The following is a 484,060-nucleotide window of genomic DNA, read 5'->3' as shown; positions in this document are numbered from 1 at the left end:
GGTCGGAATATAACCAAGAGAACGGCGACCAAATAGTCAATTTGAAAGATCTAAATGAATGGCTGAAACCTATTGCAAAAACCATCAGAAGAGTTGGAATACAAGATTCACGAAACCATCAGCCGGGAGAACAACGTCATGCTGTACCTGCCCGAAACAACCGTCCAGAACCGAGAAATCAGATGATCGAACAACGCAATCCTGTTCAAAGGCAATGGAATCAACCTCATAATAATGAAAACAACGTGTCAAGAAATCCGATATTAAATCACCATCAATTGTGGCCTTGTACACAAAAACTGTATTATCAAGTTGTTCCAGTTATTTTAAGAAATGGATCGGAGAAAATAACGACCTTTGCCTTTTTGGACCCTGGATCATCTTTAACTCTGATGGAAGAAAATATGGCAGAGCAATTGAAATTGAAAGGTGTAAGAGACCCGTTAACAATGAAGTGGACAAATGACATCGAAAATACGGAGTCCAACAGCCAAAGAGTTCGCGTGACAATTTCGGGAAAAAATAATAAAGAATACGAACTGAACGATGTAAGGACGATACGAAATTTGGATTTACCCGTTCAAAGCCTAGATGTGGAACAAATGAAGGCAGAATATCCGTACTTGAGTAATATCGAGATGGACAGCTATCGAAATATTCGCCCATCTATATTAATAGGTTTGAACCATAGTCATCTAATAGTACCGATAAATCGAAAAATGCGTAAAGCAGATGAGCCAATCGCTATTTACACGAAGCTGGGTTGGATAATTTTCGGTTTGGGCAAAGCAACCTATGACTGCGAATCTAGTCACCTGATGGTTCATAAAGGAGACGAGTGCATGGACGAGATGATGCGAAATTATTTTTCAACGGAAGATTTCGGAGTGAAGGCAACAAAGATGGTGAAATCTAGTGCAGAAGAAAGAGCGAATTCCATCATAGAAAAAACTTTGAAGAGAACGGGAGAGCGGTTTGAAATTGGTCTATTGTGGAAAAGTGACGATCCGAAATTTCCGAACAGCTATAACAACGCTTTAACGCGGTTGAAATGTATGGAGAAGCAATTAATTCGAAATCCTGCGTTGATGGAGTGGGCGAATAAAACGTTTGAGGAGTATGAAGCCAAAGGATATATCAGAAAATTAACGCCGGTTGAAGTTTCGAAGCATACGCCCAGGACATTTTATTTGCCACACTTCATCGTGGTTAATAAAAACAAGCCGGTTCCGAAGCCGCGTTTGGTTTTTGATGCAGCTGCAAAAATCAACAATGTGTCTTTAAACTCTCAGCTATTGGTCGGTCCAGATGAAATGGCATCATTGTTCGGAGTCTTGATTCGCTTCCGTGAAGGACACATTTGTGTGGTAGGCGATATAAAAGAAATGTTTCATCAAGTGAAAATAAGGCCGGAGGATCAAGACTCACAAAGGATTTTGTGGAGAAAAGGAGATGCGAACAACCAGATTGAAACTTTTGTGATGCAAGTGATGACGTTTGGAGCAACATGTTCACCAGCTTGCGCACAAATGGTAAAAAATACAAACGCTAGAGAACACGAGAAAACGCATCCGTTAGCAGTAGACCCAATAATTCGTCAACATTACGTTGATGATTATTTGGACAGCTTCTTTTCGTTGGAAGATGCTGTCAATACTGTTCAACAAGTGATCGAAGTGCATCAGAACGGAGGTTTCCACATAAGGAATTTTATTACAAACAATAAGGATCTAATGAACAGTATTTCAGAAGAGCGTCGACAACAACGTCCTGAACCTTTATCAATGGATGAGAAGCAATCGAACGTGGAGAAAATCCTCGGTGTACAATGGGATACGGTTGCGGACAGTTTCGGCTATAAGGTGAACTTGAAAGGAATATCATCAGACATCGGAAATAATAAGAAGCCTACGAAACGAGAATTGTTAAGTGCGGTCATGAGAACATATGATCCACTTGGGCTGATCAGTTATCTAACAATACATGGACGGATCCTGATGCAAGCTGTACACGTTTCTTCAAACGATTGGGATACTGAAATTTCCGATTCGCTGTACGAGCAATGGAGAGAATGGATAACCATGGTCGAAGGTGCAAAGGATCTACAAATTCCTAGGCCATTACTAATCAATAATCAAGGACAGCTGGAGATACATACATTTGTCGATGCATCAGATCAGGCATTTGCGGTATGTGTATATCTTCGATCCTGCTTCAAAGAACATTACGTGGTACGACTGATCTCTGGAAAAGCTCGTGTGGCACCAATACGAACATTATCGATACCTCGGATGGAGCTGCAAGCGGCCGTGTTGGGTATTCGTCTAACTGAAGCAATAGCAAAGGAATTACGTCTGCAGATTCAGAAAACAACGTACTGGAGTGATTCACAAACGGTTTTGTCGTGGATAAATAATCAACACCGAAAATATCATTCGTTTGTGGCCCATCGAATCAGTGAAATTTTGGAGGTATCAAGTGCCAACCAATGGCGATGGGTTCCATCAAAAGAAAATCCCGCTGATATTGCTACTAAGATAATCAAAGATACGCGACTTTGGTTCAATGGACCCGATTTTCTCGTAGAGAAGGAGCAGTTTTGGCCGAAAAAAGAAAAGATCGTTGAGACGGATGAAGAAAAGAAATTTGTAGCCATGCATCAAATCGTCGATTTGATTCCGGAAAACAACTATTCATCATGGAGTAAATTGTTGAAACATACAACCATTTTGAAGAAATTCGTCGATTTTTTGAAAGATCGGGAGAAATTTTCGAAAAAAATTGATCCTGAGGATGTCGATGTCGCAAGAAGGGCTTTGATACGCAAAGCTCAAATCGAAGGATTTCCGGATGAATATCACGCTCTTTGTAAAGGAAAAGTAGTAGAGAAACAGAGTCCAATACATAAGCTAATGCCGTTTTTGGACGAATATAAAATACTACGATCCAGAAGTCGCTTAGAAAACATTGCCGCTATTTCCATGACAACAAGATTACCGATATTATTGCCTCAGAAACCTCGCATAGTAAAGCTGTTAGTACGAAACTTTCATGAGCAATACCTTCATCAAGCAGACAACGTAGTAATAGGAGCTTTGCGGCAGATCTATTGGATAATCAATCTAATTGGAGTAGTACTAAAAAATGTGAAAGCATGCTGCCAAACGTGTATATTGAAAAATGCTACACCGAAAGAACCGTTGATGGCACCTCTACCACATTTTCGAGCACATCCATATGTACCACCATTCACTCATACTGGAGTGGACTATTTTGGACCGATAGAAGTTGCAGTGAAGCGATCCGTGGAAAAGCGATGGGGAGCGTTATTTACATGCATGTCAACACGAGCGATTCATCTCGAACTTGCTGAAAAACTCGACACAGATAGTTTTCTGGTATGTTTGAAAAATTTCCAACATCGCAGAGGAAAAGTCCAGCACCTCTACAGCGATAACGGAACAAATTTTGTTGGAGCTGAGAAGGAACTTCAACAATTAGTAAATGAAATTGATCATCGTATGGGGCAAGAAGCAGCGTTGAAATTCGACATCAAGTGGACTTTCAATCCACCTGCAGCTCCACACTTTGGCGGATCTTGGGAGCGTTTGATACAAACCGTAAAAAAGGCGTTGCGGCATCTCTTCTATCAATGGAACGAAAGAAAACCTACTCCGGAAACACTACGGGCGACGCTGATACAAATAGAGTCAATGGTAAATTCAAGACCATTGACAGATATACCAGTTAGCTGCGAAGACGACGAAATTTTAACACCTTATCATTTTTTGATCGGAAGAAGCTTCGAGTGTGCACCTCCAGAAATATCTGAGACCAATCCTATAGATAGGAAACAATGGAAGCTTGTTCAGCATCACGCCAAGATCTATTGGGATAGATGGAAAAAAAAATATTTACCAACGCTTATCAAACGAAACAAATGGACGACCCGAATAGAACCGTTGAAGGAAGGGGATATAGTTATATTAGTGGATGAAAATGGATTGCCAGGAAAATGGATGAAAGGGCGAGTAGTGCAAGTAAATCTAGCAAAAGATAATCAAGTACGATCAGTAGAGGTTAAAATAGGAAATATTATTGTAAAACGACCGGCGGTAAAGGTAGCAGTAGTAGATGTCGAGCAAAAAGAACATCTTTTGAAGCATTCTAGCCATCATCTTAAACGGAATCTTATTGATGCTACGAGCGAAAATACTTCGAATGCTAAAATACTTCGTCCCTCATAACTCTTGACTGGCTGCGCTTATTTATTGTAAATAGGATTATTTACGGGTCGGAGAATGTTGCGCAGCGACCACATCAAAGGTGGCTGTTTGAATTTATAATTAAATAATTTATATTTTGTTCTTAGTAGGCTATGATAGCTTGTAATTTAGAGTATAAAAGGAGGAAATAGTTATAATAAATTAGTCTTACACCAGCATTTCAAGAGTGCGTTTCTCTATTTGGTGTTAAGATTCTCCCGGGTGAAACCAGGGCGAATACGATTGCCTTCTCGACGGCGCTTTACGAAATCAGTAGCGGCGCTTCCACGGCATAGACCTCCCAATTTAATTTGGAAAAGAGGTAACTAGCCTGGTAGGCCAATACTGAAATTAGTTTGGTGAAATAGAGTTGGACCGTTGACGCTCCTGAAACCCTTTTTGCCCGGGACGTTCTGTTCCGTGGCAGCAGACGGTTATCAAGCGCTCCAGAACGACCGAAACCTTCGCGGTCGGCTTGGCCGTCGGGCCCGGAACAGTGTCTGTAAAGGATCAATTTTCGGGCCAGAAGTACCTTTGTGGGAAGCAATCTGCGGCAACCACTTCAGGCAAGAGTTGGTTCAGCTGTTGTTCATTTCGGAGGCGCACTTTCTCCTTCAAAGAATGGCAAAGGGACAGGATCATGGCAGGGTCCTTTAGGCTGCTTCTGGCAAGCAATCGGAAGAAGTCATTATGGGAATTAATTGATGTGTAAATAGTGGAAACATAATCCCGGGCTACGAGAGTGTGTTTGAGTAGGCTGTGGCGTGGTTCTGGAGATTTCCGTTGGTCCAGAAGGCACACGAAGGTTTTGCTTGTTTGCTGTTTGTGGGGCAGAAGTAAGAAGACATTGATCGAAGCAAAGGAGTCAGTAAATTTTTAACAGATTTAAATTCCTGTTCTTCAGTATCAGGAGACGGTAACCAATAGTCGGAAAAAGGTGCTAAGGCAATCACTTAATTTAAAAATCATTAAGTAAATTAATTCCCACACTTCACTTTGTCACCTCACTCAGCAATACGGTGTATTTTGTTAATACCAGCAACTACCGGCGGCAATGTACAATGTGTCACCAAATGAGAAACACACCCCGAAGGCTGTACGCCACCCCGTCTGATCCGGAATCAGTAAGCTCTTTAACTCCAAATCAAAATGACAAAAACAAACCCACACAGGGACCAGCTAATCGTAACCATCCATGCACGTGGCCTACTACTCCTTGGTGTTGTGGTCGTCACGTAAGCTGAACAAAGTACTTTTGCATTTCCTTCTCGTCATTGCATGGTGCTATAAAAGGGTGAGTGGTTTGGATGTGATGGAAATGAATATTGTGATTTTACGATAAGCATCTCTGTCCTAGCAAATGTACGCCGGAATATAGGTTTCACAAGGTATTTATTACTTCTTAGAGTCTCCGTGTGTATGTGATACCATAAAAAATGAAGTCAATTATTATCAGAAATGGTCTACTTAGGACAAATCGCGTTTAAAATGTCAATATTTATTAAGATATTAGCGCACAGAACAATGAGTTGGCCTCTTTTGCGTGGAATTGCTTGGAGCTTAACTACCAATGTCGTCATTAAACCATTTTATGAAATGATGATGGCTTGTGTTCTGGCTCTATTAATTATTTTACGTGCAAAACTCAGCTATTTCGGTCTAGGGAGAACCACACCAATCAAAAGGGCATGAAAAAGGGCCGCTAACCCTGGCCATGGTTTCAATTACAATGTTCAACGTTCTATTCCCCTAGTATTCCCCGGTCAAAGTTACAGCATAATTGAGTGTAATGATGATAACGAAGGGTTTGATGTTTGATGAAAGCGCCGAGGATTATATGCCACGCCCGAATGCATTTAAGCACGTTCGACATGGTTTACCGTCGTGTCTCTGTAGCTCCGTATTCTGAATCGCCATGACTATTTTCGGAGCATATTAAAATCATCATCCAACCGTCGCATCACAAATCATTTTGTCACGAGTTTCGTTATGCCATTTTCATGATTCAAACGTGTTTCAAACAAGCATATATTTTGCAAATGGCGCAGAGCTGGTAAGAGGAAATGTGGAATGATGTGAGATACGGTGTAGGATCAAAGATGGAAGAAATGGTTCAGCAAGTTATTCGAATTATTCTTTCAAAACCAGAGTGTCTTGATAGAGAAGAATGCGTATTTTAGGAAAATGCTTATAATAATTCGAACTTTACTTGTGAAAAGGGCTGAATGTGATGGAAAAAATCCCCGATAAAATTTTTCTATATTTTGAGTAAATCGATAAAACATTGGATGAAGCAAACATGCAGAAAAAATCACCATTAACTGCATAAAAAATGGCTTTTTTAAGAACGCCCACTTTTGGTTTCCTATTGCCTTCCGATTTTTTTCTATCATGTCCTAAAAAACACTTCCGATGTGGATCGTTTTGCATGCATAATTTGGGAAATATGGAAAAATAACAACGTCTTTTTTTGTGCGATGCAATCTGCGTGAAATAAAAAAAGTCCGTCATAGCTGAAGGCAAAAACCATTTCCAAAAATAATCCGTCGTTGATTTGCGTCTACTACCAAAGAGCCTTTTTTCGTACCATGGCCACGGTATAAGCCACAAGCACTAAAATGTGTTGAAAGCGCCTGAGATGTAAATCCTTTTTGAATCCTGAAAATAGAAAGCATCTCAAATGCTGCCACCGCCGTGACTTGAAGCAGCGATGGGAAAGAGCATGTCAAGATTCGCTTCTCAATCTCCGTAACTATTGGCATCGTACTCTCCTGTGCAAACATATTAAAGGTAATTTCATTGCAGGACAATGTGCCTCTTCCAAATGTTTACTTAACAATCAGCGGAACCACACTGGGCAAGGAGTAGTCTTTACAGAGTGGTTCTAACAAAACCTTCCTCTGGGACTGTGGGGCATTGTGGAATGGAACAACAACGTCCCTATTGGTTTGGGGTGACATCAGTTGTTTGCGTAGGTAATTTAGTGAGGGAATGTAAAGTGACTTTGTTCAATAGTGTCACTAAAACAGGAAAAACATTCATTTTCAAAGCGTCCGTCAATTTAATATTCCATAAGAAACCATTATTAAGATGACTCAGAAGCATATCGGTGAATATATACACACTTTATTTAACTGTACACTTCCTCTGAATGCCTTTCCAAAGACACTCACAATAACATTTGCTCAAACACGTTTCTATTTACACTCTGCAAATCAACATTAACACTTGTTGCTTCACTCACTGCGTCACTGTTCCACTTAGCAACACGTAGTTTCGGCCCTAGTTACAGCAAAGGAAGCTGCGTTCAACTGATGATGGCCAACGGTGCGTTCCCGTTCGTGACACTTTCGATGTTTAACCAGTGCATTGGATTGGACGAAGGTTTTGGAGCAATCGGGATACTTGTGCGGCCGCAGTCCACTGTGAATGAGCGTGTGGCGCAGTAGGTCATACCGCTCCTTGAAGGCCTTCGAGCAAACGGCACATTCATGGGGCCGCTCGTTACTGTGCGTCTTGCGATGGCGTACGAGCACGTGCTTTTCGGTAAAAGCTTTTCCACACTGGTCACACTCGTAGGGTCGTTCGTTCGCGTGACTAAGCACGTGTGTCTTGAGGGCATGCAGCCGAACGAACTGCTTTCCACAGAGGCTGCAGCTATGTGGCCGATCCGACCGATGCAGCAGTCGATGGCTGGAGAGAGCGCTGGGTTGCGTGAAGGCTCGTCCACACGTCTCACACCGTAGACTGGGTCCTCTTTGGTCGTGCAGCTTCTTGTGTGCGGACAGTGTGGAGGAAAGCCGGAACGCCTTGGGACAGATGGCACACCGGAAAGGCCTTTCGTCCCTCGGCTGCAGGTTGTTGTTGTCAGTGTGGAGCAGTTGTCTGGAGGTGAAATAGGAACGGCAGCCTTGTTCAAACTGTCGTTGGGTTCCTCGAACATGTCGCGTGATACTTCCATCTCCTGAAAAGTGAAAAGGGATTGAAATGATAAACAGATCGGTGGTTGAAGTAGTAAATATGATAAGAGAAGGTTGCATACCTCTAAACAGAACGTTGTGTCGGACAACTGGTGGGAATCACGAAGCTCCGACGCTGGAGATCTGAAACACAAACAATATTATTCACAACAACTGATTACAGACATCAAATGCCGTCGGGAAATGGAGTGATTGGAATTAATCTCTATTGGAATATATCATCAGCCTGTAGAATATCTAACCTCAACCGTAAACAAACACCAATTGTAGCGAACTAACCCGTCAGCATGGAGGAGACTCTCACTAAGTTCGATGGAATCTCATCTCAGTTTGCACAGCTGTGAGAGCCATCAAGTTTGCTTCTGTTGAAGTCCTTTTTCCGTACCCTCCGAAGAGAACAGAGCACTGATTGGTCCATCGTCTGGCAACGCCCCTTTGGAAAAATGTCCTTCCAGGGAGAGTCGTTTGTAGAAGAGCAGACTCTGAGCGATTTGAACATGGTTGAAGAGTTTTCCAATAAATGTAGGGTGCATAATAATAGTGTGTGAATTGAACATACACCATTGTAAAAACAAACACTCTTCTAACCTTTTCGATTGTTTCGAGCACAAAACTTTCCGTCACGGAGCATTTCCCGATTCATAAAGGGTCAGGCAAATAGGTCTGATTGGGGAGTTATTCTCACAGATGGATGCAAAGGTTCATAAATCATGCAATATCCCGCAACTTCAACGTAAATTCGCGTAATATCAATTCGTTCAACTGGCTGTCGAGTAACGAAGCTGTCTTTTTCACGGATTCTTCCGGACTGTGCCCATGCAAATAGCGTTAATTAGCAGCGAGTTATTGTTGTCTTTGGGTTCTCGTTAAAAATGCTCAGGGTTTCCGCTGAAAAAACACGTCTGGCACCGATGGGGAGAGTTTTTTTGCTGCTCCAATATCTCTTAATGTACCGAATCACGTTTGTTTGAGTTTTTGGAAAACTTTGTTAAAGGTGATGTACGATTTTTCTTGCAACAAATATCTTGCAGAAGCCTTATGAAGTAAATAATGCAATCTCCTTCTTTGGGTAATTATGGCGTTGATTTCCTCCAAATAAAATCGTTTTTATAAATCGCGTTGGAGGTTTATACGGCTTCAGAATGCCTTGTGAAAATGGAAAAATGGGAAAGGTGTGGACCTGATTTTCCTTATATAAATAGGTAATACGGAAATGAAGTTCTGTTTTCTCCCAATCAAACATTTCAAGCCAAAATCAAACCAATTTCAAATAACAAACAACCGATCCATCAATTTCTCTGCACAAATCCGTTCCAGATTTCATTCCGGATGTTTAAAAATGTATGAAACAATGAAACTGTGTCCTGCTTTTCGGATTGTTTCTAGTTTCCCAATCATCTGGTCACTCATCGGTTGACTTGAGATCGAGATTGAGAGAAGGAAAGCTACACAAAAGTTGATGCTGTAGCTTGGTGTTGGTGAAGTTTTGTGTTCCAGTAAGCAAACAGTGGAGGATGAGAACGTTTTTACGAATCTGTGGATTGAATGTTTCATAAGACCAAAGAACGTGACCAATACAGGAAGGATAAAGAGATAAGGATAAGGGGTGGTTCGGACTAGAAAGTTTTCGTCACACGTTGTGTTTGTAGAAAGTGTGAAACTGAAGCCTTGCTGTAAGGAAACCTCTTTTGAGGAACATATTTCCTAACCTTTGAGGTTTACTTTAAAGTCTTTTCAAAAGTAATGAATAAATTAGAGAAGAATCATTTCATATTTCCGTATTTTTTTACAACATATTACACAGCCATGCATGTTTATGGATTCATTTGTTATGTTTCCCCATGATAACTGCGGCGAAATAATCCACTATTTTCCATTCCAGAACACTCCATTACGTATTCATATCCGTAAATGAAGCCAATCATGTTCAGTTATAATTTATGTTCGTTGCACACGCTTTCGCAGTAAAAAGTATTTTCCCGACACACTTTTTCCACCTGAAGGAAGTTTATGGAGGACGTTCATATCATATCCCATCCTGACCTGATTGTTGGGATCGTTGAATGAGATGCTGTATTGTGTTGACTTTAAGGAAGCCGTCCAATATCGACCGAATGATAGAGACGGGAACCATGTTAACAACCGAAAAGCGAAGGACAAAAGCTCCCTCCACCCATCACAACTGCCAGTACAAAGTACAAAGGTCCCAGGAACTCATTTATCGTCTGCTAATCCACACCAGGGTTGGTACGTTTAGCAAACAAATAGTTTTCATCGGAAAGCTAATTGAGGAAAGGATTCGTTTCGTTTGTCGCTGTGAGTATTTATCAACCTCAAATCGTGCGAATATAATTTCTTAATCCTTGGGAACGACACAACGCTTGTTTCCACGTAGATTAGACAGTGTTGGTGTACTCACATGCATTTAAAAGGCTTCCAAGATGAAGATGAATGGATCATTGGTGTGTTGTGGCATTCTGAAGATTCGTCCTCAGTCTGCGGAAGTGTTGTAATGAAGCTCGATTCCCTCAGCAGGATTGATTGAATGCCAATGTCTAGCTCCTGGTTCTCCGGGTGGAAATTAAAACTGAAAAGGACCGTAAATAAAAAAGAAACATTGATAATGAAGCTGGACGGTTCTGAATCTTCCAAATGCTCTTATTTTCAGGCTCAATTAGAAATCAATACATAAATTGACTGCATGCCACCGATCCGTGAAAATGTGATCTGTTCGTCATGGCAAAAAAGACATTGACAAGAATGTTCATTAGGGTCGAGGAATTACGACAAAAGTAAGTCATCAGGGGCTTAAAGGCCAATTAGTTGATTCAAAACCATAAAAGGGAGACCAAAAACTAATCTACTTACATGTCAACGATGTCCCAATCCATTTTAAGTTGTTACTTCCGCTGCGGGATGATAGGAACAGGATGTTTCCAATACCGGAGAGTTGAAGCGAACAATAAACGCGACAGAGAAACGTTTTTTGCATCAGTCTCTATTTCTTTCGGTAGGTCACATTCATATAAAGTAACACAAATATCCGGGATAGAAGATTAAAATTTGATTCACTACTTGATAAAAAAGATATATTCTGCTTGATTCAAAGATTCGATGTTCACAATACACTTCCCCGCCATGTCATCAATTGTTCCTTCTTTATCACTTGCTTAGCTACTATGATGCACAGAATATCATGCTTGGCCTTCACTGACAGGTTCACGTTACGATGGCAACGGGTCCAACTGATGTCAACTCCCCAATCACACCAATTCTATTCGACAGTTCGCGCAAAAGTGAGCCTGGCACAGTTTGACGCCATCGAAGTAGCTCCTTTCCTGGATGGTTCGGTTGAAGGGAAGTCCTTAAACGCACCCAAGTCATCTCCCTGCCCCACGAGGATGGCGTTGCACAAAGTAGAAAATCCGGAGCGAAGGCAGCAAGGTAAACAAATCTAATGCTTATATGTGCGACGGTACCGCTGAAGCTAGAAAAAAGACGATGGAAAACACCAGAAAGAGAAGGAATTATTCAGGCATGCCCTTCCACCATACCCCGTCAGTTGGTAAGGCAGGACACACGACACTGATCTGCACATAATCCGCGGACCTGCTGGGACCTCGTCGGAGTGAATTGCGGAACAACGGAAAAGAGTGAGTAAGGGAAGAAAAATGGAAAATTGGAAATAGGAAATCTCACTTCTCACAATATGTTGACCCTTTCTCTCATATCTTTGGTCTCTTTCAGGCTCTCTGGTCAGTTTCGGATCATTTCATGAGGACACGTGCGCGCTGCACATAAGCGATTATTTATTTTCCAAATCTGATTTACAATTCTTCGAGAGGACAAGGTGTTTGGTGTGGCGGAAATGAAGTCGTTTGTGATGGTTGTCATTTATCTGAACATGGAGCTCTTCCTATGTACTTCCTATGAAATATAATGTGTTGCCGAACTGCTACGCGCTTGTTATCTTCAGGTGAGCTTTGCGAAGGTCGACGGAGAAGGTGAGAACGATTACTGATTTACGGAAATTAGAAGGATTATGTATTTATCTCTTCTGTTCGAACAAAATGGCTCCATAAATAGTGTTGGAGCAGCATGGAGACACGGGTAAGCGTCCTTCTCCTTCTTCCATGTCTGCCATGGGGAAGAGATTTCCATGGAGCTCTCTATTCGTCGTTCTTTCTACAGGAATCGGGGGCACCAGAGAAGTCTTCGTGCTAAAGGGTAGTGAAAGAATAGAACATACTTGTAGAAGAGAGATGTCGAATGAAAGAGATAACGTACCGCGCACGCGAAAAGGAAGCGCATCCTGTTCCGTTTGCCGTGACGTCAGTGCCATGCGCAATTGCTAATTGACAAGGACATACGGGAACCAGTACATGATGAGACAACGAAGCGAAATGGAGGAGATCACGTTTATCGGAAAAGCGATTGGCCAAATAATGCCAAGGAAAACACTCTAATCTCTGATTTTCTGATGTTCCTTCCCGGGGGTCTCAGCACAGGAGGGGAACATGCACATACGGAACCTTGGGAGAGGACTCATGGTTGGTTAGAGAGGGACGAGACTGACGGTAGAAGGTAGTTTATGTATTTGGCAAAACCTTATTAACCGATTAGTGAGCTATCGGGTAGAGGATTCAATGGCGGAGGTGTTACAAATCGCTTCAACTGATGAGTATCGTTGCCTCAAATCTCATATATTGAGCGATTGTGTGTGGGTATCGATCGATTGTATTGGTGGTGAATATTCATGTAAAAAATCACTCATCCGACGTGTTTTGGAGGTTTTTTTGCTATCCTCGTGGAATTATCCATTCAACGGCTAATAGCAAACACAATTCACCCTGCAAAGCCGGTGTTGCTACGGATGTAGCTATCTATTTATTTCGAGTAGCTGGTAGACGTTTTCAGAACTGGCTTTGTGTATTTTGTATTTATTTGCGCAGTTTAAAAATTCGTCTGTCCTTTCTAGCTTAATATTTGCTACTAACTGCGTTTGGCGATGGCGCCCTGTTCCTCGATCAGCTGTGCTATTTGACCCTATTTGACCTGCTCGCGAATTGGCCCTTATTTCGGAGATCTGGTTGTCGCACAATCTAATCGTGTTATCTCTCTTTGTGAATCTTGTACGCCAGCTGTGTCAAACTCAATTCATAAGAGGGCCGCAAGTACAGATTTTCAGTGATTCGTGGGCCGCAAAGTTGAGAATAAAAAATATACCTCAATATTCATATAAAATACTGTTTAAAATCATTATTGTTAAACAAATTGACTTTTTGCACTCCTCGCTTCAAATCTGGAATAGTTTCTTATTTACAAATTTGCTATATTTTTTTTATGGTGCACTTTTTTATTTAAAAAAATGTTTAATGTACTTTTAAAGTCACATGCGTTGTTTTCATCTTTATTATTAAAATAGGAAATTTCTCATTAGTCGCGTTCTAACATGGTAGTTCTGTTAGAAAATATCGCTCAACCACACTTTTTCACTGAGGTATCTTTTTCGCGAGGCGAATCTTTTTCAAGCCATCCGAGCTATCCATCGCTGGATGAATAACAAAAATATTTGCCTGCAATTTTTTGACAGATCAAGAGAAAAATTGTTATAAAACGCGTTTAAACATTATTTTTGCTAGTTTCCAAGTACCAAGAACTCGTATCTTACAAATAATTTTGTTAAATTTCGATAATTTTATCTGACAAAGATTCGTGGTGTGTGATCCCATAAAGATTGACAAATTTTGTTTTGCACTCGAAGGGAGATGATTCGCGAATTGAGGTATGGACTGAGTGAGCTAATCTATTAATAAGCTATGCATCGCACGATTTCAGCATTTCAATTATTTTAATTCTTCATCTAAATACTTTAGGCTTAAGCATAATCATATCATTTTGGTTTAGATTTTTGGGGTGGTTCAAAAGTACATTGATTCGTATTGCAAAATGTGGGGTACACCAAATTCCAACTTGGCTACAATCTTTTTTATTAAAATTGATGGAGGCATGATTATGACAAAAAAACAGAAGTGGTTCCAATCGAACATCAATGATGTAACAGTATAAGGTTGGAGCCGTGCAAATCGGAGAAATTCGGAGCCGAATGAATCCTTTACTCGGCACTCGGGGGCATTGAGATGGTCAAATTCGGTGGGACCGACCGGATCCATTTCTCTCTGTAGATTAGCCGCTCCGTGCGACAACCGATGAGGGCGGTGGCAACGCTTTTTCGCATGCGATTTTATCGGACGGCCCGTCAAATTTTTATATGGGATTTGACCGATAACGTCCGACGACGAAATCGCATGTCCGACGTTATCTGTCAAATCCCATATAAATCTCGTCCGATAAAATCGCAATCGATGAGCGTTGCCACCGCCCTGACTCCAACGGTTCCGAATGGCTTTAAACAGCTCTATAGGCTTCGGACGGCACCGAACGGAACTGTTGGTTTGATTTGACCGGATTCGAAGTTGCTATAGCTAAGATCGAAAATGGTTTTGAGCCGTGGATGCGATTCTGACAATCCATCATCAGTTGTTGCGAAGTTTCCAAGTGTGTGTATCAAGTTATTTTCATTACTTTTTTGTTGGTAGAAGGTAGTCGCAAATCTATTTTTCCATATAGAATGTGCAATCGAGTGTGCACAATACTATGCTAATATTCAAAATTTAATCGAAACATAATACCGACTAAGTTTGCATTCAATTCAATGTTTCTTAAGGGTCTCGATTGTTCTGTACGATTGTGTAGAATAAGTTTATGAGATGTTATGGGTACATTCATGTTAGATTCGAAAAATATACCATCTAAATGATTGTTCTTCCCTGGAAAATTAAATACACTTCGACAAATAGTAATAACAGTTTTTTGGTTTGGAGTGATTTTGGCAATTCTCAAAATATTCTCGCGGGCCGCATTCAGCATTGACGAGGGCCGCATGCGGCCCGCGAGCCGCCAGTTTGACATACCTGTTGTACGCCATCTGCCGGGTATTTTGGGTATTTGATCGAATTGTCAAGTCAGCTTAATGTTTGTAAATAATGCTGTTCTCTGTCCGATCACACGCGGTCGATATCGTGCCAACATACCGTGAAAGATTAAGACAAACATCGACATGAGCTGGGTTGCGTGTTTTTGTAACGCCGGATGAGGCAGCCGTATCGTCTGGTCGTGCTATTTGGCCGCAAGGCACATTCCACCGTAACGAATGACGGTTCTCTCATCCTTCCGTCGATGTGGTTCGGGTCCGCGAGAGTCTGTGTGCTTTTGGTTGCACAAGAATGAAGAAAAACAACAGTTTATAATTAAATTTAAACTGCCTCGCAGTTGTTTTTCTATCGCGAATCGGTGCCGTGTGTAGCATCCATGCTATCGCATACCCGTTTAAAGCATGAATGCTAACAGCCGGGTAAAACACTGCACATGCGTTCCGTGTTTTACTGCACACGCGGTTCCGTGTTTTACCATGGTGGTCGCACCACCCAAGCTGGACATAAACAAGGAAGACCTCCAAAGTAGGTCATAAATAAGGAAGAACAATTAGCATAAGAAACGCATTAGACCTTAAGCAAAACATTGTAAATTGTAAAAGCCCACCAGGAAGGCGACCCTCTTGACAAACATGCGTTTGTCAAAGCGCATCAAGTTGCGAAAGAGAAAGTTACGAACGTAAACATCTGGTGAACAAATGTGCGCTAGCTTTCTTAAAATGGGAGTATAAATAAAGCTATCAGAACGGACAGAAGGTCAGTTCTGATCGGACATAGGATCGTACATCTTGTCCCTTCAACTCACTTATGAGCAGCATTGTCCCCCTACCCAAGGTAAGGCTTTACTGTCTCCAACAAACGCACCGTGTATCAGCTGGCCGGTCAGCAAAACCCCAATCCGAAAGGTTAACGTATGCTAAAGTGGCATAACGTCGTTCCCACGGTTTAGCATAGCTGGAAGTTCGCTTTTCACCTGACGCAGATTGATTTCAATTGTTACGCAAGGTCAAGTTCGATTAGTTTACCGCGCCAATCGCGAAGTGCTGACACAGCGCTGCCTCCAGGCCTACGACGCGAACCCGTACCGAACCTACAACGATAATTCCCACCACCACACGTGGGAGCGCAATGGAACAAAATCCTCCCAGAAAAGAGCTGGAATTGATGTAACGTGGTCGGTTTGGGCAAAAAGGGTGTTTCGTTATGTGTTGTGCATTATGGAGTATATGGAGAGAAATCCATTAGAACGACGCAATCTCGCTAAGAATCGGCATGTTTACAATTAATTTGGGAAGTGGATTCCTGCTCGTGAGTGAATTAAATGGATTTGACGCCATGGTTTTGTTGGCAGCATTGTTCGACTGCATAAATCACCGTAGAAAGTAATAACCAATACTCAGAAAGCATTCCCAACAACGTCGATGCAGTGTATGTAGCTCAGCCAAAGGATTCAATTACCCTAATGAGTCATGAACATAATCAATAATCATTCACCTGTACCGCGGATTGGCCTTCGGGTTGGGCCACGTTCATCGTTCGTTGAAACGGCTTAAGGTATTATGGAATGATGTGTTGATTTATTTATATGTTCATTTCGTGTTCCAAGCACATGCTCTCATGCGAAACATGCTTCATTTGCGTATGTTCTGATTGCAATTCACGTACGATGGTGGAACAGTTTCGATTTGTTTAACGTGACCGATCTTTGAGCTAGAGCAAAAGACTGAATTTTATCATCTAACAATCGATGTTAAGCTTTACCCAAACCTCGCAAATACATAGAGAACAACAGATGCAAGTTTCCGTGGTGTAGTGGTTATCACATCCGCCTAACACGCGGAAGGCCCCCGGTTCAATCCCGGGCGGAAACATTTTTTTCATCCATTCCCATCCGTTGCTCTAAATAAATCCTACTTTTACTGGACAGATCTTCATTGAACTTGTAGTATTCATTGATTATGATGGTGGAGGACAGAGGAATAACATTTTGGATATATTTTTAACCACCAACACATTCACCATGCTTACCTTTGATCTTGTTTCTCTACATTGCTTTGGTTCACCCCACCCTGGAAGGGAGATTCGATCGTATTGTTCCATACGCTTCGCTCTGTTTCTTTGGCGTACTTTCTCTTCAGTTGGCCAGTCGATGCTTTCCCCACTGCATGGCCAGTAAAGCCATCGATTTGAATCGAAACTTCAGCTGTTCGTGTGAAAAACCTTCCAGTCACCGTCTGTAGCCGTGATCGTCTAGTGGTTAGGACCCTACGTTGTGGCCGTAGTAACCCAGGTTCGAATCCTGGTCACGGCAGTGTCACAGTGGAAGAAAGAATAAGATGGATTTCAACTGGTTAATCTCCTCTTCCCAAGGACGACACTGTCACGGAAGTCGGTGATGAGGAAAAAGCTTTTTATCATATTTATACCAAGCCAATTCCTAGTTATCTCCAATCTCTATTACAACACAAATGCTATCGCTTTTTTGCTACCCTATAAATGATCACTCGTGCTGTTCAAGACAATCAGGATACTCCGATAAAGATATACTTCCATCCATCATCACATTAACGATTAAAGAGGTATCCGAGTCAATACACGAAACAGATGTACTCCTTATCCCGAGAAGTTTTTAATTTCCCACGGGAACTCACGTGATCGTAGAGTGATATTTCGTTTAGATAACAGGAACCGTTTTAGAAAAGCGATTCTTCACTTCACATCGTGTGAGATCATTTATTTGATTTATTTCGCTAGTGCATCTATGAAACGTTAAAGTTTCAGAAGGAATAGCAGTACTCAGTAAATGTTAAGTTGTTATTTATCAAAAAGAAAAATTCAGTTTATTATCAGCATATCGAATTCATGGGCATATTGAACGAACATCAAATGTGTAAAAACCCGCGCTAACCATATACGTAAGGAAATTAACTCAGTTGTACTCAGAACCTCACACATTTTTCTGGGAATATTAGCTACGGTTTGCAGTGTTTCCAATACTCCGCATTTTCAGATGTTTGGTTGTACAGTACTTGAAGAGACCGTACAAACTCTACCTGTCTAAAGCAGACTTCACTCTCAGGATACAATTTTGGTGTTTCATTCAGAAAAGACCGCAGTTCTGCCATAATTTTGCGCACTTTCTTATCCTCATGAGAACTGAGCATCCGATTGTAGTACAAATGTTTTGTCATGTTTTCAGAATTGATTACATCACTACCTTCCAGAAGAACTTTCAAAGTAGGATAATTGAATGTACATGCTTCACATGTGCATTGGAAGCTGTACACGAATGACAACATTGATTGCCTCATTTCTCGTTCATGCAATGTATGACCCGCTCTGAAACAAATGACATTATTAGTATGATGAAGAGTGTCCATTTCTTCTATTGATTTCACTTACTCATAGCTATCGAACAGTTGACTTCCTTCAAGAACTGGACGGATGACAAAAACGGCACACCGCCCATCGCGCAAAGTGATGCGTTTCACGTTGGGAGCACAGGAATGATTCAGCATGCTAATCAATGGGTAGCAACCCACTGCAAATGATTCAGCCACGTATTCCTTCACCTTGTACGCATTAAAGGACAACAATTTTCTGTTACAATTCACGATTTGCATATATCGCAGGATCAAATCTAGTAAAAACTTGTTTGTTGCAGGGTTTGCTTCGCACACCGGTCCCAGCTCTGTTCTTTCCAGAATAAGGGTATGTAGGATGGTAGCATTGAAGATGAACATTGCAACAAACATGCTGTGTCGCCGTTCTTGATTAGTGGTTAACACGTGCACCGTGTTGAAAATGTCTTGTTGCGTTGCTTTATTCCAATCCATCGTAAACCCGTTAACATTGGATTCATCCAGTGCATCGAGATGATCCTTCAATGCCTCTGGATTATTATCGAAGGTTGTGATCGCAATGGCTATCATGCGAATATCAATCAAGGAAACTTCTTCGAAATCTTCATACAAGTCTCGTAAAAGCCCGCAATCATATCGATGATAGTTGTTGTACGCTTTACTCAGACATTCCTCCGAACAGTACATGGCCGCGGTACATCCTTCGCATGGAATCAATGTGAATGGTCGTTCGCCATGGCAAAAATCACATCGAACATATCGGAACGAATCCTTCAGCACGGTAACGAACGGCCTTTCAATCATCACGACATCGCCTACCTTCAGCTTACGAGTGGTCACCACATGTCGTCCATATTCTTCGTTTTTGCGCAGTTCCAGACAGTTGGCAACTTGCGGCGCATTCTCCTTGGCCGGATAGCTTAGCTCGGGCTCTTCCACCACATCCGGAGAAAACTTGCTCGATGAAGCATTCTTGTTCCGAGCCTTTGCCAAAGCATTTTTGGCATCTTTTTCGCGTTGATTCAACTTTTCTCCAGAATAGTTTGACTCACGAGCAAGCCGAATGTTCTTCAGACAGTCTTCATAGCGTTGCATCTTCAGACAAATGTTTGAGCGATTTGCATAGGCCAATGCCCTATCTGTCGATCCTTTTTCGGAAAAGGCGATGCTCTCATTGTACAGCTTGATGGCCTCGAAGTAGCGTTTCACGTTCGGGTGAAACATTTTATTTCCTTCGGACCGTAGCTGAGCTGCTTTGGTATTGTCCTTTACATCGTTGCGCAAGTTCAATTGTTCACGAACGGAATTGTTACGAATCCAATCTAGAATTTTGGGGACCAGGAACTCGATGGTTTCTTTAGCACTTAGATTGTTAAGTTTTGCTTGTAATATACTGGGTTTAAGGAAAGTATCGTACATTTTTGCAAACAACACACGCTTATTTTTTGCTGTACATGTCACAGACTGTGGTTCGTAAAACGTGTCCATGCCTTCATGAAATGCCGCAATAGCTTCCTCCATTCTTTAGCCAACAGAAGGCAAACAAAGCAAACTGAATACTGCCACTAAATAAGACAAATGCACTCTGTTTAGTAATTGAAAATTGCTAAATCACTCAAGCGTTCTGTTCCTCATGAAGCATGCGAATCGAACACGTTTCTTTGAACTCGCACAAAAGAATGTTCTTTGTGGTGGAATTATTCGTTGACGTTTGGAAAGCTGCGCGATCCGATTCGCACACCCAGTAGACAATCTGAACAGCAACGTTAACCGTCATGTGTACAACCGCCTACCCGGGTATGTTTCGCATCTTTATTTCAAAATAACTTTGGATTAAAAAATCGTATCGACATCAAATTTTAAAAATGCCTCAGAAAAGATGTTTTCTACCCAAGTGCAAATAATAAAAAATATCAAAAATGTTTAAATATTTTTTTTAAATTATTTAAGTTTATATAAATAATTTACCCATGTAGGCCATACATTTTGTATGGAAGAATCATGTTTTTCGTGGTTAAATGCGTATATATTTTGAATTACTTAGATTTGAATGAAAATTGTCTTATAGGGTCACAATAATGTTTTATAACATATCGTTGTAAAATTAGAATTTTACAAATCCTATGAATATTTTTTTCAATCAAAAATGTGCTGCAACTCCAACACCCCAACCGGCCTTGCCACATGTTTTGAGAGGATACTTATGTCTTTTTTTTTGTTTCAAATGTTGTATTACAGTGTAACAATATTTTGAATTTAACACTGAAATAATCTCTTTTAAAATGATACTAACCACTACAAGAATAGAATTGGCTGAAAGTTAACACACACATTCATACTTTTGTCATAGTGTTACTGCCGAATAGGGATGGGTGTTTTGAAGCGCACCAATGGCTCCGAAGTCGGCTCGGCACCCACGGCTCCAGAGTCGGATCCACACCAACAGCTCCGGAGCCGAGTCCGCATCAACAGCCCCGGAGCCAGCGACGAATCAATGGCTCCGGAGCCGGCGGTGAATCAACGGCTTCGAACCAACGGCTCTGGACTAACGTTTCAATAGGGACGGCATTGTATGATAGCGTAAAAAACGAATCTATCTTCTCGCAAGTGTAGAAGCTAACACCCGATGTGATTGTGTGATTGTTGAACAATGTTCAACACTTATCGATTTTTGTATAGATTCCTTTCAACATTATTTACTCAGCTAATTATGGATCTTCCCGATTGAAACTTTATTGAACATGATTTTTTTGGTAAAAAAAAGCCGGTCTGCAAAAACTGCCTCCAGGGCCGTGAGCGCGGAGTCGTTGGTGCGGAGTAGGTTTCGGAGTAACTGGAGCGGATTCAGCTTCGGAGCCGTGGGTGTGGAGCCGGCTCCGTTGGGTTGGAGTGGAGGAGGTTCCGAAGTTGTCTGGAGCCGGTCGGAGCCGGTTTTTAATAAAACATCATGAGCATACAGTGGAGCGCCGTTTATCCGGGTACCTTTTATCCGGCTTTCCGTTTATCCGTGCTGTTGAGAAATGACAGTTCAATACAAAAGTGACATTGCGTTATGAGGAGGATATTTGAAAAAGCGGTTATAATAGCACATTGTCATAACAAAAAACACTATAATTCATGGTAAATTTTAAAAATTCTCTTTCGAAAAACATGAAATTAATAAAAACTGTATTATTTTTATCAAAAAGTCGGAAAAATTTCCAAAAAACAACCAGGAATTGGTGATAAAATATATCATTTGACTCATTATCCGTGTTTTTCGCTTATCCGGGCGAGGTCAAGTCCCGAGAAGCCCGGATAAACGGCGCTCCACTGTATTTTATAGATCGTCAACATATATTTTTATACAACAAGCAAAACCATTGAAAAATGTACATAACTTTTGAAAGAAACGTAAGTAAACCAAAAAAAAAGACTAATCATCCACTTAAAACATCCCAAGTGCCACAAATCCACTAAACGACCACTAAACGGCTTCTAAACGACTCAAGTTCTCTACCTAAACGGAATATAGAAAGACTTCGTTTAGCAGACGGCAAACGACTCATGCATTCTAAAAAAAGCGAAAAAAAAAGCTAGTGGCGCTCTCTGTTGGTGGGATACCGCAACCAGTTGAGCTTCATCGCTTGGAGGAGAGCTTTCTCATTTCCTCTGTACTGTTGTATGGTTTCGCATTGAAGTTATACATCGCTAGAACTAGAACGGCGATACGATTGTTTAAATACTAAACTCCAACCGAAACCACAAGCACCTGAAGCAAGTGAGATTTGAGTAATGGTCGTTGGTGTTGATACCCACGTATCTGACCACACGACCATTCATATGGGTTTTTGCTTAGAAAGTGAGAAGGCTATATAGGTCATTATTAGATTAAACTTGTCGAAACACATTGCAAGAATAGGATAGCAATATAATGATGAGTTGTAATACGCCATCTATTGATCAAACCAATGAAGCTGTGGAGCTTTCATTATTTTTCTATGGATATTAAATTTTCCAGTCGTTTAAGCTTAATCTGTGGCGCTTGGGGTCCCCCACAATGTCGCCCAGCCAAAGCGATAAAAATCAACCTTCTAAATAGATTATCCTTGTATACCCCAGGCACTTCACCTCCTAATATCCATACACCTTGACACAAGCTCTTCTTCTTCTTCTTTGGTTCAACAACCGTTGTCGGTCAAGGCCTGCCTGTACCACTTGTGGGCTTGGCTTTCAGTGACTAATTGATTCCCCCCCATAGCAGGATAGTCAAGTCCCACGTATGGCGGCGCGATCTATTTGGGGATTGAACCCATGACGGGCATGTTGTTAAATCTTACGAGTTGACGACTGTACTACGAGACCGGCTCTAAGCTCATGACACAAGCTCACGTTTTGAAAAAAAAATCAGCATTTTGTCACTCCCGTGGCTTTGCGCCTAATAACTTATTGTACAGGTGTGGCTCCGTGGCCTTGCGCCGAATGATTTGTCTTTGGGAAGTTGCAAAAAAAAAACGTTCCATGGGGAGCTTGAATGCCTCCCAATATGACGTCATGGATGGAATGTGCCACTGCAGCAAAACGTCAAACCATTCCACAAAATTCTATCGATGTGCGTCGATCGAGTAAACAAAGCAGAAGCTGGTTCCTGAAATCGAGTAAACATTTGAGTGGAAAATTGACCATTAGGTAAATAAATTGTTGCTGAAAGCAATCTGATAACAATGTCCCGCTTGGAAACTGCTAGTAAGTATGAATATTCATTCTAATAAAAAAAAACCGTGGTGTTTGCATATGCGGTTGTTTACATTCGTTTCAAATCGAGATTTTTTCTTTTTTTGGTGGGCATCACCAAAGATAATGCCATTTCTTGGATTATTGGATCATAATCCATTTTGTTCAACGAATCTTTATGGTCTGCAATTCAACGTTAACCTAGAAGTTGAATGAAATTCACCCCGAGCCATGGCCAGGTGTCTGTAATGTAACAATCATCATCCATTGAACCACATTGTGCAACCACCAGCAATGCAATGAAAAGATCAACGGAGGACGAATATGTCCCAAAAGGAAAGGTGTCTGTAAAGGATCAATTTTCGGGCCAGAAGTACCTTTGTGGGAAGCAATCTGCGGCAACCACTTCAGGCAAGAGTTGGTTCAGTTGTTGTTCATTTCGAAGGCGCACTTTCTTCTTCAAAGAATGGCAAAAGGACAGTCAAATAGGTACAGGATCAGCTTTAGGCTGCTTCTGCCAAGCAATCGGAAGAAGTCATTATGGGAATTAATTGATGTGTAAATAGTGGAAACATAATCCCGGGCTACGAGAGTGTGTTTGAGTAGGCCATAGAGATGTTCTGGAGATTTCCGTTGGTCCAGAAGGCACACGAAGTGTTTGCTTGTTTGCTGTTTGTGGGACTGAAGTAATAAGATATTGATCAAAGCACTGGAAGTCAGTAAATTTTTCAACAGATTTTAATTCCTGCCCTTCAGTGTCAGGAGATAGTAACCAATAGTCGGAAAAGGGTGCTAAGGCAATCACTTAATTTAAAAATCATTAAGTAAATTAATTTCCACACTTCAATTTGTCACCTCACTCAGCATCACGGTGTATTTTGTTAATACCAGGAACTACCGGCGGCAATGTACAATGTGTCACAAAATGAGAAACACACCCCGAAGGCTGTACGCCACCGTCACCTCGTCTGATCCGGAATCAGTAAGCTCTTTAACGCCAAATCAAAGTGACAAAAACATACCCACACAGGGACCAGCGAATCGTTACCATCCATGCACGTGGCCTACTACTGCTTGGTGTTGTGGTCGTCACGTAAGCTGAGCAAAGTACTTTTGCATTTTCTTCTCGTCATTTGATGGTGTTAGAAAAGGGTAAGTGGATTGGATGTGATGGAAATGAAGATTGTGATTTTACGATAAGCATCTCTGTCCTAGCAAATGTCCGGAGGCATATTCACAAGGTATACTATATAGAATTCACAAGGTATTTATTACTTCTAGATGAGTGGATGACATATCGTTTATTTAAATTCTTTATGTATTGTTTCCGTGTGCATGTAATTTCATAAAAAATGAAGTCAATTCTTCCCAGAAATTGGTTAGATAGGACAAATCAGCCTTAAAATGTCAATTTTAATTAAGATACTAGTGCACAGAACAATGAGTTGGCCTCTTTTGCGTGCAATTGTTTGGAGCTTAACGCTCAATATTGTCATTAAACCATTTTATGAGATGAGGATGGTTTGTTTTCTGGCTCCATTAATTATTTTACGTGCAAAATTCATCTATTTCGGTCTAGGGAGAACCACACCAATCAAAAAGGCATGAAAAAGGGCCGCTAACCCTGGCAAAGGTTTCAATTACAATGTTCAACGTTCTATTCCCCTAGTATTCCCCGGTCAAAGTTACAGCATAATTGATGTAATGATGATAACGAAGGGTTTGATGTTTGACGAAAGCGCCGAGGATTATATGCCACGCCCGAATGCATTTAAGCACGTTCGACATGGTTTACCGTCGTGTCTCTGTTGCTCCGTATTCTGAATCGCGATGACTATTTTCGGAGCATATTGAAATCATCATCCAACCGTCGCATCACAAATCATTTTGTCACGAGATTCGTTATGCCATATTCATGATTCAAACGTGTTTCAAACCAGCATATATTTTGCAAATGGCGCAGAGCTGGTAAGAGGGAATGTGGAATGATGGGAGATACGGTGTAGGATCAAAGATGGAAGAAATCGTTCAGCAAGTTATTTGGAATTATTCTTTAATAGCTACGGCCTCACGATATAGAAGAGTGCTTATAATAATTCGAACTTTACTTGTGAAAAGGGCTGAATGTGATGAAAAAAATCCCGGATACTGTATTTCCATATTTTGTGCAAATCGATAAAACATTGGATGAAGCAAACAAGCAGAAACAATAACCATTAACTACATAAAAAACGGCTTTCGTAGAAACACCCACTTTTGGTTTCCTATTACCTTCAGATTTTTTCGAATGTATCCTAAAAATACACTTCCGATGTGGATCGTTTTGCATGCATAATTTGGGAAATATGGAAAAATAACAACGTCTTTTTTTGTGCGATGCAAACTGCGTGGAATGAAAAAAAGTCCATCATAGCTGAAGGCAAACACCATTTTCAAAAATAATCCGTCGTTGATTTGCGTCTACTACCAAAGAGCCTTTTTTCGTACCATGGCCACGGTATAAGCCACAAGCACTAAAATGTGTTGAAAGCGCCTGAGATGTAAATCCTTTTTTGTAAATCCTGCAAATAGAAAGCATCTCAAATGCTGCCACCGCCGTGACTTGAAGCAGCGATGGGAAAGAGCATGTCAAGATTCGCTTCTCAATCTCCGTAACTATTGGCATTGTACTCTCCTGTGCAAACTTATTAAAGGTATTTTCGTTGCAGGACAATCTGCCTCTTCAAAATGTTTACTTAACAATCAGCCGAACCACGCTGGGCAAGAAGGAGTAGTCTTTGAAGAGTGGTTCCATCAAATCCTTCCTTTGGGACTGTGGGGCATTGTGGAATGGAGCAACAACGTCCCTATTGGTTTGGGGTGACATCAGTTGTTTGCGTAGGTAATTTAGTGAGGGAATGTAAAGTGACTTTGTTCAATAGTGTCACTTAAACAAGAAAAACATTCATTTTCGTCTTTCTTCATTTTCAGAGCGTCCGACAATTTAATATTCCATATGAAACCATTATTAAGATGACTCAGAAGCATGTCTGTGAATATATACACACTTTATTTAACTGTACACTTCCTCTGAATGCTGTTCCAAAGACACTCACAATAACATTTTCTCAAACACGTTTCTATTTACACTCTGCAAATCAACATTAACATTTGTTGCTTCTCGCTCCGTCACTGTTCCACTTAGCAACACGTAGTTTCGACCCTAGTTACAGCAAAGGAAGCTGCGTTCAACTGATGACGGCCAACGGTGCGTTCCCGTTCGTGACACTTTCGATGCTTAACCAGTGCATTGGATTGGACGAAGGTTTTGGAGCAATCGGGACACTTGTGCGGCCGCAGTCCACTGTGAATGAGCGTGTGGCGCAGTAGGTCATACCGCTCCTTGAAGGCCTTCGAGCAAACGGCACACTCATGGGGCCGGTCGTCACTGTGCGTCTTGCGATGGCGTACGAGCACGTGCTTTTCGGTAAAAGCTTTTCCACACTGGTCACACTCGTAGGGTCGTTCGTTCGCGTGACTAAGCACGTGTGTCTTGAGGGCATGCAGCCGAACGAACTGCTTTCCACAGAGGCTGCAGCTATGTGGCCGATCCGACCGATGCAGCAGTCGATGGCTGGAGAGAGCGCTGGGTTGCGTGAAGGCTCGTCCACACGTCTCACACCGTAGACCGGGTCCTCTTTGGTCGTGCAGCTTCTTGTGTGCGGACAGTGTGGAGGAAAGCCGGAACGCCTTGGGACAGATGGCACACCGGAAAGGCCTTTCGTCCCCCGGCTGGAGGTTGTTGTCAGTGTGGAGTTGTTTGTCACGTAGACTAGAATCTCTGGAGCAGTTGTCTGGAGGTGAAATGGGAACGTCATTCTTGTTCAAACTGTCGTTGGGTTCCTCGAACATGTCGCGTGATACTTCCATCTCCTGAAAAGTGAAAAGGGATTGAAATGAAGATCAGTGGTTGAAGTAGTAAATATCATAAGAGAAGGTTGCATACCTCTAAACAGGACGTTGTGTCGGACAACTGGTGGGAATCACGAAGCTTCGACGCTGGAGATCTGAAACACAAACAATATTATTCACAACAACTGTATAACTGTGTCTGTAATCAAATGCCGTCGGGAATGAAGTGATTGGAATGAATCTTTATTGGAATATATCATCAGCCTGTAGAATATCTAAACTCAACCGCAAACAAATAGCAAATGTAGCGAACTAACCCGTCAGCATGGAGGAGACTCTCACTAAGTGCGATGGAATCTCATCTCAGTTTGAACAGCTGTGAGAGACATCCAGTTTGCTTCTGTTTGAGTCCTTTTTCCGTACCCTCCGAGAAGAGAACAGAGCACTGATTGGTCCATCGTCTGGCAACGCCCCTTTGGAAAAATGTCCTTGGAGGGAAAGCGCAGCGGAGAGAGTCGTTTGTAGAAGAGCAGACTCTGAGCGATTTGAACATGGTTGAAGAGTTTTCCAATAAATGTAGGGTGCATAATAATAGTGTGTGAATTGAACATACACCATTGTAAAAACAAACACTCTTCTAACCTTTTCGATTGTTTCGAGCACAAAACTTTCCGTCACGGAGCATTTCCCGATTCATAAAGGGTCAGGCAAATAGGTCTGATTGGGGAGTTATTCTCACAGATGGATGCAAAGGTTCATAAATCATGCAATATCCCGCAACTTCAACGTAAATTCGCGTAATATCAATTCGTTCAACTGGCTGTCGAGTAACGAAGCTGTCTTTTTCACGGATTCTTCCGGACTGTGCCCATGCAAATAGCGTTAATTAGCAGCGAGTTATTGTTGTCTTTGGGTTCTCGTTAAAAATGCTCAGGGTTTCCGCTGAAAAAACACGTCTGGCACCGATGGGGAGAGTTTTTTTGCTGCTCCAATATCTCTTAATGTACCGAATCACGTTTGTTTGAGTTTTTGGAAAACTTCGTTAAAGGTAAAGTAGGATTTTTCTTGCAACAAGTATCTTGCAGAAGCCTTATGAAGTAATTAATGCAATCTCCTTCTTTGGATAATTATGGCGTTGATTTCCTGCAAATAAAATCGTTTTTATAAATCGCGTTGGAGGTTTATACGGCTTCAAAATGCCTTATGGAAATGGAAAAATGGGAAAATTTTGGACCTGATTTTCCTTAAATAAATAGGTAATACGGAAATGAAGTTATGTTTTCTCCCAATCAAACATCTCAAGTCAAAATCAAACCAATTTCTAATGACAAACAACCGATCCATCAATTTCTCTGAACAAATCCTTTTCCCATTCCATTCTGGATGGTTAAAAATGTATGAAATAATGAAACTTTGTCCTGCTTTTCCGATTGTTTCTAGTTTCCCAATCATCTGGTCACTCATCGGTTGACTTGAAAGAAGGAAAGTTGCACAAAAGTTGATGCTGTAGCTTGGTGTTGGTGAAGTTAGCAAACACAGGAGGATGAGAACGTTTCTACGACTCTGTGGATTGAATGTTTCATAAGACTAAACAACGTGACCAATACAGGAAGGATAAGGAGATAAGGATAAGGGGTGGTTCGGACTAGAAAGTTTTCGTCACACGTGTGTTTGCAGAAAGTGTGAGCGTGAAGCCTTTCTGTAAGGAAACCTCTTTTGAGGAACAGATTTCTTAACCTTTGAGGTTTACTTTAAAGTCTTTTCAATAGTAATGAATAAATTAGAGAAGAATCAATTTATATTTTCCATTTTTTACAACATAGCACACAGTCATGCATGTTTATGGATTCATTTGTTATGTTTCTCCATGATAACTGCGGCGAAATAATCCACTATTTTCCATTCCACAACACTCCATTACGTATTCATATCCGCAAATGAAGCCAATCATGTTCAGTTATAATTTATGTTCGTTGCACACGCTTTCGCAGTAAAAAGTATTTTTCCCGACACACTTTTTCCACCTGAATTGAAAGAGGAGGTTGGCGTTCATATCATATCCCATCCTGACCTGATTGTTGGGTTCGTTGAATGGGATGCTGTATTGTGTTGACTTTAAGGAAGCCGTCCAGTATCGACCGAATGATAAAATCAGGAACCATGTCAACAACCGAAAAGCGAACGACAAAAGCTCCCTCCACCCACCCTCCACAACTACCAGTACAAAGTACAAAGATCCCAGGAACTCATTTATCGTCTGCTAATCCACACCAGGGTTGGTACGTTTAGCAAACAAATAGTTTTCGACGGAATGGTAGTTGAGGGAAGGGTTCGTTTCGTTTGTCGCTGTGAGTATTTATCAACCTCAAATTGTGTGAATGTAATTTCTTAATCCTTGGGATCGACAAAACGCTCATTTCCGCGTAGATTAGGCAGTGTTGGTGTACTTACATGCATTTAGAAGGCTTCCAAGATGAAGAAGAATGGATCATTGGTGTGTTGTGGCATTCTGAAGATTCGTCCTCAGCCTGTGGAAGTGTTGTGATGAAGCTCGATTCCCTCAGCAGGATTGATTGAATGCCAATGTCTAGCTCCTGGTTCTCGGGGAGGAAATTAGAGCTGAAAAGGACCGGAAATAAAAAAAGAGAGATTTAAGCGCTGGACGGTTGTGAATCTTCCAAAAGATCTTATTTTCAGGTTCAATTAGAAATCAATATATAAACTGACTGCATGTCAACGATCCGTAAAAATGTTATCTGTTCGTCATGGAATACATCGGCAAGAATGTTCATTAGGGTCGAGGAATTACAAAGAAAATAAGTCATCAGGGATTTAAAGGCCAATTAGTTGATTCAAAACATTAAAAGGGAAACCAAAAACTAATCTACTTACATGTCAACGATGTCCCAATCCATTTTAAGTTGTTACTTCCGCTCCGGGATGATAGGAATAGTTTGTTTCCAATACCGGAGAGTTGAAGCGAACAATACACGCGACAGAGAAACGTTTTTTTGCAAGAGTCTCTATTTTTTTCGGCAGGTCATATTCACATAAAGTAACACAAATATCCGGGATAGAAGATTAAAATGTTCTTCCGGGTTCAATACAATGGGGAATGTTTGATTCACTACTTAACAAAAAAGCTATATTCTGCTTGATTTAAAGATTCGATGTTCGCAATACACTTCTCCGCCATGTCGTCAATTGTCCTTTCTTTATCACTTGCCTAGCTACTATGATGCACAGAATACGATTCTTGGCCTTCACTGACAGGTTCACGTTACGATGGCAACGGGTCCAACTGATGTCAACTCCCCAGTCACACCAATTCCATTCGACAGTTCGCGCAAAAGTGAGGCTGGCACAGTTTGACGCCATCAAAGTAGCTCCTTTCCTGGATGGTCCGGTTGAAGGGAAGTCCTTCCACGTACCCCAGTAATTTCCCTGCGCCACGAGGATGGCGTTGCACAAAGTAGAAAATCCGGAGCGAAGGCAGCAAGGTAAACAAATCTAATGCTTATGTGTGCGACGGTACCGCTGAAGCTAGAAAAAGGACGATGGAAAACAGCAGAAAGAGAAGGGATCATTCTGGCGTGCCCTTCCACCATACCCCGTCTGTTGGTAAGGCAGGACACACGACACTGATCTGCACATAATCCGCGGACCTGCTGGGACCTTGTCGGAGCGAATTGCGGAACAACAGAAAGGAGTGAGTAAGAAAGGAAAAATGGAAAATTGGTAATAGGAAAGCTCACTTCTCACAATATTTTGACTCTTTCTCTCATATCTTTGGTCTCTTTCAGGCTCTCTGGCCAGTTTCGGATCATTTCATGAAGACACGCGCGCGCTGCACATAAGCGATTATTTATTTTCCAAATCTGATTTACAATTCTACGGGAGGACAAGGTGTTTGGAGTGGAGGAAATGGAGTCGTTTGTAATGGTTGTCATTTATGTGAACATGGAGCTCTTCCTATGTACTTCCTATGAAATATAATGTGTTGCCGAACTCCTACGCGCTTGTTATCTTCAGGTGAGCTTTTCGAAGGTCGACGGACAAGGTGAGAACGATTACTGATTTAGGAAAATTAGAAGGATTATGTATTTATCTCTTCTGTTCGAACAAAATGGCTCCATAAATAGTGTTGGAGCAGCATGGAGACACGGGTAAGTGTCCTTCTCCTTCTTCCATGTGGATCACAAAGAAGAGATTTCCATGGAGCTCTCTATTCGTCGTACTTTGAAACGAATCTGGGGCACCAGAGAGTTGTTCAGGACAGTGAAAGAATAGGAGATAATTGTAGAAGAGAGATGTCGAATGAAAGAGATAACGTACCGCGCACGCGAAAAGGAAGCGCATCCTGTTCCGTTTGCCGTGACGTCAGTGCCATGCGCAATTGCTAATTGACAAGGACATACGGGAACCAGTACATGATGAGACAACGAAGCGAAATGGAGGAGATCACGTTTATCGGAAAAGCGATTGGCCAAATAATGCCAAGGAAAACACTCTAATCTCTGATTTTCTGATGTTCCTTCCCGGGGGTCTCAGCACAGGAGGGGAACATGCACATACGGAACCTTGGGAGAGGACTCATGGTTGGTTAGAGAGGGACGAGACTGACGGTAGAAGGTAGTTTATGTATTTGGCAAAACCTTATTAACCGATTAGTGAGCTATCGGGTAGAGGATTCAATGGCGGAGGTGTTACAAATCGCTTCAACTGATGAGTATCGTTGCCTCAAATCTCATATATTGAGCGATTGTGTGTGGGTATCGATCGATTGTATTGGTGGTGAATATTCATGTAAAAAATCACTCATCCGACGTGTTTTGGAGGTTTTTTTGCTATCCTCGTGGAATTATCCATTCAACGGCTAATAGCAAACACAATTCACCCTGCAAAGCCGGCATGGTACCGTGAAAGATTAAGACAAACATCGACATGAGCTGGGTTGCGTGTTTTTGTAACGCCGGATGTGGCAGCCGTATCGTCTGGTTGTGCAATATGGCCGCAAGGCACATTCCACCGTAACGAATGACGGTTCTCTCATCCCTCCATCGATGTGGCTCGGGTCCGAGTGAGAGTCCGCGTGTGCTTTTGGTTGCACAAGGATGAAGAAAAACAACAGTTTATAATTAAATTTAAACTGCCTCGCAGTTGTTTTTCTATCGCCAATCGGTGCCGAGGGAGCGCAATAGAACAAAATCCTCCCAGAAAAGAGCTGGAATTGATGTAACGTGGTCGGTTTGGGCAAAAAGGGTGTTTCGTTATGTGTTGTGCATCATGGAATATATGGAGAGAAATCCTTTAAAACGACGCAATCTCGCTAAGAATCGGCATGTTTACAATTAATTTGGGAAGTGGATTCCTGCTTGTGAGTGAATTAAATGGATGTGACGCCATGGTTTTGTTGGCAGCATTGTTTGACTGCATAAATCACCGTAGAAAGTAATAACCAATACTCAGAAAGCATTCCCACCAACGTCGATGCAGTGTATGGAGCTCACCCAAAGGATTCAATTACCCTAATGAGTCATGAACATATTCAATAATCATTCACCTGTACCGCGGATTGGCCTTCGGGTTGGGCCACGATCAACGTTTGTTGAAACGGCTAAAGGTATTATGTATTATGATTTGTTGATTTATTTATATTTTCATTTCGTTTTCCAAGCACATGCTCTCATGCGAAACATGCTTCATTTGCGTATGTTCTGGTTGCCATTTGCGTACGATGGTGAAACAGTTTCGATTTGTTTTACGTGACCGATCTTTGAGCTAGAGCAAAAGACTGAATCTTATCATCTAACAATGGATGTTAAGCTTTGTCTAAACCTCACAAATACATGGAGAACAACAGATGCAAGTTTCCGTGGTGTAGTGGTTATCACATCCGCCTAACACGCGGAAGGCCCCCGGTTCAATCCCGGGCGGAAACATTTTTTTCGTGAATAGATCTTCATTCTAAACTGGTAGTATACATTGATAATGATGGTAGAGGACAGAGGCATAACATTTTGGATGTATTTTTACCATGCTTACCTTTCTGATCTCGTTTCTCTACATTGCTTTGGTTCACCCCACCCTGGAAGGGAGATTCGATCGTATTGTTCCATACGCTTCGCTCTGTTTCTTTGTCGTACTTTCTCTTCAGTTGGCCAGTCGATGCTTTCCCCACTGCATGGCCAGTAAAGCCATCGATTTGAATTGAAACTTCAGCTCTTCGTGTAAGAAACTTTGCAGTCATCGTCTGTAGCCGTGATCGTCTAGTAGTTAGGACCCTACGTTGTGGCCGTAGTAACCCAGGTTCGAATCCTGGTCACGGCAGTGTCTAAAATGGAAGAAAGAGTAAGATAGATACTCTACTGATTAATCTCCTCTTCCCAAGGGCACTGTCACGGAAGTCGGTGATGAGAATTAACTTTTTATCGTATACCAAGCCAATTCCTAGTTATCTCCAATCTCTATTACAACACAAATGCTATCGCTTTTTTGCTACCCTATAAATGATCACTCGTGCTGTTCAAGACAATCAGGATACTCCGATAAAGATATACTTCCATCCATCATCACATTAACGATTAAAGAGGTATCCGAGTCAATACACGAAACAGATGTACTCCTTATCCCGAGAAGTTTTTAATTTCCCACGGGAACTCACGTGATCGTAGAGTGATATTTCGTTTAGATAACAGGAACCGTTTTAGAAAAGCGATTCTTCACTTCACATCGTGTGAGATCATTTATTTGATTTATTTCGCTAGTGCATCTATGAAACGTTAAAGTTTCAGAAGGAATAGCAGTACTCAGTAAATGTTAAGTTGTTATTTATCAAAAAGAAAAATTCAGTTTATTATCAGCATATCGAATTCATGGGCATATTGAACGAACATCAAATGTGTAAAAACCCGCGCTAACCATATACGTAAGGAAATTAACTCAGTTGTACTCAGAACCTCACACATTTTTCTGGGAATATTAGCTACGGTTTGCAGTGTTTCCAATACTCCGCATTTTCAGATGTTTGGTTGTACAGTACTTGAAGAGACCGTACAAACTCTACCTGTCTAAAGCAGACTTCACTCTCAGGATACAATTTTGGTGTTTCATTCAGAAAAGACCGCAGTTCTGCCATAATTTTGCGCACTTTCTTATCCTCATGAGAACTGAGCATCCGATTGTAGTACAAATGTTTTGTCATGTTTTCAGAATTGATTACATCACTACCTTCCAGAAGAACTTTCAAAGTAGGATAATTGAATGTACATGCTTCACATGTGCATTGGAAGCTGTATATGAATGACAACATTGATTGCCTCATTTCTCGTTCATGCAATGTATGACCCGCTCTGAAACAAATGAAATTATTAGTATGATGAAGAGTGTCAATTTCTTCTACTGATGTCACTTACTCATAGCTATCGAACAGTTGACTTCCTTCAAGAACTGGACGGATGACAAAAACGGCACACCGCCCATCGCGCAAAGTGATGCGTTTCACGTTGGGAGCACAGGAATGATTCAGCATGCTAATCAATGGGTAGCAACCCACTGCAAATGATTCAGCCACGTATTCCTTCACCTTGTACGCATTAAAGGACAACAATTTTCTGTTACAATTCACGATTTGCATATATCGCAGGATCAAATCTAGTAAAAACTTGTTTGTTGCAGGGTTTGCTTCGCACACCGGTCCCAGCTCTGTTCTTTCCAGAATAAGGGTATGTAGGATGGTAGCATTGAAGATGAACATTGCAACAAACATGCTGTGTCGCCGTTCTTGATTAGTGGTTAACACGTGCACCGTGTTGAAAATGTCTTGTTGCGTTGCTTTATTCCAATCCATCGTAAACCCGTTCACATTGGATTCATCCAGTACATCGAGATGATCCTTCAATGCCTCTGGATTATTATCGAAGGTTGTGATCGCAATGGCAAGCATGCGAATAGCAATCAAGGAAACTTCTTCGAAATCTTCATACAAGTCTCGTAAAAGCCCGCAATCATATCGATGATAGTTGTTGTACGCTTTACTCAGACATTCCTCCGAACAGTACATGGCCGCGGTACATCCTTCGCATGGAATCAATGTGAATGGTCGTTCGCCATGGCAAAAATCACATCGAACATATCGGAACGAATCCTTCAGCACGGTAACGAACGGCCTTTCAATCATCACGACATCGCCTACCTTCAGCTTACGAGTGGTCACCACATGTCGTCCATATTCTTCGTTTTTGCGCAGTTCCAGACAGTTGGCAACTTGCGGCGCATTCTCCTTGGCCGGATAGCTTAGCTCGGGCTCTTCCACCACATCCGGAGAAAACTTGCTCGATGAAGCATTCTTGTTCCGAGCCTTTGCCAAAGCATTTTTAACCTCTTTTTCGCGTTGATTCAACTTTTCTCCAGAATAGTTTGACTCACGAGCAAGCCGAATGTTCTTCAGACAGTCTTCATAGCGTTGCATCTTCAGACAAATGTTTGAGCGATTTGCATAGGCCAATGCCCTTTCTGTCGATCCTTTTTCGGAAAAGGCGATGCTCTCATTGTACAGCTTGATGGCCTCGATGTAGCGTTTCACGTTCGGGTGAAACATTTTATTTCCTTCGGACCGTAGCTGAGCTGCTTTGGTATTGTCCTTTAAATCGTTGCGCAAGTTCAATTGTTCACGAACGGAATTGTTACGAATCCAATCTAGAATTTTGGGGACCAGGAACTCGATGGTTTCTTTAGCACTTAGATTGTTAAGTTTTGCTTGTAATATACTGGGTTTAAGGAAAGTATCGTACATTTTTGCAAACAACACACGCTTATTTTTTGCTGTACATGTCACAGACTGTGGTTCGTAAAACGTGTCCATGCCTTCATGAAATGCCGCAATAGCTTCCTCCATTCTTTAGCCAACAGAAGGCAAACAAAGCAAACTGAATACTGCCACTAAATAAGACAAATGCACTCTGTTTAGTAATTGAAAATTGCTAAATCACTCAAGCGTTCTGTTCCTCATGAAGCATGCGAATCGAACACGTTTCTTTGAACTCGCACAAAAGAATGTTCTTTGTGGTGGAATTATTCGTTGACGTTTGGAAAGCTGCGCGATCCGATCCGCACACCCAGTTGACAATCTGAACAGCAACGTTAACCGTCATGTGTACAACCGCCTACCCGGGTATGTTTCGCATCTTTATTTCAAAATAACTTTGGATTAAAAAATCGTATCGACATCAAATTTTAAAAATGCCTCAGAAAAGATGTTTTCTACCCAAGTGCAAATAATAAAAAATATCAAAAATATCAAACCCAGCCCGTAAAGTCTTTTTAGGCCGTCCACAAGGACAGAGGAGGCGTGGTAGGCCCAAATTGAGGTGGCAAGATGGCGTGGAGGCGTCCGCCATTAAGGCCGGGATAACGGACTGGCAGACGAAGGCGCGAGACCGTGAGCGGTTTCGGACACTCCTGAGGCAGGCCAAGACCGCAAAGCGGTTGTAGCGCCGGATAAGTAAGTAAGTATCAAAAATGTTTAAATATTTTTTTAAATTATTTAAGTTTATATAAATAATTTACCCATGTAGGCCATACATTTTGTATGGAAGAATCATGTTTTTCATGGTAAAATGCGTATATATTTTGAATTACTTATATTTGAATTAAAATTGTCTTATAGGGTCACAATAATGTTTTATAACATATCGTTGTAAAATTAGAATTTTACAAATCCTATGAATATTTTTTTCAATCAAAAATGTGCTGCAACTCCAACACCCCAACCGGCCTTGCCACATGTTTTGAGAGGATACAGGCGGTCCCCGAGATACACGGTTAATGGGGACCGAAAACGGCCGCAAAATACCGCGTATCTCGAATTTCTGCGTAAGTCGAATCTCGTGATTTCCTGCTAAAATATCACAAATTTTCGTGTAATTTTGCAAGTAGGGGGCGGTTTTAGTCACTTTATGAATTATTTGATATGATTCTGACTGAAAATAACTGTTTTAAACCTTTTGAAATAGTTTTTAACATTCGATCAAAACGGAAATTATTTGGCAATTTGAAATTGATGTGTCAAATCAGTACAATTTGCTCAAAGAATTGTCAAATTTAGAAAACCGCGTATCTCCGAATCCGCGTATAAGAGGTACCGTGTATCTCGGGGACCGCCTGTACTTATGTCTTTTTTTTGTTTCAAATGTTGTATTACAGTGTAACAATATTTTGAATTTAACACTGAAATAATCTCTTTTAAAATGATACTAACCACTACAAGAATAGAATTGGCTGAAAGTTAACACACACATTCATACTTTTGTCATAGTGTTACTGCCGAATAGGGATAGGTGTTTTGAAGCGCACCAATGGCTCCGAAGTCGGCTCGGCACCCACGGCTCCAGAGCTGGATCCACACCAACAGCTCCGGAGCTGGGTCCGCATCAACAGCCCCGGAGCTGGCGACGAATCAATGGCTCCGGAGCCGGCGGTGAATCAACGGCTTCGGACCAACGGCTCTGGACTAACGTTTCAATAGGGACGGCATTGTATGATAGCGTAAAAAACGAATCTATCTTCTCGCAAGTGTAGAAGCTAACACCCGATGTGATTGTGTGATTGTTGAACAATGTTCAACACTTATCGATTTTTGTATAGATTCCTTTCAACATTATTTACTCAGCTAATTATGGATCTTCCCGATTGAAACTTTATTGAACATGATTTTTTTTTGGTAAAAAAAAGCCGGTCTGCAAAAACTGCCTCCAGGGCCGTGAGCGCGGAGTCGTTGGTGCGGAGTAGGTTTCGGAGTAACTGGAGCGGATTCAGCTTCGGAGCCGTGGGTGTGGAGCCGGCTCCGTTGGGTTGGAGTGGAGGAGGTTCCGAGGTTGTCTGGAGCCGGTCGGAGCCGGTTTTTAATAAAACATCATGAGCATACAGTGGAGCGCCGTTTATCCGGGTACCTTTTATCCGGCTTTCCGTTTATCCGTGCTGTTGAGAAATGACAGTTCAATACAAAAGTGACATTGCGTTATGAGGAGGATATTTGAAAAAGCGGTTATAATAGCACATTGTCATAACAAAAAACACTATAATTCATGGTAAATTTTAAAAATTCTCTTTCGAAAAACATGAAGTTAATAAAAACTGTATTATTTTTATCAAAAAGTCGGAAAAATTTCCAAAAAACAACCAGGAATTGGTGATAAAATATATCATTTGACTCATTATCCGTGTTTTTCGCTTATCCGGGCGAGGTCAAGTCCCGAGAAGCCCGGATAAACGGCGCTCCACTGTATTTTATAGATCGTCAACATATATTTTTATACAACAAGCAAAACCATTGAAAAATGTATATAACTTTTGAAAGAAACGTAAGTAAAACATAGAAAAAGATTAATCATCCACTTAAAACATCCCAAGTGCCAGAAATCCACTAAACGACCACTAAACGGCTTCTAAACGACTCAAGTTCTCTACCTAAACGGAATATAGAAAGACTTCGTTTAGCAGACGGCAAACGACTCATGCATTCTAAAAATAGCGAAAAAGCTGGTGGCGCTCTCTGTTGGTGGGATACCCCAACCAGTTGAGCTTCATCGCTTGGAGGAGAGCTTTCTCATTTCCTCTGTACTGTTGTATGGTTTCGCATTGAAGTTATACATCGCTAGAACTAGAACGGCGATACGATTGTTTAAATACTAAACTCCAACCGAAACCACAAGCACCTGAAGCAAGTGAGATTTGAGTAATGGTCGTTGGTGTTGATACCCACGTATCTGACCACACGACCATTCATATGGGTTTTTGCTCAGAAAATGAGAAGGCTATATAGGTCATGATTAGATGAAACTTGTCGAAACACATTGCAAGAATAGGATAGCAATATAATGATGAGTTGTAATGCGCCATATATTGATCAAACCAATGAAGCTGTGGGGCTTTCATTTTTTCTATGGATATTCAATTTTCCAGTCGTTTAAGCTTAATCTGTGGCGCTTGGGATGGGTCCTGGCCAGTTATGGTGGTAGAGTTAGCACATATTTTTGATTGAAAAAAATATTGATAGGATTTTTAAAATTCTAATTTTCCTACGATATGTTATAAAACATTATTATGAACCTATAAGATAGTTTTCATTCCAATCTAACAAGTAATTCAAAAGATATACGCTGTTAACCACGAAAAACATAATTGATCCATACAAAATGTATGGCCTACCCGGGTAGGCGGTTGTACGATTACGTAAAGTTTTTTGGTCGTACACAAGACGGTTTAACAAGGGTCAAACAAGCGATCGTTAAATTATTTTGTAAAAACCAGATTAGCGACATTGCAAAATGAAGAAGAATTATTCGTTGTATGATTTTTTTTGAAAAAAATATTATATTATTTCTAGCTCACAAAATTTCATATAAAAACCAACATCGTGTAAAAAGTCATGAGATGAAGAAGATGCAAAAGGTTTACGAAACGGCTAACATATAAACATATACAGGCGGTCCCCGAGATACACGGTACCTCTTATACGCGGATTCGGAGATACGCGGTTTTCTAAATTTGACAATTCTTTGAGCAAATTGTACTGATTTGACACATCAATTTCAAATTGCCAAATAATTTCCGTTTTGATCGAATGTTAAAAACTATTTCAAAAGGTTTAAAACAGTTATTTTCAGTCAGAATCATATCAAATAATTCATAAAGTGACTAAAACCGCCCCCTACTTGCAAAATTACACGAAAATTTGTGATATTTTAGCAGGAAATCACGAGATTCGACTTACGCGGAAATTCGAGATACGCGGTATTTTGCGGCCGTTTTCGGTCCCCATTAACCGTGTATCTCGGGGACCGCCTGTATTTTAATAAATATGTTGTGGACAGACCGCTGCATCTTCCTGAGGGCTCACTGTTGACAGCAGGGCTGTCATCCTGTGACGTCCTCAGTGAGGATCGCGGCGCGAGCAGGACCGGTCGTCCTCTCCCCGCATTGCGTGTGTGTATGCGTTATTATTTATTACGTGTTATTGTATAACGATCCCAAAGAGTAGTGATAAAATATACATATTCTGTTTGTGCCGTACACACCGTCTCATGTTTAATTTGTGCGGACACAACAAAATACAAAGTGGTGATATGAATCGGCGCGTGGCCACGGAGGTGACAAAATGTTGAAAAAATTTCAAGTTTGTCCAAATTGCTTGTCAACTGCAAAAATGAGCTTTTCTCGTGGCCGCACCAAAAATATACACAAAAACGACAAAAGGCTCAAACATCTTAATATCATCGATATGTTGTTTAAGAAGTACTAAATAGATGCATACATCAATTAGAAACATGCATTTTAGCATTATTATCAAAGCAATGGGTCACAACTGCGCCAAATAGCTCTTTGTTTACGCTTTTTCGCGAACGTCAAATGTTGTCACTTTTTATCAACTTTTGTCAACTTTTTTTCCTGGGCTAGGTTACGAAATTTTGACAAAGCTTAAAAAAGTGACACAAGCTCACGTTTTGCAAAAAAAAAACTGCATTTTGTCACTCCCGTGGCTTTGCGCCAAATAACTTCTTGTACAGGTGTGGCTCCGTGGCCTTGCGCCAAATGATTCGCCTTTGGGAAGTTGCAAAAAAACGTTACATGGGGAGCTTGAATACCTCCCAATATGACGTCATCGATGGAATGTGCCACTGCAGCAAAACGTCAAACCACTCCACAAAATTCTAGCGAAGCGCGTCGATCGAGTAAACAAACCAGAAGTTGGTGCCTGAAATCGAGTAAACATATGGGTGAAAAATTGACCATTAAGTAAATAAATTGTTGCTGAAAGCAATCTGATAACAATGTCCCGCTTGAAAACTGCAAGTAAGTATGAATATCAATTCTAATAGAAAAACCGTGGTGTTTGCATATGCATTGCATTGTTTACATTCGTTTCAAATCAAGATTTTTTCTGTTTTGATTTTTTTGAGGTTTACAAAGATAAAGCCATTTCTTGCATTATTGTTTCTTAACCTTCGTTTCTATGACCAAAAATACACCCTCATCTTTATGACCACCTACCCGTGTAGGTAATACATTTTATAAGGGAATTTGTATTTTTATTGGTCAAAAAATGTATTTTTCAACTTTTTCTATGCAGCTATAATAACAATACTAGTTTTCATGTTATAAATTTATGAAGTATGGCTTTTAGTTACATAAATTGAATGCATAGCAATTAGTTCAACTGACACTAATACACCGCCATGTCTTCCCGACTGTCGGGGCAATCATTTATTCTATGTGACTTTAGAAGAATATTAAGAGCTAGAAAACTTTTGGAATAGATTCTATAAATATAACTACATGCATTGCTATACATATCATTACAAAATTAGCGACTAATTCAAACCAAAATCCTTTATTGTATGTATTACCTACACGGGTAGGTGGTTATAGAAGTAAGGGGTAAAAGTTGATTTTAATTTTTAAAGCACATTTAAAAAAAATTGAGAAATTCTGAATTTTTCACCACTCTTTTAAAACATGTTTCCATAGGCATTCTAATTTTTTTGGATCGATTCGATAACCCAGTAAAAAGTTATAATAAAAAGAATAAGCAAAACATACCCGGGTAGGTGGTTAAAGAAATGAAGGTTAATCCATGTTGTTGAACGAATATTTAATTTCATGGTTTGCAATTCAACGTTAATCCAGAAGTTGAATGAAATTCACCCCGAGCCATGGCCAGGTGTCTGTAATGTAACAATCATCATCCATTGAACCACATTGTGCAACCACAAGCAATGCAATGAAAAGATCAACGGAGGACGAATATGTCCCAAAAGGAAAGGTGTCTATGAAGAATCAATTTTCGGGCCAGAAGTACCTTTGTGGGAAGCAATCTGCGGCAACCACTTCAGGCAAGAGTTGGTTCAGCTGTTGTTCATTTCGGAGGCGCACTTTCTCCTTCAAAGAATGGCAAAAGGACAGACAAATAGGGACAGGATCATGGCAGGGTCCTTTAGGCTGCTTCTGGCAAGCAATCGGAAGAAGTCATTATGGGAATTAATTGATGTGTAAATAGTGAAAACATAATCCCGGGCTACGAGAGTGTGTTTGAGTAGGCCGTGGCGTGGTTCTGGAGATTTCCGTTGGTCCAGAAGGCACACGAAGGTTTTGCTTGTTTGCTGTTTGTGGGACTGAAGTAGTAAGATATTGATCGAAGCACTGAAAGTCAGTAAAATTTTTAACAGAGATTAATTTGTGTCCTTCAGTGTCAGGAGACGGTAGCCAATAGTCGAAAAAAGCTGCTAAGACAATCACTGAATTTATCATTTAGTAAATTAATCCCCATACTTCAATTTGTCACCTCACTCAGCATCACGGTGTATTTTGTTAATACCAGCAACTACCGGCGGCAATGTACAATGTGTCACAAAATGAGAAACACACCCCGAAGGCTGTACGCCACCGTCACCTCGTCTGATCCGGAATCAGTAAGCTCTTTAACTCCAAATCAAAGTGACAAAAACAAACCTACACAGGGAACCATTCATGCACGTGGCCTACTACTCCTTGGTGTTGTGGTCGTCACGTAAGCTGAACAAAGTACTTTTGCATTTCCTTCTCGTCATTGCATGGTGCTATAAAAGGGTGAGTGGTTTGGATGTGATGGAAATGAATATTGTGATTTTACGATAAGCATCTCTGTCCTAGCAAATGTCCGGAGGCATATTCACAAGGTATACTATATAGAATTCACAAGGTATTTATTACTTCTAGATGAGTGGATGACATATCGTTTATTTAAATTCTTTATGTATTGTTTCCGTGTGCATGTAATTTCATAAAAAATGAAGTCAATTCTTCCCAGAAATTGGTTAGATAGGACAAATCAGCCTTAAAATGTCAATTTTAATTAAGATACTAGTGCACAGAACAATGAGTTGGCCTCTTTTGCGTGCAATTGTTTGGAGCTTAACGCTCAATATTGTCATTACACCATTTTAGGAGATGAGGATGGTTTGCTTCCTGGCTCCATTAATTATTTTACGTGCAAAACTCAGCTAATTCGGTCTAGGGAGAACCACACCGATGAAAAGGACATGAAAAAGGGCCGCTAACCCTGGCAATGGTTTCAATTACAATGTTCAACGTTCTATTCCCCTAGTATTCCCCGGTCAAAGTTACAGCATAATTGATGTAATGATGATAACGAAGGGTTTGATGTTTGACGAAAGCGCCGAGGATTATATGCCACGCCCGAATGCATTTAAGCACGTTCGACATGGTTTACCGTCGTGTCTCTGTTGCTCCGTATTCTGAATCGCGATGACTATTTTCGGAGCATATTGAAATCATCATCCAACCGTCGCATCACAAATCATTTTGTCACGAGATTCGTTATGCCATATTCATGATTCAAACGTGTTTCAAACCAGCATATATTCTGCAAATGGTGCAGAGCTGGTAAGAGGAAATGTGGAATGATGTGAGATACGGTGTAGGATCAAAGATGGAAGAAATGGTTCAGCAAGTTATTCGAATTATTCTTTCAAAACCAGAGTGTCTTGATAGAGAAGAATGCGTATTTTAGGAAAATGCTTATAATAATTCGAACTTTACTTGTGAAAAGGGCTGAATGTGATGGAAAAAATCCCCGATAAAATTTTTATATATTTTGAGTAAATCGATAAAACATTGGATGAAGCAAACAAGCAGAAAAAATCACCATTAACTGCATAAAAAATGGCTTTTTTAAGAACACCCACTTTCGGTTTCCTATTGCCTTCCGATTTTTTTCTATCATGTCCTAAAAAAACACTTCCGATGTGGATCGTTTTGCATGCATAATTTGGGAAATATGGAAAAATAACAACGTCTTTTTTTGTGCGATGCAATCTGCGTGAAATAAAAAAAGTCCGTCATAGCTGAAGGCAAAAACCATTTCCAAAAATAATCCGTCGTTGATTTGCTTCTACTTCTACTGCCAAAGAGCCTTTTTTCGTACCATGGCCACAGTATAAGCCACAAGCACTAAAATGTGTTGAAAGCGCATGAGATTTAAATCCTTTTTAAATCCTGAAAATAGAAAGCATTTCAAATGTTGCCACCGCCGTGACTTGAAGCAGCGATGGGAAAGAGCATGTCAAGATTCGCTTCTCAATCTCCGTAACTATTGGCATTGTACTCTCCTGTGCAAACATATTAAAGGTAATTTCATTGCAGGACAATGTGCCTCTTCCAAATGTTTACTTAACAATCAGCGGAACCACGCTGGGCAAGGAGTAGTCTTTACAGAGTGGTTCTAACAAAACCTTCCTCTGGGACTGTGGGGCATTGTGGAATGGAACAACAACGTCCCTATTGGTTTGGGGTGACATCAGTTGTTTGCGTAGGTAATTTAGTGAGGGAATGTAAAGTGACTTTGTTCAATAGTGTCACTAAAACAGGAAAAAACATTCATTTTCAAAGCGTCCGTCAATTTAATATTCCATAAGAAACCATTATTAAGATGACTCAGAAGCATATCGGTGAATATATACACACTTTATTTAACTGTACACTTCCTCTGAATGCCTTTCCAAAGACACTCACAATAACATTTGCTCAAACACGTTTCTATTTACACTCTGCAAATCAACATTAACACTTGTTGCTTCTCTCACTGCGTCACTGTTCCACTTAGCAACACGTAGTTTCGGCCCTAGTTACAGCAAAGGAAGCTGCGTTCAACTGATGATGGCCAACGGTGCGTTCCCGTTCGTGACACTTTCGATGTTTAACCAGTGCATTGGATTGGACGAAGGTTTTGGAGCAATCGGGACACTTGTGCGGCCGCAGTCCACTGTGAATGAGCGTGTGGCGCAGCAGGTCATACCGCTCTTTGAAGGCCTTCGAGCAATCGGCACACTCATGGGGTCGCTCGTTACTGTGCGTCTTGCGATGGCGTACGAGCACGTGCTTTTCGGTAAAAGCTTTTCCACACTGGTCACACTCGTAGGGTCGTTCGTTCGCGTGACTAAGCACGTGTGTCTTGAGGGCATGCAGCCGAACGAACTGCTTTCCACAGAGGCTGCAGCTATGTGGCCGATCCGACCGATGCAGCAGTCGATGGCTGGAGAGAGCGCTGGGTTGCGTGAAGGCTCGTCCACACGTCTCACACCGTAGACTGGGTCCTCTTTGGTCGTGCAGCTTCTTGTGCGCGGACAGTGTGGAGGAAAGCCGGAACGCCTTGGGACAGATGGCACACCGGAAAGGCCTTTCGTCCCTCGGCTGGAGGTTGTTGTCAGTGTGGAGTTGTTTGTCACGCAGACTAGAATCCCTGGAGCAGTTGTCTGGAGGTGAAATGGGAACGGCAGCCTTGTTCAAACTGTCGTTGGGTTCCTCGCACATGTCGTGTGGTACTTCTATCTCCTGAAGGGTGAAAAGGGATTGAAATGATAAACAGATCGGTGGTTGAAGTAGTAAATATGATAAGAGAAGGTTGCATACCTCTAAACAGGACATTGTGTCGGACAACTGGTGGGAATCACGAAGCTCCAACGCTGGAGATCTGAAACACAAACAATATTATTCACAACAACTGATTACAGACATCAAATGCCGTCGGGAAATGGAGTGATTGGAATGAATCTCTATCTATCTTCAGCCTGTAGAATATCTAAACTCAACCGCAAACAAATAGCAAATGTATCGAACTAACCCGTCAGCATGGAGGAGACTCTCACTAAGTGCGATGGAATCTCATCTCAGTTTGCACAGCTGTGAGAGCCATCAAGTTTGCTTCTGTTGAAGTCCTTTTTCCGTACCCTCCGAAGAGAACAGAGCACTGATTGGTCCATCGTCTGGCAACGCCCCTTTGGAAAAATGTCCTTCCAGGGAGAGTCGTTTGTAGAAGAGCAGACTCTGAGCGATTTGAACATGGTTGAAGAGTTTTCCAATAAATGTGGAGTGCATAATAATAGTGTGTGAATTGAGCATACACCTTTGCCGAAGTGAATACTCTTCTAACCTTTTCGATTGTTTATGGAAATAATTGAGTAAATAACAACTCATTGAAATGCTGCCAACTATTATCGGTTCTCTTCTGCGACTGGACGATTAGGAATAATTTATTTGCCTTATTCTGCGGACGATTGTAAAGCATGCAAGGCCACAATTGTTCGCCATTGATTAGTAAAACATATTCCAACACAAATGGAATCGGTTGATGATATTTATTTAGCACAAAACTTTCCGTCACGGAGCATTTCCCGATTCATAAAGCATGCAAATAGGTCTGATTGGGGAGTTATTCTCACAGATGGATGCAAAGGTTCATAAATCATGCAATATCCCGCAACTCCAACGTAAATTCGCGTAATTTCCATTCGTTCAACTGTCTGTCGAGTAACGAGGCCGTCTTTTTCACGGATTCTTCCGGACTGTGCCCATGCAAATAGCGTTAATTAGCAGCGAGTAATTGTTGTCTTTGGGTTATCGTTAAATATGCTGAGGGTTTCCGCTTAAAAAACACGTCTGGCACCGATGGGGAGAATGTTTTTTGCTGCTCCAATATCTTTTAATGTACCGAATCACGTTTGTTTGAGTTTTTGGAAAATTTCGTGAAAGGTAAAGTAGGATTTTTCTTGCAACAAGTATCTTGCAGAAGCCTTATGATGTAATTAATGCAATCTCCTTCTTTGGATAATTATGGCGTTGATTTCCTGCAAATAAAATCGTTTTTATAAATCGCGTTGGAGGTTTATACGGCTTCAAAATCAAACATCTCAAGTCAAAATCAAACCAATTTCTAATGACAAACAACCGATCCATCATTTTCTCTGAACAAATCCTTTTCCCATTCCATTCCAGGTGATTAAAAATGTATGAAACAATGAAACTTTGTACCGCTTTTCCGATTGTTTCTAGTTTCCCAATAATCTGGTCGCTCATCGGTTGACTTGAGGTCGAGATTGAGAGAATGAAAGTTGCACAAAAGTTGATGCTGTAGCTTGGTGTTGGTGAAGTTGTGTTCCAGCAAGCAAACACAGGAGGATGAGAACGGTTCTACGACTCTGTGGATTGAATGTTTCATAAGACCAAACAACGTGACCAATACAGGAAGGATAAGGAGATAAGGATAAGGGGAGGTTCGGACTAGAAAGTTTTCGTCACACTTGTGTTTGCAGAAAGTGTGAGCGTGAAGCCTTTCTGTAAGGAAACCTCTTTTGAGGAACAGATTTCTTAACCTTTGAGGTTTACTTTAAAGTCTTTTCAATAGTAATGAATAAATTAGAGAAGAATCAATTTATATTTTCCATTTTTTACAACATAGCACACAGTCATGCATGTTTATGGATTCATTTGTTATGTTTCTCCATGATAACTGCGGCGAAATAATCCACTATTTTCCATTGCACAACACTCCATTACGTATTCATATCCGCAAATGAAGCCAATCATGTTCAGTTGTAATTTATGTTCGTTGCACACGCTTTCGCAGTAAAAAGTATTTTTCCCGACACACTTTTTCCTCCTGAATTTAAACAGTAAGGAAGTTTATGGCGGACGTTCATATCATATCCCATCCTGACCTGATTGTTGGGATCGTTGAATGGGATGCTGTATTGTGTTGACTTTAAGGAAGCCGTCCAATATCGACCGAATGGTAGAAACGGGAACCATGTTAACAACCGAAAAGCGAAGGACAAAAGCTCCCTCCACCCATCACAACTACAAGTCCAAAGTACAAAGGTCCCAGGAACTCATTTATCGTCTGCTAATCCACACCAGGGTTGGTACGTTTAGCAAACAAATAGTTTTTATCGAAAGGTAGTTGAGGAAAGGGTTCGTTGCGTTTGTCGCTGTCAGTATTTATCAACCTCAAATCGTGCGAATGTAATTTCTTAATCCTTGTAAACGACAAAACGCTTGTTTCCACATAGATTAGGCAGTGTTGGTGTACTCACATGCATTTAGAAGGCTTCCAGGTTGAAGATGAATGGATCATTGGTGTGTTGTGGCATTCTGAAGATTCGTCCTGAGTCTGTGGAAGTGTTGTAATGAAGCTCGATTCCTTCAGCAGGATTGATTGAATGCCAATGTCTAGCTCCTGGTTCTCCGGGTGGAAATTAAAGCTGAAAAGGACCGGAAATTAAAAAAAGAGAGATTTAAGCGCTGGACGGTTGTGAATCTTCCGAAAGAAATCAATACATAAACTGACTGCATGCCATCGATCCGTGAAAATGTGATCTGTTCGTCATGGCAAAAAAGACATTGACAAGAATTTTCATTATTGTCGAGGAATTACGACAAAAGTAAGTCATCAGGGACTTAAAGGCCAATTAGTTGATTCAAAACGATAAAAAGGAAACCAAAAGCTAATCTACTTACATGTCAACGATGTCCCAATCCATTTTAAGTTGTTATTTCAGCCCCGGGATGATAGGAATAGTTTGTTTCCAATACCGGATAGTTGAAGGGAACAATACACGCGACAGAGAAACGTTTTTTTTTTGCAAGAGTCTCTATTTCTTTCGGTAGGTCACATTCACATAAAGTAACACAAATATCCGGGATAGAAGATTAAAATGTTCTTCCGGGTTCAATCCAATGGGGAATGTTTGATTCACTACTTGACAAAAAAGCTATATTCTGCTTGATTTAAGATTCGATGTTTACTTCCTCGCCATGTCGTCAATTGTTCTTTATTTATCACTTGCTTAGCTACTATGATGCACAGAATACGATTCTTGGCCTTCACTGACAGGTTCACGTTACGATGGCAACGGGTCCAACTGATGTCAACTACCCAATCACACCAATTCCATTCGACAGTTCGCGCAAAAGTGAGGCTGGCACAGTTTGACGCCATCGAAGTAGCTCCTTTCCTGGATGGTCCGGTTGAAGGGAAGTCCTTCCACCCCAGTCATCTCCCTGCCGCCCGAGGATGGCGTTGCACAAAGTAGAAAATCCGGAGCGAAGGCAGCAAGGTAAACAAATCTAATGCTTATGTGTGCGACGGTACCGCTGAAGCTAGAAAAAGGACGATGGAAAACAACAGAAAGAGAAGGGATCATTCTGGCATGCTCTTTCACCATATCCCGTCTGTTGGTAAGGCAGGACACACGACACTCATCTGCACATAATCCGCGGACCTGCTGGGACCTTGTCGGAGCGAATTGCGGAACAACAGAAAGGAGTGAGTAAGCGAAGAAAAATGAAAAATTGGAAATAGGAAATCTCACTTCTCACAATATGTTGATTCTTTCTCTCATATCTTTGGTCTCTTTCAGGCTCTCTGGCCAGTTTCGGATCATTTCATGAGGACACGCGCGCGCTGCACATAGGCGATTATTTATTTTCCAAATCAGATTTACAATTCTACGGGAGGACAAGGTGTTTGGTGAGGACGAAATGGATTCGTTTGTAATGGTTGTCATTTATCTGAACATGGAACTCTTCCTATGTACTACCAAAGAAATATAATGTGTTGCCGAACTGCTAAGCGCTTATTATCTTCAGGTGAGCTTTACGAAGGTCGACGGAGAAGGTGAGAACGATTACTGATTTACGGAAATTAGAAGGATTATGTATTTATCTCTTCTGTTCGAACAAAATGGCTCCATAAATAGTGTTGGAGCAGCATGGAGACACGGGTAAGCGTCCTTCTCCTTCTTCCTTGTGTGTCACGGGGAAGAGATTTCCATGGAGCTCTCTATTCGTCATACTTTCTAGAGGAATCTGGGACACCAGAGAGGTCTCGTAGTTCAGGACAGTGAAAGAGTAGGAGATACTCATAGAAGAGAGATGTCAGTTGAAAGAGATAACGTACCGCGCACGCGAAAAGGAAGCGCATCCTGTTCCGTTAGTCGTGACGTCAGTGCCATGCGCAATTGCTAATTGACAAGGGCATACGGGAACCAGTACATGATGAGACAACGAAGCGAAATGGAGGAGATCACGTTTATCGGAAAAGCGATTGGCCAAATAATGCCAAGGAAAACACGCTAATCTCTGATTTTCCGATCTTCCTTCCCGGGGGTCTCAGCACAGGAGGGGAACATGCACATACAAAACCTTGGGAGAGGACTCATGATCGGTTTTAGAGGGACGAGACTGGCGATAGATGGTAGTTTATGTATTTGGCAAAACCTTATTAACCGATTAGTGAGCTATCGGGCAGAGGATCTAATGGCGGAGGTGTTACAAATCGTTTAACTGATCTCATATATTCAGCGATTGTGTGTGGGTATTGATCGATTGTATTGGTGGTGTGCGAATATTCATGTAAAAAATCACTCATCCGACGTGTTTTGGAGCTTCCTTTGCTATCCTCGTTGAAATATCCAATCAACGGCAGATAGCAAACGCAATCCACCCTGCAAAGCCGGCATGGTACCGTGAAAGATTAAGACAAACATCGTCATGAGCTGGGTTGCGTGTTTTTGTAACGCCGGATGTGGCAGCCGTATCGTCTGGTTGTGCAATATGGCCGCAAGGCACATTCCACCGTAACGAATGACGGTTCTCTCATCCCTCCATCGATGTGGCTCGGGTCCGAGTGAGAGTCCGCGTGTGCTTTTGGTTGCACAAGGATGAAGAAAAACAACAGTTTATAATTAAATTTAAACTGCCTCGCAGCTGTTTTTCTATCGCCAATCGGTGCCGAGGGAGCGCAATAGAACAAAATCCTCCCAGAAAAGAGCTGGAATTGATGTAACGTGGTCGGTTTGGGCAAAAAGGGTGTTTAGTTTTTGTGCATCATGGAGTGTATGGAGAGAAATCCTTTAAAACGACGCAATCTCGCTAACAATCGGCATGTTTACAATTAATTTGGGAAGTGGATTCCTGCTCGCGAGTGAATTAAATGGATGTGACGCCATGGTTTTGTGGGCAGCATTGTTCATTGTCATAAATAACTGTAGAAAGTAATATTTGAATTGTGCAACAGTCAAATCATAAACCAATACTCAGAAAGCATTCCCAACAACGTCGATGCAGTGTATGGAGCTCACCCAAAGGATTCAATTACCCTAATGAGTCATGAACATAATCAATAATCATTCACCTGTACCGCGGATTGGCCTTCGGGTTGGGCCACGTTCATCGTTCGTTGAAACGGCTAAAGGTATTATGGAATGATGTGTTGATTTATTTATATGTTCATTTCGTGTTCCAAGCACATGCTCTCATGCGAAACATGCTTCATTTGCGTATGTTCTGATTGCAATTCACGTACGATGGTGGAACAGTTTCGATTTGTTTAACGTGACCGAACTTTGAGCTAGAGCAAAAGACTGAAATCATCTAACAATCGATGTTAAGCTTTACCCAAACCTCGCAAATACTTAGAGAACAACAGATGCAAGTTTCCGTGGTGTAGTGGTTATCACATCCGCCTAACACGCGGAAGGCCCCCGGTTCAATCCCGGGCGGAAACATTTTTATCATCCAATCCCATCCGTTGCTCTAAATAAATTCTACTTTTACTGGAAAGATCTTCACTGAACTTGTAGTATTCATTGATAATGATGGTAGAGGACAGAGGCATAACATTTTGGATATATTTTTAACCACCAACACATTCACCATGCTTACCTTTGATCTTGTTTCTCTACATTGCTTTGGTTCACCCCACCCTGGAATGGAGATTCGATCATATTGTTCCATACGCTTCGCTCTGTTTCTTTGGCGTACTTTCTCTTCAGTTGGGCAGTCGATGCTTTCCCCACTGCATGGCCAATAAAGCCATCGATTTGAATCGATAGTTGTGCTGTTCGTGTAAGAAACTTTGCACTCACCGTCTGTAGCCGTGATCGTCTAGTGGTTAGGACCCTACGTTGTGGCCGTAGTAACCCAGGTTCGAATCCTGGTCACGGCAGTGTCACAGTGGAAGAAAGAGTAAGATGGATACTCTACTGATTAATTAATCTCCTCTTCCCAAGGGCACTGTCACGGAAGACGGTGGTGAGAATAAACCTTTTACAATATACGAAGCCAGAACATCTCCAAACGTTATTACAATGCTTATCTTAATGCTTTTTTGCTATCCTGGAAGTGGCCTCTCTGGCTATTAAAGACAATCAGGATACTCCGAAAAAGATACAGCTCGAAATACCCGCAAGGCATTGAACAACATGACAGGTGGTATAGCGTTACTGCTTACGGGCGTTTCCATCCATCATCACATAAACGAGTAGAGAAGTATCCGAGTCAATATAGGAAAGAGCTGTACTCCTTATCCCGAGAAGCTTTCAATTTCCCACGGGGATTCACGTGATCCTAGAGAGATATTTCGTTTAGATAACAGGAACCGTTTATGGGAAGCGATTCTTTACATCGTGTGAGATGATTTATTTGATTTATTTCGATAGTGCATCTATGAAAAGTTGAAGTTTCGGAAGGAATAGCAATACTCCGTAAATGTTAAGTTGTTATTTATCAAAAAGAAAAATTCAGTTTATTATCATCATATTGAATTCATGGGCATATTGAACGAACATAAGATGTGTTAAAATTCAAGTCAACCATATACGTAAGGATATTAACTCAGTTGTACTCAGAACTTCAAGCATTTTTCTGGGAACATTAATTACGGTTTGCAGTGTTTCCAATACTCTGCATTTTCAGATGTTTGGTTGTACAATATTTGAAGAGACCGTACAAACGTTATCTGACTAATGCAAACTTCATCTGCAGGATACAATTTTGGTGTTTCATTAAGAAAATGCCGTAGCTGCGACATGAGTTTGCGCACATTCTTAGAATCATGTGTTTTCAGTATCGAATTATAATAGAACAGTTTTTTTCTGTTTTTTGATATATTACAATTAATTGAAGGATAATTGAACGTACATGCTTCACACGTGCATCGGAAGCTGTACGCTAATGACAACATTGATTGCCTCATTGCTCGTTCATGCGATTTGTGATCCGCTCTGAAACAAATGAAATTTATTAGTATGATGAAGAGTGTCCATTTCTTCTATTGATTTCACTTACTCATAGCTATCGAACAGTTGACTTCCTTCGAGAACTGGACGGATGACAAAAACGGCACACCGCCCATCGCGCAAAGTAATGCGTTGCACGTTGGGAGCACAGGAATGATTCAGCATGCATATCAATGGATAACAACCCACTGCAAATGATTCAGGCACGTATTGCTTCACCTTGTACGCATTAAAGGACAACAATTTTCTGTTACATTCCACGATGTGCATATATCGCAGGATCAAATCTTGTAAAAACTTGTTTGTCGCTGGGTTTGCTTCACACACCGGTCCCAGCTCTGTTCTTTCCAGAATAAGGGTATGTAGGATGGTAGCATTGAAGATCAACATTGCAACAAACATGCTGTCTCGCCGTTCTTGATTAGTGGTTAACACGTGCACCGTGTTGAAAATGTCCTGTTGCGTTGCTTTATTCCAATCCATCGTAAACCCGTTAACATTGGATTCATCCAGTGCGTCGAGATGATCCTTCAGTGTCTCTGGATTATTATCGAAGGTTGTGATCGCAATGGCTATCATGCGAATATCAATCAAGGAAACTTCTTCGAAATCTTCATACAAGTCTCGTAAAAGCCCGCAATCATATCGATGATAGTTGTTGTACGCTTTACTCAGACATTCCTCCGAACAGTACATGGCCATTGTACATCTTTCGCACGGAATCAATGTGAATGGTCGTTCGCCATGGCAAAATCACATCGAACATATCGCAACGAGTCTTTCGATCATCACGACATCGCCCACCTTCAGCTTACGAGTGGCAACCACATGCCGTCCATATTCTTCGTTTTTGCGCAGTTCCAGACAGTTGGCAACTTGCGGCGCATTCTCTTTGACCGGATAGCTTAGCTCGGGCTCTTCCACCACATCCGGAGAAACCTTGCTCGATGAAGCATTCTTGTTCCGAGCCTTTGCCAAAGCATTTTTAACCTCTTTTTCGCGTTGATTCAACTTTTCTCCAGAATAGTTTGACTCACGAGCAAGCCGAATGTTCTCCAAACAGTCCTCAAAGCGGTGCATCTTCAGACAAATGTTTGAGCGATTTGCATAGGCCAATGACCTTTCTGCCGATCCTTTTTCGGAAAAGGTGATGCTCTCATTGTACAGCTTGATGGCCTCGATGTAGCGTTTCACGTTCGGGTGAAACATTTTATTTCCTTCGGACCGTAGCTGAGTCGCTTTTGCATTTTCCTTTAAATCGTTGCGCAAGTTCAATTGTTCACAAACGGAATAGTTACGAATCCACTCTCCAATTTTGGGAGCCAGGAGCTCGACAGTCTCTTTAGCACTTAGATTGTTAAGTTTTGCTTGTAATATACTGGGTTTAAGGAATGTATCGTACATTTTTGCAAACAACACACGCTTATTTTTTGCTCTACATGTCACTAACTGTGTTTCGTTTAACGTGTCCATGTATTCATGAAGTTCCGCAACATATTCCTCCATTTTTTAAGGCAACAGAAGGCAAACAGAACAAACTGAATTCTGCCACTAAATAAAACAAACGTACTCTGGTTAGTAATTAAAACTAGCTAAATCACTCAAGCGTTCTGTTCCTCAAGAAGCGTGCCTCTAGATGGAACATGTTTCTTTGAACTCGCACAAAAGAATGTTCCTTGTGGTGGAATTATCCGTTGACGTTTGGAAAGCTGCGCGATCCGATCCGCACACCCAGTTGACAATCTGAATAGCAACGCTAAACAAGGGTCAAACAAGCGATCGTTAAATTATTTTGTAAAAAGAAAAACAGATTAGCGATATTGCAAAATAAGGAAGAATTATTCATTCTATGATTTTTTGTTTTAATACTATACCATTTTTTGCTTTACTCCTGAATAAAAAAAAAAAAAAAAATACCATTTTTTGCTCACAAAACCCAAGTGCCACAAATCCACTAAACGACCACTAAACGGCTTCTAAACGACTCAAGCACTCTACCTAAACGGAATATAGAAAGACTTCGTTTAGCAGACGGCAAACGACTCATGCGTTCTAAAAATAGCAAAAAAGCTGGTGGCGCTATCTGTTGATGGGATACCCCAACCAGCTGAGCTTCAGCGATTGGAGGAGAGCTTTCTCATTTCCTCTGTACTGTTGTATGGTTTCGCATTGAAGTTATGCATCGCTAGAACTAGAACGACGATACGATTGTTTAAATACTAAACACCAACGGAAACCACCAGCACTGAAGCAAGTGAGATTTGAGTAATGGTCGTTGGTGTTGATACCCACGTATCTGACCACACGACCATTCATAGAGATTATTGCTCAGAAAGTTAGAAGGCTATAGAGGTCATGATAAGATGAATCTTGTCGAAACACATTGCAAGAAAAGGATAGCAATATAATGATGAGTTGTAATACGCCATCTATTGATCAGACCAATGAAGCTGTGGAGCTTTCATTTTTTTTCTATGGATATTCAATTTTCCAGTCGTTTAAGCTTAATCTGCTTAATCAGCTTAATTTCATATAAAAACCAACATCGTGTAAAAAGTCATGAGATGAAGAAGATGCAAAAGGATTACGAAACGGCTAACGCATAAACATACGTTTTAATAAACTCAAATTGGTGATATTAATTGGCGCGTGGCCACGGAGGTGAAAAAATGTTGAAAAAAATTCAAATTTGTCCAAATTGCTTGTCAACTGCAAATATGAGCTTTTCTCGTAGCCGCACCAAAAATATACACGAGAACGACAGAAAGCTCAAAGCTCTGAATTTCATCAATATTTTGTTTAAGAAGTACTAAATAGATACATACATCAGTTAGAAACATGCATTTTAACATTATTATCATAGCAATGGGTCACAACTGCGCCAAATAGCTCTTTCCCAAGCGCCACAGATTAAGCTTAAACGACTGGAAAATTGAATATCCATAGAAAAAAATGAAAGCTCCACAGCTTCATTGGTTTGATCATTAGATGGCGTATCCTTTTCTTGCAATGTGTTTCGACAAGTTTCATCTTATCATGACGTATATAGCCTTCTAACTTTCTGAGCAAAAATCTATATGAATGGTCGTGTGGTCAGACCCGTGGGTATCAACACCAACGACCATTACTCAAATCTCACTTGCTTCAGTGCTGGTGGTTTCCGTTGGTGTTTAGTATTTAAACAATCGTATCGTCGTTCTAGTTCTAGCGATGCATAACTTCAATGCGAAACCATACAACAGTACAGAGGAAATAAGAAAGCTCTCCTCCAAGCGATGAAGCTCAACTGGTTGCGGTATCCCACCAACAGAGAGCGCCACTAGCTTTTTTTTGCTATTTTTAGAATGCAATGAGTCTAAATGAGTCGTTTGCCGTCTGCTAAACGAAGTCTTTCTATATTCCGTTTAGGTAGAGAACTTGAGTCGTTTAGAAGCCGTTTAGTGGTCGTTTAGTGGATTTGTGGCACTTGGGCAATGGGTCACAACTGCGCCAAATAGCTGTTTGTTTACGCTTCTTTGCGACGTTAAATGTTGACACTTTTTGTCAACTTTTGTCAACTTTATTTCCTGGCTGCTCTAGGTTACGAAATTTTGACAAAGCTTAAAAAATGACACAAGCTCCCTTTTAAAAAAAAATCAGCATTTTGTCACCCCCGTGGCTTTGCTCCTATTAACTTCTTGTACAGGTGTGGCTCCGTGTTACGTTCCATGGGGAGCAAGGTGGATTTAAAAATATCAGGTGGTGGACTCTAGTGCATTTTGACAATTCGTCACTTGACGTAAGGTCAATCCCCAGGATTCAAACTTTGTTTACATTTATTAAATTTGTTCATATAATTTATCTACCCAATTTTTTCGATTAAATATTCTTTAAAAATATATTTTGGACTTTGCGAGTTCTTATTAAACATTAGAACATGGATTAAAATGTGTTATTTTGTTTTGTTCCGTGAATTTATTCAATAATTCATTGTGTTTTCGACATTTTTGGAGATAAAAATTAAGAAAACCATTATTTTTTCAATTTTCACATTGATTCCTTATTATCGACGAGCCGCATGGACAATTTACGTGAGATTAGAACTCATACTCACATGATTTTAAATTTCGTGCATACACAAATCATCAAATCTTTTGTTAATATATCTCATTTTTTCGATAAAACCAATAGACACACACAAATGCACATAATAACAAAGAAATCTGTTCTATTTGCTAAGCTTTGTGTGCGGAAACCAATGGTTCACGGTTCAAAAATGACGTAAAGTCCCTCAACTATGGCGACCCCCCAAAGGCCCTAATCCACCACCTGATATTTTTAATCCACCTTGATGGGGAGCTCGAATGCCTCCCAATATGACGTCATCGATGGAATGTGCCACTGCAGCAAAACGCCAAAGCACTCCACAAAATTCTATCGATGTGCGTCGATCGAGTAAACAAACCAGAAGCTGGTTCCTGAAATTGAGTAAACATTTGAGTGAAAAATGGACCATTAGGTAAATAAATTGTTGCTGAAAGTAATCTGATAACAATGTCCGGATTGGAAACTGCAAGTAAGTATCAATATCAATTCTTACACAAGGAGTTTGCATATGCGGCTGTTTACATTCGTTTCAAACCGAGATTTTTTTTTCTTTTTGAAGTGTTGTTTTTTATGAACAGCCACAAAGATGCAGCCATTTCTTGCATTATTGGTTCTTAATCCATGATGTAAAACGAATTTTTAATTTCATGGTCTGTAATTCAACGTTAACCCAGAAGTTGCATGAAATTCATGTTGCCCAGAAGGCCATGGCCAGGTGTCTGTAATGTAACAATCATCATCCATTGAACCACATTGTGCAACCACAAGCAATGTAATAAAAAGATCAACGGAGGACGAATATGTCCCAAAAGGAAAGGTGTCTGTAAAGGATCAATTTTCGGGCCAGAAGTACCTTTGTTGGAAGCAATCTGCGGCAACCACTTTAGGCAAGAGTTGGTTCAGCTGTTGTTCATTTCGGAGGCGCACTTTCTCCTTCAAAGAATGGCAAAAGGACAGACAAATAGGGACAGGATCATGGCAGGAGTTCTTTAGGCTACTTCTGGCAAGCAATCGGAAGAAGTCATTATGGGAATTAATTGATGTGTAAATAGTGGAAACATAATCCCGGGCTACGAGAGTGTGTTTGAGTAGGCCATGGAGATGTTCTGGAGATTTCCGTTGGTCCAGAAGGCACACGAAGGGTTTGCTTGTTTGCTGTTTGTGGGACTGAAGACATTGATCGAAGCAAAGGAGTCAGTGAAATTTTGAACAGAGCTTAATTTGTGTTCTTCAGTGTCATGAAACGGCAACCAATAGTCAGAAAAGGGTGCTAAGGCAATCACTTAATTTAAAAATCATTAAGTAAATTCATTCCTACACTTCAATTTGTCACCCGAATCAGCATCACGGTGTATTTTGTTAATACCAGCAACTACCGGCGGCAATGTACAATGTGTCACAATTTGAGAAACACACCCCGAAGGCTGTACGCCACCGTCACCTCGTCTGATCCGGTATCAGTAAGCTCTTTAACGCGAAATCAAAGTGACAAAAACAAACCCACACGGGAACCAGCTAATCGTTACCATCCATGCACGTGGCCGAGGCCTTCGCGCTGTGGCCGACACCTTAGTTAATTGAGTATGTTTTGACCCTTTCTCACACCTTGTGGCAAATCACTGCTTATTAATCTGCACTGCACCGTACAGGGTACAAAAGTCGAGTGGAATGGGGTGCGTTGAAAGTGATCCCGTCTCCCTTTTGAGGGGTAGGGAACGGCAGCTCTTGCTCATATCGATGTCAACTCCGTGGGAACAATTATCCGAGTTCTGTGCACCTGACAAAGAGCACTTCAATTACGTGTATTGCTGCTAGGGGGAAATGATTTAATTATGATAGGCAGTGAATCACACCCTATCTTTGTTTAATTTTACCAATTTTTTTCAAATGAGCAACTAGCATTTAAATTGAAATTAATTAATTGATATTTTGCGCTCCCCTTCCCTTTTCTGTTGCTGCTTTTAGAGCGTTGCATGGCAGTGTCGGTAAGATTATTTGCCACGCTTGGCTGAAGTTAAGCTGGTTCGATATGATGTGTTATGCTACAATGCTATGGCCGATGCTTTGTATCATGTTTTAAACGATTTGAAAATGCAACAAAATATCAGCACTCAATGGCTAAGCCACGGTTCGATTTGTCACGGGCCTCATCTCTGTGTTCCGAACGGATCTATTGAAAAATGGCTCTATGGAGCCAAAGGCTTGATAGCAAATGGAAACATTTCAGTGAACCGCGTCTAATCCTCTTGCATAATATTGAACGATGCATGACAGTATACCTATTGGAAAAAAAGAAATCGGGTCGGAAATCATGGCACATCTGTCTTTTTGTTTGTTGTTTTTTTAAAGAGAAAACATACATCGTTTGATTTTAAAAACTTTTTTTCTAATTTTTCAATCTTGTTTCAATTCATTTAAAACAATTTTTCTATTTCTTACATAAGTAAGGCGAATTTAAAAACTCTTATTATGCGTTTTAATGACTGTTATTTGTAGAAGCATTTTCTGTTCGTTGTACTTCATGTTGTTGCTCATACCCGTTCCATCACGGATGCGATATTCATCTCGTACAAAAACCCTTCTAATTCACTGTACGAACCAATTCGAGCACTTTTGATTTTTAAACTGCACGAATTATCAAAATTTCGTTCCTGCTTCGTTCCCACTATGCCAACGCAACGCAGGACGCACTGTGGAAGAGAATTTGGTGGACAAAAGTTAGTGAGCTATAAACATCGTGCCATAAACTGCCATAAAACAAGAGTTGAGAATTCTATTTTTTGCGAAATCAGAATTTCCTGTCCTTTTTCGGGGGAAAAGCTGTAATTTAGCCGTTTGTTTAATTTGAAACAATATTAAGGCTTGTTGAATAATAATTTAGAGCAAAATTACGCGTATTTTGCTACATTCGATAGAAATATTCTGAGTTTAGCTCAACTGCGCTTCAATCGAGTTTAAGTTAACAATCACATTAATCGCCCCAAGGACTGTTAATTATCAGTGATAAGCGCCAACTAATCAATCGATCAACTCATTTTCCCACGGCCGACCTCACCACCTTACTTCCCACACAGAATGAGGCCACCAGCTTCCTCCACCGATTGGAAGGTTCTGTGTCCCGATTTTCTGCGGCCAACGCTTCTGTGTCTGGTAATCAATTTAAAACCAGCTTCACCTCATTATGCTTGCAACAATGTTTCGAAGTTGTTGCGCAGTCATTCGCCAAATGTGACCGTACCGGGAAGCTTTCTGTCCCATGGCAACCGGCTAATTGCGGTTGATTGATCACTCACTTTTCAGCTGCCCTTCCCGGGCTGGTTGTGGCTTCTTTAGAAGCTGGCCGATGTGGCTCCCTCGTTCGGAAGTCATTCTAACGATGACCACAACGACGTTCTCTCTTTCTCTTGTTATCAGCAACCATTAACCGAGTGAAGCTCCAAGTGAACCGAATCGGGCTTGCCTGCCCGATAAGATAAATAGACTCATTAATGCAGCAAAAAAGAGAAAATCAACAGAATGGTGGTGAATGTTGAGCGCGCCCTCTCAACCCAAAAGGGGAACCTGTGGCGTTGAACGTGACGGAAAGTTTCAGTTCAGTAAAATTGGAATTGGTTACACTTTCCCGTTGGGTTGGTTGGGCTGGGAGGCGCTGTCTGAAGTATCTTTCATAATGGTATGACTTTTTTTTTCTTTACATCAGATGATTTGTAGGAAGAGGGAGTCCTTAAACACAAAATTCCATAAGTGCTGCAGCTACGTTAGAATTCACACCGAGATATGTCCTCCCCCCGGGATTAGGCAGTTTGTCATTAATCAACGCGCAATGACCGCAACGTCGGATGGCATCGGACAGACACATCAAATTGCTCGGAAAACGGAGGGACGAACGGACATCGGCCAATGATGCAAGGGTGACCTTGACGGTATCTGGTCAGGGTTAAGAAGGGCCTTGCACATACCCACACAAAAAACTCCCCATGTGCCCAAGGAATGTTGAAGCCTGCCTCAAATATGTCTGCTGTGGATGGTTAATGTTGAGAGATAATGAATTCTCCGGCACTGTGCCTCGGTGGTAGAGCGCCATGCGGTCGACCAGAAGACCGATGCGGCTAATAATAAGTGGTAATTTTTTAATGGACTGAAAAGAAACGATTCCTCATCTTGTGCAGGCATTTTCGGTGGATGAAAGAACGGCCAGAAAGCGTTCGGTTTGAGAGAGAGAGAGAAAGAGAGAGCGTAACATAGCGAACGAAAGTCTTGCTGTTGCTGTGACGAATTTTCGGATGCTTGATGCTTCCCACTTTCCCTGTGCTAGAACAATCCTACAGTGCGACCACCGACGGCGCGGATCGTCTCATCTCGAAGCGTTGCCTTCCAATACGTCAACTGATTCTGGCCGACGGTGACGACGATGACGACGATGATGATGACAAAGCTTACGCTTTTAGTGCCCCGACCAGCTATCGTCGTCATAGCCTCCCAACAGTCAAAAGCCGAAGATTTTATATTGACCTTTCGTTTTTTCTATCTGTCTCTCGCTCTAATTTGAGTGATTTTCCCTTCGTGAGTATCCACGAGCTCCCTCGTGTGGTTGTTGTTGTTGGAAGTTGAAACCGAACCCCCTTTGTACGCTGCCAAAATCAGCGAAGAACGAAATCGAGTGGCTCAAGTGAAAAAAACGAAAAAAAATGACGAACGAGTGTGCTGTGACAATAACACACACACACGCACAAGGCGACACCCGAAATCTGGTGCGATACCGGCTTTCAGTGGAGCAAGTACACACATGCACACATTTGGCCACACCACGGTGATACAACACACAGCCAGGCACTTGGCGATACACGCTGTGTGGTGCGGTGCGGCGGACGTTCAGAATTCAGTGGTGCAAATACACACATGCATACACTTGGCGACACACGCTCTGCTGTGCGGTGAGATTTGTGTTCTGTGTCCAGTGGTGCAAATACACACACACACGCACTTGGCTACACACGCAGTACGGCGCGGTTGACTTGGCAGAAGCGCATACACATATTCACGCAGTAGGCTTTACTTTCAGTCCAGTGAGGTTGGTGCTTGTGTGTTGTTCCAGCGCTTGGTAGTCAGCGGATAAACCCCGTAAAAAATGGAGTTTTGTTTAATTTGAGGTAAGTAAAAGTGATTAAAATTATCAACCAACATCCCCCCTTCTAATTAATATCATTTTTCTTCCATTTCATGTGTGTTTCACGGCGAACGGAGACAACAAAAACCTGTGGCTGTGTCGTAGTGTTGGAGCAGTGGCCCGTACAGTGCAGCGAGAAAAACCAGGAGCAACAGCGATGAGGAGCAGAAAGTGCTGTGCTGAATTTGTTTTTTTTTCACTGTGCGAGTGTAAAAAGTGTTTTTTTTAATTATGTGCGTTGATTTATAATTAAGTGCAGTGATTATTGTGCAAGTGTTGTGTTTTTTTTTGTATTGTTGGTTCGATATTCAATAAATCGATTTACGATAGTTTAATGGTGTGCACTGTATCATTTCGGAAAGAAATCCTGGCAAAAAAGGGGGAGGGGGCTAATTAAACGAAGGTTCGTGCAGACCCCCGTTCGGGTTTTGCTTCGGCTTCGGGTTTGCTTCGGCTTCGGGACCCGACGGATCGGTTGAATAATTTCGCCAACTCAGCTTCAAAGCCAGCTTCAATCTCAGCGGATCTCTGAGTGCTGGTGACCGGTGGGCTTCTTGTCGATCAAATGACTTTCGTTCACTCGTTCGTTCGTACGCAATCATCCTCCGTCGGATGTCCGGAAGTTAATTCGGAAGAATTGGGCCGTTTTTGTTTTATTTCCCCATTCTGTCGAATTAGCTCTACAACTTGTTTCTGGTTGTTTGAGCGTGCCTTTTCTTGTGATGGGAAGCGGTTCTAGGCGCCACACAGGAGCTAGAATTTGATGACTCATCGAAGAATACCGGTGGCGGAAGAGATGGGTGTTGCAAGAGAGCAACTCTTTGTGTAATTAAAAACCATTTTTTCCTTTTTTCTGGGTTAGTTTCAAAATGTGGTGTATTCCATTTTGCGCTATTTGAAAATGACATTTTTAATCTTATTCTTCTTTTTCTTCTTCTTCTTCTTCTTCTTCTTCTTCTTCTTCTTCTTCTTCTTCTTCTTCTTCTTCTTCTTCCTCTTCTTTTTCTTCTTCTTCTTCTTTTTCTTCTTCTTCTTCTTCTTCTTTTTCATCTCCTTCATCTTCTTATTATTATTATTATTATTATTATTATTATTATTATTATTATTATTATTATTATTATTATTATTATTATTATTATTATTATTATTCGCATTAATCACTCATGGCCGGTCTGGTAGTACAGTCGTCAACTCGTACGACTTAACAACATGCCCGTCATGGGTTCAATCCCCAAATAGATCGCGCCGCGCCATACGTAGGACTGACTATCCTGCTATGGGGGGGAATCAATTAGTCACTGAAAGCCAAGCCCACAAGTGGGTACAGGCAGGCCTTGACCGACATCGGTTGTTGAGCCAAAGAACAAGAAGAATCACTCGTAGCGCATAATTCTCATAAATTCATTGATCAACCAATATGAGTATTCGGACACTTGGTCCATAAAGGATTTGAACCCATTACAGGCATGTTGTTAAGCCGTGCAAATTGATGACTATAACAAGGGATCCGTTTAACAGTCTAGTATTATAGAATAAGTCGACTATAAGATTTATTGCAGAATAGAAGAGGTATTTGCTGCTCTTGAACGTTGAGTATAGCCGAAATTCGGTGCCTGGACCAGGAGTAAGGATTGGGAGATGATGTTCCAGAATCAGCAGATATCCCGTTGAATAATTCTAAGATATCTTTAACTCGAATATTTGGTTGGTTGAGGCTCCGGAGAACTTCTAGGGTAAGTTCGACTTGTATTGTGGGATTGGAATAGTTTCAGAATCAAATCTAGGCTGGAATAGATACAATACTTGTTACATGATCGAATATAACTTCAATGTTTGGTTTGCGATAGCCTATTATGCTAAAAGAATAATTGAGATAGGTTCGGGACCAGCTACAAGATAACTAAAATATGTTCAGAACTAGTACTAGACATGGCTTGATTTTGAAATTAGTAGAGAGATTGCGACTGGTTTAGGCTTAAAATGCTAATTCTAAGGCTAGGACTAGCCTCTAGCACCAGGATGTACTTGGGACTAGTTTTAAGGCTTGTTTAGATTAATGCACACGGCATTCATGAGGCTTGGGACTAGTTCTGGGATCTAGTTTTGAGTATTGGCATAACATTCCACCCTGTTTTCAATTACCAGTTCAGTTCCAAGAGGTGCAGGAGTTGCAGTTTCAGCACTAAGATAGATTCAGAATCAATGTCATAACGTGGTAGATTTAGGACTTGCTTCAGGTTCAATTACAAGACAAGCTCTACATCTAGGATAATTATAAATAAAGCAGCTGTACAACTTAGATAGGCTCAAGACTAATTCAAGGATTGTGATAATAATTTCGGGATGAGTTTCGGGATATTAAAAAGGATTCAGTGACTGTTTTAGGTTCAAGATTAGTTTGGGAATAGAAATATACACTAATCCCATGTCCAGAAATGCCACAAATCCTAAGATGTAGTGTTGTTTTTGATGAATCCCTGTTCCAAGTTTTAAGATGAATTTGGGGACTAAGATAAAAAAACGCAATGCTTTGTGTAAGGTTTAGTTCAGAATGCTTGCCGAACCGCCTCCTGGTCCTTGTTAGTTTCGGATTCAAAACTTGCAAAAGGGTATTCGCCGAAATGTAGTCAAGTTAAGGTCACTAAAGGGTACAAACAACGAGATACATCGGAATCGTGTTGCATTTTCTGCCTAGATATTTGAATACTAGAACCAGCAATATTTATCCCCATGTTTTTCTCCAAACTGCTTCCTCAATCGGCAAGAAACCATTGTCCAATGTTCTGTAAAAAGCGGGAAACATTGTTTCCGAATTGCAAGTGCACACATCTCCGCGATTTCGTTCCAGCTGGCAACACCACCGCGAGCGAAGTCATCCGGTCATGCTGCACAAATTAATTAGTCTACAGGTATCGAGCGCTTCCTCCCCCCGAGGAGGACCGGCCGGGACGCGCGACATTATTGAAAAGCCCCAGGAAGGTGGGCCGCAGCGGTGGCCAATATTGGCGCTGCGCGCTAATGAACCGTCAAATCATTTCATGGTCTTCTCCACCTGCCCCTCCCCCGCAAACGAAGCCATCGGGTGAGGTCAATTTTCGGTGGCACTAATTTCATCCCCCCCCCCACCGGTGAGGCTTGGATGAGGTTTGGGAAAACTAATTCGATTGCTGAAGCCGATGTGTGTCTGTTTCTCTGCAGAGCATGTTGTTTTTTGTTGGTTGTCTCGGTGTGCTCCAGGATGAGTGTACACAGCGGCTCGGCTTCATAAATTAGTCGCAGTCCAAACCGAATCATCCTGACGCCGGCGACACACAGCTGCTGCCGGTGCTGCAGGCCAGCCAGTCGATAACGATGTCGTCGAAGTCAACCGACCGTAGAGCAATGTGTGTGTGTGTGTGTCGGGCAAAAGGTGGCTGCAGCGCTTGTACGTGATGCTCGGTACGAGACCGTGCCGGGCCCTTCAAACAAGACCCGCGTCGCGCGAGTTAAAACACAGCCACACCGGGCCACGCGCTATCGCTTTTTGTGTCATGCCCGATGCGTGAAACTGGGTGAATCCAATTGAATCAAATGGCCGGGTGGCCTGCAGGGCTGTCTGGGCGTTCGATTTGCCATTTGGCAGGGAAACAAGAACAGTAGAAAAAAAACAATGAAATTCAGGAAAACAGGACCGAATCGTACTCGGTGTTTAATTTTTTGAAAGTAACACGTACTCCCGGTGTCAGCGAACTTCACGTCGTCCTTTTTTTGGAGGTACAAGTTTGAAAGAACTATTACCGTTTGAAGTGAAATACAATTGGAATGGAGAGAATATTCAAAATAACTATCATATCAAAGAGAGAAAACGTTGCTTTTTCCCAAAAATGTGTGACAGTTGGGAGTGTCCACCAAAACGCATCATGGCCTGCACGCCGGCACGAACCAAATCAAATCAGCAGGCCATGCGTGGTTTCCAAATGTGGTTACCGATGCGGTGAACCACAAGCGAGCTTGTTCGTGCTTGACCGCAGGTGAAAAAGGCCTACTTCGTTCCCTTCCCTTTGCCTTTCAGACGGAGCTACACACATCGGGTCAGGTGATGCTGCAGAAAGAAGCAACCCTTGACCCTTCAACACTGACCGTATTGAAACAACAGCGGCTTTCGAGTGAGTGAGAGAGAGAGTCAGAAAGGAGTGGAACTAAAAACAGAAATCGAAAAGACCGTAAAATGCAATCGTCATTCCCTTGCCGTTGGAGCACCGTGAAGCGCAAATGGTACGGTGAAGTGGAACGGAAATTCAATTACACGTGTGTGTGTGTGTTGGTACCTGGTTCTGATCTGGCAGGTACTCAGGCACAGCGGGTATGGGACTCAGGAACCCCGCGCCGATGTCATTGTCGTAGGTCCGCTTGCTAGGTCGTCCTTGCCCGGCTGAAGAGAATGAAAATTAAAGCCTAAAAAAGTACTGCAAACTGTCCTTGACGTACGGGTACGGGTGCTAATTATACTGCCTTGTCTTGTGGATTAAGGATTTCTGTTAAGCGAAGTAAAAAAACAGTGTCCTTTCATTTACGATCTAAACAAACTTCGTAATGTTCGATGATTGTTATTATTACAAGGTGTTAGCACAAAGGAGTGGTGAAGACATTTCAAAACAAGGTCACTTTATCTGCTATGCACGAAGCGGGACAGATTGTCCCAAAAACAAGGATGCTCATTGAAAGAGTGATAAAACAATGTAGAAAATTTCGAAGAAAACATATAAAAAGTATAATTTATAACCTGAAAAAGCAAGCAGAGGTGTGAAAATGCGAAGAACGACAAAGAATTAATAGAAAAAAAGAAAGAAGAAAAAAATAGAAGTAGAAACACTAATCAAAATGAATAGGTAAACCAAAGCAATTTAATTCCTCATTATTTTGTGATATTTTACTAATCATTTTTCTTGTTTTAGTTTTTACCCCTTTTTATACTATTATACTTATTATTTACCTACTTTTTCATTTTCAACAAAACAAAAGGACGATTTTTTACATTTTTTTTGCATTTATTTTTCACTATTGTTTCCCACGCAATCCCCTCTTTTGCGCTTATTTCTCAGTGTGGTTTTCCACTATGTATATCCCACTTGTTTCCATTGGGTTGTTTCTTTGTCAACCTGCGATTTCCTTCTTTTACAACTTCTTTACAGCTGTGTTCTATTTCTTTATGTGCGAATTTTCATTTTCTTCTTATCATTTTCAATCAATGAAAGGATGGGAGGACTGTTTCTGTTTTTTTGTTTATTATTTTCTCTTATTTTATTTTACTTTACTTTACCTATTTCACCTAAAAGGGGGTTCCGCATTCCGTAGCTCACCATACTTGCCGTGCATCACAATTTCGTTTTTGTTTTCTTCTTTTAATATTTACTATTTTAATCATACTGGTGTGGCAGCAATGTAATATATATAGATATATGGGGTGCAAAATGGGGAAAAGGTTCAGGATCGTTTGAATGGTTTTTCTGTGGTTGTGCTGTAGAAAGGAAGCAATTAAACGATGATTATGATGATGATGATGGCGAAGAGGTGGTTCACATTAAGCATTGGGTTTCGGGAGGAGGGCATTACAAACACTTACTGCACCCTTTAACACCTCTGAAGCGGGTGTTTGTGCTTATTGATTGATCTTTCCTCATGTTTTCCCTTCCGCTTTCCATCATCTTCAGCCACAGAATCAATTGTTTTCGCTTGTAGTTACTTATTTTTTCCATTTGCTACATGGCACTCGTCACTGTATTCCTCGTTTTCCATTCCATTCACCTGTTAATTGTTCACTTTTACATTCTTAATCACACTGTGAAAGAAGGTGGACCATTGTTATGCTACACAGAGACAACGACAGGACGATCTCTCACTCCGGCGGACGATTGATCCTGTGTTAAACAGCCAAAACCAAACACGAACTGGATGCCATGCTGCCTTCTCTTCTTAAATTCCTTCCATTTTACCATTTATTTCAATTATATATTACCTGTTTTGTGTTTTTCGTGACTCTTGTTATTTGTTCACTTATACTTGTAACAAAAAAATAAAAGAAACAACCCTTCTTTCTCTCTTTTTTCCGATAATTTTGTTTCCTTTTCCCACCGGCAAATAAAAACACACCCTCCTTTGGGGAAGGAACACACACACTGGGGGGGTTAAGTTTTTGTCGAATTTTGCATCTTTATTTTTACGTAATTCTTAATTTTTACTGAATTTAATTACTTTAAATATTCATAATTTGCATCATTACCTTTTTTTTTGTTTAATATACACGACGCGTCTCACCAACGCTCGATTTGAATGCGTGTTCTGGATGTTTTGTTTGTCCTCTGTATCCACTAATCCACTTCACAAACACTGCTACTGCTTCACTTATTCGTTTTCGTGTGTGCAAGTTGTGTTGTGTGTGTGTGTTTTTTTTCTCTTTCTCTCTCTCTCTCTCTCTCTCTTACTCTCTTATATCATGTTTGTGTTTTGTTGTGTGTACGATTTATTCTTCTTCTTTTTTTTTTACTGGCGAACTTTCGTGATCACCTCTTGTTCGATCGCTTATTTCGCTTACATCATAGTAGCTCACTCACTCTCACACGCTCACTCACTCACTCACACTCGAACACACTATTTTTCTCTTACTTTATTTCTCCTCTTCGCACGTTTCTTCGTTTTCTAATCAGTTTTCATCATTTATATTTATATACCTTTTGTTTATTTATATTATTTCTTCTGTTTTTTTCTGTTTCTCTCGTGTTTGTGTTTTCTTTGTTCGTTTTTTGTTGCATTTTTAGCGTACTTTGCCTTGCCTTATTTTCCACCTCCATTTTCCCCACTTTTTTTTCTTTCGACTTGTCTCTATTGGGCGCATGGTGCAAATTGTAATTATTATTTTGTTTTTTTTTTTTTTTTGTTTTAGCTGCAACAAACGGTTTCGGCCATTTCGTGGTTTCAATCAAATCTTGTCACAGATTTATCTTGTTCTTTTAGAACCAGTCGTGGGTTGTTGTTTTTGGGGGCTACACTTCTCTACTAATCATCTCTCTCTTTCTCTCTTTCTCTTAAATGCTAGCAGAAATTCTGTGGATCCTGTTCTGTTTGTCTGTGTCTGTGTGGTTTGTTTCGTTTCGTTATGTGTTCTTTTTTTTTTGCTACTCTGTTTCTCACCTCTTTAGTATGATTATTTCCTGTTCTTTTATTCTCTTTTTTCTTCTTCATTCTTACACTCTTTCTTGAAAATGTGAAATGGGGTGGAAAGGAAATGCTTTTACTTAGATTTTGAGCGTTTGCCAGCTTTGCTTGTTTTGTTTTACTAATTGTGTTACACCTTTTTTAGTGTTCTGTTTTATGGGGATTTCTTCATTATTTCAACTATATGCCATTTGCATAACTTTACACACTGCTTTGACGAGCGGGTGGGAGAGTGAATAGCACAGAAATGTTGAGATGGGTGGTGGAGTGGGAGTAAATGGAAAGGAAACACAAACATTTTGTTCATTTTCTTCCTCGTTTTGCTTTTCTTCTCTTTTTTACACACACACGCACACACACATACCTATTCATTTCAGTTCGGACCTCTCGGAGGGGGGCGGGGAGGAGATCCTTGTTAAGCATTTCGTCGGGGCGCACAAGAGCATAGGACAAAACCTGTCCTCGTTGCCGCACACCGTTCTATTAAGTAGCTACGTTTTCGTGCGTTTTGTTCCGTGTGCGCCTTCAACTTTGTAGCGCCATGTATTTCATTATGTTGTTACTATTCAACTTCGCTATCACACGCTCCTTTTTTGTTGGGGAGGGGGAATGCAGCCGAACAGGCGACACACACACACATTTATGCACACAAGTGGGCAAAATGGGTTTGTTAAAAATCGAACAAAACAAAAAAAAAACTATCCAAGATAAAGGCTCGCCTTAAGAGAGATGCTTAAAAAAAAAACAACAAAGGTAATAATGCTGCTTAAATGCTTTCGGCAGATCCTCTGCTTGTGGTCGGGTTCCGACTGTTGCGTACGTACTAATTAAGAACGAATTAAAACCTTCCCCTTACTTTACATCCTTTCATTCACACCTTGCGTGTGTCTGTGTGTGTTTTCTTCTTCTTAATCTCCCCCTTCCGTTTTGCACCGAAAGGATAAGTAAAATCGATTGAGAAAGGTAGCAAAAAAAAAAAACATAACCCAACATAAACCACGCGCACGCGCACTCTTACACACTAACCTCGCTTATTTATATATATATGCGCATCCGAACTATAATATGTTTTAGATAATAATAATAGTTTAAAAAATAAAACGATATTCACATATACATTTATATATATATATAGCTATATAGTTACAGGTTCATGTACAGTGGGGAGGGAGGGGGGGGGGGAGGGTGTGTTACATTTATATAAAACAGACTAGCGTTTCTTGTTGTTCTTTTGTCCACAAAAACAAAGAAAACATTCACGAATCACACGATCACATACGGCGCGCCAGAGAGGCGACGTTCATCATATAGCATTGCGCGCAAATCGGCGTGGTTGAGGGAAGGGGGGGGGGGGGCAGGATAGCTGTAGCAGCAAAGAATGACCACGTGGTGACTGGGCGATACGGTGTGCTACTGGGGGTAGGAGGGTGTGGCTTAACAGGGAGTTTCCCCTTTTAGCTTCTGCTCCCATTCCCATCCACATGTATATATGGCAAGAAAGTAGCGGAGGGACGACACAAATTATATTATCTATTGTTTTTCTTCTCTCTCTCTCTCCCTCTCTTTTCTGTACACTTGGCAGGAGAACATATGGAGGTGGGGAGAGCAGGGGGAAGGAAACTTACATTGGTTGTTGGTTGCTTCGGCTAAATATTTACCACCACTGCTCTACAGACGACGGATTAAATCATCACAATAAGTTTACGGCTGCCTAATAGTTGCCTATTACCTTCTCTTTTTCTCTTTCCTTCTCTCTCTCCTTCTCTCTCCCTCTCAAAGTGTTTGTTTGTGTGTGTCTGTGTGTAATTAAATTACTGAAAAACGGCAGGGATGCCCCCCTTCGTTTTGTACTGCGCTGCTGGCTGCTGTTGCCTTAAAAAGCACCAAAAAGACGCTTAATAAGACACCTCACCCAGCGCCCAAATGTAGGCTCTCAATCCCCGCCAACACATTGCGTCAGCGCCTTGGCTCCGTGCAGCAAAAGTTGCTAATTGCGACACGGGGAGAGTCGGAAATCATGGTGTTGTGGGTGGTGTGAGATTACGAATTCCCAGCACGTCCGCAACCGCATCCGCTCGTATCCCTTCTTTTTGCAAAGAAACTACCGACCAGAGCCTACTACTGCTACTACTGTGTGTTTTTGCTGTTTGTGTACGTGCGATTGTGTGTGTGTGCTCAATTATCCTTATTAAAAGAATTATGGCCCAGGCGAGAGAAGTGAAATGCGTCTTCGGGGGGTGTTAATTGAAGGGGAAAGGAAGAAGTCAAATTCCCGCCCTTCAATTCAGTGAGCTGCGTGAGAGGGATAGATCAGTCCTTTCCCATCTCAACACGTTCGCCCCCCCCCCCACCTCTACTAAACTATTTACATGCACAGCACGGAATTGTTTCCTTTCTCTCTCTCTCTTTCTCTGTCTCCCATCGGCACGGCCTCCTTCGATCAATTTGTTTCTATTTGTGTGTTTGTTTTGTATGTTGCCACATTGTTGTGACACAACTAAAACGGCAATGTATGAGCTTCCCTAACACAAACACACCAGTACGCTACAGCACCGTTTACGCACCAAATCGTGCCCACGTGGTCCACGTCTATCAGGGGTCAAAGCGAGACGAAAAAGAAAGGGGAAAAGGATGTGGGGCGAAGGGGGGAGGGGGGGAGAAATCTTTTGCGCTTTACGAATTGATGAACATCTTGCCACCCTTGTCGCGCAAGTTTGTCCGCGACCCTAGCGCCGGTTCCTCGAGCGCCCGAAACCGAACAAACCCTTGCTCCGCCACCAGCATGCTGCCGTTGTCCTGGGCCGCCCGCGGTTCAATCTTCCCGGGCAGGATGCCGCCCCCGTTCGGTGGACCGGAGGTGGGCGTACCGTTGCCACTGCCGCCGAGGCTTGCCGTCGGCGACGAGGACGAATCGTGATGGTGCGCCGCATGATGCTGATGGTGATGATCGTTGCTGGTCGCGTACGGTACCACCACCGGGCCGCCGCCCGCGTACCCCGAGCTGGACGAGTCCCGGGAGCGCTTCTTGCTGTGGTAGTAACCGGTGCCGCTGCCACTGCCGCCGTCGTCAAAGTTGCCATCGTGGGCCGCAATCCGCTCGAGCGAGTCGGCCCCGATACCGCCACCGTTCAGTAGCCGGTCGTTGAAGCTGCCCGGATGGGCCACAAACCCACCCTGCTGCTGCTGCTGCTGCGGGTGATGATGGGCTGCCGCCGAGCTGAGCGTTTGTGCGCCGGACATTGGGCCGGCACGGCGCTGCTGCTGCTGCTGCACCGCCCGGTTGTTCGAGGAGGACGAAGAGGCCGACGAGTTGGAGTTGTTGTTCCGTCCGCTACCGTGCGGGTTGAAGTGCATCGCGCCGATGTTGTTCAGCGTGCCGCTCTTCCGCACCCCGATCCGCCGGTCGAAGGAATCGCCCGGTCCGGGCACCATCGGTCCGCCGCCCTGCTGCTGCTGCTGATGGTGGTTGTAGTGATGATGGCCCATCGTGTTCGCACCACCGCCACCGCCGAGATCGTTCTGTAGCTGACCGCTCTTGAGCGTTTTCAGGTTTTTGGACGCCCGGAACTCACCGCGTGCCATCGACTGGGCGGCACTCAGCGCGGAGTGCGGTTGCGGGACCGCCGGCGGCAGGTGCTGCGGGTCAAAGTTCGGCCGCTCGAAGTTCTGGAAGTCGTAGTTGCGATGGTGCGGTGGTGGTGCCATCGGATGCCCGGACGACGGCGGCGGTTGTCCACCCCGCAGCGACTTCGTGTCGTACTGGGGCGCCCCGATCGGTTCCGAGTAGCAGTTGTCCATGATGTCGTGGTACTGGTTGGAGGAAGCGCCCACACTGCCACCACCACCACTGTGCTGATGGTGATGCTGCTGCTGGTGGTGATGCTTCAGCTCAAAGTTGGGGTTTTCGTAGTGGTCCGGCATCGGTTCCGTCTCGTTGAGGAAATCGTCGGCCGAATCGGGCCCGCCACCAACGATGCCGTGCTCGTTGTTGCTGCTGCTGCCGTTGTAGTTGTTGCTGTAGTTGTGCGAGGACGAGCGCATGCTGTTCGTTTCGAGCGAGCGCTGGAACTCGTTCGCCCCGACCGGGACACCGCCCGGCGGTCCGAGCTGCAGGTCCTGCTGATTGTTCGGCTCGAGGTTGAGCGAGTTGAGCGCAAAGTTGTCGTCGTAGATCGGCTTCCCCGTGCGCATCGTGTACGTGTGCAGGTTGCGGTTGGTGTTGCACACGGCCGGGTAGTCCGTTTCGAAATTTTCCTGGCTCGAGCTGGAGGTGCACGGGAACAGGGCGAACCCGCTCGCGTTCGGCTGCTCCATATCCTTCTCGCGCTGGATCACCTTCGAGGTGCCAGTTTTGAGCCCCGTCACCCACGATAGCAGCGCCACGATCACGATCTCGATGAAGCGTATGCTGAACTGGTAGCCCCACTGGAACCAATCGATCTCGATGTGTGACGCCCAAAGTGTGCCACCACCGGCGCCGCCGCCACCACCGGGACGACCGCCGGGAACATCCCCCGGTAGCCCACTGCTTGGCGACAGCTTTACGCGGGTCTGCGAGCTGATGCTGATCGCACCGTAGATCTGCAGCGCGGCCAGCAGAATGAACAGCAGTGCCGTCGCAATGGTGATGTGGATCGCGTACGACAGATTGTTGTAGCCGTGGATGTAGTTCTGGCTCTTGTGCAGGATGCGCTTCAGCAGCCGGTACATGTACAGGTACAGGATGCCCAGGCTGAGACAGATGAAGATGTAGATGATCTGGCAGATGAGCGAGAGGACGCGCGGCGGTATCTGGATGTTGGTCGGAGGGGCATGCACACCACCGCCTCGCCCTCCCATACCGGCCCCGGCGCCCAGCAGCTGCTTGTTTGCCAGCTGCAGCTGATGCTGCTTGTGGTAGAACTGCTTCGTCTCGTACGACTCCACCAGATGGAGCGTGATGCAGAGCGTCACATGCACGCCGGACCCGATCATAATCGTGAGCGGGCGCAGGATCGAGCTGTACCGGTTCGTCTTGTGGTTGATGGAGCGCAGCAGCAGAAACAGGATCAAAATGGCGAACGTGGTCGTGAGGAAGGTGAGGGGCAGATTGAGCAGCAGCTCCGACACGAACAGGTTGAAGCTGAAGTGCATGTTGTACGCATCGTAGCAGAGGTAGAAGATGCGCAGCAGACAGATGATGATCAGGATCAGATGGATGCTGATGAAGTACGCCTGCGAGAACAGGTGCGTCAGCTTGTCGTAGAAGATGATCTTGAAGATGGAGTAGACGGCCAGTATGGTGAACAGGATGGCCGACAGGTAGACGTGCACGTTCCACGCGATCGTCCACGTGCTGATGTCGGCGATTTCGCCCTGGAAGTTGCGATCGTTCCCGTACGCTCCACCGGCATTACTACCGCCCGCACCCTCCTCGCCCGTGCCGTTCTTGATCATGACGGATTTGAGGTTCAGGTTGGGCATCCGCTGGGTAATCGGGGATGATGATGAGGACTGCACGTGCATGGACGATACGGTGGAGGTGGCAATGTGTGAGGTACTACCGCCGGATGGTTGCTGCCGTGCGGCACCCTCCTCAAACGGATCATCCTCTTCATCTTCCTCGTCTTCGTCGTTTTCGCCTTCGTCATCCTCAAAGTGACGTCGACCATCACCACCCTCAGGTCCTTCCGATGCTCCACCATCGCCACCATCTCGATCGCGGTCGCCATCCAAGCCGCCCGGTCTGCTGCCTGGATTCTTCGCATTGCTGAGGGAAGTCGTACCACCACCAAGACCTCCGCCACCTCCTCCAAGGTCGTACGCTGGTTGATTCGGACGAGGTGCTGACGTGACTGACCGCAGCAGTACGTCCGGTATCATCTGCGGGCGTCCGTTCGAACCAGACAGGATGCGCGAGATCGACGGGAAGTGCATCCCGTTCGGCAAGATCGCACTCGAGTTGGCATTCTCGTCCAGCAGGAACAGCTTGCTGTTACCGTCATATCCGCCCTTGGCCGCGTCCAGTTTGTTCGACTTCTCCGAGGGTGTGTTGAGCGCCTTCTTGCGCTGCGCGTCCATCGATTGGGAGTTGGGTAGACCGGAAGATCCTGCCGGTAGCATCCCACCATTATCCGGACCAACCTTCGAGGAGGGTCCATTACCAGCAGGGTTTGGTAGGGGTGCCATTCCACCGCCGAGATTACCAGCTCCGGGTGCTCCGGGAACAAGATCTGGCGGACGCATCGGGATTCGCTCGTGCCCCGGCATCAGGCTGGGCGGTGGCAGTGGCCGTCGGTTTGCGTACGTTCCCGTGTTGATGATCGTGCTGTCACTGTTGGTGCCGCGGAGCGTTGGCTTGTCGGCGAACGGGTTGGTGTAGTTGCGGGGCAGCGGTGGCGTGAAGAAAGTACGGGAGGGCGGAGAGTACGCGGGGATATCTCCCGCGAACATCGAGTTGGTTGGAAAGCCCTTTTTCGCATTGTGACCTAAAAGTGTGAAGAATTGCGGAGAATTGCTTGGAATTAGTGACACTTTTCGGAACATTCTACTTCAAGAGTTGTTTAGTTTACCGTGCGGATATGGCGTCGAGTTGGAGTGCCGGTGACGATCGTGGTTGTGATGGCGGTTCGGGTTCGGGTAGGTCGGGTTGCTGTTGCTCTTCAGGATTTCCGCGTTCGGTGCCGACGTCGGCAGCACGTGATCCCGCTCGAGATCCAGCTCGTAGTTCCGGTGGTTGGCGCTGATCTGCTGCTGGTTGTAGTGCGAGTCCTTCTCGCCGAGTCCGGCGCCACCGCCCGGGCTCGATCCGCCCAGTGCGTCCTTGTTCTTGTTGTCGTACCTAAATCAGAAAAGGGGAAATGAAAAAGATATAACGTGGTTTTAATTAACGTGACAAGCAACGGTCATCAGAAATGGATGGTACACGGAACGAACTAATTGATGCATTTCACACGAAGAAAGGGAACCCGAAACAAATTCCCCCGCAGCAGAGAGGGAGGAAATTGGGTTTCACGTTACGCGTCATGACAGGGTGGAGGGAGTTTCCGTGACTTCCGGGGACTCGTTGTTCCGGATGATGGGTGTTACTGCCTTACACTGCTCGTGTTTTTACGTTACACAACCAACTGTTCAACGTTCCATTTCACAAGAGCGTCTCGAATCGAACTCCAAAAATGACCGGCGGGGGGCGCTCAGAGCTACTCCCACGTGCCCATCAAGCGCAAGGTTCTCTTCGCGGCATTTAACAGGCCCACCAGGCACTAATTTTCTTGAGGCGGAGGTCGTCTTCTGAAGGTGTTGTTCGAAGGGGAGTTGCCCACATTTGCATACTAGTTATGTTATTGGGGAGGCGCGAGCAGTATGATTTATTGGACTATGTTTGAATTGTGTTCTGCTGTCGAGCGGGAACTATATGGGAAGCAGGGTTAACCGCCTTGCTTGATTTGGGATATTACCCTGTAGTAGAACTCTTTTTAAATTTACAAGATCCTTGAGCTGAATGGGGGAAGCTGAACATTAGTTGGTATGTTACACCTGTTTCCATCTACGTTCGAATCTCGTGCCGTTTGCATCGAATCGCAAACCGCCTGCTTCGAATCGCATGCCACTACGATCGAATGCGTGCACCCATGGTTGAATCGCGTGCCAGTACGGTTGAATCGCGTTCCACTATGGTCGAATCATATGCCACTACGATCGAATCGTGTGCCGCTACCATTGGATTTCTGAAAGCAAGAGCATAGTTTACTGTTTGTTTACGTTTGCAAGCTATATCTTTCTTCGCCGACGGCATTTCGATTGTAAAATAGTACAAATAAAAGGCAGTTTTTCACTGATTACACGTAAAATCCTTGTTATCGACGAATATCGTGGTCCCTTCTTGATTGTAAAACCCTTGTTTTCAACTAACATTCGGTGTTCGTTGTTGATGGTAAAATCCATGGTTTCAACCAATATTCGTGGGGTTTATCTATAATCAGAGAATAATTCCCTTTTATTAGTATTTTAAAAATGAAATGCAGTCGGCGAAGAAGGAAACAGCTTTCAAACGTAAACAAACAGTTTACTATGCTCTTGCTTTCAAAAATCCAATGGTAGCGGCACACGATTCGATCGTAGTGGCATATGATTCGACCATAGTGGAACGCGATTCAACCGTACTGGCCCGCGATTCAACCATGGGTGCACGCATTCGATCGTAGTGGCATGCGATTCGAAGCAGGCGGTTTGCGATTCGATGCAAACGGCACGAGATTCGAACGTAGATGGAAACAGGTGTAATATGAAGTGTATTATGTTTCAAACTTATATGTGAAAGCAGCTTCAAGGAATTCAAATTAAGGCCACATAAGGCTTTTGAGGTAATATTTATCTATAATCCAGCTAAAACGTGAAGATGTATTATCAGCTATTATCATATGAGAGCGCAAGTGAGTGAACGTGCTGTGTGTGTGTTGGTGGTAGTAGCGGGAACGATAGACGGCATCTGATTAGTGGAATGGAGGATATTTGCATCCTATACGGCTCTATGCTCTTAGTATCCGAACGTACTAGGTAGTGCATACCACAGGCATGTGGTACACTGTTGTAAAGGATATCGTGTTCAATCCTCGTATAATAATTTTCCCTTCACGGTATCATTAGTAACACATTCTTTCCAAAGAGACTGACAGACAAAACTTGGTGCATTGCAGACAAAAATTGATGACTTTTCAGTTCGCGGGCCGCATTGCTTCACATATAATGGTGTTGAGGGCCATTTTTCCGTTGCCTGTATCTAATGCGAACGTTTCAATTTAGTCTTTATAAGAAAATACTAGCATAATATACAAAACTCCAATAGCTTTCTATTATTAAAGCTTGGTCTACGTCTCTTAAAAGCAACAATTACATTTTCTTTAAAAATAGTCACAATAATCAACTATTTATTTTAACCTTCATAACGTTTCCACGGGCCGCATAATAGGCTCTCGAGGGGGCCGTAGTTTGGAGACTCCTGACTTAGAGGTAAAAATTAGTTGTCTATTGCCTTAAAATTGGAGCAAAATATAAGACATCGAATCCATCTGTCAAATTGGGATACGACAGAAAATTACCAAACAAAATTGACATGATATTTGTCCACGTCTAATATAGCCTTTTGAGGACAAAATATTGGTTGTCTATGGCCTTAAAATTAAAGTAAATCAAAATTTAACATATTGAATCCATCTTGTCAAAAACGGAATTTGTCAGAAAAATACCAAACACAATTGACAGGATGTTCGTCTTCATCTTCTTCTTCTTCTTCTTTGGCTCAACAACCGTTGTCGGTCAAGGCCTGCCTGTACCACTAGTGGGCTTTGGCTTTCAGTGACTAATTGATTTCCCCCCATAGCAGGATAGTCAATCCTACGTATGGCGGCACGGTCTATTTGGGGATCCAACCCATGACGGGCATGTTGTTAAGTCGTACGAGATGACGACTGTACTACGAGACCGGCATCGTCTTCATCTAATAAGACCAAAATAAGAACCAAAAGAGAAATAGACATTCATAATGTCTATCTCGACAATAGACGGTCAAACCTCTGATTACGATGCACTCTGCAAGATTAGAGGATAAACTCCGTTGACAAAAGAAGAATAAGAAGACATTTAGAGACAAAAACTGATGACTTATAAATCAATGCAAATCAAATAACTTTTAGCTGAAGAACCCTACAAATTTCCGTCATGTCTGTGCGAAGACTCTGCAGTTTCCTTCCTGTTTCACCCGTACCAGAACGGTTCCGTTCCGGTACCATAATTACCGGTCCGGCCGGAAGGCAAAGTATATTCAACGGAAAAAAACCTCTCCCTGTTATCCTGTAAATAAATCAACACACCCCGCTTGGTGGACACTCACCTGAACGTGGTCAGCAGCGGCGTGGAGACGGTCGTCAGGCTCGGCACGTACACGTTGTCCGGTATGCTGCGCTTGGTGGTGGTGGTCGACCCGTACGCCACCCGGCTAAACACTGCCGCTATGCTGCGCTCCAGATTCACCCCACCGAGCTCGTCGCCAAACGCTTGCACCGGCGCTTTGCCCTCCCCAGCGCCCCCGACACCGCCGTTCGTGTCGAGCAGTACGGCACCGGCACGGTCGGGCGCCGATAGCAGAACCAGCAGAATGCTACTTACAAAAACTACCAACAGCCCGCCGACATGCCGCCGCTGATGGCCAGTCCAGCCGGTCCGCGGCGACCCCACCACCACACACTTCCTTCGGGCCGTGTCCGACCCCGTCGTCCTTCGGCGTGTGCGGGCGGGACTGATAATACTACTGCTGCTGCTGCTGCTGCTGTCGATCCTACTAAACCGGGGGTCACTTTTGGTAGTGCTTATACTAAGGTCGGTGTCGCGGGCACCGTCTGCCCGGCGGTCGCCACCGCTACTACTATCACTGTGGCGCGTGGTAAGGTCCGCGATCGCCATGCCGCACACCCGGCTGCTATCATTCGCTGGTGGTGATGGTGATAAAGTTGCTGCCGCTGCTGTCGTCGTCGTCGCCTCACTCCGACCGGCCTTACCACCGGTGGCCAGGGATATCTTGTAGCGCTTGTGCAACGACCGGGTGCCCTCACAGCACGACATTCTGGCGGCGGTGGTGGTCGTGGTCGTGGGACGGCTTCAGATCGGAACGGATGCACATGCACGCGCGTCCCCACCACACACAATGTCCTTAACACAGCACACACGCACACACCGTTTTCTGTATGTGTGTGTGTGTGAGTGAGTGGGTGTTCGAAAGGGTTTCTAACACTTGCCACACATCATAAACACACTCGCACCGCGTCTCTTTGCGAGAGACACAAACCCACGCAACACTGCTCCTTTCACCAGCTCATCTGAGTCTTTTGAGGCTTTGGCTCGTTTGCTTCCAATTGGGTTAAGGATCTTCACTTTCATACACACTCACACACATAAAACCTAAAAAGAAAGGGTGAAAAAACATGTTAGTGAAATGCACCACTCACTACGCCCCAATTAATGGTCCCACCCACGAGTGTGGGGAGTTGCAATATTGCTTAGATACAATTGCCTGCCGAAGGGATGAACTGAAAGTCCCGCGCGCCCTCTTAAAACGGTTTTGGCTTAGCATCTTTTGTCCCCCTTTTCTGTGTTTCTTGAGCTCTGAATATTCACTGCAATGCTTCTCTCGTTTCGCTTGTTAATCCCCCCCACTCTGCTTGCCTCAGCATGTTCATGTTTCGACCCCAATCCATCACTGCTGGATGCGAAACGAATTCGTTTCGTTTTCAGGGAAGGAACGATGTCGGAGGGCACCGAAACAGCCCCTCTGATGTAAGGTATGTGTCCGTGTCTAATGCGCCCTCGCTGCACTGTGCTTAAGTAGTTGCTTCCTTCCAAATGTATGAGGACACACACACACACACACACACACATATTTATCACACACTTCAGAAACACTGGCTGGAACTGGACTGGATGTGTGTGTGTGTGCTTGAGCCGAGGGGTTGTACCTGCTGTTGCGCTGTTCCCTCTATTCCTGCTTTAGCAGCCTTCTTGTAAGATCCCAGTTTTCTTTTCCTTTCTCTCCGTTTCTCTAGTTTTCTTCCCGTAAGGGTGCTGGCTGGGTACAATCATAGTAGGCTGCCGTCTGCCCTTCCTTTAGCGCAGCAAGCAAGCAGGCGAAAGAAATGACTGGCCTGCCTGCCTGCCCGCTTAATGAACGTTTTGTGCGCGAACGATGAGAGGCTTCCGCGGAGGCACAGCTGTGCAAGCCCGTCCGGGGACGGGAAGTTTATGTTTTATGCGCACCGCGGTGGACCTCCTGCTCTCTCTCTCTCTTGCTTTCTGTATCCTATGCCCCCTTTCGAATCGTGAGCCGCGTGTCAGCGCTCCCTTTTTCCGACTCCTGAAACTATCTTCTCCAACTTGCTGCTGCCGCGCGCGCTCGCTGCCTTGCGCAAAGCATTCCGAAACCGCCGCGGCACACAGGTCGTGCCGTTGCGCGCATTAGCCGTTGCGTACGGTCGTCGAAGCGTCGAATCGGAAAGCTAAAGCACACACACACACACATACAGATACAACGCTCTTGGGCTTGGCTCCGGTTTTTGCCTTCGCCTAGGGACCGCGATGGGAGTGGGTACACGCTGGCCGATCGATCGTGATCTCGATCGCTCTCTCGTGTGTGTGTGTGTAAGACACTTGAACGTGCCAGGGGTTGGTTGGCTTTCGAAATGTAACACCGCGCCTGTCAGGACGGAGAGAGAGAGAGAGACAAGGGGACCATTGGCGCGGGCGTCAAGATGGAATATTTAATTATTCGTTTCTATCTGTGTTTCTCCGGTGGTTCTTCGGGTGGTCCTCCCTTCGACATAGCAGCACTACCCGCCGTCACCAGAGTTTTAGCCGTGCGGTAAAGTGACGCTCTAAACGAGCGTGCCTCTTTGAGTGTTTTGTGTGATCTTGGGAGGGTTTTAAGACGTATAAAGACACTGCTGCTGCAGTTGAGTGGTTGTGGTGTCACGCTTCGCTAGAACAAGCCCAAAGGGGAGTCCCTTGGACCGTCAAGATTGATCGGTGTTCGGTGCACGGTACACGGCGTAGCCGGTTCCCCCGCCAAACCGTGGAGTTCTCTTCTTTGCGATGATCGTGTGCGCGCGCGCTTCTCCAATAAAATTACACCATAAATCACAAACACACGCACACGGAGGGATGATGTGTTCTAGGAGGGCGTCTGCGTCTTGTATCTCCAACAAACTCCTGTGTACAACACGGTGTTCCGAATACGGTGGTATTTTGTGCCTGTTTGGTCTGCTAGTTACCGGCGTGTGTGTCTATCTGTACACTCGCTGTCCCGCAGGTTCTTCTCTGGAGGGGTTTATTTTTATTTGCCCCGAAGGTTAAAACCCGGACATCCCGTTCCCGGAGAATTGCTGCTGCCGCCGGGAGTCTTATCTTGCAACCGGTGGCATCCTGTAAAGACAGAAGAAGAAGGAAAAAAGAACGTTAATAACAGGATATTATCAGAATATGTTGCAGAATGGGTGCTCTAAGGTGTACAAAGACCAAACCCGGGGGGGGGGGAGAGGAGACTGCAAAAGCCCAAGCCTCGCTTGGTTTGGTTGATTTAATTTCCTACTTCTGTTACCGCAAAATGTATCCTGTGTTCCGTGCGACCTTATCGCAACACACAAAAAGACCGTTTTGCCCTTTTTACAGCGTGCCTACCTGGAATGCAGGGGTTGGCAACGCCGTAAGTAAATCCTTAAACTTTGATAACACATGCGATCTGTCAATGGTTACTTGGATCCTGGAATTCTTGTACTCTTTGGAATAGGAGATTTGGAGGATCATGTAGAGTCTTGGGTAGACTCCCAAGAAACCCTGCAGTACAGTTTTAGGTGGACCTGTCTGCTCCGATAATAACAGGCAGGCTACCTGTAGTCTTCTGTATCTGGTTGAGATGTCAAACCCCAGGATGACAACACACCGTTCCTATTACCGACCCTGTTTGAGACTCTCTTATGTCCTCCCAAAACTTGAAGACTCCAGAGCGTAAGGGGGAGTTTTGCACGATTGTTTTCGAATTAGCTTTAGCTCTTTAGGTTGCTTCCGCAGGCCCCACAGAGGAGAGAGCAGACTCGTTCACAATTCAACACGATTAAGGCCAAAACGACACAAGAAACGCATTAAACGGTAGGCGATGCAGCACACATCGCCCCTGCCTGGGGCGGGTCGTTTTAAGTCAGCGCGATCAGTTTTTGAAGTCTGTTCCACATCACGCACTACACACACAAACACACACTTTCTTTGGGGGGGATCGAACGGAATCCTTCAAAACGTCAGTGCGCGATAAGTGCGGAGTCGTTGTGTGATTTTGTCAACCGTTGGCGCGCTCCCCCCGGTTCGGTTACGAATTGCTTTTCGGGCGGTTTGACAAGCGGCCAAGAAAGAGAGTGCGTTGTTTTGCTCAGTTTTTTGCGTGTGCTTCTTTCCAACCCTTAACGCTGATGTCCCGATTCCCACGGAATTGGTGGAATTATCGAACCGGGGAATTATCGCCTTTTTGTTTAATGGAATTCACTGGGGGATATTCAGTTGTGTATATTTCGGTTGGCTTTTCACCAAACCGACCGGGAGGTCACTTTTTGTTCCAGTTGGGACAATTTCGGGTAAGGAGAAGATGTGCCATGCCAAGGGCTTGAGGTTTGAGGAGATAACACTTTCATGTCGCCATTTAAATTACCGATAAGCGCTGGTCCCCGGCTGCCGCTACTGGGGCTGGGGTCCCAACTCAAGCCCCTTATGCAACGTGCATTGGTGGACACACACAAAAAGAAGCCACGCAGCCAATGAATATTTTATGGTACCGAACTTTTATTCCATTTTTGTCCTTTTCCTCAGACCGACGGGACCGAGGACAGCAGAGCGTGAAACTTTCTGTGCACCGACATAAATCAAAACCGCGAAACAATGTGCCGCGACAAGACACAAGGCAGGAAGCTGTGCACGGAGGACAAAATGGGATAAGAGTCATTCGGAAAAGTAGGAAGAGAAAAAAAACAACTCGGATAGCACTTTGTGGTGTGTGTGGTTGAGAAAATGGCTTTTCGCGCGTAGCAGCCGTTCGATCCGTTAGCCAACAAGAAGTTACAGTGGCGTGCCAGAACCGAGAATTTAACACAATAGTTTTGTGTGTGTGTTTTGAGTCCAAAAATGGATTTTAGCCTTTTCCTTCTTTCTTTAGCCACAGCAAAAAGCCAAAGGCTCGCAAGGACACACAGACTCTATAAATAACCATTGTTTCGTTGAATAATAAGTTGGCTTCCCAAGTACAGACTAGTTGGGGGCTTTCTTTTTTCTGCTTTCCTGCTTCACAAATCGTCCACTCCTTTTTTTGGTGCTTTGGTGCGGGGCATGGAAAAATTGGAAATCGAGCTGTCGGCGCCATACGACAAAAATACACACACAAAAAATGAAGAAATGGATGAATGCCCATTGAATGAAGTTTGTAAGAGGTGTAAGACGACTTCAGGGCGGCAAAAGGAAACGAGCGAAAGAATTGTTATGATTTATGTGCTATGGAAAAACTAGTGGCAGTGGTGGAGCGTCCTAAAGACACACAGAAGTAGATGGGAGGGAGAGCTTTTCATACCACCACGACGACCGAACGCTCTCTTCCGAGTGACCTAAAAAGCAAAAAGGGCTTATTGTGTTGTTTTGCGCGCTTGTTTTATGACCTCCACACACACACACACACTTGCCAATGCTTATCTTGTCTCGGGCATCCTACGGGATATTGCGCCGGCCGGGGATATAGGAGGAGAGATAAAATTCGCTACCATCGGATTAAAGAAACAAACGCGGAGCACTGCGGAGCTGTACATGGGCATTAGGGTTTAGAGCTTGCTCCTGAAACAGCAAAAAACCCGTTTCCAAGCGCGACCCAGTTAATGCGTCCACCCCGGGTTAGTAAAAGGTGTGCACCAGCACCAACCATTGTTAGGATTAGAGGTTGTTTCTTGCTCCGAGAAGACGTCTTACGTTCGTTACCATCAAAGATCCTGGAAATGGAGCCACAGAAACAGTTGAAAACTGCACACGGAGATAAAGAGAGCGTACTCACATCAACCAACCCCAAAAAAGGGACGATAATTGACGGCTTTAACGAAGAGATCCCCCCTTCAGTGAGATAGAGTTCGTTCCAACTTCCACAATTTGTGGCATAAATTCCCCGTGTTGTCGTGCTGTCAGTGATTGACATGGGAGAACATTGGAGAAAGGAGTTTGTGGAGGTGAAGAATTTGCAACTTCAGAGCGGCAACACCTAGGGGTCCCCCCTGTCATCCGCGCAGACAAATGGTTGCAACTGTTCCCAAATTACGTCTGCACGCCGGGAGCATCAGAACAGCAACGACGACTGATTATGTGTGGTGTGAATTAAAAAAGGCCACATGCCAACTCAGGCTTGTTGGGTGTAAGGGGGGGAAAGAAAGGCGAAAGACAAAAGTGGGTGCTGCTTATCCCTTTTTCATAGCACGCACAATAATGGGAGGAGAATGATGATGGTTGTGGCCCGTTGGTGAGAGATGCCAAAGTATCCACACCGAATGGTTGGACTTTCTTTTTTTTTGTTTCCACTTCATCTCCTCCAGCGTGTTTGTGTGTGTGTGTGTGTGTGTGGATCGATCAACACTAAACAATAAATATTTATTATGTTGATTTTAATTTGGATGAATGCCTAATTAGCACGCACATCAACGCGGGCGCGTTCGCGCGCGCCGGCCCGGGCAAATGTTTACTTTTTCACCACCATCACCATCATCATCATTGCCGCCATCATCATGTATTCTTTTTTTGTTGATCGTTTCGGAATCCACAGTAGAAACCGTTCTGCTTGCAGCTGTTGTATGGTTCCGGCCCCCGGGGTGGGGGATCCAGAATCCATTTGGCGTCAATCTGGCAGTAGAGAGTAAAGGGTTTTTATGTCTCATTTCGATGTGTTTGTGTTCAACGTTTTATTACGATCGGGCTTTGACTCCGATGGTGGTGATGGGACTAGACCCCGTTTTTCCCTCGACATAGCCAGTGAAAGCACCTCCTTCGACCACTTAAGCAGCGTATCAAGAGTGAAATGGAACATTATGCGCTGAGCTCCCGAGCCAACCAACGGTTTGGTGGGTGTTGTATCCCATTTTCTAAGCCTTCACAATGTGCTGGGAACGGGGAATGAAAGCGCATAACCCATCACACAGCAGATCACCCCCAAGGGATCCACCCATTTTAAAGTATTAGTGAAACAATAGGCTCCGTGTGGACGACCGAGTGAAAGGGAAGCAAAGCTCGCGTTTGCACATTCTCGGGTTGATTTCAAACGACCTGTGCGCCTATCGTTTCCTCCTCAGTGTGCAAAAGGGCGACTTTCCGTCCTACTGCTGCCAGCATTAAACGACCCATCCACCCCCATTAGGTGATGGTGGGGCTTTCGAGAGAGAAAAAAAACTGTGCCAATGGGCACGTGTTCTCTTCCACCGCGGCGCACAAGAGCGCACCAGCAAGCGACATCGTTTTCCATGGCCTGCTAGCGGTGAAAAGTGCTCTTTACAGATACACACACAGCTCACTACAAAAAGCTATGTGTGTGTGTGTGTGTGAAGCATCATTTTGCAGGGATGGGCCCCCAGGGCAGGGCTTTTCTGCTTAGACTGTTAGGACGCATCTGGGTCGTCCGTAATGAGGAGTCGTCTGTGGAACGACCGTTAGTGTGGTGTTTTAATCGAATTGTCGCGTATTGGGCAGGATTGTGTGTGATTGTTGGCATTATTGCAAGTGGAAAAGAAATAAATAACACTGCTATTAAAACGTACGATTTCATAACAAAAACAGCTCCCTAAAAAAACGCAACACACTCCATGTATTGTTTGTGTCATCTTTACTCGGGCAAGCGATAAATTTCCCCCATTTTGTGCCCGCCCTTGGAAACTGGAGCACATTTTGAGTGACATATATGATCGCATAAAAATAACAAAACACAAAACCATATTACATAATGGTATCGCCCCCCAAAACGGACGACTCTCTCGAAAACAACGAAAACAAACGAGCAAAGCAAAAAAACGGCATCACCCATTGTTTATGGGCCAACAAAACGCTATAAACTAGGAAACAGAAAACCAGTGTTTGCCGCAATATTTGGCGGTGGTATATAAATTTGAAACTTAATCACTGCCGCTTCATCAAACCGGCCGCAGCAGCAGCCGATGCAATCAAACCCATTTTTGCTCCACGCGCGCGCGCGCGCCCTGTGTTGCCACGGGCGTCTGGTCACCACATGTTACACCACCGCGTCGCTGCGTGGCAACGTCACGGAAACTGCCCGAAATGCGAACAAGATGCGTTTATTATTATACCCAGGTCCCACAGGTTTTATCGCGCGGAGCGGAGGAAGAGTTGCTGGGATGACCGAACGCGGCGCACCAAACGTGATACGGTTCCGATATCGAGTTTCCGGTTTACGAGATAAAATCCATTAACTATCTCTCTCTCCCTCTCTCTCTCACACACACACACACACACACACACACACACACACACACACACACACACACACACACACACACACACACGCACACACTAATATCACAGTTTGAAGCTATCAGATCGCAGTGAACGCGAAGCGCGACGATCGAAATCACTGCCCCTGCGGTGGTGGTAATGGCGGCCCGTTCCGGTTCGAAGGACCACAGTTCGGTGCGTTGCGCTTACGGCCCAAGGAATGGAATGGTGGCGGCGCGTACGTACGCGATTTGTGGTTTTGTTTTTAATTAACTCGCATTTGGGAACCGGGGTGTGTGTGTGTGTGTGTGCCGTTTTACAACTCATCACATCCGATACCACACTACAGCATCTCCCTCCTCTAGAGGGTCTCTTTTACCCCGTCAGTCTCCCCACATATTATAATGCCCTATAATCATCGATTAACTTTTACAGCGAAATTAAATGCTACACATTCTCGATGTGCGTGTATGTGTGTGTGTGGATTGTGGTCGAGATGTAGCAAGCGCGGGATAAGCTAATATTGGCTGCTGCCCTACTGAAAATGGTGTGCTGTTCCCCTCTATTTTATGGGTGGTGCGCTTTATTGATCGAACCCTCCCAAAACCTCCCGAACCGATTGCTTCTCCATTGCAGTGGAATTCCACGGTTACGGTGCATTGGAACCACTTTTATTAGCAGCGGAAAAAGGGAGAGAGAAAAGATTGAACAAAATCCCAATGAAGCATGTAACAAACACGTCTCTTTGTCGTCCTTCTCCCAGCAGCTGACATCATCGTTCTCCACCCAGAGCATGCTTGCTTTTACCCGGTCAAGTGGTGAGATGGTGATGAAAGTCGATCAACTCTCGACACTACTTTGGGGCTGTAGGGAAATGGGTGAGAAGCACGAAGCGAAGGGAAGACACGAAGGTTTTGATGAACATTGCACCAAGCGGTTGGCTATTTTTACTGCATTTGCGCCCTCATTTGAGCTGCAGCACTGCTCACTTGTTTTTACGACAAGCGCTGCAAACACGCGCGAGAAGAGACAGAAAAAACACGGTTTTCCGTTCGATTTCCATTTCCAAGCTGCCTGATGCTGATGCTGGTGCCCCTGGTGAGAAAATTTGTTTTCTATCGTTTGGGGCAAGGACGTCATTCCATTGTTGTGGGTGGGCAAAGAGGGCGTCAGAACAAGTATTGTGCAAATAAAATGCGCTTCTAGGGAGGGTTGCGCGATAGAACGTTTGAAGCTTTTCGAACCGTAGCGACGATAACACAAAACGAAGCAGAGTTTTTCATCTCAAAGTGTTCTTTTTTTTTTCTTTATCAAGACAGATATACACACAGCCACCAAAAGAAAGTTTCATTCCCATTCCATTCGGTTGATTTGGCGTCGTTTATGTTGATGCGCTAGGGGACGCAGGAGCCACTAGGTCCACTGGAACCACTGGAACCACCCGCTGGGCACGATCCTTTTTTGGGGGTACTTCGGAAAAAAATGCAACACAAAAAACAGGTTTGCGCTGGTCGCGCGCAATATTACCTTCTCCTCCTCCTTCTCCTACTTCCATTGCCACACTTCCCGCAAACACTCTGTGGGAGAGTGTGTTTGCATTTTCATGCATCGTTTTGCATTTGCAAATCACTAAAAAAGCTTACCGGTGCGCACCACTGCACGGGCCACGGGCCAGCGGAGCAAAGCTCGGAGGAGACCCAACTCCAACTCCAACAAAACAGAACGCGATGTGTTTCGCACTGTGTGTATCGAACCGACAAAGTGCACTTTTTGGGGGGCAAGAGAGAGAGAGAGAAGATGACAACATCTTAAGGTCAAAAGGCGAATGGCCCCCGGGCCGTGCGGGTTGAATTTTGCAGCTTCTTTCGGGATCAATATCCGCGACGACGTACAGCTCATGGACGGTAGAAGTTTCTGGTTCGGGTGGGAGAACGCGTGTGGGAGAATGGAAGGTTAATTAAAGAACTCTGTAACGTGTCGCGCGCTGGGGAGGGCGGTTTTGCCTGAAATCTGAAACGCGCCCAAGAAAACCTTACCGACGACAACGTTTCGCTTTTTCCCAGCGAGATTTAATTACGGGCCAGCGCAGGAGCGAGGAGCGGCGCGTCGTCTTGATAATGATGCTGAGAAGGAGGAACCTGAGCGAGTTACTGAGCTGAGGCTGAGCTGAGTAATCGGAACACAATCACAGACACGTGAACGAACTCCAAGAAGAAAGCTTTTTGCCCAGTGTCAACAACACAATGCAACAGAGAGTTGGTGAAAAGCCAAGATCACACTCCCTTAGCCCCGGTGTGTGTTTGGGAGAAATGTTGCCTGTACGCTACACGACTGTGTAAATGGAACTTCGGAGCAACCAAATAGACGACACACAAACCAAGGTAAATCACTTGCTTTGTGTGTTTTTCATGCAAAACTTGCTCCAAGAGGTCAAAGGTTGGTCGTCCAAAACAAGTCGTTCAAAGTTCTCCAAAATCGAGTTTCCCAAAAAACCAACCTTCCGAGACATCACAACATTTGTGGCCAATTGATGCTTGAAATCTGTAACTCTCTGGTTTGTCCGTGACGTCCGCTCGCTGGGCGCGTCGGCCAACATAAAACAGAAAAGTGCGCACGCCGTCGTACGTCAACTCGCTCTGCTCGTCGCATAAACGCGGCGGGCACAAGGGCAACACACACACACAGGTCGTCCAATTATGCGCCTGTCAGAGCAGCAGAATGTCGCCGCCGCCGCACACATGTTTGTGTTGGTCTCTGTGCATATGTGCAATAAAAATTCCTACGCTGCCGCTCTTTACGCCTTTTTTTCTGCCTTTGGTCCTGGTTGGTGGTTGGTTAATTATGATTTGCCTGCTGTCTTGCCGCAGCGGCTTGCGACTAATGAAGTGTACCACCACCAGCCGGGACCGGGAGAGACGCGAAGACGTGGAAGATATGACATATTATTAACAAGGAAATCATGGCACAATAAATGCATCCTGCGCCGTACACATGATTGCCAGGAGACAACCAGAGCAAGAAGTTGGTGCAGATTCTTCATGCACATTTGGCACGGCGGCGCTTCGCACATTAGGCAGCAGAGGAGTAAGACGACCAAACCAACGCGTCTGTCAGATGATGTGTCTTAATTTTTGAACGCCTTCCGGAAATGCCACTGCCCAGTAAATGACTGAGGTCTGCAAGGAAACCCAGTTGCTGAGTGACCCCGGAAGAGCAGTTCTTCTCGTGTTGACTCAAGGAACGGGTGGTCTAATTAACCGCCGCAAGCCTGTGGAAGCTGTGTGGGCCACACAAATCTGTCATCAGTGGAGCTAATGTCCCCGTTCCTGTCTTCCCTGGTCCAAAAAAACTGGAGCACACTGAAGAAAGCCGCCACTAATGTATGAATCGTCACATGGCGGCGCTGACAACTGTGGCGCGGTGTGGTCTCTTTTAGCAAAGTTAATTACTTTATTACCGTTGGCACGAGGGCGCGGCGTCCCACCATGCCTTGTGCCTTGTGTGTTGTCCGTGTGCACACTTTCCCAGACTTTGCTTGCGAGCTTAATTTATGTAACTTTCCGAAACAGCCACAGACACGTCCATAATAACGCGCCAAAGACGTCACAACCACGATGAACGCACGTCCCCGGGAGATGTCGTCGTCGTCGTCGTCGTCGTCGTCGTCGTCGTCGCCACTCATAAAAACGGGCAATTAAAAGAGTCAAGTTTTTAGTTGAACGAACCCTCTCTCTCGAAATCCTCGGCACCTCGGCACCAGAGTAGGAGATTCAATCCGTCGGGCGGGAGAAACACTAATCTTTGCGGAATGAGGCACACACACAGAGCGAGAAACAGCCAAAATCAATCACGCCCTGTAGATACCTTCTTCTGCAACCGCCTCGCCCTGTGAGCGAGCAGCTCTGGCTCAATATGGTGTCCCCTCCTCTCGCGCCTGGACAACTTCTTCTGTGCCACTTGCGTGCGTGAGTGGGATGATGTTTGGGAAATACATCAATATTGTACCACGACGCACTCTCATTGGACACGGACGACCAAGACGACCGAGACGACCAAGACGATGATCGCACCAGGGAGATATTAAAATTACATCAAACCCCATAAACATTCACCCTCCTGTAGCTGACTTTGGAGATGTCATGTTTCGTCTCCCGTCGCCATCTTCCAGCCACTTTTCTTCCAGGTCAAGTTTCCCAAGGAGCATTGGACAAGTCCAGCACATGGGAGCAATCGTGGGGTGGGTAGAGGGCTATAAATTATCCCATAGATCGCTCGCTCGCGCCTGCCAAAACGTGTATGGCCCGGGCAGCCCCGGCCTTTGCTGCGTAGAATACGGGCCCAGAGGTATGTTCCCCACGTACACGCACACACATGGTGGTGGTGGTGGTGGTGGTGTATTAAATTTAATCTTCCCTCTCGTCTGGATCTTTGGGCTCACGCAGCACGATCCAGAAGAAATTCTCGACCACAACATGGAGCATGAGAGGTGGAAAGCATAATTCCAGCCATTATAGTTTGGTGTGTTCTACCTCGCTTTACGAAAAAAATAAAACACAACCCGCAAGGAAAGACGGAAGCAAGTACCTGAGCAGTATTATTATACATGCTACGGCTGCAATAAAAACTGGATCCAGCGTCTTTGGGGAACTTGCATGCCACCGTCGGCGCATCTGGAGTGCCTAGCCACGTTTGGACCTTCGCTCTCTCTGTGTGTCCGTTCTTAATTAACGAACGAACGCGTGGATACGTGTAGCGGATGTTGGGAAGACTGCCCCGGAGGGCAGTTTCGCTACACGTCAGCCGTTTTTCTCCGCGTCTTCTTATACCGTAATTTACTGGCCTCAGATGTTCCGAGCAGAAGGAAGGAACAGCCTTTCGGGAGGAAACAGTTGGAGCGCTCTCTCTCTCTCTTTGGCTACCATTTCATCCATCAATCTTTTTGCTTTCTTTGGGCATCCGTTCCTCGAGGTCGTCTCTTGTGCGCTTTTGTTCGGCTTCCAGTCCGGCAAGGGTCTCTAACGCGCTCTTGCGGCGTTCGATGACGACGACGACGATGAATTGCTGACATACCTCCGAACCTCTCTGCTCTGGGCATGTGGACATCAATCAGTGCCGTTCCACAATGTGTGTTTCGGTAGACAGCGAAGGTCTCTCTGGAATAGGAGGACGTCCGGAAGAAGTCTGCCGAGTGTTCAGGGAGCATGTGTTGGGGACCTCTGCCGAAGTTTCCACGCTCCATATGGCACACTGGAGAGTCACCGTCGTCACGGTCCAAGGTGCAAGTAGTGGCCAGGGTGGAGAGGATAATTTATTTCCTCACCTTGGCGCGCGGAAATCGTAAATCTACACGACACGTCGCCGAACCGTCATAGGAAAACAAAAAGACCATCATGCTGCGACCATGGTGAAGTTGCCTCCGAAACCACCGGGAGCCAAAGCCAGGCAGGCAGGCAGGCAGGCAACGTCTATCTCCAAGTCCGTGTCCGTTTTGCTTTACAATTTTTCCCTTTTGTTTTGCAGTGTGGCTCACTCCGGAGAGTTATAGTTTTAGCAGGAAGCTGAATTCCGTTTGTTCCGCGCTTTGTTTGGGCGCGATGTTCCGATAATGAGAAAGCAAGAAAGTTTCCAGAGCGCTCTCGCGCGCGTTTTACTTCCCACAGTTTCTGACAGTCGCACACTTTCTGCACCTCGCGTAGATAGTTAATAGTATTTCCTTTGTCCAGCGAAACTCTCGCTTCTAACTTCAATGCTCCTCTGCGAGCCGTACCGGGCGGGGATGAAAAGTGTTTCCAGTGATGCCGCCAACCCGAACGGGATGCAGATGCCAAACATCAATTATGCATTTACATCTCCTTTAAAGGGGTTACAGTTCGTTCTAGTTTTGCCACCCCAATCTTTCAACATTGCTTTCCGGTCCACACTTTTAACTCACTCCGGGACGGAAAGTTTGTGCTGTGTTTAAACAGCGCGAGAGAGTGGCGAATTGAAGCAAAAAGAAGAAAAAAAAAAAACCTGGAGCGGAAAACTATGATAAGACATTTCCCCTTTTTGTGCCGAGCGGAGTAGCTTTTCTCCTAGCAGCAGCAGAGTACCACCACCATGCGATGGAACGCAGCCAGTCGGTAGATATATATATTTCTTTTACTGCTAAAGTTTACATAAAGTTCACTCTAAAAACTCTCTGCATTTCTTTGCAATTCCAGTATCTACGGCATCCCCGGCCGGCGCCCTAGTTGATGGTGGTGCTACAGGGGTGGGGAAAGTTGTGCGACATTAATTTTTCACCCTGCTGCTTGGCCCCACACTTTGTGTCCTCAACTCAAGCAGCATAGCTTTATCTCGGAAGGACAAAGCGCTTCGGGGCGAAAACTAGAACTTTCCGACCCGGTCCGTCCGCGCGCGCGCCTGGTTGGCTTAAGTTGTCGAAACAAAACGGTCGCTCCCGGGACGGTGGTGGATGGGAAGAGGACGGGCCATTTTGTTAGCGCTAAGTTTGTGAAGCTAACGAGAGACCGGAACTGAAGCCCACATTCAATCAGTTGGGCTCAGCTCGCACTTGCTCAGCTCTTTCCCATTTCGCAATGTAGCCTTGGCTGACTCGCGCCTGGCTGCTGGTTGCTGGTTGCTGGGAGATAAATTTTAAAGTTTTGATTTGAAGCTTAACTGTGCGGCGGGATAGGGACTTATAAATGTTCCGCCAGCGGGGCAATGGATGGATGGGTTGTGCATTTTTATCAAACCGGGTAGGTGTGTTTTATTTAATCAGTGCGATTTATTATGCTTTGGTTTAAAGTGTAAGTTATGGCTGTTATTTATTTTATTTCAAAATGAACACTTACAATTGTGAGATATTTCCAGATAAAAATATGACATTTTCAGCCTGGTTCTGTTCCAGATTATTCAATCTCGATTGTTTTGTTGTCATATCCAATTGTCAGATGACAGTTATGCCATCTTGAATTTTAACAACCAAAATACAAATAATCATTCAAAAAACACATATTTTATTTCAAATATTTTTGTCAAAACATCCTTTTAATTGTTATTGAACTTCTTGTTTATACATCTTCTTCTTCTTCTTCTTCTTCTTAATTGATTGATGGAGTTTATTCTCCTATACCTTCTGTCATACACAGAGCTTAAAGCAGCCTTTAAATTTGACGTGAGGATTATTGCTACAATTTGTGACGCCAAATGTCAAAATCCACATAAATATCGATTGTAATTATCGTTGAAATCGTCCTATGCATTTGAAGTAAATAATTAAAATGTATAAAAAGCCCTCAAACGTCATATGAAATATCTTTTCTCTTAACCCTTTTAAAGCATTAATTCGAGTTGATTTCAATGTAGCTTTGAGTGAAGAGTTATTGAATTATTAATATTCCATGCAAACCCTTCTGCCGGAAATGTTATATCATAAACCCCTGTCTGCATACACTTTGCAAAACTATTCGCCCATTCGCTTCCTCGACAGACCGCTACTACAAAGTGCATCGAATTGTATAGCTGAAGCATTATTATGCATCGCAACATATTAATGCATTCGCTGATTTGTCCTCCCCTTTGACCAATGATGAATGCAAATTTGCTGCTATTTGCAATATGATTAGTTTGTATCAAACGAACCATTGTGGAATGGAACGTTCCAAGTCTCATGTTGCGCTTCGCTGCTGATTTCTCATACATAAATACTCTCTCACCGGTATTAATGGTTGTGTGTGTGCGTGTGTGTTTGTGTTTGAATCAATGATCAATAATCGCTCGGGCAAAGTAAAGTGGCCACATTTCCATCACAAATGAGCTTTACTGGTCGCGACAGCGCGCACACCGGAGATAGAGCACCCCCCAAAAACTAACCCGATCGAGTTCCCACCAGGGGGGTGGTGAGGCGCAAAGGGGTTGGTCAGCAAAGCGAGGGGAAAAAAGAAACCGTTGCTATATCAAAAGAGAAAAAGAGAGGGAGAAAGGGGGAAAAAGCAACACTAAAACCTTCAAGCTTAGGTTGATTATTTCCTGATGAGCTCGGAAATTGATACGCCAATCGTCGTGGAAAAGAAGGGAAAAGATGGCCAGCGAGAAAGACGACTCATCTCTTGCATCCACATTCCCATCGGTGGTGTTGTGGGTCTCTCTCTCTTGCGAGGCAGGCGGGGTTCGGTTCGGTGCTTTTTTTTCATCCACGTTCGCCCGTATTGGTGGCGGAGGTAGGTAAGCCGTATATTAATGCGCCAGAAGGGAGGGCCCAAAACGGCTCGGCGGCGTTCGAACGTCGCAGTCTGGCCGAGTTTTGACCGTTTCATTAGCGCCGTGAGGGATGAAATGGATTCCGAAGAGCGGGGGTCGGTTTTCCCCCATCTGGTTCGTTTGTCGGAATCGTTCGTATCATTTTATTTATACCTTACCGCAGCAGCAGCAGCAAACCTTTTTTTCTCCCTTCCATTCCGGGCCGTCGAAATTTATCGCCGTTTAATTGGACGCTGCCATATTTTAAAACAAAAAGGCTGGAAATGTGAAATGTGCCAGTAGTAGTAGTAGTAGTAGTAGAGGGTGGCGCGCCACAGAGGGGAATATATTATTGCATATTATTAAAAGAAAATCGGTCGCACTTTTTTGTCTGCAGACACCATCAGCATGCTTTCAAATGCTGCCCAAAAGTTCAGCAGGGAGGATGAGGAGTAGGACGACGGTTTTGGAATTGCAAATCGCAGCTCCATCCCGAGCGTTCCGTAATTGCGCGGCCGCGTTCGCTCGACCGGCGAACCGTGAAGCGTTTATGGAAATGATACGAACAGAACGCTTGTGCTAAATGAAATCGAAACTAAACCGTATCTCCCCGTCTCGCTAGCCCCTTACAGTAGAGTTCAGAAGATCCACAGTTTTGTCGGCAAAATTACGAGCGCGCTACCGTGGTTTGCGACCTGTTCTGCTCTCCCCATAGTTCCTGATGGTACCATCGGGTCCTACTATTGTCCCTCACCCCCTCAAAATCTGTGGCAATGGCCTACCACCAAAGCGGCAGCTTAGAGCGAGCAGTAGTAGTAGTAGTAGTAGTTCATGCGAATAAAACGCCCATCAAGCGCAGGGCATCCACAGTCCGCCTGAGATAGTGATCAGGTTACGCACGCCCGAGAGGATAGTGTGTGTTTTTTTGCGCTGTCCAAATGACAAATTTATTCAAAATTCTATGTGAAATCGTGCCGCACCATTCTGCCGACTTCAAGAGTGTGCTGCCGAGTAGGTATTGGACAGACACATGGACGGGGACGGACGCGTAGTGTGTAATCTCTGCCCGCTAAACAAAACTAACATAAAATTAACCGCTCAACCTGAATGCGCACAACACAACACACATTAGTGGCCGGGGCCGGAAAGGCATAACAGTAAATATATCGAATGATCGCTGGGAATCCGTCCCGGGGCCTGATGGAATCACAGACCCGATATGCCTCACATGGTGGGAGAGGAAGAAAGAAGCATATTCGGGAGCCGGTAAATCACAATCTAAATTAATTGAAATGGCACCGCCGCACCGGGCGTGTCGTCTTTGAGGCCTTTTCCCGGTGGGGTTTTTGTGACGGGATGAAGGTGTTCCAACTTTTGTTGGAAGAAGCGGTCGGAAGCGGTAATCTCCGGATCATCTCCAGCGTGGCAAATGGACGGACAAAACGGTACAGAGAGCTTGAGCTTGATGATGATGATGATGATGCCATCGATGTGACCACCCGACCGTATTTCCGACTGTATATAGTTCCAATGTCCCGAATATCCCACAAAGCTGCACACGAAATATGAGGCACGAAAGACAATACACCGTGAGTGAGAGATAGAGAGAAAGAGGGACACCCGAAAAACTGGAAGGATCAAATTTCAACACACACACACAATGTTTCAACGATTTTTGGGTTGGCTTTTTCAACTTTCCTTTACTTCTTCATTCGCCTGCTTCGGCTGCTCCTCCGGTGATGGTGGCGGTGGCGGAGAGTTGGCCCAAAAAGCTCAGTAAAAGGTAATTTTTCATTGAACTTCAACCCTCCTCCACAAATCAGCCTTCTGCCAAGTTCTTCCAGCGGCCGCGGCACAAGATGAAACGTCCAGAAAACCGGCAAGGCGAGAGAAAGGCCATCCTCCAATAAATAACCTGAATAGGTTAGTTAGCCCGGTCGGCACGCTAACAACTTCGAAGCGCAAATCGAACAAGCGCAAAGCAAAGCGCAGCACCCCAACAACGCAAACGGAGATATATAGAAAGAGAGAAGACATACTTCTCTCGGGGTTTCGGGGCTTCAAAATACACCTAACGCATGTTCGCTGTTGTTCTGCTGGAGGAACCTTTTGCTGTGTCCCCGGCACAGAAGAAACTGGGCACGCAACGCACGTCTGTGGTGGCATTCAGTTGTCATCGCCATGTCCGTACGGGTGTGTTCCAGTGGGCAAAAGCAAAAGGTCGTGTCTCGATCGTCCTCTTGCAGAAAAGAATTCCATGGCTTGCTTTTTTGGAGGGATATTCGTAGAAGTCCTGGGTCAAAGCCGTTGCGCTACATAAACACCTTTTATGCCCTAGCGTGCGAGAGGCAGCTGGTTTCGACAGTTTGCGCTTCTCTGTGTGTACACTGTGTGGATTTTGCCTTTTTTCTCCTCCTCTGTTTTGCTTTATGTTATTTAGGCTATTTTCGATTAACCTTCAGGAAGGTTCTCTTTGCATAGAAGAAAGAAAAAACCCCATACGGTCGGTCTTAAATGACCGTGTGCGTTTACACGTATTACACACGTTTGCCCGTTTTCTACTCCACTATGAGCGTTCATAGGTCTAACGTTGCCAAAGCCTGGAATTGATCCAAAGATCTCCTGGTACGTCGTGTTTGTATTTTTCCTTTATTCTCTCTCTCTCTCCCTTTTCTCATATTCGTTTTGGTAGTTTTGGTTACCTTTTCTGTGTTCAATCTTCCATTCCATTCCATTCTTTGGGTTTTCTACCTTTTTCACATCAGTTCGTGATGTGGAGAACCTTTTTTTCTTCGTTTCTTCTTCCCCCTCTGTCTGGTTATAGGTTCATGGATATTCGAGATGTTGCCGATCATCACATTCCCGGGTTTGTTTCGGTTCGATAAATGGGTCTTTGTGCGAGGGCCCAATGAATGAACACGCGGGACACAGCGCTGGCACAGACAGGCACAAAGCGATTGTGATGTGATGGACGTCCGCTTGAAGGACTACACTTCGTCAGAAACATCAGAGCCACTTCGGCGTGGAAGGTGTCATTCAAGGCAGGAAAGAAAATCGCAAACGGACTGGGCACGTACATTTGAAAGTCTTTAACTATCGCGGCTCGAGGAAATTGAAACCCTGAGGACTAATTTGCTCCGGGCGAAGACAGTGCGATGTTGGAGTTGAAGATAAAAAGGGAAGCTTTTTGCAGATGTTTTAAATCGGAATCTAGCTCAGAGTTAATTCTGAAGATGTCCAATGATACATTAAAAGTATGTTTGCCTGAATGATACCAACATCAACACCATCTGTGTCTGGAGATATTGGAGTTACCTTAAAATCCTTGACGTGTTGGGCTTTTAAAATGCGTCTTTCGCTTTTCGCTTTCCATTAAAAAAAACCCTTTTAGTTCCCCTTTTGACCTCACCTTTTAAACAAAACCCCTTTTTTTAGGTCCGTATGCAAACAACTGGCCCCAGCCTGTGTCTGTGTTGTGTCCGACGACGCCACGCCAAAATTGTGTGCTCAATCGCCCTTACGTCGGATCGCATTACAGAGACTCGCACCCAGAAAAACGCAAAACAGCCATGAGCCAAGATAGAGGCCATAGACACACCCGTTTCGCAAACAGTGGATAATTTTCTATGCATTTCAAAATATTCATCTCCCGTCCCGTGCGTTTGCCATTTCCTCAATAGCGCGGTATTGGATGCGAGTGTTTGATATGCCATTCACTTCCCTTCTCCACTTCCGCTGCCAAAACCCATAACATCCTCACACTCCTACCTTAATTTTACATGGCAAAAAGCAAAAAGGGTGGCACTCACCACACCACACCACCACCAGCAGCAGCAGCATCAACATAATCATCCATATCTTCCATCATACACCACAAGAAAGCAAGAAAAGAAAGAATATCCATAAGCGAGCGAGCGCGCGCGCCCGGGCGGTGTAAACGCCACCGTAAAAGAAAGGGAAACGATCGCACGGATGAAGATAAAACCGATTGAACCGTGAAGTGAAGAGAGAGATGGAGTAAGAAAGGGAGAGCAAAAAGAAATAAAAGTGGAAGACGATGACGATATCCATATATTAATATATTGGATAATTAAAAACTCATAACTATGGTAATGGACCGCCGTGAAAGAGAAGCTGATTTAAATGCAAATGGATTTGTGTGTTTGATTGAAACTTCAACCAAAACCGTCTTGCAGCTTGTGTTTCCACTTTTTTTTCGTTTGTTGTTGCTTGTGGTAGTTCTTTTTTTTGTGCGTGTGCGAGAAAATGGATGCTTTTTTCCTTCACTTTTCCACACTTTCCACACGGAACGGGAAGAAAATGCGCCTTACTCCATCAACAACGCATCCGGCGGTGGGGTTTTCCCCGGCGACAGAACACAATGATCGCGCTTGATTACGAAAGAAATGGATTACGGTATGTGTGTGTGTGTGTGTGTGGGATGCGTTTGAATTTTAAATTGCAGGAATGCCAATTTCAAACCATCCGGCTTGGGGAGGCGGAGAAATGGACATTGTAATAATTAAAACCAACCAACGACAAAAGCCGGTTTCCCTTTTTCCTTTGTGAAATTGACTCACGCAATTGGGGGTGTGTGGGTGGAGAATAGTGGAATGGTTTTAAAAGTGAAAGAGAAGCGGATCAGCGCAGCATATTAGCTGTAATCCCTTTTGCAGTGCGCAAATACTTTGCTGTCGATTGGAACGATTTCCCTTTTATTTTTTGTTGGTCTTGAATAAGATCGAATTGTGAAGGGAAAAATACGATCACGAACAAACTACTCTACCTTTAACGAATGCCCACCCTCGTCATGCTAATGCACCCAACCCTCTCTCCCTTGTCAGTGACGACTCAATCTTTCCGTCCCTGCAGCAGTCTTCGTGCAAGAATGTCAGAAACGACAGAGAGTCACACGGGGATGATGGTGACAGCAGCACAAAAAATGTCAATTCTTTCCGTTCTATTGGTTGTGCTGGTGGGGTGACTGCTCATTTATTTAAATATAGGTCATTGATGTACGTAGAGAGATGGAAAGAGAGGGAGCGGTTAAAGGTTGCAAGAGACAGATAAAAATAGTGCAGAATGACAAGAGAAACTCTCAAACAAGCCTGACTCTTTGTTTTTATGCACTTTACCGTACGCGAACCAGCAGTGAAGCAATCCTACTGTGTTGCCGTTAATTTATGTTTGCATGCCCAAATTTGCCCACCTATTGGTAGTTTAAACAAAAAAGCACCCCAAAATCCAAACAATGTAAACGAAAGGTTACGTGTTACGCCGGACGCTCGCTCGCGCAATGCGCAATGAATAATTAATCTTGTTTTGGTACGGGCACAATTTTATTCATAAAAAACCTGCACAGCAAGTGAAAGCGGAAAATTAAACAAAACCCGAAAACGGGTGCTCCAAATATATGCTCTGCTCCATCACACACGCGAAAGAATAATATTATTTTACACACTGTTGAAAACGCACCGAGAGAGAAGCTTGGAGTAGTTAGTATATGATCAAACTGCATCAAAAAGGTCAGCTCGTGGCTCGTGGCGTCGCCGACAAACCAATTTTACTTTGTTGTTTTGTTATGTGCAAGAAAAATAATACTCGCTTCGCCGTTTTTCCGTGTACAACAAGGGGGAAAAAGAGAGTAATTTATCAGCAGAGCATAAAATGTACGCCACAACAAAGTCTGTGTCAGCGTCAGCTCTTCATGGTGCGCGGGGCTTTTATTTGTGGAGCTTTTCCGTCCTGTGGGAAAAAAACAGCAATTCCTTTCGAGGACTATCACAAGCAGCGAAAGCGATCATGTGTCGGGGGAAGGATAATTTTACTTCAATGTTGGAAATTGTGGTGAAGAAGAAGAAAACAACGCCATCACACGTGTGCTTCGTTCCGAGCCACATGTTCATAATCTCACAGGACCCTGAATGACCCAGGGACTGTGCATTGTCCATTACGGATTATCAAAATAAGAACTACTGCGGACATTAAAACGAGGAACTCCGAAGGTAGAAACGCAACAGGAGGTTAGGGAAAAGAACGGAAAAATGTTACCGGCAGAACTGGTCAAGCCAGCGCCCGGTGGGAGAGAGAGAGAGAGTAAATTGATTATGGAAATTGTCCAAAAAACCTTCAGCCCGACTGTTTGGTCGGTCGGTCACGGTACACTGCCCCGTTTTCTTTTTTTCCCTTGTTTTGTGTGCCTTTCAATCCATCCACACACACACACAACTACTTCGCTAATGATAGCCGGAGCAATACTTAATGTAAATATTTGAAATAATTTACTCATTTCATTTCCTTTCCTTTCGCGGCGTCTTTCCCGCGGGCGGGCGCTTTTTTCTGTCTCTCCCGTTTTCCTTTTACCCACGCTTTCCCCGCTGGCCACACAACAACAAAACCCGGCTGTTGGAGTTCTCATCAACACACATACCCTTTTACGGAATATGTTGGAGCGGGCGGCGGCGGCGTAACCTTCTAAAAGCCATTTTACTGCAACGAACGCACACACAGCAGCACACGCACCACCAGTTGCTGGTCATTTCCCTTCGTGAGGGGTTAGAATGTTAGAAAAAAGGAAAGGTTTTTGTTTCATTTTCACCGATTTTTCCAACACACATTGCACATTCTTTCAAATCCCGTACGTGCTTTGTGTTTGCCATTGGTGATCGCGACAAAATCCGCTCGCTTGACTGTATTTGCTTCTTCGTGTCATCGCCATCATTGCCGTTGGGTTGGGTTCGACACTCTCGGCCATTAAATAACTCGGGTGCTTTTGGGATTGTTGGACATGTTTGGTGGGCATGGCGGGCAGGATATAAAGCGAGCTTGTCCCGGGCGGCGATGGATGCAGTTCAAGAATTTATGTCCATGCGTCTTCAACTGCGCCTTCGCTTTCAAGCCTTTCTGCTGTCCCGAGTAAGATGGGCAAAAAAACCTGTTTGAAACCCCAACCCCCTTGCTTCGGGGTGGAACGAGCAACACCACCACCACCACACGGGCAAAAAAGCGGTAGAATAAAACAGGAAAATCTTCAACTCATCACCCTCGTGCCCGAGGTTCGCAAGGTATTCGGGATACTCTGGTTGTGTGCGCTTGATTTTGCAAGCAGGCCGAGAATTTTGCACCCCCTTTCCGAGAGCAAAAGAAGAGGGGGGCGTGAGCTTTGGGGTGGTTTCGTTTTGCTCTTTGTGTTCTGGGTTTGGGTGGCGTCCGTTCCTTCTGTTGGAGCATTCAAGGTGGCATAAAGCATGGTAGACGGAGCAGTTGAGGCAGTTGGAGTCGGAAGAACGATTGGAAGCATTCAAACGGCAATCCTTGGGGTTGGGGTGTGTTGGGGAATGTGCAATGGCAAACAGTTCCGTGCACAATATGAGCTAATCGAAGCGTTATTTTTCAGGAAGTCTTAATGTAGTCTTATTCAGTCACAATAGACCATGTTAGGACTTTGCTTAATAAATCACTTTTCAAGCCTTAAAAAGACCAAAACTCGTTGAAATAAGCTTTAGATAGAGATGTTTAAAGCTTCGAGAAGAAAACAAGTACGTTAGATGCCATTCCAGCTCCAAACAAGCGTAAAATTAATATGAAAATTGAATAATATCAATAATCAAGAAGAGCGCACTCGAGCACTCGGCATCCTCATCCTCATTTAGTTCGTTATCATCAAGCTTCATAATAAAATATTAATCAATTTAAGAAAACTCACTGCTGGCTGCTCCCTACCTCCCCTCCCTCAAACTTATACGGGTTGGGAGTGGAAACGGTGCAGCACCAGCATACAAAAAAACGCAACACCGTCACTCTTGTGGTCATGTCGGGTGGGTCCGGGGCCGATGATCACATCGGTCGGAAACGGAGGGTCCGACCCTCTACTCTACTCGCTGCACAACATTTCTGTAGAGTCACTTGATGTGTTTTTCTTTTTCGTTGTTGCTGTGGTGGTTCGCCTCCTTTTTCTCCTCACTTTTCCTTCCTTCCCTCCCCAAGCTCATCTCGCTCGCATCTTTATCGCTTTTCCATCGGGGTCCGAACGGTTCCTTCCTTGTGGTGCTGTGGTCGCTTTTTTTTTGTTCTCGTCCTCTTCTAACTCTCTTCTCCTATCCACAGCCGGTACCATAGATATATTTTCGAAGCCGTGGCGCGCTGCCGCACCACCAATTTGTTTCCTCTTTTGGCGTCATCGTCGTCGTCGGTCGCCGTCACTCTCTCGTTGCGTTATTATTATTATTGTTATCGTTGCTGATGTTATTCTAGCTGATGAAGCTTTCAATGTTTAGAAGTTTTCTTGCTCCTCTAACTCCCCCCCCCCTCAGCCATCCACACACACAGTGGCCGTGTTTTCTTTCACGAACAAGAAGACCACGGGGAAGGTAGAGGAGGTGTTGGTGTGGTACAATTTTTCATCGTCATTGCGCGGCCAATTCCACGGGCGCGCTGCTGCTGCTGCTCCGCGGTTGCCGGCTCGCTTCCCTTTGTTGAACGAACCGAAGGAAACTTTTCATCTACCTCTCTCCGGCCCACCTCAAACCCCACCGGGAATGGACCCGAAGGGAGGCATAATTTTCCCCGCTTTCGAAGAACATGACCGACCACGACGACGGGTCGGTACACGGATATGTTTGCTCAGCACTCGGGGCAGCACTTAGCGCAACGGCGAACGGACGGACGGACGGGGCGTCCTCTCGTCGTTCTTTGGGATAAATATGTTTTTCAGAAAACTCTCCCTCCCTCTCTCTCTCTCTTTCACCACGCATTGCGACACGAAGGGGGGCTTGTTTTCAGTATTTGTCGGCGATGATTTGAAAAATAACAGCTTCCACGAACTCTGTCCGGTTTCTAACGCTAGCAAAAAGCTTCAGCAGAACACGGAGCCAAATGAGAGGATTATGAAGGTTTTCCGATAGTTTGCAAATGCGATGAGGCGTCAACAAGTTTTCTCCCCATAACGGTGCAGAATTGTTGCATAAAAAATAGTTGATTTTCTGCGCCACTTGTCTGTCAATAATGTGCAATCGCAACTGCAACTCCAAACGGAAAAAATAGGGAAGAACTTCCCCACTTCTTGCGTTATTGTTGGCGATTATCCTTGACGCAAAGGATGCTCAAAGATTCCAAGAATCTGTTTGTCTGTGTGTGTGTGTGTTTGTGTCTGACAAACTCCAATCCAATGCTAGAGGCACGCCGTCAGCATACAACCTTCATAAATAAATCCATAATTCAACGACAGTCGCCAATAAAAGAAGTAAATTCGACGTGCAGGAGGACGAAACGCACAGAATGGCGATGGATGGGAGGGCTTTGAATTGTCCCGCATAGTGTTCTACTCAAAGAGAGCTGCCCCACCAGCCGATCTCCCCAAAACCTCTTCCCGAAACTCCCGTGATTGGCGGCGGAAAAGGAACACAGAGAGAGAGAGGTTATAAATGAGAAACTTTTCATTCCGGCTTTTCCGTTCGCTTTTCATCTGCAGCCTCGCTGGGGATGGTTTTCCGGTTTCTTCCTGGTTTTTTTTTTCTCCTCCTTCTCGGTCTGCACACTCAGCGACGCAAGGCTAAAGTATCCTTTTTGCTTGCCACACACAAACATACACACGAACACCACAATTCAACACACAAAACGATGATGGCGAACCGTCGTTGTCGTCGTCCTATACACACACACACACACTGTCGTCGTCGATCGAGAGAAGAGTCCATCTATTTTCCAAACCCCCCTCCTTCCTCCCCCTCCCTCCGATGTGTTCTAGTTTTCCACTACCGCCCAAAGTCCCCCCACCCCCCAACTCAACTTGTGGCCCTCCCCATCACACACACCCACCAAGAATCGCCAAGGATACACTTTTGCTTCGCTTCGTCACTAATGTTTCCTTTTCCGTCCGTTTCGCAGTCCGCCGCATGCCACCATAACTGTGTACCACAGTCTTCCCCTCCTCCTCATCCTTTTTTACTATACATCGGCCCCACTCTCTATTGGACACAAACAGATGATGCACACGCACGCAGAAACGTACACGGCGGACATGTATTTTGTGGACAAAAAGGAAGCGAATGCGAAAAAAAGGAAAAGATTATTGCCAAGGAAAGCGGTGGCTATTGAATGTGTGTGTGTGTGTGTGTGTGTGTGTGTGTGTGTGTGTGTGTGTGTGTGTGTGTGTGTGTGTGTGTGTGGACGAGAAGCGTGGCATATTCTTCCCATTGAAAATTCATACCTCCCTGGGAAAGGGGAAGGATGTAGAAGGGGGGGGGGGGGGGCTCCAGCGTACCCATTCCACCCACACAACATTTCCGCAGGAAGCAATGAATCCAAGGGCTGGATATTTTTCAACTACATTCTTGCAAATGCTTCTGCCGCATCGTCAGCGGTGCCTGTGCCGAGTGAAAATCAATACACGGGGGACAGTGTGGGGGATGGGGTGAAGTGTCCCCTACCAACAAGCCGGGGGGGAACGGGCGTATGTCATTTAAAATGCATCATGCATCGATAAGATGATATCATCGGCACATTCTTGCCCTGTCTTCGCAAGACGGCGGCTACTTCTTGCCGCTGCTTGTCGAAAAAAAAGGGATGAAATATCGAACACGAGGTTGTGGCATCGACACACACACACACACACACACACACATATATACACAATAACACTACGAAGGGCCACCGAGCATCGATAGGGCGAAAAGCAAGCCGCCCTAAAGCCTTGCACTGTAAGAAGGCGACTATCATCATCACATTCCCTTTCCACACGCGCTGCACAGTATCGACGCATCATAAATCACATGCGGAGGGGGGAGGGGGAGAGCGATTTAAGAGCGAGACCAAAACGCCGCCACCAACATGAACAGCAAAGTAAAAAAAAAACAACATAAAAACATAATAAACCCCTCCGCTAGCCCATGCCACAACTGGAGGAAAATACTGTTTCATTTCCGAAATGCGACGGAATTTGTCAGACCATTTGTCATACGACCCGATTCCCGGCGGCCCGAAGTGTCCAGCGCATGGGAAAGCGCATTAGTAGAAAGGGAAAGAGAGAGAAAAACTGCCCATTTGATAACGGTTCGAAAGGGAGAAATTAACTGGCGAACTGGCGGGAATGAGAGCTGTAAATTAATGAAATGCCTGCCCCGTCCGTGTGCCTTTAAATTGCTTATTAGACCCATGATATGGTGGAGAATTTGTTCCCATTCTTTTGCTTCATGACATGGCAGCGCCTTAAGAATGCCTTGATTACGTCTCGCAACACAGCCGTACACAATTGCAAGCAATCAAGCTCGGGGCTTTGCTATTGCCAAACCACCAAAGCACAAAGTGGACACAAAGCTGACGTTTTTTCATCGAATTTTTTTCAAATTTATTTGGCAACAAACGTTTCGCAGTGACATCTCATCGTGATCATGTCACACCGCCGAATGGTTGAAGAATTGACTCGCAGGGAGGACGCGTACCAGCCTAAATGTACACACAATTAGGAGTTGATTTGGTACGTTCTTGAGGGCTCGCGCATTCGTTTCCAATTTCTTAAACGGGGCACCGCTTTGATCGGTTTAACAAATGAGCTCCTAAACAAAGTTCGGTAGAATAAACATCAAATGAGGATCAGCTAGATTCATCGTTGTTGCATTCCAGCAAAACCCATTTTTTTTTTCGGGGCAATTTCAAGCTCCGGCTCTATTAGGCGAGCGGGTTATTGTGAATTTCGTTCGGGGTTTGCCTTTGAATAGGCACGAATAATTCGTCCGTTTTGCCGACACACAGAGCATAGGGATAGAGCTAGCAGAGCTTACCGATTCATCGATCAAGTAGTAAAAAAAACATGGGGAGATACATTCTCCACTACGCCAACACTCCATCTTTAATCTCGACCGACAAACAGCCCGAATCTATGGGATGAGCGCACCGCTTTAAGCGTTGTTGCGTTAGCTAAAGCGGGGAGAGATTTGAGCAGGTTTGGTCAGCTGCTGATGCTGCTGTTGCTGATGGTGGAAATGCATGATGGCCGCGCGTCCAATAACCGGACAAGAGTCACTTCGGGGAGAGAGAGAGAGAGAGGGAGGCTTGGTAGGCAAACAACAACACCAAGAATCAATGCAATGGCAATGAGGCGGCGTATATCTCGAACACAAGAAGAACCGAAGGAGAGTGAGAAGGGATAAAAAATCAACATCAAATCAATATAAGCACCGCGGAAGGGTGTGAAGTGCTGGAGTGGAAATAAAAAAAAACCTTCGAAGTGACTTTTAAAATTGCTCCATTCGGCATCGAACGGGTCAGAATGCGCATCATCCAGCGCGCACACACACACACACAACACATTCCCAACCACGGTTAGCACGAAGCAGCGGCACAAAAGCGAAACAGAAGACGAGAAAAAGCTCCACGAGAGTATTTTGTCGGCTGGGCCACTTGAAAACGGGTGTTCCCCCCCCCCCCCCCCCCCCCTCGTCGCTGTGTGCCACCACACTTTCCTACCAACGATCACACACATAGCCCGCGATCATCATCATCATGGCTTGATCTCTTTCCGATCCCAGGAGGCGGCGAGGCACTTTCTTCGATCGTGCAAGCACCGAGCTGAAGCCTTCAAACGCTCGCACAGTGTCCTCTCTCTCTCGCTCTAGCGCTTTGCTTTTTTGATCGTTGCGTCCCAAAACTCCCGCGATCATTCCTTGGGCTGTGCCCCTTCCCGTGGCTCGAGAATGCTCTTTTACCGCCTCACCCACCCTCACCCCCATTATAGGGACGGCCACAGGCACTCCACACAGGTTTTGGTGGTACCACACACACCAGCGCTTTCCTGGACCTTTCGCTTCGTGCCTGCCTTTCGGTGCCCCGGGGATGGTGGTGGTTCTTGCTTTCCATCCTCGGCTCTTCCCTTTTTGGCCATTCTTCGCATGCGAGTGCAGCGATTTAGCCCTCTTTCTCTCTCTCTCTCTCTCCTTCCACTCTAACAACCCTAGGCCCTATCCTCGTTCCGCTTTCATCACTACACGGCGTGCAGCGTTGCCAAGGTTTGCGTGCGGCGTCCCAAAGCAAAGGCCCAAGGTTTCCTTTACTTGCAAGCCACGGAAATTGGGCTGTGCGCGCTCGAAGGAAGGGAAGAGAAATCCCCAGGCGGTGGTGGTGACGGTGGTGAATGAAAAAAGACCGAAACAAAGCGCTGGTGCGCTCGGGATGGTTGATGCGAACAGCGTGAAGCGTCCAGGCAGCTTCCAGCAAACCTGGAGATGAAAAGCTGCTTCTCTCGACGTGCGAGAAGAAGCTGGAGAGTGTGAGAGAGAGAGCAAGAGCGCAAAACAGCAGCGTGTGTGCGAAAGAGATGCGAGAGGTTGATGAACGCACCGTTGAGAGCAAGCGACGCGCACGGGAGCGAGAGAGAGAGCACAGTGGACGAGATTCTCTCGCCTTAATAAAAAACGCGTTCTAGTCGTCGCAAAACAGGCCGATTTCGTGTGTTTCTTTCTTCCAGTGGTTTTACGTGTGTGTGTGTGTGTGTGTGTGTGTGTGTATGTGTGTGGTTGTTTTTGTACGGGGTTAAGGCCTAAACGCTACAACCCCGAGCGGTACGGGAAACCGTGCACCAACACCCAACTCACCAATATACACAGTGTACGGGAAGAGACACAGTCACACACAGCATCACAGCGAGAAGAGGAAGGTAGTTTGCTCTCTTTCTCTCTCTCTCTCTCGCACCCCAAAAGGGAATGTGGTACGGATATAAGTTCGATCCGCGAACGCGTTTGCGTTTATCCCTGCGTTTATCCCATTACTCCACTCACACATTGAGGCGTACCAAGAGAGAATAGGAAAATGCTGCACACACACACACAGCGAGTGTGAAGGGAAGTTGTGTTTGTGTACTTACGGTGCCCTGGTGCTGCTTGGGCGCCTACAGGAATGGTGGAAACAAAGCAATCCGCATTTTGTCCGATTCGTGTACTGGGCGCAGCAAACGGCTTGGGGAAGATTTGTTTGGCCTGTTGTTGTGCCTGTCCCTTTCTGTCTCATTGCTTGCGTCCCGCAGCAGCTTCGGCGAGTGCAGCTGGGACTCACGTACGACTGGAGCACGGGGTGGAATGAGTTGGCTGTGTATCGATGGGGCAAAGATTTATCTTCCACAAAGGTATTTTTCCTTACGCTACTCTCCATCGCCGTCATGGTCGTCGTCGTCCAGCGGATCGGTCAGCGGATTTCTAGGAAAAGTTTTCGATACATTCCCACAACGGCCCCCCTCCCCATTCCCCCCGCTAATAGTTTCCTCCTGCCTTTCTTGCTTCCCTTCTGTGCACAGCCAATCCATTTAGTTTCTCATCTGCCCCTTGGGGAGCGCGCGGAGATAGCTTAGTTTTACCTTCACCTCTCTGCTCGGGCTTTGCTTGGTGGCCCCCGCACAAATACTTGAGCCAGGGAACTTGACTGTTTTCTTCGAAATCTTCGAACCCTCTCTGGTAGCTCTCTTTCTCTTTCTTTCTAATTTTCAAATCGGTCTTTTCGCACTTGACCCATACAAGACAATGTTTCGTTCGTTTTTCGTCTCCCCATTCTTCCCTAGCATGTGGCCGACCCACCGTTTATGCTAACTGTTTTTCTTGTTCAACCTTTTCGGTACCACCGCCGGTTCCGTTCCCCCACTTTGTCCCCAGCCGTTGTTTCTACTTGCTTTGAATTTGACTTTGAAGTGAGGAGTTTGAGATGTTTTACTGCTAATACACCCTTGCGTCCGTGCCTTTGTGCGGGGAGGAAGGAGGGCTTTCTCGGAGGCTTTTTCTTTTTTCTTCTCCCATCCCCATCTCTCCCATTGGTAATAGAAGGTGCTGGAGATTAACATGGCCAACAGCAGCAGCAGCAGCACCACAACACTCTACACGCTGGCTTTGATGTGCTGTGGTGCTCGGGCTGGGCTGCGATTATGTGCAGGATGATGTTTGTTTAGTTGCCATGGTGCATATACATACACAACAGATGCCTTTCGCGTTCAAAAAAACCGCACGACTTTTTACGCCCCACACACTTTACGAGCGCAATCTTCATTCGCACATGAAAATTACATTTTTATGCGTTTTTATGCTGTTAACCTTTAGTGTGGAACTTTCTGTGTGTGTGTTTGTGCATAAATTTTAGTTTTTCACCTCGCGGTGCTGCTCTAAACATCCAAAATTATTTCCCCATTTTTTCTGTTTTGCTTCTTCTTTTCGTCGATTAAATCAGTTCCAGTGAAATGTGGTTGAATTTTAAGAACCACCGCTAGCTGTACCGCTAATACGCCGAAAGCCTGCTGGCAGCGTAAAAGCGTCTAATACAAGCAGCTACACACACAGACACCGAGAGAGCCTCCAGAGGCGCAAAAGTGAAAGGTTCGTGTGTGTGCTTTGTGTCTTTTTTTTCCCCCCGAGCACAATTTCTCGCGCACAAACCTCCCCAATCGTTGGGGCTGAAATGTGGTTGATGACAACCGTTCGGGCATTGTGAAAGCTGGGAAAACTCTACGCCGGGCCCGGCATTGGCACGCAACGAACGAAGCCCCCGCTCACCGATGGGTGGTGGTAATTGCATGCCCAGCATCCACACCTTCCCACCTATCACTTTCATTCAATTGATTTGCTATGCCGCGACGAGGTACAAATTAGCGTTTACGGTGAATCGTCGTGCGGTGCGAAGACAGCTCCAATTTTTATTGTATAATTACATTCCGCGGGGAGGGGGAAACAAACCTTCACTTGTGCTCACTTTTCTTTGCAACACTTGAACTCACTCACTCTTGAATAATTTTTGGGTATAAAACCCCACTAAACTGGAGCTCCAAAAGTACACGCTTTTAACGAGCTCTAACCCGCTTCTTCCCGTGAAGAGTAACAGCACACACAGAGCAGCAAAGCCACTTGACCCGCTGCGAGCGATATTTTACGAGCTTAGGGTAATGTTTGCAGATAAATTATCGCACTTTATTATAGTGTAGAATTTCCTCACTCCTGGCCAGCGAGAGCTGGCCAGCGAATTCCAGGTCCCGCGAGGTATAAAAGAGCAGCAAAACCTCTCGTTAGCATCCTGTTACGGGGCCTTGGGATTAACTGGAACATTTAGCAGCATTAGGGCACGAAAAATATGACACCTTTCCGTTAAAATAAACACATTATTTTCGATTGCGCACCCCGCACTGCTTGGGGGAAACCGCAAGCAAAACGGGGGCATTTTTTGGTGTGTATTTTGTGGCTGCGTACTTTTCATTCTACGCGCTGTGTACGGTAGGCATCATTCGCCATTCAAGAAAACGGGATGAGGAGCCCAACAAACAATTTACCTTTACGTCAAGGGACACACAAAACATAGAAAAAAAGGATATTGCAAGAGCTACGGAGAATGGTTGCAAAGAGAGTTAACTGATCTGTTGTTTCTTTTTTGCTTAATTTTGTGAACTCATTTTGGTAGCGCATGGTTCTATTTTTTTTGTTGCTTCGTCCATAATTTCCCTATCGATTTTCGTATCATTTTCCACCGCAGTGAGAAGACAAAAAAAGCGCACACACACACACACACAGACACACACACACACACAGACACACACACACACACACACACACACACACACACACACACACACACACACATTCAACCCATCACGCTGGGGAAAGGTGATTTGCTGTGGTGAGGAGAAGTCGAAGAAACAAGAATATGTACAAACCCCAACCCAGCCAACAACAGCAACAACAACAACAACAGCAAAAAACGGAGGAAAGATTCCGTTCCATCGCATCGGAGCGTTGGACGGCGGACGGGAAAAAGTTAGCCCTTGTAAACAAAATGGCCATCTTTGACATTTTTTCCCATGTCTTGCTCGTGATGCTCTCTCTCTCCGGCTTTCAATTGTTGGCTCTCATTCTCTAGAATTTCATTCAAGAAGTAAAAAAACATGCTCTCTCACACAAATAATCGCTCTCTCTCTCTCTTTACAGTTTGCGAGCATAAACAGTACCAATACCGACCGGTAGAGGTCGTCCGAGGAGCTGGATTAGCGGGTAGGCGCAACACAGAAACGGTGCAGATGAAGGGAAGACAACCAACGGCCCATTCTCGCTCACGTACCCCGTCTCCCGTGTCCATAAAACCGAAAAACGGGAAAACTGAATTCATTCGAGGGGACGACGGTGAAACAACAACAAAAAAAGGATTATTTCCAATCAAAATTGTAGCAAAAACCATCGTTTTTTTATATGTGGGGAGAGAGGGTGCAAAAAAAACGATTTGATAGGATTTTCAACTAACCATTTAATGCGGGACGGAAGAGTTTGACCGAGTAGTTGTTTGACGGTGAAGAGTCGCGCCGAGCAGATATAGCAGTGCCGATGCTTGCCCGATTGGTTTTGTGTGACGTTTGATCTTTCGTTTTCTCGTTGACTTATGCTCCGCAGCAGAAAACTCCAAGTTACTGGTTTGGTGTGTGTGTGTGCGGGATTTATTCTTTCGTCATTTTTCACACGCAGCACAACAGCACCACAGTCAGCAGAAACGGCCGAAATCATCCTCGCTCTCTCACTTTTGAGTTGAAAAACGTAACGCACACACGCGGAACAAATTTGCATTCCATTTCTGAGCAGCTTGCGATTTTTATTATTTTTTTTAAGAAACTTTATCCACCTTTATCGGATGCTTTTTCCGCATCATTGGCACACGGTTTTGGGTAGGATTAGCACATTCTAACACATTAAATTGCAGATGCACACATTCACAAAACAAACAGCAACCAGCAGCGCTCCGCCTCGAGGAATCGGCAATCCGCAACGCAGGCTTTCTTCTATTTTCTCATGCGCCAAACACACACAGGGTACTTTTCAGCAGCGGCACTTTGTGTACACCTCCTCCCCTCCTCTTTCCGTGTATCTCCCTGTTTTCTCTCTCTAAACCAGATACACATTCACCTTTCTATTAAACACAGTGGGCTCCCCCCAAAAAAAAACGGCATTAGCCCACGGCGGCCTTTTTGCCTTCTAAACGCGCAAACACACACCTCCCCCGTTATGCGGCACCATTCAAAGCAATACGCACCCGCCCGTTTTCCTAACAACCGTAATCCCCTTCGCCCCCTTCCTTCACTCAATATACTTCACCTTAAAAATACACACGTAGAAACACTTACACACAATGACTGCTAGACACGAACAGCAAACACACACACACGCACCAAAAAGGACGTCGAAGTGTCCTTTTTTGTTGTTGCTCGGTTGTCTGGTTTGGCTTCAAAAACACTTGCAACACATTTTAATGGAGCGCATAAGAACCTCTCCTGCTCCTCCCTCGCTTTGGAGCATACGAAATGATAATAAAAAAAAAACAACACCGCAAAGAATAAAAGTGGAGGAACGCACTGCTCCACAAACGCACGTACAAACACACTCACTTTAACTATGCCCCTGGTGCACCACCCCCACACAACACACCGTCCTTCGCCCGCACTCCCTCTATCGCTCTCTCTCTCGCTCTCACACACTGGTGTAGGGTTGGGGAAGAAGTGCATACACGCGCGCGACCGTGCTCCGGTGGTGTTTCCGTACGCACCCTTCAACGGTTTGTTCGTAAATGAGGCACAGCGCGGCTCACCAGCCGTGAGCGTACACGGACGGGAACGCGCGTTCCGCTTCAGCTCGGGGAGAGCATTGTAGGGAGCGAGAGAGAGCGACATTTATGCTCTGCTCACATAAGAAGTGAACCACGCGAGAGCGTTTTATGCTGCGCGCTGCAGCGCTCTTTTGCTGTGGGAGATGGTATTTTTTGCTTCTGTGACATTCCAAGGTATTTTTTGGGACATTGCGGATACGGAAATATGGCCATTCTTAGGGCGAATTTTGATGTTACAAATTATTGGAGCAAGTTTTGATGAATTTTGAAGCCAAAATAATTGAGTTTGTAAAGCATTTTGGATGCTTCCTCTGCAATAATGCATCGAAGTCAAAGAGTCAAGGGGCGACTCTCGCACAAGAGGGCTCTCAAATTTTTGCGTTAGAGTCTCTGAAGCACAGCATACTTCGGTGAGCTCTGGGAGTAGAGATTCTAGCATAGAAAACCTGTGAGCATAGAATTTTACGCCAATTTCGCTCTCTCTCGTGCGCTCTTTCTCTTCATCTGTGTTTTTCTCTTGCCCTGCTTCTCTCCGTGTACGCGTACACCCGACAAGCGCGTTTGTGAATCATTCCAGACACGCACACACCTTCCCGCAAGGGACTTGCTTCCACAATGCGTACAAAAACATAAGAAACGCTCACTCACACATACAGACACGTACATTCATCTCTTTTCCAGCTCGGTTCCAGAGAAGCAGCAGCAGCAGCAGACTTTGGTTCATGCTCGGTTAAATTGACAGCATCAAAAAGCAGGAACACAAAACGAACAAAAACTAAACCAAATCAACATTCGAACTCAAACCCGACAAAGTGCGTGGGGAGAGGGGGAAAAACTATCCCTTCGCAACGTACGCACCATTCCCGTACGGTTCCCGTTGGTCAAACTGCAAGCTTCTGGGTGTAATGCAGAGAAAGAACCGAGGGCACACCGAGAACGCTTTGGGGACTTTGAGCGTTTGCCGCATCCAGTGGGGCACCCGACCTGGACTAAACGGCGCGTGACTGACTCACGGACGAGTTCACGGCGACGGAGACAACCGTTGAGGGAAGAAGACAGCATAAAAAAACAATACAGCCCAACACAGCCACCCCGCGATGGGGCAAAGGGCCGGAAAAAGAAGGTGTTGTCCCGAACGAACGCACACGCATTACGAAGAGCTGGAAGGACACGGGGAGAGAGTGCGCAAATGAGTGCGGGAGGAAACAAAAGAAATGGCCCGATCGCGGAGGGGGTGAATTATGTTTACCCATCATGGAGCCTGCTACAAGCGCCCGCCGCCGTGGGTCTGGAAATTTGATTCAGCGTCGCTTAATGAAAAATTTCCCCTTGAAAAAACACGGTTAAACGGCACCGAACGGAGTGAATTTCGTAGTCCGCCACAACTGAGCTGAGGGTGAGGCTGATTTGGATTTTGTTGTCTCCTCCCCGCTGGATCTATTCCCCTATTTCCATACGTTTTCATGGTGGACGCAAATTAGATACAAAAACCTTCTCGCGTCGGCCACCCGGAAATGCATTTGTTTTTTTTTGTTGTTGGTCTTCTTTTTCGGTGGATGGACACATAGCAGCCAACACATTCCACTCATTCAAGCTTGATGGAGGAACCATGATATGCTGGGCGCGGGGTCGGTCGTTCCGTGAGGCATTGGGCGAGGCGTTATAATGAAGCAGAAAGCGTGCGAGAGAGAGAAGGTGAGAAGGTTGAGGTGGTAATTAATTTGTCATAAGCCCTCCCGAAGCCCAACGCTGGGCACGGCGGTACGGCCACCCCACCCCTGTACACACACACACACACACACACAGGTGAGTGAGGATTTTATGATTATTTTATTTCTAACGTAACTTTTTAAATGCACTTCTGATGCCCTTCTTTTGCTCCAGTTCCCTCCGGTCGCTTTGGAGAGTTCTTTCCGTTTTTTTTCTGTCCTTCTAATCGTACGGGAGAAGGCACAAAGGTATGCAAAGTTCACTTTCCGCTATTATCTAGTGACGGTTGGAGTGTGTGTGTGCGTACGTAAATGGAAACGTAATGCGAGCCCAGCACAAACGGGAGCAAAAGTGAAATGGGGAAATAAAAACCTTCACCATAGCCTTGGCACTGATAAGGATTGCGCTGACGGTGGGTTCTTGGTCTTGGGGGGAGGACGGTGGTGGTGGTGGTTGAAGAGGCTAAAACAAAAGCAACCGTGCAAGACATTCTTCGTTCGTTTAACGAGGTTCATCCGTGTACACGGGAATGGTTTGCCGGAAGGGAGATCACCTGGTCGTGTTGTTTCTTTTTCTTGTTCTCTTAGTAAACCCGGAATGGAATATGTACTTTTCCCATCAAAATTAGAGTATGCATATAAAAGTGACTGCCGTACGTAATAAAAGGTTTGCCTTTGAAACAGATGTTAGATGTTGACAGAAAAAAACGGAAAGCACTGGTAGAAAATGGGTAACCTTTAAAGTATTGGTTTTTTGATGAGCTTGCTAACTCACAATGATCATTCATAGTAATAGCTGACTTTTATGATTTTTTATGATTTTTACAAACGTTTTGCCACCTCAAACTTGAATGAAACTCTTGTACTCTTTTTTTTAAATAAGTTGGCACTCAAATGTAAGTGTGTCACCTTATCTCGAGCAAGTGTCATCAATTCTCGAATCGTTGCGATGCTACGTTGTAAGGTTTAACAACAAAAGCAAGCGTTTGATTATATCTCCGTATGCCACAAATAATTTGAGAAAGAGTGCCACCGTATCGAGTAGAAACCAAAGCTGGGAAGGAAACAAGTGAAAAAGTGTGAAAAATGTCACTGTTAACATGGGAAGCTACTTGTTGGTTCAAAATTGTCTAGAGTCGAGATTAATTAATACCAACTCTACTACAAGACATCTTATTTTATTTGACGTCTGTGGTATTCTTGCTCAGATTGTCTCTACTACAAGACTACAAACTGTCTCTACAAACTACAAACTGACTACAAGACTGTCTCTACTATAAAAACTCTACTACAAGACATCTTACTTTATTTAACGTCTGTGGTATTCTTGTTCAGATTGTAGCGACGTGACGTCACCACAGCTCATAACAATAACAAGACATGACGTTACGTTATTATGATAATAATTCATAACAGAAATTCTTGCACTGTCATTCGCAGGCAAAGTCGCAGAACCGGGCATAATAGTTCGTTCAATGTGCCCCAATATTCGAGAAAGAGTGACATTGGCTTGAGATAAAGTGCTCTGTAGGAACATAAAACTAAAATTTACAAATGTAATTTCAAATTCCTATTGAATTCTAACTTCGAATTGTTCTTTTTTATTCCCATGTACCTAACCCATACTTCCATGAAAATGTTTCGCAATCGCTTGGGCAAAAAAAAAACGGCGTCATAAAATGCAGCAGAAATTAAAGTTTTAATTCATGCATTTTTGGCATAATTATTCCACCCAATATCTTTTTCCACTTTTTTTTAATATCGGTACGCAGTGATAAACCATTTTTTGCCGTCGGCGTCTGTGTTTAAATTAAAGAATCACCCAGAATTGCGAAGGAGGACGGGTATGGTTGTAAGCGTTCCTTTCGACCGTAAAATCAACCTCGAGATCGGGCACATTCCACCGCGCGCTAAAGTGTACTAACACACCGTGAGCGAATGTGAGTCGGTCGGTGGCCAACCTTTAGCATTCATCCCACACCCCTGCTGCTGCAGCTGCTATCGTTGGAGTTTTTCACGTCGAACAATCTTTCCAGAAGGCTGCTGCGGTGCTGGAGCTGCTGGATAACCACCAGCACACCCTGAACAGTGACAAAATGCCAGAGCAAAAATCATATCCTTCTCGTTCCGCTGGCAGCCCATCGCCTAGAAGCCATGGACAGAATCTTAAGTAATCAAAACTCTTGATGAACGAGAAATCAGAAGCACTCCATCCGAAAAACTCCTGCCGTTCTCTGGCCCAGGCTGGAAAGCAGGGGACGAATTCTTCCAAAAACTGGGGCCCCATATATACACTCCTCGGTGTGGATGGGAAAAGCTACCGGTACAAGATCTGGGAGAGGTTGGGACGTGTTTTTTGAATGCTCTATCGCGTTAACCTCCCAAAAATTCATCACGTACCGCCGCCACCGCATCGTTGTCGCCGTCGCGTGTATCGCCGCGTAATGGCTTTTTTGCGCTTTTGCGCGTCTGGCGTTTGCCCCACTGGACACGCACCGGAGAGTGACACAGGGAGTAGAAAACGACAAAAAACAAGACGGTGGCTGTCGATTTTTGTTATTAAAAGTAATCATAATCGCGAGACGTGTGGTGCAGGATGATGGGTGCCGTTTCGAAAAGCAGTGTTCGTCACTACCTCCGCCATCGCACACAGCTGCAGCTCGTGTGCTTTAAAACGCGACAAGCTTGTTTTTACGACCCAAACCCAAGCGCGTTTCTTTGGGCGCTTTTCACAGTGAACGTCCACCAGAGCGACACACACACACACACACGTCATGATGGACACGTTTTACGAGCTTTAACGGCAGCAGCAAACGGGGCCGATGGCTTCTAACCTTATTCTGGCTATGAGCGCTTTTTTACGGCGAGAAGATCTGGCTCGCTTGGGTGAGAAGAATTTACGTTGGAAGCTCCTAGCCCGCTTTTGGCGTGAGCCAATCGACACTCTTCGTGGGCTAATCGTGCTCCTCCGAGCCAAGTCTCAAAGCCAGGCGAACAAAAAATAAGGCTCCGAGTTTTATTATTTAAACGGTAGCCATAGGCCATTGCTAGAAATGCACAGGAACAGCTTAATTGCAACCTTATCGTGGTATGACTCTGAGAGCGTAGGGTGTATAGATAGGAGAATCATTTATTTTATAGACGCTACCATATTCCATCATCATATTCACACTCTTGCCCGTGCTTAGGCTCTTACCTGGTTGCGGGATGAGGGTTGTTGTGAGGATTGCCCTGATGGACGGGGAAAAATGCCACCATATGTGTGTGACCCTTCACAAAACCATGCTGCTGGCTGCAGTCCTCGTGTGCCCCGCGTGCTGTAACAAAATCAAAAAAGCAAATAGAAAAATCATTTCTCGGTTCACTCGCGCTGCTGCCAAAGCGTGTGTTGTTACCAGTGCCTGCCGGCTGGGTAAGGACGTACACGTGGCTATTGATAGGTTATTTTTTTCTTTTGAGGAATCGCCCATAAACGCAATGATACACCTACTGTGGCATATGGGTTTTCAGTGGGATTGGGTGTGGGTTTTTTTCTCCACAATTTATATACATCTGTGGAATAATCTCAGATTTAACGATAAATTGAAATAAAATTGTATAAAAAAAAATTACCCCAAAATGTCCTTCCTAAAACCACACTAAAAATTTTAACAAATTAAGATAAAGATTTACACTGCAAAGCGTGCCTCGAATGGAAAGAGAGTAATGGAAGAAAAACAAGCAATAATTATTTTATGTCATCAACTTCGCCCGACCACCCGCTGCTCCCACAATAGCGCTGCTGCTCGCCCTCCTGCTCCCGAAACATTTGGAAATTGCACACGCGCGGAATGGATTTCTCTCGCTTGATGTCCCGATTACGGTGAACCTTTTTTGCCGAGACGACGACGATCCCAGCCACCAAGCGGGAGGAAGAGGGTTGATGCTCGGTGGTTCGGGTGGAGGTTCTCGGAGAAGTATCGAATTATCACGTAACCCCTCCCTTGCGTTGCACCGTTCACAATCGGCATCACAGACACATATCCAAGGGAAGCAATTGCCCATTTTTCCTGCATGCATCGTGCGTGCGCTCTCTTTCTCGTTTTGTCTGATTTCGACCGCCCGTAGGGTGGAACGGACACATTTATCATGGACGCGAAATCTTTCCCGAGTCCCAAACTAGCGTCCAAAACTGCGCCGTGTATTTGTGTAGCCGGATCCTTGATGTCCTGGTGCGTATGCAACCCTCCTCCAGGAATAGCTCCCGGTAGCGTGCGCACTACCGCACACAGCGAGGAGGCATAAACCACCGCATCAAGTTACGCGGCGCGACCGATTGTTGTTGTTGCGGCCGGACGAATCCCTGTTTTGTTGTCTCGCACACACACACACACGCGCACAGCAGTGTGTGCTACCGTATAATTGAAGGAAGCACATAATTCAATGCTGACCGAGGAATAAATATACCGCGACCTCGGGACCACGACCCCCGGGCGCCATACCAATGATACCTCCGCCGGTCGAAGAGGAGGGGACCAAAGCGGGAAAGCCTTTTCCCGAATGAGTTTGATTACTTTTATGACGCGCTTATCAGCCTTGCCAGCATCATCGTCATCATCAGCGTCATCATCATCATGCGAGGTACGAGATCACGCTGACTGTGGCGGTGTGGGGTTGCTGCAACTATTAAATTCATTAGTTCCACACTGTGGCGGTGAGCGCTGTTTGAGGGCCTCTAACCCTTAGGATTAGTTTCCTGTGGCAGGGATCCGGGGCCGACTGTTGCGCACCGAATGGCGCAGGGAGTTGCGAGAAAACAACTTGTCATATTGCCTATGCTGCTGTGCTGTGCCATAGCAGAGTGGTGACAGTTTTGATGAGCAGAATTGCTACCGAGAGGGGTAGGATGACGACCACGATACGTTCCCTTTCATTGTACGTTCATTAAAATATGAAAGACACCATATGATGTTTGAGATTCATAGCGTTTGATATTAATATACACATTTGTGACTGGAATGGGAAGCGAGAGGATTGTTCTGTGTACGTTGTTTATGTTAATCGGTAAAGGTCCTCTCGTTGACGGCGTGGGGGAAACGAAGTATGCAACCCCTGGGATTATGGGCTTGAAGCGAAGGCATTAGGAACTTATTCGTGGGCTTCGTCATTTTCCAAACTACATCTTTAAACTTCAATTATATTTTAAATACAGTTTGGGAATGATTCTTTCAACTTTAACCTCCAATTACACCGAGCTATTTGGGGCAGAATCGACGGGCAAAAAAAAACAACAAACATCTTCTACAAACAATAACCGACCAAACACGCGTAACAACGCCCGCGATATAACCACTTCATCTTCTCGATCGAACGATTCGGGTAAAAAGAATCCCGCGATAAACCGTTCGATTGAAATGGTTATTCTTGGGACATTAAATGCCCTGGAACGCAGCGCGCGCGGGTATCACCGGCAAGTGGTCGTCGTCGTTTGCCACAATATCAATTCGCAATGTAAACCATTTTTTAGGTCTGTTTTTGGAGCTCCTGGAGGGCTTGAACTGTATTAAAAAAAGAAAAGATAAAAACAATCTCCGAAACCGATTGCACCCAACAGCGGACAATATCGCATTCGATCCCCGGCGAAAAATAACAATATACCGAAGGAGTCCGCGCACACCCTTTGCACCTTTGTATCAACACCTGTTTTTCTCTATCTCCAAGGCTGGTGGGTGGTTGGTCCGCAGTCGATGCTGAGACTGCCACCGTTCCGGTTTTCCGGCGAAACGAGAGCACGGCTCGAATCGAATCGGATCAATGGAGGAAAAAGTGCTTATCGTCACGCTTCTTAAATCTTTACTTAATCTCGACCGGACCCACCGGTGTGTGTGTGTGGTGTTGCCGGTGAGCAAACCGCTGCCGCTGCTGTGCTGTGTTACGTCGAAAAACAGATCCCAAGCGGATTAGGGCATCGTTGGGTGGGGGTCGTGCGAGCGACCATCGGGAAAAAGGTGGCAGGCGATAAACAAGTGGTTTTTATCCCCGTCAGTCTACCACCGGCGTCGTTGTATCCAAAGTGTGGAGGGGACAAGAAGTGCCCGCGGTGGCACTTGTTTTATCCCTCCGCCAGGCATCTCCGAGGCAAAGGAAAGAACTTCCAAGAATTCGTACACGCCCGAAGGGAACATTTGGTCCTTAAACCGTGTGCCACACGGTGGGAAGCTGGAAACTCTAATGCACCCGATCAGTAGTAGAGAGAGACAGAGAGAGAGAGAGAGCGAGGGAGTTGATCCACTACAATAAACAACGCTTGGGGCACAGGCTTCATGGAAGCAAATGTTTTGTGCGAGTGTGCAAGCTTACAGTCGACCGCTTGGAGATGGTTGGTGAGACACGATACTGTCGCTCGGGACTTCCAGGACACACTCTCGGACGACCATTGCTGGCGGGCGAAAGTCCACAAAGTCTCGACCTTTTGCAGACATGGATCCGTTGCTACCCTTGTCAGAAAATACCAACGGCAACCAATGGATTGGCTGCTCAACAACCAGCGCGTCACCTGGAAAGCCTGGCTCGGGCACTGGACAATACGGCACTGAAAACACCAGACCTGCTGGAGATGAACAGGAACCCGCGTGGAGTGTGTGGAGAGCTGGAGCAGGGCAACTTCTACTGCCCTGTAGTATGTTCATTGCTTGTGAGCCTGTTGAGAAGCCTGTACGACTCGGATGGTTCGAACTTCTGGTGAACATCTCCCAGGACTCTTCGGATTCGGACCAACACGGAAGGTCGCGCGAATGGAACAAAACACCAAAAGAAAAACAATCCAATAGCAACAAACAACAAGAGTGGCGGCGGTGTGGTGCTCACGAGATGTTTATACGTTCGAGAGCACATCAGCGGAAAAATGTACATCTCCAATTTAAGTTGTTTTTTTATTCTTTGACTGGAGAGAGAGCCCTGTGTTTTTTTTTTACTCTGTTGTTTATATCCAGTTGTTCGATACGCCCCGGACCTCTCTAAAACAAGTCCCAAGAAATACCACTCTAAGCAGCATTCCCTACGATAAAAGTGAACGCGGGCAAGCGCACTCGCCGATAGGGAGCCGACCGCAGCCAACTATCGCCTAATGGCCGTGGAACGCACGAATTCCATCATCGCCGAGGCTTTCGAGCACGATGATACGCACTCAACCGCACGGCGCATAGAAACCACTGGAAAGCCCAAAAATGGCTGTTAAGGCATGGAAAGAGCGTGTAGAAGGGAAGAAAAAAATCAGCCGTCTACACAGCACAAAAATTGGAAAACCGTGGAACAACTGTACTGGAGTACGGAGCGAAGCGTATGTAAGAAGCAAGAATCGTTTAAAGGAAGAGCATAAGATCGGATGAAAGACAGTTTAAACTATCCCTACATCATCGTCTGTCTGAGTGCGTATGTATGTGTGCACGCCAGCGCTTAAGTAAAAGAAGTTCAGCTTTTGCTCAGCCAGAACAAACGAGCAGAGTGTTTCCTTTTTGCTTTAGTGCCGACGACGACGACGACCGTTCCTAGACCGTTTTGCCTTTGACTGTTGGTTTTTCTTTTCTTTCTTTTTTTCTTCTGTGCGCATTCATTCTTCCTTTTAATGTTACACAGCCACACAGGCAGGATATACGCAAGTGTTAGAACAGCAAAAAGGAGCCTCACCGTACCGAAAAGAACACATAAGACGATCCCGAAAGCTGGAAAGAAAAACATCCCAAAGGTAACCGGCAGCGGCAGCAGCGATGAGCAAAAAAGCAACAAAAAAAGTGAAGTCTGCCCGTCGAAGCCTGGAGGCATTTCCGGGAATAAGGACTTCTTCTACAAACCGAAGCTCCGGTCCGGGTTCTTCTTGCACACCCTGCTGCAAGACGACGAAGACCCAGAAGAAGCAGTCCTCCGGAAATGTTCCGCTTGAGGAGGAACGGTGTCGTAAAAATTCAGGACACCAAGAATTTCAAATGCATCCCAGCAAAAAAAGAAGGATGAAAATGAAGAATTAGAAAAAGGAAATCTTCAAACATACACACACACACACACCTGATGATGAGCAATCCACCACCTTTGGACTCGAGTTTTGGCTCACCGATGGTAGAATATCGTCCAGTAGGGTGGATTAGCAAAAGGCACACTGCTGAGGACCACAAACGAAAAAAAGGCGGCGGTCTGAAATCAAAACGAAACTGTTTTCTTAGGATCAAAATAGTTCAAGCGCTGCAGGATCAAGCGGAGTTTGGACCGGGTTTTTTGTTGCTGTTGTTATTTTCGTTGTCTGGGTCCGCAAGTCCCCGTCAGTGAAAGTCTAACAAGCGACGACCTTTCTGCCAGAAGTCAAGCAGATGATTAGATGGCCGAACCCTGAAGGGGGGACGTCCCGAGTGATGTGTTTCCTTTAGGAAGGGAATTTATGAAAGTGATTGTAACCTTTTAATTGTGCTACTTTAGCGACCAGACGTCCCGGCCCGAGACACTTTAAGGTGCAATTTCCTGAAGAATCTGCCATTTTGGACTTTGTAGGAGTAGAGCACTTCCGAAGCATGCACGGTGTGAAGACATTTCCTGTTTCCCTTTTTTGCTTTACTATTTGGCAATCTTTCGGTGCCACTTCTTTTTTGCCACTGCCCAACACAACACATTAACGTTTCTTTTTCCCCGCTCATCTCTCAACTTACTTTTTGTAATGTGCCGCGGCTCGGACTCACACATCAGTCCGCACTGTCCGCCCACTTTTTGGAACGCCGTAGACCACTACCAGGTATCATACGAGGGCCCAGGGCGGCTGTATGTTAATTAGAGGGCTTACGAGCGGTTAACATCAATTACGCGAACCACCGCGCACACCGCGCGCGGGATGATTCGGAAGTTGTAAAGATTTTATTGCCCGTTCCCCATGTCCCGTACATCTTTCACGCCTCGCACACACACACAGATGTACAAAGACACGTTGGAAAAGATTATCTCGGGAGAGGAGAAGTTAGTAATGCATGTTTTACGATTGATTCCTGGCAGGGGAGGGCCGGCGTGGGGGTGTATTATTGTCGGGCCGTGTGTTTTGCGCCCGTCAATTTTCTTCGCAACCAGGGATTTTGGTGAAATTGCACGTACGGGATATGAGAGCTTTGCCGAAGTTTAATTGCATTAACTCGTATTAAGTAGACGTAAATGGTTCCCGCACATTGCGTTGTTCTTTGAAGTTTTGTTTACAGCTGTGTTGCTTTGGATATTGTTGGAGGAAGATTATGTAGAGTCTAACTCTACGTGGAATAGCTAGAATGGTAAGAAAACCCAAATAATGACACTTTTGATGGTTTATGTTGGAAAACTGAGATTTTTTCCTTTTTCTGAAGAGATATTCATCAAACAGATGATGTGCAAAATACTGTTATCAGACCATAATATCATAACGGAGAACATTTCAATTCATGTCTTCAACTAGCTTATAAAAACTGTAAGAATTTGGGTAAACAAGCACAGAATTTGACCTTTAATCCATGTTTTCCTAGTATCCGGACAATCATGCATTTCAAAATCGTGTTGTTCTTCGTTTTCCGGCATGATATACGTTCTAGATTGAAATCCTGAGGACTGAAATCCTGAGGAGTTTAATGCTTGGTTTTGTATGGGGTGTTGAAACAATTTCAGCCTTCAAATTTCACTCTCTATGCAAAAGACCTGGTTGAATTCGTAAAACACTCCAATAAATGCATCCTTTTGAATCACGCAAATGTTACTCCGATGCTCAACTAGCACACAATACAGATTGGAAGCAAATACCATCCATTTCAAATGTACTACCCGGGAAAATGTTATGATAATTCTAGGTCCCAGGAAGTGGTCCCCCGTTTGGTTGGCATTATCCACAGTTATCTAACGCTTCAAAATTCAACACAAATCCCCACAGTGCTCTGCCGATTCGCCCGAAAGCTTTTGTCGAAAGCGAGCTGATTCACGTGCCTGAAATTCCAGCCCAGACAAAGCTCTCTTTCTCTCCAGCACTCCTTCAGCAAATCATCATCATCATCATGATGATTGTCATCGTTACACATGCGTGAAATGTGCGTGTGTGTGTGAGTTAGATTTTTTCCCCCTTTGGTACACACACCTTCCGGGAAATTATGTTTCGGGACGTCTCTCGGTTCCGGGCCCCTAATACCTGGGTCCACTGTCAATTGTCAACGCTGGGGTTCTCTGTGTGTGGAGTTAATACAACACCAAATGTGCGTGGGGGGCAAACTATCCCGTGCCCGGATCAATTGAAGCAAATTATGTTCAAGTGGAACCGATGAGAGGACCTTGGGTTTGGTTAAAATTATCCTTTCAAGCGCACCGAAGCGGGCCGGAGTTGAGTCCCAGCACCAGCCTCTTGAGGCGTTCTGGGCAATGTGTGTGTGTGTGTGTGTGTGTAGGATAATCTCCTTTCCATACGAGCACGGGAAGTTGGGCAAACTGTTTTCCTTTCCCGGGTTGGCAGTTAGGTGAGCCTCCGGGGGGAGGACACGAGATGGCAAGAGTAGTGCGCCAGGCCGTGCCGGAAGGCACGAATGATGTCAGATGCCAAATTCAGCCATCGATCGGGGTGGTGAACTACTCGCCGTGAATAGAGCACTCACTTAAAGCTGGGCAAATGTGTGCCAGCCCGAAAGATGAAAGTTTTCCTCCTCCGAGTTGGCACGCGACCATGTGTGTGTGTGTGTGTTGCAAGAGTCTATGTGAAGTGTAGTTTCTTCTTAGATCTTAAACACAAAGACCAAGTTTTGGCAAAATACTGCCGCTGGTCGGTGGCAACGCGATCGAACAGAGGGAGGAAGTATTAACAACTATTATGACAAACATTTTCCGCGTCTCCGCGCGCTCGTGAAACAATGGGCCGGCCCCGCGCTTTCGGTGCCCCCGAGTGGAAAAGCCCTACGGGAAAGGCGGGAAATAGTTTGCTGCGCTACTGCTTGGCTCGCTGGCTGGCTGCCGAATTTGTGTGCCCTCACATACACACACGCGCGCCACGTGCTCTTTGTAGCATTTTACACATCATCCACTACTTTTCCCCGTTTTTTCCATCCACTGTGACGAAAACCATGGACCGTAGGCGGTTTTTCGGGGGGGGGTGGGTGGTACGGATCGAAAGCTATTCCAAGCCTCCACAATATTCTCCATCGTATCATAAACGCTTCGCACGCTTGGAAAGGGCGATCCATTTCGCCTTGGTATTGGAGCGGGAAAATAAAGAAACGATTCCACACACGTCAGAGCTCTCCATGTGGACCACGACGGCCGCGTTCGTGCCAGTATCATCTCCATGCCAACGTCAAACTCGGATGGCTACTATTTTTTGGCACACAGAGCAGCACCGAAGCATGAACGCTTTTTCCGGAATCATCCGAAATCGATTGGTTCTCGGAGCTCTGGGGAAGCTATTGGGAGTCTGCTGGTAGCCTACGATGGGCAATGATAGGACGTGGCACGCCGTTTTTGTTGCTGAGCACACTGTACATACTACAATTTAATAATCAGCTGAATGGATGTGGGTTTTCGGAAGCAACATTATCCTATTTGCAACCAACGGCCCACAATGCTCGTGTTACACTGGACTAACAATAATTATTCTCTTCAATCACCGCACGAAACAACCGGGCGCAGCACCAGCAGCAGCATTTGATCCGCTTTGCAACGCGTGCGTGTGGGTCGGTCCCGGGGAACCCCTTTTTTGCTTCTTGTCATGTATTATGCAACCACCAAGGGGGCATCGGTATCGTTCGCCCACCCGCTGCTGCTCTTTGCGTTCTGTCGGTTTATTTTTGCATATCAAAAATAAAAGCCTGTTGTGCCCGAATTTTGTTGCAAACGTCAAAAATAATGTGTATCATACAGCACACAAAAGGAGCCATCACACAGCACAACACAACAGCAGTGCTCGCTCCTTGTTGAATGAACGTTGTTTCCCTTAGCACACTGGTCTGTGTGCCAATGTGTTTGTGTGTGTGTGTGGGAAAAGCGCACATTACTTCACAAATCATTCTGCTTTTTTGCCGCCACCGTCGTCGCTTGGTCGTAGCGACGAGGTAGCGCTTTAATGAATTGAATGAATTTAAATCTTTCATCAAAGCGAAACGCTCAAACGAACGGATGGGTGTTAGAGGGCAGGCTGGGGGCCTTTTCTCTGTGTTCCGGTATGAGGAAGAGGCGGGCGGAAAAACAGGGACGGTTACTTAAGGTTTTCATGCGCCATCTAATTGAAGTTGACACGCGATGCCATCATCATCACCGCCGTTCGCCCCGAGTTCGTCCAAACCTGGCGGTGGTACGAAATGTGCGTCGCCGTATAGTGTTGTGTGTTTGTGCGTGTGTGTGTTGCTCCTTTTTATTTCACTTGTTCCACCCCCACCCTATGCCACCCGCATCCACTCGCGTTGTTTCGAACGAATAACCCTTGAGGCAGAAGTGTTTGGGTGTGTTTTGTTTTGTGGGTTTGGAAAGTTCTTTTGGGAAGAGTACAACAATTGGTGCATGAAATAAGGTTGGAATCATTAAAATTTGAGTTTACAGAGGGGGGCCTGGTCTGGACACAAGCCTGGTCACTCTCTTGATTACTGTATTCTGTACCCAATCCAAGACCTCATCCACAGTATCATCAGCCCAGTAACTAACTTTTGTCAGCAACAGTAACAGTAACTTTTGCGTGTTTTTTTTCTATTTTAGTCGGAGGTCCTAGGAACTGTTTCAGTCTCGTTTCTATTTCTAATTATTATCATAGTATTTGAGCAGACGAAATCTTCCACCTCGAATCAATGAATTCCTTTAGTACTTCAATTCTGGTACTGAATCTGAATCTAAAGCCCTCGGGCTAGTTACGGGTTTGGTTCGTCTTAACATCTGACGTTAGTAGCTTTTATTTAGACGACTCAATTGTAATCCTCATAAGAGATCAGAACTCTAGAAATAAAAAGTAATGAGAGGCAACTAGTGGCTTTTCTAGGAGTGACTTGTTACAGATACTATTTCCCAGCAGCTAGTCGAGGGATTTAAATGGAACTGAATGACTTGAAGGAACTAATTACAATAACTACTTACTTGTAACTTACAGTAGTTACCAGAAATTGGAAGCACTCCGACTTAGTATAATTTCTGGGAGACTAGCTTAAGATTTCTTGAAAAGTAAAACGGTATTTTCATGAGTTGTGAGGTACAAGACATTATTCACCTCTCTCTTTGATCATATTTACGTCAATGTCAGAAAAAATATGTTAGTAGCAGTAAAGTATTTTGCAAACTTTTTTGGCTATAGTTAAGGCACCGACAAACCGACGTAAAACTGGCGTTACAAAAGTGTCCCACACGAAAGTACTGTCATTTACCAGTGAGGCGATCACTTCTGTCAAAGTAAGCTCTGTTCACTGCTGCTTCGATGTAAACAACTTTTCTAAATACAAATTGCGAAGGAAGTGTGAGGCAAGATTTTGTGAGAATCATTGGACAAAACACCCAGGAAACTCATTTTATAAGTTTCCAAATCAATGCAAAAGATGTGAGAAGTACATAAAACAATACGCATTGGAATTTGCGAAGAAAAACAAAAAAGGGATTTAGCAGTTTCTTCTCTGTGTCAGTGTAGTAAGCGAATCATTATAGAGATGGCGCTAGTGTTTAACGTATTTTCATTTGAAATAAGGAGACAACTTTTGAAGCTCATTTTGTTCGAAGTGTCACGTCGGTTTGTCGGTGGTTAAGGTCTTCAATTGCCACAGTTCCCTGCAAGGGTTAAGATGTTCCTTTGATGAAAGCCTCATTTGCCATTTTCCGTGCCTCATTTGCCGTTTGGCGGGCAAAAAAAAAGGGAAAACAATTTTCTCCTTCCATGGAAGCCATTTCACAGCCCGGTGCCACACACACACAACCACACAAAGAAACTCCCACCATCACCACCACTCGGTTCGAGTTTCGGAGTTGCACGTTGTATTGAAAGCTATCAATTGTACGACAAAACAATGGCAATCACGCATCACAACTTCTTGTACTCTCTCTCTCTCTCTTGTACTCTCCCCTTGGCCCTATATCATTAAAAATCGACAGCTCTAATTTTGTGACTGTTTCTGTTTTGTAGGGGCGGTACGCCCCTACACACAAAAATAGCATGGGAATCGTCAGCACGAATGTCGATGACGCCAGCACACCGGCGAAATCTCATCTAACGCCACATCAAGCCCGTCACACGTTCTGATCTTGCACGCGCGGCCTTTCTGTCGAGCGGGGTTGTGGGTGTTGCATTATTTTTGATCGTTATCATTTGCAAAATGACAAAAACAAAACCAAAACGACTACACACACTTCCATCGAAACAGGTTACAGAGTCATTTTGCATACGCGCTCGACAGCTCAAAAAAGCATTATGTCATGCCGTGAAAGATGTGTTTTAACATTTGCACCTTTCAACGGCAAGCCGAGGGGGGGAGCCAAATGTACGCCAACCGGCCGCGATCGCGATAACATGTCCCCTGGCGACAGGTAAGGGTCAGTGTGGGGCGAAACGTCACGGAGTGTAGTTGGCAGCAATTTGTAAGCTTTTATGCCGGTTGCATGCAAACATCAAATGACTAAACAGTAACAGCAAAGCAAAAGCAAAATTAACAGAAAGCGCAAAAAAAAGACGAACCAAATCACAACCGACGAAACCAAGCAGCGGGAAAAAAAAACATTGAAAACATAACGTGAATAATGGGCCAAGAGGGGGGGGTGGCAGGAAGGTTAAAAAACACACGAGACACAAATTAGAGACGCAACTGCCGTAAAGAGATGTATGTAAATGATAAGGTCACGACGACGGGCCCCGAAACCGATTTGAGACGACTCTTACTACACCAGAGCCTCTCCGAGACTGTGTTTGCCCGTTTAACCTACATTATGCTCGCTGCCCAAATTAGGCAAAACCATCGGTAGCCTATGTAGGTGTGTGTGTGTATGTCTACTTGCTAGGTTTGTGACCGTATCGAAACTCGCCGTAGCATAAGTCCGCTCAAAGTAACAAAATTTGAAACCCTCGGCAAAAAGCGTTCGCATACTTCACCCCTTTAGGCGACAATAACGAAATAAAAAACGCGCCTTTAATGCGTCGGCGGTACCGACGAAACATGTGAAATGCGAAACAACAAAAAGGAAAACAAATCAACCGGACGACAGGCGGGGGAGCGACACAGGCGATGTTAGAAAAATTGAATGATTGACGCGCCCCGTCAAAAGGGAAGGCCAACACAATGAGCCCGGGCTGTGCACTCGAAATGAAAAGCTTAAGCACACGCACCACGAAGGGAGCCAAAACGGCTCCAATTGGGGAGATTGAAGAAGTAAGAAAAACAAAATGAGAAAAAAAAACTAGTGGCAAAGATTAGACCCGAATCGTGTGCAAGAGGCTCTAGGTAAAACAAAAACATAGCAGCAAAACGAAAACATCATAGAGAAATGATTACGCTGCTGAAAGTGGCCGTGCGAGACTGCGAAATAGCAAGGAGCTAAAAGGCCACAAACAATATTTGACAGTTTAATGCTAAAAGACTGGACAAGAAAGGTCGCCCCTAGACGGGGAGCAGTCGACATCAAACTATTGCGACAATATGAGAGGAAAGCTAATTACTGGCCATTATGGTACTTGGGCTTGTCTAATTATGTTTATTTAAGGTGTTGTTTGTATTCATTTGCGTGATTTTCAACACAAGTTGTTTGCAAATTGGTTTGTTTACATTATTAAACATGCAAGCATATTGATCACATTGATATGCCAAATTCTCAGAGCTTTGGCAAACGGTTTTCAGTATTTTATATCATTCTTTTTCATTGTTTTGACCTCACGTTTTCAATGTAAAACTTTATTACTGCAAATAAAAAATATCGCCAGCAGACTTTATAATAATTTTAAACACAAAAACAAGTCTTTCTTTCTCCCTAACGTTCATTTGCAATTACACCAGCGTTGCATGTTTTACCTTCATTTATACTGTCCTTTTTTGTTGCTTTCTCTCTTCCTCCCTCTCTCTCTCTTTCTCCACTTCTTGCACTCCTGGGCCATAAAATTTAAGCATTTGCCGGCCTGTGTCCTACTGGCCGGTGTGCTTCCACAAATCGCTTTTCCCTGTCTTTTATAACACCTTAAATGACGTTTCCCGCCGCGCGAACGGGTTTATGCCAGTTCCGCATACGTTTTTTTTACGATCGGCCACGTCTCACGCCCGGGCGCCCGGGCCAAGAGGGCGTGCGCGCAGCAGGGTGGACGGTTAAGAATTACAGCCATTTCTACCTTTTTGGACCGGGGCCGGGGCTGCCTGAGAGGCCAGAGGAAAGAGGAGACACACAGAACCGCACGATACGATCAGCGCACATATGCACCCGGGGAACGGGGTTTTTGCATTTGCATCCCAAATCCGAACCGTCGAAGCGATATACGTGCAAGTGCATGGAATGTGGTACCCCCCAGCCCCCTCCAGGCTTTTACCACTTCCCCAGCAATTTTGTCCCATCGTTTCGAGTGGAAAGGAGGATTATTGCGACCGATCGACCACGAGAGGGAAAGACATCTCGTTTCACTCCGCATACACAAACACACACACACATCGAACGATCGAACCTCTTTTCGGAATGTTTGGCCAGCGGGAACTGTCCCGCGGTTGTGTGTGTGTGTGTGTGTGTGGAAACGATAACCGGACCATAAGATGACAACACCAGCGGGCGGGCGTTTCGCGATTTGCGGCAGTTAAACGGTACATAAACTCCCGTGTTTCGGTCCCACCCTCCCCCCCCCCCCCCCGCCCGGTCCGGTTGCACGAAAATCTACAGAGAAAATACCAAAACCTTTATAAAAAAAAGCACACGCGGACCGATCGCAACTTAAGATGCACCCACCCGGCGCGCGGTCCGCCGCGCCAAATGCCGAACACAACACAGCTCTCCTCAGGGGAAGTGGCCAAGTTATGCCGCACTAAACGTCGAATAAAAACCTACAAATAACGTTTCAAGCAAAACTAAAACAACACCAAACACAGACGCGCCGGATCGGACGGTTGCAGAGACGGGGAAAAAAAGAAGAAGAAGAAAAAAAGGATAAACCAAAAGGTGTGGAAAGGGAAGAAAATCGTGCATATCGCATCGATGAGTCGCACAGCTTCACATTTCTGCGTTCCTTGTCCGTTCTCGAAATCGAAATGCTCCGCCAACGAAACACAATAGCAAAGCGAACGAATGAACGAAAAAAAGGCGACTAAAACTAAAACCAAGCGACCAAGCGAGCGGAAAAAGATCGAAAAGCGATCGATTGAGAAAGCGCAAAGCGATCTTAACGAACCGTGCGCAAGGAGAGAAGGAGAGAAATAACTAAATAACCGAACTAAATTAAAACCTTCAGATGACAACGATGAATAAATAAATGGTGTGGCCAAGGGGGGGTGGGGGGGGGGGAACCCAGAATGACGACCACTGGTGAGGGGGACGCCAACAACTGCGCAAGCGAACGGAGACGACGTGCGTCCACAGGGCGAATCCACGGGCGAATCTCGCGCACCGTTTGCGTGTCCATCGTTGTCATTTGTTTGATCACCTTTCCATTCCACCGCCACTAGCCTCTCCCCTTCACACGCATGAAGAACATCCCACTTCGTTTGCCTTCGTTAGCGTGAGTCGCGGCGACCATCATCGTTGGCGGTACCGAACGGACCGACGTTTGCGATCATTCCATTTCGACCATCAACAAAACGATCGTTGGAAGGAGTTGAGAGGGCCGCAGAAACGGAGAGAAAGAAAGCAATCTGCTCTAAAGCGGCATCGAAATTGCCGCCGAGTGAACCGTGGTGGTGGTGTGTCATAATTCCAGATCAAGAAAAAATCGAACAAACAAACACAAAACGGCACGCGGAACGGGCGGACCCGAGTGAGGTGCTTCCGCGACCGAGCGTTCCGATAGCTGATCGCACAAATTACAGATTATGAAATAATTACAATAATAGCATTTGCTGGCTAGCGTTCGTTTTGCTTCCTTTCGTCCCCGGGGGAGCTCCATGTTTCGAAACAGCTGAAGCCAAAAACCCTTTTTTACTGGCGATGGGTCTATCGATTCCATAATGAGCGCGGATGAAGCGACGAGAGCGAAAAAATGGTGTAGCCGAGAACCAAAAAAAAAACAAAAGAACAAACTTGATGAAGAAGAAGCAAAGTGCGGGGTTGTGAGATCGTATCAAAAATCGGAAATTTGGCCTTCTCCTGCTCATCCATTGCCCCGATATCTGTGTTGTCCAAATCGTTCTGGTTGGTTTGACAGTGTGAACCAAACAATAATGACTATACTTTGGCCAGCTAGAGCTAGAGTTATTACCAGTTAGAAGAGCTCACAGTGAAATGTCATTTTAATAGCATTCAGAGCAGAAAAATAATACAACCATGAAGAAGTTTTGATAACATATATTGGAGTTTAAACACGCACGACTGACAGCGGCCGGACGGTGCCGAGGTAAGATCTACAATGTACCACAGCGCAGGTAGTGCGATCGATTCTTGGGTTGAATGCGATGCACTATCGGGGAAATAATTTATGAAATCGAATTTGTCATGCCTTTATGCAAGTTTTGATGCATCAATTGATGTTTAAAGATCGAAAATAAAAAAAAAATCTGTTTTGTACGACTTGTACCTCCCATTTGGCCAACATCTTTTCCAAAAGGTTAAATATATGGCAAACCGAAACACAGCTGGGGAGCACAAAACCCCCAAGTGTGTTGTGTGTGTGGTGGCTCTGCACGCACACACGCTATCGTTAAAATTTATAAATGCCATAACTATAACTCAATTTTGGCAACTATTGCTTCACCAATCAGCATTTTATGATACGACAAAACGAACACTATTGCCACTGGGTGGACGAAAGTGTGTGGCATTAGAGAGAGGACTACCAACAAAAAAAACACCCATTCTCATTCCCATAAGCGGAGCATACACGCGCAAAAGGTAAACACATCAAACAAACCCATTTTGCATCACAAAGGAACAAGGACAGCCGGGGACTGTGAAGCGCTATGCCCAGCGCTAACAACGAAACGAAAACATTGCTATGGCCTCCGTCGGCCGCTTGCTGTGAAATATTAATAAATCGCTTCACAATCCTGACCTGAAAGGGGGGGGATGTGCTGTTGCTGTGCTGCGGGGGGGTTAAGGTGCCAATTTCTTTGTACTGAGCAGCTTCGACGCGTCAAGTACATTTGACGCGGGAGTTGTAATTAATAATTATCCCTTTTGTGCGAGGTGAGCGAATAGAAACCCAAGGCACACATGCACAAGCGCACACACAACACCCCACACCGTATAAGGAAGGAAACAAGAGGCCTCTTTTCCACAAATAAAGGAACAACTCGAAGTGGATAGCACCGTACGATGCACAATTAAACCATCGCAAAAGGTTTCTGCGCGCGCGAGGGCCAATTGATGCGCATCCAGCAGCGCGAGGAGTAGTGGCGCGAACGCGAAGGTGCGATAGGTCATCCCTCTTGTGGCTGCAGTATCGAAAATGCCATCTCAAGCAACCGTGGTAGGCACGGCATCGCGCAACGGGTTGGTGGTGTTTCGTTTACATAAGTGTCTAATTTACTGCCGCGAATGGGCACTGGGCAGGTTTGCTTAGGTCGGAATCCGCTATAGCGCAAGCGCTTCTTTTTTCAGATTCAAATTTGCCGCCCCGACTCGGCGAGGTGAAAGGAAGCACTGTCGCGGCACACGCACAACAAAACTGGCTCCGAGATGAGCCAGTTGACCTTTTTTTTTTTTGCCGTAGCGAAGCAACGAAACTGCGTGCGTTCGATATTGCGCTTGGATGTTTCTTGCCTTTTTATGGTCAATTTTTTCTTCACACCACCAACACTTCGGAGTGTAGGATATTGGTGCTAACGATGTAATGAGAATAAAAACAGCACCACCACCACCACCACCATTGCTATTGGGGCATTACGAGCGAGTGCAGGAAGTAATTAAATCATCATCACTTTCGCAAGGACACACGGGGATTCGATTGCAGTATCGAAATTGGATAATTCCTAAAGGCTGCAGCTTATTGCATCATCATTATGCATTTAAGGTCCCACTCCGCATTGCCACTCTTCTCAGTACACCATCATCATACCGTGTCCGGCGTAATGAGGAACTGCATGGATGGTGCGCCGGATTGAAACGGCGTAGAGAGAAAGAGCGTACGTTCGCAGTATGTATGGTTCGTAATTAGCAGAAAATTGTTACATTTTTAATTCACACCAAAAAGGGTGATGTGTGTGGATGTTTTTCTCTGCACGTCTGGCTGTACGGTTTGGTTCGGTAGGTTCGAAATTAGCTTTAATGTAATTAAGATTACTTACATCACATCACGTAATTAATGCAGCGAGAGCTAATGCAGTATATATATATGCGGGGAAGGTTCATGCAGGCCAACCGAACGAGATGTTAAATTGAAAGATGTTCATGTTTCGGTGTTCTACTGGGGTAATGATATGCTTTATTGGCTAGTTCCGTCATAGGACATTTGCTCTGTTTCAATGACACTAGTGGCAAGTGATGTTTTTAGTACTTTTGGATGAGTATGGAATTAAAACAATTATCGAGGGACACAAAAATAGGGTTTGAAAAGAATATGAGCTCACAGATGGTGCGTGAATCCCAGAATAAGGTCATCTACTCTAAAATCTTACAACTAGATGTAAAGGAACACGAACTTCAAGAGATATATTCTTCTCTTTGAGAATCTAACTAGATCGTTGGTAACAATCCTAAGATCTAAACGGGATGATGACTAGTAGATCTGTTCTCGGGTTCCAATTATGTTATGATAGATCTTTCAATGTCTGTTTCAGCGTAACCTAGTGATAAGATTCCAGTACCTTGCCAGTATCTCCAGTATCTTTGTTTATGCACTACCTTGGGATTTATGCACTCCCAAATCCAGACATTTCCACAGTTGATCTCAATTCTGGTATAGTCTCGAATTGTGTCACGAACTTCTGTATCACTGTATGTATCTGTTCCTACAATATACAGCTCATGGGTAAAATGTCAAACTTTAATTTAAATCCTTGTGCTCGTCCTCATTCTTCGAGCTCATTCTGGTACTGCTCTAGTTTCAATCTTGCATACTCAGCTCTATGTTCATGTCTTCAGTCATGTGTCTGCCCAAATTCTGAATGTCGGGATTTGTCTTTTAAGTTAAGACATGAACTGCGTCAAGGTTTTAACCATCTTTCTTGTTCATTATTCTACCCAGGTTTCATTTTCTTTCGCATGTATAGATATTGGATTAATTTTTTTTTTGTAAACAGTATAAGAAAATCATTTTGGCATTTAAGGAAAGAAATTAAGCTTACCAAACAGGAAGGATTGTAGCACACACAAAAAAAACCACACCATATTTGTGGGCGACAATTGAGGTCAGAAAATTGAAATATTTGATACCATTCCCAAATTTGAAGCAAGATATCATAAATATCTCCCCTGCAGTGCGCACCCATAATCAGGCCCCAAAAACAACACGTGTGTGTCACATAAAGTTTGAGCTTCATCAAAGCATTAACAATAAAAACATACATCCCCAGTGCAAACAAACAAACAAACACCCACTTGCGACGGGGCTCACAAAGTGGAGATATCGTGGTCCGCGCACCGTGAGACGGCTCACAAAGGGAAAAAGGCAAAGCAAACATAGACGCAGGCACATAGCGAAAAAAAAACAAAACTATGACAATATTTTCATCTTAGCTTCAAACAAACGAGCATTAGAAAGGAAATGCGCGAAAGCGCACGGGAGAAACAGAGAGACAAAAAGCGCACTTGAGCTATGTTGCCTTGCCTTTGCGCCCGCGTATCTTTGTATCGTTCGTGCGCTTGGGTGCGCTTTCTTTCGATCAAGACCGGGGAGAGAGTCGAGGGTGGCTTTTGTTTCACCAACCCGACCCGGTTCGCTACCGGTGTAGGGTCTTATCCCGCAGGGGCTTATCCCTATAAAGTCGCACACAGAGGAGACGGAAAGACTTTAAGATAAAATGCTAGGTTCCGGGGCTTTTCTGCCGTTTTTTTTGCGTAAAAGTGGCAGTAGTAGTGCGCGATCGAGGATTTTGAAAACTGGCATCCCCGCTGGCGGGGAGGTTGGATTGAAATAAGTATAAAACACCCTCACCACGCTCTACCTTGATCCACCCGCTCCATCCAAAACCATCAAGCGAAAGCACCATATAAACAAACAAACAAACATGCCAAACCGTACGGGCATGTAGCATCTAACCTAGATTTTCGATTCCGAGTTTTCCCGGTGTCTCCGTGCCCGTTCCCTTCTCGGTCTACGGCCGCGACCGTTTCCCAGTGTGCTCCATTTTCCCGGCAATCGGCGCTCGATCGAAGTCAGCGAAGCGTACGGGCAGCAAGGCAGCCTCTGTCGCTCCCTCCTGCACGTGATGTTCATGAGCAGCAGGCAGCAGAGCACCAGAGGAAAAACTCGACAGCGCACTGGTGCAGAAGGAAGCCGGTGATATTTCATATTCTAGAGCTCAGCTCCACTGCAGAGAGGGACGGGAAGGAGGAAATAAGTGGCGAATGAATTAGGAGCGACAGGGCAAGACTCAATCGGTTCATTCGCAATTCGCAGAGGTTAGTGAAAGTACGGCCTCTGCAGCACGGCAAGGTGAGCCTCGGAATTGCTAAACAAAGCAAAACAAACTCGAATAATCGAGGGAAGAAAATCAAAGGCATTCATCCCCTTCTCGAACCGCTCCTCCCACTAAGCTCCATTTACTCCACCATTCCGGAGGTTTGAAATTTGGAACGGAGAATGCTTGAGGAAAATGCTTCCACCGCGTAGGTGAACGATTCCTTGTGCACACGGGTGCTCTGTTGGTTAGATACACAAAGGGACAAAGCACCCAAGGAGGAGGGAAAGGATGATGATGATCTTGGGTAGTGGTTTTTTTGCGCACTGGTAAAGAGAGAAGAACGCAACAGCAACTATACAAAAAACGCACAGCAACCCCCCTCCAGAGGCCGTTGATTTTCCAATGAATGCAATTTGATTTGAAGTTATTATAGATTATTTATGCAACACAATTATAACCTCTGCGCTAATTATGAATGTGAAATCAAGCGGGCAAAACCGGGAGAGGAGGGTTTCTGTTTCACCATTCCATCCGTTCACCGAGAGCATGCCCGGGCAGCGAAGAACCGAAGGCAAAAACACTCACTCGAAAGTTCAAGAGGGTTGCCTCTCTCGGGCTTGGCGCGGCCGAAGGCTGGCGAGCCATGAAAGCAATTAGTTGATTGTTTATTTATGTGGCCATTTTTCCAGCTCATATGGAACTCGTTTCTAGGAGTGAGCGTAGATGGGAGAGCAAGATGACGATTGTTTTTTTTTGTTTTTTTTTGTGTATGTGTTACGCTATTGTGCTGTAGAGGAGTGTTGGAGGTATTTTTTCACCTAAATCCTTCGTTTTTTTCGCTTGTTTCCGGAATTTCCATTCCTAACGCCCCAAAGGTTGCAGTGCGCTTTCACAATTTTCCACAGCCTAATCCTAGGGAAGGGCTCCCGATCCGGACTAGAACGGGAAAGGCGAAGGAAAGGAGGGAAGAAAAAAAAACACCAATAACAAATCGCGTGCCCTATTAGTTAAATGAACCACCTGTGCAAATGGACCTGGGCGCGCGCGCGGTGGCCAGCCCCGACAACGACGAAAGCAATTTTAATTTGAACAATTGCCTAAGACGTCGCACGGGATTTCTTCGTGCAGAAGGCGGCAAAGGGAGTGCATTACGGAGGCACGGAGAAGTTCCAACAGCAGCAGCAGCAGCAGCATAAAAAAACCCTTCAGAGCCACAGCTGCACAACAAACACCGTCGAAGGCCTGCACATTTCTCTTCCCCGGGCACGCTCACACACGTGTGTAAATGGCACCGAGCAAAGCGGAGGGAAAATAATCCTTCAAATACCCGGTAATTACTTAACACGTTGCAGAAGCGGACGCCGAGCGAAAAGGGGATGCCACGGCGAGTTGGCGAGAAAGTACAATATCAATTTCCTCTCCTTGTTGTAAAACCCTGGGCACACACCATAAAGTTGTCCCAGTTGTGTCGAGCATGGCACTACGGTGTGCGACAGTGTGTGTGTGTGTGTGCATTAACATCGTTAAACGGCAATAAAAGTGTGGAAGAACGGCTTCGAGGACGAACGAGCTGATGGGTGAGTGCTTTACACCGAAGCAAATCTACTGCTGAGCTTTCGAGCCCGTGCGAGGTGACGACAGCGAGGGATCTTTTGCTCGCACCAGTACCTCAGACCACCTCGGTGACTGACGAGAAATTTTCTATCGGTGAACTCCTCCTCCCACTCTTCGTCTGTTCCTTTTTTGTATCGGATTTTCAGTTAATCTGGTTCTCCCGGTTGTTGTTATCTATTTCTGGTTCTGGTGCTTCCAAAACGACCTTCGACAAGGATAGATTGCACCGGGGTTTCGTCGTTCCAGCACTCAGACACCCGGGGCAAAGAGCACCGGAGTATCCTGTGCATTCTTCTGCCCAAACGAACGCTTCCCTGCCGTTGCATATGGGCATCCGTCCCGGGCTATGGAATTATCTTCATCGACACGGTAATAATATTGCCGTAAAATTAACAGAACTGAACTGTTAACGCAAACGGGGAACCTTTTTTGTGTGTAGTTGTTGTTGGTTGGTTTCGTTGCCATCTCTTGACAAGGATTCTGTGTAGGAGGTCGAAATCTGGGCGTACGGTAATATACCCGGACGGCTTTTTTGTCTTCGGTTCAAGCACCGTGCGTTGTACAGAACGAGTTTTCGGTAAGGATTTGTGTGGAGTAAGAATGAAGCAATGAAAAGAAAAAAAAAACACATGCGGTAATATGTATTTCTCTGTGGGTGTATGTGTGTGTAAGCGTAAAACGTTTGAGGGATTTTGATTTTTCATAACAAGAGGGATGGAAACATCTTTACGAGCTCGTTGCCACAGTGTGTTACGCACACTGTACTTAAAGCCGAAAACATTCATTAAATACCGAGATTTGAACACATTTTGAAGATGATCGGAAGGATATTGATCTTTGTACAGGGACAAAAAACAAACATTTGTAGCGAAAGCATATTAGTTGCTTTTAACGTTTCTTACAAAATAGAAACAAAATATCTCTTTTAGAAGTAGGAACCGCAGACGAAGCAGAATATACTGCACGCTTATTAGCAGTACCAACGCTGTGACGCCCCGTGGTGCATTGGATAAGTGTAGCGCCTACTACTTCTACCGTACGTCGATCGAGCCCCATTTTGATGATGCTTTACATTCTGTTTCTCACAGCCGAAACTGTAACTTAGTAACTTATGACTACTGCTTATGCTTATGACACCTAGATAGCGAAATCAAACAGGAAACTAAGAAGAAAAATACTTCTTATTGAAATAAATATTTATCTATTTCTGTCTCATATTTCACCAAACAAATCATTAATCACTCGACACTCCAACAGGCCAGAGGGGCGCACACGATTTGCGAAACCGATAGTTTGTTGTGAATGCCTTCCTAATCAACTTTCAATCACGCCTCTCGACGACGATGCGGAGAGGAAAAATATATCCATTAGCACTTATTTTACGGACCTAAACGGCATGAAATTGGCATCCCAAATTGGTACCTCAAACAAGAATTCAGCACCATTGCTGCTGTTGCTGCACGACTCAACCCCCATGACCATTGGCAAGCGGAGCAAAATTATGATCATACCAGGGGGGACTGGCTGCTGTTGCATGTCTTTAAATGCCATCGAAAACTCAACATCAGTCAATAACACACTGTGCTGCCCTCTCTCTGCCCCTCTGTGTGTTGGCTTCACGGGGACACACAGGGTTGGCTTTGTTTATTATATTGGTACCGTACCGTCACCGTACCCCCGATGCATGACGACAGCATGTCCTTGCCGATCGCGACCCTGCCCCGCGTTCTACCTAAGTCGCTTTTAATTCGAAATATGTATATTGTTGTACAAATACCAACGAGGCGAAGCGAGGGAGCAGCAGCATTAGAGCCCCTAATGCTCAACCACCGCAGTGCCGCAAGACGGGTCGGGGCAACAAGACGCAATGTTTGGTAATGTTTGGAGCGGACAAAAACTGTGATGATAAAAATTGAGAAACGCCGACTGCGAAGGAGAGAGGAAAGATCGACCCGAGGAATCGCAACAAGAAATAACCGACCAGAACTCCGGGTGAACCGACAAACGAGAACAGCTACGAGAAGCATAATTGGGTGGCACGAATGGGGAGGAGTAGGGTGCGACACCGTCGTCGTCGTCGTCGTCGTTGTTCGGTGTGGTTTATGCGTCGTCGCTGTGCAGTGCAGTCGAGCCCGCGTTGTTGCATTCTTGTTGCATTTCGGGTCCGTTTTTCGATTCTGTTGCACTGCTACCTGCTTGTTCTAACCACACACACATACACACACATTCATTGGTGCACTATGTCGTGCTGAGGTGCATTTGTGCCACAGCGCGGTGTTCGCTTCTTTATGCTTTGTGCCAATCTCCTCCGAAACGGCTGAAGCTATTTCCCTTCACTTCTCGCTACATTTGAATTCTTTAGACGCTCAGATGTTTGCAAGGCCGCACTCTATACTTGTCAATAGTTCACAATTATGCTCTTTGCTCCTGCTCGCACTCTTCCCTCCTTCCACCATTCACCCAGGGTCTGCAAGGGTACACCTCCGGAGGGGTGCTGTGCAAATATCTTCCGTTCCGGAGGTTGTTTTTTTCCCCTACTTGCGGACCCTGTTCCCGATCCCATTCATGTTGTTCCTATCTTTTTGCAATTCCTTTCCGACCTTTTCCACCCACCTTTCATACCTCCTTTCCTTGCTTCCCTTCTACGTTACCTCTCTGCCCGCAAAAAGGTCTCGCAATCTCCGTTTCGGTATCGGTTGTTTGGCCGCATGTTGTTGTTGTTGTTGCTGTGTTTTTCGTGTTTCTTCCCTTTCGGTTTTGCCAATTCAATGCACAAAAAAAGAAGCCCGGCCATAGTTTTCCACCTTCTCCTCATCATGCTTCCTCGCAATTCCCCTTCGTCCCACCGTCAGCGCCGTTTGCTCCCGACACGGAAGCCTCCGCGCGCGCACACAAACGAAGGGAAAAGCCCATTATTTTTGCTTAATGATGATTTCTATCTGATTTTCATAATATCGATTGTGAAAGCGTGACCAAATCGTTGGCGTTTTGTGTTTGTGTTGCCTGGCGCATTGATGTGTTCTTGTACCACCCCCTCTTCATGCCTCTCACCCTCTTCATGCCTTGCGTCGTGCTGATGCTCCCGGTGCCGGTGCTACACAACTACAGCCGACCGATCGATCTTTATGAGGGCAGCATAATGAAAAGCGTGCAAGACACACAGAGGGAAGAGACGTTTGGGGCAACCTCGCGCACCGGCGAACCCGACGAAAACTTTATTATGCTGTGTACCGATCATGGAGTGGAAAAGGAGGGAGGGGGGGGGCAGAATCGGATCGGATATACTGGGAGTATACTGCCCCCCCCACCCCGCGTGTCTATAGGCCCCCCGTTTAAATTGGTTCGCCTTTGTTGTTGCTCAAACCCCAAACAGTGCGGGCAGGAAGGAGCACGTGCGGCTGTTTGATGTTTGAGGATTTTTCCACCCAGCCTCCATCGTGGGCTACAAACAAACACACATACACACACACACATACCTTTCCCTTGCACCCGCCGCACGTCAAATACGCGCCTTTTCACTCGATTGCATTGCGGGGCTCTATCGCTCCCCCTTCCAGAAATGGGGTGGTTTTGGCCGTTTGATACAATTTTCGTTGCTGCTGTTGTTGTTGTCTGTGCCTTCCTTCCGACGTCCGTCTCGCGTGCGTTGGTTCTTTCTTTAGTGAGCGCTGGGGTACGTTGGTTTTTTTCGTTCATCATTGCCCGGCACAGTTCTGTTGTTGTCGTCGTCGTTTGCTTGCTTTCTCACAAAGAGAAACAAAACACTCCTTCCAATGAGGAGGGGATCCCCGTGTGCTGTGAACTGTTTGTTTTGCGGGGGACGCGTGTGTTTTAAATTTTTACTCGCTACGAATCGTTCAAAACCATGTTCGCGTGTGTGTGTGAAAGCTGTCGATAAAGTGTCAAAATTTTGCAGCCCAAACAATTCATGGGGTAGCAGACCGGTGCGCCCAGAAAATCTCACCCACCCCCCCTCGGAGTGGCATTTTACGATGTTTGACGATAAAGAGCATAGTTTACACACAAGCGCATTTGTTTTTGAAGCGAATCATCGCCGGGACGGGTATAATGGGGCTGACTCTAGTGATGGGGAAAAGTTGGCAAAAATCCGGAGTCGACTCCGTTCCGACTCCCAATATTTCGGAACTGACTCTGGACATTAGGTGTTCGGACCAGCATTTTCTGGAGTCGTCCGGGCGACTCCTGGCGACTGACCCCAATTTGATTCTGATTCCGGCAAACTCTCGTCGACTCCAGAGGACTCATATGACTTCAAATGACTCCGCCTCTGGATGACTCCGACTCCTGTTGACTTCAACTCCTAAAGAACTACGACTCCGGATGACTTCGACTTCATCTCCGGATGACTCCGACTTCGACTGCGGACGACTCCGGACGACTGCAAAAAACTCCAACTTCAACTCCGAATCCGGATGACTCAGACTTGAACTCCAGACAACTCCGTAAGGCTCCGACTTCGAATGATTTTGACTCTGGACGACTCCAACTCTGATCGACACCAAACGACTCCAACTTCGACGTCGGACCCGGATGACTTCGTCTTGAACTCCGGACAATTCCGTAAGACTTCCAATGACTTTGACTCTGAGCGACTCAGGCGACTTCGACCGACTCCGACTCTAGGAAACTCCGACTAGGAAACATCTCGGGACGGCTCCGACTCTGAGTGGAACTAGTGGTTCCGGTTTTGCAAGTGTGTAAATCTCGCAACGGAGTCGTTGGTACGCTCCAGAGAGCACATCACTAGTTGACACATGCACATTATGGAACAAAGACAGTCCGCGACCGTAAAGATTGAGCAAGGATGGAACGGTTCTTAAAATTTCGTTTTTGAAGCTCAAACATTTGGTCTTAAAGAAACTGCATTCGTGCAGGATTTTATAAGGCACCTTTCTTGGTAATTTTGGTTGAGTTTTAGCAAAATGATTGTTAACAAATCATAGAGCATGACCAGAACGTGTGAATGCATATCACAGAGCACCTAAAATTTGAGTAAATCAATTTAAAGCAACATGCCGATACATGTTTTTACTATGATATCACACACTACCGAGTACATGGTAAATTTTGCCTAAAGATACTTATTTTCTAAATATAATTTTCGTACTTCTTAAAGCAAACATTCCAATTATGTTATGCTTTAAAACATGACCAAAGCATTGCCTCCCAAAATTGGTTTTTGTTTTCCCTGCCCCGGCGCACAAAACACAAATCGTTTATTTATGACCCATCGGTCGCAGACGGTTCATCGCACCGAGGGGCAATCTCTTTGGCGAACGGAACGCACGAACACCGTGGCGCATCCACATACGCCCCCCCCACCCTCCGCGCGCTGTTTCCGATAATCATCGTAGACAATTTATTGAAATTACATAAGCTGTACCGCGATTGAATTGCGTGATCATCGCGGCGCGTTCGACACCACCCCTATCGGGGGCAAACGAAACAAAAAAAGGAAGCTGAACGGATTTCAAACAACAGCATCGCCCTTCTCCAGTCTGTCCCGGTCCCTTCATAGAATGCGGCCAATTTTTGTAGAGTTCCCGTGGCTGGGTGCGTTCTCTGCTGCTTTTTTTGCCATCGGTTTCGCCTCCACCCGGCACCCGCTTACCCCACTCCGATGCAATGTGATGGAAAAGTGCGCAATTTGTGTGCGCAAAGCGCTCGTCGATCCATCAACGACGCACCGATAGAAGGATGGAAATCGCACAAGACAGCAGGAGTGCAAGGGAAGGGTTTGTTTTTTCTTCTTTCGCTGTTGGCAGTGGATGAAAAGCCCGTGTGCCCGAAGCCGAAACCCTTTTCTATCCTGCCGCCCCACGTACGTGTACCGTTAGGAAAATCCATTTCAGTCAAATAATCAGGCCAATCGGTATAATCATCGATTCGACGGTGTTTAATGCTATCGTGCGAGCAGCCCGGCCACAGTATCGGAAGGGGGGAGGGAGCAGCGAGCAGGCCCGTCAAAATAAAAACAACAGATAAAAAGCGCAGCGCGCGCGCCTTTTTTGACGGTAGGAGTTGTTGTAGCGGGTTTTGCATAGTTACAAGTGCGGTGAAATGCGGCTTCTTTCAACAGCACTCGGTAAAGGGCAAACAAAAACACGCAATTTCTTCTCCGACCCGGCACTCGGAGACTCATCTGTCTGCTATATGGAGCTATGGAGTGTATTGTTTCAGCATGTCACGCACGCGCACGGAAAGTGGTACAAGCTTTCTAATTCTCGACCATCTTAGCGCACTTGCCCCGTCCGGTGTTCGGGGAAGGAGAGGGTAAGCTACTTCCTTTACACTGAAGGGAGGATACAACCACTCAGCGGTGTGGCGTGTAGCTACTGCTAGTGACGTGAATTTGGTCATGCAAAACTAGGCCTGTTTTGGGCCGTAGGTTTGACTCTTTTTTATTGGGTAAGGCAAAGCCAACAAGATTTAAGGTATATTAGAATGAGTGCTTGTTGCTCATGTAAGATCCGCAACATGATAATATGTACAAGAAGCGTCTAAATCGTTGGGAAATGGGGGGCTCAAGTGACAGAGTTTGTAACCGACGATCAGAATGTAAGGTACATTATTTTGAAAGCTTCTGTGTCAATTGATTTTGAGATATTCGATGAAGATATTGACTAGAGATTCTAAACACAAAGTTGCGCAAATATTACTCTAAATACACCAATCGGGACAAGAGAATTCCGAAACATGTCCGAAAATAAAGTTCACTAATTAATGTTTTGCTAATGCCTTAATGTTTTGTTATGGACCCTTTCTTACTCCAAAACACACCAGTGTCAGATCAGTTATGATTAGGAACAAGGATATACATAGGAGAAAATGCCACAATAAATAAATGAATCACTACAGGAGCCGCCTTAGGTGTTCATGTATGAATTTGGCCAAATTCAATCAATTAACATTGTCTCTTAGTTACACAGTAGCTCAGTTTCATCTCAAACAGATGAATTCATACCAAAATTTGATAATGGAAGAAACGTTTATCTTTTTGGCCAAAACCATGTCCATGACTATGCGGAATAAATAAGATACACCAACAAAAATAGACAAACGTTTCCAGGTTCGCTACATCAGGTTTTTATTAGTATTTGCTACATTGAGAGCGTGTCAAAATGCACCCAAAGGAAAGGCGTTACAGATGTATCAAAGTCAAACGTTTCTAATACTTGGAACGTATTCAATATGTGTTTCATGGAAATTTTAATAAAAATCTCAAACCATTAAGGCAAAGTTTCATATATCAATGGTTACAAGAGTTCGTGTTAAAAACAATTTCATTTCCCCGTTACAAACTCAATTGAATCAATGAAATGAAAATCACAATTCAAATGAAAATCAATTCAATTCGTGAAAAATATCAAACACACTTGCCATGGCATGACACTTAATCATCACAAAAAATGTCAGTATGGTATTAATCTGATAACAATGGAGACACCTGTTTTGTACACAGAAAACCCACTGGTCAAACAAACGACGAATAACTGTTTCCTTTTCAATGTATTTTTCGAGACATGACACATCAATAACTGTGCCACTCGAATCATGTGCTAATCTTCTTCATCTGCCATTGGAGCTATTAATTCAGCCTTTGTGTCTTTTTTTTATTCATTTCATCTCATTACGCCCATTGATAATGTTTGAGATTCAATTTAAAGCAACCACGCAATATACCCGGCCGGACAGAAGCTGCACCGTCACAAAGTTCCATGTTTTGCATCCTTTCCGCTTACTGTGATTGATCTCTCGCCGACTTCCTCCCTTTGGAGGGTATGGAAATATCCCAATCGGAAATCCTGCGCAATATGTGGTGCGTCAGACAACACACGAGAGCCAGTGGCTGGCGTACAATGGAAAAGCAAATGTATGCACCGGACCCCGGTCAATACGCAATCCCGGGAATGAAGTCATCCCGGGCTGCGGAACTCGCTCTGCGATGTCATTTCAATTAACAAACTTTTGCACAAAACCTTAGATTGATTGCTTTTATCAGATGGATGCAGCGCCCAGGGACCTTTTCCCAGCGCGGGCCGGCAAAAGAGCGCGGAGATGGTGCTGAAACACATACACACAGGGAGGGCTTATCAATTTGTGTGCTTCATGCGCGTCAAACAGCACACCAGGAGCATAATCAAGAGTGAGGTGGGAGCAAAAACCTGATCAGCCGGAACGAATTTGCAAGTCGGGCAAGCAAAAGAGCACATACACACACACACACATGACAGGGTTAGTGCGCAATGGTGATCGATCGTTTGCCTCTCCTGACCCATGGCAGTACGCTGCCTCTCCCGAATCTCCAATGTTCCCAACCGTTCCGAGTAGCTCTGGGTGCGCTGGGTACGATTTGATTTGAATTGGAGAGTTGAAAGCAACAATTTTCAATAACCCTCGCCTGATTAGTCATTATTCAATTTGCGGGCGAGAGCACCCGAGCTTATCATTAACTGGGGCGTTGCGTGTAGGTGCAAAAATTCAAGGAATATGGCCGTGGGATCTAACCATGGTATCAACAGAGTGTGTGGACCGTTGGACACCTGAAAAAGGGATCTATACGAAAAAAGAGTTCACGCTGATGATGATTATGAAAATTTTAATATTCGTTGAAATTCAATATGTTGAGCTTGATGAACGCCTGATGAGCTCCCCAAGCACATTAGATCACAAGATCTAATGAACAGCAGACTATCCAGGCATATTCACGAGCTGGATGGTGTCTAGCTAGCGTTTATCAATGCTTTCATCCCAGTTCCATGTAAGAGGTAATAAAAGAAATACCGTCTATTAGTTCCTGTTAAACTGATCCGTCCGCTCAATCAATATCCTCGTAGAAGCAACACAAAACTCACTACAAAACTACAAACAAACGTTACAAAAACTCGCTTTTGCCAATTCTGATGTTACATGTGACTGTGTGTACATCAACCCCCAAGGGCATTCCATATCCAGAGAATTGGTGGGAGGTTCATAAGTTGAAAATATTGCATACCAATCCATAAAGCCCCCCATTTCCCCTCCCCATACACAGACCTACCAGATTTTCCTTCACATCATCTCTCCACATCCATCAGCAGCAACAATTCGTGCAATGTGAAAACTATATTGGGCATTATTGGAGCGGGCTGGGATTGGAATTCTCGAACCTCCGGAAGCGCTCACCTGCAAAATGTGGGAAGATAAAAAAGTGAGAAAAGCGTTACACATGTTAGAGCTAACATATAGTGAGGATACTGATGAACGCGTCTGTGTGTGTGTGAGCCACCAAAGTAGCAATAAATTAATTTAGATTTTCCACACTCCCGTTTGCACACACACAGCTAGTCCTGCTCCTCCCTGTCGATGCAATCGATAATGGAGTTCGGCTTTCGATAAGCTGACGGCGGATTGGGTGAAGAATGTCTGTGTATGTGCAATTTGTTTCCTTCTCACCTTCAACCCCTTCTCCCTCCCCAGGTCGAGCTGGATCGTAGCCCGAAAAAATAAATAACCCCCGGGAGCAAATCCGACCGGCTCTCGGATGTGTAATTATCGCGGCTAGTAGCAGTTGTAGTAGTAGTACCTGGGAATGCAGCGGCTTTTCTTGCTTTCTCTCGCGCGCTCTCTTTCTCTCTCTCTCTCGGTCGCTTGAGCATTATTGCATAAGCCCGACGGAGAGGACCCACGTGCAGGCGCCGTAATTGGTGTGCCTGGGCTCCAAAAATGTGTGTTACGAAAACGGGAAAACGGAATGATGCAGGTAGCAGGCAGCAGTAGCATACGATATAGCTATCGGATGTAGGCCACACCACACAGAAGCGGAGCAGAAGCGAGCTGTCAGAAGTTGTTGATTCTGGCCTCGGGGTCGTTTGGAACCGGGGCTCCGAACACGGGGTAGTGATAATGGAGAGGAAGAACAAAACTATGCTACACAAGCACCCTCGCCCAACTCCCTCCCAAAAGCGTCCCAGAAACACAACCCGAGGGCGGCAGCATAAAGGTGGTTTCCCGGTTGTTGGCACGGTAACAACTATTCATAATACGACCATTGCCATTGGATGTTTGTGTGTGTGTGTGTAACTTTGTTTGTTCGCGTATATGTGTGTGTGTGTATATGTGGCCTGGTGGCGTGGTTTAACATTCCACTGATAACGAGAGCGCGCGTATTTTCTCTCGCACAAACGAAAACAAGAATTTAATAAACTAATTAAACTTCGGTATTGCACTATGTTGCACCGCCCCCGGATGGGATGGGTATGGGGGAGGTGGTGTTATATGGGCGCCAAGCTCACCTTTATGCTCGGGAGGAACAAAGGGAAGGCCCGGGGAGGCATGGAATTCGATGCGGTTTTCTCATATCCGCGCTCGCGGCAGAGAGGCAGAGGCATCGCCACAAAACGGCCAATTATTTATGGCCCACAGTAAAGAGAAGCGATTTGTCGGTGTGACGATGTATGTGCGTGTGTGTTATAATCACAATCCAGCGATCTTCGGAAACAATTTAATTGCTTTTTCTGTAATTGCAACTGGGCAAATGTTGGGCCCAAACTGAACCATGTCAAAATTTGCACCTCTTTGTAATGTGGATAACTAGGATATTAAATTTGATATTTCATGGAATCGATTGTTTGTGTGCAACATTTGCTGACTTGTTATTGAACTGTGAGCAATTTGCGTTTGTTCCTGTGAAACGCTTCTAATGAAACAAACACTTAATCACCATTACACCAGTACACTTCTTCTCCACGCAGAGACTCGCTCGCTTGATTTTCCAGAAAAAAATCTACCACTAACTATTGCAGACCACACAGACACACACACACAGTTTGCCACAACAAACCGCATTCGTATGTGTGTTAGAGCATGTGTGTGGTCTGCGGATCGGTATCGGGCGGCAGGGTGGCACAAAAATCATAACGAAAAACCGCACCACCCCAGGCGCGGCTGGTTTCGTGGGGGACAATATTGGCATTGATCTAGAAAATGCGCCCCAAAATAGGCAAATAAAAACAGGAAGCGGGAGGAATAGTGCCGACCGTTTGCAGCCAAACCCCGGGGCAAAAACAGACAAATAAATATTTGGCCATCGGCCACACATCACTGTGTGACAGTTCTGTGTGACCGAGGCGGTGGTGGTTTGCGGATGAAGAAGTCGTGGCTAGGGAAGAATTCAGACATCAACAAGGTTAGGCACTATTGCAGAAACCACACACAAACGCATCCGTGACCCGGAATGAGTTGAGACGGGGTTTGTAGATCGAAAAAGCTCACCCAAACAACATCTAGCAGTAGCAGTAGCAGCACCAGCCGGAAAATGGTGGTTCTGGAAGTGTGATAAAATTAATGAATTCCGAAGCGACTTTAGGCCGACTCCGACAAAACTCCCCCCGAGTGTGTGTGCGAGGAATTCGCCCGCAGGCGGATCGATGCATCCGCTTTCGGTTGCTCCGTTTGCTGCTGTACCGTACGTGAACTCTGGCCCGGTCCCGAAAGCCCGGCGACACCGTTTGCCCATGCAGCACGCAAGAAAGTGGACCGCCCGAAAGATGAAATCTTCGAATGGTTTCATCCAGCCAGCCGGGTCAGACTGCTCGAGACATCCGTCAGTCTGGCCCCGACTAGGCGATAATGTGTGTGTGCGTGCGTGTGTGTGCTTTGTAATTACGAGATATTCGACAGCGACCAGCCAAAACCGATCCGGTCGGATCCGGTGGTGTCAAGACCATTTGTGCCGGGATTTCTCGCAGGGCATGAAAGCACCAAAACCACCAGGAGCCGACGATAAGCATGTGGCGTACCATGAGCCAGACAAACACGCGCGCCCGTTTATAGTACGCAATTCTTGTGTGCTGGATGGTTGTGGTGCCCACATGTGTGTTAATGGCTGCAGTCAGTCAGAATAAATTCTGCTCACTCGTGCCCGGGGGTTTGGGGGTAGCTTTGGAGCCAACTCAAGCTTTGGAGCTGCGTCGCCGCCAACCAGACGCTCGGGGCCAAAGTGTGTCCGGCTGCGACAGTGAACGTAAATTGAATTAATTTGATTGATACGAAGGCGCACAGCGAGAGAGAGAGAGAGAGAGAGGATTACCGTAAAAGGGGCAGAGGAGTCAATATCAGGGTGTGGGCTGCAGTAGGGATATAATCTCTTCTAAACCGACCGACCGAGAACAACGGACCAAGTCCACAGAAAAGGATAGCTTTAGCATCCCTTTGCCCAAGATCCCAAGCAGTTCTTGGTCAGCTATCCAGCACCTGGGCGCCATATAGTCCGCTCCGCAGCAGCGCGAGGATTCACCTTGCAGCGAAATCAATCTCAGGCCATGTCACTCACTCATATCCGGTGGCGACTACCATGGGTAGGACCGACCGTCGGTAGGTGGTCAAAGCTCACCGTTTGCGCTCCAGTTATTACGAACTGTCCAGGTTGAATAATGGCATCCCGGATCTGGGTATCTTTCGCTTCCCGGCGCACCAACCTTCGATTCCGTTTCCACAGGCTCTCTCTCTCTCTCGGGTTGCAGGACCTTTCGGCTCGGAACCTTTTCCATCGGGCAGGGATTATCTTGTTCCAGCGCCAACAGAGAGAATGGTAAATGGAGATTTTGCTTAAAAACGGGCTACAAAACGGGGTTTCATCCTCGTCGCATCCATCCAAGGAGCAATGTTTGTGCAAGCGTTGTTTTGCTCGGGCATGCCAACTGCTCTGCTTCCACACGGTGCGGACGAGCGAACAACAACTGAGGAGCAGCAGCAGAAGCAGCAGCTTGTTGAAGTTAACAAATTTCTCGCATTTATTATCGTCAGCCGGTACACCGCAACGGGAGTTCCCGCCACACCGTGCACAGTGCGATGTAATGCGAAGATTATTGCACAATCCCCATGTGCAGATGATTCACACGGTGGTTTGGGGGGGGGGGGGGGGGGGGGCAGGGTTCCAGTGATGAGTTGGCTGTGAGCGGACAATAACTATAATTGGGTAATTTAAGTTGACAAACCAATCCTTAAGGCGAACGAAGAGCAGTTGCAGAATTTCGTCTAATCCATTAAAGTGTTGCAGAGTGGCTGGCTACTTTGGGCAACAAAGTTCCTGTGCTCGTAATAAAGTAGGTATTGGAGTACAACATCCACTCGAATAAACGCTTTCTCCAAAAATGCTCGCTGTCCCGTTTGCTCTACTTCCAACATTGATTGGAAAGGAAACCGTAGCTCCCTGTCGCAGCGTTCGAACAAGGTGACATCAGACGCGAACGGTACACACGACCCGGCCTGGGTCTGTGAGGTGGGCCGGTGCAATTAAAACCGAAATCCGAGATCGCACACTTACGCTATACGAGCGGGGAGAGCCCGAGAACATCAATAAACCATCGATCAAGCTAACAACCTAATAAAACTCCAACTATGTCACTTCTGCCGTAGACGGACGCGCGCGCACACGCGCCCCAATGATGGTGATGATGGGGGGGTAGTAGATGGACAGAGACCCGGTCCCGGTGTTAGATGTTCGTGACAGAGGGATGGCATAGCGTCCTAACCAGCACGACGCAGGCACAAAGACGAAGCAGCAGCAGCAGCAGCAAAAAAAAAGACACCGAATGTACGAAAGAAATTGATTGCTCGCCCTACTCAAAACGGAAATCATTAGCGATTTTATGAACAACCCATCAACTCCAACCGGTGGGACGGTTGCGTGAGAAAGTGCGGGACGAACCCTAGCAGTGCCAGGGGAAGGTCAGTCATCCCGCGTGTCAGATGTGCGCCCCCGTGGGTTGGTTTGTATGGCCGGGCAGCAAGAGAAACAAACGAAAAAAAAGGCAATAATCTTGAACGTCTCGCGCTCTCTCTCTCTCGTTTGCAGAGTACCTCCGTAGAATAGATGGTTTGCTCCTAGAGGAGAAGAATCAGAGTGGCCAGCGCGCGGATGGATGGGATGAGCAATCGCTAAGGATTGGTGTGGAATATTGCGTAAAATATCTTCACCCCTCTGGATGAGCTAATAAAACCGGGTAAAAAGCGCGGACTTTCGTGCAAACATTGGTCCGGCGGTGCGAAAAAACGCATCATTCGTTCGCGAAAAGCTATAAAAAAATATATATAAAGGATTGCCATAAAAGAGATTCCCAGGGGGGGGGGGGATAGAAATAACTTATAAGAAACTGATTAAAATTGTACGTCGATTGGTGGATGATATAAATTGGGATTGTTAAATGGCTCCCACACACACATACACACGCGCGAGCGTTTTGTGTTGATTTTGTATTGGAATTTGAGTTGCATTTTAATGACATGCATTTTTATTTCAGAAAGTCATTTCAATTTAAACGTCATTTTTAACTGTTGGAAACATCAGAACGTAAGAAAATAATAATAAAAAAATCGATTTAATACTCTAATTAGCCCTGTGCTGTACGTGTTTCGTGCAAAATCATTCTAGTCCACCGGGTTATATCCATTTTACATGTAGATATGGAAATAAGGGGCAAAGAGGCCATGTTAACGAATGTGTTTTGATTTTTTTTACAAAGCATTTTATACTGTAACATTTTGAGCAGTTATTTCTTAATTCTTAAGCTTTTTAAGTAATCTTAGAGCAAAAAACTTGTGATGTTCTCTTTGGAGCGCTCTCAAGACTTCGATCCGACTCTGGCTGTTGTTAGTCCGATTCCGACACCAGAAAAATCCAAACCACTAGTCCCGGATTCGGATTCGTCCGGAGTGTTTCGGAATCGTTCGAAGTCGTCGGAGTCGTTTGGAGTCTACAAAAAACGTCTATGGCGCTCCTGGAACATTATATTTGTAGACATTTCGATCGTAATAAACGGGCACACAACTTCCAATGAGCTAGGTGACCACTTTGCCCCGAATGCCACTACACATTATTACAACGGTAAACCAAACAACAAAAAAAAAAACCTAATCGAACAAGTCACACAAGCACTTCAAAAGCCAAAATGGAACGTATGAATAATTTACTGCTGTCGGACAGGAGCGAAAGACAAAAAGTGTCACCCGCTCCCGCCGTCATCACACTCTCTGGTCAGTCCCCCCTCTCCCCCCCCGGACCACCGGAAGCGAACCAGGCAGACAGTATAATTTCCCTCACACAACATCTGACAACTTTCCACCCGCCCGGCTAATGCATTTGTTTTTCGCATTCAGCCAGGGTGTATGTGTATGTGTGTGCAACAGTCGTCGGATTTCAATTTATTTCCTCCGAGTGAGTTTCAATTTATTCCAAACCCACACCCGCAACGCATTTGCAACTGGCGCGCAATTAAGCGTGCGAAGGAAAAGCTGCGCACCGATGGAAAATAAAGCAAAAGGCAACAATATTGAACTATCGTGAGCAAAAAAAAAAAAAAGAACACAGGCAGTCAAACTACAATTGCATACTAATAATCGAACCCGCCCAGCCAGCACTACGCGGTTTTAGTACACACATCGATTCCAGGGAGGGCTTACATAAGTGGCTGACGAGGGAAGACGAGAGGGGGCCTTGGAATAGTGTCAGATCATAGCTACATCATGGTGCGGTTGAGGAACCGCAGTAAGCATACACAACGGGGAGGACACGGCAAAGCGCTAGACGCGGGTACAAAATCAATCATTTTTGATTATGTGTCATTTCGCGACTCGGACCTGTACCGAAATGATAGGAAGTTACCGGGAATGGAGGGTATGGATTGATAGGGAGCTCTGTCGGTCGATATGAAGGGGTTTTATCACCTCTTTCCTGTGTTGGACACACACATACAATCCGAGGCACACAGAACATCGGTTGTGCGGACAAGATATGCCCCCGCCGTGCGTGTGAGTCGTCGGCAAAGACACCTTGTGCTGGAGATATACAGTGTCGTTGATTCACCAGAAAAACTCCAGCGCACTAGTGGTGTTGGGGCTATTGACAGCTAGCTCCGGAGCAGTCCCCTTCGAAGCAAATGGATGGTATATATGCTTGGGCATGATACGATAATACCCTCAACCATCGTCTCCACAACCGCGCCACTATCAGGACGACGCCATGCATACGTATAAATATGAATCACGTCACCGGTATTGCCACTCATTTATCGGCACACGGCACTTTCCATACGCCCTTCTGGCACAGGGGAGTGCTGGAACCGTTCTACCGGTCAACCGTAAGTAATGAATTGTGTCAGCTGTCTTCCGGCGAGCCTGCATATCTTGTAGCCGTAGTATTACGTTCCTCCGCAAATTCCTCGTCCGCTTTCCAGCGAGACCCAGACATTCTTGGGTCTTCGAAGTTCAGGAAGTTTGTGGCGACAGAAGTTCTCGTCCGGCTTTGCTTGCCGGTGCTGCGGTATTCCATTCCAACCCATTTCCATGGTAACATCCTTTTCCAATACGCGCTCTGCTAGTCTGTTCTGTTGTTGCTGGGGATGTTGGCTGGTGACCTCCCCATGCACTCCGATTTCCATTGCACAAAAAAGTGGACACAATATTCAGAGTTTGAATTATTATCGATCCCTTGATTACCCCGAACACCGAGTGTTTTCGCTTGGAGTGACACGAGCTTCCAGGCTTTACACTTTGTGAATTGTCCGATAGGGTAAGCAAATTGCAGTGTGTCGTTGCTGTGCAACTGCGTTGCCTACCATTTCCAGGGAGTGTGATATTGGAAATTGGAAAAGAAAGCTCGGGCGGCAATCTAGGCCATCCCGCGTGCAGCTGCTGCAGTACGGGCGCCGCCCGATCGGTGAGAATGAATATTTAAAAACAGAGTGCTCTACACGGCGACGAACGAAACACAACAAAAAAGGCAACCCCAGGAATCAATACCAGTCGATAAGTGGCCGTGTTTAATGCGGCCCCCGGGCGAATGGATTGCCCGGTCGGGAGGGAGAGTGTGCGAGAGAGAGTGAGAAAATTCTAACAAAAGCGAACTCGTCCTTTACGGGCGAGCTCCTCCTACCGTGGGTTCTTATTGCGCTCGATTCTAATCGGTATAAAATCCCAGAACCGCAGGTTCTCGTTTCTATGAATTTTTGTGAAACCTGAAACAATTATCAACCCATAAAGGCTGCGGGGAAGAGGCACACGGGAGAGGTGTTTTACGCCACATGTTTTCTACACTACAACATCCCGGGATGAGGAAACATGGGGAATTGGGAAATGGGGTAGAGTCCCTTCGGTGTGGAACTACCTTAATACTGGAATAGAATCTAAACGGACAACCCGAGAACCGTGAAAAAATGAAAAAAGGCCAATGCTCACCATATGGTGTTGTCAACATTCCAATACCTCCGAATGTCCGAGCCTTCTAACACCCAAGGAATATGAATCCTTTTTTGTGTGGTGTGGTGGTTCGAGTGTGAACCTACCTGCGCTCGATTATTGGATTGCAGTCCTCCCCGTACCTTGTTCCCTTCCTTTCCGAATGTTTATTTAGCGCCACCGTGAGATCGTTTTAAGGGAATTTCATTTTATCGAAACTTTGGGATCGTTAGACACATCAGCACAGCCGCCTGTTCGAGTACAAAATTAAAGGTTTTATTGCTCTTCTCACGGGCTTTGGCTCGAATTCGATTGAAGTGTTTGGGTGCGTGTGCGTGTGTGTGATGATCCAGAACGTTTTGAGCGTTATCGGAGCAGACGAGCAATTGCCGCTGCCAATACCGAAATAACCCCATTTTGGCAACAATGATATGTAAATTCCGCGTTAAGAAGCCCGGGCGCAAAAACCGCTCACCCCGGTCGAACATTCGTCGGGGGTCGGGAAGTCAAGAAGTTGGTGCACTCCCCCCCCCCCCCCCCAACAGCGCCACAAGCCAATGGCAAATAATTGGATACCAAAAAGCACCTAATTTAAGCTCCTCCAGCAGTAGCACCGTGCCACGGTGGGGTATTATTTTATTTAGCTGCGAATCGTGCCGTGTTACCGAGCCCGTTTGAGCCTTCCCGCCGGTACAATCCCAGCGTTCCTTGGCAGGATTGCAACGCACGTACCAGTGTGGAGTGAGAGAAGGAAAAGTTTTGCTTCGCGCGACTCGGCCGTCCCTCCCAGTGGGGATGACCCCGTACCAAACGGCACTAATGCTGCCAGCGCACACACACAAAACACGAGCTTAGGAATTCGTACGTTCGAGACGATTTCGACACAAACAGCCCCATCTTTTGGCTGTGTTCTTTTTTTCGTTTGTCATTTCGCTCACTCGCTCCCTTCACCAAAAAACCAGGCGGAACGTGATGCACAAGTCGAGCCATCACGAGAGGGAAAAAAACAACCAGAAAATCGATGACAATTTCATTGAAATTCTAGTCACCGGTTTGACCTTCCCCCCTTAGATCGGCACTCTGTCTCTTCGTCGACGACCGAGCGAACCGAACACTTTGTGCGAGGGGTGGTGCTGGTGGTTATGCATTTGATAGCGAAGAAGCCTTTTAATGCGCTGAATTGTTCTCGCGCGTATCGCCGAGGTTTCGGTGCGGGACAGAGCCCGTCGCGCTTATCGAGAGGCGAATGCAAACGCACACACAGAGGGGCTTATCGCCGGCAACGCAGCGACCACCTTCCGACTGCTGCGGTGTTGCGTAAATAAACACATTTCAGGATTGGAAGGTTTTCCTGCCGGCGTTTGGACGGCTGGTTAGACGGGGTGGACGGACCTTTCCTGCTAGTATAGAGCTTCGCGCACGAACGATTGGCTCGAAACGATTGAGGGCCATCTTCGTTTGATTGGTTAAATAAATAGCTAAAAGGTAGAGGCAGACACGCTGAGCTCGGGGCCGAAGGTTGAGCTTTTTTGTGATGCAAATCTGTGTTAAGTTCCAACCATTTTCGTTATCGGATTGGAGTGAACTGTTTTTCCAATAAATTGATTGGTAGACTGTATTACAAATCATGCGTATCAACAGCCAATTTTAGCTGTATTGCAGCACAGGTGAATGGTAACATGGGAGGTTTTAAACAATATCTTTTGACTAAAAGGCTTCAATTTAACTCTGCTAAAAGCACGTACAATAACTCAGCATAATAATTCATTTAAAAAAAACAATTAAAAAAGTTCAGTTGGGTTGCTATTGAGTTGGCTAGAGATACTCTGTTTTGTCCTGCAAAGATCGACGATGTTGAAGTATATTATGAACACATTTTGTCCATTAACTCATCTTATTGAAGAATTTGACCAGATCAGTGTTAACACTACAACTACCTGACCAATAATTTTGACTAGTAATGATAAAATTCAACTGGTTATTATTACTCATAAGTAATGGTATTTAGCTTTTTTTGGATACCAAAAATATTAAACAAAAAATCTCATCTCATAAAAATATAAAAAAAAACAAATACAAGCAATGTTGTAATAAAACTTTAAAACGCGTGGTACTTCTAGTATTAATCAAATAATCCTAGTTGTCCTTAAGTATTCCGCATTTATCAGTCCTCTTTAACATTTAATTGAGCTCAGAAACTACAATGGAAATGTTTAAAATTCTGCACAAGCCTACCCAACTATAGTGATCCCTTGACATCAAAACACATTTGCCATGATATTTGTCTGGTGCAAGCGTAACGCACTAAGCGTCTAAATCGATAAATGTGCCATAATCTCATTCAGCCGTTGAAGAGCTCCAGCGCTGTTTAATTATACGCTTGATGGTGTCAAAACCTCGAAAGAGCGAACTGTGTAAAGGATCTAGGAGTCCTCCTAGATGCTAAACTCTCCTTCGACAAACAGATAGACCAAGTAGTCCCTAGTGGCAATCGGCTACTTGGCTTGGTCATAAACATGACGCGCGAGCTTCGTGATCTTACAGTGTTTCAAGACACTGTACTGCGCACTTATCAGACCACTGCTGGAGTACGCTAGCATTGTATGGTGGCCAGCATCTACTCAGGCACTTACGCGGCTAGAGTCCATCCAACGAAAGGCAACGCACTTCGCCCTTCGTGATCGGCCGCGTCGCCTTGACTACAGGACTAGGTGTTTGCTGCTTGGGATCCCGCCCTTCGCCGAACGTGTTGAGCATGCCAGGCTGACATTTATCATGGGAATCTTAAACGGAACCATCGACTGTCCCGAGCTGCTTTCAAGGATTAACCTCTCTGTTCCTGCCAGAATACTTCGTCGCCGGCCAATGCTGGTAGTCGCTGAAACCCGAAAAACCTTTGGCTCTCGCAACCTCCTTCTTTGTATGTGCCGTCTACTAAATTCAGCTGACGATATCTATGAGCCTGGAATGACGATAACGGAACTGACTTCACTTTTGAGTGTTGGGAATGCGTCCAACAATAACTATGTTCTGTTCGTTACCTAATGTCTATTGTAAACAAAATTTGACTCAAGAGGGCTTTATAGTCCATCGATTAATAAACACTAAACTAAACTAAACTAAAAGTGTTCTCATAAAAGGGTCAAACAAATTTTAACAACAATTAATTTGAAATTCATTTGTGGGAGCAGCTTAGGGCACTAGTTTTGATGTTTCAAAATAATAAAACTTTTACATACTGTTATCGCTCAAACTGATGTAAACATGTTGCTCTTTTTGTTGATAGAATCTCCTAAACGTCTGCTTTCGATAATATTCCCAAAAAGATATGATAAATATTAACTTTGAAACACAATGAAAGCATGATTACGACGCGCGTAATAATTACGCATAGTTTATTGCGGCCTAACAACCACAACTACATTGTATCACTAAATCTATCCACTAACTCGGTCGTTCGAGTCCCCTGTTGGTAACACCGATGTTGTCGATACCGTGACGAATCATAGAAACCGTGGGGTGGTGTCCGAACAAAGAAGCTTGAAACCCTAAACAGCAATTTGCTACCCAACACATCCCCACCCCAAGCATCGGTTTAATAGCGCCAGTTAACAATGGCCCATAAAAAAACCTAACCGTCTTTTACCATCCCCGCCGAAAAACGACATTCAAACTAAATGTTCTAGACACACACACACACATAACAGCACTTGCCGAATATCTAATGATCATGTCGACCGGCGACCGATGGTGACAAAACCGGACAAGATATTCAATGTCTCCTTTATGCGTCCCAACCCAACGGGTTCGGTGTTGTTCTTGTGGCCCGGACCGCAACTCCGGTGCCGGCGGGAGCGAAACCATAGTAATGACGACATATTATTGTTATTATTTTTCACATACAAAAGTCTCATTCTCCTTGTCCATGGTTTGACATGGTGCTACGATAAGAAAAGAAAGCAAGTGGGGGAGCACACACACACACCATCGGGACACCGGAAAGGAAGCGATGAATTTGAATTTGAAAAGGAAGCACATTACGAGCTGGAAGCATATAATCACGCTGCATACGGCAAGCTAATTCACAATCACAGGCATTAGTTTCGGGGGACGCTACTGTCGAACGCGAAGCGTAATAACTTTCCCTCCCGTAAGCCAAACACCAGCAGCACACACGAGACGCGCGTGCTTCTTCCCTTTTTTGTTTTGGGGCAGGATGCAAAGCGAAAAGTTAAGGGAAAGAAATTAAAACCACCAAACAAAACAATCTCATTTACGAGTCGCTCCATTAAACTCCCGGCATACTACTCGCTGGGGAGTTTTGTTGTTTTGTGCTGCTGCAGAAACCACACGAGCTGGCGGGGGCGAGCCTGACTTCTGAAGATGCTTCTTCACTGTAACCTCTCCTAAAACTCTTGCCAAGCGAACAATCATAAATCTTGCATTCCAGAGACTATACTCGACTCTGTCTCTGTCGCGTTCTTCTTGTTGCAGAACGCTGTGTGTTCATTAAAACTTTCCCATTGTTTGCAGTGGACGGGGAGGAACGCAATTGATGCTCCCCAGTGCTCCCCCTCCACGACAAACCCTTTGCACACAAACCAATGCTACGACAAACAGCAGCTTGAATCACTTGAAATCGGCAAAACTCGGCGTTGTAGGTGTGTGCCAAAGTTTAAGGACGCGTTTTAATTCACATCCATATGGTATCAAAGTTTGGAACCTTTCGCGTGCTTTGACTTCCCTTAACAGCACCTGTCAGACTGCTAAACTAGGGCTTTAGCAAAGTAATAGGAACGAGCGCATATGTGTCACTGTGCAAATCCCAGACATCCAGAGACAGGATCTCTAAACTGCCCGACGGACAAACACACACACACAGCGGTGGCGGACGACTTGGGAGCACAAAATCTCGGAAGCTTTCAGGACGGTTTAATAACCGTTTCCTCGCTAGTTAGCCAACTCCAACGTGGGGGATGGCTTTCGGGCGATAGCGGAAAAAGGATATCAGCTTCCGTGAAGGATATTTAAAATCACACGCACACACTGGTGTTGGGGGAGGTTTTCCCAGACTCGTGTGTGAGCTGCGCATACTAATGAAGTCAATCGCAGAAGCGCTTGGATTCGTTCCGTTGCACCGTTGGCGGTTATGATGCGTTCCTAGACTAGTGTCGCACTACTGAACGAACGCGCCAACAGGAAGTCGTCGCTTCTGGTTGGAGGGGGAAAACAGGGTGAGTCCAGGAAAGAGGGACGTTGGTATAAAAGTCCATCCTACCAGGAAAAACTACCCAGCCAGCTCGATGTCGGCGATCGACGGTAACACACAGCAGCGAAGGATAACATATTGTGTCATCCGGCATGTCCTGCCATCCACCAGACTGCACTTTTCCAACCCGACACACACACACACAGGCACACATCCTGTGAAAAAGTGAATTCCGAAGCGTACCTCACATTGCAGTGGCAGTGCTAGTGATAGATATTTCGTCGGTTTTTTTTTTGTTGCGTCTGATCCTCCTCCATCTACTCCAGCACGGCGTCGTCTGTGTGTACGGGGAATGGCAGAAAAACGCGTTTGCTGCATTTGCATATGCGGGACAAATTAATTATCTGTCAACGGTGGTTGGCATCTGGAGCGTGATGAGCTCTGCTACACACATGCACACACACACACGCACAGCTGTGTGTGTGGATGTACAACACGAGAAGACAAGCGAGATAACATACACGCGTAGAAATGGAATTGTCCTAGCGGCAGAAACCTGCAAACCCCAGGAATACAATCAGAATACCCAACAGGAGCGGAGCGCGGAAAACCGCTGCAGATCGATGCGTCAAAACGTACTCACATCAATGCAGATCTGTCAGGTCCTCTCGGACACAAACACACACACAGTAGGGAAGTTATTTTGTGCTAATTATTCCTTTTTTACCCTTGCCAACCCACTCTGCAAGCCCTAGACTGCTTTTTGCCCGCCGACTGACTGCTGCAGAACTGCTGCTGAACATCCGGAAAGTAGGTCACACCATTGGAAGAATAGACATCTACTATTTCCAGGCGTCATCATTACGGTGTCCGGGTAGGAGAGCTGTGTCTATGCTGAAAGACACTCTTTAAATCACGTCCAAATGATAGGCTCTTTGGAGACTGTTCCTTTTCCCTTCATTCTTCAGAAGAATTTCTTTCCGAACTCGCTTCCCGAGAATACACATCCATAAAAATCCATCACTTCTACTCCAGGGTTTCATGCCTCCGGATGCCGGATAACTCTGGCAGCAATCAACCGAGAAACACGAGAACGGTGCCGGACCTCGCATAGGCTCGCACAATATCTATTTGTTCGTGTCATGTTTAGCTGCGGTAGTAAAATTTTTCCAACCGAAATAAACATCACGAAGCCACGTACCTCCGGGTACGCCCCTGGTTGCAACTGAAACACACACTCTCTTTCTCTGCGTAGCACATGTGTATTTGCTCCGTAGCCGTGCATAGATTGCGGTGACTTCGTCCTCCCTAGTTGAACAACACACGATTCGGCACGGAATTGATTTGTGCGCAACACGATTTTGTATACGCCGCTGCTGCGGCAGCTGGACCGTACGCGGATTGAAAGGTTTGAAGAATAGGACGGCCAGGAAGTTGGGCACTTGTGGAATCGTAAAATAGTCACATCGTAAAGGCGCGCCATTTTAAACGGCCCGCTGCATAAACATTGTTGGAATTGAATGCTTTCGAATTTGTGCGCTAACGTTGCTGCAGCTCTCCCTGTTTTTTTTTTTATGGCCGCTCGTCGTATTTATAAATGTTGGAAACATTATGTGTAAATAAAAAGTCATTTTTGTGACGAATTTCCGGAGGCAAAAAAGCATTTTTACGCTTTATTTTAGTCATAAATCAAATGCATGCAATTGAAATGCTCTCACCTTGTCTGGCCTTGTTCTACAATTTGGAAATTCTTGAAATATTTAAACACTCGCGGGATCCTCCATCCCATTTTTTAGCTCATAAACTAAACACACAAACACAGCACACAAACCCCTACAAACTCATCAACCAATCGAGCGAGAATGGTGGAAAAACACATCCCCACAAATGTGACGTTTAACTTCGACTCGGTCGCGTTTGAGTGTTTTCCAAATCGAAAGCATCTCCCCGTGCACCCGTCCTCCCGTCCCCAAAAGCGCGTTGCTGTTCTAGGGCAGTGGTCGTGTCACATTGGCAGCATTACGACGATCCCTAAACGGCCGCGCAGCACATTGTCATGCCCATTGGTTGGAATGTGCGTAGAGCTGCGGTACTGCCGTCTCTACCAATTTTGATGGCCTCGGAAAAAGGCACTACCCACTTCAAAAGTTGGGGGCACTCGGGGCACACACATAACATCCGCGGGAAGGCCGGGACGATCGGGAGGGAAAAATAATAAAAACAATCCCGCTCGCGCTTCCAACAATTTCTCTTTCCCCATTCTTGGATATCTCGGGTCTGCCGCCGCAGCGTTCCGGACAAGTTGATTCGACGCGGCACGAACGATGACAAAACTTGGAAACTTTCCGACGATGTTGCGGGCGCGGCCCGGGTGATTTGAAACATAGAACAGGGCCCCACACTCGTGGCGTTTGTGCCTGTGTCCCACTCTTTGCTTGTGTTTGAATTGGTTGATTGATTGAATGGAGTCTAATTTTAAAGTGAGCGCTCGAATATGACGGACGAGCAACTTCACGTACCCCGGCGTTTGCTCCACCAACTCAACCACCACCACCACAGCGGTGAACGGTTTCTTTTCTTCGGGTAATGAAGGATGCTGCTTCCGAAAGCCTGGTCGGGTGAAATGGGGGGGAAGGGGGGGGGGGGGTGAAGTTGTTGAAGTTTCCAGTGCTCAGTCGCGCACTATTGGTTACAACGACAAAGCGTCAAGCCGGCAGCAGCAACAAAAAGTGAACAATGCTTAAGTCCCGTCGGTTTTTGCCGGTTTAGTTGGATAAATTGTGTTTAATTTCCTAATGGGCAAAGAAAAGAGACTTTTGTCGAAAGTGCCGTGGGTGTGTGGAAAGAGGGGGGCAGGACGGCTGGGTACAAGATCTTTCGCCGCCGAGCACGAAGCGATCTTGTAATCAATTTCAAGTGACCCGAAAACCACTTTCGGGTGCTTTTTTTATTTCTTTCCGAGATGAGTTGGATGAAGAGGACGACCCACGGAAAGAGTCTCAGAGAGGTTCTGTTGCGTTATGCGTTTGCTAGATTGTGTGTGTACACGCGGGTATAGCCAATACAAGAGTTGTGATTCATGTTGGTCTTGTAAAAGGGAAATCAATGTTTTAAGGTTTCTTCTGAGTTTGAGGTTGACGCTACATCCAATTGGAATTGGAACACATCAGACCAAAGAGGAATCATCATTCGAATTGGAAGTCTCTAATGTACTCCAATTTTTAAGGCATGAACCCTGAAATTTTACCTAAACTGCAAAATAATTACCAGGCGGCAAGGCTAATACTGTTTTAAACGTATTGCCCTGTAGCCCTGCTCTAGCGGACCTTAGGAAATAAAAAAAGATACCGTTCCAGTCGACCAGCAAATCATTGGACACTCATTGGACGTGCGGTTCACACCTTCTTTATCGCGCCAGAGAATGCCATAAACGATTTCGCATGCCCATATACCAATCGGAAGGTCAGTACCTAAACCATTCACACAAAAACTCACACTTTCCCATCCCATCTTTGACGCTGATTGCACCCCAATTTCTATCCAGAAAGAGCTCGCTCTCTCACTGTATCTCCTTTCCCTCACCTCACATAATTGCATTGCATCTCTTCCGACTAGTCTGCGGCGTTATTAGACACCTCAGCACGGCGCGATTGACTCAATCTCAACGCTCCGTCCGTCAACTGGCGATGATTGATTGCATCGGCCAATCATTAGGCCGAACCCGGCGCCGGGGTGCGATATTTAATAGAAAAACCTAACCATTTGCCTAACCTTTTGCACACACACACTCATCGGTAAGGTCCACGGATCATGTATTATATTTGCCTAAGATAGCGCGAACGCCCGCAGCAGTGATTGCAAAACTATGTTGTTGTGTGCTTTTTTTTTTTTGGTTGCTCACTCCACAACCCACGGTCTAGTCTGTCACTGACGAGATAGAGAGTAACGCTTCCAAATGTTTTGCCTAACAAAACAAACAACCAAACAGTGTGGCGTTGGTGCATGATTCGATGGGGTTATTTATATGATTAGAAGTACCTCACCGACACACAATGCCCATCCAGACGTTATCAACCGGGACGACCCTCGGGCTTGGCGCTTACCATGTGAAAAATGATGCCCCCATTCCGACAACTCTGCCGCATGTGTGCCTTATTGATGCTATCAGTAATTGGGTGCTTGAGTTAATATCGCTCGCACGTCTTTCAAGCGCAGGAGACAAAAAAAATCAATCGACCACGACGACCTACGACCGGGGTACGCAAATGTAATCTCAGCTTCAAATTCAATTCCACTATCAGGCCCCAAGCCCCGGCCCAGGAAATCACGTGGAGGCAACGCATCGCACGCAAAACATCAACTCAACACTCTTTCGTCATATACTGTCGATCCATCATCTGGTGATGGTAGCGCGAGTCATCGGAATAGAGATCATTTAATTACAACACCTCACCACAGTATGAGTAGGCGCTGAGGATTGCTTAATAGTGAAACCAATTTCGCCACTACCCGGCTTGGAGCTGGACTCCGAACTTTCCAAGTGCTGCAGACACAACACGATGAACCTTTTCAAAACGCAACCATGTTAATTACACTCGGAAAGATACACTTCTATCCCTCCCGAGTGTTGAGTGTTGATGTTTGGAGCGGCACATCACGAGCACATTAGCCGGAAGATGGTTCCACGCAAAAAGGTGTTTCTACGAAGGACAATAGCACCGCTTGCGTTGGAGGCGTCGGGCGTCCTTTTTGCTGAAAAATCCACCAGCCGAGCGAGCTGTAGAGGACTGCGGAGCAAGAGAAAGTAATTAATTGCAGATGTTAATTCGATGGAAGAAGTGTTTCAGATCCCAGGGATCTTCAGCCCACTGGCTCCAAAGAGACCCACCGCACTGGAACCTGGTGCACATTGTGCTGGTGATTAATAATAATAATAATAATACTTTCCCATGGTTCAAGAACTGCCTGCTACGTCTCTTATCTAGCACGAGTTCACTTCCGGAGGGCAACGGCCTACCTTTTATTAGAAACTCCGCCACCAAAAACCGCTGCCTACCTCCGTAAAAGCGTAATGTTTTTACAGCTCGCTTGTAGCCTCCGACCGCCAACGGACAGTCCCTGGGACAGACGTCATCATCATTTTAGCTTTTGCAAGAATTAAGATAACCTTCCCACTGCCGCTCGACGAGCTGAAGGATACACTAAAACACCTAATATCAACCCCGCTAGGTGTATCGTGTTGCAAAATGTGGCTCCAGCCGCATATTTGTTGGGGTAAGAAGAATCTCGAAAAAAGAATAGGGCAGCACAATATGGTGTGGGACACCATGAAAAGGTTGGAACAGACAGGAATGGTCGGATGTTTACGCCAAGTAGCGGGTATGTTTGTAGAATTAATTACTTCTCCAACGAGCGAGAGTGAGCGCTCCCGACGACAGCTTCCACGGTCAGAAGAGATCCCTAGACGTTTCGGTTCATCTCCACGGTGCTCTACCTGACTGTGCGCCACGACGCTGTAAATAAAATGCCAGTCATTGCACGGAGTACAGCATACAAGGTAACTTCCCCACCAAAAAAAAAAGAACGTCTGATGCACACAGTGGAAGCCCTACGACACACTGGTGCTGGTTTCGTTGATGCGGATTTGGCCCACAAGCACCCACTCGAAGCGCGCCGTGTGAGCGTCGCGCTCCGGACGTTGGCGTATCTGCAAAAGCCTTTCATAACAAGATGCAACCGTCATCCAGGTGGGAAGCGAGTAGAGAGATAGAGAGCTATTTAAATTGCAATGGCTGCTGTGGGTTGATGCGCGCGGTGGCGTGAAAATCAGGACAACGGCACGGCAGCTTATTTCGCGTGACAGCGAGAGGTGACGGCGTCGATGGGATGTAGCAACTACTGCCAGGATGTTGTTGGCTGCTGCTGCGGCAGGAGCTACCGTTGGGTAAGTTATTGTTTGCTTGCAACAATGTTATTATTTTGATTATGATTTAAATTGTAGTACCGGCACATGACCCAGTTGGACACGATGTGGTGTGGGCACAGCGAGATCGGCTACTGTTAGCGCAGATGACCAAATGGCCGGACCGGGTGTTGATCCGTTTCCAACGTCAATCAGCAATGATTCGAAGTGGAATTCCATTAAAATGTATTGCAATATTTTTGTTCCGTTACTTCAATGTAGCCTGCAAATCTGAGTGTTCCCGGGTCCTGCTATTGCTGGAGACGGCGAAGATACTCTGCAGATCTCTAATGTCCGGATGATTGTTTTCAGCAAAAATACCTTTAATATGTGTGTAGTTTTGTTTGAATTAAGGGATTTAACTTCTAACGTAATCATTGAATAGGATTAAGCCAAATAAATAGCTTCTAGGTTTGTATACACATTTGAAAATTTAATATGGCGAAAAGTAGCTTTCAATTTTATAAATATTTCTAATGAATCAGGCTACAAATTCTAGTTATTTAATTCAAAACGTTAATTTCTTCGTATCTAGAAAACAGCTAATCATCTATCCTCGGGCCTACCGGTGTTTAATAGCTCTTCAGGCCTTATTGACTAAAAACATACATCCTTGAGGACTGGACGTAGTTGTCCGAATGCTCTAGAAATTGAAGCAACTTCAAAAACAAAGAAACAACATTTAATTTCAATAGCAAAATTCATAAATCATTGCCCCAGTTCTCTCGGTACAATACGCATCCCATCCGGGGAGTGTGCGGTGTTGATCACATGCCAGCGTAAAGTAATTATAATTTATTGCATCGCTACACAACTTGACTGCCGGGGGCACAAGGAATGTGATCCACTTTCTTTCCACCACATGTTTAGGCCCTACGGGGAATGTTTGTTAGTGTGTATGTGCGTGTGTGTGTGTGTGTGTGTGTGTGTGTGTGTATGTATTGTAGCTTCGACAGGAAACAATGTCCCAAAAGGGAAAAAGGCCCCCGGACCTAAGAACGTTCGATAATCAACAACCTCATTCTCTTTCTCGCTCTTCAGCTGTTGCCCATTTGGCCTAAAGGTGGCCGAGCCGTCTAATGCTCGTCGAGCAGGGGTGGGGGACCCTCGCGAACTGTCCTCGACCTTTGCCATGTTCGATTGTCTTGTCTTGGCGGTTGGAGCCCTTGCGCCCCGGAGGCCATCGCATGCCGGCGCACTGCCCACTCGTCACGACGCTTTCCCATTTCCCCCTCAGCCAACCCCCAAGGGACCGAACAAAAAAACTGCACCACGGCTTTGCTGTAGGTCGAGTGGGCAGTTTTATTTTTACAACATAATTTCGCTCCAACTGACCGCCGCCGTTCGGGCGAATTGTGGCCGTGGTGTGGTCATCAGGCCGTCCCTCGGTAGGTGTGGTCGTTTGATCGTGTATGAGCGTATGAGGTGTGCGTGTGTGCATGTGTGTTGACACTTGTTTTGGAACGGAAGTTAAACACGCTTTTACCGACGCAACATCTTCACCTGACCTGTATGCACTTTCCCGGGAGCAACGGGCGTTCGTTTTGTAAATGACTTAGTGTGTGTGTGTGTGGCAGTCTGTCCTTCCCCCTAGGGCCCTATCTAATGCCTCATTAAGAACCGGAAAGAGAAGAAAAGAAGCGAAAGAGAGAGAGAGAGAGAGAGAGTACGAGAGAGTGCGACGGAACCGTCCTGGGTCCTGACCCCACACAGGGCAACAAAAGTGTGGCATTCGTTACGGCCGTGCACGAATTAGTTGCGGGCATTGTTGTGTCGGCCCCACCAGCCACTGCCAGCCACTAATGATTCGTACAAACAATGACGCTTTATGTAAATTCATCGTGGACGAGCGTTTGACGTTTTTATGTTTTTTGTTTTCGCTTTCCAATCTACGACACCATTAATGGCAAAAAAGGGAAATTAAAATTTTGAAACGCAATTAATTAATTAATAGCGAACCAGTTTTGGTGATTGAAATGTTCGTAGAAGAGAAAATGTATGCTCCACAGCAGTGAAATGATCTGTTTTTTTGCGTATTTTAATTTTCAAATGCTTTTGTTCGCATCCAAAACATAATCAAATTCCATTCTTACTAGAAAAAACACACTCAGACCATTGGACAACTGTCCTTATTTTTCCCATTACATTCCATTTCCAATCATAATGGTCCAGATAGAGGGAACGTATGGTAATAAAACAAACAGATCGCACCATCGTCGAGTGGCCAGCTGAGGTATTTTATTATTTGGCCCTTGTGATTTTCAGCTCGATATTTTCACATTCGCAGACACACACACAAATATCTTAATTCTTGCAAAGGACATTTTCACTGACATACACTATGGAATGCATAATTACCGCACGGAAACTGGCCATCGCCTCCAGGAAAATGCCGGGAAGGCGATGAAAACGAGGACCCGAGCGAGGAAAGAGAAAAGGGTAACAAAAAGGCAAAAATTTATAATAAACGGCAAACCACACACACACACACACACACGCCAGGCCAGCCATAACAAACTGGGAAATCATTTATTCAGTTTTGTAAGATGAATTTTTCACCCACTCCACTCGGTGATGAATTTTTAACCAGCCGGACCGGGCGTGGAGGGTTTTGTGTGTACATGTACCGCCGTGTAGTTTTTATTCCAGTTGCCAAAATCAAGTCACTGTTGATGGGTTCGTTCCCATCGCTTCCCATTCTTTGGGCTCCGGGAGGGAGGGGTCAGTTCGAGCTCATCCAAAAACTTATCCACTTTTGCCAGAGGGACTTTTGCCTAACGTTTATGGGGGGAGGAGACGACCAAATGGGTGCCTTTTTCATTGTACCACATCTCAATATTATGATGGATAGGTGTTCGAGACTTGTTCGCCTCCAACTCGTAGCTCTGCCCAGCACAACAACGGGTGGGATTGTGTGGGGGTGACGTTTGGAGTGAAGATAGAAAAATAATTTCCCTCCTTTTTTTTAGTTTAATTTTCCCTACAGCCCTCAGCGGTGTGCGCGCCGGCTCATACATAACTTAATAGCGCAAACCGGAAACTGGATATATGAATAATGAACGTGGCGCAAACGAATTCGCCAACCGGCCTCCCGCTTCATTCTTGTTGCTCACTTCATGGCTGCTGCCTGGGAGGATGGATGGGGGGCAATAATTCTTCCACTTTTTCCTCGGCAACACACACGTGTGGTGCGTGTATGTTTACACATCCCCGCGTACACATAGTTATGCATGTGGATAAGAAACGACGCATGTGTATATATATACTCTCGTTCACTCAATTCGACTCTATTTTCGTATCGGAATCGAATGACAAACTGTGCGTCCGCCCAGTCGGAAAAATCGAGCACACGCTGACGCATTTCCACGCAAATGGTTGGAAATGGATTTCACTCGAACGAACGAAGGTCCCCGGAGGCTTTCGCCCGCGCTGTGTGCGTTTTGCGCAGTCGGTGCAGAGCAAGGCAAAGTTTTCCTGGGAGACTACTTCTGGGCCTCGGGTTGTCTCGGTCCACCCCAACACCGGGCTGACCGGGCGTTAATGTTGGCGATGGGGTTTTTATGCCTACCTCACCACCACCACCACCAACCCTCTGGGGGAGGGATCAACGCAATCGGATCTGTTGTCCGCGGCTTGGCTGGTTGTTTTTTTTTGCGCAAAGAGCCACAGTCAAACACCGGCAGCGCACTCAAAAAACCCGACCCAGTCAGCCCCACAACCTGTTGAGAGGATTGAATTTCAAACTAAACGACTCTCGGGACCGGGCCGGTTCGGTACACCTCGGGGGGATTCCGTTGTTTTCACGTTTTTATTAGGCCTAATCTGTACCCGTTCCCCTCCCATGATTCCGGGGCAGTGCCGCCGTACCACTGCTTCGCACAGCGGTCGCACCCTAAACTCGTGACATAATGATGAGCTGAAAATAGTTTTGTGCGTGTGAGAGTGTGTCTGTGGATGTTTGGTTGTGAAAGCCGCCGTATTTAGTCCTATGCCAGCTTCCTTTCAGGCGGGGGGAGGGGAGGTCTTCCCTAACCCCTACACCACTCGGGTGTCATCCGCGGTAGTGCCCCAAATGGGGCGGTTGGAAAAACAGTGGAGCGGGAAAGCGGTTTTCTTAGTATGTAAACTTAGCTTTACATAATAAAGCTGATCGCATCGTAAAACAACGCCAGTGGAAACGGCCCGAATGTACTGGGATCACTACCCGAGTCACCACCATCGACAAATGACTACCGTTTTTAACTGACTACGGCGTTTCTGATGTTTGATAGGTTTAACCCTTAGGCGGTAAGTAGGACACCGTGCTTTAATTGGAAGACATTTAAATTTCTAACGTTAGGATGATGCCCGAACACCTGGAATGGTTTCAACCGGAAGAACAGAGTGTCGAAACAATTCAATCCAAATCCCAAGCATTTATTCCAAGAATTGGCCAATTCGGGATCGATCATCGAAAACTTTGAAGAAAAAAATAAATAGAATGTAACGATTTTTTTCTTCCACTTTGCTTTTGTAATTTTGAAATCAAATGCACAATAAATAGAATCATCCAAGTTGCGTAAAGTTTTCCCAATTTTCCAAGAGTTTTCTATTTCTCCCAGGTTCAATTCTGAGATTTGCACCAATTCGTATCTCGTCCACAGCTTCTTCTTCCTCTCGAGACCCTCTCTTCCAATAAAATGTCCTCAACATCGTCGTTGTTCCACTTTTACCGGCAAACATCCAAATTCGTCGAATCATCGGCAAGTTTTCATCCCCCCCCGAGCCCGTTTTTTCGCGCGGGAAAACAAACAACCCCACCCCATTGCTCGCGCACGGTACAGCCAAGGGTTAATGCCGGCTTTAAAACAGTATCCCCTCGAGTGGAAATTAACAAGAATTATACCTGCGCCACCACCTACCAGCACCGAGGGGAGAGCGGGCGAAACACCCAACCCAGAAGCAGTTTAATGCGATTTGGTACACCAACAGCAAGCAAAACGGACGCAAAACGGACGTAAAACCTGATTAAGATGCCTTCGCTAACGGATGAATAATTTCGGTGTGCGTCGCCATCGTCGTCGTACTTTTTTATGGTTGTCAAACGAATTTTCTCCCAGCTGACCTTTTGGGCGAGTGTTTCTGGGGCGAGGAGACCTAAACCCCGCCTATGGTAAGGGTGCTTACAGCTAACTTTAATCGCGTCCGTGTGTCTGTGTGTATTTTCCAGCACTCAACATGTGGCCTGGTGCCGCTTGTGCACTCGACGGCACACATGTGATTGAAAGTGGAGCAGCAGCAGCAGCAGCAGCAGCAACCGCAGTAGAGTTAATTATAGTTGGAAATGAGAATGGAAAGCCCAAGCGAGCGAAACTAGCAGCCAGGAATGGACAGGAGAAAGAAAACAAAATACGTACACTTCCTGAAACAAAGAGAATCGAAACCCATCCAACACAGAACAGAACAACACCATCGTTCAGGACTGCCAAAGCCATCCATCCATCCATCCCCCCATCAGACACACACACATACGCGAGACACAGCCGACCCATACACCATATATAACGTTTTTACCAAACAAAAACGTCTCCCGTTGTTTTGCGGCCATCACCACGCTTCGCCTGGCATTCCGTTCCGGCAGCATTTTCCGGCCGGTGTCCCCGTCCAACCACCCTCGCCACCAGTGAGGGGAGGCGAAAAGCATCCCCAAAAATTACCTAACCGAAATTGTTTTCCAATTAAGCCCCAGTCTTTTGCATTCTTGGAAAATTAATTCGCCCCGGGCTGGCTTTGGGTTTCGAAACGATCCTTTTTTGTTTTTTTGGTTGTACTAGCAGCGACAGCAGGATCGGACCATCATGCGGGTAAGTGAGTGAGTGTGTGTGTGTGTATTTGTGTGTACATGTACAGGTATTACCTGAAGCTACTGAAATACAGACTGAAGCTGAAATACAGACACACACACACACATACACAGCTTGAACGGGTCTGTTTCCTCCATGTCCCGAAACCATTGGGGTTTGGAGATTCCCATTTGTTTCCCGAGTGTAGCAACTGTAGCTCTTTTGCTGAACTTATGTAAGCCTGAAGTCTGAGCATGTACAAAAAACAAATGGGCTTCAGTATAGTGTACACACACCTACACACACGTTGGTTCAAATTTTCATGCAGGTCATTACAAAAATTAATTATGGAATCCATACCTCCTTTGTGTCGGTAAGCTGTCGGGACATGATGTAACTGGAATGAGCCTTCAGTAGTACTTGTAATTGCTTCTCTTCTCCCGTGCCGAAAGCACGCGGTGGAAATGGAAAATGGTTGCGCTAGGTGGAAACCCGTAGCCCATAGCTTTTGGTCCTAGCATTTTGCAACAATAAACAGTAAGGTTATTGACTTGTTGAAAAGCATTTACCACAGGGTCGTTAGGAGATACAGGGTGAGGTGGTGTAGCAGTGTAGCAGGACGTGTCAGTGACTTCAAAAAGTTCCTGCAGACCGGCAAAGACGTAGAAACGCTGCTCCCGAAAATAATCAAATCTCACCACAAAGCCCGCCAGCTGCAGCGGGCTTTAAAATATGTCCTTTGAACTGTGTAAGCGAGCCACCAAGAGGGCCAACACAACAGGGCTTGTTGTCGTGCGGGGCTAAAACCGCAGACAATGGAAAATAGCCCTGCGAAGGACACAAGCGCGTTCTTCTTACTCTCCGAAGGGAAGTCTCTGCGCCCTAAAGAGCTTCGTTTAGATAATGCTAGGACACACTCAACGGTGAGGCAACGGAAATAGTCAACTATTTTGGGATATTATCTATTATTAAAGAGCTCAAGTGGTTCCATTGGAAGCTCTGTTGTGGTTACTAACGGTGTCTTCCTTTATGTTAGACATTTCTTAGTAAACGTCCAATAAAATATATTCCCTTTCAAAGCAACTACGACCTCGTTTGAACTTTCGAATATTTCTGGAACATTTCGCAAAGTTTTAGACTTGGGCAACGACAAGGACCTTACCAAACTTTACTGGTACGTTGTACAAACACACCACCCGAACAATGTATCTTTAACGCTACAAAAACACATTAGTCGTCACCGACAAAAGAATAAACTTTACTCAGCACCAAACTTTGCCCACCCCGCAAATGCTCTCTCCCCGTGTCCTTCGTGTGCTATTGAAGCTCCCTTCGCCGTTCTCTATTTCTAGGACAGTTTGAAAAAGACACCGGAATTAATCGAAGGCGCCGCCACCGCGGTAGTGGCTGCTTTTCGATACCCACTCGCCTATGACGTCAACGGTTCCATTCAGATGCGCTTCGCACTGACGCAGCGCAAACGCCAATGCTCCCTTCACCTCCTCTGCCGGATGAGTATCATCGATGGGAGGATAAAAATATAAAGTAGCACAAAACGATTGAGCTTTTTTCTTCCTCAAGCTACACAAAACACAAAAGGGCAGACAAAAAGGCAGCCTAAACGCGCGCTCGAAAGAACGAAAAGCCACTGGGAGGTTGTGCGTGTGTTTTTTTTTCTTGTTATTTTACTTTTAAACAATCGCTGCAAAGATAGCGGGCAAAAATTGTGCACCGTAATCGAACGTAATGGATGATTGGTGGGAAAAGCGGCGGTAGCGCTAAAGAGGCCGGGGGAAGCTGCTGACAGGAACCAGCAGACAAAACCGGAGCAGAGAGTAAGTAAGGGAAAAAAAGGAAGAAACCACGCAGTCATGTGGCACCCGAGACCAAAAGGCGAGGAAAAGCTCTGGCCGCACCGCACGCTACGTGCCGGCGTTCGATTGATTTGATAAATTGACTCCGATAAACATTAGCACGTTCGGCGGCACAGTGTGTTACCGGGGGTTAAGGATACACTATCTAGACAAACCGCAAAGGGAGGAGGAGAAGGGCCCATTGAACCGAGGAAAAAACCTTCCCATACCACCTCCCCATTTGGCGTTTGTAAAATCGAGGAAAAATCACGCATCACCGCATTAAAGCGGCCGCGCGCCGTGTGCTGTCAAGAGGTTACGCCGTTACCCGATACATCCCAGCAGATAGTGGTAGATGTCCCCCGGCGGCGAGATTGTTAGGGCGGCGGTTGGGACCCCTGGTTGCAGCTTGGCAAGCACGGGGCAGCACGGAACGGGCGGCCGGATCCCACGGAGGAGTCAGAGCAAATCAATAACATCATCATCAAACGGGGAAGCGAAACCCGTCAATAGCATCATCGTCGAGAACGGTGCCCCATCCTCGCCTGCGGGCAGATCAACACGGAGGGTCGACTGCTTTGGTTAGGGAGTGGGGGAAGAAAGCATAACACAGTTACCCGTGTGCCCATCATGGCGGTTGGATCCACCGGTTGGATCAGCATCCCAACCTTCACCGTTCAAAACAAATCAAAATCAAACACATCAATTTTTGTTTTCGATAATGCGTACGATGTTCAATCGAAACATGTGAATCTGTGGCTGAAGATCTCTACCATGCATTTTGAGCGTCATGTTTCTGGGGCTGAAATCTCTCTCTGAAACCCAAAACAAATGTTCAAATGTCAGTTGGGGTGGAAAATTGGGACCAATTCTGGGAATGTTCATGGGTACTGTTTACTAAACTTCACCGAACTCACTTAACTCTTCACCGAACATTGTCTGGAGCACTGCTGATTTCTGAGATTCAGAGGAATTCTTCAAAAAGATATTAACCTTAACTCTTCACAGAACATTGTCTAGACAACTGCTGACTTCGAGGATTATGAGGATTTATTCAAATTGAGAATTTTTAATACTTATTTTTTATCTAATTTTTATATTAGAGGATTACATACAGAAAATATTTTAGTCATTTCAAAGAATAGTGTGATGCGTATTAAATTCTTTCCATTGCTTTGTAAACATTGGCATCGTAAATAGTGCCATTTTAAAGCTATTTATAATGAACCGAAGCTTACAATTTTGGGTTATTAAACCTTTTCCAAAATATTTACATTGTTTGCCGCTAAATTCTGACTTCAAGACACCAATTTACGATACTATATCTCATATTTTAGCTCAATCTGTCATCATTTTTTGTCAATAGATTACAAAAATTTGAACAGTAAGCCTATCTTTGTTTTACTTACTGTTTTATTGTGCAGTGACAAACACAACCAAGGTATATTTTACAAAAGTCGATGCAAACTATCAGTACTTGGTGTCCTGGAATCAAACAAGTATGATCAGATTCAAAAATTGATGTCTCAAAAGCTAAGTTTTGCAACTGTGAACTAAAGGAAATACCTATAACTGGTCCCATTAACATCAATGACATTTACTAAGTATCGTTTAACATATGTCATTGAATGCTCAACTCGTGTGTACAAACGTATAATAAAGCATGTTTGTATTAACTCCGTAGTGCACGCATAAACTCTCGCTCTGTAAGACCAAACCGAGACCAAAGTCAACTTTCCAAGCAAATCTAGACCGCTTCCTTCTAGGGAAGCTAAACAAATGAGCTCTACTTTCAACCTACGAAAGTAATTATTTCCTGTTAGTTCGAAGAAGAAGAAAAAAATTTGGAAAAATGCTCACTCAAGAAGTCCCATTGCCCGCCCAACGTTGTGCGCTACACAATTCCCTTTTACCGATCGATCGGAGCCTGACGTTCAATGAATAATTTAGATTTCGCTTTCACTAAGGTCATCACCGGCATGCGGCGAGGGTTACTGGAGAGAGAGAGGCTACTAAGGAAGGACGTGAAGGGGGTCACTACAAAACGGTTCCCGTTTGACCCGCTTCACGAGCGGGCCCACAGCCAAGCCGATTACTGTTGGAGAGCGCCGCGATCTCCCGTCCCGTTCGACTTTGACTTCTCCACATGGATTCGAAAATCAAGACGGAACACAGACGTGTTCCGGCTTCTAGTCCGATGGGCAAACTTGCGTGAGTGATGGGTTTTGTGGAGAAGAGACAAGACCAGCAAAAGATGAAGCAGCAAAAAATCAACACTCAACCTGTGTCTCAAGGTGTGTGTAAGTAGATTTCGTTAAGTTCCGTGTAGCTAAAAGGGTTTTGGAGGTGAAACGTAATGCTTACCTCCACGTCGCACCAGGTCTCACACACTGAGAATACCCACCATTCAAAGGTACCGAACCATTCACCCGCGTGAAGGCACCACACAAATAGATACCGTGCCCTGTGTGAATGTCGAACATGCACAGCAACAACAACAGCCGCAAAAAAAGACTGGAGGAAATAATAACAATCATCAAATACCGATTAAGTATCAGAAGAGCATCGGAAAGGCAGGTTGAGCCGAACGAATGAAACGAGCGTGCAGATCGCGTCGCGTCCTCAGGCAACAGAGCAAAGCGAAAAAAAATAACACATCGCCGACACCGGAACCGCCTATTTGCATCACTTCACTCTGCGCTGCGAGGCGCACTAATTCATCCACCACTCAATCTTCAATCGACACCTTGAAGTGCTCGCAGGCGAGGCAACAGGTTTGAAAAGGAGCTCGCGTGTGTGTGTGGAAATGATAGTGAATCATGGTTTACCTTTCGCTTAACGCCATACGCCGCTTGGCCCTTCTTCTCATCGGTTGATCATCATACATCCTCCTCCCCTCCGGTTGGATCAATGGCGTCGATTGACGTCCGATGAGCAGCGGGCGAAAGGCGAACCGACCAAATCGATCGTGTGATACCCTTTTTGCTGCGCAATGACTCCGTTATGCCCACTTCCCATACACTATACCAAGGGTACAGGGCACGAGAGAAAGAGAGAGAGGGTTCCGGTAGTGGACTACGCACGGTGCAGTATTTGGATAAAGCCTATCTTTCCCTGCCACACAGCCGTCGGAGCCAGCACAGCTTCAGTCGGCGGCTTTCCAATCTGTGCCTGTGCTCGCACAGTGTTTTAAAGACGGCAAACAAAAGCGAACCAACCCAGCCGTGCGCATATATTTAAGCTTTTAAGCTGCCCTGCGCCAGCCCGCCAACCGCTCCACGACGTCCGGGGGCATTCGGTTGGAAATCGAGGCCGCGCTGTGAGCCGAAAGTGCCTAATACACCGATTCACACACCCGGTGCCCGCGCCGTAACATGAATACATTTGAGCTGCTTGTGCCTGCCCGCTGCATCTTAGCCTATTCGAGCGGAATAGCGCTTACGCGGCCTCCCTGCGACCTACAATGGTACAAGAACCCAAGCGTTCACCAGACCTACCTCGAAGCGTTTCAGCAATTATGCATCGCGGCGCCGCGTTCCCCTAGGGGGGAGGGCAGCTTCCTAGGCTAGTTTGCAAGAAGCTTTTAACCGCCGCTCGCGCTGGTAGCTCGGGGAAGTTCGCGAGTTAAGTACACCGTACCACCACCATTCCTACAGTGAAGATCACCCGACACCTTCCTTCCCGTCCCGGGGCCTTTCTGTTGTCTCCAGCTCCGAAACACTCCAAACAACTCCAAGAAGCCCTAACACCACTCTTTGTGCGGCACCGCAATCCCCGTGAACATCGATTGGCACCTAGCGCAAGGTTTTCGCTGTGCCTGTGCCCAGCCATTCCAAGGCGGTGCGTCAGCAGAAAACTGCATTCGTCACCAGCAACACAAACCTAAGCGCGGCTTGGACACATAAAAAAAAACAAACTCGTAAGTCACACCGCGCAAGACGATCAAAGAAGGGTGCCTGAGTGTGTGCGGTTTGCTCGCACACCGGGGGTGATTATGGTCAGGGTCGAAAGAGTGTTGTGTGCGCGTCTGGGGCGGGTAGTGTTTATCGGATCGGCGCTGCTTTGTGCTGGAAAGCGAAATTTATGGTTTGATTTTTGCTTCCCACAACCCACCGCCGAACCAGGATTGCCGGGCCCCAAAACAAATACACACATACACAGACACAGCGGGGCGGCTTTAATCCTTGAAGCGAGAGCTGTCTTTATGGTTCGGTACGATTCGACACACCTCGAAACGGGCACTAATCGCCGTACCGTTCCGTTTCCGCCCAGCATTGATTTGTATTGTTTTTTAATCATTGCAATTTGTTATCTTGCGTCTACGAGGCGTACATTCTTGGAAGGATTTGTGCCTCACGCTTTATATACGTGAAATAGCATATTCAAAGCGCCGAAGGCTTGGTGGTCTAATGTTAGGCGCCACGGCTTGGACAAGGACGGAAGTTGTTCGATACTCATCTTTGCAACGCGTCATCTCGTAGTGAATTTATTTGCTAGCAATGTGTAACAAATTATGTTGCAGGTCTTTTGTCAGAAATAGACAGATGGGATCGTGTTTCAACATATTTAATCAATTACAATTAATCATATCATATAATGTTCATATGTTCCAAGCAAACAAAAAGCCAAAATCACACACCAATTTGCTTGCAGTTTGCTTTTGCAGCAGGAAACAAAACTTTAAACTCAATAATTCCGACAAACCCGATTATGGAAGGGTTCAAAAAGTACAGCACACACGACCAGGGCTTGATCTATTTGGCCTGTTTCGCGAGGAGCCCACCCAGATCGCGAGAACACGCAAAGGAAAATCACGAACGGCAAGAGAAGGATTAGGTGACATCATAATCCTACGTCCATCCCGTCCGTCCGTTCGCACTTACACCTCGTTTGCCAAACACCACAAACCCACCACGAGCGCGCTTTTGTGTGTCCTCTCACCTGCCACAGCCATGGGAATGCGCGCCACACCTTACCGCCGGCCCCATATGTCTCTCAGGGCAGCAGGAAAGAAAGCCATCCCGAATGGAATGATTATGGGATGTAAAAAGTTTGTTTGCTGCCCTCAAGCTTCTCTCTCAATGCCATTCCGGCCGTCCGGTCGAGGCCGCACACGGGCCCGTTACAGACGGGAATCGTGCGCGAAGCGAATGACAGATCATAATTATGAACATTAGACGTTCATTAGCCTCGCCGCCCGGGCCGCGGACCGGGCGATCGGACACTTTCAATCATCCTGCCGAATGTCTGCCACGCCGCTGCGTTGCGTTCCCAGGCGCCCAAATATGCCCCGGCGAGAGGCCAGCGAACGAAGTGATCCATTGCCATCAAAGAGCGGCCCAACCCAACCTTCCCTTTGGTGGCGGCAAGCAAGCAAGCAAGGGGATTTTTTTATTTATTTTCTGATTGCCTTTCATTTTCGCACACTTCAAAATCCGCTCTCGCTGGAGATAGAAACGTTTTACAATCCGGTACTGATCCGGGAGATGAAGGAAGGAGCACAGCAATGACCACAACAAAACACTTTGAATCAATCTGCTCGGTTGGCTCGAAGGAACTGGCTGGCTAGAGCAAATAATAGAAGCATTTTGTGACTACGCTGCAGTGATCGTTTCCAAAGCGGCACACAATTAAAGATTAGTTTCGGCGAGGCCCGTCTTCTCGCGGGCGTGCAACCAGATGCGAAGTGTCAGTAACAAACTTCGCACACGCTCCAATGACTGGGGGGGAAACATCGGTAAATATGCGTCGTCTTGCCAGACGCCCAGAGATTTGCGCCATTCGCAGCAAAAAGTAAGCTGCGTTGAGGTAAGTAAAAAATAACGAGCAACGAGCACAGTGCACGATGAAGCGTAAAGGTAAAGCGCTACATACAGACTCCAGGCGGAGCAATACAGTCAGCCGTGCGTCGCTTGGTCCGCAATCTTCACCACGTCACCGTCGGGACCGTAGGTCGCGTCGGTCCCGATGCTCCGGTGCCAAATTCATTATCCTCCCGGCCGACTGCAGACGCTGTTGCAGATGAGAATGTATTTCGTCTCGCTTCAGAGGAACGGTCACCAACCTGCCGGCAGCGAGCCCTGCCCTGCCCGAAAGGACCTGCGCGCTGTCCCGTCCCAGCCCGCCAGCACCGCCGAAGCATACAGAGCAGACAGCATCGCAATTGCATTCCACACTTCGCTGCACATCTGCATACTCCGCTCAGCTCGCCGAACACAACGACTTAACACCTCGAGTTTTCGCTATTCTCCCCTCCCTTGGGCCGGGGACCTACTGGCCCCTTTCCACCTCACGAGCGCACACAACGGTCGCCGTACAACACCGTCGCCGTCTGGCTTTTTGCGCGAGCCAGCTCGCCCTCTGTCTTCTCGCTCCCGGGGCCGCTTTGCTTTTTGTGTGACACGATGAGATGGTGAATTATTGGATTTTCCTTGCCTGTTGGGTATGCAATAAAATTAGTTTCAGACCTAAATATCGTTTGTCACCAGTGCTGTTGTACGTTCGCTCGGCTCGTTGGTTATGGTTTGTTGCGCGTTTTTCTTCTGTTTCTTCTTCTATTTTTTCTTCTGTTTTTGTTCCCGCCCGCTCATGATCCCTGTTTCGCGAATTGCTTGGCCGTTTTTGGCCGTCCTCCTCCGGCGTATATTCCAGTAGCGCGCTAGCGTCTTCACGGTCCAAGTGAAGTCAAGGAGAGAAGTACACCGAGCTGTACCGAGTGAATATTTCTTTGCCTTTTTTATATCTCTTTCGTTTGCTGGTGCTGTTTTTTCCTACCTCTTTTTCTTTTTCTCGGGCTCCACACACACCGTATGTGTGTGTGTGTCAGTGGTTTGCCAATTTTTCCGTCCCCCGGTTTTTTGCCAAATGAAGACTATTCGTTCCGTTCGGTTGGTTCGTAAAGTGGTGTTTTATTGGGTTGTTGAGGTAGTTGCTACTCTCTCAAGCACCGGTCGCACCTCAAGTAGGAGGGAAAAATCTCAAGCAGATGCGCATGAGGGAAAAGTCGGTTTATCGAGCTGGGGCTCGGAAAATACACTTTGGTAAGGGAGTGAGGGTCGGAGATATTTAATTGAAAGATTTTTGAGTTTTGGCAATATGTTTTCTATCCGCGTCAACTTTTTCTTCTGTTTAAAGGATCGAATATTTCACAGTATTCTGATGGAAAATGTTGCAATTGTAAAAACAACACATTCACGATTATTTTGAAATAGAATAAAACTGTTAACTACTAGCAGTTTAAATAAGATGCGATGGACCATTAGATCATGTTTATGTAAATTAAGAATACAAAATCAGTATGGACAATTATTTTATCAATTTTCGTATAACTTTACCTTGTCTCTGCTCTTAATAGTATCAACTATTTCGTATTGTCGTTATTTATTTATATTGATATCCTCGCTTTTCTTTATTGCTTATTCATTATTGTTCTTATTAATTTAAATTGCTCTTGTCTCCTCTTTGCTACATTTATACATTTACTTTTACTTGTTTATATAATTTTATTTACTTATTAGTTATTTGCCATCATCTATTTAAATTTTTTAATTATTCTCCTCTCTTTTCTTTACATATAGCTTCACTTATCCATTTTTGTTATTTGTTTATTTTAATTAGTCTTGCCTCGTCTCCTCATTGCTTCATTTATTCACTTTCTTTTGCTTATTTGTATGAGTATATCTGCTTATGTCTTTATTTGACATAATCTATTTATTTGATTTCTTATTTATTTACATTGATCTTCTCTCTTTTTTCTTTGCTTGATTTGTTTCTTTTTTATCTGTTTAAATGACTCTTCCTTCGTCTCGTCACATTTTTATTTATTTATGTAGCATTAATTATTTGTTTGGTTTTATTTTCATATTTGTTTCAATTGCTCTCCTTCCTGCTCTTCATTGCTTCATTTATTTATTTTTGATTTTATTTTTTTAATTTGCCTCGTTATTGTTTATTTTAGTTATTCATTTATTTATACTATGTTGATGACAATTCGAGTAACTATATTGTAACATTATTGACAGATTATTAATATATTATCAGTTTCCATGTTCTGCAGAAAAGAAAACGGCTGCCGATTTGACATGCATATTTACATACATAAATTATAACACAATTTTTATCACATCATACTCCACCACACAGCTTACGAAAATCATGAAAGGAATCGATTCGCGTCGTAAATATATTATGCTTTACGTTTTCATCAATTCCTTGCAACTTTACAACCAACCCATCAAAAACCTCACCGTTAAATACACGCTGCTCTAATATTTATTTCGTCTAACAATCCAAGATCAGCAACAGTCTACAACAGCTGTCGGGCTGCGTGGGGAGGGGGCATTGAGCTGTCGGCGGAAAAGCCCTCCCCCTCCCAGTTTCCTCTCGAACCAAACCGCCACCAAGGTTTTTCTCTGCAAGGAACCCTGCTCTGCAAGGAACCCCCACACCGAGTGTGCTCGTCGGGAAAGTGGGATGTCAAGATCGTTGCAAACTCCATTGTACTTCACACCACCCTTCACCCTCGTCACCCCGTCGTCGTGCACATGTTTTCTGTGTTCGCTCCACACAACCAAAATACGAAAAAAAAACAAGCGGAAACCAAACGGTACGCCAGCACAGCCAGTACCAGCAAATGGCAACAGAATCTGCCACACCTTAGCCCACCAAACAATCCTCAAGGAAGATAGCAATGGGGGTGTAGGCGAATAAAAAAAGAAGAAAAAAAAACACACACACACACACACACTAATATTTCGAAACGGAAAGGTCAGCGCAATGGTGTCTCGCGGCCTGTTCGCAGGTTACTCTCCGTGCCAGGTTGTGTTGTCCTTCCCGGTGTAGAAGTATGCAGCAGCCCCACCAACAACAACAAAAATTGCTCACAATACAAAACGGAACCACAGCAACCCAGCAAGAACTACCACCTCCTCACACCTTACTGGCCACAGCAAACCACACCAGCAGCAACGAAAAAAAGCAGGTCAACATCGTTATCCGTTTCGGAAGGATTCCGGGGGTCGAACGGGGCGGAGGCGGGAATCCGGGGGAAAGAACACCAACATTCCTGCTACTATTTATCATGGCTTGTGCGGTGGTGGTGGCTGGCTGGCAAATGGTTAATCATTTTATATCATCAACAACGAGCCGCAGCAGCAAAACAAATGGCAACCGTTATTATTGCTCAATGGGAATGCACGGCACCCGCCGCCGAAAGGGAATGGGTTTTGCTGCACCCGTGCACACACACACACACACACACACGGTAGGACGTACTATACCATTTGCTGCTGTGTGCTATGGTCTTGTGCTTGCGTTTTCTTCTATCTTCACCTAACGTAACACATACAGCACACAGTAGACAAACGGCTCTGTGGTAGCGCCCAAAGCCCCCGTGGTGCATGTGCGATCACAATGCATTGTACACACGGTACACACTCCGGCCGCTGTTTTATTATTACCTGTGTGTCTGTACGCGACTTCCTGTGACCCTTTGAGAAGGCCCCCCTCGTGGGGCAGAAGGAGGAGAAGGTTAGCTCGCAGCTGACTTCGTACAACAGCAGAAGGAGTGACAAACGAACCACGAGCAACAAACCAATCCCTCCACCCTTATGGCCCTAAATCTCACCCAAACAAAGCAAACTGACGGATTTGCTCAAATTAAAATAACATTTAGCGGTACTCATAAGTGCGGTCGGCTGGCAAGCGGGACCCTTCCTCTTCCCATTGCACCCCCCCCCCCCCCCCTCCCCATCGCAGTCCGATCGACGCGAGACAGTTAAATGATTATGCAGCTCAGCTGCGAACGCCGCGAGATGACGAGTGATTTATGGTTCTTTTTTCATTGTTGCGTCCCCGCTGCCTGATGCCTTGCCCCTTGCCGCCTTTTTTTTACTTAGGGGCGCAAAAAACTCTCACACACACACACACCGTCGGTACCGTCTTCCCTCGTTCGTGTCTGATGGATTAAGCTGAAGCGATCGAAGGTTCCTTTCCTTTACACTAGCTCTGAAGGGATTGTGTGCGTTTTGCGGGCGAGGGTTTTCTTGGTGCTCCCCCGCTTACGGGTATGGGAGTCAAAACGTGCAAACACCTCGATGTTCCTGTGTTTTTTTCCTCTTCTCAGGCGACACAGTGTAGCTGTGTGCTGTCTCGAGCGAGGACAATTATTTACCCCTGGGTGGAATGTGTGACTGGCTGGCAACGGTTGGGCGTTAAGATAAACGACGAAATTCAATTCTCGTACGATCAAATGCACATGATGCAATCCATTATCATAATCGGACGGACGGACGTATCGTTATTTGCTTCGACGGTCCGTTCGGAGAGGACAGTGATGTAACATACATTTTTATTATCGTTTGTTTCAATTTGGTACGGTATAGGTTACTTTTAAAATTATTTCGTGTTGCAACTACTATTGACCCTGCGAAGATTGCGCACTTGCAGAACGACTAGCAGTGATTAATTGGGTTCCTGATGGCCAGATAGTCGGGGTGAGAAATTTGGGGCAAGGACCTGATGATGTTTGTAGCCAATGCTACACGGAATGCGAGTCGAAGAAGTTTTAGAAAACATTGAAGTAGATTTAAAAAAGGTCCTAGAGGTTGAAATTATCTATTGAAGCAATCAATGTAGGGAAGTTGGGAATTAAACCCTAAATTCTGAGTATTGTTTAGTCTATTCAAAAGAATAGAAGATAGATCCGGATAATAATTGTAATAAGTATCTATTTCTATCGGGTATAGAACACAAGAAGTTGTGCTAAACGCTGGAGTTGGACAACTGGATTAGGATTCAGAAAGTCATCATAGTCCCAATATCTGATTACTGCAGCGACATCTATTCAAGTAATCAACATCGTCCACGAAGATTACTCTCTAGCAAAAAAGAGAACTGTTGAATAGTCTGTCCAGGACATTTTGAGTAAGATTCAGATGATATATGTAACCACTGTCTGGTTCTACTGGGTATTAGAACTAAAGGACTTAAACTTGCATACACTGAAACTGCATAACTAAATTGATATCCCTAATACGTGATTATGTTTCTACGGTCATCAATGACGTCTGTATTCAAGGCATCAATGTTTGGGACTTGGTTCATAGCTTGGACCAGAATTCACCAGAAACCTTCCACACAAAGCCTTATATTTTCAAAGACTTGGCAGAACTGAGCATCTCAGAACAGAAACCCACAACGCAAACATTCCCGGTCAAATAGTATCACCCCAAGTTCCAAAAACACATCCAAAGGCTATATTTCAACCGAACGGTTTCATGAATATATTTTCCTCCCATATTAAAATCTAGCTTCCCATCTAGCAACTCACCTGAATCGACAACTGCCAGAAAAAGCTCACGCCAAAATTCGCTCCGCACGAACAACACTGCTCCCGCAGCTCATCAAATCATCTGCAACGAACAGCCCGAGAAATGAAATAGATAGGAGTTTAAAAAAAGGGTTAGCCTGTGAAATAAAATAAGAAAGAAAGAAAAAGCGCACGCCACCGATCTCCAACGGACTGTGTAAAAACCACAGTCGCTACAATTATTACGCCTGCATGCACGCTCAAACGCTTCTGTGTCTTCGCTCTAAACGCCTCGTCCTGCTCCGAGTCGCCTATCAGCCCTCTATAATTGCTGACTGACGTGCTAGCTCGGCCAATCTCGGAATCCTGTCACGTCACGCCCGTCCGAAAGCTGTCTAAATTTAGTCGCTCACCGCCTTCCCTCCCGACCACTGGCCCTGGCTGTCAGACGAAGAGCAGCAGGATTTCCGAGCCCGAGCTTTTGCGCGCACACACGAGAAATGGACACGGCTAATCCGAAACGAAACCAATGCCAGCCAGCCGGGATGGTATCGCATCGGAAGCGCGGAATCGGTACTACAATCTCCCAACACCATTCCATTGCAAAAGGTACGTGCCAACAAAGCGATAGAACGGTGTGGTCGTCGTCTCTGTGTGTGTCTCTGATTTCCGTGCCGTGACCGAAGCATCAACGCAGCATTCCTCGGCGCGCCGAGAGTTATTAGCATTTTAATGTGATTATCATCGTAAGAGCCAAATCAATCTGCCAGCAAATTTTCGTAGATTGGATCCAAATTTATTATGCTTCCCGGCTAGCATGCGCTAGCGCGTCGTCTGCCACCACACGCGCCACCACCAGCGATAGAACGTTTCTAGACGAAAGTCAGACGTAAATCGCTCGAGTTTGAGTGAGGACCAGTCCATCCGGTGGCAAAAAGGGTATTAGGAGGACGGCGGTACCGGGCATTTCCGAACGTACACGAGCAGAAACGGATTCGGATTGACATCTAAATGAAAATATAATTATTATCCGGCGCATAGTTCTGGAAATTCTTGCCCGAGAGGCTCGCGGTTGGAAGGGCCGAGAACGGCAGACGAGAATGCTTAAGCCTGCAGGATAATCAAATAAGTCCTGAGAAAACAGACGCTGCATTACCCCCGCATACACAGCGCGGCAGGCTCCGTTCAACAGTTTGCAGTTCTTTTTCACACTTCCATCGGCACGCATTTGTTCAGGCAGGCTCTAAATGTTTATGTTAATCATCGATGCTCGACGACTCGCAAGGCTTCGCTTCAAACTTCTAGGAAGGCATTTAATCTTTACCGTTTAGAAGAAGCAAATGGGCACAAAACACACAATGAGCCTTACCGTATGCTTATTATTGGTTGAGTACCTCAAGTACGGCCCAAGGAGAACAGCTAACCTGCTGCATGCATGTGCGCTTTTATGCATTGTGCAGCCACACAATCCCTGTGTTGTGTTGGCTGGCAATATGTTTGCCTTTGCATTATGCCCCAGGTGCTAAAGCGGGTCTCCGGGTGTGCTTAGTTAATTTTCAAACTCACACAAAAAAAACAACCTCACAAAGAACCTAAACCCAAGTCTGTTAGGTTAGGTTCGGGTCGGGGCGTTGTACCAAGCGTTCTTGGTGAGGCGGTACCGTACGGTGTGCTAGAAATAAATCACCTCATCGTTCGATTTTCTCGTGAATTATTCACTTTATCCTTCGTGTTTTTATCTTGTACTTATACTCTCTTTCCCCGAACCAAACAAAAAACTCTTGAAAAGAACACACAAACCCCAAAAAATGCCCGAAATGTAGTTCAAGGTGTGGTTTGCACGATTTGTTTTGTTCCCCGTTTTTTTTTAATTTAAGCAGCCCTCCCCAGTAATTAAATAACCGTCACACCGACCGGGTGGCATTAATTACGGGTAATTACACAAATATTAGAATGGTCCTTCCAGACGGTACGCCCGTTCGCCTGTGTGGAGAAAGGGGCGGCATGGAGAGGCGGCTCCACGAAAAAATAAACCTTCAATTGCACGAACTGCATTTAGCCGAAAACCTTTCCACACCGACAACAGCAAGCAGTAGGGAAAAGAAACAACGAAAATGATTAATTTGCAACACATCGTCTGTAGCTCGCGTTTGCTATTTTATTCTCCCCCCTCCCGTCAGCGTACGGCAAATTAGGTCCCGTTTTCCTTAGGTCACCCACTAATGGAACGCTTTTCGGCGCTTCGGGGAACGTGTTGCGGTCTGTGGACGGGCGCCGTTCCTTACCATTTTGGAGGATGCACGAATTTCTGGCGCTTGCAGCAGGCCCGCCGAAAATTTGAAACAAAAAGCTCGTTCGTTCGGGGACACGGGATGGTGTACCGTCAGGCAGGGTATGGAGAATCGTGCATAAATTAGAGCTTTTTTGCACTAGAGCACGCCCCATTGCGAACGGGGCCTGTGCTGAAGGACGCCGGAGCAAATGCGCTCCCAGCACGACGGCGATGACGGTGTGGTGTTGCTCCAACCGGGGAAGGAAGGGTACGCGCGCTAGGGTTGGCCGAAGTGGCCATAACATCAGCCCTATAATTTGATGTCGTGAGAAAACACACGACCAACACTCTCTCTTTCTCTCTGTGCCTCCAATTTGTACCAGTGGAGCTACGAGCCAGGTTGAAAGCGGACAGAAGCGAAGTGGTTCTGGCAAAGCGAGGCAACTTCCAATTAGGATCTCACCTTGTGCACAAATCTGTTCACCGTCTCACCCGCGAAGCGGTGAACTTACACTGCTCATCGGTGTGAGAGAGTTTGAGGGAGCTGAAAAATTGAAAGCACCATCGCTCAACGGCTGCTACAAGAGGGGTTTGAATTTTGCATCTTCCAAATTCAGCACGATACAGGGTGAGACAGGAAAAAAGGGGCGAAAACTTCTTCAAAATCTATGTTTTATCACATAAAGTAATAACACCAAAGTAATGTTTTGTGTTTTGGTATATTAATAATAGATGATGCTAGATTATGAGATATTTACTTTTATCAACGTCAGTCTTTGAACGAGCGTCTTCATAAATACATTTTAATAAGGATCATTCTTTTCATCTGTAGTACATAGTTTGGATCATAACAGACCTTATGTTCCCAAGTAATTGGTACGTATTCAAGACACCGATTCACACTTTGGTATTGATGTTGATCACAACTGGTGACTTCAAGACTCTTTCGGATTTTCAAGTATCTCTAATACAGGACCAGGTCTTAGTGGATATAATTCACTTAGGCTGACCTGGCCTGACCTGAGAATACCTCCTATTTTTTTTGTTGGTTTGTTCTTTCTTGATCAAACAACAGAGTTTGAACGAGCTACTCATAGTTCATTCACATGACATCTTGGCTCGGTAGAATCCAGAGAAATCCTTTATGGAAGTTTATGTCTAGAAATTCTAGGAATAATGGCTAACAAAACCACTATAGTATTTGCTCCAGACAATGGAGGACTATGTCCCCATAAAATATCCAAAGACCCTTGTCGAAATGTCTTTTTGGACGAGAAATAGTCGCCAAATCACATGATAACTTTTAACAACATCTCTGCAGGCATCAGAATGCTTCATATGTGTATACAAATTTTTACCAATATGGAATAAAAAGTTACTCTTCGCTTAAAATACACACCATAAAACATAGTATTTTTTTCCTTACCCACCCTGTACTACTCCACAAAGGGTCCGCTCCTTGTGGGAGCCTTGTGATCGCTCACTCCACACTGAACCGGCCAGACAGCCCAGTGAAGATAATCTCCTACAGCTTCTCGTCTCCGTGAACCTATCCGTGGCCAATCCGTAATTACATCGCCCGCAACCACACCACCGCAACCGCATCGAAACCACAGTGTACCTTCACCAGCACCACCACCACCACCACCGATAGAGCCCACGGGGTTTTATATTATTTTGGCTAACCTCAATTAGAAAATGAGCATATTCGACACCAAGCCCGACCAGTCGGTTCGATTGGATGCTGGATAGCCAACCGATGTTTGTGGCTTCGGATTTGAAAGAGGTATGAGGGGGAGAGTGATTTGTTTTCTGCAATGGATGGCTGGCGTCTTCCGATGGATATCTGCCTCATCAGCGCCACAAACTGCCACCAAACTATCGCGATGAAGATGTAAAGATCTAGGATTGCGAAACTAGCAGGCAAGGTGCGTGTGTACACACATGTATGCGGGGCGGCGTATTTCTTTCGATTTAATCCGTCGCTCTGTTGCCACCGCAAAAGGCTAAAAGCTACCTTTTACCGTGTGGAGCTAAAGCCCGGTGGCAAAAGGCCACCGGGTAGGGTAGGGCCCGGTAGACACTAAGCCCCACACACAGCCTAATAACGTCTAAATGCTTCTCACTAGTAGCATTTTACTTTGGTTTCGGTTGCGTAAGCGTTCACCATGTGTCGGTGAATATGTTCACGCAGTCGGACGCAGGGAACGGACCGTGCTTGTGAGCGTCGATTTCGAATCGCTCGTGGAATCTGCCTCCAATGACGGTTTGGCGTTTCGCAATTACCACCATGTGCCGGGGCTCGGAAAGTGACAATGAGATTAAGATTATGGTGTCTAGTTTTTTTTGGAGCCTGCATCAACAATTTTCGACGACGCTACAAGGTGACTTTTAAATTGCTGTTTCAGATATCGAAGGGCAATCGGTGCGGAGTTGGGAATTGATTTTGTGTTGGATGAACGGCGACATCGCAACGATGTCCAGACTTGATTTCTTATTGCATTTCTCATGATTGCTAATGCTCCCTTTCCAATTTCCACTTAGTTCTTAGGCGCTTTTAAAGACACTATTCCACAGCCACTTGGCCAGGGCATGATGGCTCACTGTATTCCCCGTACGCGACCCACTTGACCGTTCGCCACACCCTTCGAAAGCTCTATTACACACAAATGCACTTTGCGTTGGCAAGAAGATCGCGTCTCGAGTGCACACTTGAGCGAGCGAGCGAAATGTTCGAAATCCGTGGAGCTCGATGAACCGAACATGCGATTACGGCCGGTCCAGCCCCTACTACCACACCATCAATTCCAAACCCAATCCAGAATCCGATACAAAGACCATTTATCAACTTAATGCGATTTCAGTGCGCTCTGTTTAGCGGTGCAATTTCTTGTGCTTCATTGATAAACTAGCTCGTTCCATTAGCTTGCGTCGGCCAGTTGGGTGGGGGCTAATTTTCTACCTCCTTCGAACTTATCACAAAACGATTATGCCAACGGTTTATCACTGCTAAAGATAATGTGAGTATTATAGACACACACACACGCATTCCGCACATGAATGGGAACTCTAACCATGGTGGTCCAGCGACCAGAAATTCCATCTCGTGTGATTGGCGATTTGCAGTGCGCTTTCCGACAGTTTATGCTTCATCAGACGAATTACGCTTCATTCAGACTGGGGGGAGGAAATCGTACCATTGCCTGTGCCTGATCGTAGCAAACACACGCAGAGCGACCGCAAAGCGATTGTAAACACACCGAACAGTAAAAACAAAGGTAATTAAAGAAAGGTAAATAAAACCCCGAGCGAAACGAGACGGATTTACAATCACGCCGCTGTCCCGGAGACACGGAGCGCGATTAATGCAACCACCAGCCGGGATCACAAAACCAAAAGGGAGTGTGCACCTTCGCCATATGACGCGGCGCGGTGTGTCACACCGTTGGTGGGCTGCCTCCGGACAAAGAGTGCCATTTACCATTACCAAACGACACAAAACAATCTCATGCAAAAAGAAACCCTCCGTGCAATTCTCCTTCCAGGCGCAAGCTATCGTAAAACACATGTTTCACCCGCTTTGCAACGGACCCGGGCGGATTAGTTCAGTGTGTGTGTGTGTGTGTGTGTGCGTGTCACGCCAAAACCATGCAAACATCGAAGCAACAGGAAATCTGGTTCTGGTGGCGATCGTGCGAATAAATATATTCCACCCGGTACTGTAAAAGGCTGCCACACTTTACTTCACGTTTGTCCGATCGATTCCAGATCCTCCATTCCGTACGGCGAAACCGAATTCTCACCCACGATGGTGCGCGGTGGCCAGTGCACTTGTGATTCGTGCCGGTCGAGCCGAGCTGCTGTGTGTGTGTGGTACGGGAGATGGCAAGAGCTTAATGCTTGGCGGCCTCCACGCCAAATGCGACAAGCGGCCGTCAACCGGCGCGAATGCCATTAACACTGGCGTTAAAGCCAACGGTTCATCAGTCAGGCAAAGAACTGGTCAAGTGTGTGTGTGTGTGTTGGGCGTGAAGTGGCAGACAGCCCCAAACAGAGACACCGAGGGAGGCGCGAGACAGATTATATTGTACTTTATGGATGGTCAGGATTTGTGTCAAAATGTTGCTCAGACTCGCTCGCGTTTTGGCTCTGGAACGCGTCGTAATCGCCTTCGATGCCTGCCTGCCTGCCTGACTCTCGCTGAACACACATCAGGGGATGGGAAGAAGGGATGGAATGTGATGAATCAGTGCCAGCAGAGAGAGCACGAGTTCTCGCCTTCGCGGTTTTGACTCTCCCTTTTTTTCATCATTTCTTGCCGACTTCTGCATCCGGAATTTGTGTCTTCCACCCGCATCGTCTGGGACTGGAGGTGGCACCACTGTGTGAGGTCTTTCAGATACGTCCGGGCGGATTTTCCATGCAAACACACACACACACAGCTAAGTACAGGGCAAAACTCCAACGCTGTGTGCGCTGTTACCCGAGCACGAGCAGCTTAAACTTGTGAACAGAAGGCGCCCCAAAGGCACGATCGGAGAATCCGTGAAATATAACGTGATGGTCGGCGGGCTGACCTTGCCCCATAATGTGCACCACGCCACCGCCACCGTGGCCGTGGATTCTGGAAGGTACCGGGCATGATAACCGTACGGTACGGTATGCGCCAAACCACCACCCCCCGAGCGCTCATGAAAAATGTAGCTCCAACCAGGATAAATTGAATAACAGCGTACAGAAATCGAATAAAAAGGCGCACCATCCCACCCACCCGACAATCTTCATTCCAAGGGTTCCTTTTTTTGTTTGTGTGTGTTTTGTTTTCTGACGGCACCAGGTCATGGCACTGAGCAGTTGAACCGTAACCGCTGTACTTGGGTGACTGTGTGTGCATGTGTTCCGGTGTGAGTTTGTATGTCCTTTTGGGTGGGAGTGTAGAAAAGCAGCACCCCGAAAAAAGCACATCTTTCACGGCTTTTTTTGGTCGTCCTCCACACGATACGGTAGGATCCATTTGAGGTATGGGGAGTTCACCGTGTGAAGACCTTAAATTGAACAGAAACTTTGATTGTAAAAAGAGAAGCCATGGCCGTGGTAAGGTTTGGTAAGGTTTTCCCTACTTTTTTCACCGACTGACCTTTATTCGCATTGGCGTTCCGGTGTGTTCACGGGGCATAAGTGAAATGTGAGTACGATTTTACGTGATGCAAGCAAATGCAAACGGATTTTCATTGTCAGCAGGTTGAAATTTGCCCGGCGTTAACTTTTATTTGCAGTAATGAATATTACATTTTACAGTCCCCACAGTTTTCCTGGCCTCCTCACGTAATGAAGTGTGCAGTGGGCCATCCCGGGCTGATTGGAAATGGTGTACCAATCACACAGCGATTTTGCTTGCCGCTAGAATTTGGTTATTTACATGCAAAGGAAATGGAATATTTGTGTTATCATAAAGTTTAGCTATTCATCGAATCATCTCAGTGCTGCGAGAGGCAGTAACGAAGAGGTTCCGGTCAGAGCACTTCTTCAACAGTTCTGGAACTCACCGAGGGTGTTTGGAGCTCGCCGCATGGAGAATTCGCAGACTTAGTGAAATCCCTAAATATAAAGAAGAGCAAACTATGATATCTAGAGCTTTTTTTAACTTTTCCATTCTTTTTAAAGAGAAGTTCTGATAAATGATGCTGATCAATGCATTATGCAACTAAACGAATTTTAGCCATGTGACCAAGTCTGGCTCATCCAGAGTTGTTCAGACTATCTTGAATGAACAGTATCCATCCTATAACTCTACATATTTTCTCATTTCATAGGCTCTAAGCGCATTTTTTGCCCAATGAAGAAGCTGTTAGGACCAACTTGTAAGATACATTAAAAAAATCTTAATGTCGGTTGTTTAACTGACTAACAATGACCATGTTTCATAACAAAGATAAAATTCACATTATATAGCATTAGGACCTGGAGAGATATCAACAGAAAAGTGTCGAGGTGATAACAACGTAAAATTATATATTTGCCGAATCATGTTCTGAAAATTCTGAATCATGTTTTTGGATCTAGCTTTACTGTGCTTCAGTTGTGGATGAAAGATCTGCAAGAAAATTAGGTCCAAAGGTACCTAAAGAAAATCCAGTCAAAATTTGAAAGCTAAAATATTACACAACTACTCAAACAGTTTTCTATTCCCTAAGAAATTTGAATATCTCAAAGTCGTAATTCATCGTAATATTAAAATAGAGGTCAGCATTGAGCATTAAAGATCTGTGATGTACTTTGCTCTGATGCAGCTCAGACGAGAACTGATCGATTATCCGTAAAAGATCCCCGTCACTGTTCAACGTAACCAACACAAGCTAACTTCTTTCTAGGTTTTCTCGAAGACAGCGCTAAGCATGTCGTCATCTCAAACCTATCTGACAACTTATCTAATTCAAAATCGTAGTTCCCGATCCACACAGCCCAACCGTTCGTCACCCCACCGTCGCCACACCAAACGATCAAACCGAAACAATTACCTTCCGTCGAGCGAGCACAAGGCCTATCTTGAAAAGTGAATCTACATTAAAAACCAACTCCAAAACCTTATCACTCGAGCCACAGCTCGCGCTAAACCACACACACACATAGATGCAGCGAGCAAAAACAACAGAATCTCTGTATAGGCTAACGTTGTGCTATCCTCACCCCAACCCCCAACCAGCGAAACCCAAGAGAGTGGCACACATTTCTGCATTTAAGGCACAATTTGCCGAGGCACATCAAATTAAGCCCTCCTTCCTGCAGCCCGTCTTCTTCCCGCACGTATAAATCGTAAAACTCGCTGGCACCGACGAAATCTGCACCGAAAAGTTGTGACCACCCGCCGCCTTTCTGGTCCAGCCATGCCTGTGCTGCTGCTGCTGCTGTGTCGTAAATAGTGAGCCGAAATGCTTACCACCCTTAAAAGGCTTTTCCCGCCCTCTACCGCCATCGCCGGCCTGTATTTGGAGCAGCATTTTTGTGCAAAGAAATGCTTGGATCCACCGGAAACACACACACACACACACAACTATCGGCGAAAGGGAACAGTGGGGTCACTAAAGCGGAGACTTGGGAGCCGCTGGGAAACCCATTTGCAAATGAGATATAAGACAAAACTGACGGATTTATGGGTCAGGATCTGCTTTCGTTCCTCGCCTCGCCCGGTAGAGAGCACTTTTGGAGAATTCGACACGCTGACTAATGCCACTGTGGTCCTTTGCTGCTCACCTCAACCCCTTTCCACCTACCGCACATTCTCAGTCGCGCGGCCGTTTGGAATATTTCCTCCACAGCACGGTCAAATGAAAACTGGTAGTGGAGTAGTGTGTGGGTTTTTTTTGCTGAGAAGAAGTTCCTGTCTACCACGAAGGCAAGTTTTCGCCTCGCGCTCCATCAACGCTGCTTTCCTTCTCCTGCCCCCAAAAACAATACTCTTGCCACGGTTGAACACCTCTTACAAGAACTCCGGAAAGGATTACGATGGTTGTTAGGAGGGTTTTTTCGGTCCTTTTTTCTTTCTCCCTGCAACGCGGATCCCACTTTCGGGGAGCAACATTTCCCAGAATGAACGTCCGTGATGTGGTGTTGCTTGCTGGCTTTCCATTTTTCTCCCCATGTTAGCCCCCCGCAAAACCGGGCCGCACACAAAAACAACATTTGGAAATAGGAAAATTCACCCATTCTGACCTTTGCACGCGCCCGTGCCTTCCATCTCTTCGCACGGGTTGAGTTTTCGGTGCGAAAAATGGGCAAAAGTATTTGCGTTTTCCACTGCTTCCGGTTTGGCCGGGGACGACGACGACGACGACGGCTGTCTGATGCTGCTGCTGCTGCTACTACTAGCGTTTGCTCTCCACGCTGAGCCAGAAAGTGCAGAAATGAAACGATGCAAACACACAACGGACAACTCCAGCAAGCAACGAAATGTTGACCGTAATGCTCGTCCCGCCAACATCTCCACCACACGCTCGGAACGAATCGTTACGCTTAAATGCATTTCTCGACTGCAGCAGTACTACACACTACACAGAGAGACGCGGGGAGACCGATGGTTTATGGCGGTTAATTTTAGCACCCGGCGCATTACCCCCCTCACGCTGTCAGAACTGGGACCATCGGGATACAAGCACACCAAAGGGAGAAGGACTTCAGGAATCGGCACAGCGATGATAACACAGCCTTCACTCAGCGAAGCTGAAGGTCAAATCAAAAGCAGAAACAAGGGGGGGAGGAAATAAAAGCTCCACCAAACGGTTGGTACGTGATGGTTGCTCGTTGCGGGTTATTTATGAAAGTCTACCGACCGACCACCAGCATTAGCTCTCTTTCACTCGGTCGCTCTTTATTATACCCACTTCCTCCGGTCCAATCCGTCCTTTGACGATACGGCCGTAAAAGGATGTCTATCATCTAATAAGGATGCTCCCCCACTCTCTCTCTCTCTCTCTCTCTCTCTCTCTCTCTCTCTGTCGCTCTGTCCGACTTGAACTTGGAGCAAACAGTGAACATCAAAACCTCTCGGCTAAGCCTCGCAGGACGCCACTGCACAGAAATCACGAAACAGCCGTTCCTCCGGATGTTATGTTAATGAAGCTGCAAAGTTTTCACTAAACGATGAGCGACAGAGGATGTGTCTCATCCCTCATCTCCGTTTGAATCTCGTCTCTTTTTTTTCGCTTCTTTCTCAAACAACAACAGCAACAAAAAATCGCTTCCAAATCCTTTAATGCCCCCGTTGGTGGTAGCATTCATCTTTTGCCGAGATTTTGTTTGTCTTGTGTCGCTTTGGTTTCCCGAATGTGCTGGAGGGCACCATTTACAGAAGGAAACACTCTCCTACTCCCGAGGAAAGGGGGATGGGCAGCCGTTGGAAAGTGGAAATAACTCCTTCGCCCGAAAGATCAAACTAGCGCGAGGCAGGGAACGGTGGAAATCCTTTTTTGCGACAGAGAAAAACAATTTCCTCTCGTGACGAGCGCGCGCGCACACGCTCGCGCCCTGGTCCGACCGGGCAGAAAGTAATTAGCTGGATGTGCAAATAGCGCTGCAATTACGGGGTTGAGCTCGGGCGTTCAGGGAAACGGCTGAACTTTTCCACCGCTTGTCCAAGCAGCGCACAGGGAGGACACACGCGAAAAGCGTCGGGAGATCGGGTTGTCATAAACTTTTTCCCTCTGCCAACCGAAGCAAAGGAAGGACCAGCGCACGGGGGAAGCGAAGAGTTGGCCGCACACATGTGTGACAGCAAACAAACGCGATAGCAGAAATCCTGGAGCAACAACAAAAAAAACTGGAAAGGGGAACGAAAATAAAACTTTCGTGATCGTCGGAAAAGCTGCGTACAAGCTGCTCCGCCACCGTAAAGCGTATCACGTTACCGCCTCGTCCTCCTCTTCGCGTAAGATAAATAAAGTTAGCAGCCAATGCTGCTGCCGCACTGTAAAATGGAGCTTAATACGAAGGGCCGGGGTAGAATATGAATGTTAAACAATATTTGGGGATGGATGGAGCAGGAAAAGTTGGATTTGAATTTCGTGCGACTTTTGAAGCGTATTGAAATTTGATCTGAAATATGGAACGCTTTAAAGTAAGAAAATAGCAGTTGGGTGTAAAAACTCGGAGAAAATTGTCTTAACAAATACAGCAAATGTACAGATAGTGCCTTTCATAAGCCTGTGCCTTCATAGTGCCTAGTAACAGTTTTTTTATGTGGAATTTGACAGTTGGCGATTGGAATCATTTCAAAACGTCATACAAAAGCCTTATGTTTTCAGCCTATACTATTCTTGCCTGAAAAAAATAATTAACAGGCATCGATTCTTCGCAGACTCGAACATGTTTTGCTCAAATTTGTTATGAACACAGTTAAACATAGTTCAAAATGATGTTTTCAATGTATTTAAAGTATTATCAATCTTTTCAAACAAAAAAACGGAAACAGAATGCAGGTTAGCTATAGTTGTTCATGTTCACAATTGTCGAAAACCAATATTTTGGAACGCAACTACAATGGTTCATTGAAAGTTCACTAATAAAAGTCACTTAATATAATATTTTCTGATAAAAATGCCCAATTTTACATATCACTTTTACTTGGCTACAAAAACCGACGTTTCAGGTTCAAATTAAAGTTCATTTTTCTGTTCATCAAAGACTATTGAATCAAGTTCATCAGATTCATCAATCATTATCATAAACTAATGACATTCAATGAATTTTCACTATTTTCATAGCAAGTAACCTTCAAAACTCTGTTTGGCATTCCAATAAACATAAATTCATGCAGATTTTCTCAACTTCCAAAACAATAAACATACCGTATGAGCATTTTACCAACATCATGGGTCCTTGATATACAATTTCGTTTAGGACCTAAAATAAGTCCAAACGCAGTGTATGTCGAAATATCCGTACATCCAATATCCATCATTATATCTTGTATATACGTTATAAACTCGAATATCGAGGAATTAAACACTACAACGTGTTTTTTTAGCTAAGATTTTACACAAAATATGATTATTTAGATCTTTCATTAGTTAAAAAGGCAAATCAAAATCATTGTTTGCCGAGGGTACTACATATTAGTACCCAATGAGTATTGTTATGATTAAAGGTAAATCAGGTTTGATTTTGTAAGATAAAACACATTTAAAATTAAGTACAATAAAATACACCTGCACCATTAAAACATTTCTCCTAGCAACAATGGCACAGTTCTCCCAATTTTCCAATTTTTGTTGATGACCCCAAAATGAATGATGCTCCATATTTTCCCCCTTGCCGACATCTCGAAACGGGAGGAAATCCTACGCAGCGGTAGTTCCCGGGCATCCGAGAGTAAAAGTGAATTGTTTACTGTCACATCCCCCCCTTTGCCGATCTGCCTAATGCACCAACGCAGCACGACGCACTGCACCGCATGTGATGATTAGTGGCGGCGTGCGCATGCCGCGGTCGGTAAATTAGCTAATGAAATCTACCAACTCTACCTACTCCCTATCTCCCATCCGAAAAAGGGCCATACAACCGTGGCGGGAAAGTGTGTCTCATCCCTCCGTGTAGTCCGCGTGCACAACAATAAACAACTCCAAGTTGCGCAACCGACCGACCGACCGAGACGGTGCGAAAAAGCGGAAACCCACCGGGAGGCGGCGAACTCTCCGGCACAGTATGTCCATTTCGTTGTAACGACAAACGGCCCGAAACCTGACACCTTGGCCAACACGCGGCGTGACTTCGGGCGCGCTCTGGCATACGCACAACATGCTGGTACCATCCCAAAGCGTTGTGAAACGGACGCTGAAATATGTCCCAAGAGAACCGCGACCGACTCGAGAGGAAGAGTTACGATTGTGACCGGAGCGATGTAGAGAAAGGGTACCCTCTAGTGAGGCTTCGGATGGCCATAGTTCACACCATCCCCGGGCTGAAGGAAGGGGGATGTGATTAGCATGGAGTTGTCGGCATGCATCCAGGATGCAACGGTTCGACCGACGCTACACGCTAGGCACTCCACAAGTGGGCCTGGGAAGCACGAAGGTACGACCGACTCAGGAAGAGGGGCAACTTGGCACGATCTGGCCAGTCCTAACGAAGTCTTCGTTAGCAGACCGTGGTATTCCATTGCATAAAACGCTGCCCCGGCGCTCACGCATTCCGCATACCGTACGAACCGAACCTGCAGGCTACAGAGACCCAGGGGTTTGGCCCCGGTTCGGACCTTCACCGGTGCAAAGGTCAGCGGCGCCGTAAAGCAGCATCGCGTTGTGTCCATTCTTCGCCCTGGCCCTGGCTAAAACGCTAACGAGAGCCGCAAACGTAATCGAGACACGATTTGTACCACGACCGGTGGACCCTTAACGAACGGGGCAGAGACTCCCAAAATTACATCATCGGAGCAGACGGAGTGAAAGACGGTTCCCCGGTCGATCACGGGCGACATGACGAAACGATCCAGCGTCGCGCATGGAAAGGGAAAGCTCACCGCGATCAATCGATCGATCGAGCGAGGTGCAAATGAAGAACGGACTCCTACCCGCGCGGGGTCCTTTTTTGGAAGTCTCCGCCACGCGTTCTCCCGGCACACGGGAGCGAAGGTAGGGAATACATTTCGCACTATAGACGCGCCCCAACAGTCGACAAATGGATGGTGGGGGGAGGAGGCTTTTTAAAAATAGACGGGCTTAAATAAGGGACTGTCATTTGCCTGTGTGTGTGGGGACAAACGGAGTGAAACCATAAACAATTTCTTCCAACCGGATTACAAGCTAAAGCCAATTTAAGCCTTTTACGTACTATTGATTAATGTTAGTGTGTGTCTGTCGAACAGAGCGACACCGAAACGGGCGTGAGACCGTTCGCTTAGTAAGACGACACAGCGTAAAGCCCCAATTGTCACAGAACATGTCTCGTCTTATTTATGTAAACTAAATGAGTAACAAAAAAAAAGAAAGAACAAGAGCGGGTTAACTCGTCGTCTGCAAAAAGGTCACCACAAAAACATGGGCGAGTGTGTGTATGGGCGATGCGTAATATGAGCTGATATTACGGCGATAAATCTGCGCTTGTTAGCATGGTGGAGAGCGCAGTTCTGATTTCGTAACCACCATTTAGGTGTCGGGTTGCCGAAAAGAAAGCATTCCACAGCAAATGCTTTGGTTTGAATTTTGTTTTTAATTAGCAATGATGTGCTTCAAAAAGGGTTGACTTATGAATTAGTATAGTAGGTCATGTGATGTCATCTCGATACACGAGGTCCTAGTCTGTAGAATTACAGATTCTATAACGCAAGTTTAAACATCAAGATGGACGGCACCTCCAAGATAAGAACAAGATCACTTAGGTCACTCAAGTCCTGAGAAAACCTTAACAACTTTTATTAAGTTCTCAGGATTGATTTCCTGAAGATGTTATCGGTACTGATCACCTAAGCTTGAACCTGCCACATCTTCTAACTCCCTGTGGATAATCTAGTAGAACTTTATAGACTATGTCTTCTGATAGACAAATGATACGTCCAGCATATCTCAACCTAGGAAGTCCCTTTCGAAGCATCTTCCGCTAGAACCTATTCGAAAGGGTTTTATTATATTTGGACAACATATTTGAGTCCATTTCTTAGAGGCATAGATGACTACTGAAACAGGGGTTTTGTGCTTTCTCTGATATATATGGCATACTTTTTGGAATCTCAGAACTATTATTGAAATTTTGGAAAGCAATAAGCCTCTTCCTGCATCATTCCTACGTAGATCGGGTTGCTGTAGATGCTACACAATAATTTCGGGATATATCTCTTTAATCTGTGTATATGTCCGAGATACGCTGAATCCTTCCAAGATGTCCCACAGACAACTAGTGTCTATAACATCAGTTAATGACCAAGATCTTGATTCACTTATAAAAGGTGGTTCCCACCTCTTAGTCACGAATGGCATTCGCTACTCCCAAATTATATAAAAACTAATGTCTTGCGTCAGTGCCCAACTTTGCGTACAAAGTAATATCAGTTTAAAATTCAAAGGTAAACAAACTCTCAGTTCGGTCTATTTCTAGTGTACGTTATCCATCAAGTCATTCCTCAACTCTCTTCTGCTCATCCTAATGGCTCCCTTTTCTTGTAAATTATTGACCTAATGTCTGTAGAATGCCCAAACAACTAGCCAACCTGATCGTCCCAACGCAAAACCCACAATAGATCATTCATCGGCAATCCGTGTCAGACAACTTATTTACAACGCTGAGCCTCACATAACTTTAAGCAAAAAAAGGCACAACAAACAAACGTTCTAATGTTTCACCCGGTCGCTTCGTTTCACTGCTAATACCGAGAAAAATGACAATCTAAACACCGCGAGGTCGTGCATCATTGGACCATCAAGCGTCGCGTAACACAAGATGCAGCAGTGGCGGCACCAGCAGCAGCAAAAAAAGGAGATCCCAAACGCCAGCTGTGCACAAATTGTCACCAACCGAACGCCAGAGTCTCTCGCTCTGTCTCTCAGCTTTCACCGCCGGCACTCGAAACCGACGCGCAAAAATGCCAAACATGCCCGCCTCGGGTCCATGAAATTCTATGCCTGCTCTCCACCAGGCTGATATGTGTGCACACCACTGCCCCGTTGGCAAAGTGAGTCCGCAGAGTCTGTGGTCAAGTTTTGCCTTCTACTACTAAAGACATCCCGAGCCGAGGGATAGAGCACAACAACAACAAAAACACGCGACTCGTAAAAAAGAGTGTTATGATATTCGCCTTCTTGCAGATGCACTACTATCTGGCGAGGGAGGTGGGGCCGATGTCGCGTGGAAAACATTTCAACACAAGACACGAGGGCGCACAGTGCGGCACAGCATACGGCGACGAACGTAGAGCCACACAACGCAAATCCCCATAAATTGTGTGATATATGAGTAATACATGGGAAAGACAGGCCCGGGTTTTCGCGCTCAACCCTCTCTATCTCTCTCTCCCGGTGCGCAAAACGCCCGCGTTTTTTCGCACCCCATGTTCTTTTGTTCCGCCCTGACGCAGGCCAGACCGAAAGCTTCACTTAGTTTCAGTGCCTTTTAAGCCGCCACACAGCCCATGCTCAGGCGCAACCGAAACCGCGTCCGCATTAGTGAACATCCGCTCCTGTCCACCCCAAGCTGCCTCCGAGACCAATAAGTTCTTGCAGTGCGCACAACGGGTTGGTGGGTTCGCTCTTGTCGCAATATTTGCCCGGGCCCAACGACGACACCGAACGGCAAAAACACACAGGGATTTGGTTCTCGCGATGGCGAATGGCTGACAAAATAAGAAATACAACACGCACCCTCCTCTCCCGTCCCGTCCGCTGAGCGTGGCGAAGAAATTGCGAAACCATTGCGAAAATGGAGAGGCCCGGTGCACGATGGTCGGTGCACGTCAACGGAACGAGTTGGAAGTTCCCGCTTTTTTTCGCCTTGGACTGGGCGAAACACTTTGGGGAAAAAACGGAAAGGAAACACCAACGGCGCGAGCGAGCGAGCGAGCGGAACCATGGTTTGATTGGAGCTTATGAGTTTCACCGTTCAATCTGTGCGGTTTGTGCTTCCACTGGGTGCCGGATCGGTCGATTGGGGTGGTGCATGTATCACACACACACACACACACACACATACACACACACACACACACACACACACAGCACAGCAGCATCATCATACGGTTCCATTTTGTCGGTTTTATCCCGCTGAGCGCATCTGTAACGCTGCGCTGCAAGGTCGGAGGGGCGCTCCAACTGGCTAAGGGAAGGTGTGCTAAGTTTGTGGCTGCGCTTAAAGTCGATCGCGGAATCGCGTAATATGCTGTAAGGCTTTGGCACGTCTGTTTTTTGCAAACGAAAATGGATTCGGCGGCCTGCGGAGTCGAGCAGGAGGGAGGCAATAAATAAATACCGAGTTCGATCTAGCGAGGGAGGGAGGTATGTGACCTGGGTGTTGCAGGCGACCCCCGGCTTGCTAAGACCTTGTTACAGCACTTTAAGCGTATTTGTTGATTTTTCGCGCTGATCCACTTTGGCGCACGGTGCTCGAAAATGGGGCTTTGTGGGTAGTAAATAGTTAAAAAAAAGTTACATCAACTATGGTGTGGTGTTGAGAACATTTAAAAACTGCTGCATCAACTGCACTGAACAAGTGTTGCATCTAGTGTGTATAACATATAAAAACATTTAGTTCCGTTGTCGTTTTGCTTCAAATTTGGGCACATTAAACATTAATCCAATTATTTGGAATTGGGCACAAAGTTAGAGATACTGGTTCACTTTCAATGCCCGTCCCGATATGTCGGCCGCGTGGTAAAATCATCAAGTCGTACGACCGAGCAACAAACTCGTCATGAGTTCGCTTCTCATCCGCACCCGATCAAGCGATCGATGATGGTCGGATCTCTTAAATGCTACTGTCAATAAAATTAGGATACAGAATTTTGAATATTTTTGAACACAATAGTTGGCAAGTCAGCTGCTCTGCACATCATAACCCCAGAGATGAATTCTCACCTTCTTGCTAAATGAATAAGACTTTTAATCTGTTGTCAAAGTTCCTGCTTAACGTCGCAAATATAATGTATCATGTATGCATACAATTCTGAAATTAAACTGCACAATCTTATGTGTTATGAGCCGACTAGTGACTCTGAATTACAAACAGCAAGTTGCATGTTGGCAACGACAGTGAGTATAATCACAAAAGAGTGATCAGTCACCAGTGATCACAAAGACTGAGTTAAATCACACGAAGACTTAAATACGAAGTGTCACTGAGGCACTAGTATGCTAGGAGTGTTCAAAACGTGTGTTATTGGAAAGATCCAGTCACTAATCGACACCATCAGGTTAAAATAAGTGAGTAAGTGTGTAAGTTGAATGTCAAAAAGTGAGTCATAGGTCACTACGAAGAGTTATTTGAATAGGAAAAGAATCACTATTAGGCACCAAGACTAGTAGTTTGACCAAGAAAAGAATGAGTCCGTGTGGAAATTCGAGTAAGTTGAATCGCAACAAAATGCGTCAATTATAGTGTCACTAACACTCAATTCAACTAATTTGCACAAAACTGAGTCGCTACGTCATCTTGAAGCAATGTAATGATGCATTTAAAATGTGAACCTGAAAATATATGCCACTCGCGTGCTTTGATTCTATCACCCTAGAAGCATGATTCAAAATCCACACAATTCGTCGTGTGCAAAGCCAGCAAACCATACAATGTTAACAAATATTATTGACAAACCAACAATCAAGCATAAGATTGTTCAAACGGATGCGGTTGAGAATTGAGGCTTGGATATAAAACCCTTCAAAGAAAAAACCACACAAACCATTTTCTTGAAGCTGAACGATTCTTCGCTATTTGCTAGAGCATCGGTTCGGTAATTCACATGTTCTTCTATTCCCGTTTATTTCTCCCCTTTCACCCCTCCCTCCAGGAACACCACCGCACATCCCACGGGAGCTTTAAAGCCCCGCAAACGATCTACACCAGTTTTCCGGTTTATTTCTTTGCTACCTTACCTCGCCATTTTTATCTAGGCGGGTCGATTTCAATTCCGAAACCACCTTTCCCACTGCGCCGGCCACGCAAACCGGCACGGCGAACCGAAACGACCGACCGAGCTCGCTTCCTCCACAGCGCATCGGAAGCGGCAACTTTTCGCGGATTATGAATCGATTGCATTTCGTTTACTTTGTCTTATGTGCGCGCTTCGATGCAACCGTGAGGAGGACACGATTCTTACTAGCTCTCTCTCTCTCTCTCTCTCTCTTTCTTTCTTTCATACGACACAGGCACGGCGAACGATGCATATTCGTTGGAGGCTAGTGAATATGCCCAATCACATGGCAGTCATCAGACAAAGCGTGAGCACCGTGCAGCAGCGGTGAAGGTGACGCCACGCTGGGTACGTGCAAACAACCGTCTCTTCCTCCCGGCCAGCTATTGATATCGGCACCCATATAGGCTTGATCTAGCACATCTCCCACCCCCCTTATGGACGGGGGATGGTAGTGGTGGTGGCCAGGCAAGACAAGAGCGTTCTCTTCTCGGTGCGCTTTTGTACGCGCGCCTGAATCACTTCGCGCTTTACTAGCTTTTGCGTAACACGTTCTAAGGACGTGGTCGCCATAAAAGAATAAAGGAGAGGCTGCCCATCCACCGTCAACCAGGGCCACCGCCCCAGAGCAAATGATGGATAAATGGAAGCGCTTGCGAGAATGGATTTTTCTCGTCCAATTTTACGTCCTCTCCCTTTTCACGTGTGCAGGAGCAAGGAAGCTAGCAAAGAACGGTGAACCTTGTTGCTCCAATCTGTGTCTTCTACCTTCCGGGATGAGCGTTACATTCGCCCTGGTGGTCTCACCATCCCGTGCTGCTGCTGCTGCTATGTGCATGTGCAGTGGCCTGATTTTGGATTTTATTTCGTATGCATGTGTGCGCGTGTGCTACGGCGATACGTGACCTGCGCCCGCGGTTGCACAGGGCGCAATCAAGGTTAGCGGAAAAAGCAGCGAAGACGCGTTCCACCTTCTGCATGGAAAGGAAATGTGTGGAGAGTGGAGAGAAATTACTTAGCCACTTTTGTTTGTGTAATGAACACCGAGAAGGGGAAACCCGCGGGAGCGCTGAAACGAAAACGGTTGGCCCACAAACTATTTCCGCGCCTCGAAAGCTCATCCCAGCGCGGCGTTTGTTAGTCTTCAAAAAAAAAAAACGGGGGCATTCTTCAAGCAAGCGGAATGGCTTTTCTCTAGTGCGAAGAACATCTTCGGAGCCAAATCCCGTCACTACTCGGTTGCTAGGGCACTTGCATTTGCACACCGTGCGCCCTGTATCTGTGTATCGAGTGACACCGAGTCTCTTCATCGACGACGAGCGGAACGAGTCGAACGAAACTCCACGCTCGCTTCGTCGTTTGGAGAGGCTAATTGTTCCGTACGGGTGCATTCCCGGGGATTGCGATAGGATTGATGAACTCCGGTGATGGGTGTTGGGTTACAGACAGGAGAACTGTGTTGCTGTAGAAGTACCATTGTGCGAATGGCGATGGATTATCGGGGTACGGCGCACGCATCTCTTCAACAGCTGAGCGAGCTGAGAGAAATCAACATTATGGGAGTTGAAAGGCAGGAAGACGAGGGTTTAGTACGGGCCCCATAGGTATCTGGTGTCCCTGGGTATTAATGGACTGTGGAGATTTAGATTGATTGGTTGAATGAAATTAAATCTGGGATTTGTTTTAGGTCTGTTAGGAAGAGTTGGAGAGGATCCTGAGATATTTAATAGGGTTTAATTATTTCTTCATTTTCATGTTTGTAGCTTGAAACAGTTATTTTCCTGCTGCGAGGTGGATGATACCTCAGTTCAGTGGTTGCAAACTGATACTGAGACACATCAGTTTATCTGCAAGCAAGAATGGGGGTATTTGGGGTAGGAATTAAGTACAGGAACATCCTTTCTACATAAAGATTTTGAGGAATTGAATCAAATATACATTATAAAAGGAATGCAGAAGCGTTTGCCGGGTCAAGCAATTATGGTCCTCAGAAATTCCAGATATTACCTACTGATATTACCTTCAGTATTAGTCTTTGATGGTTAAGTACACAACTGTAGACACAAAAGTTGTTATGCATCAGAGACTTTCTATGTTCTAACAAGCGTTGTGCAAAAGCCTCTAAATAATATTGAAGGAATACAATTCTGAAAGGCTATACACAAGAAATGACAAGGTATGATTTCTTCTGATAGATCAAACATCTCAAGGCTATGAAACTCTATTGCGTCCTTAGTATCTGGAATTGGTCTGACAAAAGATGTTTGAATGACATTCTCCAAAAAACTTCAGAAGCTGGGTAGATATTTTATGGATTCGAGATTAGACAAAATTCCTACATTTCCTAAATCCCTACTTAAAATGATGAACGACGAAGCATTTATGCTCGTGTCGCTTTCTTGGGACATTCTTGGAAAATTTGCTTCCCAGAACCACTTCGCACAACTTCCCAAAAAACCCATCCCAAAGGCATGACATAAACACACCCGGCCAAGAACGAATTAATGCATAGGACCTTTTAAATAACGAATATTCCATAACAACAGCAAGGCTATCATCTTAGGCTTTAAAATTAAGGGTAAAACCATAACCCAATCTACCGTTTAAGGTTTTCAGAATTGGAACGAAATTACATCCAAAACATTCGTGAAGTGACGCCAAAATTATGAACTTCAACGATCAGTGTGCAGCACTGAAACGAAGAAGAAAAAAACCAAATTACATGGCAACTAAACCCCAACCTCGTCTAATTTAAGGTACTAAAGGTAGCACAAAAGTGCCTCTAATCGCAACCGTCAGCGCGCAATCGCACCTGAAGTAACGCTCGTACTCGCAAACCCCATCATGGAGTCGTGATTTCGCTACGGTTACGATGTCCAACCATCCGACCCTTCCCCGATATACCAACAAAAACGGTGACAAAAATGCATTTGTAAGAGATTCAACTAACCGATCCGATATGCATAATTTCCGCTGAAAATTTTGATTGCCGTCCTCCAACAAAAAAATCTTCAAGCTGTTTGGAGAAGCCTTCATCAGAGTAACAACACAGAGAAAGAAAAGAAGAAACCCCGAAGGGAACAACTGGAGGAGCTCTTGCAGCTTCAAATGAACTGTTGGCAAAGGTGGGAGAAAAACTAGAATTAATCACGATACCAGCAAAAAGCCTTTTCCCCTTCCCACCTCCTCCTACAGTGGCCCTAACCATCACGCCAACCAGCAAATTGGCAGCACATACCGTGCACCATTTGTGCTCGGAGTGATGCAACGCTGCCCGTGCGGGAGGGGGGCGCAACTCATCTCGGTGGACATGGGGCAACAGCAACAAAAACCACGACCCTCTCGCGGCCGAGGCTAAGATCGGCACGAAGCAATTCCGCGCGGTACCGATCACGGCACGAAAGTACATTTAATCCCGTTCGTTCTGCAGCCTCTCACTCCACAAACCCCAGCCGATGATTAATGCATTAATCATTCGCCACGCAAACCGCGCGCCGCCCGGTCGATGGAGTCCGATCGGCCACGATACAATATTTTATCCTTCACCGCTGTGAAACGGTACGATTTTCCATAGACCCCGAGAGCAAAGGCATTTCCGATTGGGGTGAGACACATTTTCTACCACGAATCAATAATGTGCCAATGAAGACGACGATCAATGATGACGATGATGATTATGATAATGCGCCAAGAAGGTGGAATGTCTGTGCCGTGTTGTGGCACACACAAAATGACTACCAAACCGACCATAAAGTACTGATAGACACCAGCGGGTGGACACCACAGCGGAGTGTCATGAGTCAACCGCAAGCTTTGCTTACGATCTTCACTGGCTCGCCTTGAAGATCGGGCGAAGATTTGCACGGCGAGTTATTTCCGCCAGTTGGCTCGTCGACTCCCGGCACAAAACCGGTCACCAATCACACACATGGGCCGATCGTGTGCCGTTGGTTTCCTTAGATCGAGATCGAACACTTGTGCTGTGAGAGTGTTTGGCATTAGAAACACCGTGAAAAGCGATGCATTATCGCTTCGCCAATTGCAAAAACAAAAACCCTTTCCATTCCAATGCTAGTGCTCCTGGAGGTGTCTCCTGTAATCATCATCTTGGTTGATTTGTTTGCGTATGCTAAACGTTATACGGTGTGTGTGTACCAGGTGACCTTTTTTATCCTGTTTTAATGCGCATTCGATTAGTGCCAGTGCGCTCTCTGTGCGTGAATGCGCAAACTGCATGTACGGGGGGGAGGGGGGGGGGGGTAATATGAGTGACCCAGCGTTCGGGGGTTGTTTGTCATGATCACACGGACACGGAAACATGGCTAATCTGTGCATACCGTACAGCACAGGCACATAAATCAGCGTGAAGTGTTGCAGTGGTCGATCGAAACGCCCGATAGACGAGACCGTGACAGGTGCCGATCTCTGCCTTCGTGTTTTGCAATTGCAGGCTAACATTCATTTATAAATGAGAATTGAATGTTGTGTGTGTGTTGTAGCAAGAGCACTTTATGAGCTTTTATGAGCTCGCTTACAATGGACAGCATTGATTTTTTGTGTGTGTTTAATTGTACTTGTAACATTTACATGCAAGCTTGCCGCAGTGGAATTGATATTGATGGCTATCAGAGCTTGGGTATTAAATGTATGTATCTCTCCGAGTGTGTACCCCACATCCTTTCCCCCACAAAATGCATCATAAAGCTTCACCACCACATGGCCAAAATCGAACTGGTATCTCGTTTGGTTAATTTAGCACAGTTTAATGCATGTGTGCGAAGCATTTAATTAAATTTAATACCCGCTCGCTTCTGTCAGTCACAATCAGAGCCGTCCCCCCGTGTGATTGAAGCTTTTTTGACATTGGAAAATTATGATCTGCTTTTTGTTTTTTGTTTTTTTTTTCGCTCACTTCTATGTACGCTACCCGTAGCAACGTTAGTCACACAATTAAGTGTTACCGAAGCGGATGAATTAATTATGCTTTGAGCGATGTGTGTTTAATTGTGAGTGAAAGTGCCCCCCCCCCCCCACCTTCTGCGTAAGCGTATTACATACCAGTATAGGGGCATTAAAACTGGCACAAATAATAGCACATAAATTGGATTTGTTTTTATTTTATATTTTTAATCATTTTAATACTCCATTATGATGCTTCAGTAGGCAAAAGAGACCTTTTTTATACGATTTATTTACTTTTTCGAAGGGAGGTAAGGAGGTTGCATGTGCAAAAAAGATGGGTTCATAGTAGTGATGGGAAAAATGAATCTCAGAAGGGATTCGAATCTTCGAATCCCAATCCTGGATGGGATTCGAATCTTTGAATCCCAATTCCATTGTGGTATAGCGTTTTATTCTAGTTTGCAGCAGAGGGAGGGGGGAGGGGTTAATTACTTAAAGCTGGAATAAGAGGTCATTCTGTTTTACTCCAAATTATTTAACTTTGCAGTACTTATATTATAATTAGTACAGATCTCCGACGCGAACCTTTCTTCAATATTAAAATTATTTAGTGACTATAACTTCTCATTAAATGCTACATTACACGAACATTTGCTATATTTTGACTGAAAACTGCGCAATAGCAATCGCAATCGCAATCTTAATCGCAATCGCAATCCCAATCCCAATCGAATCCCAAACGAATCCCAATCCCAACCGAATCGTAATCAAATCCCAATCGCAAAGGAATCTTTTAGGGATTCAAACCCTACAAACGGGATCCGATCCGATCGAATCTTTCTAGGGATTGAATCTTCGAATCTTCCGAAACCTGAATCTACCAACACTAGTTCACAGACTGCAATTCAAAACGGCCCCGTCATCGTACAATTGAAGGGTACACCATGGTTTCAGCCGGTTTCCAGCGACGCTTTAATGCGATGCGATGATTAACCACGATTGAATGGATGACAGGAAATGTTTCCCGAACGAGTCGCTGTTTTTTGTTCAATTTTTTAACATCATAACAAGAGACTCATCATCAACATCATTCGGCGTCCTTGATGGGGCTGCATTCTGTGTGTGTGTGCTGTACAGGCAAGAACTCAACCAAATCATCCACGGATTTCGCCCGAAACGCAAATGAGGCGTCCACGGGAAAATCGCGACTTCCCATGGATGAAATCGCGTGGAAATTGGCCGCAGTAGGGTGTGTACGTGTGCAGTTGCCAAGAAAAAGGTTATCGTCACGTCAACAAAAACGATTGCAGTGCAATTGTACGGACCGAGAAGGGGCCACCAACTGCACACCACCTCCGCTGCCTGCCCCCCTCTCCAGTGGCACCTGTCGTTCGTTCGTTCGTTCGTTCTGCTCAACCTCAACTCAATTCTAGTCAATTCTGCGTGTTTCTGTTTATTTGGAAAACAGTTTTTTCTTCCCCCAAAAAAAGTGCATCCCACCCTGTGGAGTGGAGGTCCCACGGTCCAAAAAGCCGGGAAGAGCGCACACGTGGCTTGGGCGGCTTGCGTTGCGCCCGCGCTGACTTTAGTTGTTTACGCAAAGGAAAGTGTTATTTCTGTGATTAACAAGTTTACATCAGCTGCCGTTGTTGTTTGAGGCGAGGTCTGTCCTATGCATTTCCACATTTCGTTTGAACTTGCCATCCTTTCACACACACACACACACACACACACACATTCCGTTGGTATGGAAATGGTGTTTTTGGGGAGGGTGTGAGTGTGTATTCGGGTGTATTTATTTAACAATTTTAAACAAAGTGCATTCGTCGGAGATGCAGTCGGCGGAAAAGAGGGGAAGTAGACAAGAGGAACGTTTAATTGTACCAGCGCACGAGGCACGAACGTATCCGGTGCGTTTTTATTTTCCCTTTTTTTTGGAAACGTATGCTCACACACATTTCCCCCTTTTCTTTGCGTACTGAATGTTGTTTTATGCGGAAATTTATGCTATCAGGTTTTTTGTTTATTGCATCCCGGTTGTACAGCTGTCTAATGCAGTGATGGGGCCCTGGTAGAGAGGTAGGGAAAAAGCAACATTCATTTGAACCTTAAATTAAGTGTACCTACCCCGTCAATCAAGCTGAAGAAAGGAGCGTCGCGCGTTCGATGTTTGATGCACTTTTGGCTGTGTATTTTTCGTAGAAACAACTCACTTTTCATTGACCCCGCACTGAAAATGCCGCATTCAATTTTGGAGTCACAATTTTACACCAATCCATTCCACAGCATAGACACACACACACATACAGCCCGATCAATTGGTTTGTTTTGTTTCTTTTTCCCTCTTATCTTCAATCAATGTTGTCTTATCTACATTAACTATGAAGCTTTGTTTCTTATTTAATTCATTACCCTTGCCGTGGATTATCTTTTAAGCACCGCACTACTCATCCCCTTTTTCCTACACTTTTGCTGCATTCAACAACTTCACTGCACTGTTCTGCATCGACACAGGCATGCTGCGATGGGTTGCAAAACAGGCACAAACAGGAATTGTTTTGCTTTCTGCACTCCTCCAACAACTCGCCACTCACCGGGCAGCGCAACACGATACACGTGCTTTTGACCGCACGAATTGTTAGCGTTTCGATAATTTCACTCACTTTAGAAGCACCGCACACTTTACCTACACAGTTATTGCACAGTTTTTAGTTTATGCTGGTACGCATCTGTGCTGTTGACCGAGAGAAGAGAAAAAAAAACAACAAACATTACCATATCGAGCAAGCAGCATATCTGCCCGAATATGCGCCGCCTGTCAGTCGGTGCTCGAAACCGAAATCGCTCTCTATACACCTTGGTTTCTGTGGAGTGATTTGTTTGCACAGTTATTGCTGTCTTTATTGGCAATTTATTTCATTTTTAGCACTATAACGACATTCTAAGTTGTTTATATGCTGAATTTTGCAACAATGCTCTATTTCAAGAAGATTTTATTTGATAAAAAACAGTTTACTTTCAAACGCACATAGCAAGAAAACTGGCGCTCAAGTTTCGTCATCAAGCAAATGTGCACTGAAGTGTACCATACACGTGAGTCAGATTTTTGGGGCAAATTTGAAATACGTGACCAAATACCGTCATAATTTAATTATTGAACGATTTTTCGTTGAACGCTAGAATGAATTAGCCAAAAGTTCACCGAAAGAATTAAAAAACATGCATTTGTATGGATACTCGAGTTTTTTTTAAACAAAAAATCTTATGGCTTATTCAGAAAAATCTCAGATTTAGATTTGTATCGAAAAAACGTGCCAACTAAAAACTAATCAATAGTTGGCAGGGAATCGAATTTCAACCAGTGTTCTCATATTGTACCGAGCAATAAGAAACATTTGCTGCAACCACAGGTTTTTAAACCAATGGAAGGCTTTCCCTACATGATGGAATCAGATGATTTCTACTGTTGGTGGTTAGAAAGCCTTCATTTGTGTTACAGTCGGCAAGAGTGAGAAGCCTTGCTGAGTTGAACACAAGGATGCTGGCCGCCGCTGGTCATTCTATAGCCTGAGAAAGTAGTTCCCATACAAGAACCTGTTAATCGACGGGCAAAGCTGACAGCTAGTATCAATAAAGTACCAGTAGACTGTAAGAATGCTTGGAAGGATTTTCGGCCCCGTATGTGTGGAAGGGGCCGGTCTGGTGATACAGTCGTCATCTCGTACGACATAAACAACATGCCCGTCATGGGTTCAATCCCCAAATAGACCGTGCCCCCATATGTAGGACTGACTATCCTGCTATGGTAGCAATAACCCAAGCGCCACAGATTAAGCTTAAACGACTGGAAAATTGAATATCCATAGAAAAAAATGAAAGCTCCACAGCTTCATTGGTTTGATCAATAGATGGCGTATTAAAACTGATTATTATATTGCTATCCTTTTCTTGCAATGTGTTTCGACAAGTTTCATCTTATCATGACCTATATATAGCCTTCTAACTTTCTGAGCAAAAATCTATAATGAATGGTCGTGTGGTCAGATACGCGGGTATCAACACCAACGACCATTACTCAAATCTCACTTGCTTCAGTGCTGGTGGTTTCCGTTGGAGTTTAGTATTTAAACAAACGTATCGCCGTTCTAGTTCTAGCGATGCATAACTTCAATGTGAAACCATACAACAGTACAGAGGAAATGAGAAAGCTCTCCTCCAAGCGATGAAGCTCAACTGGTTGGGGTATCCCACCAACATAGAGCGCCACCAGCTTTTTCGCTATTTTTAGAATGCATGAGTCGTTTGCCGTCTGCTAAACGAAGTCTTTCGATATTCCGTTTAGGTAGAGTGCTTGAGTCGTTTAGAAGCCGTTTAGTGGTCGTTTAGTGGATTTGTGGCACTTGGGAAGTCACTGAAAGCCTAGCTCACTTCACTAGTGGGTACAGGCAGGCCTTGACCGACAGCGGTTGTTGTGCCAAAAGAGGAAGAAGAAGAATGTGTGGAAGGAAAATGTACGAGTCGATACAACGACGAGGCTGTCGTGATTTTCCATTATTTTTCAATATTTTATATTGATAACTTTTAGGTGCAACATAACCAACTTTCATCTCGTAAATCCATTACTAAACTGAGGCAACTTTCATCAATATTTCTCCTATGTTCCCGAAGCCCCGAATGGACCGTGCTCTCATACATAGGACTGACCATCCTGCTATGGGTAAATCAATAAGTTCAAATCAATAAGTTCAAAGCCAAGCCCACAAGTGGTACAGGTACCAACGGTTGTTCTACCAAAGAAAGAGCGGAGACGAAGGTACGAGACCATGAGCGATTTTGGAAAATGCTACAACAGGCCAAGGCCGCAGAGTGTTGTAGCGCTGTATGTATATTTAAACAAGAGTCAAAAAAAGGCATGATTATAATTTTAATATTGAAAATTGCCTTTTTCTCTGACCTTTTCTCACAATCTCACCCAATTTCTCACTTCCATGAATAATGTTTTGCTCGTGTCTAAAACCTCGTCCGCGCACGTGTAGCCGCCGCTTCAGTAAACGTCAAACGCCCCACCGTGCAGCAGCAAAGTTTCGCGAGCGCCTGCCAGTGTGCGTGTTGTGTTGGTGAAACTGGTCCATATTTTGGAACGAAACTATTTTGTAATGCTTTTCCGTGCACTTCGTGCGTACGTGCCCCGTAAGTGAGTTCGTGCGTGCCGTCGCCGTGTGGTGCAGATAAAACCCGTTTCTTCACGTGAGCTGCGTGAAAAAAAGTGTGTGGCCAAAGGTGTCTCATTAGTCTGTGTGTGTGTGTGTGCGTTACCATGTTTATCTTCTGTGCTGATAATCGTACAGCATTCTCGTGATCTTTGTTCACCGTACGGAGGGGAGGGGAAAGGTGGTCTATTCGACGTGTCACAGTAGGTGGGTGGCACCGCACTGCTAGACACAGCCACCCGGATACAATTACAATCCACTCTGCCGTCGTGCTGTGTCCGTCGCCTCCACGTACACAGCAGCAACAGCAGCAGCAGCCCGAGATTGCACTCGCTTGCCCTACGCGAAATTGTCATCCGCGGCAGCCCAGCTGTGTAAAGGTCAGGGTGGTGTTCTTTCGAAGTTTCTTTTGTGTTTGCCAACCGTGTGGGGTGGAACTTTCGTCACCCATTTCTTGGAACGGCAAAGGCCAGATTTGCTCCGGTTGATCAACATCCGGGCTTGGCAACAACGTCTCCGAGCAAGCAGGCAAAAGGTCACACGCAGGAGGAACAGCTCGGGAAGGGAAAGGGGAACGATTGCAAAAAAAAAGTGAGAAGCTCACTTACACGCACCTTGATTCCGGCGGAGAAGAAACAGGAGAAGGAGTGGGCGAAAACGTGCGAGTAAACAACAATTAGAGTGAAAACGAACCGAAAGGAAAAGAAATCAGCAACTACAAACAACAACAACAAAACACTTTCGCTCGTGTGCACGTGTATTGCTGTGTGTCTGGGTGTGTGTGTATGTGTGTCCAGCTTTAATGATTGCTTCTTCAATGAAGACGAGAAGGTGTGGATAGAGGAAAGGGAGCGCAGCAACAGTGGAAAGGAAGCACGCACCAGCGAAAACAACAAGTGCAAAAGCACACAGAGACGGACACAGGCAGCAGCTTGTCTCGTGTTCGTTTAGCTCCACAGAAGCCCCAACAGTGCGTGCGTGTGTGTGTGTGTGTGTGTAATATGGCCGTGTGACGATGGCATCCATTGTAAGGATTCCCGTACGCTGCAGGTGTCGTGCGGAATGCCAGTGCTAAAGCGTCCCTCGAGACGGCCGCAGGATATTGTCCTTACGCGGATGTGTGTCTGCTGAGTGTGTCCTATATTTGTGTGTGTGTGTGTGTGTGTTTGTGCATCTAATGGCAGCAAATGTTTGAAAAAATAAAAAGACCAACAATACAATAGCGCGCAGTCAGCCACAGCCTCCTTGTGCTACTGGGCTTGTGGTAGAGCAACATCCGCCCAAGGAGAGAGAGAGGGAGAAGGAAGAGAAAGCCCACACGGGATTGAAGTCACCAACGACAACGACGAAGACGACGCACACAACATCATCAAAATGGGGCTACTGTTTGCAAAAATCTGGAGCTTATTCGGCAACGAAGGTAAGCATCTTGGTCCGCTCTGCTCCTTCTCCTCCTCGGGGGTGTTGTCGTCATCATCCGTTCCGCACGCTGCAACACGACAATGAAATCGTTCACTGGCCTACATTTGTGAGAATGGGAGCCCCTGCTCCCCCTCCTCCCCCCCCCCCCCCCCGTCCTCACCGTCGGTTACACTGCGTCCATTTTCTTCACCGCCTAGTGAAAGGTCTTTGCTCTTGATCACGGCCGACGGGTGCATCACCATCATCATCGAAAACATCGTTACTATTTGATTTTCTTTCTTCGGTTTTGCTTCGCTCACCATCCCCTCACCTTCTCTTTATATCCTCATCCGGTGTCAGTCAGTGAGTCGCGGGCTCATCACTAGTGATGTGCTCTTTGGAGCGCACGCACGACTCCGATCCGACTCTCGCTGTTGTTGGTCCGATTCTGACTCCGGCAAAATCCGAACCACTAGTTCTACCCGGAGTCATCTGAAGTCGTACGGAGCTGTTCGGAGTTTTTCGGACTCGTCCGGAATCGTCAGCAGTCGCTCGGAGTCATTTGGGGTCTGAGCTGTCGGGAGCCGTTTGGAGTCGTCTAGAGTCGTCCAGAGCCGATTGGAGACGACCGGAACTGTCCGGAGTCGTTCGAAGTTGTGATGATGATGATGATCCAGTTGATTCCGAACGACTCCAATTGATTCTGGATGACTCCGAACGATTCCGGGTGACTCTGGACAGTTCCGGACGACACCAACTTCGAAGGACTCAGGTAACTTCGGACGACTCCGGGTGCCTCCGGACGACTCAGGAAGACTCCGAACGACTCAGGAAGACTCCGAACGACTCAGGAAGACTCCGACTCCCAACGACTCCGGACAACTCCGACTGACTCCGAACGACGCCGGACGACTCTGGATGACTCCGACTCAAACGACTCCGGCCAACTCCGGAAGACTCGGGCCAACTCCGGATGACTCCGACGTCTCATAACGATTCCAGACGACTCAGAATGACTCCAGACGACTCCGGATGACTTCGACTCCGGACGACTCTGGTCGACTTCGGATGATTTCGAACGACTCTGGATTACTTCGGAAGACTCCGGATAACTCCGCATTACTCCGGACGACTTCGGACGACTTCGGACGACTCCGGACGACTCCGGATATTGCTGGGAGGACCTACTTTCCGGAGTCGGATCCGAAATCCGAATCCGATCGGATTGGAGTCTACTCCGGATTTTTGCCAACTTTACCCACCACTACTCATCACCCTTATCAAACGAAGAGAGATAGAGAGGGAGCATGTTAGGCGCCTTCTTTCCCGTGTGCCAGCACCCAACACGCTTATCATGTACTGGTACTGCAAACATACAACGAAATGTTCGTTTGTAGGTAGTAGGACTTTTGGGGGGAGCTGGGCCAGCCACCAAGCCAGCAGGGAGGGGGCCGGCCATGTAAACAGTGTTCGAACGCAATGTAAGAAAGAGAAACGGATTACAGGGTTTCCCACGATTTATTGGTTGGTTCCCACGATTTATTGGTGCGTTCCCACGATTTTTTGGTCATTTCCCATAATTTTTTGGTAGCAACCCACGATTTATTGGTCGGTTCCCAAATATTATTGGTCGGTTCCCAAATATTATTGGTCGTTTCCCAAATATTATTGGTCGGTTCCCAAATATAATATAATATAATACCGACCAATAATATTTGGGAAACGACCAATAATATTTGGGAACCGACCAATAATATTTGGGAACCGACCAATAAATCGTGGGTTGCTACCAAAAAATTATGGGAAATGACCAAAAAATCGTGGGAACGCACCAATAAATCGTGGGAACCAACCAATAAATCGTGGGAAACCCTGTATGTTGAAAGCTATGTTGCCGATTAGTGAACCCGAGTTGTTGATTAAAGTAGGCGATGGTTAGATAGGTGGATCCAAGAAGCCGGTGGAATGTTAATGAGTCGTTAGGGGCATAGTCGTTGGCAAAGTATGATGTGCAATTCCACTGTCTATCGATCTGAGATGAGTGCGATAAGGATGATAAATGTCTTCTTTTGCAAACATCACTATTGCTGAAATAATAATAAATCATCAGCATGAAACCAATCAGAAAGACGGTTGGATGCATAGCGAGGTGAACTACGAACCATTTTACCAGACAGTTTAAGAAACGGCACCGTGTCCTTCCGGGAAGGCTAATCTGGGAGTGCTGCTTAATGTTTTGAATGCTTGTTCCGGCATCGAAAAGGTAGTCCATTCTTCCCCCCCAAAAAACCGTTGGATTAGTGCCAACTCGCAACGTAAAAAACGCACACACACATCAACAGGTTTCCTCCAATGGTGGCAGTGTTCATGGTTGTGCTTGTTGTTGGCTGACGATGGGGCTATTGGCTGTCAACCCATTGAGAAACAGAGAGAGAGAGAGAGAGATTTGGCCAAAAAAAACGACAGCACATGCCACTCAAATAATTTTCCCCAACCCTCACTACCTCGCCACAGTTCCGGGTGGGTGCGTATTTCTGCTTGTTGTTGTTCCGCTTTGACAAACTCGTCCGACGAGCTTTAAAACTTTTGCCAAGGTCACTTTGAAAAGTGAAACCATCAATTTACGATGGGGGGGGAGGGAGAGTGAGTGGTGGCCATTTATCTGCTGCCACTGTAGTAGCAGGTCAAAGTATGTAATTAATGTTTTATTTCTTTTTTTTGTATTTGTAGGTACTCACTGAACCTAAACCCTTCCAGCATCGGTGTTTTGCGTGGTTTGGCAGAATTAGTCCTCACTTTAAAGCGCATCAGTAAAACGTGACCCCAAGCAGATCCCAAAAACCTATCGCTGGCACGCACGCACGCACGCACGTGGGGAGGTTGAGTGAGGCGCGACCGCAGGCATAAAGTAGGGAAGCACAAAAAATCGATCACCGCTGGTCGCGAAGCAGCACGCAAAAGGAGGTCAGCAGCCACACAGTTGCGTTTTTGGCGTGGTTGGCGAAGCCTACGTAATGTGCTCTTGTTTCAAACACACAGCGGACCGATTTTATTTTAAACATTTCATCATGAGCCTTCACACCACCGGATTGGGCCCGTCCGTCCCCGGCGGTGTCGTTTGGATGTGATAAATCAATTAGCCGTTACATAAAGCATGATTTGGCCAGAGCGTGCGAGCACACGAACCCATCGGGAGTGTGTCCGTGTATGTGTGTGGTTTGATTTAGTGATGCTAATGCCAGCGAGCCCCCAGCCGGTGGAGCATTAAAAAGCTATTAATTTGTTTTGTGCGGTAGCAATCAGCATCCTTGTTGGTTTTTGGGGAGAATGGAACTGTGGATACACGGTGGATTAGGTTAATTTGTACTAAACATCAATTATCACTTTTTTATGCGAATTTTCTTCTCTTTTTCGGTAGCCGGACGAATTGGCTTTATGTTTGCCACAAATCTTACTTTATGTGTCATTTCTGAGCGGAATTTCATCTTAAACTGTCTATTACCCGTCAAAATGCTTTCCAAAGCGAACCAATTACGCTAAACACAATCCTCTGCTTTAAATAAAGCTTTAACTTTCACCCTCCAAAGTATGCAGATCCGTGATTTCATACTCTCACACACACGGACACACGGCCACTTTCATCCAAATACGTGCGAAACCGTGCACCGGTACAATTGGCTTTGCGCTGTGATTATTTAAATTAAAATAAATTACTTCCAGCAACGACGACGCGCTGCACGCCTCCCCTCCCGTGTCCCACACGTTTACCTACCCATTCCGACTCGTGCTCGTGACAAATATGTGCCTCACCATCGGTCACCACCTTCCCAAAATCAGCTGCCTGAGCTGAGTCAGCCACGGTGTCAGCCTACAGATACGGTGCGCAGTGAGGGAAAGAGGAGTGACCTGTCGCGTAATGAGCTTGAGCCGAAAGGGGGTAGTAGTAGACCCTGACCAACCCTTCTGGGTTCAAAAGAGATGATCTCAATCATCAAGATCGAGGCGAATGTGTGTTGTGCCATGCCTCGAGAGCGACCTCGTGATGGTAACTTTTAAATGTTCTCTGCTCTACTTCAACTACGTTCAAGAGAGCGTGGGGTACAGTTGCATGGCATCATTTTCAGCTGGATATTATCCCTCTCGATCGCTACACACACACATACACACTTGGTACGATCATGCGTGGGATAATGTACCATCGGCAACGGTCGGGTCTAATGGTCCCGGCGTGAGCTGGCTGGATGAGAAAAAAAAGACACATGCACGAGAATAATCTGATGTAATGTCACGGTCGATCGAGCGTTAAACGAACAGCTCGCCGCCGGCCCCTCGTCATCGGGCTACCGGGCTGTAATATAATGCTTCCCAGTCAACCGAGAGCACTTTCTGTACGATGCTGCGTAGGACGGAACATCCCCGAAATGCAGCATTATATGGTACAGCTTTAATTGACAATTACAGATAGATGTGTTCTAAGCTTGTGAAGGTCTTTCACCCTTCGGGCGGATTTCGAAGGTGCAGCTTATGCTGGTGGATCAGGTTACACACAGACAAACACGAAGCAATGTGGCAAACGCGTAGTGCAAGTGGTTACTGTACGCTGTGCCCGTAATGTGCTGCGGGTCAAATGCTCTCTACTAAAACCACGCCGCTTGGAACCAGTTTGAAGGGACAAAACAGTGGACGTGTTCGGGTAAAGGTTCACCGTTTTAAACCACACCACAACAACAACGACGTGGCTTTGAGTTGGGTTCGAAAGAGTTAGAAGCTGCTGTGAACGACAGTCTGGGGCAGTTTTTTTTTACCCTCTTAGCGCGCCTCTCAGCGCCAGCAAGAAAAAAAACGGGATTAAAAACAACTCTTTCGTGTTTTGACGTTGACTCACCGACGGCGATAGTGATTTTGCGACTGCTGCTGCTGATGTCGCGGTCAGTTTTGGGGTATGGGGAAACTTCACTCATTGCACCAATGTTTGCCCGTTTGCATGTAGTAGTAGGAAGCCTTTCCATAGGAGATGTTTACAGGGGTTTTTGCAAGGGTTCCCATAGCTGTGGGATACTTGTTTGACTCTTTCTTATTGGAAATGTACGTTATGTGAAGGGTTTTGGATAAACTTATTGTAACTTCCTACTGGATTTGTCCAAAAAAGCTGCCATAAAGTCCAATTCCTATCTGAAAAAAGTGTATTTGGTGTAAGAAAGAATCATGACAGTATCCTACAAGTATTGGAACCCCTCAAAACCCCTGTAACGTGCTGCACTGTCGTTGCTCGTAAAGCAAGCATGTTTAATTTATGACGTGTGAATTACTTTTGCTGCCAGTGAGCGGCGATTCCGGTTATCTGCCTACCAACTCTATTTGCTCTACAAGCGTCAAGTCATAGTGTCATCAAATGTATCATTTTGCAGTATAAATACCTTTCATAGTAACAAACAATCCTTTTTATTGTTCTCTTCTGAAACCCCGCAGAACACAAGCTCGTCATGGTGGGTTTGGACAATGCCGGCAAGACAACCATCCTGTACCAGTTTCTAATGAACGAAGTCGTCCACACCAGCCCAACGATTGGATCGAACGTGGAGGAGGTAATTTCTGCTGTGCTCAATTTGCTGTTGCGCTCGACACAATTACTCCAATTACTCCTTTCAATGGATTTAGAAGCTCCAAATAACATCGTTTCAAAGAAGAAGAAAGAAAAAAACATATTAAAATACATTTTTGCTCTTTAAAAAAGGGGGTTAAAAAGCTCTCCCCTAACAAACACCGCACACGATGCACCGAGCACTAGCAGCAGCAACATAAGCCGCTTATCTAGCACATTGGCAAATGCTAACCATTGTTTGTTGTTTCTCTTTTTCATGCGCCTGTTTCCTCCTCCCGCTCATCCATCACCCATGGTATGCCGGCAGATCGTGTGGAAAAATATTCACTTTCTCGTGTGGGATCTGGGCGGCCAGCAGAGCTTACGGGCGGCCTGGAGCACGTACTACACAAACACAGAGGTAAGTCGTCGTCGTCGTTGTCGTCGTCGACGTCAGGATCATCTAGCCACGTGCTGCACGTGATCAAATCCTGGGAGTTAAAAATAGCGACCACTAAGTGGCTGCGAACATGTGACCAACGGCCCCCGGGTTGCCGTTTTAAAACTCTGAGTGGCGCACGTTGTTAACAATATTTCAATTTGTAATTTGTTTTGTATTTTTTATTCTCAATTATTTCAGTTCATCATCATGGTAATAGACTCAACCGATCGCGAACGGTTAGCGGTGACGCGTGAGGAGTTGTACAAAATGCTGCAGCACGAAGACTTAACGAAGGCTAGTTTATTAGTGTACGCAAATAAGCAGGCAAGTGAAACTCGCGCTCTCTCTTTTTCCTCTCTTTTTGTATGCTTAATATTTCCTAATTTCTCTATTTTAAACTTCCACACCCACACAGGATCTAAAAGACTCGATGAGTGCAGCTGAAATTTCCAAACAATTAGACCTTACCTCCATCAAGAACCACCAGTGGCACATACAGTCCTGCTGTGCGCTCACGGGCGAAGGGTAACTACCACGACGGCGATGGAAGAGAACTTTGCACTAATCCATTTTTCCCCCCACGTGGTCCGCTTTCTCGCTTTCCAGGTTGTACCAGGGATTAGAATGGATAGCGCAAAGGATCAAGAAGAAATGACACCCACCTGTGTAAAAGCTCTGCAGCTATGTAAACCCCGTGGGGACGACCGGCACCGGTAGCGCTTTGCTCGGCGATTCTATTGTTATTCCGTATGGAGTATATGGAGAGATGGGAAAATAGAAACCCACAAAATCATATCCAAACCAAGCGCCTGTGACGACGTTTGGCAAGGGAATCCTCGGCAGTAGGAAACCCCCTCCGCCTGCTGCTCTCCATTCAAACCGTACCGAAGGCTATCGAAATGGTCGGCGGAGGAGACGTGTAATTAGCGAAACGATCCATCAAAAACTCTAGACCGGGTAAGAGCACGGTAAATGAGATTGTACAGGTTTAATTGTTGTTGTTGTTGTGCCGAATCCGATCATTCGCGGCTCGCACACCGAAGGTATGATCAGCGAGCCACTAACACACACACACAATTGGTGTAAGATAGCGATAACTAATTTGCAGCATAACTTTAAGCGCTATGAGAAGCGAGAGAAAAGTAAAGTGTTGTTATGCGGAGTAATGTGAGACGCTCCGCGCTTATTTTTATTTGCAGTTCGTGTTGGGGTGCGCCGGGGAATACTGCGACTGTGAAACGACTAAGACGTAAGGGAATGTTAGCTTAAAGATAAACACACTCAAACGATTGACGATAAAGCAAAGGGGGGAGGAAGAGGAATTCTGCTGCATCCCAGGGTGCTCCCGGATCTAAAAAGACACCCCTCAATTAACACCTGATGTAGAGATAAACGTTGTATAAAACTAGCCAAATGTAATACGATCGTACAGGAGCACAGGGGGCTGTTCGGTGCAACAGTGCTGCACAGAGGAGGAGTGACACACGTAAAATTTGAACTTTTCATTAGCAAAATTTCGTGCAAAATGTATACAATGTTAATTACGACACAGGTGAATACTTTAAGTTAGTGCAAAAAGGATTCAAAGTGCATCATGCAAATTCCAAGAACTCAGTAGCCAAATCACTACCATGCGGAGGCAGAATAGAGGGGGGAAAATGCAGGACGATGCAGGAAGGTAAGAGTGATATTGATGCGGACGAAAAGACACATCGCGTCTCCTCCGGCGGGCAGGGATTTCCTATAGGGAAGAGTAAACTATCTCACAAGGAATCCAATCAGGCGAGTGAAACTGGGAAAGAGCTTTAGGAGGAGAGAGGGATGCATTTTACTACTTTAAAGCAGTGTTTCCGATGTATAGTTTTATCCTGGCGTTTGCTTACGTATTACATCAATAATCGGTCGCGGCGAACAGGGAAGCTGGGTTTCTTTTTGTACATTTCGAGCGTTATACTGCTAGCAAAGAACGAGAAGACAGGCAGAGGATTAAGCGTTTGAGCAAGGGTGTAAATCACATCCTACCGTGCGTTTACTTGTTGCTCGACGTAGGAGGACGGTTCAGTGTGCGTGTGCGAGTATGTAAGGATGGGTGTGTAAGCGCTACTACTTGAAGTCGAATGAATGAGAATGAGAGAACTACTTACATTATATATAGTTAAAACAAATGAAAAGTAACAAAATATATATACATGTACGTATCGAAAGAACCTCTAACAACACAATGTTAAAAAGGAGCTTTTTCCAGTACTTCCGAACATAATAGGAAAAACACGTACAAGTATTCTCCGATATGCAGTCTGTTCCCGAGTTACGCGGTTTGTGCGTTTGCGAGGAATCCGCGTAAGTCGAATTTTGCAATTTTCGGCCAAATTACATTTGATTACTCGATTTTTTTATTAAATGTAGCCCTTCTGGAGCGCACCCACGAATTGTTAGTTCGATTCCGACTCCGGCAAAATGGAACCATTAGATCCGCCCGGAGTTGGAGTCGTTCAGAGTTGCCCGGAGTCGTCCGAAGTCGGAGTCGTCCGGAGGCGTTCGCAGTGGTTCGGAGTCGTCCGGAGTCGTTCGGAATCGGAGTTGGGCGGAGTCAACAGGAGCCGTGTGGTTTAATGTGCTTGTGATCAGACATTTCCTTTCGTTGTGTTTTTTGTCTTTCACTTTGCGCGTGCCCTTCCTATACAAGCCGTCCTCGGCCGACTCCAGATGACTCCCGATGATTCCGTCTACAGCCGATTCTGGATGACTCCAGACGACTCTGGACGATTCCGAAAGACTCCGAACGACTCCGGATGACTCCAACTCCGGACGACTCCACCTCGGGGCGACTTCAAACGACTCTGGACGACTCCGATTCCGAACGACTCCGGACGACTCCGAACGACTCCGGACGACTCCGGGCGACTCCAGGTGACTCCGGACGACTCCGGGCGATTCCGGGCGACTCCGGACGAGTACGACTCCGGATGGCTCCTGGCGATTCCGGATGATTCCGAACGACTCCGAATATTGCAACGCGGACCTACCTTCCGGAGTCGATTCCGAATTTATCGGATTCGGATCGGCTTCGACTCCGGGTTTTTGCCAACTTCACCCATCACTACACCTTATCACTAATTGTATACGATTCGTGCAGAACATGTGGATATTTTTGGCTTTTAAGTGCATTCGCTTTATCAGCAAAAATGCTATTTATACTGCATTGGACAATTCTTAAAGCAAATTACACTGATTTGACATTTGATCAGTCAAATTTAGAAAACCGCGTATCTCCGAATCCGCGTATGTCGAGAATCGCGTAACTCGGGAACAGGCAGTACGCTATTAATGCGCTCGGAGGCAATAGCGTCAAAAGTCAAACTTCGAAGTTTTCAGTAAAATGATTGCTAGTTTTCGTATAATTTTGCTTGAAGTGGTAGGTTTAAGCCACTAAATTTGTTATTTGATCTGATTTCATTTGAAGATTACATTTTTTTTCCTTTTAAAATGTTTTTTTTTAATTTCCACCAAAAGGGAATTTATTTTGCATTTGACATTTGATCCGTCAAATTAGTACTATTTGCTCAAATAACTGTCAAATTAAGAAAATTACGTATATTCGAGTATAGCGTAATATCGGGGAAACCTGCACTCATGAGTTGATCCAAATGCAGTACTGCTCACTGTTATTTTGCTAGTCGACCAAGCACACGCAATGCGGATTGCCTACATTCAGGCGGTTTGAAGTGATTTGCTTATTTGAACTGCGTACGACCGTTACGATTATACAACACATTTTTAAATGTATTTCCCTTGCTTTTAAGGACCTATACAATGCAGCAAAGAGGAAAAAAGGCTCTCCAATAATTATATTCATGCTTCTGAATGTTTGCATTAACTGAACACCCTCAAGTGTGCCCACACAAAGCTCCTTTATTCCGGAACAATCACTGCAGGCAAACGGTGTATCGTTCCGGATCGCACCTCATAAAAGCAGCCACCTCCTCGTTGGATATGTAAGCAAATAATGCTGCTTAAACCAATTGGAGCACTTCAATTGACGAGAGAGAGAGATTGGAGGTGTAGTGCTACGCCGCAGCAGTTGTACTAGTAGCTGTTTGTAGTAAAATTAACTTCAACTCATCTCAAGAACCGCTCTTGACGGCAACACAAAAAAAAGAACAGTAATGGAGAGGGCCGGGAGCACAATCAAATTAGCGCACACCTGCAGCACTTCTGGGTGCAATTTGAATGGGCAGTTTGTTGTACTGCATCGGTAATGTGTGCATGTCATGTATTGAATGGCGTTAAATTAATAACGCTTGACAAAAGGTCTGGCAAATACATTAAACCACACTGCTGTGGCGGTGGAGTGCTTGCAATGGCCGATGGCCTCTTATGCTCAGCGCCAGAAGGACTCATCGAACCTTTAGGGCACAACCAGCTCACTTCACTCGCTCGGAAGGGGCCCTCTCGCTCGTACAAACTCAAACGCCCAAGAAGTGCCCTGCACTACTCCTGAATGGGTGTGCAAAATGTCAAACGCCCGTCCATAAAGTGGCTTCATTTGCAAACAAAGTGCGCTCGAGCTCGATTGCTGGGGCCACTTGCACGCTACGGTAAATATCATTAATTAGCATTTCGTTTCGCACCTTTTATTCTCCATTTTTTTTGCTGTCTCGAGTGGCTTTGGCTACCGAAAATACTTCAGAAGAAGCAGGGTAGCAGTCACTTGACGGCAGATGGATTCTCTTCCCCTAAACCGGAAGTGGAGAACCGCCGACAAGGCGTGGGTTTTTTTTTCAATGGTTACGACCTTACTTGGGAAGGGTTTTGTTCTCGGGTGAAACATTTTAGTTGCAGCAGGTGTTTTTTGCTCCGCGAGCCGATGGTTCGCCCCCCACACCTTATCAGGGCGCGCACAGGGCACCACCGTCGGCACCCAGATAGTTGCTTATCGCAGAAACGATAGTTTGCAATCGTGCCGCAGTACGGGCAGGCTTTTCACTTATTGGATCTTATTGGGGATTTGGTGGGGCAGGAAGGGATGGCAGGTCCGATACGATGCATTCGCGATTGTTTGCACGACTGCACCAGACGGACGTGTTGGGCTCATATCTCTCTTTCGCTCTCTCTCTTTCTCTCGGCCACATGCAGTCCCTTCCCTCTATATAGTAACTGATGGTAAAGTTTAAAATCTTCTTCTGGGAGGTTTCTTTTTTCCATTGCACTGTTGCTGGTGCGCATCCGTCCGCTCCGACACAGTGATAAGGGGGCGACAGTCGCTAATGCAGGTTGCCAATATATGCACCGTGCACCCGGGACCCCGGGTCGGTGCATGTGATCGCGCCCGATGGGCCAATGTATCGATTGGCAAGGACAAGGCGCTGGGCAAACGATGGTGGTGGTGGTGGTGTGTATGTGTGTTATTTCCGATGACTGAATGCTGGTGCATTCTGGCCGTGTGCGGCCAACCCGCGCATGATATCTCTGCACTTGCTTGCAGTGATAATTATTACCGCTTGCAACACTAGTTTCGCATCGCACCGAATCCGAATGAGAATAACATTGTGATGGGTTTTTTTATTTATTGCAATCTTTTTTTTCGATAAGAAGCGGTTAATCAGATGACTGATCAGATGGGGGCTTTTTTGTTTGTTTGTTGCGTATCAATGTGGACTTTTTGTCTTGCAATGTATTAACCGTGCAACGATGTCGTTCGTATCTGATTCAGAATAATTGTATGAAATGATCATTTGTTCTCTTAACCCATGCTTTATTTTTGTAAATATCGGATTGTTCATTGTCAAATATTAATATTAATTATTATGATGATTTCGTATTTATTAGACATTTTGTTAAACTACACAATTCTATCATCTACTCTCTATAATTTTCAGAATTTGAGTCATGAGCTTAAATCACAATTAAAAGAAGCTTGTGTTTTAGATCGTTCACAACAAGTAGAAGCTCAAACACGTTCTTTTAATGTAAATTTCCCTCTGGAGAGGCATTAATTATTTCTATATATTAATTCAATTCATAATTTATAATGCAAACGCAGGCACATATTTCGGATCATGATGCCAATGTTAAGAGCTTCATTATTCAACGCATGGGAGACGTTTTTCAACAGCTGTCATATATTCCTGATAGCTTTGCCGTTGGAAAACATCTTGCGAGAGTTCAATAATGACTTTAACTTTCACAGAAACAGGACATCTGAAACAGGACATCGGAAACAGGACATCTATTCTTTATATTTTATTATTCTTCGCCGTATTATTATTATTATTATTATTATTATTATTATTATTATTATTATTATTATTATTATTATTATTATTATTATTATTATTATTATTATTATTATTATTATTATTATTATTACTATTATTATTATTATTATTATTATTATTATTATTATTATTATTATTATTATTATTATTATTATTATTATTATTATTATTATTATTATTATTATTATTATTATTATTATTATTATTATTATTATTATTATTATTATTATTATTATTATTATTATTATTTTTATTATTATTATTATTATTATTATTATTATTATTATTATTATTATTATTATTATTATTATTATTTGGTGGTGAATCCTTAATGAATATTCCATATACATAATTGTATTTATTCTTGGACCCTGGAATCATTTACCAAATATTACCTCACCGCCAGATGCTTCAATTGTAAATTTGTAGGAAAACAAAAATCTAAGCAGGAGCTACGAATATCTAGTAGATCATAAGAACATAACAGTGACAGACGGCCTAAGGTGATCCTCAGGCCGTAGTTCGATCCAAATTTAGTTCAATTGATCGATAGCAAAAAGCCACGGATAGCTAGATCAACCACAAAAGCCAACATCAGTAACCGTTAAAAGCACTTTAAATCAAGCTTAACCTTCATATTTTACTTAACTTTTTTCAAAATGTATTTATAGTTTACTAGTGAAAAGTAATTCAAATTGGCTAGACATGAAAAGTCTTACTTGAAGCCTTAAAACTGATTGAATCCTGATTTAACTATTAAAAGCATAAATTAATTGAAGGACATTTGCCAAACACGTAAAAACTTACTGGCCACATGTTGTTGCCGCCGATCGGGAGTAACAATTTTTCCAATAACCCTCCCCTCGTGTGACTCCCCCTTTCATTGCCCTTTCCGCATCCCTTGTAGTACACCTGTGTTTGTGTCCCATAAAAGCTCCAACCTGAAGCTGATAAAGAAGATAGCGCAGGCAATCACTGGGCTGCGGCCAATCCAGGTGTGTGTGTGTGTATGAGAGAGAGCCTCCAGTGAACCAATGTACATACCCACACACATACACATCTACTTCGTTCATTTTTATCAATCGTTGATAATGTGAAATTAAACATTAGAGAAATACTGCCGTATTAATAAGGTGCGTCTCTTGCCTCGGGTGGGTAAGGGTGGAGGTGGTCCGGTGCACAGGATGGTTTGTTGGTTGCACAGTGCAAATGGGGCTCGGGTGAATGCAGCAGTTAAAGCTTGACGACACACGATAGCGCGGGACAGTGCCGACCGGTAGTGCCAATATTGGGCTCCAATCAATCCGTCTTCGTTGGGCCAGGTTGGTGGTTCGTTCTTGTATCGGATCGATCGGTCAGTAGCTAAGGTAGCTAAGTGAGTTCAGAGAGAGACAGTGCTATGTTAAGTGTGAAACAGATCGTTTTGAACTGTTTTGTGTTAGTTTGGTTGCATTGAAATCATTCAAATACGAGCGATGCTCCTCGGAGAAGATCTGTGAGAAGTTACTTAGGTCTTAACGTGTGCCTCTCTTAAAAGTGCCAAACAGACTTGGCAATAACCAGTGCCAGAACAGACAGCATGAGCCAAGGAGCTAACGGATTACCCGCCGGCCAACCATCGGCAACGCCATACTATCCCTACACGGGCCTACACGCCCCGGACGAGGGTTACGATGCAAACTTTCACATCTTCCCACCGGACTACTATGCACCGGAGTGTGATTATCGCTCGGAGTAAGTATTGGGCAGGCATCACCACCACCACCTGAATGAAGGGATGAATGGAGTCTATTTTATCGAAATTTTATGACAAGATTATTTATGATCTGCACACGCGAGCCGATGTGTGTAGAGATTTCGTTAGGGAGATTAGTGCAGTCAGTGTGCAGCGGCTTAGAACGGGGCTGTCTCTGGAATAATCTAATCTTTGCCGTCCGATAGGCAATTTAACGTCAGGCTTCGGGTGGCAATGAAGGCAGGTCATAAATGGGATATCAGTGTGGGGTTTTTGTGGGACGCTTCTGGTGTTACAGATTGTTAACGGATTTTGATGGTACTTGAAGTAGTGGTTTGATTTTGGATTGAATTTTTGATGATGTTCGGTGCCGGAAACTGGAGCTATATCTTCTCAAGTGGCTCAAGAGACCTAATTGTGTGGTAGCGTGCAGGAGGATCATAAATTCTTGGACGGAATGGTTCTGATTTGTGGGATTCGTTTTTCTCACTTCAAGGCATCGTCGGATAAGCATGGTCTTACCATATTTCCCTTATCGCTTTACGACCATGACCTTACAAAAGAGTTGTTTATGTTGAGCGTGCGAAAGGGAATAGCGACTCTTGCGAGCCGCTAATCATCTAAATTACAGCCAGAATTCTTCAACAGTTCATTACTGTGGGGTTTTATTTCTAAAAAAAGAGACATAATATGTGTTGAAAGATCTGAATAAGAGCAGTTTGACGAACCTCTTATCACCTTGTGACCTTGCACTGGATCCAAAAACACCATTCTACCCTTGATATGGTATGACTTCAATTTCTCTCGATGTGTTCTTCTCTTGCGGTGAAGTTTACCCAGTTACTCGTGATCTTTTCATACGTTTATCAAACGGTGGTTACACAACACAACAGGCCTCGATGCCTTCAAAGAGATTATTCCTTGCCAAGTTTTCTGTCTGAACTTTGTTGACCGTGGTTAGGTTTGCTGGTAACACACTCTGATAAGCCCTTGTTCTTATCCAATGGTTTCTTAGTTGTTCTACCCGCTCCTAGTCTACTATAAAAAGCGAGCTACATATGAGCCGTGTGTTTAGTTTAATTCAACAGCAAGTATAGTTAGTCGTTGGAATCTTACAAGTGTTACGCCATGTACCGACTGAAAGTGTTGTTATATTTTGTGCTAATATCATTACCAGCCGCAAAAGTCCAGTGCAGCAATGGTACAGCATCATCGCTTACCGGCTTTGGCTTTGAAGTGTTAGCAGCCAAACTTGAGTACCTGCAGGACAAGCTGCTCGAGACTGAACAGAAGCTGTCCAAAGCCATTAAACAACAGGATCGCACGATCGAACGTCAGCTAGCCGCACTGCAGGCGCAGTCGCACAAGACGCTCTCCCTGCAGACAGCCTGGGCGCAAAAGACGAAGTTGTGGAAGGATATTCAAGCCCTATCATCAAAGGAAGATATAGAACGGTTTAAGCTTAGCACAGGGCTAGATCTGGCCAGCATCTCGTCGCGATCATGCAAGGCGGCTGGACAGGAGCAGTCGGGCAAATTTCTAATACAGCCTACGGAGCATGATGAACCATTCTTGGGATATTGTGTTCAGCAGTACAGTTTCGGAGGAAGCTGGTTAATTATCCAGCATCGCAACAACAGAAGGCTGGAGGTCTTTGACCGCAACTGGAGCGAGTATCGGAACGGGTTCGGAAGCGTCGAGGAAGATGTTTGGCTCGGCTTAGAGAAGCTACACGCAATTACCACAGCACGAAAGCACGAGCTGTTGGTTGAGCTGAAAGATATTGCTGGAAACACGGCGTACGCACGGTACGATGAGTTCGAGATCGGCAGTGAGTTGGAGCAGTATTCGTTGAAGAAGCTTGGGAATTACACAGGAACGGCAGACGACTTAATGAGCAGTCACGTAGGCAAGAAGTTTACGACAAAGGATCGGAACAATGGTGCAACAAGGGATGGTGACTGTGAAGGAGGATGGTGGATGGACGCGTGTACGTCGACAAATATAAATGGACGTCTGAGTAATAAAGACCGCTTTGTGTATATGTTTAGGGAAAATAACATATTTTCTATTAAAAAATTGGTATTCACGAGAATGATGATCCGTGAAGCTTAGCGCCCTAGGCAAGCATAAATCTAAGGAAACAAACCTATAAAAATACACAATTTTTTATACTTTATATCCAAATATTTAACATCTATTTCAATGATTGCTCCAAGCTTTCAATATACACCGTACATTATTATCCTTCCTTAAACTGTGCCAATTGTTTCCATCCATCCGGACATCATGAAGTTGGAAGTACAAGACGTTTGCCTTCTGCTATCGTATCGGCCATTAAATGATGTATTAGTTGAACTTTTTTACTGGAAATGTTTCTTGTTTATTTCTTAAAAATCTATCGTTATCTCTACAGATCTAACACTATAACTACGATATGATCTGAAGGGCCTATCTCAATTAAATTGATCTATCTCCACTAAATTTTCAACCGAAAATCGTCAGTCCTTCAAAAGATCTGCTGATATGTTTATCAGACGCCGCAAAATTTAAATATATATTATTTATTTAAAAAAAACTATGTGTAACACTTTTTTATTGAAATCGCTTACTTTTGGCTATGGAAATGTAATGGTCATCACATCGCCGTGTTTTGCGAGCATTATTCTCACCAATTCTCTCAAATGCAAATGCTTGAGAGTAGTGCAACACTAAGTGATAACAAGCGATCTGGCAGAATCACTGGAGCATTGGCAGAAAACGAAATGCGGTTAAAAAAATATGCGGGGATACCCTTTACCAGTTAGTGTCATTGCTGCGGTAGGCCCCTAAGGGGATACCCTTTTCTATTTTTTATCGTCATTGCTGCGGTAAGCCACTGCGGTAAGCCCTTCTTCTGATGCAATGTTTTGAGTTGTTCTATCCCATTAGTTCACTATAAAAGAGTGTGGCATGATAGCAAGCTGTTCAGTTTCTTTCGGTACAAGCATAGTCGTCGGTCCCTAGCTCACCATGGACGGTTCTAAAGCCGTGTTGTGTCTTGTGCTTATTTCATTACTTACCGCAAAAGTCCAGTGTAGCAATGGTACAGCATCATCGCTTACCGGCTTTGGCTTCGAAGTGTTAGCAGCCAAACTTGAGTACCTGCAGGACAAGCTTCTCCAGACTGAGCAGAAGCTATCCTAAGCCATCAATCAGCAGGATCGCACGATCGAACGCCAGCTAGCCGCACTGCAGGTGCAGTCGCACAAGACGCTCTCCCTGCAGACAGCCTGGGCGCAAAAGACGAAGTTGTGGAACGATATTCAAGTCCTATCATCAAAGGAAGATATAGCACGGTTTAAGCTTAGCTCAGGGCTAGATCTGGCAAGCATCTCATCGCGATCGTGCAAGGCGGCTGGGCAGGAGCAGTCGGGCAAATTCTTAATACAACCTACGGCGCGTGATCAACCATTCTTGGGATATTGTGTTCAACAGACAAATTTCGGAGGAGGCTGGTTAGTTATCCAGCATCGTGACAAAGGAATACTGAACTTTGACCGCAACTGGAGCGAGTATCGGGACGGGTTCGGAAGCATCAATGGAGAGTTTTGGCTCGGCTTAGAGAAGTTGCACCAGATTACTTCAGCACGAGAGCACGAGCTGTTGGTGGAGCTGAAATATGCTATTGGAAACTCCGTGTATGCACGGTATAGTTCCTTTGAGATCGGCACTGAGGTGGAGCAGTACTCGTTGAAGAAGCTTGGACATTACACAGGAACGGCAGACGACTTAATGAGTAGTCACGTAGGCAAGAAGTTTACGACAAAGGATCGGAACAATGGTGCAACAAGGGATGGTGACTGTGAAGTAGGATGGTGGATGGACCCTTGTACGTCTACAAATATAAATAGACCCCGCAACAAACGTTTCGCCTTTGTGGTGGACAGGTTAAGCAAATTATTGCTATTCACGAGAATGATGATCCGTGAAGTTTAGTGACCTAAGAAAGCATTAATGTATGGTAACAAACCCATAAAAATATATCATCCTTTTTATGCAAATATTTAGCATCTATTTAAAGTTTTCCTTCTCTCGAAACTTTCAACATGCACCGTACATTGTTATCCTTCTTGTAAAACTGTGCACCAATAAATTGTTTCCATCTGTTAACACTGTTTCCACGGACACTCTGTGTACGCACGGTATAGTGCGTTCAAGATCGGCAGTAAGGTGGAGCAGTACTCGTTGAAGAAGCTTGGACATTACACAGGAACGGCAGACGACTCAATGAGTAGTCACGTAGGCAAGAAGTTTACGACCAGAGTTCGGGACGACAGGGCTCGTAACTGTACAGGGGCAGGATGGTGGATGGATCCTTGTGCGTCTACTAATAATAACGGAGCTTATTTGCAAATATGGCCCAATGACTAACAAATGACAATAATATACAACGTCCCAGAGTTTAGGATCGACTCGTTTTTGCTATACCGTTTAAAGGATACAAAAATTATGTGCGTTGCCAAAATTGGAAATTAATAAAATAATCTCTTTAAATGCGTTGGTCGTTAAATTGAAATCAAAGTGATTAGACCATGTATTGAATTGCCTTTTCATAGCTAGTAACAGCTCATTGTATCCATATGTGGTACGCCTGCTCTCATCAACAAGCAAGTTATGAGAGCGAAGAGGTCTCGAAGGCACGTAGATGTTGCTCTTCTCTAATAAACAACTTATTCATTTGTTTAATATTGTAGCAACAAATACACATTGGTTTACCTTAAAACGGTGTTCGTCTGTAGGCCAAGCAGAAGGCAACGCGCCCGATAACTTGGCATGGTAGTAACTCCTCTAAATTGGTCGCATTTTAAAGCAAGTCTTGTAAACTTCCGTTGTATTGCCTCTATTGTGTTGAGCATCGTAGTGCAATTCGGGAACCAAAGACTTCCAGCGCCCACCAGCGCACAAGACAAGAAAACAGCGACACAAGACATGACTTGTAAAGACTTAAGACATGACGACATTATCGGAATAGTCGAAAGATAAAACTTAGCATCTTGTATGCATTGTTAACAGTGTTGTAAACTGACCCTGTATTGACAATGTGTAGACAGTTCAATTCTCATTTCGAATCATTTGACTTCCATTTGACTACGCAGAGCTTTAAAACTAGGATATTCGATTCGTACGCACTCGGTAATAGGCATGATTAGTTTTAACATATATAATTTAAGTAGCAAAGGTCATAGTCTATGTAGCACTAGACCAGCTTTCGTTGAACCTCCTCAAGTCGAGCAATTGAAGAAGCAGTAGTCGGGCTCCAGACTACGCACGCATATTCCAGAACCGAACAAACGATACTGACAGCCTAATGTAGATATGTAGACAGCCTTAATGTAAATAGGGTTGCGAAATGCATTAGTCGTCCGGATAATCACTCCAAGTAGTTGATTTCTTCTGGCTACAACGTCATCGATATGCTATTTAAAATTCAGACTTGAGTTGTCATAATTTTGTCGATTAACTGCAGTGCCGTCTAAGAAGTAATTGGGCTCCTGCATCGACAGAAGGACACACAGAAGCATTTCTCGATGCAGATAGTTAGGCCATTTGCCATTTGCACCTCGAGCAGAAGGTATCTCAGGCACAGTCTTGCAGAAACATACAGTCCCCAGTGTAGTGTAAAGAAAAGCGGGCCAATATTGCTTCCTTGTGGCACACCCGAACTGCTGACTATTTCCTTAGACATGTGCTTATCGATTGTGACGACGTATCTAACGATCGCGATTCATTAGCTAAGACATAAGCCACTGTACGAGCGAGCAGGGAAGTCCCAGCCTATCGAGTTTAGCAGGAAGAATTGCGTGAGGTAGAGAGCCGAATGCAGCTTTCAGGTCTGTATAAATTGCATCGACTTGAGCTCCGGCATCAAACCATCCAAGATTTCCTCCATGCAGCATTGGGAAAGTAGCTATTGGCCAGCGATGCATTTTGCTAGGATAGGTGCCACTGTCGTTTGACAACGTTTCAGCACTGTAGATGGTGTTCCATCGGGTCCTGGAGCGAAGGAAGGCTTTAGTTGCGTTAGGGCTGATAAAACGATCTCACTGTCTACAGAAGGAGTAATCATTTCAATTGATTAGATTTAGATTTAGAGAGGGGAGAGGGATTGACCAAAGGTAAAAACCAACTTATGAACGTCAGACAAAGAAGATCTTTTAAATAAAATGCATTTTTGAACATCTATATACAAGACATCTACACCACTAGCAGCAACTCACGATAAATCACAATTCGGCCATCGAATTTTTTTCTAGCATGAGTCATTAGCTCTTTTAACCATTGTTGACTCAACCATAAAAACAGATAATAATGCAACATGCTCCTTGTTTTGTGCTGTACTGAGTTATTCTTCCCCTCAACTCCTTTCACATATTGAAGTTCATGGAGTGCATTTGATTCCAGATATAGTGAACTTGGAAGTACAAAGGGCAGCCGAACATTTGTATTCTGCTATCGCATTGGTTATGATATTTTTGTGGAGCACTTGTATTGATTTTTTTGAATATTGCCTGTCTTATTAGATACAATCGATCATTTTCTCCATGGATCGCCTTGACTACGATGTGATCTATAGATGATCTTTCAAACAATATTTCACCCTTAAATTCACAAGTTCTTCCTCATTCCTCGCGCTCTTCTGAAACGTTTATCTAACGCCGCTCGTGCAAAACACAAACAATCATGCTAGCAGAAGAGTCACGATGCAATGATTCATAAGCTTGACTTCGTTGGTTCGAATGGATGCTAAAAAATCTCCTTTTCTGGAAAAAGAGTTGATAATATTAGGAGATAACTAACCATCTGGAAGAATAACAGAAAGCTTCGAAAGAAAATGAAGCCGGGAGCCCGCTTACAAGAATTGGTCATTTTTGTCGCCATTGCATGGGTAGGTCACTGATAAGTCCTTCTTCTTATGCAATTTATCGAGTTGTTCTATCCCATTAGTTCACTATAAAAGAGAGCGGCATAATAGCCATCTGTTCAGTTTCATTCGGTACAAGCATAGTCGTCGGTCCCTAGCTCACCATGGACGGTTCTAAAGTCGTGTTGTGGCTTGTGCTTATTTCATTACTTACCACAAATGTCCAGTGTAGCAAAGGCAAAGCATTATCTCTAACCGGCTTTGGCTTTGAAGTGATAGTAGCCAAACTTGAGCACCTGCAGGACAAGCTTCTCGAAACTGAGCAGAAGCTATCCAAAGTCATCAATCAACAGGATCGCACGATCGAACGTCAGCTATCCGCACTGCAGGGGCAGTCGCACAAGACGCTTTCCCTGCAGACAGCCTGGGCGCAAAAGACGAAGTTGTGGAACGATATTCAAGCCCTATCATCAAAGGAAGATATAGAACGGTTTAAGCTTAGCTCAGGACTAGATCTGGCCAGCATCTCGTCGCGATCATGCAAGGCGGCTGGGCAGGAGCAGTCGGGCAAATTCTTAATACAGCCTACGGAGCATGATGAACCATTCTTGGGATATTGTGTTCATCATACAAATTTCGGAGGAGGCTGGTTAGTTATCCAGCATCGTGACAACAGATGGTTGGACTTTGACCGCAACTGGAGCGAGTATCGGAACGGGTTCGGAAGCGTCGATGAAGATGTTTGGCTCGGCTTAGAGAATACACATCGGATTACCACAGCACGAAAGCACGAGCTGTTGGTGGAGCTGAAAGATGCTACTGGAAACTCCGTGTATGCACGGTATAGTTCCTTTGAGATCGGCAGTGAAGCTGAGCAGTACACGTTGAAGAAGCTTGGGCATTACACAGGAACGGCAGACGACCTTATGAGCAGCCTCGTGAGCAAGAAGTTTACGACAAAGGATCGGAACAATGGTATAAAAAGGGATGGTAGCTGTGAAGGAGGATGGTGGATGGACCCTTGTACGTCTACAAATATAAATGGACCCCGTAAGAGTCGTCTAGAACTCCTAATAGCTAAGATTAGGGGCAAGAGCGTATTTTCTTTACAAAGATTGGTGTTCACAAGAATGATGATCCGTGAAGTTTAGCGCCCTAGGAAAGCATTTATGCAAGGATATAATTATATACATTTTTTTACGCAAATATTTAGCATCTATTTGAAGTTTCCCTTGAAGCTTTCAACATACACCGTACATTGTTAACCTTCCTGTAAAACTGGGCACCAATAAATTTTGTTCCCCAATAAATCCATCGAAAGCTAATTTAAAATGACAATCAAATTTCACGCTCCTGTCGCGCACCGAAAATAGAAATCCGCTTCGGGAAAGCCCGCAGCCGAACAAATCAAATTAGGCTTATATCAATAATTGTGGTTTCGATCGGGGGCACGAACACAAGCGGCCTGGGACAAAAAAAAGAACCGTAAACGACCTTCTGACGTGTTTTTTTTTCTCTACTGCTGACGCGTGACGCGGTTACAATGTAGCAAATTGAGCAGCAGGAATCATCCATTTCTGGGGGGATCCATTATCCGCCAGTTTCGGTTATGTTTTTTTGGCGAGTCTTTTGACTTGCTGCTGAGATCCCCCCAATTTAGCGGCTGCATTTAGCGATGACGAATCGTTCCATGGCGTGCTCATTTCATATCGTTTCATGTTTGAAGCAGTTTGATGTGCTTGAGGGAAATGGGAGAGTTATTTAAGGTAATTTTTAGGTAATAAATAAACTTCAAAAAATTTGTTTTTACTTAGGTTAAGTTTTGGAGCTTTTTTATGAGTACTAATTTTAAAAAAATCGTGTCCAAAAAAATAGTTAATAATTAAAAGAAATTTAAATCATAACCTTTGCTCTAGCCCAGGGGCCTCCAAACTTTTCAGCTCGCGGGCCGCATTGCTTCAAAAATAGCTATGTTAAGGGCCATTTAACACTACCTTTAACTGATGGGTGAACCTTTAAATCTCATTTTTATAACAAAAAACTAACAATACTTGTACAGTTTGGTATTACTTAAGGTTGATTTTTGTCTAAGAAAAGTAAAAAATACAATTTTATTTGAAAAAGTCATAATCATTACGTATATTTATATTAACTCTGGCAAAGTCATCGTGGGCCGCATTATAAGCTCTTGAGGGCCGCATGCGGCCCGCGGGCCGTAGTTTGGAGACCCCTGTTCTAGCCTAATCGACTATATTAGGACATCACCAACCGAATCCGAGTCTCAAAACCCTTCCCAAAACAAACAAGCCGCCAAAAGGCCCACCCCGGCCAATCGAGAAAAACAGAATGCGATTGTTTAAAAAACCAATTACAAAGTTCCCACGAACCTCTCTCCTCCCTCCCCTCCCCCACCCCTCTTCTTGAACTCTCTCCAACTCGAGCACACGCGGCTCAGGAGGTTGTTGATGTGCAAAACCTACTTATCCCAAAAGCTGTGGCGCGGCTTCCCTAGGCTAAGGAAGTCACGTTTAGTAATTGAACTGGTTAAAAAAAAGAGCTTGACAAACCGAAGTGCATTCGGGTGTGCAAGTGCAAGCTGCAGCACGGTGCCGCTGATTTGTGGCCACGTAGATGATATGCTAAGAAGTGCAAACCCTCCCCCTAAGAGGGGAAATTAACTTCTGTCTACGTTACTCTTTGTGCACTGGCATGAGTGCAGCTCTTTTGTTCGTGGGCAACGAACGAGTTGTGGGAACACGCAGGGAAAACGGACTGTAATCGGCCCTCACACAGGCCCTCACCGAAAACCTTCCAGGTCCGGGGTAGCCGTGATAGCCGTGGGAACAGGCGCGCATTGCTTTTCTAACAAACTAATTTCAACAGCGCACCCAAACGTTACGGGGAACGGCAATGTAACAGCCAAATGGTCCCACTTTCGATGACGTTGGATAGCGCAGTTTTGTATCTGTATGTGTGTGTGTGTATGTGTGTGTGTGTGTGTGTGTGTGTCTATTTTAACGACCGTTTACATGCTCATCCGTAATTATGAAATATTTATGATTGTTTATGCGAACACTGTTTGCTGATGATGAGGAGGATGGCGTGGCGTACGCGAGAGCAGGATACGCTTCAGTGAACCCTCGCTGAGCGCATTAAAACGGGCGGTTGTTATTTAGGGAAGTCCTTTTTTGGGGCCTCAGGCACGTGGTTGAGGTTTCTACTTCTTTCCCGTCAAGTGTAGTGCGCAATCGAAATGGTTCTTTGGCATGCAAAATATGACTTTCTCAGTTCACTGTCTTTTTTTGGTCGATAATCCGATTCGTAGTCAGCACGCGAGAGATAGCGCAAAAAAAAAACAGCAGAAATAGACAGACACAACTGAGACGGGGCAGAAATAGAGTATTCCAAGTATGGTACATTGAGGAGCTTCTAACTTTCAAAAGCTTCACTACTACTTCATTGCACCTTGGTACCGGAAAGGGGTTTACATGGAGCCTTGGATCCTTAAAACGCAAGTGAGCAACTTCATGCAAACATGTGTGCGCAGGAGCATACGAGCAAAGCGTGCATACGTGTGATAGATTTATCGCTCTTCTGCATTGCTGCCAGTGAGTGTCTTTTTTTTTGTTATGTTCACCAAGTTGAGTTTTGCTGTCGACTTTCATGGGAGTTTAATGGGGTAACTTGTTTAGATGCACTCGGCCAGACGAGCATTGCATGCTTTGATGATTGAGTGGCATTTGAAGACTTTCGAGAGGAGTGCTGGTGTAGAATCAATATGGCATCACCTGCAGTGATTTATGGTTAATTCGATTGCCAGCATTTGAAGACTCTTTACTGGTAGAAACTATTTTCATTGATTTAATTAAGTGTTAGGAAATTATGTCCTTTGTACATTGAGGGAATTAAGTGCAATTTTTTATACTCTCATGTCATGTCCGAAGTAGATAGGACCTGTCAATTGCAGAAAATTGAAATTTTATATAAAAAATACGCTAAAAAATGTAAAAACAAATTCTGGCTCTACAACCTATAAAAATAATACTAAAAATATAATACAGAAATAAAACCAAAAATAAAACAAAGAATAACACTGTTACGCGTTATTCAATTTTCCCGCCAAAGAGTTGCGACATCCGCCATGATACGCCTTCTTTCCAGGAAAGGGGCGTGTCTACAAGACACTTCCAGAATAGACTTCCAGTTGCGGTGCAAATGTAACGCTAGCTCCTTGATAAGTAACCTCATTTAGGGGTATTTTTATGAGTTGCAAAAAAACTTAATGTCTTAAAGGTATATTTGAACAATTTGCACAGAAGTTATATAAGAAAATGTTTAAAATATGAGACAAATAATACGCGAAGCGTAGGGAGCCACATGGTGCGGCGTTACCGCGCACAATCGTACTTTGATTCCTTTCTTACTATCCTTGCCTTGGCTGTGGTCCTACCAAGGCAACCGACAAAACGGCACACACTCAGTAGCGCGTAGATCCTCAACCGATCCACTACTACAACCAGTGCGAGAGCCGACCGCCGAAGTGTGATCCAAGTGACCGGTGAACATTACCACACTGGCGAAGGAAAAAGTGACCGATCCGCGGCTGGAAAAGCTGCTCACAAAATGTGCTCCCTTCCTGTCCTGGGCGCCAATCTTTATGCCCGCCGCCACGCTCAATCACAGCCTGCTGCGGGCCGCCCTGTACCCGATCGTGCTCAACTCTTCCATTCCACGGTGAGGGCGTGTGTGTGTGTGTGTGTGTGTTTTTATGATTAGAATAGCTGATAGCAAGCGGCGATTAGGATTAAGGTGCGCACCGAAACGTGCCAACCATTGGTGGAGTGTTGTGCCGATAAGCGATACACGAGGTTTTATTAGGAACGTGTGCTGTGGAAGTGGGGATGGGTGTTTGTGTGTGTGTGACATGCATGTACAGTTGAGTGGTGTTACTAGTTAATAAATCGTTGCTAAAGGAATTATCTAACGCCTTATTGAATGGCTTTCAGGGAGCTTTTGGAGGAGGTTGTTGTATAATTTAATGTCGAATATTGTGGCCCAAGTGTTGGTAAAATATTTACAACTTTTTGACACATTTCTTGCTCAGAAATACAAATAACGCAGTAAATTACGCAACACGTGTGTTCCATACCCGCTAAAGTTGAATAAATAATTCTATGATGGTAATTTATGCTATTGCTCCGAGGAACTTAATATTGTTGTGAATATCTCTATCGTTAACTTCTTTACTTTATCAAAAATTTGAATGATAAGCAATATGTTCTGAGTGCGTTCTCTACATGATGCCCAATGAACGGCTTGACACTCTGTCCCGCAAAATGCAACGTGATGGGGCAACTATAAATAGAGTGTTTTTCGAGAAGAATCTGGAAGTATGGTTAGACGGCGAACTTTTGTTCAAGAAGCACGTAAACTTTGTCGTCAACAAAGCCAATAAGTCATTAGGCTTGATCTCTCCGATTCTTCCGAAATACGCGACCCAACATGTCTTAAGGCTCTCTACTGCTGCTGAGTACGTCCTATCTTAGATTATGCATGCCAAGTCTGGACTCCGGCAGGTACCACAGCCAATATGTTCTATTTTAATGATAAGCAATATGTCATGGATGCATTCTCTACATGGTGCCCAATGAACGGCTTGAACCTGTGTCCCGCAAAATGCAATGTGATGAGGCAACTTTAAATAGAGTGTTTTCCGCAAAGAATCTGGAAGTATGGCTAGATGGCGACCTCTTGTTCAAGGAGCATATAAACTTTGTCGTCAACAAAACCAGTAAGGTATTAGGCTTGATCTCTCGTATGGCTTCCGAAATACGCGACCCAACATGTCTTAAGGCTCTCTACTGCTACCGGGTACTTCCTATCCTAGATTATGAATGCCTAGTCTGGACTTGTAGGATTTGACTGACATCAAGACTCGTCATTCACATACTCAGGCTTTGATCATCTCCAGTTTACTTACCACTCATATTGATGCCCCTTCTCTACTGTCTAATATTCCGCTGTATGCTCCTTCTCGTTGTCTTCGTGACAGACCTCCCATTTTAATATCTCGTATACGTTATACTTTTGCTCAGAACGACCCGTGGCTTAAAGCGTGCGAGTCCTTCAACCAGTACTACAATCTGTGTCTATCCCGCTTTCGTGCTCTCCTACTGGATTCTACCTAATCTATTCTCAACACGCATCTTTCCCATCCCTTAATTCTTCTTTCCTAGTTTTAAGTAAGCATTGTAAAGCCCATTGAAGCAATTTGCGGAATAGATGATAAGCATTATGCGAAACAGACCGAAATTGGTCAGCTCCGAGTCCGAGTGGAACGTCCGACGGTGGTTACGATTTCGTCGGAGTCCAAATCGAACTAACATGGATGCACTCCAGACACCCCAAGACAACTCTGAATCTCTTCCATTATGACCCAAATTTAGTCTCAGATTATGTCCTTATTTACCCATCCTTACATGGTTCTAATTCTTCCTTCAATCTTTCCCACCGTGCAGCATCCTGGATAGTATGCGCATGGCTCCATCACAGCGCTCGCAACGGTTTCACATCAGCAACATCCTCGAGCTGAACAATCAGCAGCATCAGCACCAGGATCAACCCGCCAGCAAAGACCAACCGTCCGCTGCCAGCCTATCCTCCTCGACCGTACTGCAACCTCACGCGCCCCATCCGTCCGCATATCCCTTCACAATCGCCGAGCTTGAGTCGCAACAGCATGCCACCCAACCATCGCTTGATGTTACCGCACCCACGAGCTACCCGGACGATCAATCTGCTGCCCTACCGTACGGTACAATGTCCTCGCAGACCGCTTCCTGCTTGCCACTGCAGCCCGTCCTTAATCCATCCGCGATTGGCACTGGGATACCGTACGATCCGCCACCGTACTATTCCTATTCGCACCATGCCCATCATCTCTTTGGAGGAGGTAGTGCAGCATTGGGGTCGTCCGGCGTGGTATCGGAACCGCCCCGATCGTCCTATACCTATGGTGGCGTTAATTTAGATTATGGTAAGGAAGGGCGGTGTAATTTAATAAAGGAATCATATATTCATTGGTCTGTTCAATTACAGTTCCATCAGTTATTCAACACAGCACACCGAGCGAGACAGCAGCAAACAGTAGCAATCAGCAGCTCAGTCCAGATAGTACCTCGCCCGGGCCGGAACTTTACTCCCTTGCCAGCTACAGCAACATTCCGCGCGTTGTCAACGAAGCGTCCGATCGGTTGGTAGCGCTCGAGTCCGACGGTCCTTCGCTCGATCCAGAATGTTCTGTCGACACGAACAACAACAACAACAACCATCACACCCCAGACGACACCCCGGACGATCTGGACTCACCGGGTCCGAGGGCCAGCCGGTCGGGAGGACACCGTGGAGAGTCGGGCTGCGGCACCGGAGGTGGCCACAAGAAGCGAAAGCGACGCATTCTCTTCTCCAAGTCGCAAACGTTCGAGCTGGAGCGACGCTTCAAACAAGCCCGCTACCTGTCCGCCCCCGAGCGGGAACATCTGGCGAGCATGATAAACCTCACGCCCACGCAGGTTAAGATTTGGTTCCAAAACCATCGCTACAAAACGAAGCGTGCGCAGACGGAGAAAAGCTCGTGCTATGGCGCACCGCCACCGAACGTGCTCGGTGGTAGTCCGCCGAAGAAGATCAATCCTCCGGTGCTGGTGCGGGACGGCAAACCCTGCCCGGAGGTGCTACAGCATACGCATCACCATACGCAACAACAGCAGCAACTAGCGCACCAGCAGCAACAACAAGGACATCCCCATGCGCATCAACACGCGGCGGCGTCGGCGGCAGCACATTTTCATCACACACCGTTCCACGGGGTACACAGTTCGGGGTTGCAGACACCGGGCAGTGGTGGAATGCTTACCGGTGGTCACGGTTCCCCGCCGCGCATGTGGTGACGCCGGTGAGCCTATTCGAGGGGCCGGGACAGTTCCGAAATCGAATTTTTCGAATAAAGAGTGCAATTTTATTTAATTAGTTAAAGAAAAAGATGATTCTTTACGATTGTTACTTTAATTGGGGAAGGGTCGAAGTTTCTGAAACGTTTCCAATTTCCACAAAGCTGTTTAAAATCCAGGCAAAATCTATCCTTCAGATGTCTCTGATGCAGTCTATCAACTCGCGTAACTTAAAAATATGCCCATCATGGGTTCAAGCCCCATATGGGCCGTATGTCCCTCATACTTGGGACTTACTAAGCTACTATGGGTAACCATTAAGTCACTGATAGCCCAAGCCCATTAGTAGCACAGACAGGCATTCACGGAAACGGTTGTTGCACAAAAGAAGAAGAAGAAGAAGAAGAAGAAAATTATTCATAAAATTCGTGCCAGATCTAGATTTTACAAATAATGGTTCAGGAATATATAAAAATTGTTGCATAAATTGCAGAACGGTCACTGAAATGCAGCAAAATTTGAATTTTCAAATTGTCCGACACATCTTCCGACATTTTCAAAATTATTACGACCAGTATATTTCCACTGTTGCCGGTAAATATTTATTGAAATTGAACCTTATTCAATCTTGATGTTCTTTGTTCTGATCACTATTGAAATAACCTAAAATTCATCAGTAATTGACAAAAACCCCTCAATAAATCAACGGCTCCTGTTATTGCGCTGAACTGTCACCTTGTTTACCGCCCGTGTCAAGCTCCGACAAACTGTCAGCTGGGCAGCCGCCCTGTTTGACAGCTCGTTAAAAACGCCGAAATAAACAAATGGTCTTTGCCACGGTAAAGGCAAGTTCGTTAGCGGAAACAAACCCTTTGCTGCGCCGGGAGTTGGTGGCCAAAACCGGTGGACTTGCATATACAACGATGAGTACCGCACTGTAATTGAAAACAAGGCTCAACGGACAATCGCAACACAAAGCAGCCGCACACCATGGAGCTGCCATTTATGGGTGATACGTTGATCGTGCTCGTGTCACAGGTAAGTGCCACCCCACAGGTTTCGATCGATCGGAATGCAACACGTCCTCACTCTTGCGGGTTTGTTTCGTTTCTTTTCCGAATCGGTGCAGCTCATATTCTTCATCGGCGGATGGGTGTTTTTCGTGAAGCAGCTCTTCCGCAACTACGAAATCCGCCATGTGTTCGTGCAGCTCATCTTCTCCTCTACGCTCGCCCTGTCGCTGACCATGTTTGAGCTGATTATTTTCGAAATCATCGGCTTCCTGGACTCGAGCTCGCGCTACTTCCACTGGCGGCTGGGGCTAACGCTGCTGCTCATCATGGTGATTGCCGTGATACCGTATCTGATTGCTTACTCCTGCATCAGCAACGTACGAATAGGTATGGAAAGGTCCAATTTTTATTCGTGTTCCTTTGCTCAACATTCTTCATTCCCATTCTGCAGTGCCGGCCAAATGGGTGCAACCACTAACAACACTCATCTGGCTGTGCTATCTGTACGGCTTTTGGCGCATCGGCGATCCGTTCCCGTTGCTAAGCGTCAGCCGTGGCATATTCACGATCGAGCAGGCCGTGTCACGCATCGGCGTAGTCGGCGTCACCGTGATGGCCATCCTGTCCGGGTTCGGTGCGGTTAACTATCCGTACACCAGCATGTCGTACTTCATCCGGCCCGTCTCGCAGAGCGACGTGGTCAATCTGGAGCGAAGGCTGCTGCAAACGATGGACATGATACTGGTGAAGAAGAAGCGCATCGCGCTGGACCGGAGGCGCAACAAGCCGAACCAGAAGCAAAGCATCTGGGGCATGATAAGTAGCGTCACGCAGCGACCCGCCGGTGCTGAAAGTGGGTCGACAGAAATGCAATTTTGCGATGAGAATTTTTTTCGAATTAAATTTGGCATTTCTTTGTAGATATTGGGCAGCTGCGGTTAGAAATTTCCGCCCTGGAAGAGCTCTCCCGGCAGCTGTTCCTCGAAGCGCACTCGATGAAGAACATGCAGGAACGGGAACGGTGGGCCGCCACCCTGCAAGGGAAATACTTTAACGTGCTAGGGCACTTCTTCAGCCTGTACTGTTTGTGGAAAATATTTATTGTAAGTAATTTGCCCCTTACAAGCAACAACATCGTTTACAGCAATATTTTTTGCGCCCCCGGTGTTTGCAGTGCACAATCAACATAATCTTCGATCGGGTCGGCAAGAAGGACCCGGTAACGCGCGGCATCGAGATAGCGGTGCACTGGTGCGGCTTCGACATGGACATTGCGTTCTGGAGCCAGCACGTGTCCTTCCTGCTGGTCGGCTGCATCGTCGTCACCTCGATCCGCGGCCTGCTGCTCACGCTTACCAAGTTTTTCTACAAAATTTCCTCCAGCAAATCGTCCAACATTATCGTGCTGGTGCTGGCCCAGATAATGGGCATGTACTTCTGCTCCTCCGTGCTGCTGATGCGCATGAACATGCCGGCTGAGTATCGCGTCATCATCACGGAGGTGCTCGGCGGGCTGCACTTTAACTTTTACCACCGCTGGTTCGATGTGATCTTTCTCGTGAGTGCGCTGGCGACGATCGTCGTGCTGTATCTGCTGCACAAACCACCGAACGTGGACACCAGTATGTAAAAGGGTGCTAAAAGTGCCACACCAAGTGCTTCTTTTTTTTTTTTGTTGTCCAAATGCCATACCAATATGTGTGTGTGAGGATCACAATGCCGCGACCAGCCACTAAGCTACAGCAAACCGCCGAAACAGTGATTTGTATCGTAACTCTGCGGGAATGCTTTCAACGTTTCTCTCATACCCATTTACGTCTAATTATACGCCTTTTTTTATTCTCTCATCTGTAACGCTTTTAAGTTTTGCCCTTTTTTATCCATTCCGACGTGTAATGGGCGATGGTATCCGTAGCAGGAAGACGGACGGTGCGTAACGGAACAAGATAACACTGTTGATGTAAATAATAATCGAAAAGCAAAGCGAAAAGCAACTAATAAAGGTTGTACTTGAAGGATGCTATAAAACTTTTGTTGGTAAGGCAAAGGAAACTGAAAAAATAAGCTTTAATTTAAAATGATTAAATAATAATTTAATTCTTGCTGAAAAAAGACACCCCTTGGGCACACCCTGTAGCAATTGCACTACCATTGGAACGTTCTTCGGCTCGGTCCGTGGTGTACGCCTCCCGACACAATTGCCAGTAATAATTAATGGTTAACAAAATCGCGGTACAAAGAATCATCATCGCAAGTTCACACCAAGCGTTTGGGGGGGAGGAGGCCATTAGCCCCGTGAGGGTGAGACAGCGCCATCCATAGTTAATGCACCCACCAGCACGACTTCGCTACCACATTCCTACCACACTGAGTCCACTTAATCAAATGGAAAAGCAAATCAAACCCCGTCCGGCAGCGAACGATTGCGGATCGACATTCCCCCCCCCCCCCCCCAAACAAAAACCAAAAAAAAGCCAACACGCCTTTCCTACAGAGCGTGCCCTTTGTACCAATGTTTTCGAGCATCCGAAGGCTTTTTATTTATTTGCCGTTGCACGTTGTCATGCCGATAGTCCATTTTATGAATAAACAACCCCGTACAAACACACACACACACGCGCGCTCGCTCGCTCGCTCGGTCGCACTTGTTTGCTGCCCCGTGCTGTTGCCCACCACCACCGCTACTCTTCGCCCTTCGAGCTGGTGTGAGGCCACGGACAAACTGCGGTGGTTTCTTGTTTCGGGCCGTGCTCCGATCGCACGCCCGTCAGTCGACCGTTGGTTCACACGTCATCCGGTACCGCGCGGGAACTACAACATGTGATTGCCTGCGACGCGGAATGTAACGTTCCGACACTGCGAAAGAAAACGGGTTTTGCGGTGGCCAGTGTGTTAATAGGAGCGACGGAGCGGCGGACTTTGTTAATCGGTTCCGCTTTTGGGGGGAGGGGGTGTGTGAATCGATAGTGGGAGGTTCGTTGGAGGTTCCATTTGTGCACACGGGGGTAAGGTTTGATCATTCGCGTCCGGTGTGTCAAGCAACGCACTGTTACTGTTGTTTTGCTGGTGGATGATTCTTGCAACGGAGTGTGTAGATAGGAATCAACAGTTGCAGAAATAGAATATTAATATTCCAGTGCACGCAGCACGTGTGTGTGTATACGTGTGTGGCCAATTCATCTCCAACAGCGTGCGGGACACGCTTGACGTGATCATCGTGAACCGCAAACCCGTTGTAAACGAGCGAGTGAGCGAGCGAGCGAACGATACCAATCAATCGTTGTTTGATCGAAAACGGTCGGATTGGCCACGGGGAGCAGCACCGTCGTCACGGTCGCGCCAACAACAACAGGTTGCAGCAATAGACGCGCTAAAGTCCAACACTGTGTCCAGCGTGTGCGTGTACCTATGAGGTACGCTCAAGAGTGCAATGAAGTGCGGCAAAGGTGAACGTAATTAGTGGGTTCATCCTCCCTCAGTGTTCAGTGTGTGTGTGTGTGTGTTTGTGTGAGCAAGAGAGACAAAGCAGTTAATTTTCAAGCACGCTAGGGAAGGAGGCGCACCGGAAGGCGTGGTGGGGAGGAGATTGATTCGATGCTTCCATGTAGTCAGCTGGTTGCGTGCCGCGAACCATACAATGGGCTGCAACACTAGCCAGGAGATACCGAGCTACGGTGGTGGCGGTGGACAGAAGACGACCGACTCGGCGGCCGCCCTCGGCGAGCTGCTGGAGGGCGATGTTGAAGAGGGTAAGTTTAGGTGGTCTGCTTTGGGGTCTGTGAAATGGAGGCGCCTGGTTAATGATCTGAAGGAAGGGGAATGGATGCGCCTGGTCTTTTGTAGAAAAGGGCGCACGTGTGATGAGCGGTGAATGTAAATGTACTTTGAACTTTGTTGTAAATTCGTTTAAAAAGGGTTTTTATGAAGGTACAGGTTCGTAACGGAATTGAAATCGTTTCGGGTATATTGACAGGTCCTACATTTAACGAGTAATTGCCATTAAATGCCTTGACAACTATGCTACACTCTCTACAAATGGATAATAATGATAATGAAGGTGCAATTCTAACAAAAAAAATCTAAAAACAACCTTAAAGAAACGCACAAAGCGTTTCAGTCAAAATATTCTCCCAAATTCTTTCGCCACACTTTCACACACTCGAAACTGCTCGAATTCGAGCGCTTTGGACGCTTTCGAAAGCTCTCTCCCATACACTCGCTCTCGCACGCTTTCTCCCTCTCACTGAAAGCTACTTTACGCTCTCTCCCTCTCTTCCTGCATCTATTACATCACCTGTTCGCATTGTTGTTGCCAGTAGAGAGGCGCCTGCCAGCAGCCATTTGGGCCGAACGGCTGCACACACAACAACAACAAAGTAACACGGCTGTTGCCAAGGTGTAGCAGCACTTCGTGTTTCGAGCAGTTCGCCACTTCGGGCTGCTCGAGCTGCAGCGCTCGGCCCGAACGCCCGAACGCTCGAATCGTGTCACTGTTGTTGTTGCTGCTGCTGCTGCTGGCAGGACAGTGCGTACACGTTCCACCACCTGTGTGTGTCTGGCTGTGTGCATCCCCATCCGGATCGGCTTTCAAGGCCCGTGCTCTCACTCTGAAGCGATACTCGGTGCCGTGCACACGTCTTGAACGCAGCAGCTACCTTACGAGCGAACGCGCGCCCATCTTCTTAACCTCTCGAGCCTCCTTGTGCGTTTGCCGTGTGTGTGCGTGTGTGTGTGGTTTTCGCGTTCTCCGCTCCACGGTCTGTCGCGCGCTTCAAGTGTCCGTGTTGCATAATAGTCAGCCCGGTCAGCAAACAGGGGGGGAAGGGCTCTCGAGCACGTCCCCGTAACAGGCCGCGAGTGTTCGTTTCGTACACGGCCAACTGCCGTCAGCCGTTACCCGGTTGTGTGTTGCCGCGTTGCCTACTGCGATTGCCGTCTGCGGTTGAGTGAAGTGAACGCCGAACGCGCTCCAGCCACTTGTCCACCTGTCTGAGGACACAGCCACTAAGTGCCGAGAGCAGCAGCACAGTAAGGTAACGATTTTTTTTAAACCTCTTTTCCACCATATCATTGTGGGTTATGGGTTAAAAAACGGCCAGAAATGGGGTTTTTTTTGTGGTGAGCTGGGAGGCTGTTGTGTGTAAATGTGTGTTACATTAAATCACCATCAAAATGCTTCGGCTTGGTTGGGTGGTAAATTATTAACGCAATTGTTTTCCAACCTCATTCCTAGCTTCCTGTTCTGCAAGGTGAACGGTGAACCCACATTTCAAAGCATTCCTTAGCACATGGCTAACCAAAAACCCGACTAACGAACTTGCAAGGTGGGGGGGGGGGGTGCAAAAGAGAAGGGCGAAGGGCCTCCCTCTGTTATCATCAATCTAACTTTTCAAACCACTCTACTTTGAACTTTTTCCTGTTTCCTGCCCTGTTGTATCGTTCTCAGATCCTCACCATTCCTTTAAACGAGTTCGGTTCATCTTATCCCTCCTTCCTCTCCCCCCCCCCCCCTCCCTCCTCTCTCTCTAGGTGTACGTTGAATTATGTACACGTTTTTGCCGTTAGCAAATGAGAGCAGAGTACGGATTTGCTAATGCGTCTTCCCTTTACCGCCGCCATTGCGAAAGAACGCGCAAGTTGTGCAAGGTGATTCTTGTGTGAGGCTTACAAGGTTCTCCCCCGCGGGCCTGTTTTCCTCTCGTAACCGCTCCATTTTACCAAAAACCAACATGGTTTGGAGGGGGGAGGGGGGCATGAAGTTGTACGGTACGGGGCTTATTGATTTCGAAGCTTCAATTTTTGATGCACCTCCCGCGGGTACTACGGCCGTTGCCTTTTCTTCGACCTGCTTTAGTGTAAGTTCCTGTCCGTTCCGATCCGTGGGGAGTGGGTCCTAACCGATGAAAAATGGATCGATTCGTACCGAACCGTAGGGGGTGATACAGGGTTTCCAGGGGTTCTCATAGTTGTCGGACGCTTCTTTGACTCTTTCCTATTGGAAGTGAACCTCATATGTTGGAAATTGGACTCTATGGCACGCTTGTTGGACAGGCTCCTTGGAAAATCCTATTGGATTTGTCCAACAAGGGTGCTGTAGAGTGCAATTCACATTAGATTAAGTTCATTTCGTGTATGAAACAGTCAATAAAGTGTCCCACAGCTATGAGAACTCCTGCAAAAACCCTGTACCTCCATCCATTTCTCTCCCCCAGCTTTGATTTGGTTAGCTACTTGCGCGCGCCCTGCTTCATTGCGTTCGCCACATTGTAACACAGAGAAACTGCGACGCGCAGCAGGAAGGACGATCTCGAGCCTTTGCGTCTGCTCGTGCATCGGTGATTGCATAAGATGGGGGAGGTGGGGGGTCGTTCGTGGAAATAGACAGTGAAAGGCGCTCCCGTTTGCCATTCTCGAGTGGTTCTACTTTATACTTCACTGGTTTGGTTCTGGCCCATCTTTCCACTTGTCCACCAACACTATCTTGCGAAGTGAATCATCACCGCCCGTCCGTGACCGTCCCTCTGGTCTTTTTCCTTTGCCGAGCTCGACAAAATAAAGACACTTCATTTCGGTTTCGGTTGTCTTTTATTCGAGAAGCCACTTAAGCGTGCCACACAGCACTGTGTGTGCCCACGAGAAATGCACACGAGTCACACTGCGGAGGGGGTACTGGTAGCGACACTGAGGGGACACAAAGGGAAACTAAACGATTCAGCACCATTTACATGATTTCGAAACATCATTACTCTTGACGGGGATGAGGAGGAGGAGCAGGAGGAGCAGTTTAGGGAGAACGGGGCGTACCCGGGTGTACTGAATTCCGTTTATTGATCGTACACTCGAAAAATGAAACCGAAGAGCTTCAACACTCAAAGGTCGTCCAAAGTAGCTACCTAGCTGGCTGGGCTTTCGGTTGCTTCGGTCTGTAACCGTCTTTCATCTACTTACCTTACTGAAGTGAAGCATTCTTTGCTCCTTTTTTAGACTGGTAGTGTATAAGCCCTCTTTTTGAAGGCTTTTTAGTCTAAAAATTTATTTCGCGAAGCTCCTTACTCGCGCTATCAAAGTTCAAGCTTGAAATTGGGCTTCCACTTAAAATGTCTAATTTAAAAACACTCCCCCTTTGCTCGGCGAATAAAACTCTCCACTTTTCAACACTCTAATAACCCTTCTGAGTCGGTTTTTTTTCTGGGGAGGGGTTGGGGAACATAAATCTCCTCTACACTACACTTGACCGACCGACCGATGCGTCGTCTTCAGTAGGTACCAAATCGTCCGTTTCATGGCCCACTAAATGTGTCATTTGCATAGTGAGGCCGGAGCGCTTATGAATAAAATTATCGGCCACCAAAGAGCCGAGCTTCCTTGCTGGCCACTGGGAAAGGCAAGGGGGATCCTTCCCCATGTACGTCCTTCACTCGCAGATGGATTGTACCAATAACGAGCAACATCCATCGTATCAAGCGAGCTGTTGTTGTTTTTTTATTCCCTTTCTTCGTTGACCATTATCTCGAGCTTTATTTAGTTTGGTTATCTTCTTTGGACTAGTTTTCCTTACATTTTCTTGCGGAAATGAGCAGATTATTCTGTTCTATTTTCTTCTTTGGCCTAGTTTTCCTTTTTTTTGCAGAAATGAGCATATAATTCTATTTTTTCTTATTTTTATTGTACTCTTCTTCTTCATTCTTTCATTTAAAAGTCTCTTGCATTTCGTTATCTTTCTTCTAATCGGCCTTGCCGCTTCTGCATATAAACCCGCCCGCTGTTCTATCGCGAACCAAATTCAAATTGCTATGAATTATATTGTCACTAGCAGCTAATCCCGCAGCTCCTGAAATTGTTTGCGCGAGCGTTATTGCACAAATAACCCGTTTTCCCATCCCAACCCATCCACCCCCCCACTGCCAAAAGGGGTGGGGAGTGTCTGTTTGATGAAGGTCGGAGCGCACGCTTTGTTTACGCGTCGGAAGCGTTCCGTTGCGCCGAGATCTGTTATCAAATTAACCACCATCCCTAATGTGATGAAAATCCCATTCACTTATGAATAATTTTCCAACCATAAAACGCACACCAGTGCCAAACAGAGCACAGCCCCCTTGGAGGTGCGTGGAGCGGGCGATCTTACGGAAGCAGTGTGTCGGTCGGGCGGTACAGGTCGGTGCACGCTGAACGTTGTTTTAAACTTTCAGGAAGAAATGTAAATATCATGTGAAGCATCGGTTCGAGGCTCCGGGCACGTGGTGTGATCCCCCCTTTGGAGAGGGGGAGCTTTCTGTGGAATTGGGGAAGCTTTCCTTAGGGGGTTGAGAGTTAGAAACACCCGGTTTTATGAGGGAAATTTGTTGATAAATAAGAAAACTAAACAAGTTCCTTGTGAAGTTGTTTTACCTATGTAATGATTAGAATTAATTTGAATTAATTCAAATCAACCGATGAACTCAAACTGAGCACAGTCCGAAGGCAGAAGAATAAAGGCAGAAGAAATAAACCGACACAGAAGAAGACTGAAGATGTTGCCGGTACGACGATCCGTAAACGAATGACGTTTATTGTTCATTGCCGCGCGCACGATGATCATGACAGCGGTCATGATCAAGTTTGACACACGAAGCACAGTGGCCGCATCGTGGTCATATGTCTAAGATATTACAGCTCGGCTATCCTGACCTAGGATTGACCTCAATTCTATTCTAATTAAAGCAATACGATGCTGTCTAGTAATACATCATGTTATATGTTATTAGACCATTTCCTAAGTTTGTCTACCTCTAAAACTCCGTCATAAGGCATCTGCGTGATCTGAAATCCATCAACATCTCTAATTACATAACGGTCGTGGGGAAGTACTTTATGAACTATATAAGGGCCGCGGAACTTGCAGACGAGTTTCTTATTTGCATTAGTGGAATCTGTGTATTTGATAGCTACCAGATCTCCTTCAGAGAAACTAGGGGCTGGCTTGGTTCTATTGGCTACGTATTGTTCGTTTCGATATTGTGAATATTCAATGTTAGATAACGCTTCAGAACGAAGAAGGTTTAAGTCACGGTTTGTTGTAACATGCTTATCATTAAGGAATTCATGTAATTCGTCTAAGATCTGGCCTCGTTGCTCAATGCCGAAAAGAAGAATCGAAGGAAGAAAGCTTGTGGAACTATGGACAGTATTGTTGAGGGCATGTTCAGCGGATCTCAAATGCGAACTCCAATCAGAATGGTCAGAAGAATTGCATAATTTGCTTAAAATGGGGCGAAGTACACGATTAACACGTTCCACCTGCCCGTTCGCTTGAGGGGAACCGGTTGCATTAAGAACATGAGTGATATCATTAGAATCAACAAACTCTTTGAATGCGGTTGAAGTAAAGCATGTTGCACGGTCACTTATAATTCGCTTCGGTCTGCTATAATATGACATATATTGAGTGAGAGCTTCACATACTTCATTAGTATTAGTTGTAGCGGTAGCGTATAATTTTGTAAATTTGGTGAAGGCATCTATGACAACCAATATATATTTCTTGCGAGATGTAATGTTGGGTAGGGGTCCTAAATGATCAATATGCAACGTGTCGAATGGTACGGGTGTCTTTGGAATACTGTACATATTTCGGTTGTTAGTTCTTGGAGGTGCTGAATAGACGATGCATTTTAAACAATTTTTAATGAAGTTCTCAACTCTTGGTTTCATATGAGGGAACCAATAGTGTTGGCTAATGGTTTGGCAAGTTTTGCTGATGGCAAGATGACCAATCTTTTCGTGATTGTGTCGGATAATATTGTCTACCATTTCTCGTGGCACATATAATTGAAGATGATTTGTGGAAGACTGACGATATACCAAACCATCTTGGAGGATAAATCCTTGAACAGAACCAGCTTCAAGTTTTTGTCGTAGGGTATTTATTAAGGGGTCTTGGGATTGAGCAATCTGAAGTTGAAAATCAAGATCTAAGTCGCTGATTGCTCCAACGGCTTCAGTTCGGCTTAGAGCGTCTACATGAGCCATAGAAGTTCCAGATCGGTAATGAATTGTGTAATCATAGTTTTCTAAAAACAAAGACCATCTTGCTATTTTAGCCGATGCATTCCTGTTTTTTAAGGTTTCGACCAATGAATTGCAGTCAGTAAAGATTTTTAAAGGCAACCCATGTACGTATACATGGAATCTTTTAAGTGCATAGATAACGGAAAGCGTCTCTAGCTCGTAGCTATGCAACTTTGCCTCTTCTTTTGATGTTGTCTTCGAGAAATAAGCTACAGGATGAAGTTTATTATCTTCTTGTTTCTGTAATAATACAGCACCAAAGCCGAACGAGCTGGCATCGCAATGAAGCTCAGTCTCCTTTTTGGGATCAAAAATAGCAAGGATAGGGGATTGAGTAAGTTTCTCTCGCAATGTTTCAAATGCTTCACAACAGCTTGTATCAAAGTTAAATAATTCATCTTTTTGAAGTAAGTTAGTGAGTGGTTTAGCAATGCAAGAAAACGAAGGGACAAAGCGTCGAAAATAAGAGAAGAGTCCTAAACATCTTCTGAGTTGTTTAACATTAATAGGCATCGGATAATTTCTAATGGCTTGAATGTGCCGATCACTAGGTCGAATACCGAAAGCATTTGCTTTGTATCCTAGATAGTCAAGTTCTTGATGCGCAAATTTACACTTGTCAACGCGAAGCTCAAGGCCACATTGTTTGATTCTCTCTAGAACTGCCTGAAGGGTTTTTAAGTGAGACTGAAAGTCCAAGGAGGCTATTATAATGTCGTCCAAGTAGACGACCACTTTTTCATCATCGATAAATTCACGAAGAATGGAGTTAATAAATCTCTGGAACTCAGAGGGGGCATTCTTAAGACCGAAGGGCATTTTGGTGTACTCGTACTGACCATCAGGGGTGACGAAAGAAGTGTAGGGAATGGAAGATTCTTCCATCCTTATCTGGTGGAAGCCACTTTTGAGATCTAGTAAACTGAAAAACTTTTTGTTGCTAAGATGCTCTAAACATGTTTCAATCAACGGTAGTGGGTAATTATCCCTCACAGTAATTTTGTTTAACGGTCGATAGTCCACGCACATTCGAACCTCTCCATTCTTCTTTCGCACGAGTACCAGAGCCGAAGCATAAGGAGAATTGCTAGGTCTTATAACCTTTTCTTTAAGTAAGTTTGAAACGATTTCCTTCACTTGATTACGTTCCCCGTATGATAATCTCCGAGGTTTTGTGAAAATAGGAGTTTGATTAGTTAGATTAATTTTCATACAGTGATTTGATAGTTCATTATTTTTAGAAGTATTATTTATATAAGAATTTTCAAAAATAGACAAAATGGTTGAAGTCTCTTCGAGGGATAGAGAAGGGCCAGTATCAAGTTTAAATTCAGATTCAAATGTATCAATAGCACAGATTTCACTAAAGGCATTATCTAATATACCAGATTTGCTAACGTTCCTTTTTTGTTCCTCTATAGTTTTTGTAGGGATAATGCAAGTTCGTTTAAGCGGGATGTGATCTTTGAAATACATAAGATGAACATTAAGTGCTGGAAGTAGATCCTTCCCTATGATTATTGGCCATGCCATAGATGTATGTGGCAGTATAACAAACATGTGATGGAGAATCGTCTCCCTGAATTGAATTCGGCAGTGTATTTGGCCACGAGTATAAAGATGCGAATTTCCTAAACCTTTGTAGTTGGAAGGAACTGGATCAGATAGCAGGCATAAAGGTACGATCTTCTCATTAATAAAGCTTACTGGGCTACCTGTATCAAATAAGGAATATTCTTTGACTGTCATGATTATATTCCCTGACTTAAGAAAAGAAGCACTCACCTCGTGCAATTCATTTAATGGCAGTGTTTCTGCATTATCGATATCAACGCGATTGGCCGCATCCGGATAAGCAGCAGCGCTGGTTTCAGCATTCGGACAGCTTTTATAGTTGTGTCCCAGCTGGAAGCAACGGAAACAAGCTCCTGGTGGGCGGCGTTGGCGTGTACAAGCACTCTGATGATGACCAAACTGAGAGCAATTGAAACAACGGACAGTTGTTGGTGTTGTTCCCCGATTAGTTGTAACCCGTTTGCGATCACTGGGAAAGGGCGTCTCGGATGATTTAGCAACATATCGTGGTCGAATCGCCTCGAACTTGTTCAAAAGTGGCTTCAAATCCTCCACTTTTTCGACCAGAAAACGCATTCCAGCGGTGTGGGACGGACTGCCAAGCCCTTCGAAGATGATGTTAATTAATTCAGGCTCAGGAACGGATGCGCGACTGGCGATTCGCTGCATATCTAATACGTAACGCAGGGCTGTCTCATGGGGCGAGAGACGACGGTTACGCAGCTGTCGGTAGACGCCTTCGGTCGTGGGTGTCACATAAAAGTTTGCAACCAGCTCGTCTTTTAATTGTTGCAGTGTTGAAGCACGAGAGGCTTTAGCGACCATAGCAGCAGATCCTTTCAGTAAACGGTACACGTAGAAGAATTTATCAGAATCTTGGACGCGGCACAGAGAAAAGTGATGATCTAGCTCGTCAAGCCATTCAATGATGCACTTTGATGCATCGTCTCCAGTAAAAGGCTCAATAATTCCATCTAGCTTCAAATCGCTTGCCGAAAATTTTCCCGATTGATATTCAAGGGTTTGGACCCTTTGGCGAAGCTCTAAAAGTTCCAAGCGTCGTCGCATTTCGTTGAGTTCATTTTCGTTGTCGGCGTTAGCAGGAAGCGAAGAAGAATTCTCATTGTTAAGCGCGATGGGAGCACAAGCTACGGAAGCACTCAAAATGGTGGCAGAATCGGTATCGTTGTCGCCTTTCAAAATGGTGGATGCGCAATTTGCCGCGACGGTAGCTACGGAGGTGGTGGTGGTGGCGGCTATGGCGGTGCTCGACGGGGGGCATATCTCACCTCGTGAGGTTGTTGCGACTGCTTCCGCTGATGTTAGTTGTAGAACGTTTTCAGAAAACATATTCCGAATTTGTGGAATAGAAGCCGTAACGGGGACTTCTATGCCCTTACTTTCAAGAGCACACAACATCTCATCTTTTGTAGGCATCGCGATGGCGGATCGTGGCGTCACCTCGCACACACATACACACGCACACACTTTTCGCTATACTTTTTATCGTGAGGGTGCAAACAGCAAAACAGGTGTAGTCGATAGGACGTATCCCACTTCTGAGATGTAATGATTAGAATTAATTTGAATTAATTCAAATCAACCGATGAACTCAAACTGAGCACAGTCCGAAGGCAGAAGAATAAAGGCAGAAGAAATAAACCGACACAGAAGAAGACTGAAGATGTTGCCGGTACGACGATCCGTAAACGAATGACGTTTATTGTTCATTGCCGCGCGCACGATGATCATGACAGCGGTCATGATCAAGTTTGACACACGAAGCACAGTGGCCGCATCGTGGTCATATGTCTAAGATATTACACCTAGTTATAATGATTGAAAAACTACCTGATGATGCTTAAAAGCAGACAGAAGTATTGAAAAATGATGTCGAATATTTTAACCTCTTTTACCGACGTCCATTTTTACTACTTTCTTTTAAAAAGAAAAGCATTTAAAAAGAAAAGTAAAACAAAAGTGTAAATAAAATCACTTGCTAAAATTCCGTATTTTTATCAAACGTCAATCGTACGTGTCCGCATGGGTCCGCCTTCTGTGCGAACGTCAGTTTGACGTTTAGCGACCCGTCTCGCATGTTTGTTTACAGTCCGACAAGCTCGCTTGCCTGCCTGCAGAAGGTTGTTGTCGCGTACAAAAACCGCGTTCTAAAGCTAAACCCGCGTCCGTGTGTGTTACTTTCTAACCTTTGCCCCCCGGTGCTCGTTTTTCTCTTATTCCCTTTGTCAGCCACGCGCCACAAACAAAAGAAAAGGGGCCACGGCGATGCTGGAAATTACGTGCAACGATCGGCTGGGCAAGAAGGTGCGCGTCAAGTGCAACCCGGACGATACGATTGGCGACTTGAAAAAGCTGATCGCGGCCCAAACCGGCACCCGGTACGACAAGATCGTGCTGAAAAAGTGGTACACTATTTACAAGGATAACATAAAGCTGGCGGACTACGAAATACACGACGGCATGAACATCGAGCTGTACTATCAGTGAGCTGTATCTCCGTCTATGCTTGGTCTCCGGGTCTAGTCGGGCGGCTCGGATTTGCCTGGTTGTTGTGAGCGTATCGATTTTTTCGGAGGGAGGCCAGATGCGAACCGACGGCTTCGTGAACCGCGAAGGCATTGCCGAAGCTGGTGCGCCGACGGAACCGAAGCAACGACGCCCTACCAGAGGCACAAATGTACATCAACGGGAGAGAGGGAAGCGCGTAGGTCGGTGGGATAGTTTCGGAGATGGAAGAAACGGGGTAACAACGTTTAAGAAACGACTCAGAGAAGAGGCAAGAATTTAAGTATGTACGAGATACGAGATGATAACGTAAAGAAAGAAAAAAATTAAATAATAGATGAAGAATGTAACTGTTGGAAAGGAAATAAAATTGTACTAAAACACAAACACAATGGTGCACGTTGTAGGAATAGTTTTACCTCATTTACGAATGCGCCAGACGCTCCGAGAGCGCTCAGCCTGCCTGCCTTGGGTATCATTTCTCATGTCACATGTCTTGCGACGTCTTGTTATCGTAAAAGCCGTTAGCCGCAGCCGTACTCGCTTGTACCGCCAGTTGGTGGTGGTTGCTCGGTGTGAACTATCGTTTCCCTTTTCGCATGCAGACACCATGATTTATCGGTTATGGTAATGGTTTGCAGCGTGTGTTTCTGTACGCTGTTGGGCGTTTGGATGTAACATATTCATGCGTCAATCTGTGTACCGGTACGGTGCAGGGGCTACAGCAGCACAAAACACTGCCTCACCTTTCTGACATGGGCCCCCTCCCGAGAGCTGGAAGAAGGGGCAGTTTCTCCTGACACCCAAATCTGTTTTGTCAAAGGCTGCCAAGGGGAAAGGTTGCGAAATGGTAAATGACGGTTGGCCACCAGCACGTGACCGGGCGTTTGGAATTGTTTTACGCCAAAGCCGATGGTTGTCAATGCAAATTTGAATTTCAATTCCGGCAATGGAGAGAAGTTGTTGTTACTTGGCATTACACAAGACTAGTGAGGTGTTCGCTGGAGCGCACCCAGGACACCGATCCGACTTCGACTATTGTTAATATACAGACCTTTGCTTTGAAGGCCGATTCCGAACGACTGAGACTCTGAATACCTCAGAGCGACTCCGAATGACTCCGAGCGACTCTGGACGACTCCGAGCGACTCCGAGCGACTCTGGACGACTCCGGATGACTCCGAACGATTCCGGACGACTCCGGACGACTCCGGACGACTCTGAACGATTCCTTACGACTCCGAAGGACTCTAAGCGACTCCGGACGACTTCTGAAAACTCTGAACGTCTACTTACGACTCCGTACGACTTCGAACGACTTCGGACCACTCCGACTCCGAATAACTCCGCGCGACTCCGGACGACTCCGAACGACTCCGGACGACTCCCACTCCGAATAACTCCGGGCAACTCCGGAAGACTCCGGATGACTCCGAACGATTCCGGACGACTCTGGACGACTCTGAACGATTCCTTACGACTCCGAATGACTCCAAGCGACTCCGGACGACTTCTGACAACTCTGAACGACTACTTACGACTCCGTACGACTTCAAACGACTCCGGACGACTCAGACTCTGAATGACACCGGGTGACTCCGGACGACTCCGAACGATTCCGGACGACTTGGGACGACTCCGACTCCGAATAACTCTGGGCAACTCTGGACGATTACGGACGACTCCGAACGACTTCGGACAACTCTGAACGACTCCGGACGACTATGGACGATTCCGAACGACTCCAGACGACTCCGGACAACTCTGAACGACTCCGAACAACTCTGAACGACTCCGTACGACTTCAAACGACTCCGGACGACTCCGGACGATTCCGGACGACTCCGGACAACTCTGAACGACTCCGAACAACTCTGAACGACACCGGATGATTCCGAACGACTTCGGACGACTCCGAATAATACAGGGCGGACCTGCCTTCCGGAGTTGAATCCGAATTTATCGCCAGTCGGATCGAAGTCGACTCCGGATTTTTGCCAGGGCACGCAGCAGAGCTAAGTAAAGCCAAACATGAAGAATTGCATCGAAGCAAGCATGTCAAAACTATCACTTTGTGTGTTGTCAGGGAGACAGCCATAAAGTAGGATGAACTAATTGGGTTTGTAAATTCAATTGCCGTGCAACAAAGATGTATGTGTGCTCTCTTTCTCTCTCTTTCTCTCTTCACTGGAAGTTATATTTTACTTACAGCCGCACAGCTTTACGTACGAACCGGAGCTTGGGGGGTAGTAAAAACTTTCCTCCACTTGAAGGCTTTTGTTTGTGCTGCTAAAGCTTCAACCCGAACGCATCTGACTAATAGCCAATTATGCCGACTTTAATTTAGCATCTGCTATTTGTCCACCCTTTCTTTATTGTAGCTCTCAAACTCGTTGTGTTCAGCTAAACAAAAACACAAAAAACAATCCACCATTGGTCGACCATGCTGGTTGGCCACGTGCCAGCGCTGCTAGCCACACCGTTCGCTGGACAAATTATTTCATACGCTCTTGGGCAGCCCAAAACAGTCCCAAGCGTGAGTGACACCCCGTTTCGATGGACTACCTCGACCGCAACCTCGGCATGCAACATACTGTTGCACACGGTTGGCGCCGAATGTGGGTCAAAGAACTGTGGCCACGTGTGGAGTGAGTTATGGAGCCCCGTAGGCTGGCAGGCTGCTGAATACAGAGGAAGGAAGAAAAAAATAGCCCAATGCTGTTAGACGGGCTCTTGCTGGATTTGCGGCAAGCCATGTGGTTTTGCATCCTTTTGTGTCCAATTAGCTTTCCGTTGTCTAGTCTCCTAGCCCCATTTGACCATGACTCCATTTATGGTCGTTCCCCATTGCACACTTCCTCTTCTGTGTGTGTGTGTGTGTGTGTGTGTGTGTGTGTGTGTGTGTGTGTGTTTTTTTTGGATCGTTGGATTCGTCCATGTACAATCCTACTCCCACGTGCACGTGGGCTCCGGTGCTGGTCGCGAAAACTGATCCGCAACGTGGTCTCGTCGTCGTCGTAGTAGTAATCCTTTTTATTGAAATCGATAAATCAACGTGGCGACATTGTGGCGAGGCATGAGTGGGGATGGATGGGGTGCAGTTTTTTCATTTCTTCTTCTTCCCGAATCGATTCCATCGTTCCACCTTCACCTCCAATCCAATGATATTGGCAAAGGGCTTAGCCATGTTTTGCCGAGCTTTCCAATATGTCTGCAGCGTCAATAGCGTCAAACGTACAAAATGGCCCTGGGATCCCGGGGCAGCTGGATCCCTCCACTTCCAACGGTAGGGCGTGGAAGGGGCGTGGAACTAGAGTTGTATTGTGAACATTTTTCACATCCACATCCGGGGAGGCTCGACAAACATAATGGCAACCCGTAATTGCAATTTGTGGTGGTGGCTTTTCATGGTGCGGTGAGACACAGAGAGAAAGAGCTGTACTTGAGAGTGGTGGTGGAGGGGTGGTATGGAAGAAAGGATTTGTCCCCGCTCGTGGGAGCCTAGCGGAAGTGCTGTTTGAGAATGAGAACGAGTTTATACGTGGGGAGCACTGTCACTTTCCTTTGATTTCCTCCCGTTCCCCGTCCGCTGTCGGTTAGAATCGGTTAGAGGCTTTTCAAGCCACCACCTGGGTGTGTGTGTGTGTGTATGTGTGTGTAAGTGAAGGTGTCGATCGATAGAGCCTCCCCACACTAGTAACGGTTCCGGCTTATGTTCTCGAGTGGTATGGTACAAGAACTTTTGCCTTCTTTTTGTGTGTCTGTGTGGGTGAATAACACACTCTCCCACATACGGCCCACTGGCTTTAGCACTCACCAGTGTGCCATCTGCGCCAAGTGGTACGGGGATTGACTAAGCCCAAGGAATCGTCCTCATCCTCGAAGGCCGAAAGCCGAACCAGAAGTCGTACAAGTGATTGAGCGAATTTACACCGATGATTGACGACACCATCCGGAGTGACGGAGGGTGACGCAATCAACACACACACACCCACCCACACAGTGACACGCTGATTAGTCGTTTCGGTAGTAAATCGATCGGTGACAGTTCGCTCTCGGTAGCTGGACATTTCAATCAGTCATGCTCGGTTGAGCAACGAAGAATTACAGCGTTAATGCCGGCCGAAGTTGACAGGAAGTTGTCTCCGGAGTTGGTTCTATTAATGCAGGCCTGCGGAACGCTAGAGCTTCTAGAGGGAGGGAGGGAGGTAAAGCAAGGTGGGAGAGGCTTTATTTAATCTTGCTGTCTTCCGATCCTTGGCCTATATTTCCCACGCATTTGTCCACCGAGGGCGGAAGGTTCCCCGCTTCGAACCGGAAGGCTGTAATTAGATTGCGGTCAAGTGTTGCTTGTCGTCCTGCGTAGCGTAAGCTGATGCGCAAATGATACGCAATATCCTAAAGTGTTGATATGAAATGTTTTATAATAATTTAAAAAAAAATCTAGAAATAATGCTCATTTTTGTTTGCAAAGCTAAAACCAGAAAATTAAAACCAGAAAATTCATCCCATCACGCAAACAAACTCTCTCCAAAATGTGATTCTAATCCCTTCCGTGCGCCATTTTACCCGCCCAAAGTTCCAGTGCACACTTTGCCACCATCCTGCACGTACTACAAGCACCATTACGCTTTATGACACTATTTCGTAGTGCTGTGCTTTCCCAGCTGCAAAGATAACACAGCACCCGAACGATTGTAAATGGAACGATTCCAATTCTAAAACCGTCCCATAACAGTCCGCCTGGGAAACACGTCATAAAACGGGGGAGGCAGAGAGATGCTAAAAATACTTGCGCAAACTTTTCATTTTTACCGCAAACCTGTTTGTGCTGCCGAGAGCAACTGCCCGTTGCCACAGTAACCGCAATGAGGATGTTGCGTACTTGCAATGATACACCGGCGGGCGGAGCATTTTTGTCTCAATGAGGTAGGGCAAAAGCACCACGCGGGAAGGAAGGGCGGGTTTGAGCACTTTAGCCCAAGGATGTGTCAGAATGGACAGAACATGGGTGTGGTTTATTGAATTTATAATAAAGGGAGATAAAGGGAAAATTTGTATTTTTTGCTTGCTTTTTCCCATCCTATTGGTTACCCATGGAACGCTCTGTCATAGCATTCACCGGGCAAGATGGAAGATAAAGTATTACAACAATGCCGTACATGTTCCCTTAGTCACTCCCGTACCTCCAGCAACTTCGTTGGTCGCATATTGTCCAGTTTTAATTGAATCCTTGCCCGAGGATGAAGCACAAAGCCCGTGGGCCGTGGGCAAAAAAACCTCCGGAACTTGTTGAGCTTTCCTTTGTCGACTAAATAAACAGTACGTAACGCACACAAAACACTTACTTCAATCAATAAAATTGATTTTACACCGGCCGACCCATTTCGCTGTGTTGTAATCGTATTCGAAACAGCAAAACGAAGCGAGTCAAACGAACGTACACGACCAGGCAAAAAAAGCCCACTGTTTGTCGTTTCGTCACCATTTCAGTGGGAAGGGTGGGGTGATGGTGAGGTGTGCGTTCACCACCCAAAACCCATCATCAACGCCCGGAGTACCCGGTTGAGCCGTCCTTTCTGGCCCGATCGCCCGAGGAGATTGTTTTAATTAAAATTAGATTCAAATTTTCATCGGTTCATCAGATCGGGTGTTTATTTTCAATCTACGTCGGAATGTCTGTTCGTCTTCCCTTTTTTCCCCGAGAGCAGGCGTTTTGTCACCGTTCCCCCTTGGGTGCTCGGGGAGAAGCTGGGAGCTTCCCAGTGCAAAATCAGACGACACGACATGGACACAGACTAGAGTGGGCACAAAAAACCAGCGATTCAAATGACTGTTGCTTCACATTTCCTTTTACTGTGAGAGAGGGAATGAGAGTTTCAATCGGGTGAAACTTTGCACCAGAACCACCATCACCCAAGTCGAGTACGACGACTACGAGTGGCCAAGAAACAACGGAGTCACGGAATTCAATTTGAATCTCAAGTGAAAATAAATGCATGAAAGACTCTGCCGGTTTCACATTTCGGCATTTCGGGTGGAAGATGGTTGGCACACTCTCTTGCTCGTATTTGCAAGATCTCGAGCGCTGGTGCCTGCCGGTTGGAAAGTTGTGGTTCCCAGTTGTGCCGGTGCGATGCAATTCTTGCGGTTTTTTATGCACTGCAGGTGCCGTTTTAGCATATAAATGCACTTTCGATGCAAGGCATTGTGCGCTGTGAATGGTGACGATTTATAATTCATACAGCTTTACAAAATTAGTTTTTCTGTGTGTGTTTTTTTGTCTGCTGTATGGTGCATTGAAGAGTGCGTTTCTCGATTGTGTTTCTGTGAGCAGTAATAAATTTTCTGGCTCACTGGAGTGCGCAAAAGTGTTTTAATGCTTTTCGCACTTCAATTCCGATGTGAACGTGGGAAATTCTAAGAAGAGCTTTATCTTATTTGCATATCAAACTTTAGTGAAAATAAGTAGAATATGCTGTGAGAGCAGTGCATGCACTGTTTTAATAGCTATTCAAATGTTAAAAATGGGCCACTTAGTATATTTGCGCCTAGAGTTAGGCAAATTGCATTCGAAATAGTGGACTGCAAGAACTGCAATAATGGCAGGAAGCTTGGAACACGTAGTGAAAGATTTCACTTAAACGCTTTATTATTATTGTTTACTTATTGTCGTTGAATCTTATTGTCAATAAGACTCATACCAGAGGGAAAACTGAATAAGGTGGAAGTTTGAATTGAAATTGCAAACATGCATTAGTGTACAACGATATTACAATATATAGGGGAACCTGGGGCAAAATGGTTAGGTAGGACGAAATGGTCACCTGCATTTTTGGCATATTTACACGTTTATAATGACTTCTAATGATTGAAAAATATCAAATACAATGTTCAAAGCTCACCATAAAGGTTTCATAGCATAAGATTTCAAAATAAGTGAATAATTTAGCAAATAAAATGTTTGCTCAAAACGATGTTATTTTCACCGTCTTGAAAATAAGCTCTTAAGAATTTAACATATAATTAGAGAGAAAGGATACCCAGGCACATGATATTTATCTATGATTTACGCGAAAAAAGTAACGATTTTAATCTAATTTTAAAATTTGCAAAATGATTCATTTGAGGCAAAATGGTCGTTCCAGTTTGGGGCAAAATGGTCTTTATGTTTTGACAGGAGCAACATGACGAGGCTGTGGTATAAGCTAAGGTCGTTACAATACACTAGCTTTACATAAATAAAACTGTACTGTATGCATATTATATCGACAAGAAATATTACTGACAACACGTGAATTATTGAAATATTCCAGCATTTTACTAAATTATTCAACAAAACACTTAAATACTAAACTTTAATTACAGTGGAGCGCCGTTTATCCGGGCTACTCGGGACTTGACTTCGCCCGGATAATCGAATAACACGGATAATGAGTCAAATGATATATTTTATTACCAATTCCTGGATATTTTTTGGAAATTTTTCTTATTTTTTGATAAAAATAACCCAGTTTTTACTAACTTCGTGTTTTTCGAAAGAGAATTTTTAAAATTTGCCAATGAATTATATTGTTTTTTGTTATGACAATGTGCTCTTATAACCGCTTTTTCAAATATCCTCCTCATAACCCAATTTCACTTTTGTATTGAACTGTCATTTCTCAACAACACGGATAAACGGAAAGCCGGATAAAAGGTACCCGGATAAACGGCGCTCCACTGTATTACTCTCACAATTCTACCGCGATGCAAGAGCTTAAACCAAAGCCTAATGTCCATTGTTGTGGTCAATTTTGCCCCTTTGTTTTGTTGTGTTTTGACATTTTGTGTAAGACCATTTTGCCCCAGTAGCAAGACCATTTTACCCCACACAATACATTTTCATCACTTTTGACGTTGATTTTTAAAATTCATTTTAAACGTATATATTTGTTGTTAATGCGTCATCTTATGATTGTTTTTCATGAATAAGACGTTGCAGGATTGATTGATGTCAAAATAACAGTGGAAAGTGTTTAACCAATAAGATACAGACCAAAACTCTTAACTGGTCCATTTTGCCCCGCTTTCCGCTACAGATAGCTTATATCTTCTTCTTATATTTGGCGTAACGTCCTACGCGGACATGCACGGCCTACACAGAAGACTTTCAAGACTTAATTCATTACCACGTAGCCGGATAGTCAATCCTTTGCTACGGGGGGACGGTCCATTCTGGGTTTGAACCCATGAACCCATGACGGGCATGTTATTCGAGTTGACGACTGTACCACGGGATCGCCCCAAGATAGTTCAGATAATCAATCACGTAAACAGAAATGAGCCCAATGTATGCCTATAGTTCAACAGTGTAAGAACCAGTGTTCAGCACCAAAGTTAGTATTGCATAAGAGAGAACCCCGAATAAAAGATAATTTTCTTTCTATTCATTTACGGGGTTTTCAAGTTACTCTGTACTGTAGAAACCAACTCAACAAGAAGCCCTAATTACTCCCCTAACTTGCTTATAATAATCCATTGAGGTCCTCTTGCACACACATACACAATTAATCAGAAAACACATAGCTAAGAAACATCCAGGAAAGACCCTCTTATCCCCACCTACTACACGTCACTCCGCTCTTTCGTTACATAATCTTCCCTGGACGCAAAAGAAAAACTAGAGCTAGTTACCACACAATCAAACACATACACACACGCGTCATTAATCTCCGTCCATTCATGCGGCACGAACATGCACCATTTTGCTACGCGTCGTTAGCTTAGTACACTTTAACTAAACATTCATTAGAATGGATGAAAAACTGAAGCCCACTATGAAAAAGCAAAAAGTCCCCTATTTACCCTAAATACTACAGCAACATCATCGGCCACATACATCGGAAAACAAACTCATTACGCAACGGATAGAAAGAGAGAGATAGAGAGAGAGATAGAGAGCGAAAGAGGGAAGCAAAAAACGAGACTAAGAACCCAAAGCTTACTCACCCTTACCCGAATGACCCGTTGAACTCCATTTCAGTGTGCGGGAATGTGTCCCGTATGTAATGTAGCGAAACGGACTGACATTGCCCGGTTTGGGCGCGTTCAACAACGCTATTGTCATCAGGTGTTCCCGGGTTGGGTCAGTAGCAGGGAAAAAAGGGCAAAGGACAAAACAGTCATTCCCTTTTTTTTCTCTCCCCTCTCTCTTTCTCCTTCCTTGAAGGCTACCCATGACCATAAGACAAGGTTTGACCATAGCTGCAAAGCATTAGCGGTGCGAGAACCGGGCGTGTAAAAAGCATACGCGAAAGCGGAGATTTCGATCAACCTTCCATTATGGCCGCACGGCCCCGAACAACGACATTAATCCGAGGTATTCCGCTGTTAGCTTTTCAGCCCGCGCCACTCGGTGCACATTAGTTGGAATGGATTTCTGCTCCGTGTTCTACCCGTCACATCATTGCGCCAATGTCCTGCCACTCTCCCTGCAGGAGCATTCAAGCGCGACGGGAAACGTACCGTGGATATCAGCCCCCCGCTGCCTGAGAGGTGCTGGAGGTGAATGTCAATTATTGGAGGGTAAGGTCACCCATCCATTTCCATTCGCCGCTGGAAGCTGAAAGCCGGCCACACAGCTGTTGTGCTGTTTGTTTGTGTGCCTTCATGTGGCCTCCCTTCCCAACAACCGGCCGGGATCGATCGAACTGGGAAAAACTCATTTCTCAATGCCCACAATGCACGGTTGCCCGGGTTCGGGTTCCAGGATGCCAATTGGTCGCCCCTACACTTGGCAACCAAGGCCGCTCGCCTTCGCCTCACCGACAGTCGTAAATAATTAAACACCACAGGAACAGCACAGGAGAAAGCTCTTAATTAAAATGTATACAAGCCGTTCCATTTCTCCCCCTTTGTTTCGTGCTCCGTGAGTGTGTGTGTCGTGTGCGAAAATGTCACCGACGGGGAAGGAAGTCGGCACCTCGAATCTTTGGCGTCCTTTTGTGTTGCCTGGATAGTGCCGCACTCACGGCAGAGGCCGGAACTAGGCCGGAAAAAACGGAGCCTACGTGTGGTGGAACGAAACACCTGTTCCACCTGATCATTATACATCTCCCTTAACACTCCTCCGGCTTGCTCCGGTTCTGTTCTTGCGAATGTAATTAGTATTGATTGCGAATCATGAAATTGTTATCCAAGCGAAAGCGTTCCGTCCCACACACACAGATGGCAGACGACGGGTTTGACGTCCCGCGCGGACGTGGAAGGGATACGTGATAATTGAGATAGATCCTTAGGCTCGTTAGCACAATCTTGCCCCCCCATTTTGGACCGAGCTGGTAGCAACACACACAATGCAAAGGCTCTACAATCCCTTTGCAAAGGTACGAAGCACGGCCAGCTGTTGCACATCGGGGATCGCGGGAATGCATTCCCATTCGTTTTCTGTCGCTCCCGTCAAACTCAACTACTGTGTGGCAGCAAAGCAAAGGCTGGCACAAACTGTGGTGTGCAATTGGTGCAAATTGGATTAAGAACACTTGAGGTTCGCAGCGACACAGAGCAGAGGAACGGGGTAGAGAGGTCACCGAGAGTGTCAGAGCAAAAGGGGTTAAATGTTTTATATGCTAACCCATTATTTGCACGCTCCGATACTAAGCCGTGTGGCGTGGCAATGACTCCCGCCCCACCTACTTTTCTCCCATGCAACAACATGCCCTGCCGGGTATGATGATGTATGATAACGATCGGCTTAAGCGCACACTTTCCGCTCTTGCGGTAGTATAATTTAACCTGCCTTTTGCCGTGTGTCGCTTCTGACGTTCGTGGCGAGCTGGCGAAAGACCAAAGTGTGATGTAAAGCGGTACGGTGGCGGTACTATTTTGACTTCTTTTCGGTAATAAGGTGTAGCGTGTGTGAGTGTGTCTGTGTGCTACCGAACCTTAGGAAGGCGCCTGTTATCGATTGTGTAGCCCCCCCCCCCCCGGGGGTGGTGCTTCCAGATCATTCGTTCGTCGGGAAGCTGCCGCATTAACGGGGAGACAATTATCGAACAGGCGTAGCCCCTAACGCTGCCCCTATGCTCCGTGGGTAGTTTGGCATTTGTTTTAGGGACAGCAAGCAAGCAAGCATGCGAGCAAGCGACCGAGCTAGTAGGTCGCACATTACGCCTAAATGGTTCACCGGAGGGCACCGGAAATAGAATCTAAGGGATTTTGGGGAACGCTTCCGTGCTAGCAATGTGTATCCTGTACGGAGCGTGCGTGTCTTTGTACACGTTCTTCCCCACATGCTCGGCACTGCACGGGCAATTAGCTTCGGCAAAGCTACCGAAACTGCTGGCTTTAAATGTGGATAGCACTCGTGCTGAATAATTAAAGCATCGTTTGGCACACATTAAATATGAAGGCAAATGTGAGTGGAATTTAAGCTCGGCACTGGCTTTTGGCGTATTGTTGGCCATTGTTGGCAGGCATTTGAATGTGGCTTGTGACGGTATTAGTATTTGATTTTAGGCGTTATTAGGGGATTCAACACACGAATTGGTACTATTCTCAGTGGTATAATTGCAGCCATTAAGCAGCGCTACCTCATACAACTACACGGGAACTTCCGCGCTGCATAACAGCACCGGTCAGCGTAGCAGGTAGCAGAATATGGCGTTCTTCGTTCTTACTTCTCTCCGGCTCTTCATTTTTCTTACTAAAGATTTCCAATACTGTACTTATGATCTATCTACCGAAATAGATTAAGTGAAAAGCATAGGTTCGTATATTTTACGGAAATGTTTTTTGAGAAATCCGGCTCGAAGGACCAAAATATGCATTGGACAGATGAGAATACTCACTCTTTTGGGTGAGTTGAATCAGAGTAGAAGAATGGCTATAGATACTTGAATCCTTGGAGACTCGATTCATTCACTCTCTGAGCCTGACTCTGTTCGGAATTGAATCACTCACTCTCTCTGCTGCTTGCAGATGAATAAAAATATCCCTAATATGTTGAAACTTCAATATGAAATGTTTTTTGAGAAATCCGACTCGAAGGACCGAAATATGCATTGGGCAGATGAGAATTCTCACTCGTTTGGGTGAGTTGGATCCGAGTAGAAGAATGGCTCTAGATATTAAAATCCTTGGAGACTCGATTCATTCACTCTCTGAGCCTCACTCTGTTCGAAATTGAATCATTCTCTCTCTCTCTGCTGCATGCAGATGAATAAAAATATCCCTAATATATTAAAACCTCAATATAAAACAATTAACGAATGTATTTCCATATATTCTTCGATTTGAATTGATTGCTTGATTTGTATTCGGCGAGTGTATGTATGTGTGAGCATCGATGCTATTCTAAAGTTATTGGGAAATACCTTTATTTCCCACAATGCCCTCAAATTTATCTCACTGACTTTTTCCTATTATGAAGAAAATTGAATCTTCCAGTTACTGTTAGTACTGAATTGATTTTCGCATGAACTTCGCACAAATTATAATGTAAAATTCGTTAAATTAAACCATTACACGGAAAGTTGTTAAATTGTACGATTGAAATTCGTGCACTTCACGGAACGTAAGCATAAAACAATCACACCCACGAGTCCCATAAAACAACGGGACCGCCACAGACTGTGCTGGCAGGCACATGTTTTGATCAACTATCCTAGAAGCTCACGCACACTCAATTACCGAGCTCGTGCCGGTGGTGCATTTGGTTCCACATTCTAGGAAAGTTTCGCGTCAATCTGAAAGCAATTCCTGGAAGGACGGAAAAGCGATATTTTTATCATGCACTGCTTCGCGCAGAGCGGCGGACAAAAGTTGCGGAGAAATGCTAGCCGTAGCTGGCACGGGTTTGGTCCTGTCAGTGGCCGTGGTTTTGTCAAAGCATTTTATTTGTGTTTATTGCAACTTGGAAATGAGAAAAGATGCAACTAGTTGGTGTTATTGGTTGGAAACGATCTATTTTTCTAGCATTCAGCAAAAGAAGCTAGAATCTGTACTTCAAATCGAAGTCGTATGACCTGCGGGGGACTTTACAAACCCGTTTTCAGAAGAAAAAACCATTACGACATTCTGAATATTGCTTCCGGCACTAAATCATTCTTAATCAAATCTCTCCACAATTACATCAAGGGCTTCTTTCTTTCTTTATTCACGCAAACGCTGCATTACCTTGACAACTCGCACACTCAACATACCGAACTACCGAATCTACCTCGTCCTCCAACCGATGCTTGGGAAACGTTTAATCATTTTCCCTAAATCGTTTTCGCCGTTTCGCGCAGCGCGTGCAATTTATCGCAATCGACAATTTTCTCAATCGATCCATCCCGGGTTCGGAGCGATGAATGCCGATAAAAATGCCATCGTCCATGCCCATAAAACATGCCGTGCGGCACGGGTAAGGTCCCATTGGTAATGCGGGGAAACCCGGGCCCGACAATCGAGCAAGGCTGACTCGCCAGCACCGGAAGCACTAAGCAGCGGGTGCACGATTGTACCAAAGGAACGACAGCAGCAGCGGCAACTTAAAAGAAAAAAAGCACACCGCCCTTTAAACGCAGTAACCATAACGAGGAAGACCACCGTGGAACCATAAATAATATTCCATTCGATTCTTTCTGAAGTCTCGTTCTGTCGTGGCAAAAGTTCGTGGCAAAGAAAATGGACGATAAATGTATGAGCGCCGGCGGTCCGGGCCCCTCCCGGAAGTGGGTTGTTGAAAATTGGGCGTACTGGTTCTGAAACGAGGCTAGCATAGTAGGCAGCAGTAGCATCGAGCAAAGAGTCCGTTACGAGAAAGAGGACATAAAACTCGAAGTAAAAAAAATCCACTTTTTTGCGGAAAGCTTCAGCTTCGAAGGCGAAGTATGGTTTCGAGTTGATGCGTCATAAGCGGATAAAAATCAGACATCGGCAGGTATACTACAGTGGATGGCACTGGCACTAGCACACACACACACACACGACAGCACAGGTTGTGTTTGTGTGACATTCGCCAACCGTGATCTGGTTCTGCCGGTTTTGGCCAGATGGCCTTACGAGTACCAATGGAGAGCAGAGTGTGATGGGGAAATAGAGCCACATGCAAGATTATCCTGCAAAGAGTGTCGCCTTTTTTTTTATTTTGCTCGTGTCGGTGTCGGTGTGGCTTAGCGTACCAAACGAATGGCAATGGTACGGCGTTGGTCAGTGTTGCGGGTGGTCGGAAACGTTCCCGCACAGCAGTACGGCTGCCTAAGCCGTAGTACGAAAATAATCATATTTTTCTGATGGCAGGATAAATCTACTCGAGCGTATAGGTTATTCGTTTAGCTGCTTCTGCTGACTTTTGGGCACAGCACGAAGAAGAATGGGTGGCAGTAAGGCAATGCCAAAACCTTGACAAATGGAACTGGTGCATTAATGCGGATCCACTTTTTGATGGTTTTTATGGGGGAGGAAAAAGTGAGACAATCTGTTTGTTGCATGAAGATATGAATATTATACAATTACTGACAGGGAAATCGTGTGATCAAAAGTGTAAGCTGGCAGGTTACGGCTCTAAAACTGATTTTTAGCTATGATACATGTTAAAAATTACTAGCTCAACGTTACGTTCTTCCAAGTGGATGAACGAAATGTTGTCGCGGAGTTCGTCCGTAAACAAAAAGCTAAAACTGATCGTCGAACGAATGAACGGTTGTACGAACAAACGGTACAAGAAATGAACTAACGTACAAAAGAATGATATACAGGTTCTTGCAAGCTGTCCGAAACTAGTGGTCATGAGCGTAGAAACGACTGGCCAAGAATGTAGCTGAACAACCGTATTCGTTCCGTTTTTTAATAGATGTAGTAGATCTACTGCCGACCGCGTTGCCGGTAACTTATGTCAAGCAAGTCATTGAAGCTCAAACATGATTTTAAATACCACATGTGATGATGATATCTACCTGATAAACGCGTCAAGACACCGCGTTTCTTCTTTAGGCCGCTGAGCCATGTGGATTTGAAACGCTCATTTTTTCAAGAACTCATGAGTGCTTTTGAGAAAATAACATTCTCAACGTTTGTAGAATTGGCACAAATTCGAATTGAGAATCGTTTGAGAGTCTTCGAGAAAGGCAGTTTTAAATATTTATAATTGTAAAAGGATTAAAAAATATGCGATCAAAAACTTACTTTCTATTCAAAGCTCCAAATAAAGCTTGAGTGGCAATATCAGTTTCTCAGAGTGTGAAAAAAAAGGAAGGCCACAGTCTCGCATCTGAGAACAAGTTTTGAGTGCTTGAGGAACTTTAAGGCCGCGGGACCATGGGGATTCTAAACGCTCATTTTCTCAAGCACTCATGAGTGCTTTTAAGAAATCCTCGTTCTCAGCGTTTGTCGAATCGGAACAAAATCGGTTTTGAGAATCTTTGAGTATCTTTGAAAAAGTTGGCGATGCAGCGATCGGTTAGCTGAAATATAAGCAATTGTGCTATTTGTTTTTCGATAATCACTTTGGAAAATGTATTCAATGTTTATAATTAAAAAAATGCGATCAAAAACTTATTTTCTATTTAAAGCTCCAAATAAAGCTTGAGTAGCTTATTCAGTTTCTCAGAGTGAGAAAAATTGACAACGGCCACGAGCTCACATCTGAGGTTTTGAGTGCTTGAGAAACTTAAATGAGTGCTTGAGAATGTTTTCTCAGTTTGAGAACTCACTCTTTTAATTGAGCTAAACCAGAGTGGAGGAGAGTGATTTTAGGCCGCGGGGCCATGGGATTTCTCAACGCTCGTTTTCTCAAGCACTCATGAGTGCTTATAAGAAACCTGCGTTCTCAACGTTTGTCGAATCGGCACAAAATTGGTTTGAGAATCTTGCAGAATCTTTGAGACAGTTGACGATGCAGCGATCGGCTAACTGAAATATAGGCAATTGGGCTATTTGTTTTTCGGTAATCAAGTCGGAAAATGTATTCAATTATAATTGAAAATAAAATGCGATAAAAAACTTATTTTCTAATTAAAGCTCCAAATAAAGCTTCAGTGGTTTTATCAGTTTCTCCGTGTTTCAAAATGCAGCATGAAAATATTGCAAAACTCTCCGCCTAATGACTCACTTGATTCAATTAACTCTGAGTGAATCACCAATCAGTGCGGAAGATGAACGATTTGAATTGCAAAAGAGTGTTTAAAAACACCTCACCAAATCACTCACTCACTCTCACTAAGGATGCACAGCAGGAATAACAAACTGGTGACCTTTTGGGATTTATAATTGTATTAAGGCCGGGCTACATTGCCCGTACTCGCTAGTGTAATTTTGATTTTCACTAGCGCATCTGGCGGCGACTGGTGGAAGCTTTTTTTGGTCATCGAAGAAATGGTCATGCCGGATCTCAAAATTAGGTAGTTTTTCCAACGTTTTTTGTCATGAAAATTGATGCAATGCGTGCAGGACATGTGCATCTACTTTTTACAAAACTTTTTTCGTCGGAATTAATAAAAAAAATATGGAAAAATAACTTATTTCCTGAAGCGGCTACCAATTGTTTGGCAAAATGTTTCGGTCAGCCGCCGCCAGATACGCTAGTGAAGTAGCCCGGCCTTTAGCTTTCGATGCCAATCACATTGATGTAAACTTTTAACTCTTACAACAAGCGTCCAATGACGTTGGTAATTGCAAACAGTTGCAGCAAACTGCATATTTACCCAACCATTCTAACAAGTTAAATTTACCCTTTATCTGCACAGTAGCAAACTATTCATCGATATTGATATTGCCGCTTTTTACCCTTCATTAAAGAGCCGGTTGGGTGGAAATAACTTCTATCCATACCCGGTATGTCACCCGCAACACACACTCACACACACATACACGCTTTTCCCACTATTCAAACGTAGCAAAGTGTGCGCCCTGTGTTGCTAGGCAAACCGAGCCGAGGGGGTAACATTTTAATATCAGGCGCGTGGTGTGTGTGTGTGAACCGTCGCAGAATGTCAGCACTGGATGCAGGCGAAGCTGGAAATAGCATCCGATGTGCTGCGAGCACAAAGTGAAAATATTTATCGACATCGATGCTGCACTTTGCGAAAGGCTGCACATGGCTGCGAAGCACTTTGTACTGCATGTTGTACCTACTTTTTTTACGCTGTTCCCTGTCTATGTAGGACGGTTTGAAAAGGATTCTTCTTGTACATCTTTTTTTCGCTTCGAACACTGCACGTACCGCGTAGCACACACACACACAGCACTCAATGATGAGGCAAAATGTCATAAATGTTTTGTAACAATTTGTGCTCGGGGTGAGGGGTGTGAGTGTGTGTGGTTTTGAAAGGGGGAACGAGATGAAGAACTTACATGGCCACATGGTTTTAGCAGGACGTGTAAACACGTCGGTCCGCAAACGTACTGGAAGGAGCCAGCCGAAATTTGCCCCAAAGGTGCTCCAGCGCGAGCGATAGAGAATTGCACCAATCCTCGCCACACCCCCACACTCAACTGGACGCGCTTTGTGCCGGACCGACCTGGGCCTGGGATAGTCGGGCCTCGGGGGCATCTAGCACGTTCTATCTGGGTCACCGTTTCGGAGGTGTATATGATGGGCACACGTGTTGTAATATTCTGGATACGTGTAGTTTCCCTTTTTTGCCCTCTCTCTCCCTCTCTCTCCTTTTCTATCTTGCACGTTACAGTCTAAGGCCACTTCAGGCAACCTTGTATCGCAGCCGAAGCAGCGAAGGACCACTTCCGTGTCCTTCAGCATAGTTCGTGCATAATTAACGGGGTTTTCCTACCCCACAGCTCCGCTTTATCACTCCCCGTTCCTCGTTTGCCCGCTCAAGCACACCGCACACACCACTTCATAAGCCCACCAAAGATGGGTTATGAAATTTTTCTTATCCACACACAAGCACACACACACACACGGCATGACGCCTTTGCTACACGGTCGGCTAACATTCTTGCGTTTGACTTTCCGCGTGCGGCAGAACGGCGAACCACACGTCTTGGCGTGTGCGAAGCGGTTGTTGATGACGTTCTCGCTGCTGGAGCTGCTGCTGCTGGAGATAAATTATTTTCCAAAGAAGATAAATCAGCCCCGGATCATTGGATGTGTGTTTCTGTGTTCCTGTGTGTGTGTGTGTGTGTTGGCCTGTATGCCCGGTTGCTTCGACCCTGTGCCGGCCACAAACTCATTTAAGTCAATGTTTGCAAGACGTTCAATTAGGAGCCGTGGCAGGCCGTGTGCGGGCCGTGGTTAGTACCACCCAGGCACGCGCCTTCATTTGTGTGATGGGGTGGTTTTGTTTTTGGTCGCTGTTTCTTCTTTTTCCGCTTCAGCAAAGCAGGGGATTAAGTATGTGCGAAACGATGATAAGCAAATTATTACACAGCGTGATGAGTTGGCGCTCATGCTCCTCTAATCATCTTTATGGTTGTGCGCGAACAGCGTCAGGAAGCGTGCATATAGTAGCATTTGCCTTAAATTTGAGTGATGAGCTTTTAAACACGGAATGGCATTATTTAATGCCACCGTTGGAGATTTTTGTGAACGAAAATTTCTCATAAAATATCAAACTAAGCTTGCAAAAGGGAGATAAAACATTCTACCAAGCACGCAAACGGGAAGGAACAGCTCTTCCATCACGTCGATACCCCAGCTTCTTCTAGGGACCAGTTGAAGGATACATTGTTCCCGGTTTTCTCCCTTTCGGATGACTGCTCGCGCACAAAAAGACAGCTCAAACCTCAAACCAACGACCCCCGGCCAGGGGTGTGTTTCTGTATGTACAACAATCCACACATAGAAGGAATGCCATACCGCGTCTTAAAAAAGGATCGAGTTGCAAAAGATGGGCGCAGTTCTCTCTGTGTCTGTGTATGGTCTTTTTTTACAAATTTAATGATAACTAACGAGCAAAGTTTTTCTACCCCCTCCCCCCCTTACACTCGAGTGTTCTCATTACGGTTGGAGATATTTTTAACGCAACGTGTGTATGTGTACCGTACTTGCCGAAGGTATTTATCAGGTGTAAGCGTGTCCGCTGAGCCTCCACCACCACGGCATGTTTCGTGCACTGCAAAACACGATGATAAATTATGTTAATTAAAAGCTGCTTGCAGCATGCGAATCTTGTGAAGCATCCCCACACACAAAAAAAAACAGGCTATATGCTACACGTGCTTTGTGTGTCATATGGAGGGAATTGCCTTTTTTAACAAAAAAGCAAAAAATACATGTGTGAGAAACAAAATACATTTTTACATTACAAACAAAAAACAGCAGCGGCCACCACGACAGCGTATTGCGGTTAGTTTGTGTACAATAGTTTGCCTTCAAACTAGTGATGGGAAAAATGAATATAAGAAGGGATTCGAATCTTCGAATGCCGATCCTGGATTGGATTCGAATCTTTGAATCCCAATCGCAATGTGGTATAGCGTTTTACTCTAGTTTGCAACGGGGGGAGGGGGATGGGTGGTGTATTAGGTAAAGCTGGAATAAGAGGTCATTCTGTTTTAATCCAAATTATTTAACTTTACTGTACTTACATCATAATTAGTACAGGTCCCTGAGTTATGCGGACCTTTATTCAATATCAAATCAAATAATTTATTTCAAGTTACTATAACTTCTCATTAAATGCTACATTACACGAACATTTGCTATATTTTGACTGAAAACTGCGGGATTCGACTTCCGAAATTAGAGATACGTGGTTTCGCTCGACCCCCATTAATAGCGTATCTCGGAGACAGCCTCTTATTACAATCGCAATCCCAATCCCAATCGCAATAAAGAATCCCAATCGCAATCCCAATCCCAATCAGAATCCCAATCCCAATCAAATCGCAATGGAATCTTTCAGGGATTCAAATCCTACCAACGGGATCCGATCCGATCGAATCTTTCTAGGGATTGAATCGTCGAATCTTCCGAATCCCAAATCTCCCAACACTACTTTAAACTACGTTTTATTTGTCTTTTTTTGTGTATAAATTTAAAAGAATTAATACACAGTTGCCAACGAATCTAATTAATTTTCCCGCTTCGACAAAGCCAAATTAACGGTTGATTCAATAAACCGAGCACTAGTTTTTGCCTCCCAGCTTCCCTTTAAAAAAAAGTACACACACAATAACAGACAAATAAAATGCACGATTTAACACGAACGTAAAATGGAAAATAATTCGATTGGTGCAACATTTACTCCCCCCAACAGCACCGTATCGGTTACCGATTATTCGATTCGTGTCCTTTCAATTTATTTGCAATTTACCTACATTTTGCCAAAGTTTTGTGTGTGTGTGTGTGTAAGTGTATTTAATCAATACGATTGCATTATCAGCCGTGTACCACCGACACCAAATGCACCTTTTCGGTTTGGAGCTTTTATTTACACCTTCCCGGAAGCGCGATGCAACTTCAAAGCTTGACAATCGCTTTCCCCGATCGAACGCTCATCGCGCACGACGCAGAGAGCGCACCAAGTGGGGGCGTTGAATAATCGAGTCGGCATTGATCCGTACCCGGGTAAGCTTTCAATAATGCAACGCGGGTACAGTAAAGTGAGAGCTGTTTCGCTATTTCGCTCAATTTATCATGTCAGCGCTACAAACCCGTGCCTGCGTTTATTGGGTTGACAGTCCATTAAACTGGGCCCGTGTGCGCTGCATCAACAAAGCAAACTCAATTATGTGCAGCTACACTTGCAAGCGGAGAGTAGTGGAGGAGAGCTACTTTCTTCTTGCTTTTCTTGCCTCTTTGCAAGGGGTTTTTTTCTGAGGCTTTTTATTTTAATTTCGAAGAAAGAGTCTTCCTGCCCGTACGCGACTGCGATGGGTATGAAATAGATACTCGCCGGATGTGAAGCTAGACTCTGTTTTCTCCCGTCGACCCTTTCCAACTCTGTTTGCCTGCACCCACAGCAGGGTCTTGTGTAATGTTTCCGGGAAGTGTTTCGTTTGCTTTGAACGGTTTTGGGAGTTGTTTTTTGTTTGCTTCTTCACTCGCTGCTGTGTTTGAAACTGTTTTTCCATCCCAAAACTCTGGATGGCTCTAGTTCCCCTAAGCTCGACTTGTCGAATTTTCGAAACCATCTCCCATAACCCAACAGAACAGCTCCATCCAACACTTTGCCCTCATGTCGTACGTTCTTTTGAAAGCTTCGCCCCGTCTGCAACACACAAGACACTATGGCCGGACGGGTATGTGCTCGCGTGTGGCTCGGCTCCCTATTTGGTCGATGAATTTAATTTCCGACCTGCCGGGAAGGTCCCGCAAAGGGGCAGGTCAAGCCATTTCCAGCAAGAACACGCTGTCAGTGGCCATAGAGGGCGCTTACACCTTTTTTGTGTTTTGTTTCGCTCTCTCTCTCTCTCTCCTGTGCCTTCAGCGCATTCAGCCGTCACGAACAGGTCTTGGTTGTCTCGAACACACCGACCCGGGACTAGCTCACAGGTCTTGGTTAAGACCGATCCTGGGAGCTTCGTTCTCGGGAAGCATCGAGTCACCTCGTTTACAGATAGAGCGCAGTTCGACCGGGCACTTACAGCCAGCACCACCACCACCACCACTGTATTGCCCTTCGGTTTGATGGGGTGTAAAATTTTAAGGACATGCTCCTTCTCTTGCAACAGGATCGCCGTACAGCGATGGTAAAGGCACACCACACACACACAAAAGCCCCCAATAGAAACTGTTGAATAATTGATCTGCCATAAGAAATAACATTATTCGTCCACTTTTTCGTACTACACGGACTCTTGGACTGCGTACGGGGCTGGAATTTTGCCTGTTGGCACTTTTCCTTGAAATTTCGTGCCGTTCCACGCTTTCGCTTGCCCATGCAGCTGTTGTGGGTGTGCTGTGTTTTGGGGGTTGCATCGTGGGTTGAACAACAACAAGAACAAAAAAAGGCGAAACCCCGCTACAAACCAACCCAGCAAGAGTAAATTAACCTTTTTCAACATCAAAGCACGGCGGCTCCGGGCTGACCAGCAGCGGAAAGTGATGGAGTTTGGATGGAGCGAAGCCTTGAAGCTTTTGCACGTCATCCTCGTGGACAGCATGATAAGCCACTTGGGGTGCCTACGTTTTTTTAGAGGGGGGGGGGGGAGGATGAGGACACTCCTTACCCCCCGAGCACTGTGTCCGGGTGACCAAGCAGCACTGGTGCACTGTGGTGGGCGTTTCGTTTTTTCCTCCCCTGTGTTCCGGTACGATATGGTGTAATTTTATGCTTTTTCGATGTGCTTTGTAGTGGGTAAATTTACTTAGCCTTATTTACGTTTCGGGGTACCGTTTACGGTTCACGTGTGGTGTATAATTTAAGCAGTACGGTGCGGTGATTTATTGGCCAGTGTCTTTTTGGGGGTTGCTTTTTGCATCTAACCATATCGTAAAGGTGCATCATTTGCCGGTAAGAATCGGTCGTAAAAGTGACAAATTTGGCTTAGTGAACAATACAATGCCTCCACATCTTCAAGCATTGAAGCTTTTATGTTTTATGTAAGCCGTATCAATTTTAGTTTCTAAATATACGACAACGATATTATGGTTTAATTTTGTTTCCAAGGGCTTGTTCGTTACAACAGACACACTTTACGGATTTGATGGCTTCCGTCGAGCATCTGGAAGCTATTAGGCCTTGTATTAAAACATTGTGGAAATCACTTGCAACGAAGGGACTTTAAAGATTCTTGTGTGGAAGGCAATTTTAGCTCTTGAAGATGGTCTGGTCATGTCATATGTCATGTTAAACTACAGTATAGTAAGCGATAGGGTCACATCGGACATTTGTGAGGCAGAAGTAAATACGTAAGTAAGTAGGGTCACATCGATAGATGAAACATAGCAAGAGGTTAAAGGTCAATCAGGATATTTTACGATATTAGTTACTTTAGTTTAGATAGAGTTTGACATTGCCGGTCTCGTGGTACAGTCATCAACTCGTACGACTTGACAACATACCCGCCATCGGTTCAAGCAAACGTCTGACTATCCTGCTTTGGTTGATCATTGTAAGTCATTGAAAGCCAAGTAGACTAATGGTACAAGCAGACAGGCCTGGACTGACAGCGGTTGTTGGGCCAAGAAGAAGAAGAAGAAGAAGAAAAAGAAAAAGAAAAAGAAAAAGAAAAAGAAAAAGAAAAAGAAGAAAAAAAAGAAGAAAAAGAAGAAGAAGAAGAAGAAGAAGAAGAAGAAGAAGAAGAAGAAGAAGAAGAAGATGAAGAAGAAGAAGAAGACTTTGACATTTGGCATCTGAAATTAAGTCAAAACTAAATGTAAAACTAATGCTTAATCGTTATGTACTGGCTAAAAGCAGGTTGCAACAATGTTTTAAAACGTATGAGGACAAATCTAACAGAAAATTCAATTTTAGGAATGATTTGTTCAGCGGCAGATTTTCCTATAAGCGGACAAAGCAACTCCGGTGGGGGTGGGGCTCCGGCCTAAAGGGGCCCTTAGCTAAACCTCCACATGTTAGAGATTGATTTTTTCGTATTAATACACGTCTGAAAACAAAACTTAATCTATCTCAAATTAATACAATCAAACAAGTAAGTGTGTGGAATGTTTAAATAACATTTATAGCAATCACAAGTTGCTACGAACTTTAAAGATGATTGTTTAAGGCCTAGATAATCTCGGCATACTTTCGCACTCTTTTATATTGGCAATAACATGTTTTGTGTATTTGTGAAACAGGAAATCACACAAACTTTATGCGGTGGCTTTCACCTCTCGTATACAAGAGTGAGCAAACAAATGAATTGAAAAATCTTCTTTACAAATACTAAAGTACAAATGAGTTAAATTCGATTTTTTTCTTTTGAACTTTGGAACTTGAACTATTGAAAAAAATCCACTACCGGAAACACTGATGGAGGACAACCAGAAAATATGCAAAATATTTAAGCGTCATAGCACGAAGGCTATAGGATCCGTTAAAATGTTATAATAACTACCATCAAATAAGACAGAAGAAAGTTAATCCTTAACAATTTCAGGATTATGCATTTGGTAATCGGAAAAAAAGATATTCATAAAAAATGCGAACGAAGTAATAGTTGATGTAATTTATGTATTTTGGGGAATTTGTATAAAAATATAACGAAATAAAAATATTAAAAATATAAATAGTGTATTTTTAGACAGACTCCTGAACAGAACAGAAACTTGATTGCTTCCTTTGTAATGAAATATTATTAACTTTATAGCAAAACATATTTGCTTCTTTCCTCTATTCTTTCCCTTCACGAGAAAGTATACTTAGGGCGAAACACATAAAACATGACGCAAAAAAGCCACTTGCTACAATGTATCAATTTTGTAACGCTTTTTGTAACGACTTTCAGTCAAGCGTTGATGATTATTATGTCATTATCGCGTTGACTATCAGAGAAAAAGACGCTGCTGTGCAACCGACTGTCAGGAAAATGAACTTTTACTGCCCATCCCCCTCACTCCGAACAGGCCAACGGTGATCGATTGAGCACCGTAAAGACTGGCTCGCAACTGTCATTAATGATCGATAATGTGACAAGTTTTTACTTCTCACGGTAAAAGTTTCGTGTTTGTCGTAAAAACGTTGAAAACTTTGAATTATACATCTTCCTTCAGCGCCTTGTTAGCTATACTACACCGGGAGGAAACCCCGGTGTATTCAGTACCAGCAACAGTTGGCTAGTTTTATCGCTCTGTCAACTGGCTGGTCCACCCACATCCACCCGTTCACATCCGGAATGTGTAAGAATGTCTGAAAGCGTTTCCAATTTAGATCAATCTTCTCGACTTGCCCCGTCATTCATCACGGGGCAAGTTGAGACCATGTTGTTTTTTTTTTTTTCGTTTCTAACGTTTTAAAACCTCCCCGTCCATGTCCGCTGTGAAGCTTTGTTCGCTCCCAGGCTTAAGTGATACGGATTTTCCGTGCATAAAAGGAAATGCCACCGGTCGCGTGGTTTAGTGACGCAAAACCAAGCTGCTCAAGTGCTGCTATCCTATCCACAAAAAAAACCACATCACAATGCAATTTTACACCACTTTGGGCGCAAGCAGTGCCATTCTTCACCGGCACCAAGCACCTTGTTTTCCCACCAGTACAATCGCCCGTGAGCGACAAATGTGTACCACGGATTTTTGGTGGCACCGTGAAATGGCAGCCCAAAAACCTGTCACCATCACCATCAAGACAGAGGGGTGACTCTGATTTGGGCCAAACTGTCATTCCATTCCACTTCAGCTCGCAAGACAAAATGTGACGCAACGTCATGAAAGAATCTCTTGGCAAAGGGATAGGAACCAGGGTGTGTGTGTTACACCTTCGATGCCATTACCTGTGTCAACCATGGCATGGCAGTTCGCATGTTTCGCTTTCAGCACCGAGAAGCTTTCAGCAATGTGACATCGCCCATCCCACCCCGGCGTACCCAAATCGTGGTGATACAAAACAGATCGTCCACGATGCCCCATTAGCATGCAAACGAATCCGCTTTGCCTGAGATGTTGATTAAACTTCCTCCCAGCGCTGCCGGGGATGGGATCACGGCCGACTGCTGCACAGAAGGATTAGGTCCCCGTTGATTGAACTTGTGTCTCTTTCCACACGAACGTGGTACGGCAACGCGCGGTAGATGCCGTATTAACATTATGCGGAATTTGATGCAAATGCAAACACTGGATGATACGTACGATTTGGTCAAATGATCAGTTTGTCTGGCGAAGGTGATGGTGAAACGCCAACCGCCCAGGCCCAGCGAACCATTTCAATTTCGTGTCCAACCTTTCAGTTGGTTGAACTGATACACGCACACACACACGTACACTGACAAGCGCACAAGTGTACATATAGATACACCAGCAAGCATGCAGAATTGTGCCGGAGCTTTGCTAACATTAAAATTAGTCTGTTCCAACCCAACGTGCCTCGAATGTCACAATGGAGACGCCTGGTGCCCCGTGTAAAGCTCCGCATGTGAAACGCATGCTATGACGATTGTACATGTGCGTGTGTTTGTGTGAGAGTGCGATAACAATAGTCACACTCACAAACACACACACACACACACAAAAATGATCCCCCATTTACGGCCGGAAACCGGAAGCCGGGCCTTACATTTTCCACTCCAATCGCTTCACTTGCAAACCCCCGAAACCAACGGCCGAGCTTTTGTGCCAGCCAGCACCCCGAGCCTTTTGCTGTTCGGTTGCTGATATGCTGTGGCTGTGGCTGCTGCCCCTCCCTACCACAGCACATTGGACAGAGCGGGGCTGATTATTGATTTTGCACCACAGGGAAATGAAGGTTTGAAAGGCTTCTACTGCTAGCATAGAGCGCTTTACAATAGCCGTCCAATAACGAGCAAAAACATTAACGATAATTATGTTTATAATTGGTTACTACTGGGACAAGGGACTGGATGGTAGCAGTCCAGCAAACTCCACTATGCAGCAGACACACAGCTAGAGAAGGAACCGGGTACCTTCTTTTTTATGCCTGTGAGGTGCACGAGAGCGTGCGAGGATGAATTTGCCCCGCAAATTTCGCCAATAAATCATCGGCCCAGCGGCTTAGAACAGACGTGATCAGTCGTGGCGGGTCCGGGGGCTCGATTTAGCAGCAGTAGCGGAACGGGTGCTAGCCGGAAAGCTGGTTGAAAAATTAATCGTTCGTCCTGTGCGTGACAGACAACACACAGAGCCACAGCCACGCGCTTGCTACGATCAACAGGCAGTGCAGGAAAATTAATGACGACAAGCCCACCAATCATTTGCAAGCACGTAAACGGCTCGTTTTGGAATCGTTGTGTTCTGTTGTTGTTTTTTTTCTTCTTCTGCCTATTTTGGTACAACGGGGTTATGTTGGATATGTTTTAATTTCCATGCTTCGTGAGAGCTTTTCGTGAGCCGGGTTGGAAAAAGGGAGAAAACAGAAAGAAGGAAGGATCATGACCGGAAGCGCAAAAAAGCGTGATTGAAGTGGAGAGATGCCCTTCACCGATAGAGCAGTCCATTTTTCTGTGTTGTACATTGTACAATCGTACCAGCGGGAATGTGTCAGTTTGATTTACAATCTCGCTTCCAACTGTACTGCTCTCTTCTACTTACCGATAGACACCAAGCGGTAGGGAGCTTTGTGGTGAAGTACTTCCGCAAAACTCGCTGACTCAATTAATAGTACAAAGCTTTTTTTTCTATTATCTTCTGCTTGCTTAAAGCACACACAGACACACACACATTGCGGTAAATCAATCGCTCGTTTGCAGTCATTCCCGCAGCTACCCAAAATCTGTCTGCAATTGAATTTTCCAGTTGGAAACTTTTTGCAATGCCACAAAACGCTTTGTGCGCCATCCACCCGGGCGGTGCTCTCAGGCAAGGTGGAGTTTGGTTTTGAATGATTTATCGTCCTACTCGACAGCGATAAATTGTCTTTAGCGTGTGTTTTTCTTTTTTCCTTTTTTTGTTTTATACTACCCCTAAATTGCTACCCGTTGTTGGTGGGAATTTGCCCGTTTTTTTTGCCGCACCGTTTGCAACCTCCAAACCGGTCAACTTACCGGCTCGGAGGGAGTATGCAAATTTTGCAAACCCTCTAGGCCCTGGGAAAACGACCAACACGGACGGGCCTCGGTCACGATTTGTGCAAGGGAGGGAATTACGCTGAAAGCTAAAACACAGAAACACGGGGAGAATGCAAAAGCACGGGAAGAAGAACGGGAGAAAAAACAAAAACAGTGAACATTTTGATGAAACTATTCAACGAGCTACTGGAAGCAACGGTGAGGCAGCCCGTCCCTTTCAGTTGCCACCCGGCCTAGCCACTCATCAGCTCCGGCTTGGCTTAGCTTTTATAGGGTCCCTGGTGGAGAAGAATTATGGATTGTAAGTGAGCATTGAAGATTGGCCGATGTTGCGAAGGGGATGATTTTACAAAAGGCTGTCCTTAAGGGGCTCATTTGACACAGACACAGGCAGACAGACAGTCGGGGTTTGTCTGACCCGAAAATTCTGCCCTCTCAGTGTGCAGTACTTGTGCAGTAAAATAATGTTTATAATTGCATTGCGGGCCAGTGTCCCCGTTTGTGGATTTTTGAAATCAAATCTTCTTTCCTGATTTTGAGAGCACTTTCGTGGAATGAAAGCGAGGAAAAGACATATAAATTTATGTCGTTTCGTTCCCGAAGAAACATTTCCTGTAATTTTTACACTTCAACTTGTCTTAAAGCATTCTTTATTATGAAGGTAAAAAGTAACATGGTTTTAACATGTTTTTTGAATATGTTTAAAAGTCTTTAAAGTTGTTAAAGCTTTAAAACGTTCTGAAGACGCTTATAAGACTGTCTGTTAAAACTAAAAATGGAGTTTTGATGGCTGGCTATAATCAACCTGTACACATGTTCTTACAGGGTTTCGAATCATATAATAGAAGAGATTTATCACTTAGGAGAATGTTGCAAATCGGTAGGGGAATGTTGTTAGCATGCTGTGGAAGTATGCAATCATATAAGGGAGTGTTACAATCGACTAGGGGAATTTTGCAAGCATACTGTGGAGCTGTCGCCGAACTTGTCAAAGCCTACTTCCGAACAATTCTATATCTCGCTGAAACAGTCTATTATATGCCTGAACAAGACTACAACTCGCTGCACATGTCTGTATAATCTTCGAAAACCCTGTATGTCAGCCATGTTGATATTTTGATAAACAAATTCATAGTTGACATGACAAATAGAAAAATGGCAATTTGCAAAACGCTTTTCACGTCTTATTTATTATAATACAGCTTTTGGTGCAAATTGGGGGCGTTAAAAACATATCTGTATTTTGTTCCATTTTTCCATCCATTAAAATAATTTATTTTTTAAGTAATAAGTAGTATATTATTTATTATTTATTATTTATTTATTTCCTAATTGTTTGCCTTCCCTTAATATTATTGACGTTTTGATAGTTTTCAAATTATTATAATGTATTTTAACAGTGATTTTTTTGGCATAGTTTTCTGCACATACGCGAGCTATTTCATCAGAAAATATAAGAAGACAACATAATAATTCTCAAATAATTCTCAACCATTATTATGACTTCTTATTCATTGCCGTCTCAAGCACATATTCATAACAATATGCTGTAATTTTGATAGTTTATGTGCGCCTCACATCTTAAAGGACTAGAAATGGTAACAGAGTTCTTTAGATGGGTCCTTTTATGCTAAAGTGAGTTCTATTATATTCTTATTAGGGCATACACGACATTCAAATAAGAAAGGATGACTTAATGGAATAACAGTAGAAACATCGTTAAAACTATGTTAAGGTTTAAAATGTTTCTTGGGTTTTCATCTAAGCCAATTAAAGCTTGCCGAAGCTTGCTTCCCTATGCTGGTGAACTTCAAAAATCCCCATCAAAGCACTCCATTGATAGTTTATGTGCGCCTCACATCTTAAAGGACTAGAAATGGTAACAGAGTTCTTTAGATGGGTCCTTTTATGCTAAAGTGAGTTCTATTATATTCTTATTAGGGCATACACGACATTCAAATAAGAAAGGATGACTTAATGGAATAACAGTAGAAACATCGTTAAAACTATGTTAAGGTTTAAAATGTTTCTTGGGCTTTCATCTAAGCCAATTAAAGCTTGCCGAAGCTTGCTTCCCTATGCTGGTGAACTTCAAAAATCCCCATCAAAGCACTCCATGGGGATACACGAAAGCAACTCACACAGAGAATGACTGGATCATTTTGAACCTTACTCAACGGGTACAGTGGACAACCTGTCCCAGTGTACGTACATCCCGGCAGCCCCGTTAAAGCGAGGTTGTTTTGGGGTTCGAAATTTATTACCTCCGGCCAACCTCCGACCCCCTCCCCTTCCCCCCACCAAACCTCTGTTTTTGGTTTCGAATTTTCGCTCCACAGCACAAAGGTTGCATGCAGCTAAAATTTGAAAAACAAAAGGCGCAGAAAGGTTAGCTTTGTACCCTGGACAGGACAAAAGCCGAAACGAAACCGGAGACGAAAGTTGAACGAAAACAAATCAAAACTAAAAAAAAGGGAAGGCATTTTCCGTAACGAAACATCCGAGCAAAAGTTTAAAACGATCCCCGTGAGAAGCGTTCTCAGGAACGACGGTCAGCGATGCCAGCGACACTGGCAGCCGGTTCGGATTCGGTTTGTCCAAGGTTTGACCTCCCCCTCCCCCCCATTCCGTACCCCCATTCTGGACAGTGGGGTAGGGATGGGGTTGCTAATGTTCACGCCACCTATTTTGTTTCGCTTATGTTTTATTCAATGTTGTTTTTCACCTTCTTTTTTTTGTTTTGAAGGAAAGCTGATCCATGGACGCGTTTAGGGTCGTCTCCCCGAGATAGGATTGGCTCAAACCTCCGCAATGGGAAACAAGATAACAAAAGCCATAAAACCATTCGCATACGAAATGGGAGGTCCGTTTCGTTGGGGCACACACTTCGTTATCGGTGTAGTTTGGGGTAGCTTTTTTTCCTGCCCTTCTTTTTATGACCTTCGCGAGTGGCGCTCACCCGGGGAGGCTTATAAATGGCTGAACGAAAGACAAAAGCCCCTCATCTCTCCCAACATATTGTTCCAACCAGTTCACAGCCAGAGCGAAGAACGATTCTTGAAGACATGACATAGCTCCCAGTGACGGTGACGGCCACGTTGACAGGAGCGTTCTCTTAACAGCTCACGTCATATTCAGCCTTACGTCAGCTGATGCATATGCTTTTGCGTGACCTCTTACTGTACTTTTTTTCGTTCTTGTTAGCCTTCACCTTTTCTCTACCCTTTCGGTTTGGTTGTGGGACATCATTCTAGCCCTTCTCTGTCGGTGGAGTCCTCCGCTTTTAACGGCAATGGCGAACGTGCAGCGAAACCACGGCGTGGATTAATGAGTGCCTGCTCATTCGTGGACAGAATTTTATCACACAAACCACCAAACCGACAACAAGCAACCTCGAGAGGACACTTCACTCGGTTCTCGCTATTTCCGGCAGCGGGGAGGTGTGCTGGGAGATACAGGAGGACCGATGCTCTGTGGTTTCCGTGGTTCCGTTGGTCGCGGAACGTGGTTAAAAGCTTTTAGTTTATTCGGCTGCTGGAAAGCTTTGTATTGGGGTTCGGGGCGAGTGGAGCGAGCGAATCTATGATGGCATTAATTAGGCCACCGCCGAGCTGGCCCAGCCCTACTTCAGCTGTCCACTTAGCGGCCTAAAATTAGACACTAGAGGAAATGGGAATAAAATCTAATATAAAAAAACAAGGGACAGCGTTTGGGGAAAAAACTGTACTTCCTGTTGATTTTATGCCGCTCAACGTGCTGACGTCGCAGGAAGCTACACGAAAGCTTCCCAGTGTTAAGCTAATTGAATGTAAATAATTTGCCTCATCCTTAAAAAAAACACATGCACACACGAATTGCGTTTATCGCTGCAGCTGCGAATTCGATCGATCGTTCGCTATTTCCTTTTTCGAGCGGGATGATCGCTATTTCCCTCGCTTAATTCGCTCCCGGGAAAGGTGCCACCATTCAAATTGATTGTGCAAACGAAATAAATGGTCGTACGTGTTGTGAGGGTCCAGTCCGTACCCGTCGAACGCTTCCTGGAGGGTCACTGTAGTGCGTCGAACATCTGTTTGATCTGCATAAGTTGAACCCCTTGTGTGCGTGGGCCCGTGGGGCCGGATGAGAATTTATTCGATTGCCCCGTTAATTAAGTGGCTGACGGAAATTTTGTGCGTTTCGATGAATATTTCATTCCGGCTTTACTTATGAATATACTCATTTGCGGGCGAATAGCACTGGTGGTGCCGGAATGATGGCAGGAACGTTTCGGCTGCAATTTTGCTGCATTTTATTTTATTTTATATATAGTTTTCAATCATTATCGCCCAATATGCGCTACATTGGATGGGACAGGGACATTAAAATGTGTATCATTTTGCACTCTCAACAATCGGGTTTTGTGATTTTATAAATGAAGTTCATTACTTAAGTAGTTAATTTATATTGCAGTAATGATGGCAGTTTGACCGTGTATATTGTATCTAAATATTGGATCTAATTTAATGCATATTGTATTTATTAAATTATCGGGGGTTTTTTTCGTATTCCTGCTTAACAGCAATTCTACAAGATTTCTAAGCTCTTCACAATTCTGATGATACTCAAACACCAACACATGTTTGGTGACATTTTAGCAACCAATGCTTGGTCAGTCACTTTATAATGACGTCATTTTACCAGTCACTTTATCATGCAAATTTACTGTGATCAGTTTTGCGAAATGTAGCTGACATAGTCATGACAAATTCCGACTAAAAGAAAATTGTAACAGCGTCACGAGCTGTACTGTGATGATCAAAGGTGAGTCTCAAAAACAGTTGGTGCGACCATCACATTTTTGGCGACTTTTTGTACAACCAACTGTTGGTCAGTCACTTGGTTTGTGACATTTTCTATCGGTGATCATCACGATAGTCATGGAAGATATGCGAGGCGCGCGAATGATACCAAGCAACAAGATGAGCATGTTTTCTCGCTCTGTTTGCCCATCCGACAATCAAAGCAGACAGAGCGAGAAAACATGCTCATTTTGTTGCTTGGGACCACACGTCAAGTAAATTCCAAGAATGTCTTGATTATCACCGACAGAAAATGTCCACGTGACAAAGTGAGTGACCAAGAGTTGGGTGCTAAACAAAATGTCACTATGCATGTGATTGATCCTTCTTCTTCTTCTTCTTCTTCTTTGGCTCAACAACCGATGTCGGCCAAGGCCTGCCTGTACCCACTTGTGGGCTTGGTTTTCAGTGACTAATTGATTCCCCCCCATAGCAGGATAGTCAGTCCTACGTATGGCGGCGCGGTCTAATTGGGGATTGAACCCATGACGGGCATGTTGTTAAGTCGTACGAGTTGACGACTGTACTACGAGACCAGCCCAAATGTGATTGATCCAACTGTTTAAGTCTCACTTCTGATCATCTCAGTTGTGTACGTGAGCTTTGTTTCAGTCAGGAGTGTTGGTGACTGAAACAGTGGTATTTGGCAGTACTATTCACAGCCAGAAAAAGTCATAAAAATGCTTGCAAAGGTATTAAGCTCAGCTTGACAGTCAGAGTATCTGGTTTTACTTAAGCACTCGCACGTCGTGTTCGATATGTCATGACCCACTTTTATTGAGTAACAGCAATAAACATCAAGCTACCACGGATATGTTCATTGTTTTCGTTGGTGAAAATCTCGTGATACTCATGACATTTTGTAGCACTGGTTTGTGAACTTCTATCAATCGTTTCTTGGACCGTCACTCGGTAAACTACTGGGACTGTTTGAATGAGATTTTCTACAAATTACGCTTACGATGCTGAGTTGGGTAGAGCACTCCTCTAATATTTATATTACACTGTAATGTTTTCGTGGCTTTTACTTTGTAAACTGCTTATGCTTGGGTATAGTGAGCTAACATAATTGACAAGTACTAAATGTCAAAATCTATATAAAAAACGTATAGACATCGAAACCCCCTCAATTCTGCACATAAGTATAATCATTATAACTCAAACCTACTACTTGCTCAACAAATTGTTTGCAGACAACTGTGAATCAATACAAATTTTAAAATAAAATGCACCATAAACACATTTTCAATCTAATATTAATATCATTCCCTACCGTTGTCTGCCCGGTATGGCATTATATTTAGACTATTTTAATACCCTTTCGAGCGCGTGTTGATTGTGACCTCCCCCTTTCTATGCACACCAATGTTTGCATTGCTTCCGTGATGCGTAAAGCAAAACGAACTTCAGTTCAGTAAACAAGCACCGGAGAGATGCGCCTGGCTCCACGCTCCAGATGGCAGCGATCGCCGTAATGGAAGTTTTCCAATTTGAAAAAAGCTGAACTGCCATTCTCCCGCCACACAGCCGCACAGACGCATCGAAATATCAAACAGCATTCATTCTCACAACGTGCACGTGCCAGTCGCATACCTGAGTTCGTGAGAAAAATCAACAAAAGTACACAGAAGAAGAAATAAAAAAAAGGCCTGGGAGGAACGTGGAAGTCCGGTTCGGTTCCTCGGACTGCGACCCAGTCAGGTCAGCGAGCACACGCACGTGGCATTATTCCGCATCCGGTGTTCGGGGAATAGAACACGATTGCAACCACCGCTGCCACTGCTGCTATCCCAGTAGCATCCAGCGGTGCCAGCAGATGAGCACACATGAACAAATAACATGCACATCGGCACCGAGCCGAGCCCCAGCCAGTGTGTGTGTTCGGTGTGAATTATCCTTGTGACCTGATTCAGATGGCAGCAGAAGCAGTAGCAGCACCAGGAGCGTTCGGGCGATTTGTAGCGCAGTGTGCCTGACCGCACGATGCGCTGACGATGTTTCGATCAGCACCCTGGCTGCTGCTGTTCGTCACTCGAGGGGGATGGATGCAAGAAGGACATTCCCATTCCCGGAAAGTTCTTACCACACAAACTGGAAGGAGGATATGTCGTGCTGTGTGGGCTCTTGGGAAGAGACATGATAAAACACACACACACACACGTTTCCTCACTCACGCTTTTGTCCAGTCCGTGTGCATGTGGTCCATCCGAGCACCATTACTCTGCGTGATTTATATGTTATCCATGTCACCTGTTCTTTTAACTCTCCACAAGCACACACACACACACACACACAGACGCTGTGATTAGTGCTGAGCTTGTCGCAAAGTTTAACGTGGCGTGCAAGATTGTGCCCACCTATCCCACCATTCCCACCACCGATGCCATTCTTATTAGCTCGTACATGAAAGCTTTACTTCTTTCGTCGGACAGATAAAAATCAGTATCGTGCTCGTGCGTTCGTTTGAATTTAATCCAAACCTCCCCGCCTGCTAGACGACTGTCAGGTACTCTGGTAGCTTTGTCCCCATTGGGTCAAGGGCGGCGTTGAAAATTGGAAAACTTTCACCCAAACAGCTCCGGCTACAACTTTGGCACACACCAAACTCTTGCGTAAGTGAAAATATTGCTCTCAATTAAGGACACGTCCTGACTGTCACAGAAACTGTATCTCGCTGTACCTCGCTGCACGGGGGGGGGGGGGGGGTGTTATAAATCCAGGCAGTGAAAAGATGTAAATTGTTCCAGCCCGAGTTCCATTCGTAGATGTGTAGATGCGTTAGGAGGACCCATAATTCACAGCCACATGACAAATGGTTTGGGCAAACTTTTATTCCCCCAAAAACACTCAGGTAACTGGCGATGGAGTTTCTCCATCTGGGAATGAATGTGTTTTACAATCTTTAGACTGACTGCAAGTAATGTAAATAACTATAAATCTGTCCCGCAAAGATGGAGCTAGAGAGTTAAAGATGAAGAGAGGAGAGTTTCAACACACTTGAGTTATCTTGAGTTACCTCTCTCTCTCTCTCTCGCGTAGCAACAATTCAAAACACTCAAAACACTCCGCAAGCATTCCTGCTGCATCGGCAAGCGCAATTGTTCCCTAAATTCCGGGTACAAGCCCTACACCGGAACCAGCCCCATTAAAAGAACCCATCGCGTCACCGTACCGTGGAAACGGTGAAAAAAAACCTTTTTTCCACCCAGCTCCAGCACAACAATTGGTCGAAATTTATGTTAGCCTTGAACCTCTTGGTCGCGCACTGGCACAGGAACATAACTCTTGTGTCGGGTCGGGCTCGTCAGCTCGGTTTCGGGCTGGTTGGAAAAGTAAACACTCGCTTTATTGGTTGCTCAAACAGAGATAGCACTTAAGCAGCACGGGCAGCTTCGGTGCTTCAATCGAGCCTGCAAAATGGGAGGGATTGGGGAGGGCAAAAGAACGCTAACAATGGCACAAACGGGAAGAGTTTATTTGGCGAAAAAATAGAAGAGAGAGAAAGGAAACCTTGCCGCACCCTAGCGAAAACTACAATCGGAACCGTTCGGAGCCAAGAAGCTCCCATAACTCACCTCTCGAGGGCCCAACCTTTTACCCCGGGGGAAAAGGAAGCCCTATCACTAATAGAAAGTAAACTATTTCCTCTCAATTCCACTGCATTTCCGCTCAGTTCATCTTGTCGGGCCTTTGCTCCAAACGCGCCCTACCCCCGCCCTCTGTTTTTGTCCCTTTCGTTCGATCCAATGAGAACGATTCCGATACGATCGTAAATAAGAAAGATAATCGTGGACAGCAACCAAACAACAAGCAACCGGGGTTTTGGTGAAACGTTCCATCTGCAGACCGCCTGCCGGTGTGTGTGTATGTGTGTGTGTCCCCGTGCTGGTGCCAACTTCTCCATGCTCGTTGCTGTTTGGGTGTGGGCCAACAAAAAAAGAAAGGTTCCAAAGCGAATAGCGCACCAGCACCGGCACAAGGCCCACAAATCCCAGTGCACTTCTGGCCCGGGTAGAAAGGCGGCTAAAGCTCCCTATTGGTGCCGGGATCTGTCGCCTTTTCCTCTTTTATTTTTTAGTTTTTTTCGTTTTTTTTTGCTATCGTTATCGACACTTGGACAGCTTTTGTGAAAGCGATAGCGATTTCAACCCGCAAACATGCTTCAAACCCCGGGTATGTACGCGATAAAGATCTTCTACTGTTCGTAGAATTGTCCGGTGGCTAGCAAAAATTCTAGCTCCACTTACCAGACTCTTATACTAAGTTAGGAATTGGAGATAGAAGTAAAACAACAAAAAACGCTTACTTTCTTAGTATCAAAATTCAATTTTGAACGAATGTTTAGATGTGTATGCCTTTATCTTCAAACTTGGCACCAATACCATCTATAGAGTGACCTTCAGCTTGGCTCCAGCTAAATTCACGTCACGCACCAAACAAAAAAAAGAACCCCCCTACAAGAAACTCGTAACACAGACACGTTTCACCTCAGACACATAATCTGACAGAAATTCGACAGCTCGAATTTCCGGTGGTCAAAAAAGGCAGCCCATTCCCTCGGTTGGGTTCAGTCAACCTTGAAGAAGCAGAAGAGAAAAAAACACCAATGCATCGCTGTCGATCGTCCAGCGCTCTTTTTTTATTGCTGGGCGTGTCCTTTTGGGGGTTTAATTTAATTCCCTTCTGCAGGGCGATGGTCGCATAGAGCAGAGGAATAGGCAACATTGATTTAAAGGAAGCAACGTAAGGCAGTTACTTTCAGTGCTGCAATCGAACCCCCCCGAATAATAAACAAAATTATTGATACAACACACACACACACACACACACACACACACACACACATACACACACCTGGGACGCCGTTTTGGCCGGGATTCGAACGGGATTCATTTGACAGGGCTCGATTATTTACGTCCATCAGTTTGTAGGCCCTGTCCCTGTAGTCAGGAAAAGCAGTTAGCTGCACGAACCATGCTTTTCGACCACCTAGTTCCACCTACACTGGCGGGTTGGGTTCGTGGCCTCCAACGTCACATAATCAGCGTCCTTCAGGTGCTGCGATATCCTTCCGGGTGGATAATTTAATACCACCGCGGGGCCAGACGCTAACAAGCGAGCTGCCACGCGCTCTTCCACCCAACCGACCAGCCAACATGATGGGCCACACCATCACCATTAGAACTAGTTTTATGTGCTTTCTTTTTCAATCGTTCCGAACTAATCGGCATTCGGTGAATGTGTGTGGCTATGCTGCTATGCTGACGTGGCCCCCAGCCAGGTCGTTCTGTGTGAGCTCCTGAAGGTGTACTACTACTACTGGGTGGGTGGACGATACTCATCGGTTATTTATGGTTCAAAACGAGGCTGCCACCGTTAGCAGGGCTATTTTAGGGCGAGAGATTAAGAAATAATTTGAAGGCATGTGAAATGCTTATTTATTATTTAACGAAATATAATTTTCCACTTTTTGTGAAGCTAATTTTACTCAAATCACATCCTCATTTAACACGAGAGAAAAAATGGTTCTTCTTTTAAAATAAAAAGAATTTTCATTCAAATCACAGCACTTTCTACATCCCTCCCATGAAGCTTAAGCAGCTTAAGCCTATCGAAAGCATATTTTAATCATCGTAATCCACCTTTTATGCGAAAGCGAATGATTTATGCTCACACATCTCGACGAAACGCCCGTGTACCGTGAAGGTTGTACCCAAGCGAAAAGGCTGCCCAAATCCACAAGCAGACCCATCTTTCCACCACTGGCAACACAAAGCAAAAAAAGAAGAGAGAACGAAGAAAAAAAGAAGACCTGATGACGTGGCAAAGTGAGAAATTTGTAGATGAAAAATTACGCCTCCTCAGATGGGGATGCTGCCGTTTGCTGCGGAGGGGCGGAAAATAAAAGGAAAAATAAGAGCGAAAAAAAGGGTCAGCAGAAGCTGAAGCGAGCCCCGAAGTGGCGAAGGAACGCGCACACGACGAGACGGCCATGATGAGTAGCACATTTGCTTGATTTTAGTAGTGGCGCCCCGTGATTAATCTTGATTTTTCACAACCCCTAACGGGGCAGCAAGCAACAAAACAAAATAAGCCTAAAGAAAAGCATTAGGGCAGTGTGATGCCTTTGAAAGTGTTCTTCTTTTTTTTTTTTTTGGGTAACAAGTATGAGGTATGGAGCTACAAGCAGTCATAAATTTATTTATTTTCAACACAGAGCGTTCGCCCTTTCGCAAGCACAATTTGTGTCACTGTGCGGTGGTAAAGCGGTGGTATAGATTTATTAATATGCCAACCCATATAAACCACTATCGATTGGATCGGGGATCGAACAAACGCTTTTCCGCGGAAAAGCCCTTTGCACCCTGGGGAGAGGGATGGATACAATCGATTGCAAAAAGCAGGCTAATCTGGGTCATCTCGTTAGTGTACAAATGGTCGAAATAAAGTAACGGTGGCAGCAGCAGCAGCAGCAACAAAAAACATGACATCAACCTCGAAACACAGAAATGGATCACTGTGTGTGTGTGTGCGTTTTTTTTTGTTAATGTTTCGAATTATTTCTGCTCTGCTCCATTCTCCATGCTCTTGCCTTGCCCCGGGATGGATGTCAAATAATGGTGACTAAAAATAGCGCTCAACCCATCAACCAACCCGTGCTGACCCGGATGAACTATTGTAAAAACACCGGGTTTTTGGAGTGTGTGTGTGTGTGTTACCTTTCCATGATGGCAGTTCGCAGTGTATCGATTGAGCCACCAGTGTGCCAGGTGGTGGGACAAAGCTTTTCCGGTCCAGGTCCCGATTCCAGCATCATATTTTATGGATCACCGGCGAGCTGGTACGAGATACCGCGAACCCCGTAAAATCCCGCATGTGGAATGAATTTACCCCACTCAAAACCTCATTCCATCGGGAACTGGACGGCCTCCGAAGTACATGCACCACACACACAGAAAAGCAAGAAAAAAAGCAATCTAAAAGGGAAAAAGTAACAACAATACAACACACAACTGAGAAAACAACAACAAGCGACAAAGTTTCGTACGCAACTTTTACCACACACCATTTATGGTACGGCTATGGTGATGATGGCAGGTCGTAGTAGGCACTGTTTGTGCGCGGCGGGACAGACCCGAACAACATCTCAGAATGTTTCTTCTCTTTTTTTTTAATGCTGCCTTGCTTCTCTGTTCTTTATTTCGCAAAACGGCCAAAAAAAAGGGAGAGGGGGAATTGAAGCGGAGCATGATGATTTTTGAAATTTTGAAAGCAACCAGCAAAGGTAACGAGCTGTACCTTTTTGCCAGTAAAAAATGGAAAGGGAGGTAAAAAACAAGACCCCCACAACACAACCACAACGATACTGTGAAAGCTTGAAGGCTTAAACCGGCTTGTACCGGATGATCTTCGCGCTCCGCAGCGCAGCGAGAGGGCCCGGGGTAAACAAATTCGGAAATTTTCTTTATTGAATTTACCGCCCTCCCGCCGTGTGTCTGCTCGTTTGTCCGCACTCAGCGATACAGCAGCAAAAGCTTTCTGCTGCTGCTGCTGCTGCATTCCATCAAAACTTCGCTTCGCTTGCGTTACTTATCCGGTTTACCCCCCCGTGGGCAATGCCCTCCCTCCCCACAAAAAAAGAAAAATATTAACACACCGTTTGCGTCACACCTGATCAAGCACGGGGCAAAGTTTCGGCACTGGCAGGATCAGAGAAATAGAGCACAACATGAGGCAAAGAATGCATAACGTTAGTTTGCTCCTTTCCCAACTAACGGGTGGGTTGAGAGAGCAAGCGAGAGAGAGAGAGCAGATGGAGAGAGATAGAAACACATTTTCGCAACAAATTTCAAACTTGGTGCAAATATTGTGACGCTACCGGATGGCGGGTCGATTAGCATTTCGATCCATGATTTCATCCCGTACACGTAAATACAGCGAGTGCGCCACCATCGCTATCACGCTCTGTGTGTGGCTGTGTGTGTGTGTTTATGTGTGTGTGCAATAGAAGGCAGGAAGTATTTGAAATGCAAATCAAGCCTTCTAGCTAGTTTGCACTACGTGTCTGGTGGGCGTGTGTGTGGAGTAGTTGCAACACTTTGCTTTCGGTACAAAATTGCAATGCTGTTGCCATCCCCCTCCCCCCGCCTTTCCGATTGGAATCTAATTGGGGAAAGGGGGGGGGGGAAGGCTCGTATTGAAGCGGCTACCAACAGCTACTACCCATTTTGCACCGCCTGCTAACAGTTTGAACCGTGCAAATCCGTCAGTTGGAAAGAGCAAAAACAACAGTGCTCAACAAAAAAAAAAGAATGCTTCATTTTCGTTCATTAGCATACATGAATGTAATTAGTGCTTTCCCATACACCCACACACACACACCCACACACAAACTGCTTCCTGAGTAGAGCGGTTGGGAGTGTTTAATTGGAAACCAGTGATGAATTCATTAAATGCACTTCGGTGAAAGTTTTTTTGTTTTTGCCCCGGTGCTTTGCACAAGTTTGCCAATCATAATTGGAGCGATGGGAGCAAAGCATATTAAAAGCTCGTAACGAACTATCGGGGGACAAATAATTAGTTGATAAAGTGAGATTGTCTCGCAAACGTGACTGAAATGGGTGTTGCCAGATGGAAACACACATTGCTGGCATAGATTGTGATACAAAATTGAATTACAAGCCATTTTAAGGCTCAATAATGCTTTAAAGGTTGATAAAAAGCCTACGTCACTAATACAAATGAGGCAATTGTTTTACGAATATATATATATTTAAGTTTTTCTTCTTTTTGAATTATTTCATTAGTTTATACACAAATATGGTAAGCACACATTCCACACATTTTTCATGCCCAATGTATTTGTTTCGATTAATGCCAGAGAGTGCGGTGTAACACACCGTCTTAACTAGTGCCGGGTAGATCTGATTCAGATTCATGAATCTGAATGAAATTTTGAAATAATTCAATGAATCTGAATCCCGGTTGCAATGATTCATGAATCTCAAAGATTCATGAACCTCAAAGATTCATTAATCTCAAATATTCATGAATCTCCAAATATTCTCGAATCACCAAAGATTGATGAATCTCAAAAGACTGACGAATTTCCAAAGATTCATGTATTTCAGAAAAATCATATCTCTAGGGATTCATGAATCCTTTCATGATTCATGAGATTCATACATCTCCAAAAAATATAGCTTGAGCTTCTCATTATTCTTCTTTTTGAAGCAACAATCTAAATCCTATAGCCTATACAGGATTTCGGGACTTCTTGGCAAGTCCAAGCAGCCGGATAGTTTGTTTTGCTACGGGGAGATGGTCCATGCGCGGCTTAAAGCCACGACGGGTTTAAGATGTTGTTGAATATGTTGGGGATGTTGTTGTTTGGTGAGATCGCGCAAATTAACTATTTTGTAAATCATACACCTCTAAAGTTTCACGGATTGGAGATATATGATTTTTTAATGGATTTATTAATCTTTTAGATTCACGAATCTTTGAAGATTCATATAACTTTCGAGATTCATAAATCCTTGGTGATTCATAAATCCTTGGAGATTCGTGAATCTTTAGATATTCATGAATCTTTAGATATTCATGAATCTTTGAAGACTCGATTCGAGATTCGAATCATCAAACCCAACACAAGTCTTAACAACCCAGTAAACACAGAACATGCTTGCCAGAAACTACGAAAAGATTCCAGTGCCGATCAGATTTGAACACACAACAAGTCGCGTACAAGTCCAAGCACTTGGCACACCACCATTGGACCACGTAGGCATCTCGAAGGTTCTAAATTAATATAAACTGTCCTGCCAAACAAAAAAAACCATCCATTCATGTCATTTCAATCATAATAACTCCCTTTTATGTCATTTTAACATCCCTTGGTATTGAAACATTTACGGACTGAAAACAATGGAAAATTTGTAAACCCCAGCTGGGCAGCTTTTGCATGCGCAGCAACACGCCACACAACTTCCACTACCTGTCAGCGAAAATTTAATCATGTCGCACACACACCCAACCACGCACTCAAACACCTCACGTGTTAAACATTTTAAATCTGTATCTCCCACATCGGCAAACGCTTGTTCAACCGCGAAGGGATCACGAGACACGATCGCGAGACGCCCGGGCGCGCTAACACGTAATAATTCTGCCCAGCGTGATGCCTGCAGCAACAATGGCACCAACTTCCCGGGGCCTATTCCCGGGAGACATTTCTCGTCCGTTCTCGTCCGGCCCCGACACATTCGGTGGAAATGTGTGATGTTAATAGCACTTTTCAGTGCGAGCAAGATGACACAGACACGGCGAGAACCCACTTTATTGGCAAATTTTACGTGCCTCTAATGCCATTTTAACACGCTGAAAATACCGAGCACCGAGCATTATTGAAAAATGCTCCCTTTTTCCCGGATGATGAAGCATGTGAAACAAAGCGCCATCAATGCTCATCTCTTGCTAACGCGTTGCCCTTTGCCGTGGTCCGCAAAGGTTTCCCCCGTTCTGGGAAGAACCATTACGCACAGCCTACTACTGCTGGCATGTTCGCCCACCCTCCAGTTGACGACGCTAATGGTGAAAGTAACGAGCGAAAATATGTCCTCTACGAACGGTTGGCCCCAGAAAAGACATGTGTGTGGGGGTAAAGGTATAACGATCACCCGAACAACACAAATCATAATTTATACACCTTTCCGACCTTACCCACACATCCTCAGAAATGCTGCCCTTCCAGTGCGTGTGCTGTTTTGTTTTTCTTCTTTGCAGTACAGTCATTCATTCCCATTGGAAAACGTGAACCCGGCCTACTTGCACCTCAGCTCAGCGGGTCAAACTTTACTACGGACACGGGGCCCAGCCAGCAAAACGCCCGAGCAATATGTGAATGCACATTCAATATTTATTTGTTTACGCGTCCAATGTATCGGAAAAAGGGACTTTGCAAAGCAAACAGCGAGGCCCGCCGCCTGCATGAAAAACCACAAGCCACCAAAGGGGGAGGGAAAATTTTGGACTCGCATGATTTATTGCTATCGAAACTCTGGTCCTCTCGGCACGGACGCTCAACGAGCGAGTGTGCAAAGTCTCTCGAATCCGATAGCGTGAGGGCGGTGAACCGTTCTGTGAACTGTTCTCTAATTTGAAAAGTTTTGTCACAAAAGCGGCCGGAATGTCTTTACCTTTGGGCGGGAAACCAGCCCCAGTAAAAGGTGAAGTGAAAGATAACACATCACCAACCGGTGGCCTGAAATAACACCGGTTTTGGCGTACCGGGAAACAAAGCCCTTCGGTATCGGTATTTGCAAATTAATAAGTCTTGGAAAGCTTAAGACGAAGCAATCAATATATATACTGCTGAGCTTGCAGCAGGCATCTTCGCAGGCTCAGCCGAAAATATAAGCTCCACTGTTACTGCGGAACAAAACGACAAACATTTAACATTATTTCCAACACGAGCGCAGCGGAACTTCTTTCGTCCTTGCCGTTCGTTCTGGTGAGCAAAAAACGGACAGGCGAAAAAGCGAAAGCCAATAAAGCCTGAAGAATGTTGTTCCAGCGCTTCTTGCTGTTATCACAGTTGTGGAGAAGCTCATTAAATGGACTACTTTATTTTACGCCACATTCCGGCACAATTGTTTTCGCTTGGCCATTTCCACAAAATGGGATGCCTGCAAGCGTATCAAGTCGCGCATTTTTTGTGCTTTTCTTACATACAAACCTACACACACCTCGACAACGATAACCGAAACTTCTGCTTCCCTCCCCGGTGAAGCAGGGCGTAGTGGCAATATTTAATCATTACTTATTTCTCTCTCTCTAAATCTCTTGCCATCTTTCGCAGTCGAGGCGGCAGCCACAAAGATCCAGGCAGCGTTCCGTGGCCACAAAGTGCGCAGAGAGATGAAGCAAGGGGACGGCGTTACCGGTGCGGAGGGTCAGCAGAAGCAGGACGCCCAGCAGACGGAGCGGGAACCGACCAAGGAGGAGCTGGAGGCCGAGTTCGATCCGAACGACCAAGGTAAGTGCCGCGGCGTGGTCTAAAGGGATGCCGCGGTTTTAGGGATAATTTTATCCACTGACGGCAATGACGCACAGAGACACACGTGGAGCGGGGGGAGGGGGTTAGTTTTTGGAAGGAGCTTGTTTAAATAGGCGCGGGGAGGGGAGTTTGGGAAAGCGTCAATTGAATGATTAAATAATAAGGTTTAAAATTAGTGTTGAGGTGCCGTCGACGTATTTTCGACAATTCCTTATGGTTGGCCGCATGTTATTTTAACCTACTTTATCAGCTGGGCGTGTTTCCACCATGCTCAGTGTTTATTTTTAGTAGAAACTACAATAACAACTATAGGCAAAACCATATTTTCGATTAAAGAGGTACTCGGACGGATTTAAAGCGGGAAACTGGTCCAAAAGGAACAGTACGCCAGCACCTAAAAACTAAAATTACGTGATTTTTTTTTTACAATTTTCAGTACGAAAACAGAGAAGTTATGCATCTTACAATCGAATAATATTGTCATTTTGTACAATTATTACAAAAATACTACTTAAATAGACGTAGAATAGAGTAGACATTCAACTAGACATCTTGTTATATAGTGTTCTCGCCTGCCAGACGCAATCAATGCTTCCTTTTCGGCTAGAATACAGGCTTGAAACTAAACACTAATACAGGGGCCCTTCACGATTCTATTCAGTTTTTTGTATGGAGTTTGACAGTTGGAGTCTGCCTCAAAGCTAGAATTAGATTCTAGTACTTTACTTACTTATCCAGCGCTACAACCGCTTTGCGGTCTTGGCCTGCCTCAGGAGTGTCCGAAACCGCTCACGGTCTCGCGCCTTCGTCTGCCAGTCCGTTATCCCGGCCTTAATGGCGGACGCCGCCACGCCATCTTGCCACCTCAATTTGGGCCTACCACGCCTCCTCTGTCCTTGTGGACGGCCTAAAAAGACTTTACGGGCTGGGTCGTCCGTTTTCAACGCGTGCAACATGGCCAGCCCACCGGAGCCTGGTGAGCTTTATAACGCTGTACGACAGTGAGGTCGCCGTACATCTCGTATAGGTCGTCATTATAGTGGCTCCTCCATTGTCCTTCCACACATACGGGGCCAAGTATCCTTCTGAGCATCTTCCTCTCGAACGCGGCTAAGAGGGTTTCGTCAGATTTGGACAGTGTCCATGTCTCAGAGGCGTATGTGAGTACCGGGACTATATAGGTACTACATAGTCCCAGCTTCGTTCGTCCCAGATTCTAGTACCTGCTCGAAATCATGGCAAATCAAGGTGGTGTTTACATTTATCCCAAGGTGCATTAAAGATATCACGTGGTGGAATCTAGAATCAAAGTGTATGTAGTCGAGGTGGTCGCATAACATGTTTTTATAACCAAATTTGAATATCACTTTTTGACAGGATCGGCGAAAGCTTTTGTTCAAACAAGCTTTCTGGAGGCTTGACGAATACTCAAAACATTCTTAAAATCTTCACTCAGAAGCAGAAGCGATAAAAATCAGCCTTCTAAATTCATACACCTTGGGATAAGTCAACCTGTATATTATACCGATTTAGATAGCTGCTTGAAAACTGCTATACAATGCAAACAGCTGATAGGCTGAAATTTCACCCTACGAACTTAAAACGAAAAGGGCTCCATATATGGCGTCACTGTAGCATTGGTAGTCCGAGTATCAATGGTAACTAGAATGATCTGACAATCAATTGACAATGTTGAAATGAGATTGAAAGCCTCCCGATGAAGAGTTGGCAACAGAAGCCCTGTATAAACATAAATATAAACCTCACATCATCTCTTCTCTTCCTACGAGCGTGTGCTTAATAAATTAAACCGTAAATAGGTTGTACCTTAAAATATACTCCCAATATCACACACACACACAGAGTGTGTTTTATATCAATTAATAATGTATGATGCATAATTATAAAGCCACTTGCTGCCTTTCCACACACACTGAACGAGAGTCCTCAACCAACAACCCAAAACCCACGACAAAAAATAAACTCTCCTTCATCCACTCCACTCCACTTGATAGAAGTTAATTTGCACGAAGTGACCCGTCGCATTAAAAATGCAATACCATGTCCCACCGAAAACTGCGCCCACACACACACGTGCACACACGTACACCGTTATGACCACATAATTACGATACAGCACCCGGATACAGCTCACTTCCACATTGCGCTTCGTTGTTTTCTTTTATCGAGCTGGTAACATTCTCTGTTTGTACACAGCGAGGCGGTTGACAGCTCGGAGTTCCCCTGGCATCAGCCTGCGAAAAGAATATTAATTAAAATTGATATCCTCCATTAAGGATAATTGGGTAAAAGACGGCAGAGGAGAGGTCACTGCCACTGCAAACCATCATCCGGGTGGCAGTCTCCCAGATCGCAATTCGCGGTGCCGAAAGATGGACCCCCTACTAATGGACGTTCGCGTCCCACATCAAGAACGCCAAACTAAGGCCAAGAGTGTATGTGAGGAGGGGGGGGGGGGGGGAAAGCGCACGGCCACCACATCACTTCTGCTCCAACAGTTGCCTGGGCAAAGTTTGCTGCCGTGATTGTGCGATGGATAGGAGCATTTCACCTGGCCAGGTCCCGCTGCTAGGCACCTGTCTCGTTTATAAGATTAGTGTGCGGATGCTGCGAATATGGGACCCCAGTGGCATGCCCGTTTCGGTCGTTTTAGAAGCACACACACACACAGCGAAAGCAGGGAGAAAGTGTGTGCAAAGAAAAACAATACACATTGCTTACTGGCAGGGAGCGACCGTACTATCTCGGGGTCAGCAGCAGCAGCAGCAGCACATCGACCCTACGGTTCATGGTTGAATAGAGGATGGTGGTTGGTGGTTGTTGGATGAGTTTTTATTGTTTCTTTCCACCCACGGTGCCAATTTAGCACAATATTTCGCTACATTCTATGGGGATGGTCGTGTACGGTCGATGATGCTGGTAGCTTACCGGTACCACAGCAGGCTGTAGGGCCGTTTGTGCGAGCGCGTACCCCACTAACGGCGCTGGGCCGAAAAGGGATTCAACGATCTTTTCTCTTGGCAATGTACAGCAAAAAAAACTCCCTTACAAAAGGATAATAAAACTTTCCGGCAAAAGGTATATTTTCTCCCTTTCGCTCGGTGTTAGAATTGCACCTTTTGCGATTGAAGGGGTTGTTTTTTTGGTGCAGAAAAGGTGGCACAATTTAATGCCCTGCCCGAACCAATTATTGTTGCGCGTCCATTCTCACGGCACGCACGGATGGACACCGTTCCCGGTGTATTGTAGCAGCAGCAGTAGCACATACATATACACACAAAGGCACATCGTTCTTGCAGCTAAAGGTAGATAAAACGGACTTCATTGTGTCGAAATTGTCACAGTGGCGAAGAGTTCGGATCGGATGCTCGGCAAAATCCACTCATAACGTTTGATTTTGCAGCCCAATTTTGCGGCCCTCTGTGTTCAGTGGCGGAATGCTTGGAAAGCTCAAAGCGCCTGACCGGCTAACAATAGCGGATAAATGATGACCGTAATGACTGAACGGAAGATCGTTAACTTTCTACCACGGGGCAGCAGCTCCGAAGCTCGCTGGAAGCAGGAAATGGTGCAACGTTATTTGAGACGCAGTCATTTCTGCTTCATTTCCTTCCCCATCTTTCTCTGGTGCCCCAAATCTTTCACTTTTTGGGAAAAAACATGAAAGACACGATGGCAGATACTCCCCAAAAATCAGCCAATCAGCTGGCCCCACTAATTGGCAATTTTGTTTCGGCTTCTTTGGGGCTGGGCGCACGTGGAACGGATCGCACTGCGAGAGGATTGCAAACCATCGGGAGCCATATCAATTTTTAATGAACCGTACGATACGCCAATAGAGATGAGTAATTTGTTTGGTAGAGCAATGTTCTGCTGTGATCATCATGATTAGTCGTTTTTGGTCTATTAGCTTTGCCTTTGGTTCTCACTCGTATAGCCGAGGTAGCTCTTTTTTCAAACAACTTCTTTAATATGTCTGCAAAACCCCAAACCCAATTCAATTTTGTCGTGAATTTATGATCACGAAATGGACAACGTAATTCACTCGCCCGCATCGCATTCAATTATTGCTTCAACTCGTCCCTCCAACTGCAATTTATTCCACAGTTTCATGAACAGTTTTCAGCACCACGCTAACGTGCTACCAGGTAGGAGAAAGTTTAACCAAAAAAACCCCAGCCCCAGTCACCGACGACGGAGGATAAATATGCACACAAACAACCCTAGCACAGGTGGTTTCGCTTGCACAAAGTTGCACAAAGCCACCGAAGCTTTAAGCTGCCCGGGAAACGACCCCCATACCAGAGAATGGGGAGAGAGAAAAAATACTACAGCAATTCGCTCCACGCTCCACGAAATTGCAACTCAAACCACCATTAATAAATTGGTTTCTCCAACTGTCGGCAGCTCACTTTGCGTGGCGGTGGTTCTAGGAAATGCGAGCAGGTGGGGCGAGAGAGATTGTGTGGTACGGCTGCCACTAGTGCCACGGAACGAGCTGTGCCACAGGAACAGCATCATCCAAGGGGGCTCCATCGCGGTGAAACTTTATCCGTTCTCTCCCCGGCCACAACAAGAAGCTCCCACACCTCCCCCCTCCCTACTAGTCAGAAACCTCAGAAGCCTGTACTTGTAGCGAGGTTTTCAAAAGGCGTACTCCATCGTACCATGGCAGCGCTCTATCTATCTGCGGTATAATAGTTATCTGCTCATTGTCAGCAATTCCCACACTGTCTGTGCATGCCCGCCGTACTGCCGTACGAAACTGTACAGCAATTGTAGCGCTCACGGACGGTGCTTTAGGGACGAATTGTAGCCAAACACACACACAGCAATACTATCGGTGTCGATGAAGTGCAAGTACAAGCAGAACAACTCTTACACAAAGAGTCGCTTGCGATTAAAAAAAAAAAAAAAACAAACACTTTAGACACTCCGGTGGTTAACTAACCCAACACGCCCACAACCTACAAGGCGGCCACCGATGCGTGTGATGAATAGAATGCATTTCGCCAAGCGCCGACTTATCCCGCTCATGTGTGTGTGCATGCCCTCGCTGCAGCTTAAAATATGCAGCACAACGATCGTCACAAAGTGGCTAGCAAAACAGGGGGTGAAACGACAACGCTACCGAAACTACAACCGGGTAAGAGGGAAACAACATAAATAACAACAGTGCTGCTAATTTTCCGCTAAACAACAGCTCAGCAAATGCTGCGTCACGTTGTTCGGCATAAATAAGCGTAACGCCAGGACTCCACACAGCATAACACGGAGCGCAACATAACAACTGACAGCTGCTAAACGCTTCATAAAACGCTTTATTGCCGGTACCATGTTTTGAATATCCTTAGTAGGCCGCTCATTTTTCGTTGAAAAGCTACCAACCTACTGCGATGACCGATAGTTAATGAAACGCTTAACCTCCTTTCCCAAGCGTTTTCTCAAGCGTTTGTTGCGCTCCGTGTTATGCTCTGTAGAGTCCTGGCGTAAGCTTCTTTCACCGTTGCGGTTGCTTTGCGTTCTTTCGTTCATGCATGATCGATAATCAGTAGGCGAATTATACGCCTAGGGTCTGACGGATCGTATAGTGCAGTTGGTAACGTGATTGGGTTCATACGCTGTGGCCTGTGTTTAGAAGTTCGAATCTAACCAAAGCGGTTGCTTTTTATCGGCCTCAGCACAATTTTTCAATCGAAAAAATTCGATCGATCCGGCTGTCATTTTGGTGTCATTTGACACTCATTTCGCCGCCAAGGTGTTCATTTTACTGGTCTTTTTGAAAACTGGTATACCATGACACTCACGAGCAAAATGAACTATACTACAAAAATTCGATCGTTCCGCTTTGTATGGCGAAAAATCCGCAACTCATTGAGCTGCGGAAATTTTCGAATATCAGAAAAATGCCATAAATTAAGGTTAATGGTTTTGAAAAACGTTATGTAAAAGCAAGTTGGTAATTGTTCTGGTTCTTTTTCAATATTTTGGGTGTTAAAAAAACATTTATTAAATATTTAAAAAAATGGTTTGCCTGCACTAAGTACTGAACTCGATGGGAATCGACTTCATGCAGGAGTATGAAAGAAATAGTTATACTGTCAGTTTTACGTGAGCGCCTATCGAATTTTTTCGATCGAAAAATGGTGCTGAGGCCGTATATCTCTCAAATTAAATTGAGAAACTTATTCACACAAGAAAATGTTTGTTTTATAGACACCAGAGACTATCATGAATGTTTGTAGTAGTGTGAAATTAGAAAATATTACTACTGGGGCCCTTCACGATTCTAGTCAGCTTTTTGTATGGAGTTTGACAGTTGGAGGCTGAAATCATGTAAATACTTCATACCAAACCACACACAAAACTAGTCTGCAATTTTCAGTCTAGATTATTCTAGCCTCAAAGCTAGAATGAGATTCGAGTACCTGCTCGAAAACACGGTGTTGTTTATATTTACCTCAAGGTGCATTAAAAAGGTGACGTGATGGAATCTAGAATCAAAGTGTATGTCAAGTGTAGTCCAGGTGGTCTCATAGCATGTTTTTATAACCAAATTTGAATAACACTTTTTGACAGGATGGGTGAAAACTTTTGCTCAAACAAGCTTTCTGGAGGCTTGACGAATACACAAAACACTCTTAAAATCTTCATTCAGAAACAGAAACGATAAAAATCAGCCTTCTAAATTCATACACCTTGGGATAAGCCCACCTGTATATTATACCGATTTAGATAGCTGCTTGAAAACTGCTATACAATGCAAACAGCTGACAGGCTGAAATTTCAGCCTACGAACTTCAAACGGAAAGGACCCCACTGTTACTGTTCCCGTATTACGCAGTTCCGAACTTATTCGGAGATACACGCGATTTTTTCTAAATCTGACAAGGTAATCATATCATGTCATATCAATACGTTTTTGCTCCAAGAATTGTTAGATAGAAATAAATAGCTTTTTTGCTAAAAATTTAAACTGCCATTAAGCTATAAATACAGTAGGAGGCCGCCAACTAGATGTGTTTTACTGGAGTTTTTTTAACTCGAAGTTCGCAAAATGGAGTGATTCTCAGTTAAAAAACACATATATGCGAACAGAAATTCATAGCAAATGTGCACTTTCCTCATAAATTTTACCTCTAAGTTAGCAGTCGCCTATTGTACCTAATGTTTCTGCAAAAGATGATGAAGTGTATAATATAGACACATTTAATCAAAAATAGCCATTCATAAATTGTATTTTTTTGGGGAACAAGCGTGATATTTGACATTGGCGGATATTCGAACTACGCGGATCCCTCGGGATCACATAAATCGCGTATCTTGGGAACAGACTGAACGCTCAAAAGCAATGGACAGAACAGCGTTGTTCATTTACCTATAAACAACAGATTTGTGAATTTTTATATGAAAAATACCACATTTAACACAGTTTTGTACCTTTTCTTGTACCAACCGTCAACTAACTTTTCAGCTTATTTATCTTTCCCACATTTGAAACGCACACAACATTTCGGACAAATTTTGCCGAAAAGCAAGTGCAGCAAAACGGAACAAAAACACTACCAAACGAATGCCTAACACCAAGCAGCAGGAAGCAGAAACAATGCAGTCATTGCCACACGACGCCTTTGCCGTATTAAAAAGGAAACTTATCCCCCCCCCCACTGCTACTACGGGCTCTTTGTTTTCCTTTGCAACAATAGCCACTTAAAAGTCAGAAATGCACTCTCCAGTGTGCACTACAGGAAGGAGGAAAAAACACCAAACACACACACACACTCACTTCCTAACCGATGCCATTGTATGAACGGAATGAATGTTTCGCCTGCAGACTTCCTTGGCGCTGCACCTTGGCAGTGTATACCTCACCTCACGCGCCGACAGTTTGTTTTTCCTCCTTTTTTTTTGCTCTCTCTCTCTCTATGACCCACCCGTGCCAATGTTTTCGTTTCATTATTCACCACGAATTTGAGCAGTTCCTGTGCACCAGCAGCAGCACGTCCTGGCCGGAAAATTGTATCACAGACCACATGCTCCCGGGGGTTTTGCTACGCAACCCGAACCCCCCCTTTGCCGTTGCTATGTGAGATTGTTTATTTTTGCTCTCCCTCTCTCTCTCTCTCTCACCACACACACACACACACAAACACACGTTTGGTTGCTGCGAGTGAAATTTGCTGCTTTTTTGCTTGCGTATGAAGCAGCTGCTGCACGGTTCAAACCTGTGCAGGCTGCACAAAGCATATGTGTGGCGCTTTTTCCCATAGAGAGAGAGAGAGAGAGCAAAAGCACAGGCCATTGTTTTGATTGAGCTTCTTAAATAATCCTAAGCAGCTTAGCAAATGATATTAATAGCACGAAGCTGCTTCCTATCTAAATAACGTGCATGAGCGAAAATCATTCACCGAGCAGTTGCGTTAGATTTCCTTTGCCGTACTCGGTGTGTACGTATAAAAAAGTATATATTTGACAAGGAAAGGAAGAAATATTTGATTCCCATTTGATTAGAGGATTAATACGGCGGGAAACGATGAGTAATAGCATTCCGAGCACCGGACCGAATAAACCGCCGTCAAACGACGGGAGAGAAATGATTTTCCTTCCTTTTTTCCAATGTTTGCATAATGTACTTTTCAAAAAACGTTTTTTTTTTGCTGTTAAAGTTTGTGGTTGTTGGTAGAAATTGAATTTTAATTCAATTTCCTCCCCCTCCCCAGACCGTTCTCCATTATCGCCATTACTCACGGTTTTGCGGCATTAAACAGCGTTGCTCGGGCCGAGAAATTGATCCGTGATTGGTTTTCGTGCACGTGGCAAATGGTTCGTGGTTCGTGCAGTTCAATTGCTGGTTTGGTGCATGTTTCGTGCGCCTTAAAGCTCAATCAAAAAACAGAAACTCAACGTGGAGTATTAAATTTAATGCAAGCGTTTTCAGCAGCGTACCAGCAGCGATTTAAGCACGAGGACGTGCTGTACTATAAATCAAATGCAATGCATATCTTCATTTCCCCCTTTTGCTGATAAATTGTGTATGTGTGTGTGTGTATGAGCCTTCTTACCTATGACCTTCGAAAGCGTTCGTTCATCGATGCTAATGCTACCATGGGAGGTACTCAACGGTGGGGATATTTGGAATGGTTTATTTAAGCAAATTTATTTTCACCTCTGCTCCGACCGAAGCTTAAATCAACATATAGAGCATAACCCACTCACACACAGGAAGGGGATTGTTAAGGGAGGCAAAATCAGCAAAATCCGATCCATCAAACATTCGACAGCAGCTGGTGAAATGGATCTAGCGCTGGGAATAGCTCATAAAGCGTTCATTTTCGGTGCAGTAGATTTGCTCGTAAAATATTCATTATCGTTTGCATCGTTCGCTTCATTACCATGCTGAAGCGGGAGAAAACGTTCCCACTGCCTCTTGTTCCATCTGTTCAAAGGGTCGGCCAAGCCGTCGCTCGTCGCGAGGACAATAATTAACCAATTTATTTCACAACAAATGAGAGCAACTCGGAGCTGGTTTTGGGCTAGGAAACTTGTTTTCAAATGAGTTGCCAATTCGAAAGCAATTAATATCTTCGCTCTTTTGACGCACCAAGGCACAAAGCTCAGCAAAAGCGCCACAGACAGATACAGAGAAAGCGTTAACAATAAAGATAAAGAAAATAAGCAGACTTCCTCTTTCAACGGTCTGCAGTGGACACACAAGCCCAGCCCTGTCCAGCCGGAAGCAGTAAATTATGTGGCGACCCTCCCGAAAAAAAAAAACAATTAACAGACTAACCCTTTTGAATAGATAATCACCAGCAGGGAGGCCACTGGTCTGGCTGGGAAGGTTCAGTTGGCGGGAGGGCCCCAACTGGAATGGTGAAGTGAATTAAAAAGTTTTGCCGCTGCTTGTGCTACCTTCTACCTTCTGCTGCCGGAACAGTGCTGCAAATTCCAAAGCTCTCCTTTCTCACTGTCACAGAAAATTTAACCATTTTTTTTTTTTTTTTGGTTTTGTTCAAGTTCATTCTTTGACACTCTCATACTTTTGCAAATGAAATATGATACTTGTCTGCTGCGTCGAGTTGACACTTATCCCGGGGTGCGGATTGTTTCGAGTGTTGCGCAAAGTTTTGCGCAAGCACCACACCGTGTTCCGGGGAATAGCGCAAGTGCGTTGCTTAGGAAAGCGCAAGAAGAAGAACTTCTTAAGAAAGCTTGTTCGTGTTTTGTGTGTTGCTTTTTTGTGGATTTCCCTGTTTTCGGTAGGAAATGAACGATGATCACGATTTTGATTAAAACACCGGAATGAAAAATGAGAAACAACTGGCATCAACTGACAGATAGTAGTAGTTGCCCCGTCGCTGAGCGTTGCTGGATAAATTCGTTTTAAATAAGGTGTTCTTGTTCGCTTCCGGAAGCCCTTCAACCGACGGCTAGAAACAGCCACTTGAATTTTACGATGAAAACGGGACCTCACCCAGTGTGTGTGTTTCTGTGCTGTGCCACTCAAGGAACACAACTTGTGTGCCGCCAATCTTCGCCAAGCACCGGACCATTTCCGGTGTTGAAAATAAAAACCTCCGCCGTAACGACGACAACTAAACCCAAAACCTCGAAAAAAGAAAAGAAACACGGAAACTCCCTCGCGCACCGGTACGCTTATGTCATTAAATTCCCAGCTCCCTTCCTTGCCTGCCAAAATTGCAGTAGGCTCGGGCAACGTTAAGCAGACGCAAATAAAGCTCAACAACAGCTCTGTGTGCGGCGGTCCGGGACGGGCGAGGTCGAAATCAGCAGGTAAATGTTTACACTGCCGCCCATCATACAGCGGCCGTATCCGGTTGCGGAATGCTCCGTTTTAGGGGAGATGGGACCATTTGGTGAACTCGGTTACTCTCCCTCCAGCAAAAGGACAGTGTGTGTTGTCTCGCGAGAGCACCCACTGAAACACCGAGCGAGGGAAGCTTAATTAAATGTGATGTGTAATCGTAATACACACCCGAGCAGCCAGTGCGCTGCTCCCCCGGTAAAGCAATCCATGGCAACGCTCCGCGCTTACTGTGGAATGAAATCTTACACCCCTCCGTGCAAGGCAGAATAGCCACGGCCTTCTTAGATGGAGTGAGTCCGAAACCGAGAGCAGCGGTGAGCAATCCGCGGAGGGAGTTCTTAAAATTTTAATCATTTAATCATGGAGCTACAAGACCGTTGGAATGCGTCGGTGCGTGTTGGGATTTTCTTTCTTCGTGTCGTTATTTTCTTCCCTGTTTTTCTTGCTCTCCATGCCCGGTGTAGTAACCACGGGACGGGGCGTCGGGGATACGTTTGCATTTTATTTTCCGTACTTTACTTCACCGACCAAATAATGTTTGTCAAACGGAACGAACCGGACAGTTGCTGTCGCTGTGCGAGTGATTTAGTATGCCATGGTTTGGCCGGGTAGCTGTCCATTTATCAGCATGGGTCAGTGGCCGGGTTCGTATCGCTGCCGTAAGTACGCTTCGAGTGGAGGAGGGTTCTTGAGACAAACGCTCGCGCTCACTTGCAACTTGTTTCGCAATTAACGACGCGAGCTAAGTGTACTACACCAGTAAAGTTTGGCTTTAAGCGGTGGCGTAGTGGAAATTTATCGTTCGGAAAGTTCTGGCGACGGGAAAAAGTGACGTTCTGGAGTGTTTTTTTTTCTCTTGTTTGTTTTAAAAAACGGTAAGCTGGTTTTACTGTGCATGAAACTATTTTAATTAGTGTTTTAAAGAGATTAAATTAATTACCCGCGCTCAAAAAGTGGCACGTGCAGAGGGGCTTATTGAGCTCTATTGGAATTCAAATTGTGTTAGACCAAGATGATGAAAAATTGATCTAGTTTTATATTAACTAGGTATATTGAAATAGATATTCCATAAATGTTTTCTTTTTTTTATTTCATCATACTTCCTACTAAATTCATTATCCTGTTAGACCTATTTATCCTATTATTAAACTTTGTTAATTTGGGAAAGCTAACATAACTGAGAAAATAGGAGAAAAAACACAAAAAACACTTTAAAAGAAATTAAAAACAGTGTTCGTATCTAACGCAGTAAAACCAGAGACTGAATTATCTTTGCTTTAGATAATTACCAATAAATTCTTCAAACATTTTGGTTTAGCAAGTCTTTGTCCCAACAACACAGGACAGGTGTTGCCATCTGCCCCAAACCCGTAATGGCCCATAATAACAGAATTCGTAAGCAAAAGGGAGCAATTATATTAAATTGAAAAAAGCCAGCAGCTGTATGGGTGTTTATATTTTCTTCGAGTGGAGTTCCGGGCACAAAAATCGGTTTGGTGGGCAAGCGAGAGTGTTGAGGAATTTCCTGCCTGTTGTCCAAATTAAGGTATATTCATAAGGTTTTCTACGATTTATTGGTTGGGCTCCCATAATTGTTGAGCTCGTTTCACGATTTACAGGATTTTCCAGGAGTTCTAATAGCTGTGGGACACTCATTCTTACGTTAAATGAACTTAATGTAATAGGAATTGGATTCTATAGCACCCTTGATGGACAAATCCAACAGGAATTTTCAAAGAGCCTGTAAAAAAGGGTGCCATATAGTCCAATTTCCTACATATGAAGTTCATTTCCCATAGGAAAGAGTCCAGGAAGTGACTCACAACTATGAGAACATCTGGAAAACCCTGTATTGGTATCGTCCGATTCAACATCAATTCTATGGAATACAAATATTCCATGTTTAATTTTGGGAAAGAGTCATGGAAACAAAGTCATGGAACTCAAAAAATCATGGAAACACACAAAAACACTAAGAGAACCAACAAAAAACTACATATTTATTGCACTACCAAGCCTTAATATTAGACCAATAGTAAGGCTATAAAACTATTATTTTTTATTTTAAAATTGCTAGCCAACGCTTTATTAAACAACCATTCCAATCATCGAAAAACCAGTACAACCGCAAGCCCCGTACGAGGAAACAAAGACAATTTTCATCCACCAATCGCGTGACAGTTTTAGCCAAATCTTTCCGAATCATACTTGTTTTTCCCTCCTCTCAATAACAATGAGCTGAGCCATCTCCCTTTCTCTCTCCCCTCTCCCTCTCTCCCCTTTTGTTTAACAACGCGACTACTCTCCCCCACCGCCACACAGATATAATCCCTTCCCCTCGTCAGCAGCATAAACATTTACCCACTCGCGCCTGTTTACATCGTCACGCCACCGTGAGCATAATCTTTTCGTGACTCTGTTCGTTCGACAACAGTGGCTCATTGACGCAAACCATCCCTCTCCCCCCCAAAACCCTCGAAGCCTTCATCGAAAAAAGGGCCCCAAGCACAGTCAGCGTTAGCGAGCAGCGTTCATTAACACGAGCGAATGTGTTCGCGGCCCCCTCGCTCTTCCCGCGCTGAGCGGATTAATAAGCAATGTTATGCAAAATTTAAAGAAAACCATACCCCATCGATGAAGCCAGTAAAATCAATTTCCCTACTCCACAAAATCATTAATTCGATGCGATGGGGAAACAGTGTGAGAGAGAGGGGGGAAGACATCGGAATCATCTAATCAAACTTTACGATCAGAAGCCAGAGTAAATCCGCTTGTTCTAAAATCCTCCACAAACTGGTGTGGGTGGTGGGTGGTGAATATAATACCCCCCCCCCACCCCCCCTCCCTTTCCATTTGGCTTTATCTCGAGCTTCTTGCGAAGCGCTTTGTGCGATATCATTAAATTTTGGACTTTTGGAATTATTTATTTACCCTATACAGCGGAGAGATTGAGAGAAGGGGGCATGGTGTGTATGAGCTCCGAGGCTTCGCAGCATCGCAGGCTTGTGTTTTCAATTTTCCGCCGGAATCAGCACCGGAAACCAATCACAAAAAAAAAAAACAGAAAGAAAAACAAAGAAATGTGGTTGGCACTGCCCGCCTGCCTGCCTAACCGAATAAAACCGGCCGATAAATAAATAAATCCACGCTACTACACGCACCACATTTGCTACTGCCGAACGTTTGCTACCGAAAAGGGCTTAGTGCGGAATTACGTCCATTTCCTCGCCACGCACCCGGGATTTGCTGTTTGTTTGTTGTCTTGCTTGTGGTGTGTTTTCGGTGTGTATTCCCGTGGCTTTTCTTTCCCCTCTTGTGTCACTCTCCCAGTCTCACCGTACCGTAAAGCCAGCAGCCGCCTTGACAGGAAAGGATTTGGACACGGTTTGGGATTGGTATTTCCGGTTTCTTCTGTATGTTTTGCCCACACAGTCCCACAATTCCCACAAATTCTTATCCCGGTTTCTACTCAATTTACAATTACAACGGATGTTTTTGGATGTTGGTTGGTCGATTTTTCGATATTGGACCGTATCGAAATCGAAACTTCCCGGCAGGTTCGGCTTGAGTGGTAATTCAATTCGCCGTGTTTTTGGGGGCAATCGTTCGCGTTATTTGTGACTGATCAGCCGATTGCGTTGAATAATGTACGGGGCTAGCTTTCATGGCGGTGATCGATGGAGGCGCCTGGTGGTTTGTAGATGGAGGCGCCTGGTGGTTTGTAGATGGAGGCGCCTGGTGGATCGAATAATCTCGTTGAGATGGGTAGGGTTGAGGCAAAGATTGGTTTACAATTATGTATCTGTTCTGTTTGATCGACCAATGTGTATGGACGAGGTGGTTATTTGATTTTACATGTGGGAGTGTGCATTACATCTTTTTACACCTTTTTTGTATTGAATTCGCTTACTTTTAGCTATGAAAATGTAATGCTCGACCCATCGTCGTGTTTTGTGAGCATTATTCTTACTAACTCTCTCGAATGCACCTTAAGGCCGGGGTACATTGTCCGTACTCGCTAGTGTAATTTTCACTAGCGCATCTGGCGGCGGCTGGTGGAAGCTTTTATTGGTCATCGAGGGAATGGACGTGTCGGACCGCAAACCGAAGTAGTTTTTTACCATTTTTTATGCGAAAATGTCTGAAATACTTTTCTAGTCCATTTTAAGTGAAAAAAAACATGGAAAAGGAACATAATTTCTGAAGCGGCTCGAAATTGTTTGACAAAATGCTTCCGTCAACCACCGCCAGTTGCGCTGGTGAAAATCGAAATTACACTAGCGAGTGCGGACAATGTCCCCCGGCCTTTACGCTCTAGATTGCTCTCTCCCCTGTTTCTATTTGTTACTGTTTCTATTCGTAAATTTTGCCTTCTTTCACTATTGCTGTTTATCTTTCTCTCTCGACGTTGGATTTGGCACAATGTACTTGAAATAATCCAAAGTAATCATGTTCAGAAAACCATAAATGTTACGTCATGGTACAATGTCTGGTGATTATAAAATTATAAAATTTATTAAAAACACATTTTCAATGCATTAAAATCAAAGCTAAATTTGCCTTAAAACGTATTTACAATTGTATTTTTTATTTTATTTTATTTTATTTTACAATTTTTTTACAGATTTCAATCAATTTTCTTCGATCTTAGCTTTTTTTTATCTTCTGCTACGTTTCACAGAGCCGAATTGGTTATGACCCAATCATTAACCCGAGAAATTCTCTTCGAGAAGGAAAATAAGCACTCAATGTATCTATTTTATTATTTAAATAAACTAACATTAGCACAACAATTTAACAAATTCAAACAAAGGAAAAACATTTTTACTCGTTTTTCCTAGCCAATCAATGATATCTTATCGATCTCCTCACAGTTGCTGCTGCTGCTGCAATCAAAAGTAATGCAGATTAAAAAACTTTTCCACAACCTGCACAGTTGTTGGGAAGTAGTGCAGTAGTTTTGCCGATTATACTTGACTTTCCACTCTGTCTCTTTCTCTCTCTCTCTCTCGCTATCCATCCTCCTATTCCCCTGTTTAATTGGCATAGTTCAAGTGCAACAAACTACACTTGTCTCAGAGCATCATCATTGCCTTGCCGATACCGATGACCATTGCAAAAGCTATGTGCAGCGTTCGTGGAGGTGATGGTGATGGTGGTTGGACAAAATGGACACCGTAGCAGCACGGAATGAATATTGCCTTTTTGCACAGCATTATCTTTCCACTTGAAAAAAGGTAATGCTTCTGTGCTGGGTTTTTTTGTTGTTGTGTGCACACTTTTCCTTCTTCCGAACACTTCTCTATTATGTGGCTCGTACGGCCATTATCAAACGTATTCCGGTTGAATGGTCCCGGCCTGCTTTGCTTGCTACTTTGTGCATTCAATACCCTCTACTGGGCCTATTGCCTTTCACGCCCGTTCTGCCGTATTGGCATTTATTGGTGGGCTAAAAAGGAGTGCATAAATATAGGAAAAATGTAAAAACAAAAGAAAACGCACAGAGCGTTAGAGCTAATAAATACACTACAATATGGCATGCTCTGAAGCCGCGTTTTTTCTCTCTTCTTCTATGCTCACACCAGCGATGAGCTTAATGTACTGGAAATTGGAAGCTTTGTAGATTAAAGCTTTCGTGCAGCAGTAGGCTGCGGCGAGATGGGTTTAACGTATTTTTTTATTTATTTTTAAAAAATCACCAAAAAATCGAAATCAAGCGACGATTTATACCGCACCGTTTACGTAATATCTCAATTCCACTCCCGTTCTGTTTTTGTTTTGCTTGACCCACTTTTTCCCTCGTGCCCTACCCATAAAAACGCGCGCGGCTTTATCGCTTTACATAAGCTCTCCATCAACAGCGTCCCCCCAATTTGGGCCAGCTCTCCAAGACACCACAACACAATCAGCTCGATAATCGACACCGGGCCCCGAGTCATCGACTCGAAGTGAGCAATTTTACTAAAACATTCCCCCTCTCCCCCCGGGAGGGCAAATAGCCTGGGTGGCCTTTTCCCGACCAAAAACCAAAGACAAACTATTGCTTGCTGCATGGGTTCTCTGTCCCTGCTCTTCTGTTCTTTTTCGGGTTCTCGTAAATAAAACATTCGGCCCCGGGTCGTTCGATAGGCTGACTTGTTTGTGGACTGGTGGCACTGCTACTGCTACTGCTACACTTCAGTGTAAATATTTAATTTCGATTCGTTCGTTCGTTTGCTGTCTGCCCGAGAGTCCCGATACCGAATACGAACGAAAGCTCATTCGCGCCCCTTTTCGAAACGCAAGCTCGAGCTAGGTGTACGTGGGGCGTAGCCATGGGTTTGAAAACGGACAGGCCTGAAGGAAATTTAATCCTCATAAAGCGCACACACACACAAAAGCAAAGGATTGACGGGAGGACGGATGACGAATCCGGAATCCCTTGGTTCGTGCGCGCCCTCCCCCCGGAAGCTTTTTACACAACAATCCACATCCGTCAGTTCGTGTTACATATCATCACGCTGATTTTTGCCGTGTTTTGTTTTTGCACCATTTTGGAGTGTGCGATGCAACACAGTGAAAAGCATTTTCAGCATGGAAATCGGTGTAAGCCTGCATCACGCGTGAGCGGACACATATCGATCAACCCTGTTGGTGCGTTTCCATGTCACCGGAAGCCATTCATCTTCCCCCGGTTCGCTCATCGCACACGCACAGCAAGCCGGAAAGATGAAATGCGAAAAGCTATCTATATGTAGCGCTGAATGGTCAGCGTGGGATGTAGTGGGAAATTAATTCCTTGATGCGTTGATTAATCGAAAGCAATAATGGGTTTGCCGAAACCCGTTATCAGAACGTGCTTTGTGTCGTGTTAATTATTTAGAATTCAGCTTACAGCACTGCAATACGATTCCTGTAATTCCCGGTATCAACATACGATTAATATTGATTCCGATTGGACAATAAATACAGTTTAGTGAGAATTTGCTGTGCTGTGTGCGCTTGCACATAAGAGGACATCGGATGGTTTGGATTAGATTTGAATGCCAGCACGATTGACCTGGCAGCTAAAAATACGCCTAACCAACGAAATAAATAATCATTAACACACATTGTGGGCCACCCTGTGAGTGGGATTGTGGAGGAGGCTTGCGCTCTCTAATTGAGATAATAAATTGTATAATCTCTACTTCCACTCACTCTCTCTCTCCGTCGCTCCCTCTCAATGGCAGCAAACTTTGGTCCAAAAAATTCACAATAGGACCACAATTATTGTGCTATGTTAACGAGAAGAGAAGCAAACAAAACTGGTTTCGTAAGTAATGGCATGTAAAGACGTGGAGTGGAAAAGTTTTGGTAAGCAAATTTACACGCCACCCTTAAAGTCGTGCACCACCACCACCACCACCACGACCAACAATTGGGTAAAGTTTTAATCAACACTTTTGGGAAAGACAAGGAGAATAAGGAAGCACATGGAAGTAAGGGAGAGATGGTATTGTTCTAAATTGGAAGTAGAAACTTCCTACTGAAGTGAAATTTATGTTAAATTAACAATTTGCTACCCCATAAAAGCTGCGGACAGTTGCAGAATGTTGCCATTCACTGTCTTACTCTTTCTCCCCCTTACTTTACACCACAATTCCGTTGGAATTCAGCTAAATAAAAAAGGATAAAACAACAAAACTCATCTTACTCTCTCTTTCTTTTTGGATATTCTTCAAATAAAGCATTCCATCCACACACACACACTCATACCAACCAGAGTGTCTGGTCCAGTTCTGGTTCGAATGAACTGTCGATGAAGATGTAATGCCGTTTTTCTTTAAGGGAACAGAAGAAGAAAAGCTTCCAAACCGCAACAAACCGATTACGTTGAATCACACAAAACTCGGAGGCTCGGTTGGGTTTCCAGACGCTTGTGGAAATCTAATTTCCATGTCATTTTCAACTCAGCTCAACCGCCGAGACACGTTAATGGGCAAACGAAAAACGTCGCAACAACACACGCACACACAAAAACGAGGCCTTTCTGTTGGCGTAGTTTGAAGGGCCAGGGGTTTTGTGATGTCCGGGAGCGGTGGGGAGAGGGAGAGAGAATAAATCGAAACCTTTTCTTCAAAAGATTCTGGCGCGTATTGACATGAGATGATGACGACGGTGGTTTTAAACACATCTTTTAAGCTTTTGTGAATAAAAGCGCGATTTGAAGTTTGTCTATTGTTTAAAAACCTATTTGTTCTGTTGAATTATTCCTTCTATTTCTCAATAGAAAAGCTTCAATACATTTGAAAATGCCTCTTTGGAATAAAGTCCGTCTATCTTCTGCCACAAAGAAAAGCCCCCCCCAGGCGCACAGCACACTAGGATTCGATCGCACGCCCAACGGTGCGCAGAGTCAATCACTTACCCACTGCACCACATCACCGCCATCTGTGTCGATCGTTAGAAGCTCCATTTAATGCACCGATAATTCCACTATCAAACACATTCCACCAAATCACGCAAGTATTACAGGGTTTTCAATGATATTATTGTCGTGTTCAGCGAGTTGTTGATTCGTTCGGGCATATAATTGACACTTTCAGCGAGATATTGAATTGTTCGGAAGCAGGCGTTGACAAGTTCGGCGATATTATAGAGCTGTCACTTTCGTACCCCTTGGACTGCAGCTTGGATCATTCTCATCAGAAGGTAAACAAACGGTTTTCGTAAAAATATGTTTGTTTTAACTAATTCATGAATTAAACAGCTTGGGGAATGATTATTAGCTACTTTTAGGACTTTTCAGAATGAAAAATTGAACCCTGCGGCACAGTGTGTAAACAAAACAAATGACAACACTACAGAATTGCTGAACTTGTCAACGCCTGCTTACGAACAATTCAATATCTCGCTGAAAGTGTCAATTATATGCCCGAACGAATTAACAACTCGCTGAACATGTCAATAATATCATTGAAAACCCTGTATAAACCTTTAACGACCGTTTATTTTGAAATGACGGTCCCCGTCAATAATCCCTTTTATTGTGCTCGGAATGATGTGAGCGTGTGTGCTTTATTCACTTTTGCGTACAATCAATACCGCCAGATATTGTTTTGTGAGACTAAACTATAAAAAAACAGGCGCAAAGTATCGTGACAAATGTTGAGTCTTCTTTCAACAAAAAGAAGACACAATCGATTCAGGGATACATCGACACCAACCATTGGGAGGGAGCATTAGTGAGCTGCTCTTAAGAATCCGCGCTCGAATGCACCACACCAAACACTTGAATGTTGTTTTTCACCGTCGTTGTGGCCGGGAGAGAAGAAGTTGTTTGTGTGTGATCGATAAGTGGAAATCGGAGAAACGATTCCACAGCATTCCACAGCTTAACGAGCCATCATTACTCGCAGCAAAGCGATGGAAAATAACAAACTGTACATTTCCTTTACAAGCTAGTGTTTTGGGATGAAGTAAACTCAGTTCGGCTTGGAGGAAAAATGGCTGCCTGTAAGAGACGGTATAAAAATATTATAAATAAAGGCAGAAAAGAATTTTACACAACTGTTCGGCAAAAAAAAAGGAAGTTTGTTCAAAATTCAATATCCTGTTTAATTTAATTTAAAAAATATATAAAACTCCCACACTGGCTTTTCACATTGGCCATCACAGTCATAAACCTACATATAAAAAAAAACAAAGCAAAAATCCACAACCACCAGAGCATTTTAAAATAGCCCTTACCAGCCACGTCGATGATGGCTCACGTGTAATGAAATTTCATTTCGAAAAGATCCATCAAACCGGAATTGAAATTGATTTAACGATTTTTTCACTGCACGCGGGGTGTTGGTTGTTGCACCCAGGGAGGGCTCAATAAAACTCCCCTAGCTACGCGAACGGTTTGCGAACAGAGAGCACCGCCTGCTTCGGTGTTGGTGGTTTGCATTTCGTCTGCGATCCAATCAATCTGGCACCCATTTGCAACCGAAAATCAAATTGTTGTCCGTCCGTGTGTGTGTGTGTGTGTGCGGAAACTTCCTGGTGGCATTTTTCGCGCTTTTCTGTTTGTTCTATCCTTTATTGTGTATTGATTTTGGTGTTTTTTCCTTCTCTCTCTTCTTCCTTTTGTAGAGCTGACTCACGCCGCGACCCGTATACAGGCCAGCTTCCGTGGTCACATGGCCAGAAAGACGGCCACGAAGGGCGAGGACGAGAAGAAGGAGGTGGACATTGATGAAATTACCAAAAAGGTAAAACCGAAGGAAGGCCTCGCTCGAAAGTATTTGCCGAAATTTTGCTCTAATTCATTTCCACCATTTTTTTTTTTTTGCTCGTCTTCCCAACCCAACGTCACCCAGGTGGCCGAAGAGCTGGACATCGACATGGACGATCCGGAGCTGCACAAAGCGGCCAGCAAAATTCAGGCCTCCTTCCGCGGGCACAAGGTGCGCAAGGATGTACCGAAGGAGGGCGAAAACTAAGCCGCTCTGTTGGTGGGTGCGTTGTTGTGTGCTTGGTGCGTAACCGTAGCAGCGCGCAGCGAGTGGCATTGGTGGTGGTGGTGGTGGTCGTACTCCGGCGGCGGTGGCGACGACGACGACGATATCCTCCCATTTATCCCCATGTGTTTTGGTAAACGAGTAAATATCGCAAATTTGTGGAAATTTAATGATAAACAGTAATACTGAATAAAGCAAAAGGCGCGCGCCCAATACCATTTTACGGACGGACGGAAGTTGCACTTGTTATGATTTTATAAATTTTATCGATTTCGATCGAATCGAATATATTAAACACAAAAGAAAAGAAAAAAACAGTAACTTAGAAATCAATCCTACTGAAGAACATACACAGATGCAGAATACAAAAAAAACAGTTACAAAAACAAAACCACACAACTAGAGTGGCTCCTCTAAATGAACGTAATGTGTGAATTTCTAGTAATTATATCACGCGACACAGGGCCAGAAAGGAGGTAGCCATCAATTGAAAAATTGTGGCAAAAGGAAACGAACACATTTAAAAAAAACACACAGAACAGAAAACGGAATGGAAATGGAAAAGCAAAAATAAAATAAGTCACAAAAAAACTTCAAATACAGCAACACAGAGAGAGAGAGAAGATAATGAAATGAAACAATTAGCATCACAAAACACAGCAACTCTTACTCTTTAAGCGTACTAATGCAAAACAAAAACAAACACAAACACATTAGAAAGATGATATAAATACTAAGATACCCAAATTTCACAGCGGTAAGCCATTTCTATTCAATAATAAAACATCTAAACAAAACCCAAGGCAAAGGCAACAAAGCTCCCAAATGGCAAAGGCCAGCATAAGCAACTAAATTAATAGTTTAGCGCTCGAAAATGGTTCGTAAATTTCTCGATCACTCTTTCCCGCCCCTCAGGGGGTTTGTGTTTTCCGGTTTTCGGTTACATTGCCTAAAACGCTTCGGAATGAGCGAGCGAGCCCCACGGAACCTGTGTGAACCCGTTTGAAGGACAGGAGGATTGTACTTTTAGTCAGATCAGGGCCGTTTTAAGAGAGAGATAATGAGGGCGCGAGGGCAGTGGGGAGGTTCCTTCCTAGGCGACTCTATAGACCTTTTTTCCCATTCGGCGTTTGATAGTTGTATCGGCAATCGAAACCGAAGTAGAGCATTTGCGGACATAAAATACAGACACGGGGCGCACAGGGGGGACTGCATTTAGTCATCAGTATCGGTGAAGCCCTAGAAAACAGGGACATAACACGTTACACACACACGCAAACATGTAAACACCACCCTTGAAATGTCCCTCCTCCGATGATACGCGCGCATTAGCTTCGAGGACTTGCGGCGTACGCGAGACGCACCCCGGAAGTTGGAGAGACGAACGCGAACGGAGTTACACTTGTCACCGCCATGAATGTAATACTGTCGTCAATAGGCAAAATAAATGCATAACTACATTGAGCTTTAAAATCCCACAACGAGGTGTTTTCGAGGAGCAGGGGGGAATTTCGGTTTGTTTAGTTCTCTGCATTTGAAAAACATAGGAAAAAATCATTGAGAAACGATGGTAAAAGGTGGTCTTCTCTGTAACATGTACTTTCGGGTCTCATACATGAAGATGTTGTTGAAAAACTATTAATTACTACCTGGCTCCACATGCTTACATGTCCTCCACGCTGTACTTGTACGCCTCCTCCTCTACCGCCTTCTTCTTGCTCATCGTTTCGAACCAGCGCTTTTCGAAGCCGTTCGATCGGTCCACACCGTCCCATCGATAGCCGGGCCGTATGCCGTACCGATTGTCCGGGAACGCACCCTGATAGACGGGCTTTTCCGGGATGCCGGCCCGCTTGTTCTCCTCCCTCCGTTTGCTGCGCAGGTACTCCAGCATTGGGTCACCTTCCCGCTCCTGCTGCTTCAGATGCTCGTCCAGGTCCTTGTCGTTGGCGTACCGTGCCAACGGTTTCTCCATCTCGCGAGCCGCCTCCTCCAGCTGCGCCCTATAATCTTCCACCTGTTTAACGCTGTTCAATGGGAAACAGAATTCAATTAAAGCAAAGGAAATGCTATCCCTTGCGGGCATCCCGACTGCTTACCCCTTGCCCCAGCGCGTGTAAATTTCCTTCTTCTTCTCATCGTGTTTTCGCTTCGCCAGCTCCTCGCGCAGCTCCTTCTCCACGTCGCGGCGTCGGCCGCCCTTCTCGCGCACCACCGTTTCCGCATACCGGCCGGACATTTCGTCCGACAGCTTCATCAGCGCTTCCCTTTCCCGGGCCCGATGCTGCTCGTTTTCCTCCCGCAAGGACTTTGCGTCCTGCAGACCGGCCCGTTTGCCGTCGAGCGTTTTTGACATCTTTTCCGCCGGCGCGTGCCTGCTGGCGGATGTGGACGGTGAGCGTGGTTCCTGCTTGATGCGGCGCTGCTCCACCACCTGGTTCCTTCGCGGTGGACTTTCCCGATCCTGTGGTCGGGTCGATTTCCTCGGCGGCGAAAGGTCGGAGTCGGAACTTTTTCTTTCCTGCTTGATACGCACCGGCGGTGACATCGTTCTACCGTGGGAAGGTTGCTGCTGTCCCCTTTCGGGGCTTCGACGCGATGAGCGTCTTGGGGGACTTTCGTCTGAATCGTTGTGGTGACGTTCTCTCTTCACTGTTACGGTTTGCGATCGGCCTACCGCTTCCTTTGCTCGGCTGTGGCGTGGTGGACTTTCGTCGGAATCATGCCGCCGATTGGAGGACTTTTTGCGATCGTATTCCTTTCTCCGGGGAGGGCTCTCGTCCGAATCGCTCGAACGATGCCGTACCTCTCTGTTGTCCCTTTCGCGGTATTCCTTATCCCGGTGGCGTCTGGGCGGACTTTCGTTCCAATCGTGTCGTTGTTTGCGTCGCTCCGGTGCCTTTTCTTCCCTTCGCCGGGGAGGACTTTCATCTGAATCATGCTGTCGGCGTTTCCGTGGTGGGCTAGTATCGTTCCGTTTCTCTGTGCCCGCTTTTCTCCTGGGAGGGCTCTCATCAGAATCATCTTTTCGTCCTTTTCCTCTAGAAATGTCCTTCTCTTTGGATCTCCTTCTTCGTGGTGGACTTTCGTCTGAATCCGGATGTTTTCTCGTATTTTTACTCGTTCCAGTTTTACGGGGAGGACTCTCATCGGAATCGTCACCACTTCGTTTTCTTCTTACGTCATCCTTCTCTTTGGATCTCCTTCTTCGTGGTGGACTTACATCCGAGTCGTAATTTTTTCTCGTACTTTCCCGTGTATCATCTTGTTTTCCCTTCTTTCTCGACACTTCCTTCTCTTTCGATTTTCCCCTTCGAGGTGGACTTTCGTCCGAGTCCTGATGATTCCTTGTACCCGTTTTTCGTGGAGGACTCTCATCGGAATCGTCATCTCTATGATTTCGTCTTTTGTCCTCCTTCTCTTTGGATCTCCCCCTTCGTGGTGGACTTTCATCCGAATCATGTCTTTTCCTGCTTTTCCCCATTGCGGATTTCCTTGGTGAACTCTCATCCGAGCCGTCCCGCTTGTTTCTCCCTCTAGCCACGTCCTTCTCTTCCGACGCCCTTCTTCGAGGAAGACTTTCATTCGAATCCTTCCCTCTCCTATCGCTTCTACTACCCTTCTGTTGACGGGGCGGGCTTTCGTCCGAGTCATACTTTCTCCTGCGTTCGGTCTTCGCTCCTTGCGCTTTAAAACTCACCCGAGCTTCAGCATTACCATCCGGCCGTTTGCTTTCGTTTGCCCGTAGCATCGCATCGAAACCACCATCGTTAGCGTTCAATGCTTTCCACTTGGCGCTACTAAAGTCCTCCTTGGCGCGCAGCTCCGGCGGCCGTTCGTCGATAATTCCCACCACCTGCGGTGCCTCTTCGTCGAGCCCGAACAGGTCCGTTTCATTGTCATCGATCCGGCTCTGCAGTGCCGATAGGTCGAGATCATCATCGACGATCACTACACTATGGAAAACGGAAAGAATGTTTTACTCGACCTGCACACACACAACATTGACAATCTTGGCAAGCAGGCAACTCATACTTACTTGGCCTTTTTGGCCGCTTTTAACTTGTCTTTCTTTTTCTTTTTCTTTTTCGCGTCCTTATCGTTGGAAAGATAGCGTTTGAGATACTCTTTCTGGTCGATTTTTGCTGCCATGATGCGGGATGCGGCTCATCAATTTCTACGGGACACGAATAAAAAGGTAAAAACGCGCGTTACTTGTTTACATTCAGCAGTGACAGCTCGCAAGCTGCGTGATTGCTGTCAGATTGCATCCCTTCAGAAACGACACATTGCGGCCGCCCTGCAGAAATGACACATTTGGTTGAATTGTTTGTTGCTCATTTTTTATTTATTTCAAATGAGCTTGTTCTAATGGTCGTTTCACTTTATATTAGAAAAGTAAATGAATATGTTTATGCAGCATTTGCAAAATGTTAATCTGTTATAATTAATGCATTTGCAAAGTATTAATGTTATCTGTTATGAATATAACGACTATTTCGTTCTGAAAGATCTTTAAACTGTTAAAATCTTCTAAAAATTCCAAGTGAAAACTATTAACCACCTGTGCTATAATACATAAATTTAGTGTCTCACAACAAGTACAGTATGACAACGAAAGACTGCTGCCGCTTGTTTATTGATGGTATGATCCGAACATGTATCTTATGCCAATTTTCTTTGTATGGCAGGAAACGAGTAGAAAATGCACACTGAAACGTGACCACGGGGATGGATTTCAGCGCCGTCCACCCCCTCGATTGTAGTTGGAACGTCCGCCGCCTCCACGACCGCCACCCCGGCTGCTGTACTCGTTGTCGTAGTTGTTGCGGTTGTCTCCATAGCCGGCGTTACCACCTCGGTCACCACCGTAACCACCGCCCCGATCGCCCCCATACCCACGGTCCGATCCTCCGTAGCCACGGTCGCTGTAGTTGCCTCCGCCGCGATGGTCACTGTAGCCGGCCCGACTGCTGCTGCCGGAATTGTTGCTGTACTGATCGCTGCCACTGCTGTAGCTGCTGCGTCCCGATCCCGATCCGTACCCGCTGTGGTTGTAATCTGCAATGGAGCGAATGTAATTGAACCCAAATGTAACAAGATTTGATGGCCATTTTAACCTACCCTGTTGAGGTTGCGACCAGCCGCCTTGTACACGACTGCCCCGGTTCTGATTGTGACCTCCACCACCTCCTCCACCTTGATGGAAGCCACCACCGCCACCGCCACCACCCGTACCGTTTCCGGCACCATGGTTGTATCCTCCTCTGCCTCCCTGATGGTAGTTTTGACCTCCTCCCTGGTTATAGCCCTTGTTGGAGTAATTTCCCTGCTGCTGCTGTTGCTGAAATCCTCCACCACCGGCATTATTACCGCCGCCTCGTCCGCCTCCCTAAAAAGTAGAAATTTTAGAAAAATGAAGTAATTATTTGTTGTAAAATAGCAAAAATCAATTTCGTCACTCACAGCCATATCCTATGTGAGAGTAGCATAGCAAGGACATAAAAAGGGGACTCTTTGAGAAAATAATTCTTTTTGTCTAATTTTAACCTAAAAATAAGCCAATAAAATGTCTAGTACATACCCTGCCACCGCCAAACCCACCACGACCACCACCACCACCGCCGCCAGTGTTGCGCTGCGTTTGCCAGGACGGCATTTCCAGCGGCGGCGGATTGTGCTCGTACGCTCGTCCGCCCCTGTCCGGCACGCGCCCAATTATGTGCCGCTGGATCTTGCTCTTGGTGTTCTTGCGCACCGACGCGCTGCTCGTCTTCTCGATGATGGCGAGCGTTTCGCGGGCCGCCAGCAGCGCCGCAATGTCCGTGTCGCGCCCACCGACCTCCATCGTATCGAGCAGTTTGCGCTTTTCCGCGTACCGGTCCGCAATCACGCCCTCCTTGTCCTTGACGCGGCTCGACCACCGGAAGCTCTGGATCGTCACGTCCAGCCGGGTGAGCAGCATCTTGCGCCGCAGATCGTACTCGCTGTCCAGATCCTTCTGCAGCTTCTCCAGCTTAGCCCACTGTTCGGCCGTCAGGCGCTCCTTCGGGCTGAACAGCGGTTTGCTGAGCCGGTTTTCGCCCGCCTTCCGGATCGTCTCGTCAAGGCTCGCGTTAATGCGCTCGAACAGTGCCTTCGGGGGCACGTTGTTCGGCGGCTTGCCCATGCCGAGCGTGATGCAGATGTCCTTCAGCGCGGCCGCGGTCGGCGATTCGTGCAGCGTGATGACGGTCGACTTTTCCTTCGGCTTGAGCGATTCGAGCATTTTGAACGCCATCAGCTCGTTGATCAGGTAGTCTAGCAAGAGCAGCTTCGATTCGAGCGTTTGCAACCGGTCCGACACATGGCCGGACGTGAGGCTCGCGTACGGGCAGGTGAGCTCCTTGAGAAAAGCGGACAGCTCCAGTATGAACGAGCTGGCATCTTCACTCTTCCCAACGCGCTCGTCCAGCTTGCCGAGGATGCGGATCTCCTCCGTCAGCCACAGGACGATGTCCTGAAACTCGCCGCTCTGCGGCCCCGCAAAGATTGCCGTCGACGCATAGTTCTGATCGAGAAACGGTCCTTCATACCTTTGGGAGGAGGAAGAAGGGTTTTCAGGAAGGGCCTCACTGTTAGTCGCAGTTTTAGCGGTTGTACACAGACTCATATGACTCACCCCACATTTCGCAGCTCGTAGATGAGTTGTGCCTCATCCGCAGCCATGGCCACCAGTATCAGACCTCAGCGAGAGGGAGAGCAGCAACGAAAAGCCGGCTTTTGTGACCGTACGTAGGAAATGTGTCTGCACCGCACACTTTTACGCGTACAAATTTCGACGTAAAGTGAGGAATTGTTAAAACAACATCCACAAACCTGTTAAAGCGAAACTGGTGCCGCAGGCTGAGGATAAACAATCGCTTTGCTTGCGTTTTCTTCGGGGAAAAAACTCTTTCTAGCCTTCACTTTGCCTTCGGCTGCCGCAAGGAGCTGAAAATGTTGCTTGTCAAAGTTGTTGTTGTTTCTGTTTCCATTGCAAGAAAATCGTTTTAGGGGATATTATTTTCAAGCAAACTTGAAATGGATGTCGGATTGCACTTGACTTGGAAAATTTGCAGTAATCGTAAAAAATTGGATAATTGGTTTGTTTCAAATGATTTTTAATGCATTTAAAGGCATAGCGCGTCATGAGAGATATCTCTGCAGGCGAAATCCATACATCCAGATTCTTTAAAATCAGAGCAAAATGCTTGGCCAACGTTTGCAGTAGCCATGACGATGAACAGCCTCCGGAATCGAATCGGATCATATCTCCATGAACTATCTCTCCCCATTAAAACTAACGAAAGAGCTGAAATACCTTAATTTTCCGCCTGTAGTGTAATTACATCATTTTCCTCTCTTTTGAATCGAATTTTGATTTTTATTTCCGTACCATTCACATTTTATTTCCATATCCAGATATGCGCTTCCCCAGTGCCTTGTGGTAGGCTTTAACTGTGAATAAAGCAGCACAAGACCAATCTAATGTACGGGCGGGTTATAAAACCGGTAAACCAATCAAAATGCAAACAGTAACAGAAACGCCATCATAAGACAGAACAGCCCCATCGCTTCGGACAGGGCAAATCCCAGAATGGCGTACGAGAAGAGCTGCTGCTTCAGGGATGGATTGCGCGCATAACCGACAATCAGCGATCCAAACACGGTTCCAATCCCGGCACCTAAAGGATTACACACGCAAAACAACAAATCAGCTATAAGATGATGAAGAACTACTGTAACAGAAAGGTTACAAAACCTACCCGATCCGGCGACTCCAACCGTGGCAGCGCCGGCCCCGATGAACTTGGCCGCAGAATCAATGTCCCGGGATGCTGTGCCAGTTTGGAACGAACGGATTGATGGCAACAAACCCACGGAAGTTGTGGTGTTGCGGCCAGCTGGAGACTGTCTCTCTGTTGTCATGAAGCTACAGATCGGCCGGATGTGCACATTGGCTCCACTAATGGCCTGTAAGGTTTGTAAGGAAAGAGAGAAGCACAATATAGCGAAAAGAGCGTATGATTGAAACTCATCGATGTATTCTTGTTACTTACCAACTTCCGTGCAATCGGACTCACGCGAGCTGCCGTCAAGATATACATGATGCTGCTTTTGAGGTTGGAGTTTTCAGGCTACAGATTAGGCGAAAGCAAAAATATACAAGAATCACTTTGAATTCCGGGGAAAAGCCTACAATCCTTACCTGAGCTGGACCGTAATGCAAGAGGTCGGATTATGCAACAGACAGCTTCTTTTGATCGGACTGCAAAAAGAGTGGTTTTTGAGCTTTTCACCGCAGGGTACTGCGATCTGCGTTGGATGCCACCAGAATTCTCCGAAATGAAAAACGCGCACACACCAGCAGCAGGCCAACACATCGACCACTTGAAGTGACAATTGATTCCTTTTGCCTAGAACTCCACCTTCAAACAATCCAGATCCAATTCAAAAACCAGACAAGAGATACATGGAAAAACCAAATTCCGGTCTTTTTAGGGCAAGAACACACAATTCTTCGCAAAGATATCACACGGAGTAATCGCACACGCACCGCTCGTAACGTCCAGTTTCTACGAAATGGGCGGCTTTTGAAGACTTTGACAATTGCTACTGACAATGCTGGACGATGAAGTGGCATAGACACGTGTGACATTTCTGCATGTCAATTGGAAATGACAAAATTAAAACAATATTCCAAATTGTTCCATTTCTTGCAAATGTTGTTGGAGCTGGTACATTTCTAAATTAATTTACAATATTTTTATTTATCTCTTAACAGTATGAAATAATTATTTAAAGTTTATGCGTACAAATTTTTGTCACAACGGTCGCCGCCCGGGATGACCGCTCGAGGCGTACCACTGTGCGCTCCGAGCCATCGAATGACTCCATTTTGCACGTCTCTTTCGTCGAAACGCGTCGCCGTGTTTTCAATACGCTTCTCCTGCTCCGTTCGGCTGGGACCCAGAGCGGTGTGCCAAAACAAAGTCTCGCGCTGAAAAGAAAAGCAGCAGTTTCGCGCAACGCAACCACACGCACATCGCACGCATCGGTGCCACATTCTTCCCAAAAAGGTTAGTTTTTCCCCTTTTCCTATTAGAAAGGGTTGCTGTTTTTGTTGTTGCTGTACGAGAAAGGGTTGTTAGAAGAAATCGCAGCAGTGTGTGCAGCCAAATCACCTTTCCGACGCTGGTGGCTGTGGTGGTGGTAGTGGCGGCATTAATTATTTGCCGTCCGTCCCGGTGACACGAGCGAAAAGGATTAGAAAAGCAAAGAAAACCTGAAGAAAAGAAAGGTAAAAGCCCGTCCCAGCCACTCCAGTGTGTGGTAAAGACGCAACGAATTTGTGAAACGACCGTGAGTGCGCGTGTGTGTGTGTGTGTGTGTGGTGGGCTAATTTCGTTAATTTCGGAGTCTATTTCGTCGTTTGAAACGGGAAGAAAAGCGGTAGGAAAGAGTTGTGCTTCCGTCGCCGTCGGTTGTGTGTGGCTGCTGCAGCGTCTTCGAAGGTATTTCGGCACGAGAGAGAGAGAGAGAGTGAGAAAAGGAGAGCGCGTGTAGCCAGCAGCCATCAGTTTTCATTAGTCCCCGTGTGTTGGTGTGTGTGTGTGTTGTGTCTAGTTGTATAATTTCTAACGATAAGCGGATTCTAGTGCAATTCGAGGTGGTGTGGAAAGGCCCCCCGAAAACGTGCCAAAACGTGCCGCAAAAATTGTGGAATGTGCTATCGGCGGGTGCGTTAGTTTTCTATTTCGCTTCTGTGTGTTAACAACAACAAAAAGTGCAGTGCAAATACGACACACAACCCCCGCCCCACAAATACGCATCCGCGAAGGTTGCAAAGCGCGTGAAAGTAAGCTAAATCACACTGCTCGCGAACTCGTCTAGGCTGTATGTGTGTGTGTTGGTGTGTTGTGTAGTAAAAAAGGGGCAACATTTTGCATGGAGAAAACACTGCTTTTTGGAGGTCATATTACACACAGAGCAAAAGGAATCGATGATGCGCCGGCGGCATTGTGTTGTGAGGTTTAGAAATTCACACTTCCCAAGAAACGACAGCGCGTCATCCTCATTCGTTGCTCGGGAATCAAACGGAACGGTTTCTTTCCGGTATTGCTTCCCCTGCCTTTGCTTCTGTGTGTATTAATTTTCATCCGTGATTGCGTGCAACGGCTGCTCCAACCACCCAGCCACACATCTGTCCAATTGCTCTCCAACCAAACAAATGAAAAAAATGGGCGAAAGAGAGCAAAGCAGGCTGTTTACTTTTTATGGTTTTTGTGCAACGGCAGCCATCACTATCATCATCATTCACTTGACACACCAACTCAATGCCGCGTGTGTGAGAGAGAAAAAGAGAGAGAGGTTTATAACTATCTACCCCGAAATAATGAAACTAACGCCGTTGATGCACGCAGCATACAGAGGAAGCATATATTATTTGCGCAAACATACCGGCCAACGGAGCGCTAAATTCAGGCCGGGGACAGTACGCGAGCAAACGATGATTTTGCTATCAATGTGTTTTGACCTTTTTAGCACGAATTCAGCACTCCGAATTCATAACCTAACCTAAGCAAAAGGGTCTCTCTCTCTTTCCTCTCCCCATTATTGCACGTTCGGCCACAAATGTTGGTGATGGTGCGCGCAAAAACATGGTGGAAGGATGTCGAAACATGGGCCCAAGAAAGTCGAACAAACAACAAGACAACAACACAAAAAAAACAGTAAAATAAACGCAACCCAAAGGACCTTGGACGGTGGTGATTTCAATTCACCACACATACACACACACACACACACACACACACACACACACACACACACCATACGTACTAGTCGGAGTCGGTCTGTGCAGCACTTCCTTTCTCTTCTGCGCTGCGTTTCCACCAAGCCCCCGCGGAGGGGTTACGGAGGGTTTTAAAGCTTAAGTCACAGCGGTCTTGAAACAAATGCAAAGAGTAGAGAGACACATTACACAATGCGTCCATCCGTCGCAACAAAAGCGTAGGTGCACCCACAGACGGACGGTACACACACACACAGACACAGACGTAAACGGACAAAAATCGTAACGCGATGGATGCACGTCGTGTTCGGGCGCAATGTCATTCGATGCGAAGAGAGACAAACGGCGACGCATGTAACAACAGATATGCACACACACACGCACACAGGCACACACTTAGGCAGAAACAGTGGGAACCAAAGCCGTCATCGTCATGATGGTGCATCACACACAGCAAGATGTATATCGTCTCCCAATGTTTGTGTCTCCCTCACTCTCTCGGTGTACTTTTTCTTGCCAGTTTCTTCGGCATACAACATTGCGCGACGGTGGCGGTGGCGAAGACGGTTAGAGCATAGTTGGCGTTGGTACAAACAACAAAAAAACGCACTCATACGAGGAGAGTGGGGATGGAAGGGCCAAATGTATTTTGCACTGCAGCGCGCACACATAGACACACAAAACAAAAATAAAAAAATCTTTTCTAGTTCGGACTAGCGGTAATGCCTGCTGCTGTTGGGTGCAGTCTTGCGGTGGTCCGGTGGCATCTTCTTCAACCCAACACACAGACACATGTTGTCCGTGTAGTAGTGATGGGCTGATTTCGATTCTAAAACTTTTTATTTCAGTTAAAGAACTGATTCTTATTCTGGAGCTAATTACATTTCTGGAGTCAATCCTGAATTCCGTTACCGGGCGATTCCCAGGTCGATTCCAATTCCGGGGTCAAATCTGATTCCGGAGTTGATTCCGATTCCTGAATAGATTCCGGAGCCGAATCCGAAATCGTATCCGGAGTCAACTCCGGAATCGTATCCGGAGTCAACTCCGGAGTCGTATCCGGAGTCGGCTTCAGAATCGGCTCCAGAATTTACCCCGGAATCGTTTTCGGAATCGACTCCGGAATCGGCTCCGGAGTCAACTACGGAATCGGCTTCGTAATCGGATCCAGAGTCAACTCCGGAATCGTATCCAGAGTCAACTCCGGAGTCGTATCCGGAGTCAACTCCGGAATCGGCTCCGGAGTGAACTTTGCAATCGGCTCCGGAGTCATCTCTGGAATCGGAATCGATCCCTACATCAGAATCAACTCCAGAATCGACTCCGGAGTCAACTCCAGAATCGACTCCGGAGTCAACTCCAGAATCGGCTCCGGAGTCAACTCCAGAATCGGCTCCGAAGTCAATCGGAATCGGAATCGATCCCTACATCAGAATCAGCTCCGGAATCGGCTTCTTAGTCAACTCCAGAATCGACTCCGGAGTCAACTCCAGAATCAGCTCGGGAGTCAATCGGATTCGGAATCGATCCCTACATCGGAATCGGCTCCGGAATTGATTCCGAACACGAAATCGGAATTGGGTAGGTCCGATTCCGAGCTCCCACCACTAGTCCGTAGCCAGCGAAGTCAGGTTTGCTTTTTGTGGTGGCTGTTGTTTTTGTGTGGTTTATTAGTTTCGATCGAAAATGCAATGGATGGTTGTGGCATGCTGCGGGGTGGGTGCACGGGAAGACACTTTTTGCTGTTGTTGTGGTGCAGCAGCAGTTGTGTCTCGGTAGTGTGTACTTCGCGGACAATCGATCGGCGGGTCGAAGTTGGCTGAGGGATTTAACAACTGTCTTTTCTTCCTTGTTTTGGAAAGAACATCTAAAATAAGATCAATGGTTTTAGTGTGTGTGAGTGACAAAAGAAAGATTTTTCGCATAGAAACTTTAGTGATTTATCGATTTTCTTGAGGACCTAAAATAGTGAAGAAATTGGTTAAATGGATGTTAAACATTTGTGTAAAAATGTATTGACTTAATGTTCTAAATGCAAAAGCAAAGCGACGCATTTGCTTGTCCATCAAAAAGAATAGTTTTATCCATTTCCGCTGAATTGTTATTTCAGCCCCCACTCCAGACGGATGAAACTATTTCGAAACTGGAAGGAACTAGCCACTTCAAAGGTGACTGTGTTGCAACATAGAAGATGAAACGAAAGAGAGAAAGCTAGAGAGGGGGAAAAATAAGATCAGATTGAACCGCGAATATAGAACCCCACACAGCAAGGAAGAACGGTATCCATGTGCTGTACAGATTTCTCTGCTGATTCTCTGCTGTTGTGTGAGAGGAGCCGAATAAAAAAATAATAACAATAATGGTCTAATATCCACCCCAACGTTCTTCGTGTGCCGGCAGAGAACGAAGCAAAACAAAAACGGATAAATGGTCCGATCAAAGCGGAAGAGGTTGTGAAACCGGCATCGGCGGCGGCAGCAATATGAATGCGCGAATATGCTGTGGAGAGAAGGCCCTCAGCGAGTAAGCGGGGATTGGGCCCAACTTTTTGTTTCTTTCTTCTTTTTTTTTTTAGAAAACTCAAGAAGCTGTCCCAGAAACTCATAGCAGGCCGAGGGGAGAAGTGGCCGACCGTTCGCGCTAGCCTTTCTAATTCTTCTCTCCAATTGGGGCCAAACCTTCTTGGAATGAAATGCAACGTTTGATCACGGCGACGACGGCTGGTTCTTAAGCGGAAGGCACAACACCGCGTTTGGGTCGCAATTGCCAACCTACGAATTGAGAGGGAGAGGTGGGGGATTTTATTAGCTGGTTAGCATTGCCTGAGACAACCCCCAGTACAGAACCAGATGCCTCTTACAGTACCAGCAGCCCGGGGGTGTCGTGTGTTTGTGCAAAATTGTTCAATTTTGGGCTCGACTGGCCTTTTCTCTGCTTCCCTCTCTCTCTTGCTTCGTTTAAGGCGATATATGGGAATTGAATGAGAAGGTCCGATTAAAAACAAACGCGCCCGCCACACAAAGCTTTTATAAACACCCACCAACACAGACACGCACGTGTGTGTGTGCTCTTAGATGAGCTGTGCAAGAAATGGCAAAATAAAACAGCCCCACACTCGCTTTAGTGGGTAAGGCTCTTCTCCACCCCCCTTCCATTAATGTGGTCCTCTCCCCCTCCACCCGAAATGGTGAAAAACGAGGTCAAACCACGTTGCGCGAGTGATTGGCGGTAGAGTGGAGCCTCCCGGCGCAAGCGGCTGCTTGTTGTGGTTGTTGTTTGACTGCGCGGAATCGTTTTTTTATATCATAGAGCAGCTGTGTGTGTGTGTGTGTGCAAAACCGACAAATCCAAAAGGGCAAACATATCTCTTTTTTATTTGTGTGTAGCGAACTTGCATGTCGTTTCGTGGAGGGTAGGGGGGGGATGAGAAGGTGCATTCTGCATTTTTTTTTCATTTTATATCGTACGTATTTCTTTAATAGTTTTTCTTTGATGCTTTTTATGTGTCTTTTTAGATTGAATCCCGCTTTTCGTTCGCTGGTTTTTGGTTTCCATCCGTTTTAGTGGTTTAGTTTTGTTTCCCTCCCCGAAGCACGACAGTTAAAGCGCCGCAGAAAAAAGGAAAAACATGGCCGATCAACAGCAGTACTTCCTCAAGTGGAATGACTTCCAGACGAACATGGTGACATCATTCCGTCATCTACGGAACGAGAAAAGCTTTACAGATGTAAGTGGCGTTTTGCGCTTTGCCCGCGGCTGTGTTCTCTCCGTATTATATTATAATTCTTTTTGTTTCCATTTTAGGTGACACTAGCGTGTGAGGGACAGACGTGCAAAGCTCACAAGATGGTCCTGTCGGCCTGTAGTCCATATTTCAAATCACTGCTGGAGGTACGTTCTCGACTTACAATCGCACAGCGCAGTCCCAATCAATTCGCATTCCCTCTCTCTCTCTCTTTTGTTGCAGGAAAATCCCTCCAAACACCCGATCATCATCCTGAAAGACGTGTCCTACAACCATCTGCAGGCGATCCTCGAGTTTATGTACGCGGGCGAGGTGAACGTGTCGCAGGAGCAGCTCCCAACGTTCCTCAAGACCGCCGACCGACTGAAAGTGAAGGGGCTGGCGGAAACGCCGACAAATATCAAGCGGGAAGGTTGATTTTCCACACCTTCACACGGATGGGCGGCGGCGGCGGCGGCGGCATATGCTGTGTTGCTGTGTTGGCTAGGGGGATGGGGGACAACAAGCCACCACCTCCATCTCATGCTCCGTGTGCTGTTTTTTTTCTCTTCCTTTTTATTATCAAAAAGAACTCTTTTATATATATACACAAATACACACACACACACATATTATATATATATACAAATCACACCAACACGGAAACCACAAGACATAATTAGCTATAAATAGTGAAGAAACGAAAGCAAGCGGTGGAAGCAAAGATGATGCTGATGATGATTGTTTAGAATCGTGAAAATTCCCCGTCGGTGCAAGGAAACGGCGTTTGCAAAAGATTGCAATATCGTTTTTTTCTTTTCTTTTCGTTTTTCCCCCTCCTGTTCCCTTCCCTGTTTAATTGCACCTTAGCCTAAACCATCACGTGCGCCTGCCAGACGAACGTGTTGTGATGTTTATGGCGGCGGTGATTTGTTTAAACGGGATGTGCGCAGGAGTGATGTTACTAAAACGCGCGCGCGTGGATATGTTGCTGCAGCGTCCGTTTTCCCCCTACCCCCCTCCCCCTCCCCCTGCTAGAAGCATATTAAATTTGTAGGAGAAAAGGAGCTGTTGACCGACCGACCGACCGTCGTCCGATGGTGTGTGTATGGGGTGTGATGGTCAGATTGATAGGAGAGAGCAATTATTAGAACGATAGGCAAATAAAACTAATTTAGTGTAGCCACTCCAATACCGCGCCTGCGAGAGATAGAGCAAGAAGCTTCCGGAATGTGTGTTGAGGTTTAATGACAAGGACTAGAGAAGTTGAAGGATATGCAGCAAACAGTACAGGAAAGTGTAAGGGACCGAAAGAAAGTTAGTATGTACCGTTTAGAGCTCTACAATTAAGGGGAAACGCAGCAGCAAATGCGGACGATCAGAAAGAGAGAGACAGAGAGAGGGAAACAAGAGCCGCATATTACTATAGTGATTAACTCGCACAGCCGCCTACTGGACACACATATGAAGAAAGCGTTGCGAAGAAAACGGAAAGCGAAACGAGCAAGACGACACCAGGAATGTATAGTTCCGCCAGTAGTACGGGGAGAAAAGAAAAGGAAAGCAAAATGTAAGTTTGCAATTGATTTCTTTGTTTTTTTTTTTTTAAATTTTGATTTTACCATCTTCAAGACACAGTAACTTTTAATTTTACAATCGTTTGCTGCATACATACTGCGTACGTACACTAAAGCAGAATTTATGCTACAATTGGTGATGAGTTAATTGCACACACACAATAGGGCAAAACACAGACACTTCACCATTCACCCCTCCCAAACCATCCGTTGATCAGTTAGTTATCTATCAATTGCTATCAAAAGCGTTGGCCCGTTTATTAGTTTCTTTCTCCCGCAACAGCCAGCCTCCCTTCTTTCCTCCCCCCTGTAGCGCAGTTCATATAAATGCCCATCTTGCTTGATATGCCGGGCAAAAAGGCCTTAGAACGCATCATAGAGAGCGAGAGAGACAGTGAAAGAATGTGTGTATGCGATAGTGGACAGCGAGAAAGAGAGGTGCGTGTGAGCGTGTGTGTGTGTGTTTATATGATAAGACAAATAAGCACCGCATAATTACCATTTATTCCAAATGAAAAGCTGTACAATAACTTCCGAATGTAGAATTCTTGTTTGTTTTTGTTTTTTTTCTTTCTTTTTTTCACTTCGTAGTCTTTTCCGTGTGTGTGTGTTTTGTGAACCAAGGGTAATAGTTTTGGTTACCTATTTTCCACTATTTGTCGCATACACGCGTTAGAGGTTTTTTTGTTTGTTGGTATTTCAACACTTTTGCTTAATTTATGTTACCCTTTTCACATGGGACGGTAGAACTACTGGTGCTACCTACCAACGCCACACGGATAATGCCTTCTTTCTTATTAGATTTAACCAATCCATTCAATTCAAACTTCTCTTGGCCACAAGGAGGCACATGGCGCGTGCATTAAAAATTGGGAAAACCAGTACGCAAGGATGCTATTTACATTCGGGGCTTTCTCTTTGTTTGCGAGATGAAATGTACATATAAATATTATAGCACGATCTTGTTGCGGAAAGCCGAAGTAAAACTGTGCAGATGGCACCAGGCCCCAATTTTCAACACACACTAAAAAGCAAAAGAAGGATGCCCGCAAGGAAGAGATTTGATTAGAGAAAGGTGTTATTTTCAACTGCAAATGATATGACCCTGTAGAGACGCTACATAACCATCCCAATTGCTAGCATTCTATGGTGCTGTGGCGTTAGTCCTCTGTTAATTGAATTATTCCGTATCAACTGAGTTCGATCTGATCTGTGAACATGTTAGGCTGACCTTTAACTGATATACCACTTTCCGTTGCAGTATCGTAACACCAGAAGCAACACACACACAGCACCCTTACTCCTATTACGTTTCTTTGTTAGCACTATTATTACTAATTCTGGAGGCGCGCGCGCGAAATACATTTTGTAGGAAGTAAATAATTACACACACACGCCCGACGTGATGCCGTTGTCGATGTCTCATTCCCACAATCCGAACATCTCCTGCTGAGTAAGCGGTGGTGCTGCCAATTACACAATGAAGTGGGGATTAGAAACGTTTCCGTATTCCTCAAAGTTCGGTGGTGTCGCGACTGCCCAGTTTGCTTCCCACAGAGGACTGAGGCAATGGGGATAGCCTTTCATGTATCCTGTTCAACGTGGCCTTAGAAGGTGCGATAAGACGAGCAGGCATTGACACTCGAGGTATACCATCTTCTGGCACTCCATCCAACTCCTGGGCTAAGCGAACGACATTGACATTACGTTGCGATCAACAAGAGAAGACGGCTGCGGAAACGCATGCTGGGCTTAAGTCAGAAGCTAAGCGGGTTGGACTCCAGATCAACACGTCTAAGAAGAAGTACATGCATGTAATAGGGTCTAGGGATATCACTCCAGATACCTTTCCCTGTATCACCATGGATGATGATGCCACACTGGAAGAGGTGGGTTCCTTTGTATACCTAGGATCCTAAGTCACATGTGACTCTGACACATCCTTGGAAATTCGGAAGCGCATCCTTGCTGGAAAATCGCACCTTCTGCAGTCTACGTAAGTGGCTGCGATCTGGTCGGTTCTCCAGGCGATCAAAACTGACGCTCTACCGGACCCTAATAAGGCCCGTTGTGCACTACGGACATGAGACATGGACCTTACTGGAAGGCAAGGCGATCTACGTGCACTTGGTGTTTTTGAAGGTAAGGTACAAAATGACCACGATGAGCTGTACGAGCTGCTAGGTGATCCCCCGATTGGAATCCTGGTGAAAATCGAGCCACTTAGATGGCTGGGATATATAGCGAGGAGGCCTGTTAGCTCCCCCAGCCAGGGAGGTCATCAAAAGGGACCCAACGGGCACGCGGAGGAGAGAGGCACAGCGAGTACGGTGGCTTGACCAGGTCGAGGCAGACTTGCGGAGGATCGGAAGATCTCGAGTTGGAGATCTGCAGCACAGGACCGGGCGTTATGGCGCAACATTCTGTTCACGGCACGAGTCGGCCGACGACTTTAGTCCGTTATTGTATGTATATAAATGTTTCCTGTTTGAGCATTCGATTTTTTTATTACCTAATTATGTATACAAATGTGCACCTTACGTAAAGCTAGGGTCTTAACAATTCACGGTAAATAATATCTGGATATGTATTGGCACAGTGCAAACACTAACATTGCGTCCTCGAAACAACACACCTCTAAGCGTAAAAAAAAACATCTCCCATCGTGAAATGATGGTTCCCAGGGGGTTGAGAAGAGGGACATTTACCCACTGCCCCGTTGCAGCTCCAGCTCCCGGTACGCCTTCTCGAGCATCCGTTTCTTCCAGCTCTGGTACGGTTCGATCTTTTCCGGACTCGCGTGCTTCCGTGCCGCACTGCTCCCACCACCATTGGCCTGCTCCTCTTCGCCCCTTGCTGCCAGCTCCTTCACCACAACGCCCCTGGTATTCGCACCCTTCGGTCCCATATCGGCCGCACCGGTGGCGAGAAACTTCTCCCAGTTCTTCTCCAGCATGCTCCACTGGGCCGGCTTGAGATGGCTGAACGGTAGCAGCTTCGTTTTGGGCGGTTTCACCTTCTGCCGCTTGCACGCCTGAAACACGGCCATCGTCGCGTACTGCGGGTGGCTAAAATCGATCCCGCCGCCGCCGCCGCCCTGTCCGGCGTACTGCTTGTACGCTTCGAGCAGTGTGGCCGCTTCCTGCTGCACCTGGGTAACGCCCACCTGCACACAAATCTCCCCGATGCCGAGCGTTTTGTTAATGTCCAGCACCTTTTCCAGCGTGCGGCGCCCGTTCGCGTACGCCGTTTTCCTCAGGCCGGACAGCTTCATCGCCGTGTCGGTGTCGAACGGCAGTCCGAGCAGGCTGGAGGCAAGGTCGATACAGATCGTTGCCTTGGCGTAGTCGCCCAGACTGCTCATCATGCCGCTGGACGAGCGTATCTCCAGCAGGCGCTGCAGTTCCGTCGCTTTACTGAGAAACGGAGACAGGACGGACGTTAATACACACCTTTTTTTGCTCTTGTTTATGCAGTAACATTGTGAAATAACTTACGGCGCAAGGGACTCATAGTTGGCGAGGCCTAGCTTTTGAACAAGCTGAAGCAACAGTTTATTATCGCCGGTGGCCATCGGTTTCGCTCTTTTTCCTTTTTTACGATCGCAACCCTTGTTTACACACACGCAACACGCTCCCGTCCGTTCCGGCGAAGCTGATGATCGTGTGCGTGCGTGTGTTGTGTCGCTGTTGCACCACGCACCAGTTTGGCGCGAATTTGAACGTCAAACTGTTGCCTGCTGCTGCCGAACCCGCACGATGACAGATCGAAGCAAGAATCAAAACAAAGGAGGCCATTTCTGCGCATTTGCACACTTGTTTTTCCTTGGAAATGCTTCATCTCGTGCGTTTACCTTTGGCTTTGCAGTGAAACACAACGCTCCCCACACCAAAAAGTGTTGCAAATTATCCACCCAATAAGGACTATGACTTTATTACAATTCTTGTTTTTTGTTTTGTTTTGTTTTTTTACTTTTAATTCAACGTATCACGCAACATGATTTCTGCATCCCCCTAATGTGCTCTCGGAGCTTCGCTTGAAAATGCCTTCGAATGTATATATTTACTGTACGACACGACGACGACGACGATGACGACGGCTGCGATGATCCAAAATGGCAACTCGACGACTACGCCCGGCGTGGCCTTTCAACTGCAACCCACCCGTCGGTTGCATTCAAAACTCCTCCCTTTGCCACACCAAGCACGAGTAGAAAAAAAAAAGATTCATTTTAGATGTATCACTTCCCCCCCAGTCCCGGCGGTTATTCCTCAGCATCAGCAAATTTCTCCTCATCTGCAAGAGTTTCCAAAAAAAGGAATCAGCGTCAAAACACTTCCATGCCGGTCCACCCACCAAGGACTCACTCACCATCGAGCTGTAGATTCCGCATATCGCCCACCTCCTCCAGCTCGTCCTCCTCCGCCTCCATGTAGTCCTCGTCCTCGCTGACGTCCGAGCCTGGGTTCAGGCTCTGGCACTCCCGCATGGCACTGAACATCTGGTCGAGTATCTCGCGGCTGGCCGGCTGCAGCCACATCTCCGTCATCGCCGACTCGGATATCTCCGAATCGTGGCCCTCGTCGTCCTCCCCCTGCTCGTCCGGATGCGCGTCGCCGTTGTTCTCGGCCGGCGGGCCGCTGTAAAACCCGGGCCACACGATGTTGACGTCCAGCATCATGAACAGACCCTCCCCCGGTACGGACGAGATGGCGTGCACGCCCACCCGGGGCCACGGGATGCTGATGCTGGCGTTCCTTTCCTCGCAGCTCCATATGCAGGAACTGTAGGGCGGAAAACGAGGTATCGGGAATCGTTACTGATGGTTCTAAGAAGGCAAGAGGGATGGACTAGAACCTGTCCCGAATACGGACCCTACGGTCAGGTGCAGCGAGCCCGGGGACGGTATCAAACTGTCGCCAATCTTCAGCTTCACGTCCGTGGCGGAGAAAATGATCCCATCGGTCGGCGTAAATGCTTCCCCTATGGTAACCATTGTTTAGAGACGATTCGTAAACGCAAAGTTGATAGCTTCGCTATTTCCGGTAATACTGGCGCTCGTATGGCGGGCGAACCAAAAGGGTGGCCAAGGTTTTCTCGGTCGGTAGTCGGTGGCTCTATCGTCCTGATTTTGTACTGTAAAGACGGTGCAAAGAGAAGGGCAAATTGCTTGCTCGCTTCTTTTTTTCAAAACACTATCAACACGCCAAACCAGCGTTGCCTACGTACAGGGTGTTTCGCTACAATTTTGTGACAAAGTGTCAAAATTGAGAAATTCAGTCTTTGAAAATCAACGTTCACAAGCAGAGGGTTGATATTTTCGATTTTCATACGTTTTTGATTGACTAGATTTTTGAAATAACATTAAAATTAAGTCCTTGTTTAACTTTTTCTGTTTTTTTTGGGAGAAAATCATCTCGTATTTCAACTCGGTACCGAATGTCATCCAGGCGATCAACTAGTATTTTCTTATCGTTTTAATGTCCACAGTCGCAGGATAGCGCAGCACAGCAACAAACCACCGAAAATTCAAGCCCTTATTCGCTATTTCGAGCTGAACAATAAAAATAAATTTATTTTAATGTTTTCCATACTTCAATCTCCATTTTGTTTGCATTTTAAAACAAGAAAAAGGCCAATCGAAAAGATAATTTCGAAAAAATCGTCAACCCGCATGACCATGCTGCGTTTCCACTGTGCCTCAATTGACGTCTTCGGCACAGCATTGGCATCCCAAAAGTAAACGCACGTGTTTTTGGGCTGCGGTACAGCGTGCAGAGCTGTACCAATTCGGCAACGAGCTAGAAATTTTCCGTTCCCGGAACCCGTGCAAGTGCGCTTAATTGGCAGCAAAAGCCTAAAGTGGCAAAGTAGCTGCAAAAACGTGCTAGTTCAGTGAAATTTTCATCTCATAATGGGCAGACCAGGTACGAAAAATGGAGACAGGCGGCTTGCTCGGCCGGCGTCTGGCATGGCATGGCGATGCCGTGTTTAGGCAAAGCATGTGATTATTTTTTTTTAATTATTTCGGCTTACAACTTCAACCGCGCCACCAAGCGTGGGATGGGAGTTTGTCCTGTAAATTGATATTTTCCTTCCGCATTGAGCATCATGTGCGTTTTGATAACCATATTCCACAAACACACACTCACACCCATGCAGACACGCGCTCTAATCCTAACCTCTCTTCTTGCGAACCTTTTTTTCTTTTCAAGGATTCTCTCCCAGAGGTGGCGGTGGTCGTGGAGGAGGCGGTGACCGGGGCGGACGCGGCGGCTTCGGTGGCCGTGGACGCGGTGGCGGTGATCGCGGTGGTCGTGGAGGTTTCGGTGGTGGTCGAGGCCGAGGCGGCGGTGGTCGTGGTGGACCGGGAGGACGGGGCCGCGGTGGCGGCCGTGGCGGACCGGGTGGCCGCGGGGGCGGCAAGATGGGTGGCTTCAAGGGGGGCAAATCCGTCGTCATCGAGCCGCATCGTCACGAGGGCATCTTCATCGCACGCGGCAAGGAAGATGCGCTGGTTACGCTAAATCTGGTGCCCGGCTCGGAGGTGTACGGCGAGAAGCGCATTTCGGTTGAGGTAAGTGTGTGTGCGTGGGTGCAAGGCCATTGTTTATATTTTGTTTGTTTGTTGGCTTTGGGCATACGTGATGACGCGCACAGGGGTATTGAATTGGCAGCATGTAGCCAACGGGGGGCGCACCGCTGGTGGGAAGTGGAGCCCGAGGCATACCTTCCCGCTGGTGCGCTCCCTGTAGAACCTGCTTACTGACGCTCTTTTATCAAAAAAAAATTTTTTTTATTTTAAATGCTTGTTTCTAACATTTTCTATTCCTTTTCATTCCATTGCCCCATCGCCCACACAGAACGAAGGGGACAAGAAGGAGTACCGCGTGTGGAACCCGTTCCGATCGAAGCTGGCGGCGGCCGTGCTCGGCGGCGTTGACAAGATTCACATGCCGCCCGGCTCGAAGGTGCTGTACCTGGGTGCCGCCTCCGGCACGACCGTCTCGCACGTGTCGGACATCGTCGGCCCGGAGGGGCTGGTGTACGCGGTCGAGTTCTCGCACCGGTCCGGGCGCGATCTGCTCAATGTGGCGAAGAAGCGCACCAACATCATCCCCATCATCGAGGACGCGCGCCATCCGCACAAGTACCGCATGCTGGTCGGCATGGTCGATACCGTGTTTGCCGATGTGGCCCAGCCGGATCAGGCCCGTATCGTGGCGCTCAATGCGCACAACTTCCTCAAGAACGGTGGCCACTTTGTCATCTCCATCAAGGCGTCCTGCATCGATTCCACCGCCGTCCCCGAGGCGGTGTTCGCGGCGGAGGTGAAGAAGCTGCAGTCGGAGAAGCTAAAACCGCAGGAACAGATCACGCTCGAGCCGTACGAGCGTGACCACGCGGTAGTGGTGGGCGTGTACCGACCACCGCCGAAGGCTGCGGCATAAGAGCGGGCGGGTGGGCGGGACAGGTCGGTGGAGAGGTCCGTTAGGTTATTAAGGGGTCTTGTTAGTGTATAAGAACCAAAATTTGCTTCTATATTTCACCCAACCACCTAACAGCAGCGGCAGAGGGCTGTGTACGGTGGATCAAACTTCAAACTAAGGAACACAAAACAAATCTATGTCTATGTATACACAGTACATAAAAGAAGAGACACGCAGGTCGAGATGCAAACGAGTGCGAGTGGTTTAATTTTAGCATTTGTTTTTTTTTTTTTTCTCTGTGGGATATAACGACCCACTACGGCAAATTGAAAATAAATAGAACTACATATTTTACAAAACCAATCTCTCCCATCCTCGTGATGGCTTTCATTTGCTCTGTTCCTGCTTCACGTCCTGTTCGGTGCCATCATCCGGCTCATCGCCATGCAGCACCTCCGCCAGCTGCAGCCAGCCCAGTGCCTTCGCCATCGGATCGTTCCGGGACGGCTGGCGATCGTAGTTCCAGTAGGTGAAGTCGCGGAAAGCACCGGCAAACGTTAGCGTTCGATCGTCCTCGTCCGAGAGTGGCTTTTTCGTTTCCTGCAGCATCACGCCCGTGTAGCCGGCCGGCAGGGACGTTGCTTTGCCGCGCAGCGGATATCCCCGAAGCGCATTGCACAGAGCTAAAAGGAAAAAAAGAATTGTTAGAAATTGTTTTTTAACACTTTGCCAATCACCAGAACACCACTCACTTCCGTCCCGTTGCGTTTCCGTGTACGGGGTGAAAAACTGCTCCAGATTCGCCGGCCCGTCGCCCTTGATCGTGGCGGGAATGTACTGCAGCTTGATGGAGCCGTCCTGGAGGCTGGTTTCCACGTCCTTCGAGCTTAGCTTCAAATTTATTTTGGCCATTTTTGTTTTAAATTGGAAATTGGAACAAGCAAAAAGTGCAGCCCAAAGGGACGAAGGTTTGATTGTTTGCTGTTTTGGCTGTTTGATGCAACGAGACAGCCCTTTTCGCGCCTCCATCTGCTATCTGCCTTGCTGTCAGCGGGGCTTCAGCGGTTTGAATTTTATTTTTAAACTAAAAATAGAAAATTAGATACGTATAAAAAATGTGTAAAAAATAACGATTTTAGGAAGCTCAAATAATTGAATTAAAGGTACAATTTGGTTATGAATGAATGCGACTCGATTCACGCCGTTGCTCCATTCAGCGCTTCTCCTTTAAGGTAGTCAACCCGGCAGTCTAAACGCACCGGTTTGACAGAAGGAAGAGGAACAAACAGCAGGCCCAGTTTGACGGACGATGGTAAACACCGAATCAACCGTAGCAGCGCCGTGCGTGCGAGAGCGGGACGGCCCATTCTGCGAAGGTTTATCGCAGCAGAAGGACCAGCAGCAGCAGCGAGCGAGCGATCGAGCGACCGTCGACTCGACGAACTGCACTTGTTCTGTGTGTGTTTATACCATCGTTAGGAGTGCGTAGAGTAGGTTGGTGTTTGCCGTCCGCTGTTCGCCGTTTTGCCCGTCGTCACACGCACGAGAAAATTATTAGTTGTGTTCGCGGGTGTGAGTGTGTCTGTGTGTGCGGGTGCTGCTGCTTCTTCGTGAGTGAGCGTTTTTTTTGTGTTCGCGAACAAACCACATACACAGTGAGGCCGTTTCATCCCCCCCTTCCCCCGCTCGGTCGGTGAAAGGCAAAAATACCACTCCTTTTCATTCTTGCCCGAGTTTTCGTCTTGCCCTGCGGGGCCGTCAAAGGGTTGGGTTGCGTTCCGCGTGTGTATGCGTGTGTGCGTATTCTGCCAAAGTGTGTACCTTTCGTTGTTTTTTTTTGTCGGTTGTTGCTGCTGTGTGTGTATTTGGCTAGTGCAATACACGCGCAGCCCGCTCTGCCTGCACCCGTCCTGCATTGTAACGTGGTCACCGTCGACGAGTGCGTGCGCGTGTGTATGTGTTTCTGTGTGTGCTCTTATCCGTGTTAAAACGTGTATATGTGTGTGTGTTTTGGATACACAAAATCGTCTACGTGGTGTGTGTGTACAGTGTGCGTGTGCTTTTCTGGAGTTGCATTCCAGAGTGGCCCAGCAGTTTTCCCTTGCCCCTTCCCCTCACGGTCCAATGTGCTTTTCCCTCTCCGTTCTCATGTCCGTCGCCGTCGTCGTTGTGCTTCTCCGTCTGCTTTTAATGAGACCTGCTTGCAGAAGAATACGGGCCACACAAACACACCACCACACATACACACACTGCCACCGGACATGGGCGCTCAAGTAGCAGCGCGCTGATGAAGCAACAGAGCTAACCAGCAGCAGAACAACAAGAGCAATAGCAACACACAGCCAACGACGCATCGGCAGAGTGTGCGTGCGCGCTTACACACGGCGACGGTGCGCCTCCTGTGTGTGTGTGTGTGTGTGTGTGTGGGGAGGAGTGGTCCCGGTGCGGCGCGGTGTGTCCGGCGGAGTCGCTTTTGGTTCTTTCCATACACACATTCACACACACACACACGCTCGATTACCGATACCACCTTACGGCACCTCCGCCCTCTCCCCCTCCCCCATTCCAGCAATGCGATCCTCATCCACATTGAACTTTTCTGACCGTTGGAGTGGACCAGGGGAAAAGGAGAGTAGGGGTGCTGTGCCGCTGGACGGTGGACAAAGGTAGAAGTGTACTTCCTCTCTCGCTCGCACTCATTCTAGCTGGCGTGTGAAAGAGATGCTGATGCTGGTATGGCTGCGGCCGTCACGCCTACACGTAAACAGCATGAAGACGTCGACAGGCGACCGCACCACGACGACAACGACGGCGACGGCTCGCGTGCGCGGGTCTAGAGAAGAATGCGTAGCGCAAAAACGGGGGGGGGGGGGGGGGGGCTACAACACACACACAAAGCGGGCCGCGCACAAATGATCAAGGCAAATTAGCGAAGAAGGGGGCCTGTGCGCGCGCGCGCTCTCTCTCATTCGCCTCTGTTGGTGTGTGATCGTAGGGAATATTTTGTGGCCCGGTTTTCCTTCCTGTCCGTTCTTCTCTCTAGCGACCGAAAGCCATTTGCCAAATGGATCGTTTGAGTGGCGGCGGGAGGGGAGGGGGTTTAATTTGTGGCCCCCCTCTTCTAATGTCATTTTGACAGCTCGCGCTTTGTTTACCTGTTTGCCGAGAGTGCAAAAGTGTGTGGAATTGGGTGCAGTTTTACTATGCAAACCTGCAAGATGAGCAAATGCAATGACAATTGTATGCCGAACATTTGCGACTCTCTTAAATTTCGATCAGTGGGTGTTATTGTTCAGTGACAGCTATTGTTAGACCGATTTCGACTGCGGCAAAATCCAAACTTATAGCTCCTCTCGGAGTCGGAGTCATCTGGAGTAGTCCTGAGACGTCCGAAGTCGTTCAGAGTCGCCTGAAGTCGCCCGGAGTTGTTCGGAGTCGGAGTCGCCCGGAGTAGTCCTGAGACGTCTGGAGTAGTCCGGAGTTGTCCGGACTTGCCCGGAGTCGTCCAGAGTCGATCGAACTCGATCGGGACTGGAGTCGGTTGGAGTCAACAGGAGGCTTCCGGTGCAGTGTGCTCTTGTAATGAGGCATTTCATTTCGTTGTGTTATTTGTGTCTTTCGTTTTGTGCGTGCAACTCGTATACATACCTTTGTTTCGATTCGAACCGATTTCGGACGATCCCGGACGACTCCGAAAGCTCCAAACGACTCCGGATGACACCAGACGACTCCGAATGACATCGACTCACAACGACAACCTGCCAACTCCGGACGACTCTCACGACTCCGAACGATACCGAGCGACTCCGATAACTCCAAACAACTCTGAACGACTCCGGACGACTCCAGACGACTCCGGATGATACCGACTCACAACAACTTCGGCCAACTCCGGACGACTCTCATGACTCCGGACGACTGCAGACAACTCCGGACGACTCCGGACAACTCCGGACAACTCCGGACAACTCCGGACGACTCCGGACGACTCCGGACGACTCCGACTAATGCCGACTCCGACTAATGAGGACTCCGGACGACTCCGGGGGATTGCGGACGATTCCGAACGACTCCCGATAATGCTGGAAGGACCTACCTTCCGGGGTCGATTCCGAAATCATCGGAGTTGGATCGTAGTCGACTTGGGATTTTTGCCAACTCTATACATCACTAAGTGTGGAGTATGCGAAGCTTATCCCTTTGCATCCCCGCTCCCGATGGATATTGGGATGATGCTTGCTCTGTCGTTCAAGCATCGTTTCCAGTCGTTGAAGTTTCAAGAGCACGTTTCGCAATTAAACTTCACGTTTGTGGCTTGTTCTCAGAACAAAACCTATAAAAACCCTGTAAAGATTTAAAACAAAGCTTGAAAATATGCCCTTATTGCAAATATCTTTTAAACAAAATTTGGTCACAAATACAAGTGGACGGATCAAAAAGTATTTTTAATTAGGAAAAACTTCTTCAATCGATTTTTTTTTCTTTGGCTCAACAACCGATGTCGGTCAAGGCCTGCCTGTACCCACTTGTGGGCTTTGGCTTTCAGTGTGACTAATTGATTCCTCCCCATAGCAGGATAGTCAGTCCTACGTATGGCGGTGCGGTCTATTTGGGGATTGAACCCATGACGGGCATGTTGTTAAGTCGTACGAGTTGACGACTGTAATACGAGACCGGCTCTTCAATCGATAGTTGTTTGATAATTTCTATTCCTTTTTTATCTCAAACATGATCAAGCGAAACAAGCGAAAGCGAAGAGAACTGTAGCACCCAAAAACCAATTAAAAAGGTGTGAACCGTATTGAATGCTGCGTGGTGTTGTGGCCTACTCTCTGCCGTGCTGCAAGCCCCGAAAGCAACAATTCGGTCCAGCCCGAAAGTTTGCTAATTGAAATCCAGGCGCAGGGCAGGAGCAGCGCGAAGAATAAATGACTGCCCAGGGGAGGGGCGGGCGGGAGGCGACAAAGTCGTCGCCATTTCGTTCATCCATTGATGATCATCAGCAGGCAGCAATGAATCGTCGCATCCTCTTCATGATTGGTTCGGCAAACAGCGGCAGAGAAGAATGTGTCTAGCATAGCGCCCCCCCCCCCCACAATTGCTTGGTGGTGGTAGGTAGTGTGTGTGTGGTGTAGTGAAGAGAGAGGCAGCTTGTTAAGCAGTTGGCCACAGGTTCTGCTGTTGTCGGGGGTAGACGGAGAAGGAGGGTGGCAGCATAACTCTTCCGTGTGTTGGTACAAGAGAGCGCTGGGAGTGTTTTTTTCACGATTTCGCGATCGATGACGACCGGTCGATCGAAGCATCCTCATCCTCTTCATCTTCATCCTGCCCTCCAGTGTGTAATGATTATGTATTTTCTTTCAGCATATTACGCTGGGGCAGTGCATCGGCGTGCGTCGGAAGATAATAGATACACACACATGCGAAACACACAACACCGACCGGGAAATGATCGACCGTGCGATCACTAGCACGCTGTGAGAAAGAGTGAGAGAGCGAGTGAGTGCAATGTAGTGTGTGTTTGTGTGAGTGCGACGTATTGAAGCAACGAAAAGCAGAGGAAGAAGTAAAGAAAAACGAGAGAAAAAACGAGCAGGAAGAAGCAAAATAGTAATAATAGATGATTGTGTACAGCCGCTGCTCCTGCTAGGGCATTGTGGTGGGCGAATTAACGAAGGGAAGGGAAGCGATCCTATCACACCTTCCCCACCCGCCGCGGTGGACGGCCGCGATCGCCGGTCCGGTTTGTTTTTTGCAGCGAAAAACAGTGTTAACGATCGCTTCCTTTGTTGTTGTTGTTGGCGGTGTGCGTGTTTTTGCGCAAAAGAAAACAACAAAAAAGTCGTGTGTTGTGTGCGTGCGTGAGTAGTGTGTGAAAAGCCGCAGCCAGTGCCAGTGTATTGTTTGATAAGCAAACGGGTGGTGTTGATCGTTTAACAGAAGAAAGAAAGAAAAAAAACACGGTCCGCGGGCGGGGGGCGACACCCGGCGGCGGCGGTCACACTAATGTTTCGCCGCCGACGACGTCGTTGGGGCGAGATCGTGTCGTAGGATCGCGGAAAACCACGCGGTAATATAATATCCTTCCTTTAAGTGTACGCGCGCGCGTGTGTGTGTGCGTGTTTGGTTGTTGCAAGTGAGCAGCAGCAGGGTGTGCAATCCTTCGCGCGATCACGATTGGAGCACTCGTGGCCAAACAGCGTCGCCGCGTACTACTGCCCGGCAAGGAGGAGAGCTGCGTTACGATGAACAAGCTGGAGTACTCGCGGCGCAATGGCACGCAAAAGATTCGAATTACCAGTAAGTACTTTAAATCCCTCCCGGGAAAGGATAAACTTGAGATATGTTGGCTTTTTCAACAAAAAAGTGTATCATAATACAGTTCCATTATGTTGTCATCCGGTGTGAACTATTTTTATTGACCGCAGACTTTCATTGATCGTGTTTTATGTCGAATATAAGAAACGTTCTTTGTGTGTGTGTGTGTGTCGGTACTGCACCATAATGTTACTGCATATAGCAGGTTTCTTCTTGCGTCCTAGGGCAGTGGGAGGCAATGAATCAGTCGTGAAGCAAAAATTATGTAACTTCTCCAGCATTAAACGCTGCTAAATTTACTAAATATCGTTTCGTGACACAAAGTGATGATACATTCAATAGCAAATTAGTAAAAATTGGACTTTTTTAGGTTTTTTTAGCAAGAGCTTTGAACTAGTGGTGGGAGCTCAGAATCGGACCTACCCGATTCTGATTCCTTGTTCGGAATCAATTCCGGAGCCGATTCCGATGCTGGAATCGATTCCGATTCCGTAGTCGATTCCGGAGTTGACTCTGGAGCCGATTACAGAGTTGAAAATCCGGAGCCGATTTCGGAGTTGACTCCGGAGCCGATTCCAGAGTTGAATCCGGAGCCGATTCCGGAGTTGATTCCGGATACCATTTCGAAGTTGACTCCATAGCCGATTCGGATTCGACTCCGGAATCAGAATCGGCTTCAGAATCGGAATCGACCTGGGAATTGCAATTTGCTCCGGTAACGAAATCAGAATTGACTCCAAAATTGGAATTAGCTCCGGAATGAAATTCAGACCTTGAATTTAAATAAGAACTTTCAGTAGCGAAATCAGACCGAGAATCTCCATGAAAATGGATCGTTTACAAGTAGATTTTGATTCTTTGTGGCAATTAATACGTAGCATAATTGAATCCAAACGTCTCTTCTTATGGAGATGCCGAAACCCATTCCGATTTCGAGGCCGATTTTAATTTTGGAGCCAATTCCGGTTCCAGAGCTGATTTCGATTCCGGAACCAATTCCGGAGCCAATTCTGAGCCCGATTCCGAAACCAATTTGGAATCGATTCCGGAAACTGATTTCCTACTAACCTAGACCTACTAACCGGAATCGATTCCAGAAAACATCGGAGCTAGCCGGAATTGATTCCGAGGAAAACCATCACATTTCCCATCACATTTTTCCTAAAGTCACGTTTTTGCCATCACTATTTTGAGCTATTCACTTGCCTTGGAAGAGTTTTTTTTTAAATAGACTTGTGACTGAAAGTCACAGGCTAGTTTTGTGTGTGATTTTGTATGGACTGTTTACATGATTTCAGCCTCCAACTGTCAAACTCCATACCAACAAGCTGACTGGAATCGCGAAGGGCCCCAATAAGCTGAAGTTTCACCAGTGGAACAATAAATCAGCCATACCGGCGAACTCGTTCGACGAGAAACATTCGTCGCTCATGAGTGGACAGGGTTGTACCACTAGGTTGGCCGGTACAAAATCTATACGATTTTCTAATTTTTTATCTAGAGGGCTATGAAATGAGTGAAAATGAGCGTCGCAGCGAACGTTCTCAGGAACGAACGAGTTCGCCGGTACGGCTGAATATCATTCGGGTTGTATGAACTTGGCAGTTACGGTCCGTCATATTGGATTTCAGCGATTGTGTACGGACAAATATGTACTTTAAAATTGTTTTGTTTTCCTTTTTTCGTAAAAAATCGATTCAAACTCTCTTTATCCTTCCTTTACACAATATTTATGCATCATCAATAAAATTCAATCCTACATGAGCTAACCTCTGATCGCGTCTGCGACAAATCGGTGTATGTTTACATATTTTTGAGGCTGAAATAATCTGCTAAGGGTGCCTGTATAGATTACAGGTGGATTCTTTAGTCTGATTTTGGTATCTACCATGGATGGATATTTCTATGGATATTGGTAGATAGAGAGTTATGGTTACTAAAGACGTCGTGTAAGCTGCTAAGTAATTTTGGACGCCCTAACTATCAAATCAAGACTTCAAGAGAGCCAAAATCACTGCACGGACCAACCTACTACAGGTCCTTGTTGGACCTTGATCTAGGCTAAAAATCTGAGGTTAGTTTTGTGTGTGGCGTTGACATGATTACAGCCGCCATGTGTCAAACTCCATTTAAAACGGCTGACTGATATCGTAATTAACGGATTATGTTGCAATTTTTTTTACATTTTGCATGATTGCATGATTAAAAGGTATAATGTATTGAACAATGTATTTTAAATACCATTTGAAATATAGTTTCGTTCACAGCAGCTTTCAATAAACGCAATAAATGCAATAAACAATATTTTTTTCCAAATTTCAATATTCTATCGACTCTCTATTAAAAAAAAGTTCTTTAACACTTTAAGCGCCGTGTCATATAAATTCGCATGACGGGTTTGCTCACCGTGCTTTGCATCTGACGCTCAGTGATTCTCTTGAGAACGAATGATGTAGGAAAGAGAGAACGAGAACGACATGTGCTACGCCGCTTATCGCAATGAAACAAAAGAGTGATAACAATCGCACGAGAAACTGTCGCTCTCATCGCCCTCTTGCCATGCGCTACGTGCTCACTCAAAAACTGTGACGTCAGGCTGGCGGTCAAAGTGTTAATTGTAACGTTTTTAGATCAGCATTTTTAAAGTATACTAATTGTTTTTTTAAATTATTGTAAGCTACTCCACGTAAACCGTGATGCAAAAGCTTAAAAAAAGCTTGCCAACCACTGCCTGAGGAGGACGGGTAGAAAGACAAGATCACGTCCCTCGCCATCAAAACCGGCGGCGGCGATCGCTACATATAGACACACATACATTCACTAACGTACCCACACAGGCGGCCAGGCCGAGAGGACAGAAAAAAAAATGCCGTCGAACGCCTGTGTGTAATTACGACCGATTGGGGGTTGATGCCGGATGAAGGCGATCATGTTTCCAGGTATCTCTCCCTCTCTTGGGCCGGTCAGGTATCTTGCCGCTCGCGGAGGACGAGAGACACGGCTTAATGAAAGCAACAAGGAGAAGAAGAACAAAAAGCACAAGAACGTTGTGTATCAGCTCGTCCTTTTAACAGCAAAAGGAACGCACACAGAGAACGCACATTGGAGGGGGGGTACTGGAATTGGGACAAGAATGAAGTAGAATGAAAGACGGAGAGCACGAGAGACAGAAGAATTTGTTTCCCCCTTTACCGTCTACGTGTCTGGCCCACAGGGGCGAGATGAACGGTATTTGAAGGGTGGAGGGCGGCGGTGAAGGAATTTTCAAAAATGCTTTTGCTGGTGCTGCTCTTTCCCCCCGGTCCGTGTCCGTGTGAGAGTTTGCCGAAAATATTTCACATTTTGCAACAAAAAAAAAAGGTTTCTCATACTTGTTTACTACGTTACGGGGTTGTTCGGGGTCACTTCAGGGAAGCTTCAGAATGCTTATTTTTATTATAATTAAATAAAATATAAATTCAGAAAATATATTATAATAAATTGACAATTTTCTATCCAAAATGCGCAATATTTAATTTTCCTTCTTTTTCCCCTTTATTTTTACTTTCAGTTATGGGCGCCCGTAATCTGGCCCGGAAGGAGATGTTCCGTAAGTTGTGGTGCTTCCTAGCAGCATATTGCTTCCTTTCACATCCCTCCATCGTTTGATGTAGCGTAGTTGTTGATGTTGTTGCGACAAAAGCAGCGAAAAAAAAAGACAAGGAAAACATTTGCATTCTCTACTCATCTTCAATCTTTAGTGCTTTGTTGTATATTTTAACGACGATAAGCGTGAAATTGTGTCATCCACTCCCTCCCCCGAGGAAGCGTCGCCAAACGTCGTCGCTTGGTTTCCAATGGCGACCGGAATGTTATCGGTGTGCGCGAAAACACACCGGTGTGTTGTGCCCCATTTCCGCTTTCATTTTCTTCCTACGAATCCCCACATTCCCTCCCCCCCCCCCCCCCACAGCCTGTTCATTGTCACAATTCCGGTGACATTCCGGCACACCTCGGCACACAGAAGCGGAAAATAGCTTTTCTTCGATGGCACGCAGCGAACACCACCCCGGGAGACGCTTTTTCCTTCGCGGGAACCACACGATGGGTTTTCTGCTTGCCTTTGTTAACCGATAAATAAAGGGAAAATTGTTCGAATAGATGAAGATAACTTCATCCTGTTGGAAGCGTTCTTCGTTATGACAATGGAAAGGTTTGGAAAGCGAGAGAGTGAAAAACATTCTTTCCATAGGGGATTTAGGGACAGAGGAGCGAGAGCACGTGTAAGGATTCCCGTGGTAGAACTTTCCTTTCCTGTTTTGAATGGTAAAGATAAAAAGCGGCTCGAGATGAATTATTAAAACCGAATAGGAGGAAAGGTGCTTTTCATCGAACTTTATCGAACAATCTGTGCAACCGGCCGGTGTGTTGATGTGCAGCTTTAAGCGCAGCGAGATGCAAATTAGTTGTCACCACCGCATTGCTTTCATCGCAGGTGTGTGTGTGTGTGTTGTTGATCATCAATCGAGAGTAGGAGAGAGAGAGAGCGAGAAAAATGCGAACATACAAAACAAAAATCCCACTAAGAAAATCCATATTCATTACGTTCAATTTTCCCGTTAGCGTAACGGTTCGGTGAGCATAAAATGACCACCCCAAATGCAATTCCGAGTGCAAACTCTCCGCCCGAGATGCGATAGTTTTTTTTTTTTTAACGCACACACCCCGGGGTGTGGCCTGTGTGTGTCGCACAGAGAAATGGAAAACGGATTTTCACGGCACCGCTTTTCGCGCGATTTGTGGAGCCAATATGGTGTGCCCCGGCCTGCGTTCAATTTGTTGCAGAATTGTAAAATTTTGCTAGCAGCAGCTAAATCCACCAGAGCGCATTTTATTTTTCCTTTTGCACCTGCAGCAAATTTAGTTTATTATTTATTGCGAACTTTTTTTCTATTTTTTTGTGGAGAAACCACCACAACACAAAGCCTGTGTGGAACTGTGGCGGTATATATGTTCGGCTTTAACACTGACCCCGGACAATCACCGGGGGGGAGGAAGACAAAAAATAAACGCGAGGACCGGATCAAAAACGGTTTAAAAATGGCATGAAATGGGTGAAACATGAAAAATCCGTATCATAAATTCGCACACTGTGTTGTGGTTTGGCCAAATTCCACCCCTCGGAAAGGCTTGCCAAAAAAAAAAAAGGTTATTTTTCGGAGAGGCACATTCCCCCCCCCTGGTGCTTAAGTTGGGTCCCGAGAAACGGATGAAATATTTTGCAGCGCACAATTCGTTTGATGTGCATTCGTTTTTTGCTTTTGCTGGTTGATGATCGTACAATTATAAAACCTTCATCTACCATGCCGATTCATTTCGTTGCGTATTGGGCATCCTTCGTTAAATATTCAGTGTCTCTAGTTCGCCTACCAATCCACCCACCACCAAATCATTGAATGTTATGCGATGCTTGAAACGAGGCGCATTAACTGTTGCCGAACATTATTACTTCAGCGTGTTGTGTTGTGCTTTATTGTTATTATTATAGTCGTTACACCACCAAACTCATCGATCACCTTGTGCGATTGTTTTTATTGCACCCGGGGCCAATGGCAAAAACACTTTAACAGCCACTAACACAGGCTGCAGGCACCGAGCCACACGTTTTATGCTGCCTCCGTTTGGCAGGAGGAGGCTTGGTATGTTTGCAATCGTGTTGCAACTCAAGGTCACGGGAGCTGTTTTGATGAATTAATTGGGGGGATCCGAGTGCACACCTCTAACTAAAAACACACACATCAAACAAACAAAAGTGAGCGGATGCAACATTCCACACGAGCTGTGTGTTTGTGTGTGAGGTGGCTAAGGAATATGGTGTACGTGTTATCGCTACACGATCTAGATTCATTTTCCGTTTCAAAGCCAACCAACCGTGTAACGGATCGTAAAGCCCTGGCGGTGGAGAAGAGTGGCGGGTTTGAGAGGTTGAGAGCCTTTTTCTGGTCGCTACTTCTTGTGAAATTGGGTTAAAGTGTGTTGATGTTTTTTTGCGACGCAGCACAGCAAAGTGAACACGAGCTATACATGAACATTCAGTCTTAAAGTTTCCTTTAATTTGCAGTCTCTCAAGGGTTCGCCTCTGTAAGAAGACAACGTCTCTAAACTGCATATGCAATTCGACAAAATACTGATGCCCTAAGCTGAATTATTGAATGACAATCCACAGAAACTCTTTCTTCAGAAAAGAACACAAGTAAGATTTAGTGTCAAACCCTAATCTGAACTTTGAACTCAAATGAAGCTACAAACAACTGGACTGCAAATTATAGAATAACTCCGTGGGAATTGCATACAAGCAAGAATTTGAGGGTTGTAGAATATCAGAGATTTTGTAGATTAGAGGAGAACAAACTGTCTGAAGTTCATACTTCACCCGATGATTAGTTTAGTTTTTCTTGAGGATGACAATGTCTCTCTCGAAACAAACATCCACATATTTCTTCCCTGTGTCTTCTTGGTTGGTTTGTCGATATCTTCAAGCGTTTCTTGATGTTTTATTCCTTTTGGTGCTCTTGCTCGCTTCATGGTTTGATTCTCTGACCTTTCTCTAAATGTAATCTACTATCTTTTGGTCCTGTGTTGCATAAACTACAATCGAAAGATCTAGGACCTGGGGGATGGTTTGGACGATACAGCTTTAGTCGTTAGAAAACCTAACTTTGATGATATCTTTTCTCCCGTATGGCCCAACCGACATTATCGCGCGACATTTGAAAATTTTGTATGAGAAAAAACGGGCTCAAAACGTTCTCAAATCGTGCTCATTAGCAGCACTAAAGAGCACGTCTCTGCAACGGTACGACAGCGTGTATCATACATCTAGTTTCTGTATACTACATTATTGTTCAATTTCTTTCATTCTCTCCATTCTCCCTACAAAGACTCTTACTCTCTTTTGTCCATTCTGCACATGCTTACGCTCTTTATTTTACCTTCTTACTCGCACATACATATTTACATACTCACACAATTCACACTGCCTAAAGCCGGTGCGGGATGCACACGTACCCGTCTTGCCTGCCTTCTCTCCTCGTTCTTCCTTTCCTCCAGCTTTGCCTTCGTCGAATGGTGTGTACGCGTCCTGCTTGCTTCCCTCTTGCTGCTCCCACGTGCTGCACTAGCGAGCTGGATGTTCGTCTCTACCTTCCTGCCGCTTCTCCTCTACCAGGCGCTATCACGTTGGAGGATCGGATCGTTCCTGCCTTCTTTCCTCTCCTGTTCTGTTTTCGGCACTCCTAGGGATAGACGGAAATATTAACTATTTTGCCAACAGCTGTTCAATTTAACGTCAAGCACAATACTTACCAACCAATTGAATATTGCTTCTGTTGTGGTCCGTGCTCACTTCCGTTCGTGCGTGTGTTACGATTTCTTTAAAAAAAAACGAAATTGATTTTATATCACAATTATCAATACAATTCAGTTTGATAAAGATTGATATAACCCTTTATTAAAAACTGTACTTACCAAATAGCTTTTCCGTACTGGTTTCACGAGAGAAAAAAAGGACACACACCGACGCGTCCTACCGCTTGCAAACTTGATTTCACACTACCACATTTTCATGTGAACGCGAAGCAGCGCCTTCCTCGTGTGGCTATACAGGTATTCCCCGATATACGCCATACTCGATATACACGATTTCGCTATACGCTTTTTTTCTAAATTTGACGGTTCTTTGAACAAGTAGTACTAATTTTAGAAATCGAATGTCAAATGCAAAATAAATTCCCTTTTGGTTGAATATTAAAAACCATTTCAAATGGTATAAAATTGAAAAATTCAGTTGAAATAAGATCAAATAACTAATTTAGTGGCTAAAACCTACCACTTCATGCAAAGTTATACGGATATTAGTTATAATTTGACTGAAAACCTCGAAATTCGACTTTCGCTATTGAATATTCGAGATACGCTATTGCCTCCGGTACGCATTGATAGCGTATTTCGGGGAGTACCTGTACAATGATACAAAGAGCGGGCGAGAGGAGAACGCTTGCGTGAACGATTGGTGTAGCAAGCGAATTTGGACAAGTCCCAGAAAAGCGAGACGCAAGAGTTTCTCTCCAACGATGGAAAGGGATGAGCTAAATGAAACATGCGTATCGTTGATGCGACACAGCCAAGTCGCAAGCAAATACAGACCAACACCCAGAAGAGCGAGGCAGAATGAAAAATTTTGTGAATGTTAGAATGAGAAACATGATAGATACACATAAAAATCGCGCGATAATGCTGGTTGGGGGTGATTCACGCATACCTATGTGTCTGAAGAAAGCTCTTTAATACTCTGTTTGGTTCGCATTCTGTCCTAGAATGTTTTATGTCTTTTAGCTACCTAGTCTGGACACCATCAGTTAAAAAAGCACAGCCATGGAAAGATCAGAATGCATTTAGAAGAAATTTAAACGGATTGCGGTCTGCAGATTTCTTCATGGTTCATAGTCCTCTTTCTGTTACACATCACATGGAAAACCACCATTATGAAGAATATGAGGATATTCAATTTGAGAATCGAACTAAGGATGCGCTTGTTGCATGTACCGCGCGTTGACACCTGTACCATTGGGCGGATCCATTTGATCGGCGTTAATTGTGCTATAAAAAGGCAACCAACTGTTCGCCTGACTCACTTTAAATGTAGCTTGTATTGTTCTTAATTCACGTATAATTGTTACAACCTTACGAAAAAGCCTAGTAAATATGAAATCATCTATTACGTATTTTGCTAATCGCTTCGCTTTGTTGCGCATTAAACAAGTCACAAAGAGTGAAGTAGAAGAAGGTTGATGTAATCGATAAAATTATTCGCTATGGTTTCTGTGAGTGAGGGGGAGCCACCATTCGTCCATCTCATTGTAGTGCATTAAATTCGCACCCCGGTTTACCGCATGGGAATGAATCATCTTTCGCCTAACTTGCGATGATGAGCGCGTGTGCTGGTTTATCTTCCCCGCCGAAACCAACCTTTGCACCGCGGCGGGGATCGGTTGGGGCTGGGCTTTGATTTTACCAAATTTGTCTACTTTTTTGTTTGTGGGGCGAAGTCCGCCTGTTCGCGGTTGTATTTTGAGTTTCTCTGGTGCCTCATCGAGGGAGAAGGACGGTAAAGGGTTTCGCGAAATGAGCACACCAACACCGTCCTCCTTCGCCCACTGTCGAACGGGAGGGCGTGTAAGATCAATGACTTTGATCGCAAATTGTTCGAATAGCTCGAGCCCGAGAAGGGGGGATATGGTGTGTGTGTGTGTGTACCGCAAGAAGTGCATACGGTGCCGGCAAGCTCGGGTGAGGAAATGAACTTTCGCCCATGGCGCCAACCCCGACAGAGCGCCACGGTTACGTGCGATTCGGCTCCTTTTAGCTTGTTGTTGTGGTTTTTTTGGTTTGTTTGTTGAAATTGTTTTCCTCTGTAGTTGCTAATTTTAGTTCGCACATTTATATATATACACATACGTCGGTGCGGTGCGGTGTGTGTGTTGTTATTCGTCATCTATGCGCGACCCGTTAGCACCACCGGTTGGCTTCTCTCGCATCGTAAATTACAACCAATGCACAAAACCACACCGTGCAAAGACAAGGTTGTTATTATGGTTCTTGCCAAACTGGCCTGCTTGTCCACCCCTCTCGCGACTCGGCGCCAAAGCAGAAGATTGAGGGCTGATGGAAAGCGATCCCACCGGCGTGTTATCCACATGGTGTCGGCGGTTTTTTGGGTGTTGTTGGACACGCTTGTATCATTTTATTTTATTTTTATTGCTTTATCTGTTTTGTTGCGCCTGTCTGTCGTTATCGGTAGCTGCTGCTGTCATGATTGATTTTTTCTTCACTTTTATTTTACACAGAGAGTTTCTTATCACACATGCAGACCCAAAGCATATAGGCCGGCCACCACTACCAACCCATCATCAACTGATAAGTACGCAACTTTGCGTAACCATTTCTTTGACCCGAAGCGCGTGTCACTAAGGTGTCATTAGGTTTGCTTGTCGATGGCTGTTGTTAGGTGGGGCAGAGGCAGAGGGCATTCGATGCATCATTCGATGCATCATAATGCGGTGGAAGGTGAATCATTGATGGGGTAAACATATATATCATTGTTTGTAAATAAATATATCATTGTTAGTTTAACAAAATAAACATTTAGTTCAGGAATTTGTGTCTACCTTCAAAAGAAGTCCCCCAAAAAACCAAATTTCCTTGAAGTTTAAAGATCCCTTTTCGAACAATAAGCTCGTTTAGCTAATATGAATCATTTTTGCATCTTCAAAGCCTGCCTCCCGCTTCCAAGACCTCGCTTTGCAAAAAACGCAATTTTCCAAATGAAGAATCCATTATCCCGAGGCGCATCATTGGTGTGGTGTCTTCTTCACACCTTTTCCCGTACCCTCATTCTTGCTGATTGTGCATTCGTATTTGATCCAAACGTGTTTTGTGTATGTTGGGACCACAGAACAACACACACACACACACACGGGGACTGGGATTTTGTTTGCTCCTCTCGCACATGCTGTTCGCTTGGGTCCGCGTTTGTGCACGCCCCAGAGCATCCCAATGCCGATCTGTCCAATTAATTAGAGTTATGGCATTCCATTCGCTTGCCATAAATTCTCATTGCTCTGGTATACGCCAACGGGGACGCGCAGGAAGAGCTCTGTGTGGTGGGAGAAGAAATGAAAGGGGTAAGCAAAAACGGGTGAGTGTGTGAGCGCGCGCGCGCGCATCTAGTCTGAGGAGGATCCCGCGTATATGCACCCGAGCCGTTGCCGCTGCCGCCACACAAGGTCGACCTCTGAGGGAAGATTTTGTGTGATTGTTTGTATCGTTTTCGGCTGCCATGGTTGGCTTGGCTGCGCTCCGTGCACATTTAACGTTTTGCTTCACACTTTTCGACGCCTCGGCTGGTACAATCAGCGTGAAACCGCAACGGGAAGAAAATTGCTAAATTAATCTATCCAGCAGTTTGCCGCTGCTGCTCCAAATTCAAATTCCAGTGGTGCCCCCAGTGTGTACGGTCTGCCGTCGCCGTATCCAACGTTTCCGGAGGGAAGTGGTGCTGCTGACTCATGCTTGACCCGTTTCCCGTTTCATGAATTACGGTACGAATTTTACGTATCGTGCGTAACGTTGGCTGCCGTCGTCCTCCCCTTCCGGACAGATGCATCTATGTGCATGACTTTATACATCACAAAAAAGGTTGTTATTTAAAAAAAAAGGAAAAATGGGGAATAAAATAAATTGCCAATAAAAAAAGGCCGAATGGGGGCCGAAGCTTTGAATGTGTCTCCTCGTTCGTTAGTGTGGGGGGGGGAAGCACAAGAAGGAGCCGTCTAGACATTAGAGAGAGCGCTCTATTGCATTAGCCCGGGGTGGCGGGCTGCTACGCTTCTGTCGATGCGGGCGATGAGCAAAGAAAGCGAAAGGCTGGACAACAGCGGGCGGGGGGGAGTGGCTCACACGCAAAACCCAATCATCGTTTTGGATCCCTTCCCCGGCCATCAACGGCAACCAACTGCAGACGAACTAAATTGCCAATGTCCTGGGACTCTGTGTGGTATGACGCCTTTTATGTGTGTGTGTGTGTGACGGGGGAATAAGGCTGGCCATAAAAATAAGGACATATGAAGATCGCAAAGCTGGTGGAAGGGAAATGATGTTTGATTCGTTTTAAAATAAGTCACATACGTTTAAAATAAGGGGCACCACGACGACACGAGGAGAGCGGCAGAAGCGTGTGCATTCTCGAGTGCGCTCGTTGGATAAGATAAACGAAAAGACCTTGACTTGAAGGACGCGCTTTGTTGGAAGTTGGAAGTGGAGCTGAAGTCGATAACATTCTCCTACCGTGTCGTGTGGTGTGGTGTGTGCGTTGTCATGCTTTTCTAATATCGTATCGTTCTTGCTGGTGTGTCGTTTTTTTTCTAGATGCAGGGCTTGCCTGACACACTTTGCGATGTGAACTGGGCGTACTTTGTTGTTGAAGGATGGTATTTAGACTAATTCCAAGTGTTTGTACTGTGCCAAAATATGTTTTCAATATCGAAATCATTTTTTTATGTCGTTGTGATTCATCTAAAAATGAATTGTTATGTTTATTAAATTTGCAATGATTTAAATTTTACAGATAAATTGTTTGGTTCAATTTTATTTGGTTTTGGTTTGACTCTCGTCCCAAACGGAATGTGTTGATACAGTGAGGTGCGTAGCTATAGGATCGTTTGTTATTAGGAAGCGTAAAAATCTATGTTTTTCAGAATTTATTTCAAACTCATATTACAGGGTTTTCCAAGTCAGTTTCGAATGTAAACGTTGTTATTCACCGCATGCAAAATGTTGTTCCACATCGATCTGACATTTCATTTCCATCACAATAATTTTTAATTTCTGCAGCATGATTTTCAACACGACTCAAGCTGGATTGGGCTCGCAAATCATGTGTTGAAACTGAAATTTCATTTTGAAACAAATAAACCGTTTGACAGCTGTTGAAAAACATCTTGGATGCGATGAATAACAATGTTTACATTCGAAACTGACTTGGAAAACTCTGTATAATCTTACATCTTTTCACCAAAATGAATATTTGTGATTTCAAAACAAAGCTTAATGATCATATGGAGTGCTAAAATTCTTCTCGGGACGTGTCAAAAATCACATATGGACACATTTTATTTAGTTACAATGCATCTCCTTAAAACATCAAATTATCGCCCGCTTATATCGCAAAAGCGTTACCCAGCAAACCCTGCAATTTAGTGTAAAATCAAATTTTCGATCATAGATATATGAAATTAGCTCGACCTCACAGCAAGATGTCACTGTCTGCTACTCAAATGCTAACTTCAAAGACACTCGTTATGGATACGGCAAATGTGTGTGGAAAATGAAAACCTTGTGCAAATTGTCTGAAGCTAGCGATAACAAAATTTAAAAAAAAATGGTTCTATTGCGACAAGAGCGCAACCCCTCAAGTGTACTTCAACCATTGTTCAATGTGCATCGTGGCTTCTCTCTATTTGCCTTTGCCCTTGCCCTTTGAAGATGGGTTTGCATCTGTGTCATTCTGTGCAGATGGGGATGGAGCGACATTGGCGAATTTATTTAGCTAAGGAATTAGACAATCTACATAGCCATATGATTTTGAGACATCAAAGTAAGTGGCTCAAGTCAAGAAGGAAGGCGACTAGCGTTTAATGGGGAAATTTGGAATATTTTTTAAAAATATTAAGACTAATTTAAGCTTAATTAAAGCATTGTTGCCTATTGTTACTGTAAAAAAAAGAGCAAAATTCGTGCACCATATCCCCCTCATCCCGTGTGTTTGGTTCGGACAGATGAGTAAGCCCCCAGAAAAAGAGCATCGGATGTTCGCCTCTGCGTGTGTGGTTTTTTTTGTACCGTTCTCTCCTCCCTTTTGTTATTCTTGTCATCATCTTGGCTTGTGCTTGCTCGCTCGTCGCGCGTTAGAAAGTGATCTTTCCGTTGGCGCTGGGGATGAAGATGCTGTATACACATACACACACACACAGTCGGTGGTAGCGGCGACGAAAAGACGCGCCCTGAGTTCACCCGTGAATGTACCCGATGAGCGGACGCCACTGTCTACTGACTAGTACTGTAACTAGCAGTGGGCAGCTTGCTCTGGTGGCGGCAGTAGCAGCGGCCTTAACGAGGGAAGCAGGAAGGGATGAAAAATAAATTTTGCTAAGCGCCAGTGAAGCGCCACTGCCTGTCGTCGTCGGGGAGTGGTTTTTTTTTGTCGCCGCGCCGTCGTCGTGCCTGCGAAATGGTTCTTCGGCAGATTGTCCCCTCCGCGCACCACGGACCCAAATTTATTCGAAACCCATCGCCAACAGAGAACGCCAGCGCGCGTTGTCATCGTCGCCATGGCTCCTCTTCTGAGTGATGCCGTCCCCAACAGGCATGTCGCCAAATGGGGAGGAGCGTGTGCGCCCGCGAGAGGGCATGGTTCTCTTGCGGCGGGGTGTGTGTGTGGTATGTTTTCTTGCCCACTCCGGTGGTTCACGCTTAATTCGGTGGGGGTGGGGTAGTGGTAATAGTAGCCGACTGGCGCATTTTCCACCCCCGAGCGCCGGAAAGAAGCTTCTTGTGTGTGTGTGCGCCCCGCTCGCCTGGCGCTAAAGGATGGTGTTGTTTTTGTTGTTGTTGCTGGTGTTTTGGTTTTCCCCGTGCTCCGGATAGATACCGAGTTTTCCGTGTTGGTAGAAAATTGGCGATCGCGACCTATTGGTAGAGGGATGTAGAATGGAGGAAACCTATTTTAAGTTCCCGCCAAGTGGAGAGGGCCAAGTGAAACTGAGACGCAATTGGATCTTCCCTGGCGTGGTTTGGTGGAAGGCAGAAGGAAGGTGCGGAGGAGGGCACAGATGCAATAAACGAGCGAATATAATATCACCATTGGCGTGCGGTGGTAGTGGTGGTTCTTTTTTTTTCTTCTTATTTTGATGCTGATGCCTCCTTCTCGGGGTGTTTGTGATGAGGTAATAATATCTTAACGGTTCGTCACGTTGTGCAAAAAGATCGGTTTATGGGTGGTGTGAGGTCGCATGGCGTATTGCTTTCTTTTGATTCCCCGGTTAGGAAGGCGAACGAATAGAGGCCGGCCAACATCACCATCCTTGTCTTGCGAACGCGTGAGCTGCTGTTGTAGTACTCACGCAAACGGAAACTGATGAGGGGTGCCATCGGGTGTGGTTTTTACAATGATTTGAAATGTGATTCCCCCTGTCTCCCTTTTGACACGGGCGTTTTGTTTATTTGGGACGCGCATGGAAGTTTAATTGACAGACGCGCCACGGTTTTATCGCTTTATGTTTTTTTTTTTAAGATCAAAAAGCATAATGGGCACTGAGGGGAGGAAGATTTTAATGTGGGTAATTTCAATCAGTTTATGAGCTGTTACCTTTGGTTTTGAAAATCACAAAAGAAAGCCAATCAAAAACCATGAAAACCAAAGCGGATCGGATCAGTTTTATTGGGGTTTAAGCATGTGTTGCCAGGAGCGACACTGGTGGCGGAGATGTCAACGCAAGGATCCTTGACAAGCGCGTACTGCGTTCAAGACTCGACTTGGACCGATCATCGATACACGATTAAGGGTTTTTTTCAAGTAGCTAAGAACATTTCTTCCAGTCTAGTCCTTAACTAACAAAACGATCATTTGTAGAAAATAATATTTGGCACTATTTTGCCCGCATATGGTCAAAACCATGATCAAACAAGAGCTCTCTCTCTCCTACACTTTTTCCTACCAGTGTTCCTACTATCTCAACGCAAGATCTTGCACACGTTTACCTGTTCGTAAATTTGCATGTTTTTCTTTCACACGCTGCTCGCAACCAATCGCCCCTAGCCATTCTGTGTATGTGTGTGTTTGTGCTTGCGTGGAATTCAAAGCTGGTGTGTGTTTACCTTCCACTGCACCGGCTCTCGCTCTCCGGCACAACACTCACTGGTGTGTGCTCTGGTGTTGGTTTCGCGTTCGTTTATTTAATTTCCTTCGCACTATAGCAATCACTTTCCGGCTGCGAATGGAACTCCCGCCAGCTCTAGCGAGGTGATGGTGTTTCACCCCAACCCTCCCACCATTCCACCAGCCCAAATTATGATGATGATGATGCGGTGCCACCCTTCCGCACACACTATTTCTCGCTTAAACCCGTTTATGTGTGGAGTCGTTGGTGGTGGTTGTCCTGCGTTGTATTTTGGCGAGCAATTTTTTGTTGCTGTTTCGGCTTCTTCTACACCTACTACAACTACTACTAAGCGAGCATCATTTAGTGTGTGGGGCGGGGGGAGTAGTGACCGTATTTTGTTACTCGTCTCACCAGAGACCTAGGTGTGCGCAAAAGCGGTCTGTTAGTTTGTGGAGAATACCATTATTTAGACCTTTCTACGTGCGTGCGCTTGACCGCACAAGGCAACACTAACCGCACAGTGCGTGTGTAAACCTTTGCCCGAAAAAATAAAACACAGTACAGTACATCCGTTAAACGGTCTCGGTTGTTGTCCGTGGAAGCAGCACAAGCAAGCTATCTAAATTCCGCCTTTTTCTACCGTTTTTTGCCCCCCTTTTGTTCGTTGTTTCATGAGACATGGTGCACTATGGTGCAATAACAATACACTTAAACACGTTACAAAAAAAAAACAAACTGTACATTGTTGGATTTAAAACACGACGAAAAAGTGAGAACCGTTGCACCATTTTCAAACCAACCGTTGCAAAAAAACATCGTCTGTTTAAATGCATAACATTTGCATTACAGCAGTGTGTGTGTGTTGTGCTTTTTTGTAGATACTTTTGGGGAGGTTTTTTTTAAAGATTTTTTTACAGGTAAAAATGCATTGCTGCAACGCGAGAGAAGAAAAAAAACAAACGAAATCCAGTCAGTTCTCTTTTTAATGCTCATTTGCCTAAAGCTTTAATGCAATGAATATTTAAAAATATATCTTAATCTCTTCCGTTTGGTGGCGTTAAGCAGTTGATCTTCTTAATGAGCTCAGCGCAGAATGCTTTGTTGTAAATTCTGCATGAGTGTTATAAAAAAAACCCTAGTTTTGCTCCTGAACTATAATAGGGGAAAACGGAGCACGAAGTCATTTAAAACAAAAAAGCCCATATCAATTTAAAAAAAATATTGGGGAAATATTACTTAATTTTAATCCCTAAAGTTGGATTGGATCGTCCGCTCTCCTGTGTAGCAAATATGCACTACAAAACATTTTGTAAATATTTATTTTTTTCACAAAGTGTCATCTAGCTCCCTTTTTCTTTACACGCCTTTCGTCGCCTGTTTGATCGCTCGCGATCATTGCGAGATAAACGGTGAAGGAAACAGAAAATAAAAAGCAACCAAATAAACCGGCCTCTCAAGCATAGAAGAAAGAATTTAAGCCAGTTTGGTCTAGCCCCGAGAAGAGTTAGAGCGACGTAACTTAACGATCGAAAAACAAATCCACTTCTCACTCGCTAGTGGTGGGGGGGTGCTGCTGTTGCCGCCGTGTGTGTGTGTTGATGTGGTGAAGAGATTTGCGAGATTAAACCATTTTCCTGCTGTCCCTCCGGCGTGGCCCCTGTCTGCCCTTGTGTTTCAGTTAATCCTCCTTCCTCCTTTTCTCACAATTTACGGCTTCCCCAATCAGCAGCAGCATCAACGCCGCGCCACAGCGCCGCCGATCGTTTGATTTGCGAATGAAGATCGTTCATGCGTCTGCTGCTGCTGCTGCTCTGGTCTCAGAAACCACTTCCCCTGGCATGATCAGATCGACTGTCCCGCGATACTTATAAATCACCGAGCGAAGGGAAGGAAGGGAAGAAGACAGGTGTGTGCGAGTGTGTGTGTGTATGTGTATTTGTGTAGAATAAAATCCTCCCCGAAAGGGTGGGAACGGAATGAGTGGGAAAAGGAATAAAGCAACAACAACAACAAGCGTTCGATTATGCGCGAAACATTTAAAACATGATTCAGCTTATGATGAGGAGAAGGCAGCCGTGGAAAAATTGGCGAGAGAGAGAAAGACCACGCACATATGATATGATCCATTGAACCTTGGCTTCTCCCTTTCCCCACAGGTTTCGGTGGGTTTTGTATTTGGCCCGATTTAACGTCGGTTCCGTTTACTTTATGATGGTGATGCATTGGCCTGTTGTTGCCGCTGGTTTGCTTTTTTGGCACGCCGAAGATGATTCATCGCGCGAATGCGCGGGAATGTGCATGATGTTTTGGGGGCACAAAGAGAGCGTGCACAATCTGAACGTGTGTATCGTTCGAGGTGAGCTGTCTTTTACGATACATTTTGCGTTTTCAGGGTTTTCCAGGGGTTCTCATAGTTGTCGGACACTTCCTGGACTCTTTCTTATTGGAAGTGAACTTCATATGATGAAAATTGGAGTTTATGGCACCGTTTTTGGACAGGCTTCTTGGATTCCTATTGGATTTGTCCAACAAGGATGCTATAGCGTCCAATTCCTGTTACATTAAGTTCATTTCATGTAAGAAAGAGTCAAATAAGTGTCCCACAGCTATGAGAACGTACGTCACAGAACGCAAAGTCTCTTGGTCGTTGGCATAGAATTCAAAAGCAAATTGCATCGTCCTTGAGCAGCGAATGATGATGATGACGTTTTTGTTCCATTTTCCAAGTGAGAAGACGTGCACAGACGTGCATTCTCGATGATAGTGGTCCTTGAAGAAGGCATCCACCGGCGGGCCACAAAACCGATGATGGACTGGGCATCGAAAGCACCGAAAAAGAAGGGGCGTGTTGAATGTGCTGAAAAGATGAGACGAATTTAGACACAAAAAAAAAAACACAGAAATCAAATCGATCCACAAGGGACCACACAGAGAGCGCTACGCTACGAGATTGTCCCGGGTCCAGGGTCGAAACCGCGTCTAAAGCAGAAGAGCATCAAAAAGGCAACGTAAATGCACAAAACAAAAAACACACACGCCTCAACACAAATCGCAATAATGTCTTAACTTGCCGCTGAGAGAGCCCTCTTCGGCGGAAAACGCGCGCGCGTAATCTGTACACGCTTGGGCCATTTTTTTAATGTTTTTATTTGTTTTATGCGTTCCTCTTTACATCTTACTTAAGAAGGTGAAGAAGGCGTCCGAGAGGGATGTGCATCGTATCTTGTATGGGGAGGCGACAACAACACAAAGGAGATCAGTGCAGGTCAATGATTACACACACACACACACAAGAGGGAGTCATGCAGCAGAAATTAGCAATTTGATTCATTTGATTTGGTTCGGGTTTTTTCTTCTTCTTTTCTGTTCTACTTTTGGAGTTCAAGGAGTGTTTTGGGTGTGGCTCGCGATGGGTTTGCCATTATCGGTCGGATTGTGTGCTTTTGAAATTTCACAAACCACAAAAACTGAGGCTTAAACAAAAAGTCGAGTTTTGATTGACCATTCTTGTCTTATAACTTGTGGACATTAAACGTAATATTTTTGAAAATAATTATTCATGAAGGCAATGTCTTCGCTTAAACCACATTAAGATTTTGGAGAAGAAAAATTTCATTTTAAATCCACTAAAAACCCGTCGATTTGAACACACCCAGCTGTAAGAGAGTGTAAGCATCATCATCATTATATTCTGCCACTCTTCAGCCATTGAAATGCAGCCCTTAAAGTTCTGAACTTGAGCTCTTTTTGTGGCGCTCCAACAATGAAACCTCCCCAAAATGCGCCCTCATTACTCGTGGCTCTGGCTCTGGTGGCTTATTTAACTTCGAGTGGTGGTTGGTCCCTTCGTCATCGTTGCAGACACACATAGACGGTGGTGTGCTGCAGGCAGCGACTGGTCGAATTGGCGCGACACCAGCGCCATGTGTCTCGGTCCATTTTTGCGTTCCACGGTCGTCGTCGTCCGTCGGGCTCCGAGGGGGGCTTTTTTTTGGGACGGATGTCGGCGCCGGTATTTAAGCGTTATTTTCTTCTTCTTCTTCCTTTTTGTGTTGCTCCTCCTTCTGGTCATTTTGGGAAGCCCTCTCTGTTTCCGACCGTGTGTTGTGTACGGAGCAAAATCCATACACAGAGAGACACAAAAAATGGCAGTGATCATACGTAACATTATTGGCAGGCTAATTCTAACGTGGCTTTAGTGAAGGAAACAGAGCCCCCGACCGGAGGTAAAGTTGAAAGTAGTGTTCGGCCCGGGAAGGCCTGTTTTAATGTGGCCAAATGATATTATGTTTTTGCGTAAGCGCGTTACTGCAGCATTTGTGCAATTAAAATGATATAACGTGTAGATTACAAGGGAAAGGGAAATGATGCGATTATTATTAGCAATTTTCAATTTGACAGATAGTCACACTTTTTTTGGCAGTTATTGGTTGTGCAATCGATAGGAGAAAGTTATGTTTTATTGTTAGTGAGCGTCTATCTTTTTGGTTTAACATCCTTTCGATTTCGAAACAAGAATATAAATTAAACGTAAAATCTAAAAAAATATGAACATTAGGGTAAATGTACCAATAGTGGTGCACTTTGTAGTGGTACAGATGTGTTTTAATGGATTTAAAGTGTCAGGAAGGACAATTTCTGAATATTTTAACACATAACAGTTGGGAAAAGTTTTACCTTTGCAATCACAACCATTTTTACCATGAAACACATCAAATTTACGAAAAAATGCATATTTTTGTGACTGCTTCGTTGTACCTATAATGGTGGTATGGTTCCTATAGTCGTCGTATTGTGTTCCTATTAGAGATGGGTTATGCGGGTCGCACCCACGGTTCCGCTCCGGTTCCGGCAAGTATGATACCGATTCCGATTCCAGAGAGAAGGAATCGCTAGTTCCATCGGAATCATCCGGAATCGTCCGGAATCGTCGGAATCGTCCGAAATCGTCGGAATCGTCGGAATCGTCCGGAATCGTCCGGAATTGTCCGGAATCGTCCGGAATCGTCTGAAATCGTCTGGAATCGTGCGGAATCGTCGGAATCGTCCGGACTCGTCGGAACAGTCGGAATTGACCGGAATCGCCCGGAATCGACCGGAATCGTCTGGAATCGTGCGGAATCGTGCGGAATCATAGTCAATCGATAGTAGTGAATAGTAGAGCCGATTCCGGTCGATTCCGACTGTTCCGACGATTCCAGACGATTTATGTTCACCCCGCCGCCGCATATGTCAATGCTGTCTGTCGTACATTTAAGCCAGGAATGTCGCGCACTGAGTTCCTCAATATCGTTCGATATGGACGCTAGCATCTTGTGTTATGCACTGAATAAATGACATGAAATGAAATGGAATTCCGACGATTCCAGACGATTCCGGGCGATTCCGGGCGATTCCGGGCGATTCCGGGCGATTCCGAGCGATTCCAGGCGATTCCGGGTGATTCCGACGATTCCGGGCGGTTCCGGCTTGTCGGATTGAACCTACCCTTCGGAACTGGGTCCGAAATTTATTGGAATCGTCCGGACCCAGTTCCGCTTTTTTGTGCGTTTTGCCCAACTCTAGTTCCTATAGTGGTTGTTGGCACGATATCGACCTCGTGCGAAATCTGTCAGGCGAATATTGACATATATCGAGCTATCTTGATAATAGCTCGAATAAGTCACAATAAACCCCTCAGATGGCGCTATAACATACAGACAAGGACGAAAATACGAGACAGCTAGATCTCCAATATTAGGGCCAATTAGGAGATAGTTCATCTACGGTCAACTTTAGGGCAAACAAGGTCAAGGAAATCAGTTGATCGAGTAATATGCCGCCATCGTAAAAGGGACAGTAGCAAACTTACATTGAAAGAAGAAAGACTATTTTTTTAACTGTGCGGTGAAAACCCTATACGCGAGAGCCAGTTGCAAGAAAGTCTGCAAAGCTACCAAAATAAACGGATTGTTACCAGGCGCAACAACAGTGGTGGTAAACAAAGATGCCTCAAAAACAGTGTATAATATCAATGGAACTTAGTTTTGAAGCTGTTTTTGTATGAATAGCAAAGATTACTGCCATAATTTCGATTTCTTACATAATTTGATCGTAAAAAATGTATGAATTTGGTTGATGAAAATATTGACTAAAGTGTTATACATTTCTAAGTTCCTGTCGTCAACCCACACCGGGAAGAGTGTGCTTGATTTGAAGTCAATTTTTCACTCAGCCAGATAAGCAAATGTTGGCCTTTGTTTGGTAAATTAATTACAGCAAACTCATATATGTTGCTTATTTTAATGAAAACAGTACGACATGTCAAAAATATCGATGAAAAAATCTAAAATGTCATATTTTTTAATTGATTTTATAACTAAGACCACTATAGGAACATGCCTATTTTGCGTGCTTATAATGGCACTATTGTAAAAAAAAACACTTAAAAATGCATAAATATGGTCAAAAGGAACATAATTTTAGTAAAACAATAACATTACATGACAGTTATGTTGAAAAACTAGTAATTGCGTGGTTATTATGGTCTTTTAGAACGTTAACAGAAATATGAGTTTCGTTATAAAATCCTAAAGGAATTTTGGAAAAATGTTGACACATTTCACAAAATAATGGATTTTTAAGTCACCAAGTAACGGAATGGCCCCATTTAACTCTTAAACTCTTTGTTAAAGGTTTGAGAAAATTTCACACTAACATTAATAACTTAAATACTTTTAATATATTGTATAAAACGCATTTTAGTGCAATATTACCACTATAGGCATGTTTACCCTAATTATTTTGATATCACCTTTATCTCATACATTATGCAAGTATGAAATCGCATTTTCCCTTACTTATGGTGTATGCAATTTTATTTATTTAGAAGTTCGCAATTTGTTTTGTCTTTGTGATGCATTCGTCGCGGTTTATTTATTTTTCAGCAATTCTTCCAGCCTTGGTGGTACACAAATGTGCCAAAAGGCACTGCAGCCAACACTCTCTTGGCAGTGTGTGATGTCTGTTTTTCATCATGTTTTGTATATTTTTTGTTCTGCCTCACTGCACTTGCCAATCACCGTTCGGAGGAGAAATTCAGAGGTCGTGGCGTGTGCGGGAGGGTAAAAGGCCACCTCCGGTTTTGAACGCGACACAGACAGACAACACACAAACCAGACGAGACCCAACTGTGCACGGTGCATTGCAGTTGCCGAACCCCAAACGCCCCAAAATGCAGCAGCCCCCTGCACGGAACAACAATATTTATTCAATATTGATGGATTAATTGATTGGCCGTATTATTAAACAATTGCGAATAATTAAAAATAATTGAAATGAGCGAGATGCTATGCCCACTTCCTCCAAAGGTCCTCTTTCCGTACTCGCGATGAATTAATCGCGCCCCAGTTGATATTTAATTGTTATTAATGTTATTGCGTTTATGATTGTGCATTCGTAATAACACTCCAGCGGTAATGCAATGTTGTCTAATCACTCACTATCATTCATTCCCACTTCGACAAGATCTCCTGCTGATATGGACGCACACACACGATCCGGAAACATGCTGCGGTCTTGCTCCGATATCATGCCATTTCCTTATACACGGGGCCAGCTCGGAGTGTTTTTGCTCGGTAGCTCCAAAACGGCAAGAAACCTTGCACACACCGTACCAGCCTGCATCGCCCACACCCCACCCGGTACAGAGTGCGTGAGAAAGTACATCGTTCGGCCCAAGGGGGGAGGTTGTGCCGGGCACGAAATGAAATTAAAATTATCATTAGCGCCACAACACGGTGAGGCTTGGCGGCCGATGGGAGCTGCAGTGGCTACGGTCGTTGATCGAATCGACCACGCGAAACGACACACAGGAAGTCTAATCGAGATTGATAAGTATATGCAGAGTTGGTGTTTGTGTGTGGCTCCATCGATCGAATAGGAGAGTTGTGTATGATTGTGTACAAACTGCAGCATTAGCTGTGTGATTGTGCAGTAAAGATCCAACCAAAGATCGCGCATTATGCGCGGCGCGGCATTTCAGTTCCATCGCCATTTAATCTCGCGAGTGATTGATACATTTGTGTCCTCGGGTGGTTTGTTGCGTTACCCTACATAGTGTTGTGCGTCAGTTGTAATGTAGTCTCTTTGGCGGCGGCGCCCTATTGTTCCCTGCTAGGCACGGCCGTTCCGCAAACTCATCAATTCGTGCCAACAATAAATCAAAATCGCAACATCAATTGGCGGATTGCATGCAGCGCGCGATTTGATTATGGTAAGCCCGCCGGCTCTCATTGTTAGCGCACTACCGGCAAACACATACACACACACACACTCACTCGAGCCTAATGTTCCGGCTAATGTGCCGAGTTCAATGCCAGCCGCCTCGGTTGGTTGGCTTGACCGGATTCATCACCGCGCGCCGCACAAATTAGCATTTCACGGGCAACACCGTCAAACCGAGCCCCAGCGGTATCTATGACCGTTGATTCACGCCAGGGAAACCGTTACAGTACTTTTTTTTCGTGCTTTTACACGCTCTCTGTATCGCTTCGGAATGTATCGCTGATGACGCTGCAGTAGTAGATTATCCCGGTGCGCTGACCTGGTCATGCAATAATGCGAGCGCAGGAGGGGGTGAAAGGTGGTTCGAATGAGGAGGGGAAGAATTGGGCACACTGTTTATTAATGCTCTCTGGTGTGCAGGAAGGTTAGCATCATTTATTAAAAGTCTAACATCATTACTTACTAAACTCGTGTGTGGTAATGGATGCGAAGAGAAAGCCTGAAGTTGAAGTTGATCCGGTTCGAAGGACTAAACGAAAAACTTCTTTCTAGCTTGATTCCTTCTATACAGATTTTGGAGGTATATTGGTCGCACTGTTAATGACTGTTAATAAGAAAATAATATTTGCTTTCCGGTTCGAAGGACTAAACGAAAAACTTCTTTCTAGCTTGATTCCTTCTATACAGATTTTGGAGGTATATTGGTCGCACTGTTAATGACTGTAAATAAGAAAATAATATTTGCTAGACTACGTCAGTCTAACAAATCTAAAGCTTTACTGTTCCAAATTTTGACAGTTACGTTCCGCCATATTGAATTTCGAAACGATGCCTCGACGATTTTCACATATTTTTAATTCCCAAATGTCAAAATCGAGATCGATCACATGTTCATCATGGATTCAAGCTACATATGACGTTGAATAATGAAAAGAAATGTCAAACACTATTTAAAAACAAAAGTTTGAATTCATAAAACATTCCAATAATGATACATAGCTAACAATTCAATGGCATTGTTTAACAAAGACTTTGTTGGCAAGAATAACTGAAATGAAACAGAAAATGTGAAAAGAAAATAGATTAGAAAATCCGGCTCGAAGGACCAATTCCATCCGCAATGGGGTATCGCAAAATGATATAATAATTCTTGGATTCTAGAAAGCATCAGTATCTCAAATGAATACGCATATTTTAACCAACGCTACTCTAATGAAACATAAACTGTTTACTGCTCCAAAGCAAACAGGTATTTAAATCCGGCCCGAAGGACCAAAACGGCCGCCATTAAACGGCTGTATCGCAATGCCAATGTACATGTACATTCTCTGCCCACCACCACCAACGCATCGCCTTAATTTGTATGCACTTGTCTGTTTAGCATGTCAGTATCACTCGATGAAATTATGCCACCATATATGATGACCCTTGATTGAAACCACCTTCCAGCACACTTTAAACCTACCAAGAGCTCGTCAGACTTCTCGTCCCAGTGCAAACGGTACACCACCATCATCAGGCGTCTGTGTGTTTGTGTGTTAAAATCAGACCAACTTTCCATGCTCGAATTGGTATTTTGTGCGAGAGAGGCTGCAGGAACGGAACCACTGGCCAGCCAGGCCCGTGCTGGTGTTGTGTGGTGTTTTATGGATAACGAGATACGGTATGCGAAGCGGATTATAAAGTGCTGCAAAAACATTGCCCTAAATAAGGGGTCGGTCGGTGGTCTCGGTAGCTCTTGCGGTTGTCGAGCTGTGAGGTTAAAGGCCAGACTAACAAGCAGTGGGAGTGGGTTGGAGATGATGGGTTTATGTATATATTATTATCCACCTGGAAGCCGCTCGAAATCGCCACACACTTGTTCGTTGGCAGTCCTCCCTCCCTACCTCCCAGACAGATGTATCAAGTGAGGAGAAAAAAGGGAGAAGATACTGCCAGTAGGTCACAAGACCATAGTGCAGTGCAGTTAGTGTTAGGTTAAGTTTGAATGTTTTTCCAGAGCAACTACTGCGATGATTTTGAGATCTTCGGGTGGAGGATAAGCGTGAAGAGGAGTGTCCATAGGTATTGTGCGAATCTCTGGGGACTCACTGCGGCACGCCGAGGAAAGGTACAGTTAACGAACCGTGGCAGAGAGTTACTACGTGGGGCGAGAACACCCCGGTGTATTATGTATACCGAATGTATCTTCACCTTCAATGCGGATTCCCCCGAACACACGGGGGACAGCTTGTGTGTGTCTGCCACTTGACGCACTGCAGTAATGCTTTCGGGTGGGTTTGTACAAGAATCGGTAGAGTGAGAGATTAGAGGACGGTACGCGGGAAACCTTTACACTTTGCTGTAACTAGTGTAGTGAACTCCCCCTCCCCAATAGCTGGTGCCTTCGCTTGTGCTAGATTCTGATCCGGTTGGATGATATTGTATAGTGTCACGGGTGCCCAATCTCTTTCTCCAAACCGACCGTTCCAGTTCGGCACGGATGGATTCTTTGTCCAGCAGCAGCAGCAGCAGCAGCAGCATCGGGCGATTGATCCCTCCTCCCAAAACTCTGGGCGTCCCTTTTGGGGGTTCTCGCCCATTCAAACGCGCATAGAATATTATGGTAAAAAGAGTCGAACGAGACGCGATGCATTGTGTGGTCTGCCCTCAGGGGAGGTGTGGGATCTGGTCGTATGCGCTTCTCGGGATTCCTTTTCAATCTCAACGCGGTGTGGCGGTAGCAACACAATAGCGCGTATGCATTTCGGGGTGTGGAGTGCATGTGCATGATGCTGGGGATAGAGAACACTCCGGAGGGAGGTCGTTTTGGAAACTTTCGCCTTGCACCACCACCACCACCACCAGAGCACGTGGTTGCTTTTGCTGAGCGACCGTACCGAGGTTGTGCTTAATTAACTTTCGCTTTTTATTTTTCTTTCCTAAACTTTCGAGCTGCTTGTGCTAAGTTTAATAGCCCTTTGTGTGTGAGTGTGTGTTTGGGGGTGGCCGAACTCTTTGTATGAGAATGCCGAATTCCTACAAGTGTGCTTTGCCACCCGAATTGGAAACACTCCCTCTGATGATGGGGTGGGAGTCTGTCGTCTGGCCTTAGTGTGTGTGTGCTATTTTAATGTGCTTTCTTTATCTAAAGTTTGTTTCACCAGGTGTGCAACAGCAGTAGTTTGAAGTTGTTGAATCCATTCGAAGTTTTGCTCTGCTGTGCGTGTAGACGTTGGAAGTAATGCGCTTGCAGTTTACCTAATAAGGTTGAATTGTTTTCGGTGTTTATGTTAAATTTCGTTTCTCGTGAAACATTTAAGCGTTAATTTTATAATTTACTACACATTCTTCTCCCGAACTTTATGAGTTCCTCGAGGGAGCGCTAAGAGCATGTTTGTTTGTTTACAAATTAATTTGGTAATGGGCAGTTTGATGATTCCAACTGGATTTTTATAAGGAGTTAGACATTTGGCGGTTTAAGTCGGAAAATAAATGTATTCAAATGTCCATTTGTTGTATGGCTTGAAAAGATTGGTTAAACGGTAAACGGTGTTGAAAAGGGTAAACAATTGTGTTATAAAAAAATAATGAAAGTATTACGACACTTTTCAACCCAAAACGCCTTCAAATGCGTTTGGAATCAAATGCCTTCAAATCAATTATTGGGGGCCTTCACGATTCTAGTTAGTTTTTTGTATGGAGTTTGACAGAACCACACATAAAACTAGCCTGCAATTTTCAGTCTAGATTATTCTAGCCACAAAGCTAGAATTAGATTCGAGTACCTGCTCGAAAACACGGGTTTGTTTACATTTATCCCAAGGTGCATTAAAGAGATCAGGTGATGCAATATAGAATCAAAGTGTATGTAGTCGAGGTGGTCTCATAGCATTTTTTATAACCAATTTTGAGCATCAATTTTGAACAAAACGAGTGAAAACTTTTGGTCAAACGAGCTTTCTGGAGGCTTGACGAATACTCAAAACACATTTAAAATCTTCATTCAGAAGCAGAAGCGATTAAAATCAGCCTTCTAATTTCATACACCTTGGGATAAGCCTACCTGTATATTATACTCACTTAGATAGCTGCTCGAAAACTGCTATACAATGCTAAAAGCTGACAGGCTGAAATTTCAGCCTACGAACTTAAAACGGAAAGGGCCCCATTGTTGGTCTTACGTTTTTAAAAGCCAAATACTAAATTCGATGACATTCAATAAAACAGTTTGGTTGGTGAAAGACAATCTATTAATTGACTAAATGGAATATCATAAGCTTCTTCACAGAAACACAGCGCTTTTGCATTATTAATGTTCAACAAATTTGTCATCGTAATCGTAAAACAAAACTCTTCTCCATTTTCCCTTTGCCACTGACACATTTACCCCGGACAGTGCGTACCATGTGGATACAGGAAATGTAACTAACCATTATTATGTAACCGCTGCAACCGTTGAATTGGCTCGTGCAATCATTGTCTCCATTAATAGAAACGAATCAGGCTCATATCAAAAGATGCATCGGAGCGCGTACAAACACGCCACCAGCCAGAGAGCGAAAGAGGGAATGTGCGAGAGGGTTGGGGAATCATGTCTTGGCTGGTGGCTTCCGCGTACGTGCGCTGCCCGACCGTAAGTCACTTGCTAGTGCGACACATTTGCTGTTTGTTTTCTGCTTCCGTCCATTCTTGCTCTCTACCCTCGGCTCTCGGTACCACCACCTACCCACTCCAGGCTGTGATGGCTGGACACCAATTGACAATCGACTTCCTCGGTTAATTTGGGCCACAAAAGGCAGCACAGAGGCCTCCGATGCGGCTCGGCGCACGCCATCATCATCGTCATGGTACGGGTCTGAAAGACCTAAGGGGTGGTCTACGGAGGAGTTGTGAAGGGTACCGTTGCAGACTTTAAGCAGTCGAGTGTCGTGAAGATTGTATCAGAGAGGATGATGATGGTACAGGGTGTGCTCGTAGGAATGTCTGTCGGGTGTAGCTTGTCGTTTGGAACTGTATTGCTTTCCATTAACCCCGTCCGTAACCATTACCCGAGTGGGCTTTGATTACTTTATTGTTGGTAGTGTAGCCCTTTCGAAACACACCGCAAGGGCCTTCTCCCAAGAGAAGGAGAAGTTCAATTACGTGTGTACAACCAGTAATGTCCCCATCACACTTTACTAAATCTCTTTTCCTCTCTCTGTCTTTGTTTCTCTCCCAAACAGGACTGCCCGATCCGTTCGCCAAAATTCTCGTGGAAGGCACGACCCAGGAGTACACGACGGAGATCTGCAAAGCGTCGCTGGACCCGCGCTGGAACTCGCACTACGATCTGTTCCTCGGCAAGAACGATAGCATCCTCATCACGATCTACAACCACCGGAAGATGCCGAAGCGGCAAGCCTTCCTGGGCTGTGTGCGGATAGCCGCGTCCAGCATCCAGCTGCTCCGCGATACGGGTTGTGAGTATTTTGTAGCATATCATTAATATCGGACACCAATTTGTCTTTTGCAAACGATGTTGCTAGACGTGTGAGATCAAAGACCGTAGATTCGTTCGAAAATAGTCAACCGTGTAAAGTTCATTAGACGTAACGAAGATGTGTAGGAAGTATGTAGGAAGGAATCATTAGGAACATTTAAATCTGTACAACTTACGACTCACACATTAATGAAGGAAGTCCGCTCGGGAATTACGGGCCCATTTCTGAAGTCTGTATCGCTCTTCCTGAGATCTGAAGCTCAAACCCTTTTACTAAATTTATTTTGTTGTAGATATGGTTGACCTTTGAACTTCATTTGCCTTTATTTTTCTGATTCTGATCATATCAATCAGGATACTTGAACATCTTCATAAGGCATCGTTCTCATTTATCAGTGTTGAGTTGAATCTTGAAGTATTCACTTATGAAGAATTCGGAACGCTTCCCACGAATCTTCATGAATTCAGGATCACTATTTGATTCGTGTTTCGAATGAATCTTCGAAGCAGATGCATATTAAAGGAATAAAAACACAATTCTTTCTTCTTCAAATTAGCATACGATACGACAGCAAGATAACAGCTTCATAGATATCTCTTAACGCTAGGTAGGATCTACATACTAGGTAACGCAAATAAATGTACAAAATATGAACTTCATTCCCAAACGTCACTACGCAAAGTGCTCGCTTTTTACGCTTTAAATTTCCCTACGGCAAAACAATTCCATGCCCTGTTGCAATAATATCTGCACAGATTAAATTAAAATCGTTGAGAGTATATGTGTGTGTGTGTGTGGCTATGAGCATTAAGGGTAAAAGAGGGCTTGAAATGCATTCGGAATGCCGCTGCGACGCCGGATGGTGCACACTGCATGGATGGTGCTTGAGCGTGGTCCTCCTCCGTCCCTAGATTGCGTTTGCCCGTTAAAAGGCACCGAGAAGGAAAGGGAAATCTTCATTTTAATTGCACCTGCACACCGTTTTGAAGTGCAGCAGGCGGCGACGTCATCACGAGGCCGTCTTCCCACCACCGGGAACACCGGAATACGCTCTCTCCCCCCATTCCCATTGGTGTGGTGTGCTGCTGCCCTCTTACGCTAGAAAGTGGCGCTTCAGCTCCCAGCGTATGGTGTGGTGGTGTTGATGGTGGCACAAAGAGTGTGTCGTAAAGCACCACTTTCCCTCTCCATTTGTTTTTCCCCTCCGACGGTGCAACGTTTTGTCAGGGATTGCAAAAGCTGCGAAAACACTAAGGAGAGAGAGGTACGCTAAAAGGGTGCTGCAGTCAAAGTGCACTTGATGGGAAAGGCACATTGTTTAGACGCACACACACACACACACACTCACATGCGTGAGTGTATATGACGGGGTCGTGTTCGCCAACGGCCTTGAATGCACATCTCCTGCTGACGAATGCGGGCAGCGCGATGAGAACATTGGTGATCTGTGTTCCAGCTTCCAGCGAGAAAGTGGGCCAACAACAGCTCACAATGTCCAAAGCAATGGTGTGTTCCCAAGCAGCAGACCCTGCAGCAGACCCCAGCACCTCAGGGCGAATCACACCGACGCTGTCAATAATGCATGCTACTGCGACGAAGATGCACAGTAGGCTCTGTCGCGAAGCGCGCAGATGATGACAATGGCGGAAACACAATTCGTCACAATCTTCTCAAACGATCACCAACAGCCCTTGTGAAGCAATTGGCCCCGAGCGGCTGCGAATCTGCGTTATTTTTTTCTTCTTCTATTAAACCAACCTCCTGCTAACCCATTCTCCCCGTTCTGGGATTCCTTGTGTACTCGCTTTTTCAACAAAAAGAAGGTGCTATAAATTAATTAATTCTGCTCCGCTTTTTCTTGCGCGGGAGAAGATTATGATGAGCATCATCATCGTAGCTGCCGGTCACCACTATTACCACCCCGTGTCTTACTGGAAGGTTAGTGTGAAAGTGGTGTCCATGGGGCTGTACCGAACATAGCGCAAGCTGCAAGGCCGCCGCCCTCTCACAGAACCATAAAAGCTGGTGTGTGCTGGTGTTGGACGATGTGCAATCATATCTCAGTAACGGACAGCATATAAAAAAGAACCAGCAGAGAAAATGTCGAGAAGCATGAAAAGAGCTTAATTTGGGGAGAAAAAAGTAGTTTCTTTCCATTTAAAATTGCATAAAGCTCTTCCCTACACCTTGTTCTGGTGTGGGTTTCTTCCCTGCTGATGGCGCCTGAAGCAATCTCGTTTCGAGCTGTTTGCACAGTCACAAACAGTCGTCCTCTTGTCGGGGAGTTTGGAGTCAGCTTCGCACAATACCGTATTTACTACTCATTAGCGACGGCGACAACCAGCGCCAGTGCTTGGCTTTCCCTAATTGGACACTCGTTGACGGAAGAAGGAGAAAGATGTTTTTGTGGGATAATTTTTTATTTGGTCTACAGTTTTTTTGGCTTCTTATCGTCACGTGAATAGACACTGCCATTTGCACCAACCAGGTCATTAATTACATTTTTTGTTTGTTCTCTTTTTAGATCAACGGCTCGATCTGGTGAAACGGTCGCAGGATGATCCGGATCCGGTCAAGGGACAGATCATTGTGTCGCTACTGTCGCGGGACAGTGCGACCGGCGGTACGCCGCTGGCAATCGTCAGCCCGGCTGGGGACGTGCGCGTCCCGGAGGATGACGATGCCGCGGACGAGTCAATGATAGTCGAGCAGCCGCAGCAACAGCAACAGCAGCAGCCGCCGCCGCCACAGCAGCACCAACTGCCCCGGGGCTGGGAGGAACGGTCGGCACAGAATGGGCGTACGTACTACGTGAACCACTACACCAAGACGACCCAGTGGTCGCGGCCAACGGAACCGGCTGGTCCGCCCGTTCGCCAGTCGGGCAACAACAATGCGGCGAACAGCAGCACACCCCTCACCGCCAACGGGAACGTTAATGGTGGAGGCGTTCCACACCCGCAGCAGCAGCACCACATTCTCGGCAGTCCAACGAGCGCCGCGAACGGTGTCGGCGAGGAGTCCGGCTGCCCCACGATACCGGCCGGTCCGTCCAAGTCCGCCACCAACCACAGCATCAATAGTATTCAGTCGAACGATTCGGGCAGCCGGCGGCACTCCGCCGAGATACTGGTCAGCTCGAACAATAAGGAAAACTGCATCCAGCAGCACCCGTCGTCGCAGCAGCAGCATCATAATGGGAAGGAGCAGCGAACGGGAAAGGATGTGGAAAACGGTGGCAGGGGTGATGCGTTGGTGAATGGCAATGCGGGTGGTGGTGGTGGTGGTACACCCGCACACAATCGGCACCGGAATGAGGCGAAAAGCCCCGTCCGCATACAGGACGAATCGCTGCTGATCACACCGAGCTCGTCGAATACGAGTCCGCTGAGCGAAATCAATAGCCCGATAACGTCGCCCAAGCAGCAGCAGCAGCAGCAGGATGTGTCACCGCGCTCTGGAAATGGCGGACGGTAAGGATAAATGATGGGAAAAATGAATTTTTAGTCGGAATCGATTCCGACCAGTTCTGGAAGTTTTCTGGAATCGATTCCAGATAGTAGGTTCGGTATCAGTTTCCGTAATTGATTCCAGAATTTGCCCTGGGATCGGAATCAGCTCCGGATTCGGAGTCGAAATCGGTTCCGGATTCGGAATAGGTTCCGGATTGGAAACGGTTGTGGAGTAGAAATTGGGTCTGGATTCGAAATTGGCTTCGAAATCAGAATCGGCTTAGGAATCGGAGTCGGTTTCGTCATCTCCGTAAGAATGATCTTCTTAGCGTTTGGGTCTAATGATTCTATTTGGCACAAACGTCCTACGGAGACATGTACCGACTTTCGGGACCTTATTCTGTACCGCGCATGACGGGCATTTCGTTAAGTCGTACAAACGGGACCGCCCCTGTACAATGGGTCCAATGATATTACGTATTGATAACCGCAAAGAATTTAAATGTACTTGTAAACGATCCATTCTCATGGAGATTCCCGGACTGATTTTCGCTTCTGAAACTTCTTTTTTCAATTTTGATTCTTATTCCGGAGCTAATTCCAATTTCTGAATTCAATTCTGATTCCGTTTCCGGAGCAAATAGTGATTCCCAGGTCGAATCCGATTCCGGAGCCGATTTTGATTCCGGATTCCATTCCAATTCCGGATTCAATTTTGGATTCTGGATTCAATTCCGGATTCGAATTCAATTACGGATTCGGATTCTGTTCCGGATTCGGAGTCGACTCTGGAATTGGCTCAGGAGACAACTCCGAAATCTGCTCCGGGGTTAATTTCGGAATCGGTTCCGGAATCGGCTCCGGAGTAAACTCTGGAATCGGCATCGGAATCGATTCCAGCATCGGAATCGGTTCCGAAATTTACTCCGAACACGGAATCGGAATCGGATAGGTCTGATTCCGAGTTCCTACCACTAGTAAGGATGCCTTTAGTAAGTTCGTGCCTTTGTGTGCTCCTATTGACTCCATTTTTCTCTTCTTTCCAGGGAACCTCAACAAGTGTCCGGTATGACGAATGCCATCGGGACGCTCTCGATCGATGCACCACCCGCCCGGTCCGGCACGAATGCAACGAGCGGCGGCGGTGGTGGCGGACAGCAGTGTGTGGTGATGGTGAACGGTTCCGGTGCGGGTGTGACGAACTACAGCAGCCCGAACCATCAGCATCAGCGCAGCACGGGTGATGCAGGACAGCCTGCTGGTCATCCGGCAGCGGCAAAACCGACGGTGCCTTCCTACTTGCCGCTGAGTACGAGCAATGGCACCACGAATGGGACTGCTGGCACCACGGGCAGCTCGAACTCGTCGCCCCACAATGGCGTCAGCAATCACAGCAGCAGCGCTTCCGCTCCCGACACTGTCGGTGGTGGTGGTGGTGGTGGGGGAGGCGGTGGTGGAGGAGGAGGACGGTCGCAGCACCATCATGGGACACCGACCACCGGTGGGGAAAGTGGTGGCCATCGGGAAGGGTCGGCGTCGCGGTACCATCGCACCCGATCGGGAAGGCACGCGGAAGAGCCGGGCCGGCGGCGCACTTCCCGCGACAGGCCACCGCGGCCACTAATGGGTGGTGGAAGTATGGCTCCACCTCCAAACGCCCGGCCCGCTCTAGTGCCCTTCATCCGACCGGCGGTCGATCTTCCCCATGGTTATGGTAAGCGAATGCGCTCTCTCTCCAGCAAATCAATCCGATTTAACCCTTTTTTGTTTCCCCCTTTGGCAGAAATTCGCACCACGCAACAGGGGCAGGTGTACTTCTACCACATACCGACGAAGCAGTCCACCTGGCACGATCCGCGGATACCGCGCGATTTCGACACGCAAAACCTAACGACGGAAACGCTCGGCCCGCTGCCGCACGGCTGGGAGCAGCGCAAAACGGCATCCGGGCGGGTGTACTTCGTCGACCACAACAACCGTACGACCCAGTTCACCGACCCGCGGATAAACATGCACATCCTGCAGATGATCCGGCGGCAGAACAGTGTGGCCGCTGCGGCGGCGGCGGTTGCTGCTGCCACCGGTGGCGGCGGCGTCGCAACGAACGGCTGCTCGTCCTCTCCACTGTCCGGTGCGGGACCGCAGGTTCCGAACGGTACCGGGGCGGCCGGCAGCGGTTCGAGCCGGTATGCCGCCGCTGCCCTGGCCGAAGCGGTCAACCCAATCGCCAATGGTGTAAGTAGCCCGTGGCGGGCGTGTCGTTGTGTAGTGTGCATAGTAAGTCAGAAGGAAGTGAGTGAGTTAAATCTTGTGAGAATCGTCGTGCCCGTCCCCCCCCCCCGCCCCCCCGTCCCTGCAAAATTGTGCCTTCCTTTTTTGGGGTTGTTTTGTTATTACATTTTTACCGAATTTCATGCAGGAAATTAGATTTTGGGTGCTTGGGTGCAAAAAGTCGACTGAAATGAAAAAGTGGAACTCGTTTGTCAATGTCTTCAAAATCGAGAGATCATGACTAGTGATGTGGGGTCTAGGGCGGATCCACGACTCCGATCCGACTCCGACTATTATTAGTCCGATTTTGATTCCGACAAAATGGGGAACCATTAGTTCCGCCCGGAGTCGAAGTCATCCGGAGTCGTAGTCGTTTGGGTAGGAGACGTCCGGAGTCGTCTGGAGTCGTCTGGAGTCGTCCGGAGTCGTCCGGAGTCGTCTGGAATCGTCTGGAGTCGTCTGGAGTCATCTGGAGCCGTCCAGAGTCGTCCGAAGTTACTCAGAGTCGTCCGCAGTTGTCCGGAGTCGTCTGGAGTCATCGAAAGTTACCCAGAGTCGTTCGGAGTTGGACTTGATTGGAGTCGTCCGGAGTCGTCTAGAGTCGTCCGGAGTCGTCCGGAGTGGTCCAGAGTTGCCCGAAGATGTCTAGAGTCGTCCGGAGTCGTTTGGAGTCGTTTGGAGTCATCCAAAGTCGATCGGAATCGATCGGAATCGAAGGCGGTCGGAATCAACTGCAGTTCTTCATGGACCATCATTATCAACAACATCACAATCATCACAAATCCGGACGACTCCGACTCCCCACGACTTCGCACGACTCCGGATGACTTCGGGCGACTCCGGATGACCCCGGACGACTCCGAAGGACTCCAGACGACTCCAGAGGACTCCAGACGACTCCAGACGACTCCAGACGACTCCGGACGTCTCCTACCCAAACGACTACGACTCCGGATGACTTCGACTCCGGGCGGAACTAATGGTTCCCCATTTTGTCGGAATCAAAATCGGACTAATAATAGTCGGAGTCGGATCGGAGTCGTGGATCCGCCCTAGAGACCACATCACTAGTCATGATCTCTCGATTTTGAAGACATTGACAAACGAGTTCCACTTTTTCATTTCAGTCGACTTTTTGCACCCAAGCACCCAAAATAATTTTCGAGAAATCCAACACCGGTCTCCAAAGCTATCGGAGTTGTGTCGGGTATTCGCCGGTTTTTTGCTCCGGTTGTTTGCCAACTTTACCCATCACTAATCTGTAATCAGCTGCGCAATGTTCCTTGAAAACCATGAAAACGATTCGGAAAGAGAAGGGAAACTGTCAGCAACTAGTCACAGAAATTAAATCTGTCATAGTGACCCTTCCTAAAGTGCCGGTAGTCAGTTCCGGTTCCTAGTTCTGAAACCGGATACAGATCACAATCGATGTTAATGACGGCAATTTTGAATTTTATATTCGGAAAATACGGAATTGTTTAACTGTAGCTTGAACATCCTGTATATGAAAATCAACGCTAAAATCCTTAAACCCTTAACCATGGCACGTTATTTTGCAAATACGAGGATAAGATAATGGCAATTTGGCAATACAAATACACACACAGACACAGCCACTTTCAAACAGAGCAACGACTGTATTATATGGTTTTTCATTCTAAGATTTAACTCACTGACTAACTCATTAACAACGAGCTAACTCACCGTATTCACCCGTGGTGTACTGGGCGCTGAACATTTCTTATGTTAATCGCGAACCCTGTTTCTTCCCGCAGGACATGCTGCACGGACCGAGAGGAGGCAGTGCAATAGCGGCAACCGGCAGCAGCACCACCACCACCAACCATGTGACCAACAACATTCCCGATCTGCCGCAGGGCCTGATGGACAGTGCCGATCTGCTGCCCAAGTACCGGAGCGATCTGGTCGGCAAGATACGGGCGCTCCGGCAGGAGCTGCAGCTGCTGCAGCCCCAGTCCGGCCACTGCCGGTTGGAGGTGTCTCGAAATGAAATTTTTGAGGAGAGCTATAGGTAAGGTTTGCTGTGACAGGCACAAAGGACGGCGCTGATACATATTTGATTGTACGTTTTGTTCCTTCCCGCCCGCTAGACTGATCATGAAGATGCGTCCCAAAGATATGCGCAAACGGTTGATGGTAAAGTTCAAGGGCGAGGAGGGCCTGGACTATGGTGGTGTCGCCCGCGAATGGTTGTATCTGCTGTCGCACGAAATGCTCAACCCACAGTACGGGCTGTTCCAGTACAGCCGGGACGATCACTACTCGCTGCAGATTAATCCCGATTCGTGTAAGTGGTGGTGATGGTGGTAGTGTTGTGAGCTCTGAAACAACGTAAAACTATTCATTTCTTCCCCGTGCTCTTCCTTGCAGCCATTAATCCGGAACATTTGTCGTACTTTCACTTTGTCGGGCGCATTCTCGGCATTGCGGTGTTCCACAATCACGTGCTGGATGGGGGCTTCACGCTGCCGTTCTACAAGCAGCTGCTCAACAAACCGATCACGCTGTCCGACATCGAGGACGTCGATCCGGATCTGCATCGTAGTTTAACATGGATACTGTAAGTGGAGGCAGGAGGTTGTTGTTTTTTTTCTGTAGTAAGAGTTTGTCTTCATTTTTTCACCTCTTTCGCCGGCAAAACAGGGAAAACAACATAACGGGCATTATCGATTCAACGTTCAGCGTGGAAAACAACAGCTTCGGCGTGCTGAAGGTGCACGAGCTGAAACCGAACGGGGCCTCCATCGCGGTGACCGAGGACAACAAGCGCGAGTACGTGAAGCTGTACGTCAATTATCGGTTTATGCGCGGTATCGAACAGCAGTTTTTAGCTCTCTCGAAAGGTAAAAGTCTTGTGCTTTACTGTTGTAAATCCGGTTAAATGTGTTTTCCCCTCTTTTAAATCCCCCTTTTTGCAGGATTCGGCGAACTAATCCTTAGCCATCTGTTGCGACCGTTTGACGAGCGCGAGCTAGAGCTGCTGATCAGCGGCATTAGCAAGATCGACGTGAACGACTGGAAGGCGAACACGCGGCTCAAGCAGTGTACGGCCGACACACCCCAGATCGTGTGGTTCTGGCAGGTTAGTAGTACTGGTTTGCAGCTCTCGATGAGTGAAGATTGCTTGCATGTATTTAACTGGTTTCCCTTTGCTTCCATTTTTTGGCAGATCGTAGAATCGTACTCGCCGGAAATGCGCGCCCAGCTGCTCCAGTTCGTGACCGGCTCGTGCCGCGTACCGCTCCAGGGCTTCCGGGCCCTCCAGGGCTCGACCGGTGCGGTCGGTCCGCGGCTCTTCACCATCCACCTGACCGCGGACGTACCGCTGCAGAATCTGCCGAAAGCGCACACCTGCTTTAACCGGCTCGACCTACCGATGTACGACTCGTATCAGCTGATGTACGACAAATTGACGCAGGCCGTCGAAGAGACGTGCGGGTTCGCTGTCGAGTAGTGGGGGGGGGAAGAAGTTTTTTTTTTGTTCGAAAAAAAAAGTGTATCATGCTACGGGTGTTTTTTTTTTATTTAAATGATGCTGCTTGGAAGGGGAAACGATTTTTTGTTTTTAGAACTTTCTTGTTCTTGTCAACCACCTCGGTTGGTGGGAAGTGGGAAGTGCAAACACACGCTCGAATGTGTTTGCTTTGAAGTTTGTGTTGGAATTATGCCCGTTGCCGATCCACGTGGTTCGCTCAACGTAGTAAAAACGAAACGAAACGGACTGAATTGTTTTCCTTTCGGGGGTGCTTCGAGTGGATTCGAACCCAGTTGGTGGCAGTGGTATGAAAGGAAAATTAATTTACCGTCTATGAATTGTGCATAAGCTCCCCGCGAGCCTATTACTTCTTTTGTGTTCAGTTCAGTCAAGGCAAACAGTTACAGTCAGTGTGAATTACAATTGATCCGGTTTTGGAGAGGGAAGGGAAAAGTAAATGAATTGCCTCTAAAGTTATTACAAGTAAACGGAGAAGAAGAAGAAGAGCTAGTAAAAAAGCAATGATAGAAAAGTGGATAAATTTTTGTATTTGAAAAAAAAAAACAAACAAAACAAAGAAAAGCGTTCAATTATGTAGAGTTGCACGTGATCGATGAAAAACGAGAAATTGGAACGAAATGGAAAAAGGATGTTACAATGTCGAGAGAGAGAGAGAGAGAGAGAGAGAGAGAGAAAGCAGGGGAAAGCAGTAGTGGGGCAGGAGAGAATGCAAAAATAACGAGTGATATAATTATACACGTATAAATATATATAAATATAACTATAAATATGTAACTGTAAATGTTATAAATGTATAAAAAAAGTATAACAAAACAAACACAGCAAGAGAGCAACAGAAAGTGAAAGAGCAATTAGCAAAGAAGAAGAGGGTATGTGAAAATGTGTGTATGTATGTATGTATTTGTATTGTATGTAACGAAGAAGAATCCCCAGAACAGGAAAAAAGAGAAAAGGAAGAGGAGAGAGAGTGAGCATTGGCAAGATATGTTAGAGTAGTTAAGAAAACCAACCGAAACACTGCTCTCACCCTTTCCAATCCGATCGTAGGTCGGGGCGGGATTTTAAAACGTGTCGAGAGGGAGGGGGTCTTGTTTTTATCGCAGACGTTGTGCTTCAAGCTTTAATGTTAGAACTTCTGGTGAGATTAGACAAAGAAAAAAGGTAACAAAACAAACAACACCTTGTGGAATGCCACCAACCTCCCCTCCCCCTGGGGTAGATGTGAGAATGGGACTGTGGTGTTTGGAAAAGGAAAAAAGAAGAAGCATGATAATGATTGTATTGCCATGAAAGATTTGAATACACATATCGTACCCACTCGGGGGGGCACACTGGGTGAAAAGAGACACCCCGCTGGCGGCTGCCGCCTGGGTTGCATGAAGTTGTTTATTTATTTTTTTTGTTTCAATTTATTATTTTTGTTCATCCTATCTATATTCCAACAAATTAGTTGTGTAGCTGGGCACAACACCCAACTGTTCAACCGCGATAGTAAATGAAAGGGGTTCAAACCTCGAAAAAGCAATGCGAGACGCGCTTTTCAGCTCAGCTCAGCGAGGAACTCTGCGAGGAGGGAATACGCAAACATCTCCCTGCCCTCCCAAAAAGATATGCCATTATTTGTTGTTACAGTGTAAATATATTGGTACAGAGAGAGAGAGAGAGAGAGAGAGAGAGAGAGAGAGAGAGAGAGAGAGAGAGAGAGAGAGAGAGAGAGAGAGAGAGAGAGAGAGAGAGCATTAGGCAGACGTTAGTTAGGTGTGTATCAGAACATCGAATCACCGTTATCAAACGTATAGCATTACACAACACATACAGACCGAACTCATTTATTAAGAGCATGCTAGCATTTAGCTGTAGAGAACACTCCTGTCTTGCCTTTCCCGTGTTTTTTTTTTCGAGGCAATCGATCGCGCCTCTCAGATCATGTGGTAGTTGTTACACTTTTCGAATCCAAGTCCAATTTTAACACACGTCTTTGCTGTTCGTAAAAGTGCTCAAACAACCTACCTAAAAGGGTGTGTGTTCATAGGTAGAAGTACCCAACTCGGAGAAACACTAAATCAATAAATAGCAATTGCAAATCAAACTATGAAACAGTCTCTGTAGGGTGAAGGAAATCAGCAATCAAATTTTAAAACCTTACTAGCGAAACAAACGATTCATAAAACAGTTCAAACACAATAATCGTAAATACAGAAAACAATTTTGAAACGAAAACGAATAGCATAGGTAACAAAACAGGTATTTAACGGATGCATAATAACATGATATAGCGCAAACAATAGTGAACAAAAACCAGCAAAAAGGGATAGAACTAAAAAATCAAAACAAAATAATAATTAAAACACCACAACTAAAGAGCAGTTCGAGATGGTCTGGTAGTTAGTGAGGAAAAGAAATAAACGAATTACGCAAAAAAAAACAAATAAGTTCCCACAAACATAGTAATCAAACTCCAAATCGGAGAACATTAGCTAATCAAATGTGTAAAAAGAAACGAATTAATCCATTTTTATATAGACAAAACGATGAGTGCTGCGATGGTGGAGAGTGCGCGTTATAGCTAGCTAAAGAATAATAAGGTTTACACACGGGGAGCGGTTTCGTTTTGTGTTCGTCGAACCGTTTTCCTTCCCACGTCCTTCCCAAACTTCGCTGTTTCGGTTGCGAGTTCCGGTTGTCATTCGGAATTTTAAAAAATTGGAAAAAAACTATCGAATAGAAAAGGATGGGAAAACAGCTCCAAGCGCTGCACTGAACCGTTCAACAATTGGCATTTGGGGCTTCACACGATCGGGGACCGATCAATGATCATATCATTCGATGTAATGTATGGCCGTGAGAAAAAAACAAAAGAAAAACAATCGTCCCACTCCCTTTTCGTTTGCGAACAACGGTAGGATTAGGATGGAGGATTGAGGCGCAAAAGAGAACTTCACAACAACATGACAATAGCATGCAAAAAAGGGTGCGGTAAGATTGGGGGAGATGGCAGGAAAGTGATGAGATGGAGGAAGTAGTGGGGAAGGAGGGAGTGTATATTATTTGTATAATAAAAAAACAAACAAATCGTGGTTATTCAGTTCAAAGTAAATGGTTGTTGTATGTGGTGTCGCTATGCCTGTCTTCAAATGAAAGAATGAATCAAAATAATTGTCGAAATCAAAATCAAAACACAGAAGAAAGTAAGTATAAAAATTGAATTTGAAAAAATAACGCCCTAAGGTAGGCAATGTGCACAACAAAATATCCCGTCAGTATCAAACGCCTAAAGGTAGGTAATATGTGCAACAAAAGAGGTTGAAATCAGAGTTGGGCCAAATTAACAAAAAACCGGAACTGGATCCGAATGGTTCCATCAAATTTCGGAACCAGCTCCGAAGGGTAGGTTCAATCACTCCCGCCAGAACCGCCCGTAATCGTTTGGAATCGTTTGGAATCGTACGGAATCGTCCGGAACAGTTCAGAATCGTCTGGAATCGTTCAGAATTGTCGGAATCGTCTGGAATTTTCCGGAATCGTTCTTTAAATGTTTGAATCGTTGATGGATCCTCTTAGTATACTAGTAACAAAAGGCCTTTTATACTGCCCATTTTACGGTATTGAATTGTTGCGATGCGATCGGTGTAGTCCGATCACTCCATAGTAGTTGCTGAAATGAAATTGGAAAATTTTTCGTCGTATTTTTCCTTTTTTTTTTGTTGCTCTAAATATGAACAAGTAAAAAACTGACCCATGTTTTAAAATTGCATGAGCTAAGGCGCAGTTCACTTGACACCTACTGATCGTTTAAGCTAACTGTGACTTATTGTTGTATCCATAGTAGGTATATGGGCACGGTACGCTCAGAAATCGACTCTATCTCTCACTAATATCGATCCACTACGATTCCCTACGATTCCGATGACTCCAGAGGATTCCGACGATTCCGACGATTCAGGACGATTCCGGATGAAGCTGGACGATTCCGACGATTCTAGACGATTCCGAACGATTCTGCACAACTACGACGATTCCGATGACTCCAGACGATTCCGAACCATTTCAGACGATTCCGAACGGTTCCAGCGGGAGTGATTGAACTTACCCTTCGGAGCTGGTTCCGAAATTTGATGGAACCATTCGGATCGGAGCAGAGCTAGCAATTCCATTTCACTGGAGTTGGAATCAGAATTAATCTTGCCGAAACCGGAGCGGAACTGTGGGTACGATCCAGAGAATCTATCTCTAATCGAAACGTAAGAGTCTCAGAGAGAGAAACAAAGTCTGTAATTTCAATTAAAACCGCCTAAATTTAGGCAATATGTACAACAAAAGATCAAACTATTAAGGGTACTTTACATGGTAGCAACGCAATCAGCAATGCAACCGTTTGGAACAATTTTTAGCCTGTGCGTATGCAATCCACAACGCATCTTGTTCTACACTGATTGCATTGCTTCAAATTGGTTGCCCTTCGAAAACGGAAGATCAATGCAATATTGCGATATTTTCAATAGTATTTGTGTACATTTCAGCGCGTATGAGTGTTTAAATGCGTCAATTTGGTACGTAATGTTGATCGCGTACCTTAAACACACAAAAAACCCCTTTTTAATTGCTAAATTATAAATGCGTTCTGATCGGTTGCATTGGTATCGATTGGACCTTAATCGGAGAAGCGTTATCAAAATAACATAACATTCAGGGATTGCAATTCGGCGTTACTGATTGCATTGCTGATTCCGTTGCTACCGTCTAAAGTGCCTTTTACAAAACCGAAAAAAATCAAATAGAATAAAAGAGAATCAAATTTTGGGATGCAATGAAAAACGCCTAAAGGTAGGCAATCTACACAACAAAAACCGTTGCAATGTAAGTGAAGAGCAATTTTTAGGGAACGAAATACTTGAAAGCTTCACTTACCTGCTCGGAGTGCTTCATTTCTTTCACCTTCGAAACCTAATTCTTCACGAGACACGTTCGAGTTTCTTTACGTATATACACAGTTCAGCGTTTTCTATTTATCCTATATCATTGAATCTACTACATTCGTACCGCGTTTAAACTACTGCTGGCGCTTCTCTCTCTCTCTCTCTCTCTCTCTCTCTCTCTCTCTCTCTCTCTCTCTCTCTCTCTCTCTCTCTCTCTCTCTCGCGTACCACACAAACACGCACACACACACGTACTTAATTCGACAAAGAAAAAGAGAAGGAAAGGGGGATTTTGCAGCATGATGTAAAACAAACCTTAACAGTGACTAACAATCGTTTAAATATGGTTCCAGGCAACCGTATCGTTAAGAGCCGTGACTATATATTGCTCTCTCTCTCTCTCTCTCTCTCTCTCTCTCTCTCTCTCTCTCTCTCTCTCTCTCTCTGCTGCGCTTTTACTATTCCACAGTTCTCTTCTACCTATTGAGGCTATTATTTCACACACACACACACACACATACACACGCAGAAATACACTTACGTATGTATATTGCCCTACATTATTGGTTGAACTAAAAGCTACGCGCAAACCATATGCTCTAGAGCGGGCTCATTTTCTCCTGATAATGCAACGAAATGCATTTTGCAAAGCTGAAGGGAGAAGAGAGACACGATGTTGCAGCACCGCGGTTGCAGCATAAAACTTAAAAGCTTACTAACTAAACACAGATTAAAACGAAACGCGGTAAGAGATTAGGAATACACAAGTGTAAAGCGCACCGATGTGTGTGTGTGTATTGAAAATAAATCTCTTATTCTAATCCTAATGCAAATTACTACTACTACCGAACGCCGGTGTGCCGTGTGCTTGTGTGCAGCACAACAGTGGTGGTGGGTGGTTCATCACACCGGTGGGGTTCCGTCGAACATTGCACTCCCACCGCTGCCGCTGGCCGCACTGGTACCGCTCGTGATCGGGGTAGAGGGTGCGGCCGACACGATCGATTCGATCGCACTGACACCGTTATTGTTGTTGTTGTTGCTACTACTGCTACCGGTGATGGTGGTGCTTCCACCCATCCCCACCACCACCATCGGTGGTCGCTTCTTGCCACCGTACGTGAGGGCAATGTTCGCGGTGGCCGGCGGTGGCGGCAGCGCTTGCGGTGGGTAAAGCGTGTGGTGCTGCGGCGGTGGCACCGACATGCCCATCACCAGGCCCGGCCCATGATGGTACAGATGGTGGGCGGGATGGTTGGGCGGTGGGTGCGTGTGGTGGTGCGGTAGTGGCAGGGAGCCGTGCGGAGACGCCGGTCGCTGGGCGGCAAGATGGGAAGGCAGCAGATGGTGATGATGGTGGTGCTGATGCGGGTGCTGGTGGTGGTGTTGGTGGTGCGGCGGAAGATTCGAATGCCGGTAGCCGAGGGTAGCCGCCAGGGCGGCCGATGGGACGATGGGACCCCCCACACCGGGCAGCTGTACGGGCGGCACTGGCAGTGGGGGCAGCCCGGGGGGCGGACCACCGTTGGCACCGGGCAGCGTGTGTTGGTGGAGCGGGGGCGGCGGCAACGGCGGTGGCGGTCCCATACCCGGTCCCATTGGTAGCCCAATGCCGTGGAAGCCGCCCTCGCGGAAGTCGATCATGCGCACGACGGGAGGATGGAGACAGCGGGGCTGCTGCAGCTCGGGCGGCGGCGAACCGGGCGGTGGTGGCGGTGGCGGCAAACTCTCCAGCTCGGGATCGATCTCTTCCGCTTCCTCGTCTAGCTCCTGGGGGCACGGTGGGAGGGGGGAAATAGTAAGTACAGATTGTAAAAAATGGCGTGAAGTGATTTTGTTGCTAACTTACCGGTTGCTTGAGTTTGTCAATCAGCCGCTTCTTGCCGGTAAGCTTGAGCGTCCGCTGGCGGCGCATCTTCTTCCGCTGCTTGGCGGCGGACAGTTTGTTCGGCGACCGTTCCTTCGTTTCATCGCCGGAGGAGGACGACTCGTCGCCCGGTGCCACACCGTCCGCAAACAGCACGGATTTTTTGGCCGTAGAAGAGCTGCAAATGGGCGATTTGAAGGAGAATATGCAACATTAGTTATTCGATCGAGGTAGGCGATGGATTCTGAGAAAATATCAGGGATAGAGATGTTTAGGATAGCTTGGCACTTGATGCAGCTCAATGAATCAATAAAATGCCTAAATAAATCTGATTCACAAATAAAAAGATTCATGAAATTCTAATAATTTTTAATTCTGATTCAGAATCATAAAATATTTATCGATCTTCAAAGAAACAGGAAAATACATGACTCACTTTCATACGATTCATTCATCCATAACGATTAGAGATTCTTACGAATCAGTTAAAAAGGAATCAACTCGTGATTCGCGTAACTCTTCATTGAAGAATCGTAAAGTTTTTGAAAGACCCCGACACGGTTCAATATCCAGATTCAGAACTATTTACAGATTGATGGATCATACAATAATTATGATTTTCGGAAGATACAGGATTCACTTCCAGAATAATTAATTATTCATTAAACCACAATGATTGGTAAATATTATGAATTACTTGGTGATTCAAATTACTCTTCAGAGAAGAATCATATGACTGGCACTAATAGTGTTTGGGTTAATGAATCTTTCGATAAGATTCATTCATATAAATCTTCAGTGATGAGTGATTCGAGTCTCGAGTCGAATTTTCAAAGGTTAATGAATCTCTAAAGATTCACAAATCTTCAAAGATGCATAGATCTTAAATGATTCTTGAGCCTTCAAAGATTCATGAATCTCTAAATATTCATAAATCTGTAAGCATTCCTGAATCTCGACAGATTCATGAATCTTCAAAAAATCTACATCTTAATTCACAATTTAATGGATTCATAAATCCAATGAAATTCATATATCGTCAGGGATACATGAATATTTATGAATGAATGTGTATGATTTTCAAAATATTGAATTGAATTGAAGCTTAAGCTCTATGGAAGTTTAGAGATTTATAAATGCTTGGAGATTCATGAATATTTAGAGATTCATGGATCTTTGCGGATTCATGAACCTTTTGAGATTCATGAATCATATATAATTCATAAATCGCTAAAGATTCACGAATCTGCAAAGATCCATGAATCTCTAAATATTCATGAATCTCCAAGCATTCATGAGTCTTAGAGATTCATGAATCTTAAATATTCATGAAACTTAGAGATTCATGAAACTTTCCAATCGAGATTCAGATTCATTAAATCATTCCCAAGATTCATTCAGAACTTTAGTCACTATTACACGCAAATCGCAAAGCATCCCGATAGGCCGAAAAGCTAACGAACATCAACACGCAACAGCTCTTAACTTACCCTCCGCCGGCGTTCGGTTTGGCCGTTTTGAGAATACTTTTTTCGTACGACCGAGCGAGGGACGCGATCAGATCCGCCTGCTTGATCGTCTCGAACTCCTCGTCCGAGGACGCACTGCCACCGGCACCACTACCGCCGACACCACCACCACCGGCCGCTCCAGCACCGATCAAATCACCGCCCGCTCCGGACGAAGCCACACCAGCACCACTACCGTCCGAGGCAGCGGCCACGGCGCCGGCAATCGTTTTCGTCCCGAGCAGCCGCTTAATTTCCTGCTGCAGCCGCTCCTTGCGCTGGCTCTTCTCGCGCCGCTTCTTTTCCCGCTCGGCCTGGATCTTTTTCTTCAGCTCCTGGCGTCGCTCCTGGCGCTGCTGCAGCTCCTCGGCGGTAAGAATCTTGGGCGTGACGAGCGCTGACGTGGTGGCGGATGATGATGACTGTTGTTGCTGCTGCTCGTCGCCGATTGCCCTGGTATTCGTCTCCTCTGAGCCGTTGGTTGTGTCCGTCGCTTCACCCACACCGGACTGACCGGTCGGGTCGGTCGGTTTGGCGGTGGTGGTGGTGGTAGCGGTCGCGAGCGGCGTGCTGGATGGGACGATTTCCAGCACGTTGCCAACCTGTTTCACCTGCGATTTGGCGCTGCTGCCATCGGTGGCGGCATTGTTGGGGGCCGACACGGTCGGTATGGTCGGTGTACCGTACGGTGGCCGGTACACCATGTCGCCGCCCGGACGCATCGCGTTCAGCGGTGGGCCAACGAAAGCCATCGGATAGCCCTGGTACGGGTGACTGCGCGGCGCCCAGGACGGCGGTGGACCTCTCGGCGGTGGTCCTCCGTACCCGTACGCACCGTACTCCTGGCCCCCGTAGCCCGACGGATAGTTCATGTGCGGCAGATGGTTGCGCGCTCCGGGCGGCTGCTGCTGGTACAGATCGTGCGACGACGGCGGATACTCACCATACCCACCGTGATGCTGCTGCTGGTGGTGCTGCAGATGGTGCGGGGGAAGGTGCGAAAGGTGATGCTTACCGGGTGGTTGTTTGCCACCCGCCGCCACCTCGGCCGTACCATTCATCCCGAGCACGATGTTGATGCGATCGTCGAGTGAAATGCGCTTGGGCGAAGATTCGTCTCCACCTTCGGGCTTCGGGCCCGACCCGCCGCCGGCGGCCGTTCGGTCTCCATCGAGCAGCAGCTCACCGGCAGGGCCATAGTAGTAGCCGCCGCTGCCCTTCGAATAGCCCCCACCGTACGCCGGATCGGCGAGCAGAAGCTTTCGCTCCAGCTCCGCATCGCTGATGGTCGAGTCGGCCAGACTCTTCTTGTAGCCCGTCACCGGCGAGTGCACGTTGGGCGACGGGACGCCCGTGCTCGTTATGATGTCGATCTGGTTCTCGCCGTGCACCACCATCCCCATCGGCGGTGCGTCCTTCGGGGACGGTGGCCGACGGTGACCGCCGGCGTAAGGCGATCGGGAGCGTCGCGACGTAGACCACTCCCGCTCGGCGGAGTAGCGGCGGCGCGAACGGCCAGCACTGCGCCCTCTCGCCTCTAGCGGACTGCGGCCACGCGGGCTCGGCGGTCTCCGTTGCGATGGGCTGAGGCTGCGGTACCGCGAGCGCGAGCGTGACCGTGATCTCGATCTCGACAGCGAGCGCTTCCGGCTGCGCGTTGGGCTGCGCGTACGATGCCGCCGGGGACTGCGCGAACCGTGGCGGGAGGCGGTGCTGCTACGCTCTTTGCGCGCCGACCGCTTGTCTTGATCGCGCGATTTGCGCTTCGGGCTGCTGGCCACGGTGGACGATTGACGGTCGCGCGAGCGTCGGCGGGACGAGCTGCGCTTGCGGTTGTGTGATCGGTCGGGGGACGAGCGCTTTTCCCGCTCCTTGCTCGCCCGTTGCTCCTTCGATGCGGTGCCGGCGACGGTAGATGCTTTGGCCGACGGTTCTTTTGCCTGCTCGGTTCCGGCAGTGTGGCGCTGACCCGGCGCATTGCCTTCCTCGTCGTCCTCGTGGCCAAGCAGCGCGGAAGTACCGGCGGTGGGCAGTATTTTGTTCTTCGATGGCAGCTTCAGCTTAATCGGCATGTCGCGCTCGAGCTCGAGCGGCCGGACGGTCGGCGATTCCGACGCAACCGAATCGTCCCGAATACTGTAAATCTTGGTGCAGGACGCGGGCGTTTGGTCCTCCTCGACCGGCACCTTCGGCAGCAGATACTCCGGTATGACCAGCGTCGGCCGGTGGGGCGGTGTGCGTGGCTCTTCCGGTTCGGTTTGCTTGAGCTCCACCGGCGCTTCCGCTTCCTTCGCGGTGTCGTTCTTCTTTTCGTCCGAATCGTGCTCCGAATCCGAGTCCGAGCTCGTGCTCGAAGAGCTGGACGAGTCGGACGAGCTGGACGAATCGCTGCTCGAACCGGTCGACGAGCTGTCCGAGCTGCTCGACGAACTGCTCGAGCTGGACCGTCGCTCCCGCTCCTTCGCATTGCCGAGCGATTGCATAAAGCTCTGATACTCATCCGCCAGCTTCTCGCTGGCTGCTGGCAGCGGGCCGTCATCCCCATTGCCCGCCGCAGCAACACTGCCAGCTGCCGGCGAACCATCCTCCTTGCGCCTCCGGTGCGCTTTCAGCTTTTGCATCTCCTCCAGCTTCGATTGGTACGATTTCAGCTGGTTCTGCACGTTCAGCAGGTCGTCCAGCGGAATAATCTCCTCGTGCAGGCTGCGCGGCTTCAAATGGCCACGCTTTTCCGCCGCGCTTAGGACCGAGGGCGATTCACCATTCACCGCCGCCAACGGGCCCGATTCCTCCCCGCCCGCCTGACCCGGCGGAGTCCGAGGGGATGGCTTCGCCTGGGCGGGCGGCTGTTGCGGTGTGGGCGTCCGTCTTCCCGCCGGACTCATGCCCTCCGTCTCCCAGTTCGACGCATAGTCGTCCGTGTCGGGCGATTCGCTTCCCTCGCGCCGGTCCCGGTCGATGTGCTTGCCGCCAGCCCGCCCTTTGTCGGGCGAAAGGCCGGACAGCAGCTTCAGATTGCCGCTGGAAAGATCGTCCAGAAAGGAGCAGCTAAACTTTGGCCGTGCGGCTACCGTCGGCTGCGCTTCGCCCTGCTTTCGACGCTCCTGCTCGTCCTCATCCGTTACCGGTTCCTGCTTCACGATGCTGCAATCGATCCGCACCGGGGCCGGCGGGCTCGCCCGCCCGTACTCGTCCCGCTCGTCGGTTGAAACCTTTTCCCGCTTGATCGTCTGCAGCAGCTTGACGGGGGGGAGTTCGGGCGTGCCGCGGCTACTTTCACCCCTTCGGCTGCCGGGCGATGCACGTTCGAGATCCTTTTGCGCCCGGCGATGGTCGCCCTGCGACCCCGAGGAAGATCCTCCGTCGCTTTCGTCGTACTCCTGCAGTGCCGCGATCGCCGGCGTTATCGGTTGCACCTTCGTAACGGGCGACACCACCGCCTTCACTTTCTTTTCCTTCGGCGGCTCATCCTCACCGTCGGGCAGCGTCCAGTCGCGCCAACTGATGACCGGGCTGATTGTGGTGTAGCGCACGGCGGACAGCGTACCGCCCGCCCGTACCGCTGCGGGTACGCGCGGCCGAAACGGCCCATTCCTGCGCGGCCCATCGGGAAAGTCCCGGCGCCGGTTGCGGAACGGGTTCCAGCGGCTGTTGAAGTGAAACTTGCTGCCGCCCTGGTACGGCGGGAAACGATCGCGCGCATCTTCGCCCCACCGCGGTACGGATTCGCGCAGCGGGCTGTGACTACGCTGCTGGTGGTCGCGTTTATTGCTGGCCTCTTCCCGCGGCTGGCTGTGGGACCGGGTGCGCGACCGGGACCTTTTCCGCGACGCCCTGTCCTCCACCGAGCGGGATCGTCGCTTTTTCGACTTCTTTTTCTTGCGCTCGCTGTCACGCTGGTTGCCGGTGGCCCTGTCGCTGGCGCTCTCCTCGTCCGTGCCACCGTTGCTCGCTTTCCGCCGGTGCCGATGGCGGCTGCCGCGGCGCTCTTTGCCTGCGTCGTGCTCTTGGGAGGTTCGCTTTGCTTTCTTTTTCTTCTTCGATGCCGCTGCCGAGTCGGAATCGACGGGTGGGTTGTGCTCTGGAAGGAAAGTGAGGAGAGCAAAGTGATGTGTATGTGTGTTAGTACAAAAACGAAAGGTCCCATGCATTTGCCGAGTGAATTTGGGGTACGAAATAGAATCACTTCAAATTGACGAAATTCCCCCACTGTCCCCACATCATCGGAGAGCCGAAATTTCGACATCCATCTCGTAAGATGGCGTAAAATGGCTACCCTTGCAGCGTATTGCCACCACCGTCTGCTGTCAAAAGCAGCCTCCGCTAGATACTCACTGTCTTTCCGTCGCTCCTTGGACGAGCTGGAATCACGGTTCCGCGACTTTTTCGCTCTTTTGGTGCGCTTCTCCTCCCGGTCGCTGCTGCCCGCAGCCCCTGCCTCCCTATCGCTGTGCCGATCGATGGCAGCATTCGCCGCCGGGGATGATTTTTTCCTCTCCTGCTGCTCGTGTCTGTCAATCGATGGCGAACGTTCCTGTACGGGCTGCTTGGTCAACTGTACGGGCGTGCGCTCGATCGCTGGCAGCGGCGGTGTGCAGGATGTGGCTCGGTCCGTGTCCATCGTGTGGGCGGCGACGACGGGCACGATCTAAAATGGTTCCAAATGGTGCGGCGCACAGGGGGATGGCGAGCGTCTGACTCGCGAGCGGGCAGGGAGATGCAGTGCAATGCCCCGTCGTTATGACAACAGCTCCATGGATGGCCTTCGAGCTAGTGGTGTACGGCTTCCGCGGGTGTTCCTGTTCACAGTTCCCGTTGGGTCGGGTCTACCGCGATTTCCTGCTTGCAATCAATCGGTTAACGGCAGGGCGGCCCGAGGGCGGTGTACCTGGGCAGTACGGGGTAAGCGATGCACACACAGCAACCAGCTATCATCACCCGCTCTTCCTGCTCACTCTCTCTCTCTCTCTTTCACTCTCTCGCGCCTCTCTTTCTGCTTCTCTCCGCGGCACAGCAAGCCTGCTGCAAATGAGGCGCCTGCCGGGGGAAACTTCCACCCGGAACGGTAGGCACAACCGGATGGGGATCCGCGGGGTCGAAGGCTAAAAAGATTAGCCCCGTCTTTTTACACGGCAAGTTTATGATTTTGTATCGCTACTACGGTGACACAAAACCAGGGATAGAAATAGGCAGCGCGCACGCACACACGTTTACGCACGAAACATAACAAAACGTCAGAATCGCGCCTGACAGCGACGGACCGCGGGTGACGGATGCGGTTTGACAGTTTGAAGGCGCACGGGAAAACGTCGCCGCAAAAACGTCGCACCGAATTCAAATGGACCGTTTCGGGATGGCCGTTAAATTTTCTTTCCCAATCTAAATGTTTCATGTGGTTAACACACATTTTTGTGTTACGTTTTTCTTATACAGCAGGGCTCTGGGTGTTTAGAGAACTTAAAAACAATTGATGAGCCACATTCAGCTTGCGCAAAACAAAATAAATATAATAAATGCTAAACTTGGTTGTATGGCACCGTTAGATTTTTTAAATTGTCCTGTAACTATTTTCAATGACTTAGTTGCATTGAATTGGAGTTCATTTTAAGATTTTTTTTGTACAACAACCGTTATCGGTCAAGGCCTGCCTGTAACCACTACTGGGCTTGGCTTTCAGTGACTTATTGATTTACGATAGCAGGATAGTCAGTCCTACGTATGGGGGCACGGTCCATTCGAGGCTTGAACCCATGACAGGCATGTTTTTTGTTGTTCATTTTAAGAATAGCAATACGTATTTCTAAATTAGAATAGAACGAAGTAGATTGAACACATAGCTGATCTACTTTCCAAGCTCCTCGGATAAATCTTAAACGACTGAGAAATCAAATATCCATAGAAGAAAAAAACGAAAGCTCCATAACTTCATCGGTTTGCTCAATTGATGGCGTTTTATAATTCATCATTATATTGCTGTTCTTTTCTTGCAATGTGTTTTGCTTAGCTTCATCTAATATCATAGCACATATACCCTTCTAACTTTCTGAGCAAAAATCTATATGATTGGTCGTGTGGTCAGATACGCGGGTGTATCAACACCATGGATCATTACTCAAATCTCAATTGCTTCAGTACAATTGGTTATCATTGAAGTTTCTTCTTCTTCTTCTTTGGCACAACAACCGCTGTCGGTTAAGGCCTGCCTGTACACACTATCGAAGTGAGCTTGGCTTTTAGTGACTTATTGTTACCATAGCAGGATAGTCAGTCATACGTATGAGGGCACGGTCTATTGGGGGCTTGAACCCATGACGGGCATGTTTGTTAAGTCGTAAGAGTTGACGACTGTACCACCAGATCGGCATCATTGAAGTTTAGTATTTATGAAATCGTAGTATGGGTGCCAACTCGTACGACGTAACAACAAGGCCCATCATGTGTTCAAGTCCCGAATAGACCGTGCCCCATACGTAGGACTGACTATCCTGCTATTGTAAATAATAAGTCACTGAAAGCCAAGCTCACTTCACTAGTGGGTACAGGCAGGCCTTGACCGACAGCGGTAGTTGTGCCAAAGAAGAAGAAGAAGAAGAAGAAGAAGAAGAAGAAGAAGAAGAAGAAGAAGAAGAAGAAGAAAAAGAATAATAAGTATGGGTGTACAGTCTGAACTCACTGGTTGAACTTCGATTCCCTACCAACTATTTTCCGCGTTTTTCCATACAACAAAATTCTGAATTTTTTGCCAGCAGGCTATGAGATTTTTGTGAAATTTTCAAAAATCGGTTTTCCCATACAAACGCATGCTTTTTAATTGAACTGTCATCCGGCTATCGAGCGTTCAACAAAAAAGCATGCTAACTAAAAAGCGTTCAACTATTGAATTCTGACTGTAGTATTTAAGCCGTTCTAGTTCTAGAGATGAGTAACTTCAATGCGAAACCATACAACAGTACAGAGGGGAAGAGAAAGCTCTGCTATGTGGCTAAACCAGTAACAGATGGCGCCACCAGCTTTTTTGCTATTTTTAGAATGCATCAGTCGTTTACCGCCTGCTAAACGAAGCCTTTTTAGATTCCTATTAATTTGAGAGCTTGAGCCATTTAGAACCCGTTTAGTGATCGTTTGGTGGATTTGTGGCACTTAGGGTTGGTCTCACCTTAAAGTTTAGTTTTAAAACAAATTGCACCGCCGTTGCTAGTACCATAACTTCAATACCAATCAACAATAAGGGAAAGTGAAAGCTTACAGAAATAAATTCACGAAAATCTTACAGTGGAAAAAACACAAAAAAATACGAAATAGAAACTAGAAAAATTAATGTTGAATGTAGAAACTAGAAAGGAAAAGTAACATTTCTGCATTCAGTAACGAGGTCGTAATCTGCTGAAGGAAAACTTTACAAGCAGTGCGAGCAGTGCTCCTCAATCCCTAATTCAAATTATGCTGATCCCATTTGCATTCAATTAAAACATTTGACATGTTAAATCGTGGTATTACGCGTGTTATAATTCATGCATAGCAATATAAATGTATTCTTAAAAAAATACAGTAACTTTTCTTCCTTGAAAATGCAGCCAAAAAAGGAAAGCGAATCGGAAACAATATTCATTATCCTATCCTTTTTTTGTTCTTGATTTCTCTCCATCACTTCCATCTTGCCGCACAGCCACCAACTGGATGAGTGAAATACTAATTAAAATATTGAAATGAGTTTTGCGAAATTCTGATCCCCCCACGCAGTAGCAAACGCGGCCCAGGGAATCATTGTGCGCACCCACCGTACCGTACCACCCAGGTGCCAAATGGCCAAATTGCAAATGACGAGCCAGCGAACAAAGCTGCCCGGAAAGAAGGGCCAGAAAACCAAGTCTATGGAAAGCTTTCCGGAGAAGGGAAATAAAAATTGGAATCATGCCACGAACGGAGCGGTCTGTGTGTGTGTATGTGCCGCAGCCGAAAGAAGTCTCTAATTACCTGAAATGATTAATATGGTACGCGCGCTGCTCCCGGTGACTTTCGGTAAAGCGCACGGACAAGACGATGATAACTTTGCACCGAGAGGCGGTTAAAGTTTGACCGTGAATGGTGTACTGATAAAGGATGAGCGCATTTGTTTGGCAGTGGAAAAGGACAGGGAGTGCCAACGAAGGGAGTCAATTAGCCGAGCTTTAGAACGCAGTACGACTTCTCGCTGGCGTATTGCTGGAAGAGTGTGAACTGTGTCAAAGTCATTTTAAGGTTTACTTTCTTTTTTTATTAAATCTGGCATAGTTCCAAAGTTATGCTGGGTACGTCAATCGCTTGATTAGGATAACAGACTCTAATTTTGTTTTAGGTAAAGGCTAACCAAAGGGATTTTTTAGAAGAGTTTGAGAAACATTTATTGCATCAGTAGCTCCTATTAAGTCAATATTAAGTCCAAAGGCTGAGAGGAATATGCTTGGTAAGGATTGTTGCTAAAAATATATACAGTAGGTGACCGCTAACTGAGAGGTAAACAAGCTCCAGTTAACGAACAATGTTCGCTAACTGGAGTGACGTTTCTATGGATTGATTGTTTTGATTGGCGTTGACTGGAATAAACATACCAAACTTTTTTCTCATTTATGTTGATATAAAGTATAGTAATTCGTGTAATAACATAAATTAATAGCAAACGTAGGCAAGAGACCCTAAATTTGTTTGAAAAATGCACATTTGCGACAAATTTATCTTCATGAGATTCCGGATGTTTCATGTTTTGACGTTTAAGTGTTCGTTAACTGAGAATCACTCCAGTTAGCGAACCTCCAGTTAAAAAGCACTCCAGTTAAAACACATCCAGTTAGCGGTCACCTACTGTAAATCGGGTCTGCTTGCAATATTAAACGAATGGATTGTTACTTGCAGAAGATTGTATTAGATACTTTCCCGAAACCTTCGATGCATCTTCTTTGCACGGACGAAACGGACTGCACTATGGACTTGAGCTTAAGCTAAATTTGATCTGAACTCGATCGTTCTCTGTTAATACTTCTAGCGTTTATTCGTAGTTGGCATTGACCCTTTATTGAGAGTAGTGATGGGAAAAATGAAGATTTCGTCGGAATCGATTTCGGCTACCTGTGAAATTTTGTTAAATCGATTCCGGAATCGGCTCCGGAATCGGCTCCAGAATTGGTTCCGGAATTGGCTCCGGAATTGGTTCGGGAATCGGCTCGGGATTCGGAATTGGCTCCGGAATCGGAATTGGCTCCGGAATCGGAATTGGCTCCGGAATCGGGATTGGCTCCGAAATCGGAATTGGTTTCGGAACTGATTCCGGAATCAAAATCGACTCCGACATCGGAATTGACTCCGAAATCAGAATTGGCTTCGAAACGAAGTCGGTTTCGGCATCTTCATAGGAATAGGCGTTTTGGGTCCAATGATGCTATGTGTTCATAGCGGCATAGAATCAAAGTTTACTTGTAAATGATCTATTCACATGGAGATTCCCGGACTTATTTCGCTTCCCACACATCTTATTTCAATTCAAACCATTCCATTTCTGGAGTCAAGCCTGATTCCGTCACCGTAGCAAATTGCGATTCTGATTCCGGAGCCGATTCCAATGCTGGAATTGATTCCAGAGCCGATCCCGGAATCGATTCCAGATCCGATCCCGGAATCGGCTCCGGATTCAACTCCGGAATCGGCTCTGAAACCAACTCCGGAATCGGCTCTGAAACCAACTCCAGAATCGGATCTGGAACCAACTCCGGAATCGGCACTGGAACCAATTCCGGAACCAACTCCGGAATCAACTCCGGAATCGATTCCAGCATCGGAATCGGCTCTGGAATTGATTCCGAACACGGAATCGGAATCGGGTGGGTCTGATTCCGAGCTCCCACCACTAATTGAGAGAGCATTTGATTCGTCTGAGGTTGCAGAGTGGTGTGATCGTGTGTTAACACCTTACTCAGCTGATAGCTTCAGTAACTCCGGCCAGCTTCTGATCGATGATCTACCGATCTTCTTTCATGGCGAACTCCATCTGGATAAACAGTGCCAACTGAAGATATCCCATCGCTAGAGAGGAATAAATCTGAGAAATTACCGACACCGACCATTCACCATCGATAAAAAAGAACACTGGAGAAATGTACATTAATAATTTACTAACGGAAGATGATCTCTTCGTTCTGTGATACAACACAACTGTTCAACACACTATGGACGATTGACTTTCTTTCCCCTTTTACATGCCGACGGAGTTTAAATGCTGCTATCGGTTGAGCTTATCTGCATGCGTAGTACAACCAGTATATGATTAAACAGAAGAAAGAGTTCACAATTCTGCTGTGCTTGCAAACATACCATCTACCAAACATATACAGTCGTTGCCACCAAATATTAGCTCTAGGGCATCAATTTTTGACAGTGCGCATGAATTTTTGCCTAAAAGGCATCAATTTTTGACAGTGCCCATCAATTTTTTACTCTAACGCACCTATTTTTGTCTGTAAGTCATCAATTTTTGACTCTTGTAGGAATAATGACAATTTTACAAGGTACGTGTCATCAGAACACGTGTGATGGGTTTTTTTAAATTGTATTTATTCATATTACACGCATCACGCGATCACGCATCAAACTTCACGAATCAACATTCTTGAGTATGCCATACCAGTATGAGCCGATTTGTAGTGGTACCATACCATAGCTTTTGCGTCCTCAGTATTCTTGTAACGTCCATTAAGATTGACATGGTGGCATTCCTTGTACCACCATGCTCCCTCATAATTCACAGCACAGTTCATACTTCTACTTTCATCATTATCTCGATCTTTGGTTGTAAACTTCATACCCTTATGGTACGTCAATGAGTCACCAGCCGTTCCTGTGTACGATCCCAGCTTTTTTAACTCATATTTCTCCTCCTCACTGCCAATCTCGAACTCACTATATCGTGCATACACGTAGTTTCCATCGAAATCTTTCAGCTCCACCAGCAGCTCATACTTTCGTGCCGAAGTAATCTGATGCAAGTGTTCCAGGCCGAGCCAAAACTCTCCATCGACGCTTCCGAAACCGATCTGATACGCTTCTCCGTTGCGGTAAAAGTCCACCGAACCATTAAAACGATACTGAATCACTAACCAACCTCCGCCGAAACTGGTCTCTTCGCAAAGTGCCAGGAAGGGTTCGTCGTTCGCGGTTGGTTGTATTAAGTGCTTTCCCGTTACGCCCTTGCACGAACTGATGGGGCTTTTCGTCTCGATAGTGTCTGAATAGTCCCTGAGCAGAGCGCGATCTTCTTTTGCCACTAACATTTGGATATGCTTTCGCATCAGTTCATGGTTGGCGCAGGCAGTCTGCTGGGAGAGCACTGTATTAGACTGCGTTTGCAGTACGGTCAGATTGTGGCCGATCGTTTGACTGAGCTGGTTGATGGCCCACAGTAGCCCTTCGGAGAGAGTCTTTTGCTCCGACAGCTTCTGTTCGATCGTCTCTCGATCTTCCTTCATGGTGAAATCCATCTCCATCAGCTTGTACTGGAGGTATTCCAACTTGGCCGTTATGATTTCGTACCCGTACCCGGTGAGGGAAGAATTCGTGCCATTTTGCTCGACACCGCGCACTTTCGGTGCAGAAAACAAAACTACCACAAAGCACAAGAACACTTTATTAACGTCCATGGTCAGAGCTAGAACCAATTACTAGAATGATTTTGAGGAATGATACTGAGCAAGCAGCGGCGTATGTAGCTTCCTTTTATAGTTCCGCGTTTTTAGTTAATTATCTGTTTAGTGATCTGTGCTATTCGCATGCATAGAACGGTCGGTTCGGATGCGGTCTCAAACAGTGTGATAACGTAGGCAAAATTATGCGGTCATACCCTTATCAGTCGGTTAGCTTGCTGTTTTAGTTGAGTTGTTTTATCTCAAATTTTGGAGACAGTAAGGCTAATTGTAAATGTAAATGCGACCTTTTCTATTAACGTTTCTTATCACTTGCGGTTATTTGCTTATTATAGTAGCGAGCTACAAATTACCAATTGATGAATTCTTTAACATCATCAATAGCATCCCGGAGAGCTACTTGTTAAAATGTAACAAACATTTCACTTTCAACAATTGGCATATAAGTTAATTACAACAACATGTTCTATGTTCTAAATCTATGTCAATCTATGTTCTAAATCTATGTAAAAAAACAACAAAAAGAAAGTGCTCCAAAAGATATTTGTCGGTGAAGAAATAGCAACGAGTCCTCGAGTCAACCGCATTTTAACCGCATCTTTACTGTTTAAGAACGGTGTTGCAGCCATGTAACCAACGACAAGTGGTAATGTATTTCTTCAGTTGTGTAGCTTTAGTAGCTTGTTGACTCAATGACACGCACTTACCTTTAGGAATTAGGTGAATAGTGAAGTAATGATGCAAACTTAGTTGAGTTAATCAATTATATATGATATATTTTCTCACTAATGCATGCAATCACACATTTGTTTTAGCAAAAGACGTTTCTGTGTCACTGTTGTAAAATAATGTTTCTAACAACAGCGCCTTATCGGTTATGTTTCCCGAATCAACATTCTTGAGTATGCTAAACCAATACATTTTAATTTATATCCGAACCATACCATAGCTTTTGCGTCCTCAGTATTCTTGTAACGTCCATTAAGATTGACATAGTGGCATTCCTTGTACCACCATGCTCCCTCATAATTCACAGCACAGTTTGTGCTGCCACTTTGATCATTGTCTCGATCTTTGGTTGTAAACTTCATACCCTTATGGTACGTCAATGAGTCACCTGCCGTTCCTGTGTACGATCCCAGCTTCTTTAACGAATATTGCTCCGCCTCACTGCCGATCTCGAACTCACTATATCGTGCGTACTTGTAGTTTCCTTCGAAATCTTTTAGCTCCACCAACATCTCATGCTCTCGTTCTGAAGTAATCTGATGCAACTTCTCCAAGCCGAGCCAGAACTCCCCATCCATGCTTCCGAACCCGTCACGGTACTCAGTCCAGTTACGATAAAAGTCCACCGATCCGTCGTAACGATGCTGGAACATAAGCCAGCCTCCACCAAAAGCAGTCTGCTCACAGTATCCCAGGAATGGCTCTTCATTTTCAGCAGGTTGTATTAGATACTTGCCCGACAACTCCAAAGGCTCCTCTTTGCACGATGGAAATGAGATCGTTCGAGCATACAATGCGGAACTGATCAGAAATCGAGCAACATCTTTCTTCGATACTAGCGTTTGTATCTCCTTTCGCATCCGTTCCTGGTTGGCTATGGCTGCCTGCTCGTTAAGAATGTTATTCAAGTGGTTCTGCAAAGTGGTGAAATTGTTACCCATCACTTGGCCCAGCTGTGATAGCTTCTGATCGGTGGTCCTTCGATCCTCCTTTATCGCAAAGTCCATCTCGGTAAGCTTGTGCTGCAAATAGTCCAGTTTGGCTGTTAAGGTTTGATATTCAAACCCCTCGAGAGACAATTCGGTAGCGTTTTGTTCATCGCCCTGAACTTTTGATGGAGATAACACAAGAAACACTAAGTACAACAGCACTCTAAAGACGCACATGATGGAATAATGCTGAACAGTGGCAAATGCAGCTCCGTTTTATACCGTTCTAGCGAAGTGCAATGACAACTTTGCGACAAAATATAGGAAGTAGGAAGCTTATCACCATTACAATGTGCCAATATGTATCGTACAATATAGGGTTCAAAGTGTGGTTAAATTTAAATGTAGTAGAACCACCTTATCGAACTGTGTTCCACACAGCAAACCAAAAATCCCCTTCATTACCCATCAGCCCGCGTATTAATCAAATGATTGCAGCTCGCCCGTTTTGCAACCGAAGCAAAAGGGAATCCCATAAAGGAGGACCAAAGGAACTTACACTGTGCGTACACAGAGTTCCCGAAGAAATCTTCCCACTCTACCATCAGCTCGTAGGTACACGATGCCCTCAGTCGATTCCAATCGTTCCACCACGATCAAAAACTCTCACTCATTGTTCCCAAATTGTTCCCAGTTGCTGTAGAAGTTCAACCAAAACGCTCTATAAATGGTCATGATCAGGTAGATATAATTAATACAATAATTTTTTGAAATAATTCTCAGCAATGTTGCATGTAGCTTCCTTTTATAGTACCACTATTTAAAACTGACTGCTATAGTACTCTAAAAAGTACAGATGATTCCCACGGCTAGGTCTTCATAGCAAATTGTGGGCTCGAGCCTTGAATAGAGCCTTCCCCCGTAGCAAGGACTGGAGCGCACCCACGACACCGATCCGACTTCGACTATTGTTAGTCCGATTCCGACTCCGGCAAAATGGAACCACTAGATCCGCCCGGAGTCGGAGTCGTCCAGAGTCGTCCGAAGTCGCCCGGAGTCGCCCGGAGTCGTAGTCGTCCAGAGTCGTTCGGAATTGTTCGGAGTCGTTCGGAGTCGTTGGAGTCGTCCAGAGTCGTCCGGAGTCGTTTGGAATCGGAGTTGGTCGAAGTTAACAGGAGCCGTGTGGTTTAATGTACTTGTGATCACACATTTCCTTTCGTTGTGTTTTTTTTGTCTTTCACTTTGCGCGTGGACTTCCTACACAAGCCGACCTCGGCCGACTCCAGATGACTCCGGATGACTCCGTCTACAGCCGATTCCAAACGACTCTAAACGACTCTGGATGACTTCGAACGACTCCGGACGACTTCGGGCGACTCCGAGCGACTTCGGGCGACTCCGAGCGTCTCCGGACGACTCCGACTCCGGGCGACTCCTGGCGATTCCGGACGACACCATATGACTCCGGACGTTTTCGGACGATTCCGAACGACTCCGGATATTGCAACGCCGACCTACCTGCCGGAGTCGATTCCGAATTTATTGGAGTCGGATCGGAGACGACTCCGGATTTTTGCCAACTTTACCCATCACTAGGAAGGACTCACTATCCAACTTCGTGGTACTTAACAACAGTTGATGAGTGCCATAGTATCTACCAAAACATCCTGTAGCCACCTTTTGATAAATCACAAATTTAATTAGTGATGATTAGTGAATTATAATATTTCATTAGTAATACTGTGAAGTAATAAGCTATTATTATCATTATGCAGATAACGTCACGCTAACACCTCTAACCATTGTAATATGTTTGATGGCTGTTACGGTCGCCATGTGGTATGTTTTGAGATAGTCACGGTATGTTCGATTTTGGGACGGTTGCCATGTAGTAACTTTGAACTCGCGTTGGTCAGGGTGGCCTTCGTCATCGTTTGCCGAATTAAGTAGAACTGAGGTGGATACTGTTTCGAAGCGAACGTTCGACACTTGATCGTCCAGGCGATCATAGAAACCTTTAGGAGGTTTCCCTTACTGGAAACGTTGGAGTTTAGAGGCCTTACCTTGGGTAGGGGGACATAACTAAACTCTTTAAATGAGAAGTCGATAGATGTAGGATGGGCATAGTCCTATCCTGACAGTCCGAACGAATCTGACCTGCCATGATCGGAGTTGGTTTTATTTATACTCAAAAGAAGTTAAGGGTTTCTCACATTTGGTTCCGGGTTGTATGTTGGAAAGTTATTGTTTTCACTCAGCTAGTTACGTTTCTATTTTGTTGACAAGAACGATGGTTCTTGTCACTAAGTTCCTATTTTGGGTTTAATGCTTATACTGTTCCTGCTTTGGGTTATAATGCATAAACTGTTCCTGCTTATGTTGTACGTTTTCGGTTGGTTCTGTTAAGTGTGTCACAATTGTTTTTATATGAACGGTGTGGCCTGAGCTCTTCCGGGTGTATATGGTATGATCTGATTTACTGAATGTGTTATAATGAATGTATTACAATGGTGTGACTTGGCTTTCCAAAGTGTGTTACTATGTGTCTATGGCTGGTAGTGTGTATTACAATATGTTCTGTATAGCAGATATGCTACACCATCAAGGAATTTCGGAAGACATGCCAACCAACGAGGTAACGTTGACCGAAAGACACTCCGGTATTATTTTCGTTTTCGTTCTTTGAAGCGAAACCCTTGCGATGTAAATTTGTTTACATTAGTGGTGCGAGCTCGGAATCGGGCCTTTGAATTGAAGTTCGGATTCAATTCCGGAGCCAAATCCGATGCTGGAATCGATTCGATTCGATACGGTATCAGAATCGACTCCACAATCGGATTCGACCTGGGAATCGCAATTTGCTCCGGAATAGGAATCAGGATTTGACTCCAGAAATGGAATGAGCTCCGGAATGAGAATCAGTTCTTGAATTGAAATAAGAAGTTTTAGCAGCGAAATCTTTAGCAGTCTAGAAATCTCCATGAGATTGGATCATTTACTAGTAAATTTGGATTCTTTGTAACTATCAATACGTAGCATGATTAGACCCAAAGGCCTACATTTTAATGGAGATGCCGAAACCGACTCCGATTCCGAAGTCGATTTCGATTCTGGAACCAATTCCGATTCCGGAACCGGTCAAAATTCGGTAACCAATTTGGATTCCGATTCCGGAGCTGATTCCGGACCTGCTATCCGGAATCGCTTCCAGAAAACTTTGGAGCAAAAAACTTCATTTTTCCCATCACTACTAAAAAGCTCGTATTTTAGTATTGATCCACCTGTTTTATCGGTATAATTTATTGAAGATGTACTAATATTGTAATGCCTTGTTGTGACCATATTACGGGTTTGCTTGGTTGATTTTACAGTCTAATCCACATATTGTTAGCTAAACGCTGTCTGCAGCTACAAATACTTCCTATTGTTTGCAGTCCAAAGTTAATATGCAACTAATATCCAATTTTCTGGCAGTATTCGGTGCCGCTCTATGGCACTGTGGAATAACAATTACGAGCAGATGAGGAAGAGAGAAAAAAAACCCCAATGAAATGTGTGAACAGTCTCTGCTCCACCCGTATTGGTAATCGCCTGAACTGAATGACAGCTTCACGGCCTGCTGTACTGTTTGGTCCTTGCATCCTCGCATATTGCCGCATTCTTTCGCCTGTATTCGAACGCCCATTCCCAGAAGTCCATTTGGAACTATTTCCGATTGCTATTCCGGTGCGAGCGACGGCCAACGAGGCAAGCCCACGAGGGCGAGGGGTTTGGTCATGTTTTTGCGGGGACCGTAACAACAGCCTCGGCCTCGGACGACAAAGCCGGACAGCCGGAACAGCGACAAAAGATTGGAAACAGTAAATTAAGATACTTTATTTTCGATTGCGGTTTGATAATTGAATCGGCGGTGCGCCCCCCCCCCCCCCTCCCGGCGGTGAAAAGGGCTGAGAAAGGCCCGGGACGCTTTAGGGGTTTCGGCGAATAGTGTGCCAGGGCAGCAGCAAATTGGTTGGAAAATTAGGTGGGAAAAGCTAGACACTCAATTTTGGGGAAACCCTACTGCCGACGACTGCAGAGCGCCGGTCAGAGCCAAAAAGTCTTTAGCTTACCCCGGCCGTTTTGTGTACTTTTCCTTTTGTTCCGATACAACACCACACCATGGCAGGGCAAGGTTTTGCCGTCGAGTGGACCTACCTAAGTAAAAGGGCAAAGGAAATCTAACTTTTCAATACTTCGGGAGCTCGCCTAATCGAATTCCGGGTACCAGGTTTGGAGACGATGCCCAAGGAGAGAAGGGTAGTTTTAGCTAAGAAGCTATCAGGCAGAAGAAATGCGAGAAAACTACTGCACAAAGGAGTTTCCCTTCCCTGCAAGAGTGCCGTGGAAACCGTCGAAAAGGTTGCTGACGCTGTTAACACCTGGTATCCTTTTGCACTTCAAGACATCAAAGAATGCCTTGACACAAGTGTCAAGAAGAGCCGGACTGGTCTGTCCGCTACCATTTTGAGTCACATTTTAGATGTATCTTAACGTGCATTTTCCAACCCATTTTTTCTTGAGCCGTACTAAATTTTGTGTACTCCCGTTTAACACCGTATGCACCATATGGAGGACTGCTCAATACGCCGGAAAATTGCCAACGCACGCCACAGCTTAGCAAGAAGGGAGCTTCTTGCTTATGCGGCATTCGTTACACCTGCGACCACTAGCTGCTTGCTTTTTTCGGGAGTAGAAGTGCAATGCACGCCCAAGATAAATTGTGGTTTTCCAGTTGAAATTGAAAAATGACTGTCTGTGTGGTTAATTCAATACTGAACGGATCCACCGTGTCCGTTGCTCCGTTCGACGTGCGACGAGCGACACGACACGTTGCGCGTTTAGTTGCGCACCCACCGCTGCGTGAAGAACCCACCGCGTGGAGATGATTGGAATAGTTTGGCGTTTAGATGGGATAGTTTTTTCCCCCACCCGGAGAGCTGCTTTTACCCTTCTGGCTCGCTGTTTTGGGGGTACTTCAAACTCCAGTCCCGTTCCTCCGTTTGCGTTTTACTTTATAGTGTAAACTATATTGCACAACTTTGATGAAGGTTTTTTTCGGACGGGTATGTCTGAGATCCAATCACGCTATGTAAGCGCGTTCCCTCTGTTCATCAGTCGCGAGGAAATCGAGAGAGGGTTTGACCTTCCCCTTCAGCACGCAAACGACCGCTATGATTAAACGAAACTGTCTATGGTTGCAGTTTTTCATTCCGCTTCCAATACGTTTAATATGCAATGTTTTCCTTACCTTCCCTGAGGCTCTCGGGTTTCCACAGCGACCAGCGAATGTGAAGAAATTGTTTCTCCTTTACTCTCGACGAACGTTGATTCTCGCGAACGTGGTTAAAGTTTAACTGCCACGCGGGTTGGGCGGGCGATAAATTGTTACTTTCACTTACCATGGACGTTCGATGCAGTAGGCGAGCTGTTTGGTGTGTCCCTTCTGGCGTGCGGCACAGAACTTGCGTGGCGTTTTTCTCCTTTTTCGGCTCGCAAAATGGACGCTTGTTGGAAGCCGGTTACAGCCAGCGGTGGCTAGAACGACGGAACAGCAGCAGCAGCAGCAGCCTTGTGTCGGATGATTGTGGTTTTCGTAGTGGGCGAGTCCGTACGAACGGCTTTCGCTCCCGGGAGGACAAGTTCACGATAAATCTTTCCGCCGTTTGTGATAATCGTTTTATGAAGATTTTAAATTGTACTATCGGACACACACACACTCACACTTCTGGCGGTTTGGGACCGTTCCAGCCATCTTTACCGCGACCACGGCGGGCTCGGTGTCGTTAGGTTTAATTGCATTTTAAACCGCTGTTTTTTTAAGACAAACGTACGACACCTTCTTCTTGTTCGTGCTTCTAACTTAACATGAACAGTCACTTGTGGTTCGAAACAGTTTTCAGCCGAACATTGCCGTACAAACACGCCCGATTTGACCGATTTTTTGTTAAACGATGTTTTGTTGCCGTTTTGGTTGAGCCGATAGTAATGGTTTGTTTATTTTACTTTAAAATTAAGGGCTTTTTTTCAAAGGTAAGACTTAGATTTATTCGCACGTTTTGTAACATTTGTTCATATTTTATAGATTCTTATTTGTTGAAATAGCAAACATGATACGAAGATGGTTTTTAAGCATTGCGAGACTTGATCAAAATACACGAAAAACAGATCATGTTAAATAAATAAGAGAAACGTTCCTTTTGCTTGTAGCGAAAGCTCTTCGAGTCATTAAGGACATTAAATGAAAAAAAATTAAACAAACAGATTAATTGCGTTCAATTAATTCGTTTAGCATTTCGTTTGGAAATTTTATCCATAAAAAACTAAGAAGCGCGCGATTAAAAAGTATTAATTTGAAATTAATTCGAAATTTCCGCAGTTTGCAGAAACAATCAGTATCATGCTTCATTATTTTGTTATTAGCACAAAGAGAAACAAATTCATTGAACAGTTGTCAGGGCGAATAAATGAAGCTTATTAAGTCTAAATAATGAAATTTAACAGTGAAATTGCCAAGAAAAATAATATTCTCGGCTCGTTCAGAAGAGCAGCGTTTCCTGTCTAACCACAAGGTACAGCTCATCGTCCGGCGAAAAGCTGTGCATCATGCGCAGGGTATGCACCAGCTTATGCTGCATTGCCGTTAGCTGATGCTTCGTGTAGTACCGTTCGTCCTGGTTCATGTGCCATAGAAGCATCAACAATTTTGTCTCCACCTTAGGCAACAATTCCAGATTCCGAAGCAAGGTGGCTTCCTCCGGATCAGTATACGCACATTCCACGTGTGATTGGCATGCCCCGCAGCTACATTGGAAAAGGTAGCAATCCTGCAGGTATATCCCTCTGATTGACCGTCCGTGACGGATCGTACAGGTCCTGAAAAAAGTGGAAAACCCGTTAAGGAAGAAAGTTTGTTCGAGCAATATGATTTGTATTTCCGGCCCCACTTACCCGAGGTTGTCGAACAGCTGCTCTACGGCAGCGATCGGCCGGATGGCCACAATAGCACACCGTCCGTCGAGCAAATTGATCGGGACCACGTTCGGTACGCAGCTATGGTTCAGCATGCTGGACAGCGGGTAAACGGCCATCGCATGCGGTCGCTCTTCAAAATGTGTCGGTTTGCCTTCCTCATTGTCGTAGTCGAAATAATCGTTTAACTCATCCTTAACCTTCTCGTTAGTATCTTCATCCTCCTCATCTTTTACCTCCACCGCTTCCATGTGATGCACCCGCTTCTTGTTGATCAGGGAAGTTTGCACGTGGCGTAGCAGTAGATCGAACAGAAGTTTGCTTCTTATCGGGTTTGACTCACACAACGGTCCAAAGTCTGTACGTTCCAGCAGCAGTCGGTGCACGATGGAGGCGAAAAATATTAGCTCCGCCAGATCTTTCCGACAACGCCGCTTCTGGTTCGTGGCGAGCACTTGTACCGTGTCGTAGATATCGCTGACCGTTGCGTTGTTCCAATCCATCGTAAATGCATTTACATTTGTTTCGTCCAGCGTGTTCAGATGATCATTCCATCCCCCGAGATCCTGGTCGAAGGATGCGATGGCCGTGGCAACCGTACGCAATCCCACCATGCCCCCAAACAAGTGACCAACAATGCGCCAACAGTCACGCAGCACGCCACACTCGTATCGATGATACTGCTTGTGCGCTTTGTCCCGACATTCTTCCGAACAGTACATCGTCACGGTGCATCCCTCGCAGGGAATGAGCGTAAATCTGTCCTCATTCTGACAAAACGCGCAACGTACATGTCGTTCCACGTCGATGAGTAAGTTTGCGTACGGCTTCTCAATCAGCAGCACGTCCCCTGCCTTCAGATGCTGCGTCGTCACCAAATGACGACCGAATTCACTGTCCTGGCGCAGCTCCACACATTTCACCAGCTGGGGAACGTTTGCGTGTGCCTCGTAGCTCAACTTCGGTGCCGGATGGCCCGAGGAACGTGGCCGATACTTTCCAGGCGTATGTTTAACCCTGTCCGGAAATACGGGAGGGTCGTGTTGGATGCATCGCTTCACGTGCTGCTCGCGCTTGTTCAGCTTGTCCGCCAATCGTGCCGGGTAGTTCGAGGCCCTTGCTAGGCGTATATTTTCCAAACACTCTTGGGACAGGCCAAATTTAAGACAGACCACCGACCGGTTGCCGTACGCAAGCGCTCTTGTTTCGGAACCCTGCGCCGAGTATGAAATGCTTTCATTGTAGTATCGCAGTGCCTGTAGGTACTTCTCTTCCATCGGCAGCGCGAACAGTTCATTGCCAAGGACGCGGGCAGCAAGCGCTTTCGCATTATCTTTTGCGTCGGGCTGCAGCTGAAGCCGTTCGTGAAACGGGAACCTGCACAGAAAGTCGTCGATCTTACACTTAATGATCGCGGCTACCCTGTCATCGTCCGGCTGGTTTTGGGTGGACTCGATGATGCGCTGCTGCAGCGTTTCCTCCCAAAGTTGACCAAACAGCTTGGTCACGTCGTAATTCTTGTCACTGAGCGGTCCGTACATACTCACGACCGTGTTTGGCTGGTTTATGTGTTAAAAAATTCTAAAATTGAAATAAAATCAATAACCAACAGCAATTTGCATCCAGGACCAGATGATAAAACTCACGCGGAACAAAGAGGAATGTAATTGTAACGGCTGTATTGTTCATTACTGCGAAAAGCAACATGAAAGAACAGGTTCACCGCGCCTGCTGCAGCGGGCAATATTGGCATTGTTCTGGGGTTTACCCAATTAACAAAAAACCCAAATCAGCCCAAGTGTATTTGTACTAAATTTTTGTTCTCGTCATGTTCAATTGGTGCTCGAATCACCCATTCAGGCCTTATTAAGGGCGGTGGCAACGCTCATCGGATGCGATTTTATCGGACGTGTTTTATATGGGATTTGACAGATAACGTCGGACGTGCGATTTCGTCGTCCGACGTTATCTGTCAAATCCCATACACAAATTTGACAGGCCGTCCGATAAAATCGCATGCGAAAAAGCGTTGCCACCGCCCTAAACGGAGAAAAATACTGTTATTTCTCGCTCGGCATTGACAGATGTGTCCATCTTTGATTTTGGCACAAGTATACCTCTCGTAGTGAGAATATGATGATAGAATTGTTATGTTACTCTTCACGTTAATGTTTTAATCTATTGCAAGGTGCCTAGATAGACTATAGTTGGATCCTTCTCAATCCAAGTAACATTTGTTCTAAATTTTTAACCATGATCTGCCCGAATGGTGCTCGAAATAGTAAAAATTATAGATTTTTGCGTGATAAACCGCGTTGAAAGCCCTAAAATTTCGTTTGTGCGTGTGCGACCTTCACCTGACCTTTGGTTCTATTGGATGATGATGGTGTCTAATCCGTTTTAAATTCATTTGGTGTACTATTTGGCGTATAAAGAATGCCCATTTCATGCTGCGTTATTTCGTGAAAATTTGGTGTTTTTTGTATAAAATGACTATACGTCCAGTAATAACCCAAGTGCCACAAATCCACTAAACGACCACTAAATGACTTCTAAACGACTCAAGTTCTCTACCTAAACGTAATATAGAAAGACTTCGTTTAGCAGACGGTAAACGACTCATGCATTCTAAAAATAGCGAAAAAGCTGGTGGCGCTCTCTGTTGGTGGGATACCCCAACCAGTTGAGCTTCATCGCTTGGAGGAGAGCTTTCTCATTTCCTTTGTACTGTTGTATGGTTTCGCATTGAAGTTATGCATCGCTAGAACTAGAACGGCGATACGATTGTTTAAATACTAAACTCGAACGGAAACCACCAGCACTGAAGCAAGTGAGATTTAAGTAATGGTCGTTGGTGTTGATACCCACGTATCTGACCACACGACCATTCATATAGATTTTTGCTCAAAAAGTTAGAAGGCTATATAGGTCATGATAAGATGAAACTTGTCGAAACACATTGCAAGAAAAGAAAGACAATACAGTGGAGCGCCGTTTATCCGGCTTTCCGTTCATCCGTGCTTTTGAGAAATGACAGTTCAATACAATGATGACATTGCGTTACGAGGAGCATATTTGAAAAAGCGGTTAAACGAGCACATTTTCATAACAAAAAACACTATAATTCATGGCAAATTTCAAGTATTCTTATTGGAAAAACATGAAATTAATGAAAACTGGGTTATTATCAGAAAAAAGAAAAATTTTCAAAACCCAAACAGGAATTGGCGATAAAATAATCATTTTACTCATTATTCGTGTTATTCGCTTATCCGGGCGTGGTCAGGTCCTGAGAAGTCCGGATAAACGGCGCTCCACTGTATAATGATGAGTTGTAGTAACGCCATCTATTAATCAAACCAATATAGCTATGGAGCTTTCGTTTTTTTGCTCTGGATATTTGATTTTCCAGTCGTTTAAGCTTAATCTGTGGCGCTTGGGCAGCAACTTCGTCGGGATTTCGCTCGGGTGGTCCGACGGGTGGTCCGACATTGGTCGACCGAAAAAGGAGCATTACAATGCGTTATACTGCAACTAGTTTTTTTTTTCGTTTTAGCGGCGCAGACTTTTTGTCGTTTTTGTTACTTGGGTAAACCAATCGCTCGAGAAACGTCACTTCTTCTGCCTGCAACAAGCGCGGCAAACCTGTTCGTGCATGTTCGTTTTCATCATAACGGAACTAACGCCGATAGAAAACAAAGGCAAGTTTGGGAAGCTGTTTTCTTTCACCTGAAACACACATCTCCATTTTGTTTCACGTAAGTTTGTTCATCTATCATGGTGTAAAGCTTTGTTGTTCATGTTTTAATTTTAATTTAGGACTTTAACACGAAAACAAACTAAACACAGCCTTGAGCATGTCCGAGCGGCTCCAGGATGACGCGTGGGATGTGGGGAACCTGTTCGATCAACTATGGGAGGAATCGCTCAAGCAGCGCATCATCGAGCCTACCCAGAACCAGCCGGACAAGGATAAGATACCAGAAATTATTAAGCGCGAAATCGATGAGTTTCTGCGCACGTTCCCGTTTCACGACCGGCTTAAGCTGCAACCCGACACAAAGGACAACGCCAACGCGGTTGCGGCCCGTAACCGTGGCAATGAACTGTTCGCCACGGAAGGTGAGTGCTTGAAGTCGCTCCAGCACTACAACGAGAGCATCGCGTGCTCGGAGCCAGGTTCGGAAACCAGAGCACTTTCGTACGGCAACCGGTCGGCGGTCTGTCTAAGGTTAGACATGTACGAGGAGTGTTTGGAAACCATACGCCTAGCGCGAGCCTCGAACTACCCGGCGCGATTGGCGGACAAGCTGAACAAGCGCGAGCAGCACGTGAAGCGACGCATCGAGGAAATGTATGCAGAACCTTGCGACGGAAAACCAATCGAGTTTGGCAAGCATCGGCCACGTTACATGGTCCATCCGGAACTGAAGTTGAGCTACGAGGCACACGCAAACGTCCCTCAGTTGGTGAAATGTGTGGAGCTGCGCCAGAACAGTGAAGTCGGTCGTCATTTGGTGACGACGCAGAAACTAAAGGTGGGAGACGTCCTGCTGATTGAGAAGCCGTACGCTAGCATGCTGAATGATCAGGAACGGTACAAGCGTTGTGATTTCTGTCAGAATGAGGACAGGTTTACGCTCATTCCTTGCGAGGGATGCACCGTGACAATGTACTGCTCGAAGGAATGTATGGACAAAGCGCACAAGCAGTATCATCGGTACGAGTGTGGTGTGCTGCGTGACTGTTGGCGCATGATTGGCTCCTTGCCGGGGGGAATAATGGGATTGCGTACGGTTGCTACGGCTTTTGCATCCTTCGAGCAGGATCTGGAGGGTTGGATCGATCACCTGAACACGCTGGACGAAGCGAAGGTGAATGCATTCACGGTGGACTGGAACGAGATAACAGACAGCGATATGTACGACACGGTACACGTGCTCGCCACGAACCAGAAACGGCGGAGTTGCAAAGATCTGGCGATGCTCATATTTTTCGCTTCAATCGTGCACCGACTGCTGCTGGAGCGTACTGAGCTCGGAACGTTGTGTGAGTCAAACCCGGCAAGAAGCAAACTTCTGTTCGATCTGCTGCTACGCCACGTGCAAACGTCCCCGATTAACAAGAAGCAGGTGTCACATATGAAGTGTTGTGAGATCGACCAGGAAGACGAGTATGAGTTTAATAATTTTGGGTACGATAGCGACGACGAGGATATATTCGAAGAGCGAACGCATGCGATTGCCGTTTACCCCTTGTTTAGCATGGCGAACCATAGCTGCATACCGAACGTGGCCCCGATCCATCTGCTCGATGGCCGGTGTGCCTTTGTAGTCAGCCGACCGATCGCTGCCGGAGAGCAGCTGTTCGACGTCTATGGGTAAGTCTGATCGATGGGAAATGAAACAGGGGTTGAATAAAGATTGCTCACAAAAATCTCTTCACAATCTCCTTTCAGCTTCGGTACAACGGAGTTCGACAGCTCGCTCCGTTTACTTTGCCTGGAACAATGCTACTACTTCAAGTGTCGCTGCGCAGTGTGCGAATCATGTTCGTACGTCAGTGTGCGCAATATGAACCAAGAGGAAGAAAAGTTTCTCCGGGCGATGAGTAATTCGGTGCAGATGAGGAATCATCTGCCGAAGCTGATAGAGCACATGAACGAGGTGGGAAGGTGTTATCCGAAGCATCAGTATACGGCCGCGGAAGTGATGCTGGTGCGTAGCTTGCGCATCATTCACAGCTACTCGCTGGAGGATGATGCGGAAGACGAGTTTGGGAACTTTGGTGTACTGGGCAGTAGTGATGGGTAAATACAATTTTTTCCCGGTGACCGGAGTAATCCGGAGTGATCCGGACTGATCCGGAGTCGAATCCAGTTATGATCCGGAGCCGGAATCATATTTTGCGCACCGGAGTCGGAGTTGATCCATGACTCCGCTCCGGATTACCCATCACTACTGGGCAGCCGCTTTGAATGATTATGATTATGTTGCGGATTTTGCCTTTTGTTCGATTTAGCTCACCTTCGCATGGGAAGAAGTAATCTGCTGAAATGTCATCTTTTCTTTATATATCAGAATCTTATCGAATTTCCGTGATTGTTTTTGTTACATGAAAAATATACTTTTTTATTATTTTTACTACAAACGCTCATTTAGTTTTTTTTTTCATCTACGGCTCCTGGATTCTTGAACCACGATTTTCCTGTAACGTAACACAGCATCCCGACAACCTAATAATTTTCCTTTGTTTATGAGTTTTTTTCTAGCACGAACCAATGGCTAAGGTATCAGTAGTTTATTTATTTATTTATTTATTTTTATTTTATTAATTGCTCGGCCACGTTGGGTTACAGCAAATAGTGCTTACTGACTATAGTATACAATTATTCACGAAGGAGTTGGAAGGAGTTTATGGTACGGAAAAGGAGCGAAGACGGGATCGGTAGACAGGATAGCATATGTTGAAATCGAACAGATCAGAAGTACTATTAAAAGACGACATAGCTCTTACAAAAGGCTCATTGCGAGCAAAACGTGTACGACATATAGGTAACTGGAGACGAAAACGATAACGTAAGGTGCATACAAATATAAGCGCGACAGAAGTGAAAGAGTATTGATCAATCGTATTGAGCAATATGCCAGCAACGAAAGAATCCTGAGCGACCGAGAGGCGGTGCTCCAACTTGGCAAGGCCTAATAGAGTGTATCTATCGTCATACGAAGGAAGCGGAATAGAGTGATGACCCAGCGACCTACGAAATACGATCCTTGTAAAACGTCTCTGGATCTTCTCAATCCTTTGGAGCAGAGATAGATGGACAGGAGACCAGATGACACAGGCATATTCTAGTACGGAACGGACCCAACAACAATAAAGGGACTTAAGACAAAAAGGCTCACGAATTCCAGTGGACATGCGACAAATATAACCAAGACTTTTGTTGGCCTTGTTGATGACATAGTCCGTGTGCTCCTTGAAAGAAAGACTCGGGTCAAAGAAGACGCCAAGATCCTTAGACAAGGACACACGGGGAATAGGGGTATCACAAACACTATAAGCAAGAGTTATACTTGTAGAGGATCGGAAGAAAGACAAGACAGAACATTTTTCAGGACACAGGACTAAACCGTTAGAAGCACACCATGTAGAGAATTTACAGAGCCAGGATTGAAGGACTAGACAATCAGCTGTAGAAGATACAGGAAGAAAAATTTTAACGTCATCCGCATATAGCAAGAAGCCGTTAGGAGGAAGGATCGAAGTACAGTCATTGAGGAAGAGAATGAACAGTAAGGGACTAAGGACACTACCTTGTGGGACACCCGAAGAACTAAGAAAACATTCAGAGAAAGAGCGACAGATTTTAACTACATATGAACGATTCTCAAGATAGGAGTTGAACCACGGCAATATAGAGCCACTGAAACCTAGTTTTCGAAGCTTAGCAACAAGTAATGATAGAGGTATACTGTCAAATGCCGCTTTGAAATCGGTATAGATAGTGTCTACTTGCTTACCACTAGACAGGTAGTGATATAGAGAGGACAAAAAACACATTAGGTTGGTGGACACTGAGCGATTGGGCATAAAGCCGTGTTGTTCCGTAGAAATATATTTTTTTACACAAGGCATTACAGATAAATGGACAATTGACTCGAGGATTTTAGCACACGCACAAAAAATAGAAATGCCTCTGTAGTTTGATGCTAGAGTGCCGTCACCTTTCTTATAAATGGGAACAAGCCAAGCTAGTTTCCATTGACTAGGAAAAATCCCTACACTAAGCGAGCGAGAAAAAAGACGAGTGAGAACAGGAGTGAGGGTATTGCCACATTTTTTCAAAACACAGGCAGGGATGCCATCGGGGCTGGTGAAAACGAAGTTTTAAGTTTGGATAAAGCGGATTTTACTAGGCTTTCACTTACAACGACTGAATTACATGATATCACATCAGTGGGCATGTAAGACAAGCCTACGTCCAAAGGAACCTTAAAAGAACTAGGATCGATAAATACACTAGACAAATGTTTGGCAAACAGGTTACATATATCAGGATTGGACGTAGCAGAGGACAGATCAAGAAACAGGGTGGATGGAAGGCTAGCAGAGCCTCGCCGAGAGTTCGCAAAACGAAAGAATGACCCAGGATCAATAGTGAAGCGCATTTGAAGACGCCGGACGTAGCGACGATACAGATGGCGATTAAGAAGACGATAAGCCTTAGCCGCATATTTATATACACAAAGATTGTGAAAAGTATTATTTAAACGGTAGGCGCGTTGAGCGCGATTTTTGTCCGATTTTAATAGACGTAAAGCTCTGTTCGACCACTTAGGATTAGGAGCGGGTTTAAGGAGAGGACAGCAGGAAGGGAAGGCGGAAGTGATTACATTAGTAAATGCTGCTACAGCTTGATTTATGTCACAGTCACCATCAATAAAGGACCAATCGGTATCGGCTAAAATACGATGAAGCTTTTCGTAGCCCAGCTTCCTAAAATTGAACATACGAGCCGTAGGTATTCGTTGAGAGGATGCAGGGCGAGAGTGCGTAAGGAGCACACTTGTCTCAAGAGCAGGATGATGATTGTCTAGCGCGACGAGTGGAACAGGTGAAGCTATGACGGGGGAGCAGCGCTCCAAGAAAGCAGCATTGGCAAATAGAAGATCCAATTGTCTTCCGCGTATATTTTTTATGCCGGATAGTAGCAGCAAACCGTTTACCGACATTCCATCAAGCAGCGAAACATTTTCACGAGATACACCAGTAGGAATGAAGTGATTAACGCACGATGCCGACGGTTGCCAGGAGAGTGATGGTGAATTAAAATCACCAAGTAACACCATAAGATGATATGGTTTAAGTTTGCCAGCAACGAAACTAACACTCTCATGTAAATCGTCAAGGACTACTTCGGATGAACGCAGATCGGGTGGGATGTAATCGCTCGTACGTTTGATATAGGATTATTAGACGAAGAAAAACGCTATCATCTTCCTGTGGTATTTGTTTGTTAAACTTAGGCTTTGACTATTTTTTTCCTGTCGTACTGTAATTACCTAGTTACATTTTTTTTTTATTTTTTTTTTATTTTCAAAACTTTTTCGCAGGGAGCGTTTCTACATACACCAAGAAAGCAGCTGAGAAAATAACTGACAGCATGCTTTGACAGCGACTGACAGCATTTTCGGTGAGAGAAATCTCCTCGGCATGCAAAGAACGATGGAGCTGAGAAAAAATTGAATGAACCATTGATGGTGTAATGTTTGTACCATGGTCGACAATGAGTTCAATTCCATTTTTTTAGTTTTCATTGATGATTTAAAGTTTTCTTTTATTTTTAAAACATTCAGTTCCAGTAACTCCAGACCCTTTTGCTCATTGTTAGAAATGCGTGTTTATAGTCAATCTGTTATTATTGTTTTATTAATCTCTTTTAATTCATTTAGTATCACTACCCCTTTATACAACAAAACCAGCAAATAGCACGATAATGAATAATAATATGTTGGCCCAACAGGCAAAGTTCGAAGTAGAACTAGCGATGTGGTTAGTAGCATCAAGGATGAAGCATGAGTATGAATTGGAATATCAGGGGAGGGAGTGAATCCGAATGCTCATTTATATTTTTAGCTCTTTTTTGCATGAGTTCATCCTTTACATGTGTTCACTATCCCCGAAAACAGTCTGTATTTCGTTGATATTTTCAGGGATAATTCGTTAACGAATTATCCCTGAAAAGACCATCGAAACCCAGCGTGGTTGGGAGCTTGAGGTGAGGCCGCTGGCAGACAGCGAAAAAAACCACCGTTACACTGCTTCTTTGGACTGATCGTTTAGTTTCGTTTTCGTTCTGTTATCTAGGCCTTAATGGCAAACGTCTCCACGCCATCCTGCCACCTCCATTTAGGCCTACCACGCCATCGACTCTGTCTTTTGTGGACGGCCTAAAAAGACTGTACGAACTGGAACGTCCGTTTCCATGCGTGCAACACCGGAGCCTGGCGAGCTTGATACGCTGTACGACAGTGAGGTTGCCGTACATCTCGTATAGCTCGTCATTGTAGCGGCTCCTCCATTGTCCTTCCACACATACGGGGCCAAGTATCCTTCTGAGCATCTTCCTCTCGAACGCGGCTAAGAGGGCTTGTGTGTGAGTCCCGGTACAATATATGTACGATATATATGCCAACTTCGTCCGCCGTGACAGATGCCGTGTGGTGAACTTATTTCTCAGGCTGTAGAATGACCGGGCAGCCAGCATCCTTGCGCGCAACTCAGCTTCCATGCTGTTGTCGTTGCTGACCTTTGACCCCAGATAGGTGAATTCTGGGACGACTTCAAAAGTGCGTTCACCTATCTGCCCGTTGCGCCTACTTAGGGTGCGTCACCTTACTTTTGCGTAAAATTTGTGACGGCAATTTGCGGGTCGTCTAGAAGCAGTGTAACGCCACGTAACGCAGAGGCCTGTTTATTTACCTTTATCTTTTTGATTTTGCTGTTTGGGTAAACATCAGAGAAATGTCAAATTTATCCAGCTGCAGCAAGCGCGGCAAATCTGTTCTTTTGTGTCCGTTCTCACGGCAACCGACATTGCTGCCGGAGGAAAAACAAAGCAGAGTTTGTAAGCAGTTATTTATTCACGTATCTATCCAGAACGCTTAGCTCCATTTTGTTTTGCGTGAGTGAGGCCTGGTTAAATCCGCCTTTGGTCACTACTTTCATTTCTATTCTAGACTTTTCTTACTCGTCCGGCATTTTACACATAATTTTAGACGGTGTTAACCCGAAAGCAAGCCCAATATACAGGTGAACATGTCTAAGCGGCTCAGTAACAAGAAGTGCGATGTAACGAAGCTGTTTGATACACTTTGGAAAGAAGCGAAGCAGCACCGCGTCGCCATACTGATCCAGAACCAGCCGGATAAGGATAAGTTAGCAGAGCTCATTAAGCGCAAGACCGATGACTTTCTGCGCACGTTCCCGTTTCGCGACCGGCTTAAGCTGCAACCCGACACAAAGGACAATGCGAAAGCGCTTGCGGCCCGCAAACGTGGCAATGAACTGTTCGTTCCAATGCAAGGAAAGTACTTGGAGTCGCTCCAGCACTACAACGAGAGCATCGCGTACTCGGAGCCAGGTTCCGAAGCAAGAGCGCTTGCGTACGGCAACCGGTCGGTGGTCTGTCTGAAGTTAGGCCTGTCCCAAGAGTGCTTGGAAAACATACGCCTAGCGCGGGCCTCGAACTATCCGGCACGTTTGATGAACAAGCTGAACAAGCGCGAACAGGACGTGAAGCGATGCATCGAAAATGATGCCCAAATCATTCCGCGCAGAGTGACGCACACGCCTGGAAAGTATTGGGCACGTGAAACGGGCTGTCCTGTACTGCAATTGAGCTATGAGGCACACGCAAACATCCCTCACCTGGCGAAATGTGTTGAGTTGCGCCAGAACAGCCAATACGGTCGTCATTTGGTAACGACGCAGCATCTAAAGGCAGGGGACGTGTTTTTGATTGAGAAGCCGTACGCAAACTTGCTATGTGACACAGAACGGTATAAACGTTGCGCTTTTTGTCAGAATGAGGACACGTTTACGCTGATTCCTTGCGAGGGATGCACCGTGGCGATGTACTGCTCGAAGGAATGTATGGACAAAGCGCACAAGCAGTATCATCGGTACGAGTGTGGCGTGCTGCGTGACTGTTGGCGCATTGTTGGCCACTTGTTTGGGGGCATGGTGGGATTGCGTACGGTTGCCACGGCCATCGCATCCTTCGACCAGGATCTCGAGGGTTGGATCGATCACCTGAACACGCTGGACGAAGCGAATGTGAATGCATTCACGGTGGACTGGAACGAGGTTACAGACAGCGATATGTACGACACGGTACACGTGCTCGCCACGAACCAGAAACGTCGAGGTCGCAAAGATCTGTCGAAACTCATATTTTTCACCTCCATCGTCCACCTACTACTGCTGGAACGCACCGAGCTCGGACCGTTGTGTGAGTCAAACCCGGCAAGAAGCAAGCTTCTGTTCGATCTGCTGCTACGCCACGTGCAAACGTCCCTGATCAACAAGAAGGGTGTGTATCACATGACACGCTCGAAGGACGATGAGGAGGATGACGAGTATGAGGATAATTATTTTGGGTACGATAGGGACGATGAGGAGGAACAGGAATACACGGACTACGGGGAGGAAACGCATGCAATTGCCGTTTACCCCTTGTTTAGCATGGTGAACCATAGCTGCATACCGAACGTGGCCCCGATCCATCTGCTCGATGGCCGGTGTGCCTTTGTAGCCAACCGACCGATCGCTGCCGGAGAGCAGCTGTTCGACGTCTATGAGTAAGTGTAAGATTTGTGGGAAGTGGGGCAGAGTTTTCTCACTAAAATTTCATTTAAAAACAAACTCTTTTCAGCTTCCTCACAATGGAGTTCGACCCCTCGTTCCGAAGATATTGTCTGAAGCAATCGTACTTTTTCAACTGTCGCTGCCCGGCATGCCAATCTGGTTGGCCCATGCCTTTCCGTAATAAGAGCCTAGCGGAAGAACATTTTCTCCTACTGCTGCGTGAGATGGATAACGTGGTGCAGGGACTGCCGCGGCTGGTAGAGTACATGAACCAGGCCGGGCGGCACTATCCGAAGCATCAGATCACGGCCGCGGAGGTGATACTGTCGCATACCCTGCGCATGATTCACAGCTACTCGCCGGTGGATGATATGCTCAACGAGATGGAGGGTATTGCTGAGATTGGTTTGGAAGCTATTTTTAAGCGAATTTTGATAAGGAACTTCAGATAGTGTGGATTTCGCTGTTACTGATCTCACTCGCCCTACCTGAATACTGAATCTCGTTCTCTCCGTTTCAATGTTTATGCTCTAAGTGTTATTGTTTCTTTTTGTCGAATTTTGGGAATTTTCCTTTTACATCAACAAAACAATCAAGAAAAACTATATTTCAAGTCTTGCAAGCATAGAGCTTATTAGCCCGGTGTTAATAATGAAAAAAAAAACGATTCCAATCAAGTGCCGGAAGGAAAAAAAAATTCTAGGATGTTAACAAATCACTTCCATGGCCAGGCCATCAAATTGTTAACAAGCAGAGGATACGGCACCAATCCTTTAGTTTATGGTTTATGAGTAAATTGGAATCGTCATCTACTTAAAAGTATTGTTTGCTAATATAGACATTAAGAATTTGTTTACTCCGAATAAATGCTTTATTTGCGCAATCTGATTGTTATTTTTACATCATTTTATTTTTATCTTTATTAGAAAAGGAACTCTTTATTAGTACACCTTACATCGTCTATCAATCGCTCCCACAGACTAAAAGCCTATTGGCCCGAAAGGCTCCTTTAAATTGAAATAAATGTAATCCGTATAAATAATAACATTATTTTGGGGATTCACGGAAACAGGAAGTGATCGTGAACCCATATCGGCATTGGAGCCGGGAATAGATGCTGCATCTAAACCGGTCCATCAAATGAACCCTAAGCTATTCCGGCCCTGAAACTATACTGATCGTGGAACTGATCCCATAATTTAAAATTGTTCCTGAATCCATACCAGTCCTGGAACTGATACTGAAACCTAACCGGTACTAGAACTGATAGTGAGTCCAAGCCAGACGTGGAATTCCTGCAGGTTTATCGGAACCGATCACCAGCCCACAGCGACTCTGGTACAAAAGCTGAAGCAATTCCGGTCCTGCGAAGCGAACACAAGTCTATACCGGTCCTAGAACTGGAATTGAACCCATACTGATCCTGGATCCGATCTTGAACCCTTAACCGATCTCTAACCCACTAGTCGTTAGTTCTGGTCACCTTGCTTAGAGGGCTGTACGTTTTTGTTGCTTGGGTAAAATAGAGAAATGTCAGTTTTTTTTCCTGCGGCGGCAAACATGTTCCCTCTTGTTCATTTTCAACGTAACCGACATTGCCGCCGACCGAAAACTAAGCCCGACAATTGTGCAATTGTTTTCCAGTCGTATCACACTCCCACTCGGCTCCATTTTGTTTTTGCGTGAGTTTTGTAATCTTTCCTGGTGTGGACTAGTTGTTGTCACTGTTTTGATTGTAATTTTTAGACAAGAGCTTAACCCAAGAGCCAGGACGTGAACATGTCTCTCATGCTGGGCGACAGCAATTTCGATTTGGTACAGTACTTTCTTCGACTGTGGGATATGTTGTTCGAACACCGAATCAGCGAAGCTACCCAAGCCCGGCCAGAGATGGCAGAAGCGATTATTAGGCGCGAAATTGAAGACTATCTGCGCACGTCCCTGTTGCGCGAAAGGCTGCATCTGCAACCCGACACAAAGGACAATGCGAAAGCGCTTGCGGCCCGCAATCGTGGCAATGAACTGTTCGTTCCGAAGCTAGGAAAGGACTTGGAGGCGCTCCAGCACTACAACGAGAGCATCGCGTACTCGGAGCCAGGTTCCGAAGCACGAGCGCTTGCGTACGGTGACCGTTCGGTGGTCTGTCTAAAGTTTAACCTGTTTAAAGAGTGTTTGGAAAACATACGCCTAGCGCGGGCCTCGAACTACCCGGCACGATTGGCGGATCAGCTGAGCGAGCGGGAACAGTACGCTAAGAAGTGCCTAAACTTGCTCCCTCCTATCTTTCCGGATCCGGCAAGACGCACGCCTGGAAAATATCGCCCACGTGGCACGGGCCGTCCGGCACTGCAGTTGAGCTACGAGGCGCACCGGAACATCCCTCACCTGGTGAAATGTGTGGAGCTGCGCCAGAACAGTGAATTCGGTCGTCATCTTGTGACGACGCAGCATTTAAAGGCAGGCGATGTTTTAATGATCGAGAAACCGTACGCGTCCCTACTCTGCGAAAGAGACCAGTACAAGCGTTGCGCTTTCTGCCACAACGAGGACACGTTTACGCTAATTCCCTGCGAGGGATGCACCATGGCGATGTACTGCTCGGAAGAATGTCGTGACAAAGCGCACAAGCAGTACCATCGATACGAATGTGCTGTGCTGCGTGACTGTTGGCGCAGTGTTGGCTTCCCGGTTGAGATGTTGTTGGGATTGCGTACGGTTGCCACGGCTTTTGCGTCCTTCGACCAGTCTCTAGGGCAATGGATCTATCGTATGGAAACACTGGACGAAACAAAGGTGAATGCATTCACGGTGGACTGGAACAAAGCAACGGACCGCGATATCTACGACACGGTGCACGTGCTCGCCACGAACCAGAACCGGCGCGATCACAAACAGCTAGCGTCGCTCATATTTTTCGCCTACATCGTGCAGGGGTTGCTGCTGGACCGCACCGAGCTCAGACCGCTTTGCTGGTCGTGCCCGTCAAGACGCAAGCTCCTGTTCGAACTGCTGCTACGGCACACGCAAACGGCGCTGACCAATAAGAATGATGTTTACCACATGGAACGCGTGAAGCTTGAAGATGACCATGTGGAGGACGACGAGAGCGAGGAAGATTCTTCTGTCGATAACAACAATAGTGACGATCGGAAGAGTCCGAGGAACGTGCACCACGAGGAGCGAACGCATGCGATTGCCATTTACCCCCTGTTTAGCATGGTGAACCATAGCTGCATACCGAACGTGGCCCCGATCCATCTGCTCGATGGCCGCTTGGCTATGGTAGCAACCCGACCGATCGCTGCCGGCGAGCAGCTGTACAATATCAACGGGTAAGTGTGTCTATGTGTACGAATTGCAAGAACAGGTTGGCTCACTGAGTGTGTCTGCTTGACATGTCCTTTCAGCTTCTCGACGTTCGATCCCGACGATTCGGCCAGAAGACATGCACTGCAGCTGTCCCACTTTTTCAAGTGTCGCTGCGCATCGTGCCAATCTCGGGCCGTGGGTTTCAGTCCTGTCAAGCTGCTGGAGGAGCAGTACTTCTTTCGGCGGCTGAGTCTGAAAGACTGGGACTGGCAGCAGGAAGTGCACATGCTGGTAGAGTACATTAATCAGGCGGAACGGCGCCACCTGCAGAGCGTGGTAACGGGTCCGGAGCTGTTGCTGGCCCATACCATGCGCAAGTTGCACGGTTACGCGCCGGACGATGATATGTTCACCCTTACTGGGGAGCTAAGCAAGAAGAGCTGGGAAACCACTGCGCAGCAAATGATGCGATTTTTCTGTGGTTGAGCAAACCGAGTGATGCTTTTTATCACCTCTTTTCAAAAGAGCCAACACTTCTGTTCTTTTTCACTACTGGCAGGTTAATGAACTGGAGTTTGTGAACTCCTCTGTTGCACCTTTTTTCTATGTGCAAGCATTGCATTAATTTATTTGAATTTTTGACAGCATTTTTACTGTTAGATTGTTGAAAAAATCGAAGAAACGCTTGGTAGATTGTTATATTATCGAAGCGCGGAACGAATAACGAACACGCCCAGGAAAAAGGGGGGAAGCTACACTTTTGCTCTGATACCAAATGAAGCATTCTCACCCCAGGTGTTATTGAATTGTTAACATGCAGAGAAGAGACGCGAATCTCGAACGGTTTGCAGTGGCTTCTTGAAAAGCATAATTAGCAAACGAAGTGTAAGAATTTATTTACTCTTGAATAAATATTCCTTTTTGAACAAATAAGCTGTACATTTCCTAATTCTGTTTAATTGTAGCAATATCATCAACGCCTATTCCTATCCCCACCCATGCGTAGTGATGCGCAAGAATTGGAATTTCGCTCTCGTTCGTGTACGGCTTCATATTCGTTAAGCTTATTTTTGCGTACCATTTCTAGCGTGTGCGAAAGCGCTAAGGCTTTCGCCCTTTACGGACCACTGCCAAAAGTCACCGGTAATCTGAGAAACGGTACCAGGTGGTGGTGACGTGTCAGGACGCTAGGAATGGAATCACCAAAGTATCGCCCAAAAGGTCGATCGATTGGTTGTGGAAAGTTTTTCAACTGGAAAAATGGATTCCAATGCGAACGGTCCCTACAGGGTTCTTCGGTACGCACAAAGTCACCCACATGCGATGCCACTATTGTGATTCCAAATATGTGTGTGTGTGTGTGTGCTTCTGCCACCAGCCTCATAAAAGGGTAGCAGGGTGGAAAGTTTTACCGAAGCTGAAGCCCGCTTTGATGCGGTAAAAACATTACTTTTCTGGGAGGAATGGGGCTGAAAGGTACTCATCCCTACCCTAGTATGGAGTTCACGAGAGAGAAAGAGAGAGAGAGAGAGAGAGAGAGAGAGAGAGAAAGAGAGAGAGAGAGAGAGTGGGAAGCGTAAAATGTAAAAAATAACTTTGCTACCAGCAACCGATCCCAAGCCGTAGCCGTATTGAACCTGCCAAGGGCCTTTTCACGGTGACTTACCACACATATGGAGCGAGCGCGCGCGCGCGCCAATGGAAAGGGCAGTAATCGAAGAGGTAGAGAATTATTAGCACACGAAACTCGATACTTGCTAGTAGTTCTAGGACAAAATGAACAAACTCAGTAAAAAAAAAACATTAATATACGAGGAGTTCGCCGGTTTGCCTGAGTTCTACCGAGGCGCGTTCCTTCCGCTTTACGCAAGGCACAGGCGCTTTTTCCCAGGCGAATAATGAAATTTTACGTTTTATTTGATGGTGGCAAACAAATTGGCGGAACGTTTAATAAGTTTGACATAATCAGATTTATCGGTTACGATGGTGTATTTGAAGAGCGTCCCGGCTTCCTTCCCGATGGGTTGTTTGCATTGAGCACGACGTCCTGCCATATGTTGGCCATCTTGGTGGGAGGGCGCGAGAGGTGTTTATTTAGGTGCAAGAACTCAACCATCACCACTCTCCACTTGCCAGGGATAGCATAGTTGGTCAATGTTTGAAGCGTCGCATGTTGTCCAAAATTACGACATGCGGAAAACCTTTCATCATCGGTGTATGGTGTGGTACCGTTTACTTAACGCCCACTTTACGTACGGATCCCTAATTTGTGGACGGCATATGTTGGCCGCATTTCATAAATCACAACCCCAGTCGGTGTGTGGAGTTCCTATACTCCGCGACGTGAAACAATCGTGGGCCGTTTGATTTGGGAAGTACTTCAGCTAGCTTCAGCTTCCTATCCATAAAGAAGTTTAGTAAAGATTTGTTATTTCTGAACATTGAGTTCACAAACAATCTATACTTAACGCCTAAACATACTAAAGACGAGCATCTCCAGACTTTAAGGACCCATTTTGTTGGACATTCGACACCACCCCACCAACACATCGCTGTAGGTCCGTTAACGATCTTCGTCAACTTGAATGAGTTCTTCAGACCGAAAGTCACCGGAGGAGACACGATGCGGGGCCACAGCATTCGGAGCAAACAATCAATTTGTGTGCACCGTTCTCCGGGGGCAAGAACTCCGAGAATCCTACTGGCCTCAGTCCCTTTTCCTGGCCAATACATTCTCACTGCAACACGACGATTCGAACGGTGTTGTCATCGTTTAGCGCCTCGATGAGCTTCGATGAGTAGTAATACCACCGGATCCGTTTGCCTGACTTATGGGCTCATTCCAGGGTTGGGAGAGGTCTTTAGCTCGGTATGGCATCCTCATCAAAACCCGCCCCCTTTTCTGAGGCCTAGGTAGGATGCAAGGCTCTGCATATCCAAAAGGCTCCCTTCTCTCTTTCCACCAAGCACGCGGAAGGCGACTTCACGGAACTGTGACGCCCGACTGTTCGGTTTATAATTAATTGCGGTCTCACTTGGTCTGCAGTAATTTATCAACCCACAACTCGCCCGCTATCACTTTCACCCTCTCCTCTCTTACCATTTCCTTTACTACTTTACCGATTGAGTGTGGAAAATGGCAGCCCGCTGCTGGCCCGCTGCTTGCATCGTCATTCCGATTCGTTGCATCCTTTTGACAAATGTGCAAAATCTCTTCCGTTTCCGGGCGCATACATACAGGCGGTGTGTTGGCAATGGATTCATCTAGCGCGCTGACCCGCTACAGCCCGCTCCATCACATCGTTTGCCGGCCATTGTTTTGCCCTGGCAGGCGCGAGATCCGATACTAGACAGAGCCCACAGACCGGAGCTATTCAACAGGAACCTACACCGGAGCTCCGGCGTACCCCGAAATCATTCAACTAAGGACTAAGGGACATCCCCGGGACGGCTTGTGTGTGTGTGTGTTTTGTACGGTCATAAATTAAAATCTTATCACAACCGATGACACCGACCTGACTGACCGAGGCTGTACAGTATGCTGAGCTTGACCACAGGGAGCGGTGGCCAGTCAGCACCCACAAATTCACTGCGCGCGCGAACTCTTCTAGCAAACGGTTCACCGGAATAGATGGTGGGCAAACATAAAAAAAAGGAAAGCGGATACCCATCGGGATCTAATTATGTTTGCTCTGAGGGTGGGATCTTTCGAACCACATCGTAAATTATGCGAAACGGCACTTCTTCTGTGCTTTTCCTGATGAATGGATGACACGGTTTTCTAAAGAAAACGTACGGGACACGTCATTCATGGCGTTAAGGGCGGAAGCGTTACTTTAAATGCGGAATAATCGTTTTTCATTCAGTTTTTTTTAAAGCAGAAAAAACGAATCTTTGTTGAATTTCTTCGTCTGCTTCAAAATGGACACCTTAAGCAGGACGAAAAGTTCACTAATGAATGACAATATTTTGTGCAATTTCATCACATAATCACCAGTGAGGAGGAAGACTCACCGCATCCAATCCAGCCTTCGTTGAGGATGAAGTTTATCGGACTAATGCTGTAAACTTTACACCATCAGCTGCTGCATCGTGTCGTGTCCGATCGATTTTAACCGTTCCAAGAAGGGAGGACCATCATCCCAATGTATGCATAGCCCCGAGAACAAAGCAGTGATACGGTGACTTGCTCATCCAAACTCCAAACATTCCCCTGTACCGTTACAACCTCGCAATAAGACGCCCAATAACTATCTGCACTCTATTGGAAGGGCCAACAACAAGTCCGCATACCATCTCCACCCGAGCTTCTTCACATTGGGCGGGGGAATGTAACATTAATTTGCAGCCCCAACTTTGTGAGACGCCAGTGTCTGACGCGTCCCCGCATCAGGTGATTATACCGTTCGATGAAGTGTGAAATCTTGCCATCCACATATACCTACCACCACCCGCTTCTCCCCTCGCAAACACGTGCGGAAATTTCCATCCTCCGGAGCAATTTCAAATCACGTTTTACGCTAGCACGCAGCCATTGCTGAACCGGCTGCTGAATGGCTGCGTACTGTGCGCTGCCACGCTTTACCTTAGTATCGTCTTTGAGTAGATGTTTGGCAGTAGGAAGGCGCTACAATTGAAATAACGACACACACACAAATACACACAATTAGTAAAATTCTGATGCGGTGAGCAAAATCGAGCGAAGATTCAGAACGGGATGCCAACAAGAGGCCCCGCGTCGCCTTTAATTACTAATGCTTAAACGGCTGATTTCGGCGTCAGTGTCAATGGAAGGGTGGCAAGGTGGTTTGATTTGACGCAGCGCCGCCAAAACTTTCCAGACATTCCAGCGAAAGCGACGAACGAGATAAACCGCAACTTCAACGTTGGGGTGGGGAAAACAAAGGGAAAGTGTTTCAATTCCACTGTGGAGTCGCGCGAACGCGACCGGATGCAATAGTCTGCCGGAAGTTCCGGAATGGGAGCAGATACGGGAGGAAAGGAGGGCCCACGTGGCCAGAAATTCGGCAACAATACAGGAGCGAGAATTCGATATTAGACTAATTCGCTTTTCCATTCTATTCGAGTAAAAAGGAACCACACTAGCCATGTGTAAGGACTCGTTGGAGGAAATCACAAAGTTATTGCTCCATTCTACGACAGAATGTGCCCTTGTCTCATCAAATACATTCTATTCGACCTCTATAGCGACCTCCTATCTCCCTCAATTTGTTGGCATTCTACCCTGAATCACCCGGCACCAGAAGGCAACGAAGGACGTCCGTTCGTTCGTGTCTGATGATTGTTTGTACAGATGCAAATTAAACAGAAAAAAATGCACCCACCCACGGTTAAAGACAGACAAGTTAAATGATTTGCCTTTCAACGAGCGAAATGTTCCCTCTTTCGTCGAATTTCGTACCAGTTTCGTCAAACCAGTGGAAAGAAATGTACTTTTGGGGCAGAGCACATCTATTTTAATTTTGAATTTCGAAACACATTCCCAGATTAGGTTGGGGGGAACGCTGTTCTGCGTTCTGTGAAGGACTGTGAAAGGAGCGTTGGTTTTACTTTGGTTTAATTTAAGAATTTTGTTTATAAAAATAGTGGGTTGTAAGAGCGTACGGACGCGTTGGCGTGCTCTGTCCTACTGGCTTAGTGGAGTGGCGTTTTGATTTATCTCACAATTTTGCATATCAATTTTAAATGTTGAAAATACTCTATTGAGCACTAAATGACACCGAAATAATAACAAAAAAACACAGCTTCTATTCTGCTTCTATACCTTCGCAATTGAGAGCAGTCGGGCAAAACGATTCCGACCGGAAGTATAATATTTACACACATCGAATTGCGCTGACTTGCTCTACTTAATGTACCAGAGGCAAATCGGTCCGCCATTACACTCCTGTCACCAAAACGGCAGCTACAGCGATATAGCGGTAATGCTACTTATTCCCTACTTATACCCATACTCTATCCATACGATATCCAGTCAAAAACAAAACCTCAACTCTCTTCACACTCTTACGAGAAGCGCTGGTTTTAAAGTCACCGAGGAGAAAGGATGGGAATATGTTTGTCTTGGCAGTGGTTGACACTGGATTGACTGCTGGCTGATAGCGCATTGCACACTGGCAAAAGCGTACTACGTACATCATCTCCTGCCCCGCACATTGCTGCACCTGGTGACGGCACCTCCGAAAATACGACCGGAACGCACAAGAATTGTCCTTCTTCGGGGCAACCGATGTCACCAGTCAACCAGCCACCAGTCGGTTCTGTCCTAAAAAGAAAGCAAACCCCAACTGCATTAGTGCGCCAAGGCGATGGCAAGGCAAGGGAAACGACTTGACTCAATTTACCCAAACTCGCTCATCTCCATTGCATTTCGTTTTTCTGCTTCTTTCTTGTGGGGACGTTTAGATTCCATTTTCGACAGTTTTTGGCACTTATTTGTTTGCACATTTCAAACACACGACGCTGCGTTCACTTGAAGCTTCGAGCGTTGGGGCTCCGAACGTATGGAAATATATATATAAAAATGAGGACATTTGAAAAATTTGTTTAACACTTTAAGCGCCGCGTCATATGAAATCGCACGACGGCTTTGTTCACCGCTCAGCTCTGTATCTGACGCTCACCAATTCTCTTGATAACGAATGAGGTAGGAAAGAGAGAACGAGAAACACATGTGCTACGCCGCTTATCGAAATGAAACAAAAGAGTGATAATAGTCGCACGAACAATTGTCGCTCTCATCGCTCTCTTGTCATGCGCTACGTGCTCACTCGCAAACTGTGACGTCAGGCCGGCGGTCAAAGTGTTAAACAAGTACGTTTTTCTTCTAATAGGATCGTTCCCACGCTCTCCAGTTTGATTCCAGTTGTGAATTGCTCGGTGTCAATTTCGTACTTAGAATAATCCTTCCGACGAGCAAGCATCGTATGCTTCATGGCTCTGGTCTTTTCATAAAAGCAGGTCAACAAAGTTTGATTGCGGAACAAGTTTATCGATAAGTATCAACATGACAACACACAGAGAGAGAAAGAAATTCTACGCCAAAAGGAGCTTAGCCGAACAAAGAACCAACAAAGGGTGGAGGAGAGATGGCAAACCTTCTTATCCTGACAATAGCCCATTGAACGGTCCCAAGTACAGTTAGTCCGTACGATTCCGTCTCACACGTACAACAAAGACACACACACACACACGTCTAACATCCTTTCGCAAGAGATCACCTTTGAAGAGATGCCTCGGAATCGGGTCGGATTTTCTCTGCACATCAGTCCACCCCGGTGTTTTCCTCGGTGCATCGCCATTTCGGATGCTTTTACCCCATCGCCACACCTGACCAACCCCTTTCCAGAGAAACTCAAAATGCACTTCCATAGCAGTTGGTTTGAAAATAGAAATAAAAATGCTTTACGAGGGGTTAGAGAGAGATTTTACGACAAGTCAAAGCCGAGCCAGTAGTGCCTTTTCATTCACCTTTTTTCTCCAATTCTCCTACTTAAGGACATCATCCATCAACAGAGATGTGTGTGTGTGTGTGTGTGTCCTCGCATGTGGGATGTGGTTGGGTGGGAAAGCTTTACACCAGTTTTAGCAATTCCAACATTGTCCACCATCACCACCACGGCGGCTCTAGACGGGAGAAATCGTTGCCCACTGTGCTCCTAGTAGTTACTCCTGATGCTGCTTAGCTATTCAGCTGCCTTCATTCGTACCGGTCTCGTTGGCTTGAAATCGTGATCTCATCTAAAGTGCATCCCATCTCCAAAGGCGGTGGTGCACAATAGTTGATGCATTTTTATTCGCACACCACACAACGGCGGTTAAGTGTGGGTGTGTGTGTGCGGTCGGGCTCTGTTGTCATACGATCTCTCCTCCACGTGTGGGGTGGTGTTTGTTGCGAACTAAACAACAATTCTCAACACAAAACGTGCACAAAACAACCAACAATAAATCGAATTTGTGCGGAAGTATCACAAAAGTTTTTGAAGTAGCTATGACCCTGTTGATTCAATTATATGGTACGGGTTGAGGAGGGTTGTTGATGATGCTGGTACACAAGTAGGAAAGTTTGGTTGCAATAATATCCTACCTTTGGCGGACTTCAAGCTGTGCTGTCACTGTGCACACACCTTCCAGCTGCTCCATTATCTTCAAAGAGATTTCTTGAGCTAGTCTCTTTGTCTTTCGCCGTACCACACACATTGGGAGTATGAACAAATATGCTTCTCCACTGCGTCCAGACACTAGGCAAACGCAAACATCGGAGTGAGTGACATCGACGACTATAAGTGTCACTATATAACATTTGAGAGTTTCGAAACGATTCGTCGGGCGATATCTGAGGATGGAACGGAAAAAGAGAATATTAAAAGTGTCCAAAACCATCCTTTCGAGCTGAGCACACGTACCGAACAACAACGAAATCGGGTTGCTCGGATGGGGCAGCCATGTCCAAAATGTCTTCTTTCGTACGGAGGATCCAAGTGGCGGGTGACAACGGTGCCAGGATGATACTCCCCCCCCCACACACACACACACACGGTCTTCGTGAAAGAAATCCGCTTTGTCCGTTCCGTTCAAGTAGTGTTTAACTTATTCCCGCCATGTGCAAGCTTCTTGCCAACTTCCGTTCAACATTAGATCGGTTCTACTTTTCCTCCTCCTATTCTGTATTGCTCTCTATTTGCACACCTGTGTGTTGGTTTCCCTTTTCGGCCATTTCAGTGTCCTCCAAATATTTCTAAATAAAAAAAGGGTTCTCCCCATCATACTGTAATATCTTCTTTTTAGCAGGTGGACGAAAGATTTTCTTGGCTTTTTAGGTTAGGCACTTGTGAAACACATGGCACACCTAGATGAGAGTCGTGATGGTAATATCCAAACTCTTTTAATTTTCGTATCTTGGAGGTGAACATGGCTGTGGAGCGTCTTCAAAGGGTAGAAGTATGTAGCTCCTTTTGTTTTAGAAAAATTACTGAGAACTATGTATATTAAAACCTCTCCTAGCTAAGTGGATAAGAATATATTATATTGATACCAGAGCATACAGGAGGTATTGTTATTTTGAAGTAGCTTTGCCCCCCTTTTATCTATTTAGCAATCTTATCGAATCTTAACGAAAACCCTTGTCTTTTGTGCCTCCTGCTAGGCAGAAAGTTAATCCTATTGGTCATCATATCAGTGAAGTGTCATTACAGGAACACAGTGAACTTGATCGATTTATGGCAAGTTATTGCAATTAGAAAAAAAAATGCTAGTGGAATAGAGATCACTTAATTCCACTATTGGTTTATGAATCGCGTCCAAGCGTATGCAATGAACTTTTGAGAATAAAATCTGCTTTTTGGAGCAACTATTTCAATTGCAACAATGCAATGACTTGAGATTTGGAATTTGGAAACTAACGACGCAAGGCACATTCGCAAAACTTACATCTAAACACTTTCCTAGAACTGTTTGGAAAGCTCATTTTTCCCCTATCATTAATGACTGTATCGTCGTCTGTAACGTCTTCACAGAATAAAAAGGCAGAATCCTTCTGCTCTAGATAGGTTAAGGCAGAATCCTTCATCATCGTGTGTGTGGTACCTGTACCACTGTTCCTTTGCATGTTGAATGGTGAAAAACGTTTGAGGCCTTCCGTTACGATCCTCGGCGAACAACATTCTAGTTAGCGTTAATCTAATTAGAAAATAGAGAGAAACATGCGTAACACTCTACAATTAGAGCATGGCACTGCGCTATATTTACCTGCACAGCTGGTCAGATAGTAAAGGATCAATTCAAACAACAGTCGGCTAATTCGAGGGTCCTCGATGCAGCAAAATCTCAGCACCGTACGCTCCACCATCAGCTGATGGATGATGTCGGTGAGGAAAATCCGGTACGACAGCTGGCGATGGTCGTTCTCCTGCACCGTTGCTCCTTCCAATCCATCCGCCACCGCACAGTATCCCTTCATAGCGACGAACAGCTCCAGATACTCGACGGACGACGGTACATCGGGGAAGGATGCGAGTTCGGCCGCGACCCGCCGGAATGCTGTAACCGCTCCGGCGCCACCGATCCTCCACAGATCGCGCACCAAGCCGCACTCGTACCGGTGGTACTTCCGGTACGCCTCGGTCAAACACGCCACCGAGCAGAACATGGCCACCGTGCAGCCTTCGCACGGGATGAAGGTAAACAGCCGCCGACTGTGGCAATAGTTGCACCGCGCGTACAGATGCTCGTACTCGACCACGGCCAGCCCGTGCAGATGCGGGCCCAACTTCGTCGACAGTTCCTCCGCGCCGTTTGCTGCCGTCGGCTGTTTCTTCTCCTGCTGCTGCCAGTTGCGCTCGGCGGACCGGTGGCCGTTCTTTTGCTTCCGCGCGTTGATCGTCCGGACGCGCTGCAGCGCATGCTGGGCGCGTGCTTCACGCGCTGCCAGCTTGGGCAGAAAGCGGACCGGATAGTTGGACGCGCGGGCCAGGCGCACGTTCGCCACGCAGTCCTCGTACTGGTGCAGCTCCATGCAGACGATCGACCGGTTCGCGTACGCTATGCCCCGGTCGACCGAGTTCAGCTCCGTGTGGGCGATGCTTGCGTTGAAGTACTTCAGCGCCTCGATGTAATTGCACACCCGCGGGTGGTACAGGGCGGTACCTTGCGCGCGGTACGCCAGGGCCGCCACGTGCCCCTTCACGTCGGGCGCCAGATTCAGCTGGTCGCGGATGCCACCGCTGCGCACCAGGATAATGATTTGGTCGACAAAACGCTCCCGCACGCGCTGCGCGTCCGCGCTGGTGGTGCAGCTGGCCAAACAGCAGCTCAACGCATGCTCGGCGAGGTACTTTATTTGGCTTTGCCACAGTTTTTCGAACGGCGCGAGCAGATTGCATTTTCCGGCCAGCTTAAGATCCATGGCGCTTGGGGTGGGGAAGGAGGCACCACCTGAAGTAAAAGGAAGCCGGCAAAGGGAAGGTTGGTAAGCGTTTTCTTTCCACACTGCTCATACCCAGTGGCGTTATTTACACTTGAAAAAATGCACTTACCGTACGCTAATTGCACAAAACGAGTGATTTAGGGCACCGATTTCATCAGTTCCACTCAAACGCTCAAAACGTGGCCACATTTGCTGGAGGAGTGCTTTTGAACGCTCAAAATACCGGATTATACTGCGTCATTGCAATGTTGACGTTTCTCGGACGCCCGTTTGACAGCATTTAAATTGTCCGTTACGCTGGTGGCGTGTTCAGGGCGGTTGCACAGCTCTTTTCCAGATTTTGCTCTGCAAACGTGTGGCTTTTTGATTCGATTTTAGTGCAGATGGTGCTAAGTGGGATATATCTCGAAAGCGTATCCGCAGATGATCAATTATATCCCGAATCCAAGACCTTATGGAATCAGAGCATGGCAAAATGCTTTAGAGGAGCTTGGTACAGAAATTCTTTTTCAAGTAAATTGATTCTTATCCATCGTTTTTCCAATTTTGTTCATGTTCCAGCGAAACCTAAGGTTCGATTAATGATCCTGTCTATATTTTGAAGATTACCATAGAATCTACTTTGTAAAGCTTTCAGCAATGGCGCCACAGATGGCAATCGTGATGCAATAGCGAGCTTCTAAAAACACAATAGGTGGGATAAATTGAAAAAAAGCCGAACTACTTCGTTTTCTATGAACACGATAAAAGTGTCAAGACAGGGGTTTGAGTTAAGTTCGATGGAGAATTAATATTTATTTCTATTCGTAAAAAATCAATTTAATCCTAACGGGTTATTCGTACTCCCTTTTTCGTAAGATTTTATCTTGTGTCGATACGAAATTTCTAAATAATGTAACCCTCTAATGTTTCAGCAAGACGTCCCTTCTATGGCGCCCAATTGTTACGTTCGAAAACAAATTCTAATTCAACCTTCTAAAAAGGAGTCGTGCCCTCTGCTCCCTTTTCCTCTTTCGATCATGGTGCAATTCTATAGCACAGCTGCTCTCTCTTTCTCTCTATCTTAACCCTCCTTTCACTACACAACATTAAAGCCCATACCGGCACATCGATATCCACGATGTGTAGGTGTGAAGTATCTGATAGCAGTGTATCAGCTGGTTCATCGAGACGACACTAACACTGGTCGGATAGTTGCGTCCCGCCGAGTTCATGTAGTCCTGCAGCAGTGGCAACCATTTGAATGCCTCTTCCTCACTCTGCACCATCAATCTAGCGTATATGCTGCCCGTTAGCATGAACTCTACCGGGCTGGAGTACTTATCAACGAAGGTTAGCAACGAACCATAGTCCTTTACGCAGGCTTCGCACTCGCAGGTGAATCTGTACAGCTGCTTCAAGATTTTCTGCCGCTGCTTGCGCGGTATCATCCAGTGGTGCACGCTGAAAGATGGTTAGTGGTTTTGTGTGGTGGAAACCGTTAAAGCATTATTCCTGTCAACCTCACCATCAACCGTAACTTACTCGTAATGGTCAAAAAGCTGCCCACCGTCGGCGATCTGTCGCGTCACGACCAGGGCGCACCGTCCGTCGCGCATCGTGATGCGCTTCACGTTCGGTGCGCAGGAATGGTTCAGCATGCTCAGCAGCGGAAAGCAGGCGATGGCATACTCATCCGGCTCGTAAACGTCCTGCTCCGCCAGGTAGTCCATGTAGTGCAGAAACTGATGATTCACGATCGTGCTTTGCAGATGGTGGAGCAACAGGTTAAGCAGCGTCTTGCGCAGGATCGGATCCGCACCGCACACCTGCGCCGCGGGGGTGCGCTTGAGCAGCAGCTTGTGCGTGATCATTGCCACCAGCACGTTCAGGGCGAAATCTTTCCGGGCACGCTTCCGCTGGTTGGTGGCCAGGCTGTAGACCGTTTCGTAGACCGTCCTCGGTGACGCTGCGCGCCAGTCCATCTCGAACGCGTTCACTTTAGACACGTCCAGGTGGCTCAAATGTGCCCGCAGCGCCTCCAGATCGTGGTCGAAGCTGGCCAGCGCTATCGCAACGGTGCGCACCGCCAGCGCGAGATACTCCGTGCCGATGGTGCGCATGTCGTTCAGGATGGGACATTCGTACCGGTGGTACTGTTGCCAGGCCGCGCGCAAACACTTCTGGCTGCAGTACATGGCGATCGTGCACTCTTCGCACGGGATGAGCAGAAACGGTTCCTCGGCGTGGCAGAAGGCGCACCGGACGCGCTTCATGTGGTCGCTCAGCACCGTTGCGTACGGCTTTTCGACCATTACCACATCGCCTACCCGAAGCTGGCGGGTAGCCACCACGTGCCGACCGTACTGCTGGTTGTTGCACAGCTGCAGATCCGCCACCCGCTGCGGCACCGTCGGGTGAGCTGGGTAGCTCAGCTTCAACTCCTGCGCGTGCTGGTCCTCCGGTTCCATGGGGTCGTCTGCAAACCGGCGCGCTGCTTCGGCACTCGCTTGCATACTCTGGGCCGCGACTTCACGCATCGTCAGCTTGCCCATCAGCGCAGCCGGGTAGTTTGATTCGCGCGCAAGCCGTACGTTGGCCAGACAATCTTCATACCGGCCCAGCTGCAGGCAGACGGCCGCCCGGTTGCCGTACCCGATCGCTCGCACTTCCGAGCCCTTCGGCGAGTGCGCAATGCTTTCGTTGTAGTAGACGGTGGCAGCGATGTACTTTCGCTCCCGCTTGTGGAACAGCTCGTTCCCCTTGGTACGCAGGACCGCCGCACGAGCTTCGTCCTTCAGGTCGGGGTGCAGAAAAAGCCGCTCGCGGTACGGGTAGGACCGCAAGTAGGTGCCGATTTCGTGAAGCAGCAGCTGTACCACACTGTAATTATTGTCGGACTTTTTTTTATCCGCCTCTTCCAGCTTGCCCTTGATCGTACTTTCCCACATTTCCTGGAACAGGCCAGTGACGGTGGGCATATGCACACCTTCCATAAGTAAGTATTTATTGGCCATTAAAAAGCGGTAGAGCTCTGTGTGGATATAAAAAGCCAAATTATAATCGATCACTACACCTTCGGTGCTGATAAGATGTTTTCTTACCAGAGAGCCGTTTTCTATTTCACAACCGACACGTCGAGAGTTTTTCGCTGGAATGTTTTGGTAGTGATGCTTTGCGATGTTTGCGCACTGCTCAAAATGGCTGCTCTTCGGGCGACAAGCGCGCGAGTGACATCCGTCGTTTGGACAACAATTTAATTGTTCAGTTGGAAAGTTGCTGTTTTGGTTCGATTTTCGAGGGAAAAGTGACTGGTTTTCTCGTTTGCTACCAAATTATGCGATGAAACGGGACAAATAGAATCATATCGAATTAAACTATGCAATGTGAACTATGTTGATGTAAAATAATAATTATCATGTCTTGTTTAGGGCACGGACACCGCTCTGCCGCATGCAATGTAGTGATGTGCAAAGTATAAAGAAAATCCGGAGTTGAATCCATTCCGGCTAAAAAGAACTTCGGATCCGATTCCGGAGGGTAGTTTGGATCATAACTCTACTGAGACGTATCGGAATCGTAATCTATCGGAATTGGGTGGTATTGGAATCGGTCGGTACCAGGTGGATTCGGAGCTGGTGTAACGAGCAAAATGTTTTTTTGATGAAAATGGCGAAAACACAACAATGTAGGCAGTAAAGAGGCCTATGAGCCGCTTTAAGCAGATCACTGGTCTGTTCTAGATGGGTTCAGCCGACTCCAATCGACTTCGATACTCATCGGTTCCAAATAATTCCGGCCAATTTCGACTCCAGCCGACACTGACGCCCAATGATTCTTTCTAATTCGGACTCCGGCCTACTTTGACTCCAGCCGACTCTGACTTCTGACGGCTCAATTTTAGAGCCGGCAACGAATCAATGGCTACACACAAACGGTTCAATGGTCTTAATGTGCAAGTAGAATTTGGCATGCAATGTTTACAAAGCCCATTGGCGGGTAGCGGCCTTAAAAATAAAAATAAAATAAACTCGCGCATCAACTCTCAACGTTTTTAAAGCACAAAAGAGTTGTTGTGCCACAAGTCACAAGGGAATGCAATCTCACCAAAATAATTTGCTTTGTTTTCTTCGGTACGGTCCTCCTGAGCCATTCCGTGCTGCATCTAGCGAGCAATGCGCTCAGTAAATTAAATAGTACACAATTCATCGGTCACCGCCCACTCCCCTGCTTCGGCTTACGGCTTAGCTAAGCCCTTGGTCGTAAGAAATTCGCTCCCTGTATTGGTGGTGCGATTGGAATCGAAGCAAATCGGATTAAATTCCTGTCGTGTCCGCAGTAGTATCTAGGGAGGGGGCCCGTGATGATGCTTGTAACACTATCCGCTCCATATGGTTTGCTGCTGCGAGTGGTGGCGGCTGTTGGAGTCGATTAAGCAAGTCTTTCGAAAGCGAAGTAGGAGCGAGGGAAGGGCAAAAGGAAAATAATAGAAATCCCGAAGAGAAAATTATCTTACCCTTAAGGACCGGCTTTTCCAATCGCAGGCAGAGGAACGGAGCTGGCTGGCCGGTTGTCTTCGTTGTGGTCGGTCGCTGCGTGGGGGAAGTGTTTTCTTTTCGTCGACCAACACATTCCCCGGCTGTGAGAGATTACCGACCGTCCGACCGGACTGACTGTGCGGTTTTTGGGAAGGTGGCAAAGGAAAGACCTACGAAAAGGGAGCGAGAACTTTGGGAGACGCATCACGGATTGACTTAGGGAGGGAATGCATGCTTTGGAATTAAAATCCCTATCCTCGCTTCCACCTCCTCCTTACCGGGTTTTCACACCCGCACACGCCAAAATGGCACACTTGACCTGAAGGGACCGTAATCAGTAGTCAAGCACCCGAAAATGGGAAACGGAAATCCTTAATGAAAGGGTTCGTTGCTGCTAGTTGGTACCCGGGCGAGCAGCCCTTAACGAGCAGTGTAAGGGATAGGGGAAATCCCGTTTTCTCTAGCAAACCATTCGCATTCCCGAAGTTTGTGTGTGTGTTCTGGCGTCTTAAGCCAACCATAAGCTAACGCAAAGCATCGCAAGGTGTTGGGTACGAAACAATCATTTAATTTTCTGCCCCTCCCCTCCAAAAACCACGACAGCAACAACGCAACAACGACCACTATGTAGGGTGCGACCGGGTCCGGTGGACAGCATCCGTTGTGGAAAAGGGCATCACGCTCGCCTTCGACCCACCACTTCCTTGTGCTGGTGATGAATAAGTGATGAATGGTTTTTTGTTTCTTCCTGTGCCACTCGAAACGGTGCAACCGCCGTTGGTGCATCATCATCATCAGCAGCAGCATGTGCCGCTAGCATCAAAAGAAGTACGTCTGTGTCTTTGTGCACGATAAGCCATGTTTCTTTCTCCATGTTTTGTTTTGGCACGATGAAGTGTAATAGCATCAAAGTGTTTTGCAATCGGAGGGAAATGGCACTTGCTAATCCCGGGAGATTAGAGTGGACAATTTGGTTGCATGAAAGGTGGTATGAAGCATAAAGGAGATATGTGTTCTTGTGTAGCATTGGGAGTAAATTATTTATTGTTTGAATAGCGTTAAGCTTTACTTCAAAAGCGAGAGATGACACAAAATAAGATAGAACAACTGGATTAATTTAGAAGAAATGATGTTTGCAGGACAGTCTGCTTCCGAGTTACGCAAATTTGGAGATTCAAGAATTCTAGAGATAGGATCAAATTCTTCTGATTCCATACATCAATGAATGAATTTAAAGTGAGCGGCCAGTACATTAAAATCTCCAGTGTACCAAATTTCACTAAAAAGAAAGAAAATTGCGTATTTTCTGTCCGAAGCACATTAATTAATTAATTTACGGTCTGAAACGGAACTTACGCGAACGTTCACTGATGTAGTGATGGGGAAAATGAAGTTTTTGTCGGAATCGATTCCGGCTAGCTCCGCAGTTTTCTGGAATCGATTCCGGATAGTAGGTCCGGAATCAGTTTCCGGAATCGACTCCGGAATCGGCTCCGGAATAGGAATCGGTTCCGGAATCGACTCCGGAATCGGATCCGCAATAAGAATCGGTTCCAGAATCGACTCCGGAATCGGCTCCGGAATCGGAATCGGTTCCGGAATCGACTCTGGAATCGACTCCGGAATCGAAGTCGGCTCTCGAATCGGAAATGGCTCATAAATTAGAATCGGCTACCACACGGAGTCAGTTTCGGCATCGCCATAAAAAAAGGCGTTTGGGTCCAATCATAATACGTATTGATAACCGCAAAAATCCAAATTTACTTGTAAAAGATCCATTCTCATGGAGATTCCCGGACTGATTTCGCTCCGGAGTCAACTCCGGAATCGGCTCCGGAGCCAACTCCGGAATCGGCTCCGGAATCGGCTCCGAAATCGGCTCCAGAATCTTCTCCGGAATTGGCTCCGGAATCGGCTCCGGAATTGGCTCCGGAATCGGCTCCGGATTCGGCTCCGGAATCGGCTCCGGAATCGGCTCCGGAATCGACTCCGGAATCGGCTCCGGAATCGGCTCCGGAATCGGCTCCGGAATCGGCTCCGGAATCGGCTCCGGAATCGACTCCGGAATCGGCTCCGGAATCGGAATCGATTCCAGCATCGGAATCGGCTCCGGAATTGATTCTGAACACGGAATCGGAATCGGGTAGGTCCGATTTCGAGCTCCCACCACTACACTGATGCCTTCGGTGGCGCTTTACCTGGCTCACTTAATTGAACGTACATCTGTAAGAAGATTACAATTATGAGATATTACTAATGTACAATGCCATTGGAATGTGTGGAAGTGAAGAAGGCCAATGACCCTTGTTGCTAAAGACAACTAAATGATGACTGCAAAGGTGTAATCATAAGTGTTGTTATATTTCGAATCATTTCGATATTTATTAATTTACTTAAATTTAATCTTTGTGTATTATGATAATCTGTATATATATACTGCAAAAATACATAAATTTGGTGAGACACTGTATTTTTGATGCAAACTGAACGGTGATACAAACGCGAATCAAACTCTTGCTTTTATTGCAACGCATCGGGCCTTGGCCTTCATGGCTATCGCCAAGACAGCCATCCAAGAACTAAAAGAGGAAGAAATTGTCACAAAGAAGAACAAAGATTGCATTGCTTCCCATACAAAAGCCTTCCCATGAACCGGGAACTGTTCCGATTTCATCCCATCGATAAACGTGCTGACAAGTGTCCGCAAGTGACAGCAGACTGGGTTTGGTCGATATGGAGAGCCATCTTCGCCACCGGTGGGATTAGCTCACCGTACGATACCAATTCTGCAGCCTACGCACGCATCACACGATATCGGGTGTGCGATGCTACCAGTCCGATAGGCCTCCAGGCCTTCGAGTCTATCGTGGGCTTTTGCTGCACGACGTTCAAGAAGCAGAGGTGCAATATTTTTTCTTTCTTTTTTGCGTACCCACTATCGTTGATATGAGTTTCCTGAGCGTGACGATTTCTTGATATCGTCAACCGACCACAGCTCATACGGTACCTTTTGGCAACGGAATCCGTACACCGGCGATGCGTGTGCGGATGCACCATGAAGCGCCCACGTGCGTGCTGCAGCTAAGGAAAGGCAATCTCTCAGCGCAATTCCCGTCCCTGCTGTGTGTTTGTGGATGGAAGAGATACGGTACAAGAGTTGCCTTCTTTCTTCACTTGCTTGTTGGTACGAAATCATGCGGTGCTGTAAGAAATACAGAAAAAAAGTCTGCCACGAACGAGTTGTTCTCCCAAACCGCGAGATAACAAGTGCAGTGACAAGCGACAACTTCACTATCGAAAAGGGTGGTGACGTTGAGAAATTGTGATTCTCACACTTTTTGGGGGATTCCCTTTGGCCGTAGTAACAAAACTGGATGAGCTGCAATCATTAGATTGATACGCTGGCCGTGCGCGTGTTTTGGTTGTTGTAGGGGATTTCTTTTCTGTATGCTACACTTTATTATTAGCGAAGTATGTGGCTCATAAGGCGTGAAGGCTATTTTAGATTTATAATTAACCTCGCTGAACCCATCGTGCGACGAAACATTGTAATGGTGATAAGTTTCCTACTTCCTATATCTTGCTCCGTTTCTTTTCCGCTAGAATAGTATAAAACGAGGCTGCATTTGCCACTGTTTAGCATTATTCCATCATGTGTATTTTTAAAGTGCCGTTGTGCCTTGGGTTGATAGTGTTTTCCCCCCGCGGTGCACGGTGACGAACTAGATGTCACCGAATCGACCCTCGAAGGGTTTGAATATCAAACCTTAATAGCAAAACTGGACTATTTGCAGCACAAGCTTACCGAGATGGACTTTGCGATAAAGGAGGAACGAAAGGCCATCGACGAGAAGCTAGAACATCAGAAGAACGTGTCGGAATGGATACTGTCGATCATGAACCAGCAGAGCCAAACGCTTCGTCATAATCTATCCGAGGTTACGGGGGCCATCAGTACGCTAAACCAGAGGATGGTTAGCAATTTCATGGCTTTGCACATTCAGTCGAATGAAATACTCACAGTGCAGATCGCCAACGCTAATTACGAACGGCTGCGGAAGGATGTTTAAATGCTCCTATCAAACCAAGACCTCGCTCAGTTTATGATCAGTTCAGGCTTTAATCTTCGCAGTGTTTCGTTCCAATCGTGCAAGAAGAACCCATCGAAGAGATCGGGCAAGTACTTAATACAGCCTACTGAAAACGATGAGCCATTCATAGGATATTGCGAACAGACTAGTTTCGGAGGTGGATGGCTTGTGTTTCAGTATCGGTTTAACGGATCGCTAGATTATTACCGCGACTGGGTCGAGTATCGAGATGGGTTTGGCAGTGTGGATGGAGAAATTTGGCTCGGCTTGGAGAAGTTGCACAAGATTACTTCGGCACGAGATCATGAGCTGCTGGTGGAGCTGAAAGACTTCGAAGGAAACTACAAGTACGCACGGTATGATGAGTTCGAGATCGGCAGTGAGGGAGCACATTATCAGTTAAACAAGCTGGGAAAGTTCACAGGAACGACAAGAGACTCATTCACTTACCATAAGGGTATGAAATTTTCGACTAAAGATCGAGGCAATGATGAAAGTAGAAGCAAAAACTGTGCTGAGAATTTTCAGGGAGCATGGTGGTATGGAAATTGTTATGATTCAAATCTAAATGGTGTTTATATGAATAGTACAGATGCAAAATCTATGAACTGGTATGACAACAAATTAGCCTATATGGGTTTAGCGTACTCAAGAATGTTGATTCGCGAAAAGTAACGTAGTTTACATCAATAAAGTAAAATACACATGCCTCCATACAGCGATTAGGATGATTCCATCAATTTAGTATGCAGATGGAAAGAGTTTTGTAAAACGAAATTGTTTGATATCGTTGGATTTGTAAATAAGTAGTTAGGTTTTTCTTTATATGTAAAGTACAAATAAAAAAATGTAACTAACTCTGAATTTTGATTTTCGTTTGGTATATCTTTGACCATGTCTGCCATGCACGACGGTTTCCTTTCAATGATTTATAATTTAGCCATCTTTGTTGGCTAACATAACTCCCAACAAAATTTTGGGAGATCGTATTTACAGTAATAGTCTCACTCTGCATTCACCACTCTGAATCTTTAGATAAAACCACACGACCAGAAACAGCTCCCTAAGTGACTGATACAGAGAACCGCATAAATTGGCATTGCACATATTTTATCGCACTTTGTAAGACCACATTCATAAAAACAAAGCAGAAAAGAGATTGCCAATAAAATAATTTATTTTTTATGATGTGCTGAACCCGTGGGAATCTTAATCACGTTTCAGAGTATTAGTGCAACCAGTCTAGAACTCAGAAATCGGCATTATAAAAGGAGGCTACATATACTTTGCTTGCTCAGTATCATTCCATTGTAGCAATTGATTCTAGCTAACTAATGATCGTAACTAAAGTGTTCTTGTGCTTTGTGGTAGTTTTGTTTTCTGCACTGAAAGTGTTTGGTGTCGAGGAAAATGGCACAAAACCTTCCTTCACCGGGTTCGGGTTCGAAATAATAATGGCCAAGTTGGAATTCCTTCAGTACAAGCTGATCGAGATGGAATCTGCCATGAAGGAAGATCGAGAGACGATCGCACAGAAGCTGTGTTTTACTTCTGGCCTAAATCTTCGGAGTGTTTTGTTTCCATCGTGCAAGAAGAACCCATCGAAGAGATCGGGCAAGTACTTTATACAGCCTACTGAAAACGACGAACCATTCCTGGGATACTGTGAGCAGACTGCTTTCGGTGGAGGTTGGCTTGTGTTCCAGCATCGTTACGACGGATCGGTGGACTTTTACCGCAATTGGACAGAGTACCGGAACGGTTTTGGAAGCGTCGATGGAGAGTTTTGGCTCGGTTTAGAACGCTTGAATCAGATTACTTCAGAACGAAAGCATGAGCTGCTTGTGGAGCTGAAAGACTTCGAAGGAAACTACAAGTACGCACGGTATAGTGAGTTTGAGATCGGCAGTGAGGCGGAGCAATATTCGTTAAAGAAGCTGGGATCGTATACAGGAACGGCAGGTGACTCATTGACGTACCATAAGGGTATGAAATTTACAACCAAAGATAGGGACAATGATGAAAGTAGAAGTATGAATGGTGCTGAGAAATATGAGGGAGCATGGTGGTACAAGGAATTTCTCCTGTCCAATCTTAATGGACGTTATAAGAATGCTTGGGACTTTAAAAGCATGTTCTGGTACAACTATAAATTAAAATCTATTGGTTTAGCATACTCAAGAATGTTGATTCGGGAAACATAACCGATAAGGCGCTGTTGTTAGAAACAATATTTTACAATAGTAAAACAGAAGCGTCTTTTGCTAAACCAAGTGTTTCATTGCATGTATTAGTGAGAAAATATATAATATGTAATTGATTAGTTGGCATCATTGCTTCACTATTCACCTAACTTCTAAAGTTAAGTGCGTGGCATAGAGTCAACAAGCTACTAAAGCTACGCAACCGAAGGAATACTTGACCACTTGTCGTTGGTCAAATGGTTGCATCGCCGTTCTTAATCAGTAAAGATGCGGTTAAAATGCGGTTGGCTCGAGGAGTCATTGCTATTTTTCGACCGTCAAATATCTTTTAGAGCACGTATTTATTTGTTGTCCATTGCGAAACCTCTGGCATGCAGAAGGTTGCATGCGAGATCTCCTAGCAATCTCAAACCACCTTCGCAGACCACGTGCTTACTATCGTTTGGTAAATTTTTCCACGAAAAAACGCACATAGAGATTGTGTCCAATGCATGAGAGCTTGCTGGTAATGATTTATATGATTCATTTTTGGTAGGATTTGAACAAAAATGTGTCAATTTTCATGTCATCCAACGATCGCAGAACCAACCGATGATGTGGTGTAGAAGAACATATATTTTTTGTTGAAGTTAATTTCTATTCCAGTTATTAAAAGTTGAATGTGTGTGACCTTTTAACCAAGTAACTATCCAGGATGTTGTGAAAGATGATAAATGATTAATCAACTGACATTTGAGAACACGCTACTGTACTGAGAAAACCACCATAAGCGATATAAAACGTTAATAGAAAAGGTCGTATTTACATTAACAGCCTTACTTTCCCTAAAATTTCAGATAAATCGGCACAAATAAAATAGCTCGCTAAGCGACCGATAAGGCTACGACCGCATAATTTTGCATTCGCTATCACACTTTTTGAGACCACATCCGAACCGACCGTTACATGCATGAGAATAGAACAGATCACTAAACAGATAACCAACTAAAAACGCGGAGCTATAAAAGGAAGCTACATACGCTACATACAGCCGCTGCTTGCTCAGTATCATTCCTCAAAATCATTCTAGTAATTGGTTCTAGCTCTGACCATGGACGTTAATAAAGTGTTCTTGTGCTTTGTGGTAGTTTTGTTTTCTGTACCAAAAGTGCGCGGTATCAACCAAAATGCCACAAATTCTTCGCTCACCGGGTACGACTACAAAATCATAACGGCGAAGCTGGAATACATTCAGGGCAAGCTGATCGAGATGGAATCTGCCATGAACATAGATCGAGAGGCTATCGAAAAAAAGCTGTCTGGAGCCATCAGTCAGCTAAGCCAAACGATTGGCCACAATTTGACCGCGCTGCAGACACAGTCGAATAAAATTCTGTATGAGCAGGCAGCTAAAGCCAATCAAAAACGCATGCGAAAGGCGATCCAAACGCTAGCATCGAACAAAGATGTAGCTCGATTTCTAATCAGTTCAGCTCTGTACGCTCGAACGATCACATTTCCATCGTGCAAAGAAGAGCCATCGAAGTTAACGGGCAAGTATATAATACAACCTGCTGAAAACGATGAACCATTCCTGGGTTACTGTGAGCAGACTGCTTTCGGTGGTGGTTGGCTTGTGTTCCAGCATCGCTACGACGGATCGGTGGACTTTTATCGTAACTGGACTGAGTACCGTAACGGGTTCGGAAGCATGGATGGGGAGTTCTGGCTCGGCTTGGAGAAGTTGCATCAGATTACTTCAGAACGAGAGCATGAGATGTTGGTGGAGCTAAAAGATTTCGAAGGAAACTACAAGTACGCACGGTATAGTGAGTTTGAGATCGGCAGTGAGGCGGAGCAATATTCGTTAAAGAAGCTGGGATCGTATACAGGAACGGCAGGAGACTCATTGATCCACCATAAGGGTATGAAATTTTCTACTAAAGATCGGGACAATGATAACAGTTCAACGACACACCTTGCTTTGTATTGCCAGGGAGCGTGGTGGTACGATAACATTTGCATTGCTAATGTTAATGGACTTTATAAGAATGGTGAAGATATTCAAGCTGTGGTATGGTACACCTATAAATCAAGCTTTATGGGTATGGCATACACAAGAATGTTGATTCGTGAAATTTAATGAACAATTGTAAAATATTTTAATAAACCAATATTTTTACACATCATATAACGAGGTCAGACTGGACATGGTGTTGGCTTTTTCAATGTTTTTTTCGTTTAACTGATTTCGTTACAAAATAATAAACCTAACTGCAATCAGCGTTTCAACCCAGTTTGCATATAAAAGAGGCTAGATAGCTAAAGTTCACAGTTTTGTTTCGAATTTTGACTTTGCAAGCATGATTAACAGACTCGGCCCTAAGCTAAAGTTAAGATTTGCATTGTTGTAGCACGGATAAAAGAGTAGATTTTAATTTCAATAAAACGTTGAGAAGTTTGCAGTACATCATTAGATTACAATTTTTGAAGCGAATTTAAGTCCAATCCAAGATAAGAAGAGAACCAACGAGGCTTAATATTTACATTCACCACAGATATGAAACGTTTGTAGAAAAGTGTTACTATTGTTACAGTCACAATTAACCTCATTTAACTTGAAACTTTAGATTTGACAGCTGAAGTGAACCTGATAAGGCTAAGATCGCATAGTTTTGCATACGTTATCACACTTGCTGTAACCACATCCGATCGTTTCTTCCAGGAGGTTTACACTGTTCGCCAAACAGATAACTTAGTGTACAGCAGCACTATAAAATGAAGCTACATTTGTATTGCTTGTTCAGTATGATTTCATGGTAGTAATTGATTCTAGCTGACCATGGACGTTAATAAAGTGTTCTTGTGCTTTGTGGTAGTTTTGTTTTCTGCACCGAAAGTGCGCGGTGTCGAGCGAAATGAGACAACTTCTTCCCTCACCGGGTACGGGTACGAATTACTAACGGCGAAGCTGGAATACATCCAGGGCAAGCTGATCGAGATGGAATACACCATGAAGGAAGATCGAGAGGCTATCGAACAGAAGCTGTCGGAGCAGAAAACTCTTTCCAATGGTTTATTGTGGGCCATCGATCAAAAGCTGTCTGGAGCCATCAGTCAGCTGGCGCAAAAGATCGGCCACAATCTGACCACACTGCAGACACAGTCGAATAAAATGCTCTCCCAGCAGATGGCCTGCGCCAACCACGAACAGATGCGAAAGGAGATCCAAACGCTAGCTCCAAAGAAGGATCGAGATCAATTCAGGGCCAGTTCACCGTTCACTAAGATGCAAACCTCTTACCGTGCGTGCAAGGAAGAGCCATCGAAAGTATCGGGAAAGTATCTAATTCAACCTACTGCGAACGACGAACCATTCGTGGGCTATTGCGAACAGACTCGTTTCGGAGGTGGATGGCTTGTGTTTCAGCATCGGTTTAACGGATCGGTGGACTTTTACCGCAACTGGATCGAGTATCGGAACGGGTTCGGAAGCGTTGATGGAGAGTTTTGGCTCGGGCTGGAGCATTTACATCGCGTGACGTCGACAAGATCGCACGAGCTGTTGATAGAGTTGGAAGATTTCGAAGGAAACTACATTTACGCCCGGTACAGTGAGTTCAAGATTGGCAGTGAGGCGGAACAGTATCGTCTAAAGAAGCTGGGAACTTACACGGGAACGGCAAATGATGGATTGACTTACCACAAGGGTATGGAATTTACAACGAAAGATCGGGACAATGATGGCCATATAAGTAAAAACTGTGCCGAGGATTGCCGAGGAGCGTGGTGGTATAATGCGTGCTTCAACGTAAATCTCAATGCACTTTACAATAATGCTGAGGACACTAAAGCCATAGTATGGCACAAGTACAAATCGTCTTACACAGGGTTGGCATACACAAGAATGATGATCCGGGAGGTTTAGTTGGGTCTTGTTTGCTTTATAATAAAAAAACCATTTTGATTTGGGATTAATTTACTTGCGTTCACCATCACCATCACAGCTAACCTGACGCGTTGTCTCGCTTTCAAGACGATCAAAACCTTCTTCAACATAAAAGCTCCTCCCGCTTAGCTCTCATGTCTGCAAATTATTTCGATCAATTAAAACCGACATTTGGCATGGTTTGCAAAACTCTGCGATAAATCCTCATTATCTGCACGCAAACGCGTTTCTTCCCGATCCAGAGACCGTAGCGCAACGGCCACGGTCCTTAATCTCGCCTGCGAATGCAATAAATTTCATCACTCTATTCTAACAAGCAAACTCCGGGATTAGTTCCGGCCCCTCCCCCCCGGCTCAGCTGTAACGCTGGACATTTGTCTCTCCGTCCCGGAACACTCGTCCTTTCCATCGGGATGTACACTTGCTTTAGGTTGTACTTTTACTTCCCCACCACAGCAAGGGACTTGACTACGGGGAAATTCGTGACGGCGTGCCCTTTATCGGTGCGCCGTCCTGCTCCACAAGCAATCCATCTCGACACGGGCGCAACATGGCCGATAAAGTGAAGAAAAATTATGCGAATAATTCCCCGGGTTTTGGAGATAAAATTTACGCGCTTCTGGCACTGTTTCTCGCTTTTCCTCGCTCTGGCTCTATAAAGCAGACACTTTACACCCTCTCTGTCGAGTGGAGCAGGCAGTTAGAAAGCCGTACAGAAACAGTTTCAGCTTCTTCGCTCCAATGATAAACGCAATCCCGCACTCTTAAGTGAGGAAGTTAAAAAGTATCCTTCGCGAAAGCGTTCCTTCTACTGAAGAGCGTCCCAGGAACGAAGTGAGCAACCGGCACCCGGCCCAAAGACAGTCCAGCAAGCCCGCTTGGTCTCGCTTGTGTTTTCTCCCAGCCAGTCTGATCTTTGTGCGGCTCTCAAGATGCTAATCTGCGAAAACTTTTGCAACTCTACCTTCTCTGCAACCACCTTCCGTTCGGTTCGAGTCCGTTTGGTGCGCATCGGTGGTATGTTTCCATGCCGATTTCCATCCGGCGGATGGCGGTGCACCCTGCACGCGGCTGTCACTCCGGGATAGTGCGAAGCGGTTTTACAATTTTAATTTATCTACTTTCGTTCGTTCGTTTTTTCCGGTCCCGGTCTTCGGGAGCGTTTCAGTGCGGCCAAAGTAACAAACGCTTAGTGCCACTGGGCGCCAATGTTGGCCCCGCCAGTGCCACACTGGGTGGTGGACCTGGGTGCAAACGGTTCGTTTGTTCATTTGGAGCAAATTTATTCGTTTCCCAGGCCGGAGGTGAGGGAAGCACTGGGTAATAGTGGTATTACAAGTGATAATAACAGAGTTTGGAATGTGGGGTGAAGATTCGTTCGTTTCGAAGATAGGGACGAGCAAGAAGGCACGATTTGCTGGCGGGATACGGGAAAGGTGTATGACGATTTAAAGGGTTTCAAGCAGCTCCTGTTTCTTGAGAATGTTGTTTACCTATAAGTAAAATTAAACGATTTTTTCAAAGGTGTTTGAACCACTCTACTTAATGTTTTGTGTTAAAAGCACAATTTTAATGAAAGAAAAAAATGCTTTTGTTTTTTTTTTGTAAATATTTATCGCTCAACCATATCATTTCACTGTTATAAAATCAACAATAAATAAAATGTAAACGAAATAAAAAGTAAATATTTAATAAAATAATCATTTTGCATACTTTTAGGCGTTCTTCAAATGCAAGGACAATCGCTCGAATTCCTTATAAAGCACCTGAAGGTATACAATATGGCAAACAATTGCACTGTATTTCACTAATTTTGGTATAAACTTAGCTGAATTATCATGAGTTTGTATGACTGTTGTTCTGAAACAAATAATCAAAAAACGACCGTCTTGTCGTCGAGGAGTAATCTTACTTACATTTTGCTTCATTTGCTTTCATTTCATTTTGCTGCATTTTGCTGGTGGTACAGTTGTCAACTCGTCTTAACAACATGCCCGTCATGGGTTCAAGTCCCGAATAGACCGTGCCCCCATACGTAGGACTGATTATCCTGCTATGGTAACAATAAGTCGCTGAAAGCCAAGCTTACTAGTGGCAGGCAGGCCTTGACCGACAACGGTTGTTAAGCCAATGAAGAAGAAGAAGAAGAAGTTGGGATAAAAGGCTAAAGTTAATTGTTGAATATACTGCTTTTCTTCTGCCTCCACAAAACAAACAAGTACATATTGACTACATACACAGAAAACGTTTTTTACTGAACTTCAGTAAAATTTTACTGAAATTTTTTTAACTGAAGTTTCAGTAATCCTTTCAGTAAAAAGAATGATTACTGAATCATTCAGTAATGTCCGGTGCTCACCAAAATGACAGCTCGTTTACTGAAATCCCAGTAAAGCCATTCTCATATTACTGATTTTTCAGTAGTTGGTAGCGATTAAAAAAAGACGAAATATTTATTTTAAGTTGAGTGTTTATTGATGCACAGATATTGCCAGTCCCTCAGTTCATATTCATACATGTTTTGTATTGTTTTATACAGTTTTTATACTGTATTTTGCCGCCGCAAGTGTAGATGGTTCAGTAAGCGCTCACAGACACCACGCAATTTCAGCAAGCACAGTGGATTGTAGCAAAAATTTTACACACTAACACGGCTGCCAATTGTTTTAAATTAATCTCGTAAGCCAAAATATCACCTGAAATTTCACAAGGGTGCCTATAAGCACCTACAACATCAACTTTTTGCACATCACGAGCAAGTAGGTACCGCATTGTTTTGTTTTGATGTTCTGACTGACAGGTCGATTTGATAGAATGAATTGCTGCATTTTCAGTAATTTGTTTTACTGATATCCAGTGAAACGACTAATTTGACACTTATTTTACTGATTTTCAGTAAAATGCGTATTACTGAAATGAATTCAGTAAATTTTTTTGCTGAAAGTCAGTAAAAACATGACATTCATGCTGAAAATCAGACTAGAAAACGAGATTCATCAAATTGTTACTGAGGTGTGGGATAACGAATCGATGCCTTGTGATTGGAATCTCGGCATCATCTACCCCATATACAAGAAGGGAGATAGGTTGAACTGCAACAACTACAGGGGTATTACGGTGTTGAATACCGCCTACAAAATATTCTCCCTGATCCTTCAGGATCGTCTATAGGGATTCTAGTTGAGTTCGTCGAAAATGTTTACAAAAACACAGTCAATGTTTCATATTGCATACTTGTAGGCGTGTAAAATGCGATGCGAAGGAGATTGAAATAGTTATGTCTAATTTTGAAACGATAATTTTTATAAACTTTTAAAAACATGCAAGATAACGATTTCCAAGCAATGCACATACTAATTGTAACACTGTAGGACCCTTCTAGCTACCATAATTTCCTAGCTCCAGGAAAATCACTCCTCGTACACAAATGGTTACACGCGCAAATGGTACTGCGTAACACTCGCCAGCGTAACAGTAATAGCAAAACAAAATAGGCACAACGATCACGGCGTTACGATTATGAGTCCACCCCCCCCACCTCAGTTTAAGAGGCAAGTAGGTAAGTGGTTACCTTGGCCATGGCTACCTTTTACAAAACCGGGAAACCAATTGCCCCGTCGTCCCCCGGTTGGCAGTGGTAAAACGGTAACGCAAAACGATCGTGTCTATCGTCCACCGTTAATAATAAAACACTTGCTCTAAATTATGCACGTAACATCTTTGCACGGGTATTTTTCGGATCAGCCTGCCCGTCGACTCCGGTCTAAACTTTCCGCACGAGCCGTCGGTTGGTTTCGTGTCCGTTCTTTTGCCTTCATTTGCCTGCCTGCCAGAAGTCTAGAAGTCGGCTGTTGTCCAGTGTGTGTACACCGTTCACTTCAATTGAGCATTACTGATCCCAATTTAGGTGGAATTTATTTCCGAGCGGTTTGGCCGTTTTCTAGCAAAAGGAAAGGGAAGCGCAAAAGAAAAACCATACCACACATTCCACTCCACCAAGCTGCTTCCTGTCGAGGTTGTCCTGGGTAGAGAGCTTTTCCGTTTGCTGCTGTGTAAGTTAAATAATTTTTTACGATTATTAGTAAATTTGCATATAGATTTCTTCTGCGCTGCGGTGCGGTGGAGCGCATCATAGAGCCCGCGCGTATTAGAAAGCTCGTCGGACGTGATTGGATGGTAAACGGGTAGACATCGCGCTCATTACTTCCCGGTGCGCTAAACTTGTAGCCCATTTGCTCATCTCCCGCCCATCGGTTCCGTTCTGCTCGACCTGTGTACCTCTGTTTAGTGCCATGTTTTCTTCGTTTTGAAGTTAATGAAAAAAACGAGAAATACACGTGGCTGTAAAGCGAAGGAATGCTCATTGGCAGGAACACAACAGACTACAGCGTTTTCATGGGGCAATCTTCAGCGTACGGCGTATTGGTACGTGTGCATCGTACGAGAGAAATAGAAACCAACGGCTCGCAAGCACAAACGGCTCACTTCCGCCCATGGCCGTGAAGCGAGCGCTGTTTGTCGGTGCGTTTGCATAAAATATTAACAACTGAAAACAAGCTTGCAAACAGGCGAGAATGGAAAATTGCTACACACCAACGATGCTGATGGCGATGATGATGATGATGACGACGATGAGTATTATGATGATGGGTGGTGGTGGTGGTGGTACTTTGTGTTTCATTTCAGCCAATTTGGTCCATCATCTGTTTGGGTTTTAAAGGGCCAATGCGAACCTATACGATTGGAGAAACACTTCAGGCATTGCATCAGAGGGGTGACAAAATTGCTGTTGATCTATAACGAGGCCAATGTGCTCTCTCACACACACTGGGCAGCGCTTTATTAAGATAGATTAATTCCAATTTATTGTTAAACCATTTCACCCCAACATGGTGCCGACGACGGGTTTTCGATCGATCGGTAGCGGCTGCCGGAGCCCGCAGTCCAGCGGATCTTTCGGTCGCGACCAATTTGGTGGACGGGCCTAAAGACAGTCTCAGGAAGACACCTTCCTGACAGTGCCACCACCGCCACCATTCCCACGAACCATTGCTCCGTTGCGAGACAAAGAGTGAGCGAATAAATCATCAATTATTTACGATAAATTGAGTTGTTTTGTTTTGGAGCAAACCCCCCCCCCCCTGTCTAATACTTCATGCCGCGCCACTATCTTATCATCCTGGTGCTGGTGGCGGGTGCGAGAAGGCGTTTGAGCGAAAATGCTTCCACCCCGGCGCGCACGAGAGCCGGTGTTGTGCCGGAAGTATGGGGGGGATAATTGAATTTTCTCGTCATTTCATGATTTATGTAGTGAAGCTAAATGTTTCGACTAAATGACTGCCCAACCGGTGTCGGACCGGTGGTGGACTGCGCAGCACTCAACAACTTCCCGGTTTTGCGGTGGTGGTGGTGGCACCAGCAGCAGCAGCAGCAGCACAGTTTATCAATTGCGTATAATGTTTGCGGTTATGTGACAACGGACAGTGGCCGTACCGGATGGACATGCATGTGTGTGTGTGTGTGTGTTTGTGAGTAGGGCGAATGTGATTAACTTAAGAAGGTATTGCAGCGGAATTGATAAACGTTGCCCATATTGGGGGGATTATTACTGAGACAGCTTTAACGCGAAGAGTGAACGATTGGTTGACATTATTTTGGTCAAATCGGGGTTTCGGTTAGGTTAAGTGAAGGAAAAGTTAAATTCGGTTTAAGAAGCTACACCACGGTTGGATACTTAAACGTTGAAGTTCTGATTTAAAGTCGTTAACTGAATTCAAAGGAGGGAAAAGAGAGCAAAATAAAATGCTCTATTAACCACAGGTAGATCAGAGGGCTTCCATGGTGTTATGTTAAACGTTTGGTCTCACACATCAAAGCTAATGAGTTCAAACTCAGTCTGGACCAGCAAGTAAAAACTGTCTATAAATTGAAAAAAAAAGATGAGAACTGTAATTCTTGTTAGAAAACATCATAGATATCAGAAAACAATTAATTAAAAACAGTAATAAGTAAAAATACTACTGCAGCCAGGAAGGTGCCCACAAGTTAGTCTATTTTTTTAACTTCACTAGTAAAACGATGTAATTCTTACAATGTAGCATACTTTCAGGTGCTGTACAATCCTCTTGATGGGATTTTAATCTCTACATTTTTTGTAATGTGTATCTAATTTATTAACCAGAATTGACAACAAAATCGGATTGTGAAAAAGTTAAGCTGCACTCAAATCCACACAAATGAATATGTAATGCTAAAGCTCATTACCTTTCGCGTAAATCATTTACACCCGCGTACACAATTAAACCGAAACTGTGGGAAACGTGCATTATAAATAAAATCATTACAAAAAAGCCACACATTAAATTGATGTGTGGTTTTCCCCCTGTTCTAATCACACGGTAGAGTATATTTCCATGACCGGAATGTGTGGTATTTGTTCCACCTTTATTGAGCAAAACGGTACGGTAACAATGAATTTTTATTTGAGAAAAAAACGCTGTCATTTAATTTGTGTCATTTGCCTCATTTTTCTTCCTTCCCCTCATGGCGACCAGATGCTGCTGAAAAGGCAGGAAACGGAAGGATAATTTATACCCCGCTCTTACAGGAAGCCGCCGAGCGGGAGTTCATTTTAAAGCGACTAATTATTTTGCGCTAGCAGTTTAGTGCAGAACAAATGCACGCGAAATGGGAACAGGAAAGGGGAAATGAGGAGCAAAAAAAAATATGACAAAAGCTTTTTTTTCTACAAACAACACACACACACACGTAGTGGGCCCGGAAGTGCAGTGCTGCCGGTAGGCTGCACCAATTGCGGTGCTAATTATTCCGGAATGACAGCACGTAAGCAGGTAATAAAAAGTCATAAAACAATTTTCTCGCAAAAATGATATAGTGAAATGAGCCGTCGCCAATCCGGACAGTAATTTCCCCCTCCCGCAAATACCTTCAGCTGTCCTCTGTCTGCCACTCACCTTCCACCGGGGGCTGGTGCACCTGCAATCGTTCAATGTGCCTCTCCGCAGCCTGTTCCTTTCCCCTCTCGCAAACCCATAAAGTAATAATCCAAGCGTTGGTGTCGCATTTGCTACAAACAACTGAGCACAGAGCAAACATGAGCTTCTGCCTCGGCTAAAAGCGGTTGCGGCGGCGGCGGCGGACAGCATCAGCAGGACGGCGAAAAAACGTGCCGCTCGTGCCCCATCGTGTACGCGCGTTACCCGCGTTGCTCACGTGCAGTAGCATAAATTAAAAATAACAATAGCCTGTGCGCCGAGCGAAACTCTCTTTTTCCCTGACCCCGTTCCTTCCTTTTCGCCTGTGTTGCCGCCAGTGACTCATTTACTCATTTTCACCCTGTTTATTTATTTACGTTTATCCGACCGGTGGTGGCGGGACCATCCCGCTGACAGGATGATCGTTGCGTTGGAAGTGAAGAGGAGGGGATGAGAGGGGAGAGGAGGAAGGGATTGTGCTGCGCTGACAGGATATTGGGAGCTGCTGGCATCAGCGAGAGCCGAGAGCCCAGGATATTATTGTCGACCATCCGTTGACAGCGAAATGTTGGCTTTCGGTCGTCATAAGTCGTCATGATCCCTTCGCGAACGGTGTTTGGGTTTGGGGCTACTTTTATGTGTGTGTGTTGTTGTTGTTGTACAAACCACTCACACACACACACATACACACACACACACACACACACACACACACACACACACACACACACACAATCACACCGGCGAGGCTGAGAGTTGGCTTTCAGAGACCGCAAATCTTGCTGTCCGGACTGTTCGGATTGAAGTACACATGATGGCCACGTGCACGAACATGCAACCGAGCTGGTCCGTTTTTTTGTTTGTCGAATGTTTTGATCCTTTTTGCAAAGCTTTGTGTGCACCGCTTCGGTGTGATGTGGGTGGATAGAGCAAGATTTTCATCCGAATGATTTATTGTATAAATATCGGGCGTTATGGGAATGGATAAGTTGGGGCGTTTTGTTTGATGTTCATCGACCGGTTTGGTTTGGTCTATTGGGAAAGGTGATTCGTTTTTTTTGCCCTACAATTTGGATCACTTTATCCCTGCTTTATCGTTTCATTTGCGAGTTTTAATGTATTGATACTGTTTTTAACTTGTGGAAAAGCTTTCCAGAAAAAAAGAAGGTTTATTTTTTTTTGTATTTTCATTTTAAAAGTTTTCTTTTAAATAATAATTCAATAATTTTCCACGATCATCGGTTTACTCGTTGACTCGTTCTCACATTCACGTTGTTTTTTATCATTTGCTATTTTCCTTTTCCTTTTGCTGTATTGCTTTTACCGTGATGATTTACACTGACTGAAGAATAAAATTTGATTTGTGCAAACTGCAAACTGCTGTGTTGCTTTTTAGCTTGATTTTTGTTTGCTCCATTTCGCCGTAGTTTTTAGTATTTGCTTTGCATATCAAATTGAAACAAAAGCGGTGCATTTTGTGCCCATTTCTGCCATTTGTTTTGCAACACATGTTTTTATCTCGTTTGTTAATTAACATGTTTGAAGAAATAAGTAAAACCAAGTAAAAAAAGCAATCCTTCAAACAAACGCAGCATTTTTACGATTTGATGCATTTTGCATAAATTCGTGCTGATTGTTGCGCGCTGTTTGCGGGAAACCCATTTTTATGCATTGGAAAATTGTGCGCAATAAAAATCAATCAATCTGCTGTACGAACAAACAGCGGGACTGAACAAAGCTTGTAGCTGAAAGTCAAACAAGCGCACCGGCCTTAACGATTTCGAATCAGTAGGCGTGTTTGCAGCTCTGGTCAAATCGTCCACGCAGGCCGCAGAAATTGGATCATATTTCAATCGGGATCGCTGAGCGCTTGATCGGGGCTCGGGCGATTTATTTCATCCTCATCGTGACGATAGTCACGACATTCACTGGCTATCCTCTTCTCCCTCGCTATGTTCCTCCAAGCTGCACGGGGAAACACGGCTGTGACGTGCCGTTTCAAGAGGGCCCAGTCAAGTGCGCTACCCGGGCCGAGCAGGGCTAGAGTGGAAAGGAGTGTAGCTTCATTTAATTCATTTATGGCCAATGTGTTTGAGCGATTGGCACTCATTAAAACTTTAATTGGAGCGTGGTTCAATAAATCAATTATTGAAGTATCATTAAACATCGTATTTATCAAATATTTGGTCGCTCCTGTTGCTCGCGCCAGTAGGCAGTCCCCCTTCGGAGGCTAGCGGTCTCGGCCGATTACCGTTGCCAGCTGGTGTCGGCTGTGGTGAATGGTGAAAGCCCCTGCCCATTCTTTTCGCCATTGTAAGGAGACGCGCGGGATTGAGAGGGCTATTTATGATTCAGTTATTGTTTGATTGATGAGTTGGTTCGTTTGTTGTTGTTTTTTTTAATTTAAATAAATGATACCAAATGGTAATAACAATGGAATGGGAAATGGGTTTGATTGTGTTTGTACAGACGATACGAATATACCAACGTATGTTTATCGAATTAATTTGTATGCATTTCCAAACCGACAGCACATGTTTCTGGGAATGTTTGCTTTAATGGAGAAATTTCAGTAAAGAAAGTGACGCGTAATTGGCGAACTTATTGCTTCTATAAAATATTCATTATGTAATAATTAAAATATATTATTATTATTATTATTATAAAATATATTATATTATTATAAATTAATAAAATAATTAATAAACAATAATATGGAACGATAATAAGCAAAAGTAGTACGTTCTCTGCTTACTAGCTAAAAGTAATGAGAAATTATGAGGTACTAAGCAATGTAATTACTGATTTTTGAGGCGTTGTTAAAAAAAACTATATTCATTGAAATTTGTTAGAATTAAAATAAAATGAACTATTCGAACTATAAAACAAAGAAAAAGTTAAAAAAAAACTTCAATTTCACACAAACATAAAAATGGTGATATTAACAACTTTTAATATTATTTTAATATGTTTAAACAATAACTATAGGCTTAATAGCTCCCCTTGAGGAAACATAATGTTTGAATATACCACTTGACCAGCGGTCGGCAATATTTTGCAGATAATAGCAAAAAAAAAAAAAAATTAGTAAATGACAGAAATCCGCGGGCCAGTTAATTTTGTTCATCAATTATTCCATTATTAGCAATACGGCCGAAGCCGTTTTTTCTGAATAATAAATTATTACATTTTTACACATAACAAATTGAAATATATTAAATACGTTACGTTACGTAGTAAGTACGTTAAAAATTTAAAATAAAACGATTGATTCACGATGTTCTTAGCGGGAACGTACGGCGCTCGCTAGTAATTCTAGGGATGGCAACACATTTCTTGAACCCGGTACTAGCCATTGGCTGGTATTATTGAATTCGTTCATAGCGGCGGCGTACGAAACATTCGTCGCTCATGAGTGGACAGGGTTGTACCACTAGGTTGCCCAGTACAAAATCTACACGGTTTTCTAATTTTTGATCTAGAAGGCTATGAAATGAGTGAAAATGAGCGTCGCGGCGAACGTTCCCAAGAACGAACGAGTTCGTCGGTACGGCTGTATAATAATGGCTGGTATTATTGAATCCGTTCGTAGCGGGAACGTACGGCGCTCACATGAAATTCTAGGGATGGCAACACATCTCATGAGCCCGGTCCTACAACGCCGCGGTGAATAACTGTAGCAACCATCTAGTACGTTAGGAAAATGAGTGTCGGGACGTACGCCGCCGCTACGAACGGATTCAATAATACCAGCCAATATCAACCAAGCCGAGGGTAAATATAGGTAATTCCTATTATTAATTGTAATAATAGTAGGGTAGTCAGATCTCGGTTGCTGCTGAAAGCGCACGCCAGTCACAAATTTATTTCCAGGGAGGTAAAAAAAGTCCAAATTTAGCCGTACCGGTGAACTTGTTCGACGAGAAACATTCGTCGCTCATGAGTGGACAGGGTTGTACCGCTAGGTTGGCCAGTACAAAATCTACACTGTTTTCTAATTTTTGATCTAGAGGGCTATGAAATGAGTGAAAATGAGCGTCGCAGCGAACGTTCCCAGGAACGAACGAGTTCGCCGGTACGGCTGATTATGAGAACTCCTATAAATCCCTGTAATAATTGGTCCGTCTATCTCTATAACGATAATCAAATTTGGTACATCGAAGTACTCTTCTTGCGTATGAAATGTCATGGTGAAAAATGTTTTGTAATTTTATATGAATAATTTCTTACCTTTATTCAAAATCCATCAAATTCTTCATCCACCTTCAGATTTGATGTCTGACTTTGCCAACCGCTGCTCTAGATGCCGATCGCTATAAATATTCGAAACGATTGAACAGCTGCAAAATTGATGCGCAAGGAACATCAATGTTCTACTGTAGAATACAAATAATACAATGTCAAACTAAATTTTCATCAAGTCCCAACCGAATGTTATGACAAAAATAGCCTTCCATACTACCATGTCCACTTACAAAACTATAATCACACCCCATATTCCATAGTCACCTTGGTAATAAAAAGGAAATTACAGAGGAGACTGTGAAAATGAAATCAAATGAAAATTAAATCAATTTGAGCATTCATTCTACCAACTATTTATTTTTGAAATTAAATTCCAAGTACACGCACATTTCTGTTAAAATGTTTACATTTAATTTCAATATGTTAACATTCAACTCCGATGCGTAAAAAAACCTTCATATTAAAGATTCCACTTCACTGCACCGAATGAGCGAAAACATTCCATTCCACTTTTGGGAATTTAAACACTCTCTCTAAAGGGCGCCCACCAACCAACCCATCAGCGGCGTGGGGTTAGTTATCGGGTTAGTGCGGTTAACGATTATGTGTTACACGCGGTCCAGCGTTCCAGCTTTATGATGTTTGCTTCGCGTGGCGTACACGCAGCAATGCGTGTACGTACGCCACGTGGCTGTGTGCGTGTGTGCCGGTACGCCGATCCGACTAAAAGTTCCCGAACGCACTCCCAAACGGGGCACACAGTTTGTTGCACAAAGATCGCGGCACTAGCAGCACCAGCAGCGTTGTTAATTCGACCGAAAGTTTGCGGTCGGTGCGATACACCCCACACGGTGAAGCGCATCGGCCCACGACGGTGGGGGTTGTATTTTACAATTTATGCAACGCCACACGCCACACTAGCCGTAAGTTATTGGCCGGTTGCCCGAAAATGTGTCGCTGGTAGCAGGACACAGATACGGCCGAACTTGCGATGATCAGTAATAATTATTTTGCATGTGAGAGAATAGGGAACTTAACACGCGAGCGCGACTCGGATCCATGGGAAAGCGCAAACGCCCGCAAGCGATTCGCATGCCCAAAACCGACCACTATCGCTACCACCCTCGCTGACAGTATCGATGCATCGGTGTCAGGTCAGTGATTTTGGAATGTTAATAATGTCACCAATTGGAAAATAATTACAATTATTGGCACCGGGCCCAAACGGTCCCGTGCGCTCGTACACTTATCGAGTGCCGATTGGGAATCGAGATAAAACATCCGGACAAGGCACGGGACGGCTGGTTGGGTGGCAAATGGGTGATACTGCGCGTGCTAATTTGAGTGCTGCTGCTGCTTGTTGCTGTTGAAAAAACGGGATGCACGAGCAATGCGATGCCGGTTGATGCATTAGTGCACTATCCTGCGCTCGAGGAAAAAAGGGGCAATAAAATCGATTTTAGAGTGATGTTACTTTTTATGGGATGAAAAAAAAGATCAAATTAATGTGTAGGAATGCTTTACAAGCCCGGAGGGATTTGTTTGTGTTGTTTTGTATGTGTTTTTATTAAAGTTAATAAGATATTTTATTAAAATGGCAAAGCAACGTTTCAAAATAACCTCATTATTACGCCATGAGTGCTTTCTGTAATTCGCATAGCCAGTGGCGCACATGCCTTGCCACTTCAGGCGTTAACAAAACATTGACCCCATAATGGTGATGGAGCGTTCTGAATTGGCTTACATTGCCGGCTACGCAAACACTATTAAGCCGATGTGGAATGCATTTGAATTTGCGGCGCATGCATTTGAATTATTCAGCCCCACGTGTGACAGGAAAGCTTTTTGCGTGCAGTGTTGAAGTGTTCAAAGTAGCAACAACAAAACAAAAAAAAACAACCCATTCCCCTTTTGCACGCATCAGGTAAAATTTATTGTGGCACCATCCCGTGTGCCAATCATGCATAATTTAACATTGCCAATTGGAATAGATAATGTGGGTGGCCGGAAATGCGGGTTTGAAAACAAAGCGGTCAGCAATGTGTGCAATACGTCCCCCAATTGTGCCCTCGTACCCAGGGCGATAATGGACCACTGTCGCGAGACCCCTTTTAGTGTTGAAGAGCGTTCCCTTTTTGTTTTTTTTTGAGCGATCCTACCGGGAGACTGCCACTTAATCCCTACGGCTCTATGGGCCTATCAAGCGCGTATGGAGCGCGGTTGTAGTGCACCTGACAGATCGCAATGGGTCGGCGAACAATGTGTGTGTGTGTGTGTGTGTGGTACCTCAAAGCAAAAAAAAAATGGACAGCACACCCATTGCTGAAGTGCCCATACAACAACAAATAAAACCAATTAATGCCAGGGCAGATTATGGCACTTATTGGCACTTGTAGGCCGTAGTGTCGTACACGACAATTCGATCAACCCCGCAGCAACGGTTTAATTTTTCGAAACAACAAAAGAGCCTCCCCACAAGTAGGCTAGGAGTGTGCGTTTAATTCGAGTCGTTACGCGGGGCTGACGGACACTATCAAAGAGCCAAAAGTGCGCTCAGATGGGCCACACAACCCCATATCTTGATCGACGAAAGCGTGAAGCTTTAAATTTATTGCATCATTTATCAAGACCGGCTTGGTCTGGTTTGGTGTGTGTGTGTATGTTTTCGGCACGGCATGATGATTGCTTGCAGTGCTATGGCTGCATCAGGCATCCAGTGTGCTGTCTGTCCCGTTGGGAATTTGTGGGGACACATAATCATGCGCCAACGGGGCGAATTGTGAACCGGGTTCGATAATCGAATTTGTTTGTCACTTTGCACCTCTTTTTTTGTTTTTGTTTTCGCCGCTGAATGGGCCTCTGTTGCGCCATTATGCACGTTTTGCCCGCTGGCAGATGGAGACGCCTGGTGGTTGGTTTGATTGGAGGAAAGGGCGCATGGAGAGCAGAGACATGGAGATGAAATTAAAGGGGAATGTTGATGGGGTAGGCTTCATTATCGTCAGCGGTGTGGTCAGATGGAGGAGAAGCAAAGGATTGACAGGATGTGATTGAACCACAAATATGTCGGGGGGATGGATTTTTTTCTGCGTAAAATGCTGCCATTTTTACAATACACCCAGGGAATGCGAATTCGATCAAATGAATCCTTTTGCAGTACAACACACATTAAATGACTTCTGGAGGGATAAAATAGGGGCAAAAATTGTTGTTAAATTTATACGATATCATTGTTATTGCTAAATTCAGTGTTCTGTCTGATGCAGGTTCGAATCCGTGGTAGCATTTGGTTCAGTTTCAGGAAAAGGTTCCTAGTTCTTCCAAATTCCAAATAGGGCACCAAATAGGACCAAATAAGTTCTTCATAAATGTTACAATCCACGTAGCTACAGAATCAGTTCTAGGGTCCAGGAACAGTTCTATAACCGCATCCAGTTCCAAAGCGGCCGAGATCTGTGTTCGATTTCAGTAATGATGCAATTTTTAAGATCAGCTCTAATACAAGTTGAGTTCCGTGTATACGCTCCGGTTCAAGATCGGGACAGGTTTAGTTACGTTTTGAAGTCCTGTTCAATTTCAAAATTGAAGTGAGTTGGGGATTTGTTCGAAAACCGGTAGTATTTTGGGTTTTAGGACCGGTACAGGTTCGAGCTCAGTTTACTAAACGAATGACAGAGCAAGTTCGTGTTCATGATCAGGTTCCATGCCAAAGTTAAGTTCCAGCTATCGTACCAGATCCGTATCCGGGACGGGCCATTGAGTGCTCTAGGTATTGGGGTTACAAACACTTGAACACTGCTTCAAAGTGAGCCAAAGCGTTGTTGTGGTTAAACTTTTAAAGAATGAATTTGCCGCCTCCTTGACTAGAAAATATTAATATTTACGCACCTTCAAAGTGACTACATTCCAGAAGCTTATTGTGTGCTATACAGCTCTACACCTTTGTTCAGTAACGCGTGAACATTTAGTTAGAAGATGAACTCAAGATGAACTACTCAAATTAGGTATAATGAACACCTAAGTCAAATGAATAATGAACACACGGCATTGAACTTACGAAATCGTGAATCAGGAGCATAAGGGTAAAGACACTGAGCTATCTTTCCGAATTGGAGGAGAAATCATGAGTGAAAGTAGGGGAAGTCGAACATAGGAAATTCCCATCCAACACATAGAAATTATTATAAGTTCTCATTAAATATATTTTATATTAAACTTTTTTAACTAAAATAAATACAACAGTTTTACAGATAGCATAAGCATACATAAAAATACAATATTGTTAACAAATACATTTAGGCATAAATATCCGGAAAAGGGAAAAGTTCAGTCAATTGCGTAGTAGGATTATACACGCACACAAATTCAAAAATAGTAAGATGGGCAGGGATCGCAATCAGTATTAGGATTAAACGAACAAGGATAGCATATCGTACAATAGAAATTATAAGCGCACCATAAGCTACTGTAGGAATAACTTCATATAAATACGGATCCGCGAAACAAGGGAACCAAGTTCCACTTTTAATCGCCACTATAAAGCTCCGACGCAAAAAGTAACGTATAAAAGTTTAAAGTTTAAACAAATAAAGCTGAAATTTTATGTAAAAGTTAACAAGCTGTAAAGAGTTTTAAATACGTGTGAAAAAGTTCAAACTCTGATGACATCCCCCTCTACCATCGTGGCCCTAAATCCTTATAGGCTATCACAATTGCAAAACGAGACTAGACGGACACTACATAGAGCTTATGAACCGCTCCTTACCCTGGCTCGGCAATTTAATATATGGTCTTAACATTTCGACTTAACATAATTACTGATACTTTCAAACGAAACTTGCTATTAATTTTTAAATTTGATGACGGCACAACTCGATAGAGTTAGAGATATGGTAGAATTAATATTATATTTAAGTTATCTCAGCAAAATTAAGCAAGACAAATATGGGCACAAAAAAAAAGATCATTATAGGCGAGCAGTTCCAGCATTAGATTCACGATCGGAACTGATTGTTGTATCAGATCGGTGAAAAAACCAGTTAGATGTATAGTTTGTTCCAGGACAAAGATAGGTTCTGTTGTTTTGTCTGCAATGACGTTTACCTTGAAATATTTGGCCACTTCGAAGCTGTGCAAGCCCTATAAAACCTACAGTAGTATCTAATTAATTTCAATCTAAAGAATTTTAATGACACCCTCAAAAGCACTTATAATAAATTTTGCATGAAAATTTTGGACCCTTTTATCGCTCAAAAATTTACGATAATTATAGCTTTTTAGTGCGCAAAAGCCCGCAGTAATAAATACCTACTGTGTTTCAGTGTCAATGAATGGGTCAATAAAACCGGACCCATTTGCTCGCCACAAATTGCATTAGCTGTACGGTACGGTGTACAACAAGCGGAGACTGATGCGCATAATTCAACGTGAAGGACTGTCCATCCTCCCTACCGCGCACTGTAATTAGCACTCTCCCACAGGCGGCACATACCGCTAGGTAGGTAGGTATCGACTCTTCCCATAAATACCTATCGTGATCCTTTTATCATAAACCTCTCTCCTGCTCTCATCGGAGGGATAAAAAAAACGCGGGACCCCAACATTTCGATGATGAGTTGTAGGGGATGTCAAACGTAAAAAACAAGGGGACACTCGAGCGCACGCGAGAAAATATCACATACCACAAAACAAGCTTGATTACAATGTCGAGTTGCGTTGCAAGAGTTAAATCATTCGAAAAAGGGTAGCGCACAATCCCTTTTTCCAGGAGCGTAAAACGGTACAAAAGGCCTAAAGGCAAAAATGTTTGCAAAAAATTTGCACCCCGCATTTTGTGCAACAGACAATGAATCATTCAAAGGGGGTTTGGCGTTTGGAGTGTGAGTAGTTTTAATTTTATGAACCAAACAGCGTTATTTACAATGTCAAAACTCCACACTCTGAAATAAAGCGAGTGTGATAGAGAGAGTGGTAAGCGATGGAGTTACGCCATTGTTTCTAAAATTGAACATTTTTACCATTCTAAAGAACCGTTTATGCGCATGTAT

General features: G+C 45.4%; 34 protein-coding genes, 3 long non-coding RNA genes and 6 other non-coding genes across 72 annotated transcripts; 23 read left to right on the top strand and 20 right to left on the bottom strand.

The window, feature by feature from the left end:
* Positions 1 to 7,371: 7,371 nt before the first annotated feature.
* On the bottom strand, positions 7,372 to 8,534 carry LOC133393174 (zinc finger protein 726-like). The gene is made up of 2 exons (XM_061656636.1): positions 8,525 to 8,534; positions 7,372 to 8,229 (listed from the first exon to the last, which is right to left on the bottom strand). Exons 1-2 carry the CDS (start codon positions 8,532 to 8,534, stop codon positions 7,526 to 7,528), a joined length of 714 nt encoding a protein of 237 aa, XP_061512620.1. The 3' UTR covers positions 7,372 to 7,525.
* A 315-nt stretch (positions 8,535 to 8,849) lies between these two features.
* LOC133392993 (uncharacterized) lies at positions 8,850 to 11,225 on the bottom strand. The gene is made up of 3 exons (XM_061655752.1): positions 11,114 to 11,225; positions 10,665 to 10,832; positions 8,850 to 9,334 (listed from the first exon to the last, which is right to left on the bottom strand). The coding sequence occupies exons 1-3, from the start codon at positions 11,134 to 11,136 to the stop codon at positions 9,319 to 9,321; spliced, it is 207 nt and encodes a 68-aa protein (XP_061511736.1). The 5' UTR covers positions 11,137 to 11,225; the 3' UTR covers positions 8,850 to 9,318.
* Positions 11,146 to 12,199, top strand: LOC133392996 (uncharacterized). Its single transcript, XR_009765949.1, has 3 exons — positions 11,146 to 11,255; positions 11,463 to 11,898; positions 11,993 to 12,199. It is a non-coding gene; the product is annotated as an uncharacterized LOC133392996 (long non-coding RNA).
* A 4,839-nt stretch (positions 12,200 to 17,038) lies between these two features.
* On the top strand, positions 17,039 to 17,111 carry Trnav-aac (transfer RNA valine (anticodon AAC)). Its single transcript has one exon. It is a non-coding gene; the product is annotated as a tRNA-Val (tRNA).
* A 368-nt stretch (positions 17,112 to 17,479) lies between these two features.
* On the top strand, positions 17,480 to 17,551 carry Trnah-gug (transfer RNA histidin (anticodon GUG)). The gene has a single exon. It is a non-coding gene; the product is annotated as a tRNA-His (tRNA).
* A 495-nt stretch (positions 17,552 to 18,046) lies between these two features.
* On the bottom strand, positions 18,047 to 20,345 carry LOC1270667 (SET and MYND domain-containing protein 4). The gene is made up of 2 exons (XM_061655746.1): positions 18,643 to 20,345; positions 18,047 to 18,579 (listed from the first exon to the last, which is right to left on the bottom strand). The coding sequence occupies exons 1-2, from the start codon at positions 20,121 to 20,123 to the stop codon at positions 18,213 to 18,215; spliced, it is 1,848 nt and encodes a 615-aa protein (XP_061511730.1). The 5' UTR covers positions 20,124 to 20,345; the 3' UTR covers positions 18,047 to 18,212.
* A 2,787-nt stretch (positions 20,346 to 23,132) lies between these two features.
* Positions 23,133 to 31,220, top strand: LOC133392995 (uncharacterized). Its single transcript, XR_009765948.1, has 3 exons — positions 23,133 to 23,327; positions 30,480 to 30,915; positions 31,010 to 31,220. It is a non-coding gene; the product is annotated as an uncharacterized LOC133392995 (long non-coding RNA).
* LOC133392991 (zinc finger protein 397-like) lies at positions 26,182 to 30,514 on the bottom strand. The gene is made up of 4 exons (XM_061655749.1): positions 30,099 to 30,514; positions 29,658 to 29,825; positions 27,301 to 27,361; positions 26,182 to 27,227 (listed from the first exon to the last, which is right to left on the bottom strand). Exons 1-4 carry the CDS (start codon positions 30,119 to 30,121, stop codon positions 26,496 to 26,498), a joined length of 984 nt encoding a protein of 327 aa, XP_061511733.1. The 5' UTR covers positions 30,122 to 30,514; the 3' UTR covers positions 26,182 to 26,495.
* Positions 31,221 to 33,075: 1,855 nt separating the features above from the next.
* Trnav-aac (transfer RNA valine (anticodon AAC)) lies at positions 33,076 to 33,148 on the top strand. Its single transcript has one exon. It is a non-coding gene; the product is annotated as a tRNA-Val (tRNA).
* A 316-nt stretch (positions 33,149 to 33,464) lies between these two features.
* Trnah-gug (transfer RNA histidin (anticodon GUG)) lies at positions 33,465 to 33,536 on the top strand. Its single transcript has one exon. It is a non-coding gene; the product is annotated as a tRNA-His (tRNA).
* A 500-nt stretch (positions 33,537 to 34,036) lies between these two features.
* LOC1269072 (SET and MYND domain-containing protein 4) lies at positions 34,037 to 36,464 on the bottom strand. The gene is made up of 2 exons (XM_061655745.1): positions 34,622 to 36,464; positions 34,037 to 34,558 (listed from the first exon to the last, which is right to left on the bottom strand). The coding sequence occupies exons 1-2, from the start codon at positions 36,100 to 36,102 to the stop codon at positions 34,192 to 34,194; spliced, it is 1,848 nt and encodes a 615-aa protein (XP_061511729.1). The 5' UTR covers positions 36,103 to 36,464; the 3' UTR covers positions 34,037 to 34,191.
* A 3,607-nt stretch (positions 36,465 to 40,071) lies between these two features.
* On the top strand, positions 40,072 to 49,668 carry LOC133392994 (uncharacterized). The gene is made up of 3 exons (XR_009765947.1): positions 40,072 to 41,057; positions 48,931 to 49,362; positions 49,457 to 49,668. It is a non-coding gene; the product is annotated as an uncharacterized LOC133392994 (long non-coding RNA).
* LOC133392992 (zinc finger protein 250-like) lies at positions 44,708 to 49,068 on the bottom strand. Its single transcript, XM_061655751.1, has 4 exons — positions 48,555 to 49,068; positions 48,131 to 48,298; positions 45,672 to 45,732; positions 44,708 to 45,593 (listed from the first exon to the last, which is right to left on the bottom strand). Exons 1-4 carry the CDS (start codon positions 48,575 to 48,577, stop codon positions 44,862 to 44,864), a joined length of 984 nt encoding a protein of 327 aa, XP_061511735.1. The 5' UTR covers positions 48,578 to 49,068; the 3' UTR covers positions 44,708 to 44,861.
* A 1,863-nt stretch (positions 49,669 to 51,531) lies between the features above and the next one.
* On the top strand, positions 51,532 to 51,604 carry Trnav-aac (transfer RNA valine (anticodon AAC)). The gene has a single exon. It is a non-coding gene; the product is annotated as a tRNA-Val (tRNA).
* A 368-nt stretch (positions 51,605 to 51,972) lies between these two features.
* Positions 51,973 to 52,044, top strand: Trnah-gug (transfer RNA histidin (anticodon GUG)). The gene has a single exon. It is a non-coding gene; the product is annotated as a tRNA-His (tRNA).
* A 545-nt stretch (positions 52,045 to 52,589) lies between these two features.
* Positions 52,590 to 54,991, bottom strand: LOC1270662 (SET and MYND domain-containing protein 4). Its single transcript, XM_309378.3, has 2 exons — positions 53,166 to 54,991; positions 52,590 to 53,101 (listed from the first exon to the last, which is right to left on the bottom strand). Exon 1 carries the CDS (start codon positions 54,620 to 54,622, stop codon positions 53,870 to 53,872), a length of 753 nt encoding a protein of 250 aa, XP_309378.3. The 5' UTR covers positions 54,623 to 54,991; the 3' UTR covers positions 52,590 to 53,101; positions 53,166 to 53,869.
* A 14,917-nt stretch (positions 54,992 to 69,908) lies between these two features.
* On the bottom strand, positions 69,909 to 214,840 carry LOC1270670 (uncharacterized). 9 transcript variants are annotated; one of them, XM_061654305.1, is made up of 8 exons: positions 214,171 to 214,840; positions 187,790 to 187,871; positions 149,441 to 149,565; positions 119,319 to 119,439; positions 82,355 to 82,505; positions 79,429 to 80,492; positions 76,112 to 76,380; positions 69,909 to 76,027 (listed from the first exon to the last, which is right to left on the bottom strand). In XM_061654305.1, exons 6-8 carry the CDS (start codon positions 80,154 to 80,156, stop codon positions 72,234 to 72,236), a joined length of 4,791 nt encoding a protein of 1,596 aa, XP_061510289.1. In that variant the 5' UTR covers positions 80,157 to 80,492; positions 82,355 to 82,505; positions 119,319 to 119,439; positions 149,441 to 149,565; positions 187,790 to 187,871; positions 214,171 to 214,840; the 3' UTR covers positions 69,909 to 72,233. The 9 variants fall into 9 exon arrangements, with proteins under 9 accessions (XP_061510289.1, XP_061510286.1, XP_061510290.1 ...); XM_061654302.1 differs by lacking the exon at positions 149,441 to 149,565; XM_061654306.1 differs by lacking the exons at positions 119,319 to 119,439; positions 149,441 to 149,565; positions 187,790 to 187,871; positions 214,171 to 214,840 and adding an exon at positions 113,064 to 113,410.
* A 2,254-nt stretch (positions 214,841 to 217,094) lies between these two features.
* LOC1270671 (ADP-ribosylation factor-like protein 5B) lies at positions 217,095 to 226,891 on the top strand. The gene is made up of 6 exons (XM_061661003.1): positions 217,095 to 218,673; positions 224,124 to 224,239; positions 224,564 to 224,656; positions 224,876 to 225,001; positions 225,093 to 225,202; positions 225,284 to 226,891. The coding sequence occupies exons 1-6, from the start codon at positions 218,628 to 218,630 to the stop codon at positions 225,330 to 225,332; spliced, it is 540 nt and encodes a 179-aa protein (XP_061516987.1). The 5' UTR covers positions 217,095 to 218,627; the 3' UTR covers positions 225,333 to 226,891.
* Positions 226,892 to 232,146: 5,255 nt separating this feature from the next.
* LOC5667880 (homeobox protein vnd) lies at positions 232,147 to 247,634 on the top strand. 2 transcript variants are annotated; one of them, XM_061661001.1, is made up of 3 exons: positions 232,147 to 232,689; positions 246,113 to 246,630; positions 246,693 to 247,634. In XM_061661001.1, exons 1-3 carry the CDS (start codon positions 232,535 to 232,537, stop codon positions 247,541 to 247,543), a joined length of 1,524 nt encoding a protein of 507 aa, XP_061516985.1. In that variant the 5' UTR covers positions 232,147 to 232,534; the 3' UTR covers positions 247,544 to 247,634. The 2 variants fall into 2 exon arrangements, with proteins under 2 accessions (XP_061516985.1, XP_061516986.1); XM_061661002.1 differs by lacking the exon at positions 232,147 to 232,689 and adding an exon at positions 243,917 to 244,328.
* Positions 247,635 to 248,341: 707 nt separating this feature from the next.
* LOC1270674 (Golgi pH regulator) lies at positions 248,342 to 250,672 on the top strand. The gene is made up of 5 exons (XM_309392.5): positions 248,342 to 248,581; positions 248,673 to 248,943; positions 249,008 to 249,409; positions 249,478 to 249,659; positions 249,731 to 250,672. Exons 1-5 carry the CDS (start codon positions 248,534 to 248,536, stop codon positions 250,184 to 250,186), a joined length of 1,359 nt encoding a protein of 452 aa, XP_309392.5. The 5' UTR covers positions 248,342 to 248,533; the 3' UTR covers positions 250,187 to 250,672.
* A 145-nt stretch (positions 250,673 to 250,817) lies between these two features.
* Positions 250,818 to 329,951, top strand: LOC1270676 (neuromodulin). The gene is made up of 4 exons (XM_061660998.1): positions 250,818 to 252,305; positions 306,955 to 307,131; positions 328,103 to 328,221; positions 328,330 to 329,951. Exons 1-4 carry the CDS (start codon positions 252,194 to 252,196, stop codon positions 328,450 to 328,452), a joined length of 531 nt encoding a protein of 176 aa, XP_061516982.1. The 5' UTR covers positions 250,818 to 252,193; the 3' UTR covers positions 328,453 to 329,951.
* Positions 252,881 to 263,091, top strand: LOC1270675 (ubiquitin-like protein 5). 2 transcript variants are annotated; one of them, XM_309393.4, is made up of 2 exons: positions 252,881 to 253,589; positions 262,429 to 263,091. In XM_309393.4, the coding sequence occupies exon 2, from the start codon at positions 262,465 to 262,467 to the stop codon at positions 262,684 to 262,686; it is 222 nt and encodes a 73-aa protein (XP_309393.2). In that variant the 5' UTR covers positions 252,881 to 253,589; positions 262,429 to 262,464; the 3' UTR covers positions 262,687 to 263,091. The 2 variants fall into 2 exon arrangements, with proteins under 2 accessions (XP_309393.2, XP_061516984.1); XM_061661000.1 differs by lacking the exon at positions 252,881 to 253,589 and adding an exon at positions 262,228 to 262,319.
* Positions 329,952 to 330,041: 90 nt separating the features above from the next.
* LOC1270677 (BUD13 homolog) lies at positions 330,042 to 332,706 on the bottom strand. Its single transcript, XM_061660997.1, has 3 exons — positions 332,510 to 332,706; positions 330,570 to 332,426; positions 330,042 to 330,497 (listed from the first exon to the last, which is right to left on the bottom strand). Exons 1-3 carry the CDS (start codon positions 332,620 to 332,622, stop codon positions 330,134 to 330,136), a joined length of 2,334 nt encoding a protein of 777 aa, XP_061516981.1. The 5' UTR covers positions 332,623 to 332,706; the 3' UTR covers positions 330,042 to 330,133.
* A 366-nt stretch (positions 332,707 to 333,072) lies between these two features.
* On the bottom strand, positions 333,073 to 335,470 carry LOC1270678 (protein FAM98A). Of its 2 annotated transcripts, XM_061654480.1 has the most exons (4): positions 335,132 to 335,468; positions 334,055 to 335,045; positions 333,595 to 333,862; positions 333,073 to 333,531 (listed from the first exon to the last, which is right to left on the bottom strand). In XM_061654480.1, exons 1-4 carry the CDS (start codon positions 335,176 to 335,178, stop codon positions 333,209 to 333,211), a joined length of 1,629 nt encoding a protein of 542 aa, XP_061510464.1. In that variant the 5' UTR covers positions 335,179 to 335,468; the 3' UTR covers positions 333,073 to 333,208. The 2 variants fall into 2 exon arrangements, with proteins under 2 accessions (XP_061510464.1, XP_061510463.1); XM_061654479.1 differs by having other exon boundaries at positions 333,073 to 333,862; positions 335,132 to 335,470.
* A 382-nt stretch (positions 335,471 to 335,852) lies between these two features.
* LOC133392812 (ATP synthase lipid-binding protein, mitochondrial-like) lies at positions 335,853 to 337,106 on the bottom strand. 2 transcript variants are annotated; one of them, XM_061654482.1, is made up of 4 exons: positions 336,701 to 337,106; positions 336,552 to 336,629; positions 336,258 to 336,465; positions 335,853 to 336,209 (listed from the first exon to the last, which is right to left on the bottom strand). In XM_061654482.1, the coding sequence occupies exons 2-4, from the start codon at positions 336,597 to 336,599 to the stop codon at positions 336,013 to 336,015; spliced, it is 453 nt and encodes a 150-aa protein (XP_061510466.1). In that variant the 5' UTR covers positions 336,600 to 336,629; positions 336,701 to 337,106; the 3' UTR covers positions 335,853 to 336,012. The 2 variants fall into 2 exon arrangements, with proteins under 2 accessions (XP_061510466.1, XP_061510467.1); XM_061654483.1 differs by having other exon boundaries at positions 335,853 to 336,176; positions 336,701 to 337,089.
* A 248-nt stretch (positions 337,107 to 337,354) lies between these two features.
* On the top strand, positions 337,355 to 345,988 carry LOC1270680 (longitudinals lacking protein-like). Of its 6 annotated transcripts, none has more exons than XM_061654484.1 (4): positions 337,355 to 337,571; positions 342,802 to 343,013; positions 343,091 to 343,177; positions 343,254 to 345,988. In XM_061654484.1, exons 2-4 carry the CDS (start codon positions 342,915 to 342,917, stop codon positions 343,446 to 343,448), a joined length of 381 nt encoding a protein of 126 aa, XP_061510468.1. In that variant the 5' UTR covers positions 337,355 to 337,571; positions 342,802 to 342,914; the 3' UTR covers positions 343,449 to 345,988. The 6 variants fall into 6 exon arrangements, with proteins under 6 accessions (XP_061510468.1, XP_061510470.1, XP_061510473.1 ...); XM_061654486.1 differs by having other exon boundaries at positions 337,366 to 338,006; XM_061654489.1 differs by lacking the exon at positions 337,355 to 337,571 and adding an exon at positions 337,622 to 337,792.
* Positions 345,989 to 347,067: 1,079 nt separating this feature from the next.
* On the bottom strand, positions 347,068 to 348,327 carry LOC1270681 (origin recognition complex subunit 6). Its single transcript, XM_061656347.1, has 2 exons — positions 348,085 to 348,327; positions 347,068 to 348,003 (listed from the first exon to the last, which is right to left on the bottom strand). Exons 1-2 carry the CDS (start codon positions 348,159 to 348,161, stop codon positions 347,292 to 347,294), a joined length of 789 nt encoding a protein of 262 aa, XP_061512331.1. The 5' UTR covers positions 348,162 to 348,327; the 3' UTR covers positions 347,068 to 347,291.
* Positions 348,328 to 348,492: 165 nt separating this feature from the next.
* On the bottom strand, positions 348,493 to 349,845 carry LOC3291280 (methylosome subunit pICln). Its single transcript, XM_564245.4, has 3 exons — positions 349,462 to 349,845; positions 348,959 to 349,371; positions 348,493 to 348,883 (listed from the first exon to the last, which is right to left on the bottom strand). Exons 1-3 carry the CDS (start codon positions 349,581 to 349,583, stop codon positions 348,852 to 348,854), a joined length of 567 nt encoding a protein of 188 aa, XP_564245.3. The 5' UTR covers positions 349,584 to 349,845; the 3' UTR covers positions 348,493 to 348,851.
* Positions 349,846 to 350,268: 423 nt separating this feature from the next.
* On the top strand, positions 350,269 to 352,380 carry LOC1270682 (rRNA 2'-O-methyltransferase fibrillarin). Its single transcript, XM_309401.5, has 3 exons — positions 350,269 to 350,514; positions 350,803 to 351,164; positions 351,451 to 352,380. The coding sequence occupies exons 1-3, from the start codon at positions 350,502 to 350,504 to the stop codon at positions 352,036 to 352,038; spliced, it is 963 nt and encodes a 320-aa protein (XP_309401.4). The 5' UTR covers positions 350,269 to 350,501; the 3' UTR covers positions 352,039 to 352,380.
* LOC1270683 (ribonuclease H2 subunit C) lies at positions 352,256 to 353,096 on the bottom strand. Its single transcript, XM_309402.5, has 2 exons — positions 352,770 to 353,096; positions 352,256 to 352,700 (listed from the first exon to the last, which is right to left on the bottom strand). Exons 1-2 carry the CDS (start codon positions 353,044 to 353,046, stop codon positions 352,405 to 352,407), a joined length of 573 nt encoding a protein of 190 aa, XP_309402.4. The 5' UTR covers positions 353,047 to 353,096; the 3' UTR covers positions 352,256 to 352,404.
* A 247-nt stretch (positions 353,097 to 353,343) lies between these two features.
* LOC1270684 (E3 ubiquitin-protein ligase SMURF2) lies at positions 353,344 to 399,875 on the top strand. 13 transcript variants are annotated; one of them, XM_061654296.1, is made up of 13 exons: positions 353,344 to 353,511; positions 357,382 to 358,317; positions 361,886 to 361,924; positions 387,281 to 387,517; positions 390,063 to 391,011; positions 392,037 to 392,704; positions 392,774 to 393,225; positions 395,037 to 395,293; positions 395,373 to 395,569; positions 395,653 to 395,842; positions 395,926 to 396,125; positions 396,201 to 396,364; positions 396,452 to 399,875. In XM_061654296.1, the coding sequence occupies exons 2-13, from the start codon at positions 358,263 to 358,265 to the stop codon at positions 396,734 to 396,736; spliced, it is 3,693 nt and encodes a 1,230-aa protein (XP_061510280.1). In that variant the 5' UTR covers positions 353,344 to 353,511; positions 357,382 to 358,262; the 3' UTR covers positions 396,737 to 399,875. The 13 variants fall into 13 exon arrangements, with proteins under 13 accessions (XP_061510280.1, XP_061510270.1, XP_061510279.1 ...); XM_061654286.1 differs by having other exon boundaries at positions 392,774 to 393,267; XM_061654295.1 differs by having other exon boundaries at positions 353,344 to 353,627.
* Positions 399,876 to 401,748: 1,873 nt separating this feature from the next.
* On the bottom strand, positions 401,749 to 410,313 carry LOC1270685 (serine/arginine repetitive matrix protein 2). The gene is made up of 4 exons (XM_061656452.1): positions 409,405 to 410,313; positions 405,052 to 409,150; positions 403,544 to 403,739; positions 401,749 to 403,464 (listed from the first exon to the last, which is right to left on the bottom strand). The coding sequence occupies exons 1-4, from the start codon at positions 409,688 to 409,690 to the stop codon at positions 402,598 to 402,600; spliced, it is 5,448 nt and encodes a 1,815-aa protein (XP_061512436.1). The 5' UTR covers positions 409,691 to 410,313; the 3' UTR covers positions 401,749 to 402,597.
* Positions 410,314 to 415,629: 5,316 nt separating this feature from the next.
* LOC1270687 (ficolin-1) lies at positions 415,630 to 416,846 on the bottom strand. The gene has a single exon (XM_061654469.1). It carries the CDS (start codon positions 416,730 to 416,732, stop codon positions 415,683 to 415,685), a length of 1,050 nt encoding a protein of 349 aa, XP_061510453.1. The 5' UTR covers positions 416,733 to 416,846; the 3' UTR covers positions 415,630 to 415,682.
* A 639-nt stretch (positions 416,847 to 417,485) lies between these two features.
* LOC133392809 (ficolin-3-like) lies at positions 417,486 to 418,679 on the bottom strand. The gene has a single exon (XM_061654470.1). The coding sequence runs from the start codon at positions 418,628 to 418,630 to the stop codon at positions 417,611 to 417,613; it is 1,020 nt and encodes a 339-aa protein (XP_061510454.1). The 5' UTR covers positions 418,631 to 418,679; the 3' UTR covers positions 417,486 to 417,610.
* Positions 418,680 to 424,400: 5,721 nt separating this feature from the next.
* LOC1270688 (SET and MYND domain-containing protein 4) lies at positions 424,401 to 427,182 on the bottom strand. The gene is made up of 3 exons (XM_061658055.1): positions 427,051 to 427,182; positions 425,384 to 426,985; positions 424,401 to 425,308 (listed from the first exon to the last, which is right to left on the bottom strand). The coding sequence occupies exons 2-3, from the start codon at positions 426,943 to 426,945 to the stop codon at positions 424,972 to 424,974; spliced, it is 1,899 nt and encodes a 632-aa protein (XP_061514039.1). The 5' UTR covers positions 426,946 to 426,985; positions 427,051 to 427,182; the 3' UTR covers positions 424,401 to 424,971.
* Positions 427,183 to 429,010: 1,828 nt separating this feature from the next.
* On the top strand, positions 429,011 to 431,554 carry LOC133392808 (SET and MYND domain-containing protein 4-like). The gene is made up of 3 exons (XM_061654468.1): positions 429,011 to 429,162; positions 429,224 to 430,784; positions 430,863 to 431,554. The coding sequence occupies exons 2-3, from the start codon at positions 429,262 to 429,264 to the stop codon at positions 431,215 to 431,217; spliced, it is 1,878 nt and encodes a 625-aa protein (XP_061510452.1). The 5' UTR covers positions 429,011 to 429,162; positions 429,224 to 429,261; the 3' UTR covers positions 431,218 to 431,554.
* Positions 431,555 to 435,968: 4,414 nt separating this feature from the next.
* Positions 435,969 to 442,018, top strand: LOC3291277 (uncharacterized). Its single transcript, XM_564258.2, has 5 exons — positions 435,969 to 437,772; positions 437,847 to 438,230; positions 439,424 to 439,461; positions 439,536 to 441,111; positions 441,187 to 442,018. Exons 1-5 carry the CDS (start codon positions 436,229 to 436,231, stop codon positions 441,572 to 441,574), a joined length of 3,930 nt encoding a protein of 1,309 aa, XP_564258.2. The 5' UTR covers positions 435,969 to 436,228; the 3' UTR covers positions 441,575 to 442,018.
* An 8,079-nt stretch (positions 442,019 to 450,097) lies between these two features.
* Positions 450,098 to 452,260, bottom strand: LOC3291278 (SET and MYND domain-containing protein 4). The gene is made up of 3 exons (XM_061657171.1): positions 452,143 to 452,260; positions 450,857 to 452,041; positions 450,098 to 450,787 (listed from the first exon to the last, which is right to left on the bottom strand). Exons 2-3 carry the CDS (start codon positions 452,010 to 452,012, stop codon positions 450,783 to 450,785), a joined length of 1,161 nt encoding a protein of 386 aa, XP_061513155.1. The 5' UTR covers positions 452,013 to 452,041; positions 452,143 to 452,260; the 3' UTR covers positions 450,098 to 450,782.
* Positions 452,261 to 452,797: 537 nt separating this feature from the next.
* On the bottom strand, positions 452,798 to 455,305 carry LOC1270692 (SET and MYND domain-containing protein 4). The gene is made up of 3 exons (XM_309411.5): positions 455,117 to 455,305; positions 453,558 to 455,046; positions 452,798 to 453,476 (listed from the first exon to the last, which is right to left on the bottom strand). The coding sequence occupies exons 2-3, from the start codon at positions 455,027 to 455,029 to the stop codon at positions 453,122 to 453,124; spliced, it is 1,827 nt and encodes a 608-aa protein (XP_309411.5). The 5' UTR covers positions 455,030 to 455,046; positions 455,117 to 455,305; the 3' UTR covers positions 452,798 to 453,121.
* Positions 455,306 to 460,620: 5,315 nt separating this feature from the next.
* Positions 460,621 to 461,505, top strand: LOC1270693 (ryncolin-1). The gene has a single exon (XM_309412.4). The coding sequence runs from the start codon at positions 460,621 to 460,623 to the stop codon at positions 461,314 to 461,316; it is 696 nt and encodes a 231-aa protein (XP_309412.4). The 3' UTR covers positions 461,317 to 461,505.
* A 470-nt stretch (positions 461,506 to 461,975) lies between these two features.
* Positions 461,976 to 462,910, top strand: LOC133392807 (ficolin-2-like). Its single transcript, XM_061654467.1, has one exon. It carries the CDS (start codon positions 461,976 to 461,978, stop codon positions 462,843 to 462,845), a length of 870 nt encoding a protein of 289 aa, XP_061510451.1. The 3' UTR covers positions 462,846 to 462,910.
* A 1,018-nt stretch (positions 462,911 to 463,928) lies between these two features.
* On the top strand, positions 463,929 to 466,802 carry LOC1270694 (microfibril-associated glycoprotein 4). Its single transcript, XM_061654463.1, has one exon. The coding sequence runs from the start codon at positions 465,667 to 465,669 to the stop codon at positions 466,750 to 466,752; it is 1,086 nt and encodes a 361-aa protein (XP_061510447.1). The 5' UTR covers positions 463,929 to 465,666; the 3' UTR covers positions 466,753 to 466,802.
* Positions 463,936 to 465,013, top strand: LOC133392806 (fibrinogen-like protein A). The gene has a single exon (XM_061654464.1). The coding sequence runs from the start codon at positions 463,936 to 463,938 to the stop codon at positions 464,965 to 464,967; it is 1,032 nt and encodes a 343-aa protein (XP_061510448.1). The 3' UTR covers positions 464,968 to 465,013.
* Positions 466,803 to 484,060: the final 17,258 nt, after the last annotated feature.

This window comes from Anopheles gambiae, chromosome 3, assembly GCF_943734735.2.
Source record: "Anopheles gambiae chromosome 3, idAnoGambNW_F1_1, whole genome shotgun sequence".
Taxonomy (NCBI): Eukaryota; Metazoa; Arthropoda; class Insecta; order Diptera; family Culicidae; genus Anopheles; species Anopheles gambiae.
The sequence above is the reverse complement of the archived record's forward strand: the minus strand, read 5'-3'. Positions and strand labels throughout refer to the sequence as shown.

Coding starts and splice junctions, on each gene's coding strand:
- LOC1270675 (XM_061661000.1), top strand. CDS start 262,275: ATGTTTGTTTACAGTCCGACAAGCTCGCTTGCCTGCCTGCAGAAG. Junction 262,320..262,428: donor CGCTTGCCTGCCTGCAGAAG/GTTGTTGTCGCG, acceptor TCCCTTTGTCAG/CCACGCGCCACAAACAAAAG.
- LOC133392808 (XM_061654468.1), top strand. CDS start 429,262: ATGTCCGAGCGGCTCCAGGATGACGCGTGGGATGTGGGGAACCTGTTC. Junction 430,785..430,862: donor CAGCTGTTCGACGTCTATGG/GTAAGTCTGATC, acceptor ATCTCCTTTCAG/CTTCGGTACAACGGAGTTCG.
- LOC1269072 (XM_061655745.1), bottom strand. CDS start 36,102: ATGGAGGAAGCTATTGCGGCATTTCATGAAGGCATGGACACGTTTTAC. Junction 34,559..34,621: donor CAACTGTTCGATAGCTATGA/GTAAGTGACATC, acceptor CATTTGTTTCAG/AGCGGGTCATACATTGCATG.
- LOC133392806 (XM_061654464.1), top strand. CDS start 463,936: ATGGACGTTAATAAAGTGTTCTTGTGCTTTGTGGTAGTTTTGTTTTCT.
- LOC1270667 (XM_061655746.1), bottom strand. CDS start 20,123: ATGGAGGAAGCTATTGCGGCATTTCATGAAGGCATGGACACGTTTTAC. Junction 18,580..18,642: donor CAACTGTTCGATAGCTATGA/GTAAGTGAAATC, acceptor CATTTGTTTCAG/AGCGGGTCATACATTGCATG.
- LOC133392993 (XM_061655752.1), bottom strand. CDS start 11,136: ATGGATTGGGACATCGTTGACAT. Junction 10,833..11,113: donor GATTGGGACATCGTTGACAT/GTAAGTAGATTA, acceptor GGTCCTTTTCAG/TTTTAATTTCCACCCGGAGA.
- LOC3291278 (XM_061657171.1), bottom strand. CDS start 452,012: ATGGATCTTAAGCTGGCCGGAAAATGCAATCTGCTCGCGCCGTTCGAA.
- LOC1270671 (XM_061661003.1), top strand. CDS start 218,628: ATGGGGCTACTGTTTGCAAAAATCTGGAGCTTATTCGGCAACGAAG. Junction 224,657..224,875: donor CGTACTACACAAACACAGAG/GTAAGTCGTCGT, acceptor CAATTATTTCAG/TTCATCATCATGGTAATAGA. Junction 225,203..225,283: donor TGTGCGCTCACGGGCGAAGG/GTAACTACCACG, acceptor CTCGCTTTCCAG/GTTGTACCAGGGATTAGAAT.
- LOC5667880 (XM_061661001.1), top strand. CDS start 232,535: ATGAGCCAAGGAGCTAACGGATTACCCGCCGGCCAACCATCGGCAACG. Junction 232,690..246,112: donor GAGTGTGATTATCGCTCGGA/GTAAGTATTGGG, acceptor CCCACCGTGCAG/CATCCTGGATAGTATGCGCA. Junction 246,631..246,692: donor TGGCGTTAATTTAGATTATG/GTAAGGAAGGGC, acceptor GTTCAATTACAG/TTCCATCAGTTATTCAACAC.
- LOC1270682 (XM_309401.5), top strand. Junction 351,165..351,450: donor AGAAGCGCATTTCGGTTGAG/GTAAGTGTGTGT, acceptor TCGCCCACACAG/AACGAAGGGGACAAGAAGGA.
- LOC3291277 (XM_564258.2), top strand. CDS start 436,229: ATGTCTAAGCGGCTCAGTAACAAGAAGTGCGATGTAACGAAGCTGTTT. Junction 438,231..439,423: donor TTGATAAGGAACTTCAGATA/GTGTGGATTTCG, acceptor ATTGTTTTCCAG/TCGTATCACACTCCCACTCG. Junction 439,462..439,535: donor CGGCTCCATTTTGTTTTTGC/GTGAGTTTTGTA, acceptor AGACAAGAGCTT/AACCCAAGAGCCAGGACGTG.
- LOC1270670 (XM_061654305.1), bottom strand. CDS start 80,156: ATGTCGTGCTGTGAGGGCACCCGGTCGTTGCACAAGCGCTACAAGATA. Junction 76,381..79,428: donor CCGCTGCTGACCACGTTCAG/GTGAGTGTCCAC, acceptor TTTCTGATTTAG/GTACGACAACAAGAACAAGG. Junction 76,028..76,111: donor CTCGACGCCATATCCGCACG/GTAAACTAAACA, acceptor TCACACTTTTAG/GTCACAATGCGAAAAAGGGC.
- LOC1270693 (XM_309412.4), top strand. CDS start 460,621: ATGCTCCTATCAAACCAAGACCTCGCTCAGTTTATGATCAGTTCAGGC.
- LOC1270687 (XM_061654469.1), bottom strand. CDS start 416,732: ATGGACGTTAATAAAGTGTTCTTGTGCTTTGTGGTAGTTTTGTTTTCT.
- LOC133392809 (XM_061654470.1), bottom strand. CDS start 418,630: ATGTGCGTCTTTAGAGTGCTGTTGTACTTAGTGTTTCTTGTGTTATCT.
- LOC1270685 (XM_061656452.1), bottom strand. CDS start 409,690: ATGGACACGGACCGAGCCACATCCTGCACACCGCCGCTGCCAGCGATC. Junction 409,151..409,404: donor CAAGGAGCGACGGAAAGACA/GTGAGTATCTAG, acceptor CTTTCCTTCCAG/AGCACAACCCACCCGTCGAT. Junction 403,465..403,543: donor TTGACAAACTCAAGCAACCG/GTAAGTTAGCAA, acceptor CCGTGCCCCCAG/GAGCTAGACGAGGAAGCGGA.
- LOC133392812 (XM_061654482.1), bottom strand. CDS start 336,599: ATGTATATCTTGACGGCAGCTCGCGTGAGTCCGATTGCACGGAAGTTG. Junction 336,466..336,551: donor GTCCGATTGCACGGAAGTTG/GTAAGTAACAAG, acceptor CAAACCTTACAG/GCCATTAGTGGAGCCAATGT. Junction 336,210..336,257: donor GGTTGGAGTCGCCGGATCGG/GTAGGTTTTGTA, acceptor ATCATCTTATAG/CTGATTTGTTGTTTTGCGTG.
- LOC1270688 (XM_061658055.1), bottom strand. CDS start 426,945: ATGTACGGACCGCTCAGTGACAAGAATTACGACGTGACCAAGCTGTTT. Junction 425,309..425,383: donor CAGCTGTTCGACAACCTCGG/GTAAGTGGGGCC, acceptor CACTTTTTTCAG/GACCTGTACGATCCGTCACG.
- LOC1270676 (XM_061660998.1), top strand. CDS start 252,194: ATGGGCTGCAACACTAGCCAGGAGATACCGAGCTACGGTGGTGGCGGT. Junction 252,306..306,954: donor GGAGGGCGATGTTGAAGAGG/GTAAGTTTAGGT, acceptor CATCTTTCGCAG/TCGAGGCGGCAGCCACAAAG. Junction 328,222..328,329: donor TTGATGAAATTACCAAAAAG/GTAAAACCGAAG, acceptor AACGTCACCCAG/GTGGCCGAAGAGCTGGACAT.
- LOC1270680 (XM_061654484.1), top strand. CDS start 342,915: ATGGCCGATCAACAGCAGTACTTCCTCAAGTGGAATGACTTCCAGACG. Junction 343,014..343,090: donor ACGAGAAAAGCTTTACAGAT/GTAAGTGGCGTT, acceptor TTTCCATTTTAG/GTGACACTAGCGTGTGAGGG. Junction 343,178..343,253: donor ATTTCAAATCACTGCTGGAG/GTACGTTCTCGA, acceptor CTTTTGTTGCAG/GAAAATCCCTCCAAACACCC.
- LOC1270692 (XM_309411.5), bottom strand. CDS start 455,029: ATGGCCAATAAATACTTACTTATGGAAGGTGTGCATATGCCCACCGTC. Junction 453,477..453,557: donor CAGCTTTTTGACCATTACGA/GTAAGTTACGGT, acceptor ACCATCTTTCAG/CGTGCACCACTGGATGATAC.
- LOC133392992 (XM_061655751.1), bottom strand. CDS start 48,577: ATGGATTGGGACATCGTTGACAT. Junction 48,299..48,554: donor GATTGGGACATCGTTGACAT/GTAAGTAGATTA, acceptor GGTCCTTTTCAG/CTTTAATTTCCACCCGGAGA. Junction 45,733..48,130: donor TGGAAGCCTTCTAAATGCAT/GTGAGTACACCA, acceptor TTTGTGTTTCAG/ATCTCCAGCGTTGGAGCTTC.
- LOC3291280 (XM_564245.4), bottom strand. CDS start 349,583: ATGGTTACCATAGGGGAAGCATTTACGCCGACCGATGGGATCATTTTC. Junction 349,372..349,461: donor TCGCTGCACCTGACCGTAGG/GTCCGTATTCGG, acceptor TCCGCCCTACAG/TTCCTGCATATGGAGCTGCG. Junction 348,884..348,958: donor GCGGAATCTACAGCTCGATG/GTGAGTGAGTCC, acceptor AAACTCTTGCAG/ATGAGGAGAAATTTGCTGAT.
- LOC1270674 (XM_309392.5), top strand. CDS start 248,534: ATGGAGCTGCCATTTATGGGTGATACGTTGATCGTGCTCGTGTCACAG. Junction 248,944..249,007: donor CATCAGCAACGTACGAATAG/GTATGGAAAGGT, acceptor CCCATTCTGCAG/TGCCGGCCAAATGGGTGCAA. Junction 249,410..249,477: donor GCGACCCGCCGGTGCTGAAA/GTGGGTCGACAG, acceptor ATTTCTTTGTAG/ATATTGGGCAGCTGCGGTTA.
- LOC133392807 (XM_061654467.1), top strand. CDS start 461,976: ATGATCGTAACTAAAGTGTTCTTGTGCTTTGTGGTAGTTTTGTTTTCT.
- LOC1270681 (XM_061656347.1), bottom strand. CDS start 348,161: ATGGCCACCGGCGATAATAAACTGTTGCTTCAGCTTGTTCAAAAGCTA. Junction 348,004..348,084: donor AACTATGAGTCCCTTGCGCC/GTAAGTTATTTC, acceptor TCCGTTTCTCAG/TAAAGCGACGGAACTGCAGC.
- LOC1270678 (XM_061654479.1), bottom strand. CDS start 335,178: ATGGCTGCGGATGAGGCACAACTCATCTACGAGCTGCGAAATGTGGG. Junction 335,046..335,131: donor TACGAGCTGCGAAATGTGGG/GTGAGTCATATG, acceptor CTCCTCCCAAAG/GTATGAAGGACCGTTTCTCG. Junction 333,863..334,054: donor GTGGGTTTGGCGGTGGCAGG/GTATGTACTAGA, acceptor TCTACTTTTTAG/GGAGGCGGACGAGGCGGCGG.
- LOC1270677 (XM_061660997.1), bottom strand. CDS start 332,622: ATGGCAGCAAAAATCGACCAGAAAGAGTATCTCAAACGCTATCTTTCC. Junction 332,427..332,509: donor AAAGCGGCCAAAAAGGCCAA/GTAAGTATGAGT, acceptor CGTTTTCCATAG/TGTAGTGATCGTCGATGATG. Junction 330,498..330,569: donor TACACGCGCTGGGGCAAGGG/GTAAGCAGTCGG, acceptor CCCATTGAACAG/CGTTAAACAGGTGGAAGATT.
- LOC1270684 (XM_061654286.1), top strand. CDS start 358,263: ATGAACAAGCTGGAGTACTCGCGGCGCAATGGCACGCAAAAGATTCGA. Junction 358,318..361,885: donor GCAAAAGATTCGAATTACCA/GTAAGTACTTTA, acceptor TTTTACTTTCAG/TTATGGGCGCCCGTAATCTG. Junction 396,126..396,200: donor GTTTTTAGCTCTCTCGAAAG/GTAAAAGTCTTG, acceptor CCCTTTTTGCAG/GATTCGGCGAACTAATCCTT.
- LOC1270694 (XM_061654463.1), top strand. CDS start 465,667: ATGGACGTTAATAAAGTGTTCTTGTGCTTTGTGGTAGTTTTGTTTTCT.
- LOC133392991 (XM_061655749.1), bottom strand. CDS start 30,121: ATGGATTGGGACATCGTTGACAT. Junction 27,362..29,657: donor TGGAAGCCTTCTAAATGCAT/GTAAGTACACCA, acceptor TTTGTGTTTCAG/ATCTCCAGCGTCGAAGCTTC. Junction 27,228..27,300: donor ACACAACGTCCTGTTTAGAG/GTATGCAACCTT, acceptor TTCACTTTTCAG/GAGATGGAAGTATCACGCGA.
- LOC1270683 (XM_309402.5), bottom strand. CDS start 353,046: ATGGAGGCGCGAAAAGGGCTGTCTCGTTGCATCAAACAGCCAAAACAG. Junction 352,701..352,769: donor GGAAACGCAACGGGACGGAA/GTGAGTGGTGTT, acceptor TTTTCCTTTTAG/CTCTGTGCAATGCGCTTCGG.
- LOC1270662 (XM_309378.3), bottom strand. CDS start 54,622: ATGGAGGAATATGTTGCGGAACTTCATGAATACATGGACACGTTAAAC.